Raw genomic sequence first — 576,716 nt, forward strand, 5'->3', positions numbered from 1 at the left:
CAGTTTCATTTTGACCATTGTCAAACTTACTGGCTTATTTCAGCAATGCTGTAACCTTTTCTCCAACTGTTATCACTGGTATCAGAACCATAAAGCTAGAAAGAGATTGATTCAGATAAGACTACTCCTTCACACTATCAATACCTTCCCTGGAGTCAGATGACCATTAATCTCTTGCATCTCTTTATTGCTGGGTTTTATGACTTAGAATGAATTTGATGTTTAATATTGTACAACCCCACCCACGCAGGTGGATCATTGTTGCCTCCTCTATTACAATGATTTGTATGGTGAGATAGGATGGTATGTAATGAATGCACTATTAAGGAAGGATTCACATAAGTAGCCCCACTTCGCCATTGTGTTACTAGTTTCAGAAAAAAACAAAACAACCAAGGGGTCTTCCAGAGTTAGGGAAAAGCTGGAGCAAAATATAAGGGGCAGGGTTTTACAATATCCTTTACAGCACAGGTGCCCAAACTCAGTCCTTGAGGGCTGCAACCCAGGTAGGTTTTCAGGATTTCCACAAAGAATATTCATGAGATCTATCTACATACAATTAATACAGTGCATGCAAACAGGTCTCACGCATATTCATTGCGGAAATCCCAAAAAACTGACGGGCTCACAGGCGGGCCTGCCCTTTTGCTGGCCCCTTCGCTGGCACTCTTTTTCACCTTTTTGGCTTTTTGACATTGTTTTATTGATGCTGAGTTCTTATTCCATCCCCGTGGTAATCAGCAATAGAAGGTACAGTAACTTGGATCAAACATGCCCCAATCCCCTACAACGGCCCAGATGTCTGGCCTATCCTTTATGTCCTATGTCAAGTTCTCAACCACCATCTGAGCCAGGACACCCAGAACCTTGTAATCGTTCCTTGGCCTATATTAATATATCCTCCATGTTTAAGAAGGCTGATATTGTCTTGGGCTACCTTGACACAGGATATTACTTTATACTGAAACCTGGCTATCTCCCAGAATTTGACTTGTCCTACTTGCAATAGATAAGAGATGGGAGATGGGAAGGAGGTGATATTGATGGTTTATAAATCTTGTTTGCAGGTCAGATCTCTCACAGCCATGTCCATTTCTTTTGGCCATGGCTGTGAGAGCATAGTTGCTAAGTTGGAGGACTGGATTTTTGTTTTAATATATTGCCCTCCAGAGGTGATAACAAAATATGTATTACCCATTTCCAATTTTTTAATGAGTCTTTTACCTCTCTCTAACAAAATATTAGTGATTGGAAATTTAAACATCCATATAGATAGTAAACCTACTGGTGTATTTCAAAAATTTTGCAAACTTCAAGATGCAATGCAACTCATAGAGCATGTTATCAGTAACCTTTCTATTATACCAGTCTTATGGTCTGATCATTATCTAATTTCTTTGAAATTCATACAAAGGGCCAATCACTCCAAAGTAACCTCTGCATCAAGAATGAAAAAGACCCGTGGACCCATAGATCTTTGTGCCTTCAGAAATTAATGGTTGCTTGCTAAGAATCAATTGGAGCTGGGAAATACAAATTGCAGGATGCCGTGGTTTAATAATGAGTTGCTTTCAAATAAAAAAGAAATGAGGAAAGCAGAAAGGAAATGGAGAAAATCCTCTTTCCCATCTACTCGTCAACATTACTCCAAGCTACAGGCCAATTATAAAGCCATTTATGTTGACTAGAAAGTGGTTTCCAGTCTTCTCTTAACCACCCCCAAGCGTTGTGTTGGGGCATCAAAACATTAATTGATAACCCAAAGAAGTAGCAGAGTCAGCCTCTTTTTGGTCTACAAGATTTTGTGAACTATATTCTCCAGGAGCTTAATCTGTTACGGCCTACGTCAGCCAATCTTTCTAGCATTGTGCCAAATAAGTCATCCTTGGCAATACCACACCTCCAACAGGACTGTGACTTGGAATACTTTTGAAGAAACTACCCAGTCTAAGGTTGAAGTCCTCATTGGTTAGTTAAAAAATTTGTTTTGTCAATTAGACCCCTGTCAGTTTGCTGTTCTATATTCCCAGAGGGATGTGTTGACCAACATTATTGACAATCTTATAAATTATTCATTACAAGAGGGTGTGGTACCAGCCACATTGAAGAAGGTGGTTGTACAGCCTGTTCTTGAAAGGAACAATTTAGCAACTGATTTACCTTTATACTACCGGCCAATCTCTAACCTAACTACTATTGGGAAACTACCAGAAAATGTTTGCTGATTTTCTCCAGGAAAATGATATATTCCATCCTCACCAATATGGTTTTCAGCACAAAATAGCACCAAGACCTTTTTACTATCGGTGTTTGATTTTCTTTTGAGTCAATTCAACAAAGGAGGAGCTGTTATCGCAATTTTTTTAGACATGTTATCAGCTTTCGACACGGATCCCCATGACATTTTGTTGGCACTTTTAAAAAATCTTGGAATCAGTGGAGTTGTCAATTCCTGGTTCCTTTCATATTTGAATAAGAGACAACAAGTTATTTTTAATGATTCTTGCTCTGAATGGTTTACTACCCTATCTGGGGCTACACAGGGCTCTGTGTTTTCCACGGGTCTTTTTAATATCTACATGCAGTCTCTGTGTACTTTGTTGGTGCAGCATTCTGATTTTTTTTGTACATTTTATACTGACAATATTCAGTTTTATTTTCCAGTGAATGGTGATTTATCCCTAGTGCTAAACATGATTTCTACTATATTTCAGTTGACTCAAAACCATTTAAAATTAAATATTAGTAAAATCAAAGCAATCTGTTTTTCCAGGGATAATGAATTTTTGATCAAACAAAGCATCACCTCTATTTCACTGTTTGGAGCTCTGTTCTCTTTTAGGACACAGACCATAATTGGGCTTTATTTTGATTACTAGACTCTTGTTCAAACCACACATCCATCAGATACTTAGAACAGATTATTTTAAGATGCGTATGCTTTGCCACTTAAAAAGTATCTTACAGCCAAATGATTTTTTGATCTATTGTCCAAGCCTTTATAATTACAGCTATAGATTACTGTGATTCTCTGTACTCTGGGCTCCCCGCTTCCTCTATCAAGTGCTTACATGTCCTACAAAACTCTGCTGCCCAGTTGATTCTCTCTCCATTATTGTATTTATTAACAGTGGAGCCATTTGAACTGACAATTAAGTCTTCTCGATTATTAGAGGTTTGACTTTGGGCTCTTCGGAATTTTGTATTTGCTTGTTTGCAGACGATATATTCTTATTCTTGAGTAACCCTCAGGTGTCTTTGCCCCATGTTTTAGATTTGTTCAATTTATTCAGAAGCCTTGCAGGTTTAACAATTAATTTTGCTAAGTCTGAAACTATGGCTATTAAAGATAGCACTCGGCTTACCTGGCAAGGGGATTTCCCACTGAGCTGGGCACCAACTTAAATTGAATATTTCGGAATTAGGGTTCTTTGGGACAAATATTTTCTCTGTCACATCAATATTAAATTGCTGATTACTGAAATGCAATTACAGGCTTGGATTGATTTACCAATTACATGACTTGGTAGATGCACTTTGTATAAAATGGTGGTATTTCCGAAATTGTTGTATAGAATGCACATGGTACCTTGTTGGATATCTAATGGAGATTTAGCTCATTTGAAGTCTATAGTGATACAATTTCTGTGGCATGGGAAGAGAGCCTGGATGAACTATTCTAAAGTATTGTGCCTCTACTGCTGGGTCAACCTGTGGTCTTTTAACCCTGAAGGTGTTCTCTTTGATAAAGCATCATCTTTTCAGATATGGGGGTGGGATAAGTGTTTATTGATCCGGAAGGCATGTCTGATTGTAAAGACCATTCTCTTACACTGGTGTGAGCAAGACCGTCCAGGTTTCTGGCTAAACTGCATGTGTTAATGCAAATGGAAAATCAGATTACCGCGTGCTTGTTCAAATGGAAATGTACCTTCAGCAGTATTTGGCATCCTTATTTGCAAAGATTGTCTTCTAGGGCAAGAAGTGACCTTATCAGCTACCCCTAAATGTAATGCTTTGGTTTTTACAACAAGAGATTTTATCCTGCATTTTTGTTTTAGCCTTGTTTGTTCAAATTTGGGAGGGGGTGGTTCTCTGGGGAGGGACATATATATAAAAATTGTTTATTTGCTTGCTCATTGCGGCGGTTACTACCCCTAACTAATTAAGCTAGATATTTCACTTAGATGCAGCTCCAACACTGCTGTCTACATTAATGGTGGGGGTGGAAGGGAAATAGAACCAAAAGGTTACTAAGAGCCAAGAGTAACAGATAAGTATGAGAAAAAAAAAAAGTGTGAAACTTGCTGGGCAGACTGGATGGGCCATTTGGTCTTCTTCTGCCATCATTTCTATGTTTCTCTATTGCAGAGAGTGGATAGACACGTCCCTTAGGAGGTTCAGTGTTTGGTTTCAGCCGAATGGCACAGTCGTAAGATCTGTGTAGAGGGATGATGTCAGCAGCTTCTTTGGAAAACACATCACTGAATGATGCGTATTGAGGCGGCAGTCCTGCCATCACTGGAGTTGAAAGCATGCAGAGAACAGGAGAAACTTCTTAGTCTCATTTGACATGCTTCAGAGTCGTGCATATCAAATGTGTGTGTTGTACTGCTGTTCAATAAACGGTTTTACGTAAAAGGCCTACATGTGCCTAAACTAAGATACGCACATGGCCGGGCCGCGTGCATATTCAAAGGCCCGCAGCTACTCTCGTATCTCCCGGTATGTGCAGAAGAAAAACCTGCCGAAAAAGGGGTGGGCTGGAGGCAGGGTCTGGGCAGGGCAGGGACAGCACCATTAAGGAACTGACCCATTGCCACGCGCACCAATAAGGAACTGACCCATTGCCACACGCACTGGGAATACCGGACCCGCTCAACTTGCGGGTCCAGTATTCCCAGTGCAAAAACAAAAAAAAAAGTGAAAAAACAAAAAAATGTAGAGCAGTTAGCAGGGTTTTAAGAGTCGGAGCAGATAGGGGAAAAGGGAGGCAGGTTAGTTAGGGGGTTTAGGAAGTTCCCTCCCAGTCCGCTCCTTTTTTGGATTTTATATCAACTCGCACATGTGTTTTCATTCATGTACACATGCGCAGGGAACCCTGGGTTCACGTACCGGGAACCATGCGTACATGGACACCCGCGTGCGGGTCTTAAAATTTCCCTTTTAGTATCTTGGAGGACTTAATCTCCCAGATACATGATCTTACAATATAGCTTGTCAACTTCATTTTTTATGGGAGTGGATTTCTCTTAAATTTACTTTTTGTACTCCTCATTTGGTGGCTGCTAAGTTGTCTCCTTCCTCGCTTTTGACTTGGCTCCATGAATAGGACCCTGAAACAGTTCATTCGGGCCTATGTGAGTTGCCGTAAGAAAAACTGGGCCGAATTGTTACCATGGGCTGAATTCTCCATTAATTCTCATCCAGCAACATCAACTGGATCAATACCATTTGAAGTGGTTTATGGACGTTTACCATCACCGCCACTTCCACTGAAGCTCTCAGTGATTATCCCCTTGTACAGGTCCTTGGTGAGGCCTCACCTGGAGTACTGTTTTCAGTTCTGGAGACTGTATCTCCAAAGAGACAGAGACAAGATGGAGGCGGTCCAGAGAAGGGCGACCAAAAAGGTGGAAGGTCTTCATCGAATGACTTATGAGGAGAGACTGAAGAATCTAAATATGTACACCCTGGAGGAAAGGAGGAGCAGAGGTGATATGATACAGACTTTCAGATACTTGAAAGGTTTTAATGATCCAAAGATGACGACAAACCTTTTCCGTCGAAAAAAATCAGCAGAACCAGGGGTCACAATTTGAAGCTCCAGGGAGGAAGACTCAGAACCAATGTCAGGAAGTATTTCTTCACGGAGAGGGTGGTGGATGCCTGGAATGCCCTTCCGGAGGAAGTAGTGAAGACCAGAACTGTGAAGGACTTCAAAGGGGCGTGGATCCATAAAGTCTAGAGGACGTGAATGAATGTGGAAAAAAGGATTTGCATTCACAAAAAAGCGGGGAGTAGCTTGCTTGTTACGGCGGTTACTACCCCAAACCAAATAAGCCTGATACTTCACTTTCAATGCATATCCAGCATAGCTCTCTGCTTCAACGGCAGGGGAGAAAGACTGATACTTAGCTCTCTGCTTTAACGGCAGGGGAGAAAGACTGATACTTCACGCATATCCAGCATAGCTCTCTGCTTCAACGGCAGGGGAGAAAGTCTGATACTTCACTTTCAATGCATATCCAGCATAACTCTCTGCTTCAACGGCAGGGGGAATGAAGAAAAGTGGATCTATATACAGACAACAACCAACAAGGACTGAATTACATAGTCTGGGTAAACAAATAAGCATGGGTGTAGCTTGCTCATTGCGGCGGTTACTACCCCTAACTAATTAAGCTAGATATTTCACTTAGATGCAGCTCCAACACAGCTGTCTACATTATTGGTGGAGGTGGAAGGGAAATAGAACCAAAAGGTTACTAAGAGCCAAGAGTAACAGATAAGTATGAGAAAAAAAAAAAGTGTGAAACTTGCTGGGCAGACTGGATGGGCCATTTGGTCTTCTTCTGCCATCATTTCTATGTTTCTCTATTGCAGAGAGTGGATAGACACGTCCCTTAGGAGGTTCAGTGTTTGGTTTCAGCCGAATGGCACAGTCGTAAGATCTGTGTAGAGGGATGATGTCAGCAGCTTCTTTGGAAAACACATCACTGAATGATGCGTATTGAGGCGGCAGTCCTGCCATCACTGGAGTTGAGGCATGCAGAGAACAGGAGAAACTTCCTTGAGGCAACTGCAATGACAACCTGGGCCTCAATGGGAGAGTTCTAAGGAGGACCAGTCGAATTGAGGCTGATGCAACTGCAGCCAGGGTAACCCCAGAATGATAGGGTGCATGGCCTTCTCCAACACAAAGAAGGGGATTGTCTCCGTATGGAGGGCTCCAGTGCGAAGAGTCACTGGTTCGGTGCGATAAGTCACATCACCGGGCAAAGGCTCTCCATGGTTGGAAGATAAGAGTAGTGGAGCTTCTAAAGTAACGAGGGGAATCCTCAAATGTTCCACTAGGCGTCAAAGTATAAAGTTGCCTCCTGCCCCCAAATCCACAAGGGCAAGAGTTTGGATTGTAAATGGTCCACAAGTCAGGGAGACTGGTAGAGAGAGCGGAGGAGAAGGTGTAGTAAGGCCTAAGAACAGTCCTCCTGCAGGACTTAGGCCCATCCGTTTTCCGGACGAATAGGGCATGTTGGGACATCGTGACCAGCTTGTCCACAGTACATACATAAGCCATGTCTCTTCCGAAGTCTTCTCTCTTTTGAAGTCAAATGACTGTGACCCATTTGCATCTGTTCTTCTCCACTGGCAACAGGTACAGTTGAAACCATCTGAGTCTCCTTCTGGCAACAGGTACAGTTGAAACCATCCAAGTCTCCTTCTGAATCAGTCCTGTAGTAGGCTTGAGTTCTTTCACCTTATCACGAAGCCGGTGGTCAATTCTAGTAGCCAAGGTCACTAGTTCATTCAGTGAGTCAGGTGTCTCACGAGCGGCAAGCTCGTCCTTCAAGCGGGTATTCAGACCTCTGAAGAAGAGAGATTTCAGGCATCTAGGTTCCCAGCATAATTCTGTAGCAAGAGTCTTGAACTCTATTGCAAAATCAGCCAGTGGTCGATTGCCTTGCTTCAGGTCCACCAAGTCATAACCAGCAACAGTCACTCGAGCAGGATCGTCAAAAACGGATTTAAATAAGTCAATAAATCCATCAATATCCTGCAGGATTGGATCCTTACGTTCCCACAGCATTGAAGCCCAAGACAAGGCCCTTCCATCAAGATAAGATAGAATATAAGTAGTCTTGGCATAGGCTGTGGGGAAGTGTGCAGGCTGCAAGGCGAAATGCATGCAGCATTGGTTTAGGAATCCTCTGGTTCTTTGAATCTCTCCAGAGAAACGAACTGGAGCAGCCAGAAGTACCATAGTCTTTATAGTTACCTCAGGTAACTGACCTTTTTTACTGGAAGTAGCGCCCTACGTCTGCTGTGCTTGTAACTGATGAAACGCTGAAGTGAGTTTCTCCAAAGTGTCTTGTTGTTTGGCAATGTGCATGGCCAGGACAGGCCAGGGACGGCCTGTAAGGCATTGAGCTGTGCTGGATTCATGGAGTTAGCAATCTGTTATAATTAGTGAGGTTTGGGTGGACCCTTGGACACTGTGGCAGCTGACCATGCCCACGGGGGGCAGTCCCATAAGGGGCCACAGGTCAGGCTCAGCTGTGGACACACAAACACAGAGATTGATCTTTTATTAAACAATGTGGTGTAGTCACCAGAGGTGGCAGTGATGAGAAGTTGGTGTAGCCCGGCTGGGCTAGTATCCCTCAGGCGCTGGAACAGCGACTCCTCCGGTAGCAGTGCTGTAGTGGAAAGAACTGAGAACAATGAGTACAGTGGAATATGCAAAAGCCCCAGTATGGAAAACCCCAGGATAGGAAGAGCAGGCCCTCGAGTAGCAAGTACCTGATTCCTGAGAGCTAAGAGGCTTGAAGGAGATGTACTCACACAGCAGTTCCACGTAGGAGATGGCACCAGGGATGGAACAGAGGCAGGCCCTCGAGCAGCGAGTACCTGGTTCCAGGGAAAGCTCTGAGGTGAAGATGGTAGTACTCATATCTTGACATTCTTATCACGTTACAATCTACGGGATTTAATTTTTCTATCTATCGTAAACCAACAGATAGAAATACTTTATTAAGATATGATAGCTGCCATCCACAGCATCTGCGGTCTAATCTGCCATACGGGCAGTTTTTGAGGTTGAGGAGATTATGTTCTGATGTAAAAGATTACAAGGCAAAGGCACGAAATTATGATTCAGAATTTTCAACAAAGGGGTTATCCCCTGCAGATAATTAGGAAAGCCTATAAACGAGCCCGGTGGGTAAATAGAGATTTTCTCTTTTTACCCAGTAATCAACAACAGGACTTGAATAGAACTGTATGTGTTCTGCCATTCTCCCCCCAGATATATAAAGTGCAGAATATCATCAAGAAATATTGGCATGTGTTAATGCTACAAGATGGATTACGTGAGCTACCGAGATTTGCTTTAAAACGGGGGAAATATTTGAGAGATATCATCATCCACTCTGATTTCGCAGATGAAAGGGTGCAAGTGACATCTGAAAACCTGAATGTTAAGGGACATTATCCCTGTAGAAAATGTACTGTTTGCACTCAGTCATTTTCTGGTGAGGTTTTGCCATTTTTTGCTAACGGGAAATTTAAGCTCCAGTCATTCACAGACTGCGAATCGAAGGGTGTGATATATGGGCTGTGGTGCCCTTGTCCCTGTTTATATATTGGTAAAACCAAACGGAGCTTGAAGACCCGCATGATTGAGCATAGGAGTGCCATTGTGCGTGGCGAAGTTGAAGCACCAGTAGTACAACATTGTTTACAGTACCATCATACCTTTGATGATTTAAGATTTGCTGTGATAGAAAAACCACTACCTTGTAATCGTGGGGGGGACTTTGATGGGTATCTACTGCAAAGAGAACAGAAGTGGATACATTTTTTCGATACGGTTGACCCTAATGGACTCAATAAATATATTGATTGGTCTGTTTTCTAGTTTGTTGGCTCTGTGTCTTTTAATTAAGGATTGTGGGAGTTGTAGTTCCTACACTGAGTGACTAGCCTGGATTTCTTGTGACGTAGTTCGAGTGATACATTTAAACTGGTGGGGTTAATGTTTGAATTTGACATCTAAGATGCTGTGGCGCCATGTTTGAATCCCTTGAGAGACGCTAAATATGTGTCCAGGTGAGTGTTTAGAGGAATAAGAGTTTGGGATGGTCTATTATGAAGTATTTTTGCACCAATAGAAGGGATTTAAAGATTTATAATTGAAGCTGGGTCGTCTAATTTGATTGTTTTTAATTTTTGATTTTTAATTTTTAGGGTTAACAGAATAGATAACAGATTAAAACAATTCCTCTGAAGAAGACTGAGATTCAGTTGAAACATGATTCATGTTGGGAACATTTGAAAACAGCATAGCTGATTGATTTAACAGATTTGCTGGCTAAGTATTCTCTTCAATTTTTGATGTTTGGTGATGGTGTGTAAGAACATCGATTCTAATAGTATAAGATTCTATTTAAAAACTTTTTAAAAAAATTAAGTATTTGAGGTTAGATATTAATGACAAATGACAATAGATGATTAAAATCAACACGCTCTAAAGGCTGAATACAGCCTGCGGCCCATTGCGTGGCGAGAGGCCGCAGATTAAAGTTTAATAAGAGCTTAAGATCTATGATATTGTCATTTGATGGGATTAAAAATTATGAGATTACAGTTTATGGAGTTATAGAGTACATTGTGTCTCCTCTCTCCTTGTATCTGGTAGGTGATTAATTGGAAAGGTAGCTGCTTCTTTTTGTTGGGGGGTTTTTCTATGTCATTTATATATTGTTGATATATTCAGTTACATTTGAAGTTTTTCTATGTCGTGTACCATGATACCAAAAATAAAAATAATAAAAAAAATGTTAGCACACATTCGTATTTCAAGAACAGCCTTCTGGAGGCACCCAGACTAGGGGTTATAGTTAATGAGGAGATCCTCTAAAGAAAGGACCTTGAAAGTGATGGCAGAGGTACTCAAAGGAAAAATACCAAACTCTAATAGGGGACTCCATAGTTGGGGGTATAGAGTTGGGAAATAACCCTGGAGAGACTTTGTTTGCCTTCCAGTTGCTTTAGCCTGTAGGGATGGGCAGAGTCCAGAGATTAGCTAAAGAAATACTTAAGAAAGTTGAACCATATATCATTGCATACCTAGGGACAAATGACCTGGCTAATGGGTTTGTAAAGATTCAAAAGGAGTTAGAGGCGTTAGGGAGAAGATCTTGGACAGATTGCTACATTTATCGCCTTCTCAAAAATGCTACTTGCATAAAAACAGGGGAATAAAAAAAAAAATCATCCTTACAAAGGACTTCAATTTAGAGTTGAAAGACTGGAGCAAGGAAAATGGAGACTGGGTATGGAGCTGGGAAGAAATGGATCTATACTTAGATCTGTACTTAAATTAAGAATGAGGGAATGGGGAGGTGCATATTAATTGCTTTCCCCATAAGCAAAAACAGTTGAGGTAAACAGTGTACGTAGAGAAACTGTGTTTGATTCGCAGGCCAGCCAGAGCTGGGATTGCCACGGAGGCAGCATTCATAGCTGCAGGAGGAGGAAGTCTCAGTCATTGTGCAGTGGTTGGAGTTAGGGACTCACGATTGCCCACACTATGACTGCTGCTGCTGATGCGATGACGGGGCTAGGCAAATTTGGGACGTGGTATAAAACGGGGAAAAATTCCTTACTTATTTGTGAATTAACACTTGTGATGCCAATTCCCAGCCCTGGTTCCAATTTAGCTGGAAGCCCAAAGGAGGAGGTGGAAATTGTGCTCCGTCCTCAGCTCCCCCCACCTAAAAAACAAAAATGTAGAGGAGCACAACAGAAATATCTTGAAAAGCTACGTCTGCAAATGTTGGAAGTCTTATTTACAAAATCCCAGACCTGGAGGTTACCATGGCAGAAGTACACTTGGATGTAGCTACAATCCCTGATATAATATAAATTGGGATTGAGATGTGACCATTCCAGGATACAATGTGTAGCTCCATCCAAGGGTGTTGTCTGTATGACGGATTCTCCCTCTGTAAATAGACTTCCAAGGGCAACTGTCCCTGACATGAATATCTGAATACTGCACCCAACTCTTTTACCTGGGAGCCACCGAACACACCAAAGGAAGTCACTGCTTTTATTAATTCAGGAAGCAGGACTATGGTAAGAGAGCTACACATAAGGGGTTAAAAGGACAGGTGCAAATGTATATACACAGTGTGAACCAGATTGAAGTAATACTCTGCCTTTAGAGCAATAAACTATGAATAATATGTATCCTTACATTTACTGGTACCAAGACCTGCTTTATCTTTAAATTATCAGCAATATAACCTCGAGGGTCTAGCACGTCAATAATCACTGGAGCCAGTAATATACATGCAAGAATATATACAATTGACCCCAATCCCGCTATAGGCAATTGCTGCAATGCATATTGTTCCTTAACCTTCGGGGTTAGAAGCCATATAATGTGCCCTCAGGGCCTCTGAGGGCAACAGAATGAGTTCAACTGAAAAGTGCAAAAACATGCCCCTTTCATCTCAGGGGTAAGTCAATGGGACTAGAGATTTTATATTTATTTATTTATCAGGTTTTATATACCATCATTCGGCTTCATTATAAAGCCATCATAATGGTTTACAAACATGGGAAGGTTACAAACATATTAATATGACTGTTAACAACAGTTAATAACAGATTCAAGGATTAGCTTTGAAAACAACATAGAACTTGGGTTTAACTGTAATCCATGGGCTTATGTATAATGCAGATGAATACCTGTAATTGTAAGGTGGTGATCAGAGCCACTGGAGTAAAATCTGAACTCACTAATTTGTACAAGAGCTCAGTACAAAAACCTTTTCCTCTATATGTGCCTGAAGAGAGAACTCACACTCCCAAGGGCTACTGCATAGTGTTCTGCACTCCACTCCTAAAGGCCTTTATCCTCTGCAAGTTCGCTGCAGCAAACAATGCTCCAGTGGCTGCATCCTGATGTTGCAGGCATGGATCCTAGGACTGAGGTGAGGATGACGCTAGGACTAGTAGATGTGAAGCTGCCTAGGGTCCAGTTAGGGCAGGTGAAGGTTGCAAAGTAAAAGGTAACAATAAGAACTGTAGAAGGCTTGATCAGCTGGGCTGTATGAGGAGTGATGATGCCTCAGAAACAGAAGAGAACAAAGGTAACAATCAGGAGTCTAGCTAGCTGCAGGTTAACTAAAGGCTCCAAGGCTTGCAGAACTCAAATTTTCAAAACGTTCATTCCAGACAGAGATAACAGATGTGCACACTAAAGCCAGTAATGGTTGGAGACATAGACTTGTTTCAGGATGTAACAAACCCAGAACTTAAAGAAGGAAAAAGGATATCTTGTTGCGGTCTCTGCCGCTTCCCCTTCTCTAGCCCTGAACAGTGCCTACCTCCGCTGCTGGAAACACCGCGTTCCGCGTGGCTGGGACTCCGGCAGCTCTGCCAGTTCCACGTGGCGGCCGCCATTGCTTGCCCGTCTCCCCGCTGCCTCGCGTGCGCGTGAGGTCGCCCACTTTGTGCGCACAGCTCCCGGAAGTCTGGCCCCGCCTGTGCTGATGACGTCACACCCTAAGCCTGATATAACCGGCGTCCGGACTCCTTCTCCTGGCCTTGCAACGAGGTTCACTACTGCCTAGTAGTTCTGAGTTGCGCTTCGTCTGTTCCTCGTTCCTGACTTGACCTTTGGACTGCCTTTGACTTCGCTTCAGCCTGTCGCCTGCCTCAGACCTTGGTCCGTTCCCGACTTCGCTACAGCCTGCTTCAGTCCACAGCCAGCTACAGACTCCGTTCCAGTCTACAGCCTGCTTCAGTCCACAGCCTGCTACGGACCTCGTTTCAGCTTACAGCCTGCTTCAGTCCACAGCCTGCTACAGACTCCATTCCAGTCTACAGCCTGCTTCAGTCCACAGCCTGCTACAGACTCCAGTCCAGTCTACAGCCTGCTTCAGTCCACAGCCAGCTACAGACTCCGTTCCAGTCTACAGCCTGCTTCAGTCCACAGCCTGCTACGGACCTCGTTTCAGCTTACAGCCTGCTTCAGTCCACAGCCTGCTACAGACTCCATTCCAATCTACAGCCTGCTTCAGTCCACAGCCTGCTACAGACTCCATTCCAGTCTACAGCCTGCTTCAGTCCACAGCCTGCTACAGACTCCAGTCCAGTCTACAGCCTGCTTCAGTCCACAGCCTGCTACAGACTCCATTCTAGTCTTCAGCCTGCTTCAGTTCCAGCTTTCTACAAACTCTGCTTCAGTCCACAGCTTGCTTCAGCCTCCGGTTAGCTACAGTCTCCGCTGTCGCCCGCTGCCCTGTCATCAGCTGGCCCTCGGCCTGTACAGCCGGTTCCTTGTCTACCGAGTACCCTTGGACTTCCTTACGCTATAGCCCCAGCCTAAGGCCATCCCTGCCTCCGGACTCTCTGCCTGTTTACTACAAACTCTGCTTCAGTCCACAGCTCACTTCAGCCTCTGGTTAGCTACAGTCTCCGCTGTCGCCCGCTGCCCTGTCATCAGCTGGCCCTCGGCCTGTACAGCTGGTTCCCTGTTTACCAAGTACTTTTGGACTTCCTTTCGCTACAGTCCCGGCCTAAGGCCTTCCCTGCCACTGGACATTCAGCCTATTTCCCAAGTCCCAAGGTTCCAGGACCCTACGGGCTCCTCCTGGGGGGTTCCTGGTTCCCAGGTGAACACCGCTAGCCTGTGGTTCCGCCTCCCGGCCTACCCTGTCATCCTAGGTGGGCCGGCCCAAGGGTCCACTACCTCGCCTGCAGTATCCGACTGCAACATATCTATCATAAAGCTTCTCAAACAATCAGATAGATACATGTAATTTTTTTCTCTCCGTGATAGAGAAGTTCAGCATTATAGTTACTTTCATATCCTTCATATCTCAGGTCAGATGCAAGGTTTATTTCTTTGCCTTTTAGGTGAAGAGCTGACAAGTAGGCAGAAAGTTGAAATTAATTCATATTTCTCAAAGGGGACTCAGATTGCAAACACATAGAAAAGTGAAATTGGATTCAGACAGCAACGAGGGCCCTGCCTTTTACGGTTTGGGGAACAAATAAACATGGGGGTAACTTGCTGATGAGGTGCTTACTACCCTCAATCCCTAAGCCTGATACTTTTGATGCAAGGGTTAAGGGCAATTGGATTCAAACAGCATCTGAGGGCCTTGACTTTTACGGTCTGGGAAAATAAGCATGGGTGTAGCCTACACAGTGCAGCAGATACTGGCATAAGCATAAGCTTGCTGGACAGACTGGGTGGATCCTTTGGTCCTTTTCTGCTGACATTTCTGTTTCTATGTTAACAGTACTGTCTACAACTAAAATGAGAGGGGCGACAACCTGCAAATCAGCTTTTGTTGGTAAATTCACAGTATCAGATGGATTTCCATTCGGAGGCCATGAACTTCCGCAGAATGTCCGGCACTTGCTCTTTTCATGTACACATCCTGATTCCACTGTAAGTTCTAGTCATAGACACTTTGGTTCCACAACAGAATATAGTTCTAAAAATAAAACAGAACATGGTTGCAACATCTAATAATAATAAAAAAGGTTGCCCAATGGCAAATGCTCTAAACTGTAAATTAAAAACTCAAAATAGATTCCAGGACTCAGCCCTTGTGCAAAGGAAAGCTAGCTATTACTCTAACAATGAAGCTTGTTGTTCATCAAGGAGCTATCCAATGTACTGTAGCTCTAGTTCGTTCTTCAAGCCAGAAGATGCAATAATATTTAATCTGAACATGAAAACTGAGTATGGGAGAAACTAGAAAAGCTGTCAAGAGGCTATATGCTATAGACTTGTGCAAGGAACCTACTATTCTACCAATGGTCAAGAGGGCAATTTTCAAACTTTTCCTGCAGACAGCAGCTAAGAAAAGGGGGGGGGGGGGGTCGCTTCAGCACTAACACTTGGAGCATTTTTTTTTTTTTTTTGTGGGGCGTTGTTGCACCCCAGCCTCCCAACCTACACCTACGCTTCAGCTCATCTGGATTCAATAGCACGCCCGGACACAGCCCATCAGTTACAGACATGCGTCCATTCTGTTATCAACAGCGCAAGAACCGATCACCGGTTCATCCCTGGACCAGAGGGATTCCCACGCTTACTCCTCTCACAGCATTTTCTAATACTATTTACTTTTTTTGCAGTTAATTTGAATTTTTTTCTTATTCCGACTTTTTTTTTTTTGTGACACTTCCAAACGGAATACATTCAGGTACTGCGGGTATTTCCCTGTACCCGAGGCAAAGGAGGGTAAAGAGCTACTAGGCATGCAGCAGGGCACGCTACGGGCAGACGTTAGGAACAGTCCTTATTCCATGCAGTTTATAATCTTTCCCCTCTCCTCAAATCCCCAGGCCTTCCTTCCCCGAGCGACCTCAGTCTGCTCTTCATCCCTCCCCCAACAGCGTACGCGTAACGCGGTGCACAAGTTCACATCCTGGCGTAGTCCAAGAAATTTATACAAATCTTGCGCGCTCTTTGCCGCCAGGAAAACCTACAACGCATCGCGCCGGCCACCAGAGCAACGGCGTCGAGAGAGGGCAGCGCGCATGCTCAGTATAAATAGTCACTGCGGAGCCGGAAGTGGATTCCCCGGGCAGGAAGCCTGGGATGTCTCCGAGTTCGCATATGAAGGAAAAAGGGGAGGGTGTGCACATGCGCAGCAACACGGCCAGAGCTGAAGGCGGAAGTGAGGAGGAAGAAGAGTCGTGGCTCGCCGTAAAACCGCCTACCTGGCAACAGTTGGGCCGGGCGAGAAGTCGGGCATTGTCATGGCGTTTACTCTCTACTCCCTGATCCAGGCGGCTCTGCTCTGCGTGAACGCCATCGCCGTGTTGCACGAGGAGCGGTTCCTCAGCAAGAGTGAGTAATACCGGACAGAACCAGAGCCCATCGATAGCCTGCCCGTCCCGACTTCGATCTTCGTGTCACATCATCCTCATCCCTAATCATTATTATCATTACCATGTCGGATCTGATCTCATCTACTCCTCCTCCTCCGATCTCTGTTCCAACCTATCGTAATCCCTTCTCAAATTCACCAGTACTCCAGTTGCTTAAACCAGTGTTTCCCAAGCCTCTCCTGGAGGCACAACTGACTAGTCTGGTTTTCAGGATATCATTAATGGCTGTGCAAAAGGTTAATGTGTATACATTGGAGACCTAACCTATGCAAATCTCTCTCGTGCATATTTATTGTGGAAATCCTGAAAACGCAACTGGTTAGGTGTGCCTCCAGGAGAGGCTTGGGAAACACTGTCTTAAACCACTTCATGCAGGGCTGGTGTGTCCTTCTAGGTGGTCGCCTAGGGTGCCAGTCATTAGGGGGTAGCAAAGAGCAGACATGGGCCACGAGCGAAGCCCATCCCGTTCACGGCCAAGAGGAGTAGAGACTCGGTGGGCTACGAGTGGCAGTGGGGGTAGGTGGGCCACAAGGCACAAGATTCTTCTAGGGTGAACCCTTTCATCGGTCCTGATTTCATGCTGAATAGTGTGAAAAGAAGGTGATGATGATCCAATATGGGTTATTAATAGGGATGTGTGGTCACAATATTTTTTTTGTTGGGAGGGGGAAGTTTGGTTTTCTTTGTTTCTTTCAGTTTGGTTTGTTACCAACCCAAAATAAACCTGAAATGCCCCACTCTCACAGTACCCCTTGCTGCTTGTGGACTGCCTAAACTCTCTTACCTCCCACTGCCACTCCCCTGTGCCAAAAAGAAGAGCCATGAAATAAAGATGGTGGGACCTGGACCTACCTGGCTGGACTAAGCTGAGCCCAGCTGGGCCTCTCCAGGACCCTCTGACCCCCGCCCCCCCCCCCCCCCCCCCCCGACTCAGATAAAATGGGCAGTATCATCCCCACTCATGCATTCCTTGGGAATCCTTTGTCTATCTAAAAGAAAGAAACAGGGGCAGTCCCCAAGTGCACCTGCTTCTGCTGCATCTATTTAAAAATGGTACTGAGCCTTGTGAATGGTGCCAAAGTGATGTCACATTGGAATGGATCTCATTTTTGGAGCACTTGAGGATGCTTCTGTCCCTTTCTTACCTAGACAAAGGACCCTTACAGAGGGAGTACGTGGGAACCAGGTTGATGCCTGGCCCCAGATGCTTTATCTGGGGCAGGAAGGATTTTGCGAGGCCCTGGCTGGGCTTGGCTTAGCCCAGCTAGGTAGGTCCAGGCCCTACCATCTTTATTTAGTTGCCTTTCTTTTTAGAGAGCATGGGGTAGATGGTCAGAGGATCCTGGGAGGCCTCAGAGCAGTGGCAATAGTGGGTTTTGTTTTGTTTTTTTTGTTCTTTCCAAATAGTGTGTGCTATTAGCAAATAATGCACAACTATTTGGCCAAGACTGAAAAAAGAAAAATACAAATTTTCATGCTTTTTGATAGGCTTGTGCATTGTTTTGGGTAAAATAAACCAAAACAATTTTGGTTTGAAGAACCCATTCATTTAAAACAAATGCACATCCCAGTTATTAGTGAGACCTCACCTGGAGTACTGTGTCCAGTTCTAATGGCATGTCACTGTAAAGATATAACAGGTTGGAGGTGGTTCAGAGAGAGGCAATCAAAATGGTGCAGGGTCTCCACCAAAAACCATGTGAGATGAGACTTGGAGGTCAGTTTTCAAAAGCCATTTATCTGGGTTGATACTGATTTACCCAGTTAAAAGTGCTGTCTGAAAAATTGCCCACCCTTAATCTAGCTAAAAGTTTATGCAGGGTACCACAGTGTGCATAGCTGCATTAGGTGGAGGCTTCCCAGGGGCGTGTTTAGCTCAAGAGAGTAAAGTAATGCACGTGGATTCCATTTTCAAATTTAGGCATGCTATTCTCCATGAAAAAAAAGTACCTGCAGAAAAGGTAGGTGTGGGTACTTTGTGGCAATTTTCAAAGCAAAAGTACATGTGGACTTTCCTTTGAAAATTTGTACAACGTCTATGCATACAGAGTACCCATAGACCTTTGCAGTTGTGTGATCAGTTTTGAAAATTGCCTCCCTCAGAAAATAATTCTCCACAGCATTTCCTAAGGTTAAAAAAAAAAGGCTATTTGTGGGCTTCAAACAAGGGTCCACCCAGTCAAAAGCTGGTGCCCTGCTTATGAGGCTATAAAGTGGCTTAAACTGAGGCAGCTTCAGAATGTTATTAGCCCGGGGCTTGGCCCCGCCCCTGAGGATTCAGATGGGTCCTCAGGGGTTTCAAAAGCAGTTGCTGGGAAAGGCCGAGTGTTCTGGCAACTTACTAGCTAAGGGCTGCACTGTGTGGCTGCCACAGGAGATGCTGGATCCTGAACAGAATATCAGTGAAGTAACCTGTATGATCAGACCCAGACTGATGCTCACAGTGAGTAATGACTGCTGGATGGGGATAAGCACCACGTATAAAGAAACTTGTATATTGCCTTGATTTCAAGTCTAGAGAACTGTATTGTGTCCTGGGGCCACTCTCTGCTCACTGTGCAGGTAATCTTCTGCACATATGGCCTAGTCGAATGTAAGTTTATCTGACACTGGCAGAGCTGAGGAGGGGTTTGGTTTAGGAACCTTAAAAAGCTTACGTTGTACATTTTTCTGCAGCATAATAGCAAGTATAATGCCTGCCATCAATTTGGGGGACGGTTTTCAAAGTGAATGTAAGCGTGTAAGTCTGCTTTGAAAATTTGCTGCGACTTACATGTGTTTCTGCTGCAAAATTTACGAAGGCTGTTTTGAAAATAACTCCCAAAAATATCTAGATATGTGTACCTTAGAGAAATATGATGAGACATTTTAAAACCTTAAAGATACAAATAATGTGCAGGAGGAGGAAAGTTCTGGCAAGCAGAGGTCAAGATATGAGGCTCCAAGGGAGAGGCCAAAGATCCACAGGTGTCTGTGGCATTGCACCCAGGAGTCTGACCTTATCTACTGTTATATTCTGTTCTGTCTCATCCCCTTTTTGTCTCATCTCAATCTCAACTAAAAGCAGAGGTAGGGAAGCTATCCCTGCCCTGCAGAATCAGCCTCTGCACCTGTCCAGCATGCTGCCAACCTGTCTTCAAGATGAAAATGGTAGACTAGGCCTCATGTCCTAACTCTCACTTCAAATACTCCGATTCTTTGAGGTCTTTGTTTCTGTAAAAAAGCAGGATTTACAGGGCCTAGAGCGCACAGAGATGGGAGCTAGAAAACCCAAGATTGAACTCTCTCTCAGGTTGTCCATTCTCTAACCTTGGAGATTGTGATCTTGATGCTTATGAAAACTATTAAATATTAATAAGGGTGAATGAGGGAAGAAGAGGTCAACTGTCTTCTAGTGAGGCTTCCGAAATAAGATTGTCAGAAAAGTTTGTCGACTGCAGTTAACACAGCATCATTAAGATTTTACTTTTTAATTCTAATGTGAATTCCTAAAGAGCTGCTTGTGTGTGTTTATTGAAAGCAGCCTCCTCCTCCTCAGTCACTCCTACCATTCTGAATCAAATGGATGCATACATATAAATTGTGAATATAGCGTGACCAGCAGGAAGATTTTTAACCAGAACAGCGGTCATGATAGGAAGTGCACTTTTGTTTGTTGTAATTACAGATATTAGAAAGCCCTGGGGGACCCTGGTGGTTACTGGCAGTGCTGTGCACCAACATGTAGAGGACATGGGTTCTGTTCCTGGATCAGGTCAAGCTCTGGCCAGCTGGGGCTGGGGATACTGGGAGGCAGCATTCACAGCCCCTGGGAGGAGGGAGACCCGGTCATTGCTGGATGTTCAGCCCCTAATTGCAGGCTCTGCCTGGGACCCAGCTGAGGACAGACACTGCAGTGAATTGAGAGGGGTTATTAAATAGAGGGGAAAATCCCAGAGAGTTGTAAAGGAAGGCTCCTGGCACCAGGTCCCAGCTCTGTTTCCAACTGAGCTGCATATAGACCAGAGAAGCAAGAGGAAGCTGCTGGATCCCTCCGTGTCCCTCGCTCCTCACCTCCCCAAAACAAACAAATTTTAAAAATCTGGGAAAAAATAAAGGAGCACTGGGAATAAGACCACAAGACAAAGCAACAGAGCCAAGAAGTAAAAGAATTTACCTCGTTTAGCTGCTTTAAAATACCCTACCCTTACTCCCTCCTTCAGGTCAGAAGAGTTTAGAAATCAAGTCAAGAAATGTATTTTGTTAGTTCATTAAAAGGTATCGCATGATTCTGTGTTTTGTCAACGTTTGTCTTTCTTTTTTTTCCTATAAAGAACAGCTGTGCCTGAACAATGGGATAAGCCGCCCCTTGAAGTTGCTCGTTTTCAGAATCTGTAATGCCAGAGTTCATTCACTGCGCAGTCGCAGTGTAAATGTTCACCTGCAGAGAATGCTTTTTGTGGCTTAACACCAAATCAGTCTATCTGATTAGCCATTCTAGGAAGGGAGACTGGCTGCGAAAGTGCCATATGCAGTTGTATGTATCAATATGAATTGAGATTTGATGCTTCGTTTTGCAGAATTATAAAATCCTAATGTGAAAAAAACCTTGGTAAATAGATGTCAGGTTATCAGGCTTCTGACCTTTAGTGTCTGTGTTTTTTAATCAGTCTAAACAAAACTGTTCAAGTTTCAGAAGTCAATGTGAGACAGAAACTGAGGTGATGACTAATGGGTATATATTTCTGTGATTATAGCTTTCTGATCAGCTTTTAAATGAAAGATACAACATTAATTATTTTTTTAAAATTGTGATACCACAGTTAAGACCCAAGTACATAGGAAGATGATTTATGGTAAGTTAAGCTGTTGTGTTTTTGTGCTATTTAGTTGGTTGGGGTGCAGACCATGGCATTGGAGGATTCGGAGAGGAACCAGGAGTTAAATCACAGCTAATGAACCTTATTCGATCTGTACGGACAGTTATGAGAGGTAAAGAATACAAGGCTTGCTGCTCTGCATGGTCTTTGGGTGTCGAGGCTCAGATATTTTGAATGTGCGCTCATCTTCATTGTACAACCTTAGAGAACTCCACCCAAAAACTGCTAGTGACTGCTTTTAAGCCTTTACGCTCATGTGCTGCCGGTAGTCGGATCTCTGCCCCTCCCAGCATGCCTCTGCTCAAAAATGGACAGAGATGCAGAAAACACGAGCTCCAGGCAAAATGTAAAAGAGCCAGGGCAGAAATGATTTGTCGCTTTTTATTTTTGAGGTAGGGGATGTTTTGGTTTTTGCTCTTGTTTTGTTTCTTTTCCTTTTTTTTTTTACTTAGTATTTTTTTTCTATTTTTCAGCTTTCTTTTTAAATTTTTACTTCATTTTGTAAGTCTTTTTTTACTTGATGAAGAAGGATCTAGTGAAGCTTGAGGAATGATCTAGGACCTGGCAGATAAGATTTAATGGTAAAAAAAAAAAAAGAAAGAAATGCAGTCACATCTGGGATAAAAAAAAAATCCAAGTGAGCAGTACAGTAGATTGGGTGAAATTCTAAGCATGAAACACAGAGCAGGGTCAGATCTGATGATCTTAAGGTGGCCAAACAGGCAAATAAGGTGACAGCAAAACCAGAAGGATCCTTGGTGCATAGGGAGGGGAATGGTCAGCAGGGGAAAAGGAGGCGATATTACTCCCCTATAAGTTCCTGTGATACCTAATTTGGAGAACTGGGTGATATTACTCCCCTATAAGTTCCTGTGATACCTAATTTGGAGAACTGGGTGATATTACTCCCCTATAAGTTCCTGTGATACCTAATTTGGAGAACTGGGTGCAGTTCTAGAGACCGCATCTCCAAAAGGATATAAACCAGATAGATTTGGTCCAGGGGGTGGCTTTGATTCAGAGCATGTGGGGACAGATCTTAAAGATCTAAATGTATATAATCTAGAGCAGGGATGGCAAACTCCAGTCCTCAAGTGCCACAAACAGGCCAGGTTTTCAGGATATCCACAATGAATATGCATGAGAGAGATTTATGCAAATCTTTCTCATGCATATTCATTGTGGATATCCTGAAAACCTGGTCTGTTTGCGGCACTCGAGGCTGGAGTTTGCCATCCCTGATCTAGAGGAAAGGGAGATACTTTGGAGGCATTTAAATATCTCTGTATCAATGCACAGGAGCTGGGCCTCTTCCAATGGAAAGGAGGTTCTAGAATGAGGGATCGTCATCTTTGTTGGTTCTTACTGAGTTTTTTTCCAGGAATAAAGTACAGCGTGTGTTAGCACACAGTAGGATGCATAATGTACTTAATAAATAACGATCTAATAAATAGAGCATAAAAGATCAAGTTCAATGCATAATGACCCTAATGATTAGATAAGGATATAAATAAATGAGACATAGCAATTCAGAACCAGCTATAGATAGTTTCCAATGGCTCTAGGGACTGCATGCTAAATATTGAGATCTTCCAGGGATTGGGACAAGAGGAGCAGGTGTCCTCATGCTGAGGACCTTTTGGTATGTCTTTAGGTTGGGGGAAGGTGTAGGAGGAACTGAAGGTTTGTGGTATTGCTCACACTATCCCATTGGAGAGGCTTGTTTTCACTTGGGGTTCCAGAAGAGTGGTTGGAGTTTATAAGAAGAGCGAGAGTTCATGGCCTGGCTTGTGCTATGTGGGTGATTTGAAAGCTGCATTTCCTGAAGGAAAGGAGATTCTGGTCCAGTCTGATGTAAGGTGGTAGGGAGTCCCAGAGTGTTGGGGCAGCTTCTGTAAAAGTCCTCTTCCTGGTGCAGGTGAGGCACGATGCTTTGGGTGCTGCTTTGACTGGTGGTGCATGTCATAGGATGAGTGTGAAAGGTAATCTAAGGAAATCTAATTTATACATTTTTGTTTAAATGCAGATAAATTGCCCAGTACACATCAGGTATTGCTGTAAGTCTAAGAAATGTGAACTATGGTTCATGAGAAGTCCATTTGAAACAAATTATTTTGAGACACAGATCTGTGTCAGCGCAAACATGGACTCCACATTTATTTATTAAAAATCATTTATGTTCCATCCTAGCTGGACAAATAGCATTTTCCACTAAACTTCTGAAGCTCTGGGCCAGCCCCATGACTCAGTAGTGGTGCTGTGAAACGGGAGATGTGGCATCTGCGCCAATAGTCAGTCAGGGTTGGAGATGCAGAAGAGCATCATTCACAGGCCACAGTGGTAGGAAGGAGGATTCTTGGCCATTACACGATGACACATAGCGCTCGGATTCAAGGTACACACACATACCAGGTTTTGTGGCCCCTGGCCAAAGATTGTCCCTGTATCAGATGGCTAGACAAAGGAGAGGGGTTAAGAAGGAGAAAAAAAACAGTTTGTGAATGCAGGCTTTTGGCTCAACAGAGGCCAGTTTTGATAGAGCTGGAAATGCAAAGGAGCAAGAGGAAACTGCCGAGCCAATACAAAAACCAAAACTGGTAATGCTCTAAATTTGTGTTCAAAGAGAGCCCTTTAATACCATAAAATAAAATAGCATGATAATAGTAAATGATCTCTTTTTATTTTTGTTACACATGTTGTGCTATATTTAAACTCTATAATTTTTTTCTTTTTGCAGTGCCACTAATAATAGTGAACTCAGTTACAATTGTGTTGCTGTTACTCTTTGGTTAAAAGATGACTGGGAGAAGATTCACTGGCGGCCCAAACCAGAGGGAGACCAGCCTCAGCCAGCCCTCGAAGTCTTACCCAGACACAAGACGAGCCTTCGCTCACACATCAGCCAACTTCGGCTTACATGTCTTCATTATTTTTTTTTCTATTTTTATTTTTGGCCCAGCCATCACAGCGACTGACCACTGTCAGGAACCACAAACTGGGACCCTAAGTTTGGCCACTTGTGGCTCTGTCGATGGAGGAGACTCCCTCCCCTCGGGGGCTATGAACACTGCCTTCTCCACTGCGTCCCCGGCCGGCCCAGGTCTGTGCAGCATTTGCCACTGAGCCAGAACCCTCTCTTTTCAAAGTCCAGATGTTTAGACAGTAGAGTCAGGGCTCTTGCTTCAGGAAGGCTTCTGTACCTGTGACAACGATTTGGAAATGGAAGGCCCCTTCAACCCATTTTATGAATGACTGTTAATAGCATGAATTGTTATGAGCTGTGATGTGCTATATTGATTATTAAGAGTGGGGAGTGTTCTTTGCCTGCCTTATTACTAAGACCCTATTCGTTAGGGACTTTTCTCCAGCAGTGAGTAATAGGCCACTCGGAGCCTTCTGTGCTCATTAATCTTTAAATAGTAAATCAGGATAGCTCGTTCTGCTTGTGGAAGGCACCCTGTGTGTGCCGGACATATGTTGCTGGATTGAATCTTAAGGGTTTTTGTGGTAGGCAGAGAATAGGAGAAGCTCATATTGAACTAAAAAAAAAAAAAAAGGAATGAAGTACTAACATCCCAATAACTCTTGATTCAGACCTTGAACTCTAGCACATGCCTGCAACGGAGAGGGGATTTACAGGCCGAGCCGACTGACAGGTTTAGCCTCTTCTGACATACAAATCCTTTCTCTGTGTGACACATGCTGGCGTCTAGGGTTTGAATCGGCCCTGAGAGCATTAAAGCTTCAATTAGTTGGTAACGTATGAGCCAGCTCTTAGTTGTTTGTCTGCTAAATCGCCATCTGCCACACTGTAGTCTGGTCAGTAAATTGTACGCTGAAACCTGAAGTTTTAACTTGTTGTGGGCTGTAGTAAAGAATAACACTGCACTCTTTTTCCCAACCATAATTTATTTCAACCTGCAAAGGGAAGAGCATTTCAAAGTACTTAAAAGAAAATGAATTGCTTTATGAAAACCATGGAACTCGGTTATCTGTCCAGGCCATATGTTCTTCTAGAGCATGGGTAAGCTATTCTGGTCCTCGAGTGCCCATGAGCTGCTTGTGTTTTCAGAACCTCCACAATGAAGATACATTCACACTCTCAGTGAGGGCAGTGCATGCAAATGCAGCTCATGCATCTTCATTGTGGAGATCCTGAAAGTCCAACCGACTTGTGGCACTCGGACTGATGCTGCCCATCCCTGTTCTAGACCCATTCTGTCTCAGTTATTTTGCTTGTTTAAAAAATGTACAGTATGCTTTTGCTTTCCCCAGGTTTTAAGATTTTATTTCCATATCTGGGTACTGACTCAATCTAAATGTTTCTACAAACGGTTTAATTTGAAATTTGAGTGTTCAGTCCATTCTTTACAGTGTTTTGTAGTCATGGAATTCTCCTGCGGAAATGTCTCTTGATATTTGACATTTGTAACATAGTAATGAAGAGCAGAAAAGGACCAGATAGCCTACCCAGTCTTCCCAGCAAACTTCGTATGGTAATATCTGCCGTTCCGTGCAGGATACCCCCATGTTTATATAAGAACATAAGATATGCCATACTGGGTCAGACCAAGGGTCCATCAAGCCCAGTATCCTCTTTCCAACAGTGGCCAGCCAAGTCGCAAGTACCTGGAAAGTACTCAAACATTAAATAGATCCCATGCTACTAATCCTTATTGATTAATAGTGGTTTATGGACTTCTGCTCAAGGAACTTATCCAAACCCATTTTTAAACTCTGCTACACTAACTGCCATAACCACATCCTCTGGCAATAAATTCCAGAGCTTAATTATGTGTTGTGTGTGAGAATTTTCTCAAATTTGTTTTAAATGAGCTACTTGCTAACTTCATAGAGTGCTTCCCTAGTCCTTGTATTATCCAAAAGAGTAAATAACCTATTCACATTTACCCGTTCAAGGCCTTTCCTTATAGGGGAGCTATTCCATCCCCTTTATCATTTTGGTCTCCCTTCTCTGTACTTTCTCCAGTCAACTGTATCTTTTTTGAGATGCAGCAACCAGAACTGCACACAGTATTCAAGGTACAGTCTCGCCATGGAGTGATACAGAGGCATTATGACATCCACCATTTTAGTTGCCATTCCCTTCTGTACAGTGCAGTTTACCCCCAAGCCTTATGATAAGGGTAGTAATATTTACAATCAAAACCAAGTAACTGTCAACCCATAAATTACTGCTAGCAACATTTTTACTGGATGAGGAGCCTTCTTGATAATTCAGACAATGCTGCTTGATGTTCTCTGCTTTGGGACTTGGCTGTAGAATTTGTCCTACTTCTCCCCTTATGGCTATGTGTAAGTACACTGACCGTAAAAGTCAAGGCCCATGTTAGTTGTCTGTATCCAGTTCCCCTTTCCTGCCACCATCCCCCCCCCCCCCCCTCCCTGCCCCATCATCAAAGCAAGAAGCAATGTTGCAGTTGCGTCAAAATCATCAAGGCTATTGAGGGTAGTAATCCCCATGCCTCCTAAGTAGTAACTGCCACTCTGTGCAGGTTACCTTTTATGCACCTTCTTCATTTCCATCCTCTAGCCTTTAGGGATCCACAATGTTTATTCCATGCCCCTTTGAATTAAATGTGTTTGCTTCTTCACCACCTCTGGAAGAGCATTACAAGCATCCACCACCTTCTCCTTGAAGAAATATTTCCTGACATTGGTTCTGAGTTATCCCCTCTGGAGTTTCATTTCTGACAGAAAAGGTTTGAAGTTTGTGCATCATTAAAACCTTTCAAGTATCTGAAGGTCTATATCATATCTCCCCTGCACATCCTGTCTTCCAGGGTATAAATATTTATATTCTTCAGTCTCTCCTCAAATCTGTTTGATACAGACCCCACACCATTTTGGTCACCCTTCTCTGGACCGCCTCCATCCTGTCTCTATCCTTTTAAGATACAGTCTATAGAATTGAACACAGTACTCCAGGTGAGGCCTCACCAAGGCCCTGTACAAGGGCATTATCACCTCCTTTTTCCCGATGATTGATTATTCCTCTCTCTATGAAGCTCAACATTCTTCTGGCTTTAGCTATTGCCTTGTCACGTTGCTTTGCCACCTTCAGATCGCCAGATACTATTACCTCACAGTCTCTCTCTTGGTCCGTGCACATAGGTGTTTCACGCCACATCATATTATATAGCTCTTTCAGATTACCAAACCCTAGATGCATGACTCTGCACTTCTTGACATTGAATCCCAGCTGCAAATCTTCAACCAAGCTTTCTTAAATCACTTTTCATCTCTGTACTCCTTCAGCCGAATCCACAGTATTGCAGATCTTAGTATCATCCGCAAATAGACAAACTTTACCTCCTATCCCTTCCATAGTGTCACTTGGAAAGATATTAAACAGAATCGATCCCAAAATCGATTACTGTGGCACTCCGCTTAAGACAGTTCTCTCTTCAGAGTAGATTCTATTAATCATTATACACTGTCTCCTGTCAGTCAACCAATTTGTAATCTATACCACCACCTTGTTGCTTACTCCCATGCTTCTCATTTTATTCTCATTTTATTTGTAAATAGAATAACATTTTGTAAGAGAAGCCTTTCGTGTCTGGAGCATCAATCCAATTTTTCTTTTACAGGTGGTGATAGGATAAACCTAGAATTACATTTCCTGTGCTAGTGCACGGTTTGATTGGAGAGCTTATTGGGTCCGGCATTCTTCACTTACACATTTGAACACACATGCACAACGCTTAAGCCAACAGCCTTTCCTGGTCCTAAGGCGACCATAGCAAATTGCCAATCCAAATGGAATGTTTTCATGGAGAATTTAATTTTTCTGTGCTGCCTGTTAACAAAATGAAAATCAGAGTTTGGATGAGCAAGATCTTGCAACAATCCTTGTTAACAACTGATGTTCTAACAAAGACTTGGTTACACAGCATACCCAGATCAGCAATAGTGCCACGCTGTACTTGCATATCCTCTGAGCAGAGCACAGTAGAAGATACTTAAGCAGTTTGATCTGGTAAAGCTAAGATATATAGTGGCTATACAAAGTCTATGCCGTCTTCCAAAATGTTCAGTTTGTTGCCTTAGAGCCTGGAAGTAAAATGTTTGTTCCATGTATTGATACATCCTACTTTATTACTACCAATTGAAAATATATTCCAGAATTCCTTACTAAAAATAGAAATAGTTTTTAAATAAATAAATACATTTTCTATACCGACATTCATATAAACTTATCACATCGGTTTACATGGAACTGGAATAGAGTAAACTAACATGGAGAAAAGAAGACAACGTTACATTGAACAGGGAGAAAGTAACTTGGAAATGGTAGGGAAAACCGATATCAACATCGAGATTAAAATAGAATAGTGGAAAAAAGGTGGCTAAACTAAGGCATAATTAAGCTAAATGAATTAGGCAAAAGAATGTCAAGCGATAACCTTTGATTTATATAGATTAAGAGGGAATAGGGGAAGAAGAAAGGCAATAGGTGTCAACCAATAAATGTAAGGATTATATTGATTAAGAAGATAAGGTGGAGATGGGCTGAAGAGAGAGTAAGGAAGATGGGAAAGGGGGTGAGGAGTGGAAAAAAGGGAGGAAAGTTACTGTAGGGTACCATAGTTCTTAGTGGGTTCTTACTAGGTTGTAAGGGGGTATTGGGTAAAGTGGGGGTTACATCAGGAGAAACCGGGCAGTGGGAATTTGTTAGTAGCAAGGAAGACACAGATGGGGGGGATGAGATTTTGGAAAGGCTTGTTTGAACAGCCAGGTTTTTTAGTTTTGTTTTTTAAGGTTTGGATGCAGTGTTTCTAGGTGCAAGTCTGGAGGCATAGAGTTCCATAATGAAGGTCCTGCTAAAGAGAGGGCACATTCTCTGGTGGAAATGTGGTGGAACAGTTTGGGGGATGGTATGTGGAGGGACCCTTTGTAAGCAGATCTGACAGGTCTGTTGGATGTGTAGTAGTGTAAGGAATCATTTAGCCAGTGGGTATGTTCGTTGTGAAGTGACTTGTGGATGATGTTAAGGCTCTTATGGGGTATTCTAAACTGGATAGGGAGCCAGTGGAGATCTTTGAGGCTAGGGGTAATGTGCTCTTTTTGCGGGGTATTAGTGAGGATTCTAGCCGTGGTGTTCTGGAGCATTTGGAGGGGGGTTTAATGGTAGTCGTAGGGAGGCCTTGGAGCAGAGAATTGCAGTAGTCAATTTTGGAAAGTAGAGTGGCTTGGAGTACTGTGCGAAAGTCGTTGAAGTGGAGGAGGGGTTTAATCTTTTTAAAACTTGGAGTTTTAAAGTAGCTGGTCTTTTATTGTGGTGGTGTTACATTTTTTTGGTTGTCCAGAATGATACCAAGGTCTCTCACATGTTGGGCAGTTGTTGCGGCAGGGTCAGGGAGGGTGGGGTTGTTTTGGTCAGGAGAGATGAGTAGTCCGTTTTGGCTGTGTTAGGGTGAGATTGAGGCTGGTAAGGAGATGGTTAATCAAGTTAAGGCAGTTGTCCCAGATCTTGAGGGATTTGGGAATGGATTCAGTTATGGGGATGAGGATTTGGACATCGTCCGCATAGATAAAGTAAGACCTAGGTTAGCTAAGAGTTCACAAAGGGGGAGGAGGTAAATGTTGAAAAGGGTCGGGGAGAGGGAAGAACCTTGGGGGGACACCGAGTTAAATTTATGGGACTGGATTCCTTATTACCTATTCTGACATTATAGTGTCTATTGTTAAGGAAGGATTCAAACCAGCGATGGGCGGTTCCTGTAATGACAATTTCGGTGAGACGATTTAGAAGTATGTTATGATTGATAGTGTCAAATGCTGATGAGATGTCTAGTATGCGAATATGTAAGTGGTCCATATCTAATCCCTTGAGGAGGGTGTCAGAGAGGGATATTAGGAGTGTTTTCGTGTTGAAGAATTTACGGAAGCCGAATTGGGATGGTAAAGAACATTTTGTTTTTTCCAGAAACTCAGTCAGTTGGATGTTAACTAACCTTTCCATGAGTTTTGCTATAATGGCAGGTTGAGATTGGATGGATGTTTGCTAGATCTCCAGGGTCCAGGTTAGATTTCTTCAATATGGGTTTGAGGATAGCTTGTTTCAATGAATTAGGGACGTGTCCGAGAGAGAGGGAGCAGTTAATGATATCGGCAAGGGGTTTAGCAATTAAGTTTGGAATAATCAGTATATTTTTTGTGGGGATAGTGTCGAGTGGTGTGTGAGGATGGTTCATTTTCTTTAGCAGGGATTCTATTTCGAGGGAGGATGTGGACTCGGAGTTAAAGGAAGCTCCGGAGTTGTTAGGGTTGGTTGAGGGGGGAGATGTAAATCGTAACAAGAGCTGGAGATTTTGTCTTGGAAGAAGACTGCAAGTTCATCACATTGCTTTTGGCCTCACTTTCAGGGATGGGGATGTTTTTCGTGAGGGCCTTGGGGTCATATTGAAAGTTGTGGATTTTGAGAGCATAGAAATCTCTCTTCGTTTTGAGGATAGTGGATCTGTAGGTGTGCGGGGCGGATTTATAGGTCACCAACATAGTGGCAGAAGGGTCTTTGCGCCATTTCTTTTCTTTAGTTCTTAGTTCATGCTTTAGTTTTTTAGTTCCGGTGTGTACCAGGGTTTTTTTGGTATTAAGAGCTATTTTTAATTTTTTATTCATTAAAGGGCAAATTTTATTAGCAATGTTGTTGGTTATTTTGTTCCAAGAGGAGAAGGCCGATTCTGCATTCGAAAGATCAAGGTTGTTGATGTCATTGGAGAGGTGGGAGATTAGGTCTTCTCTGGCGCAGGATTTTCTTAAATGAATGATATTTTGTGTAGGGGTGTAATAAAGCTCTGGTGTAACCAATCACCTTCAAAAGCACACACAAAGTTAACTGGTCCCACCTGTGTTAGTCCTGGGGTAATTCTGCACAGAATTGCCAAATTCTGTGCAGAAAATGGCAAAGACCCGGCATGTTGCGAACGGAAGTTGAAGGCCCCCAGCATGCCAGTTGTGAACATGAAGGACCCCAATGTGCCACAAATGGAGCACGCGCGCCATTCGCGGCAAACATGAAGGCCCCCCGCGTGCCTTGGGATGCACTCCATTCAAGGCAAAAATGAAGGCCCCAGTGAGCATGAATGTATGAAGAGAGCTGTGTGTGTGTGAGAGAGAGGGGGAGGGAGTGAGAGACAAAGAGTAATGCGTGAGCAGGAGGGGGTGAGAGAGCAGGGGGGGGTGTTTGTGGGTTCCAGCGAGAGGAAGCCTATCTGAGGAGATTGTTGAAGGAGTGTATATGTGTGTGAGAGACTAGGAGGGTGGGTATATAAAAAAGGGATCTTGTGTAGGTGAGGGTGCTAGTCTGTGTGAAGGGATTGAGTATGTGTGAGAGAGAGCCTGTGTGAAGGAATGCGTGAGAGAGAGAGGGAGTTTGTGAGAGTGTGCATGCAAGAGAGAGGGACCCTGTATAAGGGTGTGTGTGTGTGAGAGTGTGAGTGAGAGAGAGCCTGTATGAGGGTGTGTGTATGTGTATAGAGAGAGGGAGGAACAGAGGGAGCCTGTGTGAGTGGCAGTTATTATTTGTTTTTCTATACCGCTATTCGATTCGAGATCACACTGGTTTACATACAACAGGATGTCTCAAGGCAAGCCTTTTGGTGACATGAAACAGTTATAAACAGATTACCGAGAGAAAATACACAGAGAACTTGCTTTACATGATAACTATCTAACCCGAAAACATGTTCTGAATTTAACCTACTATGTACAAAGGCAGGGGGGGGGGACGGGGGACAAGGAGGGAATGCTTTTCTAAAGAGTCAAGTTTTGAGATCCTTTCTGAAGGAAGGCATTGAGGGGTCAGTTCTGAGGGGAGTTGGGAGAGATGAGCGGATGGTTCCTTGTAGGGTTGCAGGGGGTTAGTGGTCCTTGTAACCATCTGGCCTTGTCATTGTGGATGCTTTTGGGATGAGCATGAGGATCTTTATATTGGGATCTGAAAGAGATGGGTAGCCAGTGGAGTTATGTGAGTAGGGGCGTGATGTTGATCTGTTTAGTTGGGGATCTAGCAAGCTGCGTTCTGGAGGGGCTTGAGGGTGGGCGGCGGGCAGACCTATTAGGAGGGTGTTGCAGTAATCTAACTTGGCGCACGGGATCAAACTCTGGGACTAGGTGATAGAGTGGAAGGGGTTGAGCCTAGAGGTGGAAGGGAGAGATACTGGCAGGTGGAGGAGTTGGGGCCTAAGAGGGCAAAGTAGCCAGGGAGTAGGGAGAGAGAGTGGAAGGGACACTCTTACAGTGAATTTCTAGGGAAATTCTGCTCCAAAATATTTAAATTCTGCATCTTTAAGTAATAAACTTTTTTCTGTATTAATTTAAAATGTAATTATTTAACACAATTTACATAACAATCATTATTTTGACCAATATAAAGTTTTGCAGAATTTTTTGTGCACAGAATTTATATTTTTTATGTGCAAACTTCCCCCGGGAGTACTGTGTTGTAGTGATTCACATGATAACAAGATAAGCTCAGTAGTCCTGTTGGTTCTCTGCCGGGCATAGATTGCAAAGCAAAGACCCAACTGTGAACACTAAGGAGCCATCAACGAACTCCAGAGAAAAGTTGTGAAAGCACAGATCTGGAGATGGATATAAAGAACTGCACAGTCCTTGAATATCTCTTGGAGTACAGAAAAGACAATTAAGAAGTGGGAGATATATGACGCATCACCTCGACCCTTAGCTTAATCAGACTGTCCTCCAAACTGGATCACCAAGCAAAAAGGAGACGGAGTAAGAAGGCAACTATGAGGCCAATGGCAACTCTGAAAGAGCTGCAGACTTCCATCTCCTGAGACTGCCAAAGTGTGCATGTAACAACAGTATCCCAAGCACTCCACAGAGCTAGACTATGGTAAGTCAGCAAGAAGGAAGCCCACCTTGAATCCCCTTTAAAGTATACAAAGGACACTCAGGATCCTATAGCCATGTGGCAAAATGTTTTGTGGTCTGATGAAAATAAATTAGAAACATTTGACCTGAATGGAAAGTGTTATGTTTGGCGCAACACCTCACCCAGAGAACACAGTCCCTACTGTGAAGCATGGTGGTAGCTGCATCATCTCTCTGGGGCATTTGTCAGGGACTGAGAATAGAGAAAAATATAGAGAAGTTCTCACGAAATATCTGCTGCCTTCTTCAAGAAAAACTCAGACTGATCCAGAAAACTGGGCTTTTCGGCATAATGACAACCTGCAGAACCCAACGTAAGCTACACTGGGAAGTGGGAAGTGGCCTAGAGTAGCCCAGTCAAAGCCCTGATTTCCATGAGAAATCTGTAGCCTGACTTGAAGATTGCTATCCATCAGTGCTCCCCAAGGGAACTTGACGGCTTTGTAAAGAAAGAGGGTCTGATGCTGACAAATCTAGGAGTGCAAAGTTGATGGAGATCTATCCCAACAGACTCACAGCTATAAGGGCTGCCAAAGGTGTTTCCACCAACTATTAACTCGGGGGGGGGGGACACTTATCCAGTTGTTGGATTTCGGTTGTGTGTTTTGGATACATGCATGCATGCTTTGTCTCCCAGTGAAACGTTTTTGGCCCTGAAAGTTGTGGCATGTGGTGTGTTGAATGGAAAACTCCTCTCTTTCAAGCAGGCAAGTCTGATGCATTGACACAACAAAACGTAAAAAATGTTAGAACATAACGTAAGAACATAAGACTTGCCATCCTGGGTCAGACCAGAGGTTGATCAAGCCAGTATCCTGTTTCCAGGTCACAAGAACTGGGCAGGATCCCAAGGGATAGATTCCAAGCTGCTGATCCCAAGAATAAGCCGTGGATTTCTGCAATTCTACCTTAATAATGGTTATTAGACTTTTCCTCCAGGACCTTGTCCAAACTTTTTTTAAGCACAGCTACACTAGTAGCTTTCACCACATCCTCTGGCAACAAATTCCAGAGCTTAAATTATGTGTTGAGTAAAAAACATTTATCTTAGTTTTAAAATCCTAGTAACTTAATTGTGTCCCCCCCCCCCCCTAGTCTTTGTATTTTTTGAAAGAGTAAACAACCGATTAATGTTTATTTGTTCTATTATATTCATTATTTTATAGATCTCTGTCATCTCTCTTAGCCGTTTCTTCTCTAAGCGCATCATTTTGCACTTGTCCACATTAAATTTCATTTGCATGCCCAGTCTCGCAAGGTCTTCTTGCAACCTTTCACTGACTCACAAAAGCACACCAAGCTCACCCTTGAGAGATACATTGTGTGACCTGGAACACAAACGCCTTAACTGTCAGACCTGAGCCAAAAAAAAATCTTCAACACAAATTTCAGATTTTTATAAATCCACTAGTGGAACCTACACCAGACCCAAGGACTACCCAAGATGATCCATCCTCCCCAGGATGATTGCCCTTGCCTCTGGCGTCTCCAACCCCAACAAAACGGTGACTCAGACTTGAGTCTCCTGTGCTGCAATGCTATGTCCTGCACTACAGGGCTAGCCCCCAGTAGAAATAGCTACATTTGTGTATATAAAAAAGGGCCTCATTTATAGTAGTCTCCCCAACATTGCTGGTCTTCTATACATAAATGTAAAGGACTTGGGGATATTCCACCTGCTAATTTACTAATGAGGATGCATCTGTAATATTCCAGAGAAATTAAATTAGAACCTTCTTACCTAGCCAACTCAGAATTCGGTTTAGGTTCAATATCCTTTAGGGATCTAGAGCTGGACTTCACTGAGAAAGGGACTCCCCAGTAAAAACATCCTGAGTGACAGGTCTTGTGTCTACAAAGCTATGGGCTCTGGCTCTCAAGGCTGCAGCACTCAGGAACCAGGTCTGCATCTCAATGAGTCTTGGCACAGTAAGTCTTGCTGCACACAAATTGAAACAGTAGAATGTGTGTCTATTTATTTAAAAATGTATATTTCCACTTTATTCAGCTACTTGCTGATCTAGGCAGATTATAACCTAACTATAATAAGAAGAAAATTGCCCTGAACTTGCATCACTGGTATGTAAGAGTTCCATCCCCCTCTCTGTACTCTCTAGGTCTGTCCCCTGGAAATTGAACTCCGCCCCCTCTCTCTCTCTGTACTCTCCAGCTCTGCCCTGCTATCTGAATTGTTGAATCCACTCTCTAACACACACAGTATACCCAAACTCAGCCTGCACACTCTACTACTGCACATCTCAATTATGCACTTCCTCCATTTTATAGTATTTCCCCATCCTTGGATGGTGCTTTTACTACTAGGTGAACATTAAACTATAAATATCAGAACACTTAAACAAACAAAAACATATAAGACATAAAATCAGGACAAATCAATAAGCCCAACACCTCCCCCCTTTCTTAGTTATAGACTTCAAGAAATTGCCCTCATAAATATCTCATGTACTAACCTTACATGATACAAATTCATTGATCATACTAAGAAAAAGTCTGCCTAAATAAGCTCTCCAATGTACAAATTACAGGCTGGTCAACTGTCCTGCAGTTAGAGGGAAAATAATAAAATTGTCCCTAAAAAAAAGTTAGGTTGGTAGGAATCATTTCCACAAGTCACATTTTCCTGTTTTCTGTTCGTGAATATTTAAGGACTGATTTAGTTTTCTTCTGTGCTGTATTTTATAATTCTGTTGTGATCAAGACATTAAGAGCCCTGGTGGTTCTCAAGCCTCACATTAAATATCACTACATCTGATATGGAGAGCTTCAGTTAAAAAAAAAAATCTCTAATTTGAGGTTTAGCACCTATCCAAGAACTGTTTCTTTTCTTCTAGCTGGAGCTTAAAACTCTTTTAGCCCATAGGCTCCCAATAGGCTCAATGTGGGGAAAAATTGAGATTCGTCAGGAGACTTCCAGAGAATTTAACTTTATATTAAAAGTTATTTAGTTATAGTCTCCTTCTATTGGTGTGCAATGTTAGATTTTATTGTGGATTGCAAGCAGCTGACTCTTCAGTTGACTGAACTGAAAAGCTGGTTTACTGATTATGTGTTATTGAATTCCAAAATTATTAATGTAATTCACCTTGTGACTCACTTCAGCAAAGGCGGAGTATCAAAATGTTCATTCATAAACAAATCGGACCTGATTTACTATGGATCCCCTCCCCCTTTTGCGGCTGTGAGCATAAAGCTTAGTAAATCTGGATGGAACTCAGGAAAGAGGTAGTTGTCTCCAAAAGTCAGGGTGAAATATATTTAAATCTTTTTATTGAAAATGAACCACTATACAAACAAAAAACTCCTGATGTGCACTGGTACTTATGCGCACCAGGGAACAATAAAAATCACGCACAGAATTTTACAAGTGTCTTCCCAATAGAAACCCCAACTTACCCATAAACCATCATGAAATATTAACGTATAGCACTGTACACACTCAAAAGAGAAAACTCATTTTTACATTCTTTTCTCTCTGACTCCTATTTTAGCAGGTGATAGAAGGCCTCCAGGCCTGTGGAGGCGTCAGGTAGTTCTACATTCCTGCACTATTTCCCCTGATGATAAAAATCTGCCAAAGTTAAATTATTGTCTCCTTTTTCGTGGGTATGATGCTCAAGAGGCCACCACGGTCTAAAAATTCAAGAATTCGTGGGGCAAGCACAGAGGATCCTTAGCAGCTGAAATATGGGAAAATGGGTGGCCAGAGATGACCTCTGCTAGATCCATTTCAACCTGTTGACTTTTTGGTAATCTGTCTCTTTGAAGCTGAGCTTCTCACTGGATACCTTCATAGCTTTTAAAAATAGCCCTCCTCCTCCACTCTCCCAGAATGGGAATGGGGGGCTGGCAACTGCTAGATTTCTCGCAGAGAGCCCTTTTCCCTAACTCTGTGTTTTCATATTGTCCTCCCAGAAATGAAATCTTTTCTCTTCTGACAGCTGGCAAAAAACAGAAACTGGGAATAAATTGGCCCATCTATGGGCACAATGCTTGGGGGCCAGAGGACAATATGGGGAGTTTAGGGTCTTCCGGGGGGGCAGAAGAGAGGCAAAGGCTTGGGGGCACCTGGGGGCAAGATGTAGGGGAGGGAAGCTCAGAGGTATCCAGGACAGAAACGGAGCTGGAGGGCTTTCAGAGGGGCAAGATAAAGATGGGGGGGCTTGGTAGCATCCGGGGGGCAAAAGAGAGATAAGGAGTTTGGGGATGTTCATAGAAGAAGAAAGACACGGGGAAGGGGGAAGAATCGGGGGTATCTTGAGGGAGCAAAAGGGATGGGGGGGGGGGGCGTCAGGGGGTATCTAGGGGGCAGGAGAGATGCAAGGGGTAAGAGCGAGGCGCGCGCCAGCTCTGTTCCCGTCCCGCCCCTTGCCCGGGGAGGACTCTCTCTGATCCGGCAGGGCGGCCGCTGCAGCAGGTCGGGGTAAGGCGGGGCGCAAGGACGCGGCTCGCGGCCTTTTCTCGGCGGCCCCGGCAAGTAACGTCGGGCACACGTTGCACAGCAAGGGCGCCCCGGGCCGGACCGCAGCCCCGGCGTGCGCTGCCAGCGAGCCCCTGCCCTGCTGTGGAAGCTCCCGGACCGGCGCCCTGCGGCCTGGGAGCCTCCGGAGCAGCTCTCGCCCTGCTCATTGGGAGGGGAGAGGAGCTAATCCGTAACTGCAAGCTTCCTAAACCAGCGTTTCTGTCAGGGTTGCCAGGTTTTCATGAAAGAACAAGCACTTTTTTCCAAAAAAAACAAGCCCAAAAAAGCCCAAAACACGTGAAATTGAAACACCAATGTCTGTGAGTCGCATAGATGACAAAGGAGCTTAGCTTTTTGCATGTTTCTCTTGTTTTAGCATGTTGCAGAAGGTCTGCATGATGTGCACGAATGTCACACTTGCAAAATTTGCACGTAGCCTTATTCTCATTGCTGAAAACAGGCTGAATCCATGCTTTTAGTTCACGTTCCTCTTCCCATGCTTTGCAGTACTTTACTGTATTTAGCCCCAGTTCTTTACTGTAGCCATAGTAGATCAAAACCATTTAGTAGTGTAGCAGCAAGGACAGAAACAGTAGGTATAGACTGGCTTTCTTACAGAGATGATCTTCTGCAGGGAGAAGAAACGAAAGAGAAAAAAAAAAGGCAAAATTAGAGGAAAGCAAAAGTGGTGTAGAAAAATAGCATTACAAGTTTCCATGTCACACTTTTTTTACCTGTAGTCAGCAGGTATGGACAAGCTTTCTTTTTGTCAAAATAAGGGTTTTGTTTTTTTTTTTTTTTAATAAAGGTGATCAGCTACAGGGAGAAATGAGAAAAAAAATAGATGAAATCAAGTGGAGTAGAACAAATTGGAGAAATTACTTACCTGATAATTTCGTTTTCCTTAGTGTAGACAGATGGACTCAGGACCAATGGGTATAGTGTACTCCTGATAGCAGCTGGAGACGGATCAGATTTCAATCTGACGTCAGCCCCTAGTACAGTGATGGCTAACCTTTTGCGCTCTGTGTCAAAATTCATAAAAAGACAGAGCATAACTCGGGGTGGTGTGTCACTTCTAGAAAAATCCATAATTTTGTGATATTTGTAGCTCTAATAAAACGGAAAATGTCATAATGCCTCTGTATCACTCCATGGTGAGACCGCACCTTGAATACTGTGTACAATTCTGGTTGCCGCATCTCAAAAAAGATATAATTGCGATGGAGAAGGTACAGAGAAGGGCTACCAAAATGATAAGGGGAATGGAACAACTCCCCTATGAGGAAAGGACTAAAGAGGTTAGGACTTTTCAGCTTGGAGAAGAGACGACTGAGGGGGGATATGATAGAGGTGTTTAAATCATGAGAGGTCTAGAACGGGTAGATGTGAATCGATTATTTACTCTTTCAGATAGTAGAAAGACTAGGGGGCACTCCATGAAGTTAGCATGGGGCACATTTAAAACTAATCGGAGAGAAAGTTCTTTTTTACTCAACGCACAATTAAACTCTGGAATTTGTTGCCAGAGAATGTGGTTAGTGCAGTTAGTATAGCTGTGTTTAAAAAAGGATTGGATAAGTTCTTGGAGGAGAAGTCCATTACCTGCTATTAAGTTCACTTAGAGAATAGCCACTGCCATTAGCAATGGTTACAAGGAATAGACTTAGTTTTTGGGTACTTGCCAGGTTCTTATGGCCTGGATTGGGCCACTGTTGGAAACAGGATGCTGGGCTTGATGGACCCTTGTTCTGACCCAGTATGGCATTTTCTTATGTTCTTATGTTCTAATATTAATAACAACGTTATAATTTTAATATATGTTCTGTATTTATTAATAAAGCAAAAACAAATAATTATTGCCTTACCTGCTTAGTGACTTTTTTCTGCTGAATTTCATTGGCTAAATCTTCAATTAAAACACTCTCTCCCCCTCCACCCAAACTCTCACTCCCTGGATTTTCTCATACACACAGAACCCCATGCAGGCTCCCAGTCACTCTCACACCACTCCCACTCCATCCTCCAGGCAGGCACCAATTCATTCACACACATACACCCCCATGCAGAGTCCCATTCATTCACATGCACACACTAAAGGCAGACCCCCCTCTCTTTTTGCCAGCAACCTCAGAACCTCTCTCATTCCTCTGCTGCCACTGTCACTGCTGCCGCATGGCTATTTGGGAGGTGCCGATTGCTTGCTACTGACACTGATGCCCATTCTGCTGCCTCCTCTGTGCAGGCCCCGTGGGCTTCCATTTTCTCCATGCTGATCTCGTACATTGTGAGATCCGCATAGAGAAAGTGCTATTCTTGCACATTCCCAAAGATTACATGTGCCAATCACTAAAAAGTAATTTATTTTGTTTTTTTACCTTTGCTGTCTGATCTTCATTTTCTAATTGGTGGTCACAGGCTTTTTTTCCCCCACCTTTCCTTTCTTATTTTTTTTTTGCCAATTCCTTTTATATTGTCTTTTTTTTCTTTCTTTTCTCTCCATCTTCTTCCCTCAAACACACAGGTTCTCATTCTCACATGCTCTTCTCTCTCTCACCACACACACACACACAGGGCTCTCACTGGCACATGCTGTCTGACTCACACACACAGGCTCTCTCTCACTCCCACATGCTGTCTCTGCAAACATTCAAGTCCTCACTCTCACACACAATCTCTCAACTCATCTCATACACGCACACACACACACACACCCTCTACAGACCCTCAGCCTCTCTCTCACCTCTGGGACTCCTCTTCGCGGGTAGTCACAGGATGGGCTCTGCGGCAGCCCTGCTACCAGGCCTCTTTCTCTTCTCGGGCCGCTGCGACTTGGGATTCGCGGCTGCCCGTAAACGCAAGTGCTGCTCCTCTTCTGCACACGCCGATGCTTCACCTCCTTCCAGCCCACGTGGCTCCGGCAACGTTTAGTTCCGGGGGCTGCACAGGCAGGAAGGAGGAGGAACATCAGCGCGTTTAAACGTGATCTTTTTCTTCGGGCCGTGGCCCTGCCTATCTGCCTGTCGCTGCGCCCGGGGGCATTGGGGAGGTGGAGGGGACACTAAAAAACTAGTTTTAAAGGCTCGGCGCAGCCAATTAAAAAAAAAATTCCCGATAGTCCACGAAAGGCTGCGTGTGTCAGCAAAAAATCTCGGTGTGTCACCTCTGACACGCGTGTCATAGGTTAGCCATCACTGCCCCTAGTACACATACCCCTGCAGGAAGTGCAGCTCCTCAGTATTCTTCCTTGAAAAGCGTTGTGGATATATATGTGACTGACTGATTAACTTCATATTATGGTTAAACTTAACTAACTTGTTAGAACGTTTAAACTCGATTAAACTTGATTAACTTGAACTGATTGGTTGACTATAGCTGGAGACCGCCAGTGTACTCAACCGGAAAGCGTCGACACCGGGCAGGGTGGACGTCTTAGGTAAATAAAGACATGGCTTACCCCGTAACTCATTGGCACAGTGCCTCAGGGCAGCCCAGGGTGGGATGCTGAGTCCATCTGTCTACACTAAGGAAAACGAAATTATCAGGTAAGTAATTTCTCCATTTCCTAGCATGTAGCAGATGGACTCAGGACCAATGGGATGTATAAAAGCTACTCCCGAATCGGGTGGGAGGCTGCCCGGGGTCCACTTAGAATTGTCCTTGCAAATGCCGTGTCCTCCTGAGCCTGTACGTCCAGACGGTAGAATCTGGAGAAAGTGTGGATAGAGGACCACGTTGCCGCTCTGCAGATGTCCGCAGGTGACAGCATTCTAGTCTCTGCCCAGGACACCGCCTAGGCTCTGGTTGAATGGGCCTTGACTTGTAGAGGTGGTGGTTTTCCTGCTTCTACATAGGCCGCCTTAATGACTTCTTTGATCCAGCGGGCAATGGTTGTCCGCAAGGCCGCTTCCCCTTGCTTCTTTCCGCTGTGAAGGACAAAAAGGTGGTCTGTCTTTCGTACCGGTTCCGACCTTTCCAAATATCTGGCTAGGAGTCTGCCGATGTCGAGATGATGGTAGGCTACGGTCTTTTCCCGAGTTCTTCACGCCGTCCATCGTTGGTAGTGCGATGGTTTTATTGAGGGGTGGAAGTGTGAGACTACTTTAGGGAGGAAGGAGGGAACTGTGCGTAGTTGGATGAACCCCGGGGTGAATCTGAAGAACGGTTCACGGCAGGACAGTGCTTGTAGCTCCGAGATGCGGCGGGCCGAACACACGGCCAGCAAGAACACTGTCTTTAAGGTTAACAGACGGAGAGATAGGCCTCGGAGGGGTCTGAAGGCGGATCCCGCTAGGAACTCCAAGACGAGGTTGAGGTTCCACAGAGGTACCGTCCATCTTAGAGGTGGGCGAATGTGTTTGACTCCTTTCAGGAAGCGTGATACATCCGGGGGTACGAGGGCTATGCTGTTGCCCTCGCTCCTGGAGCAATAGCATGACAATGCTGCTATCTGTACCTTGATGGAATTGAGGGACAGACACTGCTGTAGCCCATTCTGTAAGAATTCCAGGATCACGGGAACTCTGGAGGGGGCGTGGCTTGATGTTTGTGGTCTTCGCACCAGGCCTTGAAGACTCTCCAAATCCTTATTGTACGTTAGAGATGTGGAGAACTTGCTGGTCTCGGAGGAGAGTATCTATTACTGCCTCCGAGTATCCGCTCTTCCTCAGTCGAGCCCTCTCAATGGCCAGACAGTAAGCGAGAATTGAGTCGGGTCCTCGTGAAGGATCGGGCCTTGTTGGAGCAGGTCTCTGTGCGGCGGCAGGAGGTAGTGGGTTCCCTGCCAGCAGTCTTCTCATGTCTGCGTACCAGGTCTTTCTTGGCCAATCCGGGGGCCACCAGGAGAACTAGTCCCCTGTGTCGCTGTATCTTGTGAATGATTGCGCACAGCAAGGGCCACGGCGGGAAGGCGTATAGAAGGGTCCCCGGAGGCCAGGGCATCGATCCCCTGGGACTGCGGGTCCCGTCTGCAGCTGAAGTATCTGGGTACTTGAGCGTTGGATCTGCTTGCCAGAAGGTCCATGTTTGGGATCCCCCACCGATTCACTATCATTTGGAAGGCTGTGGATGACAGTTTCCATTCTCCTGGGTTTAGACTTTCTCTGCTGAGGAAGTCTGCCGCGATGTTGTATTTCCCGGCAATGTGGACGGCCGAGATCTCCTGAAGATTTGCTTCCACCCACGCCATCAGGAGGTCTATTTCTAGGGGACACCTGTTGGCTTCTGGTTCCGCCCTGTCAGTTGATGTAGGCCACCGTCGTGGCGTCGTCCGACATCAGTCAGACCGCTTTGCCTCGAAGTCTGTGGGCAAACCGCAGACAGGCTAATCTGGCTGCCCGCGCTTCTAGGTGGTTGATGTTCCATCCCGCCTCTTCTGCGTTCCACTGCCCTTGGGTGGTCAGCTCTTCGCAGTGTGCTCCCCATCCGTGTAGGCTGGCATCTGTGGTGAGCAGGGTCCAGGTTGGGGAGGATAGGCTTGATCCCCCTGCTCAGGTGGCTGTTCTGCAGCCACCACCGTAGCTGGGTCCAGGACGCTGCCCGGAGTGGAAGGCGTACGGTGTAGTAGTTCTGGGACCGTGGAATCCACCGCGTTAGAAGTGAGCGCTGTAGAGGTCTCATTTGTGCTTCGCGCCCATGGCACTACTTCCACGCGTGGGACGCCATCAGTCGAGGACTTGCAGGTAATCCCATGCTGTGGGACGAGGAACGCTCAGCAAGGTCTGAAGCCGGCCCTGCAGCTTTGACCTCCTCGCGGGGGTCAGGCTGACCTTGTCTTCCTTGATGTCGATTGGAACGCCTAGGTATTCCAGCGACTGTGCGGGCTGTAGGGAGCTTTTGTTTATGTTGACTACCCATCCTAGGCTTTCCAGTAGTGCTATGACTATGCTGGTTGCTTTGGTGGCTTTCCCTCCGGTGACTTCGCCCTGATTTTCAGGCCAATCGTCCAGGTAGGGATGAACGGAGGATTCCCTCCTTCCTGAGTGTTTGCCAGCCACTATTACTATTGACCTTGGTGAGAGCGTCCGGGTGTCGCTGTGGCTAACCCGAAGGGTAGTGCCCGGAACTGATAGTGACGATTCAGGACCTTGAAGTGTAGGAAGCGCTGGTGTTCCTGATGCATTGGGATGTGTAAGTAGGCCTCCGACAGATCCAGGGATGTGAGGAACTCTCCTGGTTGTATTGCCCGTATGACGGATCGTAAGGTTTCCATGCGGAAGCGGGGAACCCTTAGGTGGGGTTGACCGACTTGAGGTCCAGGATGGGCCTGAATATGCCCTCTTTCTTGGGTACGATGAAGTAAATGGAGTAATGTCCAGTATTCATTTCCCGTATAGGCACTGGGGTTATGGCCTCGAGGGTCAGAAGCCTGTTCAGTGTAGCTTCCACTGCCGCCCTCTTGAGGGGGTCGTGGCAGGGAGATTCCACGAATTTGTCGGGGGAAGTTCGAATGAAGTCCAGGTAGTACCCCTCCCGGATGATGGCCAGGACCCATTTGTCCGTAGTTATCTCGACCCATATGCGGTAGAATAAGGCTAGTCTGCCCCTATAGCATCTTCCCTTGGATGGGTCGGCTGATTCTCATTGTGGGGTGCGGCGGCCGGAGGCCTGCACCCGCACTGGTTCCTCTCTTGGTGTGCTTGTTCCGAAAGGACTGGCTCCTGCCTCGTAGGGTGGGGTGCTCGATAGTTGCTTTTGAAAGGGTTGAAGCGCTGTGAGCTTCTTGCCTCTGGCGGATCTGTGGAAGGGACGCTGGTTTCTCTTCGTCTTGTCTTCCGGCAGGCGCCAGCTAGTAGTAATGGGGAGTCACCCCATTTGTTGGCCAGTTTCTCTAGTTCGCTGCCGAAAGAGGAGGGATCCTTTGAAGGGCATCTTTGATAGACTCGTCTTGGAAGAGGCGTCTGCCGACCAATTTCGGAGCCAGAGCTGTCTTCTGGCTGCCACAGTGGACGAGACTCCTCTGGCTGTTGTACGCACTAGATCGGAAGCCGCGTCGGTGAGAAAGGACAGAGTTGATTCCATGTCCTCTCCCGGGGTGCTGTTCCTGGCTTGAGATAGGCAGGCACGCGTCACCACGGTGCAGCAGGCCGCACATCTGAAGGGACAGAGCTGCAACCTCGAATGACTGCTTTAGCAAGGCTTCTAGGCGCCGGTCATGAGCGTCCTTGAGCGCCGCTCCTCCCTCCACTGGGATGGTAGTGCGCTTACGCTGACCGCGCAGACCATGGCGTCCACGCTAGGGCACGCCAGTTCTTTGGTAGCTGGGTCCAGGGGAGACATGGCCGACAATGCTCGACCCCCCTTTGAAGAGGACTCTGGAGCATTCCACTCTAGGTCAATTAGCTGATTTGTGCCGCCTGTAAGAGGAGGGAAAATAGCGAGACGTACTGACGAAGGCCCTCCAGCAGGGGGTTCATTCTAGGTTCCATTGAGGGGCCCTTGGCCCGGGACTAGCGAGTTCCGTTAGACATTGGGAGACTAGGTCCGGGAGCTCATCCTTTGTGAAGAAGCGTCTCATGGGTTCGGTGTGGCTCTGTCCCGGGGGGAGTTCCCCTTCTTCCAGGGGCTCAATTTCCTCTTTCAGAGTGGTCTGTGTCCTCGTAGGCGGAACTTCTGGACGGTGTGGACCTGTGCCTAGGCCTAGAGGGTCCTCCTGGGGCATGAGGGTCCTCTGGAGGGCACCTGTGGCTGGACCTCCCGGGGTTCAGTTTGCATCCTGACAAAGGCGTGAATCCCCTTGAACAGCTCAACCCACGATATCGAAGCTGGGTCTAAGTTTGAGGGGCGCTGGTTCTCTGGGAGTCCCCGAGTGCCGGGGTGGACTCACTGGGGCCTGCTAGGTCCGGGGTCTGCCCCCTGAAGAGCTAGCATTGGGCCCTGGCTGGAATGGCCCTGGCCTGGATCTCCCAGGGCCTCCTCCAATGTACGGACAGGGCGTCGGCCTCCTCGCTCTGTGCGGCTCTGACGTGGCATGCTTGCAGAGGCCTTGCGCTTTATGCCCGACTCTGGAGCTGCCATGACTGTGGCCGCGTGAGCTCTTGTGCGCTCCAGTGCGCCTCAGATATGCGCTGAGATGTGCGCCTAGCCGCAAGATATGCGCTTGTTCCGTGCGCGCAACTTATGCTCGTGAGGTATTATGTGCGCCTAAGTTTATGCGCACAAGGGACTTGTGCGCTCGAGTTGAACGGCGAGGCGGGTCAAGATGGCGACCTCCTCGGAGGGTCTCCACGTGGGTAGACCTCGGGAACAGCCGGGGCTAGCCCCTGCTAGGGTGGATCAATAACCCAGCGGCACTGGCTCCGATCAGCAGCCTGTGCTCCTCTTCGATCCTCGAGACTGTTTACATAGAAGATTCTACCTTACCTTGTCTTCGGCGCTTCCCGGTTTCGTCCTGGGCGGTCTCCGGCTGCGGGGGGAGAGGGCAAATACCTTCATCGCCGCGCTCGAGGAAGCACCCGCTGCCTCTCAACCGTGCCCGAAATCAGGGGCTAAGTCCCTGCGAAGATTTGGCCACCGGACCGAGGCTCAACTCTGAGGGACCACGGAAATCACCTCAGGAATTTCAAACTGGGGGAGGGACCCGAGGGTATCACCGCAGGAGAGCGGGGCTAGTCTTCAGGTAAACTTTTCTTCTTAAATTTGGGTTTTTCCTTGAATTTTGGTTCTAACGCTCAGAGAGCATGCAGATAGTCCCTAACTGCTTTGGAGACGGAAAATACTGAGGAGCTGCACTTCCTGCAGGGGTATATGTACTAGGGGCTGACGTCAGATTGAAATCTGATCTGTCTCCAACTACTAACAGGAGTACACTATACCCATTGGTCCTGAGTCCATCTGCTACACGCTAGGAAATAAAAGATACCAACCCCTCACACTTATTCCCCTCTCCGAGCACATCCCTGGCCCCACACACTCACTCATTCCCCTCTCCGAGCACATCCCTGGCCACACACTCACTCATTCCCATCTCCCACCCCCTCCGAGCACATCCCTGGCCCCACACACTCACTCATTCCCCCCTCCGAGCACATCCCTGGCCCCACACCACACACTCATTCCCCTCTCCGAGCACATCCCTGGCCCCCCACACACTCATTCCCCTCTCCGAGCACATCCCTGGCCCCCCACACATCACTCATTCCCCTCTCCGCACATCCCTGGCCCCCACACACTCACTCATTCCCCTCTCCGAGCACATCCCTGGCCCCCCACACACTCACTCATTCCCCTCTCCGAGCACATCCCTGGCCCCCCACACTCACTCATTCCCCTCGCCCCACCCCCTCACACTCACTCATTCCCTCGCCCCACCCCCCTCCGAGCACATCCCTGGCCCCCCACACATCACTCATTCCCCCGCCCACCCCCCTCCGAGCACATCCCTGGCCCCCACACACACACACTCATTCCCCTCGCCCACCCCCCTCCGAGCACATCCCTGGCCCCCACACTCTCATTCATTCCCCTCTCCCCCCACACACTCACCCTCTCCCCACCCCCCCTCCCAGACATCTCTGGCCCCCACACTCTCACTCATTCCCCTCCCCCCCCCCCTCCCAGCACATCTCTGGCCCCCACACTCTCATTCATTCCCCTCTCCCCACCCCCGTCCAAGCACATCTCTGGCCCCCACACTCTCATTCATTCCCCTCTCCTCACCCCTCCAAGCACATCTCTGGCCCCCACACTCTCATTCCCCCCTCCCAACATACTAATTCCTCCCCTCCTGATACCTGGCTGTAGCTGCACACAGTTGAAGATTCCTTTGCTGTTGCCCTTCAATGCCGTGCTGCTGGCCTTCCCGTTCCAGGTCTGCCAACAAAAAATGTGTTGGCGAGGTATCCATCAACAAGGCTTGCAGCTCACTCTTGAATCCTGCTCTGATTGGCTTTACTGCTGCAAATAGGTATAGGGTGTGCCTGCTATGGAACAGGCTTCATCGCAGCAGGCAGCAGACGCCAATCACTGTACATCAGAGCACAAGTCCCGCCCAACAAGCCCAAAAAACCGCGAACTGGCAGAAAAAAATAGCCCAATTTAAAAGCAACCCGCGAATCGGAAAAAAAAAACGCGAATGACTAGGAAAGAAGCCCAATCTCGCGGTAAATAAGCGATGGTTGGCAACACTGGTTTCTGTCGACATTAATGCGCAGGGAGAAAACGGGGGACGGTTGCAAAGTATTTCCCCCGCAGATTACAAGGTGGGGTTTTTTTTTTTTGTTTTGTTTTTTTTACCAGGCGGTTTATTTTTTTCTTTTGGGCTTCCAGGTCACTCAGAACTGGCCTCTGCTGGTATGTCGTGGAGCGCCTCGGAAATGTTAAGTTAGTAGTTACCGGTACTTTATGACATGCCCCAAGTCTCTTCAGCTGTATGTTTATCTTGATTATAGAATAGGGGACTGTCTCTTATGTGTTGTTTGTACTAGTGGCATAGCTAGAATTGATTTTTTTTTGGGTGGGCACAAGGTTAATTCGGGTGGGCTGTAGGCATGCGGGTCTACTAGTTGTTTTGTTATTGATAAATAATGCCATATACTGCACCCTAGAATGGCTTTCTAACGGGCCGATACAGCCGGCATTTGGACGTGCGTTTTGGATGCGCTAGCTTTTACCCCTTATTCAGTAAGGGGTAATAGCGCGTCCAAAATGCGTGTCCCAACCCCCCCCTCCCCCCGAACCTCATAGAGCCCGCAACATGCAAATACATGTTGATGGCCCTATTAGGTATTCCCACTCAATTCAGGAAAGCAAAATGTGCAGCCATGCCGCACATTTTTACTTTCAGAAATTAGTGCCAACCCAAGGTAGGTGCTAATTTCTTCTGGCACTGGGAAAGTGCACAGAAAAGCAGTAAAAACTGGCGATATTAAGTCGGAGGTCCCGAAAGTTTAAAAAAGTAAAAAATTCAAAATTAAAAAAAATTTAAAATGGGCCCGCGTTGGCGGGTTGAAAACCAGACGCTCAATTTTGCCGGCGTCCAGTTCCGAACCCGTGGCTGTCAGCGGGCTCGAGAACCGACGCCGGCAAGATTGAGCGTCGGCCGTCAAACCTGCTGTCAGCTGCCGCTTCCGTCAAGAGGCGCTAGGGATGCGGTAGTGTCCCCTAGCGCCTCTTTTTACTGCCGGGCCTAATTTAAATAAATTAAAATACTGTATCGCGCACACAGGAGTGGCCTGTCGCGCGCCGGGAGAGCGGGCACTCACCCCGCTCTCCCGCGATTTTACTGTATCGGCCCGTAAGTAATTTGCAACAGCCATTATGCATCATGCGTGAAACTTTAAAATAATTTACCTCAATTATTTAAGTACTTTCCAGCATTAAAAATTCCTTATTAATCAGAATTTATTTTATATTATTGCAGTTTATAAATGCACAAGTATAGAAAACAATCAGATCCAATCATGTAAGAAAACAAAAATTAATGTATTCTTTCATGAACCATCTTTGCAGAAAACCAGAATCATCATAAATACAATAAAATATAATTAATCATCAGAATAGGTGCAGCATAGAGCTAGGGCAATTCACATTACAACTAACATGAAAAATAAATTCAAATTCTGGTTGTCGCCTCAGCAAAAATAACCCTCCACTGTTATTTTGTGAAGTAACACAAACTCTTGCAAAGAAAGAGGCATCTAGAACCTTGCCATACAGTCACAGCACTGACTCTCAGGATTCAAAATAACAGCAACCTTATGAAATAGCAGCAATGCAAATACTACACCAGGCCCTAGAACATTAATACATCACCTACTGGAATAACAGAACAAGCTGACTACTATACAGAGAAACTACACGCTAGCATACAACAAATGGTGTTTGTTGAGCTTTCTAAAGGGCCGATACAGCCATTTGTTTGTGTGCTGCAGGGTTGAGCCAGGAGCGGCCGAGAAAATAAGTTGAATCCCCTGAAGCCGGCGATATTAGCCGTCCGAAACTTGCAATGTTGGGAGGTTGGAGAGTTTTTTTAACGCCAGCAACATGGAAGGCAGTATTGAAAGAAAAAAGAATGAAAATGATGGTTTTCTGTTGGGAGTGCGGGCACACTGAGGTGTACGTAAAAAAGATTGGGGGTGTCGGTGAAACCACGACAAACAATTAAGATAAGTTGAAATATAGCACTTTCAAAAAATTTTTGTTTAAATAAGCATTAGGAAATAGTAAATGAAGGTAAAAACTAAGTGCCACATACACATGAAGTTGGTTGCAGCCCATTGCGGCAAGAGCCCAAACGACTGTATATATGTGAGCACATTAACATCTGATACTAATTTCCTTAATATTTACAAGAAAATCGCTAATAAATCTTTTAAAGGAGTTTGATAATCCTCATTATTGTGTTGATTCAATATTTAAATTGCTAACATCTCAAAATAATTTTTTTTTATCTTTGTTGTCTGATCTTTGTATTTTTCTAATCAGTTGGTCCTGGTCTCTTTTTCCTATTTTTTCTCTTCTCTCATTTCCTAATTCCTTTTCAGTGTATTTCTTCTAATAGTGTCTTCTTCCCTTCCACACACACACATACACGCTTTCTTTCACAGACTCTCTCACACACTCAAGCTCTCACTCACATAAGCTCTCCTCCCCCCCCCCCACACACACAAGCTCACATTCTCTGCAGACACATACAAGCTCTCACTTTCTCACCCTCCCCAGGCTTACTTTCTTATGAACACACAGACACACATCCAGGCACCCATTCTCACCCACTCCCATTCTCACCCACAAACCCATGCTCACCCACACATACACCCATTCTCATCCACATATTCAGGCTTCCATTCTCACCCACAAACAAACCCAGGCTTCTATTCTCACCCACACAGTACACACATTCAAGCTCCCATCTCACCCCCCCAACACATACACACCCAGACTCCCATTTTCACCCACACACAAACCCAGACTCCCATTCTCACCCACACATACACACATATAAGCACCCATTCTTACCCACATATTCAAGCTTCCATTCTCACCCATACACAAACCCAGGCTCCCATTCTCACCCATATATACAACACATCCAAGCTCCCATTCTCACCCATGCATACACACATTCAAGCTCCCATCCTCATTCCCACACACCCATTATCATCCACACATATACACAAGCCCGCGCACAGCTTCCGGTTCTGCTTCCCCCCCCAGCAGGAAGATCAGTTGGCCTCTCCTGCTGCCACCGGCCTCCTACTATCTTCGGGCCGTACGGCCCACCGATCTTCCTGCTTGGGGGATGGGGGGGGGAGGAAGCGTAAGCTGTGCGCGGCACTTCCGCTCCCCTCCCAATCAGGAAGAACAGTGGGCCATACGGCCGCAGGACCAATTCCCCGTGCAAATGCACGGAATGGCGCGTCGGGCCTGGGTCCTCCTCTTTGCCGTTGCGGGGATGGGATTTCCGCAACAGCCTTGCAGTTCCCATGCCAGTTGGGTGGGCCTGGATCCAAATTGGGTGGGCAGCTGCCCACCCGTGGCTACGCCACTAGTTTGTACAGCGCTTGCTATGTCAAGTAGCACTATAGAAATATTAAGTAACAGTAGTAGTAGTAGTTATGGTACCATGAGCCTTTATTTGCAGCTAGGCACAAAACCTGCCACCAACAATGCATTTATGCTAAATGTGGTTTCATCCGGGGTGCTAAGATATAAAGGAGCAGTTGAGTAATCTGATCTGCCCAGTTCTTCCTGGCAATCATTCCAGCCTGTTTCCCTCTGTTTTAGCTCTGGTCAACACTTTTCCTTACAGGAGAGGTGTAAGGGCATCTCCCAACTGCCAGCTATATGGACCTTCACCCACTTGCAGGATGGCGCTATTTTCCAAGTTAGTGGTTGTCAGCCCTCTTCTGTCCTCTGCCATTCTGGACCGATCATGAGCTTGCAAGCTTTCAATTGCCTCAACCAACACTCAGCGCCCCCGCCATTTCTTTTACCTGTCCACGCCTCACCCCTTTTCTTACTATTGTTTCTTTATCTCTCCTATTTATTTATTTATTGATGAGTTTTATATCCGTTATTCGGTTGAGCCATCATAACGGTTTACAAAAGTATACATTTATCTTGTAATTGAGCAGTAATAAGAACATTAACAGAATCTTAACAGTTGGGTAGCAGTACAAACCATTTAAACTATTAAACAATATCAGAGAAATGGATATCAAGTCCAGAATGAATTAGGTTAGAGGGGGAGGGCATCAGGTACAGGGAGAAGGGGTGAATTATGCGGTAAAACAATTGAGAGTTCAGTTGAGAGTTGGGATGATTAGATGACTTAAAGTCAGTGAGGAATGTGTGCTTAAGTTCTGTGCCAGTTCTAGTTTTCACCACCTTCACTGGTAGCTTATTCCAGGCATCAGTCAGCCTCTCTCAGTAAAGAATTTACTCATGTTTTCTCTGATCCTTCCTCCCTCCAACATCATATCATGACATTTTGGTCCTTGAATTTCTTTATCTTTAGATAGTTATAACTTCTTGAATCTTATTGAACTCTGCTAATTATTTCAAGGTATCTATCATGCATGCTTTCCATTTTAAAGCATTCTTGTAAAAAGAACGTCTTGTGGCAGTTGCTACCCTTAACAATTAAGCCTTGATGTCGTTAATGCAACTCCATCATGCCTCTGCTTCAACGACAGTGGGAAAAGGGGAACTGGATTCAGGCAGCAACCCCCGAGGGCCCTGACTTTTACGGTTTTGGGATTACAAATAAACATGGGGGTAACTTGCTGATATAGTGCTTACTACCCTTATATATACCAAAGTCTGTCCAGTCTCTGCATTATTAAATCAATGAAGCTTGCTAATGCGGAATCTCAACCACTAAGAAGACAAAGATACGTTTTTAAACAGACAAAAGATACGTCTTTTGAATATACTTGGATTTGCTCATTTCACAGTTTGGAGGTTTTCAAATAAGCAGTTTCAAAATAGAAAAGTTGAATCTCCTTTCTATATGTTGTTTAAAACCATAAAATTAAAAATTAGCTAAAAAATAAAAAAGAATACAAGTATTTTTGGAGGGTTTTTTTTAAACTAATGATGGTGCCTTAGTCCCCTGATCGTAAGCAATCGTTTTGCCGAGATCAGGCATCTGAAGTTTTTTCCTCCAAATTAAACAAACTGTTTACAGTGCTATTAAGCTTAGGCAACTGATGGCTTTTTTTCTGCTTATTGTATTATTTGCTGCCAATGTTCATCTCCTTGCTTTTGAATCCATTTTCCATTACGCGCTGTCTCCTGTCAATCAACCAGTTTGCAATCCACGCTACTACCTTGGCTCCCACTCCCAAGCTTCTCATTTTGTTCACGAGTCTCGTTATGTGGGACCGTATCAAAAGCTTTACTAAAATCCAAGTAAATCACATCGAGCGCTCTTCCCTGATCCCATTCTCTAGTCACCCAATCAAAAAAAAAATCAATCAGATTGTCTGACAGGACCTTCCTCTGGTGAATCCATGCTGCCTCGGGTCGATCTCCATTACTTTTCCCACCACCGAGGTGAGGCTAACCCAGGTAACTCTTTAGCCAGATAAGAAGAGGCACGGTAGGGGGTGTTTTGGGGACATGGCCTAAATTTAGCCAGGTAATGCTGATATTCAGCACTATCTGGATACGTTTCGGCAGGTGAATCTGGTTGGGGGAAGTCACAGTCCTAAAGTTATCCAGGTAAATCTCTGCTCACAGCACCACTCAGTGGGGAATTCTGTGTGCGAATAAACAGGGTGAAAATATTGACACTCATCTCTGCTCAAAAGTGTGACCTTGACATCGAAGCATCAGTGTACTCCCTGGCAGCGATGTGGATTCCTTTCTGGTAATGGATTTACGTGCACTGGAAGGTGATTGGCTCGGCTTACCTTGTACCTTAGAAGCATTATTGTAGCAAGTGGCTGATCTCACGGGCTGATAAATATGCCCTTATCAGCACTGATAAAAAGAGCAGATACAAGAGAGATTTCAGAGTCAAGACTGCTGAATCACACTATGTGCAATGTTATGAGACCTCATTCAGTTTTTACAGTGCCCCACAGATTCCCCTGATGGGCTGTCTGCCCAAGCGATATCAACTCTTCAAGGACTGCAGGTCCATGTATTCCAGAAGGAAAGCTCAATGGAGCTAGAAAACCAAAATTACATTATTATTTTTTTTCACCTTTTCAAGATTTTGTGGAACAGTTCCATATACAATGCAGCTAACATGGGGAGAGTCATAACAGTGGCTGTCGCCATTCAGTGAAAGAGAAGCTATTCTGTTTTACCAGCAGAGGTAGTGGCAACTGTGAGACCTGTGATGGAATTTAAAAGCACTCAGACAGACAGAGCATGGTGGTAAAGGGCCGGTGATGGGGAACGGATGGAAGAGATGAAAGCCTGGGATATACTTGGGACAGTTTATGGAGGGCAGTAGGAGAGCAGGTTTGAGAGGGCGTGGGGGAGCTGTCGATAGGCTGTATTGATTTGGGCAATGGGAAAATTGTGCGTTCCCGTACCTGAGGTGGGAGAGTACCCGGGTCTAGCAGTTAGGCTGGTTGGCCTTTTTTGTCATTTATTGTGTTGCTGTGACTTTTTTTTTTTTTTTTTTTACAGTTTAAAGAAAGCAGCATGAGCTTCTACCATGCAGGTCAGCAATGACATCGCTAGGAAATAAACGGACTCTCTCTGAGAGGACTGGATTGCACATTAAGGTGTCACGTGAAATCCTGAACTTGGAAATATTTTCCATTTGCTTGCATATTTTTGTTTTTACTGCCTACCTTGACACACCCAATTACATTCTGAGTGGAAGGTGGTCCTCTCTCTTTTTTATCCGACTGGAAATGTCTGATGCCTGCAGATCATAGTATTTGATCAGGATTCAACAGACCTGACCTGCTAAATCTGGTAGCTGTGGATAAGAAGGCAGTCAGTGAACTGGAATCCTTGCTTTCTGCTTTAGCGGCAGCACTGAGAATTCTGGGATGGGATTTTTTTTTTTTTGGACTGTGAAAACAGCAGTTCAACTTAACCAGTTCAGAATTGGGCCAGATCAATCTACGCATCAAGGGATAAAAAATAACTTTAAAAAAATCTTTCTTCCCCAGGGTGGTTTTATCTAAAGTGTACCAGAAGCTCTGCGCTTCTCGGTGAGCCCATGCAGGGATCTGGTTGGCACTCTGTTGTTCTGGTCTCTGACAGCACCCGGCAAAAGTCAGATGTGAGACTGGGGAGGGGGGCAACTGAAGGGCTAGTATGGCAGCAATAACTTTATTTCATAAGGTATTGTCTTTCATAGAGCGTGCAGCGTAATCTACCAGCAGCCAAGCAAGCCTACCTAGCCAAGCTGTGGGTGGCTGTGCAGAGCTGCTGCTGTAATGTAAGTGCCAGTTCTTATTCACCCAAACCCATCCCTCTGCTCCTTGACATAGGGTTCTGCCATTTATTTGATTAAAATGTGCTAACTTTTTTTTGTCTAAGAGTCACTGCCAAACGTGATCTTAGTTATTCTGCGGGTTTCATATTTGTTTCAGGCTTCTTATCCTTCTCTTTGGATTGGGCAAAGACTGTTAGCCAAAATCAGACTGAAATGGGGAGACATTTTGGTCTGATCACACTGGTACAGAATGCCCTTTTGATTCTGTGCTGAAAGGCAGGTTGCTCAGATTACGCACAAGAAACTTTGCCCTTGTAACACTGAGACAGAATCCCTTTTGGATGGGGATGTCTTTGCAAGTTGTGATACCTTCTGTTGCACTAAGGTAAAAATTAGCCAAACACAAGTAGAAACCCATGAAAAACTGCAGAAGTGATTTTTTAAATTTTTTGTAAAATTTCTCCTGCTCTGTCTCTGCGTCTGGGAAGCAGGTAGGGTATCTCCTACCTCCATGCTCCGTGCTTGCTATCTTTCTTCTTCTGTATTCCCGGGAGGGGATTCCTGTGTTGTTGCTGACTCCTGTCTCTTCTCAGACTTGGGGGATAGATCTCCATGCCCATGTCAGCTTCTCTCTCCCCTTGGATATTAAGGGAGGATGTCTTTTGTCCCATACTGACTCTTGCCTCTGCTGAGAAGGGGACCTCAGACCAGCGTCCGCTCTCCCTTTGCACATCGTGTAGAGTGAATTCCTGCACCAGTAGTGATAACTTGAAATCTTTCAAACTGCTTCACATTTTTTTCTTTAAAACATTTTTGGCAAAATTTTACTCTTTCCAAAGACACTTCAACTTTGGGTGTAGGTCAACAGAAAATGACTCAATAGCATTCATACAATAGAGTGAGTTTGATATTAGTATAAAGAGGAGGATGAACATGACATTTAGAAGCCAGATAGACCCTCTTCTTCAGATGGGGGCCATAGAAAAAGGGACCTGTGTGATTTTCAAAAGCTCAGGTTCAACATAATTTCTGGATCATTCATAAATGGGTCCAATGGTTAAAAGGGGAGGAGAAAGAAGCTATTTTAGCCAAAAGATCTTCATTCAAAAATTGGAAGAAGGATCCAATAGAAGAAAATAGGATAATGCATAAGCGTTGGCAAGTTAAATGTAAGACATTGATAAGACAGGCTAAGAGAGAATTTGAAAAGAAGTTGGCTGTAGAGGCAAAAACTCACAGTAAAAACTTTTTAAAATATATCCGAAGCAGAAAGCCTGTGAGGGAGTCAGTTGGACCATTAGATGATCGAGGGGTTAAAGGGGCACTTAGAGAAGATAAGGCCATTGCGGAAAGATTAAATGATTTCTTTGCTTCGGTGTTTACTGAAGAGGATGTTGGGGAGATACCCATACTGGAGAAGGTTTTCATGGGTAATGATTCAGATGGACTGAATCAAATCACGGTGAACCTAGAAGATGTGGTAGGCCTGATTGACAAACTGAAGAGTAGTAAATCACCTGGACCGGATGGTATACACCCCAGAGTTCTGAGGGAACTAAAAAATGAAATTTCAGACCTATTAGTAAAAATTTGTAACCTACCATTAAAATCATCCATTGTACCTGAAGACTGGAGGATAGCAAATGTAACCCCAATATTTAAAAAGGGCTCCAGGGGTGATCCGGGAAATTACAGACTGGTTAGCCTGACTTCAATGCCAGGAAAAATAGTGGAAAGAGTTCTAAAGATTAAAATCACAGTACATATAGAAAGACATGGTTTAATGGAACAAAGTTAGCATGGCTTTATCCAAGGCAAGTCTTGCCTCACAAATCTGCTTCACTTTTTTGAAGGAGTTAATAAACGTGGATAAAGGTGAACCGGTAGATGTAGTGTACTTGGATTTTCAGAAGGTGTTTGACAAAGTTCCTCATGAGAGGCTTCTAGGAAAAGTAAAAAGTCATGGGATAGGTGGCGATGTCCGTTCATGGATTTCAAACTGGCTGAAAGACAGGAAACAGAGAGTAGGATTAAATGGACAATTTTCTCAATGGAAGGGAGTGGAGTGCCTCAGGGATCTGTATTAGGACCTTACTTTTCAATATATTTATAAATGATCTGGAAAGAAATCTGACGCGTGAGGTAATCAAATTTGCAGATGATACAAAATTGTTCGGAGTAAAATCACAAGCAGATTGTGATAAATTGCAGGAAGACCTTGTGAGACTGGAAAACTGGGCATTGAAATGGCAGTTGAAATTGAATGTGGATAAGTGCAAGGTGATGCATATAGGGAAAAATAACCCATGCTATAGTTACACAATGTTAGGTTCCATATTAAGTGCTACCACCCAAGAAAGAGATCTAGGCGTCATAGTGGATAACACATTGAAATCGTCAGTTCAGTGTGTTACGGCAGTCAAAAAAGCAAATAAAATGTTGGGAATTAGAAAGGGAATGGTGAATAAAACGGAAAATGTCATAATGCCTCTGTATCACTCCATGGTGAGACCGCACCTTGAATACTGTGTACAATTCTGGTCGCCGCATCTCAAAAAAGATATAATTGTGATGGAGAAGGTACAGAGAAGGGCGTCCAAAATGATAAGGGGAATGGAACAGCTCCCCTATGAGGAAAGACTAAAGAGGTTAGGACTTTTCAGCTTGGAGAAGAGACGGCTGAGGGGGGATATGATAGAGGTGTTTAAAATCATGAGAGGTCTAGAACAGGTAGATGTGAATCGGTTATTTACTCTTTCAGATAATAGACTAGGGAGCACTCCATGAAGTTAGCATGTGGCACATTTAAAAACTAATCGGAGAAGAAAGTTCTTTTTCACTCAACGCACAATTAAACTCTGGAATTTGTTGCCAGAGGATGTGGTTAGTGCAGTTAGTATAGCTGTGTTTAAAAAAGGATTGGATAAGTTCTTGGAGGAGAAGTCCATTACCTGCTATTAATTAAGTTGACTTAGAAAATAGCCACTGCTATTACCAGCAACAGTAACATGGAATAGACTTAGTTTTGGGGTACTTGCCAGGTTCGTATGGCCTGGATTGGCCACTGTTGGAAACAGGATGCTGGGCTTGATGGACACTTGGTCTGACCCAGCATGGCATGTTCTTATCATAGACAGCACTTCAGGCCCATATGTCCGCTAGGACTCTGCAGTGCTTGGCTAGTGATGTATTCAAAGCATACCTCTAACGTAATGATTTTACTGCAATACTTTTACAGTGTTTCTTTTCAATTTGTGTTGTGTTTTAGACTGGGCAGAAGGATGGCAACACGACGAGTCCTGAAAGCTGTCTTGGTGGATCTCAGTGGCACGTTGCACATTGAAGACTCAGCTGTGCCTGGAGCCCAGGAAGCCCTTAAAAGGCAAGCTAAGCTTCTTATTCAGTGACGTTTCTAGATGTCAAATTGAAAGGAACATGCAATTTGTTACAGTATCACTTTTCTATTAGACAGGGAGTCTGCATCATGCCATATTTCTTCTTTTCATTTTGCTTTTCTTAGTTGTGTTGCTTATCAGGAGGTGCACTCTGCTGCTTCCAAGGGGAAACAGTTCTGATCCCTAAGTATTGAAGCGTCCACTGGGACATCTGCCCTAGTCTTGGTGGTTTCTTCTCACATTCAAAATGTATCCTAGTACTCGTGTTTGCTTTTTATTGAAAAACAGGGATAAAAGAAGCAAAAGTTCAAACAGCAGGCCACATTAAGAGGAATGGAAGTAAACACCTTCTAATCTTATTCTTACACATTGGGGCATCTCGGCCAACAGACCAAACCAATATTTCCTAGCGTGTAGCCAGATAGACTCAGGACCAATGGGTATAGTGTACTCCTGATAGCAGATGGGAGACGGAGTCAGATTTCAAAGCTGATGTCAGCCTACATATACCCGTGCAGGAAGCTTAGCTCTTCAGTATTTCTCCGTCTCCTAAGCAGAGAGGGACACTACACACACTAGAATAGTGTTAGCAATTTTAAACCAAAGAAGAAAGAAAACTTACCTCTAGAAGATGAGCCCCACTCTCCTGCGGTGATACCTAAGGGTCCCTCCCCCAGTCGAGAATTCCTGAGGTGATTTCCGAAATCCCTCAGAGGCAAGCCTCTGTCCGGTTGCCGGTTCCCGGCATGGACTTAGCCCCCAGGGTGGCTGAGAGGCAGCGGGTGTCGCCCCCCCCCCCCCCCCTCCCGCAGCCGGAGACCGCCCGGCACGAGACCGGGAAACACCGAGACCAGGTAAGGTAGAAACTTCTTTAAGTCTCCGGTCTCCGAGGCTCGAATAGCCGCACAGATCCATCCCTTCCGGCGTCTGTTAATCGGTTGAGCAGCCCCATCTGGACTAGACCCAATCCGGTGCCGGGGCCCACACACATGGAGCCCCTCCGTGGGGGGGGGTCGCCATCTTGTTCCCGTGGTCGTCAGCGCCATTTTCCCCCCTTGACAGCCATATTGCCCGCTCAACTGAGCCGTGCGCAGAACCGACTTGTGAGCACAGCGGTGCCATGTGCACAGCGACGCGCATAACTGTGCCAGGCGCATAGCAGCCCGCATAAACGGCCCGAGCGCACAAATATTGCTGCACGCACAAGTAGAAGCCTGCGCGCACTTCTTTATGCATCCCGCACGCACATCTTCGGTGCACCCGGAGCGCACAACTAAGCCTCCCGGCGTGCACACCCACGCACACAGACAAGTTTGAAGCTCCCCAAGAGCACAAATCATGGCACCGCCTGCCAAGAAGGCCAAGGGACAAGCCCTCTGCCCAGCCTGCCACCTGAGAGCTGTGCAACCTGAAGTGGCCTCCTCCCTATGCCAGCAGTGCGAAGAGGCTCAGGGGGAACCAAAGCAAGGTCCCTCACAGCCAGTAGAGGGATCCGGATTCACTAATAATAGTACCCCGGACCTCTGTATTTCCAATTCTGCACCTACACAGGAAGGCACCTCCGGGGCCTCCACTATAGCACCGCCTGGAATCAACATGGATCCAAGGGCTTTTTCCTGGGTGGAATTCTTCAAAGAGCTGCAGACCTTTGTCCAAGCGCACTAAGTACCGGCTGCAACTCTGTCCCAGTCACCACCAGAAGCGCAAGACCTTCCAAGCATCTCTTTTGCCCTTCGAGACATGCCCTTCCTAAGCAAGAGCCTCCCTACCGGGGATACAGATACCTCGGAAGACGAGGCTGACTCCCTGGAGGAAGGAGAAGTCCCCCCAGGGATGGAACCATACCGAACCATGCTGCGATTCTTCTCCAAAGATGAGTTACCATCTCTCGTGACCCAGACCCTGAAGACGCTGGACATTCCAGGCACGGACACCACAGCGGAACCAAAGATAAACCCCATCTTGGTCTCCCTCCTTCAGGCCTCATTCTATTTTCCAATGTTGCAAGCGATACAGCAACTGATTGACCTGGAAAGGAATGCCCCAGAGGCCAGCTTCAAAGGAGGACAGGCCCTAGAAGCCCTATATCTCTTGGAACCCATGGCTAAGGAACTCCTGCGATTCCCAAAGGTGGACGCCATGGTCTGCCTAACCTCCAAGCGCACGACCATTCCCATTGAGGGAGGAGCGGCACTAAAGGATGCCCAGGATAGACAACTGGAATCCATCCTTAAACAGTCCTTTGACGTAGCAGCAATGACTCTTCAGATCGCTTCCTACTGCGCCGTGGTGGCACGTTCTTGTTTGCTCCTCTCCAGAGACGCAACCTCTCCAGAGACGCAACCATGCGACCTCAGACCTAGAGTGCACCTCTACCAGGAACGTCACCTCGGCAGAGGCAGCCAGAAGACATCTATGGCTCCGAAACTGGTCAGCCGATGCGACATCCAAAGCGAACCTCATGAGAATGCCCTTTAAAGGATCCCTATTGTTCGGAAGCAAATTGGAGAAGCTAGCTGACAAATGGGGTGAATCTCCAGTACCTCGTCTACCGGAGGACAGGAACAAAAGAAACCAGCGCTCCTCCCCCCGAAGAACCAAGGGCAGAGGAGCTCAGCGCTTTAGACCATACAAGAACACACACTACCAAGCACCTCATCCCGCAGGCAGGGCTCATTCCTTTCAGAACTGACACAGCAAGGCTCAGGTATAGGTCCCGGCTGCACCCCACAATGAGAATCAACAGACCCATCCACAGGAAGAAGTCATAGGGGGCAGACTTACCCTCTTCTACCAAAGATGGGTCGAGATAACGTTGGACATGTGGGTCCTAACCATCATTCGAGAGGGTTACTATCTGGACTTCCAGAGCATCCCCCCAGACAAATTTGTGAGATCATCGTGTCACTCCCTCCCCAAGAGGATGGCAGTGGAAACCACACTGACAAGACTACTCAGCCTAAAGGCAATAACCCCGGTGCCCACGCACCAACAAAATACTGGGCACTATTCCATCTATTTTATCGTTCCCAAGAAGGAAGGAACATTCCGGCCCATCCTGGACCTCAAGACCGTCAATCGTTACCTGAGGGTACCACACTTCTGCATGGAAAACCCTAAGCTCAGTCATAAGGGCAGTACAGCAGGGAGACTTCCTGACCTCACTGGATCTATCCGAAGCCTATCTCCACATCCCGGTCCATCACGACCATCAGCGCTTCCTACTCTTTGCGATACTGGGCCATCATTACCAGTTTCGAGCGCTACCCTTTGGACTAGCTACCGACCCTCGGACCTTCACCAAAATCATGGTGGTAGTGGCGGCAACACTGAGGAAAGAAGGAATCCTCGTACATCCTTACCTGGACTATTGCCTAATCAGGGCAAAATCTCCAGGGGAAAGTCACCAGGCGACCACCAGAGTCAGAATCTGCTGCAGAACCTATCATAAAACTATGTATTAACTTCCTTTTCTCTTTTGGAAATGCAAATATTTTTAAATGAATATTTGTTATCTACTGTAAACCTGTTTGATCGCATGAAAAATTTGGTATATTAAAATTATTAAATAAATAAAATAAACCTCGGGTGGGTCGTCAACACAGCCAAGAGCTGCTTGCAGCCCTCCCAATCACTAGAGTATCTGGGAGTCTGGTTTGACACCAAGCAAGACAAAGTTGTCCTCCCCCCCTCCAAGGAGAAGGAAATTGATGGGTCAGTTGCGAAAACTGTTGAACTATGCTCGCCCCAAGGTATGGGACTACCTCCAAGTCCTCGGTCTCATGACATCAACCCTGGAAGTCGTTCCATGGGCAAGGGCCCACGCGCCCACTACACTGTTCCCTACTGTCACGATGGAATCCGACGTCCCAGAACTATTCCATTCACCTCCATCTACCAGCAGAGGTTCGGACCCAGCTCCAATGGTGGCTACAGGAAGACCATCTGAGCAAGGGACTAAAACTATCCCCACCAAATTGGATCTTGCTCACCACGATGCCAGCCTGCGAGGGTAGGGAACCCACTGTCAGGAACTGACGGCCCAGGGACAATGGGACAAGGAAGAGGTGGGATGGAACATAAACCGACTGGAAGCCCAAGCAGTCAGACTAGCCTGTCTATGATTCGGCCACAGACTCCGGGGTGAGTCGGTCAGAGTCATGTCGGACAACGCCACAACAGTTGCTTACATCAACCGCCAGAGAGGAACCAGAAGCCAACAGGTGTCCCTGGAGATAGACCCCCCTCATGGCGTGGACGGAAACAAACCTGCAAGGGATCTCAGCCTCCCACATCGCGGGAAAAGACAACGTCTCTGCAGATTACCTTAGCAGAGAGAGCCTAGACCCAGGGAAGAATGAATGCTGTCGACCACAGCCTTCCAGTTGATAGTAAACCACTGGGGAACCCCAGCCAGGATCTACTGGCAACCCGGGCCAACGCCCAAGTTCCCAAGTTTCTTCAGCCACAGACGAGAACTACAATCCCGGGGAATCGATGCCCTCGTCCAGACCTGGCCACAAGGAAGACCTTCTGTATGCTTTTCTATCATGGCCATTACTGGGGCAGGATCATCCGCAAGATAGAACAGCACAGGGGACTAGTACTTCTAGTGGCCCCGGACTGGCCAAGAAGGCCATGGTACGCAGACATGCGAAGACTTCTTGCGGGGAATCCTCTGTGCCTACCTCCACACAGGGACCTTCTCCGGCAAGGACCCTTGAGAGGACTCTCCTGAAGAAAAGCGGATACTCTAAGGCAGTGATTGACACCTTGCTTCGAGCACACAAGTTCTCCACATCTCTACTTACATACGAATATGGAGAGTATTCGAAGCTGGTGTGAGGACCACGAGGTCCTTCCGCAGACAGTCAAAATTCCTATGATCCTAGAATTTCCGCAGGAGGGCTTGAAGAAGGGGTTGTCTTTCAACTCCCTCAAGGTTCAGGTGGCCGCACTGGCCTGCTTCAGAGCCAAAGTGGACGGCATCAGTCTATCAACACATCCAGATGTTTCCTCCGCTTCCTGAGAGGGGTCAAACAAATCCAACCATCATTAAAGTGGCCTGGGACCCTATGGATCTCATCTAGTACTAGACTTCCCTAGCGGGAACTTCCTTCAGACCAACACGCGGTCTGTCACTACCAGCTCCTGACCTTGAAAGTCTGCATTCCTAGTGGTAATATGTTCAGCCCGTCGCATCTCCGAGCTTCAAGCGCTATCCTGTCAGGAACCGTTCCTCAGGTTCATACCGGGGGCCATACAGCTACGCACTGTCCCCTCCTTTCTACCGAAAGTGGTTTCTCAATTTCAATCTAAACCAAACCATCTCGCTGCCATCTCCAGACGAACATAAGGACTTCGGAAAGACTCATGCCTTCTTCACCATCTAAACATCGGCAGACTCCTAGTCCCAATACCTGGAAAGATCGGAATCTGTGCGAAAGACGGACCACCTATTCATCCTTCACAGTGGAAGAAACAGGGGGAAGCAGCCTCGTGGGCAACCATTGCCTGCTGGATCAAAGAAGTAATCAAGGCGCCTACGTAGAGGCAGGGACGCCCCCACCTCTGCAAGTCAAGGCCCATTCAACAAGGGCCCAGGCAGTGTCCTGGGCGGAAACCAAGATGCTGTCACCTGCCGAGATCTGTCGGGCGGCGACGTGATCCTCCATTCACACCTTCTCCAGGTTCCTCCTGGGCCTGGACATCCAGGCCCAGGAGGACACAACCTTTGCAAGGTTAGTACTAAGTAGGCCACGGCAGCCTCCCGCCTGTTTGGGAGTAGCTTTGTACATCCCATTGGTCCTGAGTCCATCTGGCTACACGCTGGGAAATGGAGAAATTACTTACCTGATAATTTCATTTTCCTTAGTGTAGACAGATGGACTCAGCACCCCGCCCACGGCTGCCCCAGAATCCGGGAACCTAAGGTGACAAACCCGAGAACAAAACAAGCACGGGTAAGCCTGGTATTACCCCTAGTTCAAGACACCCATAGTTGCCGGGTGTCGGCATTATCAGATTGAGTGCCCTGGCAGTCTCCAATTGGAAATCAGGTGAACCAGTCTTCATTAATCAAGTTAACCAAGTTAATCAAGTTATTAAAGCACACATATATCCACAATTGCTTTTTGAGGAGAATACTGAAGAGCTGAGCTTCCTGCATGCGTATATGTAGACTGATGTCAGCTTTGAAATCTGACTCCGTTTCCAATCTGCTATCAGGAGTACACTATACCCATTGGTCCTGAGTCCGTCTGTCTACACTAAGGAAAATGAAATTATCAAGTAAGTAATTTCTCCAATCCTCAACACACATTCTGCCAACTCTTCCTGTGGGGAATAAAGTTGGCTTGTGCAGGATAGAAACTGGGTGCTATACAGAAAGAAATATGGTAAAAGCAGAGATCACAACTATTTGATTTTATCACTAGAATTAGCAAAGAATCTGGCCTTGCCCCAGTCGTGTTAGCTTGCATAATCTGCCTAGCTATCAGAGATCAGCTCTGCATTGCTTTAAGGATGAGCTCATACTAGCCTGTTTGCTGTATCATTGCACACTCACACACACACACACATGCTACAATAGTAATCAACTGAGACACTTTTAAAAAAAACCCAAGCAAATAAAAAATATTCCAATATATGTAAGATTTTCTATCATTTTGTTTTCATTAGTCTGTTTGTCAGAAGACAATGTGAAATTAGTTATGTTTATGAGAACTAGATGGGTGTTCAAGAGTAACATGCACTGCATTGAACAAGGTTAGATTTTGCAGTATAAAAGAAACTAAACTAAGATTTGCCATACTAAGTCAGGCCGAGTATCCATCAAGTCCAATATCCTTTTTCAAACAGTGGCCTATCCAAGTCCCAAGTGTCTGGCAAGATCCCAAAGGGTAGAAAGATTCCATGTTGCTTATCCCAGGGATAAGCATGGATTTCCCCATCTCCACCTTAATAATGGTTTATGACTTTTCCTAACAGCTTTCATCCACAATCCTCTGGCAAAATATTCAAAGAGCTTAACTGTGCGTTTTGAGTAAAAAAATATTTTCTGAAATTGGTTTTAAATGTACAACGTAGTAACTTCATTGTGTGTCCCCTGGTTTTTGTACTTTTTGAAAGAGTAAACAACAGATTCATGTTTACTCCTTCCACTCTACTCATTAATTTCTAGATGTCTATCAAATCACCCCCTCAGCTGTCTCTTCTCCAAGCTGAAGAGCTCTAACTTCTTTAGCCTTTCTTCATAGGGGATTTGTCCCATCCCCTTTATCATTTTGGTCTTCCTTCTCTGTACCTTTTCTAATTCTGCTATATCTTTTTTTTTTTGAGATGTGACCAGAATTGCACACGAGTCCTCAATGAATCTTCTTTTTTTTTTTTTTAAATTTTAAAAACCTCCAAAAGGGTAACTAGAAGAAATCAACTTCCCAGCCTATGAGAATATATTCAGATTTGGATGCATAGAACGTTTTTACTTCAATTAATGAATATTTAAACCCTTGAGCCTAGTTCTAGCTGAACTGGAGTTTGGTTATTTGAGGGTGGACAAAGAGAAGTGTCTGAACCATTCCAAATGACATCAAAATATATTGAGGGCTGGGCAGTGAATGTCATGCAACCTAATGATAGTGTAAGCCCTTTCCCACCTCTGAATAGGACAGAAGGGCACATCTGGGAGCTACTGGGTTACCCTACAACCCAAAGGATTCTCTGGCATCTTCTGAAGGGGTGGGGGGGAGACTTGCTTTTTAGGGCCCTTGAGACATGCTGTGGTCATTCGGGAAGAAAGACAGACAGAACCACCCCAATTTGGGTTGTTCCAAAATTAAAGTTTACTGACTTCTGCTGAGTGATGATCCATTATTAAATAACAAACTAAGCTCTGGTGTGTTGCATTCTAAACAAAAGTCCAAATAATCACATATACAGTTCATCACCAAGGAGGAGCTTCCTCTGACTCTAAATCTCTGTCAGGATGCTCCCAAGGAATTCCTATTCTTAAGAGACTCCCCTTTTTGGTGCCTGAATGCACCTGATGATTTCCTCCTCTGAGACACAAGGTAGATCCTCTGAACAGAATGAGCTTTTTCTCACTTCATTGAGACTTTCTCTCACAATTCGCTCTGGTAGATGCGGTCTCTGCTGCCAGTCTTCAGCTGCGAAGAGACACACTTGACTTCCAGAAGAGCAAGAAACCTGGGAAAGGTTTCCCCCTCACTAAGAAGCTTATCAGGATTCCTGCTTAGAGCTCTCTTCCCAGCTGCGCCTACCTCTTACTCCTCTCCTGCAGTTCCAGGGACCCCAATCTTGAGCCCTGAAATGCTTCAAGAGAGCGAGAACCCAGAAGCGTCTGTTTCTTGGTTTTCTTCAGCCTACCAAACCGTGCAGGAACCTCTCGATGGGGAGCGTCTGTACAACGCTACACCTCCTCTGACCTCATTGCCGTGCGGCTCTGTGGAGACACCCATCTCACTAGTAAAGGACTTTTAGACCCCTTACAATACACTCCGTGTCTTGATTAATACCGTCTGGGTAGCCCTTGTTGTAAAAGACATTTCTTGCAGATAAGATGCGCTTTAGGAAAGACTTATGACCCAAACCCAAGGATTGATTTATTTATTTATTTATTTATAAATTTTTCTATACCAAAGTTCAGGTAAGAGTTACTTATCACTCCGGTTTACATTGCAACAGATATAAATATTAAACAATGACAACAAGTGTCTTACAGAGAACAGGGAGAGACAACTTGGATAACATAACTGGGAACAAGAACATTACAAACTATTAATGCGAAACAAGTCCATGGAGAGGGAGATTAGCTATTGGTGTCGACAGTCTGTGGGAATTGAGGAGTACTTAGTAACAGATCGATACTCTAAGGCCGCGGTAGAAACAGTGCAGCAGTGTCAGGCGCACCCTCGTTCCCCGCACGCACAGTTCTCTTCACCTACCGCTCGATACTCTCTTCAAATTGCATGCAAATGCATGCCGCGGCTGCGAAGCCTTAGGCAAGCGTTAGGCCCACGCAACCCATTTTACTGTATAGAGCGCCTATACAGTATCCTGGGTTCGCGGGCCTAACGCTTCACGGCCACACTGGTACCTGTCATTTCAAATGTCATTTGAAATGACAGGTACCAGGAAGTGGACAGTTATATTCCCCGATGCTCAGCAAACGTTCCCCCAGCCCCCGCTCACCTGCCCTGGCCCCGTCCGGTCTCCGGTGCAGCCCCAGTCCTGTCCCCTCCTCCCGAAGCAAAAAAAAAAAAAAACCCGAAAAAGTAGCAAGGCTCGGGCCTGCTACGGTAGTCCCTTCTCCCTTCTCCTCTCCTCCCGATTTCGGCGCTCAAGGCGGCCGGGTGGGCGTGCATTCATCCAGGCAGAGGGAGCTGGCGGCAAAAGCGGCCTCCGGCTCCCTCTGCCTGGATGAATGCACGGCCCCCGCCGGCAGTGAACGAATGCCCGTGCGATTTCGGCGCTCAAGGCGTGAGAGGAGAAGGGACTACCGTAGCAGGCCCGAGCCTTGCTACTTTTTCGTTTTTTGTTTTTTTTTTTGCTTCAGGAGGAGGGGACAGGACTGGGGCTGCACCGGAGACCGGACGGGGCCTTGAGTGCCGAAATCGCCGGGCATTCATTCACTGCCGGCGGGGGCAGTGCATTCATCCAGGCAGAGGGAGCCGGAGGCCGCTTTCGCCGCCGACTCCCTCTGCCTGGATGAATGCACGCCCACCCGGCCGCCTTGAGCGCCGAAATCGGGAGGAGAGGAGAAGGGAGAAGGGACTACCGTAGCAGGCCCGAGCAGGCGTGACGTCACAACATGTGACTGCCTTGAGCACCGAAATCGCATGGGCATTCATTCACTGCCGGCGGGGGCCGTGCATTCATCCAGGCAGAGGGAGTCAGCGGCGAATCCCCCAGGCGTGCGGTCATCGAGGCGGCGGCGGGAGCCGGCGGGCGGATGGGCGCCCGTTCATCCAGGCGGCGGCGGTGGGAGCCAGCGGGCACGTGTTCGATCCAGGCCGCGGCCGGGTGGTCGTGCATTCATCCAGGCAGAGGGAGCCGCCGGCTCCCTCTGCCTGGATGAATGCACGGCCGCCTTGAGCGCCGAAATTGCACGGGCATTCATTCACTGCCGGCGGGGGCCGTGCATTCATCCAGGCAGAGGGAGCCGGAGGCCGCTTTCGCCGCCGGCTCCCTCTGCCTGGATGAATGCACGAGCACCCGGCCGCGGCCTGGATCGAACACGCGCCCGCTGGCTCCCACCGCCGCTGCCTGGATGAACGGGCGCCCATCCGCCCGCCGGCTCCCGCCGCCGCCTCGATGACCGCACGCCTGGGGGATTCGGAAAGTGACAGGTATTTATACATATATATAAACAACTTACGCTGCAATGTTTTTTACACTTTACGGTTTTACCCCCATTTTTTACACTTTATTCCCGTTTTAATTTTCGAACACCACACTAACACCACACTAACACCAAGTAGAGGGTAGGCGGTAAACTAACAGGTTAAGGACGCGGCAAAATAGCGGGTTACAAAGGAGATAATCTGAGCGCGCGTCACAGTATCGGAGGGGAATAGCTAATTCCTTCATTATACAGCTAATTCGTTCATATACATATCATGTTTTAAGAAGCGCTAAGGACGCGTGAAACTGGAGACTGTATCGCTGGATCGCCTTACGCCTCCGAATTGTGCGCTCCCAGCACGTTACAGACGGGAAATCTTCAACCGCACGTTACAGTATCGACCTGTAAGTTATGGGAATACTTGACCGAATAGCCATGTCTTGAGTCTTTTTTTGAATGTGCTGTGGCAGTGTATCAACCTTAGTTCCGGGGGAAGAAAATTCCACTGTTTAGGGCCTGCTGTAGATAGAGCTCTTTTACTTAATGATGTTTTCATGGGAGGCGCGTGTAGAGTTCCTCTTTGTGCTAATCTTATTGGTCGTGAAGATGTGTGAAGTTGGAGAGGGATTCTGAGGTCCAGTGGGGTGTTATTGAAAATGGCTTTGTGGGTGATTGATAGAAGTTTGAAGAGGATTCGAAATTTGACTGGAAGCCAGTGGAGCTTTTTTAGAATTGGTGTTATATGGTCTCTTTTGCTGGATTTAAGTGGCGTGTTCTAGGTTATGCAGTAAGCAATGGCTTTGGGAATCGGACCAGGCTTTTCATGTAAACAGTTCCATCCTCCACACTGCAAGAATGATAGCAAGCATCCTCTCGAAATGGAGGGAAACCCGGCTTGAGAAATGAAGGTAACACTATACATCCATCCCATCCTTCTGTGTCTGGGTAATTTCTTGCAGGGTCTGTTGTCCCTGGAAAAAGAGTAAAAAAAACCTCTTCCTAGTTTTAGAAAGAGACCGGTTTTAGAGATGCTTGCAGGTGTGAATTAGGGTTTTGCCAAGAAAAGCCACTTCTCCCAGCTCAAGGGTAAGTCATGGAGCAGGGACAGTCTCTTCTTGGAGCAGGGATAGTCTCTTCTTCATCCACGTCTAGTCGCCGCATGTTAGAGAGAGGAAAAAAGCTTTTTTTTTTTTTTCAGCATCAACAGTTGAGCATATTGATGACCTTCAAAAAGAATTTGATATTAAACGCGAAATATCGATCAGAGGCTTCCAGCATCAGAGAGCGTGCTGCCAATTTCTGAGAATCTTTCATATGAAGTCACTGTACAAATCGGAGGCTTTCTTTGTGACTTCCAGCTCCGATTTGCTCGGTGTACTGGTTCATGTTCCGTTTTAACACGCATTCTTCCTGCAGTTAAATAGAATGGCAGTCAAAGCTGTGGAGTTATTCAGTGCTGGTCTCCTCGGGCAGCTGGCATTAGACCAGGGCTGTCCTATTTTGACAGCATGAGCTGGAATAAGAATGCATCCTGAGCACCATTTCTCACCCTCTTTCTCCCGCTATGGAATATCTGGGCATCTCTGGCGATCCCTCATGGATCTGTGCACTGCAGGGATGCCCTCAGCACACGTATAGCAGCAGTGGCTCTTTCCTTCCTCCATGGGCCTATGCACACCACCTCCGCAGCATGCCGAGGCCTGACTGAGCATGAGGGACAGGAGATCTGAACCAGCATCTCCCACTGTGACTTGAACCACAGGACTTTTAATCAGTAAATTGTCACACACAGACAGCCTGAGGTCTTAGATTTGCAAAATGATTTGTATTAGAGGGGCAGAAGACTTGGGAGATTTGTGGTGGCCTAACATTCTTAGCAAAATCAATTTTCTGTTTGGCTTTGATCCAGAATTCTTGATAGACATATTTATTATCAAGAAGACATGATAGAGCAGCCCAAAGTCCAGTAATAGCCGCCATGTGGGTTCAATTCCCAGACCTGGCTCCTACTTCTCAAACCGGCAGGAGCAGAGGGTCCTACTTTGAGTAGGGTCCTCATATACTTTGCTAATGTATATGAGGAGAACAGGAGGTGTGTGTGTGTGTAGAGAAGGGTTCATACTTAGCCTCTGGTCGAATAAACTTATATGGCTAACCTTGCAGGGATATTCAGAGGTATGGGTTATCCGGCTAACTTTAGAACTGCTGGTTAACGCTGAAAATTGCTAACTTACCCCTAGAGAGCAGAATGATGGGTCACGAATAAAAAGGGGCGGGAGGGCGATAGTGGGCAGCCGGCTGTATTGCAGTAGTGCGGTTTCGCCTGCCGCGGTGTAACCACACCACACACTATTGCTATTGCCCCCAGAGCGCCACGGGAAAAGGTGTAGTTATTTCCCGTGGTGCTGCCGGCGATTAATGTGAAAAACATCCCCTGCAGCGCTGCCAGATGATAACTCTGCCCAAACCCCACCCACACGTCTCCCCTTCCCCTAATTTAAATAATACCGCCGCGATGCAGCCAGTACCGCACTCAATATCGGCACATCGCACAATAAAGAATGATCCTATTAGCCAGATACCCGGCTCTGCCCCAGTCCTGCCTCCAAGCTAGCCAGATAACCTTTTAACCAGATAAGCAGTTATACCACTGTATCGGGCCAGACAGTGCAGCAAGATTTTCAAATCCCACCATTTGTCTAGCTAAATTCGAACTTAGCCGGACTAATGGCACTGAATATGGACCTCATAGTGTGATTATATATATATGAGGAGAACAGAAGAGTAGTGAATTAACATTTAAATATGTATGTGTTGCTCATTAAGTTTAGCCACTGGTTAATGGATGACTCCATGTTGTCATGGACAACCTGAGCCCATCCAGTTACTGGAAGAAAATAGGACAGCAAGTCCATAAGCACAATGGGACGCAACTCATCCTTGATTACTTCAAGCCAGTGCTAGGATTCAACTCTACTTATTTCTATTAATTTTAATTTGCACAGGTTCCCGATGGCCTCAGGCAGTCTTTTGATATAAAGCTGGCATACACAACTATTTTAGCTTCTGTTATTCCCATTGCTCCTTCACTGCCAGGCCTTTCTGCTTGCTTGCTTCTCATCTCTCTGTCATCCGAAGGCCTGTATCATTTTCTCAGCTGTGTCCTAGATCCCCCCCCCCCCCCCCGGCATTCTTGAACCAGGTGCCACCAACGTTTCCTGAAGCTGAAGTCTCACACGGATCTGCTTTCTATGCTGCCTTATGGCTGACCGCATACTGCCCTCTTAATTAAAGGCTGTTTTGGACTCCATCCTCCTTGCAGGTACTCCGAGCACTCTTTCAACGGCGTCCCCTAACCAAGGAACAGGAAGCAAAAGCCTGAGTGACAGTGCGTTGCACCATCTACCTGGTCATCGCCAGTTTTAAATACGTGAGCAAGGCACTGCCTGAAAAGAACAAACTTCACAACGGGAAAAGACAAAGCATGGCTGCCTGAGTCATCCTGAAGATTATTGGCATGTTAAATTCAGAAAATGGAAAAGGAGTACCGCATTAGCACATGCAGAATAAAATGTAATTACAACCAACTAAGGGGAGGAGTTGGATGGTCTATGAAATAGACCTTCGTAGTCTGAAAAAGCTTGCGTCTCTGATCTTCTGTTAGCTTTACGCAGCTCTGAAGACTATTAAACAAAAACACAGATCCAATCTGATGGGTATATTGAATACCCTGGAGTAGGAGTGGGAACTTTAACTATGGAGACCTAAAGGAGTTACTGTGAACTGAGCACTGAGTGCAAAGAGAGGCTCCTGCGGTGAAGATATAATTTGGAACATGGCCATGCTGGGAGATGAGAATCTGCCTCACTTTTGCTGAAAACGTGTACTCTGGTGGCTCTATTTTGAGTGAAATGTTGTGGTTATTTTATATGCAAAAAGGAAAAATATTTAAAAAAGAGACCTAATTTTATAAATGTGGGTTCCCTGTACGTACCTGGATCAGTCCAGACAGTGGGTTATGTCCCCAATCCAGCAGATGGAGTCAGTCAAAGCTTTGAGGGGGCGTCACCATGAGTGCTACTACCCCCTCTGCAGGAGTTCAGTATCTTCTGACTCCAGCAGATGCGAGTAGGGAATCCGGGTTGCTCCCGATTACCTTAGGCATTTCTTGTACTTCTTTATCTGGTTTTCTTCTCTCTGCCTACTTCTTTTGGATCAAGTTTTGTTTGAAAAAAAAAAAAAAAAAAAAAAGTGTAAAGTGAGTTAGAGGGTTCTAATTGGGAGGCGTGGCTTCCCTCTGTGTTTGTCTGCTCTCTCCTTCTTCTATCGTTGCGAGCGGGGTAAGTGCAGTGTTGTTTTGCTTCTTTCCCTGCAGTTTGCTTCGACGGAGGGTCTCGCGGAGGCCAGTAGGACCGGCCTCTCCGCGTTCTCTCTCTTGCCTGCGGCCATTTTCGCGGCTCCTCGTGGGCTGCGGAGGCAGGCAGGGAGGTCGTCGGTGGCGGGTCGCACGGCCAGGAAGGCCCCCCCGCGGTGCCGTTTCGTTCTCGGCGGGTTGTGCAGGCCGTCCGGGCCCCCCCGCAGCGGCGCTCCCGTTCTCGGCCCCCCCCCGAGGCTCTGCCGGGTGGTTTTTTACCTGCCGGGCCTGTTTTCTTCACAGCTCCGATGCCGCGGCCAGCACGCTGCTCTGCTTGCGGCGAGCCGGGCTCGCGGATTTCGAGGGAGGGCATCTGTGCGAGGTGTCTCCCCGGGGGGGGAAGGCACCTCGCGGCCCCTCATCGATTTCCCTCGTCTAACAGGCTTGCCCGGGCGGCGGGGGCCGGCCCCTCCCCCATTCCTGGCGGGAACGGCGGCCATCTTACATTCTGCACGCCCTGAGGGGGAACAGACAGCGCTTGGGGCCGGGGATGCTGGAGATTCCCCGCCACACTTACTTCCGGAATCGGACCCGGAGACAGGCCCGCAGGGGCAGGGTTCCCCGGGGCCCCCCCCCTCGGAGCCCCCCTCGGGTAGACAGGGGTTTTCCCCAGAGTTTATCCTTTTGCTGCACACTGCATATCTGCAGAGCCTTGAGGCTCCCACGGGACCTCCTTCAAGCAAGATACCGCGGCCCTCGCTGCCTTCCCCGGCCCCCCCCGCTCCGGCGGGTGTGGGGGCCCCCCTACCCCCCGCTCGCACCCGGCTCCCGGGGGGCTCGGGGACTGCGGGCACAGGACCAGGTTCCCCTGGATCGGACCCGGCGGATCCGGGTCAAGGGGACTCCACTTCAGAAGGTGATGATCCGCACACGCTGCGTCTGTTCCAGCGGGAAGAGCTGGATGACCTACTTCCACAAGTTATTAAGGAGTTGGACCTCGATCCACCGCCGGAGCCGCCCGCGCCCGTAGCGCCCGCTGTGGTCACTTCCTCAAAGAAGGGGGATCCGGTCTTGGCAGCCCGGAGGCCAAGGGCTCGGGCTTTCCCCATTCATGAGTCTTTCCTTCAGCTTCTCACCGGGGAGTGGGATGCCCCGGAAGCTTCCTTTAAGGGCAGCCGGACCATGGAGAGACTCTACCCGCTGCCTGAAGATTTTCTCGATCTCATCAAGTTACCTAAAGTGGACTCCGCGGTGACAGCGGTCACGAAGAGGACAACCATCCCAGTGACGGGGGGAGCGGCCTTAAGAGACGCGCAAGATCGCAAGTTGGAAGTCTTCCTCAAGCGGGTCTTCGAGGTCTCCGCGGTAGGGTTGCGGGCGGTGATGTGTAGCTCGCTGGCACAGCGGGCCAGCCTTCTCTGGGTCCAACAACTGCTCACCTCTCAGGTCCTACCGGCCGGGGAGGCCGCCCAGGCGGATAGACTGGAAGCTGCGGTTGCGTATGGGGCTGACGCCTCCTATGACCTGTTTCGGGTCCTCGCCCGCTCCATGGCCTCGGTGGTAGCGGCACGTCGCCTCCTATGGCTCCGCAACTGGGCGGCGGACACGTCCTCCAAGTCGAGTCTGGGCTCCCTGCCATTCAGGGGCAAGTTCCTGTTCGGGGAGGATTTGGATCAAATCATCAAGTCGCTGGGGGAAAACGCGGTTCATCGCCTGCCGGAAGACAGGTATCGCTCCACCAGGGCGTTCTCGTCCTCTCGGACCAGAGCCAGGGCGCAACGGCGCTACCGGAACTACAGACCGGCGGCAGCCAGGCCCTCTGCCCCCAGGTCTCAGCCCTGGTCTCGCTCCTTTCGCGGGCGCCGCCCCGCGCGTCCCGCTCCCGCAGCTGGACAACCCTCTCCCAAGTCCTCGCAATGATGTTCAGCTCGCCCACTCCGCCGTCCCCAGGATCGGGGGGCGACTGGCGTCCTGCTACGAGGAGTGGGCGCGGATCACCTCGGATCAGTGGGTCTTGGACACCATCGGACAAGGTTACGCGTTGGAGTTTGTCCGCGCTCCAAAGGGACGGTTCATATTCTCCCCTTGCGGCTCGGACACCAAGCGACAGGTGGTACAGTTGACCCTGGACAGACTTTGGGAGATTGGCGCCATTGCGCCCGTGCCCTTCGGAGAGGTGGGCTCGGGCCATTATTCCATCTACTTCGTGGTACCAAAGAAGGACGGATCCTACCGACCCATTCTGGACTTGAAGGAAGTCAACAAATCACTCCGGGTGGTTCGGTTCCGCATGGAAACGCTGCGGTCCGTGATCGCGGCGGTGCATCGCGGGGAATTCCTGGCCTCCTTGGACCTGACGGAGGCCTACCTCCACATCCCCATTCGCCGGGAGCATCACTGTCTTCTACGGTTCAAGATCCTGGATCAACATTTCCAGTTTGTGGCTCTCCCGTTTGGGCTGGCAACGGCTCCGCGCACTTTCACCAAGATCATGGTGGTGGTAGCGGCTGCCTTGCGGAAGGAGGGGATTCTAGTTCATCCTTACCTGGACGATTGGCTCATTCGAGCGAAGTCTTTTCGGCATGGACAGGAGGCTGTGGCCAGAGTCATAGAGTTTCTGCAGTCCCTAGGATGGGTGGTGAACTTTTCCAAGAGCTCCCTGGTACCCTCGCAGCGCTTGGATTTCCTGGGGGCGACCTTCGACACCCGTCTGGGCGCGGTTTTTCTACGTCAGGACAAGGCGCAAGCCCTGCGGGAACACATACAACGGTTTTCTGCGTTATCGGTTCCCACCTCCTGGGACTATCTGCAGCTCCTAGGGGTGATGGGTTCCACCATCGACATGGTCCCTTGGGCATTTGCGCACCTCAGGCCTCTACAGAGAGCGCTTCTATCCCGTTGGAAGCCGCTTTCGCAGGACTACCAGGTGCTCCTTCCTCTGCCGCTGTTTGCCAGGAACAGTCTGACCTGGTGGATGAATCCGGAAAATTTGGCCCGCGGCATGTCTCTCGATCTGCCAAATTGGGTCGTGGTAACCACCGACGCCAGGCTCGTAGGATGGGGAGCGGTCTGCGACCGCAGCGCCACGCAAGGGACATGGTCCGCGGAGGAATCGAAGTGGTCCATCAATCTACTGGAGACCAGAGCGGTCAGATTAGCGCTCCAGCACTTCCTGCCACTCCTCCGGAACCGGGAGGTCAGGATCTTATCGGACAATGCGACGACGGTGGCCTATATCAACCAACAGGGCGGCACCCGCAGTCCGCAGGTCGCGCTCGAAGCAGAGATGCTGATGCAGTGGGCGGAGCGGCATCTGGCCCGCCTGGCGGCCTCGCACATTGCGGGCGTGGACAACGTACAGGCGGATTTCCTCAGCCGTCAGCTCTTGGACCCCGGGGAATGGTCCCTCTCCGACGAGGCGATGCAGCTGCTCGTTCGGCGGTGGGGATCCCCCCACCTCGTTCTCATGGCGTCCGCAAGCAACACCAAGGCTCCCCGGTTCTTCAGCCGCCGGAGAGAGCGAGGAGCGGAGGGCGTGGACGCTCTCGTACTCCCGTGGCCGGCCAACCTTCTTCTTTACGTGTTCCCGCCGTGGCCACTGGTGGGAAGACTACTCCGCCGCGTAGAGGTCCACCAGGGACCGGTGATCTTCGTCGCTCCGGAGTGGCCAAGACGACCTTGGTTTGCGGACCTGCTCCAACTGGTGATCGATGGACCCATCCGTCTGGGACATCTCCCCCGCCTCCTTCACCAAGGCCCGGTATTTTTCGACCAGGCAGAACTCTTCTGTCTTGCGGCCTGGCTTTTGAGAGGCACCGCCTCCGGCGCCGGGGCTACCAGGAGGCGGTAGTCTCAACGCTGCTGCGTTCTCGAAAGACTTCGACGTCGGTAGCCTATGTGCGAGTCTGGAAGGTGTTCGAGCTGTGGTGTGCCGGACTGAACACGAGTCCCTCTGAGGCTTCGGTTCCTCAGATCCTTCAGTTTCTGCAAGCAGGGGTGGACAAGGGGCTTGCCTACAACTCACTCCGGGTTCAGGTGGCCGCCCTTGGCTCGCTCCTGCGGGACGGGGGTTCCCTGCTACAACACCCGGATATTCTCCGTTTTCTCAAGGGTGTCAAACACATGCGACCGCCGGTGCGGAATCCTTGTCCCTCCTGGAGTCTCAACCTGGTGCTACGGGCCATGTCGGGACCTCCGTTTGAACCACTGCGGAATGCGACGATCAAGGATCTCACTCTCAAGGCGGTGTTTCTGGTGGCGATCTGCTCCGCTCGACGCATCTCGGAGCTGCAGGCCCTGTCGTGCAGGGAACCCTATCTCCGGTTCTCGGATTCCGGGGTTTCGATTCGCACTGTTCCCTCCTTTCTCCCGAAGGTGGTGTCCGCGTTCCATGTGAATCAGACGGTGGAGCTTCCTTCCTTCTCCCCTTCGGAGCCAAGGTCTCTCCGGCTTCTGGACGTCAAGCGCACCCTGCGCCTCTATCTGGAGGCTACGAATGATTTCCGGACTTCTGACCATCTCTTCGTCCTCTGGTCCGGCCCTCGGAAGGGAGCTCAGGCCTCGAAGACGACCATTGCCAGATGGTTGAAGGCTGGCATTGCCGCTTCCTACATTGGGGTGGGGCGGACTCCCCCGCCCGGTATTGTTGCGCATTCTACACGCTCTCAGGCGGCCTCTTGGGCGGAGACCCGCTCGGTCTCCTCTCAAGAAATCTGTAGAGCGGCAACCTGGAAGTCGTTACACACGTTCTCCAGACACTATCGTCTTCACCTCGCTTCCTCGGTCTTTGGACACTTTGGTGAGCAGGTTCTACGAGCGGGTCTCGCAGGACCCCACCCGGTTTAGGGACGCTTGGGTACATCCCACTGTCTGGACTGATCCAGGTACGTACAGGGAAAAGAAAATTATTCCTTACCTGCTAATTTTCGTTCCTGTAGTACCATGGATCAGTCCAGACGCCCACCGCATTTGGGTCCTACTCCTGCTCGACTGGTTTTTCCTCTACGGGACGGTAGTATTTTCTGTCTCTCACGATTTCTCAGTTTTTCACTGTTTGTCACAGTTCCGTTTTGGGGTTGACACGCTGACCTTTGGTCCTCCCACCCGTTGGTGGGGCGGGCACGGTTTGGTTGCTTAGGTCATACGGCTGATTGTTGCCGTTCCTTAAACTTGATCCAATTTGGGGGTTCTTGGTTTACTCGGGCTTGGATATACTCGATACTGAACTCCTGCAGAGGGGGTAGTAGCACTCATGGTGACGCCCCCTCAAAGCTTTGACTGACTCCATCTGCTGGATTGGGGACATAACCCACTGTCTGGACTGATCCATGGTACTACAGGAACGAAAATTAGCAGGTAAGGAATAATTTTCTTATCAACCATAGGAACAAAATTGGTTAAATCCTGGTTTGAAGACCCCCAAAAAGTGTTTCATAAAAGTTTATCATCCATACACGAAGGCAAGGCAAAAGCAGCAGCTGGTACTTTTGTAAGAGGTTTACAGATACTTTCAATACCCGGTTCCTTTTGTTGGTTTTCCTTTTACGCTACCCTGTGATCATCTCTGATAGCTGTGCCATAATACTGTTTTGGCCACTGATTTTACGATAGCAATGGCTCATGATTTCATCTGGTGTGTCGCACGATTCCCATGGCAGCCGTTAAATTAACGCGTGCTATTGCCTGTAAAATCCAAGCACAAAAACCAAGCTAGTAGAAAGTTGGACATTCTAGATAGTCCTCGGCTCAATCCTCCCTCCCATGCATTTTTTATGGGAGAATTGCCTGCTTTGCCCTCTTCCTGCACCTCCATCCAAATCACTCACCAACTTTGAAAAGTAGAAAAGTCTGATGCCCCATCCAAAAGGCTGCCTTCACACATATTGTAGTTCAGCGAGGTCCAGCCGTTTACAAATTGAAAAGGGGGGGGGGGGGTGGTACCCATCTAAACACACAGATGTACTCGACAGTCTTATAAGTCTCTGTTCCATGAACCGAGGCTAATCAGTAATGGCAATGAAAAATTGATTTAAAATAAGAAGAACCAGTATATCTTTCACTAAAACAAATTTAAAAAAAATCTCAAACCTGGATGTAAAAAGAAATAAGATACCACTGAGGTTGATATTCAGCGCCACTTAGCTGGTTAAGTGTCCCTGGTTAATGGTGAATAGCTGCCACTTAGCCAACTAACTATTGATCCAGCTAAATAGCCAGCTATCAGGCCGATACAGTAAAGTCCGCGGGAGAGCGGGCGTACGCCCGATTCTGTATTTAAATTAGGCCTGGCAGTAAAAACAGGAAAAGGAGGCGCTAGGGACACTAGCGCAACCCTAGCGCCTCCTTTTTGACAGGAGCGGCGGCTGTCAGTGGGTTTGACAGCCGACGCTCAATTTTGCCGGTGTCGGTTCTCGAGCCCGCTGACAGCCACGGGCTCGGAAACCGGATGCCAGCAAAATTGAGCGTCCGGTTTTCGGCCCGACAGCCGCGGGCCGAATTCAAATTTTTATTTTATTTTTTTATTTTTTTAACTTTTTTTATTCTTCGGGACCTCCGACTTAATATCGCCATGATATTAAGTTGGAGGGTGCACAGAAAAGCAGTTTTTACTACTTTTCTGTGCACTTTCCCGGTGCCGGAAGAAAGCGCCTACCTTTGGGTTGGCGCTAATTTCTGAAAGTAAAATGTGCGGCTTGGCTGCACATTTTACTTTCTGAATTGTCCGCAAATACCTAATAGGGCCATCAACATGCATTTTCATGTTGAGGGCACTATTAGGTGCTGTGGGTTGGACACGCGTTTTCCTCCCCTTACTGAATTAAGGGGTAAGGGAAAACGCGCGTCCAAGAGCAGGCTAACCGTGCGCTCCGTTGGAGCGCACTGTACTGTATCGGCCTGTATGTAAGGAGCAAGATGGAGGTATTCCGCAAAAGCACTACTTATCTGGCTCACCTAACTAGATAAATGCTGATTTTTCAATCTTATTGAGCTTAGTTAGCCAGGTAAGTATAGGACCGCTGTTCAGTTGTCTTAAAGTTAGTCAGATAAACATATCCACCTAACTATAAGATAGCTGAGTATATTAATTCGTACAGCTGCACTGCTGAATATCTCAGCCAGGTTAATCAGATATGTTTTTCCGACTAACTTAGGGAGCCAGATAGTGGCTAAATATGGACCTTATTTATGCCAATGTACTAAAGTATGCTGAACCGCATGCTTTTTGCTACTGGAATTATATGTAAATAAGCCCAGAAGCAAATAGCACGCATATCTTTCTTAGAAACATGTTTGCTAAACATTTTAACTACATCTCATTGAGCTGTAGTTAATATTTATTCAAAATCACATTTGCAAACCATTTCTTTTGCATGGTTTAGCCAGTACTGCTGGCTATGTGTTCATAGCTAATGAGCTATTTTGCATATTTTTGCATTAGTCACTCATTAGCATTGAATTTATATTAAACTGTGGAAAAAGAAAAACTATGCAGGAGAAATAACTATTTGCATTAAAATATTAAATTATGCATGAAAAATGGCATGGTTGCGTGCAATATTTGCCATTTTTACACATGTAATCACATTTTGTGAAGCCTAATGCACTTTAGTACATTGGTCTCCTGGTTTCCTTGTTGTTGTCATGGTAAGCTTTCCTGACAGATGATGCGCCTTTTTCCCTTCCCTTTTCTGAACTAGGTTGCGCAGTGCTCCAGTTGCCATTAAGTTTGTGACAAACACAACCAAAGAGTGCAAGGGGACCCTCTTGGAGAGACTGAAGAGGCTGGAATTTGACATCACCGAGGATGAGATCTTCACCTCTTTAACTGCGGCCAGGAATCTTCTAGAACAAAAGCATGTCAGGCCCCTGCTACTAGTGGACGATAGTGCGCTTCCCGACTTTGAAGGTATTGTGCCTGAACAAAGTATTCATATGTTACTTTTTAATTTTCTCGTCTGTCCTTCCCTCCATAGCTGAGAAGCGGTGAAAGAGGAGGGTGCCTGAGAGTTGGCAGCAGTGTCCTTCCCTTGCCCCCCATGGGACTCATTGATGCAGTTCTAGTTTCTGGTGGAGTAAATACTGCTAGGTTGTGTTGCTCGTCGTATCATCTCCCTGTTAGGCTTCTTCTGGATTTCTCGGTAGCATAAAGTAAAGCTTCTGAACTTTCTGCTTTATTCAGAAAATACAAGTCTTTATTCATAGTTTAGTGACTGGCCAAAGCCCAATGCATTTGGTGTCGAAGAAGATACAGGTACAGACAGAGAATCATCTGCAAATGAGCACTGTGGATTTTCCCTCCCTCTTTCCTGTCCGATTTTGGATAGAAGGGAGGAGAAGGCCAGCAGGGAGGGAGGGAAGGGAATTCCCCTGCTGGGAAAACTTTAGTTTTTAATGTCAAGGGGCAGAGGGGCGAAGAGAAGGGTTTGGGCTGGCCCCCGGGGATAAGAGTGGGCAGGAAGGAGGGAAGGCTTCCCTGCATGGCCTATTATTATTTACTTATAGACTGGAAGGGAAAGGGAGCTGGTATTTAAAGGGGACTGAGCTGGTTAGTGTCTGATTTTCAGCACGAACCAGCTCGCTTTAGCCAGGGAGCCACGCTGCACTAAATTTAGCCTGTCAGAATTTGACCAGCTCGGTTTAGATAAATATTCAGCTGGACACCAAGCCGCTTAGCTGACTATTCGTTTAAAGATATCGAGCTAAGAGCCAGTTATCTTACCCGCTCAGCAGATCTTGTGAATTCTATTTTGATACAGTTTGTAAATCACCTTGGGTTGTACTTAGAGAAAGCAATTCAGACAATGACATACGTATACCGATACAGAAACCTATCTCACAATAACTAAATTCCTGTTTACCCAAGCTTCTGCGAGCTCAGTCTTCAGAAAGCCTACAAGCAGGTAATGTTATGGGTTTAGCTGGCTGTTCGGGATTTACTTGAAGTCTGCCACTGAAATTATTTAGATAAAGTGCATAGCTTCACATGAATGACTTCAGGAAAAGATAATTTTCCAACCAGACTTCCGCACATAATTTTAGTTGGACAGCATTCAGATTTTAGCCACACCCACAGCATTGCCTCCTTATGTCCATATACATTTTATGTGTGCAGTTAGTTGTGCGTGCAGAAGTTATCTGCTCACTGGAGAGAAATATTCAAGTTTAGGTTCGGTTAACTCCAAAGGTTAGCCAGACAGTGGCTTTGCGTATCGACTTGTCTGTCTTATTATTTTGGCAGGTCAGGAAATATGGAGGTCTGTGTGCTGCACCCTTCGTCCAGGCAACGTCTGGCGTTAGCCGATTAAAAGCCACAGTTTTGAAATTTTTCCCAGCTGCCCACATACATTTAGTGCAGATAACTCACTGCACGCACAAAATTTATCTGAATAAAAACAAGGAATTTCTAGAGGTGCTACAGAGAGAGGCAGGGCAAAACTTTAGACAGTAAGCGCCTGTATTGAGCGCTCTCTAGCTAATATTACATGAGAGAGTCTGATCAGGAAACGCCTGTTGTAAAGTTACCCCGGTAACTTTAACTGCGTATATTTAGAGGAACTCTTACCTGGGCATGTTCTCCTGAAATCCCGCGTTAACTTTCCCACTCACCAGCCTCTTGGGGAAACAGTTAGCAAATCTAATGGTGTAAAAACGAAATGAATATTTTTTTTCTACATTTGTCTCTTAGAATTTAGAGAAACATCCACGCTTTGTCTTGGGCTGCACGAGAAAGTACCGAACATTGTATTCTGTGCAGTTTATCTTATCTATGCTTTTCTATACGTTCTGTTTAAAATTGCACATGTGTACGTTTCCTTACTCTGCTCTCATCTGTCCAGATCAGGGAACTGCACGGCCGACTGCTTTGAACCTGGACCCCCCTCTTGTCGGCAACTTTATTCTTTGTGTTTTATCTACAGGAATAGTGACCAATGATCCCGATGCAGTGGTAATAGGATTAGCTCCAGAACATTTTAGCTATCAGACTATGAACAAGGCTTTCCGGTAAGTCATATCCAAGCCTCATATCTGTGAGGGAAAGGTTATTTTTACTTTTAAGAAAGGTCATTAGGAAAATTGTGAATTTGAGTAAAATGATTTGAGGGAAAAAAAAAATGCAGCGGACTCTGGTGGTTGTGCATTGTAATTAGTGTTTGAATGTTTATAGTTTGGAAGCTGACATGGTGACTCTTATTCAGATCAAGTGACATCGTATGCATACCAGGTAAGAGGGAAATGTATTTACAGGTCTTCTCCCTCCCTCTTTCTTCTGTCTTTATAACTACCCCACATGATTGCCTAATCGGACATCTCAAGTACTGGCCGAGGCCTTAAGGGGCAGCCTGTGAGACTAGGCCCTCAGCCCTAGTCTTGCAGGGATCGCCCCGGTAGCCTTACTTCCCCTCTCCTGGAGCTTGAGTGCGTCATCTCGGTGATGCTTCCAAGCCCTGCTGGCTCTATCAGGCATCCCTATAGTCGAGCCACAGGGCCAGCGTTCGGGTCTCGCTGCAGTGCAACCGTTGCTGTCACCGCGTCTGTCCTTCTGTATGCATGTACTGGGGGGCTTCTGCCATGGACAAAATTGTCTGAAATTTGGTAGGAGAGTCTTTTACGGAAGTTCTGACCCTCTTGCCAAATCCTTCCGGTAGGTGTGCCAGGAAAGCAGGGCAGTTCCTGAGTTTGCAGGAGTGGGCAGGAGCAGGGCTTAAACACAAGACTATGAAGCATGCCTTTTTTTTTGTTATGCTAGTTAGAAGCATCCACTTTTTCAGCTGGTTTTAATGTGAAATAAGAAAGTAAATGCAGGAAAATGCCTTTGAAATGGTATTTTTGTTTAAATTTGCAATGACAGTGGTTCAGATTCTGTACTTGAGCAGCTAGCCATAATAATCCTTATTGATAAATACCAAGGAGGTAATTTTAAAAGGAGTTACGCATGTACATGTAACATACTATCATAGCAATTTTAAAAAGATCTTGCACATGAATATCCTATGGACAATTCAATGGCCTATATTGTAGCAATTTTCAAAAGCCTAGTTACACAGTTAAAGTGCATTTACACATGTAAAACCCAATTTTAAGCATTTAAATGCTTTTTAAGATCAAGCCGCAGCTGAATATTCTTTTACTCTTATACCATAATATAGTGGTTCAGCTCCCTCAGCACTAAAAACTGCAGAATTTGACATCCGAACTGAACGGCCTGAGCAGGTGTAAAGGGCTAGACTGTTGCTTCGGGGGATCCACATTTTGAACCATGTTCCTAACCTCGTGTCAAACAAATAATGAAATAAGAACATAAGAAATTTGCCATGCTGGGTCAGACCAAGGGTCCATCAAGCCCAGCATCCTGTTTACCAACAGAGGCCAAAACAGGCCACAAGAACCTGGCAATTACCTAAATACTAAGAAGATCCCATGCTACTGATGCAATTAATAGCAGTGGCTATTCCCTAAGTAAACTTGATTAATAGCAGTTAATGGACTTCTCCTCCAAAAACTTATCCAAACCTTTTTTAAACACAGCTACACTAACTGCACTAACCACATCCTCTGGCAACAAATTCCAGAGCTTTATTGTGCTTGCGTGAGAGAGAATTTTCTCCGATTAGTCTTAAATGTGCTACTTGCTAACTTCATGGAATGCCCCCTAGTCCTTCTATTATCCGAAAGTGTAAATAACCGATTCACATCTACTTGTTCAAGACCTCTCATGATCTTAAAGACCTCTATCATATCCCCCCTCAGCCCTAACCTCTTCAGCCTTTCCTCATTAATGTTCACATTAATGAAGTAAAACTGTAACGATACTGTCATTTAATTTCCATTCTGAGCTCCGGGTGTGGGTGGCTCTGTTGCGGGGCCTGGCACGATGCTCTTCCAGCTAATTCCACCTGGATCCCTCGATGGAATTTACAACCCTGCTTCAGCCCAGCCCTTGCTGTACTTTACTCCTGATCTTGTACTGAACGGGCTGCCTCACTACAGCTCTTACTGCCTTTCAGCAGAGCGAAGGGGAAGACCTCCCATGCTCTTAAACCTGTACTAGAGATGGACCCGGCATGTGAGAAATACCTCAGGGTTCTCTTCACGAACGGGAGGCCAGTGACCAAAGTGAATTTTGTAGTCGTACCCATGATTTGTTTCCCATATTTCACAAAAGGCGTTTGGGTGAACGTGTGCCCGTACTTAAAATAAGGTGAGCAGATGGCTGCAGGTCGTTAGGGACAGGCTGAACCAGTAGCGGTTTTACCCCGCTGGGTTCAACAAGATATCGGCCTGACCTCTGTAAGAAAATCTGCGCAGTGATGTCAGTGGAACGATCTGATCACCTTAACTTTGTGAGCGTGTGTCAAGATTGACTGAAGTGTCTCTTTACTTGTAAAAGGCACTTTGTACAAAATGAGGCCTCCAGTTTGCTTTGTGTAGCTCTTCTGTGACTTTGGGTCCTGTCGGGTTTCTGCTTGCAGTCGTTTCTGTTCCCTTCTGAGCTGCTGCTTGGGGAAAGCGGGAAGGCAAAGCTGCAGCTGTGCTCTCCTGGCTGGTGATATAATCGGGACACTGCACTGTTAGCCGTCCAGCCGTGTCCCGAGCAAGGGGATAAGGGCCAGAGCTTGATAATTTGTGCAGTGACTGAGCGATTCTTACCTGAAAACTGAGCAAATGTTGACCCGATAATTAGAAGAGCTGCCGCCCGCAGAGCAGTTGAAAGGAGCATTTCCTTTTAACCCAGCGACTTCTATCCATGCCAAGACCCTGGAAGGGCTCACCCAGATTTGTACCATCTGTGTAGATGTTTTAGGTTTCCCTCGCAAATCTCTTTATCTTATCCTGCCATGTGATGATAAGATGTACCAAATATGTTTGTTTGTTACTGTTTGATTTTCCTGGCGTGGGATGTGGATGTAATAAGGATGTTTTTATCTTGTGCCAGAGGAAGGGGTGGAGTTTGAAAGAAATGCAAATTGAATGAGCTTTTTTAAAATGTTGCCCCCAGTTGAATCAAACACTGCCTTTTTACTCTGACTGTAATATTGTAGCATGGAAGTGGCCTGCTATTGTGGAATCAGGGAAACGGTCTGTCTAGTCTGTGCAGGCTGCCTGTACCCCCCTCACATCTGGCTCAGTCTCCCACCCTTAGCAACAGGATCATGTCCCGTCTGAGTCGGCCCCTTAAAGGTGCAGCAGTTTGGAGGCATTGGAATCACTGCCAGTTCATGATTTCCTGTGCCTTTAAGAGAGCTAACCTGAACAGGGAAACACCTGTAAATGTTGGAGGCCAACAAAGTCTTTCCGTTTGAGTTTTGGCAGTTAATTAGTTATCCTCCCTATTCTTAGCCCCTTAAAAGTTCAGGAATGCCTGGGCTCTGCAGAAGCCTGTTTACATGATTGCTCTTCAGCATGGTGAGAGATTAACCCTTGCATAAAATAGCCCTCTTCACCACAGAAGGAGAGTGAGAAACAGAGATTGTGATGGTTGTCGTGTGGGTTGCCCCAGGAAGGAGTGGCCTGGTGTCTGCAGAGGCGAATCCAGGCCAGAGACAGTAAAAGCAGGAAAACTGGGCGTCTTCCACCTATGCCCCAACCACTTTTCCCTCGGGTTGAGCCCTCAGATGCTGGTGGCCGGCGCAGCATGAGGAATGGGGGTAGCCCCCAGTACCAGCAAGGAGAATAAACCTTTGAAATTGGAAAGAGGAATCCAGGAAGGAGAACAGGCAGAAGGCTGAAGATTAGAATTTGGGGACAAAGAAGTCTTCTGGATAGAGGAACGGAGCCAGAGTATTGTTTGTTTATTTATTTATTTATTTGTTGAGTTTATATACCGTCATTTGGTGAAGCCATCACAACGGTTTACAATATTAGGAATGGAAGGTAGGACCAAGCTCTGGCAACTCACTGATGAGACTATCTCAGTATAAATATAGGAAAAAAAATGGTCACCTGGGGGGGGGGAGTGAGGGGCACAGGGCTGGGATAACTAGGCATAGGTGTAAATAGTTGATGTTTTAAATTTATGCCCTCGTAACTTCCAGTTACTTGTTCTATCCCACTATCCCCTCGCCTCCAAGTTCTCGCCCCCCCATCCTCCCCTCCTCTTATTTCTTTTCCCATCCCCCCTCTACCTTTTTTCATCAGTTCTATGTTCACTGTAAAGCCTGTTGCTGATTTTTGTTTCTTGTTAACCGATGAGATGTTCCCAACGACCACTGGTATATAAAAACTGTTAAGTAAATAAATAAACTATATAGTTAGTCTAAGCAGTCCACAGTGCCTCCTGTGGACTGGAGGTGAATTCGGCAACAGGTCCTTCAGAGACAAAGCACGGAGAGAGTAAAGAGACTGCAGAATCAGTGTTGCCAGAAATGTAAATGGTTTTGTAGCTACTGCCTTGGAGACCCACATTAAATGGGGTAAGGGATATTGGTAGGGTGTGAGGCAGGGGATTGGCCACAATACCCATCCATGTTAACCTTGCCCCCCCCCCCCCCCCACCCAAAAAAAAATACTTCAGTTTTGGTTACGTCCTTGTTGTCCGCACTGCCATCTTCTCCTCTGCTGGGCCTCTGAAAGTCATGTCTTTGTTGATTAGGCCACTGACAGCCTCTTCCCATTGCCGGTACCGCTGGTAGCCTCTCCCCACCACAGACACCACCAACAAAATATTTGAGGTGCAACACTGATGTAGTACATAAGGGTCTGGTCACACCATGGATCCATATAGAGACGACATGATATTCTTCCTTTTGTTCTCCATTCTTCTCTGTCATGGATGTGAGCCCTTAGGCTGAGGCATGGTTGACACAGTCTAGTAGGTGAACCCACTAGGCCCACATCAACAGCTGGCGGATATGCCCTTTCTCGGATAGGAGCTGGAACTTCACTTGTACCCGCGGGCTGAGCCTTTGGATTCTAGGGACCAGCAGGGCTTAGGTGAGTGTCCCTGAGGGTGCAGTCAGAGAAAGTCCAAGTATGAATAATGGTCAGGGCAGGCAGTGAGAAGACAGTGTCCAGGCCAAGGGTCGTGGCAGGCAGCGAGAAGATGATGTCCGGGTCCAGGCTAAGGGTTGAGGCAGGCAGCGAGAAGACAGAGGTCAGGGCAGGCAGCAAACCAGAGATAAGTCATAATTCAAAGCAAGGGTTAGAACTGTGAAATCAGGCCAAGGCAGACAAAGATGAGCCACTGAGAGACAAGACAGGCAGGACTGACAAGGTAAGGCAATGGGAACTGGGCAAGGAGGAAGTAAGGGAGGGAAAGGCAAGGAAAGCAGGACAAGGACATAACCAGGCAAGGCAGGACAGCAGGAACACAGGCAAGAACTGGAATAACCAATGAGGCATAGGAATAGCGAGACAAGGTACAAGAGTAGCAACACACACACTACAAGATAGGAGGCTGTGTTGCTGAGGCATCGGTTTGTTGTAGCACCGGGATTTAAATACCAGCTTGGATGATACCATCAAGGAGTGACGGCAGAGAGGTTTCCTGCCGTGGGGCCTTTAAGCGGTGCTGTGCCGCACGCGCACATGCCTAAGAAGACCCCAGAGCCATGGCGGTTTCAGCTGCATGGAGAGCGGGGGTGAGTGTGGCCAGTTGCAGGCTGTCCCACGGCTGGCCAAAAGTTACATTCTCCAAATAATTCCTAACGTCGTATTTACGGTACTTTTTTTTGACAGCCGCCACAAAATGAGCTGAGGGTTTCAACTTATTTATTAATGGAGGAGAACTACTAGTCTCCCACACAGTTTTTAAGATAAATGGGGCTGTTGTGGGTTTTGCTTTGAACGTGAAGGGCTTTTGGGGGGTCCGCTTAATGTTTTCTTGGAGTTATATATTTCAGCTATGGTTCAAATCTGTTTTTTAAGCTTAGGCATTATCATTTATAATCATGTTTTTCCAACCACAGAGTTCAGTTTGAACAAATGCAAAAGCTTTCCCCTTTTTTGAAAATAGGCATTTAAGACAGTTATTCAGGAGTTGATTATTCCTTGCTTGATTATTGTGATTGCTTCTTGCTGGAACTCCCAGGAAGGTGTGTTCAGCAGCTACAAGTGATCCAGAATAGGGTGGCAAGGATTATTTTTGTTGGTCTTGAAGATCTAATATGGCGCCTTTATTGCCCAAACGTTTTTGGCTGCCTGTGATGACACGGGTCAAGCTGTGATAGGGACATGACTAGCGTATCAGGCCATAGACTACAATCATGTTGGTGCTTTATTGTAAGTGCTGTCAGTTCATGAGTTATGGAAAGTGAAGACCATAATAGAGCATTCTCAGTGGCTAGGTCCTTTGTTGTGGATTTCTACCCCAGTTGATATCAGGACTGGACCTAATTATAAGGTGAAATCACAGCTGTTTCCATATGGGTTAACTAGACGAGGAAGCAGGTGTTAGGCTATGATGGTCCCATTCTAGTGATTATTAGATGTTAGCAGTTTCCTATTGAAATGAGTGGTTTTGATTAAGCAGGGTGGTGTGGTTATGGTTTGGGACTATTGAAGGGGCTATAGCAGTTGATTAGGAGGGGTTGGGCTTTATTTTATATCGGGCGGGCATTGTCTCTTGAAGGCCTTCAATGGGGGAGAGAGTTTTCTGCAGTGCTGTTTATGTGGGTTTTCTTCATTTTGTTTTTAATGATTGCAGTATTGATTTTTAATGATGTGCATTACTTTGGGAAGGTTTTGTATCTGGTATTGTAGCTGTAGTTAATAAATGAAATTGTCCACAACTATTCCAAGGTTGGTGACTCCCGATACCATAGAATGGTAAAGAAGTTAGTGGTCAGAGAGTGGGATACTCCACAAGCTGGACTGAAGGTGGGTAGAGCGATTTCAAAGACATGGGATAGGGAGCAGTGTCCTGTTGTCGAGTGAGAGATAGTTAAAAGATAGAAAACAGAGAGTAAGGCTAAATGGTAAATTTTCCCAGTGGAGAAAGGTGCCTTAGGGATTTGTTCTGGGTCCACCTCTTTTTAGTGGAAATGGGAACAACAAGGGAGGTGATCAAATTTGCAGATGACATTAAATCATTCAAAGTTGTTAAATCACATGAGGATTGTCAGAAATTGCAAAATAGATCTTGCAAAACCAGGAGACTGGGCATACAGATGGAAAATTAAATTTGATGTGGACAAGTACAAAGTGATACACTTGGGAAAGAGTAACCCAAATTATAGCTACACAATGCAAGGTTCCACATTAAGAGTCACCATTCAGGAAAAGAATTTAGGTGTCATCGTTGATAATACGTTGAAATATTCTACTCAGTGTGCAGCAGCAGCCAAGAAAGCAAATAGAATGTTAGGAATTATTAGGAAAGGAATGGAGAATGAAACAGAGAATATCATAAAGCCTCCGTATTGCTCCACGATGTCACCTCATCTTGAATAGTGTATGCAGAATTAAAAAAGGTATAGGGAAGGAAATGATAAAGGGGATAAAACAATTCCCCTATGAGGAAAGGCTAAAGAGATTAGGACTCCAGCTTGGAGAAGATACAGCTGAGGGGAGATGTAAAAGAGGTCTATAAAATAATGAGTGGAATGGAACGAATAAATGTTAATCAGTTGTTTACTCTTTCAAAAAGTACAAAGACTAGGGGACACAATGAAATTACTAGATGATACACTTAAAACTAATAAGAGACCATATTTTTTTACTCAATGCATAACTAAGCTCTGGAATTTGTTGCCAGAAGATGTGGTGAAACCTATTAGTATAGCTGTGTTTAAAAAAGGTTTGGACAAGTTCCTGGAGGAAAATTCCATAAACCATTGTTAAGATGGAGTTGCAAAAATCTACTTCTTACCCCTTGGGATCCTGCCAGTTACTTGTGACCTGGTTTAGCCACTGTTGGAAATAGGATACTGGACTTGATGGACCTGTGGTCTGATTCAGTATGGCAAGACTTATGTTCTTATGTACCCCCTCTCTGAGTCTGCCTTGGAAATCCTGATGCTCCCAAAAGTAGACACTTTGGTCTTGGCGGTGACCAAGAAAACCACCATCCTGATGGCTGGGTCTGCAACATTGAAGGAAACACAGGATCGAAAATTAGAGATCCATCTCAAGAGGATTTTTGAGGTTTCGGCCTTGGGCATCTGGGCTATGGTCTGCAGTAGTTTTATGCAATAAGCCTGTTTACACTGTGTTCAGTATTTGCAAAAGTTCCCTCTTTTTTGCCGAAGGTGATTTCTTCGTTCCATCTGAATCAGTCGGTGGAGCTTCCGGCCTTTTCTCTTTTGGATAGCGATGCTCCGCATTCTAGGGAATTGAAGTGTCTGGATGTACAGAGAGTTCTGCTGCGATATTTGGAGATTACCAATTTTTTCCGTGTTTCCAACCATTTGTTCATCTTGTGGAGTGTGCGAAGAAAGGAAGGCAAGCTTCCAAGGTGACTATAGCTCGTTGGCTGAAAGAGGCCATCTCGTCAGCTTATATTTGTCGGGGTTGGCCAGTTCTGGACAGCTTGAAAGCACATTCTCTATGCGCTCACGCTTCTTCTTAGACGGAGTGCTAATCGGTGTCGCCACAAGAGATTTGCAGGGCGGCAACTTGGAAGATGCTTCACACTTTTGCGCGTCACTGCCGTCTGGATGTCCAAGCTCCAGATGATGGAAATTTTGGCAGAGGTGTTCTTCAAGCGGGACTCTCCACGTCCCACCCTTTTAGGGAAGCTTTGGTACATCCCAGCAGTCTGGACTGATCTGGGTACGTACAGGGAAAGGAAAATTAGTTCTTACCTGATAATTTTCATTCCTGTAGTACCACGGATCAGTCCAGACACCCTCCCTTTTTTCACAGGGTTTATCGTGAGAGTCCGCGCTGAGAGGTTATTCTACTGCCAAAAGAAGGCTACATGTTTATCTGATTTTTTGATTAATCAGTTCTAAAATGTTTTAGTTTGGTTTTTTCACTTGATCTGCAAAGTTCTAATTAGTTAACAGCACTGTTATCCTCCAACTTATTTCTGCTTTGATAATGTTTATACTGAGGAGCTGCATGTGGCACACCAGGTTAAGAGGGGGGTGCCTTACAAGTTTTTCTCTGTCTCCATCTGCTGAATACCTGGAGGCGGGGCAATGTGGCGGACACACTGTATGATTTGTTTCATATGTCTTCTAGGATTATGATGTCCACAGTATTGGCCCAAAGACTCTTGTGGTTGCAGAATTGGTCTGTGAATTTCTGGTCCAAGTCACAACTGGGTAATCTTGCTTTTAAAGACAAGCTGTTATTTGGAGAGGGCCTGGAACAACTGGTGAAACATCTGGGAGAATTGAAGGAGCATAAGTTGCATAAAGGCGAGCCGAAAAGGGGCAAGAGGAGCTTCCTGAATCGATTGCGGTTTAGGTACACAAGAAGATATCATCCCAAAAGGGTCTCTTCCTCGTCTCAGAGGCAAAGCTCTGGCAAGACACAATCCTTTCAGGGCCTGCGGAGACCAGACACGCAGCCTTGTGGTAAAAAGCAAAGCAGCCCTAAATAAAAAAAAAAAAAAAAAAGGGTCCAGAGTTCAAGAAGCACTCCCCGGCATTAAGTGCACAGGCATAACAATATTGAACTCTTTGTACTGGTAGTATAACCGAATCTCTTTTCTCACTTCTCAACAGCATCACTTAGAAGAGAAAATATTTCAATGAAACATAGCAGCACAACTCTTTATAAGCAAACCTTGTCGCTGCTGGCACTCCCAAACGAAAAGACCTTGTTAATCAGTAATGCAGCCATCATTAAGTATCCTCGCAATTCAGTTGCTCTAAGAATGCTCTGGCTTCCTTGCCCTGCATTACAGCTCTTATTTTTCCTTTATGAAACACTTTAAGCTTGCAGGAATCTGAAGAGAGAATTTAATGCCTTTGTTGTGGAGTTGCATACAATAAGGTGTAATTTCTTGTGTGATGCCATCATCTTCGCAGAGAAGTCTGCAAATTCCAGCAATTTATTATTATTATTATTATTATTATTATATTGCAAGTCTTTTGGGTTGCAGTATGCACTGAAGATCTTGGTTTTAAGGTCAAATACTTTATAATAGCTTGCCTTAGTTTATTGTTGGGTAGGGCTTCTCACCCCTTGGCGACGCACCCTTTCCACCAGAATGGGCCTATTGACACTATTTATACCTAGGGCCTTGGAAAGCCACGATACGGCGAATTTAAGGAGAGCTTCACCTTGGACGGATTCTAGCACCCCCAGTGCTCGCAGATTATTTTGCCTGCTCCTTTTCTCGAGCTTGTCAATTTTGTTTTCCAGCACATTGGTTATGGTGTGCAGCTGCATTACGGAATTATCTACTGTGTCCAGCTGATCACCATGTCTGGACATGGTCTGTGCCAGGGACATGTCAATATTGTTGAAATTGTCGACCTTGTCCCAAAGCTCGTCCACAAATGATTGCAGGTTTTGCAGTTGGTCTGTCACAGCGCAGATATGACACGTATCAGCTCCTTAAGGACAGGCTCTGACAGCCCTTCTGTGCTAGGGCTCGCTTCTTGTGCCATCTTGTCTTCCACAGGCAGCGATTTTTCAGTCCCTTGCCTCTTTGCTCTACTCATGTTGTCATGGTTCATTCTGTTTACAAAATTGACAATGAGCGTGTACGAGAGGCCTACCAAGTTTTTCAGAAAAAAACGTGTTTGCAATTCAAAATAAAGAAAAATTCCATTGCCTCCGAGGGAGCAGACCCCTTGGACCTCCGCTCAGGGTGACGCCATCGCCAGAAGTTCCTAGGTCTGTTTTTCAGTCCTAATATATTTTGTTTGTTGTAATTTCACATGGTTTTCATTTACAATATTTACACCATTGCTTATAGTCACATTTCCTGTTAAAACTAGACTCTGAATCTTCTGTTGAGCTGCTCATGAACTACTGATATCAGTGAGAAAAGTTTTCAGAAATATTAAACACCAAAATCTCCTCAGAAATGATAATCAGATCAGAAGGAAAATGATTTTCCTTATTATTTTGTGTATTTTAACTGCCAACTGAATTATGTAATGCTTTTTTTGTTCTGGCAGTTCCCACCTGCTTCTTTCTGGAATCCCTTGGGTTACCCCATCCAATTCGCCTATCCCAATCATTGCAGCACCAGGACTCTTGCCGGAATCCTGAAATTGCGGGCCCCGAATCTGGCCACTAGCTGCTACAACTGGGACTCCCTCTTCCCATGGACTGTTAATGCTGCCTTCACAGCAGCCCCAGCCCTAGCCAACCCTGGAAGTAGAAGACCTGAACTGGGATTGGAACCCACATCCTCCACATGGCAGTTCACAGTTATTACATCAGCTCCAAAAATAATTTTATAAAACCATTTGTGGCTTAGTGTTTATAGCAATGGGCTGAGAACCAGGGAAGCCAAGGTTTAAATCCTGATATTCCACTTGACATCGGGCAAGTCACTTCACCCTCCATTGCCTCAGATACAAACTAAGGGGGGGCATTTTCCAAACTGCGTTCCCTGTATGTACCCAGATCGGTCCAGACTCCTGGGTTTCGCCTCCCCTCCAGCAAATGGAGACGGAGAAAGTTTTACTGACACTGCCACATAACACAAGGTGCCACCTGCAGTTCCTCAGTATTTCTCTGTCTCCAGCAGATGGTGGAGGTAGAAAAGCCTGCAGTCTGAGTTTAAAAAAAAAAAAAAAGACTAGAAGATCTTAGAGTGCTTGTCTCCTAAGGGGTTGTTAGTTCCTGGTGGGGCCATCCCCCCTGGTCTGTGAGGCGGAGAAGCAGGGGGTCAGGGACCCTTTATTGCTCGGTCCTTCATCGTCGGACAGGGCAGAAAACTGGAGGTCCTGGTTCCCTCGCCCTGCAGAACGGACAGAGCCTGCAGCCATTCTTTTTGCAAGGGAAGTCTTTGATTTCTTTGATTTAAAGTTTTCTTTTAAAAAAAAAAAAAGAGAAATAAAAATTAATTAATTTATTTATTTACTTATTTTTGGGTTTTTATATACCGATCTTCTTGCATTGGATGCAAATCAAACCGGTTTACAGTGAAACAATTCAACTTGCCTAAGAGCATTACATGGAACAAAGAACATGGAACAAAAAAGAGTGCTTGTGAGCATTACATAAAAAACGAGGAACAATTAAACATTTAAACATTTAGAAGCCTTTGGTAACAATTCTTATACAGTGTGAGTAAATGTGCCATTAATGTTAAAACGAAATCAGGCGAATGATTGTCTGGATTGAGAAGGAATACTGGGACGGTAGAAAGAGGGCAGAAGAGGTGTAAGCAGGGTTTTCCGGGGGTCGGCAGGTTTTAACCCAACTCTTCCTTTTTAGATGGGCAGCTCAGTTTGTATTTCCCATTTCCTCCGGCAGCTCGGTACGAGTCTTCCTGCCACTTGGATCGAGTTGTGCCGCTTGTGGAGACATGCACGCATGTCTCTTGTGCGATGGCCGATGCTTTTGGTGTGTCTCCGGCGGAGAGGGCACTTTGGGGATGGTGGCAGTGACTCTGGCCAGATGCCGCAATTCTGGGAGGCTGTCACCAGTGCAGCAGCCTGTGGACGACCCTTCCCACTAAGCGCAGGAATGGCGGCCATCTTGTCCACATTCGCGGCTGCCTCGCGAGCCACGGAGGGGGAAGGGGATTTCCCACCTTCTTTATCCCTGGAAGTTAGGACCTCCAGTGGAGGTCAAGATACTGAGGGGTCTCACTCAGGAGGGAAGGAGGATCCCCTGGAGGACGCAGATGCCTCATCTACTTTTTCCTCTGATTTTGTCCTCTTATTGCATAAAGCTTATAAGGCCAGGAAAGCCACGGGCCGGAGTAGAGCTGAGCAGGGGGCTTTGGTGCGCCCAAGGTCAGCCAAGAAGGCCAGGCCCTCTCAAGCTACGAGGGTCTGGCAAGTCCCAGGAGCCTCAGCACAGACGACCGCCGCAGAGACCTTGGAGGCAGAGGATCCGCGGGTGCAGTACCCACCGGGGTCGGATCCGGGTTTCGTGGATCAGGATCTGGATCAGGCACTGGCCAAGAACCCGGCTGTGGAAGGGGATGACCCCAAGGTAGTACATCTGTTCCACAAGGAGGAGCTGGGTCTCCTGATACCCACTGTTCTGGAAGAACTGGGTGTAAAGATCCTGTGAGAGGAATCAGATCAGGTGGAAGTGAACCCGGTCATTGTTGGCCTCCAGTGTCCAACAAGGTCTTTTCCATTTCACAGGTCAGTCAGCATGTTGGTGTTTAAGGAGTGGGATACTCCCGAGACAGGCTTGAAGGTCCTCAGAGCCATGGATAAGTTGTATCCTTTACCAGAGTATATGCTTTAGCTGCTGAAGGTCCCCAAAGTGGATGCTTTGGTCTCAGCTGTTACTAAGAAGATGACCATTCCAGTTACCGGTTCTACAGCTCTGAAAGACCTTCAGGATAGGAAGCTAAAGTGCACCTCAGGAAGATTTTTTAGGTGTCTGCCCTTGGCATTCGAGCGGCTGTGTGTAGCAGGTTTTTATGTTGAGGGCGGGCTTGCACGGAGTACAGCAGTTGCAAACAGACAAGTCCTTGTCTGTCTCAGAGATGCAGCAGGCGGAGCGGCTGGAAGCTGTGGTAGCCTGTGGCGCTGATGCGTTATATGATCTCGTCAGGACCTCCTCCAGGACAATGATGTCGGTGGTTTCAGCCCGGAGACTCCTCTGGTTGAGGAATTGGTCAACTGACATTTCATCCAAGTCTCAGTTGGGAGCTTTGTCTTTTAAGGGGAAGTTGCTCTTTGGTTGGGACTTGGAGGAGATGAGGAAGCTTCTCGGGGAGAATAAGGTTCATAAATTGCCTGAAGATAAGCCAAAAGGGAAAGGATCCTTTCCTCCTCATTCCTGCTTCAGAGGGAATAGGCAGTTTTGGCCTCTCAGAGCTTCGGAGGGGTACCCAGAGACAGTCCTCGGGAAGGCAACCGTCCTGGAACCAGTCCTTTGGAGGGCAAAAGCTAGGTAGAGATGGCTTCTCCCAGGATGGCAGTGGAGCCAAATCCACCCAATGAGGCAAGGCTGGTCCACTCTTCCATTCCAGTGTTAGGGGGCAGGTTGGCTCTATTTTACAAGGAGTGAGCCAAGATCAAGTCAGACCAGTGGGTCTTAAGCATGATAAAACAAGGTTATGCTTTAGAATTTGTTCGGCCACTAAGAGATTTGTTCATGGTTTCCCCATGTACTTACGAGGAAAAGAAATTAGCAGTGTCGGAAACTGTCTGTCGTCTTTGCATGCTGGGAGCCATTGTTCTTGTCCCCCTGAAGGAGCAGGGAACAGGCTGATATTCCATTTATTACATAGTCCCCAAGAAGGAGGGCACATTCCGCCCAATCTTCGATTTAAAAAAGGTGAATGTGGCTCTAAAAATTCCTCTGTTTCAAATGGAAACTCTGCATTTGGTAGGATTGCCTCTGTGCATAAGGGGGAGTACCTGGCGTCTCTGAATTTGACTGAAGCGTACTTGCACATAGGAATGCAGCCCGATCATCAAAGATACCTGAGATTCATGGTTCTGGGAGAACATTTTCAGTTTTGCACTCTGCCCTTCAGTTTGGCGACAACGCCCAGGACCTTCACTAAGGTGATGGTTGTGGAAGCTGCGGCTCTCCAGTGGGAACGGGGTCTTGGTTCACCCCTATCTGGACGACTGGCTGATCTGAGTCAGAAATCCTTTGCTGGCGGGCGGTGGACTTAGTCCTCCAGTGCCTGAGATCATTGGGATGAATAGTCAATCGGTCCAAGAGCCATCTTTTCTCTTCCCAGGTTTTGGAATTCCTGGGGGCATATTTCGATACCAAGGTGGGGAAGGTATTTCTCATCGAAGAGCAGATTTCCAAATTGCAAGTTCAGATTTGTGGATTGTTGAGGAAGCATGTACCCAAGGTCTGGGATTACTTGAAAGTTCTCAGATCTGTGGCTTCCATTTTGGAGTTGGTTCCATGGGCGTTTGCTCATATGAGGCCTCTACAGACGGCTTTACTATCCCGCTGGGGTCCATTGTCTGAGCAGGTTCCATGGGCGTTTGCTCATATGAGGCCTCTATAGACGGCTTTACTATCCCACTGGGGCCCATTGTCTGAGCAGTTTCAGCTGCCTCTTCCGCTTACAGAGTCTGCCAGGTCCAGTCTCTCATGGTGGCTCATTCCGGCCAAGTTGAGACAAGGTGTGGACCTAGAAATCCCGGTCTGGATGATTGTCACCACAGATGCCAGTCTTTCTGGATGGGGAGCAGTGTGTCAGGACCAGTCAGTACAGGGCCAGTGGTCTATGGAAGAAGCCTTATGGTCCATCAGTCGCTTAGTGTTGCGACCGTTGCTGCCCGACGTCTTCACTCCGCCCTCTTTACCTCTGTGGCGACTCCCTCCAGGTCTGAAGGACGGCTGGTTGCCATGGCATCTCCTTGCCGTCTCTCTCCGGCGTCCCCAGGCCGGCTCGACGCTGCAGATCCGCCATGTTGCCTGAAGCCTAGGGCGCGCGCGCGCATGCTCCGAGTGAAGTACCAGAAATGGCGCAAACCTCAGGGACGTTCCCCTGAGATGACGTCATCCGCTTCCGATATTTAAAGGTCTCTGATATCGCTACTAGTTGAGTTAGCAAGGGCTAAGGTTCAGATTGGGTTCCCTGCCTAGCTACTCTGCCTCCTCGGACTTACCAGAGGTACCCGCTCCTCGGTGGCCTCGCTCTCTCTCTTTGCCTTTCAGGTTACAGACAGGATTCGGTACTCGCTCCTCGAGGGCCCTCGTTCCTGACTATCTGCGGATTCTCTTCTGCCTGGAAGTCATCATTAACTACATCATTGTGAGTTACCATCGCTCTCTCAGAGCTTTCCCTCTAACCAGGTACTCACTTCTCGAGGGCCTATCTTTTCCAGCTCCTGAGCTCCCTGAGACTTGAGACCAATTTGTGAGTGTTGTCATCTAGTTCTGTTCATGAACTCTGCATACCCTGCCTACTCACTGTCTACAGTTTCTCAACAGCTCAGCCATCCAGGGATCGCTGTTACAGTATCTGAGGGACTTCAGCCCTTTCCATACTCTAAGCCTAGCCGGTGGTCCCTCTCGGGATCTTTCCCTGGGGGCGTGGTCATCTGCCACCGGCCCAAGGATCCACTTACTACTATCTCCGGCAGTCTATAACAACAGATTGCTAAGTCCGCCTACGGAATACATCAGATTGACACCCCTATCTGATTGCTCCTCCTACCAGCATAGCGGATCATGACACTTAGAGACGAGAGCCATACGTTTTGGCTCTACAGGCATTTCTGCCCTTGGTGAAGGAAAAGCTGGTGAGAGTCTTGTTGAACAATGCAACGACGGTGGCTTACATCAACCAACAGGATGGCACCAAGAGTCGGGCAGTGGGTTAGGAAGCCCAGGATCTAATCAGCTGGGCAGAACAATAGCAGCCTCTCACATAGCGGGCACAGACAAAATGCAAGCGGATTTTCTGAGCTGACAACAGCTGGACCCTGGAGAGTGGGAGCTGTCAGGGGAAGCAATGTGCCTCATCAGTCGCAGATGGGGCACACCATGCATGGATCTAATGGCAACTTTCCGCAATGCCAAGGCCCAGTGGTTCTTCAGTCAAAGAAAGAAAAGTGGAGCAGAGGGGGTAGATGCCTTAAGTTCTACTTTGGCCTACAGACATCCTTCTGTATATGTTTCCACCTTGGCTGCTGGTGGGCAAGGTCTTGTGATGCATAGAGATACATCCAGGTGACATGATCCTCATTGCGCCAGTGTGGCCGAGGCATCCATGTTTTGCAGACTTAATCAACTTAACAGTGGATAGTCCGTGGCAGCCAGCTCATCTGCTGAATCTCCTGTGTCAAGACCCCATATTTTCAGATCAGGCGGTTCGCTTTTGTCTACTGGCTTGGCTTTTGAGAGGGTGCCATTGAGGAATAAGGGTTATTCGGAAGGGGTCATCACTACTGTCTTACAGTCTAGGAAGACTTCCACCTCCTTGGCATATGTGAGGGTATGGAGACTTTTTGAGACCTGGTATGCAGAGCAAGGGGTGGATCCTATGCGAGCCTCGGTGGCACATATTCTGTCCTTTCTGCAGAAAGATTTGGTAAAGGGTTTATCCTTTTATTCCTTCAGGGTTCAGGTGGCAGCTGTGAGCTATCTTTGAAGTAAGGTTCAAGGGGCGTCTTTAGCTATACATCCGGAAGTGGTACATTTTTCTCTGGGGAGCAAAGCATTTGTGTCCTCCAGTTCAGAAGCCTTGTCCCTCCTGGAGCCTTAATGTTGTCCTCAAGATCTTATGTGCGGTTCCGTTTGAACCTCTGAGATGAGCCACTATGGAAGATCTCACTTTGAAGGTGGTTTTCTTGGTGGCGATTTGTTCGGCTCACCGGATCTCGGAACTATAGGCCTTGTCTTGTAGGGAGCCTTTTTTGAGATTTTCGGATTTGGGAGTCCTCAAGGATGGTTCCTTCCTTTCTACTAAAGGCGGTGTTATCATTCCATTTAAAACTGTCAGCAGAACTTCTGTCCTTCCCAAGTTTGGATCCTACAGCACCTCAGGTGAAAGAATTGCGATGTTTGTATGTAAAACGTGCATTGTTGCCGTACCTGAAGATCATGAACAGCTTCCGCCTGTCATATCATCTTTTTTGTGCTATGGAGTGGTGCAAAAAAGAGTCATAAGGCGCGGTGGTTGAAAGAGGCTATTAGCTCCATGTATATCTGTCAGGGTCGCCCTGTCCCGGAGGGGTTAAGAGCCTATTTTATGTGTTCTCAGGCGGCCTCCTAGGGAGTGTCAGCAAGTTTTGCCGCAAGAGATTTGTAGAGTGGCTACTTGGAAATCATTGCACACTTTCGCCAGGCATTACCATTTGGCTGTCCAGGCCTCCGAGGCCATGGGCTTTGGTGAAAATGTACTTTGAGTGGGACTCACAGTCCCACTCCATTTAGGGAAGCTTTGGTACATCCCAGGAGTCTGGACTGATCTGGGTATGTACAGGGAAAGGAAAATTGGTTCTTACCTGCTAATATTTATTTCTGTAGTAACACAGATCAGTCCAGAGTCCCGCCCACTGGCAGAAAGGGAGATTTGGAGAGTCCACTCGATCTGTTTGTGTGATTACTCTGAAGAATGGCACAGGGTTTCATGTGGGCATGGTTATCTGTTCTTGGTTTCCTCTTCCCACTGCTCATTCAGGCGATGTTAGTTATGGTATTTGATTGATTTCGGCTTGGGTACAGATTAATACTGAGGGACTGCAGGTGGCACCTCATGTTATGTGGCAATGTCAGTAAAACTTTCTCTGTCTCTATCTGCTGGAGGGGAGGTAAAACCCAGGAGTCTGGACTGATCTGTGATACTACAGGAACGAAAATTAGCAGGTAAGAACCAATTTTCCTTTAGGTGTTTACCGCAAGGTAAATGGCCAAATGCAGCAAAAATGCACAATATTTTGAAATACCACACATTAATGTGGCTTTGGCATCACAAGTATGGTAATGAGCTGATTAGCATGCACATTTATGCTAATCAGCTTATTGCTAGATAAAAACATGTATATCAAATAATGTGTATTGCATCAAAATTACAAGATACATTTTTTGATTCAAAGTTAGCTATAACTCTTAACCTAGAGCTAACTTTCCCAGGGAGTATTGGGACACTAACACACCTCCCGGTGCTCCTAGGGCCATGCCTTTTAAAGGGCCAATCAGCCTGAAGTAAACTCCCCAAGGACCCTAGGGATCTCTGGAGACCTCCTGTACCACCCAGTTGCCACTCCTTGAGGCAGCCAATGTCAAAAAATAAAATTTTCACCAAGTGGAAGTATCAGCACAGGCTCCACCCCCCAAACTCATTCCTTTTCTCCAAAAATCCCCTTCAGGCCTTACCAAAGTTGTCCTGGTAGTCTAGTGGAGGCCCAGCACGCCCCTCCCAGGCTCTGACATATTGCAGCCATTTTCCAAGATGGCTCTGGCTGGCCAATATCATGCATTTGCCCCTATGATATGCTCTAGAGTACCGAATACTGCAGCTTAGTAAATCCTGCAGTATTTTCCCCTCCAGGGGAAATACTGCAGCTTAGTACATAGGCCCCTTAAATTGTATACCCCTTGGGACAGAGGGATACCTTCTGTACCTGAATTGTAACTCAGCCTGAGCAGAAGGTTGGAAAGGCGAGTAATTCAATCCAAAATCCAAATCCATAATGCTTTAAACCTGTTGCAGAAAAGTTGGACAGAGTTTGGAAGTGTCGAATTATGATTTTAATTCAAGGGAAAAAAATGATAGCATATCATATCTGGGAGATAGAGTAGTTAACAGGCGGCGATAACTTTGATTTTGCTTAGATTACTCTTTCTTTTTTGATATAATAACTTAGAGTAAATCTGTTAAAAGACAACTGGTAGTCTCCTTTATCTTATCTGTGCATCCAGTCCCTGGAAAGTAATAAAGAGTGCACTCAGAGGCTGCCTAATTAGTGCATTACACAGATTGCATTGATTGCAGGGCACCAGAGGGCAAGTCTGCACTCTTGGATTCAGGATTTCTAGTGGCACCACAGCTGAACTTATGGAACTTCCTATCATGTATGCGTTGATCAGCTTTGTAGACTAACTTTCTAACAACTTGTGGTGAAATGATCGCACCCACTGCAACGGGACTGATCTTCAGCATATCACCCTCTGCCATGGGACATTCTCGTTTAGTAGAACACGGAAATCACAAAATTAAGCAGCTGATTCATGAATGATTTGTAATTTTGTGTTACTATCACAGCAGCTCCCGGATTCAGGGGACGCCTACTGTCAGATCATTCTGTTGACCGATTGACACTAATGTTCCGTTGTGTAATGGCAGGTAAATGATCTTGCAGAACGTCTATGGGGCCTGTAGTTCGGAATTGGAGCTTGACTTGCATGCTTCCGGTGAGCTGCATGGGGCAAATCGCTGTTAGGTGACAAACTGACATGAACTCGAGGACTTGCAGTTTGATGATTGTCAGAATACGCTTTTATTTTTAAGAGGAAGTAACAGGATTCACAGTTTGACTTATGAGGTATGATCTTGTAGTTAGAACTTCAGGGCTCTGACATGAACTGAGTGTCCCTGGTCAAGTCAATAAGAGCCCCATTTATTACGCTTTTTTTCTCATAGACACCGGAATGAGAAATAAATCTTAGTAACTATCAGATCTTGATGTTCCTGGACCTCCAGCTTTACAAGCTGTAATTGGGCAATCATAATTCACTTATTAACTTTATTAAGCACTTTGAACTGTTTTGTGACGTGCTTGGATGATGCCATGAGATTCCAAAAGGATTCTTAATCCTTCAATCTACAAGAGAAACAGAGAAATGATGGCACAAAAGGACCAAAATAGTCCATCCAGTCTGCCATGGTAGTATCTGCCACACTGTGCAGGTAACCCCATGTTTTTCCTAAGGGTAGCAATTGCTGCTCTGTGCAGTTATCCCCAAGCATAAAAATCTACTGCTAGCAACATTTTTATTGGGTGATGAGACTTTTTGAAAATTCAGACCGTGCTGCTTCGCATGTTTTGCTTATGGACACTGACTATAAGCACGTCGTAAAAGAGCGGGGCATGAGTGTGAGGGTTTAGAAAGAATGAGCTCAGTCATACTATTTCATTATTACTTCTGGTTTTGACCCAGCCTAGATACATTTTTTTCAACATTTCATGGCTGTTTTTTGTCTAAAGCTTTGTAAATTATACAAGATTTGTGGAGTCATGCTGGGTCATTGTGTACTCTAAATTCAAAGCTATTTATTATTATGATTATTATTGCAATAGTATTTTCTCTTTGTTTCGGTGCATAGTAAAACTTGGGATTCAGCAATGTGTTTTTTTTCAGTTCCACAAATACGGAAGCCTTTCTCGTGGTTTTGGAAATCCAAAACTTGACCACCCTCATTTTGAAAAGCAACCTCTCCCACGCCGTTCTTTTGCGGGCATCAGTATATATTGTGCCTCGGTAACTTCTTAAAGTACCTGCAACCAGGATGCAAAACTGTGGACGGTTCTTTTAGGAGCCGACAACCTGACGATGAAAATATCCTCCCAAGTGCTAGCGCCATTTGATTGTGCAGTAATAGAGAATGTATAAATCTAAGCAGACGGAAGTTGTAAGTCATCGAACAACCTTTCATAAACAAAAGGAAGCCACACACTGTCTAATAGCACTAGAGAAATGGTCAGCGCTAGTAGCAGTTCTTGCAGGTGTCCTATTTGCAAAGTGACTTTTATCTCCAGAGGTTCATTTTATGAGGCCTAAAAGTTTGTTTTCTTTCTGGGGCTTACCTGTGACCCAGGCCGCTGCACTGCCCAGTGTGTAGGAAGATTTTAGTTTGAAGCCCTCATCGATAGGGGGGCTTGTTGTGCCTGGTCGCACCATGGAAATGGTGCGTTCAAGCCTGGGGAAGGCGGGGAAAACAATTGCCACTACTGCGATGGCTCCTGCTGGCCAACAAGCAACACTGAGGGTTTACCTTGAAGGAGGCCCTGGGGCATGCCGTCTGGGGAGGATGGGATCAAAGACAGAGGGGAAAAAAATGTTTTCATTTTGATATAAACTAACATGCTGAAACAGGATTTGCACTCTGATGAAGTTGTTCTGTGGTTGAAATTCCTGTGACTTTGAAATTAGTCTTCTGAAATAAAAAGCTGATATTTGACGGGTTCACAGACACTGATGAGACTACTGTCAGGGTGACAGAAAATCATTACTTGCATAACTTTTTTGCCACTACTGTTTGGACATGTTTATACCACTTTGCACTAAAAGACTTTTCAAAGCAAGACTGGCCTCAGAAACAATTCTTATGCAAAGATTTACAGCTTATCTTGCCTCTGACCTCACTCACCCTCATGACAAAGGTGATAACTTTAAGGAACAAATGAGTCAGTCCTGTGTTTTTAAGTTCAGTTTCCTGCTGGGAATTTGGCTTTATGACAAACAGGATGTGCAAACCAAGGACTGACTGGAGCCATTTGGTCATTATACCGGAAGCAGATCCTCCTTTTTCCACCTTGTGCCTTGTCTGCTCTACCATACCATCGTTCAAGCAGTAATGTGATTTGGGAAAAGCTGTTGATTACATTAAATCCATGTATGCAAATGGAAAACCATAATACCATAGGAGATGATGGTATTTAAAGAGTAGTTGGCTCTTCCATTCTGCCCAGTGGTTCCCACCTACACTGTTCTCTCAAAGGATAAATCCCAGCTGTCAGTCATTTATTTGTTTTATTTAATATATTTTATTCTGCAAGTTTATTTATTTATTTAAAAGTTTTTCTTTACCATCATTAAGTTATTTACCATCATAATGGTTTACAATAGGGCACAAATAGAAAAAAAAATAGTAAGAAAAAACTTTACAATGAAGGTACCATTAATAATCGGTAACAATTGAATCACTAGAACTATTTGAATTCTGACGTAAGATGTCTATTGGTACTTGTCTCGTGGGTGGGTACCTACGGTTTTAATGTTCCAGGAAGCATGTCAAATGCAGATTACAATTTTACAATCATAAAAGGCAGACAACCGAAAACACATAAAAATATTAAAAAATTAGCATCCATCAGAGACAGGAGCTCAGTTAAATGATTATGAATAGACCTGCCTGAAGAACATAGACTTAATTAATTTGTGACTTGCCAGCAAGCCAGGCTCCCTCCTTAATTTCTCATGCAGTGTGTGTTCCACGGCAGGGGGATAGCCACAGAAAGTGCTCCTTTCTTGTGTCCTGCAATCTGACTTCCTTCAGTGGGGGGGACTGCTCGCTGACATTTGTCTGCCGAATGCATCGATCGTGGGTAGCACATATTTCTTAATTAGCTTATTTAGGCAATCGGGATCCTCGTAAAATAGAATCTTGTGAAGAGTTACATACGTCTTAAATAAAACCCGTTGTTGAATCAGTAACCGATGCAATTCAAATAAGTTAGATGTAATGCTTTCCCAGTGGCGAGTACCCGTAACTAATCATGCGGCTGCATTTTGCACAGCAGTATAGACATTGCAGCAATGATTTTGAGCAGTGTTCCCTGTGTGCAACAATCTTTTTTTTTTTTTTAAACCAACAATTTTTGTGCACCAGTATTAGTGTTGCATTTCTGTATATAGCACAAAGAAAATAAGGATGTGAGCAACCATGTAAAACCTGTGAGCCATGCTCTGAGATGTGCGAGCTATCGTTCGTGCGCTCAGCTTAGAGGGAACTATAATTGTGAGCACCCCAAAAATGAGTTAATGTAGTGAGATGTCAGTATATTATTGCCTAAAGTCCTGCAAAGGAATTATGTGCCTTAAATGCCTGGTGCAATTTGTAAAATGCTGTTTTTGCTATTACCTTTACCTGGGACTTCATATGCAGATGTGAATCCAATACAGAACCCAAATTACGGTCTTCAGTGTAACTGTGAAAGATTTTATTTTAATCTCATTTTCAGTTGCTGGAGGATTCGCCCTTCTAACCCAAACCAATACAATCACTTATCTGATGAAAACATTGTGAGCTATGTAGAGGTAACAGCTCTCTTGGGTCACATAGAATATAGCACTGAATGTCCTCTGCATAGATGACACAACCTTCTCCCATAGAGGAAAGGAATGTGTGTAATGACTGAAAATATATATTGAATAATACTGAAGAGATTGCTGAGCCCTGTGGTATGCCAGCAACTAGACCTTTCAACTTCGAGACCCTTCCACCCCGGTTAACTTGTGTTCTATGCATCAAGTATGATGCAGACCACTGTAGTACTGTATCTCCTAATCCTATTAACTGCAGTCTAGTCAATAATAGCATATGTGAGATGGTGTCAAATGCTGCTATGTTGTCCAGTAAAGCCAAAAGAAAAGAGGACCTGGAGCCTGCACTATGACATAGGGAGTCAGAGAGATCAGAAATTCCTCTGCCAGATGGATATTACTCTTCATCCAATTCAGTTTTAATTTAATTTAGTATTTTTATTCCTGCCTTACATGGATGGTCAGCCACTTCAGAGAGGATTTCACAATGTTTGGTTAGATCAAAATTACATTACGAGTTTGCATACACTGTAGCGTGTCAGTGCAATAGGTCCGCTAATTAATAACAAACCAGCTATACATTTATAAAGACTCATATTACTCCTGTCCTGCAGGAATTGCACTGGTTGCCAGTTGAGCGGTGAAACAAATATAAGATTGCCACGTTACTTTACAAAATGTTGAGCGAGAGCTTACTTCCTTAGATGAACTCGATGCTGTGAATATATAATCTTACATGCTCATGAAGATTGTCGCAGAGAGGCTTATTGAATGTTCCTTCTGTTCATCACGCACGTCTGGCTGGGACACTTGAAAGGGCTTTTTCAGTGGCTGGGCTATCTCTGTAGAATTCTTTACCAGAATCACTGCATCTTGTTACCTGGTTAAAAACCTTCAGGAGGATGGCTTAAGACATTTCTGTTCCAGCAGACGTTCACAGAGTTCTGTAAATCGGGGTTAGTACTTGAAGCACTGATGTTAAAAGTCATGTTGCGGGATGTGAGAATTAGGTTGTAACATGTATTATATGTTCGTTATTTTTTATGAATGTTTTAAAGTTCTCTGCTTAGAGTTGTGGAGGTAAGCAGCATAAATCAGTGAATATTTGCATCAGTTAAATCTGAGATTATTTATATCCAATGGGTTTCTTGAAAAGCTAAGAGATGATATGAGAATTAATTTCCACTAACTGAAGGAAGAGTTTGCACATAATATACATGAGATTCTATAATAGCTAAGAGAAAATGTGGACGTACTCAACTCCTTGGTAGACCAAGAGATAAGTTTCTTTGCTTTGCAATCTTTATTTGCTATCATTTCATTCTTACAGTTAATCGGTGTTGCCGAGTTTGCCGGGTGGACTCAGGCTTTAGTTTTTCTTTCTTTTGAGTCTTGTAGGTTTGATATGAATTCTCGAGTGTCATGGTTTTGTATGAGTTGTTTGTGATAAGTTTTAGAGAGTGTCTGTCTGTTGGGTAAATAACCATGTTTTGAGTTGGTGTCAAAAGTCCATGTACACTTTGATTCCTTGTAGGTTAGCGGGAATACTGATCTGTTGGGGGTTTTTTTTCAGTCTGAGAGGTTTAAGGAGTGGAGGTTTTGCATTGAGCAGAGATTTTTTTTGTAATTGATATAATTTTATATTTTTGGTTACATATGTGGGGCCAGTGGTCTTCAGTGCTCAGAATGTGAGGGTTAGGATCTTAAATTTTATGCATAGAGAGATGGGTAGCCAGTGTAAGGTGATTAAGAGGTGGGGAAGCATATTACCATTTTTTGATTCCTGTGATAGTTCTGGCAGCTGCATTTTAGATTATCTGCAGTTCATTGTCTTTTTTAAGTAGTCCTGTGTAGATGGTGTTGCAGTAGTCTAGGTGTGTGAGCAATACTGCTTTCATATCTGTTTTGAGATCACCTGTTTGTAGAAAGGGGCATAGTTGTTTTACCATTCAGGTGTGCCAGAATACTTTCTTTCTTTTTTTTTTTTTATATTTTATTAGCATTTAATCATATGACATAAACAAAAGCCAAGCAATTTTTGTATTATAAAAATACAGCAAGGATCCAAGATGGCCGCTGCTGAGCAGTTTGCATGAGCCACAGCATTTGCTTTTTCTTGTCCTAGAGCTACTTTTTCCTGTTACTAATGCCGCGTTTGGCCCGAAAACACAGGGCAAAAGAAAGGACCTAGCCTGCGGTGCCTCTGGATTCCCCTGTTTTGGGTCCAGTGGACGCTCATATTCAGCATGGGATTCGATTGAGAGTATCGTCCTTGAGGGAGGAGGCTGGAGAGGAGCTGCCGGCCTCTCGGACTTGTCGACCTCTCTTTCCCCAATCGTTAGGGTTCCACTGGCGAACCCGGCTGCTTCCAGAGACCAGGACGCCCTGTCGGGAGGGGCTTGTGCTGGAGATGCTGTTGACTTGCGATCCCGTGCACGCTGGAGAAGAAGCTGGAGATGGCCCCTACAAGGGTAAAGCCGGCTCACTGATAGATGGAGGTTTTTTGATCTTGGCTGAACATGTCCACTCCTGCTACAAGTCCTTTGAGAAATGTTTCTGTTCCTGCCCTGGTAAGACCTCAACTGATCATCCTTGATTCTATTTGGAATAAAAAAAAAATACAACAAAGAATACAATCGACAAAAACTTCTAATTTCCTAGTGTGCAGACAAATGGACTCAGGACCAGTGGGTTATGCTCCCCTGCCAGCAGATGGAGACGGAGCAAGCTGACGTCACAGTATATATACTCCTGCAGTGACCCCAGCCTGCCAGTATTTTCCGTCTCCAACAGATGGTGGATGTGCATCGTCCTATGGGGATTGCTTCAAGCTTTTTGGAAAAAAAGCCCCGCTCTCCTGCGGTGATACCAAACAGTCCCTCCCCCAGTTGAGAATTCCTGAGGTGATTTCCATGGTCCCTCAGAGGTGTGCCTTGGTCCGGTAGCTGGGTTTCCCGGCGTGCACTTAGCTGCTTGTCCAGCTGAAAGGCAGCGGGTGCAGGAAGCCGAGCACAGCGGTGATGGCAGATGCTCTCTTCCCCCACAGCTGGAGACCGTCTCTGTACTCAGCCAGAAAGTGCTGAGCTCAGGTAAGTTTAAAAAAAAAAAGGTGAATGTTTTACTTTCAGATACAGAGACAGAGGGGGTTTTAGGACTTCCACCGGTCTCCGTGCTCGGTGCGCCATCCTGACATTCATTCCCGCTCTCGGGGTTGGGGAACTGGGCAGCCTGGCTGGTTGAGTAGCCCCAGTGGGCTAGGCCCCGCAGTTAAGCTTTGTGCTTGCATGCTGTGTGGAAGGCTATGGTGTTGTTTTCGTGCACCTCTGTACATGTTTTGATGCCCTCTACAGGCCGTCGGTGGGCACAGTGCGTCGGCTCTGCGCACGCGTTGTGCGCACGCCTTTTGTGCGCATAAGATTGGTACTGTTTCAAATGCTTTGCTTGGCACACAAGTTGTGCATGTGCCTTGCTGCGCTTATCTCTCCAGTGCTTAATTTTTGTGCGTGAGCCGTTCAGATGCACGTTTACCACCATGATGGCGCCAGTAAACAAGAAGCCTAAGCACCTTTCTCTTTGTGTTGCCTGTCATATTAGGGCTTCTCAGCCTGCCCTGGCTTCTAACCTGTGACAGCATTGTTGGGATACTCGGGGTGCGTTGTCTTCCTCGGAATTTGCTAAGCCTGGCTCCGCCCATTCTGATGATGGATTGGTTATGGCCTTGGCTGGAGGGACGCCAGACCTTGGTTCTCCCTTGACTGGTTCCTCTGCCAGAGAGGGTAGTTCTGTGGGCCTCGCTCCTGTTCCTTTTGGACTTGGTTTGGACCCGGCTGCCTTTCCTTGGGTGGAATTTTTTCAAGGCTTACAGGCTTTTCTTCAGGTGCAGTCCTCTGCTTTGCCCAATCCTGTCAGGTTGGTGGCTCCTCCCTCTTCCAGTCTTATGCTGAAACGAAAGGGCTCGTCTTGGCTCCCTGCGGGTATTCCTGACAGGGACCCGGATAGCACTGATGATGAGGCAGATCCTGATTCCCTGGAAGATGGTAAAATCCCTCCGGGTCTGGAACCATATCGGTGCGGTTCTTTCAAACAGCCTGCATAGTACAGACGTTCACTTTGAAAATCCTTGTGTAATTAACTGAGTCTGCACACACATAAAGTTATTCTTCTTTTTCGAAGGGCGTAATTCACGTGATTTCATACTTTTTAAAATCAAAAAGCAGGGTCATCCTTGGGGGAGGCAAACTGGAACAATTGCCCCAGGCCCCCATGTTTTAGGGTTCATGCACCACTAGGGCAGCCCTGCTCTGGTGTGACGTTATTAGGCCTGTCTGTGGCTGGGCCAGCTGGGCCAGCTGGGGAGCAAGTCTGGTGCTTCTGTCCCACTCCTCCTTCCAATGGCTCCTGTCCTTCCGGCGCTGGTCAAATCGCTGATCTGACCCACACGGAAAGGAGAGAAGTCCCCATGAGCAGGAGCAGCTGGATGCTCCCGACTGTCAACACTGCTCCCCTGCTGACCAAGTCATTGAGTAGTGGGAAGAGAAGGAGGCTCCCTGGATGCTAGAGGAACAGCTCCCCTATGAGGAAAGGCTGAAGAGGTTAGGGCTGTTCAGTTTGGAGAAGAGACGGCTGAGGGGGGATATGATAGAGGTCTTTTAAGATCATGAGAGGTCTTGAACGGGTAAATGTGACTCGGTTATTTACATTTTTCCAATAATAGAAGGACAAGGGGGCATTCCATGAAGTTAGCAAGTAGCACATTTTAAGACTAATCGGAGAAAATTCTTTATCACTCAACGCACAATAAAGCTCTGAAATTTGTTGCCAGAGGTTGTGGTTAGTGCAGTTAGTGTAGCTGGGTTCAAAAAAGGTTTGGATAAGTTCTTGGAGGAGAAGTCCATTAATGGCTATTAATCAAGTTTACTTAGGGAATAGCCACTGCTATTAATTGCATCAGTAGCATGGGATCTTCTTAGTGTTTGGGTACTTGCCAGGTTCTTGTGGCCTGGTTTGGCCTCTGTTGGAAACAGGATGCTGGGCTTGATGGACCCTTGGTCTGACCCGGCATGGCAATTTCTTATGTTCTTACCTCAGCAGGTCTTGACCTGTGTGTTGCCATCCTCTGCTGGCCTGGCAGGATACCGTGCTCTTCTCCTCCTCCATCGGGGCCTGCTCACTTTCTCTTCTGAGCCAGTGGTAGTGAACTCTCTGGTCCCTTACTAGGCCCAGCAGGACTCATCTCTTTCCTCCGTCCCTGCCAGAGCCCGGTGGGAAGTAGTAATTCTTGTCTTCATGGCTCACAGACTCTATGTTCCCTGGCCAGGACCAGATGCGATGCTCCTTTGCTGTACCCCAACAGGCCAACAAGCTTTTTTTTTTTTTCCTGCCAGGAAATAACACAGGGGATGCTCCAAGAAGGTAGAACAGGGTGGCACATGGGTAACATTGATGCCCCCCCCCCTCCCCAGTTCTGAGGAGGCAGAGCAGTTGGAAGTGGTGGTTCCGTTGCCCCTCCTCCCACTACCGAGCAGGCAGAACAAAAGTGGGTCCATTGACCCCCATACTCCTGAGGAAACGGAATAGGCAGCAGATGGATCCATCACCCTCCCACCTCACACCCCACTTAGGAGGAGGCAAAGGGCAGATGGGTTCCATTCTGCCCCCTCTCTACCCCTGAAAAGGCAAATGGCTGATGGTGGCGATGGTCCAATTGCTTCCACCCACCCCTGAAGGAGGAGGCAGAGATTAGTGAGCCGAATGGGTTCATTCCACCCCCCCAAAAGGCAGAGGAGAGCAGCCTGATTTGTCCCTGAGGAAGAGGACGGTGAGGACAGAGGTTTCAGCGGCGCTGCTGGCCTGGGAGGGAGGGGGAAGGAGGAGAGAGTTGCTGGAGGGGATAAAGTTTAGGTTTCTTGCTTGACCGCTGTTCTGTGATAAATCGCAGCAGTTCTTCCTTCCTTTCTGATCGATCGGAGGTGAGTTATACAGATTACCAATCATTAAAATCCGTGTGAGGGGGAGAGAGTATATGTGTGAGAGTGAATATGTTCAGGGACACTAAGGGTGACCCATCCCCCCCCCCCCAAAAGAGGGAGATTTTTCAAAATGATCCGTAGGCACGTTAGAACAACTTGTACAAAAATTAAGGGTAATCCCAACAGAATTAATTTAACTTTCCCTTATGTCTTTCTTGAAAATAAAGGAAATACTCTGGATTTTTCTTTTAATTTAGCCGTGGATTGTAGAGAGCTGTGTGTCCCACACATGACCATCATGGTCAAGTGACCATCATCTGTCAAGTGTGTCTCAATGGGAAAAAGGTTGAGAACCACTGTCCTAGCTGACAAGTCAGGGACCGGGGAGGGGATAGCAGGGACAGAGGGATGAATTTGTTGGGGCAGTGTAACTTTGGAGAGTGAGGGATGAAATTTTGAAGTAGGGTTGGGTTTGGTTTTTTTTGGGGGGGGGATGGAGGGTGAGATTGGTGCAACTGCCCCCGAAATCACTTCTGATGTGCCAGAGGTGCTATAGACCTCAAATATGGAGAGGGCCCCCATCCCAGTCTTCAACCTCCAGTGGAATGGGGGCCCTGCACCCTCTCCCGCACCCGAGGGTCAGCCTTGTGCGTAAATGCTAACTCTGCCCCTGGAACGCCTTTCCTTGGTGAGAATAATAGCAGTGAGTAACCTGCACACTGAATCTGAATCAGTTTTGGAATATCTTGCCTCTGCTTGATACATGGCTCCCAGATTTGGAAAAATGCGCTTATGAGAAGGTAATTTCACATCCATGCCGGCATGTCGTCAAAGAATGCATGTTTAGCTTCCATTGACAGACTGTTATTAATCCAAAGTAACAAGGAATTCCTTGAAAGGCATCGTAAGGATCCCTATATTATCTGCCTTATCCAGAAAACAGAGCTCCATTGTCTTAACAAAATGCAGATCCAGAAATAGAAGAAAACCTGTTCACCCAGAAATCATTACTATACATGCAGTACATGAACCTTCAGGGTCCCCACACGTTGGACAACTTACCTGAGCAGAGGAGCACAGTAACATGATACATGTCCAGCCAGTTACCTCCATGCAACTACTGCTCTGGTTACCTCGTATCTTTCTTGGAAGCTCAATACAGTCGTTTCAGTACGATTTTAGGTTGAATCACTGCTCCGGGCAGTGCATCTTCTTGATAATAAGGGATCCTCTATGCTTATCCAGCCCTTTTTTTTTTTTTTGTTAAGCCCTCTTTGGATAAATAGAAATTATGTATAAAAATGCAATAAACTAGTGGATTCCACTAATCAACTTATGCATGAAACTCTCTTTAGAAAATCCACTCCCACTTTCAAAGCCATTTAATCAGCAAATCAACAAGCAGAGCAGTAATATGATTATTTTTTAATACCTTTATATAAATAGGAAATTAATCCTCTACCTCAAGGGAAGCTTAGTATTACTTTATCAAATGCATTTAATGCAAAGATTGAGTCATTTCCGTGAAACAATGAATCAATGAAATGTTGCACTTGAAGGGAAGGCATAAAAATTTTTATTGCAAAGATTGAATTCTTCTCTTAATTGTCGACAGGATTTAATAGTTCTCCTTTTGTCTGACAAAAATTGATCTAAAGTTAACCCTTTTTTCCCCATTCTAAAAAGTCTTGCAATGCTATCCAAGGATTAAGAAGTAGAGTTTTCTCTGATAGGCAAATATCCAGGAATAGTAAAATTTAAGAACATAAGGCTTGCCATACACACTGAAGGTCTGTCAAGCCCAATATCCTGTTTCCATTGGTGGTCATTCCATGTCACAAATAACTGGCAGGATCCCATACAGTATATAGATCCCAGTCTGCTAACACACAGTGACAAGTAGTGGCTATTCCCCAAGTCTACTTGTTTATGGACTTCTCCAGGAACTTGTCCAAACCTTTTTTAAACTCAACTATGCTAACTACCTTAACCAAAACTCCTTTTTATATTGGTATTCCTTTGGTCTATTTGAAATCTAGAAAATTTTTAAGGAGGTTTTTTCTATAATATTTTTGGAAAAATGAATAAAGATTTATAACATATTATATGTCACTATATGATATTTTTTTGATTATTTGTGTGATTATATTATTGATTGCCAGTGTATTTTTAACCAAAACTCCAGCAACAAATTCTAGAGCTTAATTGTACGTTGAGTGAAAAAGAATTTTCTCCAATTTGTTTTAATTGTGCTACTTACTAACTTCATGAAATGTCCCCTAGTCTTTGCATTTGAAAGAGTAAATAAATGATTTACATTTATCTGTTCTATTCCACTCATGATCTTAAAGACCTCTATCATATTCCCCCTCAACCATCTCTTCTATCCAAACAGCCCTAACCTCTTTAGCCTTTCCTCTTAAGGGAACCATTCCATCCCCTTTACTATTTTGGTTGCCCTTCTCTGTACCTTTTTCAATGCAATTATATCGTTTTTGAGATGCAGCGACCAGAATTGCACACAGTATTCTAGTGCTGCATCACCATGGAACGATACAAAGTTATTATGACATTCTCCATTCCTTTCCTAATAATTACTAACGTTCTGTTTGCTTTTTGAGCACCATTGTACACTGTACTGAGGATTTCAAATTATTCTCCACAATGATGTCCAAATCCTTTTCCTAATGCTAATTCCTAACATGGAGCCTAACGTGTAACTACAATGTGGGTTACTTTTGCCTATGTGCATCACTTTGCGCTTGTCCACATTAAATTTAATTTGCCATTTGAATACCCCATCAATCTTGCAAGGTCCTCCAGCAATTTTTCACAATCTGCTTGTGATTTAACAACTCAGAATAATTTTGTCTCGTCTACAAATTTGAACACTTAAGTTGTTTCATTTTTTAGATCATTTATAAATATACTAGCCGTTAAGCCCGTAACAACGGGCTACATTTAAAAAAAATTTTTCGGTCCATTTCCTTTCCACTCCCTCCCCCTCATTCTCCCTCCCCCCCCTCTATTCTCCCTCCCTCCCTCCCTCTCACCTTCCCCCCTCCCCTCACGCTCTCCTCCCTCCCCCTCCCCTTCCCTCACTCTCTCCTCCCTCCCCCCTCACCTCACTCTCTCCTCACTCCCCTCAGTCACTCCCCCTCTCTCAATCCCCTCCCCTTTCAGCTCATCCACAACCAGCAGACTGAAGATCTCCGGGGGGGGGGGGTCCCCTCCCTCGCGCATGCCGCCGCTACTGCTTGTCACCGCCACTGCTACTGCTCCTCCCGCTCGTGTTCCTCACCGCCACCGCTCCTGCTCCTCCCAGCGCCATTTTTTTTTTCAGGCACACTCCGCTCTGACTGACGTGCTCGCCCGCGCATGCGCGGTAGAGCTGCTCTCTACTGCACATTTGCGGGCCGTCGGTCAGAGCCCATTTATAAGGTAGATTAAAAAGTACTGGTTCCAGTACAGATCCCTGAGGCACTCCACTGTTTATCCTTCTCCACTGAGAAAACTGACCATTTAATCCTACTCTCTGTTTCCTATCCTTTAACCAGTTTGCAGTTCACAAAAAGACATTGCCTCCTATTCCATGGCTTTCTAATTTTCTCAGGCATCTCTAATGGGGGACTTTGTCAAAATGCCCTTTGAAAATCCAAAGACACTATGTCCACCGGCTCACCATTGGCCACGTGTTTACTAACCCCTTCAAAAAAATGTAGCAGATTGGTGAGGCAAGATGTCCCTTGTGTAAATCCACTTTGAACTGTTTTTTTTTTTTTTTACAGTCTTCCAGGCCTAAAAAACTGGTTGCAACAAAATACTTTTCTAATAAGAATTTTTGGATTTTCAGCCCATCATTCCACATGACGTTCAAGACGGCAGCTTTCTTAGAATTTGGGTACCTTATTTTCTTATGAGGCAGCAGACCAGTTCACTGTTCTTGCAGACAATGCAAACACAAAGGTTTAATAACTGTCCTTCTAATGGACTAATACATTTTTTTGACTAGCTTTTGAGATTTACATTCCCTTCATCAGGTCAAAACAAAAGCAGCTCAAAGCAAAGGATGAGGTTGCCTGAATGTACAAGAGAATCACAGCTGATTATTGCAACGGTGAAGGGGGGAGGGGGTGTGATGTATTCCCAGAGCGATACGACAGTGTCAGAAAAACAGCAAAATTATGTGTGTGGTAGTGAGGAGCCCAAGTCCTTGGTGCTAGTTTGGAAGTATTTACTCATTTCAACTTTGAACATCTTAACGTTCCTGTAGCGCGGCAGGCAAAGCTTTTGTTAGAAGACGTAAGCAAGCAGTAGTCTGCCTCCTTATCCATGAGGGGCAGTGGCTCTGCAAAGTGTAGGGGGTTTGCTTTGAAAGCAGGTGCAGATCTCTACAAAGGAAGCGTGCGCAAGTGCTTTCCCTGTGGACTTTTCACCTGCCGCGTACTTTTGAAACTTGCTTCCTTGGTAACGTACAAATTCACTGATCTAGAAACGCCAGTAAACACTGTAATTCAGTTGGCCGTTTATGCTGAAAGAATCTGGGAGAATTTCCTTTGTTTCCCTGCTTTTAGTTTTCTCCTGGGGCCATTGTTAGGGGTTGAGTTTTCTAGTAAGCTCTTCCCACTTAGTAACGTCCACTGTTATGAGTTTAGGGTGCTGCTGTGCTGATTGTTATCAGAACACCCATGCACAGGTCAGACCGATACACGAAAAGGACAAACACAGCACAGACAGTGGGGCTAAGAGGCCCTATCACGACCTGCTCTGCAGCAGAACAATTAGGGGAATGCATTTAACCAGCCCTCAGTTTAAATTGCATTGCAGATGTCAGCACACTGAGCTGCTATGTTTTAGGGCCTTAGTGCGCCTCCGAGCTTGGTACCATCCAGTGCAGTTCAAGGGCACGCTCGGCGCCTGGGCTGCTCCTGGTTACTTTTCTACCTCTTGTAATAAATTCCTTAAGGCTTCTTTCATGAGGAATGGACAGGTAGGAGGACGCGCCTTTACTGTCCTTACATCACTCTTTATTGCTGGCATCTGAAGCGTTTTATTGCAGGCATGTGAACAAGACCGGGAGGGATTTGTAGCCGCTGTGATTCAGTGCTTGGTAGTACCAGGAGATTCACACATCCCGTCACTTGCTTTTATGCCAAGTTAGCAGTTTCCAAAGCTTTCCCAACATCTGTGCAGACTTAAGGGTTGCTGAAAACGTCGCGGGGTACCCAGCATGCAAAATGATAGCGCTCCAAGTGATTAACAAATTGACGAAGGAGTTTCTCCCATTTTTGTGTCTGTTGGGAAGGTGTTTAGTACGGATGGCCCAAACGCAAATGGAAAGGGCGGGGTCCCCCAGGTCCATGGGTCCTCTCAGGTTCCCCCTTTATAAAATGCAGTCTCCCATGGTTACTCCTTTTGGTTATATTCTCAGTCTTTCCCATGTTAAACTGCCATATTTTGATGGCGCATTAATATAGCAGAATAAATTGCTTTTGATGCTTTAATAAGTACTTAGAATAGTAATCTGACTCTGCTAATTGCAGGTGTTAACCCCTGGCGCTTTATCTTGTGGGGTTTTTTTAATCACCTCTTGTTCCTCCTTTGTCCTTGTTGCTGGCCAGGAACGGTGAATGGAAGTCTCGGACCAGGGACGCTGTTTTAGCTGGCAGGGGCTGGTTCCTGTAGCAGCGCTCTTTCATTTTACCTCGGGATGAAGAATGTCACTTCCGCGGCACACACACACACACACACACACACACACAACCCCTGTCATCCCCGTCAGACCAGAGTCCCAAATCTCCTTTCACTGCCGTGCTGCATGCAGTCAGAACCAAGGTCCTGGCCTGCCTTGTTGTTTTTGGGTTTTTTTTAAGTCCTAGTGTTCCTGGTTGAAAGTCTCCGCTGGGATTTCAGCCGATGAGCTGCTTGCAGTTTCGCTGCCTGCCGTCTTATAGTTGGGCAGTGAATGAATCCCCTTTCAGTGCTGACTGTGCATCCTTATGGGAGCTCCAGGGTTGAACCTCTGTCTGTCTGTCTTTTTCCCTCTTTGTGATCTGTAGGTTATTACTGGATGGCGCTCCCCTTATAGCGATACATAAAGCCAGATATTATAAAAGGAAGGATGGCTTGGCTTTGGGGCCTGGACCTTTCGTGACAGGCTTGGAATATGCCACGGACACAAAAGCCACCGTGGTGGGAAAACCGGAGAGGACCTTTTTCTTAGAAGCTCTGCGAAGTACGGGGTGCACCCCAGAAGAGGCTGTAATGATTGGTGATGTAAGTGTGAAATCAGCAATAAGGGGGTCAACACATGGCAGGTTTAATATTTCTAGTCTGTGACAGACATTAGATGAATTCTATAAACACACAAAGTTATAAAATTTAAATATCGGGGGCAGCTATGGAGACCGGGATTTAGATTGAACGCAGATCCAAAATGCAATGAGCTTGTTGGTGGCCCACCCCAGTGCTATACGATTTGCAGATGGTTAGGACGTGCATATTGGATGCCAGACAGCAGTCAGCAGTGTAAATCCAAGAGAATTCAGAGATTTTACCCAATTACAAAGAGGAATAGCAAGCAGCAATATGGCTTAAGAATACTTTCCAACCTAGAATTGCAGTAGGCAGTCGTGGGGGGCTTACATTATACTCAGTGCATGCTGTTCCTCTTACAACCTGGTCAAAGAAAAGAAAGATCTATGTATCTGTGCATGAGTGTGTTCAGGTGCCCCGGGCAGGCTAATAAATCTATGTATCTGTGCATGGGTGTGTTCAGGTGCCCCGGGCAGGCTAATAAATCTATGTATCTGTGCATGGGTGTGTTCAGGTGCCCCGGGCAGGCTAATAAATCTGTGTATCTGTGCATGGGTGTGTTCAGGTGCCCCGGGCAGGCTAATAAATCTGTGTATCTGTGCATGGGTGTGTTCAGGTGCCCCGGGCAGGCTAATAAATCTGTGTATCTGTGCATGGGTGTGTTCAGGTGCCCCGGGCAGGCTAATAAATCTGTGTATCTGGGTATGAGTGTGTTCAGGTGCCCCAGGCAGGCTAATAAATCTGTGTATCTGTGCATGGGTGTGTTCAGGTGCCCCGGGCAGGCTAATAAATCTGTGTATCTGTGCATGGGTGTGTTCAGGTGCCCCGGGCAGGCTAATAAATCTGTGTATCTGTGCATGGGTGTGTTCAGGTGCCCCGGGCAGGCTAATAAATCTGTGTATCTGTGCATGGGTGTGTTCAGGTGCCCCAGGCAGGCTAATAAATCTATGTATCTGTGCATGAGTGTGTTCAGGTGCCCCAGGCAGGCTAATAAATCTATGTATCTGTGCATGAGTGTGTTCAGGTGCCCCAGGCAGGCTAATAAATCTATGTATCTGTGCATGGGTGTGTTCAGGTGCCCCGGGCAGGTTAATAAATCTGTGTATGGGTCTGTTCAGGTGCCCCGGGCAGGCTAATAAATCTGTGTATCTGTGCATGAGTGTGTTCAGGTGCCCCACGCAGGCTAATAAATCTATGTATCTGTGCATGGGTGTGTTCAGGTACCCCAGGCAGGCTAATAAATCTATGTATCTGTGCATGAGTGTGTTCAGGTGCCCCGGGCAGGCTAATAAATCTGTGTATCTGTGCATGAGTGTGTTCAGGTGCCCCGGGCAGGCTAATAAATCTATGTATCTGTGCATGGGTGTGTTCAGGTGCCCCAGGCAGGCTAATAAATCTATGTATCTGTGTATAAGTGTGTTCAGGTGCCCCAGGCAGGCTAATAAATCTATGTATCTGTGTATGAGTGTGTTCAGGTGCCCCAGGCATGCTAATAAATCTGTGTATCTGTGCATGAGTGTGTTCAGGTGCCCCGGGCAGGCTAATAAATCTGTGTATCTGTGCATGAGTGTGTTCATGTGCCCCAGGCAGGCTAATAAATCTATGTATCTGTGCATGGGTGTGTTCAGGTGCCCCAGGCAGGCTAATAAATCTGTGTATCTGTGCATGGGTGTGTTCAGGTGCCCCGGGCAGGCTAATAAATCTATGTATCTGTGCATGAGTGTGTTCAGGTGCCCCAGGCAGGCTAATAAATCTGTGTATCTGTGCGTGGGTGTGTTCAGGTGCCCCAGGCAGACTAATAAATCTATGTATCTGTGCATGGGTGTGTTCAGGTGCCCCAGGCAGACTAATAAATCTGTGTATCTGTGCATGGGTGTGTTCAGGTGCCCCAGGCAGGCTAATAAATCTATGTATCTGTGCATGGGTGTGTTCAGGTGCCCCAGGCAGGCTAATAAATCTATGTATCTGTGTATGAGTGTGTTCAGGTGCCCCAGGCAGGTTAATAAATCTATGTATCTGTGTATGAGTGTGTTCAGGTGCCCCAGGCAGGCTAATAAATCTATGTATCTGTGCATGGGTGTGTTCAGGTGCCCCAGGCAGGCTAATAAATCTATGTATCTGTGCATGGGTGTGTTCAGGTGCCCCAGGGCAGGCTAATAAATCTATGTATCTGTGCATGGGTGTGTTCAGGTGCCCCGGGCAGGCTAATAAATCTATGTATCTGTGCGTGGGTGTGTTCAGGTGCCCCAGGCAGGCTAAGAAGTTAACATCCCTTCAAAATAACATTTTGGCACCCATCTTGGCTGCTGCCTAGCAGGTCCACCCTTTAATTCAGCCCTGCACACGTTTATGTGTCTGTAGGGGGGAGGGGGGATAATATATAATGGGGAAGGGATGTTGGGGATATGTGATGAGGTGGTTACGCATACTGAGGGTCATGTGGGGTGTTAGAGTTAAGATTGAGTGTGTTGAGGGTTTGTGCCATGGGGCTATATGGTTTGTGTTTCTTGAGTGTGTATTTTATTTATTTACTAGCAACTGTACCCGACCTACGCCCGGGCGGCGAGCCTTTTTATTGGCTCATATGCTCTTGTATGGAAGCGTTAGCTGAAAAGGAAAAACGAAATTGTTTTCACCAAGGGCAGGGGACGTGGATGCAGATTTGCTAAAGCCAGGGCTGGCAAAGTTTATTTACCAAGCTCTCTCTCTCTCGCACTCCCCCACACCCCCTCTCCTCTCTCACACACACATTTTCACTCACCGGCATCCCCCTCCCCTCATATAGGCTCTCACTCTCTGAAACCCACACTCAAGCATCCCCCCCACCCACCCTCTCTTACCTCCCGTGCTTTCTCTCACACCCTCCCCACCCCCCTCTTTATCAACCATGCTCTCTCACCCCCCTTCTCTCACACATTCTCTCTCACCGGCATCCCCCCCCCAATGCTCTCTCTCACACCCTCCCGCTCTCTCTCACCCTCCCCGACACACATTCTCTGTCACCGGCATGGCACAGGTCCACCCACCCTCTCTTACCTCCCATGCTCTCTCTCACACCCTCCCCACCCCCCTCTTACCAACCATGCTTTCTTTCACCCCCTCCTCTCTCACACACACATTCTCTCTCACTGGCTGCCCCCCCCCCCCCAAGCTCTCTCTCACACCCTCCTGCTGTCTCTCACCCTCCCCGACACACATTCTCTCTCACCGGCATGCCGCAGGACCTGCGCTGTTTGCGACGAAGATGAAGGGCGGGCGCGCCGTTCACTAAAAAGGAAAACTTTTTTTTACCCAGGGCAAGGGATGTGGAGGCAGATTTGCTAAAGCCAGGGCTGGCAAAGTTTATTTAGCAACCTGTCTCTCGCACTCCCCCACACACTCTCTTCTCTCTCTCACACACACATGCTCTCTCACCAGCATCCCCCTCCCCTCATATAGGTTCCCTCTCTCTGAAACCCACCCTCAAGCATCCCCCCACCCACCCTCTCTTACCTCCCATGCTCTCTCTCACACCCTCCCCACCCCCCTCTTTATCAACCATGCTCTGTCACCCCCCTCTCTCACACACACATTCTCTCTCACAGGCATCCCCCTCCCCTCATATAGGCTCCCTCTCTCTGAAACCCACACTAAAGCATCCCCCCACCCACCCTCTCTTACCTCCCATGCTCTCTCTCACACCCTCCCCACCCTCTCTTACCTCCCATGCTCTCTCTCACTCTCCCCGACACACATTCTCTCTCACCAGCATGCCACGGGATTCACGGCGAAGATGAAGGCCCGGCGCGCCGTTCGTGGCACATGGGGGCCTTCCATTTTCGCCTTGAGCAGAAAATAGCAGCGGAGAACCCGGCATGCTGCGAATGGAGTGCGTCCCGCGGCACACGCTCCGTTCGCGGCGAAGATGAAGGCCCGGGCGCACCGATCGCGGCACACGGGGAAGCGGGCTGGGGAACATGCGCGAGCAGTGACGGACACACTACCAAGCCCCATATATTATAGCGCCATCTAGCGGCGGGCTGGGGAACATGCGCGAGCACTGACGGACACACTACCAAGCCCCATATATTATAGCGCCATCTAGCGGCGGGCTGGGGAACATGCGCGAGCACTGACGGACATACTGCCTAGCCCGATATATTATGGATTTATAATACTTATATTCCGCCATATTACCAGGCAGACTGCTCATGTTGGAAAACAGTGAATAAAACTAATTTAAAAATTACCATAACCAGTAAAAGCTTCACAGAACAATAAAGCTTTCCTGAAACACTTATAATCTGTAAGCAAACCTGAGGCTACAGGGAGGATATTGCAGAGAGTGGGAGATGACGTGGAGATGACTTTGAGTAGAGGGGTGCGGAGGGTGCCTGTTGAGAGTTGTGTGTGGGGGGAGCGTCTGGATTTGGTGGGGGAGTATGTGAGAGATGGGGATGTTGGAGGAGGGGTTGCATGCCGAGTTGTAACAAACACAATCTCAGTATGGTATTTTGAGGGGGTTATATGTATGTGTGTAGCGGGAGGGAGGATGGTGTGTCTGTGGGGGAAGAGGTGTAGGGAAGACTATGTGTGAAGCTGTGTGTGTGCATGTGGAGTGAGGTGGGAGGTTGGATGAGTGGAGGGGGTAGGAAGATGATGGAAAGTGTGCTGCTGACCTTCCAGAGAGCTGGGTGGGTGGGGAGGGTTTTGAGATGCCGTAGACACCAACATTCCACCGCCTCTAACCATTTCCCATAATACAATTTTTTCCCCTGATATTGCCCCTCCAGCAAAAATAATTGGGCACATAAAGCTAATGTAATAAATTACATTGGCAAACCCTTTGAAATGATTTTTTTCTCTTGTATTTTTATTGACTTTTTCCTGTATTTTAAATTTCATTAGAAGCCACATAAGAGAAAAAATCCAGTGACTCCTCTGGCTCCAATATGCAAAATCTCAAAAAGTGGATTACCTAGTAATTAATTGAGCACTCCTACAATCACGATCAGTAATATGAACCTTTGAGTATTTGTCACTGGTAATTTTCATTGAACAGGCCTGGATTTATTTATTTATTTATTTAGAATTCTTATATGCCGACATTCTTGAAAGAAGATATCAAATCAGATCGGTTTCCATTAAAACTGAACAATCGCAGCTGTGGCGTTACATTGAAACAAGTTGTCATAAACAAATAACATTATGAGTAACATTATAAGTAAAGAGTAAAAAAAGTAAAAATCAACAAATCAAACAGACAAACAGTCTTCAAGACTAAACCCAATATGAGTGTGACAAAGAACAAAGGTACATTTAGATAGAGCAACAGTGCCGTAGTGGTGTTGTAGCTGATAGGCGTAATCTAAAGCGTTTGAGGATGGGGGAGGTCGGTCAGGATGTGGAGTTGCTTTTATTCCTCTCTATTGGTATCTGTATTTTATACTGATTATGTATGTTCTTTGCTTCACTGCCTAGGACTTTGGCATTAGCAGGTTCCAAATAAGTAAATAAAATAAAAATGTATGTGATCACAGCTCCCTTCTATTAACAGTAGCTTCAAAAATGTTTTAGATTTCATTTGCATATTTAGACTGAAAACTGTGCACAACATATTAAATATGTACACTGAGAGATTTACAGAGTCTGAATTACATCCAACGCGCCAGTTAAAACCCTTTCTGTCCTTCCTCCCTCTGGCAGGACTGCAGAGACGATGTTGGCGGCGCTCAGAATGCTGGCATGCTAGGTATTCTGGTAAAGACTGGTAAGTAGTTTTGACAAGGCTCGTTTGTACAGGAGTGTGAAATGCCTGAACCAATGCTGTTGCAGGAAATGGATGGATCATTGCATCCAATGCTCGATTTTCAATTTCGTTTTGTTGGCTTTCGGAAATTCGCCTTCTGTTTTCCACCACTTACGCTTGCAAGTCAGTGAAGGAAATGTCCTCTTAGATCAGCGCCGGGGGATGCTAGGCCGGAAGCAGCGAGTGGTCTTACTGTCCTGCATTTAAAGGTCAAGCAGGCAAAAGGCTGCCAAGTCCACTGACATTGCCGCCTGTTTTCCATAGGCATTTACGAAATACCAACAGTAAGAACACAGAAGACTTCTTTTGCCATTTTCCCTATTGTTTTGACACGTGCACTATTTTAAATTTAAACAGGAAAACTAATAAAATTGTGTATTTAGCAAAGCGGAGGCGTTAAGTTAGCCGCTTAAGTTACCCAGCTAACTCCGATATTCAAAGTTAGCCAGATGACTTAGCTGGCTAAGTCTGGTCGAGTCAAAGCTGTCCTACTTAGTTGGCTATAGTTAACTGTAAGCAAGTTTAGGGGTGCAGGACCTGATTGCTACAGGATACTTTCAGTTGCCCTCCCACCTTACTTCACAATCCTAAGTCAGGAAAAAGACTTTTCTCCTCAGAAACAGACTTTTTTTTGTCAGATTTCACAGGATATAGCATTTAGGAAATAACCATTCCTGTCTCTAACATCCTGGCTAACTAAGCATTCAGTTTTCCCTAAAGAAAGTTCAGTATCATGGGTGAGTTCACACATGCCATAAACCTTAGCCTGCTTAATATATTAACTTATGGCTAACTTACTTACCCCTGCTACAGCTTCAGGCAATCGCCCCTGTTTACCTCTGAAGTAGGCTCGAGCTGGAGAGTGTGGACAGGCAAGGAGACTTGACTCTGGGACAGGTTCTGGCAAAGCTACCGTCTTTCTGGGGGCTTGTTTCAGGCTCTGTACTGGCAGAGCTGTCGGACTGCTCTCGGCTCTCCATCACCTCAGACTGCTCACCACAGTCTTTCTTCAGGGCGTCTCCTCCCTCTGGTCTCCTGGTCACACTTAGTCTTCTCCCACCTCGATAGCCGCGGACGTGGGCTGCTTCAATTCGCTCTCAGGATTCGCTCCCCCTTGGGCATCCTTTGCCTCCTTATTTGCTCTCCCCCCATCTTATACTCTCCAGCTGATAAATATACATAAGCTCCTGCATAATCATGGTGGGTGGAGGGTCTTCGCTGCATTGCAGGTCTTTCCCCCCCTCCCCATTTCTTCGGGGGGAGAATTGTCATGTCTGTATGCCAAGCTGTTATGCCAGAATGTTTTTCTCTGTCTCAGACTCGCCCGCTCCCTCTTCCGACTGTGGGGGTCTTTTTGACCTCTGGACTTGCTTGCCGATCCATGACTCCTGCTTAGGGGCTTAGCTTCTTCATTGTCCTTCTGTCTTCTTCTTTATTTAAACAGGCACTTACAGACAGGCAGATCTAGATAACGTACTTTCAGTACAAAGTTCTCATCAGAACAAGGTCTCTTCTTTTTCCACTGAGAATGTTTTTGGGGCCTGTCAGTCTTGTCTGCATACGTCTTTGGCTGTTGTGATTCATATTTGCTGCTTTCAGTGGTAAAACATGGGATATCTACCTACATAGCCAGATAATTAATTAAGATAGCCAGCTATATTCAATAGTGTAGCTGCAGTGTTGAATATGCCTCCACAGTTAGCCAGATAAGTTTATCCGGCTAACTTTGCTGTCTGGACTGTGTCTGAATATAGACCTCTAATTTTGTAATTCACATATCTAATTGAATTTCATTTCTCAAAAGTGACTTCAAGTCACATCCAAAATATCAGTTCCTTACTCCTGAGATCATTGTGTCCCGACCTACAGGAGCAATTATTGCTGAACTAGATGAAATGAGTCTAACTTCCAGAAGGCATAAAGAATACTTAGTGGAGGAAAAAAGAAAAGGTTTGATTTCAGGGATGCCCACAGGTGTGGTCTTACAAATTTTTGTACCTGATCTATTTCAGCAGGTCCTAATCTTTTTTTCTGCTCTTATAAAATCAGAATCCTTACCACAGAATCCAGCAGATGCAAATTACTGTTGGTAACAATATTTCCTCATTTTACACTGTGACTGTTGTACAATTAAAGCTCTTCGAATAATTCCATAGCCAGGGATTTTATTCTCCAGACAAAGCACAGTCTGTTAACACTGCAGCCTGGTTTTCCTTCATTTTGCATTATTATCTTTGTAACGCAGATTTATCCTGTGACCAAGAAATCTCATGGATTGCAAACCACAGGTTGAGGGCCTCGTATGTACCAGCTGTTAGAGTTTAAGTCTCCAGAGCTTGTCTGGGGATCTATGACTGCTTTTCCAGGTACCAACCCAGCCTGGAATGCTTTGAACTGTGTGCACTGGCGCTGGCTATTCTCAGTCCAACTGAACATAACATAAAGTTATCAGTCTGTTTCATCCAAAATAGCAAAATCTCCTTAGAAAGGACTACTAGGAGATCCGGGTGGAGTTTTTATTCAGCTGCTTGAACCATCAGTCTATACTTGGAAAATTTGTGACAGGAAAACAAGCTAGACTTTATTTTCACCCTGAAAAATCAACAATGGAGCTCCCTAGTGAAAAACTTGATTAAAAATTTATTTTTTATCTGGGTAGAACCAAAGCAGATATGAGATAGCAATGACATGATTAATATCGTCTAACATGTTGAGGAGCTCCTTGCTAAACCCTGGAATCCCCTAATAGCTCAGTGTGATTTCTTGAAGTTTTGTACTAGTTGGTCATTTCACCCACCACTTATTTATGTTGCTGACACCTTTTGTTGAAGATGTTTACCTTTCATTGCAGGGAAGTATCGAGCAGGAGATGAAGGTAAAATTAACCCAGCTCCCTACTTGATCTGCGACAGCTTCGCTGAAGCTGTAAATCACATCTTACAGAATCTGCTCTAAGGAAGATCACTGCAGCCTGAACGATAGAACGATGATGCTTTGTTGAAGGAATACAATAAAGATATATATATATAACATGAATGGGGTGGATCTCGGCAGTCCAATTAGGGCTGCAGGTTTTATTCTGTCTCCTACTGGACCTTTAATCAAAAAAAGTCAGATTGTTTTAAAAACAAACATTTATTTGTGAATAGTCATTTTGTTTGAAAGAAAAATTAGTAGTACTTGTTTCCTTCAGGAAAAGGGGAGCAGTTAGGATGTCCAAAAGGTTAGCAGTGTTCTCACTGTAATACAGTGTTTAAATAAGGCAAGGGGTGCGACAAAGCAGCAGTGAATGCAGAATGTGTGCCTGATTGCATAAAGAGTGCGATCCCTAATACTTGGTCTCTCTCAGTTCTAAATTGGACGGACTCATTTTTGGTTTTCTTCGTCTTCATTCCCCTCGCCTCAGCCAGCTTGCTTAGGTGGCCGGGGGAATCTGCACGAGGCTCCTCCTCTAGAAACATGCCTTCAGTCCTCCCACTGTGGTCAGGGCCACCACCGGTCTCCTGTGCTTCTGCAGCCAGGGGAAACACCACAGAATGAGGTTCTCATCACAGAAGCGCGAGTGGCAGCAGCCTCGGTTGTTACGTTCCCCCCCCAATATGGGCTTAGGACGGCCTTGGGCCCTCTCCCTGTGCTGGAGTATCATGCTTTTAACCTCATGGTGCAAAACTGACCCTGTGCAGCCCAGGAAGAGGAAGCGGTTTAAAGCATTGCTGCTGCTGCTGGGCTCAAGAGAATCAAGCCTCAATCAGCGAGGATGGGGAGAGGGGATCAGTGACGGGGATAGAGGAATGGTGAGAGAATGGTGGCGAAGAGGTGTGCGAGTGAGGGGATCATAGCGGGGTGGGGAACATGCGACTGGGTGAGAGGATCAGAGGGAGCATGGGATGTGATGAAGCAGCTGTGAATGCACAATGCATGCTTGATGGCATAAAGAGAGTTATCACTAGTAGGAACAGGCAATTTAAATAACCTCGATGTGGACATCTGGTGAGACCCCCATCTCAGGTACTATATTCAGTTCTGCAGACTACATCTACAAAAGGATATTGAGATGGTGGAGGCAACTCAAAAGAGGGTCACCAAAATGGTGGATAGTCTTCACCATAAGCCATAGGTAGAAAGGAGGAGAGATGTGACAGAACATTTAACTGTTTAATTGTCTTGAATAAGATATTAGAAGGTGGTAATTTCTATAGAATTAGAAGCTGAAGGAGAGTGGGGATTAACCCTCTGAAATCATTACTTGCTACTACAAGAACAAACTCAATCTGAACCTTTCTAAAGAACTCATCACCTCTTTCCTTCCAATCCACTCCAAATACCTATATCAGAAACCTCTTCTCTAAACTCTTTGTAATATCCCTCCAACACCTTTTGTCATAATTGCTCCCTCACCCCTTCTACCCCCATCCCTTCATATCTCCCCTTCACCTGGCCGCCTCACTCAGTGTATGTGTCTTTCGCCTAAATTTTGTGTCTTATTCCTATAATTGTATGAAATTGGAACGCTTAAAGTGAATGTAATTGGTTCCTATAACACACATGTCATGATGTAAACCATTGTGATCTGCTCTTGGAATGATAGTTTGTAAAATGGCTAAATAAATAAATAAATAAATGAAATGTGTGGCTGGAGCGATGTAGGCTTGGGGAGGGGATGTTTCAGAAGCCATTTATTTGGGCAAGTACCGACTTAGCTGGGCAAATTGGCTATTTGAAAATTGCCCACAGCACACCTTGTTAAAAATGCATGCGGGATCAACAACGTGCATGCTTTGTCCTGGGCAAGAAGGGGGCAGTTTCAGGGGCACTTAGATTGGATCTTCAAATCTGCGCATGTTGATTTGAAGGGAAAAAGAAAGTGCAAATTTCCACAGGTACTTTTCCCGTGACATTTCAAAGGGAAAGGGTGCTTGTACTTCCCCTTTGTTAGGAATCGTGGGTTTCGTGGACCCTTGGCCCGAGGTGGAGGTTGATGCTACCTGAGGGATGGGAGCCCCACAGCTCCTCACCGTCGGGAGGCGCTGTGGGGCTCCCATCCCTCAGGTAGCAGCAGGGACACGACTAGTAGTTCAGTAGAGTGAGGATGTCCTGCATCACTGCCACGTGATCGCAGGTACTTGCACTGAGATATACTGTGAAGCGCCCCCGAGGAGCGAGACAGAGAGGCACAGTTCAAAGGAGGCACAGTACTATAGGCAGGGCTGAAGGTATGATGTACCGGAGAAGGAAGCTCCAAGGCAGAGGTGCGCTGGGCAGGCCCCGAGGAGCGGAAGCACAGAGATAGGATCTCTGAAGGAGTGATGCAGAGACTGTCCCAAGGGGAGGGACAGCACAGCGTCTCTGGGGATGTCGTAGGGGCTGCCCCGAGGAGCGGGGATGTGAGGACCGGGAGTGTAGAGTAAGGTCACTGGAGAAATGATGTGGAGACTGCCCCGAGGAGTGGGGAAGTGTAGAGTCAAAGTATCAGACGAAATGATGTGGAGGCTGCCCGAGGAGCAGGGTAGCATAGTCAAAGTCTCCGGTGTAGCAAGGTGAAGGCTGCTCCGAGGAACGGGAAAGTGTAGAGGTGGAATCTCTAGAGGCAGTGCTGAGGCAACCCCGAGGAGCGGAGAAGTGAGTAGGCAGGATCTCTGGTGAAAAGCGCAAGCAGACCCCCGAGGAGCGGGTACCCGAACAAGAGTCCAGATCAGCAGGTAGAGATCCAAGGCAGGAACCACGGTCTGGAGAGACAGGAACAAGCACCAGTGAGGGAAGAAACTCGTTGCCAAGTCAATTTGCATAGGCCAAGGGAGGTGCTTAAATATTCTAAGGTGATGATGTCATCAGTAGAGGACGGCCCAGAGATTCCCACCAATGGTCCTTTAAATAGAGCAAAGATGGCGCACGCGCCTAGAAAAGCCCGAAGTCGGAGCGTGGGCCGGCGACGTCCCAGCCGCCCTGCGGAGCCGAGAGAACCAGGAACAGTGCAGAGACAGTGGCTGACAAGAGCCGTGAGTTCCCCTGGAATGGAGGGCAAGGCATGGCAAGATGTGAGTTGGGGCGGCCGCCTGTGGCCGACGATCATAACACCCTTTGAGAATAGGTGCAAAGTTTGGTGGGTAAAAGTGTGATAGGTTTTGCATTATTTATTTGATTTGATTTATATTCCACCTTTCAGCCAATTCAAAGCTGATTACATTCAGTGTTGTAGGTGTTTCCCTGTCCCCAGAGGGCTCACAATCTAATTTTGTACCCGACATAGGCGTACTAAAGGGGGGGGGGGGGGGTGCAAGGGGGGTGGTCCGCCCCGGGTGGCAACGGGGAAGTGTGCCTTTGCCACCGGCAGGAAGGTCCTGTAGCAGCACGGGACAGTGATGTGGTGGGGGAAATCCCGCCAGCAAAAGCAATGACTGCAGCAGTGGCAGAGGCCAGCAGCTGAAGAAGAGGCCCTGCAGTGCCACTGGCAGCTGAAGAAGGGAGAGACTGGCTCTGTGAGAGAAAGTGCCGGGGTCTGTGTGTATGAGGGGGGTGTGTATAGAAGAGTGTGTGTATTTGGGCCTGTGTATATATATGAGAGGGTACCCATGTGTGTGTATGAGAGAGTGCTTGGGGGGGGGGGGAGAGAGGAACTGTGTGTGAGAGATATAGAGGGGGTGGGGTGAGAGAAAGCATATGTGTGGGTGAGACAGGAGTTGTGCGTGAGATACAGGCGACGCATGTATGTGTGAGAGCGAGATGGAGGAGACGTGTCTCACACACACATATACTCAAGCTTCCTCTGTCTCACCAAACACGTGTGTATGTAAGAAGGAGCATGTTTTGTTTGTGTGTCTGTGTGTGTGTCCCAATTCACGAGAGTCTCATGGTGACAGTTATGGAGAGTGGGGGATTTTAAAAATCCTTAGTTTTAATTACTGGGTGTTATTTGATATCTGCTGTTTTGAAATATTTTATCAATGTTCAGGAAATTTTTAAAAATGTGTACAGGAGCTTCTAATTATTGAATATTCATCAGCTGTTTTGAAATGTATATTTTTTACTATGGTTTTACTATTCTGATTGATTTATATTTCTTGATTGTATTATTGTGAGGAATAGTGATGTTCTGCTTTTCCATTGTTGCACCGCATACAGAATCTGGCTTGTGGTTTCTGGTTCAATTTTTGTCTGCATGTGTGTTTGTGAGAGAGAGAGGAAGCTTATGTGTGTGTCAGGTACAATCCTAAGATTGTTGTATACTGGGGGTATGTATGCGTGCACACAGACACAATATGCTCCCTCTCATATGCACACATACATGCTTGGTGAGAGACACACACACACACACTTTCTCTGTACCTCTCACATACACCTCTGTGTCTTTCTCACACGCAGACATGCTTTTTCCATATCTCTCTCACACACATGCTTCTGCTGTGTCTCTCTCACATACTAACACAAGCACACACATGCTCCCTCTATCTCTTTCTCTCTCACACACACACAAGCAAACAAAAACTGAACTGGAAACCACAAGCCAGATTCTGTATGCAGTGCAACAATGGAAAAGCAGAAAATCACTATTCCTCAAAACAAAAGAGCTGGAGATTTTTGAAATCCTTACTAGTTTTAATTATCGGGTGGTGTTTGATGTGTCTGCTGTTTGGAAATATTTTATTGATGTTTAGGAAATTTAAAATTTATATATATGTGGGGGGGAGGGTGCCAAAGAAATATCCACCCCAGGTGCCAAATACTCTAGATAAGCCTCTCGTACCCGAGGCAATGCAGGGTGAAGTGATCTGCCCAAGATCACAAGAAGCAGCAGTGAGATTTGAACCCTGGCTGCCCAGGTTCCTAGTTCACTGCTCTAACCATTAGGCTGCATAAAAGGGAAATCTGAAAAAAGCATTTTTTCATATAGAGCATGTGGGACACCTAAAATCAACTTTCTCTGGAGGTGATAAGAGCCAAAACAGTGACAGAATTCAATCAGGCTAGGGACATGCAAAGGCATCTTAATGGCAAGGAAGAAACCCATCAAATCTTTGTGCTATGTCCACAAATCTAGCCGTTTTCTCTCACTCCTTTGTGAGTCTTCATTTGCAATTACCCGGGGATTTTTCTCCTATTCTATAGCTCCCTGCCCCCAACAAACAGTACCTAGTCCAGTCATTGCAAGGCCGGCCCTGGGTTCTGGAACCTTACAATCATGGGCCTCGCATCTTACCAAGAGACTCACCCTTAAGAAATAACCAGGACGCCTTTCCTTAGTTAAGTCTAGTAAATCCACATTTATTGACACAACAAGAATGTATTTTTAAACAAAAGGCTATTGCCATGAAAAGCAGTTTTCAAATATTGTACATTTCACAGCATATAAGACACAAAGGCATTAGTGTAATAAAGGGCCATGCCATGGTATGATTATGATGGTTATTGCTGTCTTTGACGTGGTTTGTCAGTCCAAGGCTTATTGCAGGAGTTCTGAGTCTCCACCTAGAACTGATTCAAAAACTTCCTTGCGTTCATTAAGCTAGAGCTCTTTTTCGAGATCTTTGCGTCCCTCCTGGATTGAGTCATTGTGCTGTGGTAGCTCTGCCATCCACTTGGTCCTTAGTTCTACAGGAGTCTGTCCCACCTACTCCTCGGTTCTTCAGGTCACCTATACAGGGTACCACTGGGGCTAAGGCCAGCACCCGCCCCAACACTAGCTGTTTTTAGAAGAGGGATGGTCAGATACCACTCTCCTTCAGAGTTTGGGCTGGTAGATTTCCTTCCAGGTATCAAAAGGAGTGAGATACTGAGTCTAATCAAGGTACCTTCTGATACCAGTCCTCTTCCATGCACACTTTTCTGGCTCACTGTTATTTGAGGATATAGGTTAGTCTTCCTGGATTTATATGGTAGAGCCTCCAGGATGGTACCATTACTTGCTTGCTCTGATTCCTCTATAGTTTTTTCTCTACCTCCATGGAAGACATCTGAGATGTGTGCTTTATGTTTGATTTTTTTTTTCCTCTTCTCAAGCCTCTTTTTTTTACCTCCTCTCCTGCAGCTGCTCTCCCACTTCTGACAACCTGCTCCATGTGTGAGGCTTAGGTTTATGCAAATTTACAGCAAGGAGGCAGAACGATGAAGAAAAGAGAACTGCATGCTCAATGAATATGTTAACTTGTGTAACATCTACATGCTATTTAGCACTCAGCTGGAGGTAATATACAGATGTGCTCACGTCAGCGTGTGCATAGAAAATGTGACCTGAGTGCTATAACCACACACTAAAATGGTTAGCAAGCCAGGAGATTGGTGGCAAGAAACACAGCTACTTCCAGAGTCTGCTATGCAATATAATTTCTAAAATTAGCATTGCTTTTCCTCTAAATAAGCTTTGATGCCCAACCTATTGCTTTCCCTCACCTTCCCCAGCTGCCAAAGTCACACAATACATAACCATAACAGCAGCCAATGGAAAATGTGTTAAGATTTTTTTGGCGTATCCTTGTCATTGCAGGCTTTACTGTGAAATAAGTGAACACAGAAAATGAATTACATCACCGAACCAATGGGTCAGACTTGTGGTCGATCGAACTCAGCATTCTGTCTGTGACAGTTGTTCCCAGACGTAAGAGGTGGAGAGCCTCAGGTTTACCTGGTTATTTAATAATTGTTAATGGACTTGACCTTCAGAAACTTGTCCAACCCTTTTTTAAACCCAGCTGTCTTTCACCACATCCTCTGGCAAGAAATACCATGGTTTAATTGTGAATTGACTGGAAAAAAATTACTTTCTTAAATTTGTTTTAAGTCTGCTGTCAGTTTTATGGCATGTCTCCTCGTTCAAGTACTATTTGAAAAAGGTAAATAACCATTCTTTCTCCACTTGTTCCACACCACATATGGTTTTATAACTTATTATCAAAGTAGTTACTGAATGACGGAAATCAGAATAGAAAGGGACTATTCCTTTTAGTGACAGAAAGTAAAATAAATACATTTTAATAGTTTTTTCTCCCTTATGTTTAGCATATTTCTGAATTGGATAAGTGACAGTTGATCAAGAAATCTCTGTGCCTCTTTGAATTTTTAATAGATTTTAAATAGCTAATTTTCTTTGATTCTGTGCATTTGTTTATTCTACCATCATGTCTTGGTTAATGCTTCTTTAGGCTGGTCAGGTGCTAATTAAAATTAGGGAAAAAAAGGTGATTACAAAACCTATTTGAATTCCAAGTGATAGCAATATTAATTCTCATTCAGCAAGCCATTAAATACCTAGAACATTACAAAAGGCAGGCACAGCAACCAGGGTTTGAAAATGTGATATAATGTTAGAGCTATCTGCGTTTTACAGATGTTTTAATTAGACACTGTTATTAACAGGAGAAATAAGAAAAGCCCTTAATGTTCTAGAGATGAAGCATTTTGAAAAGTTTTGAGTTCAGTTGGGTCCAATTAAGTGTAAGCTTGCAAGATTTCATTAATTGTTTTCCCTGAACACTCTGCAAGGCTTCCTGAGACTAGGGAGAAATCCAAGCTATTGGGCACGCGGACAGAACAGTTGTTTAACAAACAAGATTTCTAACATGCAAAATTCATTCCACTTAAGCATGTATGCTAACAAATAAAGAAGGTTGCATATTCACACTGTGTGTGTATATATATATATTTGGTCCAGCACAGCTGCAAGCCCTTTCCTGAGCTGCTGTGTGTTGGGCTATTTTCAATGAAAGGGTGACTGATGGAGAAGCCTGCAAGGAATTCATCTCGTGGCTTGGGATATGCAATGTCAAGCAGCTAGCAAGACAAGTAACTATTCAAACCACCAAAATTACAAAGGGCTAGATGTAAACTTTTCCATCAACCGCAGAGAAGTGTATTGTTTCGATTGGTCAGTAGTAAACCATTTTGCAAGGGGGGATCCAGGCTACCTAGAAATGTTTCAATCATCCAGACAGGGATTTGCTATTTTATTTTCCATCCTAAGACGATGTAGTGGAAGGAACATCACTTTCTGTATAACCTGGCACAGCTCTTGAAGATGACAACACTTGAAGATAACAAAACAGTTGTAAAGGTTTCTCTGGCTCTGGCTCTATCCCTCTGTGGCCTGAGAGGAGACAGATGGGGAGGGGGCTTGGACTTTCTTGTATATTTTTGCATTTTTAAAAGTGCATGTAAATTTTTCAGAAAATTTTCTGGGCACACAACAGTAGGTGTAAATGTGTACAGGTAAGTTAGGTGAGGATAATTTTCGAAGTGGACTTATGCACATAAATCCACTTTGAAAATTGGAGTAACTTATGCGTGTATTTGTTGCCAAATTTAGGTGGGATTATTATCAAATCACTTCCTAATGTGCTTTTCCTGCTATCTTCTAGGAGCATTTGTAATAAAAGTTTATCTAAATAAATCATATATAATAAATTATTTTTGGATCACCTCACCTATATCCACTCAAAGTGATTTACAGCATGTAAGGTACAATACTCCACTACATGCAGCACCACCTTCTTTTAAATATCCACAAAGCTTTGCTATGTACTGCACACTTCAGCATGGAATGCAAGAAATCTGGCCCAAAGTGCTGGTGTAATTTTTAAGTGGAAGGTAGTTTTAAACATCTGTGGGGGAGGGTCTACAGGTTTTCTGGAAAGAGATCTTCAACAGCACAAAATAAAAGGAAAAGAAGGGGATTTTGGTTACCCCATTAGCCCTGCTGGTGTAATTTCCAGGGAACAATACCCCAACGTGTTTCAAAATTCAAATAACAGCCTTGGTGCCTCTTTCTAAACAAAGACAACAGGCTAGAGATGCCATCAAAAAGGACCACAATGCAATGATCAATGAATGCGGAAAAACTTTTCTTCTCAAACAGTGCCCTCTTTGACATCATGAATCAACTAACCAACCCTATCTCCCAACTATACATGACCAATGATATTCCAAACACTCTGACAAATTTCTAAATACCATCACCATAACACGGCAAGACTTGCTGTAGCCTGGATTATTATGAACAGTGAGACCTCATACAAATGTGGCCGGGTTACCAAATAAGTGCCCAGAACGCCACTCGGGTTATGCGGTGATAACTTTTCAGAAGGCACCGTCATCAAAGTTCAAATCATCGGTCTCGATTGTTCAGGGATTAAAGTAATGACAACCTGTGTCGGTTTACTAGAAAAAGTAAGGCAGTGAAAAAGCGTTTTACTTATCGTAGCGTTCTGTAGCGGAGTATGCAGTAAGGATATAAATGTTGGCACTGGCCCGACACGGCTCGTGTTTCTTGCACCAGCTTCCTCAGGGGCCGCACAATGCCACTAGATTCCAAACACTGCCGCTCTGCTCTGCTACTAGGCTGCAGCTCTTTTCGGGCAGCCAAGTCCATCATACACCCAAGTCCATCATACACTTTTCAAGGAGAAAAATAGGCAAGGTCAGAACAAGACTCAATGGGGACAATTTTATCCCTCTGAAACCAAAAGATACTCCCAAAACTAATTCACTGCTACCCCACCTGAGCACCTCAAGCCCTAAGTTCACCAAAGATTTCCTCCTTCAACATTGTAACTCAAAGCAGTAAAGGACCTGGTCTACAAAGCTAAACCCAGCTAGTTCTCTACAAAGCTAAACCCAGCAAGTTCTCTCCCCCTGTTGATTGTAACTTTGACTTATTCCTACTTACTGTTATCTTTCGTTTACGTGAATTTGTTACTCTAGTTTTTCCCTTTGTTAAATTGTAAACCGATCCGATATGGTAATTTACTATGAAGGTCGGTATAAAAAACTGTTAAATAAATAAATAAATACTGCACTCTGGACCCTTGCCCTACTCATCAAAGATTGCTTAAACCACCACCTGGACCACCTTAATGCAAAGCCTAAATACTTAGTTGAATATTATAGGCCTATTTCAAATCTGCCCTACCTAGGGAAACTTATCAAGAGAGTGGCTGTCAGCCAACTAAGCTAGCAGAAGAAAAAAGAAACACCTCAACGCATACCAATCAGGTTTCCAGGCTGCTACAGCCCTGATAGATGATCTTAGAAGGGGCCTAGACAAGGGCATTAATTCTCTAATAGTTCTCCTATATCTATCAGCAGCCTTTGACACCATGGACAGTGACATTGCAACTAAACTGGTTCCTATCCTTCCTCAAGGGCAAATCACAAAAAAATACAGGTAGGTACTCACCTCTCCAGCCCTTGGGAACTAAAATTCAGAATACCTAAGGGCTCAATACTCTCACCCACTATCAACCTAATAAACGAAGCTTGACCGACGTGCCGCAAATGCGCAGTAGAGAGCAGCTCTACTGCGCATGTGCGGGAAAGCACGTCGGTCTCAGCGAGCGTCAGCTGAATTTACCAACATGGCGGCGGCGGCAGCAGCATCGAGCGACGGCGACAAGGAGCATCGTCGAGCAGCAGCAGTGGCGGCGGCAACGACGAGGAGCGGCAGCAGCGAGGGAGGAGCGAGTGAGAGGGAGGGAGGAGAGAGAAAGGGAGGGAGGGAGAGGGAGGGACTGAGTGAGGGAGGGATGGGGAGGAGGAGTGAGAGGGAGGGAGGGACTGAGGAGAGGGAGGGACTGAGTGAGAGAGAGGGAGGGAGGGAGGGACTGAGGGAGGGGGAGAGGGAAGAGAGAGAGTGTGAGGGAGGGACTGAGTGAGGGGGAGGGAGAGACTGAGTGAGAGGGAGGGAGGGGGAGAGGGAGAGTGTGGGAGGGAGGAGTGGGTGAGTGTGGGAGGTGGGTGGGGAAGAGTGAGGGGAGAGGGAGAATGAGGGGGAGGTGAGAGACAGAGGGATGTGAGTAAGTGCAAGGGTAAGAAGTTGTGGAGCAGAGAAAAAGGGAGTGGAGGAGGGCTGAGGGAGAGGGGATGGGATTGAGAGAGGGTGGGGAGTGACTGAGGGAAGGGGAGAGAGGTGGGAGTGACTGAGGGAAGGGGAGGGAGGTGAGAGTGAGGGGAAGGAGTAGTGGGAGACAGAGAATGAGTAAGACTGAGTGGAGGGAAGGGGGTGAGTGACCGAGGGGAAGGGGGAGTGAGGGAGAAAAAGTGTAGAAGGGTGCTGTGTTCGAAAATGGACTTAAAAAAAATTTAATGTAGCCCGTTTTAACGGGCTTAACGGCTTGTTATTCAACATATACTGTACATACAGCCCCTCAGCCTCATTATCAGACCGGTCTTGCATGCCACTTCTACATAGATAACATTCAGATCCACTGCAGACTCGGGCAACTTTGTATAGAATCCCTAGATAAACGAAATATTTGACCACACAAAGGGGCAGATTTTAAATGTCCTGCGCGCGTAAATTCGGCCGGATTTACGCGCACAGGGCCCTCGCGCACCGGCGCGCCTATTTTGCATAGGCCGCCGGCGCGCGCAGAGCCCCGAGACGCGCGTAAGTCCCAGGGCTTTGTTAAGGGGGCGTGCCCGGAGCGACGCGGCGTTTTGGGGGCGTGTTGCACGTGACGCGTTTCGAGGGCGGCGACGTGGGCGTGGTTTCGGCCCGGGGGTGTTCCGGGGGCATGGCCGCGGCCTCCGGAACACCCCCGGGACCGGAACACGGAGGCGTAACTTTGCCGACAAAGGTAGGGGGGGTTTAGATAGGGCCGGGGGGGTGGGTTAGGTAGGGGAAGGGAAGGGAAGGTGCGGGGGTGGGGGGGGGGTGGAAGGAAAGTTCCCTCCGAGGCCGCTCCAATTTCGGAGAGGCCTCGGAGGCAGGCTGCGTGGCTCGGCGCGCGCAGGCTGCCGATTTTGGGCAGCCTTGCGCACGCTGACCCCAGATTATATAGGCTACGCGTGTATCTTATAAAATCCAGCGTACTTTTGTTCGCGCCTGGTGCGCGAACAAAAGTACGCGATCGCGCAAATTTTTAAAATCTACCCCATAGTGTTACAAATTTTAACTTATAGGGGGAAGGCACCTTGGGGCTCATTGTTGTTTCATTGTTTTCCATTTCTTGTCTTATTATAGTAACTTGAGCAGGTATTGGGTAATACAACATGGCGCCTGTTCACTAACAACTTTCAGATGTCTTTTTTTCTACATGTGAAACATAGAGTCAGAAGTATCTGAGCCTGCATTGCTTCCCTATATCCAAAGTAGAGAGTTAACACACCAAAGAAATTCTACCATGCAAAAAAAAAGCAGCTGATTTCTTGAACAGAGTGATCATCATAAATGACGCCAATACATTCACCACTCACATCAGTGAAGAATTTTTATAGCATTCATGATATAAACATCAGTCAAAATAAATCCTAAAGTACTTTTTTTTTTTAATTTGCAAGTAAATATATATTTTCATTTCATCTTAAAGCAGTCCCCCATAGGTTAAAAGGAATATCCAAGTTCAAAACTGCCTAATTCAAGATTCCAGCGGTCCGACACTGGTCCAGTGTTTCTAGTTCCACAGACTCTGCGTTAAGGGTGCAAGAAGAGTGCTGCTCAAAACTGGTGTATCTGGTCTGCACACAATGGAAACAAGAAGTAAGATTTAAAGTGAGAAAAGGCACAAAATGAAAGAACCGATCACGGCAGATCAAAAAGCACTTGATTGAAGACTCCTTTTTAAAGCAGTGATGTAAGTACATACCGTATATCAAAGCAAAGGACCTTAAAATGCAGAGATAATTAAAGCAGAGAATGCCAGTCTATGGCTTCATTCAAACCAATAGGGAAAACACTATTCAAGATATATTTATATCCAGTATTGTTCATGTCTATTTAAAAAAAACTTCAATGTCCCCTCCCTTAATCGAGGCCCATAGTTGATCTTTCACTCTCCAATTTGTGCAAATTGATGACTTGGTGTAATATAGTGCTGAACTACTAGAGCTTGCAATTTTTCAGTGTTCACACAGTTTTGATGTTCAGTAAGCTGCAACCAAATTGGACGCTTTGTATATCCAATATAAATCAAGAGACAAGTGCAGTGTAATAAATAGATCACATTTGTAAGTGAAGTGGATTCTTGTGCTGGGGTGAGGTTGGTACAGCCTAAAGGGCAAATCCCCTAGGCCCATGTTGCCAGCAGGCAGATGTGCCCTGGCCTAGGATTGGGCTGGAGCTTCACCTATACCAGCCCCATTGCCCACAATTGAGTCTTTGGGTTTCAGGGGCCAGCAGGGCTTAGGCAACAGTCCCTCAGGGCTAAGATGAATAATGGGTCCGGGGCCAGGTTGAAATCAGGGCAGGCAGCAATCAGAAGTTCACCTGGTACAGGTCAAGGGTCAGGGCAGGCAGAGAGTAGAGTGTAGCCCAGGTCCAGAGCAAGGGTCAGTGGCAGGTGGCAAGCAAGAGAGAGATCAGTGGCCATAGAAAGATCAAAGGCAGGAATCAGAGTGAAGCAAACAAGGAGACAGAACAGATGACCACAAAAAGGCTGGACAGAAAAGGCGGGACTACGGGAGAAGAGCAACAGAGGCAGTGCCATTAGCAAGGCAATGGCTGGGATCAAAGGCAGGGAATTGAGTAGGCAATGAGAAACAAGGCACAGGAAGCAAGACGCATTGCAAGGCAGGGGGAGCTATTGTTGAGGTGAGGAGTGATGGGTTCAGTGGGTAGAAGTAGTCCAGGGACGCCAACGTCATTCGAGTGTGCTGCTTTCAGCTTCCCGCTGCAGGGCCAATATAATATGTGTAAGTGTGCGCACCTAAAGAGAGCAGTAGTGGCGGTGTAGCAATGGCAGCGTGGGAACCCCCATAGCGAGCTGGCATCTTGGGGTGAGTGCAGCCAATCACAGGGTCATCCTGTGGCTGGCAAACGTTACAACATTACGTGAAGGACAGTCTGTATGTTGTCTTCTTTTAAGACTATATCCAGTAATGGGGTGACTCCCTTGTTTACCAATCATCATCTGTTCACATAGCTCATAATCTCCACATGGGGTATGTCCCATTTGAATAGGTAGACTAATTTTCTCAGAAAGTGTTCAAGCTTGACTAACATGTTCCCTAATATTATGACCCCTCATATAAGAAAAAGGTGGGGGGGGGGGGGGGGGGGGAGAGATTCAAATACAAAATGAATAGCTAATACTTTCCAATGTCTGTTTATAATAACTAATATCTTATGACTCAAATTAGAAAAATATAGGGCACAAGTGAGTTGATCTATAGTCTTCTGCGTAGCTCGATACTTCAACAACTGGGTATGCTAAGAGAAACGAGCTCTTTGATAAATCATCTTTATGTTATGTTTAAGTAAGAATGTGAACCCTAGGCTGAGATGAGAGATGTCTCTGCCCACAGGGAGGAGCCCTGTGAGCCTCACCGTCAGCAGGCACAGTCTCAGTGGCGTGGGACACAGCTAGAAGTGGAGACTTTATTATGAAGGAAGGAAAAAGTAATGTCCACAGAATTGGAGATATAGTAGTATAGTCCTGGGCAATGGGAATTGCCCAGCGTGAGACCACAGCTGAGAAGATCCAGTAGTGGCCCGTGGAGCGGGGTATGCCGAGGATGTCTGTACAGTAGATGTTGAAGAACTTGTAGCGATGCCGGAACCCGGAAGTGGCTCCTGTAGATGGTGTATCGGTATTCTGTAGAGCAGGAAAGTTGAATGGCTTCTACTGAATAAAGACTAGTGGCGCGAGGGTCGGGGTACACCGCATGGAAGCCACAATGCAGTCTGTATAGTAGAAGTCAGTCGAGGTACTCACAGTAGATGGTTCCTGGAGAGAAGTAGAGATCTGAGAAGCAGGTCTAGTATCAGACAGACAGGAAGGCCCTCCGAGGAGTGGATAGCCAAGAACGCAAGAAGCCCCCGAGGTGCGGGTACTCAGAGCGTCCGGATGCCAAGGCCAAGTCAGGGACAGGAAGTCCTTGAATGTGGAGAATTCAGCAAGATGGAACTCCTTGATAACTCGAGGAAGGCAAGGGTTGGTCAGATTAAATACACTAGTGGGTTGACGTCATCAGGCAGGGACGCCCCCAAGGTTCCCGCCATGACGTGTTCAAATGAGGCCCTTGCACGCACGCGTGCATCTAGGTAACTCTGGGTTCAAGATGGCGGTTGGCAGCGCCCATGCTGTCCCGGGAACACCGGAGAGGTCGGTGGGGACTGGCAGATGCCACCATTCTTCCCAGACTTGATGGAGCAGGGAAAAAAGAGGTGAACATGAGAGGTCGCAGCTGTCTGAGACCGACAGGCATAACACTTTAATATTTTCCTCAGTTATCCACAAACAAAAAATTTCTCAGCAAGATTACGAGAATGTACTTTAAACTCATCCAAGTCTGAATAAATCCTTCTTAGCCTAAAAAATTCACCTACTGGCAGACCACATTTGAACGGACGAGTCTGGAATCTTTGAATCACAAGAGATTATTATGTTCTACTGATCTGCAAAATAAATAGTAACAACAGAAATACCTTCTTGCCTGATGAGTCTATCTAAAAAAGAAATAGTCTCCTGTTGATAAATAAATTGTAAATGCAGATTAGCATCCTGAGAGTTGAGGTATTGATGAAAAGCAATCAATTGTTCTTCCGTTTCCAGCCATATGATAAAGATATCATCTACGTATCTTTTCCAGTATCTTTTCCAGATACAAACATTAGAATAAAATGGTGAAAAACAGACAACTGTCTCCTCGAAATGTGTTACATATAAATTAGTGTAACCCCATCTCCCCGTGCCAGTGTAAAACCGATGGGGCCATAAAAGAGTTTTTACTTCTTTTGGGGTTGGATGACACAGGTTAGTTTGCACATAAGTTTCTTTCCCCTAGGACCTGAGTTTTTTGTTGGTAGGGGGAAGGCATTCTCCTTCTGGGCCCGGAGTGACCGGGGTATCTTGATAACTCTTTTCCCTGGGAGAGATATACCTTTTACTGCTGTGAGCACTGCTAGTGCCACATAACACACCAGAGGTTATGTTTGAGTGTCCAAAAGAAACTACTTTACTGAGGGTGAATCAGTTGAGTAAACGGCACAGTTCAAAAAGTCCTTAGCGCCGCCACTGGTTTTTCACCATACAGTCTTTCCTCTATCTGTGCAAGGAACTCTTTCATACCAGTGCCAAGGAAAACACTCATCCTCCGGGCATGGAGTAAATGAGGTTCCCAAATAGACAGGGTATCCTTATGTGGGCAGTATAAAAACACTCCAAAACTGGTAAAAATGGTAACTCAGTCTCCGCACAGAGAGTCGCAATCTCTCTCCCCAGTGGTGAAGACTCCAAGTGGGTGTCTTCAATAGGTTTCAAGATTGTATTATTCATGGTTAAAAAATGTTTCTCTCTCTCTCTCTCATCAAATCCCATGATGGAAGGGATCCTCTCAGGAACTCACAGATTTGGATGTTCCCTCACAGGTAGGAAGGAGGCAGTAAAACTCTTCCTCCTGCCTTTCTTAACCAAAAATCCTTTCCCCAAATTTAGTCCAAGAGTACAAGAGGGTCCTTGAATCAGGTCACCTCCATTCCTCTTGTCCCCAAAGAGGTTGCAGAGGGGCAGGTTTTCCTTTTCCAAGGCTCCCCTGGGACAGAGTTCTCCATGCCCTATCCCCAAGCGACACCCGGGGGGGGGGGGGGGGGGGGTGTCTCATAAGGCTTCCTACTACACAAATGTCCGAAACCCGAAAAACAAACCTGGAAGCAAGCTCAACAGCCAGTTAGTGGACTGGGAGGGAAAGCTTCCCCTGACCTTGCTCAGGATCCTGAGGTAGGGTTTGCCTGGCTCCTCCAAGTAGGCCAAAACTCGAAAACTAGAAAAACCCTCCTACACTGTTAGCTAACTCACAACCAAAAGGTACTGCCCTCCAGTCTCTCAGGAGAGAGCTGCTTTTATTACATCTGAGGGTGACAGCTAACTCAGCTTCCCCAAAGGGAGGGGCTGTAACTGGATGGAGCCTCCCCTTCATTACCAAACTATACTGCAAAAGCTAAAGGAGTTTACAAAGGCTTTAATGGTAATCAGAGTCATTACATTAGCAAAGTCTGGTGCAACTGGAGACACCATTGTTACCCCATGTGCCTGTAAATAAAATCTATCCTGAAAGAGAAAATTATTGTAACATAACACCAACATTGCTAACTCACATATTAAAGGAAGATGTAATATGTTGTGGAGCTGATTTTGAGCCTAATACTTTTTGCACTATTTCCAAAGCAGATCATCGTCACTAGAAACGAATCCAAGGGAATATCTAACGATTGCAATTTCCTCAACATATGTGCAGAATCCTGAATAAAGGACACCGAAATGCTGAACAGCAGTTTGCAAAAATATATCTACAAAAAGGCTAACATTTCTAACAATGAACCATTAGCAGCAATGACAGGCTGAAATGGAGGATTAGACATTGATTTATGAATCTTCAGCACCTCATACAGAATGGGTTCTTGAGGTAGCTGTTCAGGTGTCTCAGATGTAGGATGTGCCTCAATCATCTTGATTTCTTGTGAGTTAGGAAATAGTGAGAATAGAAGCTTTACTCTGTTCTATGACGTGTTGCTGGAGAAGAGTTTGTATCTCCATTTGAAACTGAGGTATCTGCACCTGGTCTGTAAGGAGAGTTCTGAGATATGGGATGGAAGAGAGCTGTGAAAAATGCAAATGGTATCCATATTGTACAATTTTGAGGACCCACATGTCCGTCATTATTTGGCACTATGCTCCCAGGAAGGATTGAATTCTGTTCGCCCACTGGGTTAGGGTTCTCTTGGAAAGTCAGGATCAAAAACTGGGCCCAGATTTCTGCTGGGTTGTCTTCAGCTGCCAGTGCTCCCTCTGGCAAGATCTACTACTACTACTACTTAACATTTCTATAGCACTAAATGACATATGCAGCGCAGTACAAACATACAAAAAGACAGTCCCTGATCAATAGAGCTTACAATCTAATAAGACAAACATACAGGGCAAGAGACTTGGTTAAAAGAAAAAGAAAAGAAAAAGTTAGTCAAGACTAAAAGTAGAGAATCAGGTATAAGATTTAAAAGCGGTTTCAAAAAGGTGGGTCTTTAGATGGGATTTAAACAGGTAAGACAGGGAGCATAACACACCAGTTCAGGAAGACTATTCCAAGCACACGGCGCAGCCAGGTGGAAAGCACAGAGTCTGGAATTGGCAGGACTGGAGAAGGGCACAGATAGGTGTGACTTATCTGACGAGCAGAGTGCATGAGAAGGGGTGTAGAGAGAGAGAAGAGAGGAGAGGTAGTGAGGTGCTGCAGAGTGAAGGTATTTGTAGGTGAGAAAGAAGAGCTTGAACTGTATGCGGGAGCAGATTGGGAACCAATGCAGTGTCTTCAGAAGAGGAGTTATGTGAGCATAGCAACTTTGGCGAAAGATAAGTCACGCGGCTGAATTTAGGACAGATTGCAGTGGAGAGAGATGGCTTGCCAGGAGACCTGTGATGAGCAGGTTGCAATAGTCTAAGCAGGAGGAGATGAAATAGTGGATAAGGGTTCTGGAAGTGTGTTCAGAAAGTAAAGGACGGATTTTGGCAATGTTATAAAGAAAGAAATGACATGTTTTAGCAGTGTTTTGGATATGCGTAGAGAAGGAGAGAGAGGAGTCAAAGAGGACTCCAAGGTTACGAGCTGATGGGACAGGGACAACGACAATCCACATGTTGTGTTTTAGACATTGAGTTGTGGACCCCTGGTCACTACAAGAAATGATTCCTCCCACAGGGCTCCGCCCTGTGGGGACTTGTAGTGATAGGCTGGTTCTCAGCAGTAATACACACAGCGAAGTGATAGGCTTTATTATACAGCAATATAGTTGGTGGCCCAGGGAACGGGCTGTGAACCCAGACAGAGGAGAAGAGTCTCTGCCAGTCTGTATGCTGCAGCGCAGATAAAAAGTCTCAACAGGTCTTGAGAGGATGATGGGTCCGGCAGTGGTCTGCAGAGCGGGGTAGGCTGAGAACCCGGGTACAGATGATATGCCAGAGTGGGTAGATCCGGTAGTGGTCTGCAATGCGGGGTAAGCCGAGAATCTACAATAGCAGAGGTGAGACGAGGCAGAGATAGAACAAGAGCTGAGGTATTTCACTCTGAGGCTGGAAGTTGCCTTAGAGAGGAGCCCCCCAAGGGCGGAGGTCCGGGACAGAGCACGGTCCCCGAGGAGTGGGTACCTTAGGCGTCCTTGCAGAAGCTAGTAACCCCGGAGGATAGGAGGGAGCAAGTCAAGACCCCTGAGGAGCGGGTACCTTTAGAGTCCTTTATAGGTAACTAGTATCCCCGAAGGGAAGGTAGGAGCGAGGCATGGCCCCCGAAGAGCGGGTACCTAAGTCGTTCCGAAGCGAAGGTACACAGAGCGAAGGCATCTGGTAGCAGAGATCAGCAGGGAGATTCCTTGCTAACTCATAGCTGGAATGGAGAGCGGAGGCTAAATACCCGGAGGTAGTGAGGTCATGCGGTGGGGAAGCCCCCGAGGTTCTTGCCATGACATATTTAAAAGGAGGGCCAATGCACGCGCGTGCGTGCCCTAGGTGACATCAGAGGGAAAATGGCGAACGCAATCGCCCATGCCGGACCGGGGACACCGGGGAGGTCGCCGAGGAGATGAGGAGGCAGCCATCTTGCCCAATGGAGCAGAAAAAGAGGAAAGAGAGGAAAGAGAGGCGTGGCCATCTGCGACCAATGGATGCAACACCACAGAAACAGAGAAAGCAGGAAGAGGGGAGATGGGCTTGGGGAGAAAGATAAGGAGCTCCTTCTTGACCATATTGAGTTTAAGGTGGCAGCGGGACATCCAGACAGCAATGTCAGTCAGGAAGGCCGAGATCCGGGATTGGAGTTTTGGTGAAATTTCTGGTGTACATAGGTAGATCTGGAAGTCATCAGCATAAAAATGATACTGAAAGCCATCAAAGCACCAAGGGAATTAGTATATAGTGAGAAGAGAAGAGGGCCCAGGACGAAGCCTTGAGGCACACCAATTGATCGTGGAATAGCAGTAGAGGAGGAACCAAGACAGGCAGAGTCTCGAAAATCAAGTGAAGACAGAGTATCAAGGAATAGGTACTGATGCATCTCAATGCTAATGCTTTTTCGGCGCATGGGAAGGTTCTACTGAATGGCACCACTTTGACTTTGATACATAACAGTCATTTTCACTTGACCCCTGCTGCTGCCGTTTGCTCTGATGGGGGAGTCTTGGAAAAGCTACGGCCCAATTCCCTACCCCGCGAAGCAGAGGAATCTGTACTCCTGGATGAAGATTTGCTGCAGCTCCTTGCAGAGCATCTATTTTTGCTGCTGTAGAGCACTGAGACCACAGGAACATCCAACCACATGCCTGGCAATTTGCTTGATTGTGGTTGGGCCCCAAGCAGCGGTAACAAAGTTTGTGTCTGTCTGTTATGGACATAATTTGGTTGCAAATGTAGTTTCTGAATCCACTGACTATAGTCTTCTTTTTTCCTCCCATCATGACTGAGGAGGGGAAAGTGTTCCAGAAATGTTTGTCCCCTAGTCTATGAAACATTTCTTCTTTTTTTTGTAGTACTGAGAAATGCTGTTGGAAGTATTGCTGAGAGGGCGAGGCAACAAGACTGAAGAGAAAAAAAGACTAAATAAATGAATAGAAGAAAAAGTTTGAGGAGAGATTAATTACACATCCATGCTTTAGCTCATATAAAAATAGACTGAGGAGGCTCTTGAAGCAACACCTGCATAAGAACTATTTTGCATAGGCTCGGAGACGCGCACAAGTCCCGGGACGCGCATATGTCCCGGGGCTCGAAAAAAGTGGAGTGGTGTGGGCGGTCCGGAGCAGGGGCGTGGCCAACAGGCGCAACTTAAATATTAAAGGTAGGGGGTGGGGGATTTAGGTAGGGCTGGGGGGTGGGTTATATAGGGGAAGGGAGGGGAAGGTGGTGGGGGGGGGGGGGGGTGAAAGGAAAGTTCCCTCCGAGGCCGCTCCGATTTCGGAGCGGCCTCAGAGGGAACGGGGAAAGCCATCAGGGCTCCCCTAGGGCTCGGCACTCGCAAGGTGCACAAGTGTGCACCCCCTTGCATGCGCTGACCCCGGATTTTATAACATGCGTGCGGCTGCGCACACATGTTATAAAATCGGGCGTAGATTTGTGCGCGCCGGTTGTGCGCACAAATCTACGCCCGTGCGTAGCTTTTAATATCTGCCCCTTAGTGTGCTGTTGCTCTTGCAGAGGCCAGTTCCAATTGACCTGGAAGAAAGAAGGAGGAGGAAACTACTCAGCCAAACCCCCCAAACTTTAGAGTGTGCTTAAAAACAGGAACGTTGTTAATATTCTTCTAGGGGTATTATGTAATAGAATAAAAGAAGAGGGTTTGCCCCAGTTATTTTCCTCTCTTGCCCCCAGTGTAAAAAAATTTAAACATGTAAAAATCACTCCCATAGAGTTGCATGGTTGCAGCAATGCTGTGGCCCAGACTTATCCCTGCCTCAGACATTTAGGTCTGACCACTTCCAGTGATGAATAAAATGTGCAGAAGTATTTGAGTGAATTGGTCTTTGTGGGCCCATCTGTGAAGTGCATTAATGGAGCATCCATGGTAGTGGCTGCTCTTGCATACTCCATCTGTATTGTTTGGGCAGTGATGAAATATCTCTAATATGGGGCACAGCCATAGGTAGGCCTCAGGGTCCTGTACCCCCCCCTCATTTTTGGCTCAGGACCCCACTCCTAGTAGTAGGGTCATGTCCCATCTGAATCACCCTTAAAGGTATAGCAGTTAGAGGATCTATAAGACTGGAATCACTGCCACTCCAAGATCCTTTGCTCCTTTGAAAGGGACAACTTGAAGGGGAAACATCACGGCCCTTGGGTTACAAATATAAAAGTTTGAAGCTATCAAAGCTTTTCTGTTTATTTTGGCAGCAATTATCCCCCCCCCCCCCCCATCAGCCCCTTGAAAGTTCAGGAATGTCTGGGATGGGGGGAAGGCAGAAGCATATTTATATAATTGTTCCTCAGGAGTCTGAGAGATTTACCATTGTAAAAAGAAGCTGCATTAACCACATAGGGTGAATGAGAAACAGCAGAGACAATGCAGGGAAAGAGTGAAGAGACAGGAGATAGCATATTGCCAAAAATTAAACGTTTTCTAGCCAGTTCCGTGAAGACCCACATAAATTGCGGTCAGGGATGGGGCAGGGTGGGCTGGGTTGGGGGACTGGCCAGGGTCCCCCCATGTTAACCTTGGGGCCCTCAAAAATTCAAGTCTGGCTATACCTTCTCTATAATCTAAAGACTATCTTGCAAATGTCAATTTTAACAACTGTTGCTACTCAGGTTCTGGGATGTATTTGTCCTCCAGAGGCCAAAAAATGTTGGTGAATCAAATCCACTGTAGTTACCAACTTAGCATTTCATATTTCATTATAGGCCGGTGAAAAGTGTTCACATTTTATTAAATTATAAGAAGACAGTATACGTTCACAGTTACGGAAGCCATACATTTACAGATAAGACGCATATGTACATAATGATTAAAATAAATTTGGTCCAAGCCCACCAAAGAGCAGATCCTCTTAAACTGATGAAAACATAAGAGTAATTTATACATGGTATCATTCTTAAACAAATGGCTTTGTTTCGCTTTAGTTCTACCAAGAGGGATTATCGATACAAAGGTGTAGCTTGAAATATGGCTCCCTAGTTGATGTTCCTTTTCCCTTTAAATGGTGTGGAGCTCCAGCAGCATTCTGAATGAGGGAATTCAGAAATCTATTTTATAATGCAGTGATCCCAGCTCAATTTCAGATGTCTATTCCTACAGGAGAAATCTAACACTCCTAGCTACTTAATATAAAGGTGCAGCAAAAAATGAAAACTATAATTTAAAAAAAAATCTCTCCCCATTCCCATAAAAAATACACCTGGGCTCCATCTTGTATTTTTTATTTAAAAGAGAGGTCCCCTACTTGGCAGACAAGAATGGTTCACTAAATGGAGCAATCAGTTCTATTATGTTATTTAATATGTTCCTATGACCCCCAAACTGAAACCAGCTCCTTACTAAATGGAGAAGTTTAAATAACATTCTACTAAAGAGCCATCAGCTCGACCTTTTAAAACCATAGCACAAGCGAAACACAGGAAAAGAAGTGAAAACATTTCAGGCTTTATGTTAGCTCAATGAAGGCGGAAAGTGACAATCTTCTCTCAAATTCTAGCACTGTCAAGGTTGATAATACGGAGCTCCCTCTTGGTCCCCATAATTATTTGTACACACTGTTTGCTAGGGGTGTGCATTCGTTCCCTACGAATCGGGAATCCACAACGTATAGGGCCCTATTCGTTGTATTCGTGGGGAAGCAAAATGTATTGCGATTCCCCACAAATACAACGAATCTTCGCCGAATTATTCGGCCGCCTAAATGAGCCAATTTAAACAAACCCCCCACCCTCCTGACCCCCCCCCAAGACTTACCAAAACTTCCTGGTGGTCCAGCGGGGGGTCTGGGAGCCATCCCCTGCACTCACACCCTCGGCTGCCGGTTTCAAAATGGCGCCGATAGCCTTTGACCTACCTAGTCACAGGGACTACCGGTGCCATTGGTCAGCCCGTCACATGGCCATTGGCGCCATCTTGTGCTCCTACCATGTTATAGGGGCTGACCAATGGTACCGGTAGCCCCTGTGACATAGTAAGGGCAAAGGCTTTCGGCGCCATTTTGATTACTGGCAGCTGATGGCCCGAGTGCAGGAGATCGCTCCCGGACCCCCCGCTGGACCACCAGGGACTTTTGGCAAGTCTTGGGGGGCCATCCTGACCCCCACAAGACTTGCCAGAAGTCCAGTGGGTGTCCGGGAGCGACCTCCTGCACTCCGGCCGTCGGAAGCCTGTATTCAAAATGGTGCCAATCGCCTTTGCCCTCACTATGTCACAGGGGCCGACTGTTTTGAATACTGGCATCCGACGGCCGGAGTGCAGGAGGTCGCTCCCGGACCCCCGCTGGACTTTTGGCAAGTCTTGTGGGGGTCAGGATGGTCCCCCAAGACTTGCCAAGTCCCTGGTGGTCCAGCGGGGGTCCGGGAGCGATCTCCTGCATTCGGGCCATCGGCTGCCAGTAATCAAAATGGCGCCGATAACCTTTGCCCTTACTATGTCACAGGGGCTACCGGTGCCATTGGTCAGTCCCTGTCACATGGTAGGAGCACAAGATGGCGCCAATGGCCATGTGACAGGGGCTGACCAATGGCACCGGTAGCCCCTGTGACATAGTAGGTCAAAGGCTATCGGTGCCATTTTGAAACCGGCAGCCGAGGGTGAGTGCAGGGGATGGCTCCCGGACCCCCCGCTGGACCACCAGGGAGTTTTGGTAAGTCTTGGGGGGGGGGTCAGGAGGGTGGGGGGTTGTAATTAATTTAATTTTAGCAGGGAAACGAATAGGAATTAACGGATAAATGTATCGGGGGGCCCCCTTGCCAAATGCAACGTATCTGCCTTTTGACGAATACGAATCCCGAATGCAACGTATGGCGTCCTTCTGCACATCCCTACTGTTTGCCACAGTCAAATTCTCTTTATAAGAAATACAGAATATTGTAAAATGTTAGAATTTGTATCATCTTGGAAAATAATCACAGATTGCTGGCTTAACAAAGTAATAAATTACAGATTCCTTCCACATGAAAAAATAAATTCACTGCAGGTTACTTGTGCATGGCTCTCATGTAGGAAGAAGTGCAGAGGAAGAGCTACACAGCATTAATCTTGCACTTGCCAAGAGGAACATAATAATCAAACTGCTTTTAATTACCCTTGCCATTAAAAATTAAGACCGATATATATACATTTCCAGATGATTTTTTAAAATAATCCTCTTCTGTAATTTGGCATTTTAAATAATCAATAATCTGAAAAGGGCAGCATTAAGCCTTTCACAAGACCAATATGTGGCCACGTGTTAGGTTTTTTATCCACTAGACAAGATAGAAGGATTCCTGTCCTAGCACATAGTCTCTCACCACATAATCAGCTGAATGAAAGACAAACATACTTTCATCTACCCTTTTTCGTGAAAAATGAAAAGCAGCTGCATAAAAACAAGACAGCAGAAATTGGGTTGTTCACAATTACTGTTATACATTTTTAAAGCATCTTAAACCTTAAAAGGTGGAATTCAATCAAATATTTTCTGTAATATGTGCAACAATCTTTAAAAAATAAAATTATATATATATATATATATATATATATAGTATCTCTGCTTTCTTAGTCATATAAAAAAAAAGAATCTTTGCCATAAAAGTCTAAATTTCTCCTCTATTCCTTCTCCAGGAGCAAAAGGTTCATAGCTAACGGTTAAAAGTTCTGGGGGCTGGATCTTCAAGTTCTAGCATCCTTAGGCATAAAGCAATCTCATACGGATTCAAATTCCTTCTGCCAGGCTGTGTATTTGTCAGTTAAGTTCTTTGCGGATGGTTTGGTGTGAGCTATAACCTCCAGGAAGTCAGATGTGGTGACAGTGTCCAACTGGATGACCGGCAGATCCTTGCCATCTTAAAAAAAAACAAAAAAAAAAAACAATGGCAAAAACATGAAAACCAGGTAATAAAACATTAGAAAGAATGATAGCTGAGTTCATGTGGCTTTTGAATTTATTACTGCCATTTTGGTTTCTTCTTTGATGACAAACAGTTCTTTCTTACAAACTGGAGAATTGTACCAAATATAAATGGAAGCCAGTTCAGCTTTCTTTTTGGTTTTGTTTTTGACAATTATGGAATGAAATATGTATCACCAATATATCTTTTCCTTTCTTCTAGAAATAGACTGATATTTCAATCCACTGCTCAAAACTCCTTGTTCCTATGCCCAGCATTGCCCTGCAGTGCTCCATTCCAGTTGAGATGTTTCCGTGTGTCCTACATCCCCTGAATCTATTAGGGTCAACTGGAGCAGCAGGTACAATTTGAATTCAGCAAATAAAATCTTGTGAAACAAGAGCAGACTTGCACCAACGAGCTTACAAATTCACTTTTCTGTTTGTCGATTAGGTAGGACATTCACTGGGCACATAAAATATACCTATTCAACTATAAAAGAGCATGTTCAGGACATAAGAACCAAAATGCAAAACATGTTCATAGCTGTTTATATAGTATTTTTTTTTCTCTAGGGAAAACATCAAGTAGATTTTTAAAAATAATTTTTAGTTCTGAAAATTATACAGAAAATGTATACCTAATCCCTATAAAAAATATAATGCATATGAGATTAAATAATAAATATTGACAAATAAAAAATACGAACCTTAAAAATGGTATAACATCTCTGTCCCATGTTTCTTCTGAGCTCCCATTTTAATGATCCGTATAGATCATCCATTCTCACTGCTTTAGTACAGACTGAGAGAAACTAAAATCCATCAATTTACAATATTTTGTCTCTCAGTGTTTCTTCACAAATGTGAGGAATGGTCACTATAAAGGGAATGTGCTTTTCATGGCTCCTTGTTTTCCTCCACTGAGGAAAGTTTGAGATAATTTCAAGAAAGGAGAAATTACTTACCTAATAATTTCGTTTTCCTCAGTGTAGAAAGATGGACTCAGACCAGTGGGTTTATGCTCCCCTGCCAAGCAGATGGAGTTGGAGCAAGCTGACATCACAGTATATATACTCCTGCAGTGACCCCAGCCTGCCAGTATTCTCTTCAAAAGCAACTGTGGACAGACTTGGCAAAAAACCTGATTTAAAACATGATTATAACCAGGTAACCAGAACTGTTCTCAACCAACCATAAACCCTGAACTCACGTAAGATTCTAGGTACCCCAAGCTAGAAACTGGATGAACACTTACCAATATTCCCTTGGGACCCAGAGCCCCACAGGAGGACTACTGACACACTCATGCGGCAGCCAAGGGCGGGAGCTGAGTCCATCTGTCTACACTAAGGAAAATGAAATTATCAGGTAACTAATTTCTCCATTTTCTAGCGTGTAGATAGATGGACTCAGGACTAGTGGGATGTACCAAAGATACTCCCCAACAGGGTTGGAGGCTGCCCGCGGTCCAGTCAACACCACATGTGCAAAGGCTGCATCCTCCCGGGCCTGTATGTCCAGACGATAAAAACTGGAAAAAGTGTGTAAGGAGGACCACATCGCAGCTCAGCAGATATCGACGGGCAACAACAGACTAACCTCCGCCCATGACACTGCCTAAGCCCCAGTGGAATGAACCCTAACCTGAGTAGACAACGGCTTTCCAGCATCCACATATGCGGCCGTGACCACCTCCTTAATCCAACGGGCTATGGTAGCCTGCAAAGCCAAAGCACCCTGCTTACTCCCGCCATGCAGAACAAACAGGCGATCCATCTTTTGAAAAGACTCAGAGACCTCCAGATATCGCACAAGACGCTTAACATCCAAGGAGCGCAAAAGGCGAAACTCCTCCACATCCCAGACCTTATCCAAGGATGGCAAGGAGATGGACTGATTCAAATGAAAGTCAGAGACTACCTTCAGCAAGAAGGATGGAACAGTATGCAGCTGTAATGCCCCTGGAGTCACCCGAAGGAAAGGCTCTCAGCAAGATAAGGCCTGCAGCTCAGAAATTTGATGCTCTGAACATACAGCCACCAGGAACACAGTCTTCAAGGTCAACAACCATAAGAAAAGGCTACACAGCAGACGGAATGTAGGTCCCGCCAAAAAAATCCAGCACCAAGTTAAGACTCCACAATAGAACCAGTAACCTCAAGGAAGGCCTAAGATGCTTCACTCCCTTCAAAAAACGGGCAAATTGGGATGAGAAGACAAGGAAACACCATTCACCAAGCCTCTGAAACAGGCAAGAGCCACAACCTGCACTTTCAAGGAATTAAGGGCCAATCCTTTATTCAACACGTCCTGCAAAAAATCCAGAATGAGAGGGATCTTAACTGAACGAGGAAGAACACCAGGTCTCAAAAACTCTCCAAACCCGCACATAAGCCAACAAAGTGGAGAACTTGCAAGCGTGGAGTAAGGTGGCAATCACCACAGAAGAATAATCACGCCTTAACAGGCAAGCCCTTTCAAGGGCTAAACCATAAGAGAGAACTAAGTTAGATCCTGTTGAAGAACTGGTCCCTGCTGTAACACATCTATGTGTGGCGAAAGGCGAAGTGAGGCCTTCACAGAAGTCTTCGTAAATCTGCATACCACAGAGGCCTGGGCCAGTCTGGCGCCACCAGGACTACTAGCCGCCTGTGGCCTTCAATCTTGAGAATTATCCTGCCCAGCAAGGGCCATGGAGGAAAGGCATAAAGTAATCTGTCTTCCAGCCAGACCTGTAAGAGAGCATCTATTTCCAGGGACCACTGTTCTCTCCTGCGACTGAAAAATTGAGGAACCTTCGATTTGCGAGAAGTCACCAGCAGGTTTAGGAACGAAAGGTCCCAGCAATCCACAATTAGCTGAAATGCCTCAGCTGACAACACCCACTTTCCTGGGTCCAGACTCTCCCTGCTGAGAAAGTCCACTCTTACATTGTCTTTTCTTGCAATGTGAGAGGCCGAGATCATCAGCAGATGACCTTCCACCCATTCCATAAGCTGATCTATTTCCTGCAACACTTGCTGGTTCTTGGTTCCTCCCTGGCGATTGATATAGGCCACTGTTGTTGCATTTCCGACATCATACAAACGCTTGATCCCGCAGTCTGTGGCTAAACTGCAAGCATGCCAGCCATACCACCAGGGCTTCCAGGTGACTGATGTTCCAGCGGAACTCTTCGGCATTCCAACGCCCTTGGGCCATTAACTCCATACAGTGCGCCCCGCAACTGTGGAGACTTGCATCTGTCATGAGTTCCAACCAGCTTGGACAGGATAAGGGAACTCCCTTTCTCAGATTATCCTCCTGCAACCACCACTGGAGGTGGGAGCAGATTTCCATCGGCAAGTGGAACCAAACCACACAGTCCTGAGACTGCAGATTCCAATGAGATAGCAGAGAGCATATGCACCCTTGCCCACGGCACCACTTCCAGGGTAGCTGCCATCAAGCTGAACACCTGCAGGTAGTACCACACTGTCGGGTGTATGGTGTTCTCTAACTGACGTACTAAAGACATCAATTTCTGGATCCAAACTCCCAGTAGGAAAAATCTGTCCTGTCCCTTGTTGAACCGGACCCCCAGATACTCCAATGACTCGGACGGCTGAAGATTGCTCTTGGTCAGGTTCACCACCCAACCAAGCTCCTGCAATAAGGAGATCACCTTGTATTGTTCCAATCAGATGGGAATATGAAGGTAAGCCTCTGACAGAACCAAGGAGGTCAGAAATTCCCCCAACTGCAGCACCATTATCATAGAGTGTAAGGTTTGATTGCAAAAATTAGTTCCTTTCAAATGATGATTGACTCTCTTGGGATCCAGGATGGGACAAATAGAGCTCTCCTTCTTGGGCATAACAAAATATATGGAATATTGCCCCATACTTTCTTGAGGCGTGGGCACCGGAACCACAGCCCTCAGCATGAGGAGCCTTTGAAGCATGAACTCCACTGCCTGCTTCTTCTGCGGGGAGTGGCAAGGGGACACCATGAACATGTCCTGAGGAATACTGCAAAATTCCAGTGCATATCCATCTCGTATCATCTCCAGGACCCACTGGTCCGACGTGATCTTGACTCACCTCCGATAAAAGAGGAAGAGATGTCCCCTATCTCTTGTTCTGGAAGGTGGGTTGGAAAACCTTCATTGGGAAACTCGGGAAAGTCCGCCACCCGAGCCCGCTCCTCTCTTGGGCTGTCGGGGATGAAAGGCCGAGTCTTCTGAAAGGTTGACCCTCTGTAGGGATGACACTGCCTGGAACCCTGGCGATGACCCCTCATACCAAAAGGGCTTTAACTCTTCTTTTTTTTTTTGTCAGAATAATTTTTATTGGCAAAACACAACCAACCAGCCAAGGAAAAACATAAGGTAGCAACAATCAACCCCTCACAAGGAGGGAAATACAGCAAAAAGGCAAGACAGTCCCTAATAGCAGTAGCCGCCCAGGCCAGTAGATGCGCTCTGCCCTTTTCTTATGTCTAAATATACCACCTCACCCCTCCCCCTTCCACCCACCCATGCACCCCCCAACCAACCCATTCACACTGCAGTCATACCGGGCCACCCCCCCCCCTTCCCAACCCCGTCCCCCCACAGACCATAGTATCAATCCAATCATTAGTATACCCACTCTCCCGCAGGCCGACCTGGACTGAGGCCGGCAACAATGAAACACACTGAGTCCAACAAGCCCCATACAGTTTGTCAGTGTTACGGTGGCCTTTCAAAAAATCCAAACGTTCCATCTGCAAAACCAAGGCCATACGCTGAAACCACTCTGCTGAAGTGGGGGCCGTCACAGGTGTCGCCCATCCAGACAATATGGTGCGGCATGCCAGCATAGCCGCAATGCGTCCAAAGCGGTCCTTTGATCGGCTGACTACAGCAGTGCAGGCTTGAGGACTTGAAAGAAGAAACTTCCCCGTTGTGGGCGGCGGTGCTCCAGTGCACTGGGAAATCACGCCCATCACCGTGGCCCAAAAAGAGTGGAGAGTGGGACAAGAATACAGTCTATGCACCAAAGTGCCCTCCTCTTGGCCACATTTAATACAGAGAGGAGAGTCAGTACTCCCCATCTTAAAGCGTCGCACATCGTCACAGTAGATCCGCTGAAGGATGCGAAACTGCACCTCCCGCATTCCAATGTCTGGTAGCTGGCGATGCACCGCTTCAAAACATTTCGCCAAATATTGCGCAGTAATGGGTTCTCCAAAGGTAGCAGTCCATTTGTCCGCCAACACAGCAAGGCGCGGGTTTGAGCGCCACGATCTGCCAAGCGTAGCCCACCTCGTGATGGTATTGGTAAGGTAGGCCGTGTCAAAGACCTTGTTAGCATAGGAGCACTCCAGGCTCACCCTGTCCGACGTCCAGTGAAAAGAGGTCAAATAGTGCCTGGTTTGCAGATAAGCAAAAAACTGATGAGTCGGTAATCGATAAGTGCGAGCCAAGGTAGCAAAGTCCAACAGTGTATGAGTGTCGGTGTCATAGAAGTGAAAGGCAAACATCGCCCCATTAGACGCCCACTTATGAAACAGAGCCCCACAGTCCCGTCCCGGCAGAAAGCCCACATTGCCAGTCAGGGGCACTAGGAGGGAGACCACCCCATCCAATCCCCGCTGCCCCCGTAACCATCGCCAAGCCGCAATGCACGGAGATAGCAAAACCCTAGGGTATGCAAGCCCACGACGCTCCCCAGCACTAGATTGGATAAGACTCAGGGGTGACCAAGGGGCAGCCATGCCGGAGATCAGCCCCCGCACGCAGAATTTATAGTCCCCCGTGGGCCATTCCCCTATGAAGCGCAGCTGGCATGCAGCGTTGTACAAGCGAAAGTCAGGCAGGCCACAGCCCCCTTGATCCCGAGAGTAAGTCATAGTCTGGTAATTAAGACGGGCTTTCCGTCCCCGCCATATATAGGGCTTTAACTCTTCTTATCCTCCAGCAACCGAAGAACCAGAGGCTCGCACCATTTATTGGCCAGTTTCCCCAACTCACTCCCAAACAAGAGTCAGCCTTTAAAGGGCATTTTGGTAAGATTAGCTTTGGAGGCTATGTCAACTGACCAATTTCATAACCAGAGTTGACGCCTGGCTGCTATCACCGAAGCCACTCCTCTGGCCGACGTACAGACCAAATCACAGTCTGTGTCTGCTAGAAAGGCGGCAGCAGGTTCCATAACCGCTCTGGAATTCCCTCCAGACTAATCAATCTCCTGAGAGAGAAGCAGACAAGATCGCACCACAAGAGCGCAACAGGAAGCAATCTGTAAAGATATTGACACTGCCTCAAAAGCTTGCTTAAGAATAGCCTCAATCCTTCTATTTATTATGTACATCCTTCAAGGCCGCTCCTCCCTCTATGGGGATAGTCGTCCGCTTAGAGACAGCACATACCAGTGCATCCACTTTGGGAAAATGCAAACGCTCTCGCACAGCTGGGTCCAGGGGGTACAGGCCTTCCAACATCCGACCCCCTTTAAAATTTGCCTCTGGGGCATCCTATTCCAGATCAATCAATTCCTGAATGGCATACATCACAGGGAAAAAACAGAGGCTTTACATAAGGAAACTAAAATGGGATTCTTCCTTGGCTCCGACATGGCATCAAAACCAGGGACACCCAGATGTTTCAAGATCTGGGAAATCAGGACCGGCTGTTCATTTCTATGAAAGAACCACAATATGGTTCAATACAGTTACAGTCCGGAGAAATTTCCCCAACTTCCAGGGAATCAGGATCAACTTCATCATCAGTACTATCTGGATTCCTGTTGGGAACACCCGCAGGGAGAAAAATGAAATGCAACCAAAAAATAAGCACCTAGAAGTAAGCACAGCAAGGCGCACACACAACCTGTGCACCAAGTTAAGTGCATAAAAAAGTTTGGGCGAGTAAAAAGCAAGCCCAAAAACCGAGCGCACAATGTGTCGCAGAGCAGACACACTGCGCACATCAACAGCCTATAGAGGCCAACATAACACATACAAGAGCGTGCGAAAATAACCGCTGTGGCCTACCATGCAGGTGCAAGAAAAAGCCTAAGTACAGGGCCTATCCCACCGGGGGCCTCTCAACCCATCAGGCCGCCCAGTTCCCCAACCCCAATTGGAGAGGGAGTGAACGTTGGCAGGGTGTGCCGAGAACGGAGACCGGAGGAAGTCCCGAAACCCCTCTAACTGTCCCTGATTCAGGTAAAACTTTCTTTTTTTTTTTTAAACCTTACCTGAGCTCAGCGCTTACCGGCTGAGTACTGAGATGGTCTCCGGCTGCGGGGGGAGAGAGCAACTGCCATCACAGCCGTGCTCGGCCTCCTGTACCTGCTGCCTTTCAGCTGAACTAGCAGCTAAGTCCATGCCGGGAAACCCAGCTGCCGGACCAAGGCATACCTCTGAGGGAGCTCAGAAATCGCCATAGGAATTCTCAACTGGGGGGGGGCGGACCTTTAGGTATCACCACAGGAGAGTGGGACTTTCTTTTCCTTAATTTAGAATTTCAAATTTCTCCTTCTAAAAAGCTCGAAGCAATCCCCATAGGGCGATGCACATCCACCATCTGCTGGAGACAGAGAATACTGGCAGCGTGGGGTCTATATACTGTGACGTCTGCTTGATCTGCTGGCAGGAGAGCAGAAACCCACTGGTCCTGAGTCTGCCTACACGCTAAGAAAAATTCAATTAATTTATCTATAACAGGGTTAAAATGTTTAGATAGCTTGCATATTGAGGGCGCTATTAGGTTAGGCGGGTTGGACACGCGTTTTCCACCCCATACTAAATAAGGGGTAAGGGAAAACGCGCGTCCAATGGCGCGTCCAATGGCCGTTAGAGAGGCAGGAAGGATACCAATGGATAAATCTAGAAATCTAGAAATAAATTCAGCAGTGACATGCTGAATCACCTTTAATATTGCAGTCAAGCAAGGGTTCAATGGACTCGTAGAGAATTTTAGTTTTGAGATTGATACCATTTCTGTTTGCAACACCTCAGAAAATTTGACCCATCTAATCCCTTCTGAGAAAATATTATCAGTTAACAGCTGTATATAATATCTTGACTAAAGGTTATATGTAGTGACTTAATTTTGTCAGAGAACTACTGTGCAAATATCTTGGCAAGGTTTAATCCAGGGGTGGGTAAAGGAAAATTATGGGGACCAGATAAAGGGGAAATGAGTTGATTCACAGAATAAAACAGCTCCCTTGGATTATTGAATGGTTCTGATAGTTTAGCAGATAGATATGTCTTTCGCACAGTGATAAAGAGATAGATGTTCTTTATTTATTTTAGATTTTTTCTATACCGGCATTCGTGAAAATGTCACATCAAGCCGGTTTACAATAAACAATGGGGTGATAACCGTAACAGAGAACGAGATAATATGTACTAAACATAGTATAGATGCAGTTACAATAAAACAAGGAGTTGTACAACTAGGAGCAAGAAGAAGAAAAGATAGTAACTTTAACATAGTATATTAACCCGTAAAATGGTAGACTTTCCAAAAAGGGAAGTGTGTGATTTACAATGAATTGATCAATTCAAATAAATGTAGTTTTTAACAATAAGGAAGAGATCAGAAATAATGAAAATTCTGGATGTTGATAATGCTTAGGGTAGGTTGCCAGGATGGTTGTAAAAAGAAAATTGTTGCTTGGAGGTTGAATGTTGGAGAGAATTGGGTTTAACCTGAGTCTGGGAAGGCTTGTTTGAAAAGCCATGTTTTGAGTCTTTTTCTGAATGTCAGTAAGCAGGGTTCCTGTCTTAGTTCCGTTGGTATGGAGTTCCAAAGAGTGGGTCCTGCTGTGGAGAAAGCCCTATCTCTGTAAGTTATGTGGAGGGAAGTTTTGGAAGGCGGTACCTGCAGAGACTCTTTGTAGTACTCTCTTATGGGTCTGGAGGATGTATGCTTTATGAAAGGGATTTGTAGGTTGAGAGGAGCGATTTGTTGGATAGTTTTGTAGATTATTGTGATTGACTTATAAAGAATTCTGAAATGGATTGGCAGCCAGTGTAAATCTTTAAGGATTGGGGAGATGTGCTCTCTTCTCCTTGTGTTTGTTAGAATTCTGGCTGCCGTATTTTGAACCATTTGTAGCGGTTTAGTATGTGCTGATGGGATACCTAATAATAAAGAATTGCAATAGTCTAACTTGGAGAAGATTATTGCTTGTAGGATAGTCCTGTAGTCATGGTTGTGGAACAGTGGTCTTATTCTTTTTAGAACATGCAGTTTATGAAAGCAGTCTTTAGTGGTTTGGTTTATGAAAGCTTTTAAGTTAAGCCTATTATCGATGATTGCGCCCAAATCTCTTACTTTTGTTGTTTGTAAATTAGCTGGAGGAATTGTGGGGGTTTGGCGGTTCTCAGGGGATATGAGAAGGAGTTCCGTTTTTGAAGAATTTAGGATTAAGTTCATACTGGAGAGGAGGGAGTTGATTTCTTGCAGACAATATTCCCAAAGATCGAGGGTTTTTTTTATGGATTCTTTGATTGGTATCACTATCTGGACATCGTCGGCATAAAGGTAGTGTTTAAGGTTCAAGTTGGTTAATAGCTGGCAGAGAGGGAGGAGGTAGATATTAAAGAGGGTAGGTGAAAGGGATGAACCTTGGGGTACTCCTTGAGAAGAAGGGTAGCGTTTAGATTCTTTGCTGTGTATTTTTACCTTGAAGCCTCTGTTTTTCAAGAATGAGTGGAACCAGGACAGTGCTGAGCCTGTTATGCCGATGTTCAATAATTGGTTTAGGAGCATGGAGTGGTTAACAGTATCAAAGGCGGCTGAGAGGTCCAAGAGAATCAAAAGGTAGGACTGGCCTTTGTCTAGGCCTAGGATGAGGTAATCTGTTAAGGAAATTAGAAGAGATTCTGTGCTTAACGATTTCCTGAATCCATATTGTGAAGGGTAGAGAATTTTGTGGTCTTCCAGGTAGTCTGATAATTGAAAGTTAACCAGTTTTTCCATGACTTTAGCAATGAATGGGAGGTTGGAGATAGGGCGAAAGTTGGAGGGGTCGTCTGGGTCTAACTTTGGTTTTTTCAAGAGCGGTTTGATTGATGCCATTTTGAGGTCATCAGGGTAGAGTCCTTGAGATAAAGAGCAGTTGATTATGTCTGCCAGAGCTTTGGATATAGTGTTCGGGATAAGGAGGAGTAATTTGGAAGGGATTTGGTCTAATGGGTGTGTCGATGGTTTCATTTTTTTCAGTATTCTAAGGATCTCCGAAATTGTAGTGGGTTCAAATGAGTTGAGTGAGATGTTTTTGTTATGGAGTAGAAAGGAACTGTGAGGGGAAGAGGTATTGGGCAAATTCTTTGATAGAAGGTTGGTTATTTTGTTGTTGAAGAAGAGGGCAAGCTCCTCTGCTTTTTCTTGGGCTTTGTTAAATGGTATGTCCGGTATTTGGATTTGAGTTAAGTTGGAGACGTAGGCGAATAGGGCTTTAGCATCAAAGATCATATGATGGATCTTATGAGCATAGATTTATATAGATTTATATCTGGTCAGATGTTCATCAGATGCCATTTTCTTTCATTCTTCTAACTATTTTGTGCTCCTGAAGACTACTAGTGAAACATGGGGCAATATGTGAACGTCTCTTAATAGAAGTTTTTTCAGAGCTATTTCATCAAAAGATGAAATAAATGCAGAGACCCATCTTTCAAGTAATGCTTCAGGGGAGTCCTGACAAGGTTCATTTAATACAGCATTAACTTAGATTTGAGGTCATCTGGGTCAAAAAGGCCTCTTTTGAAGGATATAGACTTGTTCTGTGAGGTCTCAGACTATGAACAAGCTGGTGATCAACATGGCAAAAACTGAGATTTTATATCTCACTAGATTATCCTCTGACAAAATGCCATAACACCTTTCTTTTGATAGTTTTAACATTAAGATTTCTCAAAAAGTCTGCAAGCTAGGTATAACTCTTGATACTCAGCTGTCTTGTCACCCAAAAATTAAACAGGCGGTATGCTCTTTTTATTTCAAGTTACAGATGCTTCGATGGCCATGTCCGTTCTTAAATGAAGGTGACCTAAAGATAGTTATACACTCCATGGTAATGTCAATTTTTGTAATGCACTATACATTAGGGGTGTGCATTCGTTTGCAATGTATTGGCAATCCGCAATGTATCTGCCATATTCGTTGTATTCGTGGGGGTCATGAAACGTATGGCGAACCCCCACGAATACAACGTATCACTAACGAATAAACCCCCACCCTCCTGACCCCCCCAAAACTTGCCAAAAGTCCATGGTGGTCCAGCGGGGGTCCTGGAGTGATCTCCTGCACTCGGGCTGTCGGCTGCCGGTATTCAAAATGGCGCCGATAGCTCCTGTAACATAGTAAGGGTAAGGGCAAAGGCTATCGGCGTCATTTTGAATACCGGCAGCCGACGGCCTGATTGCAGGAGATCGCTCCGGGGGGGGGACACTCCTGACCTCCCCAAGACTTGCCAAAAGTCCTGGTGGTCCAGCGGGGGTCCTGGAGCGATCTCCTGCACTCGGGCCGTCGGCTGCCAGTATTCAAAATGGCGCCGATAGCCTTTGCCCTTACTATGTCACAGGGGCCAACCAATGGCTCCGGTAGCTCCTGTCAATGATTCGCAGTCTAGCATCACAGACCACTTGTACTTTGATGGAGTGGAAGAGCTTCCTGTTGTGGTATTTCTCCTCCCTGAAACATAGTGGGATGATGACTATGTAAGTGCAGTTCACAGAACATTTGGAAAGTTGGTAATGGCATAAAAGCCTCTCTTCAGTTCCATAAAGTACTGCCTGTCATGAGGGAATGCTATGTAGCGATTAATGTGGTCATGTACAGCTGTTATGATCTGGCTCAGACAGCGGGAAAAAGAGGTTTGGGACATTACCCCGATGACTCCTACTGTCATTTGGAAGGAGCCAGATGCCATGAAATGCAAGATGGACAATAGTTTTGTGAGGCCCGGTACAGTGTGGGACCTTTCCATGACCGGATCCAGATCCTCTCTGATTTCTTCATATAATTCCAGGATAGCTTGAAAGCTGAGGCAATACCTGCTAGCCACATATTTTTCTGACATGCCCAGCAATGTGGTTCTGAGGAAAGATGTGCTCTCTGTATCTGCGCCTTGCCCCCCTGTGTGGCAAGCATTGCTGTGGGCCTCGACGCTCTCCCTGTGAGGCCAGTGGCTGTGGGTCTGGTACCGGGACTTCCCTAGGAGGGGTGGGAACCTCCCTTGCGAGAACGTAGATCATCTCAACGAGGTCTCCTTGACGTTCCATCTGTTCACCATGCCCGCCTCACTGTTTCAAGAGAATCGGCCTTTTCAGTTGCTATACCAGCCCTTTGGAACTCATTACCTATGGAACTTCAGCTGGAAGACTACCTTAAGAAATTTAGACTTCTTTTAAAAAGTTTTTGCTGAGGGAAGTCTTCTCTTAATACTTTTATAAGACTTTCCTTGTTTGTCTTTCTTTTATATGTTTGTCTTATATTTATTGTTTGTTTTATTGTCCTTTATATGTATATCTTAATGTTAATTATATTTTTATGAGTGTTTTACTTGTAAATCACTTAGAGCTATTTGTGTTAAGCGATTAATAAATTTTAATAAATGAAATGAAATTGTTCTTGTTCTTGTTGTTCTCTGCACTCAGCCTCCCGAAGCAGCCAGTATCCCACTGCAAGTAAACTTGTCCTAAACATAGTAACTGTAGGAAGACAGGCCAGGTAAGAAAAGGTGTTTTTATTTGCCCAAGACGGATTGGTAGGTGTGTTTGATAGAAGGCCTCATTTTATCGCGCGAGATAATAGCTGCGATATTTCTGAACCACAATAACGGCACTGTTGAATAATAAAAACTTTTTTTGCCCCTCTAAATCCCAAGTTATTGTGTGTTAAATCAGCGGTTTTCAACCGGTGTGTCGCGAAGCACCGACAGGTGTGTCGCGCACCCGCTGCTCTTCACCCCCTTTCACCTCAGCGAGATGAACACTGCTGCCATTCCTGCCTGGGCTATCAGCACATTCAAGCCTCGAGAGGAACGGCGGCAATGTTTGTGGAAGCCGGCAACAGGAACATGACCTTTTCTTCTTCCTGTCCCTGTGATGTTTACCGGGCACGTGGGAAGAAGAAAAGGCCATGCATGCATGCTGCTGCTGCAGAAATCACATCCTAAGGCTCTCCCCGGCCCCGCTACACTCAGCAGGTTGACAGTGTTGCGATCATCACGGCACAGAGCAGTCAGCTGAGAATGTGGCCGCCGGGATTTCCAGTCGCACGGCTGTTGGGGAAATCCATCCATTAGCTGCCTGGACCCAGAGCTGAAGATCGGTGTTGGCTGGCCAATTTGCCAGGGGCTGCAGGAGTGCGGCGCTGCTGCCCCCCCCCCCCCCCCCCCCCTTGGCCTGGCTCTGACCTCCCCTTCTCTTGCCAGCACAACACCAGCAAGAAAATATAAAAATAATAATAATCAAACTGCAAAAAAAATAAAAGGCTGGGGTGGGGAGAAGAAAAAGCATAGAATTACTTTCTCAGCCGCCTGTTCTGTAACGTGATTGGATGTTATTCTATTTATCAGTTGTTTTGAAACATTTATTATATTTATTAGTCTAGTTTTAGAATTATTATTTTATATTCATAATATTATTTGTTACTGAATATTAATGGCACCACCTATGTAAATTATGATCCACTTTTTTCTTTGATATAGGTGCCCTATTGTAAACCGTTATGATGGTAAATAACTTAATGACGGTATATAAAAACTCTTAAATAAAAAAAAATAAATATATTACTTGAGAAATGAATAAATATAAATTTGGAAACAGAAACTGAACTGGAAACAGCAAGAAGCCAGACGGAGTATATGCAGTGCAACAACGCAAAAACAAAAACACTAGCTTTATGATCACTTTATTTGGTGAGGGTCTGTCTGTGTTTTATGTGTGTGACCTGGGTAAGGGTATTCTGCAAGCTTGTAATTTCTGTGTAGGGATCTATAACACTTGGCTTCTTCTGTTTTCCTAATAGGAGGTGTATTGGTGTTTAGGGCCTGGCTAAATTTTTGTAGTGTTGCCTTTTCATAGGTATGGTTGTTACTGTTTGAAATCTTTGCGCATTCATTTGTGTACATTATTGCAGATCCTGGGAGTATGTTAGGTGCTACATTTCTGTTTTGCACATAATGCAGAGTGGCTTTTTTGGGTTTCCATTCCAGTTTCTGTTTCTATATTTGTAATTTGTAGTCTTTCTGTACTTGGTGAAGGTTGATTCTATGTGTATGATCGAGGTGAAGTATTTTATTAGCATGTAGGCATTTATATCAATATAATTTGTTGTGTTTTCTCAATAGAACATGCATTGGTGGTAAATTACTGTTTTTTCATAAGGAAGGCTATTGCACGTGGTTGGAGAGTGTTTATGTTGCTGTTACTGAGATGACACCAGAAATATCTTGTTTGTATGGTAAATTGAATGGGGCATGTCCTAGTTCTGTTCTGTACCCATTGCTGGGGAGTCGAGGTAGTTCCTGTAGATACAGAGTGTATGTTTACATTTAGCCCCATGATGGTCATGTGTTCAGTGTGTCATGCATGTTAGAACCATCTGTCAGTTGTGTCCTGACAGAAAAAAGGTTGAGAACCACTGCATTAAATCACTGCAAATTGCGCTAGGAGATTTGCATTAACTCCTCCCATCTACATACTAAATTTAAAATTTGTATACTACCTTGCATTGCGACATTTGTCGCAAGTCTAATGCACATTAAACCCTATTTAACGTGCATTAGGCCCTCAATGCAATTTGATAAATGACTCTATTAGGACTCTATTTACTAGACACAAAATAAAGAAAATCTTTAGTAAATAGACCCCTTAAATTCCATGGAGAACAGGAAAATAACTACTGTAATTGAATGCAACTCACCTCGAGCTATCAATAAAAATGAATGAGCTAAATATAAATAAAATGTATTATTAAAGTAGTGCTGCTCTGCCAAGGCAAAGGCAATATCAAACCATTCAAGGGATGCCAAAAGCTGATGAGACACTGTTGAGGCTCAGATGTACAGTGAAAAATATGCCGTTAAACAAAGTCTTGTGGAGTTTAAGCATCAAAAAGACAGTGCTGAACTTAACTTATCTTGAGCACAGAAACATTTATACTATGTCAATATAAAGCACTCTTGACACACCAAATAATAACACTGCCATATTAACAAAATCTTGAGGCACTAGCATGTGCACATGGATACGTGCCCATATTTTTTAAAAATCTACCCCTAAGTGAAAGGAAAATTGGTTCTTACCTGATAACTACCCCAATAATCCTATTCTTACTAGTTTGTTACTTCTGTTTTTTTCCCCTTGCTTATGTTGTATCCAAGTTTATTTCTTCCATGTTTCATTGTAAGACAATTATTTGTTACTGTCTATTTTATGGTTGAAATGTAAACCGTAGTGATAAGTAACTCTGTTATTTGAACTTCGGTATAGAAAAGTTATAAATAAATAAATAAATAAGTAAATAATTTTTGTTCTTGTAGTACCACGGATCAGTCCAGACTCCTGGGGTTTTGCCTCCCCTCCATCAGATGGAGGCAGAGAAGTTTTGACAGGCTCTGCCCTATACCCTGAGGTGCCACCCACAGTCCGTCAGTATTACTCAGTCACAAAGCAGAATGGTTCAAAACCAAACTAACTATATACAGTAACCTAGAACCCGAAATGGAACACTAACCCCAAATGGGAACAGAACCCGTGCTGCACGGTATATAATATTGACCTGCAGAACATAATTAACAACAAAACTGTGAACGAGCTGACTCTTCGTTTCCTGTATGCCATAAACGGGTGGGACTCTGGACTGATCCGTGGTACTACAGGAATGAAAATTATCAGGTAAGAACCAATTTTCCTTTCCCTGTACGTACCCAGATCAGTCCAGACTCCTGGGATGTACCAGAGCTCTTCTTACCTGGGATGGGATCCGGAGAGGCCCGCTCCAGATCCCATCCCAAATCCTCCAACACCAGGGTCCTGGATATCCAGCCTGTAATGCCTCGCAAAAGTATGCAAAGACTTCCACGTAGCCGCCCTGCAAATCTCTTGTGAAACCTGCTGACATTCCGCCTAAGACGCCGCCTGGGAGTGGGTAGAATGAGCTCGAAGACCTACCGGTAAAGGTTTACCATGCAGCAAATATGCTGAAGATATAGATTCTTTCAGCCATTGGGTGATTGTGGTCTTAGACTTCATATTGCCTTGTTTCAGACCACTCCACAGCACAAACAGATGATCCGAGACTCGAAAACTGTTCGTGACTTCCAAATAATACAGTAAGGTTCTGCGAACATCCAGTTTCCTCAAATCCTTAGAAAGAGGATCCGAATGGTCCAGGTCTGAGAAAGATGGAAGTTCCACTGATTCTTCCACCTTTGGAAGAAAAGACGGAACCATTCACAACGATATTCAGGAATCCGAAATCCTCAAGAATGGTTCCCTGCAAGAGAGTGCCTAGAGCTCAGACACCCTACGAGCCAACGCAATAGCCACCAGAAAAACTGCTTTTAAGGTGCGGTCTTTTAACGTCACCTGCTTTAATGGCTCAAAAGGCGCTGAACACAATGTCGTAAGGACCAAATTTAGACTCCACGAAGGACAAGGAAGCTGTACCAGCGGACGCAAGTGCTTGGCCCCCCCTGAAGAAAACGAGCCACATCTGGATGCGCCGCCAATGTCACCCCTTGTATGGTACCATGCAGAGAACCAAGAGCTGCCATCTGCACTCTCAAGGAACTACAAGATAATCCCTTGGTAGCCCATCTTGCAAGAAACACAGAATATCTGAGACCAACGCCTGAGTTGGAACAACCTTACGCTCCATACAACATGACTCGAAGACTTTCCATTCTCGGACATAAGACATAAGTGGACGTCTTGCGAGATCTTAAGAGCGTAGCCTCCACGGCATCCCAATAGCCCTTTCCTCTCAGACACTGCCTCTCAAAAGCCACGCCGCTAGACAAAAGCGATCTGCCTGGTCGAATATTCGGGAGATCCGGAAACCGCAGTGGTCCGTCCACCACCAGGTTGACCAGATCTGCAAACCAGGGGTGCCGTGGCCACTCCAGGCCACGATGATCACATCGGACTGATGCAGCTCCACTCGCCTGAGCACTTTGCCGATCAGAGGCCAAGGTGGAAACACATAAAGTAGGACGTTTGTGGGCCAGGGAAGAACTAGAGCATCTACCCCCTCCGCTCCTGTTTCTCGTCAGCGACTGAAGAAGCGGGGTGCCTTGGCATTCCGGAATGTCGCCATCAAATCCATCCTGGGTGTGCCCCATCTGTGGCAGATGGACTGAAAAGCCCTGTCAGCGAGCTCCCATTCGCCTGGATCGAGACGGTGACGGCTGAGAATATCCGCGTGGACGTTGTCAACTCATGCAATATGGGATGCTGCTATGCTGAATAAATGCTGCTCCATCCAACTGATTAACTGTTGAGCCTCCGCCGCCACAGCCTGACTCTTGGTCCCTCCTTGGCGATTTATGTAAGCCACTGTTGTCGCATTGTCGGACAGGATCCGGACTGACCTCCCACGGAGGAGCGGAAGGAAGGATTGTAACACTAAGCTCACCGTTCTGGTTTCCAGCCGATTGATCGACCACCGAGATTCTTCTGGAGACCATTGTCCCTACACCGATTTCTGGAGACACACTGCCCTCCAACCGGAGAGGCTGGCATCCGTGGTAAGTTATGTCCAACCGGGAACCTCCAGGGGAACTCCATGGCTCAAGTTGTCTCGGCAGAGCCACCAGCCAGACTGGACTTCGCGAGATCGGTTAACGGCAGAGGCAGGTGGAATAGCTCGGATACCGGGTTCCACCGAGAAAGCAAAGCTGACTGTAAAGGGCGCATATGAGCAAAGGCCCACGGGACCAATTCCAGGGTAGATGTCATGGAACCCAGGACCCGCAAATAATTCCAGACTCGTGGGGGTCGTTTGGACAATAAGACTTGAATTTGACCTTGTAGCTTGACAATGCGATCCTCTGTAAGGAACACTCTGCCCCGCTGCATGTCGAACAGAGCCCCCAGGAACTCCAATAACTGGGAGGGAATCAGGCGACTTTTGGCAAAGTTGACTACCCATCCCAGATTCTGCAACAACTGTAGCACACGGTGGATAGCCAACTGGCAATTCTCTTCCAATTTTGCCCGAATCAGCCAGTCAACCAAATACAGATGTACCAGGAATCCTTCCCGCCATAGCTGTGCAGCCACCACCACCATTATCTTGGTGAACGTTCTGGGCGCAGTAGCCAGCCCAAAAGGCAAGGCCTGGAACTGATAATGCTGGCCAAGGATGGAAAACCTCAGGAACTTTTGGTGGTCTGTCCGAATTCTGATGTGCAGATAGGCCTCCGTCAGATCCAGGGACGCTAAAAATTCCCCTGTTCACATGGAAGTGATAACAGACCGCAAAGTTTCCTTGCAGAAGATACTGCAAGGTCTCTTTTACCGCCCAACGCTTTGTTGCATAACCGCATGGGGAGACCAAGAACTGGTGCTGGGGACGGTGTGCAAAATCTAAAGCGTAGCCTTGCTTTATCACAGAGAGGACCCATTGGTCCTATGTGAGAATGGTCCATTCCTCGTAAAACAGAGACAATCTGCCTCCTACCACCGGTACTGAGGAATGGACCAACTGCACATCACTGCGAAGTCTTACCTCCCTGCGCCGAAGAGGTACTGCCCGGAATGCTGAAACGCATCCTATGAAAGGACTGCAACCAAGTCTGCGGTCTATTAACCTTTGGCCTAAAAGAGGTAGCTGCCGAGCGAGGAGCCCAAGACCTCTGACTCTCAAGGAAACGAGAACGCGAAGAGAAGGAATCCTTTGACCTGGGTCTATCTTCTGTAAGCCGATGAACCTTATTCTCCCTAAGAGATTGAATCATATCCTCAAGCTCCTTGCCAAACAGCAACTTGCCCTTAAAGGGCAGAGAACCTAACTGGGCCTTGGAAGAAACGTCCGCTACCCAGTTCCTCAGCCGCAGTCGAGACCGCGTAAACCATTGACCTGGCCGATGTCCTCAACAAATCATAAAGGGCATCAGAACTATAAGCAATAACAGCCTCAAGCCAACCCACCTGACTAGCTTCCTCTTCAGATAGCGCTTCATTGGCCTGCAGTTGTTGCACCCAGCTAAGACCAGCCCTCAAAGCACAATTGCTGCACATCGCTGCTCGGACCTCCAGAGCTGAAACCTCAAAATTCTTCTTGAGCTACAGTTCCAATTTCCGGTCCTGTAAATCCTTCAGGGCCTTGGAACCTGTAACTGGGATAGTGATCTGTTTTGTGACCGCCGAAACTGCGGCATCAACTTTTGGAACCCTGAGGAGCTCTAAAGCCTCCTTTGCTTTAGAGACCTTCAATCCCAGATCTGGGGTGTTCTATTCCCGGAACAGCAGGTCCGTAGCAGAAAAATGGAAAGGGAAGGAAGTAGGAGGACCCCTCAGGCCCAACAACACCAGATCGGTAGCTCCCAACTGGGACTCTTCCTGCAGAGCCTCTATCCCCAATTCCCCCAATATGGCAGGAATGAGCGGCCCACGCTCCTCCCTCCTGAAGAGCTGGACCACCTTCAGATCCTCACCTTCAATGCGATGCGATTCCTGGACAGAACCCTTCTGCGATTCCCCATCCCCCTCCATCCCCCTCGGGGGCTGAGATGGAAGATCTGGATCATCCATGTCCGTGGATTCAGAAGATATGTCCTGCTGCCCTGCGATGCCCCTGACTGCAAGGATCGCTTTGAGTTTGGTCCCCCACGCACCCATCCACCCTAGGGCTCTTTCTGGACTTGGCAGGCACCTCCAAACCGGCAGATTTGCCTCCAGATGTCTTCTTATTAGCCCTCCTGGCCTTAGAGGCCTTGTGCAAGAACAAAATAAAATCAGAGGAAAATGAGGAGGAGTCATCGGTATCCCCCGTGGGGTCCACTCCCGTATCAGCAGGGTCAGAAACCACTCCAGGCTGGTGCCCTAATGGTGTTTGATTAGCCGGAGCCAGGCGCTGTGGAAATAGAGAAGAAAGGGGAATCTCCTCCCCCATTAATAATTGTGCTGCTGAAGTGGGGAGGCAGCAAAACACTGCATGGAGCAGCAGTAGCCACAGAGGCATTCAAACACTGCATTCACACAGAGGCATTCACGGAGCGGGATGCCAGTGGCCAGTAGTTGGTGTTCCACCTTCACGGAGCGGAAGGATGGAGGGCTACTATCTCCAAAAAACAAAAACAAAAAACAAAAAAATAAAAACAGGGGTGGTTAAGAGTATGGGGTAAGGGTGTGGCCTGCTTGTTATAGCGGTTGCTATCCCTAATTGAGCTGGACGTTTACTTGGATGCAGATACGGCGCTGCTCTCTAAATTGGTGGTGGGGTGGAGGGGAATTAGGGCTGGAGGGTACTGGAAGCCAATAGTAACAGGTGGGAGAGAAAAAAAGGGGAAAAAATGGATAAAGTGCGTAGCTTGCTGGGCAGACTGGATGGGCCGTTTGGTCTTCTTCTGCCGTCATTTCTATGTTTCTATGTAAGTGCCAGGAGCCAAGATGGCACCTGTTCCCATGCTCAGCGGGAACGGGAGAGAAAATGGAGGAGGCAGTTCCCTGAACGCATGCGAGGACGAAGTGACCGAACAAACAACCCCCCAGCCACCACCGAATTACCATTGCTTATGGGCAGGCAGCCCGAGCAGAGGCTGTCCCGGGACAGCCGTGCGCGCGCCGAGCCACACACATGGCAGGACGACCGTCTCGGCATGCTGCTGAGCAAACAAAGAAGGCAGGGATTTAAAATATAACAACGGCACAAAATCAACCTGCGGCAGTGAGGGAAGGGAGAGTATCCGGCAAGAAGAACAATAAGCACTAGCCTCTTGAGCGCTGAGTAACTAAATTTACATTTTTTTTAAACCAACTTGCTTCCTCCGAGTCCTGGTCCCTCCTGGGGTGAGTGAGCCGGGCTCCCCGGTATCACCCCAGGTGCTGCTGTATAAAGCTGATAGGGTCCTCAACCCCCAGCCACAGCTGCCTCCAATACCAGGGGGGGATAGTCCTCTCAGGACCTGGCAACCCCCTGGGAGGCTAAGGGATCCTTCACTGCTGAAAAGATTTTCACCTTTTTTTTTTGTCTTGGTAACAAACCTATCTCTGACTAAATCCTTCAAAGCCAACTAAGAAAACCCGTACAGATTGTGAGTTCTGCACCTCCACCATCTGCTGGAGACAGAGAAATACTGACGGACTGTGGGTGGCACCTCAGGTTATAGAGCAGAGTCTGTCAAAACTTCTCTGTCTCCATCTGTTGGAGGGGAGGCAAAACCCCAGGGGTCTGGACTGATCTGGGTATGTACAGGGAACAGTAGATTCCAAGCACTTCTGGGCAAAGGGACTGTCAAGATACAGAATGTTGAAGCAGTCTTAAATGTTACTGCACTGAGGCTATTTCAAAGTATTAAGCACCTGGCCACCGCTCAAACATTCTCAAGCCTCCAAAGCATTTTTGAGGCACTAATGCATTGAGAGATGATCCTGAAATATTAGAACATACTCAGGACAATGGGGTAATTTAAAGATACCAGAGTGGCCCAAATTGTATATGTTATTTCATATGATCTGCACTGAATATAATCTTATACAAGTTTGTGGAATACAAGATTTTAAATAAATATTAAATAAATAAAAAGGCTTGAGGCAGTGAGCTCATGAGATGCAAATGTGCACTCAAAAAGTAGTACTTTGGAGATGGCACAAAAGTAATGAAGCACTCAAAAGCTACTGGGACATTCTAGAGTTCAGAAAAACACTAAAGCACAAAAGCAATACATAGGGGTACCTACTCAAAAGTCATTTAGTTATTTAATCCTTAAAACTGGATTACTGTAACGCACTCCTCCTTGGGCTCCCCTACTCCACCATAAAACCGCTCCAAATGCTACAAAATGCTGTAGCAAGAATAACCACAAACGCACGCAAATCCGACCAAATCCCCCCTATCCTCAAAGACCTTCACTGGCTCCCCATCCCTTCTCGTATCCTATATAAAACCCTTACTATTATCCACAAATCTCTATACTCACATGACTCCAACTGGCTTGAGTCCCCTTTCTGTACAAATCCGAATCGACCCACCAGAACAATCAATAGAGCAACCCTCCACGTACCCTCGTTCAAAAAAGCACACCTATCCTCCACACGTGAGCGAGCCTTCTCCATCGCAGGTCCCTCACGATGGAACTCCCTGCCTACAAATCTCCGCTTTGAACCTTGTTCATTCAAATTTAAAAAGAAACTAAAAACATGGCTATTTAAACAGGCCTACCCTGACTAACCCCCTCTCCCCCTTCCTGAAATCAGCCATGAACACTGTATATTGAATCTCTGCCTTTGTATACTGTATATCTTCCCGAACCGTTGCATATACCACTGAACCTTATATATAGCTCATTGTTAATTTTAATAATATGCCTGTTTGTTCCTCTCTCTCCACCTTGACCTTCTTGTTCCTACTGTTCCCATCCCATGCCCTGTTCTATTATTTTCCAACCATTTGTTGAATGTAAACCGGCATGATGTGCCCTCAAATGACGGTATCAAAAAGTAAGTAAGTAAGTAAGTAAGTAAGTAAATAAATAAATAAATAAATGATGGGAAAGTTATCTTTCTAAATGGCTTAGCTGCATATCTTATCTGACTAAATTCTAGTTAGATAACAAATTATCCAGGTAGAATTTAGCCGGGTAAGTCAGGGGTATTCCTGGGGCAGGAGGCAGGCATTTTGGGAAGGAGCGAAGTTAGCCGGTTAACTTAACCAGCTAACTCTAGACACAGCATAGGGCAGGTCTAAAGTTAGCTAGATAAGGGGTATCTGGCTAAATTAACTAGCTGCTTAGCAGCTGAATACTACCCCATAGTAATCAAAGCATTCATGGGTAGTCCAGACTGGAGGGAATGACTGAAGTATTAATAACTGGACCTCTTCAGGTACCATCTTCAGATGCCCAATGGAAGTCCTCTTGAAGCGCTGAAGCAATATAACAAACCACGAGTGGAGCAGTGGCCTAATGATTAGAGCAGCAGGTTATGAACCACGAAAACCAGGGTTCAAATCCCATTGCTGTTCCTTGTGACCTTGGCCAAGTCACTTCAATCCTCCACTACCTCAGTTATAAACGTAGGGCCAGATTCATTAAGACTTTTCTCCCACTTTGTGTTTATAGGAAAAACCTTTAGTGAATCAGGTCTTTAGATTGTAAGCTTCTGGGACAGAGAAATACCTACAGTACCTGAAAATAATCAGTTGAAAAGTGGAATATTAATTAAATAAACAATAAATAAACAAAATAGCTTCAAAGGACCAAAATGGTGGTGTGCCAATGTGATCTTGAGCTGTAGAAGCACTCTCAATTAATGCAACATGACTTTCACTTTTGAGACACCAATAGTGCATTCCTGGTACAAAGCAGTCTCAAGATGCCAAAATACTATAGAAAAATTGCTCATCAAAACTATCTCAAGACAGCAAAGCAATCATATGATGTAAAACTACACATGAGGTATCAATGCAGATGCATTCACCAGGCATCAAAATGTACCCAAAGTACTAAGCAGCCTTGTCTACCAAAGCACCATAAAAACTGCTGATATGCTGAGGCTCTCTAGATGCACCAAAATTCTTCTGAGAAGGAAAGGCACTCTTGAAGAATTCAAGTACCGAAGTGGTAAATCTTGATGGCTGTTAGGTGCTATGACACTATTGCCTCTGGATACATCTCTCTGATGGGATCTGTTTTGCTTTAATCTCTCTGATCCCAAGATACAGAGGATACAATGATTTCATAGAAAGTATAAATGCTATGAGAACAGAGACATTCAAATTACAGGTCCAGATGAACAGCACCAAGCAAAGAGCCATACACAGGCATTTTTTTCAATGCACTGATAAACAAGAGGCATTTTCCTATGACCTGAACATTTCTTATTTGAGAATATGCTTAACAGAAAATTATGACACAAGGTTGAAGGTCTTGACAACTTCTTTATCAAGGAACCAAGAGTCAAAAATTGAAATCAAAAGTGAAATAAAATACTATGAGCATGAGAATCTCTTTCCTGATTCGCAAAAGTAAAGTAATGGATGGTGGGCAGTTGGTTCGAAGTAACATTCTAAGATCTAGCTTCTAGATCATGCAACCCCAACAGGATGACGCCAACAAAAACACCTTTGGAGAATGCTGCAGGCTTACTGACTACAGGAACACAGAACAGAATATAATTGGACAGTCAATTATTTCTTATTTGGTTGTAATATCTATTGTTTTAAACTGACTTGTCCTCCCACTGTACTACAAGCTCTTTGGTTAAAAGTGCTACTGTGCATAAATTCAAAAGAAAACAGAAAAGCTAGAGAAGCAGAAAATTTAGGAAAAGGTCAGTATTTTTTGTTTTCCATAGAACACCAAAGGGCCAAGTGGAGGAGACTGCACCATGTAGATAACAATCAGAAGTCAATGAGTAGTGCAGCAGTCATCATTTAGAATCCATCAAATGCAAGTGTTGAGGTAATAATTGTATATAATGGCAGAAACTATTTTCAATATCCAAACATGTTTTTTTTTTAAACTTTAGAGCATCAATTGTCAAAGATGAAGTTGAAGTAGGTGAGTCCTCCATACATACATGCTTCATGGACGTGCTGCGTTGGGAGGAACATCACAGATGCAGCACATCTGCAAAAAACGTACGTGTCGAGGGACTCACCTACTTCAACTATATGTCTGACAACTGATGCTCTAAAGTTTAAATAAACCATGTTTGGATATTGAAAATAGTTTCTGCTGATATATATAATTATTACCACAACACTTGCACTTGATGGGTTCTAAAGGATGACTTCTGCACTACTCACTGACTTCTGATTATTTTCATATGAAGCCTATAAGGAAAGAAAGGCAAGCCTGCTGGAGATTTAAATAGCAAAGAATGAGGGGCAAGGCATGGCATAAAAGTAGTTTATGACAGCTACCTGATTGATGGTTTTCGAGGGCATTGAAGATTTTTCTCACTGGTCGCATAGCGGCTTCTTTACATACGAGCTTAATATCAGAACCAGAGTATCCATCTGTCTCCTAGTAAAATATCAAAATAGCGTAACTATTACTTAGACAAGTATTTCATATAATATGACATGAACACAATGATGTACTTTGGGAATAAGGAATCATTTAGAATTGATTATGAAGTTGCCTAATCATCAATTCTGCAGCACATTTACTATGAAAAGATAAAGCACCAGTAAAATGTGAAAGCATTCCTATTTTTATATTGGGTCCCCCATTGCCTTCCAAAACAGGAGTGGGGGCCACAGAGAGTCCAATGGATTGTTTACACTCGGCAGAATGAATGTTGATTCTTCAGGCAGAAATGACTGATTCTGTCTTACAAGCCAGCCCCAGCAAATCTTTCAGTGTGCACAGGGGCACTAAATACAGAAACTTTATTTTCCTATGATCATCAATTTCAGAGCTTTCTCTGCATTATTTTAAAGCAAAAGGATGCCTAATATGCTAATAGTGATGCTTTACCATGAGACTTTAAACGTAAGCATTTTATAGATACTAAAGAGCTCATAGCCTTTTCGTACAGAAAATCCTGGGTGCCATAACATCCTGGAAAAATTTCAGTTTACCATGATCAACTTTTATGCAGATAATTTATAAGTGGAATGTATTTATAGAATATCAATACACAAATAATTAATAGCACACTCGACTCAAGAGATGGAAGCAACTTACATGGCTGTAATAAATTTGACCTCATGCTAATTATATGTCCCATAAGATAACTGACAATAGATAGGACTTACTATACAAGGGAATACGTTTTACCAAACTAAATAAAATATAAAAAATAAAATCTTTATTATATAGTGATATAACATAAAGGCAATCATATACAAACAGTGGGGCAGATTTTTATTCTTACGCGTGTGGGGTATATTTGTGCGCGCTACCCAGCGTGCACAAATGTACACCAGATTTTATAACATGCGCGCGCTGCCGCGTGCATGTTATAAAATTTGGGGTCGGCACGCACAAGGGAGTGCACATTTGTGCACCTTGCAAGAGCCGAGCCCTAGGGGAGGCCCGATGGCTTTCCCCGTTCCCTCCAAGGCCGCTCCGAAATCGGAGCGGCCTCGGAGGGAACGTTTTTTCGGCTCCCCCCACCTTCCCCTATCTAACCCTCCCCCCAGCCCTACCTAAATCCCCCCCCCACCTTTTGTTGTCAAAGTTACGCCTGCCCGAGGCAGGCGTAACTTGCGCGTACCAGCCAGCTGCCGGTGCGCCAACCTCTGGCATGGCCGCTGTGCCGGAGGACTCAGGACCGCCCCCAGACTGTCGCCCCGCCCCGCCCATTTTTGAAAGCCCTGGGATATACGTGTGTCCCGGGGCTTGTGCGTGCCGCCGAGCCTATGCAAAATAGGCTCGGCGTGCGCAGGGATAGGTTTTCGGGGGTTACATGCGTATATTACACGTGTAACCCTTTGAAAATCTACCCCAGTATTTCTATACATTGTATAACTCCTTAATCAAAAAGTTTTATACAAGATTGTCTTGATTCTCTTTCAAACGTTTTCATATAAATGTGATAGTAACCAAGAAAATGTCATTCACAAATAAGCCCATATTTAAGAACCCAATTAAAAAACATACCTCTAGCATACAAACATTCAATACAAAACACAATCATGCCACAACAGTCACTACCTAAGAAATCCTTAAAACAAAACACCAAAACCGATACACATCCACTTTTAAAACTGCATTACATTCAAAATATCAAAGAATAGTTCAAAAACTTTAGTTTTAGTAATAAACATCCAAACATTATTTGTTATAAGATCTCTTCCATTATAAGCGTGTCAACTTTACAAAAACCCTTCCATCTGCATTATAGAACCTTTTCCATTAGTTTGAACCAGCTCTAAAGATGGGGTCTTCTCTTTTCCACATCTCTTTAATCTTATCATTATCACAGCTCTAGACAAGAGACTTCTCTCATCCAAGTCTCAAAGGTCTCGACAATATCCCAGCTCAACAATATCTTAACAAGGGCCCAAGTTTCACCTCCCAAATGAGGCTGCTTCAGGAGTACGTTTCAATTGAAGAAAAGGAAAATACTAATGATGCTAATAATACTACTTAGCTTCATGCACTTTCTACTTAGCTTCAATCAAGTTAGGTAGAGAGCACACTGTACAAATCAATTCCTCTTTTACCTTTCATCGCTCCAAATGACAGAAAATCTTCAGTGATGTCAACTTTTATTTTTGTACCTCTGACTGTGTATGTAAAACTGGCCCCCAAACCCCACCCTAAGTTAAAAGTGCCTCCTCGTACAGTGGTATAAATAGCAAAGTTACATATTGGCTCTACAGAAGTGTGCTCTCTTTCTTTCTCTCACTCTCTCTCTCGCCCGTGTTGGTAATGCTGCTGCGGTGGATTAATCAGCATGCGATGCAAAAATGAGCACTGGTGCGATAAATTTATCTCATCTTGCGGAAATTACCTATGTGATGTGGGAGCAGGGAAATTATCCTAACCATGCCCCCTTTTTTTTTTTTATCAAGGTGCTATTTCTGCTACATTTATTGCATTTTGATGAATCTAGGCCAAAAATATTAAACACGACAGTAAAATGACCTTCTGTCAAGAAGCAACTTTCAGGATCATTCTAGGACAAGATTTGAACCTATGTGTTTTATAGTGGTTATACTTCTACATTTTCCCTTCATACTCTAGGCAATAAAAACTATGTAGCACCGATTATTTTCAAAGTACTATCAACAGGCTTTTTTTGGTAAGATTTAGCAATCTTGTTATTGACTCACCTAGAATGTGTCTTTCTTTTCATGTTTTGAAATTTTGACCTGCTTAAAGGAGTGCTTTTGGAGTCAAAACCAGACAAAACCTTGCAGGTTCATGTATGAAGGAGCCCATGACTATCTAAATCATAAGGGCAATCCTTTATTTCAACCCATATTGTAGTCAAAGCAAGTGTAAAAGCACTCTCCTAAGTCAGTTTATGAATCTCTTGTTTTCCTCTTTCAAGCTATATTTATTTAAAAAATGCATAAACTGCTCTAGATCAAGCTTAAGACAGTTAAAGTAACAAACATAAAAACATACAACAAAACATGACAGACACAGTGACAAGTTTTTGGGTTTTTTTACTATAAGCACTATTCCCAACATGACCACCGGGTATATACCGTAGCTGTAATGTTACTGTGCTTTTGGCTCAGATGCAAGGTGGAAAAAATAAGTTTGTAACAATTTCCTGAATCTCTCAACACATAATGTTAAACACCTTTGTTCTGCTAAACTATTCCATCGTAGCACTATTCCATTGTAGCACTGCACTGTTTCTCCATCCAGAGCAGATAGTTTGGTTTATGTTTTTTGTTTGGCCTCACTTCCTGTTTCCCATGTGAATTATTGCCTTAATTTCTTTGCATTTCCTGTTACAAGGTTTTCTGGATAAAAGTCGTGTTTTTGTGCTGCAGCTGGTTCATTCATGGGTGTGTTTTGCCTCCATCATGGAAGCCTTCTGCAAGAAAAAGGGAGCAGACAGCAGCAGTTGGCAGAGGCACATTCAGGGCCTAGAGATGACAGGGGGCAGACAAAGGGGCTGGCTCTGAGGGAAAATTCAGCTGCTAATAAGAAAGGCTACAAGTGGTAGGTCTCTTTCCTGACCTCGCAGTGGCAGGAGGTTAGGGAGGCAGTGACAGTGAAAGGTGGGGGAAGGGCCACAGACCTGTGGAAGATGCCTCACATTTACAGATTACCAGATATAAAATGTTTGTAGCTACTAGCATCTCTTTACTTAGATTTCTTTGCTTTGTGATTCTACTACCTGGGACTCCTGGGAAACGTGCTGTTGATTAAGAATGTCCATTTCACAATCACTTCACAATAAAATAATCCCTTTCATGAATGAAGGTCTGCTCACCTCACCAAGCAAGCTGTATTCCAGTTCAGTTCTTAGCTCCACCCCTCCAGTGTTGCTCACTGGAGGCAGCCAGTGCCGAATCATAGCCTGTCTCGCTTCGTTACTTGGCAGATCGACTAAAATCCTCTTCTCAAGGCGCCTTAACATAGCATAATCTAACTCCCTAAACAGAAAAAAGTTAGTAAAATATATTACAGAGACCAATTTCTTCAAGAGTTTGCAGAAAAAAAAAGCTCTATAAAGAGACACCATCCCCTAATAATTTCCATTTTTTTCCCTTGCACTTAATTTTGGGGGGATTTCTATAACACCATAAATCAATTCTTTGCTCCCAGTTTCATTCTCTATTCTTTTGTAATCTTTTCTGTTACCACAATAAAGTATGCCTGCCTTCATTTTCCTGTGAACTGTGCCAAATGTCAGCTGCACGTCAGTAAGTTAACATCCCAGCCAGCATGCTCATGTGTCACTAGCGGCAGTCACAGGATGTTGGTGATCAGTGTAGCAACAGCACTTTCTCACCCCATTCCCAAGTTACCACTCACACTGCTCTGTCTTTAATCACACAGCCCAAGCACAGACTGCCGACTGCAGGGAGGCTGCAATGTGGCTGCCATGTTAGTCCACTTGAATGTACAGAAATAAAGGTCAACCAATAAAAACAAAAACCTATATAAAGGTGATACATTTTTATTGGACTAGCAATACATTTCTTGACTTTCAAGAGCAAATACTCCCTTCCTCAGGTTAGAATAGAATGAGCAAACGATGACAGGAAATACAAATGAATCATAAAAGGCATTCGAGTGATAGAGTGAAGGGAAAGGGAAAGGGGGAGAAAAAAAGGGGAAATGTTTTTTAATGGGTGATTAGAAGGTGACAGGCAGTATTTTATGGCTCATAGGTCTTTGCTAAGTCTTTTTTGGTCAGTTCTGAAGTGTCTGACCATTTTAACTTCAAAAGTCTTGCATTCCTAAATTGTTTTACATTTTCCTTTAAAATTATCCTGATCATAAGGTCATCGATGCAGTGCTCCCCCACAGAGGATGGCACCTTCAACTCCACTGTGGTGTCAATTGGCTCTTGCCTTTAATGTCTTGCCTGTTTCACCAATGCAGTGTGCTTCTTCTTATTTTCTGCACTGGATATACACTACATTAGAGGAGAAACATGAGTAGGATATCCTTTTGTTGAACTTTTTTCCATTTGCTACAAAACAAAGAAAGGAAAACCACAAAAAAGTACTGCGTGTAGTTACATAGAATCTAGAGCTAGACAAATTAAGAAAAATCATAAAAGACCTAGAGCCACTACTCCTGCAGGATGAATCACTAAAGAAATATTCCCTGCTCTACAGTATTGGCGTTCAGGCAACCACATAATCTGAAGCAAAAATTAGTTTAGCAAAAAAGCAAGCTTCTAACAGAAAGAACTGAGCACATACCTCTGTAATGCACCACATTGCAAATTATGAAAAATATTCATGTTCCTTCTCTAACATAATATATATTAATCAATGCAGAAAATGTAAAGAAGCATTTTACATTGTTGAAACAGGACAGACATTAAAGGCAAAAGTCAATTCACATAGACACAACATCAAACACCACAAGGAAAACAAAGGTGCCACCTCAGTGGAGGAGCAAGTGATAGCACAGTCAGCTAAAGTGTGCCTTCCAAAGCCAAAAGCAGGCTGGCAGATTACAACTGGAGAAGGAGCAGGAGCATCTTCTGCCTATGATGGCCAACTTCACCTTGGGTTGAGCCCTCAGGTGCTGGTGGTCGGCAGAATTCAAGACAGGAACAACAGGAAACACAAGGTGCACAATGAGGCAAAGTAGAACAAACCTGGAGACAGAAGCAGCTCATAACCACTGAAGGAAAACCTGGAGACATAAAAATGCCCATAGAAATAGTGCAAGACCATTGCAGAGAGACTGGACACAAAGCAAATTAAGACCAAACAGGAATATAGGATACATAAAGCAAATTAGGACCAAACAAGAACACTGGAATTATGAAGCAATCTAAGAGTAAAAAGGAACATGAAACATGGGACCGAGTCTAGGACCACGAAGACCAAACATAGGATTGAATCTTGGACTACAAGTAAGACCATGAAGTAGGAACATGAAGACCAAGCTCTGGGAAAGTACAAACTGTGAGCCTGGAGTATAACTGAGTCCAAATAGGAATAAGATAGCTGCCAGCAGGAAGAGTGGGTCATAGAGCCAGGAGAACTAAATAGATAATCCAAGAAGCTCACCGGAGCCCTCTGCTGATGGGAGGCATGAGCTACCCAACAGGACCTCACTGAGCACTTTTCAGAACCCAATCACTGCATCAATGACTTTATAATCAGGATAATTAAAGAAAAATGTAAAACTATCCAGGAATGCAAGCCTTTTGAAGTTAAAATGATCAGATACTTTGGAACTGACAAAAAAGGACTCAAATACCTTGATCTTTTATCACATTGTGAGCCATAAAATTTTACTACCTGTCACCTTCTGATCACCCATCAAACCTCCACCCCCTCCCTTTTCCCCAACTTTCCCCTTCACCCTATCATTGGAATGGTTTTTATGATTCACTTACATTTTCTGGTAAACAAGAAATGTTCTGTTAGTCCAATAAAAAGGTATCACCTTATACATATATATATATTTTTTTTTTTATTTTATTTGTTAACCTTTATTTCTGTTCATTCAGGGAGATGATCAGAAAGCAAAGCATAGCAAGCAACTTTCCTTCTCCCATCCTTTCATCCATTCAAAAGAACATTTGCCAAATAGTGCAGGATACAAAGATTGCAAAAGTAGAGAAGTAGCTCAGGTCTGTTATTATGCATAGAAAACAGTCTAACATAAATATGTAATTTAAGTTATTTAAAATGTTTTAAAGTAAATATTTTCAAAATAAATAAACTCTAAAAAGTCAATAACATGATGTTTAAATTATTTTTCTGTCTTTAAAAAAAGGGATAAAGTATATCTATAGGGACAATGAGGAGGAGCAGCCATGTACTGTTCTTGATCAGACAAGTCACCAGATTCTTGGTGGGCAAACTGGGTCACTTTTTTTCATGTGCTGCCAGTAGTGAGTGAGTAGTGGATATAGGATTTGGGGGACAAATGTTAGTAGGCTTTGTACAACTAGTTAATGTATCTACTCATATGGAAGGACATACATTGTATTTGTTTTTTGGAATGTGAATTGTACTACATAGAATGTGCCTGGAGATTTTTCAGTTGTCCCAGTATCCTGTTCGGGCCACTATTTTATTGTTTTGACAGCTGAATGACAATTACGGAAGAAATCAGAAACTCCTTAAATTAGGCAATGCATATGTAGCTTAAACCTGAAACATTTATAGCCATATTAGGGGATTTAGCTGCCTTTCTATGGACTATACGGTCAATGATTGGAATCAAGAGAAGCCTGAAGCACTTGATCATATGCCCCACTGAGAAAGTATCAGATTATATAACTGAATAGAGCTCCCTGGTATACTGAGCATTTACAAAAGTTGAAAGGATAAACTCAGCTGCCAACAACATCTTATGTTTTATAATGCTGAGATACTAAGGAGGGTTTTTCACAGGACTTGGAGATAAAAGTATCAAAAGATGGGCAGATAAAGGACTATATAATTTAGGACAATTGTGTGACAAAAGTGGGGTAATGGCTTTTGCAACTTTAATGCTGATGCTGATGGCTCAGTGTCCATTGGTGTGACTCCGAGGTCACTTGATGCTGATGTTGATGGATTGGACTTAGCCAGCTTGAAGAGTCATTCCATCTTGTCGAGTTGGATTTTACGTCCTTTTGGGGTTATCTGGGTGCACTTGCTGTAACTCCAGATGTTATGCAATGCCTCCAGGCAGAGGACACATCTATCTTGGGGGTCCGTGATAGACATGGTCCTCGTGCACTGCTTAAACCCGGACATTGACATGTTGTCTCGAAATAAAAGGGATGCAATGTTGAAATCAATGGTGGTGGCACTCGACTGCTGACGGGCACCAAACGCACTGCTGCTCCGGGGATCGACTGCAAAATAAAACTTCCCCAAAACAGACAAGAAACCTGGCTAGTGACAATAAGAGGAAAACCAGAGAGAGACCCTGTGTTGACTGCACATCCCTGAAAAAAGTACCAACGAGATAAAGGTTAACTTGCAAAGAAATTCAGAGAGACTTAATTTACTGTGACACACTAGGCTCTGCGAAAAAGAATAAACTGAGGAGATCCCACATGGATGCATGGTATAAAGCATACTCGAGCATGCTTAGAGAGGCTCAGTCACAGGTCAAATTTAAAAGTGTTGTTTGCACAAAAACACAGTCACATACGCATCTTTTCAGGCCTTGTGCGAGCAACATGCATTTTAAGAAGCCGCAAAGTACACACGTACATACCCGTGCACGTATCAAGGGAGCGGGCCATGGGCATTCTAGGGCAGGGCCAAGACTTATGCGCATAAATCAGAATTTTGAAAAGCTGATCATGATGCACGCCTGCTTGTTATCCATGTAACTTTACTTCTGGTCCTGATGAGGAGCAAATCTGGAGATCTCGAGTTTTAGGGGATTTAGCACAGTGTGAGGATTTGGGGTCAAGTGGGGAGCTTGCAGGATGAAGAACCTAAGGGGTCTTGAAGACCTTGATATGAACTGGGCGAACTGGTGGACTACTTGGAAAAACTAGTATTTCCCTTGCGTGAGCATGTTTTAAAATCCACCTGCATATGTGTGTAAAAGCCACTAAAGCATGCGCAGGAAGGGTACTTTAAATGATACATGCATACTCGTAAGCGCGATTTAAAATTGCTGCTTCTCTCCGCTCACACGCCGATACACGCGTTTATGGGCGCATGCACATTCCTTTTAAAATTACTCTGTCAAACTTCTAGAAACTTTGATATAACTTTCCCGTGTTGGGTTCCATCGGATGATGTCACCATGTGTGAGGACTGCCATCCTGCTTGTCCTCAGAGAAAGGACAATATAATTTAGGACAACTGAATGACAAAAGTGGGGTAATGGCTTTTGCAACTTTAAGGGAGAAATATTCTTTACCAACCACGAATCTGTTTGCCTTTTTTTCAAATTATGCATTTTCTTGAGCACACTGGGGCGGATTTTAAGAGCCCTGCTCGCGTAAATCCGCCCGGATTTACGCAAGCAGGGCCCTGCGCGCTGGTGCGCCTATGTTCAATAGGCCTACCGGGACTCGCGTAAGTCCCGGGGTTTTCCGAGGGGGGCATGTCGGGGGCGGGGCCGAGCGGCATGCCGTTTTCGGGGCGGGACGCGGCATTTTGGGGGCGGGCCCGGGGGCGTGGTTTCGGCCCGGGGTGGTCCGGGGGCGTGGCCGCACCCTCTGGAACCGCCCCCGGGTCGTGTCTAGGCGCGCCAGCGGGCCGCGGGGATTTACTTCTCCCTCTGGGAGGCGTAAATCCCCCAACAAAGTTAAGGGGGGGGTTTAGACAGGGCCGGGGGGGTGGGTTAGGTAGAGGAAGGGAGGGGAAGGTGAGGGGAGGGCGTTAGCGAATTCCCTCCGAGGTCGCTCCGATTTCGGAGCGGCCTCGGAGGGAACGGAGGCAGGCTGCGTGGCTCGGCACGCGCCGGCTACACGAAATCGGTAGCCTTGCGCGCGCCGATCCAGGATTTTAGCGGATACGCGCGGCTACGCGCGTATCTACTAAAATCCCGCATACTTTTGTTTGCGCCTGGAGCACCAACAAAAGTACGCCAACGCGCCGTTTTTGAAAATCTACCTCACTATGCGGAAAAATGTGCTGAAATTAGCAAAAACATTTCTATGAAAATATATGCACCAAACCCTCTAGGTAAAAGGTCTCATATCAAAGATTTATAGAATCCTGGTTTCTCAACTGCTTGGGAGGCTCAGGCATGAATTGGTTTAGGAAAGAGACCTCAACTGCAGTTTGGAAGAGGAGGATTGGGAGGAATTTCAGGGGAGTGTGGCAAGAACTTTGTTTCAGCACATTTGGCAGAAAATACATATAAAGTGTATGATAGGTACACTTCACTTACTCTTCGTTTGCATAAAATATATGTTTCTGTCACTGATAGATGCTGGAGAGGTTGTGGAGAGGAGGGTACTATGGATCATATATGGTGGGACTGTGCTATTATTGCAGACTTCTGGAGGAAGATTCAAAGTGTGAAAAAAGATATGGACAAGATTACAGTGGACTAAGATCCACATTTTTTTTTGCCTAATGTTCCAGTGAAGGTGGCACCAGAGAAAGTAAACAAATTACCCAAGTCTGTATTGCTGCCAGATGTGCGATTGCAGAACATTGGAAGAATCCATCTGCTCTGGAACTTTCTTTTTATAAAAGACTTTTGAATGTACAGCATATAGAAAAACTCACGTTAACAAAGAGGAGTAGACTTTCTCTGTCTGAGAGTATTTGGAGCCCCTTTGAAAAGTGGAATGCTGGACGTCAACTAGTTGAGTGGAGGGGTAAGGGGGAGCACAAGTAATATTTGAGTTTATTTGTGTGGCTTAAAAAATGGTGTGTGAAGTTTTGTTTATGTTATTGTATGCTTAAAGGTTTGCCAATAAAAAATGTAATGAAAACAATTTAAAAAGTGTTCTTCAAAACTTGCTCTTGCAATCATTAAACTGACCAAGGAGACCGTTTGAGTTGGTTAGAAAGTGGACAACAAAGTCCAAAGTCTCAACCTCTCAATCACTCTCCACCGAGGAGAGTGATAGTTGTGCCCAATGTTTTATGGAAAAAATTATGAGAAGTCGAGAAGAGCTGGAGTTGTATTCTTTTTCCACTCTTGCTTTGATAGAAGCAGGCAAATCCAAAAAATCCCACCTTGGTGTGGTTTAGTGATAGATCAACTTAACAAAATTTGTCAGACCTAATAAACTCCAAGGGAATATAATCCCAGCAACCCTTGGATTTACGCAGTTTAAACAGACTTTTCATTATTTTTTTATATATATTTTTCTTTACAATAAAAACTGTCAGTCACTCAAATGTGCAAAGACTGTGCTTATAATATCACTGACTTAACTGCATGTGATCAGTCCAAAAGTTCATCCCTGTTTTGAATATGCCTGCATCAGGGGGCATTCCCAGGATCTCTGTTTTCTTGAGCATCTCCAAGAGTGAATTTATTATAGCGGAAATAATCCCAGTTTCAGCTAAAATGTGCAAATATCAGACATCTGGAGGGAGCAATCTTGGGCAGACGCAAAATGTAGGGCTTTCATTACCTCAACATTCAGTGTGTGTGGATGAAGGGCTTTGTCCGAGCACACGTATTGTTAAAATGGGTGAGTAAAATCATCAGTTATCTACTTTTGCTGAGCTATCCCAGGGGGAATTAGAACCGGTGATTTCACAACTAAATTCCACTTACTGCAAATTGGATTCATGTCCTTCTTGGCTCATAAAATTGGCAAATAGTAGTTTAAGTATCCTTTTGGGGAAGCTTGTTAATGCATCATTACAATCTGAAAGAAGCAGTAGTGAAACCACTTCTTAAAATGTCATCATTTGACTCATCAGCGTTAGCAAATTTTAGACCAGTTTCCAGCATGCCTTATTTGACAAAAATTTGCAAAAAGGTAGTCCTCACTCACTTGAATCAGTTCTTGGAGGATTTTGATATACTGAATTCAATTCAATTTGGTTCAGTCATACCCATGGTACAGAAACAACATTGGTGGCCCTTCTATTCATCTATATTTTTATCTGGATAAAGGGTGGGATATTGCTGTTCTCTTATTAGATCTTACAGCAGCTTTCAATATAGTGGAGCAATCATCATGGTTTCTAGACTTCAAGCTATTGGGATAACTGGAACTTGCCTAAATTGGTTTCAGTCCTTTCTTGAGAATAGGAAGAATCGAGTTTTGGCGAGGTCCTCTTTATTTAGTTTATTTTATACAATTTTTAACCCACACTCTGCAATTTTAGCCTGAGGCGACTTACATGATTAAAACATTCATAATAAAAGACAATCAAACAAAGATAAATTACAAAACAAAATATTGCAGGGTTCTAGGTGTAAGTAGAGGAAAAAAGGTGTAAAATTCTACCATGTAACAGCCAAGTACTGGCTGTTACATGGTAGAAGTACTTCTGTGCACTGGGGATAGCTAAGGCAGGTCAAAGGCCTTAGACGCTGATTTTTAAATAGGTGCGCGGGGGCACATGTGGGCGCATTCATCAGCCCATGTCCAGGGACATGGCCATTTTATATGCACGCATCTTATAAAACAGACTGTCCGCATGCACATGTGGGCACAATTTTAAGTGGGCATGTGCCTATGCATGCAAATGCCTCTTCTATCGCATAAATGGGGGGATTTTAGTAGACATGCACGCTGATGCCATTTCCAATTTTCCCTGTTCACCCAGGTAAGGGATAGGACTTCTTAACTCACACACACCCCCAGCTTTACAGCCTCTCGTTTCCCCTGCTAGCCCCTATCTTTAAAACTTCGCTGATCTATTTTTATTTTATTACTTACACGTTGCCTGTAACAGCAGTAAAGTTACGTGGCAGGGGACCCCCAGCGCACGCCTGGTGCATAAGTATTTACATGTAAATCTGGATACGAAATGCAGGAATGCTCTTGCCCTGCCCAGACCACACCCTCACCCCACCCCTTTTTCAGAACTTTTCATTTGTACAATTGGCCGGAGATATGTATGTACGCGGCTCCTTTTAAAAACTGCTCGGTGCATGCATGCCCAACACATTCACATCTCTCGGTTTTGGGATGTGCCGGGCTTTTAAAATTGACGTTATAGTGAAGAGAAAAGTCTGCAGTGCCGTTTTAAAAATGTTAGTGCGGGAAATGTCACGCAGGTGCTCTGGGATGGAGTCCCGCAGCTCAGAAAGCTCTCTTCCGTGCAATGTCGAGTCTAGCCATTCTTGGCGCTGGAACTTCAAGAAGGTTTTTTTGTAGAGAATCATAGCTGCCTGGTAGGTTTATAAAGTCAAAGTGATGCCCTCAACCATATTGAGGATTCCTTGTAAACTAGACTTTGAATTAGGGTTAACCTTTGGCATTGAATTTAGAATGAGATTGGAAGTCAAAGAAGGGAAGATAAGACAGATGTTATAGGGACTCTAAGCCATGGACTGGGTCAAGATTCTTGCTGCAGAGTTTTAAATTATTTGCAGAGGGCTCAGGGCCCCTTATCAAAGACTGTATGGGATTCCAAAAGGATCACTTTTAGCTCCAGTCCTTTTCAACATTATTTACTGCCTCTGGCAAAGATCATTAGAGAGCTTGGGTTGGAGGCTTTTATTTATACAAGAACATACAAGTTTTTCTACTGTTGGGTCACGAAAGAGAGGAGGCCGTGGGTAGGTTAAATCAAGGACTAGAGACTATTGTTAATGGTTGCAAAGAAACAAGCTTAAAATCAATACTACACATCAGAACAACTGTGGGTGAGAAGGCTGTCTTTTGTATTTTCAATGCCAATAATTAAGCTATGTGATGCCATCATGCCAGTTTCAAAAGATATTCATTCCCCTGTTGGGCTTTTGTATTGATGCATCACTGAATTTGAAAGCTCATGAGTCCTTTGTGATTCGGAATAGCTATTTTGTCCTACAGGAGCTAAGACATATCCAAAATTATTTAGCAGTAGAGGATTTCAGAACACTCATGCAAGCATTAATAATGTCCAAAATAGAGCTTCCTATGAGAGTGATTCAATGCTTTTAAGTTATATAGAATTGTTCAGCACGTTTAATTATGAGATCAAAACAAAGTGAGCATATTATTCCAATTTTGATGGCCTTGCATTGGCTACGCATTCCAACTTCAATGCATTTTAAACTTTTAGTTCTGTTTTTCAAACCTAGCATAACCTTGTTCAGTCTATATGATTTACAGGCTAATTCCATAAGAATCTTTATTATTGTTTATTGAAAAATATTTATATTCTGCTCATATAATAAAATCATGTTGAGCAGATTACAGGCAATAAAAACATTAAATCATTCAAGCTAAACATAATGGGCCAGATTTTCAAAAGGTTACGCGTGCCGGGCCTATATTTAAAAAGCCCGGCGACGCGTGTAAGTCCAGGAGCTTTTCTAAAGGGGCGGTTGGGGGTGGGGCCAGAGGCCTTTGACAGAGCAGCCATTGCCACTGTGTCAGAGGATCGCGTGCCGGCAGCCTGCCAGCATGCGCAAAAGGTAGGATAAACATTTGGGGGGGGGGGGGTTAGAGTAGGGCTAGGGGAGAAAGGTTAGGGGAAGGGGTGGGAAGGTTAGGTTGGGGGAAGGGAACGGAGGAAGGCAGCGCAGCTCGGCGCGCACAAGGTGACCAATTGTGCACCCCCTTGCGTGCACCGATCCCGGATTTTATAACAAGCGCGAGTCTGCGCGTGCATGTTATAAAATCGGGCGTACATAGATGCCACGCATGCTTCTTTTAAAATCTACCCCAATAATCTTAAAACATAAATCATTAAAACACTAAAAACACTGTAAATACATGATGACATCAAAACTTTACACATTTCCAAAGGCTTCGCTAAAAAAGAACAGTTTAAATTGCTTTGCTAAACAATTTTGTATTCTGAATATGCCTCAACTATGCTGGCAGGACATTCCATAATTTTGCTCTTACAACCGAAGGAGCCCGGCTCCTCATTTCCTTTAACAACTACTTGGTCCTCAAAATCCACTCAGCTGTAAATTCCATCAGTAAAACTGATTAAGCTTCAGAGCACATAAAATAGTGCTTGTTTGACCCCAAACTTTAGAATGATTTGCCAAAAGAGGTACGGGTAATGACCAATTTGCTAACATATCCTAAACCTGTTAAATCACTTTTATTTAAGGGTAAGTTTGGAGTGTAGGAAGTCGGGAGTGGCAGCATAGAAGGCAGGAGGTTTAAAGAAGTAGCTGGACTAAATTAATTATTGGAGAGTTGTGGGGGAGCATGTTTATAGGAGGTGATGTCGCTGATAATGAAGAGAGTAAGGAATCCTAATTTTCTGTGTGTATTCGGGATCTAAAAGTTGAGGGGTACAGTTCAGCTGTGATTTCTTTCTGGTTTTGTATTTTGCATATTTTTGTGTTTTGCTGTATTTTATTATTTGTTGTAAACCACCCCGAGTATCCTGTATGTAAATGTAAATAAATAAATAATCTATTCTCAGGGATGGTCATTTGCAAGCTGGCGCACGGGCGCACATTTGCATGAGTGCGTCGGCCCGCTCCCAGGGATGAGGCTATATTATACCTTTCACAAGTATATGTGCGCATGTTATAAAACAGCCTGGCTGCGTGTACATGTGCTCCTAATTTTAAGTGGGCACGCAAATCTCACTTCTGTCACCTAAGTCAGAGGATTTTAAAAAGGGCGCACATCCACGCCATTCCCAGTTCATACACCAGTTCACCCAGTTAACAGCCAGGTCATCTAACAGCCTGCACTCCCTTTAATTAGCACAGACCCTTTAAATCCCTCAGAAATGGCTCGATCCTTTTATTTTATAACTTATACGTCATCTATAGCAGAAGTAAAGTTACGCAGCAAGGGATCTTGGCGTGCACTGGGGCGCATAAGTATTCACACACGCATCTCTTGGCCAAGCCCCGAAACGCTCCTGCCCACGCCCCTTTTTGGAAACTTTTGAGATGTTGCGTGGCGGCATTTATGCCCATATATGTGCACTTTAAAAAATATGGTCGGCGTGCACAAGCCCGACTTCTTTGCTCTTCCCCTAATTTCAGTGCGCTCCAGACTTTTAAAATTCACCTTAAAATATGTAATCTTTTGATAACAAAACTTAAGAAATACACTTTTAGGTATCAGAAAGTATTGGTGAACCAATGCTAACCAGAAGGGCTGGCGGATAAGTTCTGCAAAGGAGGGAATTAATTATCTATAAGAAAAAGTTGAATCGACCAATCAAATTCAGCTTTTTCTTCAACTAATTCTAAGTGAGAAAAACACACAATCCAAGATACTTTGAACTGGGTCCCAGGATATATATTGGAGTTAATTATTCCCTTTCAGACAATAAAACAGCTTACAGAATTCAGTGTCTCTAGGCTTGCTTTTCTGGCTCAGCATTTTGTATTTTTCTTTTCTGTTGCAGTTCTGTCACTTCTTTCTTCCTCTTTTCTTCAGCTGTATTTTTTTTATTACTTTTTCTTCCCCTTCCCTCTCCTCCCCCTTCTTCTGCCTCTATTCCCTCTTCCCTTATTTCTCCTGAATGCACACGCAGCTTACAGAACAACGTAGCAGAGGACATCAGAAAAAGACCAACATCCATCCAGTCTGCCTAGTTCTTCCAACCATATTCTTTCTATTCTTCTTCTGCCTGTATTCATTCTCCCCCTCCTCCTAAAATCGTACTCTTCTCTTCCCTTCCTTCTTTTCCTTAAGCAATCTCTTTCTCTGTTATTCTCCTGCATCCTCTCACCTCTCCTCCTTCTAGCACCCTCTTCTTTACTCTTTTCCCTCTCCTCTTCCTCTAGTGCTCATGCCCTTTTTCTCTTCTCTGTCCTTTTGTACTTTTTCCTTTTCTCCCTTCCTCTTGTGCTACCTCCCCCAAATATAAATCTGTGTTGTAGAGGGAACCAGCCAAATTAAAATGAATCCTCTCAACATCCCCTGCACTGCTCAGAGGATAGGAAGAAAGATTAGGCAGCCAAGCCTCCTCTTCTCCTCACTCCCAACAGAATTAACTGGCAATAGATCTTTCTGAAGATGAGAAAAATAGAGCTCTGCCCTCTGCACACTGATTTTGCCATGTTGTCTGTGGTAGGGAAGTATGGAAAACCTTGCTGATTGGTGCCACTTCCTTGACTCCTAAGCCAAGACACCAGTCAGATAATGTGGGAGTACTATGCTGAAAGTCATCACTTTGACCATTGACTGAAATATGAACTATTCCTCTTAGAGCGAAGATCTGGGAAAGATGGGCTGTACTATATATCTAAAGCTCTATTTATGAAAGAGAATGAATTACTACCCTCTAAAATGAATGGTTCACATTTCAGTCAATGGTCAATGTGATGACCTCACCACGATACTCCTGTCCCGTGTATTTTTAAAGCACACATAAATTGACACATTTTGGGATAAATTTTCAACAACAAGCAGTTTTATGCTTATCTGGAATTTTAGGCGACTATGTTTTTGCACATGTACAACAGGACAGATATTCAATCAGTATTAGATGTCTACAACTCCTTCTGAATAAACAGACTAGTCACCTAAATACTGTGCCTAGGTAGACATCAAACTTACATAGAAACATAGAAATGACGGCAGAAGAAGACCAAATGGTCCATCCAGTCTGCCCAGTAAGCTTTCACACTTGTTTTTCTCATACTTATCTGTTACTCTTGTCCCTTATAAGTAACTTTTTAATTCTATTTCCCTTCCACCCCCACCATCGATGTATATAGCAGTGCTGGAGCTGCATCTAAGTGAAGTATCTAGCTAATTGGTTTGGGGTAGTAACTGCCATAACAAGCAAGCTACTCCCATGCTTGTTTACCCAGCCTGTGCAATTCAGTCCTTGTTGGTAGTTGTCTGAATATAAATCATATTTTCTTCATTCCCCTGCCGTTGAAGCAGAGAGCTATGCTGGATATGTATTCCAAGTGAAGTATCAGGCTTGATTCAGGGTAGTAACCGCCATAACAAGCAAGCTACCCCCATACCTATTTGTTTACCCAGACTATGTAATTCAGTCCTTGTTGGTAGTTATCTGAATATAAATAATCTTTTCTTCATTCTCCTGCCGTTGAAGCAGAGAGCTATGCTGGATATGCATTGAAAGTGGAGTATCAGGCTTATTTGGTTTGGGGTAGTAACCGCCATAACAAGCAAGCTACTCCCCTGCTTTTTTGTGGATGCAAATCCTTTTTTCCACATTTCCTCTTGCCGTTAAAGCATAGAGCAAAGTTGGAGTCGCATTAACCGTGTGTATGTTTATTGAATAAGGATATTAATCTCCAGATAGTAGCCATCATTCCCGCAAGTCACCCCCATGCTCTTCTCTTCATTCACATATTTTAGACTTTATGGATCCACAGTGTTTATCCCATGCCCTTTTGAAATCCTTCACAGTTTTGGTCTTCACCACTTCCTCCAGAAGGGCGTTCCAGGCATCCACCACCCTCTCTGTGAAGAAATACTTCCTGAAATTGGTTCTGAGTCTTCCTCCCTGGAGTTTTAAATCGTGACCCCTAGTTCTGCTGATTTTTTTGCAACGGAAAATGTTTGTCGTTGTCTTTGGATCATTAAAACCTTTCAAGTATCTGAAAGCCTGTATCATATCACCCCTGCTCCTCCTTTCCTCCAGGGTGTACATATTTAAATTCTTCAATCTCTCCTCATAAGTCATTCGATGAAGACCTTTTTGGTCGCCCTTCTCTGGACCGCCTCCATCCTGTCTCTGTCCCTTCGGAGATACGGTCTCCAGAACTGAACACAGTACTCCAGGTGAGGCCTCACCAAGGACCTGTACAAGGAGATAATCACTTCCCTTTTCTTACTCGATATTCCTCTCTCTGTGTAGCCCAGTATTCTTCTGGCTTTAGCTATCGCCTTGTCACATTGTTTCGCTGACTTCAGATCATTAGACACTATCACCCCAAGGTCTCTCTCCTGTTCCGTGCACATCAGCCCTTCTCCTCCCATCGAACATAGTTCTTTCGGATTTCCACACCCCACATGCATGACTCTGCACTTCTTGGCATTGAATCTCAGCTGCCATATCTTCGACCACTCTTCCAGTTTCCTTAAATCCTGTCTAATTCTCTCCACCCCTTCCGGCGTGTCCACTCTGTTGCAGATCTTAGTGTCATCCGCAAAAAGACAAACCTTACCTTCTATCCCATCCACAATGTCGCTCACAAAGATATTGAACAGGACCGGTCCCAACACTGATCCTTATGGCACTCCGCTCAACACCGCTCTCTCTTTAGAGTAAGTTCCATTTACCATCTCGCATTGTCTTCTATCCGTCAACCAGTTTGCAATCCAGGCCACCACCTCGGCACTCACTCCTAAACTTCTCATTTTATTCACCAGTTTCCTGTTTGGGACCGTATCAAAAGCTTTGCTGAAGTTCAAGTAGATAAGAACATAAGAAAATGCCATACTGGGTCAGACCAAGGGTCCATCAAGCCCAGCATCCTGTTTCCAACAGTGGCCAATCCAGGCCATAAGAACCTGGCAAGTACCCAAAAACTAAGTCTATTCCATGTTACCATTGCTAATGGCAGTGACTATTCTCTAAGTGAACTTAATAGCAGGTAATGGACTTCTCCTCCAAGAACTTATCCAATCCTTTTTTAAACACAGCTATACTAACTGCACTAACCACATCCTCTGGCAACAAATTCCAGACTTTAATTGTGCGCTGAGTAAAAAAGAACTTTCTCCGATTAGTTTTAAATGTGCCCCATGCTTACTTCATGGAGTGCCCCCTAGTATTTCTACTATCCGAAAGAGTAAATAACCAATTCACATCTATCCGTTCTAGACCTCTCATGATTTTAAACATCTCTATCATATCCCCTCTCAGCCGTCTCTTCTCCGAGCTGAAAAGTCCTAACCTCTTTAGTCTTTCCTCATAGGGGAGCTGTTCCATTCCCCTTATCATTTTGGTAGCCCTTCTCCATCACAATTATATCTTTTTTGAGATGCGGCGACCAGAATTGTACACAGCATTCAAGGTGCGGTCTCACCATGGAGCGATACAGAGGCATTATGATATTTTCCGTTTTATTCACTATTCCCTTTCTAATAATTCCCAACATTCTGTTTGCTTTTTTGATTGCCGCAGCACACTGAACCGACAATTTCAATGTGTTATCCACTATGACGCCTAGATCTCCAATTCCTTGGTTACCCAATCACTAAAGTCAATCAGATTTGTCTGACAGGATCTTCCCCTGGTGAAGCCATGCTGCCTCTGGTCCAGCAATTCTCCCAACTGTAGATAGTTCACTATTCTTTCTTTCAACAGCGACTCCATTACTTTTCCCCACCATTGAGGTGAGGCTAACCAGTCTGTAGTTACTAGCCTCTTCTCTGTTCCCACTCTTGTGAAGCAGGACCACCACGCTCTTCTCCAATCACTCGGCACCACTCCCATTTCTAGGGATCTATTGAACAGGTCACACAGCGGACCCGCAAGCACATCTCTGAGCTCCCTCAGTATCCTGGGATGAACCTCATCAGGCCCCATGGCTTTGACCACTTTCAGTTTCCACAGCTCTTCCCGTACATTCTCTACTGTAAACGGAGTTACATCTACTCCATTCCCCTCCAGTTTCTTGTTAACTAGCGACGGTCCTTCTCCAGGGTCCTCTTTAGTGAACACAGAACTGAAGTATTCGTTTAATATTTCTGCCATTTTTTCGTCTCTCTCCACACATTGCTCCTTTTCACCTTTCAATTTCACTATACCACTTTGAACTTTTCTCCTTTCACTGATGTATCTAAAAATGTTTTGTCACCTCTCTTTACCTCTTTGGCAATCCTTTCTTCCGCTTGACTTTTTACCGTCTTGATTACTTTCTTTGTCTCCCTCAGTTCTACCAGATATTCTTCTTTGTGCTACTCCCTTTGGGATCCTTTATATTTCTTGAACGCTGTTCTTTTAGCCTTTATTTTGTCAGCCACCTCCTTTGAGAACCAGATAGGTTTTATTTTTCTTTTGCTTTTCTTTACTTTTCTAACATATAGATTAGTTGCCTTGGTAATAGCTCATTTTAGTTTGGTCCACTGTTGTTCCACATCTCTCTTGTTCTCCCAGCCTACTAGTTCTACCTCCAGGTACTTCCCCATTTCATCAAACTACCTGCTATAGTGACACAGCACATTAAAAGTCCAACAAATTAAACACTATTTATTTATTTAAAAATATATAGCCCACCTAATAACATTCCTAGGCAGTTTACAATTGTATATTCATAAATTAGAAACAAATAAAACATAACTATCAATAATTAAAAAAACCATAAAACATGCACTACAACAGTCATTTACTTAAAACACTAAGAACAACTGGATAATAAATAGATAAAAAGTAATAACATACTATAAAATTAAATCAATGCATATGATTTCAAGGTCATGCCTCTATAGCACCCATTTAATTTTATGTCTCCATTTATGTCTTACTCTATGCAGATGTCACTTAGAGAATAGCCACTGCCATTAGCAATGGTTACATGGAATAGACTTAGTTTTTGGGTACTTGCAAGGTTCTTATGGCCTGGATTGGCCACTGTTGGAAACAGGATGCTGGGCTTGATGGACCCTTGGTCTGACCCAGTATGGCATTTTCTTATGTTCTTATGATGTTTAGCTTGCTTCTTTGAAAATGTCTATGATGCCTAATTTGTCCCTTTGCAAGTGCATATTATAATTTTAAATGTCTGACCATTGTTATACAAACTACTGAAAATGTTGTCTTTTCTAGAAAAAAAACAAAACCTGTTACTCCTGAAGGGGCATAGAGACCTCCAGAGGTTATATACCATTAAGGGTACAGGCTCACAGAAGCAGCATCTAATTCCTTTTTTATTCTTTACTATTCAATTCTTCGTTATATTTAATTCTGGCTCCATACGGGCGGATTTTAAAAGCCCTGTTCGCGTAAATCAGCCCAGATTTATGCGAGCAGGGCCTTGTGCGCCGGCGCGCCTATTTTGCATAGGCCGCCGGCGCGCGCAGAGCCCCGGGACGCGCGTAGGTCCCGGGGTTTTCTGAAGGGGGCGTGTCGGGGGCGGGCCCGAACGACGCGGCGTTTTGGGGGCGGGACGCGGTGTTTCGGGGCGGGCCCGAGGGCGTGGTTTCGGCCCGGGGCGTTCCGGGGTCGTGGCCGCGCCCTCCGGAACCGCCCCCGAATTGGGTCTCGGCGCGCATGGATTTACGTCTCCCTCCGGGAATTCGTAAATCCATGGATAAAGATAGGGGGGTTTAGATAGGGCCGGGGGGGTGGGTTAGGTAGGGGAAGGGAGGGGAAGGTGAGGGGAGGGCGAAAGAAAGTTCCCTCCGAGGCCGCAATGGAGGCAGGCTGCGCGGCTCGGCAGCCTTGCGCGCACCGATCCAGGATTTTATAAGATACGCGCGGCTATGCATGTATCTTATAAAATCCAGCGTACATTTGTTTGCGCCTGGTGCGCCAACAAAAGTACGCGAACGCGCTTTTTTAAAAAATCTACCCCATAGTGCATATGGATGTATATCTTGCACCAGCACTGTTGTTCAACTTCCTGTACTATAAGGAATCTAAAATTAAAGGCCAGACTTAAATAACAAGCAAAATAAAGTGCAAAATGCCTGTAAGTCTGTTTGTCTGCACAATATTGAAGCAGCTCGTCTTCCAACCAAAACTTTAATCTCCTACAACTTCATGAATTTCACAGAAAATATAAAGGGAGCAAAAATGTGTTCGAATAGCGCTATAAGATATTTGCCCAAAAATACAGAATTTAAGAATTAGGCCCAAGTTACACAGTTTTGCTTTCATGATATTTTTTCCCTTTCCTGAAGTTAAAAGACATGCTATTTTAAAATTGTGCTAGTAAACTGGCCCGCGGGCTTTTTTGCACTTTTAACCCTCCAAAATTTAAACCTGGCTCTAAACGTATCTTTAAGGGCAACACAAAATCTACTCACACTATAGCTGGCGACTCACCAAATCATAACTGATAGAAAATATGACCATCATAAAAAGCACAATAATGGCATACATGATATGTGATTCAAATCTTTCAGTGCAAATGTCACTTTTAATCATTGGTCACGATATTTTTTGAAGATTTTATAAATACACATAAAAGTTAACATGAAAAGAACTTATCTCTAAAAAGACCATTTAATGCCATAAGTAAATTCACAAAAATCTGATCTCTTGCAAGCCAACTCAGTGTTTCAAGAAATTTAGGCAGCTCATAACTTGCTCAAGGAGGGGTGAATTTTAAAAGTGTTGCACGAGCTAAAAGGCCAATATACATGAGTATCTAGGTTGTGCGCGAGCAACATGTATTTTAAAAGCTGAAAATTACGTGTGTATATATGCGGGCATGAGTAAAAAAAAAAAAAAGGGGGGGGGGGAGTGGATCTAGGATGTGTGGGAGGCATTCCAGAGCGGGCCCAACAGTTATGTGCATAAATCCAGATCTGGTGTATCATCAGCTATAGTGTGAGTAGATTTTGTAATGCCCCTTTGGTTTTTGTTTCTACTCTAAACTCCTTTATTTTTTGATACTGTCAAGTTTTAGATCTACCGCATGTATGGCCTAGATTTCAAAGACACCGTGGCGGGGTGAATCGCACGGTACAGGGAGGCAGGGGGTGAAGCGGGGGGCGGGCTTTCGCACCCAATAGCAGTGTTATAAATGTACCCTCCAGAGGTGGGAAAGAAAGGAGAAGTGTTTATTGTTGGAGATTTTAATCTGCTGGACGTAGACTGGACAATCCTTTTGTGGAATCTACCAGAAGTAGCGAGATAGTGGATGCCCTGCAAGGGGCTCTCTTCAAACAAATGGTAATGGAACCCACGAGGGAAGATGTGATTCTTGACTTGGTGCTCACTAACGGGGATAATGTCTCTAATGTCAGGGTGGAAGACCACCTTAGCACTAGTGATCATCAAAAGTTTGATTTGATATCGCAAATAGGATGCAGAGAAGTCACACAAAGACCCAGGTTTTGAATTTCAAAAATACAGACTTTGTCAAAATGGGGACGTACCTGGAGGTAGAACTAGAAGACTGGGAGAAAATGGGAGAGGTGGAACAACAGTGGGCCAAACTAAGGCAACAAATCTATAATAGAAGAGCAAACAAAAATAAGTGAAATAAGAAACCGATCTGGTTCTCAAAGGAGGTGGCTGATAAAATAAAAGCAAAAAGAACAGCGTTAAAGAAATATAAAGGATCCTAAAATGAGGAACACAGGGAAGAATATCTGGGGAAACCGAGGGAGACCAAGAAGGAAATCAAGAAAGCTAAAAGTCAGGTGGAAGAAAGGATTGCCAAAGAGGTAAAGAGAGGTGAAAAAACATTTTTCAGATATATCAGAAAAAGGAGAAAGTCCAAAGTGATACAATGAAACTGAAAGGTGACAATAATCAATGTGTGGAGAGAGATGAAGAAATGGCAGAAATATTAAACAAATACTTCAGGTGGAAATGGGGTAGATGAAACTCTGCTTACAGAAGAAAATGTATGGGAAGAGCTAGGAAAACTGAATGTGGACAAGGCCATGGGGGCCAGATGAAGTTCATCAAAGGATACAGAAGGAGCTCAGAGATGTGCTGGCGGGTCCGCTGCATGACCTGTTCAATAGATCCCTGGAAAGAGGAGTGGTGCCGAGTGATTGGAGAAGAGCAGTGGTGGTCCCGCTCTACAAGCGTGGTAGCAGAGAGAAGGCTGGAAACTACAGACCAGTTAGTCTCACCTCAGTGGTGGGAAAATTAATGGAGACTCTACTGAAGGAAAGGATAGTGAACTATCTACAGTCAGGAGGATTGCTGGACCCAAGGAAACATGGATTCACTAGGGTAAGATCCTATCAGTCAAATCTGATTGATTTTTTTGATTGGGTGACTAAAGAATTGGATCGAGGAAGAGCGCTCGATGTGATCTACTTGGATTTCAACAAAGCTTTAGATACGGTCCCACATAGGAGGCTAGTGATTAAAATGAGAAGCATGGAAGAGAGTGCCAAGGTGATGGCAGGGATTACAAACTGGTTAATGGACAGAAGACAGCATGTGATGGTAAATGGATACTACTCTGAAGAGAGAGTGGTGTTAAGTGGAGGGACACAAGGATCGGTGTTGGGACCAGTTCTGTTCAATATCTTTGTGAGCAACATTGCGGAAGAAAGAGAAGGTAAAGTTTGTGTATTTGTGAATGATAATAAGATTTGCAACAGAGTGGACACACTGGAAGGAGTAGAGAGAATGAGACGTGATTTAAGGAGGCTTGAACAGTGGTCGAAGATATGGCAGCTGGGATGCAATACAATGAAGTACAGAGTCATGCATCTGGGGTGCGGTAATCCAAAACAGCTGTATATGAAGGGGGTGAAGGGCTGTTGTGCATGGAGCAAGAGAGAGACCTTGGGGTGATAGTGTCTAGCGATCTGAAGAAGGCGAAGTAATGTGACAAGGCGATAGCTAAAGCCAGAAGAATGCTGGGCTGCATAGAAAGAAGAATAACTAGTAAGAAAAAGGAAGTGATAATCCCCTTGTACGGGTCCTTGGTGAGACCTCACCTGGAGTACTGTGTTCAGTTCTGGAGAATGTATCTCAAAAGGGACAGAGAAGGATGACCAAATTGGTGGGGGGTCTCCATCAAATGACTTAAGAGGAGAGGTTGAAGGACCTAAATATGTATACCCTGGAGGAAAGGAGGTGCAGGGGAGATATGAAACAGCCTTCAGATACATGAAACGTTTTAATGATACACAATCAACAACAAACCTTTTCTTTTGGAAAGAAATCAGTAGGACTAGGGGTCACGAAATGAAACTCCAGGGAGGACGACTCTGAACCAACATCAGGAAATATTTGTTAACGAACAGGGTGGTGGATGGCTGGCGTTCCCTTCCATCACCCGACCTGGGGGCTGGTCCCGAGGCCTCGACCATGCCCCCGGGCCGGCGCCATGCTCCAGGGCCCGCCCCTGAAATGCCACGTCACTCACGGCACGCCCCCGACACGCCCCTCCATGCAAGCCCCAGGACTTATGCGCGTCCCGGGGCTTGCGCGCGCCGCCGAACCTATGCAAAATAGGCTCGGCGCGCACAGGGGGGGTTTGGGGTAGGTTTTTGGGGGGTACGCGCGTACCCCTTTGAAAATCTACCCCTGTATATTCCATGCCCCTTTGAATTCTTTCACTGTTTTTGTCTTCTTTTTGTATGCTTTTAAATTACTAAAATAGGGGAAGGTACCTCAGGTCCTCGAGTGATGCAAACTGATCGGGTTTTCAAGATGTCCTCAATGAAATGCATGGGATGCATCTGCATGCAATGGAGGCAGTGCATGCAAATGCATCTCATGAATACTCAATGTGGATATCTTGAAAATCCAATGAGCTTATGGCACTTGAGGATCAGCGTTGCCTACCCCTGCATTAAAACCTGTAAACACATGAGCATCCTGGCAATATGGAAGTCCAAGTAATTGTTAAAAACGCTGCCTATTGACTGATAGAAGGAATGATGAGAAACTAACACTCACACATACAACCATTCCAATACATACCTTCAGACTCTGTGTATTCCTAAATACATTTCTTTCAGATGGTTTGAAATGTTGGGTCACAGTGACCTCTAGTGGGCTCAACTTTCACTGCTTTATTTCACATGCAAACTAAGGAAAAAGGTGGGAGGTAACTGCCAAATATTCTATTAGACACGGATTGCTCAATTGCAAATTTTCTAGGCTTCAAGCCATGTCCACTCAGAAATGTTCTCATAAGGACAAGGAACCAAGAATTTGGCTCCATAATCAACAAACCCTTTCACGAGGACCAACTTTAATTGCACAATCTGTATGTAAAAACATATCAGTCTAAGTACACTGAAGCAGTATCATTGCACTATTTATAGCTCTTCATGCTGCGCGCTCTGAACTGCAATATCCCATAGACATGCCTAATAGCAACGTTTTACAAACATTTTTACTATTATGCAAGTCTGTGGCAAATTTCATTTCAAAGGAAGCAATATGAGCAATAAGTAAAACTGTGTTATTTCAAAGGTAGACTACAAGGCACCTTGCTGTTGACATCACTAGGAAACAAAATGGCTCCCTCCATGTGAGCGGATTGTATATCAAGATATTTTGCAAAATACTGACAACCAAAATTACTTTTAATTTGATTGCACAGTTATGCTTTTAAAAATCCATGTGATTACAATTTGAATAGAAGATTGTCCTTTTTTAGAGGATAATATTCAAAGGGACTTCTGTGCGTAAAGTAGTACTCTACCTGCAGAAACATCTCTGTAGAGAACTGTGTGACCAATAAGCACACAAAATTATGCACACACTATACACGCGTACTTTTACACGCTTAAGTTAGAGGTATTTTAAGAGATGGAGTCTGGGAGGAACTGAGACTGGAGCCCAGACTTTTTGATATGAGTTTAAATTCTCTCGACAAAACTACTGCACAAAATAACAGGTAAAATTGTGTGTGTGTAGTTTTGCCAGAATAATTTTCAAAGCGGTGTAATGCGCTTACATCCACTTTCATGAATTAGTTATTTATATTTATAGCCTGCTTAATTTATACCATTATACCTTATGTATAGATTTCTTTAACAAATTTATAACTCGCTTCCCCAATTTAATTAAATCGTTAAGATGGCATACAAATCGGCAGCATAATAAAAGACTAAAAATACATAAAACATGACCACACCTGTGCTATCCCTTTAAGAAGGGAAAGGAGGCGCGGCCTTGCCCCTTAGGGGAAGGGGCAGGACCAAGGAGAGCGGCCAAGCTGCCGCGCCGATTATGGTAACACCATCACATCTGATTTCAATCCAGCGTTTCCTCTGCTTAACAACCCAGTAAGAATTTCATATCTGTAAGAATAACCATGTTTAGATTTTCTTGCGGAAAGTCATATAATTTTGTTCCATTCTGACCTCTACTGGTAGAGAGTTCCATAATATTGGGGAAACAGTTGAAAAAGCTCTTGTCCATAACAGAGCATTCCTTAAAGGCTGAATTCTAAACGCCCAGTGCGCGCCTAAACGGGCAGATACATGCGTGGATGGGATGCCCGCCCACCGCCGGGATTTAAAACCCTGCAGCCATGCGCGTATCTGCCCATATGTGCACAAGAAAGGCTTTTCGAAAAAGGGGCAGGCCGGAGGTGGGGTCTGGATGGGGTGTGGGCGGGCCAGGACAGTGCCATTTCAGGCACTGACCGACTGAAGCACATGTCAGAAACAACGGACCCACGCAACTTGCTGCTGCCCTGGACTGCGGGTAAGTAACAAACAAAAAAAAAATCGACACATCCATATGTGCGCGCCAGCAACCACACGCACATGGACGCCCACATGGAGGTTTGAAAGTTACTTTCCCTATTTTTAAAACCAGGTACCACCAACAGTGCCTCCTGACTAGATCACAACAGTCGGGTAGGCACATACCAGTTCAATTTTTTCTATACTCTGGTCTTTTTTATCTCAATATCCAAAATATTAAGATCTTAAATTGGGTATGTTTGTTTATGGGCAGCAAACACAGTTTAAACAAAGGCGGACTAATGCCTGTTGTATGGGATACTCCATCACTAACTGGGTCATGTTGAACTCCTCCCGTGCTGAAGCCACGGGAGGCGCTTACCTTCGTGGCCCGGAGGCCGCAGAAGCTGGGGCCTTTCCTGCAGCATAAGCCACCGACCGGTCTCCCTCCTGCGGCCTAGAAGCTGCCATCGATGCCGTCCTCTTCCGCGGCAGGTAGGCTGCTTTGGAGCTAATCTTCAGCGGCAGGAGCCGCCCTCCTTCTCCTCTTCGCAGCAGGAGTCGCTCTGACGCCTCAGGGCCTGCTTCTCCTGGCGCGGCAGCATGGCCGCTCTCCTTGGTCCTGCCCCTTCCCCTAAGGGGGAAGGCCGCGCCTCCTTTCCCTTCTTAAAGGGATAGCGCAGGTGTGGTCCTCTGGAGACTCCTTCCTGGGCGTTTCTGGTTCAGCCCTACAAAAGGGCTCCAAGCTCAGTCCATCTTCGCCTTGGCAAGGAGCTAGTCCTCCTGGGAGCTTCTCCTCCCTTGGACTTTGCTGCGTCCTGTTCCTGCCTGGCGTCTGCTGTTCCAGTCCTGATGTCTCTGCTGTTCCAGTCCTGATGTCTTCGTCTTGTCCCAGGTCCTGAGTACCCGTGCCTCTGGAGATTCCTTGCTTTTACCTGATCCAAGATTCCGGTTCCAAGTTCCGTGGTTTTAAAGACTGTTCCTGTTCCGACTCCGGAGGTACCAAGGGGTAACTTATCCTGACCTGTGTCCACGTCCAGAGCTTGCCCGCTCCTCTCGTGGTCCGTGACCAGCCATCCGGCTGAGTAGGGTGCGCACAGGACAGCGTGGTCCGTGACCAGCCTGCGGGTTGCGTAGGGCGCCTGAGGGACCTTGCTCGCCTTGTCTCGTCCCCTGTGTTCCAAGCTCCACATTTTGTCTTCAGAGTTCCAAGCTCCACGTCTTGCCTCCAGAGTTCCAAGCTCAAGTCCCAGACTAGGTTTAGTCTTGCCGCAAGGGCACACATCCCTCGTCCCGCTCTGGGGAGCGCCCCCTAGCGCTCCCTTCCATCGCAGTGCAACAGATTTGCCAAGGCCTCTGAGCATCCCGATGCTCAAGACCTTCTCCGCAGCGCAACAGGTCACCGTATTCTGTACACCTGAAGCTTACTAATACGTCTATCCGGAAGGCCCACATACAGACCATTACAATAGTCTATCTGGGATAAATCAGGGCTTGAAACATGAACTTAAACATAGCCTTCTGTAATAAATGGAAAAAGTTTTTTTTTACTATCTTCAACCTATCGTATATGTCACTAAGTAACTGTGATATCTGGGATTCCATTAAGAAATTCAAATTTAACTTCACCCCTAAATCTTGTACCTCTTCCGCTGAAGTCACCTTATCCAAGCCAATCATTTTTTTTCTCTACCTATTCCCAAAAGCTCTGTCTTAACATTTAATTTCAATCAACTTTGCAAAAATCATTTTGTCACATTTCTCAATTTAGATTCTAAATCTGCCACATCCCTTACTCTATGTTTACTTAATGGAACCATAATCTAAAAGTCATCAGCATATATATATGCCTGTAACTGTAGGGAACAAAATACAGGGACTAATACTGTCTCTGTACTATGATCCCTTCTTTTTTTTTTTTTTTTTATTATTTATTTATCTTTTCCAAGAATTATACATTCCATTTTAAGTCAAACAATATAGAGAGGAAAGAAAAATCAAGTAATTAAAGTCATACATTCCTTCAGTAACCAAATAAGAAAAAAAGAATTTTCACATATTCCTCTCCTTTAACCATACAAGAACTTAGGGGGTCCTATACTTGAGCAAATGTTTTAACAATATTATATCATAATTAATATCTAGGGTTTAGCAGAAAATAATAATCTTTCCCAACTTATTGAGTGACATCAGATACTGCCTCAGGATTACGGCGAGCTTCCAAGAACCATTCTAGGTGAGCAGGTTCAAAGTACACATATCTTACTCCTTCAGCATATAGTATACATTTACATGGGAATCTCATTAGTACTTGATAACCAAAAGTTCTGGCCTGACTTATCAATGAGAAAAACTTTTTCCTCCTTATCTGTGTTTCTTTAGAAAGATCAGGGTAGATCCATACCCGCTGTCCCAAGTAAAAAGAGTTTCGTTTGGCCAAGTACAACTTTAAAATTTTTTCCCTTTGCATAACATCAAAAAATTTGACCAATAACGTACCCCTTTTTTCAACTTGGGTGCTGAGGGATGATTCTATTAAATCAGTTACATTTAAGGAGGTGTCATTTCCTCCTTGTTCTGGTACCACATTACTGTTCCAACTAACAAAATATGCATTCATTATTATGGGAAACTGATCCAATGGTAATAGAAGTACTTCTGAAAAATAATTCTTCAATTGTTCTTTCGCAGACATCATTTTACACATTGGGAAGTTAATAATTCTCAAATTATTGTATCTAATCGAGTTTTCTATATTTTCAACTTTTTTTTGTAGAATCATTTCTCCCTGAATTATAGAAAATTGAGTTGTTTTAATTTGTTTAATGTCTTCTTCTACCTTTTTTATTGATTCTGTCTGACCAGTGACTGTTGGAGTCAAATTTATTAAGGACATTTGCATGTCCCTAATATTACCATTTAGACTTTGGATATTCTTCTGCAAAATCACAATGGCTTGCCAAATCGTATCCATAGTCACATTAGTAGCCTGTCCTAGCAATATTTGTGGACTCGAAGATGTTATTTGCTGCCCATTAAGGTCCTGTCTACTGCTGTCCCCTGAGGAAGAGTCTGAGTCACTTCTCATAGTGGAGACTCCTTCTCCATTAGTTCCAACCCTAGGTAGGGGGAGTTCATTTCCTCCCTCCCTTCTTTGCACTGCAGTATTCAATCCTGATACTTCCTCAATCAGGGTTTCCTGTCCTAACGCATTCCGTAAAGGAATGAAACCTAGATCTGGATTGTTTGCAGTGCTACCAGGGGGAATAGGTGTCATTGGCGCCCTGGGACTTAGACTGACTTCTCCCGGGGGGGGGGGGGGGGTAGATTGCTCTCTTTCCCCACCTCCAATGGGACTCTCCAGGGGTTCTTTTTCTGCTAAAAGGAAACCAGTCATTGTTGTTTGAACCAAGGATGGGTATACAGGGGTTGAGGCTTCCTGCCTTACCCTACCTTTGCGTTTGGTATGTGGCATAGCAACTTAGTGCCTAAACAAAACTATGACGGTTTACACTCCCCTGATTAAACCAACATATAAGTATTTAAGAAGAAGAGAGTGAAAGAGAGTCCAACATTAGGGGAATATCCTGAAGAGTCTAGGAGCCTTCTAGCCTTCGCCGGCCGCGCGCCGACGGCGGCTGAGCGCCGATTACCCTCCAAATTTATCTGGAGACGCGCAGCAATGATGTCACTGGGGCACCTCCCCCTGCCGAGCTCCCAACAAGCGAGAAAGGTGTTCCGGGGTCTCTCACCTCCCTCGGCAAGGTCAGTCTCAACAGGCACCCCCCGATTCGGAGTCCTACTCTCAGTCTCTCCTCCCGGACTCCAAATTCCCGCGTCTGCCGTCCAAACTTATCTGGAGACGCGCAGCAATGATGTCACTGGGGCACCTCCCCCCTGCCGAGCTCCCAACAAGCGAGAAAGGTGTTCCGGGGTCTCTCACCTCCCTCGGCAAGGTCAGTCTCAACAGGCACCCCCCGATTCGGAGTCCTACTCTCAGTCTCTCCTCCCGGACTCCAAATTCCCGCGTCTGCCGTCCAAACTTATCTGGAGACGCGCAGCAATGATGTCACTGGGGCACCTCCCCCTGCCGAGCTCCCAACAAGCGAGAAAGGTGTTCCGGGGTCTCTCACCTCCCTCGGCAAGGTCAGTCTCAACAGGCACCCCCCGATTCGGAGTCCTACTCTCAGTCTCTCCTCCCGGACTCCAAATTCCCGCGTCTGCCGTCCAAACTTATCTGGAGACGCGCAGCAATGATGTCACTGGGGCACCTCCCCCTGCCGAGCTCCCAACAAGCGAGAAAGGTGTTCCGGGGTCTCTCACCTCCCTCGGCAAGGTCAGTCTCAACAGGCACCCCCCGATTCGGAGTCCTACTCTCAGTCTCTCCTCCCGGACTCCAAATTCCCGCGTCTGCCGTCCAAACTTATCTGGAGACGCGCAGCAATGATGTCACTGGGGCACCTCCCCCTGCCGAGCTCCCAACAAGCGAGAAAGGTGTTCCGGGGTCTCTCACCTCCCTCGGCAAGGTCAGTCTCAACAGGCACCCCCCGATTCGGAGTCCTACTCTCAGTCTCTCCTCCCGGACTCCAAATTCCCGCGTCTGCCGTCCAAACTTATCTGGAGACGCGCAGCAATGATGTCACTGGGGCACCTCCCCCTGCCGAGCTCCCAACAAGCGAGAAAGGTGTTCCGGGGTCTCTCACCTCCCTCGGCAAGGTCAGTCTCAACAGGCACCCCCCGATTCGGAGTCCTACTCTCAGTCTCTCCTCCCGGACTCCCTGTACTATGATCCCTTCTAAATCCCACCTGATTAAGGTCCAATCTCCCTGTCTCCTCCAGAAATTAGGTTAGCTTTAGAGTGACATCTTTTTCCACCAATTTGGCCAATAATGGTATATTAGATACTGGTCTACAACTGGCACACTCAATGGGGCAGATTTTAAATGTTACGCGCGCATGTTATAAAATCCGGGGTTGGCATACGCAAGGGGGTGCACACTTGTGCACCTTGTGTACGCCGCGCCCAAGGGGAGCCCCGATGGCTTTCCCTGTACCATCCAAGGCTGCTCCAAAATCGGAGTGGCCTTGGAGGGAACTTTTTTTTCGATCCCCCCACCTTTCCCTCCCTTCCCCTATGAAACCCACCCCCCAGCCCTAATTAAATCCCCCCTACCTTTTTTTCAGGAGTTACACCTGAGGCAGGCGCTCCATGCCCCAAGCACAGGCTACTGTGCCTGAGGTTTCAGGACCACCCCCGGACCGCCGTCATGCCCACGGCCCCGTACCCGGACTGCCACTACATCCCTGTCCCCGCCCCCGGACCACCCATTTTGGAAAGCCCCGGGACATACACACGTCCCGGGGCTTTCATGCGCCGCCGAGCCTATGCAAAATAGGCTTGGCGCACGCAGGGGTAGGTTTTGGGGGGTTATGCGTGTAACTCTTTGAAAATCTACCCCAGTATCAACTAAAGAAGCATTTTTCAAGATTGGCTTGATTATTGCAGTCACTAAAATAGGTGGCACTTTATCCTATACTAAGGACCCTTTGATTATCTTCAACAAAAGCACCAGTAAATCATCTGATTAATGTTTTACCAAATGTGACCTACATGGATCTAAATCATAATATGTTGGTTGTACTAAGTTCAACGATTGTTTGAATTCACATAGTGACAATACTGTAAATTGTCATCTTTCTTGAATCCTCAACTTCCATATTATTTTGTATATTACCTACCTCAATTAAGACCTCAACACCCAGTCTCCTTATTTGCATTTGCAAATTTGCCCTCAACAAATCAACTTTAGAAGAGAAGAAATCTTTTTGACTGCCTGGAACCACACTCCGTTTTTTTCCCCACCACTTCACTACCCAATGCTACAATTTGAAACATCACCCTAGGTCTATTTTCCCTTTCACTAATCATCTTAGCAAAATGTTTCATCTTTTCCCTTACAATTTCCTTAAAATAAAAATGAGTCTTTATTCACCATCCTTTTTTAATTCCAGAGTCCCCAAATTTCACCCATTTCCTTTGTTGTGTCCCCCGGCCGTGGCAGGCCACGACCGCGGTCCCCTACCTCAGCCGCGGTGGCGACCCGCCGCAGCAGCCTCCAGGGAAACCCGACCGGGTGCTCGGTGCTCCGGCGTGGGTCCCCGGCCTGACCATCGGAGGAAGAGTTGTCCCTGCTCTGCCCCCGCGCCCTTCTGCAGTCGATACCTCCGTGGAGGAAATCAAAGATGGCCGCTGCCATCTTTAGGAGCGAGGCCGCACCCCCTTCACTAATTTAAAGGGACCTGATCCCTTTAACAACCTCACCTGTCCTGGATCAGCCTGAGCAGAGGAAGTATTTAAGAGAGCTTCCTCTGCTCATTCTCTGACTTGGCAACATCCTCCAGCGTTGTCTTGTCTGCCCACCTCGGTGAGTTCTTGAGCTTGGATCCCTGTTCCTGTTTCGGCTTGGTCTTTCCGGTTCCTGACTTTGGATTGGCTTCGGTACTTCTCTGGTGTGCAACTCGGATTGGCAAGCAGTAATTCTCTGGTGTGACCTCGGACTGGCAAGCGTTGATCCCTCGGTGTGTGACCTCGGCCTGGTAAGCGGCGACTCTTTGGCACCTGATCTTGGACCCCTCCTGGTCGCTGTCTCCAAGGGCCGCCTAAGTCCCAGCGGTCTGGGTCTCTACGGGCTCCTCCTGGGGGGACCGCAGACTTCCAGGGTGAAGCTCCAGTCAGCCCTTGCACCGATACCGCGACTCCTCGGGGCCCACCTAAGTCCCAGCAGTCTGGGTCCCTACGAGCTCCTCCTGAGGGGACCGCAGACTTCCAGGGTGAAGCTCCAGTCAGCCCTTGCACCGATACCGCGACTCCTCGGGGCCCACCTAAGTCCCAGCGGTCTGGGTCCCTAAGGGCTCCTCCTGGGGGGACCACAGACTTCCAGGGGTGAAGATTCAGCTCCTCTTCTAGTCTCTTCATCTGTCTGCAGTCGTCTCCGCCTCCAGAGCCAAGGGTCAACTGCGCTCCTCTTCTGTTCTGCCTCGCCACCCAACGAGAGAACCTACGGAACCTCCGCAAGGTATTCCATCCTCTCATTGGCCCAAGGGTCCACAAGCCTGAGCTTAACATCCTTTCCAGCTGTCTCATTTTCCATTTCTGTTCTCTTAAATCTTCTGTATACCACCCCAAATTCTTTTTCCTAAAACTCTGCTGTTGTTTCATTGTGGCAATGTAATCCAACTGCTAACTGATTCCATGTCATCACTGTTACCTCCCCTAATTCCTCCACAGCTACACATAATTTATCAAATTAAATTTCCTGAAATTTCTTCTCATCAATTTTTTTTCCCCTTTTAATTTATAACTCTCCCCATTCATTTTGTCCTCCAACTTTCCCAACACAATGCGATGATCAGACTATGGTACCACCCTAAATCCCAAAATATTAACCTTACACTTTTCCATTAGTGACCTTGATGCAAAAAACAAATCTAACGTGTCCATGTTTATGAGTTGAAAAATTCACTAATTAGTGTAAATCCATATCTTTCAAACTGTCAAGGAATGTTTTAGCCAAAACACAACTGCAGTCATCACAATGTAAATTAAAATCACCTAAAATTAACAAAAAGGTAAACCTTATTGCAACTTAGGCAATAAAATCTATCAGGGAAAAAATCTTACCCTGGTTAATATCTGAAGGTTGGTAAATTAGTAATATTCCAACTATAAAACCCATATCCCATTGTAAAAATAAATATTCCCCATCCTCCAACACCAACATAATATGGGCTATTGACCAAGTAGTTTAATAAATCAAATAATTACGATAAAGACACCTTCTGTTGTTAACCAGGTTTCAGCAAAAAACATAAAATCAAATTTACACTCTATAATCACATCTTGATTTTCTAATTTCTTCTGCACTGAGCATGAATTTAACAAAGCAAATTTTGGAAAACACCTACTTGATACAGCACCCTTCCCCACCATAACATCTACAAGCCATTTTCCCCTCCCTTTCTGAAACCAAATGAAACCCTGAAAAAGTGTCAGAGCACAGACCTTGAGCCATTATTACAGAAATATAGCTTGTCATTAGTAACTTCCTGCTCAGATTCAGTCAATCAACCACTCTAATCCCAGCCCTCCAAGAGGCCCGTTAGGAGGCGGCGAGCCACCGAACTGTGGCCACCCAGCTCTTAAATAGGCCGGTGATGTCAACAGGTAGCAGGCAGAACTATCTACATCACACAGGGGAAGAGTCTGAGCGAATGGTAGAGATGGAAATCAGCTGGCACGGCTGCCACTGGTTCTGGCAGCCCCACAATTCTCCACAGCTAGCTAACTTATGCACAATGTTACAAGATTTTTAAAATCTTATTTTAAAAATTTAAAAATTTTAAAAAATTTTAGGAATAGGAATAACTCCTAATACCATGTTTGAATTAGACTTTGTCTTTTTGGCTATTTATTTATTTTTTTCTTCTTGATAAAGGCTATTTAAAAGCTCTATTTAAAACACTAAGATATTTAGACATTTAAAACAGTGTTTTTGTCTAATATATTTCGCTAGTTCCTGTTTGTTTAAAAAGTTCTATTTATCTATTTGTTCAAAAAGTTCTTCGTTATATGTAATTGCTTTCAAGCAAGCTTTTCAACAGTTCTCTGTAAACCGATTTGATTTGCATATTATGTAAGAAGACCGGTATATAAAAAAACATAAATAAATAAATAAATAAGATCACCCACCTAATGCAATGAGATGGATTCTTCTTTAAATAACTGAGGTAATTTCTAGAAACTGAACTTTCAGTTAATTAATTGTGGCTATGAAAATATGTAGAAGCCAGTTATCCTTGCTTGCTGTAAATTTATTAACTTAATTGAATCCAAGAAATTAAGAAACATTTATAAGGCAAAATATTTAAATAAAATAATTACTAAGAATTTTTGCTGCAGGCATAAAATAGAAGTATGGCCTTTAATTAACAGTAAATGTGAATATTTTTACCTAAATGTAAATGTTTACGTATACTGATGTGAGGTTTTAATATTGCATACAAGAACTCATATGTGATTGGCTGGTGCAAGTATTCCATTTTCTAAATGGATTTATAAATATAGTTCTTTCAAATTTCTTCTAAATATTGATTTGGCCTGGTCCTCTCTCTTTCTGGCATTATTCCAAGATTCTCTCTCATTATTGGCCTAATATATTTTATTCATGTATACATCAATTTTTTGGGAATAAAACATGTATACCTTTTATTTTGGACTTTATTTTGAAAAGTCTCCTTCGAGTCCAGGCTTCAATTGTTTGGGATATACAGTATTCATGCTTCACGCAGGCCACTGCTATAGATGAGCGCAGCAGCCTCCTGATTTACTTAGGTTCATACTGGTGGAAATGACTTAGTAGCGTGAGCTGTCAAAACCTTTAACTGCTAAGATATCCTTGGGAATAAAATACAATTCAGAAGAAAAAACAGGGCCCTTAATGATTTTATTTCATTTTAATTACTAGCTAAAATATTTATAAAGTCTTTCATGCTAGCATTGCTGCTTTATAATGAAATGTTTGCTAAATGAAGTGTAGATCATAGGAAGGTTTTGCAGTATTATTGTTCTGGGCACAAAGATCAATCACTTTAGAATCGCTCTTCATTACATTTCTTCTCAACTTTGTGTGGAATTTAAGATTTAAAATTAGTAATAATATAATTTATTTTTTTTTTACAGAGGAAAAAAAATCAGGATATAGCCTGCTAGCTCAGTGGCTGACATGTAGTGTTGTCATGTGGGAGAGTCCAGGATTCCTAGGCCAGAGTTTGATATGCTCAGGGCAGCTCTGGATAAGTCAGGGAAAGGCTGCATAACATAGCTGCAACCTCCTGGCTCAGTAAAAGGGATGGAGGAGAGGGGGTAACAAATTCAAAAAAAGGCAGTGGTGGGAGCAGTGTTAAAGAGGGAGCTGGAGATTCAGCCAAATAGGAAATCTCTGCCAGCTTCAGGCAGCGAACAATGGGGGAGGAATAAGATACAAGATGCATAAAGGATAGTGGCGGAAGCAGGTGCAACAGTATTACAAGCAACCCGAACACTACTCCCTCAAGAGTACTTAAGAACATAAGAAATTGCCATGCTGGGTCAGACCAAGGGTCCATCAAGCCCAGCATCCTGTTTCCTACAGAGGCCAAACCAGGCCACAAGAACCTGGCAATTAGCCAAACACCAAGAAGATCCCATGCTACTGATGCAATTAATAGCAGTGGCTATTCCCTAAGTAAACTTGATTAATAGCCGTTAATGGACTTCTCCTCCAAGAACTTATCCAAACCTTTTTTGAACCCAGCTACACTAAGGGGGTCATTTTCCAAGGAGTTACCGCAGGAGATAAGCGGAGCATATGTTAAGTAGGAAAGAGTTATCTTGTACTGCGAAACAGCCACAGTGTTAGCGCAGCTCCTAACGCTAGAGGCCAGTAAAGGTTTATCGTGGTTCACAATGTTTCTGGACAGCCTGTTTCAGTAGAGAGAGAGAGAGAGAGAGAGAGAGAGAGAGAGAGAGAGAGAGAGAGAGAGAGAGAGAGAGAGAGAGAGAGAGAGAGAGAGAGAGAGAGAGACTTGCTATAGTGCCTCTTCCCTAGACAGGTATTTGTATCCCTATGGGAGGCCCACCTAGTAACTCGAGGTGGGGATTAGGTATGAGTGTGGGGGGTTGGGGGCCACTTTCACATTCAACATGAGACGTACGAACAGAACAGTGGTCTCTTGTGAAGATTTGCTGGCCTTTGGAGTGAGGAAACTCACTCCAAGATGAGATTTGGGCAATGTTCTCTCCACCTAGCTTGATGGACACTCTACCTGGGCAACAACAAGCTAGGTGGAGAGAACATTGTCCAAATCTCATCTCTCTCTCTCCCTCCCCTCGAGCATACTGAAACAGGCTGTCCAGAAACATCATGAACTGCGATATATACTGGCAATGTAGCCCAAATTGGGTTAAGAGCGTGTTGCATAGCTGTTATCGCAATTTGCGATACACATGCTTATTAGCATAAGGTAACACCCCTTTTTGGTATCGCATGCGATACTGGAAAATGAGGCCCTAACTGCACTAACCACATCCTCTGGCAACAACTTCCAGAGCTTAATTGTGCATTGAGTGAAAAAGAATTTTCTCTGATTAGTCTTAGTAAAGGGAGAAGTGATAAAGAGAATAAAGGTGCAGGCAAAAGGGGATGGCGTAAATCAGGATTTGTCACAGCTGAGGTGTGCGGCACCTAACTAACAGGAAAAGAGGTTAGAGTTAATTAAACACCAATGGATTAACTAGGCTCCCATTAATAGGAAGTCTGAAGAGAAGGGTGGAGGGGTAATAAGGAGAAATTAGGTCTTACTTGATAATTTCCTTTCCTTAAGTCCAGTCAGTCCAATCCAGATAAATTAGTTATGCACCCTAACCAGCAGATGGAGATAAACAAGCTTGCTGACGTCATTCTAATATGAATCCGTGCTGACCTCAGCCTGCCAGTATTACCTGTAATAAGTTAACTGTGGATAATATAAAACTTTATCTTGAAACAAAAGTTTTTAACTAAAGGCTTTGAAGACCAAGAAACTCCAATCAGAAAACAGACACCAGCAAAAAAAATATGAACAGCTTTATTAAAGGCAAACTTGTTTGTTCAACCTCCTTGAGTACACCATCTCTTCTTGTACTGTACAAAAAAAGGAGTGTCATGGGACAGCAAGCTGGAGTCAGGGAGCACTTCCACAGAGGCAGTGCAGGATGACAGGACTGGACTAGGGCTACTCTTCTTCCTAACCAACCCTCTCACCCACAGACTGAGTCTTTAGGTTCTGGGGCTGGTAAGACTTGTCTCCTGCGGAACATTGTGGTGCAGTCACGAACTGGGAACCTCTGTGCAGACTGGGAGATGGGGTCGGCACTGGCTGGAAGCAAAGGTCAGACACAGGCTGGAAGCTGAGGGCAGGCACAGGCTGGACACAGGTACTGGCTGGGAGCTGGGTACAGATACTGGTTGGGAACTGAATATAGGTACTCGCTGAGGCTGGATATAGGTACTGGCTGGGAGCTGATACAGAACATAAATGGAGGCTGGGCACAGAGTACAGCCTGGGGCTGAATACAGAGCACAGGCTTGGGGCTGGAACCAGGGACTGGATGAGAGCTGGAACCAGGTGCTGAGGGCAGGCAGAGGCTGGATACAGACAGGGCTGAACCAGGGATAAGGGCAAGGACGCAGAAACAATAAGGAACTGGACTGAGTGGCACAAGACATAACAAGAACTGGACAAAGACAGGACTGGACAAGGATAGGGCTTAGACAAGGCCTGGGCTAGACAGAACAGGCAACAATAAACAGGGAAGTCCAACACAGCACAAGGCTGGCTAGGAAAACCTAGCAGGCCTGGAGGCCATAAGGTAAGGCAGAAAGGCAAGGAGGGCCGGGAGGCCACAGAGAAAGGCAAGAGGCCAAGAGAGGCCACAAGAAAATGCAGGAGGCCTGGGTAGGCCACAAGGCAAGACAGAATAACCAAGTAAGGATGACCAGGTCAGAGAGCTGAGGTGACTCAATGAAGAGGCACTCAGGTATTGAGCAGGTTGGGTTAAGCAGGGCCAAGGCTGAGGCATAGTGTGACCAGTGAGGAGCTAACTGGCAGCGCTGTGAGCGAAGCTTGTTGAGGACCCTGGTGGAATGAAGGATGCACAGCAGGTGGAACCTTGGCACGGGGAAACTTCTTAGCAGGCAAAACCGTAACAAAAAGACAGGAGTTTGGCAGAATAGGGAGGGTCCTGAACTGGTCTAACTAGATTCAAGGAAAGGAAATTATCAAGTAAATTCTAATTTTTCCTTCCTCTTCATCCAGTCAGACCAGGACAGACGAATGGGATGTACCCAAGCCACTCCTGAAAACCTGCTCTCAATAATTCATTGGCAAAGGAAGCCTTCTGACTGGCCCATACATCCAAACTAAAATGCTTGGAAAAAGAATACAGAGAGGACTAAGTCACTGCTTTGTAGATTTCCAATGAAGAAACCAAGCATAGCTCCAACCAGAACACTACCTCAGCCATAACAGAATGTGTTTTAACCTGTGGATAAGGTAGCTAAGGGCCTACCACTAATCCACATACACTACTGTAATGGTTTCCTTAATCCTTCATGTTACTGAAGACTTCGATGCTGCCTCACCACATTGAACTCTACCGCACAATACAAAGAGATGATCTGGTTTTCTGAAGGTAATAAAAACCTTGAGATGCTACAAAGCATCCTTTGTACAACCAAATGGTGCAGTAACCTAAAAGTTGCCTCATCTGTATGCTTGTGAAACGAAGGCAATCAAACAGACTGATTCAAATGAAAGGCAGAAACTACCTCTGGGAGAAAGGAAGGCACTGACGAATCTTGACTATATCCTTAGAAAACTGCAAAAAGGGTTCTCTGCAAGATAAAGCCTGAAACTCCAAGATCCTTCTGGCTGAACAAATCGCTACTAGAATTACCATCTTCAAAGACAGCAGCCTTACTGAAATCTCCCTAATAGGCTCAAACTGCAAATAGGCTAAAAAGGACAAAATTAAATTGAGGTTCCTTTTTAATGGAGATCTAACATAATTCCCTCCCCTCAGAAGATGCAACACATCTTGGTGACAGGACAATGTCTTATCCAAAATATCTCTTCCCTGTAACACATGATAGCTGTAACCTGCACCTTCAAGGAATTAAACACCAATCCTTTATCGAGTCCCTCCTGCAAAAATTCCAGAACCACCAGTACCAAAGCTTTCCGGGGATACAACTGTCTGTCGGCGCACGATTGTTCAAATATTCTCCAGGTTCAGACATATGCCAAGAAAGTTGAAATCTTCCTGGCTGTTAAAAGAGTTTTCACAATCTCATGGGAGTAACCTCTCTTAAGTAGATGAGCTCTCTTAAGGGCTAAGCCGTAAGATAAAATCGATCCAATCCTCATGAAGAACCGGACCCTGCGAGAGCAACTCTATTAGTTGAGGAAGGTGTAATAGTTTGCTGTGAACAACTGCACTAGGTCCGCATACCAAAGATGTCTTGACAATCCAGAGCCACTGGAATCACTAGACCCTGATCCCCCAATATCTTTTGAATTACTCTATCAAGGGCCACAGAGGAAACATATACAGAAGTGTCACTTTTGGCCAACACTAAACCAAAGCATCCAAACTGGAAGATCATATCTCTCTTCTTTGGGTGAAATAAAACACTGACCTTTGCATTTCTGAAGGTCACCATCAAATCCATCAGCAGAACATCCCATCTGGAAACTACAGGGTCAATGCCATCTGAGACAAACGTTTCCTGGGTCCACTACATGCTGACTGAGAAAGTCTGATTGAACCTTCTTCACAGTCGCTATATGACAGTCCAAAATCACCTACAGATGCCTTTCTGCCCAGCTGAGCAACATTTCTACCTCTTCCACTACTTGCCGAATTTTGGTGCCACCTGGATGGTTTATATACACCACCACCATGACATTGTCAAACATTATCTTGACTACTTGATCTCTTAAAAGTGGACCAAAGTCCCACAGAGCCAGTCCCACAGAGAATGGTCTCCAAATGATTGATGGATCACCTTGATTCCTTTTCAAACCACCGACTCTGAGTGACTCATACCAGGCAATGAACTCCCAATCACCGTCACCCAGGTAGGGAGCTTGTGATCTACTCCTAACAGCAATTTTTTGGGATTCAGCCACCATTGTGGGCTTATCCTGACATTCTTAGGCACTTTCAACCATACTGAATAATCCTGAGACTGCGGATCCCATCTGGAAAACAATGCAGAAGTCTCATGTTGGCCCTTGCCCATGGAACCAAATTCAACATTCCTGCCATGGAGCCGAGGAGCTATAGATAACACCAAATTCTGGGCAGACAACAGCAAAAGAATCTACTGATGCAGTTTCTGAATTCTATCAGATGCACTCAACCTGCCCTCATGTTGGAAAAGGGCTCCCAAAAATTCCAGTGTCTGAAAAGGTTCTAAACTATTCTTGGAAAATGCAGACTACCCAACTTAGCTCCTGTAAAAACACATCATCCTCTTGGTGGCCACTCAACTCTCCTGTTTTGATTTTGCCTTTATCAACCAGTCATCCAGATAAGAGTGAACCAATATGTCTTCTTTCTTCAGTGCAGCTGCCACCACTACCATTACATTTGAAAAGGAACAGTGACTAACCTAAAGGGCGGAGCCTGTAATTAGAAATGCTTCCCCTGCACTGAAAAATGAAAGCATTGCTGGTGTTCCATACTTACAGGAATATGGAGATACACTTCTGTCAGATCCAAGGAAGTCAGAAACTCCCCCGCCTCACCGCCAAAATGACAAACTTCAAAGCCTTCATTCTGAAAAGAAACAGACACAGATATTTGTTGACCTGTTTCAGATCCAGAATGGGACAGAAGTGTATGGAGACCTCCAATTAGTTTTGCTGTTTTGTGAGCCTGTTGGATGTAGAGAAGGCTCTGGGTGGTGGAAGCCTGGGAGTTGTTAATGTGATTATTTTTAGGGAAATTTTGTAAATGTTGTGCATGCAATAATACTAGAAGACAATTGGATGGCATTTTAGGTGTGTGAACATTTAGTAGCTTATGATAATGTATAACAGGGAAAATATGTGTAAGTTTCCTTAAATTATTAGGTCTTCCTGATTGGGTAGTCCAGCTGATGACCTCCCTATCCTAACAGCATAAGTTAAACAGATATGTGTCAAATCCTGCTGTCACCATCAAGGTCCAGTTCACTATCTGCATGACCATTCTAAGAACCACAAAAATAAAATTTGGAATGAACAACCACTGCATAACAGGGAAGTCCCATTCCATCATTTTATGTACCAGGTTGGGAGGGTTTGGTTTTTTTTTTACAAAAGGTTGCATATTTCTTGGGCACCACAAATTAATTTGAATAACTTCCTAGACTCCATTGGACCTCTGGGAATGGAACTTGGATAGATGCCCACCTATCTCTGGATTCAAAGACTGGGCCCCCAAACTTTCATTGGAAAGCTAAAGAGGGACTTGACCATGAGGTGCCATTTTTACCTCCTCTCTTGGCTGAATGAAAGGACTAATACCTACCAAACAGACGGGACCTCTGAGTACTTGCCGACTACCCTGGTTTAAACCTTCTAGAGTCCTGAAACATATTTTGGACTGGGAGAGATCAGGAAGAACCCTGGAATCTATCCTCTGGGAGCCTGGGCACCTTGGACTCACCCAAGCTCAAGGCTCCTGCACCAGAAGGGGTTGGAAAACCCAGGGCAGATCCAGGGACTGAACTCTGTGCCACAGAAAAAGCTTGCTAGCAACGTCTAAATAATTCACATGAGAAAGATGCCCAAGCTAGAGATGTTGCTTGCTCTACAGCACCCATGGCACTTAACGACAAGCATGGTGATCAAAGGTGTCGATGGCAACGACAGCACTCATAAGGTACAATAGCACACATGGTGCTTGATGATGCCCATGGTGCTCGACAGTATTGATGACCATGGCATTTAATGATGCCCCGGGTGTTTGACAGCGTCGGTATCCACAGTGCTCGACAGAACCTACTGCATCGAATGTGCTCCAGGGTGCCCATAGCACTCAGTGGCACTGACAGTGCCCACCTAGGCAGCCTCGATGGTACTAATTGGCACCCATGGTGCTCGACAGCATCGAAGGAACCAGCCACGCAGAACAGCGCTCGAAGGTGTCCTTGGCACACAATGATGCTCATAGTGCACCCAGGAAACTCATTCCCAGCGCTTGATTGCCCTGTGCTCAACGGAGTCAAGGGCATATTTAGCACTCGAAGGTGTCTGTAATACTCCATGTCGCTAATAGCATCCATGATGCTTGAGGGCATCCATGATGCAAGATGGCCTTCAACAGCACCCACAGCCATCGATAGTGCCCATGGCCCTCGATGGTGCCCATGGCTCTCAATGACACATGATGGCATAAAGGATGGCTGTTGTGTCCATTGGACTCAGACAGCTTCGTCCCACATGCCTCACCTCAATATTCATTTTCTCCACCAGCCTCAGGAAAATGGCGACCGCCGCATCTGCTTGCCGCACTCCCCGGCGTCCCCGGAACGGCTATGGCAAGGCATTCCACCATGATTCACCAGAGGGCCTCCTAGGGTAAGCGCGCTACCCACGTCTTTATTCTGACATTGGCGTGAATCTCGGGAGCTTCCCCTTCAAGTGACGTCACAACATTCGGGTATTTAGGTTGCCAATTTGCTGACTGACTTTGAGTTAGCAAGGATTGGATTCGTCCGGTCTAAGTTGCTCTGACACTTCTTGCTGCTGCTGGAAGCTCTCTCTACCCTCCGGGGTTCTACTAATTTGGGTACCCGCTCCATGGGGGCCCTATGTTTCTTTCCAGGTGCCTATCCAGTATCCAGGTACTCGCTCCTCGACGGCCTGAGGTGTCTATCATGGTGCCTGCTACTATTACTTCTACCTGCTGGGAACTCCACCATTACAGCTACAAGAGTGTGAGTAATCTAAAATCTACCAGTCTGTCTCACCTACAGCTCCTCATTGGAAACCTGCATCGGAGCTCCCTATACCACCATTGTGGGACAGGTCTCCTCAGCCGAGGACCCAAGACTGCTGCAGGAATCTACTCACTACTGCCACCTCTGGTGAACTCAACAAGCTGTACAATAAAGACTATCTCTGTGTTTGTGCATCTGAGTCTAGCCAGGTACTGCAGTTCCCCGCGGGACTCCTCCCCATGGGAGTGGTCATCACTGCAGCACCTAAGAATCCACCAAACACCTCAAAACCATAACAGATTGCTAACTCCATGGATTCGGCTCAGCTCACCGCATTGTGGGCCATTCCAGGCCTGGCCCAGCAAATCTCTGAACAATAGAACACGCTGGATAGCTTGACTGTGGCCTTTAATCTACTGCACTCACAGATGAACACTTCTACTACCCCAGGTAAAGAAGAAACACTGCCAGAAGTGACGGTTAAGATTGTTGTACCCCTCTCCGCTCCTACTCGCTTCTCAGGGGAAGCTTGGAGATGTAGAGGATTCATCAACCAATGCTGCATGCATTTTGCTCTGCAACCTAACCATTTTCCTACAGCGTATACCAAGACTACATATATCCTCTCTTATTTGGATGGAAGAGCACTGACTTGGGCTTCTCCACTATGGGAGCGCGATGACCCCATCCTGAAGGATCCTACCGGGTTTTTGGAACTGTTCAAATCGGTATTTAATGATCTTGCCCGGTACACTACCACAGGATCTACATTGGTTCATCTGAAGGAAGGTAATAAACCTTTACCAGACTTCACCATAGAATTCAAGACTTTGGTTTCAGAGTTAAATTGGGACTCGAGATGCTTGAAGACACTCTTCTTTGAAGGCCTGAACTCCCAGCTAAAAGGCGAACTGGTGGCTCAAGAAATGCCCGAGACCATGGAGGACCTGATGACGTTGGCCAAAAGAATTGATCACCGACTTTGGGATGAGGTTCAAGAGGTCAAGAGTTCCAGGAGACCTAGCGAGGGAGAAATCCGAGTCAAGACCATATCTAAGCCTACTCAGTCTAATCCTGTTGCTGGCGAGGAAAAACTAATGCAACTAGGCCGCAGTCACCTGACTTCTAAAGAGAGAAGAACTCGAAAAAGATTGGGCCACTGCATGTATTGTAGACAAGCTGGCCATGCTGTAACAACATTTATTTATTTATTTATTTATATGTCTTTTATATACCGAAGTATTGGTAGAGGCCTTCACTCTGGTTTACATTTATAACAACGCATACATTGAAAAATCAGGTGAACAGTTTAAACAGAGTTAAAGTTATAATGAATATATATAATATATATATAGGTAAGTTAAAGGTCTAAATATTTCAGAATTGTTAACAAACATAGATAACTTTATCATATTTATAATTACATCAGTAGATAGACAGGGAGAAGTAATAGCTCATGGGAGCAATACTGACGGAGGGTTAGAGATATATTATCAAGAGGAATGAAGGTTAAGATGCTCGGGAAGAGAGATGATTGGATAAGTAAGGGGTGGGGGGAAAGAGTTGAGGGGAAGAGGGAAGGGTGGGTTTGGAGGAGGAGAAAGAGAAAAGAGGAAAAAGAGGGGAAAGTGGGAAATAGGGCAAGTGGAGGAGGGGGATGTATGAGATTTTCTTAGACATTGGTTTAACCTATTCCGTCTTTGTAAACTTGCTTGAAGAGCCAAGTTTTGAGTAGTTTTTTGAACATTTTGGTATTGTTTAGTAGTCTGAAACTGGAAGGAAGAGTGTTCCAGAGGATAGGTCCAGCAATTGAGAAGGATCTTTTTCTGGTGGTGGTTAATTTGGCTGAGGTGAGTGGAGGGATTTCTAGACGTGCTTTATTGGTAGATCTCGTGTTGCGTTGATTGTGTTGAATTTGTATAAGGGAGTTGAGGCAATTGTGGTCAATGTGGTGGATAGAGTTGTGAATCATTGAAAGAGTTTTGTATTCGATTCTTTTTGCTATGGGAAGCCAGTGAAGTTCTTTTAGCACGGGTGAAATATGTTCAGATCTTTTGAGTCCAGTGAGAATTCGCGCAGTGGCGTTTTGAAGAATTTGAAGGGGGTGTAGAGTAGATTTCGGAAGACCAATCATGAGGGCGTTGCAATAGTCAATGCTTGAAAAGATCAGGGATTGGAGGATGGTTCTGAAGTCTGGTTGGTTTAGCAGGGGTTTTAGGTGTTTGAGGATTGATAGTTTGTGAAAGCCTTCTTTAGTTTTCATGGAGATGTGTTTTTTAAGGTTAAGTTGGGGGTCTATCCAGATTCCTAGGTCTTTGACGTGTTCTTTTAGATTGATGGGAGTGTTGTCGATGATAATGGGGTGGTTTAGATGATCGCCAGAGATGCTTTTTTCAATCAGCATACATTCAGTTTTGTCAGTGTTGATGCAGAGTTTTAGTTGGTTTAATAGTAGTTTGATTTTGTTTATGATTGTGGAAGCGGTTTTAAGAGTATTCTCTATGGAGTTTGATACTGGAATGATTAGCTGGATGTCGTCAGCGTAGAAGAAGTAGGTAATGGAGAGGCTTGATAGAAGTTGGCAGAGAGGTAAAAGGTAGATGTTGAAGAGAATGGCCGATAGCGATGAACCTTGAGGCACTCCAGTTTCAAGTGGGATGGCTTGTGATGTGTGGTTGTTTAGATTTACTTTGTATGATCTATTGTGGAGTAACAAGTGTAACATGTCCAATCTGTCCGGAAACTAGCAGACCTAAGTCCTATGGGAGGACTCTTCTTAGGTCTAACTGCATCCTCTCCTCCACTCTCTCTTCAGTCTCCTTGATATGTGGCCTGCTTGAATTTCAGACTCTTGCCTTAGTGGACTCCGGGGCAGGAGGAAACTTTATACTAAAACGTCTAGTGGAACATCTGCGGATCCCCACCACTACCATGATGTTTCCACTACTACTATCCTCTATCCATGGAGAGCCTTTACCGGGTGAAGTAACCCTACTTACTGAACCAGTAAGTTTAAGGACAGGCGCTCTCCATACAGAGACTATTTCCTTCTTTGTGCTAGAGAAGGCTATGCACCCCATAGTACTTGGGTTACTGTGGCTGCAAACGCATGTGCCTCAATTCAACTGGGCTACTCTGGAGCTTTCACATTGGGGTCCAGATTGTCATGGCAAGGGCCTGAAGGAAGTTTCTCCTATACCCTGCATGCCAACAACCCCATTGTTGCCTGGGCTGCCGCCTCAATACGCATCTTTTTAAGATGTATTTTCTAAAGAAGCTGCTGATGTACTATCTCCACACAGATCCTACGACTGTGCTATCAACTTGAACCGAATACTGAACCACCGAAGGGAAGGATCTACCCCCTCTCTGTGGCAGAAAATAAAGTAATGTCTGAATACATCCAACAAAATCTTCAAAAGGATTTCATAAGACCATCCAAGTCTCCTGCTGGGGCAGGCTTCTTCTTTGTGGGGAAGAAGGACGGAACCTTACGTCCATGCATTGGTTATTGTGGTCTAAACGAGATCACAGTCAAAGACCGCTATGCTATCCCTTACCACTCATCTCAGAGCTATTTGACAGACTACAGGGAACCAAGATCCCGCCAGTCCCACCAGTACCTGACAAAGACACAAAACAGATAGATTAAAGAGAGGAAACAGAAAATAAACTGCAGATGCAGCATTATTTATTAGGAAAAGAAACAAGACTCTGCCAGGCTGTACAGTGTACAAGACCCACCATGCGACCAGCAGTAAACTTGATTAGGAGAAAAAAAGGGGCTTTGTTAGAAAATACAGCTGCAACTCCAGAAAAAAATCACCTCAGAAGCTGTGAGGGAGAGAGCAAAGCTGAATGCCATGAGAAAAGAAAGACTGAGGGGCTCTGCCTAGGGGGAGCAGGGAGATGACTACAGCTACATATGCTCAGTACATAAGAACATAAAATATATCATACTGAGACAGGCCAAGGATCCATGAAGCCCAGCATCCTGTTTCCAAAAGTGGCCAATCCAAGTCACAAGTACCTGGCAAGTACCCAAACATTAGATTAATTACTATAATAGCAAGTTTTCCTCTAGGAAAACCTTTTCCTCTATCCAAACCTTTTTAAAACCGAGTTACACTAAGGGCTAAATTTTAAAAGCCCTGCCCGCGTAAATCCTCCTGGATTTATGCGCGCCGGCACACCTATTTTGCATAGGCCGCCAGCGCGCGCAAAGCCCCGGGACGTGCATAAGTCCCGGGGCTTCGTAAAAGGGGCGGGAGGGGAGTGTCCGGGGCGTGTCTGGGGGTCAGGGGGCGGTCCGGGGCGGGTCTGGGGGCATGGTGACGGTTCAGGGGCGTGCCAGGAGGGCGGTCCCGAGTCCCCCGGCACTGCGGCCTGTGCCGGGGGATGCGAGGCGCTGCGCGCAAGTTACGCCTACTTCAAGCAGGCTTAACTTGCCCAACAAAGGTGGGGGGGGATTTAGGTAGGGCCGGGGGGGTGGGTTAGGTAGGGGAAGGGAAGGGAAGGTGGGGGGACGAGGAAGGAAAGTTCCCTCTGAGGCCGCTCCGATTTCGGAGCAGCCTCGGAGGGAACGGAGGCAGGCTACGTGGCTCGGCGCGCGCTTGCTGCCAATTTTGCGCAGCCTTGTGCGCGCCGACCCAGGATTTTATAAGATAGCCGCGCGTATCTTATAAAATCCGGCGTACTTTTGTTCGCGCCGGTTGCGCGAACAAAAGTACGCGCGCGCGTACATTTTAAAGATCTACCTCTATCTGCTGTAACCACATCCTCTGGCAATGAATTCCAGAGCTTAACTATGCGCTGAGTGTTGTTAATGAGCTACTTGCTAACTTCATGGAGTGTCCCTTGGTCCTTCTATTTCCTGAGAGAGCAAATAACCGATTGACATTAACTTGTTCAAGTCCTTTCATGATTTTGTAGACCTCTATCATATCCCTCTCAGTCATCTCTTCTCCAAACTGAACAGCCCTAATTTCTTTAGCCGTTCCTCATAGGGCAGCCGTTCCATGCCCCTTATCATTTTGGTCGCCCTTCTCTGCACTTTCTCCAGTGCAGCTATCTCCTTTTTGAGATGCAGTGTGACCAGAATTGCACACAGTATACAAGGTAGAGTATGCTGAAAGCTCTAGAATCTTTGAGATCAAAGTTCCATGCTGGGCTTCATCCAGTGACGTCACCCATGTATGAGGACTGCCATCCTGCTTGTCCTCGGAGACCATCTGTTAGCTAACCAAAGATTAGCCCTAGAATGAAGTGCAACCTGCTTTCTCATGCACAGAACTGTATTGTGTGTCTTTTACATGAGAAGAGCTGTTTTGTATGATACTCAATGTCTGTCTTGTGAGAATCAGAAGGGAAAGCAGTACAGAGAAAGGTTTTGAGAACAAATAAGTACACATAAAGAAAATTCTAATAGCATTTTTGATTTCTTACACCATATAATCCAAAACTGAATACTATCTTGTTTTCATACAGTACCAAAAATTCAGATGTCTGTTATTTTCAGAATGGTAAAAGCTGGCTGATTGAGGCATATAAACAGTGCAAGAAAAACACCCCAAACTGTTATCAATCAGGCATTAGGGTAAAGAAGATACTGAATGGCTCTCTTTTAACTTCTGACACTAAATACTCACACACATGCACACATATACTGCCAGTCAGACTAAAACATCAATAAATTATATGCTCTGTTTTAAAGTTATCTTTTAAGCACCTTATACTTTTATGCTGAAACCCTTCTTAGCTGAAACATAGTAAATAAATGGTCCTTTATAAATATTAGCATATGGCAGCATTAACAATTGCTGATTTTATTCAAGTTTATACTCATGTGCCAGTCAGAAAGAACTTCAGAATCACAAGGCTTTAAACCAACTATCAAGTTTTTCTCTCCACTGATTATAATAAAATCATTATCTGTGCTTTGAGGTTCTGGAAATGTAATCATAATCTTAACCTCTTACCATGGCAGATTGGAAGCTGCTAAAACAAAGACAAGATCATCAGATTTAGCCAAACCATCCATCTGCACCAATAATTCAGTTTTCATCCGCCGACTTCCTTCATGATCACCTCTGTCAAGATTTCAAAAGAAATTCATCATTTCAAAAGCATGATTACTTGCATTTGTTCTGTCATTATACAGTAGCATTTGATATGTTGATGTTTTATTCACTTAAAATTGTGACACAGAAAAGTTTACAGCTAAAAGATATTTGGCAATTTTGGCTAATAAAAATAATTCCATCTTCTGTTTTAAAAACACATGGCTCAGCAGCCAATGTATCTTGGGAAACCTGAATAAATCTTTCTTCTGTTTTCTAGACCGACCTCTGCTATGAACGATATAATACATTATCAGGTTTATTACAATACGCATGAGCCTCTGTCTCTCTTTTTGGATATGTGAAGTCACTCTTCTGACATTACCAACATCTGGAATTGAGCAGAAGCAGCTCCCACTCTAATGGCAGCCTAAAATAAAGGCAAAAAGCTGAAAATGTTTGCTTATTTATTTATTTATTTAAAAATATTTCTATACCGTCTTTTCAAACTAGTTTGATCAAGACGGTTTACAAGAGACAAATTATAAAGAAAAAATTAACCAGAAATTAAATTTAAATCAATTAAAATAAAAATTATAAAATCAAATAAATTAAAATCGAATTAACAACAGAAGTTAAATAAAAAGTTAATAGAAAAGAATAAAAATACATTATATCTTTATAATCCCTACTCTTATAAATAAATAAACTAATTTTTAACAAAAACAAGTAAAGTTAGAAAAGGAAATAGTAAACCTTGAGGATATAACTCATAAAGAGCATACTCCTAATAGATGTATAATCAGGCAATCAATAGATACATAAGTTTTGTAACTTATGAAACTTAGGTGTTCGGATTATCGAGATGGCCATATGCAATCTTAAATAAATAAGTTTTTACTGCCTTCTTGAATTCACTATGACTGGTAATTTGCCTTAAGAAGTTAGGAAGTGAATTCCACAGCAAAGGTCCTGCCACTGAGAAGGCTCTTTCCCTGGTCATATTTAGTCTTGCCAGTCTAACTGTGGGAACATCAAGCTTACACTTCAGTCACCTCACTGTTTCATTTATATACCCTCAAAACCACTTATGTAACCCTTTAAGATAGGATTCAATTGGGGGGGAAAGGAAATGAGAAAAATAAATGTAAAATCTTGACAATACAAATAGAAAACACTTCTGAATTTAAGGAGCTGTGATAGGGACTGAGACAAGAGGCTCATATGTATGAATTTCTCATCTCCATTACCCTCAATCTCATAACCAGCATATTAATCCAGGACCTCTCTTCACACACCATTTCTATAGTGCTACCAGATATACAACTGCTAGACCTTTGTACAGCTTGGAAACTTCAGCCACCATTCTTAGCATATTATACTGAATGACAGAGAGAAGAAACCATCCATGTGGCAGTAGTTTAGGGATAGTGTAGCCATCTGGCTAGGCCTCCACGGGCAAACCTCAGGCACGCATAACATTCAAGAACTGAGTTATCTTACAGAAGCCCAGCAACCCCTATTGCTGCTCATGCACAAAACAGGCACAATGGAAATACTGGAGAATAATAGCCATGGTATCCAGAAATAATACACACATCCAGGCAGGATACTGGCTAATGCCAGTCATATCTCCTCTCACCCTCTTGGAGAAGCCACTAATCAAGCATTCTGTCAAAGTAAACTTTTCACAATCTCACTGGGCAAGGAAACTGCGACCTGAGATTTGATGTCTCCAACAGTGGCGATAAGAGGAGGATAACTTGAGTTATATGCAAGATCACAAAATACAAAAGCATCTTACATAGAGCAGGTGTTATGACTGTCAGCTGTGGCCGTCCGCAGCCGACCCAACTCACGTCATGTCATGCCTGGCTCTCCACTCCTGGTGAACTCGCGGCTGTGGCCAGCTGCTACCGCCGCGTTCCTCCTGGCTATCCGTGCTCCACATGGCGGCTGGGTCGCCACCGACCTACGCTCTGACTCTGGGCCTCCTTAGGCACACACACGTGCCATCTGTCCTCCCTTTAAAGGCCCAATGGCGGGAATTCCAGGGTCTTCCCCAGCTGATGACATCTCAAGCCTGAGATATTTAAGCACCTCCTTTGGCCTACGCTAACCGACTTGGCAACAAATTCCCTGAGCTCCTCTGGTGCTTGTTCCTGTTCTCCAGACCTGCGGTTCCTTCCTTGGATCTCTGCTCTCTGATTGAGGACTCTGGCTCTGGGTACCTGCTCCTCGAGGGCCTGCTCTGCTCTTCCTTTCCTGGGACTCTGTCTCTGCGCTACCCCGCTCCTCGGGGTAGCCACTGTGCTACTTCACCAGAGATCCTGCCTCTATGCTTCCCCGCTCCTCGGGGTAGCCTCAGCGTTTCCATACCAGAGATCCTGTCTCTACGCTTCCCTGCTCCTTGGGGTAGCCTCAGCATTACTACACCAGCGATCCTGTCTCTATGCTTCCCCGCTCCTCGGGGTAGCCTCAGTGCTACTATGCCAGAGATTCTGTCTCCACACTTCCCCACTCCTTGGGGTAGCCTCAGCGTTTCCATACCAGAGATCCTGTCTCTACGCTTCCCTGCTCCTTGGGGTAGCCTCAGCATTACTACACCAGCGATCCTGTCTCTATGCTTCCCCGCTCCTCGGGGTAGCCTCAGTGCTACTATGCCAGAGATTCTGTCTCCACACTTCCCCACTCCTTGGGGTAGCCTCAGCGTTTCCATACCAGAGATCCTGTCTCTACGCTTCCCTGCTCCTTGGGATAGCCTCAGCATTACCACACCAGAGATCCTGTCTCTACGCTTCCCCGCTCCTCGGGGTAGCCTCAGCATTACTACACCAGCGATCCTGTCTCTACGCTTCCTTGCTCCTCGGGGCCACCTCAGCGTTACCTCATCAGGGGTCCTGTCTCCACACTCCGCATTCCTCGGAACCTGCCCTGTGCGTTTCTTCATTGGAGATTCTTCCTCTGGTATATCCTCTCTCCTGACCTGCCCAGCACTGCAATACCGTTAAAATGACTCTCTCAGACCCTGCTCCTCGGGGCATCCCACAGTACTGCTTCAGTGCAGGTGCCTGCGATCACGTGGCTGTGACACAGACAGCTCTTCTACGCCTCCTCTCTCCTGGGCCACAGCCATGGTCCTGTTGCCTGTGTTTCGAATCTACCTCGCCTCCCGACGGTGGGGACCTGTGGGGCCATTACCCACCTCGGGCCAAGGGTCCATGAAACCTACAAAACCTAACTGCAGGTGTGTTTAAAATGACTACTACCCACTTCAGTATGCCCTTGGTTTTCTAGAAAGTGCCCAGGTATAATTTTATTTCTTCATATTTTCAGTTCTGTAAATTAAAGTTATATTCTTATATTTATTTATTTATTTATTTATTATTTTTATTATACCGAGTTTATGATCGGAATCACATCAACCCGGTTTACAATTAACAATGTGAGTAAAGACAGAGAGTAACAAAGTAAAGAACATTTCCCAATACAACAACAAATATAGTATGAAACTTAACAAATATTATAACAATATTTTGGATGTGAGAAAGTTACAAAAAACATGGAAAAATAACTTGGATATGAAAGGGAAGGAATTGTAGAACGACTATTAGCATTTTAACCATTTCTAGAATGAACTCTTGTGTTGCAATTTGAACATACTGAAACACCTCTGTATGCATTTGTAAAGGTGCTGAGTGTATGGAGTAAGGAAGGGGTGTGTGAATTGTGTTCATGTGGCAGTATGCTAGAGACAGCAAAGTTGCCTACCTGTAACAAGTGTTCTCTGTAAAGCGCAGGTCAGATAAGCTAAATAAGTGGGACTGACATCATCCAATGGCGGTGAGATGGAAAAGCTCTCTGAGAGCTCAAAAACATTCAAAGTTGTTAAAACAACAACAGCCTGTGAGGAACTGCAGATAAACCTTGCGAGATTGGAAAACTGTGTCTCTAAATGGCAGATAAAATTTAATGTGGACAAGTGCAAAGTGATGCACATTGGAATAAATAATCCTACCCAAGGCAGGTCATTTTCGAAATAGTTACACGGGGTTGCGCGCATAAAAACAGTGTGCACGTGCCATTTTAGAAACCTCAAGAGTATGTGTGTACTGGCAGCATCATGCATAAATGCTAAAAGAGAAAAAGAGGCGTTCTGAGGTGCGGTTTGGAAGCTTGCAAGCAAATTGCCATTACCAAACTTCTCTGAACATCTTTCCACCTGCTAACTGACTCCCACAACTGAAAGTGCATTTATCTTTTCTCTCCAGTTTTTGGGTGGGAGATTTGGGTGAACTGGTGGCGATATCAGCGAACTGGTGATTCCAAGTACATGTGCAAGTATTTCAGATGTGGAGTACACACATATTTTATGAAAAAAACCTGTCTCTGTGTTTAATTCTGATTACACACAAATATTTTACAATTACTGTGCACGTATTCTTTAAAAATGGCTAGAAAAAGTATGCATGTTTCTGCGTTACAAATATACACCCATACTGAAACACACGCACGTAATTTTGGAGCAGAAATATGCGGTGTTTTACAAACTGTGAGGTTCCCGCCATACAGTTTATAAAATACTACATAAATCTCCATATTTTTGATTCCTATGTTTTACATGCGCAAAACATATTTTTAATTCTTTTCAGATATATTTGGTTGAACCAGGAAGAAGAGAACAAGCTTGTTGAAACACCGGCCACGTCGAGCATTATTGTAACATTGCGAAGAAAAGTGTCGTTATAACTTTTTGGGCTTTAATTCACACAAAAAATAAAACTGGTATATGATTTGATTTTAAGCGCTCCCTGCTGATTTTGTCTGAAGCCTATAGTGGGCAAGAGACAATAGGTTATATCTTACAACAAGAGTAAAGCAGAGTTGCTTACCTGTAACAGGTGTTCTCCAAGGACAGCAATCTATTGCTATACTCTTACCCAACACACAAGGGATTACTACCCATAAAGATTCTACTGTGCATTTAAGCTCTTGAATAATCTTTATGCTTTTGGACTCTATGTCATCCTGGACATAAAGAGCCACCCCTTCCACCAAGTTGATCCTCCCTATCATTGCGATATAATTTGTACCCTGGTATAACACTGTCCCATTATACAGACACTAGATTTAACTCCCTCTGGCTTGTTTATATCTGAGACACACTCACTCTAAAGACTATACCCCACTATTTCGCTTCTTTCCAAACTTTTTTAAGTCCTAAGATTTCCCAAAGTAATACTTACTGATCCTCTTCAGCCACCAGCAAGTTGATCTTCTCCTCTCAATACTCCCACAAGACTGAGGTCTCACTCACCTAGAAACGTCTGTACACCCATTAAGCTCACAAAGGGTACACCAATATTTGGGGTCTCCCTACATTAGTATTATTTGAAAGGGTAAATAACCATCCTTTATCAGATCAGGAGTGGGGTGGAAAACTTCTACCATGTCTCCTCTTAGCTGTCTTTTCCAATATGAAGAGGAGTCGTATTCTGCATCATAGAGAAGCAGTTCCATTCTCTTTATTATTTGTTTACGCCCCCTCCTGCGTACCTTTTCTAGTTCTAATACATCATTTTTTTAAGATGGGTCAACCAGAACTGCACACAATATTTGAGGTGCAGACGCAATATAGATTGATACAGAGGCAATATGATATTTTCCATTTTAATCTCCATTGCTTTTCAGATCATTTCTAACATTCTTCTTGCTTTTTTGACTGCCACCACACAGTGAGCTGAGGATTTTAATTTATTGTCCACAAGAACTCTAAGGTCCTTTTCTTGGGTGGAGACTCCCAATACAGAATCTAGCATTGTGTACCTGTAGTTGGGATTATTTTTTTCTTATATGTATCACTTTACATTTTTCCACACCATATTTCATCTGCTATTCAGATGCCCAGTTTCCTTCTGCAGTTTCTCACAATATGTTGCTGTTTTAACAACTGAATAATTTTGGGCCTGATTTTAAAAAGCATGTACTCATGTAAAACTGCATTTATTCGAGTAAAAGTGCATTTTACTCCAGTAAATGTCTTTCAAAAATTACTGATAGCATGTTGCATTTATGCACATAACTATTTTGAAAATTACCCCTTTGTGTCTTCTGCAAATTTAATTACATCACTTGTCATTTCCTTTTCCAGATCATTTATGAATATTTTAAACAGCACAGGTCCCAGTACTTTCTTCATTTGGAAAACTGATCATTTAGTTCTACTCTCTGTATCAATCCACAATAGGACGCCATCTCCTATTAAATTACTTTTTCATTTTCTGAGAAGTGTCTCAAGAGGGGCTTTGTTAAATTCCTTCTGAAAATCCAAATACACTATATCGACCAGCTCACCTTTATCTACATGTTTATTTACACCTTCAAAAAAAATCTAAACAATTGGTAACGAAAGGCTTCCCTATGCAAAAACCATTTTGACTCTTCCCCATTAAGCCATGTCTATCTATATGTCCAGTGATTTTGCTTTTAATATCTTCTACCGTATTGTCCAGCACCAACATCAGTCTCACCGATCTATATTTTCCTGTATCATCCCTGGAGATATTTAAAAAATTGACACCAACCTATTTTAAGTGATAGATTTCAGGTATAGGTATGTTCCCAACATCTTTCTGCATAAATATCGAGGCAAAGAATTCTTTCAGTTTTTCTACTATTTTCTTGTCCTCCCTCAACATCTCTTTTACCTCTTGATCATCTGGCAGCCCAACTGACTCCATCACAGGCTTTTTGCTCTGAATGTATTTGAAATATTTTTTATTATTAGTTTTTGCCTTTCTGATAAGCTTTATTTCAGTTTCTCTCTTGGTTACTGTTTTACATTTAACCTGCCAGTGCTTATTCACTTGCCTATTGTTTTCATTTGGATATGCTTTCAATTTTTTGAACTATGCTTTTTTGAGCTTTAACTGCCTCTTTCACTTCATTATTAAACTATGCTGGCAGTCATTTGATCTTCCTTCATACTATTTAATGCGTGGAATACATTTTATCTGGACTTCCATTATGGTATTTTTAAAACAACATCCATATCTCATGCAAACTTTGAACCTTTGTAACTGCTCCTTTTATTTTATTTTTCTAAATTTCCTCATTCTATCATAGTCTCCTTTTTAAAGTTATATGCTACTGCAGTAGTTTTACTTAAATGTCCTCCCGCCAGTGATTTTGTCAGATTTGATTGAATTATGATTGCTATTGTTGCGCTGGTAGTGGACCCTTGGCCTGAGGTGGGGTTGACGCTACCCGCAAGGCAAGCCCTACAGGTCCCCACCATCAGGAGGCAGAGCAGGCTAGGAGACTTTGGTCGACTGGAGCTTCGCCAATACCAGCCCTCATTCCCCGCAGGTTGAGCCCTTGGGTACCTGGGCTGGCTGGTCTTAGGCAGGCCTCCGTATGATGACTCCCAGTAGGTGATAACAAGGGTACGCCAGGGACTAGCAGAGGTAACAGAGGACTGAGGATGGTCTGGGCGAGGCAGGGTTCCGAAGACCTGGTCGCCGACAGGAACAGAGTAGGACAGGAGGCGTCCAGGTAGTAATAGGCTGAAGCCTGAAAGGCCAAGTCCGTGGGAAACTGAAGAGACGATGAAGGCAAGCTGGAGTCAGGGCAGGCGGCAAGCAGGCAAGGTACCAGGAAGCAGAGCGAGGGTCACAGTCAGAAGATCAGTCCAAGCATAGTCCAACAAAGCAGGGGTCAAAGCCAGAGGATCAGTCCAAGCGTAGTCCAACGAAGCAGGGGTCAAAGCCAGAGGATCAGTCCAAGCATAGTCCAACAAAGCAGGGGTCAAAGCCAGAGGATCAGTCCAAGCGTAGTCCAACGAAGCAGGGGTCAAAGCCAGAGGATCAGTCCAAGCGAGGTGGAAGGGGCCAAGGAACAAACAGGGCCAGGAACCGTAGACAGGAGCAGGAACCAGAAATGAACACAGGATCAGGAACCAGGAATGTACACAGGATCAGCAATGAGCACAGAACAAGCATGGAGACCTGTTGCCAAGGCAGGGAACAAGAGGCCTAGTGATGTCATCATCCAGGGCCACAGGCTATTTTCCTGCCACAGCCCCTTTAAACGTGCGAGAGTTGCGCTTGCACGTGCCTAAGTCAGGGCTCGGAGGAGGCAGGATGGCGGCATCTCTCCGCGGTCCATGCGGGGAGGCCCGCCGGGTGCAGCGAGGAGCCACGCAAGAGTCAGAAGCAGCAGAGAATGCTGCAGGCGCTTGGGGACAGAGGCAGCTGCCCACCACTGCGAGCAAAGGTAAACCAGGGCTGCCAGATGGGTTTCTGGGGTGAGTAGGCCCGGGCGTGGGCCTACCGTGGCCGGGACGCATAACAGCTATTGGGTCCCATCCTTGAAACCCCTTGCACCAGGTCATGCTTTCTACTGACAACTAGATCTAAAGTAGCTGCCCCTCTTGTGAGTTCTAGGACCAACCTACTCCATGAAGCAGTCATTTATGCTGTGCTCTTTTACTCATGGAGCACTCTTTTACTCATTTAAGCATCTGGCAGTGATCATAACAGAAAATGGTATGTTAGATTGGGGTAGGCCACCTTTTTGAAGTGGTGCGCAAAGATTTAAATCAGGGTTAGGCAATTCCAGTCCTTGAGTGCAATAAGCCAGTCAGCACCCCAATCCCCCAGGTTCCTTTCACACAGCTCTTGAATATTAATTTTAATTGATATTAATTTTCAGTTAAAATATTCAAGAGTTACTTAAAAATATGACTGAAACTGAAGGAGAAAAGCAAAATGTTTCTCACTCCCTCCCTCTTCTCTCCATTACACTTCCTATTAGGAAAACAGAATAAGCCTAGCTGCTATAGATTCCTGCACAGAAAATACACCCTAGCAGAATACTTCAGCTTGGTTACTGTTGCGATCCCCCCTGTTGCTGCGCTACAGGTGGTCTCTCACCTTCCTCCGGAGGCCGCTCCGAAGCCAGGGCCTCGCCTGTGTTCCATCCGGGACTTGCTCCAGGGCCTGAGAGGCCTAGCTGTGCCTGTGGCTTGCTTGCCAGCGTTTGGACTTCCTGTCTGACGACGCCCTTCTCCTAGGGGCCGGCCCGCAGCTCTCCTCCTTATTTATAGGGCCAGCGGTGGGTGGTCCTGGCAAGCTCCTCCCAGGGAGTTGCCTTCTACCTCCAGTATATAAGGACTTCCTTTTCTTTTGCAACGGGCCTTCGGATCAGGCCCTACAGTCGTCTGTAACCTTGCTGATCCAGGTCTTCCGTGATCACATTTGCTTTGATGGATCCCTGTCCAGTGTCTCTGCCTTGATGTCTGTTCCTGACCTTGCTTTGATGTCTGTTCCTGAAGCTGCTTGATTCCGTTCCTGTTCCAGTTCCGGTTGTTCTGCCCTGTGTCTTCGTCTGGTTCCTGAGCCTTCTGTCCTGTTGGGCCCTGGAGTGGCCAACAGGAGGGATTCGTCCCCCGGGCTCTTGAGCTTCTGTTCCTGCCAGCCGAAGGGGCTTCGGATGTCAGTATCCCAGCATCGGAGTTCCTGTTCGCCTGGATCTTCCCAGCACTCTCCTGTTCCCAGCGTGGTCCGCGACCAGCCTTCCTGGGCTGAGTAGGGCGCGTATGGGACGGGGTGGTCCGTGACCAGTCCAGCTGTGCTGGCTGAGTAGGGCGCCCTAATGGACAGTGCCCGTGTCTTCCTTCCTGCCCTCTTCTACAATGTCTTGCTTCAGCCTGTCTACGATGTCTGCTTCAGCCTGTCTACGATGTCTGCTTCAGCCTTTGCCCTCGTCCTGATGTCTTCAACGTCTTGCTTCAGCCTGTTTTGGATGTCTGCTTTAGCCCCCGTCTGACGTCTCAGTGTGAAGGACTCTGTCTGCCCTCGCCTCTGTCCGGCCTGCTGCCCATTGCCGTTCCCTGCGGCAGGTCCGAAAGGGCCGGGAACAGTCGGAGGACCGTTCATCAGTCAACTTCCCCGTGTTGGCTACCATGGGCGTGCAGGTCCGGCTGAGGGTCGGACTCCCTGCTTCTGTACCCGCCTGGCTCACCATGCCTGCCCAGCTCACCTCCCACGGTGTGGCTGGGGCTCCTCCCTAGCTTTCGCCGTGGCCCAAGGGCTCACCACCAGCTCGAGACGACCGCGCCCGCGCGCGCTCGTAACAGTTACACTTGCAAAAACAAAACAGAACCTCACCAAACATAGAATCAAGTGACCATAAACAAGTATAAATAGAAACATGCAGACCAAAACTAAACTGGAAACTGCAACAAGTCTGACTCCATATGAAGTACAACAATGGAAAACCATTACCATTCCTCATAAAACAAACAATAAAATTAAGAAAAATAAAACATCAATCATAATCGTAAAACCATACCAATATAAAAAATTAATATTTCTAAACGGTAGACAAATAGAATGACATCCAATAAATAAAAAACTGATACACAAGTTTTTTAAATTATTTATAATATTTTATTAATTACAATGCTATAAACATGACAAAAAAAGGCAGAAGAATAAAAATACAAAACAAAAAAGAAAACAAATTACAAGAAAACGTATCATCTCCTAAATAGTCCTGGACCACAATAAAGAGGGGAGGACAATAAAGGCAAGGGAGACACAAGTAACACTTAAAGAAAAAGAAAAAGCAATAACTTGCTATAAATCAGAGAATATACACTTTAACTAAAAGAGCTTTGCTAGCCAAGGAGATTTCTTCTGATCTAAGAAGAAATGAAGCTGATCAGGATGGAAGAAATAATATCTATTTCCAGCATATGAAACAATACATTTACAAGGATATCTGAGAAAAAAAGTGACACCTAAAGAAACTACTTTCTGACGTTTTGCAAGAAAAAGTTCTCTCCTCTCTTGGGTAGTTTTAACTACATCTGGTTAAATCCAGATACGGTTCCCATAGAAATGGGTTTGGGCTTTGTGAAAATACAATTTAAAAATCATGTTCAAGTTCTGCTCAAACACAAAGGATACCAAAAGAGTCTGTCTTTCCACAACCTCTTCTGCTGAACTTTCCAATTTTGCAGACACATCTAATGGTAGTTCTGGTGGGATCTTCTCTTCCGCCCACAAGTAGAAAAAAGATTCTATTAATCGGTGGACAAGAATCAGCTGATAAACCAAGAACTTCAATAAAATATTTTTTCAGAGTGTCTCGAACAGAAGTCCCAAGAAGCTTAGGAAAGCTTTGAAACCACAGGTTAAGACACCTTGAGAAGTTTTCCAACTGTTCTGTCTTCCAATGAATAGAATTCTTATCTTGAATTAAAGCTGAATTTACTTTTTGGATCTCTTGTACACACTTTTCCATATCACCCACTCTAGATTCTATTCCTTGATTCCTCTGCGAATGGACTTCCCTAAGTTCAGAAACCGATTTTACTAACAAGCCAATTTCAGAAGCACAGCTGGTAATTGCAGAATCTACTCTCACCAGGACAGATCATAGAGAGTCTAAGGAAATTTGAGCTGGTCTTACCAAGGGTTGCAGAGAGTGATTCTCAAAAGAGGGAGAAGAGAAATCACCATACTCAGAAGAGCCCAAACTTGGCGTTTCTGAATTCCTTCCAACAGAATGTTCTTCTGAGCCAAGTGAAGCTATTCCAGCTGCAACTTCCCCTACCGGAGAGCGAACTGCATCATTTTCTCGCATCGACTCTGGCGCGACAGGAAAGGAAATGCTTGGCTGTAGTGGAAGGGAACGCTCCAAGGGACCTTTCTTGTCCAGAAGTGCCTACGCTTCCTTGCATGGCTCCTCAATGGATCCGAAACCCTTATGTTCTTCTGATAGTTGGCACAAGATAGAGTCTAGCTCAAAGAGAAAAGGAAAAATGTTTGTTGAAGCTCTGGAGAAACCTCATATAGTGCCACTAGGGGCTAAAAGCTTATATATGCAGCTCTAAAAGGCGCTAGGGCTTTTTAATCATTGGTAACCCAGAGTTAAATGATTCTTTCTTAGAAGCTATGATATGCATAGGTGAAAAAAATCCACTTAGGACAATTTGTGTTTTGTGTTACCAGTCCTGTGGTTCACAATCAGGTCTGGGTTACCAATGATTAAAAAGCCCTAGCGCCTTCTAGAGCTACATATATAAGCTTTTAGCCCCTAGTGGCACTATATGAGGTTTCTCCAGAGCTTCAACAAATATTTTTCCTTTTCTCTTTGAGCTGGATTTTTTGTATTTTGATATTTAGCAGTTCTCAGCCATTTCTTGGATTTTCTATTTTTGTATTTACAAGACAGAGTCTAGCATTTGCTGGCCGGGGATAACCTCAGGTAAAGAGGGATATTGCCTGGGTCTCCCCTTTCTCTTAGGAGCCATCGTAAGGAAAATTGAATGAAGGAAGCAAGGAGTTCCAGAAAATGCTGCTGCCTAGCAAGCTGCCATCTTGACTTCACCCCCCTCCTACACAAATTAAAAAATTTTTCAAAACACCAATAAAATATTTCAAAACAGACACATCAAATAATTAAAACTAATAAAGATTTAAACATTTCTCACCCTCCGTACCTGGGAACCTTTGATTTCCAGTTACCGTGAGATTGTTGTGGAATAGTGGAGTGAGAAGGGGACATGCTCACTGACACACACACATGTTCTCCCTCTCCCACATGCTCACACACACTCATGCTATCACCCAAACACATACACAAATGCTCTTTCCCACATATGTTCATGCTCTCACACACAAACATGCTCTTTTCTTCACTTGCTCTTATATACACACACTCTCTCTCTCTCACATGCTCTCATACACACACACACACACACACACAGACACACAACCATGCTCTCTCTCCACTTTCTCACACACACATACGTGGTCTCTTTCTCACAGGTTCTCACATGCTCACACACATACACATGCTGTCTTTCCCATGCACTGTCTCCCACACATGATCTCTCAGATAGACAGACACAAACACACACGCTCTTTCTCACACACACTCTCTCACATATATTCAAATACATCTCAATCATACTCCTTCCCTCTCTTGGCTGATCTTCCTTAATGAGAGTCCCCAAAACACCAAAGCTGGCTGCAGCTGACCTTATAAGGCAAGGATACCTCAGGCAGCTTCGGCCTACGCAATTCTCCGACCCGCAGCTGACCTTCCTCTATGCAGCATGGACTCCTCAGGCAACTTCAGGCCCATAGCATTCCTACAGAAATCCTTACCCCTTCCCTGTCAGCAGTGATTGAGAAGCCTTCTGTGATTGGCACCTAATGCTAAGACCCCACCTGGCTCCTTCCTAATGGCTCCTCACTAACTGCCTCCTTCATATTGGCCCCATAGGGCTACTACCGTAGTATCTTAGGCCTTTGGCCAAGGCCAGGACCTAGAGACAGTGGATGGGTGTAGGAGAACAGTGGCAGCTGCACCATGTCCGGTGCTGCTTGCTATTTGCCTGAATCGAGACCTATGGCAGCAGTGGTAGGCTTTACCACCTCTGTGCCAGTAAAGGTTTTGAGTGCCAGCCCCGTGTTAGATCATGAAATCAATATAAAATGTGTAAAAGTTGTTCAAGTATTAGGACTATTAACATGCTTATTCCAACATACACATATATCTGAATGAACAAAAGTCCATCTCATCAACGCCATCTTTATACCAACATTATGGGGGTAATTATGTGTTAGCAAATATGTGTATAAGTTATACCAATTTTCAAAGCCAACTTACACTCACATGTTCACTTTAAATATTATCCTACCAAAACTAGCTGCACATAATCACATCTACGAATTTGTATGGAGAAAAACACACACACAGGCATACACACAAGAGGTACCACTTTCTTCTGAAAGTAATAAAAAGCTTTAGAGGGTAATTTTAAAAAGGCACTTAAAAGGCACTGCTTTAGTCACAGAAATGTCCTTTCATAAAACTGCCTGCCTGCTATATGGGTAAAAGTATGCACATAAGATCTGTGTGTGTACTTTTATCTCTATTTGAGAAACGTGTTCTGGGGAGGGGACAGAATCTGGGTGGGTTTTTCATTTATGTGCACAATATTTAATATTTAAAAGCATTTTTACACAGAAAGTTTCAGGAAAATTTGTGCAGACAATTTAGCAGGTGTAACCGTGCAGGTAGATTTGGTGGATAATTTTCAAATCAGCTAAGAAGCATTAAGTCCACTTTGAAAATTGGTGTTACTTATGTGTGATGTTACAAATTATTCCTGATCATCTAAAAAAAAAAAAGTTATTATATTTGAGAGAGTTTTACTGAGCTTCCCTTATTGCTTAATATTCTTGCATTTACTTCTAGAATCAGAAACACTTATGGTAGCTCTTCTAATGCAAAGAAAGTTATTAATTACCCAGAACCAGCGCCTCTCTGACTCATTACAGACTCCAGCTCATCCAAGAAAATGGTAGAAGGAGCATGGTAGCGAGCAAGTTCAAATAATACCTGTTTCAGAAAGCAGATTATAAACAAAAAAAAATGTTTTAGCAAAACTGAAATTTAAACTGTTAAAAAGAGTATATGGATCATTATACTATAACAATGACACCCATAGAAAGTGGCTTTCAGATGAAAACTGCTCTAGAATGGAAAGCAGAATGTGGGAGTATTGTTGCAGAAGCTGATATCAGCAGACAATAGAAAGGCGCTGTCAAATGATATCTGTGCCTGAGACAAACATGTTCTTAATGGATTTTTACAGTGCAGTAACCTGAAGTGATTTTTAGCCAACAAGCAGAGAGCACCTAAATTTCACCCAGCTGAAAATTCAACTAAAATCAGACCTGCTATTCATTTGCCTATATTTAGGACCTGCGTGAGGTGCCTAGTGCTGAAAATCAGTGCTAAAGCTCCTAAACTTTGACCTACCCTAACTCTGCCCATGTAGCTACCCACTTTTTAAGCTCCTAAATTTAGGGACCTAGTGAAATCAGGAGCCTACAATTAGGCACTCAGCCAAAGTAAATTTTCAAAAAGGCCTATTTAAGCGCCTAACTCCCAAAGTTAGGCTCCTAAACCCTTTGAAAATTGAGCTCATAGAACCTATAAGCCATGTAACAGCCTTGCACAAACATCAGAAAAGTTTCTTTAAAAAAAAAAACTGGAGACCTGTTTTAATGGCATTTGGCAATTTAAAAAAAATATATACTAAATATATATATATAATATATATAATATATAAATACACACTCACACATATATACATTTCTTGATTTGCATACACTGTTTTGAAAGCCAATCTATGTATATCCAGTATATAATATTTTAAACATACTACATCCAGAAAGAAAAGGTCTAAGCAATATACATTATTGACAATTGTTACGAAAGTACAATCTAGGCAACACCTGAACTCAAAATACATTTTTGCCTGCTTTTTTCATTGGAATAACACTGACTCATTTACAGGTTTACCAACTACTCTCCACACATTCTGCCCAAATGGAATCACTCTGATTTCTGGACCCAGCTTCTGCTCCAAAAGCGGAGAGTGCCACAGTGCATGGGATGGAGGACGTCCTAGAGATTGACACCTAACAGATTTGGTATAGAGCGCATTTGCATTTATATATGTACAGTACATATACTTCTATGTAGTGACAGTGGGGCCGATGTAAGAAGCCATGCTAAGTCAACAGTGTGTTTTTACTCAATTTTTGCTTGGGTTTGTCTATGCTAACTTTACTCAGGCATGTAATATAGGTTTTAGCACTGAAACTATTACCAGGCAGGGAGCGTTAGCAGGGAGACAGTTCAGTGCCTGTTTTTTAAATGTGGGTTTTGTAATGCCTAGGTCAGAGCAAGAAAAAAAGTTAAAGCTTATGTAAATCCAATGCTGGCATTTATGTGGCTGTGTATAGGTGCTTCTATGTTGTAATTATAGATCATGTACTCTTTTTTTATGCTTTGGTACATTTTGCAGATCTGTGAAAGAATTTTTAGTAGCAGAAGCTTTGCAGAGAGGAAGAGAGAGATGATTTATTGCTGAAGAAGAGAAGAGGGTCCGAGAGGAGCAGGATTTGGCTTAGCTCAGGGGTCTGGAACCTTTTTGGCTGAGAGAGCCATAAACGCCACATATTTTAAAATGTAATTCCATGAGAGCCATACAATATGTTTAAAACTAAATACAAGTAAATGTGTGCATTTTATGTAAGATCACACTTTTAAAGTACAATAAGTCTCTGAAAATATTACACCAGGCCTTAAGACACCAATACATCTCCTATTAGGAAAACGGACCAAGTCAGGCTGCTATAGAGTCCTACACAGAAACTACACGCCAGCAGAAAACCTCACCTGAATCACGTGCTGTCCCTCACCTAACATAGAATAAAGAGACCAAAACGCATAACAAGAAGCATGCAGACAAAAACTGAATTGGAAACTGCAACAAGCCAGAGTCTCTGTATGCAGTGTAACAAAGGAAAAAAGAAACATCACACATCCTTATAAAACAAATCAAGAAATATAAAATCATCAGCAGTAAAACTGTACTAACAAAAAGAACATATTTCGAAACAGCTGATGAGTGGAATATCCAATAATTAAAAACTCATATAAAACATTTCCAGATACCAACAAAATATTTCAAAATAGCAGACACAAAGATCCAGTAATGAAAAATAATAAGGATACAAAAATTTTTTTGCTCTGCATACCTGGGAACGTTTGATATCCAGGTGTCCTGAGATTGTTCTGAATTAGTAGGAGGTGGGGTGGTTTGCTTGGAACTTTCTCCTCTCTCAGTCACATACCAGCGCTCTCTCTCACACTGGCTCTCAATGACACACCTATACACACATGCTCTCAGTCACTCACATATACAAATGTTTTTTCTCTCTCACTTATATAGGCTCTTAATTACACATTTACACACATGCTGTCTATCTTTTCACGCTTACACACACACAGGCTTTCAATCACATAAATACATGCTGTCTTTTTCTCTCACACACAGACTCTCATTCACATGCTTACAAACATGTCCTCTCTTTCTCTCATTTACACACAGGCTCTCAATCACATACTCACATGCTCCCTCACCTAAATCAGCTCTCAATCACACACAGACACACATGGTCTCTCTCTCTCATTTAAACACAGGCTCTCAATCACATACTCACATGCTCCCTCACCTAAATCAGCTCTCAATCACACAGACACACATGGTCTCTCTCTCTCATTTAAACACAGGCTCTCAATCACATACTCACATGCTCCATCACCTAACCCAGCTGTCAATCAGACACAGACACACATGATCTCTCTCTTACTTATACACACAGGCTCTTAATCATACATACACATGATCTCTCTCACACACAAAGGATCTCAATCATACACACATACTCTTTCAAACAAACAGGTTTTCAATTACAAACTTACACATACAGGTTCCCAATGGTAAACTTACATTCATGCTCTCTCTCTCACAGGCAGGATCTCAATCACAGACATACTCTCTTTCACATATACAGGCTCTCAATCATTCACATACATGCAATCTCTCACTCACACACACAGGATCTCAAACACACATGCTTGCTCGCTCATTCACTCTCTCTCTCCCCCTTCCCCCCCCCCCGGGAACTCGCGGCAGCAGCAGCCACCTCCCAACGCTAACCTCCTTCATTTTCAGCCCTCGCGGAGGCGAAGGCGGAGTCCCATCGGCCGCGGTTGAAGATTTTCATTTTCCTCCGAGCCGCGCTGCAGTCTTCTTCCCGTCGGACACTAGCGTGCCTGCGCGGGTCTTCCCGCGCAGGCACCCGATGTTCTCCACTTCCTCTTCCGGGCCGCGGGAAGAAGAGAGCACGCCGGTGCTCTCTTCTTCCCGCGGCCCGGAAGAGGAAGTGGAGAGCATCGGGTGCCTGCGCGGGAAGACCCGCGCAGGCACCCGATGACTCCAGCGCTGGCACCCGGCTGACACCCGATGACTCCCGCGCAGGCACCCGGATGACTCCAGTCGGCGTGCTCTCTTCTCCTCCCCCCCGCGGCCCGGAAGAGGAAGTGGTGAGCATCGGGTGCCTGCGCGGAAGAAGAGACCACGCTAGTGTGGTCTCTTCTTCCCGCGCAGGCACCCGATGCTCTCCACTTCCTCTTCCGGGCGGGGGAGGGGGGGGGAGGAGAAGAGAGCACGCCGGTGCCGCTGACTCCAGCTGTCCTGCCGCGTTCCGCCCGGGCTGACAGCATTTTAAGCCCGGGCGGCAGAGGACCGGGGAGCAGCTGGGTCAGCGGGGAACCGCAAAGTATGGCGACACTTGTCTGCGAGCCAGATGCAGCCCTCAAAAGAGCCATATCTGGCTCGCGAGCCATGGGTTCCCGACCCCTGGCTTAGCTGTTCGCAGAAGGGCATGCAGGCAGCAGATATTCTGCCTGAGGACAAACCTGATGGGGTTGCGGGAGACAGATGAGTGAGCTCCATGGCAATTCTTTCTCTCTACGAAGAAAGCAGAGATGCTTACCTGTAACAGGTGTTCTCCTAGTACAGCAGGATGCTAGTCCTCACACATGGGTAACATCATTGGATGGAGCTTGGCACCGAAAACTTATGTCAAAGTTTCTGGAACTTTGACTGTGCATACTGAGCAAGCCCAGCATGCCCTATACCAAGCATCCACACAGGGTTCCTCTTCAGTCTCGTAACATAGAATTACGATAAAAATTAAAACAAAAATAGGAGAACACCTCTTACAGGTAAGCAAATCTGCTTTCTCCTAGGATAAGCAAGATGGTAGCCCTAGCTACAGGCTGCTCTCCAACACAAAAGGGGACCAACAAGCACCAACCAGGTGCCAACGGGCACAACAACCACAGTGCTGTTGGTAACAGAGGGGAAGACAGCCTAAACCCAACCAATGGGCCCTAGGAGAGAGAGTTGGGTTCTACACCTCAAAGAGATTCCGAAGAACAAACTAGCCGAACCTACTTTCATGTTGGCTATCCCTATCCAGACAGTAGTGAGATGCGAATGTGTGCAGAGAACTTCACGTTGCAGCCAATCTCTGAAAGCCCTTAGCATTTACCTGATCGCCCAGAGCTCCAGGATGTTGATCTGATATCGTGCTTCCTGGGCAGACCATAGGCCCTGGGTGTGGAGCCTCTGTACATGAGCTCCCCAAACCAAGGTGGATGCATCCATGGTTAGGGCATTTTGGATAGGGAGATTTTGGAAAGATATTCCCTGTTCCAAAATTGAGAGAACCCGGTAGCAGGACAAAGAGTCCTGGAGAGACAGAATGACTCAGATGCGAGCTTGGAGGCTCTGCATGGCCTGGCACCACTACAACCTCAGGGTCCATTGGGTTCTGCGCATCTGTAAGCATGCCAAGGGAGTAATATGGACGGTTGTGGCCATGTGGCCCAACAGTCTCAACATGTGCTGAGCTGAAACCTGCTGGCTCTATTGAATCATTGCTGCTATGGATGCCAAGGTGACCGCCCTGGATCGCGGCAGGAAGGCTCTTGCGTGAGCTGTATCTAGAAGGGCTCCTATGAAGTCCCATCGAGTTGACAGGCTGAGAAGATATTTTGGGTAGTTGATGACAAACCCTAGTGACTCCAACACCCGGGTGGTCAAGCATAAAGACCATTCGGCCCCTGTCTGAGAGGTGCTCTTGATTAGCCAATCGTCCAAGTAAGGGAAAACATGCACTCCCAATCTGCAGAGGTGCGCCCCCACTATGGCCAGACATTTTGTAAAGATACATGGGGCCAACGCTAGTCCAAATGGCAACACTCTGTACTGGAAGTGCCATTTTCCCACCACAAATCTGAGATACTTTCTGTGACCTAGGAAGATCTCAATGTGAGTATATGTGTCCTATAAATCGAGAGAGTATAGCCAGTCCCCTTTTTTGCAAGAGGGGAATCAGGGGGCCCAGGGGAACCATCTTGAACTTTCTTTTTTGAGAAACTTGTTCAAGGCTCTCAGGTCTAGGATGGGATGGAGTCCAACTGTTCTCTTTGGAATCAGGAAGTACTGGGAGTAGAATCCCTGCCCTCTTTGCCTTGGTGGGACAAGTTTGACCGTTTTGGCCATTAAGAGGGCAGAGATATCCCATTGCAGAACCTCCTGATGCACTATTGGCCCCCAAATCAGGGATAGAGGGCAATTTAGCGGGACACTCAATAGGTTCAATTGGTACCGTTGATGGACGACGGATAGAACCCACTGGTCCAAGGTTATACTGGGCCACAGATCTGCAAAGAACCGTAGCCTGCCCTCAACCAGGGGGTGGGGGGGGGGGGGCCAGCATTATGGGTACATGTGGCTGGCTCATGCTCCCTAAGATCCAGTCAAAACCCTGTCCCAGGATTTGGCTGGGGAGCCAGTTGGGGCTTGGGAGCTCTCTGTTGCCTGGGACGGCCATGGAAGCTCACCCTCTGTGAACGGGAGCAAGGGGCCAGAGGATAGTACTTCCTCTGGCAGTAGAAAGACTTCCTTTGATCCTGCCTTGCAGACTTCCTGGCTGAGGAGGATGAGTCTGAAGTGCTGGTGGAGAGCTGCTGGAGGGTCTCATGGTGATCCCGTAACTGGGCCACCGTGTCCTTCACCTTCTTTCTGAAGAGATTCTCTCCTGTACATGGCAAGTCAGTGAGTCTTTCCTATACCTCCAGTCGGAGATCCGAGGCCCGCAGCCATGCCATTCTGAAGGTGCCAATTCCTGCTGCAGAGACTCTCAATGCTGTCTCGAAAACATTGTAGGTTGAACGAACCTTGTGTTTTCCACACTCCAGACCGTGATGCACCAGAGATAAGGAGTCTTGCTGCTTTTGAGGCATTCGCTCAGCCGCCTCTTGCACCTGCTTCCAGAGGTTATGTGAGAATTGGCTCATATAGAGCTGATAAGAGGAAATGCGAGCAATGAGCATAACTCCTTGGAATACCTTGTTCCCAAGAGCATCCATCGCTCTGTGATCCTTGCCAGGGGGCGCCGAGGCATGGGTCCGAGAGTGCTTGACCTTCCTGAGAGCAGATTCGACCATTATCAACTGGTGTGACAGCTGATGCTTTTGAATCCGGTAACCTGTTGGACGAGGTAAACCTCATCCAACTTCCTGTTGACAGGAGGTACCATGAAGAGGTGTTCCCAGATCCTCAGCAGAAACTCCTTAAAGATCTCGTGCACCAGGACTGCCATGATCTCTTTAGGAGCCTCCTCGAACTGGAGGATTTCCAGCATCTTGTGTCTGGAATTCTCCTCCGTCATTAAATGAAATGGGATGGCCTCAGCCATCACCCATACAAAACCTACAAAGGTCAAGTCCTACGGAGGAGATCTCCTTCACTCATCTGGAGGATGACGGTTCTGAAGGGAGACCTTCCGAGTCTTCAGAGGAGGATTCTGCAGTGTGTCCCACCAGGAGTCATAAGGGGCCTCATCCTCACTGTAGTCCACAGGGGCTGGGTGCTTGGCCTTTGTCTAGAGGCACGGGCACTGGTGGTACCAGTGCTGGCCACGGCAACGCAGTATGGAGTGCTGACCTCGGTGTCTCTGCCAGCCTCAATGGAGCTTCCTCCTCCTCGGAACCAGCAATGAGCACCATATCAGTCAGGGGAAGCATCAGCGCCCTCCCAGGAGCAGATGCCAACTAGATCGGTAACACACCAATAAGCATGTTGAGCCGTTCCTGCAGGGCGAGTGCCGGCATTGGCACCATTGGTGCCACCGGCTCAATGCCATGCAACACCCGCTCCACCACGAGCTAGACCCAGCTCCTCCTCGAACGTTGCCGAAGCCAAAACCAGCTGGGAGACAGGAGGGTTGACAAAATCTTTCTCGGGTCCCTGAGGTGGATTGGTGACTGGCACCAGTGGAAAAGTTTTCAAAGGCAATTTCTTAAAAAGAAGCCACCAGGTCACTTAACCACTAGGCGAAAGTTCCACGGAAGAAAAGAGACTTAAGAGGGACCCCGCATGGAAGCGTGGCATTGGGCATGCTCAGTATGTACAATCAAAGTTCCAGAAACTTTGACATAAGTTTTCTGTGCTGGGCTCCATCCGATGATGTCACCCATGTGTGAGGACTAGCATCCTGCTTATCCTAGGAGGAATCAAGGATGATATTGATCCTCTAATCGAGGGTGGACTTGCAATCATGTCAGGCTCAGTGTTCTTGGTCCACAGACATCCACACCACAGAGAAAATCTTTGGACCAAGGATGCTAGACCTGTGACACCCATGAAACACCAAGGCCCAGCATCCTTGGTCCAAAGACTTCCACCATGGTTTATTTACCTAGCGCAGGTTTTTAACGTGGGTCTCATTTGTATAATATTATCTTACTACATTGAGAGGGGCCGCTGGCTTTTAGCACGCGTGGTATTAAAAATTGTTGCAAAAAATTGCACTGTTGTGGCGTGGGTTTTATTACATCGGCCCCAGCGTATGTAATACTGTCCAAGGTAAACTGAGAAATAAATACAGGGATGCAACACATGGCTGAGATCAATCAGGAAGATTAGGTAAAGAGGTTCCCCATTTCAAAGAGCTCGCAATCTAAATAAACAGAAAAGGTGACACACCGATCAAAAAGCAACAGTAGGGTATAGTCACAGCAGCAGTAACCACAGTTAGCTCAGCAGGGATCAGGGAAATGACTATAAGTATCAGATGGGTGAACATCATAGAGAATCTTTAAATGGCTCCCCTTAAGAAATGTACCTTCAGGTGGGGCTTGACAGTGATGAGAGAGGGATCCTGATGTACTGCAAGGCGAAGGGGGAGTTTATAAGGAAAGGAAAAGGCTTGGAGGCAAGAAGGAGTACAAAAGGCAAAAAAAGGCAGAAAAGAGTAAAGTCTTTGAAGAGTACAGTGTGATGGTATAGGTGTAGGAAGAGGCAAGGGATGAGATATAGTAGAGATGCAAGCATTCACAGCACTGAAAGAAAGAAGAAATGTGAATTTAATAATATAGTGGGAGCCCCAGTTGGCTTGGTGATTGAAACCAGGGAGCTACAATGCCAGGGTGCATCTGGCGGGGGCAGGGGAAGAGGCTTAACCTCCTGGACCCTTGGTGCGGTCGTGGTCCCATTCACTCCAATTCACACTCACCACAATCTTCCTTGTCATTAGTCAGGGTTTCCTTAGTGAGGAGAAAAACGTCCAACCACTTGAAGTACTAGGTGGGAAAAAACAGGTAGTTCAAAGATGGTGTTCAAAATAAAGTTTACTTAAAGTTTGGAAATAAGAATCCAGGTCAATAAAAAAAAAATTATAAACAGCATCAGAAGAATCAAAAGAAAAACACTCATATTCTCTTGTCTATGGTAAATTCCCAAGATATTCTTCTGCCACCTGAAGCAGTGTCCACTTCTAGAATCGCTTGCCCTTGGAGGGCAGGGTAATCTCTTTGTAATTCGAGCATGAAACAAGGGCTGGAAAAGTGACAAAACTCCTTGTTCAAAAATAGATCTTCCAAGAGAGATAACTCCAAATAGTCTTATCAAAGTCTCAAAATCTCCAACTTCTGCTGTTGACTAGTCACAAAGACAAAAGATCTAGAACCCAGCCCTTTGAGATAAAAGGGGTTTGCCCTTCTCTCAGTAATGGTCCAAAATACAAGATACAAAAATCTTCCAGAATCTCCAAACTCTTCAACTCAACAACTCTCTTCTCTTGGTCAGTTCACTATCAAGCAGCAAAGACCACCTCTTGATCAATCCTTCTGGGGAGAGGCAATAACCATCAATTCCACAAACTCCTATACCTCTCAGACACAGCCCACAAAAAGATAGGGATAAAGTAAGGGGAGGACTCCAGAAATGCAAAATCCCCTCTTTAGATGTAAATGACAGGGAAAAATAGTTTCTACAGGATTCTTGCTGAGCCTGTGGCTCCACTGGCCTTTAATAACTGGGGCCACAGGTTTGATCCTTGTTACCCCTGACAGAGTAAGATATTTGCCACTGCTCTTTTATATGGATTGCAAGGTGAGGAGAGGGAGGTAAAGAGACTACATTGAGCTTCTAAGGACACTAGCGTAGGATGCATGGAGTGACCGCAGTTAAAAGCAGCACTTCATCAAGATGAGGAAGCCACATGTCTGGACAACAGCCTTGCTGGTTTTGATGGCTGTATGAAATTGTTAGAAGCATGGTGTTAACATGGAGGGAAACTTCAGTACTGGATTAAGTATCTGTCTTCTAAGCATCAAAGAGGAAAATAACAAGGCCTGAAATGGCCTACCACTGGAGGTGGTCAAGATCAGAACATTGACATATTTTGGGTATGTTTGAGACTGATATGGAGAGCAGTAGTAGGAAAGGGATTGAAGGATCAAGTAAAAGACAAGGGAGTGGGGAGAACTGATGTTAAACTGTGTATGAGTTTTGTATGCTTATCTAACCAATGTGGAAGAATCTCAACTAGGCATACTGGATGGGCTAATTTGATCTTTTTCTGCCATCATTTATTATGTTATTATGAGGGCAATATTCAGAAAATGCTAAGTGGCTCAATTTAGGGGACTAATTTAGGAGCCTATTTTCAACCAATTTTCATCCTTACTTTAATTTTAAGACCCTAAAATCAAAGTACCTAAATTTAGGCCAGCTATTGTTTTTCTGAAGTTTAGGCATCTAAATTAGGTGCTTAGCGAGGGAGAATTTTAATTTAGGATGATCTAAACACCTAATTCAAAATTAGGCATCTAGATCTTTTGAATATCAGCCTCATTGTTACTGTTAGAAGATTATAGCAGTCAAGGAGAAATAATCAGGATATGGATTAGCCTTTTAGTCATTGAAAGAGGAAAAAGGAGTGAATCTTGGTTATATTTTGGATAGTGAGATTTGCAAAGGCAGGAGGAGTTGAGAGATAAAGAGGAGTTGTAGATTGTAATGCCTAATCAATAGTCCTAGATTATCAGGAGGATAATTCTGCACTTCTTGACAGAAAAGCGGAAGAGAGATTAGGTCATCATTTATTTTCAGGCAGTAGGGGTTTATCTTGGTGAACATGACAGAGTCAGATAGAAGAAGGTCAGGATGACTTGGATATATCAAGGTGCCCCAAGGAGGAGATGCTATTACAGGTGAAAGAATGGACAATGCCTCCTAACGAATGACTGGAAAGAGGAATGAGGACAAGAACTGGCAAAGAGTTTGGAGGAAGTCGGATAGGTAAAGAGACAATAAGGAAGACACAGTGTAGTGTTAACTGGGGAGGTAGAAAGAGAAACAGAAGGGCAGAGATGTCAAGGCTGAGATGGTGAAGAAAGAAAAGGAGAAGATGTCAAAGGCAGTAGATACAAGAAGAGTAAGATGGAAGGTGTGGATTTGAGATCATTAGATACTCTGTTAGGGTCAATGGCATGTGCCATATGAAAGCTAAACTGGATGAGCTGGAGAGGGATGTCAGGCAACAGTAGGCCAACTATACTTATGGGCCAAATGTACTCAAGAGTTTTCCCCATTAGGTGTCTATGAGCAAAGTGCTTAGTATATCTAGTCGTACATGTTAAAGTATAGGGATTCCTTAGATTCTGCCACTAAATAATGTGGCCCCCTTATACAGGACATATTTTAGTTGCAAGGAAATGGTATGATCCATTCATAAGAGCACCCCTTTAGAAGGTTGCATTATGGATTGTGCTGTAAAACGGAATGCAGTAATCTAGAGTGAGTCAGTCTTTCTTCCTCTGCAGTCAGTATGTGCAGGGAGGGACACAGACAGCATGCAGTTGTTGTGTGTAGGGAAGCAGCTGCAAACCTATTTTCATCTCTCCAAATTGTTAAGGAAGGGAAAACAATTCTAAAGCTTTCCATTTCTATTTTCTTTGCAGTCCTAGGGTCGAGGACTGAGAATTGAGAGTGCTCAGTGTAGTGGAAGATAGGAATCTCTCCTTCCCTGAGAAAACAATTCTAGGGGTGAGAGCTACATCTGAGCACGAGAGGTCTATTTCTGGGATGCCAGAAAGGAACCTGGAACTCAGACAGCAGCCTGCTGTGATTTTGCCAAGGAAAAAGGTGCTTCTATACTGACTTCTCTAGTTTGTGTACACAATGGGCTAGATTTTAAAAGCCCTGCGCACATAAATCCTACCGGATTTACGTGCGCAGGGCACTCGCATGCCTGTTTTGCATAGGCCGCCAGCACGCGCAAAGCCCCGGCACGTGCGTAAGTCCTGGGGCTTCGTAAAAGGGGCGGGAGGGGGCGTGTCTGGGGGCGTGTCCGGGGTCAGGGGGCGATCCGGGGTGGGTCCGGGGGCATGGTGATAGTTCGGGGGCGGGCCGGGAGGGCGGTCCGGAGTCCCCTGGCACTGCGGCCTGTGCCGGGGGATGCTGAGGTGGCGCGAGCAAGTTACGCCTGCTTCCAGCAGGCGTAACTTGCACAACAAAAGGTAGGGGGGGGGATTTAGGTAGGGCTGGGGGGTGGGGTAGATAGGGGAAGGGAGGGGAAGGGAGGGGAAGGTGGGGGGACGCGGAGGGAACGGAGGCAGGCTGCGTAGCTCGGCGTACGTAGGCTGCCGATTTTGCGCAGCCTTGCACGTGCCGACCCCGGATTTTATAAGATACGCGCGGCTACACGCGTATCTTATACAATCCGGTGTACTTTTGTTCGCGCGCGCGTATGTTTTTAAGATCTACCTCAATGCCAACAGGCACTACATGCCAGGGGAGAAAAGACTTGATGTCCACTCAATGTATGTAAAAGGAGGAAGAAAGGAACATAAACTTTCCTGCTGAGAAGCAGAGTGCAGCCATGGATAACAGGTACCAAGGGGTATCCTAAGAGATATAAGAATTCCCAAAACCTGCCCACAGGAGAAGCTGCAATAGAGAAGCAAGGAGATCCTGTTGGTGTTGTTGGTGAATGTTAGAAGGAAGATACAGATTCATCACCAAGTAGACATATTGGGCCGGATTTTAAAAGGGTTACGTGCATAAGGTACGCGCATAACCCTTTTAAAAAACCCCTGCGCGAGCCGAGCCTATTTTGCCACGGGACGAGCGTGAGTCCCGGGGCTTGCAAAAAGGGGCGGTCGGGGGCATGGCCAGGGGCTTGGTTTCAGATCGGGGGCGTGTTTGGGGGCGTGTGGGCGGTCCGGGGGCATGGCCGAGATCCCCGACACAGTGGCCTGTGTTGGGGCCTGCTGCGCCGGTGCGCGTAAGTTACTACTGCCCGGAGGCTGTAGTAACTTTTCAGATAAAGGTGGGGGGGGGGGGGGGGGGGGCTCCAGATAGGGCCGGGAGGGTGGGTTAGGTAGGGGAAGGGAGGGGAAGGTGCAGGGGTGTAGAAGGAAAGTTCCCTCCGAGGCCGCTCCGATTTCGAAGTGGCCTCGGAGGGAATGGGCAGTGCGCACAGGGCTTGGCACGCGCAAGTTGCACAAATGTGCACCCCCCCTTGCGCGCGCCAACCCTGGATTTTATAAGATATGCGCGGCTACGCGCGCGCTGTCTTTTAAAATGTACCCCATTGTTTACCACAGTAGTTTTATTGCAGTAAACCTTTCAACAATTACATCATCCTGTATGTGGAGACTGTAATTCAAATCCAAGAGAATAAATCTTCAGGATCCCCCATCTCAGAACAAATCTACACCTGGAGCCCCTTCTTCAGAATGAGGACATGAAAGGGGGTTACACAAGTAAATATACTTAAAAAACAATTATATGCATGTTACAGCATCGCCTTTAGTACTACAAAGTTTGTCTTTACCTAGAAATACGTATAAGTAATTTATTCTACCTGAATGCTAATAATTCACAAACCATGGCACGTTAGAAAAAGAATAAGAAAGAGAACAAGTCTCTGATGAAAATTACATTTTTCATTCATAGCTCTCTATTTGCAAAATGTTGGCTAGAACCCTACGATACACACCTAATATGCTAAAGTTAAAGAATCATACCCGCACCAGCTTTTCTGAGTCTCCTCTCCACTTGCTCACGATGGTAGACGCTGAAATGTTAAAAAATGTTGTGTTGCATTCAGTGGCAACAGCCTTGGCAAGCAATGTCTTTCCAGTACCTACAACAGTGAGATCCAGAGTTTGTTAAAAATATAAATATCTATTGTATATTCAACAGTAAAAGAGAAATTATAATTGTAATTAAGTTTAATTTTACTGTGTAATTCTTTAAACTTCAAACAGTAAACCCCATCCACTTAATCTTCCAAAAATTCATAGCAATCCTGCATGTGTCAGGGAAGACTACTGGTCATTGGGGCAACAGCGTGCATCCTGCTACAGCTCCTCAAAAGGTATTAGTAATCTTCCAGGGCTCTTAGCCCTGCACACCGTAAGTACCTACTTAATAAGCAATATACAACACTTCAGGATATGAATTACACTGGAATTAAGGAACTAAGGGGGTCATTCTCTAACGCTTTCACACGCGAAAAGTCCCTTTTCACGTGCGATAGCTAGCTCGGGGCGGAGTCGGCCCCGAAAGAGGAGGAGTCAGGGCGGCACCAGGGCCGACGCTGCGGACACATCGCTGGCGGTGAAAGGTAAGATTCCTTATCACCGCCAGTTTCGCGCCGAATAACTACACCATAAAAGCCGGCAGCAATCGAACCCCAGAAGTGCAATCACTGCTGGCTATCGCAGGACTGCCCACCCCCGTTACCGCCGGATTCTCTAAGGTCTGTGACCTTAGAGAATCCAGGCCTAAATGTGGTAGAAGACATCCAACTTCACTTCATGCCTCAAAATGCACTTTTAGATGAATTTATTATCAAAACACTATCGTACTCTTTATATCAGCAAAGCTGAGAAACTATCTTACCTGGTGGCCCGTAAAGCAATAATCCTTTCCAAGGGGAAAGTATTCCAGTAAACAGCTGTGGATACTGGGAAAAACAAAAAAGTCACTTAAAAAACAAAGTATAAATTATAAAAATACTATTTCCCATGTCGTTCAGTGTAAACATGGAATCTTATACAGAAAAGCATAGTGCATTCTAATGTATATGATTATTACTGCAGAGAAAAACTAGAAGTCATTTATAAAACAACATTTGATATTTTCTTAAAGGAAAACTCCCTGCTATTCAAGCACCAGGCACGTGCATGTAGAAAATAGGATAATTAACTCTTAATGGAATGGAGTAAGGCTAAATTATCAATTTTCTCAATAGAGAAAGGAGAATAGTGGAGTGCCACAGAGATCTGTCCTGGAACCAGTGCATTTTTACAACACTGTACTCATCCAGAATCTATAAATCTTTCACTTATGAAGAAGCAGTCCCACATTGCTTCGGCTCATTTCTGAATGGCCATACTCAGTCTGTAATGTTGGGTAATTTTCTATCTCAATTCCATTCCCTTAAATGTGGGTTACCTCAAGGGTCAGTGATCTCCCCATTACTTTTCAATCTATATTTATGACCTCACTGAACTTGAATTTCAGCTCTTTTGTTATATGGATAATATCCTGCTGGTCATTCTCTGTATTAAGGCTCCAAGTAATCCTTCTATTAATAAACGCATGAATGAAATCTGGGACTAGCTTTCAAGGAATAATGTTTGTTTAAATCCTAATAAAACAGAAGTTCTGTGGCTTGGCTATTCCCCCAGTGAATTTCTGAAAATCTCTTTTGTCTTTAGAGGGGTAATTATTATCTAGGAATTCTATATGTAGTCTTGGAATTAAATGCGGGTTTAAAACTGGATAAATATATAACCAATATTTCAAAAAGTACTTTTTTCATGCTGAACATAAGAACATAACATATGCCATACTGGGTCAGACCAAGGATCCATCAAGCCCAGTATCCTGTTTCCAACAGTGGCTAATCCAAGTCACAAGTACCTGGCAAGTACCCAAAAATTAAATAAATCCCATGCTACTAATGCCAGCAACAGTGGTTATTCCCTATTGATTAACAACAGTTTATGGACTTCTCCTCCAGGAACTTATCCAAACCTTTTTTAAACCCAGCTACACTAACTTCCTTAACCACATCCTCTGGTAATGAATTCCAGAGCTTAAATGTGCGTTGAGTGAAAAATAATTCAATACATTAAATAAAATCATTTCTATTTAAACACTAATGATTTTTTTTCAGTAATCCAGGCAGTGATTATGAGTTGACTGAATAACTGTAATAACCTATTTGAAGATCTTCCTAATAGATCTATTTGACATCTCCATCTTAATCAATATTTGGGCACCAGAATTCTTTCTGGCACCATTTTAAGAGAACATATCAGTTTTGTATTATCTGCCTTACAATGGCTCCCTGTTTTTTGGTGTATTCAGTATATACAGCTGGCTCACTAAACAATGTCATCACACTGGTCAACACCTGGAACACCAATCCAAGAAAACCATAATTGCAGTCACTCCAATGAAGATCACTGGCACAGAAAACTTTAAACCCACCCCCTGGTGCAAACTAGAACTGAAGGAATAGCAAAATTGCTTACCTTGTAATAGGTGTTATCCCAGGACAGCAGGATGTAGTCCTCACATATGGGTGACGTCACTGACGGAGCCCTATTGCAGGAAAACTTTCTGTCAAAGTTTCTAGAAACTTTTGACTGGCCCTGTGAGGCCACTGAGCATGCCCAGCATGCCATGATATTCTCTGCCACAGGAGTCTCTCTCTAGTCTCATATGTAGCAATAAGCGTTAGCAAAAAGAAAATAATAAAACATAAGAGACCCAAATCCGCAGGGTGGCGGGTGGGTTTCGTGAGGACTACATCCTGCTGTCCTGAGATAACACCTATTACAAGATAAGCAATTTTGCTTTATCCCAGGACAAGCAGGATGCTAGTCCTCACATATGGGTGATTAGCAAGCTAGAGGCTGAGTCATTTTGTAGTGAAGCAACAGTGAAGTATTGTTGGTGAAAATGAGGCAGCCGAAGATCACAGCAGGTTGGATGTAGAAGGAGTTGGGATTAAACTGGAAACAAGTTCTTTAAGACAGATTATCCATATGCTGAATCTTGTCGTCCTTGTTTGTCCAAACAGTAATGAGCTGCAAGGTGTGAAGAGAACTCCATGATGCTGCTTTACATATGTCAAGGATTGGCACTGAACGATAGTGTGCTACTGAGGTTGACATTGCCCTTACTGAATCTGCCTTTACTTGCCCTTGGAGAGGAAGGCCTGTTTTTTCATAGCAAAACTGTATGCAATTTACTAGCCAATTGGATAGAGTATATTTAACCACTGCTTTACCTGGTTTGTTTGGATCATAAGATACAAAGAGCTGAGTGGATTTCTGGTGGACTGCAGTGCAGTCTAAGTAAAATGCCAGTGCGAGTTTACAGTCCAAGGTATGCAAGGCCCGTTCTCCTTGGTGAGAATGAGGTCTTGGAAATAATGTGGGTAAAACTATGGATTGGTTCAAGTGGATTTCCATAACTACCTTGGGGAGAAATTTTGGATGTGTACGGAGAGCCACTCTGTCATGTAGGAATTTTGTGTATGGTGAGTACGAGACAAGTGCTAGTAACTCACTAACTCTTCTAGCTGATGTAATGGCTATGAGAAAGATAGTCTTCCATGTGAGAAATTTAACAACACAGGAATTCATGGGTTCGAAAGGAGAATGCATGAGTCTTGTTAAGACCAGATTCAGGTCCCATTCTGTGACTGGTGGCCGAATTGGTCATTTAAGTTGAGTTAAACCTCTTATAAACCTGCTGACAAGCGGTTGTATGGATAATGGTGCATCTCTCATCTTGTTATGGTAAGCTGAGATTGCACATAAATGTACTCCAACAGACGAAGTCTGGAGACCAGAGTCTGAAAGATGGCATCAGTAGTCTAATAGAGAAGTTGTAGGGCAGAAGAAGGGATAAATACTCTTTTGCCTGTACCACAAAGTAAACCTTTTCCATTTCGAAGAATAGTTCTTTCGTTTTGAAGGTTTACGTGACGCTATAAGCACTTGAGATACATTGGTTGAAAGACTGAGTGGTTGTAAAATCAAGCTTTCAACATTCATGCTGTCAGGGATAGGGATTGAAGGTTGGGATGGCGCAACTGACCCTGATCCTGAGTTATGAGAGTGGGAGCTACACCCAGGCGAATTGTATCTCTGATCGAGAGGTCTAGAAGTGTGGGAAACCATACTTGTCGAGGCCAATATGGGGCTATGAGTATCATGGACCCCCTTGTCCTGTTGCAGCTTCACTAAAGTTTTGGTTATGAGCGGTATCGGAGGATACGCGTATAGAAGGCCTGAGTTCCAAGGGCGAGCAAAGGTGTCCTTGGATGGCTGGTTTTTTTGTTTGTGTAGAAAACAGAATCTGTCCACTTTGTGATTCAGATGTGACGCAAAGATGACTATTGTTGGTTGTCCCCAACGTTGAATATCCTGGTCGCTACTAAGGGATCCAGGGACCATTCGTGTGGTTGGAACTGACAACTGAGTCAATCTGCCACTACGTTGTGAATGCCTGCCAGAAAAGTGGCCCGGAGAAACATTGAGTGTGTTAGGGCCCAGTCCCAAATCTGTGCAGCTTCTTGACAAAGGAGATACGAGCCCTTACCTTCCTGTTTGTTGATGTACCACATGGCTACTGTGTTGTCCGTTTGGATCAGAACAGTCTTGTGTGAAAGGCAGTCCTTGAACGCATGCAGCGCATAACGTATAGCTTGAAGTTCCAGGAAATTGATTTGAAATGCTGCTTCGAGTTTTGTCCAAGTACCTTGGGTTTGGAGATTGTTTATGTTAGCTCCCCAACCCAAGGTGGATGCATCTGTAATTAAAGTTATCTGTGGGACTGGTTGTTGGAAGGGAAGGCCCTTGCGCAAATTGTCCTTGTTCGCCCACCAAAGTAGAGATAAACGTAGTTGGTGGGTTACTTGAATTGGAGAGGACAGTGGTTGAATGGCTTGGATCCCTTGTGATCATAATGTCCATTGGGTTACTCTCATGGCGAGCTTTGCCATAGGAGTGACATGAACTGTGGAGGCCATGTGGCCTAGTAAGGTTAGAAACTGATGAGCTGATGCTTGTTTCTTTGAGTGAATCGAGTTTGCCAGTAGGGAAGGTTTTTCTGCTCGATCCTCGGGTAGAAAGGCCTTTGAGAGGATGGTGTTCAATTCTGCTCCAAAGAATTGAAGCAGGTGAGATGGAGTAAGATGGGACTTTTGATAATTGATGAGAAAGCCCATGGTGTGATGTAGAGTAATTGTTCGACTAAGAGAAGTTAGAGCTCCTTATTGAGATTGACTTCTGATTAGCCAGTCGTCTAAGTATGGAAAGACATGGACACTTTCCTTGTGCAAGTGTGCTGCTATTACTGCCAGACATTTGGTAAATACTCTGGGAGCAGAGTATTTACCAAATGTCTGAATGGTAGTACTCTGTACTGGGAATGTCGATGACCTACCATGAAGCGCAGATACTTGCGATGAGGAAGGAATATTGGAATGTGAGCGTAAGCATCTTGAAGATCAAGAGAACAAAGCCAATCTCCTGTTTGAAGAAGTGGAAGCATAGTGCCTAAAGACACCATCCTGAACTTTTCTTTTTTCAGAAACTTGTTGAGATTTCTGAGGTCTAGGATAGGACGTAGGCCTCCGGTTTTCTTTGGAATGAGGAAATAACGGGAATAGAATCCTCTGCCCTGCTGAGTCCGGGGCACTGGCTCTACAGCCCTGGCTTTCAGAAGGGTGGATAATTCTACTTGCAATTGGATTATGTGATTTTCGCTGAGAGAAAGAGGTTTCGGAGGAGAATCTGTTGGAATTGAGAGGAAATTGAGTTGGTAACCTCGAGATATGATTGCAAGTACCCATTGGTCTGTTGTTATTTGAACCCAATGGGTGTAAAAGGAGGATACTCGACCTCCTACCAGAAGCTCTGGATGAGGATTGGAGAGATAGCTGTGTTCCCTGGAAATGGCCTCAAAAACCAGCAGCCGGCCCAGTCTGTGGTGGAGGTTGCGGTCTGGATGGTCTAGGCTGTCTGGGCTGAGCCCTTTGTTGCAGCCTAGCAGACCTGCTTCTAGATGTAGGGGGGTAATACCGCCTCTGTCTATAGAAAGGTCTTCTAGAATCCTTCCTTTGCGGCCTACGAATTGGCTGCGTAGGTGGATCCTGCAGGATTGAAGAAAGCTGTCTTAAGGTTTCTGTATGATCTTTTAATTGAGCAACTGCATCTTGTACTTTGGACCCGAAGAGGTTATCTCCAAGACATGGGAGATCTACTAACTTGTCCTGGACCTCAGGCCTGAGATCCGAGGCTTTAAGCCATGCCCAACGTCTGGCACTTATACCCGATGCCGCCACTCTGGAAGCTGTCTCGAAACCATCATAGGCCGCACGGACCTCGTGTTTGCCTGCTTCTAGCCCTTTAAGAATGATCATTTGGGCTGCTTCCTGATATTGTGATGGAAGTGATGGAATAAAGTCCTGCATTTGCTTCCACAAATTTCTTTGGTACTGGGTCATGTATAATTGATATGAAGATATCCTGGAATTCAACATGGCCCCTTGATAGACTTTGCGCCCCAGGGAATCTAAAAATCTGTGATCGTTTCCTGGGGGATTTGAGGAATGTGGTCTAATCCTCTTGGACTTCTTCTGCGGAGACTCTACCACTACTGACTGGTGAGGAAGCTGTGATTTTTGGTAGCCAGGAGCAGACTGGACCAAATATGTAGTGTCCATTCTTTTGTTAATAGCTGGTACTGAGCATGGATGCTCCCAAATTCGATGTTGTAATTGCAGAAGCACATCATGGATTGGAATAGCTACCACTTGTTTTGGAGGGTCTACAAATTGAAGAACCTCCAATGTTTCTTACCTTACATCTTGCTCTGTGACCAAGGCGAATGGGATGGTGTCATCCATTTCTTGGATAAAGGTTGTGAATGAGAAATCTTCCGGTGGAGATTTCTTCCTTGAATCCGATGGGGAAGGATCCAACATGAAAGTTTCAAATGAAGTATCTGAGTGAGTATCACTCCAGGTATCATATGGATCCTGTCCAGGTAGAGAGATTGTGAAAGTTCTAGGCGGTCTAGGAATTCCTGAAGGTCCTGGTTGTGGATCTTCCAATGGTGAGTCCTCCAGGTGTTCTTTTCCCGGTTTGGGAGGAAGTGCACCGACCACCTCATCGAATCTCTTCATCAGAAGTTGGTAGAGAACCATTTCCGGACGTCCTGGGTCCCCGGGAGAGATTGGCATCGATGGTGACGGTGGTGGAATTGATGATGGTGTTGGTATCTTTGGTGGTCGTGTGGGCATCACCGTAACTGGAATCATTGTAGGTGATGGAATCGATGGAATCATCGGTATGGGTACCGGCATCGACGGGGTCATCGGCATTGGTATAGTTACCGGCTTCGGTGGAATCACCGGTATCGGCAAAGGTACCGGCATCGGTTCAAGAACCAGCATCGGCGAAGTCGCTGGAGTAGGTGTGTGTTCCTTCAGGGCCTGGAGTACCGCTTGTCTGATAAAATCTGACAATTCCTGTGATACAGCCGGTGTAGTCAGAGCAGCTATACGCAGTGGCGGTGTTGGCGTCGATATCACATCCGCAGAGCCCTGTGGAGGTTCGATCAATGCAGGTATAGGCCCCGGCGCCGAAGGTAGCAGTTTCCTGAGATTTTTGCCGTTTAGCAGTCGGTTCCTCCGGAGAGAGGGGTGTCGCTGGAGTCGATGAGTGTCGATGTCAGTGACGATGTTTTGGTCGGTGCTCAACTACCGACCTTATCTATGCCGTCGACATCGATGGTGATGGACGATCTCCCGATCCCTCCAGACTATGTTTTTTCAGTAAAATCCGCTTTGTAACTCCCACCGGGGACGACTTCATTGATGTTGAAGGAGAAGGAAGGAGCTGAAGGTGAAACAGATGTTCCATCTTCTCCTGTCAAAGTTTTCTTCCTTTAGGAGTCATCTCTGCACATTGAGGGCAGGATGAAACATCGTGTTTATCTCCTAAACAGATAACACACTCTAGGTGTGGATCTGTTATGGACATTGTTCTATTACAAACCGGACATTTTTTAAATCCGGAAGCTATTTTCTGTCAACAGCCATCGATGAAAAAATGGAAAAAGAAACTGAGAGAAAGTTTTTACTAAAAGTAAAAACCAGACTAAGTTTACTCACCAGCCGCTGGAAAATTGAGAGAGATCGCTTATAGGAGAAAATTTTTGAGAATTCATTGACTTTTCAGTCAGGTATATTGTGAGGAAAAACTCACGAGGCTCCTTGATCCGTGATGCTTACAGCAGCGCGGAAAAATGAAGACTACAGAGAGACCCCTATGGCAGAGACTATCATGGCATGCTGGGCATGCTCAGTGGCCTCACAGGGCCAGTCAAAAGTTTCTAGAAACTTTGACAGAAAGTTTCCCCGCAATAGAGCTCCGTCAGTGACGTCACCCATATGTGAGAACTAGCATCCTGCTTGTCCTGGGATAATACAACAAATAAGAGACAGCTAGAATGGCAATGGTGGAAATCCAAATCCCAAACAGACAGAGGCAATAGCAGAAGTCACCAGATGACTTATTTCAAGGCAATATTGGAAACCAAGACACACTACTTCTCCAAAACAATCAACCAAGTAAAAAAAACTCACCATGAGAACTCCTGCACATCTTTACTTTCTTCCCTAGCCATTGATAGCTTTGCATAAACAAGCCAAGTTCTTTACCAATAAGATTAACAGCATCAGAGCAGACCTAGATACCAAGACCTCGGAATATCCAAATAAAATGCAACCAATCTCACCATCCCACTCGCCTTCCGTCTCCTATCAATTGAAGCAATGGACTCCTTCATCACAAACCTCAAATCCACAACATGTTTGGATGACTTCTGCCCTTCATAGCTCATCAAACAGGCCAAATCACCATAAATCAGTCACTTCCAGACCTTCATAAACTCCTCATTATCAGAAGGCCATCTATCTGAGTGCCTAAAAAAAGCTGTGATAAGATGCACACTAAAGAAACCATATCTGGATCCAAACACAATAAGCAATTACTGCCCACTCTCAAACATTCCTTTCCTCAGCAAAATTATGAAAAAGTAGTTCTGCTACAATTAACTGAATTTTTACAACTCACAAACCACCTGGTCCCCTTCAAATCTGCTTTCAGACTCTACCACAGCACAGGAACCATACTAACTTGTCTCACAGATGAACTTTGATTATGGCAAGAGTGTGGTCAACAAACTCTCCTGCTTCTCCTGGACCTCTCAGCAGAGTTTGACACTACTGCCCACGAGCTCATCATCATCCGCCTGATGGACCTAGGTCTCTTAGGCCCAACACTCACTTGGCTCAAATCTTTCCTCCACAATCACACCCATACCATCTCTGTTGGACAGGTGTCCTCTCACCCACACCGCCATCTATGTGGTATGCCACAAGGTTCCATTATATCCCCCAATTTTTTAAATATCTATTTGGCTCCACTTGGCAAACTAATCAAAAAAAGCCATATTCCTTACCATGCTTATGTGGATGATATTCAGCTATTTTGCTCAGTAGGCTCTGATCCTCACCAAGCAATCTAAACCTCAACAATTGTCTTAAAATGATCTCAAACTAATTACACCTTAAACTAAAGCTAAATCTCCAAAAAAACAAAGAGGTATTGTGGGATGGAAAAAAGGACCACACTCCGTTTATGACTTTCAGTATCATGGGATCTTCTTAGTGTTTGGGTAATTGCCAGGTTCTTGTGGCCTGGTTTTGGCCTCTGTTGGAAACAGGATGCTGGGCTTGATGGACCCTTGGTCTGACCCAGCATGGCAATCTCTTATGTTCTTATGTTCTTACTCACATCCTCTTTAGAGTAGCTGACATTCATAGGTATGCTTCCTTCACAGTGACAGCCCTTGGCCAAATGACCTCTCTTCCCATAGTTAAAACAGGCTGGCGGGCTTGGGGGCCTGTGACCGAAGCATGGAACCAGAGCTGTCCTGTTCCATGTACTGTTGCTGGAGTCTTGCACTCTCATTGCCATATCAGGAAGCTTGTATGGGTTGCCTTACTAGCTTCCTTACTAGTTCTGGCATGAACTGAACCTGATGGAAGGTGTCCACCACTTACAATGCTTTCTCCAAGATAAGCCCTGGATGTCGTCAGACCCAATTCCACATGGGCTTGTCCAGCTCGTCCAGGAATTGCTCCAGGAGGATCTGGTTGGCTACTTCGAGGCTTGTTTTTGCCTTTGGCTATAACTATTTCCATCCCGCCTGCTTTAGGCGATGAAAAAGGCCCCATGCACTTTCTCTGAGCTATAGGGTGCCACGCCAGAACTGTTGCCAGTATGTTTCCATAGTGTAACCGTTTCCAGGATAGCAGTTTTAACTTTTGGTTTTCTCATTGGGGTGACGGCCTGAAAAGCCACTTGGCTTCTGCCTGTAAGCATATTTGCCAAGTAGGTGGTCCGGGTGGTTTGCGGCAGTTCCTTGCCTTATTCAAAAGTAAAAAGAAAACTCCTAGCCTGTCTGGCTCTGACTAACTTTTTCTTTTTTTTCCCCTGTCTGTCCACATGGGCTACCCCCTGTAGCTGCTTGTATTTTACTTCACAGCTGCAGCCAGGCCCCAAAAAGGTTTAATATGTTTTGTTACTCTGTGCTGCTGCTTTAGAGCAGAAGCACAAGTTCCTGATCTGTGCAAATCAGCTAGAGCGGATACAGAGGAAAAAAAAGTTTCCTTTCCTTAAGGCTAGTGTGGGTCCCTGCCTGTGCAGGTGCTTAGAACAGGAACAATTCCGCTGAATGATACCATATGTAGCACAGTGTGAGTGGCTTTTAGCTTGCTGGACTCCAGCTATTCTTCAACAGACTATTATTTACAGGCAAAATTAAACAATTAAAACCCTGCTTTCTTCAGCAATGCTGGCAACAGAAATGTAGAAGTTTATAGATATACAGCTTCAGCAGAGATCTGACTTTATTCTACTCTTGTCTGTGTCCATCCTTTTCCTTTGGGTTCTGGCATCTTATCCATCTTCCCAGGGAAAAAGCCTGCAACCAGAATTCCTTGTGGCTGTCTTAAGGTGGGACCAGGCAAAATGCCTGGTCCTGGACTTTTAAGGAGATTAGAGGATCTAAATATGTATATCCTGAAGGAGACGAGCGACAGGGGAGAGTATGAATCAGATTTTCAAAATCCTGAATGGAATATAACAACCTAAGAACTGCCATGCTGGGTGAGACCATAGTCTATCGAGCTCAGCATCCTGTCTCTGACGGTGGCCAATGCAGGTTGCAAGAACCTGCCAGATCCCATAAAATAAATCTAATTCCTATTACTCACTCCCAGGTATAGCAATAGCTTTCTAGGTCTAGTGCTATGGACTTTCCTCCAGGAACTTGTCCAAACTTCTTTTAAACCCTGCTATGCAAGTCACCTTGCTCATGTCCTCTGGCAATAGATTCCACAGATTCATAGTGTACTGAGTAAAAAGTACTTTCTACAATTTGTTTTGAACCTGCTGGTTGTTAGTATCATGGAGTGTCTCCTTGTTTTATCATTATTTGCAAGCATAATTAGCCATCTTTTATTTAACCATTCCACTCCACTCATAATTTTATAAACTTTTATCATGTGCCCTCTCGGCCAGAGCCCTAGCCTGCATAGCCTCTCATCATAGGAAAAATGTCCATCCCCTTTATCATTTGTGTTGCCCTCCTCTGTAAATTAACTCAGATGTATCCTCTTTAGCGGAGGACACCATTTTGCTGTACAGCAAAATGAAAATTTACTCCGGCGCAACCAAAGTGGATGCATCATTTCAGGAAGACGACAGAAGAAAGAAGATCAAAGACTTTGAAGCCTAGGCTCCAGCTCTAGGCCTGAGCCTGGGGCCCAGGCCTAGGCCCAGGCCCAGGCATCAGGACCTGGACTCCAGACTGAGCTCAGGCATCAGGCCTGAATGCAAGCTCTGGCCTAGGTAGAGATCCAGGCATCAGGACCCAGCCTCTGGGCCAGGCCCTGGATTCCTACTGGATTGGGTAAATGGGTATCAGGAAATTTCCCAATACTGGCAAAACATTTTGGTCCGAGCCTAGGCCGAGACCCTGGTCTCACGCTCAGGCCGTGGCCCCTGATTCAGGCCATGCCCTATGCCTAGGCAAGGCCCCAGGCCTTGACTGAGGTGCCATGTGTGGGCATAAACCATGGCCCCTGCTTTGGGCGTCGTCCTATTTCCTAGGTGAGGTCCTGGCTGCAAACTTAGGCCTAAGCCCACGGGTAACTTTCTTTTTTTTGTTTCAAACAAATTAACCGAATAGGATTTAATTCTGGGGCCCCATCAATTTGTTTTGAAGCCCCCCAAAGAAACAAATTGGCCCAATTCATTTAGTTTTCCTAATTTGATTGAAAGTAATGCACATCCCTAGACTCATGAGGTTCTGTATTTCCTCGCGATCCACTACTGTTTTAACAACTTTGAGGAATTTTATATCATCTGCAAATCTGATCACCTCACTCATTTTTTCCTTTTTCAGATCATTTATGAATATGTTAATAAGCACAGGTTCCAGTATCGATCCCTGTGGAACTCCACTAAAGATTTTTCTCCATTTGGAAAACTGGCCATTTAGTCTTACCCTGTGTATCCGACCTTTTAACCATTTACCAATCCACAATAGGGACGGACCCAGAAAACAAAGCGGAAGCCGATCCAGTTGGCTGTATTACAGTGAAAACAATAGGAATCGGATGAAATAAAGGGCTTCTTATCATCATCCGATTCCTATTGTTTTCACTCCAATCCACAATAGAACACTGCCTCCTATCCCATAATTCTTTAATTTCCTGAGTTTCTCATGGGGAACTTTGACAAATTCCTTCTGAAAATCCTATGTCAATCAGATCACCTTTTTCTACATGTTTATTTACACATTCAAAAAATCTAAAAGATTGGTAAGGAATTAATGATACACAAAAATCAAATCTTTTCTGATGAAGAGGAAGTTGTAGGACTAGATGTCATGATATGAAATTTCAAGGGGGTAGGCTCAGGAGCAATGTCAGGAAGTATTTCTTCATGGAAAGGGTAGAGTATGCATGGAATCGATTTTGGAAGAAGTGATGACAAAAAGAATGGTAATGAATAACACTGTAGAAGGACTGTCGAGAAAGGGTTTGTGTTTTGCCAATGATACCAAAATCTGCAACAGGGGTAGACAGCAAGGAAGGAGTGAAAAACACAAGGAGGGATCTAGTGAAGCTTGAGGAATGGTCTAGAATCTTGCAACTAAAATTTAATGCTAAAAAAAGCAGTTGTGCATTTAGGTTGCAAAAAAAACCTAATGGAGAGATACAGTATTGTGGGTGAAATTCTTCTAAGCACAAAAGAAGAGCAGGATCTGGGGATGATTTTATCTGATGATCTTAAGGTGGCCAAACAGGTGGATAAAGCAATCTCAAATGCCAAAAAGATGCTTGGCTGCACAGGGAGGGGAATGGTCAGCAGAAAAAGGGAGGTAATATTGCCCCTGTATAGGTCCCTGGTGAGACCTCATTTGGAATACTGTGTACAATTCTGGAGACTGCACTTTCAAAAGGATATAAACCGGTTGGGTGGCTACTAAAATTGTCAGTGGTCTTTGTTCTAAAGCATATGGGAACATACTTAAAGAACTAAATACACATACCCTAGAGGAAAGGCTAGATAGGGGAGATATGATTTATTTATTTAACGCTTTTATATACCAACATTCGTTTGCACATCACTTTGGTTTACAGTAGAACAATTGAAATATGAAAGGAAATTACATTTTAACAATTTGAGTAACTATGTCTTAACAATTTGAACAACTATGGAGTTTGAAGGGTGAAAGGAGGTAGGAACACAAGAGACCAAAAAAACCCAGAAAGGAATAAGTAACTATAATTATTGTAACTGTAGAGGTCAGCATGTTGTAGGAAGGGATAACAGTTTCAGGAATGTGCTTGCGGAGGGGAAAGAGCTTGTGTGTCTGAGTGCAGGTGTGTGCGAGAGTTATTGATAGGCTTGCTTAAAGAGCCAGGTTTTCAGTTTGTTTTTTTTGAAGTTTTGTGTGTTAGGTTCAAGCTTTAAGTCTAGGACATTGTGTTCCAAATGGTAGGACCGGTAAGGGAAAGTGCATGTTCCCGTGTCGAGGATAGGTGAGTGAGTTTGGGAGAGGTTATTGGTAAAGTGCCATTATTGGCAGATCTTGTGGATCTTCGGGGGGGGGGGGGGTTTGAAGAGGAAGGAAGTGTTGACCCAGTTTATATTTGGGTGTATAGTGGTCTTGTGAACTAGAGTGAGACTCTTGAAGCGTATTCTAAGGTGTATAGGGAGCCAGTGAAGGTTTTTTAATATAGGGGTGATGTGTTCGTTTCTTCTGGTGTTTGTGAGGATTCTGGCGATGGCGTCTTGTAGCATTTGCAGGGGTTTTAGTGAGGTTGCTGGCAGTCCTAAAAGTATGGAATTGCAATAGTCTATTTTGGATAAGATGAGTGCCTGAAGGACTGTTCTGAAATTGTTTTGATGAAGGAGGGGCCTTAGTTTTTTTAGCACGTGGAGTTTGTAAAAGCAGTCTTTCATTGTTGAATTTATGAATTTTTTTAGGTTTAACTCATTGTCTAGTGTGACGCCTAGGTTTCTAACCTCCTTTGCAATTGAGGGTTTTACTTGGTTGGGGGAATTTCAGGAAGGATTAAGTCATTAGATTTGTGGCTTTTTATTAAGAGTTCAGTTTTGTTGGTATTTAGTGCTAGGTTCATTTGATTGAGAAGTTGCTTAATGGAGGTGAGGTGGTTGTCCCAGAGATGAAGGGATTTGGTAAAGGATTCAGGGATGGAGATGAGGATTTGGACGTCATCAGCGTATATGAAGAAGGTGAGTCCTAGGTCGGTTAGGAGTTTACATAAGGGGAGCATATATATATATATATTGAAGAGCATGGATGATAGGGAGGAGCCTTGTGGGACGCCTTGAGTTAGTTTGATGGGCTCAGATTCATTCTTGCCAATTTTGACTTTGTAATGTCTGTTCTCTAGGTATGAGATGAACCATTGTAATGCAATGCCAGATAGTCCAATTTCAATTAGTCGGTCAATGAGGATGTTGTGGCTAATTGTGTCGAAGGCTGCTGAGATATCTAGCATAGCTAGGATGAAGGATTGTCCTTTATCTAGACCTCTGAGGATGGTGTCGGTGAGGGAGATTAATAGTGTTTCCGGCTGAAAAATTTATGGAAGCCAAATTGGGAGGGGTGTAGAACATTGTGTTTTTCTAAGTGTTCTGATAGTTGATTGTTTACTACTTTTTCCAGAATTTTAGCAAGGAATGGGAGGATGGATATGGGTCTGAAGTTGTTTAGATCTGAGGGGTTCAGTTGGGGTTTTTTTTAAGATGGGTTTGACTAGGGCTCCTTTTATGTTGGTTGGTACTTGTCCCTGAGACAGGGATGTGTTGATGATGTCTGCTATGGGTTTAGCTATGATGTTTGGGCTAGATTTTAGATGTTTAACTGGGATTGCGTCCGCTGGATGTGATGCGGGGTTAATTTTTCTGATGAGTGATTCTATTTCTGAGGAGGAGATATTCTCGAATTCATCAAGGATGGCATTTAAATATCTCCAAGGTTTCCATGCACAGGAGGAGAGCCTCTTTCAACAGAAAGGAGGCTGTAAAATGAGGGGTTATGGGATGAAATTGAAGGGAGGAAGATTCAGAAGAAATCTTGAGAAATATTTCTTTACAGAGAAGACAGTGGATGCATGGAACAGCCTCCCAGTGGAGGAGGTGGAATTCGAGAAAACATTGGATAAGCACAGGGGATCTCTGAGTGATAGGAATTGAAAAGCCTATTTTAGTTGGGAGGAAGGGTAAAATAGATAGGCTATATGGTCTTTTTCTGTGGCCACATTTTTATGTTTCTAATGGAATTCAAAAAAGTGTGGTATTAACACAGAGAATTCCTAGTGGCTAAATGAAGAAAAGGAGAAACCTATATTAACTGGGGTAACCTGCACGGAGCGGCAGTTGCTACTCTTGATGGAGGGTATGGGGGTAACCTGTGTGGAGCACCAGTTACTACCCTGAAAAAATAAAATAGAATAAGCTTGCTAGGCAGACTGGAAGGACTGGTTTGATCTTTTTCTGCCATCATTTATTATATTACCATATTTTTGGTTATTTAAACAGGCTTTCAGAGGTTAACCAGGAGTGGTGTGGTGCTTCCATCTCTTTATGATAGGTTGTCTGATTCAGATGGGTTATTTATGTAATATTGCAATTTATTTGGAATTGTTTATAGAGATGATTTATTTGCCCTTTGGCTTTCTTTTTAATACAAATCAATATTCAGTAAGCAGGTGAACGGAGAAATTATCCAGATAAAGCTATCTAGATATCTTTAGCCAAATAATCAGTGGCACTTGTACTTACAGTTACCCAGATAACATTATCTGGGTAAATTTGCCACTCACTGGCTTACTGAATATTTAAAAAAAAAAAAAAAAAAAATGTGGTTGAGCACCAAATCCATTCCTCCTTGCAATTCCAAGATAAAAAAAGAATGTTGCAGCCAAGCACTTGAAGCCCCTGCAACTTTCGTTTGTAATGCATTACACCATCTCTGCCTTTCGAACCAAACTGAATTTTACAACAGCTAAGCTTAAAAATAACTACTGATAAAAATTCATGTCAGTGTGTATAAAATAAAATCAATGTCGCTTCTTACCCAGAATGCTCAACTTGAACATTGTGAATTCGAGCAATATTTTTACACAAAGTATGAATAAATTTTCCACACTATTTCTTCATTGCACAAAGTAAAAATTGTTTGATGTCTTACCCACAATAAAGGTGAACTAAAAGGTGATTTACAATATTATTTATGAAATGTTTTTCTTCCCTAGCTCATGGTATCTGCACCACCACTCTTTTCAGAAATAGTTCATTTTTAAATCTTACCCTAATAGGATATACAACAGCCTCCTTGACTAAGCGCTTGGCTGCATCGAGTCCAATAATATGATCCCATCTCACATTAGGATTATGGAGATAAATATCCTGAAATGTACAAAGTATGGCAAAACTAACATTCAGTGTGAGAGAAAAATACAAATTTAAAAAATAATAAAAGCAGTTATTGATTTATATTAGGAAATTAACCCTAAATCATACAATATTAATCTGTTGTATTTTCCAGTGTATAAGTCATACCTTTGCATAAGTCGCATCTCTCTATAAATAGCCATTTTTATGAAAAAGTTAGTACATACGTCTCACCTTTATATAAGACGCACCTGCGTTTCTCCTTGCAGGGCTCTTATGAGAGAGAGAAGCGATTTATAAAAAAAACAGCACATAAGTCGCACCATGGTATAAAACACACTGAAGGAAATTTGAAAGAAAAAAAAATGACATACACAGGAAAATATGGTATTTTCTTGCACCATAAATCTATAGTCAAGAGAGTTCTGAACACATAATGAACATGGACTTGAAATCCAACCAACGTAACAAAGTAAAATCAGATGTTTAAACTATACTAACTTGATTAAAGCCCAAATAGATCTCAACAACCAGATCTCAGAAAATAATTCTAGTGCTGTTTTGCCATGGTACTTCCTCAAAGGCATAGCTTGACACAACAGGCTCCAACTGAAATATTCCCATCCATCAATAAAATAATATTCCATATGTCGACTAAGAAGATAATTTTATAACAGCCTGCATACAAAGTACATGCAGACTTCAACCCAAATATTAAAAGCATTCTTACAAGTGTAAGTCTGCTTTGAAGTGTTGGGATGGATGCTGCACTGTAGAATTCCCCAGTCTCCCAAGGTATGCCTTTTCGGTGTGCTAGAGAGCGAAGAAGATACATTAAAGAACACACAAAGGCAATTTCTACAAAAAGCCTTTTTATTAATGAAGCAATCAATATTGGCTTATTGGATGATGGATGATACACCGACAGTTAATTACTGGAAAAATAAGCTACAGAAGTTAGCCATCTATGAACATTTGACAGTTTGTAGATCCCAGGGCCACAACTCCGCTAAAATGTATGCTAACTATATGGCACTCTGGAGAGACTACCTTATGTTTTTGCCAACAAAAGCCCGCAATGCCATTCTAGAGTTACGATAAACAACCTGGAACGATTCACCAATGGATAGGTAGAAAAGCTTTTACTACCTAGAATAATGGTTGTTATGGATTCGCAATGAGGGTGAGGAGGGAGGGTTGGGGGGGATGGCACATAGGGGAGCTTTACGGATAATAAGTCTGTTGTATCTGCTATGTTTGTTCTTTGCATTGTGTTAAAACTGAAAAATAAAATAAAAATAAAACAAAACAATGTGCAGTAGAGTCTGCCAGCCAACTGGACAATGTTTCTTTGGCAACCGCTATGCCCAGTCGGTTAGGATCATAAGAGACAAATAAGTGAGAGGTGTGACAATGCAGCTGAGATCTTTTTCTGTTGTAAACCAAGGCCCTTTTGCAGTCTAATGAATGAAGATCTTTTTCACCTTCTTCAGCATGTGGTCTTGTAAAGAAATAACACAATGGGTTGACTAAAATAAAAAGCCATTATTACCTTTGGCTAAAACTTTGGGTATGTGCAGAGCACCACTCTGTTTGATTTGATCTGATTTGATTTAGATTTCACTTTTTCAAGCTATGAACGATTTGCATAAAAGGACCATAATGAACCAAAGCATGAAATTCCCTTCCTCTTCTTGCTGATGTGATAGCAACTAGGAATATATTCCACATGAGAAACTTGAGAGAAGCAGACTCTAAAGGTTCAAACGGAAGCTTCATTAGTTGTGGTAGATTCATATTCAGGTCTCATGGAACAGGAGGTTTGACAACTGAAGCCTTAATATGCCATACAAACAGATGAGTTGAGATTGGTCTACCTTTAGTTTGGAAGTGGCAGGCCACTATAAATAGCATTGAGATGAACTCTTACTGATGAAGTACCGAGACCTGAAGAAGACAGACAGAGAAGGGCAACCAAAATGATAAAGGGGATGGAACAGCTCCCCTATGAGGAAAGGCTGAAGAGGTTAGGGCTGTTCAGCTTGGAGAAGAGACGGCTGAGGGGGGATATGATAGAGGTCTTTAAGATCATGAGAGGTCTTGAATGAGTAGATGTGAATCAGTTATTTACACTTTCGAATAAAAGAAGGACTAGGGGGCATTCCATGAAGTTAGCAAGTAGCACATTTAAGACTAATTGGAGAAAATTCATTTTCAATCAATGCACAATAAAGCTCTGGAATTTGTTGCCAGAGGATGTGGTTTTGGATAAGTTCTTGGAGGAGAAGTCCATTAATGGCTATTAATCAAGTTTAGTTAGGGAATAGCCACTGCTATTAATTGCATCAGTAGCATGGGATCTTCTTAGTGTTTGGGTAATTGGCAGGTTCTTGTGGCCTGGTTTGGCCTCTGTTGGAAACAGGATGCTGGGCTTGATGGACCCTTGGTCTGACCCAGCATGGCAATTTCTTATGTTCTTAGTATTTAAGTGGGAATTCTGATTCACATTGAATGATTCCAAGAATGTCTATAGACACCAAGATGAGCATGTTTTTCATTTGAATCTGTAAGATCTTCCAGTAGATGGCTTCCGGGCAGGCACTATTATATTCTCAACCACTTTGGGCAAGGCAAAGTGTTTAATCAGTGAGCGTTCAAAATCCAGGTTGTCAGGTGGAGGGAAGGAAGGTTTGGATAATATAGACATCCTTCCTCTTGAGTTAGTAAGGATGGATCTGCCCTAAGATGAATTGCAGAGGTGCTAGATAGCTGTACCAGATACGCAAACCAAACTTGACTAGACCATGCTGGAGCAACAAGAATCAATCAGACAAGGTCCTCAAGAACTTTTTGTACTGTCTTGCCAATCAATGGAATCAGTGGAAAAGTGTACATGAGAACTGCATTCCAACTGAGCAGAAAAGCATCCTGAGTGGATCTGAGGTCACTGGGCAGAATTGACCAAAATCTTTCCATTTTTCAGTTTTCCTCTGATACAAAGAGGTTGATTGTTGAAAGACCGCACAGACTGAACAGCCTGTTGGCAGCTGATTGTTGTAGGGACCACTTGTAGATAAAATAATCTACTGAGATGATCTGCTAATATGTTGTAAATTTCTGGAAAGTGGTTTGCTTGCAGGACAGTTTAATTTTGCAAGCCCATTCCTATATCTTTATCACCTCCTGGCAGAGGGCTCATGATCCCATGCTGCCTTGTTTCTTCATGTAGAACATGGCTACCTGATTGTCTGTTTATGAGAATGCTGTTCCCTTGGAGGAGATGTGTGAAAGTTGTCAACGCATATCTGATTGCTTGAAGGTTGATCTTAAAATGTTTTTCTTTTAGCAATCAAGTCCCTTGAATTTGATAGGGGCCTGGATGGGGTCTCCATCCTTTCATGGAAGTATCCATCACCATTGCTACTTGGTGAGGAAGTAGCCGGGACGGTACCTCCTCTTAGAGGATAAAAGGTTGTAGCCAGCAGTGAAGCTCCTTTTTCATGCCTTGCGAGACATTCACTGCATTCATCAAGGGCTGAGTTAATTATCCCCATTGGGAATGGAGTCACATGTGTAAGTGGGTCAGTGAAACTACATTAACTGCTTCTTCCATTTGACACAGAACAATCAGAATGTCTCTGGCTGATGTCTGATCTGCATTCAGCAAGTGTTCTGAGTGTGTTTGCCCAATCTGCAGGATCTTTCTTACAGAGAATCTATATATGCTCCTATGAAGTTTATTTTCTGGATAGAAACTTGAATCAATTTTTCAAAGTTCACCAGGAAGACTAATGACTGTGGGAGTTGAATTGACATCTGCAGGGAAGTGAGAACTGCTTCCCAAGAAGTGGCTAACACTAGCCATTTGTCTAGGTACGGAAAAACCTAGATGCTCTGACAGACGAAAGTGTGCCGCTACTACAGAAAGGCATTTCATGAAGACCCTCGGTGCCAATGATATTCTGAAGGGGAGTACTCAGTACTGGCAATGAGAGTAGTCCACCACAAATGAAGATAAAGCCAGTCAGAAGAATGAATGGGGATAGCAGCATAGGCATCCTTCAAATCCAGGGCATACATTAACTCTCCCTTATGGATGAGGGAGAGAATTGTGTGAAGGGAGTTCATTTTGAATTTCTCCAAGAGTAGATTCTTGTTTAGGCTTCTTAAATCCAGGATGGGTCTCAATTCCCCAGTTTTCTTGGGAGAAGGAAGTAGCTGGGGTAGAACTCTGGTTATGCTGCTGGGATGGAACAGGTTGTTGACTGAGAAGCAACTCCACTTCGAGGTGGAGTTGTGCTGAATGAGATGGATCAGGATTGAAGGCTGAGTAATGAGGAAGTGTGGGTATTTGGGAAAAGCATAAGCAGATTCCAGACTCCACAATTTTGAGTACTCAGCAGTCTTTTGTAATCTTATGCCACTCCTCCAAGTGGGATTAAATACTCCCTCCTACTGGAGGGATGGCTGAAGGATGGTCCAAACTTTGGCCTAGGTTTTGGTTGGGCCTGTTGGGTTGCCTTTGGTTGACAGCATTCCGGCTGCCGACTTCGGGCCAGAATCTGTAGTTGTTTTGGATACAGAGACGAGATTCTGTACCTTTGCCTTTCCTAATAAATCCTAACATTCTATTCGCTCTCTGACTGCTGCAACACACTGAACTGATGATTTCAATGTATTGTCCACTATGACGTTCAGATCTTTTTCCTGGGTGGTAACTCCAAATATGGAACCTAACATCATGTAACTAAAATGTGGGTTACTTTGCACTTATCCACATTACATTTCATCTGCCATTTGGATGCCCAGTCTTCCAGTCTTGCAAGATCCACCTGCAATTTATCACAATCTGCTTGTGATTTAACAACTCAGAATAATTTTGTGTCATCTAAAAATGTGGTCACTTCACTCATTCCTCTTTCCAAATCATTTATAAATATATTGAAAAGCACCGGTCCAAGTACAGATCCCTGAGGCACTATACTGTTTACCTTTCTCCACTGAGAAAAATGACAATTTAATCCTATTCTGTTTCCGATCTTTTAGCCAGTTTGCAATCCACAAAAGGACACCGCCTCCTATCCCATGACTTTTTAATTTTATTACACCAAGGCTGTATCATCTGATGGAAAAAAAAAACTTCAGCTTTTGTAAACAGTCATCTAAGTACTGAACCATACAAAATTAAAAGAGAATTTTAATACCCGTGCGCGGATGACCATGTATACATGGTTTCCGGTGCGTGCATATGGACATGCGCTCCTTTTCCGCTATCTTCCCCAATCCCTAAAACCCCTCTAACTAGTTTTTTTGTTTTTTAATTTCAATACTTACTTGCTCTCCAGTTCAGTAGTAGGTTGCACAGGCTGGCCAGCTGCTGGCACGTGCTTCACCGGGACAGTGCCTAATGATCACGCCCATGCCCTGCCCAGACCCTGCCCCCAGCCCTGCTCCTTTTTTCAAAGCCTGCTCTTCCACGTGTACCAGGAGATACATACATGGCCAGTCTTTGAAAATGCCCACAGCACGCGCACGGCCCAGCCACACGTATATCTCCCATTTTTTTTACGCGCCAGCCTTTGAAAATCAGGCCATTTGTGAGCAAATATTTGTGTATTAAGCATGGACCTCTGGAATTTTCTTATCAACATTTTCCAATTAACCTGGAATCGTTCCCCAGTGGGGTGTTAGAAAAAAAAATCTTGTTTTCTTTGCTCTTTTCAGAGCCAATTCCACTACTACCAATCAATATGGTAGTTGCACCACTCCAAATCCCAGCGATTTTTGCACTCTTGTATTTGAGATCCAATTTTCGTGCTACTGGTGTACAGTAAATTGGGATCTCCCACATTCCTTTTTTGTAACCCTGCAAAATATCATTTTTTGGGATCACTGCTGTTCTGATGGGTTCTTTAGAATTTGAAGAAGACCGAAAACCTTCACTCGAGGACCCTTGTCCTGTTCCCAACTTGTCCAGAAATCTGGAATAAGCAAGGTCTTCTAGTGGAGATGAGTATTCCAGAGGTTCAGGTAATCGATCAGAGGGAATTCCCGACGATCCCTCTTCAGATCTGGGGGGGAGGGAACACTAATCCAGGACCGCAATGATGAATTTGGTGACTGAGTAGGGAACCTTGATTGCCTTGCAGGGGTGTACTCCTCAAACTGGCTGGACTTTGCTGCAAGCGAGTGTCTGGGTCTACACCTGCCTCGTTGGGGATCTGATGAAGTGTCCACTCTGATTGGTGAAGATGGGATGACTCTCATGCAGGTAAATATGATATTTTAGAATATACCCTCTTTACCCTTGGATGCCAGAAAGGTAAACAAAGTTTTCATCAATTCTGCTACTTTGTCCAAGGGCTGACCTCCTCTTTGGCCAGATACTGGAGGTGGAACATTTTTTCTCATACCAGGATGGAGTCCCCTTGCACCTCTTCTAAATTATTGAAAGATCTGCACTGGAGGCCAATTGGAAATTAAATGGACCACGGAACAAATGGGATCCAGCGTTTCTAGGCAAAGGCCCCTTTCCAGTAGCTGGATGGTGATATTGCCATGGTGATTGGTAGGGTTAAGTGCATCACATCACTTCCTGCCCCCATGGATCCACCTCTTCGTATTGGTCAAGAGGGAGACAACAGAGTTTGCAGCATCGTTGCCTGGTGCGTCAATGATGATGCATTCTGTTCTGTCTCTTAGAGTGCCTCAATTGGCATTGAGGCTCTATGCAACGCATACTCCAGGGCTCAGTGCACTGAATGCGTCAAAGATTTATGCATCAAGGTTTTGTGCACAGACAAAGCCCTATGCATCGATGGATTCAGAGATTGATGCAGACAGCACCAATAAATAGTGTATAGATGGTACGGGAGCTGCATGCATTGACAATGCCGTAGAATGATGAATCGGCTACATTGAGGCGCTGATCAATGTTTTTTCGGCACCTGGTAAGCCACCGGCTCCACAGAGCATTTCTTTTTCTTTGTTTTGGTGTGCCCGCCCCTGAGGACCTGGCCTGTTCTGCCAACAGGGGAAATCTCTTAGAGGAGCTCCCGTTCAACTCTACACCCGGGAAGCATGAGGAAGTTCCACTCCAGGAGGAGAATCAACTATGGTTCCTCAGAGTCTTACATAGTTCCTCAATTTTCTAGGCCCTTGATTTTTGTGACCACAGATTCATGTGGCTTGTGATGAATGGCGTGGGTGTGAGCCCTTAGTGCCGTGACATAGTTAACGCAGCCTTGTAGGTGAACCTACGAGGCTTCGGTTGTCAGCTGGCGAACACACCTGAAGCAAGTCAGACTGGATCTTCACCTACACTAGCCACCTCCCTCGTAGGTTGAGCCCTTGGGTACTGGCAACTGCAATGACTTAGGTGGGGCCTTAGGTCAATAGAGTGAATGAGAGTCCAAGAACAAACCAGGGCCAGGACAGGCAGCAGAGAGGATATACTGGGGACAGGCTGCGGGTTGAGGCAGGCAGCAAGCAAGCATAGTCAGGTCCAAGGCAATGGTCAGGTCTAGGCGGAAGGCAAGTGTGGTCAGGTCCAGGTCTGAAGCAAGACATCAGGACCAGGAGATCAAGCCAAAGAATGCACAAGGATAGACGAGGAGCCATTGGACACGGTGGGTTGAGCAAGGCAAGGCTGGATGAGACAGGCTGGGCAAAGCAAAGCTGGAACACAGGAATGCAGGAACAACAGGAGCAACAGGAACAGGAGCAGCAGGAACAACATGAGCAACAGGCAGGAAACCCATTGCTGAGATGATGTTAGGGTGCACGACTGGGGCTTATGTACTCAGCTGCATGACGGCATCCAAGGGTGCTGGCAGACTGGATTCCCATCACAGGGCCTTTAAAAGACGGCGCGCCATGCGTGAGCACGCCTAAGAAAGGCCCTGCGGGAAGAGTGGCATGGCGTCGTCCCTACCACCAGGGAGGAGAGCAGCAGCATCCCGCCATGTTGAGATTTTCCAGTCTTAGGGATAAGTGCTGTCGATTGTAGGTAGAGCCCACAATCAGCAAATGTAACATGGCCACAATAATAGCAGTTTGTCTGGTCATGGTCTGGTCCCAGGCAGCTGTAGCAGATATCGTATCCATCAGTAATGGACAGCAAAGTTGTTTACTATTACTGATTAGTTGCGTACAGGTCTTCTCCGTCTGGACCAGCAGAATAATCAGCCACACAGCATGGGTGATGTCATCCAAGTTGGGCTCCCTTTTTCACAGCTGAGAAAGTTTTAATTTCACTTTCTGAGCATGCATGGAACTTTCCGTGTTTGCATCGCCATGTGTCCTCTTCTCAGTCTGTTCCATAGCTGAATTCAACATCCCATGGAGGAGGAAGGGTCTTTGTGGCTGATTGTTCTGCTGTCCATGCAGCACATCTATTACAGGTAAGCAACTTTCCTTTTTCCATGGATAAGCATCACAATTCAGCCACAAAGTATGGAACTCACTAGCTTAGGTTGCATTCTGCTATTTTGTTTTTATTGCAACCCGTATCAGCTGGCGGGAAGTTGCAACTTTTTACATGAATATGCTTTATAGTACAGATTGGCTGAATACACTATCCGTGCACATTTCTTGGTCCAGACAGTAATATTGTGTGACGGTATGGATTGTTAAACACATTGCTGCTTTACAAATATCCTGGATTGATACTGATTTCAGGTTCACTAACATGGTGGCAACTTTTCATATGTAGTTAGTTTTTATTGGTTGCTCAATATTGCAGCCTATTGATTGGTAACAATGAGAAATGTATTGCGATAACTACCCAGATAAAGCATGTTTTCCCTTGCCCTTTTTATTTATATCATAGGAAATAAAGAGTTATGTTGTACTTCTATTTTGCTTAGTTCTGTCCAGGTAAAATAGGAGGGCTCTTCCGTAGTCGAGCATATGTAATGTTTTTTTGGTATCATAGGATTGTAGGGAGATATCTTATGTTTTACCCTTGAAAGAAGCAAATATGAATCATAAGAGCCAAAGAAATATGTAGACAATACTGACAGGTCCCAAAGCACTGCCACAGAAAGAGAAAGAACTTTTACCCAGATGAACTTTAAAACAGCACTGTCTCAGTGGAACAACAAGAGACCTTGTCCTGATACACTGAAGGATACTTTATCAAGATGTGCCTGTTTGTAGTGCCTGTTTAAATAAAAAAGCAGACAGAGACATAATACTGCAACTTAAGCTCATAAGCCAGGAGTCAGGGACCAGCCAAGGCAAGGTCCAGAGGCTGAAAAGACCCCTACCCTTGGAAGAAAGGGGAAGCAGTCTGAGGTAGAGAAAATCACTGACCCTAGCATAACAGCCTGGCATACAGATGTGGCAGTTCTCCCCTTGAAGAAATGGGGAGGGGGGGAAAAAACTTGCAATGAGGCAGAACCTCCCGAAGAAATGGGGAGGGGGAAAAGACCTGCAATACAGCAAAGACCCACAAGATTATGCATGAGCGTATGCATATTTAACAACTGGAAAGTATAAGAAAGGGGGCAAATAAATAGGAAAAAAGGGAGGGATCCCTCCAAAGGAGCGCATCCTATCGACTCTGAAACCAGAGAAGAGACCCCTGAAAGAAAAGAAAGGAGAGCCTGAAGAAGCAGACCCGCACCCCCTGCTATCAAGGAGGGAGAAGACTAGGTGTGGGGAAGAAATCGGGGCAGGAGACCAGAGAGAGAGGAACACCCTGCTCAGGGGCAGAGAGTGATACGGAGTCAGAGATGGTGAGGGGCGAGAGCAAGTCCCAGACAGCTGGCAAGTACCAGAGCCAGAAGCTAGTCTCCTTCCTGGATCGCAGCCGGTAGCTCTGCCAGAACCCATCCCAGAGTCAAGTCTCCTTGCCTGCCCACACTCTCCCACTCTCCAGACGGAGTCTGCTTCAGAGGTAAACAGGGGAGATCACCTGAAGCTGTAAGTTAGCCATAAGTATTAATATTAAGCAGGCTAAGGTTTATGACATGTTTGTACCACCCATGATACAGAACTTTCTTTAGGGAAAACTGGTGCTTATTGGCCAGGATGTTAGAGACAGAAATTGTTGTTATTTTCTAAATACTATATCCTGCCAAATATGATAAATAAAAGTCTGTTTCCGAGGAGAATACACGCTGTCTTTTCCTGACTTAGGATCATGAAGGGTGGGAGGGCAATTGGAAGTGTCCTGTAGCAGACAGGTTCCTGCACCCCTAAACTTGCTTACAGGATAAGGTTTTGGAAAAAATGTTGATAAAGTTATAGCTTGGTTTAGGTGAAATTGTGATACTATCTTTGGCAAAAACTTTAGATGAGTTCTTAGTATTACTTTATTTCTGAAAATCTGGGTGTATGAAGGGTACATGATGAGAGCTTGTAATTCACTTACTGTATGTGCCGAAGTTGTGGGAATTAAAAATTTTGGTTTTTCATTGAAAAATGTCATGTCCGCTGTTGATATAGACTCAACAAGTTTTTCATTATCTGTTGTAAGACTATATTTAGGTCCCATTGTAGTGGTGAGTTTTAGGTTTAATGGCCTTTCATGAGCTTCGTCATTAAAGGTGTTTGAGATATAGGCTGCCCTTTTTTACGATGGTGATATGCAGCGATGGCACTTAAATGAACTCTTAGGGAATTTGATTTCAATCCAGAGTTGACTAGATACATTAAATTCTGAAGTATAGATGGAACAGAACATGAGAAGAGGTCTGTTTCTTGCTGTTGACACCAGTTTGAAAATCTCTTCCATTTGCAGTTATATGATTTTCTTGTAGCTGGTTTTTGAACTGCTAATACTTGTTACTTCTTGTGGCAGCTGTAGGATTTGTATTATTCAGCTTTCAATATTCACACTAATTTCTTGAGATTTGGATAAAGGACTGTTTATTTGTATTGAGTATGAAATTCTGGAATAATCAGTAATTTGATTGGTGGGGCTTGGGTAGTCCATGTAGCCATAGGAAACAAAGTTGTTGTGGTCAATATGCTACTATTAGAATCATGGTTCCTTTGTCTTTCCTGAGTTTTAAGATTATTCTTGCAATCAGTGGAGTTGGCAGGAAAGCATATGTTAGGCCTCTGTTCCAAGGAATGAGGAATGTATCTCTTGCTTCCGCATTTTGGGATGGTTTTCTTGAGCAGAACTGTGGTAATTTGTGATTGTATAGAGATGCAAAAAGGTCTACTTAAGGTTGTTCCCAAATTCTGAAAATCTTTTTCAGTACTAGGTTGTTTAGTGACTATGCATGAGGCTGTGGTTGGTGACTTAGCCTGTCTGCAAGAAGGTTTTATTTTCCTGGAAGGTAAATAGCTGTGATTTATATGCTTCTTGCTTTGCCCAGTTCCATATGGCAAGACCTTCTTTGCAAAATTGGTAGGAACCTGTTCCTTCTTGTTTATTTATGTAAAATATTGCAACTTGATTGAATTTGTAACAAATTGTTTTTCAGTACTGTTTCGAACACTGTAGGGCACTGAAAATCACCTTCAGTTCCAGCAGATTGGTGTACAGTGCTGATTTTTGACTATTTCAATTGCCGTGTGTCAGTGCTCACAGTCTCCTCCTGGGACCCAAAAAGATCTGACTGTTCTTTCAGTTTTTAAGTCATTATGATACCCCTAATGAATATGCTTAGGATAGATTTGCATGCACGCTGCCTCAATTGTCTCTATCTCAGGCATAGTCAGGGATATCCTGAAAACCCGACCTGTTTGCAGCACCTAAGAACTGAAAGTGAAGACCACTGCTCTGTTGCTTCCCAAATTTACTGAATGTGGTGGGAATGTGTGTATATCACCTTTTTGGTTCACTCCCTTCTCTGCATCAAATGAAATAATATAGAAGCAATAATGCATTTCAAAGAAAAATAATTTAGTACAAAAATCAATTATCCCACCTGTCAAAAAAAAAAGGAATATTTCCCTTCAATACCTCAACCAGAGAGATTAATCAATATGGGATTTGATATGCAAATAGCCCACAAGTCACACCAACTTTGTTGAGAGCTGCTCTAGGAAAATCAAACCCAGTCAGAGTTGATGGAAGTCCAGGTTTCCCTATCTGTTCCATATAGAAAAGGAACCACATCTTCATATACAACCAAAATCTAACATCTAAATTTGCTGTGAGATTTTTCATCACCATTATCTATCATATTTTAGCAAACCACATGGTTTTCATTGTTTCCAAACCTCACAGTGGAAACCATATTCTGGATCAATTTTTAATATTGTGACAAACAGTGCATACATTTAGCAAAAATACTTGAGGGAATACATCTATATTTATCTTTCTATCTATAAATTAGTTATGTTATGGATTGTATTTCTGACAACAATCCAAAATTTCCCAGTTCTTAGATAGCTCTACCACATAAATATAAAAGTACTATTGTATCAATTTTTCTAACATTGCCTAGAAAAGGAACTATTAATATTGTGATGACAATCACAATATTAATAGTTCCCTGCGCTACAGTTTGTATGTAAACTAATAATCACTAGCACAGATGCTTTGGAAAAAGATTTCCAGATCGCTTCCCATCCCTCAGGTATAAAATCAGTATTAAGATCTTTGCTCCAGGCTTTCTAGATTCAGCATCCAGAAAAGTTAAAGACAGGTGTATATAGCTCTACAAAAGGGTGGAGATCAATTTGTGCTTAGAAAGAACTGATTCGGATTCAACCTGTAGTGATTTCAACTAAGTTATGATTTAAAACAGAAGTCTGTTTGCATATTGTAGCTAATAACAACAATAGATAAGACATTCTTTAATCAGGAACAAATGCCTTGCAAATCTAGGTATTCAATCACACTTCTATGAACTCTAGGTGACTAGAAGGGGACAGATGAGATTTCATACAGTTGATGACAAACCCTAGGGAAAGAAGTTTGAACTGTAAGAGTCATAGAGCTTTTGGCTTCTTTGAATAATCTGCTCACTATTATCCAATCGTCTTTTTTTCTCAGGTGAGCTGCCACTACTGCTAGGCATTTTGTAAAGACTCTTAGAACTGCTGAGAGGTACTGGTAATAGTTGCTTTCCACTGTGAACCTGAAATATTTTCTGTAGCCTGGGTGAATAGGAATGTGCATATATGCATCCTTGAGGTCCAGCATATTCAACTAATCATTTTGGTCTAGAAGAGAGAAGACTGTAACTAACAGGTTCATTTTGAACTTTTCTTGTTTGAGAAATGTATTTAATTCTCTTAAATAAAAAATGAGATAAAGGCCACCTGACGTTTTGAGGATCAGGAAGTTTCTTGAATTAAATCTCTCATTTCTTTCTGTTAAAGGAACCAGTTCTACTGCATAAGAAGAGTAATGTTATCTCTTCTTTTATTATGTGTAACTGATCCTGTGGAATGTGATGGAAACTGAAAAATTATTGGATGAAGCTTCTTGGAATTTAACCTGTATCCTTTACAGATGATACTGAGATCCCATGCTTAGTGGTAATAAGGATCCATTGGTATTAAATAATTGTTGTCTTCTTCACACTGGAAGTCAAAAACTCTTGAGTTTGTTTCTGGGAAGATTGTTGGACTGATTTAATCTCAGGTCTGTCTCTTTTGCTTTGCCTGGATGGTAGCTGTTGAGGTTGTTGCAGAGACTGGAAATGCTGCCTCTAAATCAATGAGCAAAATACCTTTGTGAATAGTATTATCTTCTATAGGGTTAATACTTCCTTTGAGTGGCTGCTGGATCAGAAGTAGCCATGGCCAATGCTTGTAAATATTCTTTTATATGAGGTTCACTGTCCTCTTTAGTTCATTTCCAGTTTGTCTCACATACAAGAAGCATCTGTCAATTTTCTTCAACATCTTTTCTAAGGCCAGAGGCCTTGTGCCATACTAGCCTTCTAACAGCTATTGATATAACTGATATCCTAGAAGAAGTGTCAATGTTGTCATATACTGATTTTATAAGATGTTTTGAGCATACATCTGCTTCTAAAACTGAGCTTGGAACTTTTCTTGCATGTTAAGGGACAGTGAGGCAGAGTTCTCCTTGATTTTTTGAGGATGCTGTAGAAATATTGAGTTATTTGAAATTGGTTCTCAAAATTCTGCTCTGAAGCATGACTGTATTCTTTTACCGGAAGAATACTGGAATAGATTTTCGACTTCTTAACCCTTCGCAGTGCCGACTCAACTATTACTGAATCATGAGGAAATTGTACTCTATCATGACTCGAGCAGGCCTTAATTTTATATTTGAGGTCTATTTTTCTGGCCTCTGGTACAACAGACAAAGCGAAATTCCATATTTTCAACTGAAGGTCCTTTAAGGCTTTGTGTATTGGTATGGCCAAAGGTTGTTTTGGTGCCCTAATAAATTTGGGCACTCCAGCAAATTCTTCGGATGGTTCAGGTTCATCCTGTACAGAAAAGGGGATTGAATCTGCCAATTTCTGATTAAATGCTAGATATTTGAGGTCCTCTGGAGTGATGTTGCTTCTCTCTGTTTCCAAGCAACATCCTCTGGTATTCCACGAAATTCTGAAATATATAACAAGTATAGTGTCATAGGAATTTGAATCTGTATCATGGATATGTATTAGAGAACTGGAGTGCGCTTGTGAGGATTGAGGATTCTCATCTTTCTTCTTTGGTTGCTGGAATGAAAAAGTGTAATGACGATTTAAGTTGTTTTGAAAATGTTTCTAGAACTGGGGCGCATTCTTGTGAATGTAAAAGCATTTCCTTCATTTAGTGCCTTAAGAAGTTTTGCCACATTCTTTGAATGAATGCTTGATTATTCTTGTCTGGTGGGAAGGATAATGAAGATGTATCTAATTCTGGTGCTAGAACTGACAATGAATGCTTATGTGTCAAAGATGATGGTACTGCTCTTTTCGGCATGGATACAAATGGCTCTAATTTCCTTGGCACTGATATAGACTGCTCTGACTTTGATCCAAATGACATGTACAGGGCGATGTGGGTCGGTGCTTAACTCTTTGGCAAACACTCTTGCACGAACTGTGAAGACTCTGGCTGCAGTGCATCCTCCTGCCTGCAGGGACCCTCAGTAGGCTACAATCTGTGCTGCACTGGCTTATGCTTGAGTGACTCAATGACTCAGCACTGCCACTCTCATAAGAGCCCTCCTCATTTATTGCTCCCTGCTTCAGCTTGAAGTCCTTCCTTATTATGGCCCACGTTCTTGTCTGTACCTAAGCATTATTGATGCTTTGTACTTGGCCTTCTGTTTGTTGCCTAGGCACCAGTATAATGGCCTTTTCCAGTCTGGGTTTGTATTGTCCAATTGTTTGTTTTAGATTTAATTTCCTGTTTGTTCTTTGGACTAGTCCCAGTATTGTGACCATCTGTTTCTCTGTCCTGCCTTGTGTTTCTGTGTGGGCACCTGTTCCCTGTTTGTTTTGTGCAGCCTTTCTATCTTAGTGGGTGCCCCCACCCTTGTTCCTGAGCGAACCTCCATTCAAGTCCTGCCACCAGAAGATGCAGGCTCAACCCAAGGGGGAGGTGGCTGGCCAGGCAGAAGACTCTAACATTACCAGTTCTTTTCCTGACTCCAGCCTGCTCTGGACCCAGGGGTTACCCTATACACCAGCACCAAGCCCTGAAACAGACTTCTTCCTCAATAGTGATTTCTTCCTGTCCCAGTAAGAGTGGGAGGTAGAAGATGACTTTTTGCTTCTATGCCTGTTATATGCCTTTCCTTTTTGATATGGCTCAGGCCACTTTGAGTTTGAGGCTATTTTCCACTCTGGGGAAGAGGCCTCAGAAAATAATTTCAACTGCCTATACCTGATGGTTCTTGGTGACATCTTGGCACAAGCCTTGCAGTTTGGAATATTGTAGCGATCTGTGGTTGCTTGACCAGCAGTTTCCCCAAAATGACAAACTACCTAAACATTTTTTCAAGAGGCTCAGGAGACACAACATGAAAAAGAAAAGAAGAAGAAAAGATACAAAATCTGAGGGAATAATGTAGTAAAAATATTGCAAAAAAAAAACTTGGGTCAGCTGTGAGAGAACAGATGCATCTTGCTGCTTGTGACACTGCATTTTGTCCTGCTTGTCCACAGAGATGCTTGGTAAACAGGTAAAGAAGTCTAGGGAAGATTTTCGCCATTACTACTGGCAAAAAGCCCACTACTTCACATACACACCTTTCCAAGATTCTAATTCCCTTGAACTAGTATATAATAATAATAATAGCTATCTAGGACAACAACTTCAATGTCACAGATATACAATTTGCAAATTTCAATACACAGTCACCTCCCTCTAACAGATGATTTAACTAGGTCTTGTTTGCGAGCCTCTAAGAAGGATAGAGAACTTTAATAACCACAGTTTGTCATTAAGTTTTCAAAGATCAGATTAGTCCATGCCACAGGAAGCCGCAAATGGCATGGTCAGCAAACTGATTCAGTCATATTTTAAAAGTAGCAAAGATCTTACCCTGCTTATTACTGCTGCAAGTTCTCTCATTTCGCTGTTCATGCCGATAAAAGAACTCAGCGGTTTTAGCAATCGTTCCTGTAAAAAAAACAACAACTCATTAGCAAGCATGCATTACAAATTCTTTTATATTCATCTGGCAAAGTGTTATTACAATGATTAATTCAGTATCTACATTCATTTTCAACTTTTTCAATTATAAAGCCTACAGTAGTGGTAGGTAACTCCAGTGCTCGAATGTCACAAATTGGCACATTTTTCAGATTAAAATGCCTGAAATCTGTATATAATACTGAGGATCTGAATGGAAAATTTCTTAACTTTTACTTCTAGCTCTGCAAATCATCACATATTATTCTTGGTTTCCAAGTTTCTTTCTTTTATCAGCAGAGAAGACAGAGATTCCCATAAGCTATTCTGTGTGACAGAAAAATACTTGTTTATTTATTTTGGACCTGATAATTTATTCATGCATTTTTAGGATTCCAACTCAGTCAGCATCAGGGTTGGGATCCGGTCCCATGACCTACATTTGCAGCTATGCAAGCCAGTGTTCCTTCTAAGGATTGAGTTGCTGTAAGTAAAATTTTTGGTTATGTTACTCTGTGAGCACTACTTTCTTTGATGCAAAATGTGTATCAATTTATATGCAATCAACTGAAATTTCATGCAGAAAGTCATGAGAAATCAGATTTATAACAGAATAAACTTTCTATATCAAAACAGCACTAACTGCCAGCACTCAAACAGCAACAACCCTACCTATAAAAAGGTAACACTGCAACTATTAAACCAGACCCTAAAACATCAATATATCCCCTATTAGGAAAACAGAACAAGCCAGGCTGCTCTAAATTCCTACAAAGAAACTACACACTAGCAGAATTCCTCACCTCAGTCATATATGCCGAACATAGACAGATTCTCACCATATACCGAATAAAGAGACCAAAAAATATAAATAGAAACATGCAGATAAATTCTGTATGCAGTGCAACAATGAAAAAACAGACACATTATCATTCCTCATAAAGCAAAAAATCAAGAAAAATAAAGTAAAGCCATTCCAATAAAAAGAATAATTCAAAACAGCTGACAAACAGAATAATATCCAATAATTAAAAACTCATACAAAATATTTCAAAACACATTAAATAACACCCAATAAATAAAACTAATAAGGATTTTAAAAATAATCAACTGCTCTCCATAACAGGCAGAGAGGAAGGAGGGATGTTGTGCACAAACATTATCCTCTCGCTCTCTTTCTTTCATCCACAAATTAACATGCTCCCTTTCTCTTTCACATGCACATATGTTCTCTCATGCACACTCAGGCTCTCACAATAGCAGTTGCAATCCAGCCTCCCACCTACCGACTATGGCAGCTGCACTGCCCGCAAGTTGGAGAGGGATCTGACTTTGTTACTTCAGCCTCACAGTGTCCAGCGCAAGCATGCAATTCTATTAGTGCCACCAAAGGACTTTCAGCATCTTGGCCTTCTCCCTGCAATGCCCCCTCTCCTGCCCCCCCAGGCCCAAGCCCAGGAGCACTGCACACACTCCTTCTCCCCACCAAACCCTCTCCCCTCCTCCCAGGACCCAAGTTCAGGAGCACTGCACAGTGCACACACTTTTCCCCACTCCAGTACCCCAAGCTAAGGCTGAGGTTCAACAGCTGACAAACAGAATAACATCCAATAATTAAAACATATTGAAATGTTTTAAAATTTACCAAACATAAAAAAATATTTCAAAATAGCACACTTCAAATAATATCTAGTAATTAAAACTAACAGGGATAAAAAAAATCCTCTGCCATTTATACCTGGGTACGTTTGAATTCCAATCACCTTGAGATTACGCGGGTTTAGTAGAGGTGGAGGAGGACAACAAACTTTATCTTCTCTCTCTCTCATATACACACACATATTCATTCTCTGAGGCATACTCATACATGTTCACTCTCATGCACACACTCTCTCTCTTACACACACACACAGGTTCACCTTCTCACTAACGCCCTCACACCAGGCCTCTTCTTCTGCTGCAGACAGGAGGGAATGTGCTAGGCCCCACTGGGCCTTTGTATTTAGCAACTGGTGGGTGAAGTGTGCCAGCCTCACTGGGACTCTTCTTCGGCGGTGGGTGGAAAGGATAGTGCCAGTGGCCTGCTGGACCTTTTCTTCAGAAAGCAGGAGGAGAGGTGCTGACGGCTTGCTAGGCTTTTCCTCTGCAATGGGCCGGAGGGCAGGTGGCACTGGCCCTCTTCTGCTGCCACAGGCGGAAGGGTAGTTGCACGCTACCAGGAAAAGTTTGTGTACTTAAGCATGAACAACTGTGCACAGGTGCTTACGCTCACAGCTTAGCAAAAACTCTGATGCAAGAATTTTTCCCCTTTTTAATATCTTCTTCCAACTCGCCAAGCCCAGTCATCATGATAGTCCTCATCACGGAGCCATGCACCAAGTCTCTTTCCGGAGGCTTGCAATCATCGATCCTAAATCCAGGCATTAGGTGACATCACTGTGTGATAACTGGGACACCTCCTCCCAGCTGCAGTGCATACTGCCTCTGCAGCAGCCCCAGTCCCGGCTGACCAGGGGAATAGAAGACCTGAGCCAGGAACTGAACCCAGGTCTTCCACAAGGCAGTATACAGCTCTACCACTGAGCCACCGGTCTGGCCCAAAAGACATTTCTGAAGTGCTACCATTACTCACATTCTCTCAGATCACCAGAGCTAACTGTTTTATCCAGCAGTTAAAAAATGGATGGGCTTGTCCAGGATAAACTATAAGAATATCAATCAAATCATACCAGATGAAGATCACTGGTGTTTAAATGGGCACCAACCCAGACATTAGAAACAGTTTCCCATTTATAAGAATCAAATCCAATATCAGTCCTTTCCTTGTGGTATCTATTACCATTTGTCTGAGGAGAGCGCTTTGAAGGGAATCCAGGATCTCTCTACTTCTGACCATTTCTCCAGACGGGATACTCCAATTCACATCCGACTGGTTCAAATCTCGTCTCCAACACAATGTCTCCTTTCATTCTCACCTTTGGGATGCCCTCGACCAGATCTCTGTCTAGTTCTTCCACCTGTGTAAGGGATCTGTAGATTACCCTGGTGTAAATGAGAATGCCATCACTCCTGTCTAAAATAACCCACAATGGTTCCTCCTTCCTAAGAACATTTGTGCTATAAGCACAAATGTTCTTAGTTTAGTTTAGGCTTTCCAGCCAAATGTTCTTAGTTTAGGCTTTCCAGCTATTTTATTTATTTGTTTGTTTGTTTGTTTATTTATTTGTTTATTTGTTTGTTTATTTAACAATTTTGAGGCCAATATTCAGTAGCCATGTAGATGGAGACTGAAAAGTTATCGTCTAAATGGCTACCTGGCTCTATTGAGAGTCGTATGCAACTAAATTCTAGCCACAAAAGGAGTTATGTGGCTAGAATTTAGCTGTATAATTCACAGGCTTTCTGATAGCAGGTGGAAGGTGCTTTGGGGCAGACCAGAGTTAGCTGCACAAGTTATGCGGCTAAATCAAACACCCTGCCTTAGATATTTACTAAAGGTGAGAGAGTCTATAGGAAACTTCCTCAGATCATCTTAAAGGACCAGGCATAACTGTCTCGCCTGGCCTTCCTTAAGATCCAGACCCGCAAGGAATCCTGATTGAAGAGAGGAGCCCCTCACCAATGTACAAGAATGCAGGGCATAGAAGGGTTAGAGAGGCCCCAAGGAGGTAGAGAGGAACCCAGTCTATGCAAAGACCTGCTGTTTGATGTCTGTGTACTACCTGAACTATAGGAAACTCCCTCAGATCACCTTAAAGGACCGGGTACAACTGTCTCGCCTGGCCTTCCTTAAGATCCAGACCCGCAAGGAATCCTGACTGAAGGGAGGAGCCCCTCACCAATGTACAAGAATGCAGGGCCTAGAAGGGTTAGAGAGGCCCCAAGGAGGTAGAGAGGAACCCAGTCTATGCAAAGACCTGCTGTTTGATGTCTGTGTACTACCTGAACTATAGGAAACTCCCTCAGATCACCTTAAAAGACCGGGCACAACTGTCTCGCCTGGCCTTCCTTAAGATCCAGACCTGCAAGGAATCCTGATTGAAGGGAGGAGCCCCTCACCAATGTACAAGAATGCAGGGCCTAGAAGGGTTAGAGAGGCCCCAAGGAGGTAGAGAGGAACCCAGTCTATGCAAAGACCTGCTGTTTGACGTCTGTGTACTACCTGAACTTAAGGTGAGCTGCATTTGTTTGTTTGACTTTTCTTTCACTGAAAATAAATTGCACATAAAGGAAACAGCCAGAGTCTGCCTCCTTATTCCTTCTGGCTGTTTCCCAAGCTGCTATCACCAAGTTACCACAGTTGGATTGTTGTCCTCAAATAGTAGAGAGATTTACCATTACCCTGTCATTACTGGTGAACTTTACCCTTCTCTGCTTTTTCTCACTGTCAGTTTTTGCCCTTTCTTTACTTTCCAACTTATCTCTAACTCTCACCCTTACCCCAGTCCTTCCTAGCACACAGACAGCTGCTCAGTCTTTATTGACAGCTGCTTTAGAATGGCTGGGGGGAGGGGTGTCTACTTGCTGAAATTCCATACGATTACCCAGAAAAGGTCTTTTCCTTAATATATGAGTGAAATATGCACATTATTCAATCCATTTTATGATTTGCAGATTGAATTTCTGGCAACCTATTTCTGGATTTTTTTTTTAGATCACAAATATCCAAAACACCTGTACAATCTCATACCTGCTCCCCTTATTCAGCCTGTTAGTTAAAAATAGCCTTGTATGATCCTTCATATTGTGCCTTTCCTCACTAGTTTCATTCGCTCATTAGGGCCGACAGCCAAAATCAATTAGTTTCAATGAAACAATCAACTTATATATATATATATATAAAGTGAATTCTTCCCTACAATCTTTTTCCCTCCCTCAGACAGATGTAAGCCATCTCCACAGTACAGCCCTCTTGTTATTCCAAATATGGCCCCAGCCTTCAATATACCTAAAACCTTACAACAGGTTTTGATAAAAGAACTGAAGTTAGTGATGACAGAGCATTTTTCTGAGGTATTACCTGTTCATGGTAAAGGAGAAGAAAGGCTATGGTCTTTGCCAGGTGCCTAAATCCCTCCCATAAATTCTTGAACCCCTCCAGTACTACACTGATTCTATTTCTTGCCAAGTCATATGAAACTTTAAAGAATCAAAGAGGGGAGAATACAAGCCAATGGACAGGGTGGTGGTAGTGCAGCTGTATCAAGTTTCTAAAAAAACTGGGATAACCTGCACGGGTAATCATAGTTATTTATCACCATGGCCCCTAGACTCCCATTTTTCACGAGCCATAGCAAGGACTGCAAAATTTGACCCTTTGCAAAGAATTGCCCATTACCTGCAGAATCGCTTGATACCAGAAAGAAAAAGATTCAAAAGCAAACTGAAAACTTGGTTATTCAAGAATGCATTTAACCTAACTTAAAAACAATTGCATGCAGAGACTACAATAACTGAGATAAGGATAATGATAAGTAATGAGAGATTACAAGTATCTTAAGATAACTTATGTGAACATTGTTGAAATAGATCCACTGTACCTCCAGCCTAATGCCCTAGACCTTAGCCAACATGTTCCAGAACATCAGTGTAGATTTAGAGATATACCTAAGGTCTTTGTTATAATTAGTGAGGTTTGTGTGGACCCTTGGACACTGTGGCAGCTGACCACGCCCACGGGGGGAAGTCCCATGAGGGGCCACAGGTCAGGCTCAGCTCTGGACACACAAACACAGATAGTTCTTTATTTAGACAGTTTGAGAAGCCACCAGAGGTGGCAGTAGTGAGTAGAAGATGTAGCCTGGCTGGGCTAGTATTCCCCAGGGCGTTGGAACAGCGGTTCCTCTGGTAGCAGTGCTGCAGTGGAGAGAACTGAGAAAATGAATACAATAGAACATTCACAAAGTCCCAAGTATGGAGAAGTCCCGAGATAGGGAGAGCTGGCCCTCGAGGAGCGAGTACCAGATCCCTGGGAGCAGAGAGACTCATTGGCAAAGTACTCACACAGCGGTTCCATGTAGGAGATGGCACTGGTGCTGGAACAGAGGCAAGCCCTCGAGAAGCGAGTACCTGGTTCCAGGGAGACAGCTCTGAGGAGTAGATGATAGTAGTACTCACTCATGGTGTCTGTAGCAAATTCTTCCAAGTAGAAGAGGAGATAGGTGCAGGCAGCGGGTCAGGGAACATGGGCCCTTGAGGAGCGAGTACCAGTTACCTGATAACGACCTGAAAGAAGCAAAAGAGGCCCCCGAGGAGCGGGTACCCCATTAGCAGAAAGAGTCCAATGGAAGTTGGAAAGGCAGAGTAGCTGGGTACGGAGAGCGAATCCCATCCGTAAGAATCACCCTTGCTAACTCAACGGCTAGCAATAACTGTAGGCTTAAATATCCGGGCAGCGTGACGTCATCACAGGGGGACGCCCCTGAGGAACGCGGCAATGAGGAAATAAAAATGAGGGCTGTGTGGCGCACGTGCCCTAAGGAACCTGTAGAACATGGCGGGAGGCAGCACCCAAGCCAGTCCGGGAACGCCGGAGAGGACAGCAGGTGGATGCCATGGCAGCCAGGCGTCCATGAAGAGCAGGAGGAGCCGCAAAAAGGGAAAGGTAGGCGGAGTGAAGCCGTCGGGAAGTGACGGTCACAACAGTCTTGAACTACAGTATGAATGTAACTGTTGTAAAAGCAAGTTTGCTTACCGTAAACGGTGTTTCCTTAGATAGCAGAATGAATTAGCCATGCTCTCGTGGATCAGATATAGGGATCTGCCAATCAGGTCCGGGAGGCAGGGCTTATTAAGCAGAGGTTTGGTTTTTAGTCTCTGCGGCTGCGCGTGTGTTCCCACGCAGGAAAGTAACAGATTCTCCTCAGTCTATTTCTTTCCGCGCGTGGGATCGCACGTGGAGCTAACCTTCTCAGGATGTCAAAATCGGGATTCAAATGGTGTCGCTGCAGCAAGGTAATGTCAGTCACGGATGGCCATGACCGATGTTACCGTTGCCTCGGTGCCAACCACAACGCAGGAGAATGCGAGTTTTGCGCTTGCATGTCCCCTTGGGCCCAGAGACAGAGGGCCTACAAAATGAAGGAACTTCTCAGCCTCTCGGGCCATCGGAGGCTCATTCCTCGCCGGGACCGGTGAAAAGATCCGCTCCCCTTCGCAGGAGAGCGGCATCGTGGGATCCTCGTCCCTCCAGGCCTGGAGGAAAAGAGGTAACAAAACAAGCGAGGCCGTTGGATCAGGGATCTGATCCATCCGATCGAGACTGATCGGCCTCGGTGAAAAAACCGGCGCCGCATGACCATGCAAGATGGACATGAGATACGACGCCATCTTGGGAATGAACCGTGGAGCCGAAAATCCGGCCACGTGACGCGGCGCCGAAAACTCCGGCGCAGCCGACAGCCTCGAAGGGACCGGCGCCGAGAACATCAGAGCACATTACGGCGCCCGAAGATATCGACGCATAGCACGGCGCCGAAGATGTCGACGCATAGCACGGAGCCGCAGACATAGGGCTCTTCAGATGTCTGAAATGAATCGGGCCATCCACCACCAAGTTGATGAAATCCACGAACCAAGGACGCCGCGGCCACTCCGGAATGACCAATATCACTTCTCTGTGATGTTTCTCTATGCGACACAAAACCTTGCCCACTAACAGCCAAGGGGGGAACACTCCTTAAGGCCAAGGCAGAACCAGAGTGTCGACGCCTTCGGGCCTGTGCTGTTGTCATCGACTGAAGAATCGAAACACTTTGGCATTTTGACGAGTCGCCATTAAATCCACATGAGGGGACCCCCAACATCGCCTGATGAGCCGCATCACCGCTTCCAACAATTCCCACTCGCCTGGATCTAACCGAGTCCGACTTAGGAAATCCACTTGAACATTTTTGACCCCGGCTATGTGAAACGCAGCTTTCCCCTCAAGGTAGGACTCTGCCCAACGCATTGAGTCCCGCACCTCTCGGGCTACTGCCTGACTCTTGGTGCCACCCTACCAATTGATATATGCCACTGTTGTCGCGTTGTCGGAAAGAATCCTCACTGAACGTCCTCTCACTACCGGCAAGAAATTCCTCAAGGCTACACGGACCACCCTAGTATCCAAACAGTTGACAGACCATGCAGATTCTCTTGCAGACCAGAGACCCTGAACTGAACAATGTTGACAAACGGCTCCCCAGCCAGATAGACTGGCATCTGTAGTAACTATCACCCAGTCCGGGACCTCAAAATCCATCCCGCGAAGGAGATTGGGAGTGTGAAGCTACCAAGCTAGACTGTCTCCTGCCATGCCCTTGAGAGGCAAAGGCAAGTGAAATTCCTCCGAGATCGGTTTCCACCATGCCAAAAGTGCCCTTTGCAACGGCCACATATGGAAAAACGCTCACAGAACCAATTCCAAGGTTGAAATCATGGAGCCTAGAACTTGTAAATTATCCCACACTTTGGGGACACGCAACTGCAACAACTGGCGAATCCGATTCTGCAGACTGATCACCCTTTCCTCCGTGAGATACACCCTACCAGTCCGAGTGTCGAACCAAGCTCCCAAGTAGCCCAAGGACTGGGTCAGGGTCAAATGACTGAAGAGCCTCGAGTACTCTGCTGACCGACTGAAGCCTCTGATTTTGCCCTGATAAGCCAGTCATCTAAATATGGGTGTACCAGAACCCCTTCCTTCCAAAGTGCCGCCGTTACCACCACATCACCTTGGTGAAGGTGCATGGCGCTGTGGCCAGTCTGAAAGGGAGGGCCCGAAACTGAAAATGCTGCCCCAGGACGCTGAAGTGAAGAAAACATTGTGAGTCCAGATGGATCGGAATATGCAGATAGGCCTCCATGAGATCCAGAGAAGCCAGAAACTCCCCCTTGTGAACTGCTGCTATCACCGAACGCTAGGTCTCCATCCGGAAGTGGGGAACCGTGAGAGCGGCATTCACCCTCTTCAAATAGAGTATGGGATGGAACGTACCCTCTTTCTTCGGGATCACAGAATAGACGGAATAGCGATCCTTGCAAACCTCCGACAAGGTTCCTGCTCCGAAGCTCTGGAGATGTGCTAAGGTCTCCCAGACCGCCAACTGCTTCTTTACAGGCCCACAGGGAGAAATTAGAAAAAGACTGCGAACGGGCCGAGCAAATTCTAACATGTAGCCTTTTTTTACCACACTGAGAACCCACTGGTCCTGTGTAATCTTGGCCCACTCGTCATAAAATTGCCTCCAGCGACCTCCTATAATAGGAACAACGGAGTGGACCAGCCTCGCCTCATTGCGAGAACTTGCCACTGGTAGCAGAGCCTCCTGCAGCTCCTCAAAAAGGCCTACAGGCTCCTCGAAAGGACTGCCCCCAAGACTGTCTGCGAAGAGAGAACTGCCTCTGAGACCCAGGAGCAGACCTTACAGGTCTTGATCTCCTGTCTGATCGAAACTGAGACCTGGCCTGAAAAAATCTTTTGGCTTTAGGTATATCCTCAGGTAGATGGAGTGGCTTTTATCTCCAAGAGATTGAATTAGTTGCTCAAGGTCTTCACCAAACAAAAGGCGACCTTTGAAAGGCAAGGAACCTAACTGCACCTTTGAGGAGACGTCTGCTGACCAGTTTCACAGCCAGAGTAGTCTTCTGGCCACCCAGCCGAAGCCATAGCTCTAGAGGAGATACGCACCAAATCATATAGGGCATCCGCACTGAAAGCAACCGCTGCCTCGATGCACTTGGTACTGTCTGTGTGTTCCCCAGCCTTGGGAAGGTGCTCCTGCAGCTGCTGCACAAAGTAGAGGCACACACACTGCATGAAGCTGGAACAAATCGCCACACGCAACCCTAAAGCTGAGACCTCAAAAATCCACTTTAGATGCACCTCTAACTTGCGATCTTGCATATCCTTCAGGGTCGCGGAACCCGTCACCAGAATAGTGGTCCTCTTAGTAACTGCAGACACTGCCGCATCAACCTTAGGGAGTGCAAAAGATTCCAAGTCCTCCTCTAGAAGGGAATAAAGCTTTCCAATGGTCCAAGCAACCTTAAGACCAGCATCGGGCATCCCCCATTCTGCATCCACTAACTTGCGAACCGATTTATGAAATAGAAAGGAAACCGAGAGACTCCTCACCCCATCCAGGACAGGGTCCTCTCCTTCTAAATCCATGTCACTCTGGGGCATCTTAGCCCCTAATACTTGAAAAGCTAGTGGGAGTAAGACATCTAATTCCTCCCTTTTAAACAAAAAGACCTCCTTCGGGTCCTCTGCCCCGGGAGCAAGGCACCCCAAGTCGTTCCCTAGACTCGTATCACTGGCCGTCGGATCAACCAGACACTTTGGCGAGTCCTGGTCAGGCTCCTCCCCTGATAATCTAGGAGCCGGACCAGAATCATCAAAGCCATCTCTGGAATGAAACAGGGACGACGAGGGCCTACCTAGCCTGGAACCCCCGATGAACCCTCCCCACCCTCCGTACACGCCGCAGAGACCAGCTCGATTGAGCCGTGATCTTGCCAAGCCGCAAGCCCTAAAAGCGGTACCATGGGCCATAATGGGGGAGGGGAAACGGTGCTGACGAGAGGAGACTGACTGAGCTCACACAACAAAAAAACAAAACAAAACAAATTGAAAGCAAGCAGTCCCCCCCCCCCCTCCCCCCGAATTGAGCAGATCTTACCGGCACAGGAGGAGGAGGAAGTCACCCGCTGAGCTGCTACCTGTGTTTAACTTTTTTTTTTTTTTTAACTTTAACAGAGAAACCAAAACAAAAGAACTGAGACCTAAACCTGCAATAAAAAGAGACAGGTGGTCACAGAACCAGGGGGTAAGCAAAAGCAAAAAAAACCCTGAGAGCCTGCAGCTGCCACAGCGGCCTCGTGAGGGAAGGGATCTGGACAACCAGATGTGCACCCCCCCCCCCCCCCGGCGCACAGACAGGCACACAAAGGGGTAACAACCCCCAGCCCATCCGCCTCAATCGGACGGGGTAGGACCTTCCAGGAAAAATGAGGTCACCAAAAAAGAAACCCCCGGGAGGAAAGCTTAAAAGAATACAGTCCTAGAAAAAAGTGTAGAACTGCAGGTTTCTCACCCTCTGCCATCTGCTGGAGACAGAGAAATACTGAGGAACTGCAGGTGACACTGGGGTTTATGAGGCAGTGTCAGTAAAACTTTCTCTGTCTCCATCTGCTGGCAGGGATGAATAACCCAGGAGTCTGGACTGATATGGGTACGTACAGAGAAAGTGAGTTTGTCTCATAGTTTGACAGGTTAAGGTACTGAACTTACAGAAGGATCAGGATTACAGTTGAGGCTGTTTAAAGCTATTTCATTAGATGCTCCTTTGATAGCATCCTGGATCATGCCACGGAAGTCTATTATTTGGCCCTGAAAAGTAATAAAATTAAGTTATACAATTGGGCTCTGCTACAAAAATATTGCTCTTTCAATTGTCAATAAATACACAATTATTAATGTCAGGCAAACAAGGTATGCACTTGCCAAGTGGCAGCCTTGGATTCAATTTCTTAGACCCAGCTTTTGCTCATCAGACTGGTAGTGGCTGTTGATGCTGTGGAGCTATTTATGTATTTACTATTTATTTATTAAAATAGTGGAACTACATTGGAACTACATTGGAACTACATTGGTTACCGATTGAACACAGAATTAAATACAAAACCCTATGTACCATCCATAAACTAATTCATGATGAGAAATCAGACTGGCTAAACACAGCATTACGGGTACACGTCCCTCACAGAAATCTTGGATCAGCAAATAAAGCACTCCTAACCATCCCTTCAGTTAAAACAGCAAGACTAACCCAAGTGAGGGAAAGGGCCTTATCATTAGCAGGACCCACAATTTGGAACACAATGCCTCCAGAGATCAGATTACAAAGTGATCTCAAGGCATTTAGGAAAAGTTTAAAAACATGGCTTTTTAAACAGGCATTTTACAAGGAGACGGGAGAATAGAAATTATTCAAGAATAAGCAGATAAACACCGACACACAGTACTTATGACAATACAGTAGAGTAGTCTATGAACCCCACATCACAACTAGCATATTGATAACACTATGTATAATAAATTTACCCGTAAAAGTACTTTCAGTACACTCGGTCATGACCCACTTCTCTAAAAATTATTTTGTCTAATGATATATTGTAACCGAACCTTTGACGGCACCTGTTAGAATATACTATAGTACACTTTTACTTACATTAAATATGTGCCTACATGTAAACCGTTGCGATGGTATATAACTTAGCGACGGTATAGAAAAGATTTGAAATAAAATAAATAAATACATTTATCATCCACCTATATTATTTATTTATAAAAATATTTATCATTCGCCTATGACTTCACCTGTGCTAGGTGAAGTACAGACATAAAATAAACAATCTAGGAATTAAAAGTAATCTAAAAAACAATACAATAAAAACATAATATTATAAACAAAATTAAAAACAATAAACTGCATTTGTCTAAATAATAAAAGCTTCCTGAAAAAGGAGTGTCTTAAGCTGTTTCCGAAATATCAGCATATCATCAATCTCTCTCATGGCAGCAGGCAAGGTGTTCCAACATACAGGCCCAAAACAGAAAATGTATGATGTCTGGTACTAGCCAAATGTGCAATTTTAGGTGATGGAACTAAAAGGAAATGTTTCTCACTAGATCGAAGGGATTGTCCTGGAAGCATTCAGAGTCTCCAGGAGAAGAGAAAGTGAAATTCCTCATCTGAAACATGTGTTCTCTGAAGACATCCAATCAACCAGTCACACAAGTGGGTCATGTGACTGCCACATGAATTGAGTAGAACATTTTTTTTGGTAAAGACTAGAAAGGGGGAGGGAGTCATAGCCCTCATACAATGGCAACACCTAGTGGTTGGATTTAGAGCCCATGACTGCAGGGGTCTGGACTGAGCCCTGGTATATGGCCCCCACCTGTTGCTGCAATTATTGGACTAAAGAAATTTGGGAGGGAATATAAAACTTACTTGGGTAGTTGCAATTGAAGGTTCACAGTTCTAAATCCCAGCCTTGGTTCTGATTGAAATTTGCTCAAAGCCCTTAAGTCTAGGATGGGTCAGAATCCCTCAGCTGTGGAGCTGGGAAAACATGTCCAATATCGCCAGCAGATGAAATGAAACTAAGGCAGTGGCAGGGCCATGGGCACATGGAAATCCTTGCATGTACCCAATAAAGATGTATTAGTTTTTACATTTATTTACATTTACATTTATTAAAATTTCTGGATCACCCAACACAAAAAGGCCCAGGCAATGAACAGAAAACCATACATAATCATAAAAACATTAACACAATTAAACAAGGCTGAAACAAAATAAAAAGACAATTATATCTACAACAGAAATCTTCATCCTAAAATAATAAACCGTTGCGATGGTATATAACCATCGAACGGCAGGGAAGGAGTGCAGAGGCCTGCGCAGTCGGCGCTAAAGCCCATCGGGGTAAGGCCTTTTAAATTGCACTTACTCCATCCGGGCTCCTTCGCTGCCCACGCGGCTCAACCTTCAGCCTGCCGTCCTTCAGGGCCCTCCCCCATCGCTGTGATCGACAGCCCGAGAGACCAATCCGGTCCCCGGACCAGGACCGACGTCATCGAAAGGGAGACCCCGCTGAAATTTAAAAGGCAGACCCGGGGGCCTGCCCCTTTGTTTCGCCCCTTCGGTTCGCCCCTCGCTTACACCGAGCAGCACCCCATTATACCTCCCAATTCGTATCCTGCAATTTGACTAAAGTCAACAACACCCTGCAAGTCCCCTCTCCCTTTTTGCCTCACCGTAAACGGTGAAATTTTTCTTTCGTCTAATTTGTTTTTCTCTCATTAAAAAATGCCTCCCTTTATATGCGACTACCCTGTCTACTCTTAGCATGGATACCACTCTAGTATTTCCCCTATATCACCACACAAGCCCAGACACATCAGAAGAAGGATCATTCCTATCCCCATCCTCCCCAGCACCCAAGCAATCAGTCTCTCACTCATCTCCTTAATATTGTTCAATGCCCAATCCCTCCAGAAGAAAACACATATCCTACATGACTTCCTAACGGACGCTAAACCAGAAATCTGCGCTATAACTGAAACCTGGTTTAAACAGCATGACACACCCCTTATCAACCAGCTCCCTATCAACAGTTACGACCTCTTCTCAATTCCACGCAAAAAGAAAAGAGGTGGCGGTTTACTATTGGCTGTAAAAAAGGAGCTCAAACTGATATCCCAGAAATGTGACCTCCCCCCCCAGTACGAAATTGGCTTTTTCAAATCTGATTCGTTTCAAATTTGTCTCATCTACACCCCCCCAGGTCTCCTAGAGAAAGACTCCTCCCCCCTTATTGAATTCTTTGCCAATTCCCTATCCCCTGACCTACCCACGATTCTCCTTGGCGACTTTAACCTACATGTAGATGCCTGCCCACAATCCCCCGCCTGTGAAACTTTCATTTCCTCCATGGAAGCCATGGGATACAAGCAAATCATCCACTCCCCTACCCACAAAGCTGGACACACCCTTGATCTCATATTCATCAACTCCACAATCAATATTATCAATTCACCATCATGTTTGGCAGTACCATGGTCTGATCACTCCTTGATCCAAACTACCCTTTCACTACCACAAGCATCCCTTAACATGCCAGCGCAACCCATCACTTTTAAATTTCGCAAATCCTTTACAGTGGATACCCTCTCTCAAGCCTGCTCTGACATAGACAACCAGATTGACCTCTCCTCTACTGACAACGCCTTCTCCTCCTGGGTCGACCTTACCCTCAACATTGCTAACAAGCTTTGCCCTGTAACCACAAAATCTGTCAACCCGTCCAGTCGAAATAGAAAACCCTGGTTCACACCCGAACTCAGAAAGCTAAAGACTCAGATGAGAGCTGCTGAAAGGTGCTGGTGTAAACACCCCTCCCCTGTCTCCAAGAATACATACTACCAGCACATGCACAAGTATAGAAAATCCATACTCCTTACCAAACGTGAATACTATTCAAAAAAAATTCACGGCCTACAATATAATCCCAGGGCCCTTTTCTCAATGGTTGCGGACTTCACTAACTCCACCTACACACAGCCTGCAACAACTACCTCCAAGAACCGTTGCAATGAATTAGCTCATTTCTTTAGAGATAAAATCTCATCTCTCACTGCAAAATTTTCTCACAGCACCAACAACATTTCTTTACCTATCATCAACTCTACAGCTACTCTTTCCTCTTTTGACTCCTCGTCCTCACTGGAAATAGAGAACATCTTAAGAAAGATGAAACCTTCTTCTCATCCCTCGGAAACTATCCCTTCTAAACTCATACTATCAATTCCCAAAGTAATTGCTAAACCGCTATCCAACATCGTCAACTGTTCCTTGGAACAAGGCACAGTCCCTAATTTTCTCAAACATGCAGTAGTTAAACCGCTACTCAAAAAACCTAATCTTGATCCTTCCACCTTGTCAACTTCAGACCTGTTTCCAACCTACCCCTCTTAGCTAAAATCCTGGAAAGACTCGTAAATTCACGCCTATCTCTCCACCTTGAACAAAACAACATTTTGCCCTCAACTCAATACGGTTTCAGGAAGCATCTTAGTACTGAAACACTCCTACTCTCACTTACTGACACCCTCATCAAAGGAACTGATTCGGGCTCTTCATATCTGATTGCTATGCTAGACATCTCAGCAGCGTTTGACACTGTCAATCACTCTATCCTTCTCAACATCCTCAGTAATATTGGAATTGCTGGAAACGCGCTATCTTGGTTACAGTCTTACCTACAAAACCGCCTTTTCACTGTCCTTTGTGATAACACTGAATCCGAACCTATCAATCTCCCTCAAGGTGTCCCCCAGGGCTCCTCCCTATCCTCTACCCTCTTTAACATTTACTTGCTTCCCCTCACCACTCTTCTAACCAATCTGCGTATCAAGCACTTCATATATGCAGATGACGTGCAAATTCTTTTCCCTTTCTCTGATTCCCTCCAAACCGCCCTTCAAAACTGGGAATCCTGCCTTTCCTCCATTAACCAACTCCTCAGACATGCATCTTGCTCTCAACCCCCAAAAAACTGAGCTCCTTATCATTTCCAACAAGCAGCCACCACCAGCAATCAGGGGGATTGCTGGTGGTGGCTGCTTGTTGCATCGACATCATTCTCATCACACACTCGCAACCTTGGTGTCATCATTGATAATCAACTCTCTTTCAAACCATTTATCAACGCTATTATCAGAGACTGCTATTTCAAACTACAAACGATTAAAAAACTCAGACCACTTCTACACTTCTCTGATTTTCGCACAGTTCTGCAGTCTATTATCTTTTCGAAAATAGACTACTGTAACGCCCTCCTCCTTGGACTCCCTTCAACATATACCAAACCTTTACAACTCTTACAAAATGCCGCTGCACGTATCCTCACCAATTCCAAAAAAAGGGACCACATCACACCCACACTGATTGAACTCCACTGGCTCCCTAAACAATCACGTATTTTGTACAAAGCCCTCTCCCTGATACATAAAAGTCTGATTAATGAAAACCTTAACTGGATCACCCCCCCTCTACATCCACGCACATCTATCAGACCCACCCGCCCCGCCCTATAAGGAACCCTCCGTACTCCTACAATCAAAACGATCAAACTTACCTCCACCATGAACAGAGCATTCTCCCTTGCTGGCCCTACCCTATGGAACTCCCTACCACCTGATATACGCACTGAGACCTCAACCCCTAACTTAAAAAAAAACCTAAAAACATGGTTGTTCTTACAGGCCTACTCACATGCTCCCCCACCCCAATGAGGAAGACCCTTCAACACGATATCCTACAACTCGATATCGTTAAGCTAACCCTCATATCTGATTCTCACCCCCTAAGCATTTTCTGCTACCCTCATAACTCCATTGACACCCCGTATAGCTCATGAATCTCCCTCTCTCCTACCTCTATAAGCCCTCCATTCTGCCCTCCCTCACCCTCTTTCTCTCTCTTCCACCCCCCTTATCTCCATTTTTTGTTTTCCCCTACCCTCCATTTGAATCTCTAAATTACTCAGCTCCTCACTGCTGTTTTTACACCTTCTACCTACAATGTGTTATAGTTTTAAAGTTATTGTATTGATAGTATCATGACCCCTCCAGCATAAGTGTTCTCCTTAAGATATCTTCATGAATATAGTTCCCTAAGTAACTCATATACTCCCTACTCGCATATACATATATATATCTCTTGTATTTTATTGTATAGTTCTATTTATTACAATTATATCTCCTGTATATTTGTTTTCCACATTGTTCTACTGTTCTTTGTAAGGGGCTTTGCCCATAAGTTATTAGTTGTATGTAAACCGATACGATGTGCAAACGTCTATCGGTATATAAGAAACCTCAAATAAATAAATAAATAAATAAATAAAATAAAATAAAATAATAAAACAAATAGTATAAAACTAAAGCAATGTTATTAAAAGTAAATCATGCTTTTAAAAATAAACTAAAATAAAAAAAATGTAACTTGTTTCCTAATGTGCTTAACTAATCGCATTGTCTCATGTCAATCGGGAAGGAGTTCCAAAGGATAGGCCCGGCAATAGAAAAGGCACACTCACAGATCGTGTATAATCGTGCCACTTTTGGGGAAAGAATCTCCAGCAAATCACATTGAGAGGAACGCAAAGCTCTTGTTGGTTGGTAAAATTTTAAAATTGCATTAGCCCAATGACATGTCTGATCATTTAACAGTTTGAAAATTAACATTGGGAAGAACGACTGCTTGACACATACAGCAGTCATGTGACCCACTTGTGTGATATTTTTCTATTTGTCTGCAGAGATAATTAGCTATTGCACAAAAGGGATCACTATGAGTGGGATTCAGAGTGCACCCTTTCTGAAGGAAGTTGCAATCTATACATATACACACAAAGCAAATCTATAATCTAGAAATAGATGACCTTTCATGGTGCACCACAATGCAAGCTGTCAAGAGTTCCCAAGGTAGTAGGATTATGTACTATCATTATTGTAGTAACAGGGAAGCAAAAAGGTTTTACTAACTAAAAAAGGCAAAAGCTGAAACATTATTAGTTAACTACACTGCTGATCAATTTTTAAATACATTTATATGGTACAAGCAGGCTGAATTAGCCATGCTATTTGGGAGTCCCAAGCCCAAAGGAAAAAAATGTTTAGTGTGAGGTAGTTTGATTAACCCCAAAGTTCCTTATACATATAGGGGCGGATATTAAGAGCCCTGCTCGCCTAAATCCGCCCAAATCCGGGCGGATTTAGGCGAGCAGGGCCCTGCGCGCCGGTAAGCCTATTTTACATAGGCCTACCGGTGCGCGCAGAGCCCCGGGACTCGCGTAAGTCCCGGGGTTTTCGGAGGGGGCGTGTCGGGGGGTGGGCCCGAACCGCGTGGCGTTTTCGGGGCGTGTCGGGAGCGTTCCGGGGGCGGGCCTGGGGGCGTGGCTACGGCCCGGGGGCGTGGCCGTGCCCTCCGGACCCGCCCCCAGATCGTGTCCCGGCGCGCTAGCGGCCCGCTGGCGTGCGGGGATTTACTTCTCCCTCCGGGAGGCGTAAATCCCCCAACAAAGGTAAGGGGGGGGTTTAGACAGGGCCGGGCGGGTGGGTTAGGTAGGGGAAGGGAGGGGAAGGTGAGGGGAGGGCAAAAGAAAGTTCCCTCCGAGGCCGCTCCGATTTCGGAGCTGCCTCGGAGGGAACGGGGGTAGGCTGCGCGGCTCGGCGCGCGCCAGCTATACGAAATCGATAGCCTTGCGCGCGCCGATCCCGGATTTCAGCGGATACGCGCAGCTACGCGCGTATCTACTGAAATCCAGCGTACTTTTGTTGGCGCCTGGAGCGCCAACAAAAGTACGCCTATTCGCGGTTTTTGAAAATCTACCCCTTAGTGAGTTAGGCTTAAAGGAGATGAATAATTGTGAGGCTTCTTTGTTTATAGTAGGCTAAAGCTCTTTTACAGTCTAAGGTGTGCAGCATAGATTCTCTTCTGTTTCTGTATGGTTTGGGAAAAAAAGATGGGTAATGAAATTGTTGTGCTCCTGCCCGCAAGCCGCGGGCAGTCCCTCACCTACCTGCTGCGAACGTGGCCAGCTAGGCAGCTGCCGACGCCGTCCCTCGCGGTAGGCCGAGCCACGATGCTCCTGGCACCCTCGCAGTCCTCACGCAGCCGCTGGGAGTCTCTTCTTTGCGGCACGGAGCCGCCGCTGCAACCTGCTTCTCATCTTCATGGCACGGAGCCGCTCCAGCTGCCTGCCTCACCTCTTCGCGGCAGGGCTGTAGTCGCTGATGCCGCTGTCCTCCGGGCCTCCCATGCGACAGGGATGCCGCCGATGTGTCTCCACTTCCTGCTTCAGTATAGGCGTGAGTGCGTGCCTCTCTCTGGCTTTTAAAGGGCCAGCGGCGGAAAAAGCCCCGCGGTCCTCGCTGATGATGTCATCCATCCTCGTCTGCTTCAGCCCTATAAAAGGGCTCTTCGTCTGTCCCTCAGGGCCTTCGCAAGGAGCCAGTCTGCTCCTGGATGTCCAGTCCATCGGTCCAGGAGGCTTCTGAGGTCCATCGCTTCTTCAAGGTCCTGTGTTTCTCGTTGGAGCTCCTTTGTCTTCGTCCGTGCCTTTGTTCCTGAAAATCCTGATGTTCCATGACCAGATGTTCCAGATGTTCTGTTGTTCTATGGTTCCGTTCCTGAAAGTCTTGATGTTCCACATCCTGATGTTCCAGATGTTCTGTGTTCCTGATGTCTTGGTCCTGATGCCCTTGTCTTCACCTCTGCAACCAGTTTCCAGGTTCCATGTGCCCACCTTTCCTTGCGCTTATACCGTAAGAATTGCGAAAATGGCAAACTATTTTTTAAGGGTACAGGATGTGTGCTGTTGTAATGAAGCATGGTATTTCGATCTGTTTTTTTAAATACACTTGTAGATACTTCTCCTGAAAATGTTTTCTGTAACTTGACATCCAGAAAAGAAATTTCTGTAAAACTGTATTGCATGACAAATTGAATATTTTCATCACATGTATTGATCCACCTTTCAAAAGACAATAATTCCTTCTCGTTCCCACACCAAATGATGAAAATATCATCAATGAAACGTTTGTAGAAATTTTTTTTTGATGAAAATGGAGTTATCAACCCAAGTGATTTCAAACTGCGCCATGAATAAATTTGCAATGGAGGGGGCCATAGTGGCCCCCATCGCAGTCCCTGAGACTTGCTCATAAAATTGATTTTGAAAAACAAAAAATTTTTTTTTCAAAGCTAATGTTGCCAATTGCAATATAAATTCGGTTGATACTCGATGTGGACGTGTTCTCTTGTCCAAAAATGACTTGATAATCTCCAATGCTTCATTCTGGGGGATTGAGGTGTACAGAGATTTTATATCTAAGGTGACCAACCACTTGTCATGCATGACCTCTAGCAAAGGTTCCAACATTTGTAAGAAATGTGTGATATCACGTATGAAAGAGGGGCACCATGGTATAAATTCTCTATGAAAACAATCTGTAAATATTGATAATGGTTCGAGCAATGATTCATTCGCAGAGATAATTGGTCTGCCAGGTGGTTTGTGTAATGTTTTGTGCACCTTCGGTAGAATATATATGGTAGGAACTCTAGGATGTTTTGGATTTAAGAAATTATACTCTTTATTAGTCAAATAATCCAGTTCTTTAGCGGTATCGTGATCTCGTGTATTTTCTTCTGTAGTTGTTTAGTTGGATTACCTGGCAATTTAATGTATGCAGTTTGATCTTCAATTTGTCTTGTGATCTCTGCAATATAATCTTTTCTGTTCATTAAAACAATGGAACCACCTTTGTCTGCCTCCTTTATGACTAAATCTTGTTTCTTGGATAGTGAAAACAAGATGCTGCGATCTTCTCTGCTTAAATTGTTGCAGAATTTGTCATTTCTATCTTCCAATGACTTAACATCTTTTAAAACTAGTTGACGAAAGGTATCTATACAAGGATGAATTGGTCCTGGCGGTAACCAGGAAGACGGATTGTGAACTAAACTAATGTCATTGTTATATTCAGAAGTTTGAAAATAAGTCTTTAACATTAGTTTGTGAACAAATTTTTGCAGATCCACACGAAATTGGAATGAGTCATGTCCTTCTGTTGGCACATAGGATAAACCTAAATTCAAAATTTTTTCTTCTTCAGAGCTTAATGTAATATCTGAAAGATTTATTATTGCTTTTTCTTGCCTCTCACTGACCCTCGTGAGCGAGTTATTATATTGTGCGTATCTGTGTTCTTGCGATCTTTCCATGTGATCCTGCCTTTTCTTGTTGGAAAATTGCCTCTGTCGAAAAAAGCATTTTCAGTATTACTATCTGATGTTTCCTCTTCTTCTGAAGAACCCTCCGAGGAGTTGTTGAAAGCTGGTGGTCTTTTCTTTTGTTTTGGATGTATCCAAGAGTAAATACTGCCATGTTTATAATCTTGCTCATCTCTGGAAAATTTTGAGATTTTATATTCTCTAAGCTCTTTCTTAAAATTTTCCACATTTTTCTGTAAATCAGCAAAATTGTGCTCGAAGGTGTCATGATCTATTTCGGTCGTGATAGAAATTAATTTTTCATCCAATTCTTTACGCAATTCATTGCATAAATTCTGGGAAGACTCGATAATCAAAACCATTAGGTCAGGCGAGCACTTGTTAAGTATGGAATTCCATCATTCCAAAAAAACTGAATCTTCAGTGAACAATTTAGGCTCTTTGTGGATGCGTAAACCTCTTGGTATTCTTTCTTGTTTGCAATATTCTACAAGGGTTGCCCCATGGAGCTCACTCCTTGTGATCCTTTTAGATAGAGCTAATAATTCTGTCCAAGAGTTTGAGGAAATCTGTAAGGTGGTATTGAAACGGCGAAACTCGGCCAGAGTCGGGCTACCCTTGTGTCTCCACTGCAATAAAGGATTGTTTTAAGACTACAGGCATCTATTTCTTTTCTTTCATCCTGACGGCTATTATAGATCGCCTTCCTTCGTGCTTTGTGAGCCATCCCTATTACTTTGAAACAACGAAAAAAATAAGGGATTTAACTAGTATACATTTAACAAGCCAAAAAATCCACTAGTTAATATTCCTTGTGAAGGCACCACAATGAGTCCTATAATTTCGAAGTTGCAATTTGCAATTAAAATATCTTACTTTATTCTGATATTATTAAAACTTTTTCTAACCATATATTTTATTCGTCAATTTTATTATTTTTCCATTTTATCAATTAATTTTATGAGAGAGAAGATTAGACCTCAGCACCGGCATAAAATTCTGACGATGAGCAGAGGTTTTCAGCCGAGTTGGTACAATCACCGGTCTGTAATCTTCCCATATATTTTTCTAATTTTTCTTTAAAAATTTTGGTTGTATGGGACTGTGCAACCTCAAAAGATGTTAGTTGCACTAAAACTTCAAAGTGGTTGAACTTCAACTGCAACTTCAAAGTATTTAGACTTGAACTTGGAACCGATGAGGTTTCTGGTGGTCGCGATTGAGAGTAAACTGTAACAGTTTTATGTTGTGCCACCCGACTTCAACTTAGAACAGGCAAACCTGTTTCTTATACTGGCAAATAATATCATTACTGTCCTGACAAACAATTACTTATCTTGAAACACCACTTGGTTTATAGCCCAAACATATTCTTGGCTGAAGGAACCGCTTTAATTTCTTTGCAGGAGCCGCCAAATTGCCGACGTTGTCAACGTTTCGGAACCTGCATCATGGCGGGCTCTAAAACATTAAAACATTGAATCGGTAATGTAAAGCATATTTTATGCCAGACTAACATTTAAAAAGATTTTACTACTCACTTTTAATGGACACTACCGTCTCAATGGTCGGGTCAATATAAAGCATTTAAACATGGCGCCTCTTTTTAAATAACAAACTTACTTAAAATGGACCGATCATAGAACTCCTTCTGACGTCACAACGTATTGACGTCACAAATTTGAAAAAACTTTACTTTTTACGCATCTATAACATTGATTTTGATAATCTATTGCACTGATGATAGTTTGTATATATTGAATATGACCAATTGTCTCTCAATATACTGACAGTGATCACAGGTTAATTAAGGTATTTCATTCAATGTTACTGTTCAAACCATTCGGTTCTTCAGTCTTCAATTTAAAAATCCATTGATGCTCTTTTTATATAGGATTTTCTCACAATTACCACCTCTGATATCCATGGCGACATGATCTATAGCAAACCAATGGAGATCTTTCAACTGATGTTGTGCCAATAAACAATGTGCTACTATTGGTGCTGTTTCCTTTTTATTTCTTAAACAACTTTTGTGTTCACTTAAACGTAAACGCAATGAACGTGTAGTTTGTCCGACATAGATTTAGTTACATGGACATTTAAAAATATACACCACGTAAGTGCTTTGGCAAGTGGTGAAGTACCGTAATTTGTATGTATAATTTGTAGTTGGACATGTGAATTATTTTATTTCTAATGTCTGATCACAGATTTTACAGTGGCCACATCTGTAATGTCCCCATGGTTTAACACCGTCTATGGTTGCAAAGGTATCCTGACTCACTGGAGGTAAAGTTGAAGGACTTAAAATTTCCTTAAGGTTTCTGCTCCTAGAGAACGCCATCCTGAAATCCAAATCTTCAAGTCCCGGTACCATTTGGATGAGGTGCCAATGATTACATATACTCCTGATGATTTTACGTGACAAAGGTGAGTATTTAGTAACGCAGGTAACTGTCTGAGTACTATCTTGTCTCACACACGGGTTCAGCAACGCATCTCTATCATAATAGAGTGCCCGTTTAAATGCATTGCTGACACATTTCTTCGGATAACCACGTTGTTTGAAGTCTTCAGCCAATTTGTCAGATTGCAATTTGAAGAACTGACTGTTGGAACAATTGCGTTTATACCGTAAGAATTGCGAAAATGGCAAACTATTTTTTAAGGGTACAGGATGTGCGCTGTTGTAATGAAGCAAGGTTCCGAAACGTTGACAACGTTGGCAATTTGGCGGCTCCCGCAAAGAAATTAAAGCGGTTCCTTCAGCTAAGAATACGTTTGGGCTATAAACCAAGTGGTGTTTCAAGATAAGTAATTGTTTGTCGGGACAGTAATGATATTATTTGCCAGTATAAGAAACAGGTTTGCCTGTTTTAAGTTGAAGTCGGGTGGCAACTTAAAGGTACTGGGAAGTTGGGAGGGAGAGGAGGGAGGCCCAAAGAGATGTCTTTTAACCTAAAAGATGTGGAACCAGGGAATGGATGGGGTAGGGGACAGGTTGGCACCAGACCACATCCTATTTAATTTTTTTTAAACCCTTTAGAGGAGTTTGGTAGTTGGGGATGCTCAGCCTGATAGGGCCCATTGCCATAGCTTGGATCGGAGTGTTTTTTTGTACTGCTGTGCTATTTTATTTATTTATTTATTTATTTGTTGAGTTTTATAAACTGTCATTCGGTGAAGCCATCATAACGGTTTACAAAATTTAAATTGTAACTCTCTTAACAATTGTGCAAAAGTATAACAAGTTGCATATTAAACAGAAGTTAAACATTTCTAGTCCAGAAATTCTCATTATGAGGGAGAAGGAGGGTTTATTTGGTTCTGGTTTGAGATAAGTTATTTTGAGGTTTTTGGATGAAAGTTCGATTGGGAATTAGGATGTTCAGAAGTATGAGTGTCAATGTAGAATTTGCGAAACAGCCATGTTTTTAGGTCTTTTTTTGAAAGTTTTGAGATTAGGTTGGGTTCTCAGATCTTTTGGTAGGGAGTTCCAAATTTTCGGGAGGCAATGGAAAAGGCTCTTTCTCTGGTTGTTGTCAAATGCGCATCTTTGCTGGGAAGTATATTTAAGCGTCCTGAATTGTTTGAACATAGGTTTCTTTAGGGATTCTGGGGGGTTATGTTTAAGCTATTTAGTCCTTGATGTTCATTGTTTAGAATTTTATGTATGATGGACATTGATTTGTGTTCAATACGTGCTTTAATTGGGAGCCAATGAAGTGAAATCAATATGGGTGTTATGTGTTCATTTCTCTTTGTTCCTGTCAGAACTCTGGCTGCTGAATTCTGCAGAATCTGGAGTGGTTTGAGGATTGAATCAGGTATTCCAATTAGTAGGGAGTTGCAGTAGTCGAAGGTAGTGAAAATGAGTAGTTGTAAGACAGTTCTGAAATCATAAGGGTTTAGAAACGGTTTTAAATGTCTTAGGGTTAGAAGTCTGTGATATCCCTCTTCAGTTTTGTTTAATATGGGTTCTTGAATGAAAGCTCTTTATCAATAATAATTCCGAGGTTCCTGGTGTGTGTGGTGGGGAGTATAGAGTTCATTTGTTTGTCAAGTAAAGGCAGGGGTGGCGGAGTTGGATTGGGTTTTTTGTCCATGAGGATTATTTCAGTTTTGTCGATGTTGATTATGAGCTTCAGAGAATTTAGGAGATGTTTAATCGAGATAAGTAGATCAGAGGTTTTCTTGTAGGTGTCTTCGATTGAATTTTGGATGGAAATAAGAAGTTGAATGTCGTCAGTGTAGAGGAAGTGGGTGATTCCATTATCTTTTAATAATTGGCAGATGGAAAGAAGGTATATGTTACACAGAGAGGCCGATAACGCTGATCCTTGGGGAACTCCAGTGTTGAGGTTAATCTTTTTGGATGGGTTGTTATTAATTAATACTTGGTAGGTTCTGTCAGATAGTTAGGAGGAGAACCATTGTAGGGTGGTGTCAGTTAAGCCGATTTGAGTCAATCGTTCTAAAAGTATATTGTGGTTAACTGTGTCGAAAGCAGCTGAGACTTCGAGGAGGATGAGTAGGTATTTTTCACCTTTGTCGAAGCCTCTTAGTATTATATCATTTAGAGAGAGAAGGAGAGATTCTGTATTTAGGTTTTTTCTGAATCCGTATTGAGTTGGAGGTAGGATGTTGTTTGTTTCAAGATAGTTGTCAAGTTGGGAGTGTACGACTTTTTCAAATGTCTTGGCAATGAAAGATAGGTTTGAAATGGGGTGATAGTTTGCAAGGACTTCAGGATCCAAGTTGTTCTTTTTTAGAATTGGTTTGATAACTGCAGATTTGAGGCATTTGGGGTAAATACCTTCAGTCAGGGATAAATTGACGATTTTGGTGATTGTTTTAGTTATGGTGGGCTCAATTGTTTTGAGGGTTGTTATAGGGATGTTGTCTATTGGATGGCTGGAGGGGTTCATTTTATTTATAATAGATTGAATTTCAAGAGTGGAGGCGGTATCAAAGTTTGATCATGATGAAGTTATCTTGGTGTTCAGATTGATGTTTTAGTTGTTGTTGGTTATGTTGGTTTGGATTAGTTGAGATATTTTATTGTTGAAGAAGTCAGCAAAGTCATCGCTTCCATGTTTGGTGCATGTAGAATCTTTTGTGGTATTAGTAAGTTTCTGAACTATTGAGAATAACATTCTGGGGTTATGATGAAATTTGGAGATTTTGTTGGAGAAGAATTCCTTCTTTGTATTGTTGATGATGTTTTTAAATTGTGCCAAGTGGTTCCGATAAATATTTAGTGCAGTTGCATTTTTGTTTTTTTCTCCATTCTCTTTCTTTTTTCCTGAGGATACGTTTGGCAGTTCTGATGTTATCATTATACCACTGGTTGTTGTGTTTGGATTGTTTTTTTGACTTTGTAATAATGGGATTGATGTTGTCTGCTACCTTTTTTGTGACATTTAGCCATGATGTTGTTGCATCTGCAGAGTTTGATAGATTTATGTTGATTAGTTCGGGACGGTAAGATATTTTGTTTGGAATGATTTGAGGTGCTTTAAGGTTGAAGTTGAAAGATAAGTTGGTTTGGATTAGGTGGTGGTCAGATCAAGGTATCTCTGTGGTTTGGATTGTATTTGATTGCCAGACTTTAGTGTTGATAAAAATTAGGTCGATGGTGTGACCTGCTTTATGAGTTGGAGATTGAATTATTTGCTTTAGATGTAGTGTTGATAGGGCATCGATGATAGTTTGGCAGGCTTTTGAGTGGGTGAGTAAGTTGAAGTGTATGTTGAAGTCACCAAGAATGATGATGGGTCTGTTGAGAGATACGTAATTCATGATATATTCAATTAGTGGAGAGCAGTTTTTTTCGAGAGCTCCTGGAGGACAGTAAACGAGGCAGATCTGTAGTTAGGAAGGAGGAAAACTGCAGGGTGCGCTGAATGAGCTGCGCGAAGGAGCGCGCAAAGGGGCCTGCTCCTTTGGATGCGCTCCTTCGGCGCGCTGTGCACGGCGCCTGGGGTGAGTGTAAATTTAAAAGCCACTCACCCGGCCCCTCCTCTGACATCAAGGGGGCTGTCCAAGCTTCAGATCAGGTGGTGCTGATCTTGACAGGCCTTTCCGAGGCCTAGATTAGGGCCCTGTTGCGCCGGATGCAGGCGTGATCGGGGGGGGTCGCCTCGTTGGTCTCGATGGTTGTCGGTGGAGGCAGTTGGCCGGTCGGGTCGCCCTCGGGGTAGGCCCCTGCAGAGTCAGACGTTGGCGATTGAGAGAGAGGCTCCCGGCAGCGTTGCTGAAGTCCCTTTGAGATGGTAAGTGAGGGACTAAGTTTAACGGTTTCCTGGTGATAGAGGGGGGCGTCCGGGGTGAGTGTAAATTTAAAAGCCACTCACCTGGCCCCTCCTCTGACGTCAAGGGGGCTGTATTTTACTAGCTATATTCTTTTGAATATAGCCAATGAAGGCCATACAAGGCCAGATACCTTAAAGCCTAATCAGCAATATTCAAAAGATAGCTGGTTAGGTTTAAATGTTATTTAGAGAAAGGCTGCAAGATAATTTTGAATTGGGGATATTCAGCGGGATATTTATCCTACTGAATATCCAGGATAATTTATCTGGCTAAATTTAATTGGAAAAGTTATTTGTTCGTTTTTTGAGCATAGGCCTCTCAGTGTCTTTTTAAATAGAGGTGCTTCCTCTACATGAACTTGGACAGCAATATAAAAAAAAATGAACAGACATCATATGTATCCATTTTTATGCCAATATCATGCCATAAAAGTTAACATTATGCCCAAAATACTAAAATGATACCTGCTAATCAGTGCCAACATGCCAAAACTCTGATAACAATGTCTTCTACTGCATAAGAACAAAAAATAAATTTTAAACTCCAATGTACCGAGAAGCCCAAAGTTAAAATATATAATGAAATACAGAAAAGGTGCTTGTATCATGTTTACCTCTAATGAAGCGTGAAATTGTCAGCCATTTTTCACCTTGAAGGTGGCCAAAAAATCTGAAAAACTGTAAAAAATGAGCTACTATCATATATTCAATGTTTTTCTGGCTCAACAATTACCAAACCCAGTTCTTCTCAAATGTATCAGACTCTGAAAGGTTTGGGTTTCAACCCTGTCTGCCATATTTCAGAGGGGAAAAGCAGGCTTTTTTCAGTTTTATCTATGTGAAAATTATGATTTAACATTGATGTTCCATTAGAACTATATTTATTAACATACTATAGAGACAAGCATTAGCAAAGCCTACATATATGATGGTTTCATATCTATTTCCTTTTTATTGTTGCTTTAGCACATTGTGAGTATGTATGGATTCTACTGACCCTTCCTGAACGATTGCCTTCTCCTGTTCCATCTCTATTAATTGAGGATATGTTTAAACCCAAATCTGAGATTCCTGAAGGAGTTGTCCTGCCATTTGTCTAAAAAAGAGAAAGACATTGCAGAAGAAATGAATACTTGTCAAACATGTTGTATTTAATCATATGTGAATTTCAAAAGGACTTTGGAAGAGACCATAAAGCCTGTAACAGGTGTTCTTTAAGGACAGCAGGATATCAGTCCTCACACATGGGTGACAGCAACAGATTGAGCCCAGCACAGAAAAATTACATCAAAGATTCTAGAACTTTGACTGAGCCTTAGAAGGCATGCTCACGCATGCAATATGCCATGCATCCACATGGGTTCCCTCAGCCTTATATCATAGAATTAGGAGGGTAATAAATAAAAATAATGAGAAAACCCAAGCAGCAGAAATCCAACTCTGTAGGGTAGTGGGCAGTTTTGTGAAGACTGACATCCTGTTGTCCTCGGAGAACACCTGATACAGGGAAGCAACTCTGCTTTTTCTGAGGACAAGCAGCATGACAGTTCTCACACATCCTTAGTTACAGGTTTGCCCCCAACATAAAAGGGGACCAATAAAACACCAAAATAATTGCTAAAGGACACAACAACAACTAGTTTTGTTGGTAACAAGGGGGAGGCAGCCTGAAAAGAAGAGGCCCTAGACAAGAAGAGAGTTGAGTTCTACACCTCAAACAAGTTCCGAAGGACAGATTGGACAAATCTACTGTCACATCAGCCATCCCAATCCAGACAGTAATGTGATGTGAATGAATGGATGGAACTCCACATCGCAACCCTGCGGATCTCCTCCATAAGGACTGCTCATAAATGGGCCACCAACACTGCCATGGCCTGTACAGAATGAGCCTTGACATAGCTCCCAAGATGATGCCCCACCTGGGCATAATAGGAGGAGATGCAGTCTGCTATTTATTTATTTTTATTTATTTTATTTAAAAACTTTTCTATACCGTCGCTAAGTTATATACCATCGCAACGGTTTACAAATAGGCACATAGACTAAGGTAAGTAAATGTAGGATATCTTACATTCTAACAGGTGCCAATAAAGTTCGGTTACAATTTCATAAATAAAATCATTATTTATTTATTTATTTATTTTTAATTTTTATATACCGACCTTCTTGCATAAAATGCAAATCAGGCCGGTTTACAGTGAACGTTGAACAAGCAGGAAATACTTGAGTAATGTTGGTCAAGTCCAGGTATATTATTGAGTTACTATCGCTTTGAAATATTACTTCTTAAAAGTAGGATTGATTAAATTCATTCTCATCTGCATTACCTTGTACTTTCATTCTCTACCCTCCACACTCTTTAGTGAAGGCTTTTTTAAAGAGCCATGTTTTTAGATTTTTCTTAAAAGTTTTGAGATTATTCTGTAATCTGAGTTCGAGTGGCATCGTGTTCCATAGTATGGGCCCAGCCAATGATAAAGCCCTTTCTCTCACTTGGGTTAATTTTGCTGAATTTACTGAAGGGATTGTTAGTAGTGCATTGTTTGCTGAGCGGAGGTTTCTTTGTGGAACGTGTACTCGTAAGGCTGTGTTTAGCCAGTCTGCTTCTTTATCATATATTAGTTTGTGTATGGTGCATAAGGCTTTGTATTTTATCCTGTATTTGATGGGTAACCAATGTAAGTCTGCTAGAGTTTCGGTTATATGGTCCCTCCTCTTTTTTCCCGTTAGTATTCTGGCTGCAGTATTTTGAAGTATCTGGAGTGGTCTTATCGATGTGCTTGGGAGTCCTAGTAAGAGTGCGTTGCAGTAGTCAGTGCTAGAAAAGATAAGTGTTTGCAATACTGTTCTGAAGTGGGCAGGTGTGAGTAATGGTTTCAATCTTCTGAGGACCATAAGTTTTGCGTAGCCTTCTCTTACTTTTATAGATATGTGTTGCTTCAGGTTGATTTCTGGGTCCATTATTACTCCCAGATTCCTTACTTTTTTGGCTAGCTCAATTTTTTGGTTATTTCTTAGGGTTATCGGTGTTTGAATGATTTTAGTATGCTTTCTCTCAAGGTGAAGGAATTCAGTTTTGTCAATGTTGATAACCAGTTCCATCTGGTTTAGTAGTTGTTTAATTATGTCTAGGTACATGTTAGCTAGATTTAATGTTTTTTCAATTGTGTCGTCTATTGGTAGAATTAATTGAATGTCGTCTGCGTAAATGTAATGTATTATCCCTAGGCCTGCCAGCAGATGACATAAGGGTAGCATATATATGTTAAAGAGGGTAGCAGACAGCGCTGAACCCTGAGGTACTCCTGTTTCAAGTTTAAATTTTTCTGATAATGTGTTTTTTATCTGGACTTGAAAGAACCTGTTGTTTAGGTAGGATCTGAACCAGTTTATTGTTTTGTCACATAATCCAATTTCTTCAAGTCTTTTTAGTAGTATTTTGTGGTTTACTGTATCAAAGGCTGCAGATAAGTCGAGCATTATAAGGATATAATGTTTACTGTTATCAAAACCTCTTAGTATGTTGTCTGTTAGTGAGAGAAGTAATGTCTCAGTGCTGTAGTGTTTTCGGAAGCCGTGTTGTGAAGGGTACAGTATGTTATTATTGTCTAGATGTTCAGCCAATTTGAGAGTGTCCATTTGGCAATGGCAATCCCAAACTTGTTCTAATCAAAAGAAACAAAAACTTGGGTGGACTCTCTATGACTTCTGTCCTCTCCAGACAGAAGGCTAAGGCTCTTTTGCAGTTAAAACTGTATAGGGCTTGTTTGCCTTAGTGCGAATGGGGCCTGGGAAAAATGCTGGCAAGATGGACTGGTTAAAATGGAAGTTCAACACCACCTTAGGCGTATGTAGGCGTATGTAGGACCACCCTGTTGTGAAAAAACTTAGTGTAAGGTGGATAAGTCACTAAGGCCTGGAGCTCACTGACCCTGCGTGCTGATGTGGCCACTACCAAAAATATGACCTTCCAGGTCAGGTACTTTAGGTCAGAGGTCCCCAACCCTGTCCTGGGGGCCCACCAGCCAGTTGGGTTTTCAGGATATCCACAATGAATATGCATGAGAGAAAATTTGCATGCACTGCCTCCATAACATGCAAATTTTCTCTCATGCATATTCATTGTGGGTATCCTGAAAACCCGATTGGCTGGATAGGGTTGGGGTATCCTGAAAACCCGATTGGCAGGACAGGGTTGGGGACCACTACTTTAGGTCACAGGAGCACAGTGGCTCAAAGGGAGCTTTCATCAGCTGAGCCAATACCACGATGAAGTCCAAAGACATAGCAGGAGTTCTTAGGGGAGGCTTCAACTGAAGCAGGCCCTGCATGAAATATACAACTTTAGGTTGTACAGAGATGAGCTTACCATCTACACCAAGTGATATGCACCAATCGCACTCAGATGAACCGTAACGGAGTTAGTCTTCAGACCAGTCTCTGAAAGATGCAGAAAGAAATCAAACAGTTTTTGTGGGGAGCAGGAGAAAAGATCTAGGGCCTTCTGCTCACGCCACATGGAAAACCTTCTCTACTTCAGTCTGTAGGACTTTCTAATGGAAGGCTTTCTGGAAGCCACCGGGACCCAAGACATATCTTCCAAAAGATAAAGAGGTTGCAATATCAACCTCTCAACATCCAGGCTGTGAATGACAGGACCTGGAAGTTGGAATGGTGTAATTTGGCTTGATCGTGGATGATGAGATCTGGGGAAGTCCCTAGCCTTATCAGTTTTCGGATGGGCATCTCCTGGAAGAGCAGAAACCAAACCTGTCTTGGTCAAAGTAGGGCTATAAGGATCATAGTCCCTTTGTCCTCGTAAAACTTCAAGAGTCTTCGCTACAGTGGAGCTGGAGGATACATATACAGAAGAACCTTGCCCAGTGAGAGGCAAAGGTATCTGAGGCTGGTTTTCTGCATGGCCTTTACAAGGAGAAGAACTGAGGAATCTTACTGGTCCAAGGTGATGCAAAGAGATCCACGTCCAGCTTCCCCAGAGGCAGAAGATTTGATTCACAACCCCTTGGTTCAGAAACTATTCATGGGGTCTGAATGCATGACTCAGTCTGTCCGCTATCACATTCTCCATTCTGGCTAGATGCAAGGCCCTGAGCACCATCCTATGAGAGAGGGCCCATGTCAAGATCTGGGCCGCTTCCTGATACAGGAGATACAATCCTGTACCTCCCTACTTGTTGATATACCACATTGCTACTTGGTTGTCAGCCTGTATCAGTACAAATTTGTTGGACAGCAGATCTCTGAAAGCCCACAGTGCATAGTACCTGATTGCCTGGAGCTCCAGGAAATTGATTTGGCAGAGACATTCCTGGGCAGACCATAAACCCTGGGTGCTGCGCCCATCTACATGAGCTCCCCAGCCCAGACTGGATGCATCTGTGGTAAGGACAATTTGGATAGGAGGACTTTGGAAAGAGATGTCCCACCACAAGGACAAAGAGGCCTGGAGGGATGGTGTGACTCGGATGCAGTCCTGGAGGTCCTGAGTGGCTTGTTGCCACTGCAACCTTAAGGTCCATTGGGCTTTTCGCACATGTAAATGTGCAAAGGGAGTGACATGTGCTATAGTGGCCTCAATATGTGCCATGTTGACACCTGTTGGATCTGTTGAATTCACAATGGTCATCAGGATGATGGCCCGTGTCTAGCAGGGCTCCAGTGAAATCCAGTTGTGGTGACAGGATGAGATGGGACTTGTGGTAATTGACTATGTTCCCTAGTAATTCCAGTACCTGGATGGTCGAGTGCATGGACTACTTGGCTCATGCCCGAGAGGTGCCCTTGACCATCCAATCATCTAGATATGGGAAAACATGAACTCACAGTCTGTGAAGGTGTGCTGCCACTATGGCTAGACATTTTGTGAAGACCCATGAGGTTGATATGAGCCCAAATGATAGAACGTGATATTGAAGTGCTGTTTACCCACCATGAATCAGAGATACTTCCGGTGAGCTGGGAAGATTTTGATGTGAATCTAGGCATCTTTTATACTGAGGGAGCATAGCCAGTCTCCTTTTTGCAAGAAGGGTTTCAGGGTGCCCAGGGAAATCATCTTGAACTTTTCTCTTTTGATGAACTTATTCAAGGCCCTTAAGTCTAGGGTGGGACAGAGTCCCCCTGTTTTCCTTGGTATCAGGAAGTACTTGGAGTAAAATCACCACCCTCTTTGCCCTAGTGGGATGAGCTTGACCACCCTGGCCGTTAACAGAGAGGAGAGCTCTGCATGCTAGTACATCCTGATGTGCTACCGGGCCCCAAAATGGGCTCTTGGGGGGGGGGCGCAATTTGGTGGGGCACCAATAGGTTTAATTTTTGCCCCTCATGAATGATGGAAAGAACCCACTGGTCCAAAGTTACACTTGGCCACTGGTCTGAGAAGAACCGTAGCCTTCCCCCTACTGGCAGGCACATCGTTCCAGGTGACCTGGCTATGATCCCTGCTATCTGGTCAAAACCCCATTCCCAAAGTTGACGAGGCGCCAGCTGGGGGTTCGGGGCCTCTGTGCCTGGGACACCTATAAGGGGCCCGGTATTGCTGTCAAAAATGAGGGGGGCAGGAAATAGTACCTCTTTGGGTGGAAGAAGGACTTCCTTGGCCCAAACTTCGATGGCCTCCTGGCTGTGAGGGATGAGTCCTGAATGTCAGTGTAGAGGTGTTGGAATATCACATGGTGATCCAGATCTGGGTCACTGGTCCTTCAACTTATCTCCGAAGAGATTCTCTCCTGTATGTGGCATGTCAGCAAGTTGCTCCTGCATTTCCAGTCGGAGATCAGAGGCCTATAGCCAAGCGAGACTGCGGGCGCCAATTCTCGCTACAGACACCCTCGATCCTGTGTCAAAAACATCGTAAGTTGAACAGACCCCATGTTTTCCGCACTCCAGACTCTTATACCCCAGCACCTATATGGTGTCTTGCTGCTCCTGAGACAGTTGCTTGGCAAACTCTCGGACCTGCTTTAGGATGTTGCGTATATACTGGCTCATGTAGAGCTGCCCACTATGTGGGCAATAAGCATAGCACCCTGAAACACCTTCCTCCTAAAAGCATCCCTCACTCTCTGATCCTTCTCCAGGGATGCCAAAAAATGGGGCCAAGAGCACTTGGCCTTTTGAGAGCGGATTCAATGACCACCGATTGGTGGGGCAGTAGACATTTGTCAAATACGAGAACCTTTTGGACGAGATAAACCATGCCCACCTTCCTGTTAACAGGAGGCACTGTGAAGGGGTGCTCCCACATCCTCATCAATAACACCACAAGGATCTCATGCACTGGGTCTGTCATGACCTCCTTGGGAGGCTCCATGTACTGGAGGCTTTCTAGCATTTTGTGCCTGGTATCCTCTTCAGTCTGCAGCTGAAATGGGATGGCCTCCGCCATCATCCAGACAAATCTTGCAAAGCAGAAGTCCTCCAGTGTAGAGATCCTTCGATCATCTGGAAGAACATAAGATATGCCATACTGGGTCACACCAAGCGTCCATCAAGCCCAGTAACCTGTGTCCAACAGTGGCCAACAAACTCGCAAGTACCTGTCAAATACCCAAACATTAAATGAATAGATCCCAAGCTACTAATCTTTATTGATTAATAGCAGTTTATGAACTTCTGCTCTAGGAACTTATCCAAACCTTTTTTAAACCCAGCTACACTAACTGCCATAACCACATTCTCTGACAATGAATTCCAGAGTTTAATTATACATTGAGTGAAAAAGAATTTTCTCCGATTTGTTTTAAATGAGCTACTTGCTAATCTCATGGAGTGCCCTCTAGTTCTTGTATTATAATAATTATCCAAAAGAGTAAATAACCTATTCACATTTACCCGTTCAAGTCCTTTCATGATTTTGTACTCTATCATATTCCCCTTCAGTCATCTCTTCTCCAGGCTGAACAGCCCTAACCTCTTTAGCCTTTCCTCATAAGGGAGCCGTTCCATCCCTTTATCATTTTGGTTGCCCTTCTCTGTACTTTCTCCAGTGCAAGTATATCTTTTTTGAGATGCGGTGATCAGAACTGCACACAGCATTCAAGATGCGATCTCACCATGGAGATGGTTCTGAGGGGAGATCATTGTGTCTTCAGAAACATTGGAAGAATCAAACCCCCCCACCCCAGGAGTCAAAGGTGTCCTTGTCTCCACTGTCATCGAGTGGTGAAAAGACCTAGGCACTCAGCTAGTGGTGTAGGCACCGGTTCAACTGGCACCGAGGAAGCTTACTCCTCTGAGGAACCAGGGTTGAGCAATGGAGCGGCTGATGGCTCCGCAGGACATGAATGCTGCCCCAGAAATCGACACCGGGAATGGGGCCGGTAACATGCTGAAGAGCGCATATAACGATTCCAGCAGCAGCTTGAGGAATGATGGTGCTGGTGTCAGTGCCATCAGTGCTCTGAAATCAATGCCGTGCATCACCTTCTCCACCGCCATGTGCCTCTCCAGTTCCTTCTTGAAAATTATCAATGCTAGGTCAGGCTGGGACCCAGGAGGTGTAACCAGATCCTCTTTGGAACTGAGGAGGATTGGTGGTGGGCATTGGGACTGGTGGAGACCATGGTGTACCCCTGGCATTGACGGAGGATCAGCTCTTCTTGTCACAGGGTCACTTCGGGGGCATTACAGCAGAAGCTGGTGCATAACTGTGCATCTATCATGGGGTCCGTGATAGACATGGTCCTCGCACACCTGAGGTACCACTTAAAACCCGAAGTGGATATGTCGACTCGAAACAAAAGAGACACTAGATCGAAATTGATGGTGGCTGTCAATGGCCAGCAGGCACCGAGCACACCACCGCCCCAGGGGATCGACAACAAAAATAAACTTACCCCAAAACATCAAAAAATCTATCTAGGATGCTAACGGGAGAACCCCACATCAACTGCATGAGGAAACGTGAAAAATTAATCACGAAAAAAACACTTTGTAAGTTGAAGAAAAACTGAAGTTCACCCGACAGTGAGATGCAAGGCTCCATAGAAAAGAAGAGACTGAGGGGACCCCACATGGAATAGTGGTGTACTGCATGGTGAGCATGCTCACTGAGGCTCAGTCAAAGTTCTAGAATCTTTGACATAAATTTTTCATGCCGGGCTCCATCCAATGATGTCACCCATGTGTGAGGACTCCCATCCTGCTTGTCCTCAGTGAAACTACAAATACCGCTTGCAAATTCAACTGGCCAATGATTTGGCAGTTAGGGTCCTCACATGTCAAGCTAGGGCATTTTGCAGTAGGTAAGCAGAGGTGCTGCTAGCTCTATAAAGTCACTGCCTGGAATGAAGGGTAGCGCAATGACTATTAAATTACTATAAAGATACTGAGAAAATTGCAAATGTTCCAAAAGCAAGAATGCTTAAAAAAGTGGCAGCTGAATAGTTCTTATATCTAAGAGTGTGATATGTAGCAATTCAAGGATGATATAGCCATTGTAGAAGAACTCAAGAAAAGCCTATGAAGACGTACATTACTTTCAATGGGCACTAAAATGTATATAAGCAGTATAAGAGGTCACAGGATGCGATGAGCTCAATCGGATGTGTCTGTATGAGCTCTGGGGGTTGCCTCTGCTAATCCGCACTAATCTGCAAATTCTACCCAATCCCAGCGAACAAGTTTACAACTGTGAGAGAGACTAAATGTCCATAAACCGCTACATGTATAAATCACAGAGTGATTTGCTGGCAAAACTGGTAAAAAAAGACAAAGAAAACGCAAAGCCTGGAGAAGCCAAAATGGCTGTGGATAAGGACACCGATATGCCGGAGGGCCTGCAAAACATCGCAGTAAATTAAATAACAGCTGCAGTAACAGCTATGATTACCAGCAAGCACAATGCAATAGCTGTGTAGATAGTGGATCTTAAAGACTAGCTGCATGAATTTGCACTGCGGATTGATGCCCTTGAAGGCCACGTGGCCCTTGTTGAGGATGAGACAAACATGGCGTCAGGGAAGATTCAGAAGCTTGAGTCTTTCCTTGCAACACAGATTGAAAAAATAGATGATTTAGAGAACATTGCACGGCACAACAACTTAAGATTCATTGGCCTGCCGGAGGATATAGTGGTCAACAATTAAATCACAAAAACCCCAGAAGCATGAATCTCTCACAAATCCAATATATCAAAATCTTGCTACAATAATAATCAAGGGCTTGACTTTATGGAGTGACCATCATATAGTGCTTAGGGCTTTCCAAACCAGATCTAGCCTGACTAGCGCTGGGGCTTTGTAATCATCAGTCACTCTATGCGTGGTTTATATATGCTTTATGATTAAAGCTATATTAGTGTTCATAAAGATGCTTTGTATTACAAGCTATCTCCACACTTATCTGCAGTGAGTCTACTGTGTTGGCGAGCCTCTTAATAGTTGATCGTGGTCCTACATTGCAATGTTTCGGAGTTGTGCTCCTTCTCCAGGGAATAGAATCGCTTGTGTGGACTGTAGTCAACTTATTTGGTCAGTATGATCCTGCATGCTAATTGCTAAGTCAAAGTTTCTTCAGCGGTTAGTAACCAAGGTGCTGTGAGCTACCTGCTGCTTTAAGGTGCTGCAATAGATACTAGGATATAGTGGAACATAAGTTAAGCAAGATTCTTAACAAGTGGATACCACAGGTGATGGAACTTCCTGATTTTACAGGCCAACCTGCCATATAGCGTGCGCACTGATTGGGGCCTCGGAGAAAGGATGAACAGTGGCCTAGAGCTGTAATCGCAAACATTTTGAATTTTTCACATACGATGCTAATTATGCAAGCATATCGGAAAATTCCTGTGTTGAAGATCACAATCATACCATCCGGATCTTTCAGGATTACTCTCAGCTAGTGTCCTCCAAATGGAAAAATGCAATACTGGCCTCCAAGCAAATCCGTTTTGCGCTTCAATACCCGACTAGGTTACACATATGGAATGAGGGCAAAACGAGGGTCTTCAACAGTTTGGCGGAGGAAAACAAATTTGTGGCTTCTTTGAAGTAGTGAGTGTGCAAATTCTTGGAGCAGAACTCATAGTGATCTGAGACACTACTGAGGAATCCTGGGCAGTGCATTTTGTGGTGGGACAAACGCATTTGGCACTGCAGTAGAGAACTGTTTACTGGGTCCACAGAATTGGCTTATTTCATCTAATAGCACTGGAAGATATCTGCAGGATTCAGTTTAATTTGCAGTTATGTCAGTCAACATAGTGACATGCCGGACATGCCATTTGTTAGGAAATGGCTGATCGTGGTTTTCAGAAATGGCTCAGGACCACTAGTTTTTATGTTTAACATGTTTTGATGCAATGATGAGAATTTGTTGCTGAAGTATTGCCTATTTGCTTGTTCATTGGTTAAATGTGAAGGTGAAAGGATGGGGAAGGGGGGAATGACTGTGTAACAGCTGGGCGCATCTAAATGTGACCTTGACTCTCCAAGAAGAGAGAGTTAATATTTTGGTTGGGGGGGGGGGCAGGGAGAGGGGAACACAGAGGGGGAAAATGTGGAATGCTGAATTTTTTCAAGAGGAAAGGGGTGGGGGTGGGGGGAGAGGGAAAACTTGATACAGGAATGGAATAGTAATGTCATAGAGGTCTATTTTGGGATGGGGGATTTCTAGGCTGGGAGACATCCTCTGTGGTTATGGTATGACTGCGTCGCTTTTTTTTTTCATGTGGTCAGTCAATACAACGATTAAGGCGATAAGAGTAACAATCTGGAATGTGTGCAGCATTGGATCTGCTATCAAAAAGTATAAATTATTAAATGTGATTTAAAACAGATATTGCATTTGTTCAGGAGACAAATCTCACAGATGCAAAACATAGCATGCTGCAAAAATACTGGATAGGACAAGTTTTTTTTCTCATCATCAGGCTATACCTATTACATAGGCTTTACCTATTACATTTTAAAGAGGCCACTCTTTAAAATGTAATAGGTAAAGCCTGTTGCTTATTCCTATCTATTTATTATTGTTAACTTATTTTTTGTACTTATTGGTTAACACTTGTATGTAAAGCCTGTTGCTAATATTAATGTTTAATGTAAACCGAGGTGATGTATAACTATACGTACCGCGGTATATAAGAATCTCTAAATAAATAAAAAATAAATATAGGAAAGCAGGAGTAGCAATTCTGCTGCATCGCTCTTTAGTTTTTCAAATGCAGAACGTGGTGAAGGATCCAGAAGGAAGATATATTCTGGTAGAGGGGCTGTTATTTGGGAAACTAGTGGTTCTGTGTGGAGTTTATGCCGCTAATTCTTATACATATAGGGGTAGATTTTCAGACGAGCGCGAACAGCCTACTTTTGTTTGCGCTCCAGGCGCAAACAAAAGTACGCTGGATTTTAGTAGATACGCGCGTAGTCGCGCGTATCGGCTAAAATCCTGGATCGGCGCGCGCAAGGCTATCGATTTCGTATAGCCTGCGCGCGCCGAGCCGCGCAGCCTACCCCCGTTCCCTCCTAGGCCGCTCCGAAATCGGAGCGGCCTAGAAGGGAACTTTCCTTTGCCCTCCCCTCACCTTCCCCTCCCTTCCCCTACCTAACCCACCCGCCCGGCCCTGTCTAAACCCCCATCCTACCTTTGTCGGGGGATTTACGCCTCCCGGAGGGAGGCGTAAATCCCCGCGCGCCAGCGGGCCTCCTGCGCGCCGGGCCGCGACCTGGGGGCGGGTACGGAGGGTGCGGCCACGCCCCCGGGCCGTAGCCACGCCCCCGTACCCGCCCCCAAAACGCTGCCGACACGCCCCCGCAACGCTGCGCGCTCCGGCCCCGCCCCCCGACATGCCTCCCGACACGCCCACTCCGAAAACCCCGGGACTTACGCGAGTCCCGGGGTTCTGCGCGCGCCGGTGAGCCTATGTAAAATAGGCTCACCGGCGCGCAGGGCCCTGCTCGCGTAAATCCGCCCGGTTTTGGGCGGATTTACGCGAGCAGGGCTCTGAAAATCCGCCCCATAACTTCTTTGTACAACTTATAAATCTCCTTGGACAATATTCTTCTACGCCCAGTTTATTGGGAGATGATTTGACTATAGTTCTTGATGCTCAGTTAGAAAAAACATCCCCACATCCCCACAATCCATGATAAATTTAACACAGAATAGGGAAATTCCATATTTATGTAACCAGTTAAATTTGGAGATGTTTGCACCCTATGGAAAGGGATTACACTCATGTATCCAGGGTATATGATTTTCAAGCACATCTGGATTATTTACTGATCTCTGCTTCTCTGTTCTCTCATGTTTCTGGTTCTGAAATTGGCTCAATAGAATTATCAGATCATGCCCTGGTCTGGATGGACTTGGAAGGTTTGTGTCACCAGCACAATTTTGCTGGTGGAGATTCCCTGGATATTTATATGAAGATGCAGGATTTCATAATTATTTGAGAAAGAAATGGGAGGAATATTGTGAAAACAATGATAAACACCACTCAGACCCTTTATTGTTTTGGGAAACAGCGAAAGCTGTGCTAAGGGGGAATATCTTAGCATATACTGTAAGGAGAAAAAAGATGATGTCTGAAGAAATCTTAAGACTGGAGAAACAACTGCAAAAAGATAAGCATTTATTTAGTCAACAACCTTCTATGAATAATAGAACTAAAATATATTGCGACACAGGCTACATTGAATAGGTTAGTCCAGGGGTGGGCAAATCCGGTCCTCGAGGGCTGCAAACCAGTCAGGTTTTCAGGATACCCCTAATGAATATGCATGAAATAGATTTGCATACAACTGAGGCAGTGTGTATGCAGGTCTCTCTCATGCATATTCATTAAGGATATCCTGAAAACCCGACTGGTTTGCAGCCCTCGAGGACCGGAATTGCCCACCCCTGGGTTAGTCCATCAGAGAATTAAAAAAGGATTTCACTACAAATATAAAATTTTTCTATATGGTACAAGCCAGGGCGAATGATGGCAAACCTTGTTAGGCAAAAAATGGGTAAATCATATATTATCCTTATGAGGGATCATGCTGGAAAAGAGGTGCATACTCTCAGGCTATATGAAAATATTTTTTTACATATTATCAAGATTTGTACTCTTTTGAAGGAAGCGATAGGACAGAACAACAATGGTATTTAGAGGAAGCAGAATTTCCCAAGCAACTGGAGATGTTGCATGTGCCTATAAAGGCCCAGAAGGTTTGGGATGCTATACAGCAATCAAAACTACATAAGACCCAGGGTCCAGATGGGTTACCTGGTGAATTCTATAAGATACTGATAGGTGCTATAAACAGGAGATGGCTACAGTACATGAGGTGTTGATGATGCAAACAGAGATGCTATATATGACTGAAAGAGCCACTATAGTGGTGTTACCCAAACTGGGTAGCAGCCCCACTCTTCCAGGATCATACCACTCAATTTCTCTCCTGAACTATGATATAAAATTATTTACAAAAATTGTGACAGATAGACTGGCCTCTTTTTTTTACAACATCTGGTAATGACTGATCAAGTGGGCTTTGTCAAAGCACGCTGTCAGTACTTAAGTACGCAAAGCTTTGGCCACTATTGAACAAGTAACTCGGAAAGATCTGAGATCATCGTTTATAAGTTTGATGCCAAAAAGGCTTTTGACAGGGTGGACTGGTCATTTTTATTTGCATTCTTGCAAATAAGAAGATTTGAGGGGCCTTTTTTGCATTTTCTACTTGTATTATATACTACTCCAGGAGCTCGGGTTTTAGTTAATGGGGATTTCACGGAGGAATTTATAATGCAGAGAGGGAGTAGAAAGGCTGCCCCCTGACACTACTTTTATTTGTGCTGGCTTTGGATCCGTTGATTATTTATTATTTATTTATTTAAAGCTTTTTTATACCGGCATTCATGATAAAATCACATCATGCTGGTTTACAGAAAAACAAGGGGAGTGATAACTTTGAACGATAAACATGTGTTGAGAGGCAGAGAAGTAAGTTACAATAAAACAAGGGAAGTTGGAACTGGGAGAAGAAGAAGAGTAGAAGGAATAATTTAGGCAGTAACAATGAGAGGAATTATTTACATAGTGTTGACAGGAAATTTACAAGTAGTTGTAGTCTGACTGGTGAGAAAGTTAGGAGCGTCAGTTGTGATCAGGAAAGGCTAGCCTAAAAAACCATGTCTTTAGCCTTTTTCTGAATGTTAGTAAGCAAGGTTAGTAAGCAAGATTAGTATAATAGTTGGGAATCCAAACATATCTGGCATCTCTGTGGGACTTGACTCCTCTGAGATATATGCCTTTGCAGATGATCTACTGCTTTATGTGTTACAACCGGAAGCATCCTTAAGACACTTGCTAAATGAATTAGAAAGATACGATAGAACAGAAGGCTGTCGGATTAATCGAGACAAATTAGAGGCACTTCCAATTGGGGAATAGAGTCACCAACCTTGGGAAGGGTTATTTCCCCTGAAGTGGGTAGACAGAGCTATATGGTACTTGGGGGTTTCTTATTCCAAAAAACATGAGTTTACTGCAAAAGCTTAATGTATAGAAATTGCTAGTTACTACTAAAAAGTTGTTGCGGACTTGAATACCCTTGCATATCTCGCTTATGGGGAGAGTTTATCTCTTTAAAATGGTTATATTTCCTAAATGGTTGTATGTTTTAGGGCCAGTGCCACTTTAATTGGAGAGATCAATATTAAACAGAGTATTAAAAGAGTTGAGACTATTCATGTGGCGGGGGAAGAAACCACATATATTAATGGATTGTCTGATGAAGAAATGGGGGAAAGGGAGTTTAGGTGTTCCTGTTCTGAAACAATATAACATGGCTGCTAATTTACGTCATGTGATTGAATGGATTCAGGGATCTAGCTATTATACAGAATATCAATATGAGGCAGGATTGGTGGATCCACTCTCCTTATCATATGTTTTGTATGTTGCTAATAAACAATTACCTTTGCATTTTCAAAACCACAGTTTGATCAAATCCCTGCAAAGATCGTGGCACTGACTCTTAAATAGGTTACAGCTAAAGTGGTGTGCCTCTCCTTTCTTGTCTTTTGTGGGTAATGAGAAATTTGAACCTGGCATGCAAAGGGGCCCCTTTTCTAGGTGGTGCTCCAAGAGACTGAGGGTGTTTGGACAATTGCTTGATGAGAACGGGAAGACATTAGCATTCTCTGAGCTACAATAATCTTTTGAATTAAGAGAAATGGATTCATTTCCATATATGCAGGCATGCCACTACCTGGGCTCATTATCACAGCAGGAATTGGGAAAGAAAAATTGCTATGAATTGCAGGATACATTTGATGTGGAAGATCCTGGGAAATCTACTCTATCACCGCTCTATAAATTCTTGCATAGCTCTGATGGGGGAAATTAATTCACTAACCTAAGGGATAAATGGGCGGGTGACCTGAGGGAAATGATACCTATGGCGACATTTAAGACATGTACTGCAGGGGTAGCTAGGTTAACGAATAATGTCCAACTAAGGGAAACCCGGTTTACATTTTTGTTCAGAGCTTATGTGTCTCAACATCAAGCTTTTAAGGCAAATATTGCAAGCTCTGATGTTTGCATTAAATGTGAGAAGGAAGTGGGTATTTTGGGTCATTTGTTTTGGCTTTGCTCCAAGATACAAGTGTTCTGGAAAAAGGGTTGTCTGTATATTGGAAAAGTGCTTTCGCTTTCTTTGCCTTTTGATGTAATGTCTGAGTTATTTGGGGACATTAGACCACTGATGCAATGAACACCCTCACAGAGAATGTGGATTTGTAAGGTGTTGTTGTTAGCAAAAGTGACAATACTGCATTTTTGGCGACAGCCAGGAACTCCGTTAATTACACTCTGGATGAATAAAGACACAACATTTGTTAATTATAGAACAGATGTCCATCACAACACTGAGACCTATGAGGAGGAAACTGACGTTGGATATATGGTTTCCTTACCTTTTGACACTGCCACACACTACTCATAATCAGATTTTGAATGATTTCAAGTGAAGACCTTCTGTCTCAACTAGGTACATGGTTGTTACAGTTTCAAGGCCTATGGCTGTCTTAAAGACTGGTGAGGATGGAGGTTAAGGGTGGGATTTAGATATGAACATTAAAATGGACAAATTTATTGTATGCTTGGGTTGGGAAAGAGTAAACCCACCCAAAGCTCTTATTGATTGTATTGCTTGGTGAATGTTAATAATTTAAACAAAAGCAATTTAAGAAATGAATTATAACCTTAGATAGTAATAAATTATCACCGTATTGACTTAACATGAGTCATAAAGGTACATTGATACAGTGTTGAGCCAAATCAGGCTTTGAGATGATAATTTTCAAAGGCATTTCCATGGGTAAAACAGTGCTTTACTAGAGGAAACAGCCAAACTGCCCATCTGATATGCAGGTACATTTACATGTGTATAGCTTGCATGCACACAAGTTTCCCTACCGTGAGCAGAAGTGTTCCTGGGGGCAGAACTGGGGATGGATTCGGACTTATGCTCATACCTTTAGATTTTCAAAAGTATATTGCAAATTTTCCCACAAAATTTCCTGCGCACATCCTAACAGGTAAAACTCTGTGCCAGCAAGCTTTTGATGAGATCATTTTCAAAATGAATGTAGACAAGCCAGTTCACTTTGAAAATTGCAATGTAGGCATATTATTTGCCAACTTTCTGATGCAGGCTATTAGAATAATTACTTCATGAATGGATTCTCCACATGACTGACGACAGGACTCTGGAAGAGAGAGGCTGCCTTGTTGGTTTTCTTTATATCAATTGTTTAAATGCTAACCTTTGTTGTTTTGATTCAATAAAGGTGAGGTGAAAAAGGCTATTTTAGCCAAAAGATCTTCATTCAAAAATTGGAAGAAGGACCCAGCAGAAGAAAATAGGATAAAGCATAAGCACTGGCAAGTTAAATGTAAGACATGTAAGAGAGAATTTGAAAAGAAGATGGCCATAGAGGCAAAAACCCACAGTAAAAACGCTTTAAAATATATCCAGCAGAAAGCCTGCGAAGGAGACAGTTGGACCATTAGATGATGATGGGTTAAAGGGGCACTTAGAGAAGATAAGGACATCGCGGAAAGATTAAACGATTTCTTTGATTCGGTGTTTACTGAAGAGGATGTTGGGGAGATACCCGTTCTGGAAAAGGTTTTCATGGGTAATGATTCAGATGAACTGAACCAAATCATGGTGAACCTAGAAGATGTGGTAGGCCTGATTAACAAACTGAAGAGTAGTAAATCACCTGGAATGGATGGTATACATCCCAGGGCTCTGAAGGAACTCAAAAATGAAATTTCAGATCTATTAGTTAAAATTTGTAACCTGTCATTAAAATCATCCATTGTACCTGAAGACTGGAGGGTGGCTAATGTAACCCCAATATTTAAAAAGGGCTCCAGGGGCAATCCGGGAAACTACAGACCAGTTAGCCTGACTTCAGTGCCAAGAAAAATAGTGAAAAGTGTTCTAAAGATCTAAATCACAGAACATATAGAAAGACATGGAAACAAAGTCAGCATGGCTTTACCCAAGGCAAGTCTTGCCTCACAAATCTGCTTCACTTTTTTGAAGGGGTTAATAAACACGAAGATATAAGTGAACCAGTGGATGTAGTGTATTTGGATTTTCAGAAGGCATTTGACAAAGTAAGAACATAAGAACATGCCAACTGCCAAAGACTAAAGAGGTTAGGGCTGTTCAGCTTGGAGAAGAGACGGCTGAGGGGAGATATGATAGAGGTCTTTAAAATCATGAGAGTTCAAGAATGGGTAAATGTGAATAGGTTATTTACTCTTTCGGACAATAGAAGGACTAGCGGGCACGCCATGAAGTTAGCAAGTAGCACATTTAAAACCAATCAGAGAAAATTCTTTTTCACTCAAAGCACAATTAAACTCTGGAATTTGTTGCCAGAGGATGTGGTTAGTGCAGTTAATGTTGCTGGGTTTAAAAAATGTTTGGATAAGTACTTGGAGGAGAAGTCCATTATCTGCTATCAATCAAGTTGACTTGATTATTATTACTAGCATCAGTAGCGTGGGATATACTTAGTTTTTGGGACTTGCCAGGTACTTGTAGCCTGGATTGGCCACTGCTGGAAACAGGATGCTGGGCTTGATGGACCCTTGGTCTGACCTGGCAATTTCTTATGTTCTTATGTTCTTAATAATTGGGTTCACATCTTATAAAACACATCATGCTGCAATCCACTGATTAAATGTAAATAAGAATACCTGTTTTGGGATCTCTTTGTTTGAGGTTTTACCACAGGCTCTGGATAACGGTCGTTGTACTGTCTGATGTTGATTGATGCTAGGAAGAGTCTGAAAGGTGCTACTAGATGCCCTAGAATATAAAAGGTCTGTCATTTTGAATTCATCTTTCAAGAAATGTTTCTTTCTCTTTCTAACAGAAAAAAAAATAATAAAAGTCAAGGGGTCAAATTTCAAAAAATGCTCAGTGCACCTAAGCTTTAGGCAGGAGTGGAGGAGTAGCCTAGTGGTTAGAGCAGTGGGCTGCAAACCACAGAAACCAGCAATGAATCTCACTCTGCTCCTTTTGACCTTTGGCAAGTCACTTCACCCTCCACTGTCTCAGGTACAAATTTAGACCGTAAGCCCTCTGAGGATAGGAAGTACGTAAATGTAATCCATTTTGAAGTGTCACAAAATATGGAATATATAGGAAAATTAGTTCTTACCTGTTAATTTTCGTTTCTGTAGTACCACGGATCAGTCCAGACCATGGGTTGAGCTTCCTGTCCAGCAGATGGAGACAGACCAAAACTGAAAGGGTATCCTATATCAGGACAGAGCCTACCCTGCAGCCCTTCAGTATAACCATTGTCAAAGCAGAAAACATGAAGATAAACAGTAAGGAAACAAGCAAGTAACAAGAGAACTCGAGCAACCAACAAGAGAACTCAAAATTTGAACAAGCGCAAGCAGTGACTGGACTCTATAAATGGAAATTCCTGCATGAATGTCCATGGTCATCATAAAGATGCTTCCAGTGCCTTTTGAGTATCATCACATAAAAAATCATTCGAAAACCTGCAGGAAAAGGAAAGAAACTTCGAGCGGACAGTAGAAAGTATAGGGAAGGGTGTCTGGACTGATCCGTTGTACTACAGGAACGAAAATTAACAGGTAAGAACTAATTTTCCTTTCCCTGTACGTACCCAGATCAGTCCAGACCATGGGATTTACCAAAGCTTCCCTAAACAGGGTGGGACCGAGACAGACCCGCTCGAAGCACCTGCCGACCAAAGGAACCAAAGACAGGCGCCTGTATATCAAAGCGGTAATGCCGAGCAAAAGTATGCAGAGACTTCCATGTAGCTGCCCTGCATATCTCCTGCACAGAGACTGACTGAGTCTCCGCCCAAGAAGTAACTTGGGAACACAAGGAATGAGCCTTCAAGCCCACCTTCCAGACTGACAGATATAGGCTGATGAGATAGCCTCCTTCAACCAGCGAGAAATCGTAGTCTTAGAGGCCTGTTTGCCCCGGTTGTACCCACTCCATAAGACAAAGAGACGGTCCGAAACTCGGAAGTCATTGGTTACCCGCAGATAATGCATGAGAACGCGCTTCACATCCAGACAGCGTAGATCATCCCCAACCGTACTTGCAAGATCTGTGGGAGAAAAAGCGGGGAGCTCCACTGACTGATTGACATGAAAGGCAGAAACAAGAAAGAGGGTACAGTCTTGAGGGAGACCCCCCGAGTCCGAAAAACATAGGAAGGGCTCCCGGCAAGACAACGCTTGGATCTCCGACACCTGCCTGGAGGAGCAAATATAGACTAAAAACACCGCCTTGAGTGTTAAATCCTTGAGAGTAGAGTGGCGGAGAGGCTCGAAGGGAGCAAGGCAGAGAGCCCGGAGGACCAAGTTAAGGCTCCACAAAGGACAAGCGGAACGCATGTATGGCCTCAAATGTTTAACTCCCTTGAGGAAACGGACAACATCTGGATGAGATGCAACCGCATAACCTTCAAGACTTCCCAGGAGAGAGCCGAGGGCAGAGACCTGTACCCAGAGCGAACCGAACGAGAGGCCCTTAGAGAGACCGCGCTGAAGAAAAGAAAGAACCAGCGAAACCGGGGCCAAATGTGCCGAGACACCCGATTCTGTGCAGACAAGCTCGAAAACCTTCCAAACCCAGACATAGGCAAGGGAAGTATAGAAACATAGAAATGACGGCAGAAGAAGACCAAATGGCCCATCCAGTCTGCCCAGCAAGCTTCGCACTCTTTTTTTTTTTTCTTATACTTATCTGTTACTCTTGGCTCTTAGTAACCCTTTGGTTCTATTTCCCTTCCACCCCCACCATTAATGTAAAGAGCAGTGTTGGAGCTGCATCTATGTGTAATATCTAGCTTAATCAGTTAGGGGTAGTAACCGCCGCAATAAGCAAGCTACACCCTTGCCCATTTGTCTACCCAGACAATGCAACTCAGTCCCTGTTGGTTGTTGTCTGTATATCGATCCACTTTTCTTCATTCCCCCTGCCGTTGAAGCAGAGAGCTACGCTGGATTTGCACGAAGTATCAGACTGTCTCCCCTGCCATTGAAGCAGAGAGCTACGCTGGATTTGCACGAAGTATCAGACTGTCTCCCCTGCCGTTGAAACAGAGAGCTATGCTGGATATGCACGTAGTATCAGACTTTCTCCCCTGCCATTGAAGCAGAGAGCTATGCTGGATATGCACGTAGTATCAGACTTTCTCCCCTGCCGTTGAAGCAGAGAGCTATGCTGGTTATGCATTGAAAGTGAAGTATCAGGCTTATTTGGTTTGGGGTAGTAACCGCCGTAACAAGCAAGCTACTCCCTGCTTTTTGTGAATTCAAATCTTTTTCCACATTTCCTCTTGCCGTTGAAGCTTGGAACAATGTTGGAGTTGCATTAATCGTGTGTATGTTTATTGAATAAGGGTATTATCTCCAGGTAGTAGCCGTCATTCCCGCGAGCCACCCGCTCTTCATTCACGTCCTCTAGACTTTATGGATCCACAGTGTTTATCCCACACCCCTTTGAAGTCCTTCACAGTTCTGGTCTTCACCACTTCCTCCGGAAGTGCATTCCAGGCATCCACCAACCTCTTCGTGAAGAAATACTTCCTGACATTAGTTCTGAGTCTTCCTCCCTGGAGCTTCAAATCGTGACCCCTGGTTCTGCTGATTTTTTTCCGACGGAAAAGGTTTGTCGTTGTCTTTGGTTCTTTGAAACCTTTCAAGTATCTGAAAGTCTGTATCATTTATTTATTTTTATTTATTTAAGATTTTTATATACCGGCATTCATGATACAATCGCATCATGCTGGTTTACATTTAAACAGGGGTGTGCAATAAATAACAAAGTAACTTGGTGGTGTAGAAGAAGGCAGTTACAAATAACAAGGAGGATGGAAATGGGAGAGGAGAAATAAAGGAGAGAATAACATTAGGCTGAGATATTTACAAGGGGAGGAGGCTGATCTGCTCCTCCTTTCCTCCAGGGTGTACATATTTAGATTCTTCAATCTCTCCTCATAAGTCATTCGATGAAGACACTCCACCTTTTTGGTCGCCATTCTCTGGACCGCCTCCATCCTGTCTCCTGTCCCTTCGGAGATATGGTCTCCAGAACTGAACACAGTACTCCAGGTGAGGCCTCACCAAGGACCTGTACAAGGGGATAATCACTTCCCTTTTCTTACTCGATATTCCTCTCTCTATGCAGCCCAGCATTCTTCTGGCTTTAGCTATCGCCTTGTCACATTGTTTCACTGACTTCAGATCATTAGACACTATCACCCCAAGGTCTCTCTCTTGCCCCGTGCACATCAGCCCTTCTCCCCCCATCGAATACAGTTCATTCAGATTTCCATACCCCATATGCATGACTCTGCACTTCTTGGCATTGAATCTCAGCTGCCATATCTTTGACCACTCTTCCAGCGTCCTTAGATCCCGTCTCATTCACTCCACTCCTTCCGGCGTGTCCACTCTATTGCAGATCTTAGTGTCATCCGCAAAAAGACAAACCTTACTTTCTATCCCTTCCACAATGTCGCTTACAAAGATATTGAACAGGACTGGTCCCAACACAGACCCCTGCGGCACTCCGCTCAACACCGCTCTCTCTTCAGAGTAAGTTCCATTTACCATCACACATTGTCTTCTGTCCGTCAACCAGTTTGCAATCCAGGCCACCACCTTGGCACTCACTCCTAAGCTTCTTATTTTATTCACCAGTCTCCTGTGCGGGACCGTATCAAAAGCCTTCCTGAAGTCCAAGTAGATGACATCGAGTGATCTTCCTTGATCCATTTCCTTGGTTACCCAGTCAAAAAAGTCAATCAGGTTTGTCTGACAGGATCTTCCCCTTTTGAATCCATGCTGCCTCTGGTCCAGCAATTCTTCCGACTGTAGATAGTTCACTATTCCTTCTTTTAAAAGCGACTCCATTACTTTTCCCACCACCGAGGTGAGGCTAACCGGTGTGTAGTTTTCAGCCTCCTCTCTGTTTCCACTCTTGTGAAGCGGGATCACCACCACTCTTCTCCAGTCACTCGGCACCACTCCCGTTTCTAGGGATCTATTGAACAGGTCACACAGCAGACCCGCCAGCACATCTCTGAGCTCCCTCAATATCCTGGGATGAACCTCATCAGGCCCCATGGCTTTGTCTACTTTCAGTTTCCCCAGCTCTTCCCATACATTCTCTACTGTAAATGGAGTTACATCTACTCCATTCCCCTCTATTTTCTTGTTAACTAGCGACGGTCCTTCTCCAGGGTCTTCTTTAGTGAACACCGAACTGAAGTATTTGTTTAATAATTCTGCCATTTCTTTATCTGTCGCCACCCATTGATCCTTTTCACCTTTCAATTTCAGTATTCCACTTTGGACTTTTCTCCTTTCACTGATGTATCTGAAAAATGCTTTGTCACCTTGCTTTACCTCTTTGGCGATCCTTTCTTCCGCTTGAATTTTCGCTTTCTTGATTGCTTTCTTTGTCTCCCTCTTTTCCACTAGATATTCTTCCTTGGGTTCTTCTCTTTGGGATTCTTTATATTTCTTGAACACTGTTCTTTTAGCTTTTATTTTGTCAGCCACCTCCTTTGAGAACCAGATAGGTCTCATTTTTCTCTTGCTTTTCTTTACTTTTCTAACATATATATTAGTTGCCTTGGTGATTGCTCCTTTTAACTTGGTCCACTGTTGTTCCACATCTCTCTCGTTCTCCCAGCCTTCTAATTCTTCCTCCAGGTACTTCCCCATTTTATCAAAGTCCGTGTTTTTGAACTGCAAAACTCGAGTCTTCGTGCTACTTCACCGTATCCTATTTGTGATATGAAACCATACTGTATGATGATCACTGGTGCTGAGGTGGGCACCCACCTGGACATTAGAGACGTTATCTCCATTAGTGAGAACTAAGTCGAGTATAGCTCCCTCCCTCGTGGGTTCCATTACCATTTGTTTGAACAGAGCCCCTTGTAGGGCATCCACTATCTCTCTACTACCCTTGTCCCCCCTTACACACCCGGTGTCATCCTCTTCCAAGATAACCCCTACTACCTTACTTACGAGTTAACACTCAACCATTATACTTAGTAGCTAATGCTAATGTTTTTATATCCTGGTTTTTCTCTTACATCCTTTAGGGCCCCCGTTTACGCCCTATTTGGAAGGTTCTCAGGTTTCATAGCGATACTCTATTAGCGCCCTGTTTTAATGTAACGCCTGTTATTACTGTTTTGCTGTTCTATTTATTTATTTTATCAGACACCTCGTTTTAATGTAACGTTATGTAATGTTATTACTGTTTTGCTGTTCTATTTATTTAATTTTATCTGACACCTTGTTTTAATGTAACGCCTTAGCCGCGACTGTTCTGTTATAATGGAAACCGATATGATTTGATATTTTTGTTCAAGAATGTCGGTATATAAGAATTCTAAATAAATAAATAAATAAATAAATAAATAAATAAATACTGTTAGATTCTGCAGAAGGGATTCTCCAGTCTACATCCGGCATATTAAAATCTCCAACAATCACCACTTCTCCCTTCTCTCCCATCTTTTGTATGTCTTCAACTAGAGCTTTGTCAAGCTCTTCTATTTGATTTGGAGGCCTGTAAATCACTCCAATAGAAACGGAAGCCCCCATCATCTTTTTTTAGGTCAGCCCATAGAGCTTCTTTGCCCCATCTTCCTTGCAGCTCAGATGCTTGGATATTGTTTCTGACATAAAGAGCCACTCCTCCCCCTTTCCTGTCCTCTCTGTCCTTCCTTAATAAGTTATAGCCTGGTATTGCCGTTTCCCAATCATGAGATTCCGTGAAGTAGAAGTAGAAGTAGAAGTCTTGTGATCACGCAGGATAGTGGAGATGACGTCTTCCCTATATCCCTTCTTCCTCAGTCTCTGCCATTCAAAAGCCAGGCCGCTAGACAGAAGCGATCCGCCTAGTTGAAAAATACGGGGCCCTGCCGGAGCAGGTACCAAAGATGACTGAGACGAAGAGGACCGTCCGTCGACAGGTTTACGAGATCCGTGAACCATGGTCTGCGGAGCCACTTGGGAGCTACGAGAATGACCAGACCCCTGTGGAACTCTATCCTTCTGAGCACCTTGCCCACCAGGGGCCACGGAGGGAACACGTACAGAAGAACGTCGCGTGGCCAGGGAAGGACTAGCGCATCTACCTCTTCCGAACAATGTTCCCTCCAGCGGCTGAAGAACCTGGGAGCTTTGGCGTTGTCCAAGGTTGCCATCAGGTCCAGGTGAGGAGGACCCCACCGGTTGACAATCAGCTCCAATGCCTCGTCGGACAACTCCCACTCGCCGGGGGTCAAGCCGCTAGCAACTCAAAAAAATCTACTTGAACATTCTCCTTGCCCGCAATGTGAGATGCTGCTAAGCACTGCAGATGGCGCTCTGCCCAAGCGAAGAGCTGGCTTGCCTCGAGGGCCACCAGGCAACTCCTGGTGCCCCCTTGGCAATTGATGTACGCCACGTGGTAGAGTTGTCCGAGAGTACCCGAACTGCTCTTCGGTGAAGAGGGGAAGAAAAGCTTGAAGAGCCAGATGGACCGCCCGAACCTCCAGGCGATTGATGTGCCAGCAGGATTGGGCAGGGAACCAGTACCCCTGCGTGGCCTGTGTCTGGCAGACTGCTCCCCAACCGGAGAGGCTGGCGTCTGTCATGACTACAATCCATTGCGGAGTCTGGAGGGATATTCCTTTCAGAAGGTGCTTGAGCGATAGCCATCAATGTATGTCTCTGATGGTAGGGTCGGAGAGAGGAAGCTGCGCTTGAAACAGTTCCGACACTGGTTTCCAGCGGGAGAGAAAAGCTTTCTGTAAAGGACGCATATGCGCAAAAGCCCAGGGGACCAAGTCGATCGTAGAAGCCATGGTCCTCAGAACCTGTAGGTAGTCCCACGCCATGGGGAGAGGCATGGAAAGGAAGTTTCGGACTTGATCCATCAGCTTGAACGCTCGAGAGTCCAGCAGGAATACCTTGCCGACCCGAGTATCGAACCGAGCCCCTAGGAATTCCAGGACCTGGGAAGGTCGAAGATTGCTCTTGGACTATCCACCTGCCTGCTTGCATAAGGTCTCTGACTTGGCTCGCACTAGCCAATCATCTAGATAAGGGTGGACTGGGACTCCGTCCCGCCGGAGGGCGGCCGCAACCACCACGATCACTTTGGTAAACGTGCGTGGTGCCGTGGCCAGACCGAATGGGAGAGCCCGGAACTGGAAATGTTGCCCCAAGATGTGGAACCGAAGATACCTCTGATGTTCGGCATGGATCAGAATGTGCAGGTAGGCCTCCGTCAAGTCGAGAGAGGCCAGAAATTCTCCGGGATGAACAGCTGGTATAACTGCCCTCAGGGTTTCCATCCGAAAATGGGGCACTTTGAGGGCTCGGTTGACCCTCTTGAGATCGAAGATGGGGCGGAAGGAGTCATCCTTTTTTGGAACCACGAAGTAAATAGAATACTGGCCGGCGCCCCATTCCCCCACGGGAACAGTGACTGTAGCCCCCCAGCCCCTGGAGTCTAGCGAGAGTCTGACATACAGCAGCCCGCTTCCGATGGCTGCACGGGGAGACCATGTACAGATCCGGCAGGTCCCGAGCAAATTCTAAAGTGTAGCCTCTCTCGATTATCTTGAGGACCCACTGGTCCGATGTGATTTTGACCCATTCCTCCAAGAACAGGGACAGCCAACCACCTAAGTTTGGAATGGAGGAATGGGCGGCCGAATCTCATTGAGAGGCGGGCTTGGACGCGTGGCACTGTGGATTACCATCACGGAAGGCACGGCGCCCTCGAAAGGACTGAGCCCAGGACTGAGACCTGGAGAAATTTCCTCTAGAGAAGGTGCCCCACGCCCTGGGATTATATCTCCGCTGACCCCTGAAGCTGGTGCGAGTAGGGAAAAAGGTTCTCGCTTGTTTTGGGCGATCCTCAGGTAGTTTGTGTACCTTGTTCTCACCCAAGGATTTAATAAGCTGTTCCAGGTATTTGCCAAACAGCAACTTACCTTTGAAAGGGAGCGTGCCCAGCTGCGCCTTGGAAGACGAATCGGCTGCCCAGTTACGGAGCCAGAGGAGCCGTCTGGACAAGACCACAGAAGCCATCGCTTTTGCCTGGACCCGGAACAAGTCGTAAAGGGCATCCGCCCCATACGCTATAGCGCCTTCCAATCTTTCAGCCTGCTCTGCCTCGTCAGGCGGGAGGTCCTGGGTGCTGAGCAATTGTTGAACCCACCTAAGGCTTGCCTGCTGCATGAGACTGCTGCAGATCGACACCCGGCACCCAAGGCCAAGACTTCGAAGATGCGCTTGAGATGGAATTCTAGCTTGCTGTTTTGGACATCCCTGAGGGCCGTAGCACCCACCACCGGGATGGTGGTGTGCTTAATAACTGTAGTCACGGAGGAATCCACCTTGGGCATTATCAGCATGCCTAAGCATTCCTCCAGGAGAGGATAAAGCTTCTCCATAGCTCTCCCGACGCGGAGCCCTGAATAGGGAGCCTCCCACTCCCTAAGAAGCATTAGCCGATACATCGGATGGAAGGGAAAGGTGCACGTAAGAGCCCTGAGTTCCGCCAAGACCGGGTCCGCGCAAGCCGGCATTGCGGCCGAAAACTTGTCCACTGCAGGGTACTCTATTCCCAGCTCCTGAGAAATAAAAGGGATAAGTGGCTCCAGTTTCTCCCTTCTGAACAGACGTAGAACCCTGGGGTCAACCCCCTCCAGAGGGGGGAGAGTTTCAACAAAATCCTGATCTGGGTCCTGGTCCGGGGCACCCAAGGGAGCGGGGGGGTCTAGGGGAGGGGGACCCCCGGGACTACCCGCACTCGGACAGGCCCCTGCGCATCAGGAACCGCTGGAGCGGACGGTGCAGCAATCTGAGGAATTTTAGGAAGAGGAGGAGCAGGAGGGGGTCCGCCTCTTTTTGCAGGCTGGCTAAATGAGATTTGTGCATTAAAAGCACAAATTCTGAAGAAAAACGAGGCCTGGAATCTCCGGGGGGAGGGAGGAGGGAATGGAGGGGGGAAGGTCAGGACCTGCATCAGGGGACTGCACGGGGCTCAAATCGGGGGGGGGGGGGGGGGATCTAAAAACTCCAGGTCCTGTGAGTCCTGCTGCCCCGAAAAAGCAGCATCCAAAAAACCCAAAATGGCCACCGTTCCCACGGTTTGTCGGCCCGGGAACGGCGCGGCCATGCGCTTGTGCGGCCTTGCTCGGGTTCCAGAGGAGATCGCAGCCGCAGTGGGACCCTCCCCCCCGGCAAACATTTAGAGCAGAGCTCTTCTCTAGAGAGACAGAGCAAAGAATCCCCGCAGGCAAGGCAGAGAGGAGAGCGTGGCATGACCCCAATCAGCTGTGCTTCCGGGGCTGAGGGAGCAGAGGCAGGTGACTGAACTCTGCATGCTCCCAACTCTCACAAAAGGCTGCCAAGTGTTTAGTTTCACTTTGATTCTTAGTCTTTTTCAACTTAGACAGTGCAGAGGAAAACACGTCCCTGCAGGCAGCTCCGGAGGATAAGCGTCCTGGTAGGAGAGAGAGAGAGAGAGGCTGTACAGGGAGAGTGACTGGCACCACCAATTTCACCCCACAGCCGAGGAACACCGGGGATAGGGAGCCTAGGCTATATTACACAAGGGGCAAAGCCCCCCTAGGCTCCCCCAAGAGCGAGGAGACAAAAACTGTCTCCTGTATGAAAATCAACACAGTCCAAAAAACTTTTTTTTTTTTTTTTTTTTTTTTTTAAATGATAGATAATAAATACTTGCTTGATCCAATAAGTTTAGAGAAGAAAGAAAGCCCCAAAACAGGGGCTAAGAAAAAGAAACAGAGAACCGCAGGGTGAGCTGTCGCATCTGCTGGAGATAGACAAATACTGAAGGGCTGCAGGGTAGGCTCTGTCCTGATATAGGATACCCTTTCAGTTTTGGTCTGTCTCCATCTGCTGGACAGGAGGCTCAACCCATGGTCTGAACTGATCCGGGTACGTACAGGGAAACTTTTTTTTTTTTTTTTTTTTTAAATCACCTACATTTTGGAAATTTTCAGGAAAACCTAGGTGCCTATTTGACTGAAAGTTTGTCCTAGATTTAGAAGCTTAAAATTGTGAAGATCCATATTCAGACATAGTCTGGATGGCAAAGTTAGCTGCACTATTGAATATAGCTGGCTAACTTTAAGATAGCTATTTGGCCCGACCAGACTTAGCCATTCAGCTAACGCTGAATATTGGAGTTAGGCAGTTAACGGGGCTAGATTCATCAAACTATCGCATGCGATAGAAAGAGGGGCGTGTTTTATGGTAATAGCTTATTTATTGCAAAGTGTGCTATCTTAGCACTTCGCATAGGTATTACCGCAGAATGTGATAACTTTTCACATTTTGTGGTAAGTGCCACAATTGTAATTCCTACCTACAACCACGGGGGGGGGGGGGGGGAGAGAGAGAGAGACTAGCTATAAGGCTATAAGTTAGGTATTGATACCTCTATATGAGGCCCACCTAGCTACTCAAGGTGAGGTTTAGGTATTAGTGTAGGCATGTAGGGATTAGGGGCCACTTTGACATACAGAGTGAGATGTACGAACTGAAAAGTGCACTCTTGTGAAGATTTAATGTCCTTTGGAGTGAGGAAACTCAACCAAAGATGAGATTTGTACAATGTTCTGTCAACCTAGCTTGATGGACCCAGAGTCCACCCCCTCCCCCCCTAGCTTAAAAGACTAAAAATGCTATGTGTGATAAAGCCGACATGTGCGACATGCACAGCTTAACACAAATGAAAAAGGTGTAGTTGTTTGCTGCATTAAAATTGTGTGATGTGGCTTCGCACTTTGCGAAGCCAGCCCCACTTGGCCAGAAATCCCACGCCAAATTCCACCCCTTTTCTAAATTAGCATTGCACCATGCATTATGGTGCTTTTCACATGCGTTAAGGCATTTTCACATGCGAAAAGCCCATGACGCAGCTTGGAAAATAACCCCCTTAACCGGCTAACTCAACTCCTCCCAGTTATGCCTCCAGAATGCCCCTAACTTATCCACTAAATTCTAGTCCGCTAGCTTATTAGCCAGCTAAAACGCATCCATTTTGTTATTAAGTATACAAGTTTGTTTTTTGATTGAGTAAACCATAAAACTGGTTGTCTATACCATTTAAAATGTGCAACTAAAAACTCTTGAAAAAAAGACTCTTTGCCCCAAGATGAACGAATGAATAGACTGGACAGCCCATGTAATGCAGGGCAGACTGACTGGCTTGCTGACACTTTTAGGTAACTGTGCAAGACTGCTTGTTGGAATTTTTTGTATTTTCTTTGGTTTGTTATCTAGCTATATGCCTTTTGAATATCAGCCTTGACAATTTTTCCATAAAGATATAAAAACAAGTTTGCATACCGTAAACTGTGTTTTCCGTAGATAGCAAGATGAACTAGCCATGCTTTCTGGGAGCTCTGGCGGCTCTCAGCAGGAACTCCTCCTAGCAGCACAAGTTTTGCTACTGCATGCCTGCGTGGTGCCTTCCCACATGGTCAACTGTCTCCCCTCGGTTGGTCTCAAAACACAGAAAAGGAGTATAAAGAGAGTAGGTCGACAAATAGTGAAGTAACATAGACTGTCCAGGCAGAAGGATGGGGACGCATGAAAATTTCTTGAAGAGGAACCTGTCTCAAGTGGGCTATGGAAACAGCTACTGTGTTATTGTTTGTAAGGTTTTGGGTGGACCCTCGGACACTGTGGCTGCTGACCACGCTCACGGGGGGAAGTTCCGTGAGGGGCCACAGGTCAGACTCAGCTTAGGACACACAACACAGATAGATCTTTTATTAACAGTAGTGAGGAGCCACCAGAGGTGGCAGTAGTGAGCAGAGATGAAGCCCGGTTCGGCTTGTAGTCCCTCAGGGCTCTGGAACAGTGATCCCACAATGGCTGTGCTGTAGTGAAGAGAAACCGAGATAGTGAGTACAATGAAGTATATGCAGGGTTCTGGAATAGAGCCTCATTGGTTGAGTACTCACATAGCGGTTTCTCTCTGTAGGATTCACAGGAGCTGAAATAAAGGCAGGCCCTCGAGGAGCGAGTAACTGGTTCCAGGGAACAGCTCTGAGAGAAATAGATGGTAACTCACTGATGGTGTAGGCAGCGGTATCTTTCAGGCAGAAGTGAAGTCCAGGCAGCGAGTCTAGGAACATGAGCCCTCGAGGAGCGAGTACCGGTTCCAGACAGCGACCAGAAAGAGAAGAGAGAGGCCCCCGAGGAGCAGGTACCCCAAATAGAGTAAGACCAATAATGGAGAGGCAGCGTAGCTAGGTACGGAGAGCAAATCCCATCCGTAAGGAGTTCACCAGTTCGAATACCTGAACCCTTGCTAACTCGATTAGCGAGCAGTAGTGTAGGCTTCTGTATCCGGGATGCGTGACATCATCACAGGGGGACGCCCTTAGGTTCGCACCAAAGAAAGTATTTGAAGCAGGACCACGCGGCGCGCGCACCCTAAGGCATCTGGACAGCATGGTGGGAGGCAGCGCCCAAGCCGGACCAGGGACGCCGGAGAGGAGGTATTCGGCCCTGAAGAAAACTCTTGGGAGCCTCAGGCTAACATCCTTGATAAAGAGATGCTCCATCAATTTCATCTCGCGTATCCTTCAAAACCTAAACCTGGTACCCGCAGAGGAGACCACCCTTTGAAGGGGGGTACTGTTACGACTGTTGGTGCCTGACGTCTCCACTCCGCCCTCCTTACCTCTCTGGTGACTCCTCCTGCGGTTGACAGACGTTTGGCTGCCGCGGCATCTGCCTGCCATCCTCTCCGGCGTCCCTGGTCCAGCTTGGGCGCTGCCTCCCACCATGCTGTCCAGCTGCCTTAGGGTGCGCGCAGTTTTGTCTCGTCTTCGGACATCAAGAATCTCTTCAACCTTGAATTCTAGGTCATCTTCCGCGTTGATGGCAGGTAGTTCCTGAGTCTTGGAAGAGAATTCACTGAGAATGAGAGGTTTCAAGAGTGAAACGTGAAAAGCGTTGTGGATGTTTTGTCCGGGTGGTAACTTCAGACTGTAGGTGATGTTGCCAAGATGTCGGAAGATTGGAAATGGTCCAACGTAGCGAGGAGCGAACTGAGTGCAGTGTAACTTCAGTCTGAGATGTTTGGTAGATAACCAGACTTTGTCACCGGGTTTGAAGACAGGCGCTTAAGAATGGTGAGCATCATAGAACTTCTTAGCGAGGTCACTCGCTTTAACTAGCATGTCTTTTGTCTGAGTCCACAGGTTATGGATTTCATCAGCAGTAGATTGAGCTGCTGGGGACGTCACTGAGAGCTTCAGTGGAAGTGGCAGTGTTGGAGAGCGTCCATATACCACTTCAAAAGGTGTTGATCCAGTTGATGTTGCTGGATGAGAGTTGATGGCGAATTCAGCCCAAGGTAACTGTTCGGCCCAGTTATTCTGATGGCAACTCACGTAGGCTCGAATGAACTGCTTTAAGGTTCTATTCATCCGTTCTGTTTGGCCATTTGATTGCGGATGATAGGCTGAAGTGTAGTCTAGAGAGATATCGAATAACTTGCACAAGGCCCTCCAGAATCTTGCCGTGAATTGAGATCCTCGGTCTGAGACAATGTGTCTTGGTAGGCCATGAAGGTGAAAAATGTACGATATGAAGAGCTTCGCAAGCTCCAAGGCTGAAGGAAAGCCAGGCAGCGCCACGAAATGAGCCATCTTGCTAAAGCGATCGACTGTTACCCAGATGGTATTCATTCCTCCAGAAGGGGGTAAATCGACTACAAAATCAGTAGCAATGTGTGACCAGGGCTGTTCCGGAACTGGCAGTGATTGCAGTAATCCCCACGGTTGGCCAGAAGCAGGTTTGTGTTTGGCACAGTTGGTACAGGATGCCACATAGGATAGGGTATCCTTCTTGATGGTAGGCCACCAATAAAACTTCTGGATCTTGAGCAGGGTACGGAGTTGACCAGGATGGCCAGCCAGCTTGGAATCGTGTGCCCAAAAGAGCACTTTCTTCCTGAGGTGTTTAGGCACGATGGTCTTACCAGCGGGCACAGAATGTGTAGTCGCCAAGATAACTTTCTTCGGGTCAATTATGTGCTGAGGTTCTTCAGGCACATCCTCCGAGAGAAAGGAGTGTGATAAGGCATCAACTCTGGTATTTCTGTCTCCGGGGTGATATTTAAGTACAAAGTCAAAATGATTGAAAAATAAGGACCATCTAGCTTGTCTGTGGTTAAGATGTTGTGCATGGCGGAGATACTCTAGATTTTTGTGGTCCGTGAATACACTTACTTGATGTTGAGCGCCTTCGAGCCAAGGCCGCCATTCCTCAAATGCAAGCTTTATTGCCAAGAGCTCTTTATCGCCGATCCCATAGTTCTTCTCTGCCAGGGAGAAACATCGTGAGAAGAAAGAGCAGGGATGTAAGGCTTTAGAGTCTCCAGTCTGGCTCAATACAGCCCCTACACCGACATCTGAAGCGTCAATGTCTACGATAAAGGGCTTGTAGGGGTCAGGATGCCGCAAGCATGGTTCCGTGGAAAAGGCAGTCTAGTTTCTCAAATGCGGAAATGGCCTCCGCAGACCATTTTGAAGCGTTGGCACCCTTGCGGGTCATTGCGGTCAAGGGTACTGTTAAAGAAGAGTAGTTCTTTATAAAGCTTCCATGATAGTTGGTAAACCCCAGAAATCATCTCAGGGCCTTCAGGCTGGTAGGTTGGGACCAATTTTTGATACTCTCGAGTTTTTGAGGGTCCATCTGGAAGCCATCTTTAGACATGATATAGCCAAGGAAAGGCACTGAGTCCTTATGAAATTCGTACTTGGAGAGTTTGGCGTAGAGCCAGTGTTCACGGAGTCGGCATAGTACTTGCTTGACATCCTCTAGATGAGTGGGCAAATCCTGGGAAAATATCAGGATATCATCCAGGTATATCCCGACACTCTTGTACAGCAGGTCCTACAGGATGTCGTTCATCATGTTCTGAAATATAGCGGGTGCGTTGCACAGGCCGAAGGGCATAACTAAGTACTCAAAATGACTGTCTCGAGTGTTGAAGGCTGTTTTCTATTCGTCGCCACTACGAATGCGAACTAAGTTGTAGGCCCCCTTCAGGTCAAGTTTTGAGAATATTTTGGCCCCCTGAAGCCTGTCAAACAGCTCTGAGATTAAAGGCAGGGGGTAGCAGTCTTTAATTGTGATCTCGTTCAGACCTCGGTAATCGATTCAAGGACGTAGGGTACCGTCCTTCTTCCACACAAAGAAGAAACCTGCGCCGGCTGGAGATTTCGATGGTCTAATAAACCCCTTCTGTAAATTCTCCTCGATGTATTCGGACATCGCCTTATTCTCAATCACTGAGTGTGGATAGACACGTCCTTTAGGAGGTTCAGTATTGGGTTTCAGTCTTATGGCACAGTCATAGGACCTATGTGGAGGAAGGATGTCAGCAGCTTCTTTGGAAAACACATCACTAAAAGATGCGTATTGGGGCGGCAGTCCTGGCATCGCTGGAGTAGTAGGCATGCAGATGACAGGAGCAATCTCCTTAAGGCACTTCCCATGACAACCTGGGCCCCAGCGGGAGAGTTCCAAGGATGCCCAGTCAAATTGGGGTTGGTGCGACTGCAACCAGAGTAACCCCAGGACGATAGGGTGCATGGCATTCTCTAACACAAAGAAGGGAATTGAGTCAATATGGAGAGCTCCAGTGTGGAGAGTTACCGGTACAGTTTGGCAAGTCACGTCACCCGGTAAGGGTTCTCCATGGATGGAGGATAGGAGTAGTGGAACCTTCAAGGTGACGAGGGGAATCCTCAGATGTTCCACTAGGCGTTGAAGAATAAAGTTGCCTCCTGCCCCTGAATCCACCAGGGCAAGAGTTTGAACCTTAGACGGTCCGCAGATCAAGGAGACTGGGAGAGAGAGCGGAGGAGAGGGTGTAGTAAGGCCCAAGAACAGTCCTCCTGCAGGACTTAGGCCCATCCGTTTCCCGGATGAATTGGGCATGTTGGGACATTGTGACCAGTCTGTCCACAGTTCATGCATAGACCATGCCTCTTTCGAAGTCTTCTCTCTTTGGAAGTCAAATGTCCGCGACCAAGTTGCATCGGTTCATCTCCACTGGCAGCAGGAATTACTGGAACCATCTCCTTCTGACCAAGTCCTCTATTAGGCCAGAGCTCTTTCACCTTATCACGAAGCCAGTGATCGATCCTAGTAGCCAAAGCCACTAGTTCATCCAGCGAGTCAGGTGTTTCATGAGCGGCCAGCTCGTCTTTCAAGCGAGTATCCAGACCTCTGAAGAAGAGGGTCTTCAGGCATTTGGGGTCCCAGCAGAGTTCTGTAGCAAGAGTCTTAAACTCTATCGCAAAATCAGCCAGTGGTCGGTTGCCTTGCTTCAGGTCCACCAGAGCAGAACTGGCAACGGTCACTCGAGCAGGATCATCGAAAACGGATTTAAATAAGTCCAAAAATCAATCTGTGTCCTGCAAAATAGGATCCTTGCGTTCCCACAGTGTAGAGGCCCAAGACAAGGCCCTTCCATCAAGATAAGATAGAATGTAAGTAGTCTTGGAAAAAGCTGTGGGGAACTGAGAAGGCTGTAATGCAAAATGCATGCAGCACTGGTTTAAAAAGCCCTTGGTCTTCTGAATCTCTCCCGAGAAATGAACTGGAGCAGCCAGCGGTACAGCAGTCTTTAAAGTTACTTCATGTAACTGACCTTCATTGCTGGAATTGGCGCCTTGGGTCTTCTGTGTGTGCAGCTGATGAAACGCTGAAGTGAGTTTCTCCAATGATTCTTGCTGTTCAGAAATGCGCAGGGCCAGGCCCGGAATGGTCTGCAGGGCGTTGAGCTGTGCCGGATCCATGGAGTTAGCAATCTGTTATTGTTTGTAAGATTTTGGATGGACCCTCGGACACTGTGGCTGCTGACCACGCTCACGGGGGGAAGTTCCGTAAGGGGCCACAGGTCAGACTCAGCTTAGGACACACAACACAGATAGATCTTTTATTAACAGTAGTGAGGAGCCACCAGAAGTGGCAGTAGTGAGCAGAGATGAAGCCCGGTTCGGCTTGTAGTCCCTCAGGGCTCTGGAACAGTGATCCCACAATGGCTGTGCTGTAGTGAAGAGAAACTGAGATAGTGAGTACAATGAAATATATGCAGGGTTCTGGAATAGAGCCTCATTGGTTGAGTACTCACACAGAGGTTTCTCTCGGTAGGAATCACAGGAGCTGAAGTAAAGGCAGGCCCTCAAGGAGCGAGTACCTGGTTCCAGGGAACAGCTCTGAGAGAAGTAGATGGTAACTCACTGATGATGTAGGCAGCGGTATCTTCCAGGCAGAAGTGAAGTCCAGGCAGCGAGTCCAGGAACATGGGCCCTCGAGGAGCGAGTACCGGTTCCAGACAATGACCTGAAAGAGAAGAGAGAGGCCCCCGAGGAGTGGGTACTCAAAATAGAGTAAGTCCAATAATGGAGAAGCAGAGTAGCTAGGTACGGAGAGCAAATCCCATCCGTAAGGAGTTCACCAGTACGAATACCTGAACCCTTGCTAACTCGATTAGCTAGCAGTAGTGTAGGCTTTTGTATCCGGGATGCGTGATGTCATCACAGGGGGACGCCCCTGAGGTTTGCACCAAAGAAAGTGTTTGAAGCAGGGCCGCACGGCGCGTGCGCCCTAAGGCGGCTGGACAGCATGGCAGGAGGTAGCGCCCAAGCCAGACCGGGGAAGCCAGAGAGGACGGCAGGCAGACGTCGCGGCAGCCAAACGTCCGTCAACCGCGGGAGGAGTCGCCAGAGAGGTAAGGAGGGTGGAGTGGAGACGTTGGGTAGTGACAGTCGTAACATACTGCCCTTAGTTGGTGGGCCTTTACCTTCAATGACAGAGCTTCTGATCAACTGTGATAGCAGAAGTAGATGCATTGTGCTAACCAGCTGGCCAGCATGCATTTAGATGTTGGAAGTCCCGGGGCATTCGGGTTGTAGGAGAGGAAACGTTGCGAAGGTCTACGAGGGGAATGGGTCCTCTGTTTATATTAGGCCAGGGCCCTCTTGCAATCCAGCATATGTAATAGTGCTTCCCTTTCCGAGGCAGGAGGCTTCGGAAAAAAGGTTGGCAGTGTGATTGGTTGAGGTGGAAGATGGAAACCACCTTGGTACTCCTGGGGGAATTCTGCACAAAAAAATTTAAAATTCTGTGCACAAAAACATAAAATTCTGCAAAATTCTGCAAACTTTATTATTGGTCAATATAACACAATTTACATGACAGTCTTTAAGTAATTACATTTTAAATTAATACAGAAAAAAGTTATAACTTAAAGATGCAGAATTTTAAATATTTTGAGCAGAATTTCCCTAGAAATTCACTGTAAGAATGTCTCTTCCATTTGCTCTCCCTACTCCCCAGGCCACTTTGCCCTCTCAGGCCCCAACTCCTCCACCTGCAGTATCTCTCCCCTCCACCTCTAGGCACCACCCCTTCCACTCTATTGCCAGTCTCAGAGTTTGACCCCGTTCTCAGTATTGCCCTTCACACAGGCTCCCTTTGTCCCTCCCTCTCTCACACACATGCACCCTCTCTCTAATTCACATACCCTCATACAGGATCCCTCATTCTCTCGTACACACACACACATCTCCTCATACAGGGCCCTCTCTCTTGCATACACACCCATACAAGCTACCTTTCTCTCTCTTACACACACATCCTCACACAGGCTACCTATATCTCTCTCACACACCCCTTCACACAGGCTCTGACTCACACATACACAATCCCTTCACACAGGCTAGCACCCTCACATACACATGATCCCTTTTTCATCCACACGAGCTCACAATCTCTCTCACACATACACACTCCTTCACAATCTCCTCATATAGGCTCCCTCTCTCTGAAACCCACACTCAAGCATCCCCCCCGCTCTATTACCTCCCATGCTCTCTCTCACACCCTCCTGCTCCCCTCCCCCACACACCCTCCCCTCATATAGGCTCTCTCTCTGAAACCCACACTCAAGCATCCCCCCTCTTACCTCCCATGCTCTCTCTCACACCCTCCTACTCCCCTCTCCCACACCCCCTCCCCTCATATAGGCCCCCTCTCTCTGAAACCCAAATTCAATCATCCCCCCCATTTACCTCCCATGCTCTCTCTCACACTCTCCTGCTCCCCTACATCCCCTCCCCTCTCTCACACCCATTCTCTCTCACTGGGGCCTTTATCTTCTCACTCCATTTACGGCACATGGGGGCCTTCCATCTTCGCCGCAGCCTTCATCTTCGCTGCGAACAGAGCGTGTCCCGCAGCATACGCGGGCCTTCGTCTTCGCGTGCTCCGTTCTATTTTCTGCAAAGGATGGATGTGTTCGCAGTGTGACTGTCATGATAGAATTGAAGATAGTGGGGGTAATGCACCAGTGCTTGCAGTTCTCCTACCCATCAGGCCGACGTGATGGCAACAGAAATAGCACTTTCCAGATTAGAAACATCAATTCAACTGTCCCCAGAGATTCAAAGGGAGGGAGCATCAGTGTTTCGAGGACAACATTCAAGTCCCAAGGAACAGCGGGGGGCGTCTCAGGGGGCCTGAGTCATAGGGCACCTCTCATGAAGCGGGATATTAAAGGATGTGTAGAGATGGAGTCACCTTCAGTGGAGGAATGGTATGCTGCGATGGCATAAGAACATAAGAAATTGCCATGCTGGGTCAGACCAAGGGTCCATCAAGCCCAGCATCCTGTTTCCAACAGAGGCCAAAACCAGGCCACAAGAACCTGGCAATTACCCAAACACTAAGAAGATCCCATGCTACTGATGCAAATAATAGCAGTGGCTATTCCCTAAGTAAAATTGATTAATAGCCATTATTGGACTTCTTCTCCAAGAACTTATCCAAACCTCTTTTGAACCCAGCTACACTAACTGCACTAACCACATCCTCTGGCAACAAATTCCAGAGCTTTATTGTGTGTTGAGTGAAAAAGAATTTTCTCCGATTAGTCTTAAATGTGCTACTTGATAACTTCATGGAATGCCCCCTAGTCCTTCTATTATTCGAAAGTGTAAATAACCGAGTCACATCTACTCGTTCAAGACCTCTCATGATCTTAAAGACCTCTATCATATCCCCCCTCAGCCGTCTCTTCTCCAAGCTGAACAGCCCTAACCTCTTCAGCCTTTCCTCATAGGGGAGCTGTTCCATCCCCTTTATCATTTTGGTTGCCCTTCTCTGTACCTTCTCCATCGCAACTATATCTTTTTTGAGATGCGGCGACCAGAATTGTACACAGTATTCAAGGTGCGTTCTCACCATGGAGCGATACAGAGGCATTATGACATTTTCCGTTCTATTAACCATTCCCTTCCTAATAATTCTTAACATTCTATTTGCTTTTTTGACTGCTGCAGCACACTAAGCCGATGATTTTAAAGTATTATCCACTATGATGCCTAGATCTTTTTCATGGGTGGTAGCTCCTAATATGGAACCTAACATCGCGTAACTACAGCAAGGGTTATTTTTCCTTATATGCAACACCTTGCACTTGTCCACATTAAATTTCATCTGCCATTTGGATGCCCAATCTTTCAGTCTTGCAAGGTCCTCCTGTAATATATCACAGTCTGCTTGTGATTTAACTACTCTGAATAATTTTGTATCATCCGCAAATTTGATAACCTCACTCGTCTTATTCCTTTCCAGATCATTTATATATATATATTGAAAAGCACCGGTTCAAGTACAGATCCCTGAGGCACTCCACTGTTTACCATTTTCCACTGAGAAAATTGACCATTTAATCCTACTCTCTGTTTCCTGTCTTTTAAGCAGTTTGTAATCCACGAAAGGCCATCGCCTCCTATCCCATGACTTTTTAGTTTTCGTAGAAGCCTCTCATGAGGGATTTTGTCAAACGCCTTCTGAAAATCCAAATACACTACATCTACTGGTTCACCTTTATCCACATGTTTATTAACCCCTTCAAAAAAATGAAGCAGATTTGTTAGGCAAGACTTCCCTTGGGTAAATCTATTTTGACTGTGTCCCATTAAATCATGTCTTTCTATATGCTCTATGATTTTGATCTTGAGAATAGTTTCCACTATTTTTCCTGGCACTGAAGTTTTTTGATCGCTGCGAATCCGATCATGCCGCTTTTTTACACCCTCCCATCCACTGGGCCGTCCGATAGTTTCGGGTATTGGTTCTCTTTTAGAGCCCTTATCGCAATTTGTAGATGTTTTTTTAAAACCTTTTGTACCCAAAATTCAGTCGTACGTAAGGGACTCCTCCCATTTAATTTCAATATTGTCTGATTTAGTGGTTCCGCCGGAGAAGTTTTTCTTTGTCACTTTGGATGTTATCTCATTGTATTCAAACATCCCTCAGGATGATGCCCTCCGAGTTATTGAGAATGTTTTGAACTTGCGTCCCGCTCCCCATCGGGTCTCCACGTCATTTTTGATTCAGCTATCAGAGTTAGCCCTCACTAAGAATTTTTTTCAGTTTAATGAGACGTACTACCAACAGATTAAGGGTATGGCCATGGGGGCCACTATGGCCCCCAGCCTGGCTTGTTTATACATGGACCATTTTGAATCTGAGTTTATTTATTCTTCAGAGTGGTATCGCTTCATACATCTTTGGCTACGCTTCATCGATGATGTGTTTGTCATCTGGGTGGGAACTGATTTACAATTTTATATGTTTATGGATTGGGTGAACACGTTGAGCTGCAATATACAATTTAATTTCTGTATTCACCCCTCTCAGATAGCTTTTTTGGACATTTTAATTTCAGTGGATGGGAATAATTTTATGACCACCCTATTCCGAAAAGAGACGAACCGCAATACATTGCTGGCCTATCAGAGCTGCCATCCTAGGGCTTTACGAGACAATATCCCCACTGGTCAATTTTTAAGACTTCATCGCCTCTGCTCATCCCGAGCTGTTTTTTTTGACCCAATCCCATATTATGACTGCTCGGTTTTTGGAACGTGGCTACCCGTCACGTGTGATTAAGAGGGCATTTAAACGTGCTCTATACACCAACCAGGACTGGCTTTTCCTTCCTCCGACAAGGTCCGATGACATGTGTAATAACTGTATCCTTCCTTTTTCAATTGTGGGTAAAGCGATAGCAGATATGATCCGGCGACACTGGTCCGCGTTATCATTGACAGATCTTTTTCAAGGTCCCCTGCGGTTCACATTCCGGCGGGGTAGAAATTTACGTGATCAGCTGGTCAATACTGCATTTCCGGACACTGTTAGGGTACAAAGTACGGGGGGTACCCATAGACCGTGCGGGCACTGTACTATGTGTGGCCACACAAATACTGTTTCAGTTTTTGAACATCCCATCACTGGCTGCACCTTTCAACTACGCTCAAATTCTGATTGTACCACAAAAGGTGTTGTGTACGTTCTAAAGTGCCCTTGTCCCCTCCTGTACGTGGGTAAGACCTTGAGGATGGTTAAAACGCGGATGATTGAACATTGCTCCAATATTCGGCTACTTAGAATGGACGAGCCCCTTGTTTCCCATTGGTCTCACAGCGGACACTCCATCTCTGATCTCTCCTTCTCAGTATTGGAGGTGGTTGCCCGCCCATCCCGGGGGGGGGGGGGGGTGACTTCTCCGAGGTGCTGGGTCGGAGAGAGCAGAGATGGATATTTATTCTTGACACTGTCTACCCCAAAGGTCTGAACAAAGATATTGAATGGTATCTGTTTGACTGAGTGAGTGATTTTGTTCTCTTTTGTGATTGGTTGTGATGAATCTCGCGATAGGTTCCGTTTTCGTGCCTTTCTTCTCCTTTAAATGGCTGTCACTTTTGAGGGCGTTCGCGCTCCATGGACTAATATAGAAGGTATGTGTGTTTAATGAAAATAGAACATATCAGCCTTGTTTTTCTGTTCCACTATTTATATGTATATTCTATTGCAGATTATATTCATATGCCTGGTCCCTCCCGATGCAGCCACAGCGAAACACGGGACCGTGTCGGGGGACTCTGATAAGTCACAGTTGTCAATTGTGGAGTTGCCAGTTGAATATTTTGAAATAAACAATACACTATTTGGAATTTCTGGTGGAATTGAGATTTGTTCTACACCATGGTTCCTTGGTAATTGAAATCTCCCATTATTATTGCACTGCCAAACTGGTTTGCTTCCCTGATTTCTCTTAGCATTTCATCATCTGTCTGACCATTTTGTCCAGGTGGACGGTAGTATACTCCTATCACTATACTCTTACCCAACACACATGGGATTTCTACCCATACAGATTCTACTGAGTATTTACTCTCTTGTATGATCTTTATCCTGTTGGACTCTATACCCTCCCGGACAATAAGTGCCTCACCCCCACCAAGTTGATCCTCCCTATCATTGCGATATAATTTGTACCCTGATATAGCACTGTCCCATTGGTTATCCTCCTTCCACCAAGTCTCTGTGATGCCAATTATGTCAATCTCATCATTTGCTGCTATACACTCTAACTCTCCCATCTTACTTCGTAGACTTCTGGCATTGGCATACAGACATTTCAAAGTGTGGTTTTTGCTTGTTTTAACAACCTGCTTTTCAGTTGTTTGGGATAATTTGGAAATCATTAGCTTTGGTGATTTTTTACATATAGACACATGAACTATGTTTGCTTTTAATGGAACCTCTCTGTGGGGATGCCCTAACTCTCCTGTTTCATTAGTATCCTTCAAGGATACATTTCTCCGAACCATGCACTGCTGAATGACTGTCGGCTTTCCCCCTTGTTCTAGTTTAAAAGCTGTTCTATCTCCTTTTTGAAAGTTAGTGCCAGCAGCTTGGTTCCACTCTGGTTAAGGTGGAGCCCATCCTTTTGGAAAAGTCTCCCCTTTCCCCAAAGGTTTCCCCAGTTCCTTACAAAGCTGAATCCCTCTTCCCTGCACCATCGTCTCATCCACGCATTGAAACTCTGGAGCTCTGCCTGCCTCTGGGGACCTGCACGTGGAACAGGAAGCATTTCATAGAATGCCACCCTGGAGGTTCTGGATTTCAGCTTTTTACCTAAAATCCTAAATGGCACTGAGGTATACCCTTATGGATGAGATAGCCAGGCCAGATTGAAATAGTAGGTGAAGGTATTTAAGTAGCTGTTCCGGTGAAGAACAGAAACATAGAAACATAGAAACATAGAAATGACGGCAGAAGAAGACCGAATGGCCCATCCAGTCTGCCCAGCAAGCCTCACACATTTTTTCTCTCATTCTTATCTGTTTCTCTTAGCTCCTTGTTCTATTCCCCTTCCACCCCCACCATTAATGTAGAGAGCAGTGATGGAGCTGCATCCAAGTGAAATATCTAGCTTGATTAGTTAGGGGTAGTAGGGGCAGTAACCGCCGCGATAAGCAAGCTACACCCATGCTTATTTCTTTTACCTAGACTATGTTGTACAGCCCTTGTTGGTTTTTTTTTTCTTCTCCCCTGCCGTTGAAGCAGAGAGCCATGCTGGATATGAATTGAAAGTGAAGTATCAGGCACATTTGGTTTGGGGTAGTAACCGCCGTAACAAGCCAGCTACTCCTCGCTTTGTGATTGCGAATCCTTTTTTTCTTCACCCCTGTCGTTGAAGCTATGCAGGATATGCGTGAAGCATCAGTTTTTTGTTTTTGTTTTTTTTTTTTTCCCCTGCCGTTGAAGCAGAGAGCTATGCTGGAAATGCGTGATGTATCAGTCTTTCTCCCATGCCGATGAAGCAGAGAACCATGCTGGATATGCATGGAAAGTGAAGTATCAGGCACATTTGGTTTGGGGTAGTAACCGCCGTAACAAGCCAGCTACTCCCCGCTTTTTGAGTGCGAACCCTTTTTCTTCTCCCTTGCCGTTGTAGCAGAGAGCTCTGCTGGATGTGTGAAGTATCAGTTATTCTTCTCCCCTGTCATTGAAGCAGAGAGCTATGCTGTATATGCATTGAAAGTGAAGTATCAGGCATATTTGGTTTGGGGTCCAGGAACGCCGTTATGCACCAGCGTTATGCACCAGCGGCAGTACCGTGACCATTTGGCTGCATAATTCCTCCTCGTGGAGGGTTTCCACACCGAGATTAGGATATCTTGAATGTCTGAGCAATGGTAAGGTGACTTAATACTTCCCTTTCAATCTCCACGCCGTCAGATGAAGGGAGTCTTCCATAGGAAGTATTAGTGTTCCCTCTTCCTGCAATAGGAGGCTGACCCTGTTCCCGAGGGGGATTGTATGGAGAGATGAACTAGGTAGGCTTACCAAGGTTGCCTGGGCCATGCCAGGGCAATGAGGATGAGATCCAAGTTGTCCATCATGCATTTCTGTAATACCCGTCCTATCAGTGGAATTGGAGGGAATGCCTAGAAAAGACTCTCTGACCATGTTATGAGGAAGGCATCTTGGGCTATCTTTTTGATGCTCGGATAGAGGGAGCAGAACTGCTGCACATTTGTGTTGCATTCTGTGGCAAAGAGATCCACTAGAGGCGTTCCCCACTGGCGAAAGATATAGGACTCCACTTCCCTGTTTAACTTCCACTCGTGGGGATGAAAGAGACGGCTGAGTCTGTCTGCTTCAGAGTTCCTTACACCGGGGAGATAAGTGGCTTGAAGCTGTATCAAGTGTGCTAGTGCACAAAATCCTGGAACCGGACCCTCCCTCTTTGTTTAGGTAGTACATTGATACCTGGTTGTTCGTGTAAATCCTGACTGATTTGTGTGCCAGAAGCTGTGAGAAGGTGCAAACAGCGTAGCGAATGGCTCGGAGTTCTAGAAGGTTGATTTGGAAACTCCACTCCACTGACAACCACAGCTCTTGAGTCTTTAGATGCATTACGTGGGCTCCCCACCCTGTCGTGGATGCATCTATAGTCAGTATAGCTTGGTGAGGTGGAAGTTGAAAGGGGGCAGTGGAGTGCAGAATTTTTGGTCGCAGCCACCAGTCCACATCCCTTGCCATCAAGCAGGTTAGTGTTATCTTGTGTGACATCAGGTGAGAACGCTGGGACCACTGAGACTTTAAGCACCATTGGAGACGACGTATGTGGAGGCGGGCGTGAGGTATTATATATGTGGCTACTGCCATGTGACCCAAAAGCATTAGGATTTGGTATGCAGTAGGTTGTTTTAAACATCTCGGAATACTGGCCAGGGTTTGAAATGTGGAGATCCTGTCTTCTAGGAGGAGGCCTTGCAGAGTTGTGCGTCGATGTGCGCACCAATGAATTGTAGATTCTAGGCAGGGTCAAGGTGGGATTTCTCCTAGTTAACTAGGAATCCCAGGCTCTCCAGACATGTCAGAACTCGAATTTGATGGTTACGAATCAATTCCTGAGTCAGAGCTACTAGTAACCAGTCATCGAGGTAAGGGAAGACTTTTATGCCCTCCTTCCGAAGGTGGGCCACAGACATTTGGTGAAAACCCTGGGCGCTGATGAGAGGCCAAAAGGCAGAACACGATACTGATAGTGTTGATTGTGAATCTGGAAGCACAGGTAGTGCCAGGAAGAAGGGTGCAGATTCCACCACAATTGAGGCGTGTGGTAGTTGCACGGTGGCAAAGTGGGGAGATTTGTGCATTTGAAATTTTAGTTCAGTCTTTCTGGACATGGTGGGTGTGCAGAAAGGAGTCTCCCAGGCTCTGTCCTTGATGGCATCCAAGACCAAATGGGATGATAGAACCATAGGCTCAGTCGGGATGTCGAAGATCATAAGGAGGTCATGTACTTCGGCCCGTGGGTCAGATAGTTTCTTGGTCTCCAGATTTAATACAGAGCCCACTTTCTCCACAAATCTGGAGTAAGAAAGGTCTTCAGGTGGTGATGTTGGTTCCAGTGAGTCACTTGGAGGGTCAAAGGGAATTCCTGTGGAAGAGCTGGGTGATGGTGGAGAGGGGCCATGCGGTTCCCTGCCATATGGAATTCCTTTTGGGCTTGGCTCACTAACCAAGATTTCAGTATCAGAATGCAGAAGAGAGGGAGGTGTGGAATGATCCGAACACTCACCAGAAAGGCTTGATAGTGAACCTGGCTGTTGCGTGAGGACTACTGAATCGAAGAAGTTTTTAAGAAGTCCAGTGATTTGGGACAACATCTGTGCGGTTACTCCTTGTAGTCCCTTGGGGTGCTTAGCCGTCCTCCTATTTTTTGGAGGTGGGGATGCTCCTGAGAGTCGTCCATGAGATGATTGTCTAGAGGTAAAGGACTTCCCATCTGAAGCTCTTTTACGGTCACCATCTCTAGCAAAGGTGGAGGAAAAGGAGCATTGTGAACAATGGGGTAGGTCCCCGACTCCCCAGAATAATCCTGGCCAATAATAGGATCAGGAACATCGGAGAGTCCAAGCACTTGGGACTCCTTGGGGCCAAGTGGTGTCTAGGTTCTGAGGACCTAGACACCATATGGCGGGTTTTGCTCTTTGCTTTCCCATGTTTTGCCATGGGATGCGACATCACTGGATGCAGCTCCATCACTGCTCTCTACATTAAAACTGGGGGTGGAAGGGAAATAGAACCAAGAGCTAAGAGAAACAGATAAGTATGAGAGAAAAAATGTGTGAAGCTTGCTGGGCAGACTGGATGGGCCATTTGGTCTTCTTCTGCCGTCATTTCTATGTTTCTATGTTTCTATGTTTCTATATGCATCAGTGGATCACCCAACGCACTGCGTGGTGTCAGGTGCGTCGGCACATATACCAGCACCAGGAGCATCGGAACATCGGAGTCCTGCGTCAAGTGCATCAAGCAGGATTTTGCGTCGGCCAACGCACAACGCATCACTTCTTGGGCCCGGTGCAGTGTGTCTCCATGCCTCAGTGATGAACCCTGCAGCGCCGATGACACACCCAGGGTCCGGGTTAAGTCGGAAGCCAATTCCTGTTGAGGCCATCTGTGAGATAGCTCTCTGGCCTTACCTCTGCCCTCCAAGTTCTTTGTTTTGAAGGAGGGTTGCAGGGAGGATGGCCTCTTTGTCTCTTTGGGCCGTTTGGGCTCCCTCACCGGGGAAGAGTGGGTAGATCTCTGCGGAGCGTAGGACCTCGATGCAGCATGGTCTCTTTCCTGAAGACAGGCGATTTTCGCTGCCCTTTGTCACTGGCCCTGGGGGACATCCTCCTGTAGTCCCAACAGGCCGCCATATTGTGTTCGGGTCCAAGATAGATGTAGCAATATGTGTGTCCGTCTGTCACGGACATAATTTTGCCACAGTGGCAAAATTTAAATCCAGCGTCTTTTGGAGCCATGGTGAGCATTGAAAAGTGCTTTTGGAGGTTCTCAGAATGAGAGAAATAGAAAAAGATAGGAGATGGTAGGAGAACAAAAATCCGTATACAATCGCTGAGCGGGGAAAGCAAAAACTGAGGGTAGACCCTTGACCACACGCGAAGGCACCGCGTAGGAGTGCAGCAGCAAAACTTCTGCTGCTAGAAGTTCCTGCCAAAAGCCGCCAGGGAGCACTCCCAGAAAGCATGGCTAATTCAGCCTGCTTATCTGTGGAAAATGGGAAAAATCTTTACAATAACTAGTTCCATGAGACACTGCCCAAGGCAATCCGGAAAATATAAATAAAGTGTGAACATTAGATGGGCTTTATCATTCTTACCTGCTGTTATATTCTGTGTTTCTACTGAAGGGGTTAAGTCATACCCAGAATGTACAAAAAAAAGAGGAATATCAACCAATATATTTTACCTCTTCAACTTTCCTCCACTTCTTGGCTGTTTCGTATCTGGAGCAAATTATAAAGCAAAAAAGAAAAATATTTAAGAGAAGGAAACATTTTCACCAGGGAAAAAATAAAAAGAGGGTTTTTTTCAGAAAACAATAACTATTTTACATTAATCAGAATCCATAAGAATATTTCCACCAAGTTAACAGTTTTCTATGCCTTAAAAATTCAAACTACAAAAGGTGTGTAAAGTCAGATGTAATGCAACTTTCCCCTGGAAATTGAGCCTGGAGAAGAACAGATCTAGTGCAATCCAATAACAGTGGAACAAAGAAGTAGCAATAAATGAAATCTTATATGTAATTGGCATGGCAATGCAAATACTAATGAAGGTAAAAATAGTGCATGTCCTCAAAGTCAATGAATTTCAGGATCCTAAGTAATCTGGTTTCACAAGGGGAAGATCTTGGTAAATAACTGAATCCTTTGAGAAGGAGACTGCAGTAGAAGATTCTGGCGGGGGATGTTGGGGGAAGAGACAGAGATGAGGCCTATTTAATTTCACTAAGGCCTTGGACACGTTTCACACAAGACTTGTGAGAAAGCTAGCCAGTCTGGAAGTGGCTGCAAAATGAGAAATTACTACTTAATTGATAATTTCCTTTTCTTTAGGACAGACAGTTGAATCCAGAAGCAGTGGGTTATGCACCTCTACCAGCAGTTGGAGACGGAGCAAACTGATGTCACGGTGTATATATATACTCCAGCAGTGACATCAGCCTGCCAGTATTCTCTTCAAAAGCAATTGTGGACAGACTAGCAAAAACACTTGATTAAAAACAGACAACCAATACAAAGACAAAGAATGTATTAACACTAGTCTAGGTACTGGATAAACACTTACCAGTAATCCCTGGAAACTCTTACCCACGCAGGAGGACCATAGCACAATCATTCGGCAGCCAAGGGCGGAAAGCTGGATTCATCTGTCTGTCCTAAAGAAAAGGAAATTATCAGGTAAATAGTAATTTCTCATTTCTTAGCATCCAGTCAGATGAATCCAGGACCAGTGAGATGTACCCAAGATACTCCCGAACAGGGTGGGAGGCTGCCCGCAGTCCCATCAAAACTGCACATGCAAAGGCTGCGTCCTCACGGGCCTTCACATCCAGACAATAATACCTGGAAAAGGAATGTAAGCATCTCGCAGCTTACAAATGTCGACGGGAGACAACAATCTAACCTCCAAGCCCTAGTGGAATGTCTCATAACCTGAGTGGGAAACAGCTTTTCAACTGACACATACACAACCGTGACCACCTCCTTAATCCAGCGAGCTACTGTAGCCCACGAAGCTGGTTCACCCTGATTTCCACCATGAAGGAAGAATAGGTGATCCATCTTTTGGAAAGGCTTAGAAACCTCCAGATATCTCATGGCATGTCTCTTGAAATCCAAGGGACACAACAGGCGAGGTATTCCTCCGCATTTCTTTCCTTATCCAAGGACAGAAAGGAAATGGACTGATTCAAGTGAAAATCTGAGACCACTTTAGGTATCGCCCCTGGAGTCATCCGAAGGAACGACTCCTGGCAAGACAATGCCTGCAGCTTGGAAATTCGACACACAGAACAAATCGCCACCAGAAACACTGTTTTCCAGGTCAATAACCGCAAGAAAAGGCTATGTAGCAGTCGAAACGCAGGACCTGCCAAGAAATCCAACACCAGCTTCAGACTCCACAAAGGAACTGGTAACTGCAAGGGAGGAAGAAGATGTTTCACTTCCCTCAAGAAACGGGCCACATCAGGATGAGATGATAAGGATTCACCATTCACCTGGCCCCTGAAAAAGGTAAGAGTCGCTACCTAATAAACTAGTTGATTTTAATCAAACTAATGCCTCCTCAGCCTTTGACTCCTGGGAAAAAAATCAATGATATTGCAGACAACCTAAGCCCAATACAGACAAAAACGTTCTAAAATGAAGAGAATAAATCTAAACAAAAGAAACCATGGTTAAACGAAAAACTAAGAAGACCCAAACAGACTCTGAGAAAATCTGAGAAACAATGGTGAAAATACCCATCTACAGAATCCCTAGGAAAATACAGATCTTTCCTAGCAAAATACCACAAAGACATCAATAAAGCAAAAAAAGACTACTATGCAAAACGGATTCATGGGGTAATATTTTATTACAAATTACTCTTCAAAACCGTAAAACACCTAATCAAGGACCCATCTTCATCCATCTCAAGTAATGACAACTTCTCAAAGAATGCCTGCAATGAATATGCCACCTCATTGTTAGATAAAATTAAAAGTTAAAAACACAATTCTCCACTTGCTCGCCAATTAAAGAACCAGAAGAAAAGAATGAGCAGCCTAAATGGAACACTTCAACATAGTCACTATTGTTGCGTTCATGCCTGTTCTCGCCCTCGCTCCACCCTCTCTACCTTAGTGGCGACTCCCTTCGGGTCTGACGGACAGATGTTGCCGCGGCTTCTCTTCGCAGTTCGTCCTGGGATCCCGGGCTGGCCTGACGCTGTGGAACCGCCATGTTCCTGATGATGAAAGGGCGCGCGTGTGCGCTCCAGAGTTTGTACCGGCAAGGGTGCGAACCTCGGGGGCGTCCCCCCATAGTGATGTCATCCGCTTCCAACTTAAAAGGTCTTTGCTTGCAACTATGAATCGAGTTAGCAAGGGGAATTCTTTCTCCGCTGCTCTGCCTCCTCAAACTTACCAAGGGGTACCCGCTCCTCGGGGGCCCCGCTCTCTCTTCTTGATTTCAGATTGCTAAGACGGGATCCGGTACTCGCTCCTTGAGGGCTACGTTCCTGAATGCTCAGAAGACTCCTTACTACCTGGAAGCATCGCAGACATGAACATTGTGCGTTCTATTACAGATAGGAACCAGTACTCGCTGCACGAGGGCCTACGTTCCTAATCTCTGAAGACTCCCTTCTGTCTAAGACAGTGGTTCTCAACCCTGTCCTGGGGACCCCCCCAGCCAGTCGGGTTTTCAGGATATCCACAATGAATATGCATGAGAGAAAATTTGCATGCACTGCCTCCATAACATGCAAATTTTCTCTCATGCATATTCATTGTGGATATCCTGAAAACCCGACTGGCTGGGGGGGTCTCCAGGACAGGGTTGAGAACCACTGGTCTAAGACGTTATCGCAGGTACAGAGATCATGAGTCATTATTGCAGATTGCAGATAGGAACCGGTACTTGCTCCACGAGGGCCCATGTTCCTAAAACCCTTCTCAACCCTCTTCTATCTCAGAAGCTATTGCATACCTATATCTGGTGCACTACTATTTCAGATTGCAGATAGAAACCGGTACTCGCTCCAAGAGGGCCTATGTTCCTAAAACTCTCCAAAGACTCTCTTCTATTCCAGAAGCCATCTCATACACAGATATTGTGAGTTCTCATTCCAGACTGCATATAGGAACCAGCACTCGCCAACGGCTCCTGTTCCTGAATAAACTGAAGACTCTCTGTTGCATAGAAGCCATTACAGATATCTACAATTGTGAGTGTATCATCTACTACTGGTTATGTATCTAGCATACCCTGTCTACTCACTACCTATAGTCTCTCTCTACAGCTCAGCAACCCAGAGATTGCAATTCCAGTATCTGAGGGACTTCAGCCCTGTCGGGCACATCAGCTCACTACTGCCACCTCTGGTGGTTCTACTTCCTTTCTAATAAAAGAACTATCTGTGTTTGTCTCCATACTCCAGCCTAGCCAGTGGTCCCTCTCAGGATATCCTCCTGGGGGCGCTATCATCTGCCATCGGCCCGAGGATTCACCAATTTACATTAAGTGTTCATTCCTTACACTACTAGAGTGGTATTATCCAGACTGCCACTCTGTGGGAAGCCAACCCACTACAGATCATTAACCCCGCCTGCGGAGTATTACAATTGTTAGTTCCTCTCCTTTGGCGGAGTGATCCATAACTGGTTGCCAACTCCCTAGCGGACTTATGCAGATCGCTAACTCCTAGCAGCGAATTGTTAACAGACTGCTAACTCCTCCCTCTCCAGGAGGAGATTTATTACAGATTGCTAACTCCTCCCTCTCCAGGAGGAGATCGCTAACAACTATAATGGAAATAAATCAAATCATTGCCAAAATTAAGCCAGCCACCCACCTACTAGATCCTATTCTGGCGAGTTCCCTGAAAACAGTAAACAATGTAATTACTCCAACTATCACAACCATAATCAACCACTCGCTCTTAGGATTGGTCCCTTATAGGGCAAAACAAGCTGTGATCAAACCAATCCCAAAAAATAAAACTGGCAGAATTGATAACTGGGACAATTACAGACCAATATCCAACTTACCTTTTATTGCAAAAGGTAAATTGGAAAACCACCTAGAAGACAACGATATTCTATACCCAAATCAATTCAGATTCAGAAAAGATCACTCAATAGAAACTCTACTCATATTTTTAATAGATCCTGTACTACAGGGGTTTGACAGTGACAAATCTTATATCCTGGTTCTAATAGAAAGCAGCCTTCAACACTGTGGACACTGCTGTGTCATCAGATGAGAAAAACTGGAATAGAAGGAAGCGTCCTCAAATGGTTCCTTCTATTCCAGTTTTTCTCACACCTCTGACACATTCCCTATCGATACAGGTGTCCCTCAGGGTTCAGCTCTTTCAGCAACACTTTTCAACATTTATATGCCTCCTTTGTGTACACTACTAGCAAAACTAGAATCAACTTATACACAGACAACATACAGTTCTACATTTCTTTTGCCAAAACAATTGAAAATATAGCATCAACAATCTCAACATACACATGAACAGACACAGCTTAAACTAACACTAAACACAAATAAAACTGAAATCGTATGCCTAAAGAGAAATCTCTCCAGAGTTAAACCACCACCTCTAGACCTAGGTAACTTTCAGATTACACCCTCTGAACAAGTATGAGACCTAGGAATACAGATCGATGAGAACATCACAATGAAAAAGCACATAAATAAAATTAATTAAAACAGGATACTCTAAGTTCAGAATATTACATTGGTTGAAACCATTACTAACATTCCAGGACTTCCGCACTGTTTTACAAACACTAATTTTCTCAAATATCGACTACTGCAACTCCCTATTACTAGGCCTTTCAGCAGGACTTCTAAAACCACTAGTTTCTACAAAATACCTCTGCAAGGCTTCTATTGTGGGCTAGGAAATTTGACCACATCAGCCCCTCACTGATAGCTCTGCACTGGCTACCAGTACAAGTCAGAATCCATTATAAAATACTAACACTAATTTTTAACATCATTTACAATGGAAACCCTTACTTAATAGGTGTGAATCTCCAACCATACACACCACAGCGAATACTAAGATCACAAAATAAAGGACTATTATCTGTACCTACAACGGGAAGTACACACCTAACGCAAATAAAAGACAGAATGTTTTCCGTAGCAGGCCCCAAGCTATGGAATTCTCTACCAGAATCGTTGCATCTGCTAACAGAAAGAAAGAGGTTCAAATGTGAGCTGAAAACCTGGCTCTTCATAAATGCATATGATTTAACACAATATATCAATATGCAAAGAACTACAATATTAAAAAACATAGTCAATGTTAGAAGAATGAACAACAAAGAATGAATGATATAAAGTATCTTAAAACAATTCTCTGACTAATGTATGAAGACTATTGAAACAGAATCTATGTAGCACAATTTACTATATAAACCCTCAAGTTAATTTGTTTTAAATGTCTTGTGGACCTATAATATGAATGTCGAGTTTGTAAACCGTTGTGATCTTCTTTTGGAATGACGGTATATAAAATGCTTAAATAAATAAATAAATAAATAAATAAATAAATAGATAAATAAATAAATATTGGTACCTTCAAGGAATTAAGGGCCAACCCTTTATTTAACCCATCCTGCAAAAAATCCAAAATAAGTGGGATCTTAAATGAATGAGGAAGAACACCTCAATCTTCACACCAAGCCTCAAACACTCACTAAACCCCTACATAGAATAAGGAAGTGGAAAATTTATGTGTTCGGAGCAAGGTGGCACTCACTGCAGTAGAATATCCACACTTCAACAAGCGAGCCCTCTCAAGGGCCATACCGTAAGACAAAACCAAGATGGATCTTTATGTAGGACAATCCCCTGCTGCAACAGGTTCTTCTGTGGCGGAAAACAAAGGGGGGGTTCTACCAGGAGTCTTCGCAGATCTGCATAACATGATCTTCTGGGTTAATCCAGTGCCACCAGAAGCATTGTTTTGTTGTGGCCTTCGATCCTTTGAACCATTCTTCCCAACATGGGCCACGGGGAAAATGCATACAGTAGCTTGCCTTCCGGCTACACCTGCATGAAAGCATCAATCCCCATGGACTTCAGATCTCTCCTGCGACTGAAGAATCGAGAAACCTTTGCATTGTATGAAGTCGCCAGCAGGTCTAGAAATGGAAGGCCCCAGCGATCCACTATCAACTGGAAGCCTCATCTGACAATACCCATTCTCCTGGGTCCAGACTCTACTGCTGAGAAAGTCTGCTCTTACATTGTTTTTTCCTGCAATGTGTGAGGTTGAGATCTCCTGAAGATGCATTTCTGCCCATTCCATAAGTTGGTCTATCTCCTGTGATACTTGCTGGTTCTTGGTTCCTCTCTGCTAACTGATGTAAGCCATTATTGTTCTGTTGTCTGACATTATTCATACCGCTCGATCCTACAGCTGAACTGCAAGCACGCTAACCAGACTGCCCAGGCTTCCAGCCGATTGATGTTCCAGAGCAACTCCTCTGTATTCCAGCGCCCTTGCGCCATTAGTTCCTGACAGTGAGCTCCCCAATCTTGGAGGCTCGCCTCTGTCGTGAGTACTAACCAGTCCGATGATGTCAGGGAAACTCCGTTTCTGAAATGATCTGCTTGCAACCACCACTGGAAATGAGAGCAGACTTCCATTGGCAGGTGGAGCCGAATGGAATAGTCCTGAAACTGCAGGTTCTATCGAGACAGCAGGCAACGTATGACTAGAACAACAAGTAAATTACAGCTAGAAATACCATCACTCCATATTTGATGACCCAGGTCGAAAGGCCATCTCTGGGTCTACGCTCCTACATTTGCAACAAGGTTCCAGATCATTAACTGATTATGTCATCGAATTCAGGACTCTCACGTCTGAGTTGCACTGGGACCTGGGCTGCCTACATGCCATATTCCTTGAAGGCCTGAGTCCGCAAATCAAGGACGAGCTAGTTGGAAGAGAACTCCCTGAGGCCTTGGACTCCCTCATAGACCTTGCCGGTCGCAATAACCGCCATCTGCGTGAGCGGTCCCAAGAGGTCAGAGGAGCCATGAGGATGGCTTCTGGTGCCCCATGCACTCACCCTACGTCATCTACCCAGACTGCTACCACTCTAGGCACCGAGGATGAGGAACCAATGCAAATGGGCCGTAGTCATCTATCCTAAAAGGAGAAGCATCGCTGCCAGGGGTCTGGCCTCTGCATTTATTGTGGACAATCAGGTCATGTGGAACCCTCCTGTCCATTCCATCCGGGAAACTCCCAGGCCTAGGATCTGCCGGAGAACTTCTCCTAGGCCTGACTGCACCCTCTCCTCCGTTACCCCTGCCTATCTCCATTAATTCAGACGCTCAGGAATTTCACACCCTGGCATTGGTGGACGCCGGAGCTGGTGGAAATTTTATCCTCCGTCAACTCGTGGACCACCTTCGGATTCCCACCGTCCATATGCCGACGCCATTACTACTCTCCTCTATTCATGGTGAACCGTTACCAGGTGAAGTTGCTTCTCCACGATTCCCATTCAACTTCGCACAGGATCTCTGCACTCGGAGACTATCTCCTTTCTGATACTGGCCAAGGCTATACATCCTGTGGTTCTCGGACTACCATGGCTGAAACTACACACTTCATAATTTGATTGGAGCACTCTGCAATTGTCCCAATGGGGTGACTCTTGCCACACAAAATGTTTGGAGGTCGTGTCACCGACGCCCTGCCTAGCTACCACATCCTCCATTCCAGGACTTCCGGTGCAGTATTCCTCCTTCCAGGATGTGTTCTCAAAGAAAGCCACAGATACTCTACCCCCTCATCACTCTTTTGATTGTGCAATAAATTTACTGTCCAACTCTGAGCCTCCTCGAGGAAGAGTCTACCCACTTTCACTGACTGAAACGAAGGTCATGTCCAAGTATATACAAGAAAATTTGGAAAAAGGCTTCATTCGGCCTTCCAGATCTCCCGCGGGAGCAGGATTCTTTTTTGTAGAGAAAAAGGATGGCTCCCTGCAGCCGTGCATAGATTACAGCGGTTTAAATGAAATTACACAAAAGGATCGCTACCCCTGCCACTAATATCCGAACTTTTTGACAGACTCCAGGGGGCCAAAATATTTACCAGATTGGACCTCAGAGGGGCTTACAATTTGGTCAGGATACGCCAGGCCAATGAATAGAAAACCGCATTTAACACCTGCAACGGCCATTTTGAATAGCTGGTCATGCCGTTTGGCCTCTGCAACACTCCAGCAGTGTTCCAGAATATGATGAACGAAATCTTCAGAGACATGCTCTGCAGTTGTGTCGTGGTCTATTTAGATGGCATCCTGGTTTTCTCGCAGGACCTCCAGAGCCACCAGCAGGACGTCGCCCACGTTCTGCAACACTTAAGGGACAATCAGTTGTATGCCAAGCTGGAGAAATGTTCTTTCCACAAGGAGCCATGAGGATGGCTCCTTGTGGAAAGCCATGAGTCCGTCCCTTTTCTGGGCTATGTGGTCTCTAGCCAGGGGTTCCAGATGGATCCACAAAAGACTAAGAGCATCTGGGAGTGGCCCCAACCCATGGTTCTTAAAGCACTCCGAAGATTTCTGGGCTTTACCAATTATTACAGGTCATTCATCAATCACTATTTGACCTTAACCGCCCCACTCACAGCTATGACATGAAAAGGAGCCAATCCCTCTGTGTGGTCACCCGAGGCCGTCTCTGCCTTCCAGTAGCTTAAAGAGGCGTTTTTGCAAGATCTATGCCTGCGCCATCCTGATCCCCGACAACCTTTCCTCGTCGAAGTAGACGCCTCAGACATCGGTGTCGGTGCAGTCCTCAGCCAGCATTCTTCTAACCACACCTTGCACCCATGCTCGTTCTTCTCCCGACGCTTCTCCCCAGCAAAGCAAAATTATGGAATTGGGGACAAGGAATTGCTGGCGATCAAATTAGCCTTTGAAGAGTGGCATCCCTGGCTCGAGAGAGCGCAGCACCAAATAACAGTATACACTGACCACAAGAACCTTGCGTACCAACACCATGCTCAACTCCTTAACCACAGGCAAGCCTGTGGTCTCTTTTTTTTACTTGGTTCAATTTCTTACTTTGATACCGGCCAGCCAATAAGAACGTCCGAGCTGATACCCTCTCTTGTTCGTTGACCACAGATGATGTTCCAGATGTCCCCCAGCACATCATTGATCCGGCTAAAGTACTCCTCTCCACCACACTCACAGTGCCAGCTGGGAAGACGGTGGTCCCGCAACCCCTTCGTAAAAAAATCCTTCGCTGGGCGCATGATTCCTTACTCTCAGGTCATCCCGGACAAGCTAGAACACTCTCCACACTCCAGAGGTTCTATTGGGGGCCAACCATGAAGAAGGATGCCCAAGCATATGTGGAATCATGTCCCACTTGCGCCTGTCAGAAGCCGCTGACAGGCCATCCTTGGGGCCTCTTACAAATCTTCCTGCAACTAGTGAGCCATGGAGACACATAGCCACGGATTTCATTGTGGACCTACCCTCTTCCAGTGGCCATAACACTATTTGGGTCACCGTGGACCGATTTTCGAAGATGGCTCACTTTGTGACACTACCTGGTCTTCCTTCTGCCCCGAAGCTAGCTAAACTATTTATTTGCTACATCTTCCACTTGCACGGGCTCCCTAAACACATACTTTCGGATCGGGGCGTTCAATTCATGGCCAGGTTTTGGAGATCACTGAGTAAAAAATTTGACATTGCCCTCGACCTCACATTGGCCTATCACCCGCAGGCCAATGGACAAATCGCACCCTGAAATAGTTCCTGCGGGCATATGTGAACTCTCGGCAGAATGAATGGTCTGACTATTTGCCGTGAGCCGAGTTCACCTTGAACTCTCATCAGTCTGCATCCACCAGGTCATCACCCTTCCAAGTAGTGTATGGATGCCAGCCTCTGCCTCCTCTTCCAATTCCTCTGTCTGTACCTTCTCCAGCAGCACAAGCCTCTGCACAAGAACTCGATCAACTTTCGGAGCACACCAAACGGCTTCTCCAGCAAGCTGTCTGGAAATCAAAGAAGTTCTACGATGCCCATTATCGGGCAGCACACCAGTTGAACCCCGGAGACAAGGTGTGGCTCAGCACCCGCTTTATTCGTCTAAAGCTACCTTCAGTCCGCTTCGCTCCCAGATACATCGGGCCATTTCCGGTACTTCGCCAGCTGGGCCCGGTCACTTACAGTCTTTGTCTACCCACATCACTCAAGATTCATAATGCCTTCCACATCTCGCTAATAAAACTGCTCATCCTATCAGAATTCTCCAAGAAACCTCCTGAACCCTAACCTCTGGCTTCAGAAGAGGATATAACGTATTAGGCTGGAGACATCTTGGATGTAAGAAAGCACGGGAAGCGTTGGGAATATCTGATTTCGTGGGAAGGATTTGTCCCCAAAGAAAAAAGCTGGGAGCCTGCAGTCAATATTCTTGACAAGGAGTTGATCAAACAATTCCATACCTCTCATCCAAGAAAGCCAAAACCCCTGGGAAGGGGCCCTAAGAAGGGGGGTGCTGTTACGTCCGTCAGTCGCAGACAGCTGCGACTGCTGTTGCTCACCTCTTTCTTCACATCCCCAACTCCATTGGGAAGACATGTGGCCTCAGCCAGCCATCGGCGGCCTGCCTACCGCTCCCAGGCCTCCCAGGGCGGCACAGACGCCGCCAAACGCCATCTTGCCTTCAGAATCACTTAGGCATGCACGCGCGCGCATGGGCCAGTCTTAAGCACGTCATGGCGGGAATCTTGGGGGCGTACCCTCCGGATGACGTCAATCCTCCTGCACATTTAAGCCGGCTGGCCCTACCTACCTATGACTTGGCAACTAGTTCCCTCTTGTTAATTCCGCTTCGCTCACTGAAGGACCCTTCGTTCCAGCTTCTACTTCCGTGGCTTGAGACGTCCTGGGCTCCCGCTCCTTGGGGGCCTCTCCTTCATCTCTGGCTAACCGTTCCTCGGAGGGCCTAACACCTTGTTCTTCTGCCTGCCGCGTTCCCCGGGGCTTTCCTGGAACCATCACTACTCCAACCGTGAGTACTCCGCTCTGCGGACTATTACCTTCTCTACTGAGGACTCTCCGGTGTATCCCGCTCTGCAGACCATTACTATTTCTACTGAGGACCTCTCTGGTGTACCCCGCTCTGCGGATCATTATCACCTCTACAGAGGACTTCATCAGTGTACCCCACTCTGCGGACCTTTAACTTCTCTACTGAGGACCTCTCCAGCGTATCCTGCTCTGTGGACCATTACCATTTCTACTGAGGACCTCTCCGGTGTACCCCGCTCTGCGGACCATTACCATCTGTTCTGAGGTACCCTCCTTGGGTATCCCCCATTCCACTGACCAGTGGTACCTCAGTGACTGAGAGACTTTCTCTAGCACCTCCCCGCTCCACAGGAAGTGCTGCTCTTTCTCTTTAATAAAGACTCTAGACTTGTACTGTGTCTGACATAAGCTGAGACCTCGCCTCCCGACGGTGAGGCTCATGGGGCTTCTCCCCGTGGGTGGTACCATCTCTCACCTCGGCCCAGGACCCTCACTCCCACTAATCCTAACACTTGGTTCACCACCCAACCAAGCTCCTGTAACAAGGAGATTACCTTGTGAGTCACCAGAAGTCTCTCTTCCAGAGACTTGGCCTGAATCAACCAGTCGTCTAAATATGGATGTACAAGGATCCCATCCTTTCTCGGTTCTGCCGCCACTACCACCATAACCTTGGAAAAGGTTCTGGGAGTGGTAGCTAGACCAAATCACAGCGCCCAAAACTGATAGTGGCACCCCAGCACCGCAAAAAGCAGAAAACGGTGCTTCAATCAGATAGGAATATGGATGTATGCCTCAGACAGATCCAAGGAAGTCAGAAATTCCCCCAACTTAACGGCCACTGAGAACAATGTTTCCATGCGAAAGTGAGTCACCCGCAAATAATGGTTGACCCCTTTGAGATCCAGGATGAGACAAAAGGAGCCCTCCTTCTTGGGTACAATGAAATAAATGGAATATCGACCCATATTTTCTTGATACGTGGGTACTAGAACCACAGCCCTCAGACTGATGAGCCTTGACAGTGTACACTCCACCACATGCTTCTTCTGTGTGGAGTGGCAGGGAGACACCATGAACCCGTCCTGAGGAACGCTGTGAAATTCCAGCGCAAATCCTTCTTGTATCACTTTGAGGACCCACTGATCCAATGTGATCTCGACCCATTTCTGATAAAAGAGAGAGATGTGCCCCCCCCCCCCCCCCCCCCATCTCCTGTTCCCAGGGGTGGGTCGGCAAACCTTCATTGGTAGGCTCGGGAGATTCCACTACCCGAACCCGCACCTAACTTGGACTGCCTGTGATGAAAAGACCAAGTCCTGCCAAAAGGCTGAGTCTTCTGAAAGGTTGTCTGGAACCCCTGAAACAATCCCTCATACCTAAGGGGCGCAGTAGCTGTTTCTTATCCTCCAGCAACAGAGGAACCAGGAATTCACTCACAAACAAGAACAAGCCTTTAAAAGGCAATTTTGTAAGATTAGCTTTGGAGGTTACTTAAGTTTGGCCTCAATCCTTCCATCATGAACATCCTTCAAGTTTGCTCCTCCCTCCACAGGGATAGTAGTCTGTTTAGAGATGGCACAAAAAAGCGCATCACTTTTGGAAAATGAAGTCACTCTGTCACCACTAGATCCAAGGGGTACAGGCCTTCCAAGGTCCAACCCCCTTTAAAATTTGCCTTCAGGGCATCCCATTCAAGATCAATCAATTCTTGAATGGCCTCCATAACAGGGAAAAGAACAAGAGATTTTACACAAAGTAACCAAAATGGGATTTCTCTTTAGCTCAGACATAGAATCTGCCTCAGGGACTCCCAGCATCTTCAATGTCTGGGAAATCAGGGCTGGTAATTCATCTCTATGATCAGGGCTGGTAATTCATCTCTATGAAAGAATCGCAACATAGTTGTATACGGTTCCAGCCCTGGGGGGATTTCCCCATCCTCCAAGGAGTCAGGATTTGCCTCATCATCAATGCCATCCAGATTCCTGTCAGGTACACCTGCAGCTTGAGGTGTACTTCGGTGCTTAAACATGGTACCAGAAGAGGGGGGGGCCACCACCTGAGGATCTGAACTGACAGGATTGGATGGTGCTGAGGACTGCGCCTAAAGGAAGGATTGCAATCCTTGAAAAAATTCTACCCAAGAGAAGGCAGAAGGATCCATGTCAAAAACAGGAGGCACTTCTGTGGTGCCCACTGAGCTACTGTCCCCTGCTGAGGAACCAGTCAAGGGAGTTCCAAGGTCAGGCACCCTCCTGACATATCCTTAACTAGGCCATCATCAGGCTAGGAAGACCCAGGCTTAGTAAAATCAGATGAAGATAATTCCCTCTGAGCCTCTAAGCAGTGATGGCATAAGTTAGAGTGCACTCTAGGTTAAGATGCCCTAATATGACAGGCAGCACAGAGGCATCCCAAGTTTGTGCACCAAAATGCTAAGCGCACTATCACCACTACAACCTTGATGCACAACTGATATGCGTGAGTGTGCGCACAGGCTGCGTGCACAATTTGGATGCAAGCAGGACGCACTTGCACGCACTTATGATCCCATAGAGGGCAGCTGAATGTGTAGAAGATAAAGCACATGAAAACACCACCACGGCCTGCACAAAAAGAAAACTAACAGTAGGGTCTAACCCACCAGGCTGCCCAGTTTCCCTAACTCCCATGGAAGCAGGAACGCACATTGGGACGGTGCGCCGAGCACGGAAACTGGAGGAAGTCCTAAACTAACTCCTCCACTCTCTGTTTCGAGCTTTTTTTTTTCAAAAGTACCTGTTTAAATGTACCACTGTACGGCTGAGTAGGGAGACAGTCTCCAGCTGCGGGGGGAGAGGGCATATAGTGTCACTGTCACGCTCGGCTTCCTGCACCTGCTGCCTTTCAGCTGCTTAATCAGCTAAGTCCACAATAGCCTATAACCAGCTACCGGACGAAGGCACTCATTTGAGGGACCACGGAAATCACCTCAGGAATTCTCAACTGAGGGAGGGAGTATTAGGTGACACTGCAGGAGAGCGGGCAATTCAAATCTCCAATTAATTCTTCTCTAAATTTGAAGCAATCCCCAATAGGAAAATGCATGTCCACGATCTGCTGGAGATGGAGAATACTGGCAGGCTGATGTCACTGCAGGAGTATATATACTGTGATGTCAGTTTGCTCTGTCTCCATCTCCTGATAGAGGTGCATAACCCACTGGTTCTGGATTCATCTGTCTGGACGTTAAGAAAATTATGAATTGGGTAAGAAGTTGGTTAACACAGCACTCAGAGAATGGTAATCAATGGGGTCTACTTTAGTGAAGGAAAAGTAAGCACGAGGTGCTACAGAGGTAAGCTAAGCCCATTCTTCTTTAATGTCTTTATATGTGACACTGGAAAGGCAAGAAGGGAAGGTACAGTGTGCCTGTTTTTGAACAATATTAAAATCTGCAACAGAGTAGATAGCTGAAAGGATAGAGAAAGTGAAAGAGAAATGATAAGAATTGGAAGAGAGCAAAGTTGCTTACCTGTAACAGGTGTTCTCAGAATACAGCAGGATGTCACCTCACGCATGGGTGACATCATCAGATGGAGCCCCGACATGGAAAAATTATGTCAAAAAGTTTCTAGAACTTTGACTTGCCATACTGAACATGTCCAGTGTGCCCTATACCATACGTCCATGCGGGATCCCTCTCCAGTCTCATAACACAGAATTAAGAAGAAAACCAAATAAAGAAGAAACCCAACTCACAGGTCGATCCAGTAAAGTGTGCTCCGTCGGAGCGCACTGTCACCCTGCTCTGGACGCGTGTTTTCCCTTACCCCTTATTCAGTAAGGGGAGGAAAACACGCGGCCCACCCGCGGCACCTAATAGCGCCCTCAACATGCAAATGCATGTTGATGGCCCTATTAGGTATTCCCGAGCGATCCAGTAAGTAAAATGTGCAGCCAAGCCGCACATTTTACTCTAAGAAATTAGCGCCGCCCAAAGGTCGGTGCTAATTTCTTCCGGCGCCAGGGAAGTGCACAGAAAAGCAGTAAAAACTGCTTTTCTGTGCACCCTCCGACTTAATATCATAGCGATATTAAGTCGGAGGTCCCCAAAAGTATAAAAAAGTAAAAAAAAAAATAAAAAATTTTGAATTCGGCCCGCGGCTGTCGGGTCGAAAACCGGACGCTCAATTTTGCCGGCGTCCGGTTTCCGAGCCCGTGGCTGTCAGCGGGCTCGAGAACCGACGCCGGCAAAATTGAGCGTCGGCTGTCAAACCCGCTGACAGCCGCCGCTCCAGGCCAAAAGGAGGCGCTAGGGACGCGCTAGTGTCCCTAGCGCCTCCTTTTCCTCGTTTGCACCGCGTCGCCTAATTTAAATACTGGATCGCGCGCACCGGCGAGGGGCCGGTGCGCGCGCCGGGAGAGCGGGCGTTAGTCCGCTCTCCCACGGACTTTACTGGATCGGGCTGTCAGTGGGGTAGTGGGTGATTTTGTGAGAATTAACAACCTGCTGTCCTTGGAGAAAGAAGTAAAATGGAGGAGAAGCCTGATTCCCCTACTCGCATCTGCTGGAGTCAGAAGATACTGAACTCCTGCAGAGGGGGTAGTAGTATATATGGATACGCCCCCTCAAAGCTTGTGCTGACTCCATCTGCTGGATTGGGGACATAACCCACTGTCTGGACTGATCCAGGTACGTACAGGGAACACCTGTTACAGGTAAGCAACTCTGCTTTCTCTGAAGACAAGCAGGATGGTAGTCCTCACACATGGGTGAATCCCTAGCTACAGGCTCCCCCCCCCATGAAAAAGCAACCAACAGACACCCAAACCAGGTGCCAACGGGAACAACAACAATGCTAACAGAGGAGAAGACAGCGTGAACCCAAACAATGGGCCCTAAGCGGGAGAGTGTTGGGTTCTACACCTTAAACAAGTTCTGAAGGACAGATTGGCCAAACCTACTGTTGCATCGGCTATCCCTATCCAAACAATAGTGAGATATGAATGTGTGCAGAGAACTCCACATTGCAGTCTTGAGATTTCCACCACAAGAACTGTTCACAAGTGGCCACTGACACTGCTAAGACTCGAACAGCATGAGCCTTGACATGGCCCCCAAGATGCAGTTCCACCTGGGCATAACAGAAAGAGATGCAGTCTGCTAGCCAATTTGATAGTGTATGTTTGGCAATAGCAGTACCCAACCTATTTCTATCAAAAGAAACAAAAATTGGGTGGACTATCTATGAGCTTCTGTCCGCTCCAGATAGAAGGCTAAGGCTCTCTTGCAGTCCAAACTGTGCAGAGCTTGTTCACTTTGGTGCGAATGGGGCCTGGGAAAGAATTTTGGCAGGACGATGGACTGGTTAAGATGGAAGTACATCACCACCTTAGGCGAAACTTACGGTGCATACGCAAAACCACCCTGTCATGATAAAACTTAATGTAAGGTGGATAAGTCACTAAGGCCTGGAGCTCCCTGACCCTGCATGCTGAGGTGACCTCCACCAATAATATGACCTACCAGGTAAGGTACTTCAGGTCACAGGAGCGCAGTGGCTCAAAACGAGCTTTCATCAGCTGAGCTAAAACCACACTGAGGTACCAAGACACAGCGAGAGGCCTTAGGGGAGGCTTCAACTGAAGCAGGTCCCCATGAATCGTACAACTTTGGCTGTACAGAGATGGGCATACCATCCACATGTTGCAACCGTCCCTTCCCGACGGCTTCACTCCGCCTACCTTTCTCTCTTTGCACCTCCTCTCGCTATGGATGAACGCCTGGCTGCTGCGGCGTTTGCCTGCCATCCTCTCCAGCATCCCCGGACCGGCTTGGGCGCTGCCTCTCGCCATGCTCCACTGGAACTTAGGGCGCGCGCACCGTGCGGCCCTCACTCTTATTTCCTACTTGGCGCGAACCTCAGGGGCGTCCCCCTGTGATGACGTCACGCTGCCCGGATATTTAAAGCCTACGATGTTTGCTAGCCTTTGAGTTAGCAAGGGAGATTCTTACGGATGGGATTCGCTCTCCATACCCAGCTACTCTGCCTCTCCAATCTTCCATTGGACTCTTAATGCTAACGGGGTACCCGCTCCTCGGGGGCCTCATTTGCTTTTCAAGTCGCTATCAAGAAACCGTACTTGCTCCTCGAGGGCCCATGTTCCCTATCTCGTTGCCTGCTCCTACCTTCTCTTCTGCCTGGAAGGATTCGCTATCTTCAACACCAGTGAGTACTACCATCTTCACCTCAGAGCTGTTCCCTGGAACTAGCTACTCGCTCCTCGAGGGCCTGCCTCCGTTCCAGCCCTAGTGCCATCTCCTACGTGGATCTGCTGTGTGAGTACATTACCTTCAAGCTTCTCAGCTCTCAGGGATCAGGTACTCGCTCCTCGAGGGCCTGCTTTCCCTATCCTGGGGTTCTCCATACTGAAGCTTTGTGCATATTCCACTGTACTCATTATTCTCAGTTCTTTCCACTACAGCACTGCTACTGGAGGAGTCGCTGTTCCAGCGCATGATGGATACTAGCCCAGCTGGGCTACTTCTGCTGCTCACTATTGCCACCTCTGGTGGCTTCACCACATTGTCTAATAAAAGATCAATCTCTGTGTTTGTGTGTTCTAAGCTGAGCCTGACCTGTGGCCCCTCACGGGACTTCCCCCCCGTGGGCGTGGTCAGCTGCCACAGTGTCCAAGGGTCCACCCAAACCTCACTAATTATAACACCACACCATGATGGTATGCTCCAATTGCACTCAGATGAACTCTAATGTAGTTGGTCTTCGATTCAGATTTCGTTAGTGTAGAAGGTAATCAAGCAATTTGTGTGTGGGGCAGAAGAATGGATCTAGGACCTTCTGCTTACACCACAAAGAAAACCTCCTCCACCAGTCCATATTACTTTCTAGTGGAAGGCTTTCTAGAAGCCACCAGGACCTAAGACACATCTTCTGAAAGATCAAGTGGTGGCAAAACTAACCTCTCAACATCTAGGCTGTGAGTGACAGGGCCTAGAAGTTGGGATTGCTCAACCTGCCTTGATCATGCATGATGAGATCTGGGGAAGTCCCCAGACTGATCAGCCTCCGAATGGACAACTCCCGTAGGAGTGGAAACCAGGTCTCAGCCAATAAGAAGTTATGAGAATCATAGTCCCCTTGTCCTCGCAAAGCTTCAATACAGTTTTTGCCAGTCAGAAAACCAGAGGATACACATACAGAAGACCCTTGCCCTAATGCCGGGCAAGGGCATCTGAGGCTGGTTTGTCATCTGTCCTGTACAGAGAGCAGAACCAAGTACCTTCCTGTTGCAAGGGGACATGAAGAAATCCACGTCCAAGCTCCCCCAGAGGCAGAAGATCCAATCTGCAACTCCTTGGTCCAGAGACCACTCGTGGGTCTGAAGGCATGACTCAGTCTGTCCGCTAAGACATTCTTCACTCCGGCCAGGTACGTAGCCCTGAGCACCATCCCGTGGGACAGGGCCCATAACCAGATCTGGACCGCTTCCTGACACAGGAGGTAGGACCCGTACTTCCCTGCTTGTTGATACACCATATCACCACTTGTTTGTCAGTGTCAATCAGGAAATCTTTGTTGGACAGCCGATCTCTGAAAGCCTATAGTGTATATCTGATTGCCAGAGCTCCAAGAAACAGATTTGACAACAGCGTTCCTGGGTAGACCAGACACCCTGGGTACTGAGCTCATCTACATGGGTAGGACAATTTGGATAGGAAGACTTTGGAAGGAGATCCCCCTTTCCAGATTCGAAAGTACCCGCCACCAGGACAAAGAGTCCCAGAGGGGTGAGGTGACTTGGATGCAATCCTGCAGGTTCTACATGGCTTGGCACCACTGTGACCTCGGGGACCACTGGACTTTATGCATGTACAATCGCTCCAAGGGAGTGACAAGGAGGGTTACAGCCATATGGCCCAACAATCAATATGCGTCAGGCTGATACCTGCTGGCTCTGCTGAATTTCTGCCATGATGGTCATGAGGATGTGTTATGTTTTGAAAGGTTTGGGTGGACCCTTGGACACTGTGGCAGCTGACCACTCCCACGGGGGGAAGTCCCGTGAGGGGCCACAGGTCAGGCTCAGCTCTGGACACAAAAACACAAATAATATCTTTATTTAGACAGTTTGTGAAGCCACCAGAGGTGGCTGTAGTGAGTAGAAGATGGAGCCCGGCTGAGCTAGTATTCCTCAGGGCGCTGGAACAACGGTTCCTTCGATAGTAGTGCTGTAGTGAAAAGAACTGAGAGAATGAGTACAATAAGACATTCACAGATTCCCCAGTATCGAAAAGCCCTGAGATAGGGAAAGCTGGCCCTCGAAGAGCGAGTACCAGATCCCTGGGAGCAGAGACTCGTTGGCAAGTACTCACGCAGCAGTTCCACGTAGGAGATGGTACTGACGCTGGAACGGAGGCAGGCCCTCGAGGAGAGAGTACCTGGTTCCAGGGAAACAGCTCTGAGGAGTAGATGGTAGTAGTACTCACAGATGGTGTCTATAGCGAATTCTTCCAAGTAGAAGAGGAGATGGACACAGGCAGCGAGTCAGGGAACATGGGCCCTCGAGGAGCGAGTACTGGTTCCTGATAGCAACCTGAAAGAAGCAGAGAGGCCCCCGAGGAGCGGGTACCCCGTTAGCAGAAAAGAGTCCAATAGAAGTTGGAGGCAGAGAAGCTGGGTACGGAGAGCGAATACCATCCATAGGAAATCCCTTGCTATCTCAATGGCTAGCAATAAACAGTAGGCTTAAATATCTGGGCAGTGAGACGTCATCACAGGGGGACGTCCCTGAGGTTCGCGCCAAAGAGGAAATAAGAATGAGGGCCGTGCGGCGCAAACGCCCTAAGGTACCTGAGGAGCATGGAGGGAGGCAGCGCCCAAGCCGGTCCGGGGACGCCGGAGAGGACGGCGGGCAGATGCCGCGGCAGCCAGACATCCACAAGTTGCAGGAGGAGTCGCAGAAAAAGAAAGGTAGGCGGAGTGAAGCCGTCGGGCAGCAACAGTTGCAACAGGATGATGGCCTTTTGACGAGGCAGGAAGGCCTTGGCCTGAGCCGTGCCTAGCAGGGCTCCAATAAAGCCTATTTGAGGTGACTGTTACGCCCGTCGGTCGCAGATGGCTGCAACCGCTGTTGCTCACCTCTTTCTTTCTCATCCCGACTCCATTGGGAAGACTTGCGGCCTCAGCCAGCCATCGTCGGCCTGTCTACCGCTCCCAGGTCTCCCAGAGCAGCAGAGACACCGCCGACCGCCATCTTGACTTCGGAGTCACTTAGGCGCGTGCACGCGCACATGGGCCAGTCTTAAGCATGTCATAGCGGGAACCTCGGGGGCATCCCCTCCGGATGTCGTCAATCATCCTGCACATTTAAGCCGGCTGGCCCTGTACCTACAACTTGGCAACGAGTTCCCTCTTGCTAATTCCGCTTTGCTCACTGAAGGACCCTTTGTTCCAGCTTCTACTTCTGTGGCGTGAGACATCCTGGGTACCCGCTCCTCGGGGGCCTCTCCTTCGTCAGGACTCTTCCTGGAATCAGGGCTTTCCTGGAACCATCGCTACTCCAGCCGTGAGTACTCTGCTTTGCGGACCACTACCTTCTCTACTGAGGACCTCTCCGGTGTACCCCGCTCTGCGGACCATTACCATCTCTACTGAGGAAATTTCTGGTGTACCCCACTCTGTGGACCATTACCATCTCTACTGAGGACCTCTCTGGTGTACCCCGCTCTGCGGACTATTACCACCTCTACTGAGGACCTCTCTGGTGTACCCCGCTCTGTGGACCATTACCATCTCTACTGAGGACCTCTGGTATACCCCGCTCTGCGGACCATTACCATCTCTATAGAGGACTTCATTGGTGTACCCTGCTCTGCGGACCATTACCATCTATTCTGAGGTACCCTCCTTGGGTATTCCCCATTCCACTGACCAGTGGTACCTCAGTGTTTGAGAGACTTTCTCTGGCACCCCCCGCACCTTGGGTAGTGTTGCTATTTCTCTTTAATAAAGACTCTAGACTTGTACTGTGTCTGACGTAAGCTGAGCCCTCGCCTCCCGACGGTGAGGCTCATGGGGCTCCTCCCCATGGGTGGTACCATCTCTCACCTCGGCCCAGGGCCCACACACCCACTAATCCTAACAATGACAGGCTGAAATGGGACTTCGGGTAGTTGATGATGAACCCTAGCGACTCCAACACCTGGATGGTCAAGCACATGGACCTGATGGCCCCTGCCTTTTCCAGATAATGGAAAATATGTACCCCAGCCTGTGCAGGTATGCTGCCATCACGGCCAGGCATTTTGTAAAGACACCTGGGGCTGATCGAACCCAAACTGCAACTCATGATACTGGAAGTGCTGTTTTCCCATCACAAATACTTCTGGTGACTAGGGAAGATCTCGATATGGATGTACGCATCCTTCAGACTGAGGGAGCACAGCCAGTCCCCTTTTTGCAAAAGGGGAATAAAGGTGCTAGGCCGAAGGGCAGTACCCGGTACTGGAAGTGCTGGGGGCCAACTAGGAAGCGAAGGAATTTGCGGTGAGACAGAGTGATCGAGATGTGTGTGTACGCGTCCTGAAGATCTAGAGAGCAAAGCCAATCTCCTCTTTGCAGAAGAGGAAGTAGAGAGCCCAAGGTTACCATCCTGAACTTTTCCTTTTGTAGATACTTGTTTAAGGCACACAGGCCCAGGATTGGAAGAATGCCTCCTGACTTTTTTGGAATGAAGAAATAGCAGGAATAGAACCCCTGCCCCTGCTGGGAGAGGGGCACTGGTTCTATCGCCTGGGACCTCAGGAGGGTTGAAACCTCCTCCTCCAGAAGAGAGGAGTGGTCGGATGATCCCCACTTCAGCCGAGGTGGAGAGTATGCTGGTACAGACAGGATGCCTGGCCATGATGGCAGCATACCTGCACAGGCTGGGGTACATATTTTCCATTATCTGGAAAAGGCAGGGGCCATCAGGTCCATGTGCTTGACCATCCGGGTGTTGGAGTCGCTAGGGTTCATCATCAACTACCCGAAGTCCCATTTCAGCCTGTTATTGTTAGGATTAGTGGGTGTGTGGGCCCTGGGCCGAGGTGAGAGATGGTACCACCCATGGGGAGGAGCCCCATGAGCCTCACCGTCGAGAGGCGAGGGCTCAGCTGACGTCAGACACAGTACAAGTCTAGAGTCTTTATTAAAGAGGTGGTAACCTTGAGTCAGTACAGCGAGTACCCACTGATCTGAAGCGATCATGTGCCATATGTTGGTGAAGTGGCACAACCGACCGCCGACGGGTATGGATGGGAGAGGAGGTTGGCTTATGCTCTCCAGCGAGGAGTCAAAATCCAGCAGCTGGGCCCGGTGGAGGAGCTGGCTGAGTTTTCTGAGGCCTGGATTGTCTGGCCTGACCTTTCTGGTAAGGTCTGGAGGGGCGACCTCGAGTAGCAGGAAGATAATATCTCCGTGGCTTGAAGGATGGCCGCTTAGAGTCTCTTTGGAATGTCATTTTAGAGGTGGACGGGAAATCAGAAGGCACCAACAAAAGCTGGCGTAGCGTCTCGTGGTGGTCCTTGAGCTGTGCTATGGTCTACTGGATTTTGTCCCCAAAAAGATTATCTCCAGCACAAGGCAGGTCAGCCAACCGGTCCTGTACTTCTGGTCTTAAGTCAGAGGACTTCAACCAGGCCCATCTTCGTGCACTAATCCCCACTGCGAACACCCTAGAAACAGTGTCAAAAATGTCATAGGCAGCGCGGCCCTCATGCTTGCCAGCATCTAGACCCTTCTGAGCCAGGGTATTGAGTTGATCATGAAGCTGGTCAGGTAAAGACTCAGAAAATTCCTGGATCTGGCTGTTATACTGGGTCATGTATAATTGGTAGGAAGCAATGCGAGAAATAAGCATTGAGCCATGGAATACACGACGGCCAAATGCATCCAGGGACCTCTGTTCTTTCCCTGGAGGTATGGAAGAATGAGGCCTAGAACATCGTGCCTTTTTCTGGGCTGACTCTACAACCACAGAATGGTGATCCAGCTGTGGTTTTTGGAAACCAGGGGCTGTCTCTACCAGGTAGGTGGCATCTGTTTTTCGATTCACTGGCGGTACAGAGCCTGGGTGCTCCCAATTCCTCTTCAGCAAGTCCAGGAAGACTTCATGAACAGGTATGGACATGATATCCTTGGGTGCATCTAAGAATTGGAGCACTTCCAGCATCTTGTGTCTGGAGTCCTCTTCCGTCTGAAGTTGGAATGGTATGGCTTCAGACATTTCCTTTATAAAATTAATAATGGACAGGTCCTCCAGGGGAGAATGTCTTCTCTCCTCAGGGGGAGATGGTTCTGAAGGTAGATCATCAGAATCCTGGGAAGAATCATCGGTCCAAGGATCGTAAGGCTGATCACCTGCTCCCATAGGATTTCCAGAGGGAAGTAATGGTGCTATTCCTGAAGGATCAGGCCAAGGCACCGACGGCATCGATGGAGGCACCGATGGCATCGATGGAGGCACCGATTGAGGTATCGGTGACAACGATGGGCGAGTCGGTGGCAAGATCCCAGACGGCCTGGGCATAGGTTCCGGCGTCGATGTTTTCTCATCGTTCGATGACAAATGAATCGGGGTGGACGGCATTGGACATACCGGAATCCTCGGTTCCACCGGTGGAAGGGCACTGATCAACGCATCCAGCCTGCCGAGTAGCGGTGCGAGTGCTGTGGGAATCGGGTCGGCGACTGGGGCTGGCATCGGTGCCGGCGTCGATGGAGGCTGGAAGCTCTGCAGTGCCTTTCCGATGGCCTCTTGGATCATCAGATCCAATTCCTCACGGAAGCCTGGGGCATAGAACCCCAGTTCCGGAGTAGGAGGCAGCACTGGCGTAGCCGAAGGGTCCACCGGTGAAAGTGGAGTTGCGGCTCCCGGCACCAATGAAGGAGGGGAATGCCTCGGTGACCCAGTCGCAGAGGAGGATGGGGCCTTCTCTGGATGGGATTTCTTTGACTGTGGCTCTGTCGACACCGATGCAGAGGGCTTGCCTGGATCAGCGGACTGAGCCTTCCGATGATGGTGTCGATGCTTTTCACGATGTTCTCCTCAGTCCTTCTCCGGAGCCGAAGAGGAAGACGTCGATGTCTGGCGCCGGGTGGACAGCACCGGTGTGGACAGCACCGGTGTCCTGCTGCTGGCGAGAGGTCGATGGCACCAGCTCAGATGATGTCGAAGCGCTCGATGGAGTCGGTGGCTTTGACTGAAAAAGAAACTTCATCTTTTCTGAGTGGGCCTTACGGCCCTTCGGTGTCATTTGGGCACATTTTGTGCAAGTTAAGACATAAGAACACAAGAACATGCCATACTGGGTCAGACCAAGGGTCCATAAAGCCCAGTATCCTGTTTCCAACAGTAGCCAATCCAGGCCATAAGAATCTGGCACCCAAAAACTAAGTCCATTTCATGTTACTGTTGCTAGTAATAGCAGTGGCTATTTTCTAAGTCAACTTAATTAATAGCAGGTAATGGACTTCTCCTCCAAGAACTCATCCAATCCTTTTTTAAATACAGCTACACTAACTGCACTAACCACATCCTCTGGCAACAAATTCCAGAGTTTAATTGTGCGTTGAGTGAAAAAGAACGTTCTCCAATTAGTTTTAAATGTGCCACATGCTAACTTCATGAAGTGCCCCCTAGTCTTTCTATTATCTAAAAGAGTAAATAACCGATTCACATCTACCCGTTCTACCTACCCGTTCTAGACCTCTCATGACTTTCAACACCTCTATCATATCCCTCCTCAGCCGTCTCTTCTCCAAGCTGAAAAGTCCTAACCTCTTTAGTCTTTCCTCATAGAGGAGCTGTTCCATTCCCCTTATCATTTTGGTCGCCCTTCTCTGTACCTTCTCCATCGCAAATTATATCTTTTTTGAGATGCGGCGACCAAACTTGTACACAGTATTCAAGGTGCGGTCTCACCATGGAGCGATATAGAGGCATTATGACATTTTCCGTTTTATTAACCATTCCCTTTGTGTTGTGTTTGATCCGACCCCAAACACAACAAACAGACCCTATGCGGGTCTGTGATGGATATTGTCCGAGGACAATCGGGGCACCGACGAAAACCCGGCGCCATGGCCTCAACAAAAATTAAGCCTCAGTGTAGTCAATGGCCAGTAGGCCCCGAAGGGAAAACTTGACGGGAATCAACTGCAAATGAAGGTAAAGCCTTACCTTACGACCGCGGACTACGGAATCAATAGGGGGACCCCTATGGGGCGGAATTATTTTGAAATTTTGGAAATAAACTCTGTGAGGAAATTCCTGTCAGGAATCTCTAGAGAGCTCCTTAACCCGCGTAGCTACTGCTGCGCGGAAAAAAAGAGACTGAAGGGGGATCCCTGCTGGATGCAGGGTTAGTGCCATGCTGGGCATGCCCAGTAGGTGCCAGTCAAAGTTCTAGAAACTTTGACAAAAGTGTTCTGTGATTGGGCTCCATTCTGATGATGTCACCCCATATGTGAGAACTACCATCCTGCTTGTCCTGTGAGAAAAGTACTATACAAGAAAGGAGGGAAAGGGTAAATATGATAGAAAAAGAAACATTCAAACATCTAGCAGGCTTCACTAAGATACCAAAAGGCAGCATTTTCCATAGAATAATATGCTCAAGGCCAAAGACTTATATGAAGCTGAAAGGAAGGAGGATCAAAAAGAATGTGAAAAAATACTTGATGAACACCTGGAATACACTTTCAGAAGACTGTTAGGAGCCTACAGCGGCAGAATGCAAGCATCTCTGGGATAAACAGAAAAGGGACCTTCGTAGCTGGCAGTGTAAGGGAGAAAACCAAAGATTAAGTAAATCTATGACAGCACAGTAAGCATGGACAAAGAAGCAGGCTGTGTGGTTCTCATTTGCCGATATCATCTGGGTTTCTAGGCAAAAAGTGGGAGTTTCACAAAAGATAATTCTTATGGCATATCAAATTTTAAATTCATCTGGTAAACTTTTGAGCGAGCTTTCCAAATCTATGCTGTATCTCCTAGTTTAGAGCAGAAGAGCGTCCCACAAAGTGCTATCCAGAAGAATTACTTTCTGGCTACCATACCAACACAGGATGTGCATTCTCCATCCTATATCTGCATATGCAGGGGCAAGTCAGGGATAGCAGAGTTCAGATGTTTACTCACAGTTCCCTTGGACTTAGTCAACATGTTCCTGATAAGTCTGGTCAACTGGGTTTCAGGCCATGAGGTTCAGGGCTGCTCCCAGTTAAAAGGGCCCTGCTGAAGAGACTGGGTTATGGGTTCCTTCGGAATCCCCACACTTCCTCTTGGCTCCTATGGCATCCAAGATCTCATCAAACTTCTCAAAACACTGTCTAGAATGATCTATGGATCCCAATAACCCCCTTCCCCATTGCTCTTCATAGTGGTGGACCAGATCAAGCCATTCCCTGTTTTAGGAAAATAGATTAGACCTTGTTTTAAGAAAAAGCAGCCTTATGCTGACATAAGGGTAAGAACTGTTTTGCTGTATAAAAACTGTTGTTTGGGACCTTGTATTAAAGAAGGACCTCCAGAGCTGATGCCAAGAAACTGTTTTTCTATCTCGGTGTGTTGCCTGAATAATTCTGTGGCCCAATGGTTTCAAAGCATCTTACAGGGCCCGCAGCCACAGTTACTTTATGGCGTAACGTCTAATATAAACCCAGCAAAAGCACAGAAGATGTGGTTGTCTGTTCCCATCGAACATTCTGAGCCGAACACTTCACAACATATCAACTTCCAGTAAGTGCTAAAGTGTCTGTCAAACCATGGGACTTATTCTCTGACAAGTGAACAGCAGGAATTCATAAAGGGTACCCAGAGAATTTGTTCTCTATGTACAATGTTCTTTGGCACGAACTCTAAGTTATTCATATTTTTAATTTAAACAGAAAAGTGAACTAGTATGCAATTTTTCTATTCATTTCTGTTCTTATTGAACAATAAAGTAAAATGGTCCTAACAACACAATTCCGCAGACAATGACTACCCCCTGAAGTGCTGCAGATATATTCAAATCTAGTTCTTCAGCTTGTACCTTGGTTAAGAAGCAACAGGAGTGAAAAAGCAGCCTGAGCATGTCAGCATGGTCCACACCTGATTTTCACTGGTGTGAGTGCACCAGACGCTAGCACATCCCTGGCATCAAATTTTGTTAAAAAAAAAACAAAAAACTACATACCTGCATCTCTTGTCTTTTTGGTGACTTTGGGATATTTTTGGAATTTTATATAATAATAACTTTCATATTCCAATAAAATTGTCTCAAGATCTATGTTATCACAAACTTCAAAGCGACGCAGACCTAATTTGGATTCCTGTTCAAGAGTTTTGGCAGCATCAACATACCTAGTGATTTCAAAAGACCACATATAAGTAAAACCAAAGCACTGAAATAAAATAGGTCAGTTCAAGATTCTTTAAATCCCCATGAGTGAAACGGTGAACAGAGATAGTCTAAATAGTTCAAAACAATATATTCTAATTGTAAAGAACTGTCAATATTTTAAGAATTAAAAATAAAGCTCACCAGTCGTGAGAGTGGGCCATGCGACAGCACATGCGGATGAGTAGAACAAACTTTCCATTGCTTTCTGGTAAAGACTAAAAATCTTTACTTTCATTCACTGGACTTCCCATGCTGTCACAGCTCCAGAGCAGCTCTCAGTTACTGTCTGGCCAAGCTGTGTTTCTATGTAACACACTTGTCCATGGGAAGGCAAACAGAAACATTTCGGCAGAGACAGACCATATAGCCCATCCACATAACCCTTAGGCTCTACAATCCCGACCATACTTTTTGGTATTTTCTTCCATAGTAAAATACATCTGTCAAGACTGGTCAGACCACGGACAGATGGAAGCAGGAGACTTACTGCAACAGGACGTTTGAATCTGCGCTGGCTTGGGGCCCTCCACTTCTGGAGCGAGGGCTGTATAGGACAGGGTTTAGAGTTTGGGAGCACTGTATTAGTGCTTTTTATTGAAGATGTAATTTATTTTTTGTTAACTGCTGTGATTATTTTAGAATAGCAATATATCAAGAGTAATACATAATAATAATAAAGAGCCAGAGCTCAGGAGGCAGGTTCCAGCAAGTACTGGCATCAGGGTTCCAAGGTCAGGAATACAAAAGCCAACAGAACAAAGAACAGGGAACTTGTATCTCTGTCGGATTTAAATACAGGCCTCGGTTAGGGCTCTACACTTGATTCAATCAGTCCCCTCTTGCTAGTGGTGTGATATGTGTCTCACTGTAGACAATCATATTCCTGCTGTGGGTTCTGCCATCTACAGTGTCTGCCCTTCCTGGCTCCTACCTATGTCAGAAAATTCATAAACACAGTCAAGCCAGTCAGGGTGACCTTGTCCAGATCAAGAAAGATACAAAAGAACTAGAAGAAGGTGCAGAGAAGGGGAACAAAATTGATAAAGGGAATGGAACAGTTCCCTTATGAAAAAAAGCTAAAAAAGGACTCTTCAGCCATTTGTTTGAATGGTGCTGCTCGATGGCACTTGCTGCATACCCCGATTGGATCGTTGCAGAAGGCTGCAGACTCGATACAAATTCTGGTTCCACAGGTATTTGATGAGCTTGCATACATTTATGTGGCAATTACCTTGCAGATATCAGCCCTGCTCCAATTGATTGCCCCTGAGGCAGCTCTGTGAGAAAGAGCGAAACTCGGCCAGAGAGGGGATATGATAGACATTTATAAAATCATGAGTGGCGTGGAGCAGATAAACAGGGAATGGTTATTTATCCTTTCAAATATTATAAGGACTAGAGGATATGCCATGAAACTAGCAAATAGATTTAAAACAAATTGGAAAATGTATTTGTTTACTCATCGCACAATTAAGCTGTGGACTTCATTGTCAAAGGATGTGGTCAAGGCATCTAGCATAGCTGGATTTAAAAGGAGTTTGGACAATGTTTTTGGAGGAAAAGTCCATAAACAATTATAGGTGAATTTTAAAAGCCTGGCGTGTGCATCAATTAGGGGATGTGCGAAGAATTCGGGCTCACACGCACCGACTGTATTTTAGAAAGCACCCAGATGTGTGCGTAAAGCCCACTGCGAACATATCTGAAAAGTTTCCAAAAAGGGGCAGGGAATGGGTGTGTTCAGGACGGGCATGGGCATTTCAGGCCCCGGCGTGCACCAAGGTCCCTTGCTGTGTAACTTTACTTCTGCTATCAATGATGTGTAAGTTATAAAATAAAAGGCTTGAGCCATTTCTGAAGGGTTTAAAGGTCCTCCGCATGGTGCTGCTGGGCACTGTCACTGAGTCACCAGACCAGGCTCACTTTATTCCATATTTGAGTAAAATAGAGAACAGGGACAACAATGCTGCAAATGAAACAGCATTAATATTATTATTTACCACCAGCAAACATAATATTGTACATTCACACAGCAGATTGTTCACGGATCTTGCCCAAGGTGCTTTCAACTGCTTAAATACACAACGAAAAGGGTTGGTAAACAAGTACAGGTAATACCTTGGGTTGTTCCAACAAAAGTTATATACTGCCACTTAATTGCAAACCTTTATTTCTTTGTAGTGTAAATGACGAAAGATTAAGGAAAACACTGAGCAACTGAGACTTAGCACAGCCACATCAAGTTCCTTGTTTAACAATGTGACAGTACTGGAAATGGGATATATAAAATTGAGAACGCAAGGGTCGGCAGGTTTCCCATATCTCTGTTGATAAGTTTTTTGGTGATCTATTTTCATTATGAAGAAGCTGGCCTTAGTAAATACAAACATATTCTTCCACTGGCACTGCAGTGTGTAATGACTACACAGTCTCTGATCAGATAATAAAAAAAAATGTTTGCTTTTTAATTAGATTATTTTGTCATTTTTCTTTAGTGAACAAGCTCTTTTCCTTTGGTTTATTAATACACAGTATTCTTTTAATGTGTATTTCATCTTCCTGCATAAATAAGATCTGTCATAAAGCAAAACATTTAATTCAACATTGTTTAGAAAAAATGATAACATACCCTTCTTGCAAAAGGTAATGCATAATCAGAATGAGGAGATTTTTACGCCGAGCCTCTGTCCGAACTATATCCTGTGAAAGAATTAGATTTTCATTATTTAAAACTACAAAAATAGGGAAATTTATCAAGCTGTGATAGGGCTACAATGCACATTAAAAAGCATGTATTCCGCGATAAATGCTATATAATCATCCGATATAGACCTATTGCAGCGATATCGCGCATTGTATCTGCATTAAAGCCTCCCCTATTAAAATTAGCTGCTCTGCATGCATTTGTATGCATAAAATTGCATAATACATGCAACGCAGCTAATGTATAGCAAATTCTATGTAAATAAAATAAAACAGCTGACTTAGAAATTTTTCAGCCATATTATTTTATTTATAGTTTTTGGGAAAAAAAGTTATTCTAACATGGGAGCACAGGGACCCTAATGCGAATTCCAATGCTCCCATGCTAGAATTAAAGGGCCACGTGCCCCAGCACATCTCCTCCACCTCCCCAAAGTTGACAAAAGTCCCCAGAGGTCTTACTAGACTCCCCCACTCACCTCAGGACTACCATTTGAGGTGGCCCTGCAAAAAAAAAAAAAAAAGCATAAAAATAGATAAAGCGAGCTGCACAGTGACAACCCAGTCCACCTCCCTCCCATTCAATCTACCCCCCCCCACCCTGGTCCAATAGCTGACCCCCCTCCTTATTGCAAACCCCTGCGTACACCCCCGGCCCCCCTTTCCATTAAATTTAAAGCCAGATAAGGTCCCCCCCTCTCCCCAACCCCCTCCAAAAAACCCTGATGGACTACTATCCTCACCCTGGACCCTCCTTAAATTTAAAAATATTGTTGGTAGAGAGTGGAAGGCTCAGGGTGCCCCCTAGTCCTGGGCCCGATTGGCACCATTTTCCAAAATGGCACTGACCGGCCTTTGCCCCTACCACGCTGTAGGATTTTCAAATGGTAGGGGCAAAGGCTGGTCGGCACCATTCTGGAAAATGATGCCGACCGGACACAGGTTGGACAGGGGGTCCAGTAAGACATCTGGGAGCTGTCATTGCATGTTTTCTATGCCCCAGCCGCATTCTTTTGGCTTGTGGAATTTTTCCACAAAACAAACGAACGCAGTCATATTACCGCAATATTTTGATGGGGAAGGACCCAATAGCGCGGGACAGCCCCCCTCACGCCACGATACTGGGTCCCTCCTGCAATAAAAAAAATCGCAGCTTAGTGAATCTAGGCCTTAATTAGACTGACAGGTTGGGACAAAAACAGGGCAAAAAGTCCACGTTATTTGCTTGCACAGTTTTAATACAGTGTATCTTTGATAAACCGTTTCATTTTCTGCAACTTTTAGAATGAAAACCTTGCACAGGAAAAAAAGGTACAAGCAAAAACTGGTGCAAAAAAAATACACTGTGAAACTTCTATCCTGTTTTTAAAGGGATCAATTCACTCAGTCTGAAGCCAGAAAGAAATCTGTGATGAATAGCTATTTGGCATGTAAAATACTGTTTAAACAGTAAGTAAATTCTTACCATTTAAGCATCTGAACGTTAATATTTGCTGGCACGAGTAGAGGATCTGCTCCTCTCTGCCAGTGCTGACTTCTAGGATCCCCTGTCCCGACAGCTCCCCATGTTGAAGCCAGCTAGGCCACTATTGGCCAACCTGAAAGTGCACAGGCACACTGGGAAAGAGGGGAGTGCAAGCACAAGTAGCCCCCTGCCCCCACAGCTGTAGGTAAGGAAATGGTTAACTTTTTAAACAATATTTACATCCTCTATTAAATTATTCAGGAAGGCCAGCAAATAAAAAAACAAGGATTTAAAGTTTAAGCAGAGACTGCGCAGAAGGCTGAATAGCAGTGGAATGAGCGTATGGTGAAATTTGAGCCCAGCCCTGCTCTACATTGATCAGCCTCATTACAGTATGCATGACCCTTTTCCAAGAAGCCTTGTGTGACATTGACACCCTACAGAAAAAGGTGGGGAAACTGCAATGAACATGCATGAAGCATGATGTCAGCTTAAAGGGCAATAACCCCAATAGTGCTGCCCACATTTATACTGCAAGTCTGCTTCATTTACATACCCTCTGCAATATTCCATAGAAATCAAATGTTGAAAACCCCAGTAAACTGCTTATTACAGTGAAATAAAAATACCATTAATGGCTTAGCAACCTGTAACAAAGATAGAACTGCCAGGTGAGGCCAACATTTGCTTAAATGTTTTTTAAAAAACAAAACACCTGTTACCATCTGCAAATTCTTTATTCCTCATTCTCCCTTCACAGCTGGCCTGCCCATGAAAGGATATATTCACAGGACCTCATACATAATACAATATGCAACGTCTGCACTAGTATCATGACAGCTCCACCTCAATCTTCCTTCCTCATATCTGTACAGGCCAGAAAGGCTGGGGGCAACTGGACGAGAAGCCTCATTTAGCATATATGCAGCTACTAGAACAGAGATGCCAAGAGTGGTCCATCCTAAAGTATGAGTTTACCACCACGAGGGACATCTTTCAGGTTGCGCATTCCTGGTATTAGTCTGGAAAGATTTAAGTATCGTATTGCGTTGTGTTGCAAATAAAAGAAGTAGCACAAAATATTTTGCTTTCTTTGATGCCTCTGAAGATATAGTTAGAGTGCAGGCAATATAAGGAGAATTTTCATAGGAATGTGCCTGGATAAAGCAAGTTAGCTTAACATAAACAGTGTTTTCCACAGATAGCAGGATGAATTAGCCTTAACATGTGGGAGACGTCATCCAGCGGCACTGAAAGGACCTCTCTTTCATAGCTAGTTGACCTTTTTCTCTATTTACTATCTGGCTAATTTTAAAAGGAAGGTGCGTGCACCCATAAATGCGCATGTTGGCATGCAAACGGAGATACACTGCAATTTATATCGTGCGTGCAAGGGCGTGCATATCATTTAAAATTGCCCTACCACGCATAATCTTAAGAGGCAGCTCGAGTAAATGTCCAAGTATTTCCGCTAGGGCTTTAGCGCCTTTAATGCGCGTGTGCAGGATGATTTTTAATCATGTTTGCGTGAGAGAAAAACCAGTTTTTCCAATTAATCCACCAGTCTGTCCAGTTGATATTGAGGTCTTCAAGACCCCTCTGGTTCGTCATTCTGTAAGCACCCCACTTCACCCCGAACCTTCACACTGTGCTGAAAGCCTCAACACTCGCGATCTATAGACTTGCTCCTCATCAGGACCCGCAGCAAAATTACGCGGATAACACACGGACGCGCGCCATGGTCAGCTTTTTTAAAATTTGGAGTTCTGCATGCAAGTCTTAGCCCCACCCTGTATTGCCCAATCCCTGCCCCTTTTCCACCCCCTTATTCTTGATATGTGCATGGGTATGTACGCACATACTTCGTGGATTCTTAAAATTCGTGTTGCTCGCACGCAGCCTGTATATATGCGTATGTGGCCACTTTTGCATGAGCAACACTTTTAAAATCTACCTCTATGTGCAGGAATTCCCATTCAGATGTTGCCTCTTGGCCCCGCCCCCTCAGTCCATGTAAGAGCTAAATCTAGCTAGTTAGCAAACTCTCCAGGAGGCGGGTATTTAGTATGACCAATTCATTCTGCTATCTTCAGGAAACACAGTTTACAGTAAACAAACTTGATTTTTCCATGCATAAGCAGGGCTGAATTAGCCATAACACGTGGGGTTGCAGTGGAACATTTATTTTATTTATTTATTTATTTATTTCGGATTTTTATATACCGGCATTCGAGATCGCAATCACATCATGCTGGTTCACATAAAACAGGGGTGCATAGTAAAACATAACTATAACAATGGTGCGGAGAAAGGCAGATTACATTTAACAGGGTGACTAGAACTTGGCGAAGGAGGAAGAGAAAGGACAGGTTATTAATTCAAAAAGGCTAACTATAGTAGATGGAGTTGAGGGATGACGTTGAGGTGTGATATCAATTGGAGTCCTGGAATGCTTGTAAGAATATCCAGGTCTTTAGTCTTTTTTTGAAGGTTGATATGCATGGTTCCAGTCTGAGATTAGGGGGGATGGAGTTCCATAACGTTGGACTGGCTGTAGAGAACGCCCGATCTCTTAGCGTGCTGTGTCTGGTAGATTTGGATGGCGGTACCTGTAGTGATCCCTTGAATAAACAACCTGAACCCCACCCTGGAGAGTAGATTACTGAGAGCATATGCTATGCAAAACAGTTGTCTGAATTTACTGTTACTCTTTGACAGATTGTCCAGACAATAATGGGATGTAAAGGTGTGTACTAACAAACACAATGCAGCTTTACAGATGTCTTTGACAGGCACAACTTGCAGATGAGCCGCTGATACGTCAGGATTCCAACTTGATGAGCCTTGATAGTGGCTGTAATTTGAAAGCCCACTAGCCTATAGTGTTGTGCAATGCAGTCTGCTAGCCTGTTGGACAATATACATTTAGCCACTGCTATGACTAATCTATTGGAACTGTAAGAGACAAATAGTTAATAAATCTGACAATGAGGCCTTCTCTTGTAGTAAACTAAGGCCTGATTACAGTCTTAAGGTATGAAGGACTTTCTTACTTTCATGTGCGTGAGGTTTCAAGAAGAACTTAGATAGCATGATGACTTGATTGATATGGAAAGCTGACACAATCTTTGGTAGAAACTTTCGGTGGGTGCAAAGCACCATCCTATCATAAAGAAATGTATATAAGGAGTATAAGAACATAAGAAATTGCCATACTGGGTCAGACCAAGGGTCCATCAAGCCCAGCATCCTGGTTCCAACAGTGGCCAATCCAGGTTACAAGTACCTGGCAAGTACCCAAAAACTAAGTATAACCCACTCTACTGATGCTAGTAATAGCAATGGTTATTTTCTAAGTCAACTTGATTAATAGCAGGTAATGGACTTCTCCTCCAAGAACTTATCCAAACCTTTTTTAAACCCAGCTACACTAATTGCACTAACCACATCCCCTGGCAACAAATTCCAGAGTTTAATTATGCATTGAGTGAAAAAGAATTTTCTCCGATTAGTTTTAAATGTGCTACATGCTAACTTCATGGAGTTCCCCTAGTCCTTCTATTGTCCAAAAGAGTAAATAACCGATTCACGTTTATCCGTTCTAGACCTCTATCAAATCCCGCCTCAGCCGTCACTTCTCCAAGCTGAACAGCCCTAACCTCTTTAGTCTTTCCTCATAGGGGAGCAGGTCCATCCCCTTTATTATTTTGATCGCCCTTCTCTGTGCCTTCTCCATCGTAACTATATCTTTCTTGAACTGCGGCGACCAGAATTGTACACAGTACTCAAGGTGTGGTCTTACCCTGGAGCGATACAGAGGCATTATGACATGCTCTGTTTAATTCTCCATTCCCTTCCTAATAATTCCTAACATTCTGTTTGCTTTTTTGACTGTCACAGCATTCAAAAATGAAATTTCTGATCTATTAGTTAAAATTTGTAACCTATCATTAAAATCATCCATTGTACCTGAAGATTGGAGGGTGGCCAATGTAACCCCAATATTTAAAAAGGGCTCCAGGAGTGATCCAGGTAACTAAAGACCAGTGAGCCTGACTTCAGTGCCAGGAAAATGAGTGGAAACTATTCTAAAGATCAAAATTGTAGAGCATGGCAGCTGAGCCTGAGCATGGAGGAGCACCTGGGTGAGCTGCAGGAGTGACTTTCCAACAAATCCTTGCCGGCCCTGACGTCATCTTTGGGACCCGAGGCGCCTACAAAATCGGCGCTTTGCGGCGTTCAGGCTGCAGCTGAGCCTGAGCGTGGAGGAGCACCTGGGTGAGCTGCAGGAGTGACTTTCCAATAAACCCTTGCCGGCCCTGACGTCATCTTTGGGACCCGAGGCGCCTACAAAATCGGCGCTTTGCGGCGTTCAGGCTGCAGCTGAGCCTGAGCGTGGAGGAGCACCTGGGTGAGCTGCAGGAGTGACTTTCCAACAAACCCTTGCCGGCCCCGACGTCATCTTTGGGACCCGAGGCGCCTACAAAATCGGCGCTTTACGGCGCACCGCAGCCGCCGGCGCGCGGCTTTGTCCGGCTTAGTCCGGAATAGACGGAATAGGCGAGGATTGTCCTTCGGTTAGCTCAGCTGCCATAGAGGAGATATATAAGAAGTCACAAAACAGCTGTTGGGAATCGGCTTGCCTGTAGTTCTCAAGAAGAGGCAATATAATGCCTCCAAAGAGGAAAGGTCGTGTGAGGGTGTTTCCCTCAACACCCTCTTTACTACCCGGGCAAAAAACTATCCCCGAACTAACAGCCATTTACCAAGGAGGAGGAGCTAAAAGTCCCGCTGATGAAGCGTTGTTGGGAGCATCGCGTTTATCCTGGGAAACAACATTGAGCCCTCCAGATCTGCGGACACCAATTGCTCCAGGTCAGTCTTTACCACTTGTGAACACTAATTTGAACACAGCACCGGTGAGTTCAGTGAACAAATTGGAGGGAGTGGACACAGTGTGCTATGAACTGGGTACATCAAATGAGCAAGGGAGCTCAGAGCTGCAACATGTTGGTGAAAATTTGGAAGGAGAAGAGCTGGTAGGGGTGCAAGGAGAGGCTGCAGTCTCTGAAACAATTAAGGAAGGCCCGGTTACCTTAGAGTCTCTTTGGGAATTAGTAGCTTCTTATGGCCCGCGTTTTCAAGGGCTGACGAGGCAACTGAACTCAATGTCCGGGAAATTGGATAAATTGTCCCAAGAACAAGATGTTAAAATATGTGACAACTCAAGCAAAATATTGGAATTACAAACAGCAGTAAAAACGTCTCAAAATGTATGCCAAGTGTTAATTCAAGATAAGTTAGCCACCAACAGAAGAGTGGAATTCATTGAAAACAGTCTTCGTAGACTGAATCTTAGACTCTTAAACTTTCCAAAAGTCATAGGGGAATCCCCCCGAATGACATTGAGGAAATATATGTTAGAGGGTCTGAAAATGACTCATGATCAGATTCCATGTATAAATAAGATTTATTTTCTCCCATTCAATAAGAATAGAGAAAGTAATCCACCACAAGTAAATTTAAACAACTTGACAGAAATATTAGAATCCTCAATAGAAATTTACGAAAGGGCGACTTTACTGATTTCCTTACCCTCTGAATTGGATGTTAGCTTGTTTATGAAGTGTTATTTTCAGAATATTAATGAGAGTTTTATGGGCCAAAAAATCCAGATATTCCCGGATTTATCTAAAACTACTCAAGAGAGGAGGAAAGTCTTCCTTTCTATGAGACAAGAAGTGATTACATTGGGGGCAAAGTTTCTTCTGAGATACCCCTGTAAAGGGGTGGTTACGTATAATAGAAATGTATATATTTTTTATGCCCCGGAACAGCTTAGAGTATTCATAGACTCAAGAAAGGGAGCATTTATAACCTCCTCTCCTAATCAGGAACCGGGCTGACCAAACCAGATCATAGTAAAAGAGGTAAATTAATTTATTGTGACTCAATCTTGATAGATATTAATGTTACTTTTTTTTTTGAAAATCCCATATTTCTCTGCTCTCCTCTATATTTTTTAATTTCCTTTTTTTCTTTTACTTGTGGTCTAATTAAATAGATGATGTTTCAAATGTATTATACATATCTAGAAATAATGTTACAGAATTTCTGTGCAAAGTTTTTCTTTGTAATGTTTTAAAAAATTAATAAAGACAATTAAAAAAAAAAAAAAAAATTGTAGAGCATATAGAAAGACATGGTTTAATGGAACACAGTCAACATGGATTTACCCAAGGGAAGTCTTGCTTAACAAATCTGCTTCATTTTTTTGAAGGGGTTAATAAACATGTGGATAAAGGTGAACCGGTAGATGTAGTGTGTTTGGATTTTCAAAAGGCATTTGACAAAGTCCCTCATGAGAGGCTTCTAAGAAACCTAAAAAGTCATGGGATAGGAGGCGATGTCCTTTCGTGGATTACAAACTGGTTAAAAGACAGGAAACAGAGAGTAGGATTAAATAGTCAATTTTCTCAGTGGAAAAGGGTAAACAGTGTGATCTCTCTCCCCCTTCCCCCCTTCTCAACTCTGTCTCTGTTATGGTTTTGAGGTGTTGGAGAGGATTCTTGGGTACTGCTGTGATGGTCACTCCCATGGGGAGGAGCCCCATGAGGAACCACAGTACTAGGCATGACTCTATACACACAGACACAGAGAAGTTGTATTTATTGTACAGCTCGATGGTACTGCCCAGGGAGCGGGCAGCAGTGAAGATAACCCAGCAGAAGTAGTCCAGGGGTCCTCAGCAGAGGAGACCAGTTTCACACTCGAGTAGGTGATAGGCAGCGTGGCGTAGCAGGGACAGGTCCCGGATGTAGACACAGGGCGCTGAAGCCGAAGGTGAGATAGACTGAAAGGGTTAGTACTCACTGAAGCAGAAGCTGTATTGTTGAAGGTCCTGGCAGGCAGAAGTAGTTCAGTGGCAGGCACCAGATTAGGGAGAGTAGGCCCTCGAGGAACAAGTACCCGGTATCCCAAGATAGGTACCTGAAATAGAGCAGAAGGGCCCCCGAGGAGCGGGTACCCAGATTAGTGAAGAAAAACCCCGAAGGGCAGAGAGAACTTCCTGTGGCAGCTGGGAAGCGGCAGAGCAGCTTCGATCGGAAGCAATCCAATCCTTGCTAACTCAGTTTGTTAGCAAACGAAGGGCAGGCTAAATACCAGGATGTGATGACATCACTCGGAGGGGACGCTCCCAAGGTTTCCGCCATGACGTGAATAAAGACGTGGGTGGCGTGCGCGCGCGCACCCTAGGAGGCTCTCAGGAAAATCATGGCTAACACTGTCGCCGCTGCCGATCCGGGGACACCGGAGAGAGCGGCATGAAGATGTGGCAGCAGCCATCTTCCCAAGGCTTGAGGAGAGAGAAGGAAGAAAGGTGAGGCACAGAGGTCGCAGCCATCTGAGACAGACTGACGCAACAGTACTCCCCTTCAAAGGGCCCCCTCCATACCCCCTACCTAGTCTAGGTTTTTGAGGATGCGATCGATGAAACTGATGAAGCATCTCTTTGTCCATGATATTAGCCAATGGTTCCCAAGAGTTTTCTTCTGGTCCGTATCCATCCCATGACAGGAGGTATTCCCAAACTTACTGTTATGGGACCGGGCCGGGCCCCAGTCCCTCCTCCTACCTCGGGGCCGGCCCGGCCCGCACGGAGCTCTTCTCGGCTGCATAGGCCCAATCTTCAGCCTGCCGCGGCTCTCCCTGCTCGAGGGAGACGCCGCCAACCTAACGCGCTGGGCCCCGCCCCCAAGGCATGCGGCGCGCAGGGTCTCGACCCTTAAAGGGGCCAGCGCGGGAAATCCTAGGACGGCCTCCGGATGACGTCACACGCTGCAGGGTATTTAAATCTTGCAGCTCTATCAAGCCTTTGCCTTGCAACGAGGTTCCCTCTGGTTTCAGAGCATCTAGTTGCTGCATAGGATCCTGGATCATCTCTACTGTCTTCTGGCTTGGCTTGGCCTCGTCTCCTGACCTGTCTTTAGCTTTCGCCCCTTGGTTTTTGGTATCAATGACTGACCTTTGGCTTCCAACCCGGCTCCGTCCCATGGCTTCTTCTCCAGCTTCTGTTCCTGGTTTGGTGTTGACTTCTGACCTCTGACTTCTGACCCAGCTTCGTCCACGACTCCGTCTTCTGCTTCATCCCTGGCTTTGGTTTGGACCTCTGACTCCTGGCTTCTGACCTGGCTCCACTCCTGGACTCTGACTCTGGCTTCTTCCTCACCTCAGGTATCCAGTATTTGCTGGCCCAGAGAATTCTCCTAAGTACCAGCAGCTCGGGCTCTCACGGGCTCCTCCAGGGGGAGCCGCGGGCTTCCAAGGGTGAAGACTCTCCAGCTACCTGGGCCCAACTTTCGTCCATCTCTTCAGCCGCTGCCTGGATCCTTGGTCGCATAGGTTCTCACCTAAGTCCAAGAGGTCCGGGTCCCTACGGGCTCCTCCTGGGGGGACCTCGGACTTCCAATGGTGAAGCCTCTTCCGAGTCTCTTCCGTGCCGCCTCCCGGCTGGAACGCTTGCTGTGGATTTCCACAGCATTCCATCCTCTGTCCCAACCGGCCCAAGGGTCCACGACCGTAACAAATTTTTAATAAAGGTCTGGTAGTAATTGGTAAATCCCAAAAATCTTCTTAGAGCTTTTAGGCCCGTGGGCTGTAGCCATTTTTGAATACTCTCAAGCTTCTGAGGGTCCATTTGGAAACCATTGTTTGAGACAATGTAACCTAAGAAGGGCACGGATTCTTTATGAAATTCACATTTAGACAATTTGGCATACAAGCGGTTCTCGTGAAGTCTCTGCAGAACTCTGCAGAACTCTTTTGACATCTTCCAGATGGGATTGCAGGTCCTGAGAAAATATCAAGATGTCGTCTAAGTAGTCAACGACAGATTGGTAGAGTAAATCACGCAGAATATCGTTCATCATGTTTTAGAAGACAGCCGGAGCGTTGCACAAGCCGAAGGGCATCACCAGGTCCATCCCGGGTATTAAAAGCCGTTTTCCATTCATCGCCAAAGCGAATGCGAACTAAATTATACGCTCCTTTGAGGTCAAGCTTGGAGAATATCTTGGCTCCCTGTAATCTATCAAATAGCTCCGAGATGAGTGGTAAAGGGTAGCGGTCCTTTATGTTGATCTCATTCAGACCTCTGTAGTCAATGCATGGACGTAACGTTCCAGCCTTTTTCCCCAGGAAGAAAAATCCTGCGCCAGCAGGAGACTTAAAAGGTCTTATGAAGCCTTTCTGGAGATTCTCCTGGATGTACTCCGACATCGCCTTATTCTCCACTAGGGAGAGAGGGTAGACCCTTCCTTTGGGTGGTTCCGTATTTGGCTTCAAATTAATTACGCAGTCGTATGATCTGTGTGGAGGTAACACATCAGCAGTTTCTTTTGAGAATACATCTTGGTAAGATGCATATTGAGGCGGCAACCCAGGCAACAACGGGGTAGTTGCTGAGTGACTGTCTGTTTTCCCCCCTTGTTCTAGTTTAAAAGCTGCTCTATCTCCTTTTTGAAAGTAATTGCCAGCAGCTTGGTGCCACTCTGGTGAATAACTGTCACTACATTACATAACATTGAAGAGTTTCAATAGTATTCAAAAGGTGCTCCAGATTTGTCCTGCAGTCTCCCAGCTGTCCCTGCCAGCAAAAGGAAGAGGAGAAAATCCAGATGTCCCACAACCTTCCCGCAGTGCCCTCCCCCCTCGCAGATTGGCTTACTCATCTCCTGAGAACAAATGAGACCTAAGAGTCAGGAGGTAAGCAGCCATGTGCTCCAAAGCACTTTTCAAATGTACACAAGGGGAGGAGACTGTTGCGTCAGTCGGTCTCAGACGGCTTCGACCTCTGTGCCTCACCTTTCTTCCTTCTCTCTCCTTGCTAGAAACAGCATGGTTCGGAGAAATGTAACCTTCAAGGATACTAATAGAAACATAGAAATGTCGGCAGAAAAAGACCAATCGACCCATCCAATCTGCCCAGCAAAGCTACCATACTTATTTTCCCATACGTATCTGTTTCACCAACCACCAATTTCAGGGCCCTTGTTGGTAACTGTTTGATTCAAGTTTCCTGCTATCCCCTGCCATTGATGCAGAGAGAATTGTTGGAGTTGCACCAAAGCTGAGCATAAGGCTTAATGGTTAAGGGTAGTAACTGCCACATCAAGCAAGTTACCCCGATGCTTGTTTACCCAGACTGTACAGATCATTGCCTTGTTGGATATTGTCTGAATGTAAATCCTGTTTTCCACATTTCCCCCTGCCATTGAAGCAGAAAGCAACGCTATATATGCATTCAAAGTGATGTATCAGACTTAATTGGTTTAGGGTAGTAACCGCCGTAATAAGCAAGCTACCCCCACGCTTATTTGTTTACCCAAATTGTGAAGTTCAGTCCTTGTTGGTTGTTGTCCGAATGCAAATCCTCTTTTCCACATTTCCCCCTGCCATTGAAGCAGAGAGCAATGCTGGAGTTCCATTAACCTTGCGAAGGCTTATTGAGGAAGAGTAGTAATCACCATATAGTAGCCTCCACTCCAGTAACCCACCTCCATGGCTCTTCACTTCATTCCCGTCCTCTAGCCTTTATGGATCCACACTGTTTATCCCATGCCCCTTTGAAATCCTTCACAGTTTTAGCCTTCCTCCAGAAGGGCATTCCAGGCATCCACAACCCTTTCCGTGAAGAAATACTTCCTGACATTGGTTCTGAGTCTTCCTCCCTGGAGCTTCAAGTCGTGGCCCCTAGCTCTACTGATTTTTTTCCAACGGAAAAGGTTTGTTGTTGACCATGGATCATTAAAACCTTTCAAGTATCTGAAAGTCTGTATCATATCACCCCTGCTCCTCCTCTCCTCCAGGGTATACATGTTTAGGTTCTTCAATCTGTCCTCATAAGTCATTTTATGAAGACCATCCACCTTTTTGGTCGCCCTTCTCTGGACTGCCTCCATCCTGTCCCTGTCCCTTTGGAGATATAGTCTGCAGAACTGAACACAGTTCTCCAGGTGATCATCACTTCCTTTCTCTTATTAGATATTCCTCTCTCTATGCAGCCTAGCATTCTTCTGGCTTTAGCTATCGCCTTGTCACATTGTTTCACCGAATTTAGGTCATTAGACACTATCACCCCAAGGTCACTCTCCTGCTCTGTGCACATCAGCCCTTCACCCCCCATTAAATACAGTTCTTTCGGATTTCCACACCCCATATGCATGACTCTGCACTTCTTGGCATTGAATCTCAGCTGCCATATTTTCGACCATTCTTCCAGGTTCCTTAAATCCCATCTCATTCTCTCCACTCCTTCTGGCATGTCCACTCTGTTGCAGATCTTAGTTTCATCTGCAAAAAGACAAACCTTATCTTCTATCCCGTCCGCAATGTCGCTCACAAAGATATTCAACCGGCCCGGTTCCAACACCTATCCTTGCGGCACTCCGCTTAACACTGCTCTCTCCTCAGAGTAAGTTCCATTTACCATCACACATTATCTTCTGTCCGTCAACCACTTTGCAATCCAGGCCACCACCTCGGCATTCACTCCTAAGCATCTCATTTTATTCACAAGCCTCCTGTGCGGGACCGTATCAAAAGCTTTGCTGAAATCCAAGTAGATGACATCAAGTGCTCTTCCTTGATTGATTCCTTAGTCACCCAATCAAAAAAGTCAAAAAGATTTGTCTGACAGGACCTTCCCCTGGTGAATCCATGCTGCCTCTGGTCCAGCAATTCTTCTGACTGTAGATAGTTCACCATTTTTTCTTTCAGCAGCGACTCCATTACTTTTCCTACCACCAAGGTGAGGCTAACCGGCCTGTAGTTTCCAGCCTCCTGTCTGCTCCCACTCTTATGAAGGGGGACCACCACCGCTCTTCTCCAATCACTTGGCACCACTCCCGTTTCTAGGGATCTATTGAACAGGTCATACAGCGAACCTGCCAGCACATCTCTGAGCTCACTCAGTATCCTGGGATGAACATCATCAGGCCCCATGGCTTTGTCCACTTTCAGTTTTCCTAGCTCTTCCCATACATTCTCTTCTGTAAATGAAGTTACATCTACTCCACTCCCCTCCAGTTTCTTGTTACCTTCTCCAGGGTCCTCTTTAGTGAACACCAAACTGAAGTATTCGTTTAATATTTCTGCCATTTCTTCGTTTCTCTCCACATATTGATCCTTTTCACCTTTCAATTTAACTATACTACTTTCACTTTTCTCCTTTCTCTGAAGTATCTGAAAAATGTTTTGTCACCTCGCTTTTCCTCTTTGGCAATCCTTTCTTCCACTTGACTTTTTGCTGTCTTGATTACTTTCTTTGTCTCCCTCAGTTCCACCAGATATTCTTCCTTGTACTCCTCCCTTTGGGATCCTTTATATTTTTTGAATGCTGTTCTTTTAGCTTTTATTTTGACAGCCACCTCCTTTGAGAAACAGACAGGTTTCAATTTTCTTTTGCTTTTCTTACATATAGATTAGTTGCCTTAGTTATTGCTCCTTTTAGTTTGGCCCACTGTTGTTCCATATCTCTCATGTTCTCCCAGCCTTCTAGTTCTTCTTTATTTCATCAAAGTCTGTGTTTTTGAACTGCAAAACTCAGGTCTTCGTGCTTCTTCTCCGTATCCTGTTTGTGATATGAAACCATACCATTTGATGATCACTGGTGCTGAGGTGGGCACCCACCTGGACATTAAAGACATTATCTCCATTAGTGAGCACTAAATCTAGTATAGCTCCCTCCCTCGTGGGTTCCATTACCAATTGTTTGAACAGCGCCCCTTGCCGGGCATCCACTATCTCTCTACTACTGTTAGATTCTGCAGAAGGGATTCTCCCGTCTACATCCAGCAGATTAAAATCTCCAACAATCACCACTTCTCCCTTCTTTCCCATCTTTTGGATGTCTTCAACTAGATCTCTGTCAAACTCTTCCATTTGATTTGGAGGCCTGTAAACCACTCCAATAAAAATGGATGCCCCATCATCTTTTTTTAGGTCGGCCCATAGTGCTTCTTCTTTGCCCCATCTTCCTTGCAGCTCAGATGCTTGGATATTGTTTCTGACATAAAGAGCCACCCTCCCCCTTTCCTGTCCTCTCTGTCCTTCCTTAACAAGTTATAGCCCAGTATTGCCATATCCCAATCATGAGATTCCGTGAACCATGTCTCCTTGACAGCAACAACATCCAAGTCCGCCTCCATCATTAGGGCTTGCAGATCTGGGATTTTATTGCCCAAACTATTTATTTATTTATTTTTATTTTAACATGTTTTGTATACCGTATATTCGGTTTTGCCATCATAACGGTTTACATTAGGAGAGTGACATTAGAGTTTTAACAAATACAATTTACAGATAAAGTTGGGTAGCAATGGGGGTAAAAGGGGTTAGATTATATAGGGAAAATTTAGATTTCTGTTATAGAGTTCATGGTTTGATTAGCCTGTCACAAGTTGATAGGATGGTGTCTTTGTTTTCTTTGGAGTTGTCTGGTTGGGAGTTTGTTGGTGTTGATAGTTGAGATCTTCTGAAAAAGCTCTGGTTAAAAGCCAGGTTTTTAATTCTTTTTTGAAAGTTTTGGTGTCAACTTGGGTTCTTAGATTTAGGGGTAAGGCGTTCCATAGCGATGGGCTGGCGATGGATCTAGCTCTCGCTCGGGTTGATACTAGGTGCGTGATTTTAGCTTTATTGCCCAAACTATGAGCATTTGTGCTCATAGCTTTCCAGCTTTTCTTGTTCAGGTTACTGCTTTTCTTGAACTCCTTTTGTGACATATTTAGTTGAGTTTTGTTATCCACTTCACCCTTTTCCATTGCATTTGTATTTGGGTGATGACATTCTAATATCTTTCTGCCACCCCGGCATCTAGTTTTAATGCCTTATGACATAGGATTTGAATTTATCTCTTAGGATCCTTTTTCCTGCCACAGACAGATGTAACCAATTTTTGAATGAGTCTAACGCAAATGTGGACCAAGATTGTGTGACAGCATCTGGGGGAACCTCATATGAATGCCTTCAAAAGGCTAATGATGCCTTGCGGGCTAATACAACTTCAACCCCACAGCTGTGGATGTTGAATGTGTTATAATCATTGGTATCCCCAGAGCGTGTGATGCTTTAGTAATTTATCAAGCTATCACTTGTAGCAGGTAATGTTCACTGTTATAACGCCAAGATCAAAATATTTTCATGCTGACTGTATCAATCCCGACACTGCAATGTTTCGAAAATTAATCCTTCATCAGGGAATCACTTACAAGCATGATGTCGGTACACAGATATCGGCACTGTCTTGAAAACCTCGAACAATTGAAAAACACAATCTTTATAGTGATGTAGTAACATCTACTGTTGAACGGCGGTAGGCTGCACGGAACACTTACTTAGTTTTGATGGTCACTACTACGTCTCAATAAGGACTCTATGCACGCTGTAAAAAAAGATGTTAAAGGTATCAAAAAGCATCAATATAGCCACACCAATGTTGAATAAAAAAGATTTTCTCTAGGCTTACGCGTGCGGTCAAAGTCTGCATCATCCGGCTGTTTTAGCATTGACAGTCGGTGGCAGAAAGACGCTGACCTTTTAATGGAAAAAGTCTCGCCAATTTTGGCAGCCATTTTGAATTAGTAGAGTGTCCAAAAAAGGAAACTGATGTCATTCGGGGGCCATCTTGAATGGAGGAATTAACCTAAAATCCAAGAAAGGCTATTGACGTCACATGGAGGCCATCTTGAATTAGGGGAATCTCCTAATCTCCAAAATAGGTTATCGACGTCATGCAGAGGCCATCTTGAATTGAAGAAATCACCAAATATCCAAAAATGTACCGATACATCATTAGAGGCCATTTTACATAATTAGAAAAGAACCACAATCTCCAAAAAAGGAATTTCATGTCATATAGCAAGTACATTAAGCAAAAATAAATTTGTACTTCATCTGATACTGCTTGCATTCTTACAGTGATGTCAAAGAAGTGAGAACCATTCTACCTTTTCATTAAGTCCATGTGGTTCCACACTGCCAAGCCTGTTACAGGCTAGATCCGGGAAACCTTTTTTAGACAGACGCAAGCAAACATCCAGATCCCATCGAGCGCGGGGCAAGAAAACAAATCAATCACGAACAGTAGAAGAGGACACATCATTGCACAAACTAATCACTCGTTTCCAGAAGCAAGACAGTCACCAATAGTCAATTTATCTCATTATACCTTGATTTCAGATGAAGAATCAGTGTTAAGTAAAGGCTTATCATATGTACCTACTAATCGACATGATTCATTTGGATGCAGAATAGCACTATATAAATTTTTTCGGTCTCTCATGATCAAATTATATTTTTCCACACAACCAGATGTTTCTGCAGACATGTCCATCGTCAAACCTAAATCTTGATGGTTACCACCAGGTCCAATTGACCCCCAGATTAAAGCTTTTCAGACACTAGTTCTTGCAGATGTTGCTAATATGGAATCATGCCATACACGAATCTTCTACAATCTTTCACAGGAAGAAAATAAGGCATTACGGGCTTTGTCAAATAATTCAGAGATCATAATTAAGCCTGCAGACAAAGGTGGAGCAGTGGTCGTTATGAACCATGAAGATTACCGGAAGGAAATGTTGCGACAATTGCAAGACACAAATTTTTATCAAAAATTATCTACAGACCCTACTCCAGAAATACGAGCCGGAATAGTTCACCTTTTACAAGAAGCCTTGACTTCCGGTTTCTTGACCATCAAGGAATTCAATTTTTTGAACGTACAATAACCCCGTATGCCAGTTATTTATGGCATCCCAAAAATACATAAAACCTTAATAATCCACCATGCCGACCCATAGTATCTGCCAATGGGTCAATTCTAGAGCCTTTGGCCAAATTTTTAGACACATTTTTACAACCTGCCGTTATACAGTCTTTATCATATGTACAAGACACATCAGATATGTTGCAGAAGCTTTCTCAACTTGGCCTTGTATCCCAAGAAGCACTATTGGTCACCTTAGACGTGGAAGCTCTTTACAGAAATGTTCCACAACAGGAAACATTACATTTAATCAGAGAAGTATTGACAAATAGACAACAACGTATTCCATTAGAATTTTTATTGTGACTTGCACAGTTGGTTCTTTTCAATAATTTTTTTGCATTTGAACAGCAATATTTTTTACAAATATATGGTGTGGCCATGGGCTCCCCCGTTGCTCCGGATGTTGCAAATTTGTTTGTCTCCAAATTTGAAGAAACTACAGTATATCCATCTTCCTTTTTTACACATGTGAGACAATGGTCAAGACATATCGACGATATATTTTTGATTTGGATGAGTACAGAGGACCATCTATTACAATTTCATGCTTGGCTCAATCAAGCACATCCCCGTTTAAGATTTACTTTATCATATCATCAGAACCAATTATCATTTCTTGACATTCTCATCATGAAAACTTCAACTGGTATTCAGAATACTCTATATTGGAAATCAACGGATAGAAACAATTTTCTCAGATTTGAGAGCCACCATCCTCGTCGCTTTAAAAAAGGTTTACCCGTCGGACAGTTCTTCCGGATCAGAAGAATTTGTTCCGACAAACAAGATTTTTTTACACAAGCTGAATGCCTCAAGCAACGCTTTTTGGATAGAGGTTATCCAAATTATAGCATTAAAAAAGCATACAAACGGGCCATATTTTCAGATCGTGACCAATTACTACAATATAGGAACAGACCACAAGAAAGCAATTTAATTTGCGTTTTGCCACATACCAGTTCTACACAACATGTCAAACATGCAATTTTACAAAATTGGCATGTTCTCAGTCCTCATCAAATGTTTCAACTGCCACCGATGTTCTCGTACTCCAGAGGGGTCAATATAAAACAATATGTAGTAAGAGCTGCCCCCTCTTTTCAACCCAGCCCTAATACAAGTGAGCAGGTACAATGTGAGAAGTGTGGGTTCTGTAGGCAAGCTCTCACAGGTACAAATTGGACGGATCCTAAGAGTGGTATCACTATTTACAGAAAACAACAGGTGAACTGCAACACAAATTTTGTGGTATATGGCTTGGTGTGCTCTTGTCATTTGATATACGTAGGACGCACGAAACATCAAATTAAGATCCGATTAACAGAACATAAAAGTCGATTGAAAAATAAGGATATCAGAGCACCTATTGTAGCCCACTGTCTCACTCATAACCATACCTTTGATGACTTAAGATGGTTAATAATTGAGCATATTCCACATTCCTGACGTGAGGGTGACAGACAATCCATCTTGAATTACAAAGAAAATCAATGGATTTACAGGCTTGGCAGTGTGGAACCACATGGACTTAATGAAAAGGTAGAATGGTTCTCACTTCTTTGACATCACTGTGAGAATGCAAGCAGTATCAGATAAAGTACAAATTTATTTTTGCTTAATGTACTTGCTATATGACATGAAATTCCTTTTTTGGAGATTGTGGTTCTTTTCTAATTATGTAAAATGGCCTCTGAATGATGTATCAGTACATTTTTGGATATTAGGTGATTTCTTCAATTCAAGATGGCCTCTGCATGACGTCGATAACCTTATTTATTTATTTATTTATTTATTTACGATTTTTATATACCGATGTTCATTTCAAAAAGAGATATCACATCGGTTTACAATAAGGTACAATAGGTAATTCACTATCCCCTAAAATTTAATTTATTTATTTTAAAAATTTTCTATACCGTCATTAAGTTATATACCATCACAAAGGTTTACAGAAGGGCACGATAAAGAGAAATATGGGTGGTATAGATTACAAATTACTCATGTGCCATCATAGTACGGTAACAATTTAAAATAATAAACTAGGTGTGTAAGTTAAACCTGATTGTTAGGAACAAATTAGGCAGTTTGATTTTAACATTAATGTGCTTATGTAGGTTACTAAAAACTTCTAGCTTGGTGCATCCTTATCGCTCAACTATTTTTTCTCCTTTTCTTTATCTTTTCTTTATCTTTATAAAATGCTTGTTTAAAAAGCTTGTTTAAAAAGCCAGGTTTTCAGATTAGTTTTGAATAATTTCAGATTTGTCTGTAGTCTTATTTCAAGTGGCATGGTATTCCAGAGTACAGGACCAGCCAGTGACAATGCTCTTTCCCTTACTTGCGTGAGATGTGCTGATTTGACAGAGGGGACAGTTAGTAGGAGATTAGGAGATTCCCCCAATTCAAGATGGCCTCCGTGTGACGTCAATATCCTTTCTTGGATTTTAGGTTAATTCCTCCATTCAAGATGGCCCCCAAATGACATCAGTTTCCTTTTTTGGACACTCTACTAATTCAAAATGGCCGCCATATGACGTTGTAGTCCTTTTTTGAACACATACGTCATTTCCCTTGTCCCAAAATTGGCGGGACTTTTTCCATTAAAAGGTCAGCGTCTTTCTGCCACTGACTGTCAATGCTAAAACAGCCGGATGATGCAGACTTTGACCGCACATGTAAGCCTGGAGAAAATCTTTTTTATTCAACATTGGTGTGGCTATATTGATGCTTTTTGATACCTTTAACATCTTTTTTACAGCGTGCATAGAGTCCTTATTGAGACGTAGTAGTGACCATCAAAGCTAAGTGTTCCGTGCAACCTACCGCCATTCAACAGTAGATGTTACTACATCACTATAAATATTGTGTTTTTCAATTGTTCCAGGTTTTCAAGACAGTGCCGAGGTCTGTGTACCAGGACAAGGTCTGTGTACCAGGACAAGGAACAGACAGAATCCGCAGTGGTAAACCTGTCCACGTCAACTTTGACACAAGAACAACTAGCACTATTAGATCATGGGTTATCTTTCATACCTACCACATACCACTCTCCATTTGAATCCCGTATTACCATCCATCGATTCATTCGCAAATTAAACTTGCGTTTATTTTTTTCGGATATGAGTGTAGGTCATAGCCAAGATATATCATTGGTCCGTCCAAAAACCAAGTGGCATCCTCCGGGTCCTATAGACGCTCACATTAAAACTTTTGAACAACTAGTGCTACAAGATCTAAAAGCTTTCGAATCCCAAACCCATCAGTGGAAAAACAATCTAACTTTTCCTCTCCGAGTTGCTTTAAAAGCTTTAGAAACCAATGACCAACTTATTATAAAACCGGCCGACAAGGGTGGGGGAGTGGTTCTACAAGACAGAGATATATATGAGGAGACCATGTTGCAACATTTAAACGATGAAAGATTTCATCAGAGGTTACCATCAGATCCCACTGATAGATTATTATCCACTTTGAGTAACATAATTGAATCTTCTTCAGGACTGACAGACAAAGAAAAAAGGTTTCTAATTGTTGATCACCCGCGCATGCCGGTTATATATTCTTTGCCCAAAATTCACAAACATTTAACTAAGCCTCCCATACGCCCCATTGTGTCTCTTAATGATTCCGTTTTAGAAGCTCCTGCTATACTATTGGACAAAATTTTGCAACCTTATGTTATACAAGCAAAATCCTATGGGGTAGATTTTAAAAGAAGCGCGATCAGCCTACTTTTGCTTGCGCATCAGACTCAAGCAAAAGTACGCTGGATTTTAGTAGATACGCGCGGAGCCGCGCGTATCCACTAAAATCCTGGATCGGCACGCGCAAGGCTATCGATTTTGTATAGCCTGCGCGCGCCGAGCCGCGCTGCCTCCCCCCGTTCCCTCCAAGGCCGCTCCGAAATCGGAGCGGCCTCGGAGGGAACTTTCCTTTGCCCTCCCCTCACCTTACCCTCCCTTCCCCTACCTAACCCACCCCCCCGGCCCTGTCTACACCCCCCCCCTTACCTTTGTCGGGGGATTTACGCCTCCCGGAGGGAGACGTAAATCCCCGCGGGCCTGCTGCGCGCCGGGCCGCGACCTGGGGGCGGGTACGGAGGGTGCGGCCACGCCCCCGGGCCGTAGCCACGCCCCCGTACCCACCCCCAAAACCCTGCCGGGCCCGCCCCCCGACACGCCCCCCTCCGAGAACCCCGGGACTTACGCGAGTCCCGGGGCTCTGCGCGCGCCGGGAGGCCTATGTAAAATAGGCTTCCCGGCGCGCAGGGCCCTGCTCGCGTAAATCCGCCCGGTTTTGGGCGGATTTACGCGAGCAGGGCTCTGAAAATCCGCCCCTATGTGAAGGATACCATACATTGTTGCAAAAACTTCAATCGGTCCAATTAGATACATCTTTAAATTACATGTTGGTGACTTTGGACATTGTTGCGCTCTATACCAACATCCCGCAGACGCAAGCATTTGAAATAATCAATCAATGCCTTTCACATAGAGTTGACCATCAACGCATATCCACTGGCGTGATTTTACAATTGTTGGAGACAGTTTTGTATCATAATTATTTCATGTTTAACACAGAAATCTTTTGGCAAATTCATGGAATCCCTATGGGATCACCTTTGGCTCCTACTACTGCCAATATTTACGTCAAGCAATTTGAAGAGGATGTTGTGTATAAAGCTGAGTGGTGGCAATATATCACCTTATGGGTTCGTTACATCGACGACATCCTTTTGGTATGGAATGGCACTCAACAGCAATTGCTTTGTTTTTTTGATTGGATTAATAGTCAGGATTCTCACCTGAAATTCACCATACAATATTCAAGATCACAGATATCTTTTTTGGATGTTTCTATTAGTTTGGAAGAACATACATTTAGGACTACTATGTATCGCAAACCTACAGATAAAAATAATTTATTAAAATTCCATAGCCATCATCCCCACTCCTTTAAATGCGGGTTGCCTGCTAGCCAGTTTTTTCGCGCAAAGCGTATCTGCTCTACCACAAGCGATTTTGAACTTCAGGCAGCAAATTTGCGCGATCGATTCCTTGAACGAGGATATCCGAAATCAGCAATCAGAAAAGCCTATAAAAGGGCGAAATACTCTGACAGACAAAGTCTACTACAGTATAAACCCTCAAAAGCTTGTCCACAACTTGTTTGTGTCTTAAAACAGTCAGTGGCTACAAATGTAATTTCATCATCGATACGACGCCATTGGCATGTATTAGCACTCCATGAGATCTTTAAAGAGACACCGCTTATCGTCACCACGCGTGGCGCTAACATCAGAGATAAGCTGGTACATGCTCAATTTGCCACAAAAGTTCACGTTCCCGTTAGAGGACATTACAAATGCGGACAATGCTCTCATTGTACAAACTGCATTGAAGGCTTGAGCTGGCAAGAACCGGTGACAGGGTATTTGATACATCGCAAACATAACACAACATGTAATTCAGATTATGTAGTCTATGCAATCATATGCCCATGCCCAGGCTTATATATTGGCAGGACCACCCGCAAAATAAGAGTGAGGCTGAATGAACATAAATCTAAACTAAATACATCGACTTTATCTGCTCCAATTGTTGCACATTGTGAACAGCATGGACACTCATATAGCACTTTGAAATGGACAGTTATAGATCACATACCCACTACGCTGAGAGGAGGAAACCGCAAAGGCTTGTTGAATAAACGTGAAGCGTTTTGGATCTTTACTTTGAACACACAAGCCCCTCTGGGAATGAATGAGGCTCTTGATTGGGGCTCTCTAGTTTGAATGAATACGCGATGACGTCGCGGCGATGTGGGTTGTGATTGGTGCTTCATGTCATCTGTGCCTCTAGCTTAAAAAGCTTGGATCGTTAGAGAGAGGTTTGCAGAGAGCAAGAGCGCTGTATGGCGTCTGGAAAACTTTTGCGTTGACAGAAAGAACGCTGTACAGCGTCTGGAAAACTTTAGCCTTATAGATGATTTTCAGCTAACGTGGTATACCTGACTGCTCTAAAAAGAACATATCCCCTGAAGAAAGGTTCCGGTGCGAACCAGAAACGTAGCTACGTCGGGTGGATTAACATCGTCAGATAAGTCGGGACTTTGAAATCTCTTTGAAAGAAGGCTTGAGTATTTTATAAATAATATTTAAGAAAAATTGGTTTTAAGGGATAAAAAAATTGTGTTGCAGTTTTCACTAGGGTTTGCACAGAATTTAAAAAAAACCTATAGGTGGAGGAGGTTTGGTTGATGATTATACTTGAAAATCCAACAGACCTTATGCTGGGCTGAGAAATTTATATATGAAACCCTTCCTCTACCTTTTCAAAAATTTTTTGTTGTTTAATTACCGGGTAACGTGCAAGGGTCCCACGACACTTTGCGGTTTACCTTTCAAATAGTATGTAAATTTAAGACTTGATTGTCAGCAAAGAATTATTTTTGATATTCGGCAGAAAATTAATATACACTGGGGGTTTATTTATATATTAGATTGTCATTTTGCCAAACACCCCAGAAGATTTGGGTGCTGTTTTTGAGATTTGAGGTCTGTGTACCGACATCATGCTTGTAAGTGATTCCCTGATAAAGGATTAATTTTCGAAACATTGCAGTGTCGGGATTGATACACAGTCAGCATGAAAATATTTTGATCTTGGTGTTATAACAGTGAACATTACCTGCTACAAGTGATAGCTTGATAAATTACTAAAGCATCACATGCTCTGGGGGTACCAATGTTTATAACACATTCAACATCCACAGCTGTGGGGTTGAAGTTGTATTAGCCCGCAAGGCATCATTAGCCTTTTGAAGGCATTCATATGAGGTTCCCCCAGATGCTGTCACACAATCTTGGTCCATATTTGCGTTAGACTCATTCAAAAATTGGTTATTTTTTCAGTGTCTAACATTTTTTGGATTTTTCATTTGTGTATTTATACAGACAGATGTAAGCCATCTTTGACAAAGAGCTTTTTACTGTTCTATACATGGCCCCAGCCCCCAATAAATCCAAAGCTTTGTTCCTTACACCAGGATTTGAGCCATGCATTGAAGTTATTAATATGGCTTAGCCTCTCCTTCCCCTTTCCATGAACAGGTAACACTTCTGAAAAGGCAATGGTGGCTAATCTGCTTCGCTAGAAACTGGAAATCTCTCTGTACCTCTTGGATGCTGTTTCTAGCAAGGTCGTTGGTTCCCAGATGGATGATTATATCAAATTTAGAGTCTTTGCTTTCTTCTTTGATCACTTTGACTATCTGAATAGCATTTCTCCTGGCCGATGATCCCAGGAGGCTTATAACTGTAATGTTTCCCTCTAAAAGAATTCCCAAATTAGTGCCTCTGATGACAGTCATCTAGCACAATGAGCTTTTTCCTTTGGTTATTGATTGTATTTTGGAATTTCTGTATGCATTGGGTTTCCTCTTTCTTTTCAGATACCACTTCAGTCTCTTCCACAAGAGCATCATCATTATGTAGTAGAGAGAAGGCGTTTTGAACTTGTGTCACTTGACAGAGCGTGTGTTTCCGCATCACTTATTGGGTTCCTTAATGCTCTGTGTAAGTGTGTGTGTGTGTGGGGGGGGGGGGGGTGTAGACCTGATTGTCTACTTTTAGCCTCATTAACTAAATTTCTTTTCTTGCTTTCTTTTTAAACTATTGTCTTGCTTTATGAAATATCCCAAGTCTCTTGTCCTGTATGTTTGTCTTATTAGACTATAAGCTCTAATGAGCAAGGACTGTCTTTTTTCTGTGTTTTTACAGCACTGCATATGTCATGTAGCACTATAAAAATGTTAAGTAGAAGAGGTATTTTCCTTTTCTTGTGTGTGCATGTTTCACTACCTGTGTGAGTGCACATAAATACACAGCTTACACTGAAAGCAACAAGAGGTGGTGATGCGGCACTGATGAGATTTATTGTGCCCTCAGGCCCCTTCAAGACTTCCCCAACTTCTTTGGCTTTGATACAGGAGGCATAAAGCCCCCTCTTGAGACCTGCAGTAAGTACCTTATGACCAGATTTTCAAAGCCCTATGCGCGCCGGGCCTATTTTATAAAGGCCCGGCGATGCGCGTAAAGCCCTGGGACGGAGCCAGAAGCCTCCGGCACAGCGGTCATTTGCCGCTGTGTTGGAGGATCGCGTGCCAGCATTATGTTATTTTATTTTGCACTTTATTGTTTTAATCATGCTCAGTATTTTACCTGCTATTGTTCTATTTTGTTTTTATGTTTTTAGTAAGTGTTTATTTATTGTACTTATATTGCAATTCTGTCTTATTACCAATTGGGTATGTAATTTGAACGCCGCTTAGAATTGCAGATAGGCAGGCTATACATTTTAAAATAATTAAATATCCTGGAGTCCTCTATTACTAAATATTCTTCTGCCATATTATTGTCTTATTTACAAAAATGAATACACAGTGGAGAATCAAACAATTCCCTTTAAAGAATATGAGAAGATTACTGGGTTGAGCAAAACATAGGAGATTCACGAGCATTCAATGTAGTGACAGTGCAAGATAAAATAGATATGCATTGTAAAGTTATAGTCCCTTGAAAATCAATCCAGGTTTTTGAAACTGCACTTCCTGGACTTTCCCAGATCAGCCCTTTTTCTACCAGTGGATGTGTTTAAGAAATACTGCTGCTGGAGGTATTGAAGATCCTGGTAAAACCTGTTCCACCTGTAAACAAAGTTTACTATCTACCGAAGGGTAAACATAAGAATGAGCAAGGGAAAGCCCAGGAAATATTCCAGAAATCTATGGACAGTTTAGATGTAACTAGATTATTGGAAGATTATCTCCAAGAAGAGTCAGATTGTATGCTTGGCTGACTGTGGGGGCATCCTATGGATTCCCTCACTCACACTCAAAGCCGACATGGCAGGACGCTGCCGAAGCAGCCCAGATACCGCCATGCTCCTGCTTAGCCAGGTCCCCCCTTGGTGCGCATGCACGAACTTCCGGCTCTTAAAAGCTCCGCAGTGGGAAAAGTCAAGTTGCTTACATGAAACAGGTGTTCTCCTAGGACAGTAGGATGATAATCCTCACACATGGGTGACATCATCGAATGGAGTCCGGCACAGAAAACTTATGTCAAAGTTTCTGGAACCAGTGGTTTTGTCACCGATGGTCATAGTCGAAGCATGCCCTTCATGAATCTGGAGATCAACGGATGATTAGAAATCGGTAGATCATTATGAGAGTGATGAAAAGCTGCAATAGCACTGATGTGTACTCGAACCGATGTAATGGCCAAACTAGCTTCGTATAGTGTATGAAGATACTCTAATAGCTGTGTGGCGGTAACTAAAAAGGGATCTAGGTTCCGTAGCTTGCACCAGGTTTGATAGCGTTGCCACTTTCCCGCATAATTACGTCTGGTTGAAGGTTTTCGAGAAGCAATTAGGATATCTTCTACTTGGGAGGAGAGACCTAGATGGTTTAATATCTGCCGTTCAATCTCCACGCCGTGAGATGTAGGGATTGATGCATTGGATGGAGGAGGGAGCCTCCTTCTTGTGTCAAAAGTTGCGGATGGTTCTGCAGCGGTATTTGTGGCCGTATTGAAAGACGCATGAAATACGCATACCATGGTTGTCTTGGCCATGCTGAGGCGATGAGGATCATGTCCGCTACATCTTGAATGCATTTTTTAATTGTCCATGATATCAGCGGAATGGGAGGGTAGGAGTACATTAAGCCTGATGTCCATGGAATGAGAAAGGCATCCGGGGTGTACCGAAGTTTGCTGGGGTAGATGGAGCAAAAGACCTGAGTCTGATGGTTGATTTCCATGGCAAAGAGGTCTATTTTGGGGAACCCCCACTGTTGGAAGATGGTTAAGCCACTTCTGGATTTAATGTCCATTCGTGTGGGTGAAAACCCTGCTGAGGCAGTCTGCCATTACGTTGTCTAGACCTGGAAGGTAAGTGGCTTGGAGGAATACCTGGGCTGTCTGTGTTGCAATCCTGCCCGCGAGGAGCGCGGGCAGGCTCTTACCTTTTCGCAGCCAGTTGGGCTGCTGACGCTGCTGCTTCTCTTTCCCTGAATCAGCTGGGGCCGTCCCCGCAGCTGTTGCCATGCGGCCGGCTCCTCTGTTGCTGTTTCTGCCTTCCCCCAACGTGCTGCTGCGATCCCGGGACCTTCAGCCAGCAGGGAGACCGTCCCTGCCGGTGCCTGCTTCAACCCGGGTCCTCGCCCGGCAGGGAGCAGTCCCTGTCGATGCCTGCAGCCTCTCACAGCTCCCTGCAGCCAGCACTTCTCTCTTCAGCCTTGCAGCGTGGAGCGGTGCCTGCAGCCTGCTACAGCTCCCTGCTTCCCCTGCAGCCAGCCTTACCTCTCTCTGCTTCTCCTGCTTCAGTCCTTGTGGCTGGGAGCTGCTCCAGCGACCTGCCTTCACCCAGCTCCAGTCCAGGGCTGCTCCGCTGCTTCCTTGGGCCTTCCACGTGGCTGAGGACGCCACCAGCTTCCAGCTCTTCTCTCCAGCTCCCTAGGGCGTGGGTGCGCGCCTCTCTGCTCCTCTTCAAGGGCCAGCCAGGTGTGGCCCCCTGCTGACCCCTCCCTGGGCATTGTCCACCTCAGCTCTACTAAAGGGCTCAGCGTTCAGTCTGTCTTTGCCTTCGCAAGGAGTTGGTCACTCCTGAGATCCTTCGCTCCAGGAAGTCATCCGTGTTCCAGCACTTCTGCAAGGTCCTGTGTTTCTTGTTCCCTGTCGGAGCTCCTCGTTCAGTCCTGATGTCTGCCTTCTGTTTTAGTCCTGACGTCCACCTGCTGTTCCAGTCCCAAGGTCTGTCTCTTGATCCAGTACCCGTGTTCCAGTCCTGATGTTACCTGCTGTTCCAGATGTCCATGTTCCAGTCCTGAGGTGTGTCTCCTGATCCAGTATCCGTGTTCCAGTCCTGATGTTTCCTGCTGTCCCAGATGTCCTTGTTCCAGCCCTGAGGTCTGTCTTAGTCCTTGTACCTGACCCTGATGTTTTAACCTGCCTTGAGCTGCCAGGAGTGCAGCGAATCTGCCTTGAGCTGCCAGGAGTGCAGCAACCTGCTTCTTCCCTGTGCTCTCCCGCTCTCAGCGTGGTCCGCGACCAGCCTTCCTGGGCTGTGTAGGGTGCGCATGGGACAGGGTGGTCCGCGACTCAGTCCCGCGGGTGGTCTGAGTAGGGCGCCCTGAGGGACAGTGCCCATGTCTTCCTTCAGCCCTTGTTCCTGAGTCCACCTCTGTGCATCCAGTACCTCGTCCTGAGTCCACGTCTGCTCCTGAGTCCACCTCTGTGCATCCAGTACCTCGTCCTGAGTCCACGTCTGTGCCTAAGTCCACGTCTATGCATCCTGCACCTCGTTCCTGAGTCCACGTCTATGCCTGAGTCTACGTCATTCCTGAGTCTCGTCTGAATCCATGTTCCAGTCTTCGCTGCCCTGGCCTCCATCCGGCCTGCCGCTTCGTGCCATACCCTGCGGCAGGCCCGAAAGGGCTGGGAACGGTCGGAGGACTGTTCACAAGACCAACATTGCGTTGTTGGGTCTTCCGAAGCGTGCAGGTCCGGAGGAGGGCCTGTCTTCCAGACATCACTCCAGCCTTGCTCCCGTCCAGCCCATGCTCGGGCATGCCATGCCTCCCGCGGCACCTCTTCAGAGTTCCTCTGGGGTCGAGCCATGGCCCAAGGACACACATCTCTCAGGAAGTGGGATCGCTCTCCTAGCGCTCCACAACAGTCTGTGCCCCTTTGAAGTATTCGAATCACTTCTTGACAGTGTCCATGAACCGGACCCTCCTTCTTTGTTTATGTAAAACATGGCGACTTGGTTGTCAGTGTACACCATGAGTCGTGTTTGGCGGATTTGAGTAGAGAAGGTCTGAAGTGCTCGCCAAATTGCATGTAACTAGGAGATTGATTTGGTACATGGATTCTTGTGGAGTACAAAGTCCCTGAGTTTTTAGGTCGCCCAGATGGGCTCCCCAACCTTCCCTGGAGGCATCCATTGTGAGCGTTAGCTGATGAAGGGGCAACCAGAAGGGGGCACCCTAGGATAGGTTGTTGGGGGGAGAGCCACCATTGAATGTCTGCTTTCATTGAACTAGTGAGATGAACTCTATAGTTGAGGGGCTGTAGGAACTGTGACCACTGAGCCTTTAGGCACCATTGTAAGTGTCGCATATGCAGTCTGGTGTGGGGAACCATGTAGATGGCTGCTGCCATGTGACCTAGACGTTGAAGAACTTGGAGTGCTGATGCTTGGTGTCTGCTCAATAGGCTCTGAGCTAGTGCAGTAAGAGTTTGTACTCTGTCCCTGGGAAGGGAGGCTTTCTCGTCCTAGGTTGTAGGTGTGATTTCTCGTAATTGATGAGAAATCCCAGTGTCTGAAGACAGTTGATCGTGCGTAACGTATGAGCTTGTGGCGTAGATAGATCCGATGACACTAGCAACCAGTCATCCAGATAAGGGAATATTTGGATCGATAGTTGTCTGAGATGAGCCACCACCACTGCTAGGCATTTTGTGAACACTCTTGGGGCTGAGGACAGGCCAAATTGCAGAACTTTGTATTGGTAGTGCATGTTCGGAACCCGAAAACAGAGGTAGCGCCAGGAAGATGTGTGCATGGGTTTATGGGAGTATGCATCCTTCAGATCAATGGAGCACAGCCAATCATTGGGTTGTAACAGTGGCAAGATGTTCTTGAGAATGGTCATCTTGAACTTCTCGTTCTGGATATGTTTATTGAGGTGTCGTAAATCCAGAATGGGACGGAGGGCCCCCGCCCCAACTTCTTTGGAATAAGGAAGTATTGGGAATAGAATCCTTGATTTTGTTGTTGAAGAGGGATTATTTGAATAGATTTCTGAGTTTGCAGGTTGGCTACCTCTGTGTTGAAGGATGATGAGTGGGAATATATATTCCGTAGTGGAGTGATGTAAGGAAGAGATGGGACAGTTAAGAAGTTCAGGTGATAACCTTCCTTGATGATATTGAGCGCCCTGTTGCGGTCTGCACCACTTCCTCTCTTCCGTGCCTGACCAGTGCCTACCTTCGCGGCTGGAGCCGCTGCGCTCCGCGACCCCAGGATCCCAGGACGCCGATGGCTCCACGTGGCGTCCGCCATTTCCTGCCTGTTTCACCATGGCCTCGCGCGCGCGCAAGTGCGCTCATTTTGTGCGTCCATCACCCGGAAGTCGAGCCCCGCCTGCGATGATGACGTCACGCACCCAGGACGATTTAACCGGCATCCGGACGCTGTCTCATCGCCTTGCAACGAGGTTCACTACTGCCTTGTAGTTCTCAGTTGCACTTCGTCTCACTGTGTTCCTGTCGCTGACCTTGGATTGCCTTGACTACGCTTTGCCTGCTGCCTGTCTCTGACCCTGGTTTGTTCCTGACTACGTTCTGCCTGCTGCCTGCCTTTGACCCTGGTTTGTTCCTGACTACGCTTTTCTCGCTGCCTGCCTCTGACCCTGGTTTGTTCCCGACTACGTTTGCCTGCCGCCTGCCCTGATCTTGGCCTGTTCCTGTTTGCTCAGCTTGCTGCCTGCCACTGATCTCGGCTCGTCTCTGGTTCTGCTTCAGTCTTCAACTTGCTCCAGTTCCTGCTTGCTACGGAGTCCGTTCCAGGTTACAGCTTGCATCAGCTCCTGCTTGTCACAGACTTTGTTTCAGGCTACGCCTGCTCCTGTTCCCGCTTGCCAAAGAGACTCTGTTACTTTCCTCCGCCTGCCTCAGCATCCGCTCTACCGCGGACCTTTGGACTTCCTTGCTCTCATCCCGGCTTGTTGCCACCCCTGTCACTGGACTCTCTCTATTGCCCAAGTCCCAAGGTGCCAGAACCCTACGGGCTCCTCCTGGGGGGTTCCTGGTTCCCGGGTGAACACCTTGAGCCTCTGGCTCCGCCTCCCGGCCTACCCTGTCACTCGAGGTAGGCCGGCCCAAGGGTCCACTACTTCACCTGCAGTATCAGGCTGCAACACGCCCACTGATCTGATGTGATGGATTCCCAACTGCTGAGGAAGAATTGAAGGCGTCCTCCCATAAACCTTCGTGGTGGTGGCTCTATGGTACTCAAAAAGACGGTGGTTGTTCCTGTTGTGGTGCAGGTGTTTGGTTTTGATACCTCTGTTGCCTAGATCTGCCCCTTGATGGAGTGGATTGGGAGGAATTCCTGGGTGGAGCATATGGTTGAGACCTGTAATGTATATATGGTTTGGAGTATGGTCGTTGATAAGACCTCCTATGATAAGAGGGATAAAACCTTTGATGGCTCTTGTGAGTGTCAGAAAGGGTGGTGAGGGAGAGTACATCCGTGCTCTGCTCCTTTAAGTGAGACACATATTCTCCAAATATGTCTCGAAATAAATTGTCACCCCCGCATGGGATGTTGGCCAGCTTGTCGTGAACATCATCATGAATTGCACTCGCCTTTAGCCAAGCGAGTCGTCTGGCCGCTATGGCTGAAGCAGAGGCTCTTGCCGATGATTTAAAGGCTTCGTATATTGATCAGAATAAGTGTCGGAGACCTTCTTCGATGTCCAGAAAAGGTTGTGGAAGAGTGATATCCTCCGCTAAATAGATTGGGCGTAATTTCTGAAGACTTGTGATATTCTAGAGTATAGTATTTCTTTTACTTCAGTTTTATGGGTTGCAGCATCACCAGACCAGCATAGGGTGAGGATTTTTATTATTTTTATTATATTAAAACCTTTCAAGTATCTAAAAGTCTGTATCATATCACCCCTGCAACTCCTCTCCTCCAGGGTATACATATTTAGGTTCTTCAATCTCTCCACATAAGTCATTTTATATAGACCCTCCACCTTTTTGGTTGCCCTTCTCTGAACCGCCTCCATCCTGTCTCTGTCCCTTTGGAGATACGGTCTCCAGAACTGAACACAGTACTCCAGGTGAGGCCTCACCAAGGCCCTGTACAAGGGGATCATCACTTCCTTTCTCCTACTAGATATTCCTCTCTCTATGCAGCCTAGCATTCTTCTGGCTTTAGCTATCACCTTGTCACATTGTTTCGGATTTCCATACCCCATATGCATGACTCCACTTCTTGGCATTGAATCTCAGCTGCCATATCTTCGACCACTCTTCCAGCTTCCTTAAATCCCATCTCATTCTCTCCACTCCTTCCGGCGTGTCCACTCTGTGGCAGATCTTAGTATCATCCGCAAAAAGACAAACCTTACCTTCTATCTCATCCGAAATGTCGCTCACAAAGATATTGAACAGGACCGGTCCCAACATCGATCCTTGCGGCACTCCGCTTAACACTGCTCTCTCTTCAGAGTAAGTTCCATTTACCATCACACACTGTCTATCTTCTGTCCATCAACCAGTTTGTAATCCAGGCCACCACCTTGGCACTCACTCCTAAGCTTCTCATTTTATGCACAAGCCTCCTGTGCAGGACCGTATCAAAAGCTTTGCTGAAATCCAAGTAGTTGACATTGAGCGCTCTTCCTCAATCCAATTCCTAGTCACCAAATCAAAAAAGTCAATCAGATTTGTCTGACAGGACTTTCCCCTGGTAAATCCATGCTGCCTCTGGTCCAGCAATTCTTCTGACTGTAGATAGTTCACTATTCTTTCTTTCAGCAGCAACTCCATTACTTTTCCCACCACCGAGGTGAGGCTAACTGTTTCCAGCCTCCTCTCTGCTCCCACTCTTGTGAAGCGGGATCACCATCATTTTTCTCCAATCACTTGGCATCACTCCCGTTTCTAGGGATCTATTGAACAGGTCACTCAGCAGACCTGCCAGCACATCTCTGAGCTCCCTCAGTATCCTGGGATGAACCTCATCAGGCCCCATGGCTTTGTCTACTTTCAGTTTTCCTAGCTCTTCCCATGCATTCTCTTCTGTAAACGGAGTTTCATCTACTCCCCTCCCCTCCAGTTTCTTGTTACCTTCTCCAGGGTCCTCTTTAGTGAACACCAAACTGAAGTATTCGTTTAATATTTCTGCCATTTCTTCGTTTCTCGCCACACATTGATCCTTTTCAATTTCACTATACCACTTTGGACTTTTCTCCTTTCTCTAATGTATCTGAAAAATGTTTTGTCACCTCACTTTACCTCTTTGGCAATCCTTTCTTCCACTTGACTTTTTGCTTTCTTGATTACTTTTTTTGTCTCCCTCAGTTCCACCAGATATTCTTCCTTGTGATCCTCCCTTTGGGATCCTTTGTATTTCTTAAATGTTGTTCTTTTAGCTTTTATTTTATCAGTCACCTCCTTTGACAACCAGATAGGTTTCATTTTTCTCTTGCTTTTCTTTACTTTTCTAACATATAGATTAGTTGTCTTGGTAACTGAGCCTTTTAATTTGGCCCACTGTTCCACATCTCTCATTTTCTCCCAGCCTTCTAGTTCTTCCTCCAGGTACTTCCCCATTTCAACAAAGTCCGTGTTTTTGAACTGCAAAACTCAGGTCTTCGTGTGACGTCTCCGTATCCTATTTGTGATATGAAACCATACCGTTTGATCACTGGTGCTAAGGTGGGCACCCACCCGGACATTACAGACATTATCTCCATTAGTGAGCAGTAAATCCAGTATAGCTCCCTCCCTCGTGGGTTCCATTACCATTTGTTTGAATAGAGCCCCTTGCAGGGCATCCACTATCACTCTACTACTGTTAGATTCTGTAGAAGGGATTCTCCAGTCTACATCCGGCAGATTAAAATCTCCAACAATCACCACTTCTCCCTTCTCTCCCATCTTTTGTATGTCTTCAACTAGAGCTTTGTCAAGCTCTTCTATTTGATTTGGAGGCCTGTAAATCACTCCAATAGAAACGGAAGCCCCATCATCTTTTTTTATGTCAGCCCATAGAGCTTCTTTGCCCCATCTTCTGTAGAAGGGATTCTCCAGTCTACATCCGGCAGATTAAAATCTCCAACAATCACCACTTCTTCCTTCTTCCCCATCTTTTGGATGTCTTCAACCAGATCTCTGTCTAGTACTTCTATTTGATTTGGAGGCCTGTAAACCACACCAAAAAAATGGATATCCCCATCATCTTTTTTTAGGACGGCCCACAATGCTTCTTCTTTGCCCCATCTTCCTTGCAGCTCAGATACTTTGATATTGTTTTTGACATAAAGAGCCACTCCTCCCCATCCTTCCTTAACAAGTTATCATGAGATTCCGTGAACCACATCTCAGTGACAGCAACAATGTTCAAGTCCGCCTCCACCATTAGGGCTTCAGATCCGGGATTTTATTGCCCAAACTACGAGCATTTGTGCTCATAGCTTTCCAGCTTTTCTCGTTGAGGTTACTGCTTTTCTTGGACTCCTTTTGTGACTTATTTAGCTGACTTTTGCTATCCACTTTGTTGTGCCCGTCGGTCGCAGATGACTGTGACCTCTCATGCTCACCTCTTTTTTCACTGCTCCATCAATTCTGGGAAGAGTGTCAGTCTCTGCTAGCGAACGCCGACCTCCCTGGCGACCCCGGGATGGCTTGGGCAATTCCGACCGCCATCTTGTTCCTGGAGTTACCTAAGCGCGTGCAAGCATGTGCCATCTTTAATATATGTCATGGCGGGTACCTCAGGGGCATCCCCTATGCATGACGTCACCGCCTCGTTATATTTAAGCTGACTGGCCCTATGCTTAGACAAGTTAGCAAGGACTTCCTTCCTGCTTAATTCTGCACCTTGGAGTTTCCTCGTTGCTGAATCCTGTTCATTGGACTTCCGGTTCCAGTTCCTAGTTTGCTTCATGAACACTCTGAGTACCCGGTCCTCGGGGGCTCTTCCACGTTCCTAGGCCATCCACTCATCGGAGGGCCTTTCTGCCTTGAACTCCTGTTCTATTCCTCAGGACTTCCTCTGGAACCACGACTCGTGAGTACTGGGATTACTTGCTTATAGTTTATTGGTTTTTTTTAATACCGTTACATCAGTCGTTAGACCATCACAACGGTGTACATTAACATAAAATACAGTTGTATACAGTAATATTATAATCAGCTTAATAACAAGTTAATAACAAATTAATATCATAAAATATCAAAAGCTTTAAAATTATACTAAAACAATAAAATCATAAAACTTAAAAAAAAAAAGCGACTTACATCATCCTCTTCGGGTGTAACCCGTGCCTCGAGCCACTACCATGACCTCCTCAGCAGGATTCACTTCATCATACTCTGCACTGTAGTTTCTGCCTCGACTTCATCAGGAACCTCCTGATTTTCCAGACCTCTGATTACCTCAGCATCACCACCTTTGTACAGTCATCCTTGGCATACCCCACTCTGCAGGCCACTACCAGATCTGCACACCTGAGGTAATTGCTCCATATCTGACTAGACTGTCTGGCATACCCCGCGCTGCGGGACACTACCGGATCTGCACACCTGAGGTAATTGCTCCATATCTGACTAGACTGTCTGGCATACCCCGCGCTGCGGGACACTACCGGATCTGCACACCTGAGGTAATTACTTCACTACTGAGAAGGCTGCCTGGCATACTTGCTCCGCAGACCACTACCGGATATCTACCTCCGAGATATCATCTTGGGCATTCCCCTTTATCAAGAACTGTTTCTCAACTACAGTCCCCGCTCCACGGGTTCTGCTCATGAACTATTCTTTGACTGTAGTTCCCAGCTCCAAGGGTTCTACTCTCTCTTCTCTAAAATAAAGTCTCTCTTACAGCAGTGTCCTAAGCCTCTGAGACCGCACCTACCGACGGTGAAGCCCACAGGGCTCCTCCCTGTGGGCGGAGTCATCTCTCACTTCGGGCCAGGGTTCACATCCATACTAAAACATAACAGATTGCTAACTCCATGGACCCGGCTCAGGTCTCAGCCCTCCAGGCCATCCCTGGCCTGGCCCAACGACTCTCTGAACAACAGAGGACACTAGAGACTTTGGCTAACACCTTTAACCAGTTGAGCTCTCGGCTGGACTCTACCTCTACACCTGACAAACTCCCCACTTCACAGGAGTTGCCTATACAGCACTCCGTACCCTTGCCTGCACCTACATGTTTTACAGGTGATCTCCTGTTATGTAGAGGCTTTCTGAATCAATGCTGTATGCATTTTTCCCTGCAACCTACCTACTTTCCAGATGTAGTGTCCAAAAACTATGTATATCCTGTCTCTTTTAGATGGGAAAGCCCAGGCATGGGCATCACCTCTCTGGGAACATAAACATCCAATTCTCAAAGACTTACCAGCTTCCCTGCTCTCTTTCGTTCTGTTTTTGACGATCCCGCTCACAAGACTATCGCTGGTTCTGCACTCCTGCATCTCTAACAAGGTACCAAATCTTTGACTATGTTACTGAGTTTAAAACCTTGTCATCGGAACTACATTGGGATTTGGATTGCCTACGGACGATTTTCCTGGAAGGTCTTAACTTTCGCATTAAAGATGAACTAGCAGCACGTGAGCTTCCTGATCACTTGGACTCTCTCATTGAATTAACTGGACATATTGATCGTCGCCTGCGTGAGCGCTCACAGGAGCTCAAAGTTTCCAAGAAGATGCCATCAGGGGTTCCCCGCTCTCGTCCACCACCAGTTACCCAGACTATGCCAGTACCCATTGTTGAAGAAGAGGAACCCATGCAACTGGGCTGCAGTCATTTATCCGCTAAAGAGAGGTGTCACCAAAAGAGACTAGGCCTCTGCATATTCTGTGGACAACCTGGTCACGTTGTTCCCACCTGTTCTATCTGTCTGGGAAACTCGCAGACCTAGGATCTGCCGGAGGACTCCTCCTAGGTCTAACCTCTCCATCTCCTCCACTGACCCTTCCAGTCTCTATTAATTCTGAAGCCCTTGAGTTTCACACATTAGCCTTAGTGGATTCTGATGCTCAGACAACTCGTGGAGCACCTACGAATTCCCACCGTTTGGACACCTACACCACTACTCTTGTCTTCTATCCATGGCGAGCCATTACCTGGTGAGGTCTCTTTACCACTCAATCTATCCTTCTCTGCACAGGATCTCTTCATACTGAGACCATTTCTTTCTTAGTCCTAGATAAGGCAATAAGGTGGTACTCTGATTACCATAGCTACAGTTACACACACCTCAATTTGACTGGAGCACTCTTCAACTATCCCAATGGGTAAAGTCTTGCCATGGGAGATGTCTCGAGGAAGTGACTCTTATGCCATGTATGACCACTACCACGTCTCTTCCGGGCCTATCCCCACAATACTCCGCCTATCAAGACAGATTCTCTAAAGCAGCGGCAGACATCTTACTACCTCACCGATCTTTTGACTGTGCCATCAATCTAGTACTACCTGATACCAAGCCTCCCAGAGGAAGGGTGAACCCACTTTCTCTCTCGGAAACCCAGGCCATGTCCTCCTATATCCAAGAGAACTTTGCGAAGGGCTTCATTCGATCTTCTAAGTCTCCTACTGGGGCCGGGTTCTTTTTTGTGGGCAAGATGGACGGTTCCTTTCGCCGATGTATAGACTAACGGGGCCTGAATGAGATCACTATGAAGGATCGCTACCCACCGCCATTGATCTCTGAACTTTTTGATAGGCTCCAAGGAGCCAAAATTTTCATGAAATTGGACCTCAGAGGGGCATACAATCTGGTCCAAATACGCCAGGGTGATGAATGAAGACAGCATTTAATACCCGCGACAGCCATTTTGAATATTTAGTCATGCCCTTTGGCCTGTGCAACACCCCGGCCGTGTTTCAAAACATGATGAATGAAATTTTCAGGGACATGCTTTACACCTGCATAGTAGTCTATCTTGACGACATACTGGTCTTTTCCCAGAACCTCCAGGACCACCAAGTGACCATCAAGAAAGTTCTCCAGAGATTGAGAGAAAACCACTTATATGCCAAAATAGAGAAATGCTCTTTCCATCAAGAATCCATTCCCTTTTTAGGCTATGTGGTATCCAGCCAGGGGTTCCACATGGATCTGCAAAAATCCAACAGCATTCGAGACTGGCCACAACCTACGGAACTTAAAGCTCTGAGGAGATTTCTCGGATTCACTAACTACTACAGATCATTCATTCAATACTACTCCACCTTGACCGCGCCTCTTACTGCCATAACACGAAAAGGAGCTAACCCTTCTCAATGGTCTCCAGAAGCTGTGATCGCCTTTAAAAAAAACTCAAGAAGGCGTTCCTTCAAGAGCCTCTTCTATGCCATCCAGAGGATGTGGTTAGTGCAGTTAGTATAGCTGTGTTTAAAAAAGGATTGGATAAGTTCTTGGAGGAGAAGTCCATTACCTGCTATTAAGTTCACTTAGAGAATAGCCACTGCCATTAGCAATGGTAACATGGACTAGACTTAGTTTTTGGGTACTTGCCAGGTTCTTATGGCCTGGATTGGCCACTGTTGGAAACAGGATGCTGGGCTTGATGGACCCTTGGTCTGACCCAGTATGGCATTTTCTTATGTTCTTATGTTGAGATAGACACTTCGGACGTCAGGGTAGGAGCTGTCCTTAGCCAACACGCTAACAACCATACCCTATATCCCTATTCCTTCTTTTCTCGGTGCTTTTCTCCAACTGAACGAAACTATGGGATAGGAGACAAGGAACTCTTAGCGATCAAATTGGCATTTGAGGAATGGCACCCGTGGCTCAAAGGCACTCAACATAAAATCACGGTTTACACCGACCACAAAAACCTTGAATACTTATGTCAGGCACAGCATCTGAATCACAGACGGGCTCGATGGTCATTATTTTTCAACTGCTTCGACTTCCTGCTGAAGTACCACCCAATGGACAAGAACACTCGCGCAGATGCCTTATCCCGTTCCTTTTCTACGGAAGATGTCCTTGACACTCCACGTCATATCATTGACCCTAATAGGGTACTTCTCTCTGCTACTTACACGGTTCCAGTCGGGAAAACGGTGGTTCCACAGACCCTCCAGAAGAAGATACTCCGATGGGCCCAAGATTCTCTACTCGCAGGACATCCCGGACAATCGTGGACTTTAGCTAGTCTACAGAGGTATTATTGGTGGCCCTCTATGAAAAAAGACGTTCGGGCCTACGTGGAGTCATGTCCTACCTGCGCTAGACAGAAACCTCTGCCGAGTTGTCCTTGGGGACTTCTTCAGCCACTACCCGCTCCAACTGAACCGTGGACACATATTGCCACGGACTTCATAGTTGACCTGCCAGTGTCTGATGGCAATAACACCATCTGGGTCACAGTTGACCGTTTTTCTAAAATGGCCCATTTTGTGGTGCTACCCGGGTTACCTTCGGCTCCTGAATTGGTGAAGCTATTCATCCGGCATGTCTTCCGCCTCCATGGCTTGCCAAGACATATCCTCTCCGACAGAGGGGTCCAATTTACAGCTACGTTTTGAAAGGTGCTATGCAGAAAATTTGACATCTCGCTGGATTTCACAAGTGAAATCTATCCCCTCCTGTACAAAGGGTTTTTTTGAATAGTTCGTTATCGCAATTTACCAGACATGTTTTGTTCTCTGTAACCTAATTCTAAGTTCCTTTATGCCTCATTATGTTACCTATTTGTTTCAATGTAAACCGCCCATCGAGGCGTCTGTTTTATTTCCTTGTAAACCGGTGTGAAATGTATTTTATACAGGAACACCGGTATATAAAAACTAAAAATAAATAAATAAATAAATAAATAAAAGTGCTTACCACCCACAGGCAAACAGACAACTGAAAGAACAAATCGCACATTGAAACAATTTATACAAGCCTATGTTAATTCCAGGCAAAGCGATTGGTCCGAGCTGCTCCCATGGGCCGAATTTGCATTAAATTCTCATCCATCAGCATCCACAGGGTCATCACCCTTTCAACTTGTCTATAGACGACAACCTTTACTTCCTCTACCAGTTCCATTGTCTGTACCGTCTCCAGCAGCCCAGGTATCGGCACAAGAACTACATCAAGTCTGGCAGCACAGCAAGGAACTGCTTCAGAAGGCGGAACAGAAGGCCAAAAGGTTCTACGATGCTCACCACTGAGCCACTCCACAGTTCCAACCTGGAGAAAAGGTATGGCTCAGTACCCTCTTCATCCGCCTAAAATTACCTTGTCAAATTTGTGCCTAGGTACATTGGACCTTTCGCAGTGGTTCGCCGCCTGGGTCTCGTCACCTACAGCCTACAGTTACCTGCCTCACTGTGCATCCACAATGCTTCATCTGCTTCATTTTTTTGAAGGGGTTAATAAACATGTGGATAAAGGTGAACCGGTAGATGTAGTGAATTTGGATTTTCAGAAGGCATTTGACAAAGTCCCTCATGAGAGGCTTCTACGAAAACTAAAAAGTCATGGGATAGGAGGCAATGTCCTTTCATGGATTACAAACTGGTTAAAAGACAAGAAACAGAGAGTAGGATTAAATGGTCAATTTTCTCAGTGGAAAAGGGTAAACAGTGGAGTACCTCGGGGATCTGTACTTGGACCGGTGCTTTTCAATATATATATATATATATATATATATATATATATATACATATATATATAAATGATCTGGAAAGGAATACGACGAGTGAGGTTATCAAATTTGCGGATGATACAAAATTATTCAGAGTAGTTAAATCACATGCAGACTGTGATATATTACAGGAGGACCTTGCAAGACTGGAAGATTGGGCATCCAAATGGCAGATGAAATTTAATGTGGACAAGTGCAAGGTGTTGCATATAGGGAAAAATAACCCTTGATGAAGTTACACAATGTTAGGTTCCATATTAGGAGCTACCACCCAGGAAAAAGATCCAGGCATCATAGTGGATAATACTTTAAAATCGTCGGCTCAGTGTGCTGCAGCAGTCAAAAAAGCAAACAGAATGTTAGGAATTATTAGGAAGGGAATGGTTAATAAAACGGAAAATGTCATAATGCCTCTATATCGCTCCATGGTGAGACCACACCTTGAATACTGTGTACAATTCTGGTCGCACATCTCAAAAAAGATATAGTTGCGATGGAGAAGGTACAGAGAAGGGCAACCAAAATGATAAAGGGGATGGAACAGCTCCCATATGAGGAAAGGCTGAAGAGGTTAGGCCTGTTCAGCTTGGAGAAGAGACGGCTGAGGGAGGATATGATAGAGGTCTCTAAGATCATGAGAGGTCTTGAATGAGTAGATTTGACTCGGTTATTTGCACTTTCGAATAATAGAAGGACTAGGGGGCATTCCATGAAGTTAGCAAGTAGCACATTTAAGACTAATCGGAGAAAATTCTTTTTCACTCAATGCACAATAAAGCTCTGGAATTTGTTGCCAGAGGATGTGGTTACTGCAGTTGGTGTAGCTGGGTTCAAAAAGGTTTGGATAAGTTCTGGGAGGAGAAGACCATTAACGGCTATTAATCAAGTTGACTTAGGGAATAGCCACTGCTATTAATTGCATCAGTAGTATGGGATCTTCTTAGTGTTTGGATAATTGCCAGGTTCTTGTGGCCTGGTTTGGCCTCTGTTGGAAACAGGATGCTGGGCTTGATGGACCCTTGGTCTGACCCAGCATGGCAATTTCTTTGTTCTTATGTTCTTCCACATCTCCCTTCTTAAGCCGCTCGTATTATCGGAATTTTCAAAGAAGACACCTGAACCACAACTTCTTACGGCTGAAGAAGACATCACCTACTAGGTTGAGGATATTTTGGATGTGAGAAAGCATGGTAGGCGCTGGGAGTACCTCATATCCTGGGAAGGATTTGGTCCCGAGGAGAATAGTTGGGAACCTGCAAGCAACATCCTCGACAAGGAGTTGATCTGACAATTCCACGTTTCCCATCCTAGGAAACCAAAACCCCCGGGGAGAGGCCCTAAGAAGGGGGGTACTGTTGCGCCCATCGGTCGCAGACGGCTGCGACCTCTCATGCTCACCTCTTTCTTCACTGCTCCATCATTTCTGGGAAAAGTGGCGGCCTCCACCAGTGAACGCCAACCTCCCTGGCATCCCCGGGATGGCGTGGGCAATTCCGACTGCCATCTTGTTCCTGGAGTTACCTAAGCGCGAGCACGCATGGGCCATCTTTAATACATGTCATGGCGGGAACCTCGCGGTGTCCCCTCCGCATGACATCACCGCCTCGTTGTATTTAAGCTGACTGGCCCTATGCTTAGACGAGTTAGCAAGGACTTCCTTCCTGTTCCTCAGGACTTCCTCTGGAACCATGTCTCATGAGTACTTCTACTCTACCAAGCCTTGCTGGGATTACCTGCGGTGTACCCCGTGCCCCGGGCCACTACCGTGGCCTCCTCAGCAGGATTCACTTCATCATACTCTGCGTTGTAGTTTCTGCCTCGACTTCGTCAGGAACCTCCTGAGTTTCCAGACCTCTGACTACCTCAGCAAACTACCGAATCTGCACACCTGAGGTAATTGCTCCATCTCTGACTAGACTGTCTGGCGTACCCCGCGCTGCGGGCCATTACCGGATCTGCACATCTGAGGTAATTACTTCACTACTGAAAAGGCTGCCTGGCGTACTTGCTCTGCAGACCACTACCGGATATCTACCTCAGATATTATCTTGGGCATTCCCCTTTATCAAGAACTGTTTCTCAACTGCAGTCCCCACTCCACGGGTTCTGCTCTCTCTTCTCTACAATAAAGTCTCTCTCTTACGGCAGTGTCCTAAGCCTCTGAGACCGTGCCTACCGATGGTGAGGCCCACAGGGAGGCTCACCTCGGCCCAGGGTTCACATCCATACTAAAACATAACACACTTCACCCTTTTCCTTTGCATTTGTATTTTGGGAGGTCACATTCTAATTTCCTTCTGCCACCCCTGGCATCTAGTTTAAATGCTAGTTTTAATTTATTTTCTAAATGAAGAATAGAGGCATTAAGTTTTTTATTACAACTAGCTACATAAGCAATATCGCCTCTGAGCACCACCTTACCAGTCTCCCAGAAAAGATGTGCTGTTTGTTAAACGAGACAAAGTCCTCCCATTTCTTCTGGAGGAAAGAGTGAAAATCTAGATCATTTTTTAAATAGCTAGGGAACCTCCAGATACGCTCCCTGGGTTCAGAATTAGAAAGCCTGAGGTCGATCCATATAGTCGCATGGTCAGAGGTGGCTTGTGGCCCAATTTCAGCGTGGACAGTAAAAGGGATCCCCTCTCTGGCTATTAGGATGTAGTCTATCCGGACATGGAGGAATGAGCTCGGAAAATATGGGTTAAATCTTTCTCCTCCGGATACAGTACCTGCCAGATGTCTAAAAGGCCATTTTCTCTGCAAAGAAAGGCTATCGCCTTACCTCTATGGGTGTTAGATACCGCATTTGAGGGGCTCTTATCTAAAACAGGGTCATGCATATGGTTAAAGTCACCCGCTAACAGTATAAGCCCCTGTGCATGAAGGAAAAGCTGGAGAGAGACATAGGGGCAGATTTTAAAAGCCTACGCGCGTAAATCCAGGTGGCTTTACGCGCGTAGGGGGGGGAGTTACGCACGCCGGGCCTATTTTCAAAAGGCCCGGCGGCATGTATAAAGCCCCAGGACGCATGTAAGTCCCGGGGCTTGACCAAAGGCCTCTCCACAGCCGCTGGGCCTGGGGATCGCGCGCCGGCAGGCGTAACTTCTGGGATAAAGGTACGGGGGTATTTTTTTTCAGGCTGGGGGGCAGGCCGAAGCTATCGGGGCTCTCCTAGGGCTCGGCGCGCACAAGGTGCACTAGCATGCACCCCTTTGCGTGTGCCAACCCTGGATTTTCTAACATGCGCACGGCTGCACGCGCATGTTATAAAATCGGGCGTACATTTGGGCGCTCTGGGTAGCGAGCACAAATGTAGGCCGTGCGCATAGGTTTTAAAATCTGCCCCATAGAGAAAAAAAGTCGTGAGCATAGACATTAGACATTAGGAGCGTTTATGTTTCCTAAATACATTAACTGACCATTCAAAGACTCTATGACCAGTAAAAAACGGCCTTCCAGATCATGAAACGTTTTGTGCAGCTGAAAGCAGTTTTGTTCATCAGGGTGGCTACTCCCCCCTTCTTACTTTTTGCTGCCGAATAATAACAGGAACTCACCCACTCTCTATTCAATTTTTTTTACTCTATCTCTGTTAAATGGGTTTCCTCGATGCACCCGATTTTCGCCCTAGATCTCCTCAGATGCTGTAGCACTTTTTTTTCTTTTAATGGGGGAGCCCAACCCATTCACATTCCAGGATAAAATTTGAGCTACCTCACCTCTTGAATTATAAAACATGCTCAGAAAAAAGAATATGTTGCCATAATCTGAAATAAGAGAAAGGGTATAGAGCCCCCAGCCAGCCCCATACCAAGAATTCTTGGAGGAAATATGTCATAAAAACCCCTAGGAGAGTCCTCTTTGTCAAACTACAGTTTTTAACCGCATGCCCTGATGAAACCTTATAGTGTAAGTGCCCCCGAAAAAATTCCCTTGTGAAAATATCCTCCCCCTTGATATCAACCACTCTAGCCTCTCTCCAAACAATTCCCATTACCCCACCCACCCCCCTGTAATACAACACATAAACTTCCCCGTCTAAACGGAGATTCGGGGCCATGTTATTAATGTGATCAGGGCCCCGCCCCCATTCTCCTGCCATCTAAATTTAAATGTGATTCGGAGAGAAAATCGTCAAAGTTGTCAAAAGGAAAAAAACACTAGTGTTAACCCGGAAAAGCCCAACCCTTAGTGTCCTGAATAAAGCGGAATCATTAAATCGAAAACAGTTGCTTTTATCAGAAGGGCAGAGTGTTATTTTCCGGGTAGACCCCAAAAAAATGGAATTATCTTGGAATCATGTAGTACTTAATACGAGGTAAGAAGCAAGGAAACAAAGAATGGACCTTCCTGAAAAAGTAAAATATTATTAGTGAAACATGAGTGGTAAAAGGTCCAGATGTAGATATCTTAACCCATCCAGAAAATGTCCTCCTTGTTCGCTGAACTGACGATTTGAAAGGAGGCTTGCTGGCTCACTGATTGTGGCCCAACAGCACGGACCTGTTTTTTACATCCAGGCCAAATCTTATGGCTTGTTTAGGAGTCGACAATTGTGCTATCGTAAAATGAAATAAAGAGAAATGTAGTCCCAATCCAGAGATATTCAATGGTCTCTTGTTTCCACAAACTCTTGGGCTTCTTTCACATTATCAAACACCATTGCTTGTCCATCGAACCAGATCTTCAGTTTGGCCGGGAAGAGGAAGGAAAATTTCATTTGGCGTTTGTTCGGAGAGTCACAGAGTGGAGCAAAGCTCCAACGCAGGGCTGAGACCCGGGACGAGTGATCCTGGAAGATGCGGATTTTCTGTGAATTATATGATAGTTCCGAACATTTATGATACGCCTGCATTATTAACTGCTTGTGAGCAAAATTTAAGATTTTTGCTATGACAATTCTGGGTTGGGGATCAGAGTCCTTTCGAGGGCCTAATCTATGTGCTCCTTCAATGGTAAGGCTAGAACGCATGTCTGGTAAGTTTAAATTCTCAGGTAACCACGATTCCAGAAAGGTCCCCAAGTTCCGATCCTCTATGGTCTCGGGAAAGCCAATAAATCTTAGATTAGAACGATGGGACCTGTTCTCAAGGTCATTCAGCTTGTTTGGTTACCGTGCATTCCAGAGCAGCCATTTTCGCAGCAAAGGCGTTGGAGTCATCCTCCATGACGGAGATATGGCTTTCTATGTGCTCGATTCGAGGACCGATCTCGGTGAGTGCACTCTTCTCTTCAAGCAGCTGTACTGATACTGGAAAGTTTATCTTCTAATGCTGCAACCACTACCGCTTTTATCTTAGCTGATGCTGCTGCGTTCATTGCTATCACTTCCACCGAGTCTTATGCAGTCGCCACCTTGGCCTCAGTCCCACAGATTTTGTCCCTTTCCTTCTTTGCTCCTTTAATGGGCAAACCCAGTGGTGATCACTGCATATAAGGCACAATTGACATATGCCTGGGATAAACTGGATCTGTTCGCACCTGTAGATCTCTCAGAAAAGCCGATTATAAAAGATTGTAGGAGCAAGGACCTGGAGCTCAGCAGGAATCGTCCTTCTCAGTTCATCACATCACGTGACTTCCCCTCCCCCCTAACTACTTTTTTTAGCACACAAATTTTTTTTTACTACCATTTTTGGGTTCAATGGCAGGAATGAAGCACAACACTTTAAATTCTTAAGCATTTTCATAAGAAAATGATCTGGTCGTGTGATTTTAGCAACATCTGAACTTTGCATATTGGAACTGCACATTTGAATTTGAAAGTTCAGCCTGGCTTTTCATGAATCATACTAACTCAATTGTTCCTGTGGAGCATTTTCATTTACAGAAATGTATTTACATGTCAAACCAGTTAGAACCACACGTGTCTGCAATTATTCCAGGGCCTTGATTTCCACCAGCCAGGTTGCTACAGATAGGACTTGATCACCCATAAACCATCTTGCACTATTTTTTATATATTATGATGAACCCTTTTTAAAAGTAAAACTTTCACTCCTGGCAGTGTAAAATGGCATTAAGCGCAGGTAGCTGAGAACAACATGGTCCCCCCGTGTAATAACCTACTAATACGTCTATCATAAATGGTACTCATGATAGTAAATAATATTGATACAGCTAAATTAAGTGTTTTTATTTATAGAATTTTTCATATTACAATGATCCAAGCCATACAAAACATATAATTTAACAACAAATGTGAAATATCATGAAAAATAAGAAAAAAAATGGATGAATTGAAATCCTCTAGCCAAAAACGAAGGAAGCCAAGAAGAAAAAAAGAACAAATAAGCAAAAGGAAAACTGTCCTGATAAAAACCTGAAAACTACTTAATCAATAGATCCAATCCATTAAACACAGATGGCTTACATAAGAAGATCCTCATAAAACTAGGCCTGAATTGAAACTTTTCTCTCTCAGAAAATTCTTTAAGAAATCAGGATCATAAAAAATATATTTATTATCTTTTATGTATAATAAATAATTACAAGGAAATTAAAAAAAAAAAAAGTAGCCCTTAGGCCAACAACTTGGCTCTTCAATGACAATAATTTCCTCCTGGTGGCTAGGGTTTTCTAAAATCTGGACAAATCAGGAAAGATGTTCACTCGCTGATCATAAAACAAGGAATAAAGATGCTTGAAGTAACTCCATAATAAGACCTCTAGCCAATTCAAGGACAAAATTTACTATCAAATTTTCCTCATGCTACCACTTCCTCTTGAAAAGATTCTAACAATGTGGAAACATCCAAACTCGCTGCCAAGACCAAAGACTCAAGTTCACCCTCCTTAACAGCCCCTGTTCTTTTTGCAACTGACAAAAAATAAACCTTATTCAATAGAGGAATTTGCTGAGGAGACATTTTCAATAGTTAAAGAAAATATCTCAATCTAATATGGAGATTATGACTTTATCTTCGTTAAGTTCAAACATCTCAATATCTAGATATATTCTCCAAAATGTAAACTCTACTTCTTAAATATACATTCTCTTTAATTAGTACTGGCTGGAATTCCTGAAAAGAAACAAATGGCAAGGAAAACATAGTTAATTGAGAGGAATACAATCCAGTTTGCCCTCATGTTCTTGAAATTTACTAGCAACCTCCGTTGTAAATGAACACAAAGGAGTCATTTTGCCAACATATCATCAACTCTAGCCAGGGTGCTTCTAGATCTTCCAGTGAAGCTGTCTTAATAACCCATAGGGCTCAGGTATTGTCTATGCTGGGGTGGGGGAGACCACTGGTATTAGTATCATAGATCTGGGAACAGCCCAACTCACTTCCCTCACAAGTGGCTCCTTCCTCTTCCAACACAGCCTGGGGCAGTGGAGACTATTGCCCATGCCTCCTGTGAGAAGCCCAAATCCCCAACTGACCATTCTGCTAGTTTATTTGGGGTTGGATCTCCAACAACTGCAATCCCATCACCAGATCAACTTGGGGTTGCTGAATCCAACTGTCTGTTTAGACTCAAAAATCATTCAGGTTATAACGGTGGATCTGGTGCCACAGGACTAAGAGAAGTGCTCACACTCAAGCAGAATTTCACACCTCTCAACAAAGCTACCCACGGACATGGTGAGCTATGAATTGAAGGGGCCAGCCAGCATGGATGAAGTCAAAGCAGAGCCCACCTGCATCCTGGCCTTTCACGTTCTCCTCATGAGAAGAGATAGCAGAAACTAACAAGGATACCAGGAGCTCATCCAGCAGATAGATATCATCTTGGTTCCTCGCCAAATTGACAGATTCTTCAGGATGGCATTACACACAAGTCTAAGGAAGCTGATGCTTGTGAATAGTGCATTAAGTCGTAGACATTTTCAGATAATATGTCTACGTTCTTATGTCTTATGTTCTTATGATGGATGAGTAACACAGAGGCGTCAATAAGACAATGTTATAGATTCAGTTACAGTTAGGCATTAATATCTGGCACTGATATGGTCAAATGCAGAATAGGCATGCATATAAATTAGTCTTAATTTACAGGACAGACATAGATAAGTAGTAGCTGTTTGTGGATTTTGGGTTTTCAAATGATGTCAGGAACAAGTTGTAGACAAGGGTGTGTGCTGGCTGCAGTTAGTTGCTCTTGCCATGGAATGCTAACTGAAAAGCCAAATTTTCACCTGTTTTCTAAAAAGGAGAGAGTTTTTATTTTGGCAAAGCATTTCCGATGGCGAGTCCCATAGGAAGGAGGCTATTCCTGAGAAGCATCTATGGCAGGTGTTGGAGTGTTTATTTCCTTTGGAAAAGGGTATGGGTTACATATATTACAGTACTACTCCTTACCCTTTTTATAATACTGCTGGTATATCTGCATGGAATTCTGATCCAACTGTCTGTTTAGACTCAAAAATCCTTCAGATAATAATGGTGGATCTGGTGCCACAGGACTAAGAGAAGTGCTCACACTCAAGCAGAATTTCACACCCCTCAACAAAGCTACCCACGGACATGATGAGCTATGAATTGAAGGAGCCAGCCAGCATGGATGAAATCGAAGCAGAGCCCACCTGCATCTTGGCCTTTCACATTCTCCCCATGACAAGAGATAGCAGAAATTAACAAGGATACCTCACAATTTATTTATTTATCAGACCCCCCCCCCTTTTTACCCCCTACCCCCTTATTACGTTTTCTCGTTACATTGAATAATGCTGTGTACTGTTCATATTAGTAGTTAATGAACTTTAATCACCCCCACCCTATTTTCCCCCTATTTAACTATTTACCTGGTTTATTTTATATGTATTGTACAGTTTGCCTCATCTGTTAATACTACCTCTATTTACCCTATGCTTCTCCCTTTTGCATATCATTTCCCTCCCCTTGCTCCCTTTCCCCCTCTGCTGTTTTGTATACCTTTTAGTTATTATCCCCCCTATTAGGTCTTATACCCGGTTATTTTTGTATACTGCAGTTTATTGTCTTATACCCGGTTTTGTATATTGCAGTTTTTCAAGTCTTTCCAATTGGTTAGTATTATGCAGTTTACTGTTTGCCTCAGTTGTTAATCTCTATCTCTTTTATTCCATGCTTCTCCCCTTTGTACTTCCTCTCTCGTATTCTGCTCCCCTTTCCCGCCCCCTGTTTTATGTATTTCAGTTTAGTTTCTTGTAAACCGATATGATGTACCCACGAATACCGGTCTAAAAAAAGCTGTTACATAAATAAATAAATATCAAGACAAAAATCGAGGATTGCAAATATTGTTTAACTTCTGTTAAATGATGTAATCAAACCATCCATATAACTGTAGAAAACATCTGTTGATCTAGCTGTACCAGAGGTTGCCATGCACCATGAAAGATCTTACAGCTACGGATAGAGACTAGGCCATATAATATGCTCTCAACCAGAAAAGCCTACAACTCTGGTGGCAAGAATGAGAAAATTATATCAAACTGCATTGAACTTGCATGCCGACGTTACAACAGTAAGACAGTAGTTTGTAATAAGAGTCTACATTTTTTTTTTTTTAGAGATCCCGTTTTCGTCTGACATCTCTTTCCTGATACTGCAAGGAACGCATGGTGCCGAGTACACACCCCTCAGGAGCAGCAGACAGCGCATGCGCTCTGGCTCGCAGACTCGTCTCCATAGCAACCGGAAACTTTACACCCCAGTGAATGTGCACAGTCTCTACCATAAGGGATTCGCACTTTCGGAAAGGAGACGGCATATCCAAGCCGCTGACATAAAACTGCTGCTGCTCGCCCTTTCAAAGTCCAGTTTCACGCGTTACTTTTATGAACACGGCTCCGCTGGGCGGGGAGGGGGGGGGGGGGGAGACGCGGCTGGCGGCAGCGGGTATCTCCTTGATTACAGCCCCGGTACTGAATTTAGAGTACCTGCGCTACTCCGGTCTCCTCCCTCAGGCCACTTACCGCTTCCCGCGCTTGGTACGCCGTCTTTATAGCTTGGTAGGACAGTTCCATGAAGAAAGGCTTGCCTGACAGAGAGCGTAGCTGAATAGAAATATAAACACTGAGGACCAGGCTCCGGTAGGATGAGGGAGGGTCGTACCTTCCTCGCAGACTGCCGGTAACTACAGCCAATCACTGCTCAGGGATAAAAGCCGGTCGCAGCAGCCTGACCAATCAGAGTTTAGAGGGGCGGACTTAGGACGTGTTAGATGAATTGTACAGCTCTGTACTGCGCCGGGGTTTGAAGCTAAGGGAAAGATTTTTTTTTTTATACCAAGGAAGTCTTTGCACTAGCCTGAAGAAATAAGGTTCAGTTCAAGAGCCCATTCCAAAATAATTACATATAAGATGCAAGATTTGGCTTTCAAATGTTATGGTACTTCCGAGGCCCCATAAATATACCAAAGATATATGGATGAAACAGTAGTATCTTTTGAGCAATTGTGTATGCTACGAAGATCAGATTTCCCAATAAGCACGTGCCTAGGGGCACCTGTGTAGTGAACGGCACCATTATCAGGACCGGTTTAAGAATTTCAGAGGTCACCAGATTTTCAACAAACAGATGTAGAGTCCTCCCCACTCCATTGCACACGCATATTTTGGCAAAGATATTTATAATTCTATCCAGGGCTAGATTTAAGAATACCAGAATTACATACAGTATTCAAGATGAAGCCACACCATGGAGCAATACAAAGGCATTATTATATTCTCTTTTTTATTCTCTATTCCTTTCAAATAATTACTAGCATTCTATTTGCTTTCTTGGGTGCTGCTGCACACTGAACAGAAGATTTCAATATTTGACAGTCCACGGGCTGTCCCCATGAACTGCTACACTCATCTCTCTGGCCAGGCCGTCCCTTGCAGCTCCTGACCCAGCTTAGTGCCTCCGGCTCTCCATGTGGCTGGACACTGCACTCCGATGCAGCAGGATGCCACCACCTCCTCACTCTGCAGGAGGCTGCTGGCTCCTTAGGCATACATCCAGCTCCTTAGGCATACACGCACCCGACTTCACCCTATTTAAAGGGCCTGTGTTGGGAAAGTCCTGATGGCGTCTAATGATGAGATCACATATTCAGGCCTATAAAATGCCCTTGCTGTCTCTCCTTCATTGCCTCAGCAACAGATCTAGCTACGCTTCATATTGTATATTGCTTCCCAGTGTCCTGTCTTCATTCCACTCTTGCCTAGCTTGTCTTCAGTTCTTGTCCAGTTTGTCTTCAGTTCTGCTCCAGTTTGTCTTCTCCCACGTTGTACGCTTTTTCTTGTCCTCACCTACCTGTTCTGCGAATCCATCCCCTTTCCTCAGATGGATATCTGGTTTGATCTCTGCTTGGATTCCGGATACGCCTGACCACTGCCTGCCTCTGGACATTTCCTGGACATTAGATACACATTTCCTGGACATTAGATAGATTTGTCTGCGGCCTGCCCATGACCCTAGCTCTACCACGGACCTTCTCTTCTGTCATTGGCAGAAACCCCACTAAGTTTTGCCGGCACCAGCACCCAAAGGCTCAAGCTGAGGGGAACAAGAGCTGGTATAAGTGAAGGTCCTGATAGGTCTCTGCCTCGCCTGGCTCCACCTGACAACAGCGGGAAACTGCAGGGCTCCTCCCTGCAAGTAGATTTAATTCCATCTTGGTTCAAGGGTCCCCAAATGCAACAGGTTGCTGAAGCAAAGGACTCGGTGGACTTTGACTTCGCTACAGGCAATCCCAGGTATAGCTCGCAGGCTGCAAGACTAACAAGGGGCCCTGTAGGTCCTGGCCACTAGGATGAACTAGCTCTCCACCCACCTCAATATACTCACCAATCCTGTGGCACCACCTCTACCAACACCAGTGCCGCTACCTGCTGTGATGCCCAATTGGCCAGTACCTCAGTTGCCAGCTCCACCCCAGTATGCCAGGGACCCTAAGTGATGGATTAATTATGTTCAATGTAAACCGCTAAATGAAGCGATAGTTACTGTTCCTTGTAAACCGGGGTGATATGTATATTATACTGGAACTTCCGGTATATAAATCCTTTAAATAAATAAATAAATAAATGTCGGGGATTCTTGAGCCAGTGCAGAATGCATTTCCAATTGCAGGCTCCACTATTCCCTGATGACCAAGCTAAAACTACATATATCCTCTCCCTGCTCGACGGAACAGCCCTAGCCTGGGCATCCCCCCCCCTTGAAAACGAGGGGACCCTCTCTTGCTTGATCTGCAAAGGTTCATGGAGCAGTTCCGTACGGTCTTTAAAGAGCCAGGTCATGCAGCTGCTGTGGCCTCTGAGTTGCTTCACCTTTGTCAAGGCTCTTGAACCCTGGCTGAATATGTGGTGGAGTTTCATACATTGGCATCTGAATTAAACTGGCAGGAGGACTTCAATGCCTAGGGCTTTTCAGGGAGATGACCCTAGGCCTCACTATTCTGGCTCCCCAACTACTTCTACCAGTCACACTGGAGTTGGGTTCACTCATTTCTTCACCCTGACCTTTGTAAGTTCTGTCTCTGAAGGAAACTTTATCTTAAAGGAACTTGTCAATAACTCCAAATCCCCATGGTTCAGTTGGCCTCTCAGTTGATCATCTCCTAGGTCTACAGTAACCCACTTCCAGACCAGATTACTATGGCCATGGTCCCTGTGGCCTATGCATCAGCCTCGTGCACCTGGAAAAAAAATCACCCTTCACTTGATCTCCAGAGCTATCCATCTCATTTATCATCCTAGGTTTGCCATGGCTCCAGCAACATCAACCACATTTCAACTGCTCGGCCTTACAACTTGCCTGATAGGGCCATAAGTGCACAGATTTGGTGCCTGTAGAACTTCCTTGCCCAGTAACCGTGACTTCCTTACTTCCAAGACTCCTTCTGCAGTACACAGATTACAAGGATGTCTTCTCAAAAAAGAGCACTGAAGTATTGCCTCCCTATCGCACAAACGACTGTGGCATTGAGCTCATCCTAGCAGCCATGACTCCTCGAAGACAGGTTTACCTCATACTTCTCCTGGAGACCAAGGCTATTTCCGCCTACATTTAGGAGAATTTGAAACATAGATTTATCTGGCCTTCCTTGTCGCCGGCGGGGGCTGGCTTCTTCTTCGTTGTGAAGTAACACGGATCTCTCAGGCCATGCATAGACTACCATGGCCTGAACGCCATCACTAAAAAGGATTGTTATCCATTACCTCTAATAGTGGAGCTCTTCAATCGACTGCAGGGTGCCAATATATTCCAAAGTTGGATCCAAAGGGGTGCTTACAACCTTTTCCACATCAAAGCCAGTGCTGAATGAAAAAAATGCATTTAACACTCACGACAGATATTACAAGTTTTTGGTCATGCTCTTTGGGTTTTGAAACGCCCCAGTGGTTTTTCAGAAAATGGTCAACGAGATCTTCCGCGATATTCTATACACCTGTATGGTTGTGTACTTAGATGATATTTTGATCTTCTTTCAAGCCCTACCTTCCCACTGAAGAGATGTTCATATCGTCCTACAATGCCTGCGAGAAAATAATCTCTATGCCAAACTGGAAAAATGTCTCTTTGTACAAGAGGAGCTCCCTTTCCTTGGGTACAAAGTTTCCCAAGACGGTTTTCTGATGGACCCTGCTAAGATAAAAGCCATCATGAACTGGCCTCACCCGATGGGGATCTGTTTATTACAAAGGTTCTTGAGGTTTGCTAATTATTACTATCAGTTTACCTCAAATTACTCCTCCATGGCAACCCCCCCTTACAGTGCTTACCTGTAAGGGCGCCAACACCAAATATTGGCCACCTGAGGCTATTAAGGCATTCCAGAAGATAAAGGATGCCTTTGCTGACAAGTCTTGACTATGTCACTCGCACTATACATGACTCTTCATCTTATAGGTAGATGCCTCTATCTTGGAGGTAGTGGCTGTTCTCAGCCAACACACTCCGGAAGGGGTACTTCGTCCATGTTCCTTCTTCACTAAAAAGTTCTCCCCATCTGAACACAATTTCAGCATTGGAGATCAAGAGCTCTTGGCCATCAAACTAGCTCTCGAGGAATGGCGCCATTTACTTGAAGGAGCCCAACACCATGTTAAAGTATATAGGGATCACAAAAACCTTGAACATCTACGTAAAGTTCTGCAACTCAATGTAAAATAGGCCCATTCGCCTGCTCTAATTTTTAATTATGGTATCGCCCAACACTCAAGAACCAATGGGCAGAAGCCCTCTCTTACTCTTTCCAGACATAGGATATCCCAGAACCTCCCAGGCACATTATCGATCCCGCTAAGATATTCCTAGCCACTACGGTACCTGTTCCTCCAGGGAAGATGGTTGTCCCTTCCAGATTTCATGAGAAAGTGTGAAATGGGCCCATGATTCCTGTGTCACAGGTCACCTGGGTGAGGAAGAACCCTTGAATTGCTTCAACGACATTACTAGTGGCCTCAAATGAAGCAAGATGCAAAGGCCTACATTGACTCATATCCCACTTTTGCATAGCAAAAAGTGTTGTATGGTCCACCGTGGGGGCTATTACAGCCATTGCCAGCTCCCAGGGAACCCTGGACCCATTTGTCTATGGACCTTTTTATGGACCACCCAATCTCAAATGACGCCACCGTCAGATGACACACAGAATCTCATTACCAGGCCTCTCTTCTGTGTCAGAGTTGGTGCGTCTCTTCACCCTCCACGTCTTTTGCCTACATGGCCTTCTAATGCACATACTATTGAATAGAGGAGTCCAATTCACTGTGAGGTACTGGTGTTCACTTTATAAAAAATTTGGCATAACGCTTGATTACACTACAGCCTACCACCCACAGGATAGCAGACAAGTGGAGCATATCAATTACACCCTTAAAATCTTCCTCTGCTCCTATGTTAATGAGCGCCAGGACACCACCGGCTTTTTGCTCTTTCAGCTGGTCTATGGAAAACAACCTCTACCTCTGCCACTGCCTATGACGATATCCTCTCCAGCAGTTCAAATCGCTGCCCAGGAATTGCATAAACTATGGGGACGGATTAATTGGTTGATTGAAAAAGCCACTGCTCGAGCCAAGAAAACAGCAGATACCTAAAGAAAACCAGCCCTGCAGTTCAAAGTAGGAGAAAGGGTATTTATTTATTTATTTAAAAGTATTTATATACCGTTTTTCAAAACAAGGTTTTTTGTCAAAACGGTTTACATAGTAAAAGTAAAAATAAATTAAAATAAAAATGGAGTTAAGAGTAAAAATTAAAATTAAAATACAAAAACTGGTATATACCCAAAGGTAACAAAAGATCTAATTAATAATGGAGCTGGGCCGTAATACATTTTATAATCATGGGGAAGGGAAGGATAAGGGGGGGGGAATTTGAAATGGAGAAAAAAAAATGAAAAAATAACCTGTGGGAACAGGGGAAGGGATGCTAAGTTGTAGAGTGTTGTTTGTTAGAGGCAGAGTGGTGTGGAGGGGTGTTAAATGCTATTTGAAATAGATATGTTTTTAGTGATTTCTTAAATTGTTGAGAGTTGGATAATAAACGAAGTGGATTGGGTATAGAATTCCAGAGGGTGGGTCCTGCTACCAAAAAGGCCCTTCTTCTGGTGATATCAAGTCTAGCCTGTCGTGGAGAAGGAATGTCTAATAGATTTTGAGTTAGAGATCTTAAATGTCGGGCTGGTTTATAAATGTGAAGTAGTGAACAGAGCCATGTGGAGGATGAGTTATGTATTAAGCCGTGAATGATAGTAAGAACTTTGTATTTTATTCTGAATTTTATTGGTAACCAATGAAAGGATTGAAGAATAGATGTGATATGTTTTCGAGCGGAAGTACCTGATAAAATACGAGCTGCACTGTTTTGAACGATTTGTAAAGGATGAATTGTAGAATTGGGAAGTCCTAAATAAAGAGCGTTACAGTAGTCTAAGCCAGAAAAGATTGGAGAATAGTTCGAAAATCCTGATAAAAGAGAAGGGGACGAAGACGTTTTAAGAGCTGTAGTTTATAGAAGGATTTTTTTGTTAAGGAAGAGATATGTTGTTTCATGGATAAATCTGAGTTTATGATAACTCCTAGGTTTGTAGCGTATTGTGTTATAGGTAGATGTTCCGTTTATAGACCAATGTGAAGATGGACCTATGGAAGTATCTGAAATAGAAGATAAATGGACTATTTTGGTCTTGGATTGATTCAATTTCAGGCGGTTATGAGAAAGCCTTCCCTCCGATACCTACATTCAACTCCTTCGGTAACACAGAAATCCACAGTCCAATTCAGAAAGCTATGCAACCAGGAAACCCTCAGCTCTCACCTATCCTCCGAGTTATTCCACATCGACCCTTCGGATGCTGACACTGCGCTGACCTCTTGGATAAAAATCACTAACAAAGTGGCCGATGCAACCTGCCCGCTTACAACCAAAATCATCAGTGACAACAATGACAAAAAAAAAAAACATGGTTCACGCCACAATTAACAACTTTGAAACGTGAACTTAGAAAAAAGGAGCAGAATTGGCGAAAAAACCCCTCCTCATCTAACTTATCGGCCTTTAAATCACTCATGCACAAATACAGGATCGACATTCTTCAGACAAAAAGAGACTTCTACTCTCAAAAAATCAATCACTTCATCCACGACCCAAAAGCCCTCTTTTCCCTGGTCTCATCACTCACCAAACCACCTTCTTCAACGATCCCAGATGACAAAGCTGCCACTAAAGCTTCCGAACTTGCCACATACTTCAAAAATAAAATAACAAACCTACTCGCCTCCCGTATACAAGCAATAAAGTTCCTACCCAACATCATTCATGCTCTCCTAATCTACTACTCAGCCCAATATATCCTCAACTTTCCTCAGCCTCCTCGCCACAAACGGCCCGCTTAGAGGATTTCGAGCTTACATCTTCTTTAGAGATTGAAAACCTTTTAAAGAAACTCAAGCCATCCTCACACCCTCTTGATGCAATTCCAGCTAACCTTCTCATAACCTGCGCTAAAGACGTCGCTAAGCCTATCACCCAGATCATCAATGCCTCTCTATCACAGGGCCTGGTCCCTGACCCCCTCAAACTTGCCATCTTAAAACCCTTATTAAAAAAACCAAATCTCTCTACAGATAACCCAGCAAATTTCCGCCCGATTGCTAATCTTCCGATCATTGCCAAAATCCTGGAAAGAATAGTCAACAAACAGCTCTCTGAATTTCTTGAAAATAACAACATCCTCTCCCCGGCTCAATTAGGCTTTCGCAAATCCCGCAGTACCGAAACTCTTCTTTTATCTCTGTCAGATAACATTCTCATGAATCTAGAAAACAAACATCCCTGCTTGCTCATCCTCCTTGATCTTTCGGCCGCCTTTGACACGGTCAACCATGATTATCTCATCGAAAGACTATCCAAGATCGGCATCAAAAACAAAGCTCTAAACTGGTTCAAATCTTTCCTCCAGAACAGATACTACAAAGTTAAGATCAATAGCAAAGAGTCACCACCGTTCAGTTCCACATTAGGGGTCCCTCAAGGCTCTTCGCTATCCCCTACGTTATTCAATATCTATCTTCTCCCGCTTTGTCATCTCCTTTCCAATCTAAAGTTAACCCATTACTTATATGCAGATGACGTCCAAATCCTTATTCCTATCACCGAATCACTTCAAAAGACCATACTTTTTTGGAACTCCTGCCTCCTCTCCATTAACAAACTCCTGTCTAACCTTAACCTGATACCAACACTGACAAGACAGAATTCCTTCTGATCACTCAAGATGGCACCCTTCCATTGAATAGCTCTCACCTTCCATTGAATAGCTCTCACCTTACGCCGCTCCCAGTTCTCTCCCCACAGGTCAGAAACCTTGGGGTGGTCATGGATAACCATCTGAGCTTTTCTGATTTCATCAACACTACGGTTAAAGAGTGCTACTACAAACTCCAAGTTCTAAAAAGGCTTCGACCCCTCCTTCATTGTCACGATTTCAGGTCAGTGTTACAATCCATCATCTTCTCGAAAATGGACTACTGTAATTCACTGCTTCACGGTCTCCCAGTCTACACCCTAAAGCCTCTTCAACTGTTACAGAACGCTACAGCAAGGTGTCTCACTAAATCCAACAAAAGAGATCATATAACACCAATTCTAAAGAAGCTCCACTGGCTCCCAGTCAAATCTTGAATCCTGTTTAAACTTCTATCAATCACCCACAAAGCCATATTCAACAACACTCCACTGGACCTCAGAATCCCTCTTCAGCTTCACACCTCTTCCCGACCGCTAAGATTAGCACAAAGAGGAACTCTACATGCACCTCCCATGAAAACATCTTTAAGTAAAAGAGCTCTATCCACAGCAGGCCCCAAACAGTGGAATCTGCTTCCTCCGGAGCTAAGGCTGATACATTGCCCCAACACGTTCAAAAAAAGACTCAAGACATGGCTATTCGGTCAAGCATTCCCTTAACTTACTTAGTCTTCCACAGCTCCCATAGACTGTTTTCATACTGTTGACATCCAGAACCTATGCTCATGTTTTTACTCATCAATAAGAAATTTCTCCCTCCTCCCCCCCTCCACGAACAACCTTCCTTCCCCCTCCCCCCATTAGCAAACCTCCCTCCCCATGCGCTAGTTTCGCTCTAATAGTGCATACTGCTACTGTTCCTAGTTATGTTATGTTATATTATCCAAGTTGTTCACTCCCTTGTTCATTGTAAGACATATGTTGTCATTGTTGTTACCTGAACTTCGGTATAAAAAATGTTATAAATAAATAAATAAATAATAGTAGATAAGTAAAGAGAGACCATAGATAGAGTATTAGACCAGGATGTTTTATAGGGGACTAGGAATTGTATGTCATCTGCATAAATTTTGAATTGTAAATTGAGGGAGGAGAGTATGGGGTGTGGTTAAGGACCTGGCACTTATGTCTACAACTTATCTCCATGCGCCTGGCCCCATGTTTTACTGAAGCATTCCCTGGGCTTCGAAAAGTGAGCCCTATCTCCTACCACCCCCACTTAAACCAGTGGCGCTTTCATAGCCCTCCAGAGTCCTGTCTGAACCTCAGGAAGTTGCAGCTGACAGAGATGACATATACAAAGTCCAAGAGCTCCTAGATTCCCGCCAGAGAGGAAAAAAGGTCAAGTATCTAATCTCATGGAAAAACTATGGGCCAGAAGAAAACACTTGGGAGCCAGCAGCCAATGTACTGGATAACAACCTCTTGAAGGACTTCCATCAACAGTACCCCAGAAAACCCAGCACCTCAAGGAGTATGTTTGGCGGTCCATGGGCTGTCCCCGTAATCAGCCAAACTCACCTCACCGGCCGTGCTGTCCCTTGTAGCCCCCAACATGGCCTAGTGCCTCCAGCTCTCCATGCGACTGGACTCCACGCTCTGACGTGGCAGGACACTGCCAGCACCTCACACGGTAGGACCCCACTGGCCCCATCCAGCTGCGCTGGCCTTAGGCGCACGTGTGCCCAACTTCACCCCATTTAAAGGGCCTGTTGTTGAAACATCCTGATAGCAGCTAATGATGACATCTCATGCTCAGGCCTGTAAAAGGCACTAGCTATCTCTTCTTCACTGCCTCAGCTACACTTTGTAGTGCATGTTGCTTCCCAGCGTCTTGTCTTCATTCCAGCCTTGTCCAGCTTGTCTTCAGTTCTTGTCCGGTTTGTCTTCAGTTCTGCTCCAGTTTGTCTTCTCCCATGTTGCCGCTTGTTCTTGTCCTTGCCTGCCTACCCTGTCCATCCATCCCCATTCTCTTCCCTCAAATGGATACCTGGTATGACCCCAGCTTGGATTCTGGATATGCTTGATTGCTGCCTGCCTCTGACTATTTCTTGCACCATGGATATGCTTGACCGCTGCCTGCCTCTGACCATTGCCTGGACCCAGGATATGCCTGACTGCTGCCTGCTTACAGCCCTAGCTAACTACAGATCTTCTCTTCTGCCATTGGTAAAGACCCCATCTGCCAGCCCCAGCACCCAAAGGCTCAACCCGAGGGGAATGAGGGCTGGTATAGGTGAAGGTCCTGATGGGTTTCTGCCTCACTGGGTCCACCTGCTGATGGCGGGAAACTGCATGGCTCCTCCCTGCAAGTAGAGTCAATCTCATCTCGGTCTAAGGGTCTACAGATGTTACAGATGCCTAGATTATTTTCCTGAATGGTGACTCCTAATGTGGAACCTTGCATTGTATTGCTGTAATTTGGGTTACTCTTCCGTAAGTGCATCACTTTGCTCTTGTGCACATTACATTTCATTTTTATTTTCCATTTACATGCCCAGTCTTCCAGTTTTGCAATGTTCTCTTGCAATTTCTCACAATCCTGTGATTTAGCAACTTTGAATAATTTGGTATCATTGGCAAATTTGATCACCTTAGTCATTGTCCCCTTTTTCAGGTCTTTCATAAATATATTAAAAAATAGTGGTCCCAAAACAGATCAATGGGGTACTCCACTATTACCAATCATTTTTTGCATTACATACAGAAGTTGTAGGGGTGAGCCCTGAATTTTCACTACTGTACATGCAGCCAAAATGGATTCTCTGACATAAGCAATGGACACTTAGCCTGTATTTCTCTGCACTGAATGAAGAAATGATTAGAGATGTGAATCGTGTGCCCAATCGTTTTAACGATCAGGTTCGGATGGTGGGAGAAAAAAATCGGATCGTTAGAGATGTGAATTGGAATCGGTTCCGATTCAAATTCACATTGGGGCGGATTTTAAGAGCCTTGCTCGCGTAAATCCGCCCGGATTTATGCAAGCAGGGCTTGCGCGCCGGTGCGCCTATTTTACATAGGCCTGCCGGCGCGCGCAGAGCCCCGGGACTCGCGTAAGTCCCGGGGTTTTCCGAGGGGGGCATGTCGGGGCGGGGCCGATCGGCGCAGCGTTTTCGGGGCGTTTCGGGGGCGGGAATGGGGCGTGGTTTCGGCCTGGGGCAGTCCGGGGGCATGGCCGCGCCCTCCGGAACCACCCCCGGGTCGCATCTAGGCGCGCCAGCAGCCTGCTGGCGCGCGGGGATTTACTTCTCCCTCTGGGAGGCGTAAATCCCCCAACAAAGGTAGGGGGGGGGTTTAGACAGGGCCGGGGGGGTGGGTTAGGTAGAGGAAGGGAAGGGAAGGTGAGGAGAGGGCGTTAGCGAATTCCCTCCGAGGCCGCTCCGATTTCGGAGCGTCCTCGGAGGGAATGGAGGTAGGCTGCGCGGCTTGGCGCGCGCCGGCTACACGAAATCGGTAGCCTTGCACGCGCCGATCCAGGATTTTAGCAGATATGCGCGGCTCCGCGCATATCTACTAAAATCCAGCGTACTTTTGTTTGCGCCTACAAAAGTATGCGAGGGCGCCCTGTTTGAAAATCTACCCCATTGTTAATTTTTAGTGAGGCCTGAGCAGATAAAAAAAAAAACCCACCCCGACCCTTTACAAATGACCCCTTTGCTCTCCCACCCTCCCGAACCCCCCCCCCAAAATGTTAAATTACCTGGTGGTCCAGTGGGGGGGGGGGGCCCCGGCGCGATCTCCCGCTCTCGGGCCATCGGCGCCATTTTGGCTACCACTGATAAAAATGGCGCCGATGGCCCGATAAAAAAAAACCCACCCCGACCCTTTTCAAATTACCCCTTTGCTTCTCCCACCCTCCTGACCCCCCCAAAAACCTTTTACATGTACCTGGTGGTCTAGCAGGGGGTCCGGGAGCCATCCCTTCAATCATACCCTCGGTGCCGGTGCCGGTGCTGGAGGTTTCAAAATGGCGCCGATCGCCTTTGCCCTCACTATGTCACAGGGAGCGACCGTCGCACCGGCACCGGCACCGAGGGTATGATTGAAGGGATGGCTCCCGGACCCCCCGCTAGACCACCAGGTACATGTAAAAGGTTTTTGGGGGGGTCGGGAGGGTGGGAGAAGCAAAGGGGTAATTTGTAATTTTTATTTAGATCAACAATCGCGATTTCCAACATATTCAACATAGCTATGTTGAATAAGTTGGAAATCCGATCGTTTACGCCTCATCACTTTTTTAAGTTAAAAAAAAAAAAAAAGTTGCGTTTTACATTTAAGTTCAAAACGAATGCACACCCCTAGTACCATCCCCGAGCTCCCGAATCTGCAGATCCTTCCGTGCCAGGAGATACCACCTACCAAGTCCGGGAGGTTCTAGATGTCAGATTTCATCAACGCCGCTGGGAGTACCTCATCGCCTGGGAAGGCTGTGGATCTGAGCTCAACACATGGGAGCCAGCCCACAACATCCTTGATAAGGACTTACTGAAAGCCTTCCATCAAGACCACCCAGGTAAACCCGGGCCGGGGCGTAAGAGGGGAGTTACTGTTGCGGTCCCAGTCGCGGCAGTCGCGACTAGGCCCTTACCTCCTTGGTCCCGGCCCGTCTCCGAGGGTCTGCAGCCTGTTTTGCGGCATCCCCGTGGGGGGGACACCGCCGAGAAGCCCTGCCTGGATGCCTTCTCCCTAGGCGCGCATGCAAGCCGCGCTTCTGAAGGCCGTTTCCCGCCACTGAAAGCTCCGCCCTATCCGCGATGTCAGACGCTGCAGCCTATGTAAGGCCGCCGCGGAGCCCAGGACTTGGCCTTGCAACGGGGTTCCTTGCGGTTCTCTGTTGCGCCGTGCCCCGGAGTGTGCTATTGCGTTAGCAACTCCGTTCCTGCCTGAGACTTGTTTCACTCTGTGCCCAAGTCTTGCTTCTGTCTGGTTTGCTTGCAGTAATCTGTTCTGCTTCAGTTCCAGCTTGGTTCCAGTAGCCAGTCCTGCTGCAGTTCCTGCTTGCTTCAGTCCCAGCCTGCTTCAGTACCTGCCTGACTCCTGATCCTTGCCTGCCTGCTCCAGCTTCCGTGATCTCTTAAGTCCCAGCGGCCTGGCTCCTCCCGGGGGAGTACCGGCTTCCAGGGTGAAGCTCACGTCCAGCTCCTGCCTGGTATCTGCCTCCCGACCTGTCACTCTCTAGAGACTATAGTACACCTCTCCCTAGTCTCTCACAGGTCGGCCCAAGGGTCCACTAAACAGCTCACTCACAACACAATTGGTTCCTGAAAATCATATCTTAAGTTGTAAGTGGAAATCAATTATTCCATAAGAATAAAATTATAAATGGGGAATTTGTTCCAGGACGAGGGCCCTATAACTGAGCCTATTTCCACCAAAATAACCCAGAATTTAGTTATAGTACTGAGAAAACATAGAGACATTTTGAAGTATTATTTTTGTTTGGTCTGAAGAGGAATGGCCAAGCCATGCCTACAGAACATTGCACTGACACTTTTTTGAAAGTCTCTGGTACTCTTCTTACTGATGACACTTTGCCAGGCCTCATGGCCATCAGTACACCAATGTTTGCCTGTAGGGAGTTGCTTGGGTGTCTTAAAGCTGAAACAAGTGATCTAAGTTGAATCATGGGTGACCATTCAGAAATGTTGTAACTCAAAACACTGTAAGTTGAGAACTTCCTGTATATTACTTTTCAGGTTTTTTGAATGCAATATAATTAACAATATGGGCTGTATCAATAAAACACAGAATATAATTAACAAAACTGTTTGAAATTATTAGTTTTCTTTTATAACCTCATAGTTCCTCCTATTTCTTCCAGCTCAGTCAGAACCAGTCCTGAGATGCTGGTGCCATGAGTGATTTTTCAAAACTATTTGGGAATTTTTCTCCCATTTTATAGATCTGCCCTGCCACTGTTCTTAGTCGGGACATTGCAGCAATGGTCCTGAAGCTGGGAGACATAGACCAGCGCTCCTTCCAGAACCCCGTATCATGGGCTTTAAATACAAACATTTATTTGAGGTCTCGGTTGCTTTTTTCCATTGGTCTATTGTTGGATGAGTTTAAATACAACCAACTGGGGTCACATGGTAGTGTGCAGCACTGTCACTGAGCCACCAGGCTGGTCTTGATTATTGGTTATTTTTGTTACTGTAGTCAGTGTCATTCTCTTCACCACCATGGAGGCTTTCTTTATCACGGCGCAGCTCTGAAATCTCTTCTTCTGCATGCATTACGGCCACCAGAGATGGGAGCACTTAATCCCCATCAGACTACTTGGGCATGTACTTTTGGTTTTCAATATTCCATGCATGTTTGTGAGGTTTACCACATACTCATTTTGTGTAACTTGATTCCAAAATCCATAAACAAAACTAGTATGCAGAATTTTCTGCTGGATGACAGACTTACATGGTGGCATGTTACTTCCATTTGTTCTTTTAATCTTTTTCAGGGGAAATCCACCTTCTGGAATTTTTGTAGCCTAGCATCATTAACATTTTGCAATTTTTTTTTTTTTTTTTTAAAGCCATGCACATCATAAACAAATATATCAATAAAATGTGCTGTCACTTCATCCACCAACTCTAAACAGCCATAAAAATGAAAATGCTGCCATTGCCTTGTTCTAGCTTTTCCTTGAAAAGGCTGCCATGTAGTCATATCCAGTGAAATAATGAAAACCGGACAAAGATTTCTGCAGTAAGGATCCCAAGTGATGAATCTCATACTTTCTGACCTAAGACCATTTGGAAACATGCTCACCTTGTAAGTAAATTTCCTAGAATGACCTACAGATCTGTATCATTGGTGTGCATGGCAATGTTACTTGATGAGTTACATGAAGCTGCAAGGTGGTAAATTAGTTAGAAATCTACCTCTTCATGAGTGTATTTCATACTGTCAACAGTAGTCCAGAGATGTTAACAGACAGCGGTGCCTTGAGATCAAGTGACTCAAGGGTGAAAAAGAGGCTGTTCATCAAGGCTCAGGCTCTGTGCCTGGAGTATGTGGAGAAGTACACCTTGAGGAGTGGTGAGACCAAGGGACTTTTGATTGGTCGTGGATCCAGTTCCTTGAGGAAATGGGCTTGCATTTCTTCTATAATTTAGAGGAGGGGGACAAGAAGTGGTTAACTTGTTTACTGTCTGAGGATGGAACTCCCTTTACGGAGCTGGAGAGGATAAAGGACTTTTACTTGTCTCTCTTCGCCCCAAAACCCTACAATCCCAACACAATGCCCTCATCACTTCTAGCGACTGTACATAACCTCCAAACCTCTTGCTTAATCCTTGCACAGAATGTTCGCTCAGTTCCAAATGTACTTACCCTCACTTTTCCTATTGTACATATTGCCATTTAATGAATGTACATTACATCCTTTAGCATTTAATGATTGTACATAATATCCAATTATTAATTCTAACTCTACCCCTACCTTATTTCCTCCCTCCCCTCCTTCCCCCTCTCCCCAGTTTTTATCATCAGTTTCACTGTAAAGCCATTTTGGCTGCTTTATTGTTTTATGGAAACTGATGTGATGTTTCTAACGAACGTCGGTAGATAAAAATCGTTAAATAAAATAAATAAACACCTGCCATATTCATTGGGTGTTCCCAGAAGAGCTGGCCCAGTGACTGGGCATGGGGCACCCATACATTGCCAGTCAGATATTCCAAGGAGATCAGAGGTGTTTTGCCTACTAACCCCTCCATCCTGCTTAAAGGGGTCCTGAGGGCCAGGAATCCCCCTCCTCCAACCTTTTATCTCCCCCCCCCCCCCGCCCAGTCCTTCTAGATCTAAGATTCCCCAAAAGATCCCCATCCCAGCCCCACAGCCTGAGCAGGCTGGAAGAGCTTCTTTCAGAGTGATTCTGCACCACACTAAGAAAGCAGATAAGAACACTCATGCTGCATCTGAATGCCACCCTGCCGTTGCCTCATACTCAGACACACAGTAGTGGGGAAGAGTTGAGAGATGAAGGAGATCCTTTCTGGGACTCCTTTAATTCAGAATAATCCTCAGACTCCAGAGAGCTCTCTTGGAGGGTGGCATATGGAGCTACTGGCATGAGCATACTATTAAGCCACTTTGCAGGACTATCATAAGCCTGCTACTTTTGTGGAGAGGACACCTTGGTACATACTTTATTTTTAAGAACATAAGAAATTGTCATGCTGGGTCAGACTAAGGGTCCATCAAGCCCAGCATCCTGTTTCCAACAGATGCCAAACCAGGCCACAAGAACCTGGGAAGTACCCAAACACCAAGAAGATCCCCTCTGATGCAATTAATAGCAGTGGCTATTCCCTAAGTAAACTTCATTAATAGCAGTTAATGGACTTCTCCTCCAAGAACTTATCCAAACCTTTTTTGAACCCATCTACACTAACTGCACTAACCACATCCTCTGACAACAAATTCCAGAGCTTAATTGTGCAAAAATGGTTAGGATCGAGTAGAGGTTTGATATGCCTAAGAAGGCGAAGTTTGTAGAAGGAAGATTTGAGTAGAGATTTAATGTGTACAGTTAAATCAAACTTTGGATCTAGTACAATGGCAAGATTTCGGACCTGTTTAGTGATAGTGATGTAAAAATCATTATTTAATTTTTTGATAAATTTAAGCTGAGCTTGTTGTGTAATAGAAATTTTTTTTTTACTGTGGACAAGGAAAGTTCAAGAAATTAGAGCATAGTGTTCCAGGTGTGTTTAGTTGGGAAGTAAAATTGAATGTCTTCAGCGTAAATTCTATATGTGACGCCTACAGTGGTGTTCTGATTTGAAAGGTGGACCCTTGGTCCGGCGAGAAGTGCAGTCCTCTCGTCGGAAGGCGAGGCCAGTCACGAAGGTAGCTGGAGGTAATAGATGAAAATCTGGATGCAGGCGCCTCCTGCGGGTCGTTAAATCCAGATAGCTGGCGCCTCCAGCAGGTCGAGAGAACAGAAACTGGCGCCTCCAGCGGGTCGTGGAAACAGAAGCTGGCGCCTCCAGCAGATCGTGAGAAAGAGGAGGAAACGAAGGCCGGTCCGGGAAACAAGAGCCAGCAAACTCCGCAGCCAGTCCAGGGGTCGAAAGCCAGAAGGTACCGCAGCCAGTCCAGGAGTCGAGAGCCAGAATCCTCCGCAGCCAGTCCAGGAGTCGAGAGCCAGAAAGGAACCTCAGCCAGTCCAGGGATCGAGAGCCAGAATAATCCGTAACCAGTCCAGGAGTCAAGAGCCAAGCAGAAACGACAGCCAATCCAGGGATCACAACACGGAGGAGCAAATCAGGAACCGAAAGCAGGAAACCACCAGAGCCACAAAGCCTGGTGGTCTGAAGGCTCAGACCTTGCCTTAAATAGTTGATTGAAGATGGAGTCAGGCAGGAAGGAATCCCCTACTTCCTGTAGGGGTTCCTTTAAGGCCAGGTACTATCCACCCGCGCGGCCCTAGTAGGATTCAGGGGGCATGGCTTAATCGTGCTGAGGAGACGCCGCGGCCATCTTGAGGGCAGCAGCACTGCCGCTGAGGCGGGCTGCCGATGCCGGCCCCAACATCGGAGCCTGGCCCTGCCACGCGGGTGAGTGACTGACCCCCGGTCGCGGTCTGCCGCGGCCGGCGGTCATAACAAGTGGACAGTAGTTGACAGATGTGTGTGAGGTATATATTGAATAAAGCAGCAGATAAGGCAGATCCTTGCGGAGCGCCTGTGTTTAAAGGAAAAGGAACAGAACTTGTTTGATTTATGAAGATTTGCTGATATCTATTTTTTAAGTATGCTTGAAACCAAGTATGTACTGAAGGAGTTCAATTTTATGGACGATCGAAGGATGAGAAAACCTGAAAACCTGTGATTAACACTGCCAGCAGTGACACGCATTGAAACGTGCGGCCATCTTGAATGTACTAACATTTGAAACGCAATGGCATGCATTACGCAATTACGTACTTACGCACTGACATTCGGTGAAACCCACCACCATTTTGTGATGATAATTTGTATTGTATTAATACGATTGCTGCTATAAAATGTCTAACCCGTCAATTAAATGACGAAACAATAAGTCTGATTATAAGCTACACCTACTTGAAAACCACGCTAGAAAATGCTTGTTCAGCAGTTTTGTAGAACGCATGTGCTCGAGATAAGAAATGTAGAATGTATAAGAGCCAGCTCCTAAGGGGGCGTGGCATGCAGTTGTACTAAGCCTTTGCCTTAGCTGCATCTTGCTGGCAATAAAAGTCTATCTTTACAGATCAGTTGTCTGGGCCTCCTTTCTGACTAAAAATCAGACGGTTACATTTGGCGAGCCAGCCAGGAGGTACCGGGGACGCTATTTTAGCCCCCCAGTTGGTCCGGTAGTTCGGCAGCGGAGCGATCCCCCAGACTTACTTGGTGAGTGGCCACCGCTGAGTTCAGCGATCAGGTTTCTGCGGGGACCATTCCGCAGGACATCTCCCGAGACCTCTGGGCTGGTGATTCGGGAAGAAGGCTTTTTGGACGATCGGAAGAACTTTTCAGGCAAGTATTATGGGAAAAAAAGAAATGAGATAAGAAATAAGATAAGAAACAAGAATTAGAGACAAGTACAGCTAAATTACCAGCCGATCCTGAAAGAAGGATCGAGGGAGCCTTGATCAAGCTCCGCGCGGTGGCTAGTAGGAATCCTGCTCTGAAGACCCCGCGATAGTGAAGAAGAAAAATAAAGAGAAAAGAAGTTTTAATTACAGTCAGTGGGAACAGGTTTCTTGTTGTGTGAAAGAGAGTGAATGGCCTCGCAGTTCTAGGCCGGGCGACCGCGTTCTAGTCGAGGCGAGTGTGATCCTTTTGTGTCTGGCGGATACGGACCCCTTACCTATCCGCTATCCCTTCCCTCCTTTGTCTGTACCTCTATCCTACGATGGGTGGGGGAGGTTCAACTCCACTAAAAGCCATGACAGAGCATTTCAGTGAAGTGTTCGATAGACATGCATGCACAAAGCCGGGCATGATTCAGCGGTGTGTGCATAGGTGGCCCAGCTTATGTGTTAACTGGCCACCGAAAGGAACCTTTGATTTCCCCACGGCATCGAGGGTCCGAATCATAGTAACAACAGAAGGCAAGCCAGGATGTCCCGATGATATTCCATATATTAATGCCTGGATTGCAGTCATTCTGGAACCGCCGTCCTGGGCACGAAAATTAGTGGAAGAGGCCGCCCTTGTAATGGTGGCGCACATACAAAAAACGAGTAGCCGGAAGTCCCCAAACCGGAAGAGAAGGGAGAGGCCGGCCATCTTGAATTTGGATGTTGAGACGTCATCGGCGGCGGCCATATTTGTAGTACAGAAGGAAAATGCAAGTCAAGAAAAAAAAGTTAAACCGCTGCCGCTCGCAGCCGAGCCCATATTAACAGACGAACCAGAAATTCCGGCGCCGCCGCCATACGTTCCAATTTACCCACCATTGCCACCATTACAACCATTCCCAGCTTATGAACAAGCCGATCCAGTACCTAGTACATCTCGGGAAACAAAGGAAGAATTAAAAGCGGCTAAAGTCGAATTAGAGGCGGAACCTTCCGTTTCAGACGGCACCCGGAGCAAAACTCAAGCCGCCAGTCTACAGCTACCAATTAGAGAAACTGCAACTGTAGTGCCGGTGACCCCTACGGAAGATAATGAATATCGCACTACGCAAACTATAAAGTTATTTACATATGTGCCTTTCACATCCAGTGATCTTTTCAATTGGAAACAACTGGTCCCCTCTTATGCCGAAAAACCAGAGCAAATGATTGATTTTCTATCCGGAATTATTATCGCTCATAATCCTAATTGGGCAGAAATCCGGCATTTAACTTCTATCCTCTTTACCACCGAACAACGACGCCAAATACAACAAAACATGGAAGAAGCAGCCAGAGAAGGAGCCGGGTCAGACGGTAACCCGGAGGAAGTAGTAAGAACTCTGGCTCCGCTCACAGACCCCCACTGGGATTACCAGACTACGGGAGGACGGGAGTGCATTGCTGCCTACCAAAAAGCCTTTCTAGAAGCTTTAAAGAAAGGGAAAAAGAAAATCGTTAACATGAGTAAGATACAGGATGTGCTACAGAAAAAAGATGAAACCCCCAGAGATTTCCTTGAGCGCTTAATGGATGCGTATCGCAAATACAGCCCGTTTGATCCCGAAGATTCAAAAAATCATTCCATCATAGTCATGAGTTTTGTAGGGCAGTCATACCCTGATATACGTCAGAAACTCCAGAAAACAGAAGCGTTTGAGGGAATGACTATTAGTCAATTGAAAATCATGGCGGATAAAGTTTATGGGAACAGAGAAGTAGAAGAAGAAAAGAAGGATAAAAAAGAAAGTGGTAGAAGGATGAGAGAAAGTGTTAGCCTGTTAGCGGCAGCTATGGAAGAGACCAATTTTGGTAACCAAGCCAGGTATTACCAAGGATATCCTGGACCAAGAGACAGAGGCAGGTCGCCATTTAGAGCACCGCACAGAGGAAGGTCGTTCAGAGGGGGATCATTCAGAGGAGGAAGAGTGCCTCTAGGGGCGAACCAATGCGCATACTGTAAACAAGAAGGACATTGGAAGTCTGATTGTCCGGAGACCGATCCACCGAGAGGAGGAGGATCTGGCCATTCAAAATCACAAGAGACTGAGTGGCAGATGGCATTGGGCGAAATGTCGGAGGATGAGGGTGAGGGTGATGATATAGGACGGGACTCTTGACTAGGCAAAGAAATCCTTCCCCTTGACCCTCTAGTAGAGATAAAGGTTGGAACAAAGACATTTAAAGGACTATTGGATTCTGGAGCGCAGCGATCCGTTATGACAACTGCAATAACTGTTCCTACATCAAAAAGTATTTCCATTGTGGGGGCCTCTGGCAAACCGTTAGCAGCCCCTATCCTTCAAAACAGACAGGTTCAAGTTGGAGGACAAATAGTAACTCACCAGTTCCTTTATGTCCCAGGGTGTCCAGTGCCATTAATTGGTAGAGATCTTCTTTGTAAACTAAGAGCCAATTTGCAATTCGAATCAAATGGTGAAATCAAAGCTTCGTTTGCTGATAATCCAGTTTCTTTAATTTGTCCTCTCCAAGAAGAATGGAGGCTACACCTGCCTGTCATTGAAAACCCTATTGAGCATCGATATGCAGCACCCACCCCTCTTAATGAAAAGCGAAGGATGTTAATGGAAAGTGTACCCCAGGTATGGTCTGAAGACAACCCAGGAGGACTGGCCACCAATGCCACTCCTATATGGATTGAAATGAAAGAGAATGCACAGGTCATAAACCAACCTCAATACATCATTCCTTACATGGCTAGGCAAGAAATACAAGTACATCTGCAGAGACTATTCGACCTGAGTATTCTATGATGCATTCGATCTGCTTGGAACACCCCTCTATTACCAGTCAAGAAGCCAGGAACCAACCATTACCGACCAGTACAGGATCTAAGAAAAGTAAATAATCAAGTGGCAGATCTTGTAGCCCTTGTGCCTAATCCATATTCAATTCTGGCTCAAGTTTCTCCAAAATCCAAATGGTATTCTGTCATTGATCTCAAAGATGCTTTTTTCTCCGTTCCAATAGCAGAAGAATGCCAGAAGATCTTTGCATTCACCTGGGAAAATGCTCATACTGGAATGAAGCAACAGTATACATGGACTTGTTTGCCCCAAGGATTCAAGCATTCACCTACTTTGTTTGGAGAACAGTTGGCCAAAGACTTAAGAAGATACCAAGAGATACATGGGCCAGTTGTACAATATGTAGATGATCTTTTGCTTTTTAGAGAAACTTATCGTGAGTGTGCACAAGCAACCTATTACTTATTAAAGACTTTGTACCTGAAAGGGTACCGTGCAAGTAAAAAGAAGGCGCAAATCTGTGAACTAGAAGTGGAGTATTTGGGCTTTCAAATACGTGAAGGTACTCGTTGTCTTGGAATTTCCCGGACTAGCGCTATAAGAGCTCAGCCTACACCGACCTGTAAGAAAGAACTTCGTGCATTCCTAGGAGCTGCAGGATACTGCCGACTTTGGATTGCCAACTACGCAATTCTGGCTCAACCATTATATGATAAGCTACGAGGAAAAGAGTCGGAATCCCATCCCTTCCAGTGGGAGGGACATGAATTAGCAAGTCTACATAAAATGAAAGAAGCCCTGATCTCACCCCCTGCTCTGGGGCTACCTGATGTAACCAAACCATTTCATCTGTTCATTGATGAGAAAAAAGGCATGGCCATTGGAGTATTGACACAAACTCTAGGATCATGGGAACGCCCGGTGGCATATTTGTCAAAAGAAATGGACAATGTTGCTAAAGGATGGCCTGGCTGCCTTCGAAGCATTGCTGCTGCATGCTTACTGATCCCCGAAACTGTTAAGCTAACATTTGGACAAATTCTGCAAATAACAACGCCACATACTATTCAAGGACTACTTGAAACTCATGGACCAAAATGGATGACAAATTCACGTCTTGTTAAATACCAAGCTCTGTTATGTGAAACACCTGAAATTCAAATACAAGACAGTAAAATTTGAATCCAGCTACTCTAATGCCAGCCCCTGAACTAGTAATCCACAATTGTGAAGAGGTCATGGCTACAGTACATTCCAGTCGACCAGATCTGAGAGAGCAACCTTGGCAAAGTGCTTGGACTTTATTCACTGATGGAAGTAGCCAAGTTATAAATGGAGTACGAGTTGCCGGGTATGCTGTAGTCTCAGAGGATGAGATCATTGAGTTCGAACCTTTGCCTCCAGGCACATCTGCACAGAAAGCTGAGCTCATTGCCCTTACTCGAGCTCTGCAAATAGCCGAAGGACAAGTTGTAAATATTTATACAGACTCTAAATATGCTTTTCTTACCATTCAAGTGCATGGGGCTTTATACAAGGAGCGAGGATTTCTAACTGCAGAAGGGAAACAACTAACAAATGCACCAGAAGTACATGAATTACTAAATGCAGTCTGGTTACCTCACAAAGTGGCTGTGATGCATTGCAAAGCCCATACAAAAGGGGCTGATCCTATAGCGCAAGGAAATCAAAGGGCAGACCGCGCTGCAAAAGCGGCAGCACAGGAATCAATTAAAGCCAAAGTGATGACATGCCCACTCTTACAGTTTCCAGGGGAAGTACCTGTCTATACCACAGAAGAGAATGAATGGGCACAGTGTGAAAATTTCCAGCAGCAGAACGGATGGTGGATCATCCAAGATGGAAGAATATGGATACCTGAAACCATTGCTTGGACAGTTGTTAAAGAAGCACATAATAATACACACCTTGGACGTGATTCATTGGCAAAACTCCTGCAAAAAACGTACTACATAAATAAAATCACACAATTGACTAAGCATGCAATTAATCAGTGTATTACATGTGCAAGGAACAATCCTCGAAATGGACCTGGTCCTGCCCCTGGACATGTCCTCCGAGGAACCATACCATTTCAGGTCTGTCAGATTGATTTCACTCACATGATTCCATCAAAAGGATACAAAGCTATGCTGGTAGCAGTATGTACTTATACTGGATGGATTGAAGCGGTACCTACACGAACAGAAACAGCAAAGGAGGTCGTTTCTCTACTTCTGAATCAGATTTTACCACGATATGGACTGCCAAGACAGATCAATTCAGACAATGGTCCAGCTTTCACCAGCGAAGTAACTCAGCATCTTAGTAAGATTCTTGGCCTCAATTGGCATCTACATTGCACCTGGAGACCACAAAGCAGTGGAGCAGTTGAGCGGGCTAACAGAACTTTGAAAAGTCACTTAGCCAAGCTATGTCAAGAAACAAAAAACAAATGGCCCGAGATCCTACCATTAGCATTACTCCACATCAGATGTACTCCACGACAATCGGGACTCACTCCTTATGAAATGATGTATGCCAGACCGCCGCCGCTGCCATCATTCCCTGAGTCATTGCAAGTCCAAGGGGAAATGGCACTCAGTAAACAAATAAAAGGATTACATGATACTGTTGAAGCAATTCGCAAGTATACCTGCGAGACAGAGCCACTGATCTTAATCAATCCTATTCATCAATTCCAGGTGGAAGACTCTGTGTGGGTCAAGGAGTGGGATGAGTCTGACTTCCTTAAACCTCGATGGAAGGGGCCATTTACTGTGCTGTTAACCACACCCACCGCTGTTAAGGTATCTGGATGCCCCACCTGGATCCACTGGACCCGCGTCAAACCAGCCACCAACACTTGGCAGGTTTCTAGGACTGGTGACAACACCTTGAGATTTACCCGAAATACAGCAAGAATTAACCTAGAATAAGAGATTAATGCAGTCTTCAGAACAATAATAACATGTTTATTTTTCTCCTCCTTCACAGGCATTCTAGCACATGATTTCCATACTCTGGAAGTGGGCCATCGGTGCTCTCTTAGTCACTGCCCTAACTGTCATATGCCCTTCCAACAGTGACTGGAAATGGTTCATCAATATCCTCTACATTATCATCTCTGCTCAACTATGGCTCATCTACTCCGTTATCAGAGATTCCTATGGTTCTTATTGATGCTCCAAATTGCTGAACCAGCATCCTCCCATACTTCACTCAGCCAGAATTGCACCGAATGTATCAAACAAGTGCGCACCACTACTGAAGATGGATACCAGCTGGTTTTTACAATCATACATCAATCTCAACCACCACCTTCCTGTGAAGAAAAACCTGCTTGTGCCTTAAATACCACCCAAGGACAGCAGTCTTTCCATCGATGTGTCCTTAACAACAAACTCATCTGCCATTCACCCAAGACGCCCAAGTATTATAATATAATGCTCACCGTTGGACTGCCAAAGGCCTATACTTCTGATATCATCCCAGAAGGAAAAGGAATATTATATTACATCAACTCAACGAAGGTCCTGATAGGAGGACAACCCAGTGTCTTCCTTACCTTTGATGCATGCACCGCCATTGGCAGACACCCAAGTGCGGTACATTGTGGATCTCAAGCATGGAAGAAAGCATACACTTTCAATCATAAATATCTTTGTCCATATGATCGATCTAGCAATCCTTCTCATTGGCTGCCATGTGCCGGTGATAAAGAGCTCTCCGGTTGGAATTTGGTGTGTGACTACACCGGAGGAGGATACCCAGGCTGCCCAGGAGTGGGCAGACTAAGTAAAGGAGCTGGAAACCTCATCACTATAGAATGGCCAGTCAGAACTGAAGGATCTCCTTGGCAGGACACTTGGGGTTTTGGGATTGATGGAACAGGAGGAGATCCCATGACCTACCTCACCATCACTCAGCGGCGAGAAAAACCATCTCCAATCGTTCACCAAACCAGTGTGGTGGGATACCAATCTTTCTTCGATGAAATTTCCCAGCTCAATGAGGAACTTAAGAAACATGCAATTTCTCATCAAGCTAAAAACATGTTTATAAACCTAGCCGAAAACATAGCATTGTCTCTGGAGGTACAGAACTGCTTTGTCTGTGGTGGCACCAACATTGGAGAACAATGGCCATGGGAAGCTAAAGAGATTTTCCAGGCTGACTTGGACGCTATGAATACCACCACAACATACAACCGTAAACACAATCCTTATGAATGGGCTCTTCAGACCGATGTCATCGGAAGACAATGCTTATCACGGCAATTCTCCAAGTTATATACGGTACCTGTTGGAAATTCGCCATGTACGGGAGTCCTCACTGTTACAAATAACAATCAAACATGGTGGCAAACTGAAAATCAAACCATACCTACCCCATTTTGGACAGAGTCTACTTTAAATGCTACTTGGAAAGCTGCTGGTCAGAAAACGACCTCATTCATAGCTCCCGATGGATACTATTTTGTATGTGGACGATGAGCTTATGAACAATTACCTTCCAAATGGTATGGCACCTGTTTCCTCGCCACAATACGCCCTAGTTTCTTCCTGTTACCAGTCACAGCAGGTGAGACTTTAGGAGTGCCTGTCTATAGCCCCATGAAGCCAAGTAGACGACGGAGGCAGCATAGAGTCTCCATCGGAGATTGGTCTGATCAAGAATGGCCACCAGAACGTATTGTAGAATACTATGGGCCAGGTACGTGGGCAGAGGATGGCTCATTCGGATACCGAACTCCAGTTTATATGAATAACCGCATCATCCGACTACAAGCAGTTCTTGAGTTCCTTACGAATGATTCAGCATTGGCCCTTAATATTCTTGCCAAACAGAATACCAAGCTAATTACTGCGGTATACCAGAACCGATTAGCTCTGGATTATCTACTCGCTCAGGAGGGTGGTGTGTGTGGGAAATTTAACCTCTCCAATTGTTGTTTACAGATTGATGATAAGAGCAAGGTTATTGAAGAAATTACAGATCGCATGGTGCGACTAGCTCATGTCCCTGTGCAGACTTGGTCCGGAGCTCTTGATTGGACAGCCTCACTGCCTTCCTGGCTCTCCTCTGTTCCTGGACTCAAGGAACTTTTATTTCCTTTATTGTTTTTCTTACTTTCTTGTGCTCTACTTCCCTTGTGCTTCCCTTTCTTACTCAGGAGTCTGTCGACCATGATGGAAAAGATTGCTGATCGACAAGCCGCAGCCCAAATCATGATGCTGAACCAGTATGCCTCAATCCCATCATTTCCTTCCTCTGATTCGTCGGACTCAGAAGATGAATCCTCTGTATACTATGACACTAACCTTTAATGCAACTAACATGCCAGGCCACCATGTCTGCTTGAGTCAAGTCCGGCTACAAAGGGGGGGGGGGTGCTCCACTAGGGACCCTTCGTCTCAACCCCGGTGAAGAAACCAACAACTCAGCAACATGTTAGGGCCTGTTCCAAGTGAATGTAATACTAATTATTGTTTGTCTTTTCAGCTACCTCATGGATGAGAGTGATACTTCCACCTTCTACCAAAGTTGAAGTATCAAAGGGGGGAATGAAGGAGTTCAATTTTATGGACGATCGAAGGATGAGAAAACCTGAAAACCTGTGATTAACACTGCCAGCAGTGACACGCATTGAAACGCGCGGCCATCTTGAATGTACTAACATTTGAAACGCAATGGCATGCATTACGCAATTACGTACTTACGCACTGACATTCGGTGAAACCCACCACCATTTTGTGATGATAATTTGTATTGTATTAATACGATTGCTGCTATAAAATGTCTAACCCGTCAATTAAATGACGAAACAATAAGTCTGATTATAAGCTACACCTACTTGAAAACCATGCTAGAAAATGCTTGTTCAGCAGTTTTGTAGAACGCATGTGCTCGAGATAAGAAATGTAGAATGTATAAGAGCCAGCTCCTAAGGGGGCGTGGCATGCAGTTGTACTAAGCCTTTGCCTTAGCTGCATCTTGCTGGCAATAAAAGTCTATCTTTACGGATCAGTTGTCTGGGCCTCCTTTCTGACTAAAAATCAGACGGTTACATGTACCATTCCAGATATTCCTAGATTGGAGAGGCGAGTGAGTAGAATTTCGTGATTTAGAGTCGAAAGCAGCAGAGAGATCTAAGAAGACGGAACTATATGAGGTTCATACTTCAAAGCCACAATGGATAATATCAGTACTGGAGATTAGAAGCATTTCTGTACTGTAGATGGATCTGAAACCAAATGATCCAGAAGCGAACATTCGTCAAGGAAAGCCATAAGTTGTTTTAAGACAACTAATTCAGTTATTTTTGCAAGGAATGGTAATGATGAGATGGGGCAAAAGTCAGAAAAATCAGGATTATTAGTTATTTTTTGGGAATGGAGGTAACAGCATCAATTTTTAAGGAATCCGGTAATGTGTCGGTGACAAGTGAATACTTTACAATGTTGGCGATAGGTAAGGCTATGGTTTTTTTTTATTGCTTTAAGTAGACTAAAAAAGCATGGTGAGAGAGGGTGGGAAGGAGATTTCATTTTGGAGATTATTTGCTAATAATTTTTTAAAGACTTCTTCTTCGAGGATTTTGTCCAGAACCCTTTTATGCTAGATGCCTTTACCTCATCCTCCTGCAACCAATTTCACAGTTTAATTATGCCTTAAGCGAAAAAAACGTTTCTGCAACTTGTCTATCTGCTATCCCTTAATTTCATAGAGTATCCCCCAATCCTTGTACTATGTGAGAAAATAACAGTTCCCTATTTTTTAAATTATATCTTGATTAATTATAACAATAATATACAATGAAATGAAATAAGAATAACCCACATTAAACATTATAATATCAAGGAAATAAATAAAAAAAAAAAAAGAGCCATACGTTTCTTATTCGACCCAGCCCACAACAGTTCCCTATTTAATTGTTCCACCCCACTCATGATTTTATAAATCTCTTATCACATCGTCTTCCGGTATGCTTCACCTTTGACAACAGCAGGCAGATTCACCAGCGCCCCCCTCCCTCTAAACAGAGCGTTACAGGTCGGTGTCCATCACGCGCCTGCGCGGGCGAGACTCCCTCGCGCACACGTCACTGTCACGTGACGGGAGGCCTGGGCGCCGGCGGCCGCGGCGCAGGATGGTGCAGGTGGTAGCTGTGGCGGCAGCAGCAGCGGCCGGTGAAAGATGGCGGATTTCGAGGAGTTGAGGGTGAGCGGGATGCGTCCGACGGCTGCCCTGCAAAGGAGGGTGGAGCTTTGGACGGGCGGGACCTAAAGGAGTTGTGGGGGAGATAGAGGCCACCGACTGTCAGCCAGCCTGCCTGCCTGCTTGCATTAGGCGCCGTTCGGGTCTGCTTTTAGCGCTCGTAGACGTTGGGGCCCGCTTGGCCGCCGTCGTACAGTAGGAGTGCTGGGGGAGCATTGTCTGTTGTCTGACGGTGTTCGCTGGGCCCTTTGCCACTGGCCGCCTCCCCGCGCTTGGGAAGAAAAGAAACGCTTTTCACGCCGTTCACAATTCTATAATAATTTCTTCCAAGGTGATATGAAGAGGAGCGAAAAGAGAAACCTTCGAATGCTGCTGTGCGTCTCAGTTTTTAAACGTGGAGGCGGTTGGGATTTATTGTGGGGTTATTGGGATCTAATATTGACGCGTTTTGTGAATCAATGATTATTGTTTTTAGTTTCACATTTCTTATAGTAGTATGACTTATAAGGTGATTATATCGATTTATTTTCAGGCTTGTACTGGTTGCCTGTGGGACAGTGCAGGGCCGGTACCCAGTCTGGTTCTATCACAGATTGAATGTCTAGCGATTTTTTTTTGTATTTTGCGGGTGGGAGCGCTCTGGTCCTCCCATTCCCTTTTTAGGTCTGTAAAACACAAAAAATAAAGTAACTTCACACAAATTTACTTGTGAGCAGACTGCTTCAACTCTCCCAGGAAAATTAAGATTGAAATGCAAAATTGATAAAAGGTAAACATGAAATAAGGCTCAGTGTTAAACTGGGAGCTTCCGTTCTGCATTTCTTTGGTTTAAATTATAAATGAAATAGATGTTCTTGTAATACAGAAAGGAAGTAGACTTTTTTATTAATTAATAAAAATACAAAACTCAACCGTTGATTCTCATTCAGTACAGAGTATGATGCATAAAAGCAATTTATGAAGGAAGTAGGTTCACAAATTCTAGACGTGATTGCGTCTTTTGGCGATTGTTTTAGTATAGTGGTCATGACTATATTCTTGATAAGATTTGATGTCACTAGCAGTTGCCATTAGAATTGCAGCACCATGTATTATGTTTTCCACTTTCTTATACTGTATAGCCTTGGATTTAGATGCTTTTGTTAAAATGCTCAAATAGTCACAAGTACCTTTATTCTGTGAAATTTGGAGGTGGTCTCCTGTATACACAGGAGCAAATCTCTGGGATAGAACTGATGAGATTATTTTTGAAGACAACCCAAATATATATTTTTCTTAATTGAAACATTTTTATAATGGATTTATTTATGAAAGTTGCTGGACTGAAAGCACTGAAAACCAAAATGAACAGAGCAGGTAGCAATGTGGGCTTCTCCACTCTGCCATACCAGTGTGCCTCAACCCTGTTGTGGGGGGTCGGTCTTTATGAATAAGAGCTTAATTTTGTCTCCATAGCTGTGCAGACTTTGACCTTTACTGAGGCTGTTGACTGCGGTGCTCAGTTGTGGTGATAGTTTTAGTAATGTTGACAATAAATATTAAATATTTATATCCTTGAGGGATGCAATACATTCAAATATCTCCAAGGCATAAATGTGCAGTTTTTTTTAGCTACTGTGTATTATGCATATCATTGGCCAACTACATTAGCAGTAAAGCAAATTTTTAGTGCGGTCATTAAAATGCTAATTTTTTGTGCAGATTTTATGTTCCTTACATCAGTGGCTTGGAAAGCAGCAGCCTCAAATACAGTAGTATGAAAACAATACACCACCACTGCAACACTTAAAACTGTACAACCGTTAAAACATTGACTGCACTATTACAGATGAGTTTTAGCTAAAAAGTTCAATTGTACCTCAGCATTAGCATAAACCATCTTGAAAACTGTTTTAAATTTGTAATTATTGGTTTTATTGTGAAGACAGGTTATAAGACATCGACCACATGTTTTGTCAAATATTTCAGCTTCAATTCTGCTACTGTTTTTGCCTTTACCACCTTTGCCAGAAGACTGATGTATGTATCAGTACACTTTCCATGAAGAAATATTTTCTAATATTACTCCTGATTCTATCCCTATTTGAACCTCTGATCATGATCTCTTGTTTTACAACTTTCCACTAAAAAACATTTACATCTGTGCTAAAAATGTTATTTAAAAGTAATAAAGTATGCTGAAAGAATACTTTTAAAAAGTATCCCAGGTCAGAGAGCCCTGAGCTACTGGGACAGAAAATCTGACCCAGGAGCCCTGTGCCAGAGAGCAACTGATCCAGAGTCTGAGACCCACAGGCCAAAGAATTTCTTACCCAACACCTCCAGGGGCTTGGAAGTGGCTGGCTATCCAAAGGTGAGGCAAATGTGGAAAGATATTCCTGACATGAGATGACACTTCAGGACCTGAACATGTACCTTAGAGCAGGGGTTCTCAACCCAGTCCTCTGGACACACCCAGCCCGTTTGGGTTTTAGGGTATCCACTATGAATAAGCAAGAAGACAGAAACAAAACACTGGGGTAATCTGGATGGAACGTTTTGTTCAACCCCAAATCGCGTTGAAATGATTATATTGTGCTTCCAAGAAAGGCATGGGGTTAAAGTGCTTGGAGTGGCAGTTTCAATTCTATGAACCTTGCTAGGCAGATTGGATAGGCCATTTTGGTCTCTTTCTGAGTCAAGCAGGATGGCAGTCCTCATTCATGGATGATATTGGATGGAGCCTTGGCTTGGGAAACTTAGGTCAAAAGTTATAGCCTCATGTTGTAGTAACTTGAGTCTCTCAACTTTCCCAAACTTCTTAGAGTGTTCAGGATTTTTTTCTCTTTTAGCGTCATCAATGTGGGGTCCTTTCAGTTCTCACATTATCGTTGATAGCCAGGTTTTTTGGTGTTTTGGGTAAGTTTCCATTCATAGTCATTTTCCCCTGGGCGGCATACCTCCGGTACCCGCAAGCCATCATGGGCCTCCGCCATAGTGTTAGATTTTGTCTCTTGTTTCGAGTCAGCATGTCCACCTCCCGATTTTAAGCTGTGCTCAAGACTGTTGATCACGCACCCCCATGATTGATGTTTCCTCTGCTTGGGGGCATTGGACAATGTCTGGGATTGCAGCAAGTGAGTCCAGATGACACCCTAAAGGGTGTAAGATCCGGCTTAATAAGATGGAATACCTCTTCAGGTATGAGAAGTCCAATCCATTGACATCAAGGAACCAAGGAGCTGCACCGATGGATACTGAGCCATCGATATTGGCATGATTGTTTGTTCTGTCAACATCAATTGCTAAGGGTGCCAGACGCAGCATTGTCTACCTGCCCCAGGTCAAAGACATTGGGTTCATCGTCAGCACTGGGGAAGGACTAATCTTAGACTTCCCTCGATGCCTGGAAGCATTGGCATCTGTCCCCATTAATGCATAGTGCCAGGCATGGGGATGCACCAGCATCTGCTGTAATGCCCCTGAATTGTCCACGTAGTGAGGAGAGCCAAGCATCCATCAATACCCAGGGTTTGCAACAGTCTCAGTCAGTTCCGATGCCTGCCACCGATCCTTCTTTCGGTTCCAAAGAGGATGTGGCTACACTTCATGGGTCCCAGTTGATCTTGCCATCAGTGATGTTCGTGGCGGAGCTGTAGAGGCGCATGCAGTGATGACACCAGGACCAGCACTGTCCCTCCTTGAGCCATTGTTGGAATCTCTGCATATTTTCATCTGAGTGCTAGCAACACAACCTGTTTGTTTTTGGCGGGGCATCGGTGGTGCCACTGACTGATCTGGTGCACATCCTCAGTTCCTGGACATACTCAGATCATTCCAGACCAGTGGGGTTTTTACCTCTCTACCAGCAGATGGAGGCAGAGAACAAAACCTTGAGGCACTGCTACATAACCGAGAGTGCCACCTGCAGTCCCTCGGTATTTCTCTATCTCCAGCAGATGGTAGAAGTGCAAACTTTGCAGTCTTGACTGACCGGGACGTTTGTGAACTAGTGCAACTCCCCGAGGTGCTAGGTTCCGATTGGTGGGCCATCCCTTGGGTCGAGCTGGGCGAATGGGGGGTTGGATACCCCTGGCAGTTTCAGCTCGCTGTTTCTGGGGCCCCTGATAGCCAGGGGACTGGCTCACTCTGTGCCTCGAGGCTTCCTGCCTGCTCCTGGACTCTCCAGGGAAGTATCCCGCTGGGGATTTTTGCTTCTTTCTCTTTGGTTAAAGCTTTAAAAAAAAAAAAAAAAAAGCCTGCATTTGCTTCTGCGGAGGCTGTGGAGAGGTTCCAGTTTGGGGTAATTGGCTTGGAGGGTTGTTCAGGGGGCGGCCGGCTTCCGGAGTTGTTGGGGGCGGTAAGGGAGTGGAAGCAGTGTGGGCAGGTGCAGGAGGCTTCTCCCGACGGGGGAATCGCAATTTCAGCCAAGCTTTTTTCTGTAGACCGGCATTTCACATGCTCTGCCTGCCCATCTCTGCCTTTCTCCTGCACTCCCATCGGTTGCTCTGCGGCAGCGGTTCCGGGTGGCCCGGCCAACACGTGAAGTATGTCCAGGATCGCAAGCTGGAAGGGCATTTTAAAGCGCATGTTTGAGGGGTCCGCCTTGGGCCTCTGGGTGGTCATTTTTTTGCCAGCTTGATGCAATGCACCTGCTTATTTTGGAGTCAGAAACCGCAGGAGCCAACATCCTCAGGAGTGCTATCCCCTGATCAAGCGGTACGTCTTGAAGCAGGCGTGGCTTATGTGGCGGATGCATTATATGACCTTGTGCACACGGTGGCCAGGAGTATGGCCTCAGTGGTTGCTACATGACGACTCCTGTGGCTGAGCAACTGGCCGAGGGACATGTCGTCCAAGACTCAGTTATGTAATCTACCTTTTAAGGGAAAGCTTCTTTTTGGAGAAGATCTGGATCAATTGACAAAGTCCCTGGATGAAACCAAAGGCCTTAGACTGCTGGAAGACAAAAAGGGCAGTAAGAAGCCTTATTCATCTCATCCGCGTTTTCGCGAGTTGAGATGTTTTCGGACAGGCAGAGGGTGCCTTTTCAGGTTCCAAGCAGCCGTCGGGTCGCCAACAGTCCTTTTGGATCCACCAGAGGTGGTGCTGGTTAGGGGGCCGGAGCGGGCAACCGTCCCAATGATGCCAGGTCAGCTCACGCCTCTCTGGTGGTAGGGGGCAGGCTGACCCCCCCCTTTTTTTTTTTTTTTTTACGAGAAGTGGGTCAAAATCACCTCTGACCAGTAGGTTCTAGAGGTAGTGAAAGATGGTTATGCCTTAAAATTTTCGGGCCTCCCAAAGTAGCCTTCCTAGAGTCACACTATTCTTCTCGAAACAAACGGCTGACTTCTCAGCCGGGGTGTAACAGAAGCTTGCCAAGGGTCTTTTTTTTTTTTTTTTTGGGCTGAACCCAGGTGCCAAAGTCTCAAAGATGAAGAATGCTGGCTTTATTTAATTGCAAATACGGACCGAGTAGATCTCCAAACAAGAAAGTAATGTGATTTAGCCGGCAGACTTCACAGCCGCTGATAAGGGGAATGGAACAGCTCTCCTATGAGGAAAGACTAAAGAGGTTAGGACTTTTCAGCTTGGAGAAGAGACGGCTAAGGGGGGATATGATAGAGATGTTTAAAATTATGAGAGGTCTAGAACTGGTAGATGTGAATCGGTTATTTACGCTTTCAGATAGTAGAAAGACTAGGGGACACGCCATGAAGTTAGCATGGGGCACATTTAAAACTAATCGGAGAAAGTTCTTTTTTACTCAACGCACAATTAAACTCTGGAATTTGTTGCCAGAGGATGTGGTTAGTGCAGTTAGTGTAGCTGTGTTTTAAAAAAGGATTGGATAAGTTCTTGGAGGAGAAGTCCATTACCTGCTATTAATTAAGCTGACTTAGAAAATAGCCAATGCTATTAATTGCATCAGTAGCATGGGATCTTCTTAGTGTTTGGGTAATTGCCAGGTTCTTATGGCCTGGATTGGCCACTATTGGAAACAGGATGCTAGGCTTGATGGACCCTTGGTCTGACCCAGTATGGCATTTTCTTATGTTCTTAAATGACTGATTTGTATGTGTGTGTGTTTCTGTGTGAGATGGACTGGTCAGGGAAATGACAGGTGTGTGTGAGAGACGGACTGGTCAGAGAAATGACTGTGTGTGTGTGTGACTGTGGGCCCTAAGGAAGAGGACTGTGAAGACAGAGCTTCAGCAGCTAATGCTGTATCTGGTTGTGCTGTTGGCCTGCAAGGGAAAGGAGTAGGAGAGTTGTTTGGAGAGGATACGTAAAGGTGACTTTTTAAGCTTATTTTTCTTGATTGGCTGCCATTTTAATTATTGGGTATTTTGTGATGTCTGCTGTTTTAAGATATTTTATTGGTATTAGGAAAATTTTTAATTTTTTAGTTTTTAATTGTTGGATGTTCTGTTCATAAGCTGTTTTGAAACCTTTATTTCCTAGCGTGTAGCAGATGGACTCAAAACAAGTGGGTATAGTGTGCTCGTGCTAGCAGTTGGAGACGGATCTGATGTCAGCACGGTACATATACCCCCACAGGAAGTGTAGCAATTCAGTAATTTCCGTCTCCAAAGCAGTTTGGAGCTACCTCACGCTCGCTGAGCGTGTTTCCAAATTCTAACGACTAAATTACTAGAAGAAATCTATTGAAGACGAGCCCCGCACTCCTGCGGTGATACCAGTCTGTCCCTCCCCCAGTTGAGTTTCCCGAGCTGACTTCCGTGGTCCCTCGGAGGTAGGAGCCTTGGTCCGGTGGCTGACTCGCGGCAGGGACCTAGCCCCCAAGTGAGAAGGGCGCGGCCTAGAGGCAGCGGGTGTACTTCCTTTAGCGTGGCGGTGAAGGTACTTACCCTCTCCCCCCGCAGCCGGAGACCGCCCGGGTCGCAGCCGGGAAGCGCCGAAGACAAGGTAAGGCGTACATCTTTACTGTGGTCTTCGAGGAAGTGTGGATTTGCGGGGCCTGCCTACATGGCAGCCCGCCAAGGAGGTCGCCATTTTACCTGCCTTCGCCACTTAGACGCACGTTGCGGTACGCTCGCCGAGATAGGCGCCCGTTGCTAAGCGCATGCGGATAGGCGCAGGCTTGCTAAGCGCACGCCGCTAGGTTACGCGCCCGTTCATAGGTGCACATTCATAGGTGCACGTTCATAGGCGCACGTTCATAAGCCGCCGTTGGTAGGCGCACATTTATAAGACGCTGTTGATAGGCGCACATTATAGGCGCACGCTCATAAGACGCCGTTGGGAGGCGCACGTCCATAAGGCGCCCGTTCATAGGCGCATACAGCTAAGGGCAGCTTGATAGGCGCATATTAGTAGGCGATCCATATTGCAAAGCGTATGGAGCATAAGAGAGCCCATACGCCTGCAGAGCCGGCACCTCCAGAATCAGGCATAAGAGCTCTAAGCCTCTGCTCAGCATGCAACCTCAGAGCCACACAGAGCGAGGAAGCAGACTCACTATGTGCCCAATGTGAGGAGGCCATGGGAGTTCCAGGACAGGACCGGTCCCAGCCCAGCGGTTCCTCAAGGAACACTCTGGACTTCGCAGGCCGCGGTGAGCAGCCAGGGAACCCGAGAGACCTGGTGCCCCTACGGCCAGATCCGGCCTCACTCTCCTGGGTGGAATTATTCAAGGGGATCCACGCCTTTCTCCAGATGCAATCTGCTCCTTGAATGGCCTTTTCTGTTCCGGATGATCCGGCCCCTGGACCCTCGAGGCCTAGGCACGGCCACTCGCCACCCGGAAGCCCCACTTATGGGGATTCGGATTGCTCCGAGGAAGATGAGGAGCCCCCCTGAGGAGGGAGAACTTCCCTCGGAGATAGAACCCTATCGGACCATGAGACGCTTCTTTCAGAAAGAGGATCTTCCAGGCCTGGTCTCACAATGCCTATCAGAACTGGCTATTCCGGGCCAGGACACCCCAGGGGACCCTACAATGAACCTCCTGTTTGGTGAGTCCTTTGACGAAGGCCCTCTTTTTCCCCTCCTGCAAGCTGCACAGCAGCTAATCGATCTGGAATGGACTGCGCCGGAGGCTGCATTTAAAGGGGGTCGGGCCTTGTCAGGCATGTACCCTCTGGACCCGGCCGCCAAGGAGCTGCTGGCGTGCCCCAAGGTAGACGCCATAGTTAACGCAGTTGTGAAGCGCACCACCATTCCGGTTGAGGGGGGAGCGGCCCTCAAGGATGCACATGACCGGCGCATGGACACCATTCTGAAACAAGCCTTTGAGGTAGCCATGTCCCTACGAATTGCGACCTGCTGCACCGTGGTAACGTGTTTCTGGCTTGCGATAAACAGGAACAACATCCCGGGAGAAGACATGGAATCAGCTCTCTCATTCCTCACTGACGCAGCCTCCGACCTCGTCCGTACAGCAGCCAAGGGAGTGTCGTCATCAGTGGCAGCCAGGAGAGAGCTCTGGCTACGTAATTGGGCGGCCGACTCTTCCTCCAAGACTCACCTCACAAGAATGCCCTTTAGGGGATCCCTACTGTTTGGCGACGATCTCGAGAAATAGGCTAATAAATGGGGTGCTTCTCCATTACCTCATCTACCAGAAGACAGATTAAGGAGGAGCCAGCGTTCCTTTTCTAGACCACCCAGAGGTAGAAACTCTCAGCGCTTCAACCCTTACAGGGCTCGCTACCAAGCACCTCGTTCTCAGGCCAGGAACCAGCCCTTTCGGGCTAAGCACAGCAAGAGGAGAACCGGCTCAGGTTCTGGTCCCAGCCGCAATTCACAATGACAATCAACCGACCCATCCGGGGGTAGCAGCCATAGGGGGCAGACTAACCCTCTTCTACCGCAGGTGGGTCGAGATCACTTCGGACCAGTGGGTCCTTGCCATCATCCGAGAAGGGTATTACCTGGATTTTCTTCGGCTTCCGCCAGCCAGGTTTGTGGAATCTCCTTGTTCACCTCTCAAGAAGACTGCATTAGAAGTTACCTTGCAGAGGCTCCTGGCCCTAAAAGCCATAATCCCAGTGCCTGCAGGGGAGATAAATCCTGGGCATTATTCCATTTATTTCATAGTACCCAAGAAGGAGGTCACTTTCAGGCCCGTCCTGGACCTCAAGTCAGTCAACCGACACCTACGGGTCCCCAGCTTTTGCATGGAAACTCTGCGGTCTGTCAAGAATGCGGTACAGCCAGAGGAGTTTCTCACCTCCCTAGATCTGTCGGAAGCCTACTTGCATATCCCAATCCATCGGGATCACCAGCGCTATTTACACTTCAAAGTCCTGAATCAACACTTCCAGTTCCGAACTTTACCCTTTGGGTTAGCCACCGCGCCGCGGATCTTTACCAAGGTAATAGTAGTAGAGGCGGCGGCACTCAGGAGGGAAGGAATTCTCGTCCATCCCTACCTGGACAATTGGCTGATCAGGGCGAAGTCACCGGAGGAGAGCCACCAGGCAACCAACAGAGTTATTGCTCTTCTGGAAAGTCTTGGATGGGTAGTAAACTTGAACAGGAGTTCCCTACAGCCTTCTCAGTCGCTGGAATACCTAGGGTTCCGATTCGACACCCAGGAAGACAAGGTCAGCTTGACCTTCAAGAGAAGATCAAAGCTCTGGAACCATCTGCAGGCCCTGCTGAGCGCCACCCGGCCCACAGCTTGGGATTATTTACAGGTCCTTGGCCTTATGGCATCCACTCTGGAGGTGATACCATGGGCGCGAGCTCATATGAGACCATTACAACGCGCCCTCCTATCTCTGTGGAGCCCACAATCACAGAACTACACCACACACCTACCTCTACCAGCCAGAGTGCAGAATCAGATACGGTGGTGGTTGCAGCCCGGCCACATGAGCCAGGGGTCGAGAATGTCCTCCCCAACCTGGACCCTGCTCACTACAGATGCCAGCCTGAATGGATGGGGAGCGCACTGCGAAGAACTCACTGCCCAAGGGCGGTGCAACAGAGAAGAGTCAAGATGGAACATCAACCGACTAGAGGCACGGGCAGTCAGGCTAGCGTGCCTGCGATTTGCCCACAGACTTCGCAACAGAGCGGTCAAGAGTGATGTCAGACAACACCACCACGATGGCATACATCAACCGACAGGGCGGAACCAGAAGCCAACAGGTATCCCTAGAAATAGCCCCCCTGATGACTTGGGCGGAAGCGAATCTCCAGGACATCTCCGCCGTTCACATCGCCGGGAAGGACAACACCACGGCAGACTTCCTCAGCAGAGAGAGCCTAAATCCAGGAGAATGGCAGCTGTCGCCCACAGCTTTCCAGATGATTGTGGATCAGTGGGGGACGCCGGGCATGGACCTATTAGCAGACAGGTCCAACGCTCAAGTACCCAGATATTTCAGCCGCAGGCGGGATCCGCTATCCCAGGGGATCGATGCCCTAGTACAGCCATGGCCTCAGGGGATCCTGCTATATGCCTTTCCTCCATGGCCCCTGCTGGGCGCCATCCTACACAAGATTCGGCAGCACAGAGGCCTAGTTCTTCTAGTGGCCCCGGATTGGCCAAGAAGACCCTGGTATGCCGACATGAGAAGATTACTGGCAGGGAATCCTCCTACCCCTGCCTCCACACAGGGACCCGCTGCGGCAAGGTAACATCCTCCATGAGGATCCAGCTCAATTCTCTCTTACGGTCTGGCCATTGAGAGGGCTAGACTGAAGAAAAGGGGATACTCGAAGCCGGTAATAGATATACTTCTCCGAGCACGCAAGTTCTCCACATCACTCACATATATAAGGGTCTGGAGAGTTTTTGAAGCCTGGTGCGACACTCTCACAGCACCAATCCACATGCCGCTAAAATCCCTATCATCTTGGATTTCCTGCAAGATGGACTTCGGACAGGTCTGTCCCTTAGCTCCATCAAGGTTCAGGTGGCAGAGCTGTCTTGTTACGGTCCCAGGAGTGGCGGCAACACCATTGCCAAACACCCAGACGTCTCACGTTTCCTGAAAGGAGTCAAACACATTCGTCCGCCACTGAAGTGGCCAGTGCCCCTGTGGAACCTCAACCTAGTGTTGGCATTCCTAGCGGGATCTGCTTTCAGACCCCTTCGAGGCCTGTCTCTCCGTGTGCTAACCTTGAAGATGGTGTTCCTGCTGGCTGTGTGTTCAGCACGCCGCATTTCAGAGCTACAAGCACTGTCCTGCCGTGATCCGTTTCTCAGAATCACTCCAGAGGCTATCCATCTTCGCACGGTTCCTTCCTTACCCAAAGTAGTCTCACCCTTTCACCTCAACCAAACCATATCCTTGCCAACCACAGATGGTTTGAAGAAGGTCGAATACTGCGCCATCTAGACATCGGCAGGTTGCTGTCCAGATACCTGGAAATGTCAGAAGCAGTACGAAAGACGGACCACCTGTTCGTCCTACACAGCGGGAAGAAGCAAGGGGAAGCAGCCTCACAGGCAGCCATCGCCCGCGGGATCAAAAAAGTTAAGGCAGCCTACGTAGAAGGGAAACCACCACCTCTACGGGTCAAGGCTCACTCTACCAGAGCGCAAGCAGCCTCTTGGGCAGAAATTAGGATGCTGTCGCCTGCAGAGATGTAAAGCTACGACGTGGTCCTCCCTCCATACCTTCTCCAGATTCTACCGTCTGGACGTCCAGGCCAGGGAGGACACAGCATTCGCGAGGGCAATCCTAAACTGTCCTCGGGCAACCTCCCGCCCAGTCCGGGAGCAGCTTTTGTACATCCCACTTGTTTTGAGTCCATCTGCTACACGCTAGGAAATGTAGAGATTACTTACCTGATAATCTCGTTTTCCTTAGTGTATGCAGATGGACTCAGCATCCCGCCCGGCTGCCGGCATACATGGGGATTCACCGACTCACTGTAAGCCATGTTTTCTTATAGGGCATCCACCCTGCCGGGTGTAGACACCTTCTGGTTGAGAACACTGGCGGTCTCCAGCTGCTATCAATCGGTCAGGGTAATCCTGTTCATTCAATCGATCGGTCAGCTACAGCTTTTGCAAGGAAGATTACTGAATTGCTACACTTCCTGTGGGGGTATATGTACCCGTGCTGACGTCAGATCCGTCTCCAACTGCTAGTACGAGCACACATATGCAGATGTTCTGAGTCCATCTGCATACACTAAGAAAAAGGAGATTATCAGGTAAGTAATCTCTACATTGGATTATATCTGAAAATGCAAAATAAAAAATAAAAAAAATTAGGTATAAATGTGCACAGATTTTTCCTGAGAATTTTCAGTGAAACCATGCAGCACTTTCACTTTGAAAATTGAAGCAAAGTTCATGGGTAAAAATTACCTGCGGACTTTGCAGTGCAGGCTGTTATAAAATTACCCACTAAAGTAGAGCCAGTGCATTGTCTATTTTAACCAAGAAGTCTTAACTAATGAGCATTGTATGAAGAAAGTCACAGCAAACATCCCCACATTGCCCTACATGTGTACTCCAAGCATGCTCTAAAATGACCATCTCTAGGGTGAGAGGTAGTATGGTTTAGTCCTGGGGGAATTCTGCGCTACTGTGGAGTGCAGAACTCCCCCCCCCCCCCCTCACCCCCCACATTCTGCACAGAAAATAGCAGAGGAGACCCCGGCATGCCGTGAACAGAGTGCGCGAAGACAAAGGCCTGCGTGTGCCGCAGGACGCATGCCATTCGCAGCGAAGATGGAAAGCCCCATGTGCCGTGAATGGAGTGTGCGCTGCTCACGGCGAAGATGGAAGGCTCCGGTGAGACAGTGGATGTGGGAGAGGGGAGGGTGTGAGAGAGCATGGGAGGTAAGAGAGTGGGGGGGGGGGGATGCTAGAGTATGGGTTTCAGAGAGAGGGAGCCTATATGAGGAGATTGTGAAGGAGTGTGTATGTGTGTGAGATTGGGAGAAAAAGGGATCGTGTATGTGAAGGTGCTAGCCTGTGTGAAGGGATTTTGTATGTGTGAGAGCCTGTGTGAAGGGGTGCGTGAGAGAGACATGTAGCCTGTGTGAGGATGTATGTGAGAGAGAAAGGGAGCTTCTGTGGGTATGTGTGAGAGAGGGTGGGACAGAGGGAGCCTGTGTGAGGGGCATTACTGAGAACGGGGTCAAACTCTGGGACTGGCAATAGTGGATGGGGTTGAGCCTAGAGGTGGAGGGGAGAGATACTGGCAGGTGGAGGAGTTGGGGCCTGAGGGCAAAGTGGCCAGGGGAGTAGGGAGAGTGAGTGGAAGGGACACTCTTACAGTGAATTTCTAGGGAAATTCTGCTCAAAATATTTAAAATTCTGCATCTTTTAAGTAATTTTTTTTCTGTATTAATTTAAAATGTAGTAACTTTAGACTGTCATGTAAATTGTGTTATTTTGACCAATATAAAGTTTGCAGAGTAACATTTTTTTGTGCAGAATTCCCCTAGGAGTAGTGGTTGCTATGTTAGTACACTTGAATGCATAGAAATAAAGGTAGACAAATATAAGCAATATAAGGTGGTCCCTTTTTATTGGCCAGCAATACATTTCTTGGCTAGCTTTCAGGATTTAACCCTTTCTCAGGTCCAAATAGAGCAAGTCGGAGTAAAAAGTGACATTGCCAGATAATACAAGCAAATCTCAGATTATATTACAATGATAGTGGGAAAGGGAGGGGGTCATTTTTAGAATGGCAGGAAGGTGATAACGAGGGAGTGGGATTGTTTCTGGTAGTGAGTTAAAAAAAAAAAATCCAAGTTTCTGCTAAGTCCTATGTGAGTTTTGAACTGTATGATCATTTTAACTTTGAGGGTACTTTTCAAAGGTACTTCTGCAGGTTAAAGTATTGCTTTACCCATAGAGATGAGCATATTTAATATAGTAACATAGTAATGATGGCAGAAAAAGATCAAATGGTCCATCCAGTATGCCCAGAAAGTTTCTTATGGTAGTAACTGCTGCTCTGTGCCAGTTATCCCCAAGCCTTATGTTACAGGTACTAGTATCAGAACCAACACTGTGAAGCCCATAACAGAATTACTGCTAGCAACATTTTTACAGGTGAGCGTCCTTGATTCAGACAGTGCTCCTTGGACTTTTCCGTAGAAGCAGTCCTGCATTTTTTCCCTAATGTTTGCATATCTGTATCTCAGACCATAAAAATCAGGGCCCAGCATTGACTGTCATCTGAAACTAATTCCCCCCCCCCCCCCCCCCCTTTCCTTCCTACTATCAAAGTGGAGAGCGATGTTGCAGTTGTGTCAAAATCATAAAAGCTAATTGATTAAGGGTAGTAATCCCCATGACTTCTGTTAGGGATAGTAGTTGGCACTCCATACATGTTACCCCATGTATCCTTTTCTTCATTTCCACCTCTAGCCTTTAGGGATCCACAATGTTGACCCCATACCGTTTTTAATTAGTTCACTGTTTTCATTACCACCACTTCATGGAAGGGCATTCCAAGCATCCCCCACCCTCTCCATGAAGAAATATTTCCTGATGTAGGTTCTGAGTCATCCCCACCCGGAGTTTCATTTCATGACTTCTAGTTCTACTGTTTGCTTTCCACCGGAAAAGGATTGAGGCTTGTGCATTGTTAAAAGCTTTCAGATATCTGAAGGGTCTGTATTGTAGCTCCCCTGCACCTCTTCCAGAGTATACATATTTAGATCCTTCATCTTTCCTCATAAGTCTTCCTATATCATTTTGATAGCTATTCTCTGAACTGAGTCTGTCCAATAATTTACTTTTTCAAAATGAATGAAATAAAATCACACACAAATGGAGAAGAGGGCAACAGTCATGGGAAAGTATTGCTGGGCTCAAGTCCAGATGCTGATTCAGTTCTGTATGTCAATGAGGTATAAGTCAAATTGGAGTAAAAAATAAAAAATTGATACTATATTCAACAACTAAAATGGGATCCAACAGCAGTAAGACTTAGCTCTGAAGCAACACAGATGTATACTAACTGAACTACCGTTGGTGATCTCAGCAGTCAGATTAAAGACTGCACAAGCATAGAGACCGAATTATTCTCTAACATCTAAAATCCAGGAACCCAGACAGATCAATCATATCTGGTACTGGAAGGCTCCTCAACTAGTAAAACTGTTGCTAGCAATAATTTTTTATGGGTTTGGCTTTTTATTGTAACTATTTCTACCCTTAAAAGGATTGGGGGTAACTGCACAGACTACCCTTAAGAGAAGCCTGGGGTGACCTACACAGCATGGTAAATATTACTATGAGAAGCTTGCTGGGCAGACTGGATGGATCATCTGGTCCTTTTCTGCAGTCATTGCTATGTTACTATATATGTGTTTTAAAGGAAATATTTGGATATCACAAAGCCTTAATATACAATGCAAATAGCTTCGCAGAAGACCCAACACTTTCTGAGCAGATTAAAGAACATTGAACAGCTACTAGCTGATACTCTCCTGGTCACAATAGCTGCAACATTCTCCATGCAGATAGCATAACTGCATACTGCAGATTTCTAAAGACATCCACTATAGATCACAAAGTTGTTTTAAATGTGCTACTTGCTAACTTCATGGAGTGGCCCCCCCCCCCCCCCAGTCCTTGTATTATCTGAAAAAGTAAATAACTGATTCACATTTACTCATTCTGGTCCTCATGATTTTATAGACTTCTATCATATCACCCCTCAGCAGTCTCTTCTCCAAGCTGAACAGCCCTAACCTCTAGTTTTTTCTCATAGGGGAGCTGTTCCATCCCCTTTATCATTTTGGTCGTCCTTTAAACATTTTCCAGTGCAACTATATATTTTTTGAGTTACGGCAACCAGAATTGCACACAGCACTCAAGGTGTGGTCTAACCATGGAGCGATACAGAGGTACCATGACATTCTCTATTTTATTCACTATTTCTTTCCTAATAATTCCTAACATCCTGTTTGCTTTTTTGACTGCTGCAGCAGACTGAGCCAATTTCAGTGTATCGTCCACTATGATACCCAGATCTTTTTTTTAATGTGTGGTAACTTCTAATATGGAACCTAATATTGTGTAACTACATCGTGGGTTACTTTTTCCTATTTGCATCACTTTAGTCTTGTTTGCATTAAATTACATCTGTCATTTGGTTGCCCAGTCTTCCAGTCTCACAAGGTCCTCCTGTAGTTTATCACAATCTGCTTGTGATTTAACAACTCTTAATTTTGTGTCATCTGCAAATTTGATCCCTGCACTCATCCGTTCCCCTTTCCAGATCATTTATAAATATATTAAATAACACCGGTCCAAGAAAGCTCCCTAAGGCACTCCACAGTTTACCTTTCTTTACTGAGAATACTGACCATTTAATCCTGCTCTCTATTTTCCTATTGTTTAGCCAAAAGGACATTGCCTCCTATCTCATGACTTTTTAAAATTTTCTTAAGTCTTTCATGGGGAACTTTTAAATGGCTTCTTGAAATCCAAATACACTACCTCATCTCCCTTTCCTTTATCTCTAGGGGAAAAATAGCCAATCAAAATGTCTTTTCCTTTCTATCAGACTAGATTTTTCAAATATTAGCTGTATACTCAAGACATTTTTATAAAATGAATAAATAAACTTATACAGACACAAAATAACTTCCTCTTTGTGAAGTGTAAACTCCTCTTTGGAGAAACATTTTTCACAATCAGCCAACTGCATCAGGATACTAAAGATAATAAATCCAACAATGCAATTCCTGGGGGGATAATTTTGTAACATTGCACATATATTAACTAGCAAATATGTGCATAAATAACACCAGTTTTCAAAGCGGATTTACATGCCCTAAGTCTATTGTGAAAGTTATCTTGGCAACACTATGTGCAGTTGTTTGCACGCAGTTTTGCTGGGATAATTTATGCATATACTTTTTAAAATAAAGTATGTGCTTAAGTCTCAGCCCCACCCTGACACTACCCCTGTAATGCCTGTCCCTTATACATGTAAAACTGCACATGTAGTATGTGTGTGTGTAATTTTACATGCATAGCATTTGCACAGTTTTCCTAAGGGCTTTTCTTCTCTAATAGATCTCATACCTTGTTTTATAAAAGTAACATTCTGTTAGGTATGTTGGCTTGCAGCCTTTTGGTTATTTAGATGCATTACTTGATGTAACTTAATGAACATATATTCTCTTAGCATATACATTATTTAATCTTTTAAGGTCATGCCACTTTATTTTTTTCCTTCTCCTTTAGAATATGGTATCAAGTTTTCGGGTTTCAGAACTTCAGGTTTTGTTGGGCTTCGCTGGACGTAATAAAAGTGGACGAAAACATGACCTTGTGATGAGGGCATTGCATTTATTAAAGAGTGGCTGTAGCCCAGCAGTTCAAATTAAAATTAGAGAACTCTACAGACGTCGGTACCCGAGGACAATTGAAGGTTTCTCTAACTTGTCTGCTGTAAAATCATCTGTTTTCACTTTCGATAAGAAATCTCCCATCGACTCTGATCTGGCTGTAGCTGGTATCCACTCGCTGCCTTCAACTTCAGTTACGCCTCATTCCCCTTCTTCACCTGTTGGCTCTGTACTCCTTCAAGAAACAAAGCCTCATTTTGAGATGCAGCAGCCATCTCCCCCGATTCCACCCGTGCATCCAGATGTCCAGCTGAAAAGCCTCCCATTTTATGATGTGCTTGATGTCCTTATCAAACCAACAAGTTTAGGTAAGCCTCAGTTTCATCAGATATACAAAATTATGGCTTAGAACGTGTAGTATTCTCCAAGTACCTAAACAGATTTTCTTTTTTCAGGTAACTTTGTTTCAGGCTGGAATAGTTCATTGTTCGTGAATGAATATTGCACTGGGTGGAATATATAAATCTTTTAAAATAAACCATGAAATATTCTGGCTTGAAACAGACCAATTGATTGTAAAGTTTTCAGCATCCACTAATTTGCCAGTTTTCCCGTTTCCATGAAATTGCAGGAGAGATGCCTACTACCAATATTTAGATACTGAAGTAATCTCAGGTTTTGTATTAAAACCAGTAATATCCAGTATTTCTATACTCTTGTGGTACATAATGCTGTATATTTAAGTGGTTTCTTCTTTTCAGAAATTGCAGCTGAATTTTATTGCGTTAACAAGTTCTGCAAGATTCAGTGATCCTACATATATACTGACGAACAAAAGGTTTTTTGACCCAGTAGTTTTCTTCCTGTTCCTTTTGGGCTTCCATCTCAGAACAGAGCTGGGATCTGGCACCATAAGCCTTCCTTCAAAACTACCCAAGGATTTTTTCCCCCCTATTTTACATCCTTCTCCCCCCCCCCCCCCCCCCCCCCCCCCAAAAAAAAAACTTACTTTAGTTCAGCCCATACAGTAGCAGTCCTTGGTGAGTAACATACACTTTTTGGAACCCTGCAATCATGGACTCGAATTCTGGTTACTAGTCATTGCGCAATAACAATCCCTTCCGCCCACCCAAGGGGTTGTGAACGCTGCTCCTGAATCATCGCCAACTCTGGGAGCAGAAGATCTGGGCTCAGGTTCCTCTTGCATGATGAGGCGCAGAAATCCTACTGAACCAGCCTCAGAAGCAAAGCATTTAAGTATGACAGTTATTATGATAGGATTTGATGGAGAACTATGATTTCTAGTGAGATTTAGGTAGAGGAATACAAAACACTTATTTTTCCCTTGTTTTCTCTTTGCTTCTTCCATGGTACATCTCTACCACCATAGTTAGACCCTAGCTGGGCTGGATAGCCTTTATAGTTATTTAGGAGCATAAACATTTTGTTAATATATACTAATAAACCTATATTTGTTTTTCTAGTGCAGAGCACTATTCAGCGATTTCAAGAAAAATTTTTTATTTTTGCATTAACACCTCAGCAGGTCAGAGAAATATGCATTTCCAGGTAAGACAAGTGATATATTTCCCATTTTAAAGTGCTGATTTTGCACATATGAAGTCCTTTTGTATTCAGATACTTTCTATTTTCAATATAAAAATAAGAAATATCCCAATTAAATTAAAGAAAAAAGATACAGAAAGAAATAGCCTGCCAGTGTAAAAACAGAGCCTGTGGTGCTTAGGATGCCGCAAAAAGACACCCACCACTAACTCAGAGAGCAACCTTTTATGTAGGACGCCCCCATCTCAGCTGATCAGTGTCCTGGTAGAGGTATGCAGGCACTGCTTGCTTGTAGTAGATCTGGTTGCAACCTTTCACTCTGTAGGACAGTGAACTGGTGCCTGCTCACAGTCCACACAGGATCTCCAACCATTCTTTCCATGGGTTTCCTGTTTGAAAAAATGAACTATGAAAGTGATCAAGATGAGTAATGGAGCTGGTACCAGCCAGAGGTATTTCATAGCGGATTAACCAATGTATTATCCACAGTAGTAATAGCTCATCTGCAAGTGATCTCTCTCTATTGACTGTACCTTAATCTAGGGCTCAATAAATCCTAGCTGCCATGGCGCCTGGGAATTTTGGCCCCTAATGCAGCCACAGCCATTGCTGCCACCACTTTTATAGGCTGGTGTGGACTGATTTGAAGAGGAGCAAGAAAGATAGGGTATGCAAGAACCTTAGTGACTCTTTATATTGTTTTCTTGGCTTTTTGGCCAAGTTCTTTGGGAGAATGTAAAATTCTGCAAGGCGAGGGAATTCTGTGCAAATTTTGCATTGCTCCACACTGCAGTATTCCCCAGAAATAGTCCTTGTGAGAGTGAAGGCATTGGTCAGAATAGAGAGCTCACAGTTTTGGCTGTCAATGAATCAGAACAGAGACTAGTTTCCTGAAGACTCTTAATGTGTACGCTGTAACTTTAACATACATTTTTCTTTGTTGCTCTGTGGCATTCTCTTAGGGCAAGCAGGATGGTAGTCTTCACATATGGGTGACATCATCAGATGGAGCCCGGCACGGAAAACTTTTGTCAGAGTTTCTAGAACTTTGACTAGGCACACTGAGTATGCCTCTATCCATGCGGTGTCCCTCTTCAGTCTCTCTTTTCCACGAAGCTTTCGTCTCGAGGATGTGGAGCTCGCGTGGTTTTTTTTTTCTGGAAAACTACTTCCATAGAGTCAAGTTTTTTTTTTTTTTTTTCCTCTGTTCATGGTGCCAGGTCTCTTGATCTCCCGACCCTAGTTAGTGGGCATCAGTGTAATTGTATACATCTTCCGGTGGCCGCCGGCCATCAACCACTCGGTTGTTTTTTCTGATGGTGTCAGGCTTTCGCCAGTGCCCTTGGACTATGTCCATTACAGAACCCCACAGATATGTATTTTGTGCTTGAGGGCTTCACACGGTGTCCAGGTGCTCCTTGACAAAATGGAGAAGCTGTTTGGTCCCAGAATTGGCAGAGACAGATTCGGTTCCTGCTTTTGCAGGATCTTTTCCTACAGGAACCAGTCAGTCTGGGGAGACCTCATCACGCAGGATCAGGGCAGGCTGCGCCATCCCAACCTACAAGCCTTATCCCTAATGGCTTGGATGTTGAGAGGGTGATGTTAAGCTCCTAGATCTATCTGATGATGTGTCTCGGATTCTGGTGGCATCCAGGAAGTCTTATGGCCTGAAGTGGAAAAGGTTCTCCATTTAGTGTGAGCACTATGGCTTGGATCCATTCTCCTGCTCCACCTCAAAGCTTCTTGATTACCTTCTGCACCTCTCTGAGGCTGACCTGAAGACCAACTCCGTCAGAGTCCATCTCTGTGCTATTGGGACCTACCACTGAGGGGTGGATGCTACACCCATCTCGATGTAGCCTATCAAGGTGTACTTCAACATGGTTTTGGCCCAGCTTATGAAGGCTCCGTTTGAGCCTCTGTGCTCCTGTGATCTGAAGTATCTGTCCTGGAAGGTCATCATCTTGGTTGTGGTCACCTCTGCGCGTAGAGTCTGTGAATTTCAAACTTTGGTGTTGTGCCCAACTTATATGAAGTTCTTTCATGATAGGGTAGTTCTGCATACACACTTTTAAGTTCTTGCCGAAGGTGGTCACTCTATTCCATCTAAATCAATCCATCATCCGTCCCACCTATTTTCCCAAGCCACATTCGCACCAGGATAATCGGACTCTACACAGTATGGATTGCAAGAGAGCCTTAGCCTTTGACCTGGAGCGGACAGCAGGCCACACAGTCCATGCAACTCTTCATCTCTTTAACAATACTCTTCTGGGAGTTGCCTTTGGCAAGCAGACTATCCACCTGGCCAGCAAATTGTATTTCTTTCTGCTATGCACAGGCTGGACTATAACTTGGGGCCATGTCAGGGCTCATTCTGTTAGCCATGGCAGCTTCAGTGGCCCACTTGCGAGCAGTCCCTGTGAATGAGATCTGCAAGGATGAGACATGGAGTTCCCTCTACAGTTTTGCCTTGCACTACTGTCTGGACAGGGAAGGCCGGCACGACAGCAAATTTGGCCAGTCTGTCCTCCAGAATCTTTCCACTGTGAAACCCAACTTTCTGCCTCAAGCCCATTGTTCATGTTCAGGCTTCCTCCTTCTGTTACCAACTGCACCAGTGTTGTGCCCATTGGCATCTGGTTTGATGCAGTTGGTCCTGTTTTCGGGAGTAGCCTGTAGCTAGGGATTCACCCATATGTGAAGACTACCATCCTGCTTGTCCTAGGAGAAAGCAAAGTTGCTTACCTGTATTGGGTTCTCTTAAGACAGCAGGATGGTAGTCCTCAGGAAATCCTCCCACCACCCCGCGGAGTTGGATTTTCTGTTCAGTTTTGTTTTGGTTTTTTTTTTGTAATTCTATATTACAAGACTGAAGAAGGAGCCCACATGGATATGTGGATAGTGGCATGCTGGGCATGCTCAGTGTGCCTAGTCTAAGTTCTAGAAACTTTGACAGGTTTTTCGTGCTGGGATCCATCTGATGTCACCCATTTGTGAGGACTAACATCCTGCTGTCCTAGGAGAACACCTGTTACAGGTAAGCAACTCTGCTGTGTGGGATCTCATTATGATCAAATGATTTTTTTTTTTGTAATAGCAGAAATTGATGCAAGGGTTAATACCGCAAAATATGGCTCAAGCCGCTAATATCTATGTTGGTTTTTATATTCAATCCATTAACAATTCAAGAGCTTTTATTATAGGCCACTGAAGATGGTCTCACTATTTTAATTTTCTGTACCTACAGGGATTTTTTGCCTGGAGGCAGAAGAGATTATACAGTCCAAGTACAACTAAGGTGAAGTTTTCCATTAAATAGTTTTTGTCGCTAAATCATTTGAATCCAAATGCTGTCTTTATAAACATGTGAAATATTTTTTAAGAATGAAACTTCTCTTTGGAAATAGGTTGTGTCTAGCAGAGACTAGCTGTCCTCAAGAGGATAACTATCCTAACAGTCTGTGTATAAAAGTAAATGGGAAGCTGTTTCCTTTGCCAGTAAGTCACTGAAATTTTTCTTTTATTTAATTTGGCATTTTTATGGTTTTCTAGAACTGGGTACTATTACCAAATTTCCATACATGCATGTACAGCGAATCTCTGCTTTAGAGAGCTTTAATATAAGTTGGTACCTGAGGTAATGGGAGATAAAGTGACTTAGTCAAAGCGAGTGACAATGGCAAAAGCAGAACTTGAAATCAGGTCTCCTTTCCAGCTCATTACTCGAACCACTATGCCACTCCTTCTCCCCATGCTATTTATGCTCCCCATGCTATTTATGCTCTTCATTTTATATATTCAATATATAAACCGCACCTACACAGTCCTCATTGATAATTTCACATCCCCCCCTGTTAATCTCGACTGTGGCGTCCCCCAAGGATCCTCCCTCTCTTCCACGCTATTCAACATTTACATGCTCCCCCTCACAAACCTCCTTTCTAACCTTGGTATTACACACTTCATCTATGCAGATGATGTGCAAATACTCATTCCTTTCACAGATACTGTACTCACTGCTCTACATAGATGGGACACCATTCTCACTTCCATTAACCAACTTCTCACCGACATGCACTTAGCCCTCAACCCTCAGAAAACTGAACTCCTCCTCATCTCCTCCAAACATGCACCCATACCCTGTCCCTCCACGCTTCAGACTCCTAACTTTATCTCCGACACAAGAAACTTGGGTGTTATACTTGACAACCAACTAACCTTCAAACCATATATCAAATCTATCGTTAGCAGTTGCTATTTCAAACTCCAAACCCTCAAAAAACTCAAACCCCTCCTCTACTTCCATGACTTCCGCACAGTACTCCAATCACTAATTTTTTCAAAAATCGATTACTGTAACGCACTCTTACTTGGACTCCCTGCCACCCACCTCAGACCTCTCCAACTCCTTCAAAACGCTACTGCACGCATCCTCTCTAATGTCAAGAAGAAAGACCACATTACCCCCACCCTCATCAATCTCCATTGGCTGCCCATCCATTCACGCATCCTATACAAGACTCTTACCCTCATCCACAAAAGTATTACTAATCAACACTACAACTGGTTAAGCCCACCCTTCCTCCCTCGTACCTCCACAAGACCTACCCGCTCCTCCCTTCGTGGAACTCTTATCCCCCCATCTATAAAATCCACAAGACTCATCTCCACCACCAATAGGGCCCTTTCCCTTGCAGGCCCTTCCCTGTGGAACTCCATGCCACTTGACCTTCGCACCGAAACCTCCACACCCACCTTTAAAAAGAAACTCAAAACCTGGCTCTTCCTCCAAGCATACCCCCAATCACCTTCACCACCTATAAACACCTTAACCCAACCTCCATCTAGTACTAGTACTAACACCCCCACCACAGGACCTACACCCATCCCCTCAAGACAACCACAAACCCCCCCCACTTATCATGCACACAATAATTTATCTCTTATTAGCACCGTACATATCTTCTTACCCCTTTCACTGTTGCCCTTGCGCATTTTCAAATATTGCACACAACCTATGTACATACCACTTGTTCATTGTTTCCCTGTACATATTTTCTCCTCACGTTTCCGTCTTCACCCCCCCCCTTGCCCCCCCCTTTGTCTCGACCACCCCCTCCCCTCCCTCCCCTATTTATTTAGTTATTGATCTGTTACTATTTTCTAGGTTACACAATGTTCCTTGTAAAGGCTTTGCCTATATATATCCTTGTTTTAAGTTATCTGTAAACCGGCACGATGTGCAAACGGTTGCCGGTATATAAAATTAAATAAATAAATAAATAAAAATAAATAAATAAAAAATATATAGTGTATTTCAGCATTTCAAATGTCTGACAAATTTTAAAAAAGGATATCTAGATAAAACTACTCTGGCAAATAAAGTCAAGATGTAAAATAGTACTTGCAGTGTTGATTAAATAATTCCAAATAGAATCTCAACTTCAGACTTCATTTCTAATGTAGGGATCATCAACATCTAATCAGATTTTACACATAAGTATGCAATGCAATCCATTGATTTTGTGATTTAAAAAAAAAAAAAAGGAATTCATACCTTAGTGGCTTATGTACTACTAGCAGACTTAGTATCCATTTGAAATGTTGCATTTGCAGGTTTAGACTTGTGTGTCAACATGCATCAATTTATCTCATTTTGCTTGATCTACACTGGCATGAGTTCCTTCTTTTTTATCTTTCATTCTCTTAATTCAAGACTTTGAACGTAAGTTTTTGAGTTTTTATTTTGTTGGATAATAGTAGTAAAAGCCTATCTAAGGATGGGGAATTACTGTGACGTATAGGAAGTGCATAAGTGAGGTGTGATATTATAGTGTAGGCTTAGCTCTGGTGTTCTGTATGGTAATAGAGAGGGGATTGGACAATTCAGAGAGGGGGGGGGGGGGACGGACGGACGGACTGACAGGGTTGGAGAGTACAGCCAGAGAGAGGGGCAGAGCTTAATTTCCATTTGTGGTGGTAGACAGTGGATTAGATAATACAGAGGGTGAGTGAGGCAGAGCTGAAGAGTCCAGGGAGAGAGAGTGGCAGAGCTCAATTTGCATACCGGTGAACAAGGTACAGGGCAACTTTCCTCTTCTTTTTTTTTTTTTTTTTTTTTATAGTTTAAATGTCAAACAAGTGAGGAACTTATAAATGTAAAGACAGATTGCCATGCATAGATAAATTCACATAGCAATAATCTGTTTCAAAGTACTGTCTGGGGTCAGATTATTTTCACATCAAGTGCAAGGCATATGAAGTCTTAATGAGTATTTAATGAAGAATCCAACAAGGAAGGACAACAACATTATTAATGTCCTTTATAACTTACAATAAAAACATATTTGAAGTTATAAAGGACATAATTTTGTTGTCCTTCCTTGTTGAATTTTTCATTAATTATTTTTGGTTGGACTGCTTGCCCTTGTTATTGCTTGGCATATGAGTATTTAGCCATGATTAGTACACATGATAATTTGGCAATAGAGCTTCACCAAATGCATCTGATGACATCCTCACTGGATTCGGAATGCTTGTGACTTGGCTACAGGACATGCCTTGACACCTAAGTATTCTCCTAGGACAAGCAGGATGGTAGTCTTCACAGATGAGTGACATCATCAGATGGAGCCCGGCATGGAAAACGTTTCTCAGTGTTTCTAGAACTTTGACTGGCACACTGAGCATGCCACTATCCGTGCATCCACACTGGGGCCCTCTTCAGTTTTTGGGTTTTTTTTCCCATGAAGCAATTGCCTCATGGTAGTGGAACTCTGCTTTTAACTCATCCTTTTCATTTTTTTGTAAATTGCATTTTTATTTTGAGAATCGTTCAAAACAATTACATCCTCAATCACAACTCTCAGTCTTTACATATTTGAGATGTTATGCGAAAGATAAATACCAACAATATTGCCCCTCCCAGCCCATAAGACAATATACTGATTACAACTATTAGGACCTAATATATTTTGCACATTCCTATATATTCTGATAATACTCTAAACAAATACAATATAGGCATGAGCGAAAATCACGAACTATATAACGTTATATACTCTAGGCGTTCCAAATTTTCCATTTAATAAATGGGTCCCAAACCTTGTAAAATTTAAAAAGCTGATGATTCTTAGCCGCTGTTAGACTTGAGAAGACATGTTTTCTATATAAACCAGCAATAACATTTATCATGGTTGGGATATTGTTTGATTTCCAGTACAGGGCAAGTTCACAATGAGCGGATAATATAATTTGATGAACCATAGACCAATCATGTACAGATATATCGAGGGGTAGATTCAATAAAACATGTACGGGGGTCAAAGGCAAGTTCTGTTCTATTACCTTATCTATAAAAGTGATTACTGCCGCCCAAAATTGAGCTATTCTGGGGCACTCTCACCATATATGAAAAAGGTACCCCTTCCCCCACATTGTGTCCAGCATAGATCTCCTTTACTGGGGTATAGCTTATTCATTTGGACTGGCATGAGGTGCCATCTCATTAATATCTTACAGCTATTTTCAGTCAGGGTCGCTGAGACTGAACTCAGTTTAATATTTAGATATATTAAATCCCACTCCTCATTCATCAAATGCTTCCCCAGATCTTTTTCCCAGGCCGCTACATATGAAGCCTGGGATCGTAAAGCATTGCTAAGGAACCCATAGAGGTTAAGAGATCGTACCACCCATGGTTTCAACAAGTTTGCACTAATGTTCAAATTGCGTTTTACCCATTCTTAAATCCTCATCTACCTTTTCTGCAACCACCATGTTACTCTCTGCAGTTATTCACATTGTTAATTGTAAACCGGGTTGATGTGATTCATATCATGAAACTCGGTATAATAAAAAAAAATAATAAATAATAATATAATCTATGGGAGGGGGATGTATTTTATTTCTATTGTAGTTCCAAAAAGGACAGAGGCCTCTGAAGCCCCCAAAGTTTATCAAAACTTTTATTATCCCTTTTACTATCCAAAATTTAAACTTTTGCTGAGAGCCCAGGAAGGAATCTAATGTTATGATTAATTGCCGTATTAAACAAATATTGACTGCCTACGAAGTAGACCTTCCATCAATTCCACAGTAGCAAAGTATGCTTAGTGGTTGGATGCATGCTCACTGCCTGCTTCAAGGTGTTCTGTTGCCAGACCATAGTCCATATGTCCAACTAGTGCTTGCTCCACTTGAACCCAACTTTTATGTTTTCTTTTCCTATGCCAGTCCATGATTGCTCGCAGCTGAGCAACTACAAAATACCATCTGAGGTTAGGTATCTCCAGCCCACCCTGGAGTTTGTTGGTACATCACTGACCTCGCTATCCTAGGAGGTTTGCGCTTACAAATGAAGGCAAATATGCGTCGTTGCCAACACTTAAAAATAGAAGAAGAAATAGGATTGGGGAGTGATTGAAAAAAATAGTTCAATCTAGGGAGACTATTCATTTTATTTAACATTTTAACATTTTTATATACCGATAGCAGTTTACACATCATACTGGTTTTGACCAAAGTTATTCGCCCAAACTATGACAAATTGTAAAGAGACCAAGTATCAAGGTCCCTTTTAATTGCCTGCCACAGAGGTTTATAATTTAAATCAAATAAATCCATTATAATGATTGCTGATCCATATCTCCAAATATTTAATACTACTCTTGGCCCATTTGAAGGGAAATGTTCTTTTCAATACAGTAGCTGTTCCTCTCAAACTGTAAGATTAAGCACTTCAGATTTATCGAGGTTTAACTTTAATCCAGATACCTGACTAAAGGCCTCTAGTGCCCCAATCGCTTTGTCCATAGATGTCTCAGGATTTGTCAAAGTGAATAAGATATCGTCTGCGAAAAGAAATTTTATACTTCTCTTCCCCCACTCAAACCCCCGCTGTCCCGGCTGACTACCTAATTTGCATTGCCAGTGGCTCCAAAAACAGAACATACAATAGGGGGGATAGTGGGCATACCTGTCGTTGAATTTGTATGGGATCTGAATATATACCATTTACCTTTTCCCATGCCATTGGGTTAAGCTAAAGCTGCTGGAGCCATTTTGTCTCCATTTGACTTGGCAAAATTATCAATGCCACTTACACAGTGTTATGTAGTCAAAAATAATCAAAAGGGAACCAGACGGTTCACTCACTGTGAAACTTCATGTCGCTGTTATGCCAAATTATTGTAACTTATAAGGTATTTTTTATTGTTTGATACTGTTCAATAAACCTACACGCCAAGTGGAAATCCCTTTACTCGATATTGAAGAAATGTTTTGTGTGAGGGGTTGGAAAAGTCTCATATAACCGTCTGACTTGGGACAGTATGAGAATCTGCCATATACAATTTTGCATAAAAGTCCATAAACCTCTGTCTTATTTCCTTAGGAGATATCAGCATATGACCGTCCTCAGCTTTGATCTTTAGTTATTTGCTGTTCTATATGCTTTTTTAAACACCTAGCTAATAACCTACTAGCTTTGTTTCCCCATTTGAAGTATTCTTGTTTCACCTGATTCAGGTGGAAGGCCAATCTATCGATATCTCCTGTAATTCATTCCTGGCTCATTGTAATTGCTTGTAACTAGATTTATCTACTGTTCTCTTATGAATCATTTCCAATTTCAGTATCTCAGCTTTCAACTGCCTCTGTTTTTTGGTTTGTTCCCTCTTCAGGAAAGCTGCCTGCAAAATCAACCACTCTCTCTAATAACCGCTTTTAAATCTTCCCACAAGAGGGAGGGTGTATATTCCCCACATCATTAGAACATAAGAAATTGCCATGCTGGGTCAGACCAAGGATCCATCAAGCCCAGCATCTTGTTTCCAACAGAGGCCAAACCAGGCCACAAGAACCTGGCAAGTACCCAAACACCAAGAAGATCCCATGATACTGATGCCAGTAATATTTGAGGCCATTCTCGAAGTCAACTTGATTAATAATAGTTAATGGACTTCTCCAAGAACTTATCCAAACCTTTTTTAAACCCAGCTACACTAACTACACTAACCTCATCCTCCGGCAACAAATTCCAGAGCTTAATTGTGCATTGAGTGAGAGAATTTTCTCCAATTAGTCTTAAATTAGCTACTTGCTAATATCATGGAGTAACCCCTAGTACTTCTGTTATCCGAAAGTGTAAATAACCGATTCGCATCTAGTCGTTCAAAACCTCTCAACGACAAACCTTTTCTGTTTTTGGGGGGGGGGGGGAGTCAGCAGAGCCAGGGGTCACGATTTAAAACTCCAGGGAGGAAGACTCAGAACCAATATCAGGAAGTATTTCTTCATGGAGAGGGTGGTGGATGCCTGGAATGTGGTGAAGACCAAAACTATGAAGGATTTCAAAGGGGTGTGGGAGAAACACTGTGGATCCATAAAGCCTGGAGGATGGGAATGAAGAGAAGAGGTATGGGGGTGGCTTGCAGGAATGACAGCTACTACCTGGTGATTAATACCCTTATTCAATAAACATTCACACAGTTAATGAGACTCCAACATTGCTCTATGCTTCAACGGCAAGAGGAAATGTGGAAAAGAGGATTTCATTCAGGCAGCAACCAACAAGGAAGCACAGTCTGGGTAAACAAATAAGCGTTGGGAGTAGCTTGCTTGTTGCGGCAGTTACTACCCCAAACCAAATAAGCCTGATACTTCACTTTCAATGCATATCCAGCATAAATCTCTGCTTCAACAGCAGGGGGGAATGAAGAAATAGGATTTACATCCAGCCAAAATCTAACAAGGCATTGATCCGAGCAGTATGAGTATACAAACATCAGGGTAACTCGCTCGATACGACGGTTACTATCCTCAAACATTAAGCCTTATACTTCACTTTGATACAGCTCCAACACTGCTCTCTGCATCAATGGCGGGAGTGGAAGGAAATTAGAATCAAAAAGCTACCAATAAGGGCCCTGAACTCAGTGGTCTGAGTAAAGATAAGTGTGAAAGCTTGCTGGGCAGACTGGATTGGCCTATTGGTCTTCTGCTGTCATTTCTATATGTTATGTTTCTATAATTTTAAAGACCTCTATCATATCCCACCTCAGCCGTCTCTTCTCCAAGCTGAACAGCTCTAACCTCTTCAGCCTTTCCTCGTAAGGGAGCTGTTTCATCCCCTTTATCATTTTGGTTGCCCTTCTCTGTACCTTCTCCATCGCAACTATATCTTTTCTGAGATGCAGTGACCAGAATTGTAAACAGTATTCAAGGTGCGGTCTCTCCATGGAGCGATACAGAGGCATTATGACATTTTCCGTTTTATTAGTCATTCCCTTCCTAATAATTTTGACTGCTGCAGCACACTGAGCCGACGATTTCAAAGTATTATCCACTATGATGCCTAGATCTTTTTCCTGGGTGGTAGCTCCTAATATGGAACGTAACATCGTGTAACTTTAGCAAGCCATTTGGATGCCCAATTTTCCAGTCTTGCAAGGTCCTCCTGTAATGTCTCACAATCCACTTGTGATTAAATTACTCTGAATAATTTTGTATCATCTGCAGATTTGAATCCCTCACTCGACTTCCTTTCCAGATCATTTATAAATATATTGAAAAGCACCGGTCCAAGTACAGATCCCTGAGGCACTCCACTGTTTACCCTTTTCCACTGAGAAAATTGACCATTTAATCCTATTCTGTTTCCTGTCTTTTAACCAGTTTGTAATCCACGAAAGGACATTGCTTCCTATCCCATGACTTTTTTTAGTTTTCTTAGAAGCCTTTCATGACGGACTTTGTCAAACACCTTCTGAAAATCCATCTTTATCCACATGTTTATTAACCCTTTCAAAAAAAATGAAGCAGATTTGTTAGGCAAGACTTCCTTTGGGTAAATCCATGTTTGACTGTGTTCCATTAAACCATGTCTTTCTATATGCTCTATGATTTTTGATCTTCAGAATAGTTTCCACTATTTTTCCCGGCACTGAAATCATGCTCATTTATCTATAGTTTCCCAGATCGCCTCTGGAGTCCTTTTTAAATATTGAGGTTACATTGGCCAGTCTTCAGGTACAATGGCTGACTTTAATGATAGGATACAAATTTTAACTAATAGATCAGAAATTTCATTTGAGTTCCTTCAGTACACTAGGATGCATACCATCCAGACCAGGTGATTTGCTACTCTTTAGTTTGTCAATCTGTCCTACTCCATCTTCCAGGTTCACAGTGATTTGGTTCAGTTCATCCGACTCATCACCCTTGAAAACCATCTCCGGAACTGGTATCTCCCCAACATCCTCATTAGTAAACACGAAACAAAGAATTGATTTAGTCTTTCTGCAATGGCCTTATCTTCCCTAAGAGCCGTTCCCTTGACCTCCAGATCAGCTTTGCCTATTTGTGGACCTCTGGCCCAGCATTAAGTTGGATCAGTGGGTTCTCGCCTTTATTTACGAGGGTACCGGCTGAACCTCAGGGATGTTCCTGTGGACTCTCCCCCGTGTCCATTGTGGGGTCTGTTCTCTCATCAGGAAGTGATTATGACCGAGCTGTCTGCCCTACTAATGGTGGGGTGGTCAAAACCATTCTTCTAGGACAAGCAGGATGGTAGTCCTCATGAGTGACAGCAGATGGAGCCCGGCATGGAAAACGTTTGTCAAAGTTTCTAGAAGCTTTGACTGGCACACTGAGCATGCCACTATCCGCGCATCCAGCGAGGTCCCCCTTCAGTATTTTTTTGCTGTGCAGTTGCCTCTCATTTTTTTGGAGCTCTGCTTCATCTTCTCTTGTTTTAAAATAGCATTTTTTTCTCCCGTTCCAAGGTAGTCTCCCTTCTCCAGTTGGTGTATCTCCTTGGCACAGTAGGTAAAACTTTTTCTACCACCTTCGTAGTCTATTCACAGCATCCCACTTTTCGTTGGCCGCCAGTCATTGAGCACGTGTACCGGCTATTTTTCATGGCGTCCGGCTTTTGTCAGGTCCTCCAGTGCCCATGGACCATGTCCATCATGGATCTGCATAAGGTTTGCGTCCTCTGCATGATGTCCAAGGGTGTCGGCTGTGTGATCAGATGATACGCTACCCCTCTGTACACCCTGGTGGCATCATCCAGGGTCCAAGGAGACAGTGACCAGCCACTTTCTAGAATGTTGGGATCCTCAGCCTCCTCAGTGCCAGGGAAAGACTGGGCTAAGCACCGTGGGAGATCCTGGAAGCATCTGCACACGGCTCCAATTCCAATGCAGTACTGGCAACTGCCTTACTGCCACCGAAGCGACCCCCATGGTATGGAGGTCCCATCATCCTATAGACCCAAGAGTCCTAGGCGTTCCCCCACCAATATCTGTGCCGGGCACCATGCCCCCTCGGGGGGTCCCAAGGATGCATTGGTGATACCTTGTCCCCCTCCCTCAGTCCTGTCCTTACCAGACTTTCAGGAGGCGTTGGACCTCAGAGTGCTGTGCTTAGAGTCCTCTGGAGCGTTGAGCCGCCCCGCCACCAGCCCCCATACCAGTGCTGGTGCGTATGCCATCAATCTTGGCGCCCCTGCTCAAGCATCTGGAAGTTCTACTTGGCACCCTCCTGATCCCCAATCATTGGGTCCTCAGAAAAGGAAGATGCGTCCGGCACCATACTTCCAAGGCCTCAGATCCCCAAGCCTTTGCCAGGACTCTCCAGCCTCCCGCAGCCTCCGGTACCCCAGTTGCTGCTGGGACAGTCAATTCCTTTGGTTCCCTCGAGACCATCGGAGCCCAGGGCCAGGGATTTATATAGGCCTCACCTGCATAGGTTCTGTGACGGCCTCAGCGAGGAAGAAGGTCCTTACAATCCGTTAGGGGATGATTCTTCAGAGTCTTCCTCTGAGATCTGACAACCCCCTGTCGGAGCTTTCACCACTGGAGGAAAGGCGACTATCTCCTCCGGAGGACCTCTTTTGTGGGTTTTGTCAGGACCAGGGCAGACTCTATCCCCTTCCAGCTTCTCGCAGAGGAGGATGCAGGACAAAACGTTGGAGGTCCTCCTATTTCTCGATGCTCCTAAGGAGTTAGTGACTGTTCCCATTCATGACATCTTTAAGGATCGTCTCCTTTGGATGTGGGAACACCCAATATCCATTGCTCTAGTGAATAGGAAGGCAGATGCTACCTACCTGGTACAGCAGGCCTTGGGTTATGACAGACGTCATCTCCCTCGCCAGTCTGTGGTAGCAAAGTCCACTCTCAAAAAAGCCAGGCCTCTGCCCCTCTGAGGCGGGAACATAGGGAGCTAGATGCTTTGGGTAGGAAGGGTTTTCAGGATGCTGTGCTCATCACCTATATTGCTTCCTACCAGTTATACATGACCCAGTACAACTGAAACCTGTGGAAACAGGTTCAAGATTTAGCAGAACGACTGCCACAAGAGCAGCAAGAAACATTCTCCAGCATTGTACAGCAGAGTCTCGAAGCTGGGAAACACAAGGTGAGGTCCACCTACAATGTTTTTTGAAACAGTGGCTAGGACAGTCGCTATGGGCATCTGCGCCCATAGGATGGCCTGGCTCCATGCTTCCAACCTCCCATGTACAGGTGAAAATATTTTTGGGGATAAGGTCAAAGATGTGGTAGCTCAGTTGAAGGATCATCATGAAACCTTTCAACAACTCTCCGCTAGTTCTTCAGATCCTCCATCCTCTGTCAGGAAATCTTCCAGAGCAAGTTCCAGAAAGTCCTTTTATCAGCAGTGGATATATTATCCCCTCACCTCTCGGACCTGCATGCCCTGTGCTAGCTTCAGGGGCCGATTCCGTCAAAAGTGAGTACCTGGACCCCAGCTGGCCCCCCCAACAGGCCCCCGGTTACAGGCTTTTGACTGGAGGCAAGGGAGTATGAGTCAGCAAGTAGTACCCCTGATGCTAGATCCTCCAGTGGAAGGAATTCGTCTTTACTTTGCCCACCACTGGTTGACCATCACTTTGGACCACTGGGTCCTTACCATAGTTCACCAGGGGTATCGACTAAATTTCAGAAGAATCTCGGGACTCTCTCCCATGTCCATCATGGGTTTGTCTGCCCAGCAGGCCATACTTCAGATAGAACTATCCGTCCTACTCACAGCAGGCGCGGTAGAGCTTATTCTTCATCAGCAGGGCTGAGGATTCTATTTGTTACTTCCTCATACCAAAGAGGACTGGGGGCTTGTGCCTCATTCTCGATCTCAGGGTATTTGAACAAATTCCTCAGAAGAGAAAAGTTCAAGATGGTTTCTCTGGGCACTCCGATTCCCCTCCTCAAGAGGCTCTGCTTCCTTGATCTCAAGGACACCTGAGGCCCCATTGCCATCTTCCCCAAACGTAGAAAGTCTCTTTGCTTTGTGGTGATGAAGGCTCACTACCAGTACAGGGTGTTGCCTTTTGGTTTGACTTCAGCCCCTCATGTCTTCATTAAGTGCCTGGCAGTAGTTGTTGTGCATCTCAGGTGCCATGCGGTGCACATCTTTCCATACCTGGACAACTGGTTGGTTAAAAGACTCCCATGCAGAGGCGGACACTTTGGCCCTGACGATGCAGGTGCTGCAATCTCTGGGTTTTGTCATGAACTACCGGAAATCTCACCTAGGCCCGTCTCCTCAGTTGGATTTCATAGGAGCCAGGCTGGACACAGCTCAGGTAAAAGCATTCTTGCCTTGCAATCGGGCCCTTGCCCTATCTTCGTTGGCAGCCTTCATGCATAGTAGTCGGAATGTAAGTGCCCGCTTTCTGCTTCGCTTGTTGGGCCACATGGCAGCCTCAGTCCATGTTACCCCATTAGCCCGCCTTTGCATGTGCAGAGTACAGTGGACGTTGTGGTCGCAGTGGCAGCGGGCATCCCAGGACGTTGAGGCCCATGTCTCCATCACACTACCTCTGAAGATCTCTCTGTCCTGGTGGGAGAATCTCTACAATCTAGAGCAGGGGATTCCCTTTCAGGCTACCCCACCTTAAATAGTATTTATTACCACTGCCTCTCCTCAGGGCTGGGGAGCCCATGTGGACATCTTCCACGCGCAGAGCTACTGGGCCATTCAGGAAGCCCTCTGCCAGATAAACTTCTTTGAGCTTTGGGTGACTCATTACACGCTCTGTGCATTCCAATACCAGTTGTCCCCCAAGGCAGTCCTAATTCGGACAGACAATCAAGTCGCAATGTGGTGTATCAAGCAAGGAGGCACAGGATCGTTCCTCCTCTGTCAGGAGGTGGTACAGATCTGGTCCTGGGCCCTGTCGCAGGGGATGTCTCTGCGAGCGGTGTACCTACTAGTGACTCTGAACGTGCTGGCAGACCGCCTCAGCCGCATGAGTGGTCCCTGAATCCGGATGTGGAGCCGAGGAAAAAGGCCTGCGTCGGCGGAACCGGGAGATTCAGCAAGGTCAGCCAAATACTTTGTGCCGAATAAAGGGGTAGAGATTCTTCCTCCTAAATCCCCTCAAACAGCTACTGGGAATCAGGGCTCTGTTCCCGCTGCCTCCCTTGTGTCACAGAAACATTCGACGCAATCTGCATTCAAGCGCCGGAGCCGTGAAGATAAGACACTCGGAGCACGGCGCATCGAAGCGTCATGATGCGTTGAAAAACCATGGCACATCACACGACGGCCATTCTATCGACGCAGGAAAACGCAGTATGGCGCATGGGCGCATTGCCTAAGCATTACGATGCATCGAAGCATCATAGCATCGCAAAACATCAAGGCACATCTGCACGCCATGAACGCATCAAGAAACAGGGTACAACAACTACCCTCCACCCTCGGAAAAGTACACAAAAAACAAAACATGTACTAAAAAGCCATTTTATTTATTTATTTAGAGGTATTTATATACCGTTTTATAAAAATACATTTTTGTCAAAACGGTTTACAGGGATAAAAATAAAAACAAGCAAGAATAAAATTAAATTTAAAATATACATAAAAATGACAAATAGCTAGAAGAAATACTAGCATAAACAGAAATATTTACTAAACAAAATAAAGTAGGCCATGGGCCTTGTAGTTCCAACAGAGGGGAGGGTAAAGGGAAAAATGGGAGAGGGGGGAAAGAAGTGGGGGGAGAAATTAGAGAATAAATGAAAGAGCTGGGATGGGATAGGAAAGGATATGGAAAGGTAGGAGAAGTCATCTGATGGGTGTAGAGATTGATGTATAATATGAGAGTCTGTGACTTCTATATGAGTGTAATTGATGAAGAGGGAGGTTAAGTATTGGAGGTAGACTGATTAGATGGAATATTGAAAGCAAGTTGGAAGAGGTAGGTTTTTAGCGATTTTTTTTTTTTTCTTTTTTTTTTTAAGTGAAGAGGGTTTGATATTAGTCGTAGAGGATTTGGTAAAGAGTTCCAGAGTATTGGTCCAGCTACCGTGAATGCTCTCTTTCTGGTAATATCTAATCTGGCCTGTTTGGGTGATGGAATATCTAGAAGGTTTTGGGTAAGTGATCTTAAGTGTCAAGTTGGTTTCTAAATACCGTAGTAGAGAACAGAGCCAAGTGGATGAGGAATTGTAAATTAGACCATGAATAATGGAGAGTATTTTATATTTTATCCTGAACTTTGAGTAACCAGTGTAAAGATTGCAAGGTGGGGGTGATATGATTACGTGGAGAGATTCCGGATAATATCCGGGCTGCACTGTTTTGAACCAGTTGGAGGGGATAGAGTGAGGAATCTGGTAATCCTAAATAGAGGGTATTATAATAGTCTAAACCAGAAAAGATTAGAGATTAAAGAATAGTTCTGTAGTCACGATGAAAGAGTAAAGGACTGAGGTGTTTTAAGAGTCGTAGTTTGTAGAATGATTTTTTTGTTAGTGAGGAAATATGCTGTTTCATAGATAAATCTGAGTTTATGGTTATTCCGAGATTTATGGCATGGTGTGGTGTTGGAATGGATATGCCGTTGATTATCAAATGTGATGGTGGACCTATTGAAGAATCTGAAATAGATGTTAAGTGTATGATTTCAGTTTTTGATGGGTTCAATTTTAAACGATTGTGAGAAAGCCAGGAGTTGATGGTGGATAGATAAAGTGAAACCATGGATAGAGTAACGGACCAAGATGTTTTATAAGGAACAAGAAATTGAATGTCATCTGCATAGATTTTGAATTGTAGTTTAAGAGAAGATAAAATATGACAGAGGAAGAAGAGATATATTAAATAATATAGGAGATGGTGATGAACCTTGAGGGACACTGGAATTGATGATATATGGAGTGGAAAATTGATGATTAAAATTAACTTGAGGGCGGTCTGTAAGAAAAGATGAAAACCAGTTCAAAACTGTACCTGTAATACCTATGGCTTTAAGACCTGAAATGAGTATTTGATGATCAACTGTATCAAATGCTGCTGAGATATCAAAAAATACTATAATGTAATCTGTATAGGAGTCGAATGCGCGGAATAATGTATCAAATGAGGATAAGTGTTTCTGTAGAGTATCCCTTTCTGAATCCATGTTGTATTTAGACAGAAAGTTGACACAATACCACTGATTCTATTAGTTTGGCCAGAGAGGTGAGGGTAGCAATTGGTCTGTAATTGTTGAGATCAGATGTATCTTTTGTTTTTGATTTTAAGATTGGTAAGACAGAGGTTTTTTTCAGATTATATGGAAATTGTCCTGTTTCTAACGATTGATTGGCTAAGAGGCAGAGAAAAGAGCAAGCTTGTTGTCTAAGAGCTTTAAAGAAGACTCCAGAACAAGGGTTGTAAGGTGAATTAGAAGGCTTATGCTTGCTTATGATGGTTAGGATGGAACTTTCTAATACAGGAGTGAATTCCTTCCATAGGTAGCTGGGTTCTTTTTTTCATATGTGGGGTAGGGCAAATTCGAGAATTCCATGGAGATATTGGTTACTTTTTGTTTTAAAGTAGTTGGCAATTTTATTGCAAAAATTAGTGTCAAGATCTATGAAATTTTCGTTATGAGGGGTGATTAAGTTTTTACTATATTGAACAATGTATTGGGATTACCGTTAGCTTTAGAGATTATGCTTGCGTAGTAAAGTTATTTTTGGCTTGACTTATTTCTTTATTGTAGCGATGTAATGTACAACGATATATATATTTTTTTGTACCAAGGCCAGATTCGGAGGTGGATGTAGAAATCTTTCGACTCTGATTCGTCTAGGGCTCCATTGTGCAGTGGTATTTCACTTTCCAGCAGGACATCTACAATACATTCCACTTCAAAAACCACCCGGGAGCATGTGGTACCTTTCACGGTGCCACCTCCTACCAGTTGTTCCACAAACTCCACTTCCTTTCAGGCCACAGACACATCTTGCCTCTACGGCAATGCTACAGATATCTCAAGCTTTAAATACCTTTTTTGAAGATTTACAATCTACATATCCAAGACTGGTAACCCCATCTTCACCACCACCTGCTTCTCCTGGACAGTCACAACCCATTCCACTGGGGTTGTCTCCAACTCCGAGACCAGATAGCCCACTGTCTCACGCTTCCATGTCTTCTCCCAGTTCATCCACGGGCATGCCTTCAGACCCACCAGAAGGCCTTCTAGAACCCCATTCCCCCCCCCCCCCCCCAGAAGACTTAACGTACGCGAAGTTCATTGAGGAGGTGGGGAATCTCTTGAAAATAAACAGCAACAATTCCAGATCCTAGGTCAGAGGTTCTTGGAATTTTAAAAATCTTCAATACTCCACCAAAACCACCAGCTTTTTACCCCCACATGACGTGTTAAACTCTGCTCTATACAAAATGTGGAAAAAAACATACTCAACAGGACCTGCGTCCAGGAAGGTTGATTTAAAATATAGAATGTGAAATTCCACTATATATGACTCGGTACAATTACCTCATAACTCTATTGTAGTAGAGTCTGCTCTATCTAATTCTAAGCGCTCTAAATTACATGCTAACTCCCCTCCAGGAAAGGAGCATAAATCCATGGATGATTTTGGTCGCAAGGTCTACCATTCCTCCATGCTTTCTACAAGGATTCAGCACTATCAGTTCTATATGATCCAGTATTTGTTTGAAACTCTCTGCAAAACTTACACCCCCTGTGCATAGCTCCTGACGACTCTTTACCTCAGCCATTTACTGATATGGAAGAAGGGTTACGGCATTTACTGCGATCAGTATATGAATCTTTCGAATGTTCCTCTGCAACAGCCATCGCAGCCCACAAAATGGACTGGTTAAGAGCTAACTCAATAAGGGAAGACGTGCACGACAGATTAGCTGACATTCCCTGTATGGGGGACAACTTATTTGGTGAGAGGTTCACAAACAGTTGCGCACCTTAAAGAACAGAAAACTGCGGTGCTAGCACTCACAACACCCACAGATTCTCAATCATCCTACAGAAAATGTTTCCCTACCTTCCGAAGAAGTTCGTTCCCAAGACCTGCCTTCTGGCCCTACCAGTCCTATCGCCCACAAGGTTACTCGCAACAGCGATATCAGGCTCCAACTCAACAACCACGTGGATGTCCTCACCAACAATCAACTCCGGCACCTCAAAAGCAGGCACTGGCTTTTTGAGCAAACCCGAGCCACCCCCCACTGCCTTTCATCGGAGGTCGCCTGTTGAACTTCTATACCAATTGACAACCATCACCATGGATCGTTGGGGATTAGATATCATAAAAGAAGGATATCGCCTAAATTTCATTATTCCTCCAAAGATTCCATACCTTCCTCCTCCTTGGGGAACATCATCCCAATCCACCTATCTTCACATGGAGTTACACACTCTCTGCATCCAAAACTCCATTCACAAACTTCTCCCAACGCAAAAGAACCAAGGGTTCTATTCCCACTATTTTCTCATTCCAAAAAAAATCGGAGGACTTTGTCCAATCCTAGATCTTCGAAATCTCAATAAATACCGTCAAAAAGAAAAATTCAAAATGACCCCTCTAAAAAACATTCTACCTCTCCTACAACCCAACGACTGGCTATGTTCAATAGACCTCAAGGATGCATACTCCCATATACCTATGCACCCTTCATCCTGGCGTTACCTTTGTTTCAAGGCTCTGAAGGAACATTACCAATACAGAGTCCTGCCCTTTTGGCCTCTCTTCAGCCCCGAGGGTCTTCACCAAATGTTATGGGGTAGTGGTGGCTCACCTCTGAAAACAGTCGATCCAAATTTTTCCCTATTTGGACGATTGGCTACTGGTAGCTTCGGATCACGATACCCTTAGATCTCCAACCAGTCAGACGATAAATTGCCTACAGTCATTGGGATTCCTGATAAATTACAAAAAATAGTCTGCAACACTTCAGAGGTGAGGGCCTACCTTTTGGTGGACAGGATGTTCACTCACCTCCCTAGCTCAGAAGTTGTACAAGCAACAGCAAACATCTGCGCGTCGAGTCCTTCAGCTCTTAGGACATATGGTGGCAGCTATCCATGTGATTCCTTACACAAGACTCTATATGAGACATCTTCAACGAGGTCTAAAAAGTCAATGATCACAGTTCAAACACCCTATTTCCTCCCATGTACGAATCACCAATCAGATGAAAGTGGATGACTCCAATCAACTTGTCAGGAGGAGCACCCTTCCGCCTACCTCCTCATCAACTCACCCTTACGACGGATGCGTCCCGGAAAGGTTGGGGAGCCCACCTTCTACACTTAAAAGCTCTGGGCTGCTGGTCGGCTTGGAAAAGCATACTCCAAATCAACCTCCTGGAACTTCGAGCAATTTGGAGAGCTCTACAAACCTTCTCGTCACACCTCACGGGAAAATGTCTGATCTACACAGACAACCAGGTCGCGATGTTCTATATAAACAAAGGAGGGTCAGGTTCATGGATACTTTGTCAGGAAGCCCTTCGCATCCTACATTGGGCAACGGCAAAAGGAATTACGCTTCAAGGTACTTACCTGCCGGGCCTAGACAATGTCACAGCAGATCGCTTAAGCAGGGAATTCCATCCACACGAATGGACTCTAAATCGGGAAGTAGCCCTCACAATCTTCCAACAATGGGGTTTCCCAACGATCGACCTCTTTGCCACACAAACGAATCGTCAAACGGAAAGCTTTTGCTCAATTTACCCCAGTAGTCTCCGATACGCTCCAGATGCCTTCCGCATTCGATGGATGGGGAGCCTTCTGTACGCCTACCCTCCCATTCCACTCATCTCCAGGACAACCCAAAAATGCATTCACGACGTAGCGGACTTAATCCTCATAGTCCTGGCATGGTCAAGACAACCTTGGTATGCTTATCTAATGCGTCTCTCCATATGCCCTCCGATTCCACTAGGAAATCACCCATGCCTATTGACTCAGGAAGGAGGCACACTCCTCCACCCGATGCACCACTCCCTCCATCTCACAGCATGGAGACTGAAAGGACTGTATTAAATCACTTGGGGCCTCCCTTTGTATCTAGAAGATATATTAATTGCCTCTAGAAAACAATCTACTAGACGTAATTATACAGGAAAATGGCGCCACTATACAGACTGGTGTGCACCTCGTCTACTAGATCCTTTCACATCAACAGCAGCCCAGCTGCTAGAATACCTCCATATGCTTTACCTCTCTGGTTTAGCATATGCTTCGAGTACATATCAGCGCCATTGCAGCTTTTCATCAATATAACTGTCTCCCGATTTCTAATCATCCCCTCATCTCCAGATTTATGAAGGGCATACTACATTTAAAGCCACCAGCGACACAACCTCAGATACCATGGGATCTCAATGTGATGCTAGAGCAACTTATAGCTCCACCCTTTGAGCCTTTGGATTCCTGTCACATCAAGAACCTCACCTGGAAGACAGTTTTTCTGGTCGCCATTACATCTGCACGATGTGTTAGCGAACTACAAGCTCTGGTTCATTATTCTCCTTATTTAGAACTTTACCATAAGATCACTGTGACCCCACCCATCATTCCTACCTACGTAGTTACTCCATTTCATCTCAATCAATCACCTTACCCATTTTTAAACCAAAGCCTTATCTAAATGAACAGGACAAGCTCCTACATTCATTGGACTGCAAGAGAGCTTTGGCTTATTACAAGCGAAGAATTCACTCTCCACTGAGACCATCTCTGTTGTTCCTCTTTCATTCCAAACAACCCAGGTCAGCCAGTTTCTAAATGAACCATAGCGAACTAGTTATGCTATTGCATCGAATTTTGTTACAACAAGCATTTCACCGAACTCATAAACAAACCGAAAGCTCATCAAATTTGTGCGATAGCAACCTCAATTCCTCATCTTAAACGAGTACCATTCTTGGACATTTGCAAAGCAGCAACTTGGTCCTCTCTTCATACTTTCACGTCACACTATTGTATTGATAAACAGGCTGCTACAGTCACTGCTCTAGGAACTGCAGCCTTGTCAACCATTACCAAGCCTTAGTACTATCTACTTTTACAAGGGTTGTGATCCTAATTTTTTAACTACAACCTAGACTGACACAACGCAGGAGCTTGGGACTCCTAGACAGCATGGCTAATTCAGCCCTATTATTGACGGGAAAAAGCAAGTTTTCCTAGCGTGTAGCCAGATGGACTCAGAACAAGTGGGTATAGTGTGCTCGTGCTAGCAGTTGGAGACGGATCTGACGTCAGCACGGGTACATATACCCCCACAGGAAGTGAAGCACTTCAGTAATTTCCGTCTCCAAAGCAGTTTGGAGAGCCTGCACGCTCGCTGAGCGTGTTTCCAATCTACTTTCTACTTTCTACTTGCTAGAACTTCTACAGAACATCGAGCCCCGCACTCCTGCGGTGATACCCTCGGGTCCCTCCCCCAGTTGAGTTTCCCGGGGTGATTTCTGTGATCCCTCTGAGGTCTAGGCCTCGGTCCGGTGGCCGAATCGCGGCAGGGACCCAGCCCCCGAGCGAGAAGGGCTTGGGCGGGCTAAGAGGCGCCTCTGTTCTGGCGTGGACCTAGAGGCAGCGGGTGCATTTCCTCAAGCTCGGCGGTGAAGGTATTTCCCCTCTCCCCCCGCAGCCGGAGACCGCCCGGGTTCCAGCCGGGAAGCGCCGAGGATCAGGTAAGGCGTACATCTCTTACTTTTGGTCTCCGAGGTACGAGGATCGGTGGTGTTGCCTGTATGCGGCACGCCGCGGAGGTCGCCATTTTGTCGGCCTTGTTAAGGTATTAAGCGCCCATGATAGGCGCCTGTATCGTATTGAGCGCATATTTGCTGACCGCTTCTTATTGAGCGTCTATTGTATATCATTTAGCATATATTACTGACCGCATATTATTCAGCACATATTGTATTAAGCGTATATTGCTGACTGCATATTGTTGAGCGCATATTGTAATGGGCGTATATTGCTGCCACTTATTATTGAGCACATATTGTATTAAGCGTATATTGCTGCCACTTATTATTGGGCGCATATTGTATTAAGCTTATATTGCTGCCGCATATTATTGGGCGCATATTATTTTACGCGATGGAGCATTCGAACGCCTCGGCGTCTCTGGCGGCGGCGCCTTCTGATTCCAGCGTGAAAGCTCTCGGCCTCTGCTCAGCATGCCAGCTTAGAGCCATGCACAGCGAGGAGCCAGACTCCCTTTGTGCCCAATGTGAGGAGGCAGTGGGAGCCTCGGGCCAGGACCAGTCTCAACCGAGGTTTGCTGACAGTTCCCCAGGGGCCACCCCGGATCTAGCAGGCAGTCTCGACCAACCTGGGATCCCAGGGGACTTGGTACCCCGGCTAGAGACCGCTTCCATTTCCTGGGTGGATCTCTTTAAGGGGATCCATGCCTTTGTACAGATGCAATCAGCTTCCCGTCCAGGCCCTGCTGCTGCTCCAGCTGATACTGCCCCTGGACCTTCGCGCCCTTATCGTGGGCAAGCATACCTGCCTCTGGGCAGTCCGGTTCAGGCGGACCCTGATGTTTCAGAGAACGAGTCCGAACCCTCCGAGGAGGGGGAACTTCCCTCGGGGATTGAGCCATATCGAACCATGAGGCGGTTCTTTCCCAAGGAAGATCTCTCCGACCTGGTATCTCAGTGCCTGGCGGAGTTGGCTATTACAGGCCCCAGCACCACGGTGCCATCTACACAGAACCCTCTGCTGGAAGGTCTTCGTCCTACAGCCCGCCATTTTCCCTTCTTGCAAGCCGCACAGCAACTGATAGATCTGGAATGGGCTGCACCAGCGGCCTCATTCAAAGGGGATCGGGCCCTGATGGGCATGTACCCCCTGGATCCGGCAATCAAGGAGATGCTGGCGTGCCCTCAGGTGGACGCCTTGGTTAGCGCGTTGGTCAAGCGCACTACCATTCCAGTTGAGGGGGGTGCGGCCCTCAAGGAACCTCATGACCGGCGACTGGACGCCATCCTGAAACAGACATTTGAGGTGGCAGCTCTGTCTTTGCGAATCGCAACCTGCTGCACAGTGGTGACGCGTTCCTGTTTGTCACAAGTCAGGAACAATGCTCCAGCAGCAGACATGGAGTCCGCTCTCTCGTTCCTCACAGATGCTGCATCCGACCTAGTCCGTACAACAGCCAAGGGGATCTCTTCTGTAGCTGCCAGGAGGCAGCTCTGGATACGGAACTGGTCAGCTGATGCTCCTTCAAAGACACGCCTCACCAGAATGCCCTTTAGGGGTTCACTCCTGTTCGGCAGCGACCTTGATAAACTGGCCAGCACATGGGGTGCCTCTCCAATACCTCGCCTGCCGGAAGATAGGTTCAAGAGGAACCAGCGTGCCTTTCCGAGGCCCTCCAGAGGCAGAAGCTCTCAGCGCTTCACTCCCTTTAGGAGTCGCTACCAGGCACCCCGTCCTCAGGCCAGGAACCAGTCCTTTCGGACCAAGCAGCATAAGAGGGGAGCCGCTCGGGTTCAGGGCCCGGCCGCGCCTCCCAATGAGAATCAGCCGATCCATCCGGGGGATGGAGCCATAGGGGGCAGGTTAACCCTCTTCTACCCCAGATGGGTCGAGATTACGTCTGATCAGTGGGTCCTCGCCATCATCCGAGAGGGGTATTATCTGGACTTCCATCACCTCCCTCCGGACAGGTTTGTGGAATCTCCGTGTCCAATCCACAAGATGGCAGCATTGGAAGCTACCCTGGCGAGGCTCCTATTTTTGAAAGCCATAATCCTAGTACCTGCATGGGAAATGGATTCTGGACATTGTTCCATTTATTTCATGGTACCCAAGAAAGAGGGCATTTTCCGGCCCGTACTGGACTTCAAGTCCGTCAACCGATACTTAAGGGTCCCGAGGTTTCGCATGGAAACTCTGCGCTCAGTCAAGACCGCAGTACAGCCAGGGGAGTTCCTCACGGCCTTAGACTTGTCGGAAGCCTACCTGCATATCCCGATCCATCCAGATCATCAGCGCTACCTCCGCTTCAAGATTCTGGGATGCCACTTTCAATTCCGGGCTTTGCCCTTCGGGCTAGCCACGGTGCCGCGGACCTTCACCAAGGTGATTGTAGTGGTAGCAGTGGCGCTTAGACGGGAAGGAATCCTTGTCCATCCCTACCTAGACGATTGGCTGATCAGGGCGAAATCCCAAGAGGAGAGCCATCGGGCAACCAACAGAGTGATCGCCCTTCTGGAAAGCCTGGGATGGGTAGTCAACCTGAGCAAGAGTTGCCTACAGCCTTCCCAATCACTGGAATACCTGGGAGTCCAGTTCGACACCCAGGCAGACAAAGTCAGTCTCACCACCAAGAGAAGGTTAAAACTTCAGACGCGTCTACGGTCCTTGATGGGAGCCAGCCGGCCCATAGCGTGGGATTATCTGCAGGTTCTCTGCCTCATGGCATCCACCCTGGAAGTGGTACCCTAGGCAAGGGCCCATATGAGACCTCTACAAAGCTCCCTGCTCTCTCGCTGGAGTCCCCGATTCAGGAACTACTCCGTGCATCTACCACTACCAGCCAGAGTGCGGACCCAGTTACGGTGGTGGTTGCAGTCCAACCACACGAGCAGGGGGTCAAAGATGTCCTCCCCCACGTGGATTCTGCTCACCACAGATGCCAGCCTGAGCGGATGGGGAGCACACTGCGAAGAACTCACCGCACAAGGGTGGTGGAACAGAGAAGAAGCGGGGTGGAACATCAACCGCCTAGAGGCACGGGCAGTCCGGTTAGCCTGCCTGCAATTTGCTCACAGACTGCAGAACCGGGCAGTCAGAATGATGTCCAACCCCACCACGGTGGCATACATCAACCATCGGGGTGGAACCAGAAGCCGACAGGTGTTCCTAGAGATAGCCCCGCTGATGGCTAGGGCGGAGGCGAATCTTCAGGACATCTCAGCCGTCCACATTGCCGGAAGGGACAACACCACGGCAGACTTTCTCAGCAGAGAAAGCCTAAATCCGGGGGAATGGCAGCTGTCGCCCACAGCCTTCCAGATGATTGTGGATCACTGGGGGATTCCGGACATGGACTTATTAGCAGACAGGTCCAATGCTCAAGTACTCAGATACTTCAGCCGCAAGCGAGATCCGTTCTCTCACAGGATTGACGTCCTGGTTCAGCCATGGCCTCCAGGGGCCCTGCTATACGCCTTTCCTCCATGGCCCCTGCTGGGCTCCCCTATACAAAAGATTCAGAAACACCGGGGCCTAGTTCTTCTAGTGGCACCAGATTGGCCAAGAAGACCCTGGTACGCGGACATGAGAAGACTACTGGCAGGGGAGCCCCTTCCCCTGCCTCTGCTCAGGGACCTGCTACGTCAAGGTCCCATCCTCCACGAGGATCCGGCTCAATTCTCTCTCACGGTCTGGCCATTGAGAGGGCTAGACTGAAGAAAAGAGGTTACTCGGAGCCGGTGATAGATACACTCCTCCGAGCTCACAAGTTTTTCCCACATCCCTCACCTACGTCAGGATTTGGAGAGTGTTTGAAGCCTGGTGCGACACTCATGGCCTCAATCCACATGCGACTACTATCCCTATTGTTCTGGATTTCCTGCAGGATGGGCTTCAGAAGGGTCTCTCCCTAAGCTCCATCAAGGTTCAGGTGGCTGCGCTGTCTTGCTATGGTCCCAGGAGGGATGGCAAGACCATTGCCACGCACCCAGATGTCTCTCGCTTCCTGAAAGGAGTCAAGCACATTCGTCCGCCACTGAAGTGGCCAGTGCCTTTGTGGAACCTCAACATAGTTTTGGATTTCCTCGCGGGATCTACCTTCAGACCCCTTCGGGGCCTGTCTCTCCGTTCTCTAACTTTGAAGATGGTGTTTTTGCTGGCCATATGTTCAGCACGCCGTGTCTTGTAGCTACAGGCGCTGTCCTGCCGGGATCCCTTCCTTAGGATCACTCCGGAGGCTATCCATCTTCGCACGGTTCCATCCTTCTTGCCGAAGGTAGTCTCACAATTTCACCTCAATCAAACCATATCCTTGCCAACCACGGTGGATCTGAAGAAGGGCGTTTGCTACGCCATCTCGACATCGGCAGATTGCTGCCCAGATATCTGGAAATGAAAGAAACAGTACGAAAGACGGACCATCTGTTCGTCCTGCACAGCGGGAAGAAACAAGGAGAAGCGGCCTCTCGGCCCACCATCGCCCGCTGGATTAAAGAAGTCATCAGAGTGGCCTACGTAGAGGCCGGGAAGTCACCGCCTCTACAAGTTAAGGCTCACTCTACCAGAGCCCAAGCAGCATCTTGGGCAGAATCTAGGATGCTGTCGCCTGCAGAAATATGTCAAGCGGCGACATGGTCCTCCCTCCATACCTTCTCCAGGTTTTACCGTCTGGATGTCCAGGCCGGGGAGGACACAGCATTTGCGAGGGCAGTCTTAACACTGTCCTCAGGCAGCCTCCCGCCCAGTCTGGGAGTAAAGCTTTTGTACATCCCACTTGTTCTGAGTCCATCTGGCTACACGCTAGGAAATGTGGAGATTACTTACCTGATAATCTCGTTTTCCTTAGTGTAGACAGATGGGCTCAGCATCCCACCCAGCTGCCAGTATACATGGGTTTCACCGATTCACGGTAAGCCTTATCACTTATTACATGAGTGCGTCCACTCTACCAGGGGTCGACGCCTTCCGGTTGGGAATGCTGGCGGTCTCCAGCTCCTATCAATCGGTCAGGGGAATCCTGTTTTCACTATTTCATTGATCGTCAGTACACATATATCCATAACAGCTTTTGCAAGGAAGATTACTGAAGTGCTTCACGTCCTGTGGGGGTATATGTACCCGTGCTGACGTCAGATCCGTCTCCAACTGCTAGCACGAGCACACTATACCCACTTGTTCTGAGCCCATCTGTCTACACTAGGGAAAACGAGATTATCAGGTAAGTAATCGCCACATTGCTTACCGTAAACGGGGTTTCCGTAGATAGGATGAATTAGCCATGCGATCCCTCCCACCTCCCTAGACAGTCCCCTTTTTTCCTACTATACACCATGTGGCCATACACCTCGCTTGGCTACAAAGAGGCTGAGGAGAGAAACGGATTCGCGCGGGAAGACGACCGCGCAGATGCACAGAGTTAAACTCTGACACTGAGGGAAGCTCTGCCTACTCCGGTCGCGTTGACGCTCCCAGACAGCATGGCTAATTCATCCTGCTATCTATGGAAACACAGTGTACGGTAAGCAAACTTGCTTGTCTGTTTGCCCACCACAACTCCCAAACTGGCTAGCGGACTGCATCGCCATCTAGTACACACAAGCGGGCTTTCAGCTTGGAGGTAGACTCAGAGCTCACTCTGTGAGGACCATGGCGACGTCATTAGCCCACTTATCAGCGATTCCCGTCACCGAAATTTGCTGGGCAGCGACATGGATGGATGCTTGGACAAGGATGGTTGACAAGATGGTGCTTTCGGCCAATCTGTCCTACGCAATCTCTTCCAGGCTTAAAACAGACTCTTTCTTCTTTAGGCCCCTTGTGTTGAGCCAGGCTCTCTCTCTACTGACAACAGTGCCACAGTTGGTTGTGCCCGTTGGCATCTTGTTCGGTTGCTGTTGTTCTTGGTGGTTTCCAGGAGCAGCCTGGAGTTTGGTATTCGCCCATCTAAGAGGACTACATTCTACTTGTCCTAGGTGTTCTCCTAGGACAGCAGGATGGTAGTCCTCAGGAAACCTGTTTGCCGCCCCGCGGAGTTGGGTTGTCCTGTGTGTTATGTTTTTTCGCTCGTATTTTTTCTCTGTTACAAGACTGAAGGGGGACCTATGTGGATGTGCGGATAATGGCATGCTGGGCATGCTCAGTGTGCCAGTCAAAGCTTCTAGAAACTTTGACAAAAGTTTTTCATCCCGGGCTCCATCTGATGATGTCACTCATTTGTGAGGACTAACATCCTGCTGTCCTAGGAGAACACCTGCTACAGGTAAGCAACTCTGCTATATTCTGAAGGGTAGATTTAATTAAGAGTAGTAATTTTGGTAAGCTACTATGGGCAACTTTGCAAAATTATTGTGCAAAAAATGATGGCCTGTATCATATGTATGGAGCTAATGAGATTGTGTACAATTTTTACTGCATTACCATCCTTTATAATAGCTACAAGCCGTTAAGCCCGTAACAACGGGCTACATTAAAACATTTTTTTTCAGTTTGGTTTTCGGAAACGGCACTCTTCCTCATTTCTTCTCCCTCACGCCCCCTTCCCCTCTCTCATTCACCTTGGTCACTCACCCCCCCCTTCCTCCACTCACCTCCCTTCCCTCCCCTGCCCCCACTCAAACTCCTTTCCCTCAGTCTTATTCACCCCCTTTCCTTCACTCTCACCTCCCCTTCCCTCATTCTCACTCCTTCCCCTCCTCAGTCACTCCCCACCCTCACTCTCATACCCTCCTGTCCCCTCTCAGTCACTACGCTATGTGACTCACTCCTTCCCTTGTGGCACAGCAGTCTGTTACTCTTGGCCCTTATTGGAAACCTTTTGTTTCTAATTTTCTTCCCCTCTGCCACTGATGCAGAGAGCAGTGCTGGAGCTCTATCAAAGTAAAGGCTTGCTTTGCTCTCTTTCTGGGAGACCTGTGCCTTTAAGAAATCTGCTCAGGGACTTGAGAGGGAGGAGGGAGCAGGGCTCTGGCTTTCACTTTTGTTGCTCTGCTTTGTGGGGGTGGAGGAATGCCCAAGTAAACTCTTCCCCTGGTGGCTGAGACCCCCCCACGGGTTGATAGCACTGCTCCCCCCCTCTCTCCTGCTGCAGTTGCTGAATGTTTACTTGGCTTCTCCTTATCTGCGCGGGCTGACTCAAATTTTCTCCGTTCCATTGTCTTCGCTGTGTGTTCAGCTGGAGGTAAGGAGCAGGTCTCTACTGCATTTGCTGGCGACTCTTCTTTCCTCCTCCTGTCCCTGTTTGTGAGGTGACGGTCCGGCCATCCCTCCCTACTCCTCCTCCCCCCCCCCCGGAGGTGGAGGAGGGACGGACTCAGGCTCTTAACATATCGCAGCGGCAGCTCCCTGCCGTTTCCTCCTCCCCTCTGTCGCTCAGAGTTCTCTGTGCCGCACATGCGCAGTAGAGCTGCTCTCTACTGCGCATTTGCGGCACGTCTGTCAAGCTTCATTTATCTAGTTAGATGATGTGATAACTGTTGTGTACAATAAATAAGCCGTGCAGTATTTTGACCACGTAAATCCTGCAAATTTACAGGAAACACTTTCCTCTTTAGAAAAGTACAAAAGCCAGCCTTTCACAACCAGTGCTGTGAGGAGGATATGGCGAGCTAATGAATCCAAGCATGGAGAATAGGTTTATGCTTAGAGAGGGAAAGGAGATTAGTTTTTATTGTTCTATTTGTGGTTGATCTAATTGTTTACTGTTTCCCAGACTTTAACTTGCCTCTTTTGCTTGAATTTTTGTGTGTGGAAGTCTTTTGGTCTTTTTTGTCTTTAGGGAATTTTAGCAGTGTGTGTGTATTGGTGGGGGCAGATTAGGAGGGAAAATAAGATATTGAACCCTTTGCAGAATTTTGGAATAGGAGGAATTGTCTTAGACTGATTTCAGTCATTTCTGCAGAATTAAATGCAGCATGTCTAGAGAGGTGACCAGTGCTCCACATGGCATACCCTTAATTGGAGACTACCACAAGGTTCAGCACTTGTCCCCTTTCTTATTTAACCTGTACCTATGCCCTTTAGGGGCGCTTCTTCAGACAATGAATATCTGTTACTTTATGTATGCTGATAACATTCAGCTTTTTCTCCCTTGTGATGTGAATGGGGAGGTTTACAGGGAAGAATTTACAGCTTGCATTCTCATTGATAAAAGCCTGGATGACAGAAAATATATTTTTGAATATTAAGAAAAGAAAGATTCTCTGGGTGGGCAAATGCCCACCAGAAAAATGACAGTGACAACAGTTATGCCTGGATGGAATCCCAATTCCTATTCTTTAGGAAATTCAAAGTCTAGGGGTCATCGTAGACTCATAGTTGATAATGCAACAGCAAATTTGCCAGGTAGCTAATGTTGCTTTTTATAAACTTTAAGCTTGTTAGATCACTGAAAATTTTTACTCCCGGATTTGTACCTTACAGTGTTACTCTGGTGTTGAATCACATAGACTAGACTATTGTAGCTCACTATATTTTGGTTTAACTGAAATATACAAAAGTTTCTTAACTTGTTCAGCATGCTATGGCTCAAGTGTTACATGGGCTGCCATGAAAGGGCACATGACCCCCATACTAAGAGACCTCCATTGGCTACTGCTAAAATGGAGGTTAAAGTTTAGGTTGTTAGTAATTATATTTAAACTTCTTAATAGTGAGCAAAATACAATTATCTGGTATATTCGTTCTAGAACATTCCGCTCAGAAGGAACTCGTTTACTATAGTTCTCCTAGGACAAGCCGGATGATAGTCCTCATGGATGACGACATTGGATGGAGCCCGGCATGGAACTTTGATCTCAAAGATTCTAGAGCTTGAGCATGTGCAGCTGTAGTCATGAATCTGCCCCCCTAGGCAGAGTCCCTCAGTCTCCTCTTCTGTAGAGCTGTCGTCTCGCGGTTGTGGAGCTTGTGCTCTGTTTTTTTAGAAAATGTTTTTCACAGTATTCAGCTTTGCTCTCTTCTTACAGTTTTGTAAGGTGATTTTTTTCTAGAGCTGCAGCTTTTCTTTCTTGTAGTTTATTCTTTTTCCAACTGTCTGCCGGCCGCATGGTGGGTTCTTCCCTGTGCAGCCTGACAGTCTGTTACAAAAACCTGCAGGAGCAGTTTTTTTTTTTATTTGTGTCCTCTGTTTACTCTGTTTTTCTTTTTTTTTCCCAGAGTGCTGACAGGTCTGGGTTATGTAATCCAGTGATCCGTGTAGGCTGCTGAGCCTGGGGACTCATCTGAGTTCTATCTGAGCTGGAGTTCCATGGCGGTTCACAGATTTCTCGGCATCAGTGGATTCAGATGGTGGAAGGATCAAGGACCATGCTGTTTCTGTGGTGAGGAGAGCTCATCCTCCCCACATCTCAAGGAACTAGTCTCCAAGGGCAGGAGCCCTGGATGACATTGCCTCCCCTTCTGCTTGCCAACCTTGGCAATGCAATGTCCTTGGGAGAGATGGCACTTCGGTGCCATGCCCATGAATGGTTGCTCGTGCACAGCTATAACCAGTGCACCATTCGTCCAACACATCTATGTCGGGACCGCGCCAGGGATGGGGCCTATCTTCAGGTACTGTGGTCCCCTTGACACCATCGAGGTCCAGGATCACTCTTGTTGCATCGAGGTGCATGACCACTCACGATGCCATGGAGGCCTTTGGTGCCATCGGCATCGGTGAAACTGGAATCTTGCTGCATCGGTTTGGGCATAGAGACCTCGATGCCCTCAGTGCCATGGTGTCCTCGGTGCTGTGATACGGCGCACTCGATGACACGGTGCCCTCGATGCACTTGATACCATGGCATGATACCTTTTCCATGGTGCCCTTGACACACTCGATGCCTCTGTGCCCTTGATGCACTTGATCCCTCTGCACGGTGCCCTTGGTGCACTTGCCACGGTGCCCTCTTTGCATTCAATGCCTCAATGTACTTGATGCCACAGTGCCTTCGGGGCACTGGCCACAGTCTGCCCTCATTGCCTTGAAATGTTCACTGCACTCAGTACTGTGGTGACCATGGTACCATCAATGCTGCTGTGCTCTCGGTGCCCACGGGGCCCTTGATGCCATTGACCCCACTAGGTCATCAAGGATCACGACCTCTGTGCCAGCATGATCTCAATTCATTGCGATGCGGTGCTGCCAAAATATCATTGACACCCTCGAGGCCATCAAGGTGTGGGGCCATCAGAGAGGCCTTCAAACCACTGATGCCTCACTACCGCCTTGACTATGAGCCCCACCAACCAGGCACTGGATTCACTATTGAGCATCCTTGTCACCTCTGTGTCCATCGACCGCCGGGACTCTCTGAAGCCCCCGCATGGCCCTGCAGCCCTTGGGGGGGGGGGGGGGGCAGGGGTTCTTGGCCTCTTACGGATCGAGTGCAGGGTTCACCATCTACTCGAGGCACCCTGGTGTGCTGGTGAATCTGTACGTAGTGGCCCGGTGCCCTCAGCTGCTGGTTTGTGTCCACTACAGAGCACTGGGAAGCACAGGTCTGCCCCTTCAACCGATGACCCCAGTGTTGGGGGCCCTGCCAAGATGTGCACACCATCAAGATTGAGTGCCAACAAGGCTCTCGTCAGCCATAATGCATGTGAGGCCATAGAGTTCACAGCATTGACACTACCAGACAAATCGGTGAGCTGAGGGAAATTGCTGTCAGCACTAGCAGCCATCTGTTCCCTTTGATATCGATTGCCTGTCAGGGGGGCTGCAGGACCTCTCCTTGCAGATGCCGATAGCTTTATTGGTCCATATCTTTGGGCATCAGGGCCCCTAGGTAGTTGACGAATGTGGATACCTGTGGCACCAGGAATGGTGCTATTTATCGGCAAACTTCTTATAGATTGCAGGGCTTGTCCACAATCCTCCAAAAACACCCGTGCTTGCCAGGGACTTCGCTGCAGTTGTTCCCTATGGGACTTGCAGGTGAGCAGATTCCACCATAGTTTTGATGGCCCGCTTCCTGGAATATTCTCGGGTACTGAAGGAGGCGACGCCATAGACTGCCACCTTCCACTATGCCTTACCCAGAGCGCCAGTTGTGCTGGGGACACCATTGTCACACTGTCTTCTCCACTCCGCTGGAGTTATTGTGGCTTTGACACATACTTGCACGATTGGGACAGATTAGGCATCTGTTCCAACTGCCTCGGTCGCTGCCAGGCAGCATTCTCCTGGGCTATGCAATCCTCAGCCACACTAGAGTTCTGCCATCTTTCAGCATGGTCTCAGCCTCTGCATCAGTCCGTACCGCATAGTGCTGAGGAGCACTGGCGAGGGAAGTGTCACTACACACTCTGTGCTTAGTTGTGGAGCAGCCTGTAGCTACCAATTCGGTCATATGGCTCTCTGTCCTTGCTGGGACATGGGATTTCTCCCACAAGCTCGGCGCTCAAGATCATGGATATGCCATCATCTGCGGATGGGTTACCACAGCATGAATCCGCCCAGAGTGCCCTCTGTCACCTGGGTGTTTGTGTGTGTGGGTTGTTCCCTCCGAGCGGTCACAACAAGTTGTTCCGCAGCTGCAGGGCTGGCCTAGGACTGCAATCCTGGTCAGATTCTAAGGTGAATGAACATCGCGATAGTGGCTCCATTGTCCTCTCCTTTCTCAGCAGAGGCGTATGTCTTTCGCCCTCTACCATATTCTTGTGGAACAGTCCCTGGAGCTATGTCCCTGATAAATATTTTTTCTCTGATTTGGAGCCTCTGAATCGGCATGTCTCCTTGGAGGATAGGGCCAGGGAGCAGCACTGGCGGTCGTTGAACCATCTTCAGCTGGGGCCCTTCCCTATTCGAGGCTGCCTGCCTGCCTGCCTGTGATGGCTCGGTCGTGTTGGTGCCTCAGCGATCGGTGATTGTGCCTTAACTCTCCTTTGGAGGATTGCTAGGCCCCGATCCCGCTGCTTCCTTCTCTCTGGAAGGGGAGAATCGATTGGTTTCCAGGGCAGCCCTTTCGGGTTCCCCTCTTGACGCCTGACTATGTACCCCTTCGAGGAATGTCCCTTGTTTTCCGTTCCTGAACAAGGGATGACACTGCTCTGACTGGCATTAGCCCCAAGAATAGTCGAATACCACTCTCCCTTGGGCATTCTAAAATGCAGTAGGTCTTTCCATGAGGGAGCCTGTCCAGTGTTGTTCCTCGGTGACCTTCCAGGTTTCCCCCTGTTCGGGAGTCACTTTGGAATCTACTGTACTCAAACGTCTTCCTTAAGAATTGCTATTATCAGTCATTCTTGCCTGTGGAACCCTCTGAGGTGAATTTCAGTCCATAAGCTGGGCGATTGTGCTTTTCACATTTTTTTTGCTGTGTCTATGGCTGAGGGAGTTGGAGTTGGAGGCTGAGTACCCTGCAGCAGAGGCCCTGTCCTTTGCAAGCTATTTTTCCCCTTTTTCTGGATTATTCCGTCCTGGGTCATGCAGAGTTGTCCATTGCTGGGCCACATGCTTCCTTAGGAAGGGATGTTTCTCCCCTGGGGGTCACTGCTTTCAGTTTCTGCTGTTTTGAAGACTGGATGCTCCATCTCAGTGGGTTACTCCCTGCTGGTTTCGACAGTGAGTTCGCTTGGGGTTTATGGGCAACTGGCTGACTTGTGCTTGCCCTGGAGGTCTTCTGGTCTGCCTCTTTGTGTTCTTCACTCCTTCTGACTTCTGTTAGCTTTACCTCCCCTCGATAATCCAAAGGCACCTGTGGTATACCTCTGTATACCTGCAGGGAAGGATACACCACATTTTTCCACTTATTTTCACCATTTTCTGGCCAATACTGCCTTAGTTTTTTCTCATTCTCTAGGTTGCCCAAAAGGCCTTCCTGCTCCCCTCGCAATCCTGTGACAGGATAGATGAACCTGTTCTGACAGGTGCTCTTAAGTGAGCTTCAGGCCTATCTCATTCTCCCTACTTGGAGTTTTTGGGCTACAGGTCTGTTTCGGGGATTGTCTTTCATGTCCTGCACAGTCAGCTACATCTGACCATGTAGGGTCTGACCTAGGCTCTGCCGTAGTTTGCTGCTTATTCTTCAAGTGTGAATTGGGTTTCTTCTGCCAATTTGGCCTACCAGCCATACCTTGGCATTTTTCTCCAGATCTTTGGCTGTCAGTGGTCGACAGTCTCTTCTGGAAGGCTCTCTGACCCCAGTTTGTTTTTTTTCACACTGAAGGAAACTGTGGTTTTGTCCTAGAGTCTCTCTTGTTTACATCTCTGGGTCCTTCCTGTTTCTAGGAGGATCTAGATCCACTGTTTTTATCAGAAGCCCTGCTTGTATTGTCTTCCGTGATGCACAATTGCTTCTGTTTGCATTTGCATCACTCCCCTGCTTCAGGCATCCCTGCTACGCATGGGGATTTGTGTCTGTCTTTCTTGGCTTTCTTTATAAAACCTAACTTCTCCAGCCTAGTGGGTCAGCTGTCTTGCAGGCAAAGAACGGAAGTAGTGCTGCGGCACTGTGCGGTTTACTGCTTTGTCCTGCTCGGACAGCCTGTAGCTTGGTATTCACCCATGTGTGAGGACCACCATCCTGCTTGTTCTAGGAGAAAACAGTTGCTTACCTGTAGCAGGTGTTCCCTGTACGTACCAGGATCAGTCCAGACAGTGGGTTATGTCCCCTGTCCAGCAGATGGAGTCAGAACAAAAGCTCCAGGGGGCGGTCCTATATGACCTCATCCCCTGTGACTCTATCCTCAGTATTTTCTGACTCCAGCAGATGTGAGCAGGGGACTAGCTAGTCCCCAGCACAGGATTTAGGTTTTAGGCCTTTCCTGTTTACTTGAGGGATCAAGAATTAAAAAAAAAAAATATATATATAGAAAATATATATATTCAATTTAAATTTCAGGAGTTCAGGTTTCATATTTTTGTCTGAAACCGGGGAGTTAGAGGGACTTGCTGACTGACTGTATCCTGAGTCTTTCTTTCTCTCCTTATTCTCTTCTATGGTGGGTAAGTTTTTATTTACTTACAGGTCATTTTTATTCTTCACCCTCTTGCCGTTTTCGGCACTGGAGGGCTATGCTGCCGTTTTAGAAATTTTTGTCAGGGTTCCTGACTAGTTCTTCTCACCCCCTCCCTCCGAGTCTATCGAGCCTGTACCGACCTGCGGCCCCGCGAAGCGCATTCCCCGGGGCCGCAGACCGTTGGGAGCTTTTCCACCAGCGTGTTTCTTGGGTCGGTGGGAGGGGAGGGTAGGCGATTCGAGCGTCGAGGACGCGAATCGCCGGGGTTTTTCCTCCGTCTGCCGCGCCGTTGGTTTCCTGCCTCTCCAAGAGCGGGTAAATTTTTTCTTCATGTCGCGAGCGCACAGCTGTGCAGTCTGCGGCCGTCAGGGAAGCCGCCTTAATGAGGGCAGGTGCCCGAACTGTCTCCCCGCTGGAGAAGTCAGCCCGTCGAAGGGAGAAGGCACAGGAGACCAGGCAGACAACTCTAGTTTTAGTCAGCGGCAGGCCCCGTTCCCGCAGAACGCGGGAACGGTGGCCATTTTGTTGTCAGAGGAAGACGCTGACATTTCAGACGGGGAGGACACAGGAATTCTAATTCCGAGGCAAACAGTGGTTTTACCGTCCCTGGCCCATAAGGATGGCAAGTCTTCGGCTGGAGAGGTCCCAGGAGGCCCCCCTGGGATTACCCGTGTTTTCACCTGAGTTTGTGGTTTTAATGCACCGGGCTTTTCTCCAAAGCTCCAACCAGGCTTTGGGGTCGGGCATGGGTCCCCCTCCCGCCAAACTACCCCATTTAGATATATCTTTGGGGGGCTCTCCAGCACGGGGGGGGGCGGACAGCCCATTAGTTTAGCCCAGTCTACGACTAGGGCTCTCATGGCACCACCGCGGAACCCCCCCGGTGCTCCCGCAGGGCGACACGTCTCAGGATCCTTCCGGGGGCGATCCCGCTCTCTCGACCCAAATGGAAGGTGATGATCCCAGGGTCCTCCGCATCTTCCAGGTTGAAGAATTGGAGGGTCTCATCCCGCATATTCTTCAGGAGATGGACATTGACCCTCCTCCAGACCCAACGCCCTCGGATCCCAAGATAAGAAAGGGAGACCCTCTCTTAGCGGGACTTAGACCCCAAGCCAAGGCTTTTCCAACACATCCCAGTTTCTTACAATTGATCTCAGGTGAATGGGACAGGCCGGAAGCTTCTCTCAGAGTTAGCAGAGCTATGGAGAAGCTTTATCCTCTCCCGGTGGACTTCCTGGAACTCCTCAAGGTCCCGGCAGTGGATTCAGCGGTTTCGGCAGTTACTAAGAGAACTACCATTCCGGTAACAGGCGGCACAGCCCTTAAGGACCTGCAGGATCGGAAGTTGGAAGTCTACCTTAAGCGTATCTTTGAGGTCTCGGCGCTTGGGGTACGAGCGGCCATCTATAGCGCTCTGGCACAGAGAGCGGGTCTCCGGTGGGTTCAACAATTACTCACCTCGCAAGATCTCCTGGACTCTGAGGCTCAACAGGCAGACAGGTTGGAGTCTGTGATGGCTTATGGGGCGGACGCCCTGTATGATCTCCTCCGGGTCCTATCTCGTTCCATGGTGGCGGCTGTCTCGGCGCGTCGCCTTTTGTGGTTACGTAACTGGTCGGCGGACTCTTCATCCAAAACGCGTCTAGGTTCGTTACCTTTCAAGGGTAAGTTCCTTTTCGGGGAGGACTTGGATCAAATTATTAAGTCACTGAATGAGAATGCGGTACATAAGCTTCCAGAAGACAGACCCCGTGCTTCTAGATCGTTCAGTTTTTCCAGAAACCGTTCTCGAAATCAGCGTCGTGCACGGACGAATAGGCAGCAGCAAGCTCCACGGACTCCCTCTTATCGTTCTCAGGGCTGGAACCGGTTCTTTCGTGGACTTCGTCCCGGAAAGGAGGCTACAGGATCTCGTTCTGCCTCGAAACCAGCTCAATGATGCCAGGATGACCCACGAACCGACCCCTCGGGTGGGAGGCCGGCTCGCTCTTTTTTACAGGGAATGGGCCTGCATTACGTCGGATCAGTGGGTCCTGGATATCCTAAGACATGGTTACGTGTTGGATTTTGTCCAAGTCCCCAGAGACAGGTTCCTTTTCTCTCCTTGCGGCTCCGCTCAAAAGCAGTCGGCTGTTCGTCAAACCCTGCAGCGACTGATACTGTTGGGAGCTATAAGACGGGTATCCGCCAACGAGTTGGGTCGAGGTCATTACTCCATCTATTTCGTGGTTCCCAAGAAAGAGGGTACGTTCCGACCCATACTGGATCTCAAGTCGATCAACAAGGCGCTGCGGGTCCCTCGTTTCCGTATGGAAACCCTCCGATCTGTGTTAGCGGCGGTTCATCAAGGAGAGTTCCTCGCCTCTCTGGATCTAACGGAGGCATATCTCCACATCCCGATTCATCCAGATTACCAAAGATATCTCCGCTTCAAGATTCTGGGACAACATTTTCAGTTCCGGGCTCTACCTTTTGGTCTAGCGACAGCACCGCGGGTCTTTACAAAGGTAATGGTTGTGGCGGCGGCTCTACGCCGGGAAGGGATCATGGTTCACCCGTACCTAGACGATTGGCTCATACGGGCGAAGTCTCGAAGTCAGGGGCTTCAAGCTGTGAGCAGGGTGGTGTCCCTTCTACAGTCTCTAGGTTGGATCATCAACTACGACAAGTCACCTCACGCCATCTCAGTCGTTGGGCTATCTGGGCGCCCACTTCGATACGAGGGAAGGAAAAGTGTTCCTACGTCTGGAGAGAGCACAAGCATTGAGAACGCAAGTGCGGCGTTTCATGTCTCTCTCGGATCCAACTGCCTGGGACTACCTGCAGGTTCTGGGGACAATGGCATCCACGATCTACCTAGTTCCGTGGGCCTTTGCTCATCTCCGACCCTTGCAGAAGGCATTGCTGTCCCGTTGGAAGCCAGTGTCACAGGATTATCATGCGGTTCTTCCGATCCCTCCGGCGACCCGGCTCAGTCTCAGTTGGTGGTTAGATCCCCAGTCTCTAGCCAAGGGAGTTTCCCTAGAGACACCAGACTGGATAGTGGTTACCACGGATGCCAGCCTCTCCGGTTGGGGAGCGGTCTGTCAAGCGTTCTCCATCCAGGGCACGTGGACGAGGGACCAGAGACAGTGGCCCATCAATCGCCTGGAGACCAGAGCGGTTCGGCTTGCCCTGCAGGGTTTCCTGCCGTTAGTTCGGCGAAAAGCTGTCAGAATACTGTCGGACAATGCAACTACAGTATCGTACGTCAACCGGCAGGGAGGAACGAGGAGTCGACTGGTCGCCTGGGAAGCAGAACAGCTGATGATGTGGGCGGAACGCCACTTGCTTCGACTAGCGGCCTCTCACATAGCAGGCGTAGACAACGTGCAAGCAGACTTCCTAAGTCGACAGCGTCTAGATCCAGGAGAATGGGAACTATCCTCGGACGCGATGAAGCTGATAGAGCGCCGGTGGGGGAAACCTCACATGGATCTAATGGCCACAGCGGTGAGCGCAAAAGCTCCTCGCTTCTTCAGTCGCAGACGAGAGCACGGCGCGGAAGGAGTCGATGCTCTGGTTCTTTCATGGCCAAGGGAGGTCCTGCTGTATGTCTTCCCGCCATGGCCCCTAGTGGGGAAGGTGCTCCGACGTATAGAGACTCATCCAGGGCCGGTGATTCTGGTAGCTCCAGAGTGGCTGCGGCGCCCCTGGTTTGCGGATCTTCTCTTTTTAGCACACGAGGGACCATTACGTCTCGGTCACCTACCTCGACTCCTCAGGCAGGGTCCCATATTTTTCGACGAGGCAGATCGCTTTTGTCTTGCGGCATGGCTTTTGAGAGGCGCAAACTAAGGCGTCTGGGATATCCGGAATCGGTGATTTCCACCTTATTACGTGCCAGAAAAACGTCTACCTCCGTGACCTATGTGAGGGTCTGGAAGGTTTTTGAGGATTGGTGTATTGCCCACTCCATTGTTCCGGGGAAAGTCTCTCTGGTCCAGATCTTGGATTTCCTACAGACTGGACTGGAGATGGGCCTAGCCTACAACTCCATTAGGCTTCAGGTCTCGGCGTTGGGTGCTTTACTATACAACGGTAAGGACTCCCTCCTCTCTTCGCACCCGGATATTATCCGTTTTCTCAAGGGTGTAAAACAGCTGAAGCCTCCCTCTAGACCGTCTTGCCCATCGTGGAGTCTTAATTTGGTTCTCCGGGCTCTGGGCGAGGCACCTTTCGAGCCTTTGCGGTCGGCCACCCTGAAGGATCTCACACTTAAGTCAATTTTCCTGGTGGCAATTAGCTCAGCCCGTCGTATCTCGGAACTTCAAGCGCTTTCCTGCCGAGAACCTTTTCTACGCTTCTCTGAAGGCGGAGTTTCTTTGCGAACAGTACCTTCGTTTCTTCCAAAGGTCGTATCTTCTTTTCATCTAGATCAATCGGTAGAACTTCCCTCGTTCGCCACAACGGAGCCCAGACATCTCCGGGTTCTGGACGTCAAGAGATGTCTGATGCAATACTTGACAGTCACCAATGAATTTCGCCTCTCGGATCATCTTTTTGTTCTCTGGTCGGGTCCTAGGAAGGGTCGCATGGCGTCCAAGGCCACCATTGCAAGATGGCTGAAGACTGCAATTTCTTCAGCATACATTGGGGTTGGACGTCAACCACCGATGGGGGTTAAGGCTCACTCCCTTCGGGCGCAGGCCGCTTCTTGGGCGGAAAACTCGGCTGTTTCAACACAAGAGATTTGCCGAGCGGCCACCTGGAAGTCTCTTCATACGTTCTCTAGACACTATCGGTTGGATGTTCGGGCCCCTGTTTTTGGGTCCTTTGGAGATAGTGTTCTACGAGCAGGGCTGTCATCGGCCCACCCACTGTAGGGAAGCTTTGGTACATCCCACTGTTTGGACTGATCCTGGTACGTACAGGGAAAAGAAAATTATTCCTCACCTGCTAATTTTCGTTCCTGTAGTACCAAGGATCAGTCCAGACGCCCTCCCTGTTTTTTGAGGGTTTTTTGTGATTGGGATAGGCCTCTGCTCGTTATCTCTACTTGTCTGTCTTTTTCAAGCTACCCTGGGGCTCCAGGGTTCTTCGCTTGAACAGTTTTCGTTTGCAAGTTCCATTTTGTGGTTACCTTAAACTTAATCAAAGTTCTGTTTTTGCAGTTTTTAGTTGATAGTTCTCAGTTCTTGATCCCTCCTTCTCTTCTCTTCCTGGCTTTGTAAGTCTAGTTACTGAGGATAGAGTCACAGGGGATGAGGTCATATAGGACCGCCCCCTGGAGCTTTTGTTCTGACTCCATCTGCTGGACAGGGGACATAACCCACTGTCTGGACTGATCCTTGGTACTACAGGAACGAAAATTAGCAGGTGAGGAATAATTTTCTTTTCTCCTATGACAACAGGATGTTAGTCCTCACGAATCCCTCCCACCTCCCCTGGGAGTTGGTTTCTCCATATATTAGCTATATCATGGACTGAGGGTCTCTGTCTAGGGGGCAGGGTGGTGACTACAGCTGCATATGCTCAATAGGGCATGTGAAAGCCCTAGAATCTTTGATCAAAGTTCCGTGCTGGGCTCCATCCGATGTCACCCATGTTTGAGAACTAACATCCTGCTATCCTAGGAGAACCCCTGTTACAGGTAAGCAGCTCTGCTATACCAACAGTTCATAATTTTTGACTGGAGTAACCTTGGACCAGAGCATTTCTTATGCAGCTGTAACAGCATGGAATAAATTGCTGGTTAAGATAAGGGAGGAGCGAGAAGTGAAGCACTTCAGAAAACAGGTAAAGGCATTATTTTTTCAAGAGATGTATAAGTGAGGAAATGTTTTATGATGTAACGGTTGTATTAATGTTTTAATATCAGAAGTAATGTTTTTATTGTATTTGATTTGTTTTATATTATGTTTACGTAATTTTATGAGTGATTTTGTAAACCGCACTTCATTTTTCCCCTCTTTCCTTTTAGTCCTTTTCAGCTTCTATCTTATCCACAGGCTGAGTGAGATGGGGACAGTATTCACTGAGCACTGGATATGACTCAGTGTTGGGCAGCAATGGAGGAGCTCTGGCAGTGTAACTAATTAAGCCAGCTTCCCTCACCACACTGACATCTCCCTTCTTCTGCAAACATACACATATATAGAGGGAGCTGGTTCATCATGATCAGTTCATGTATGTCTCTGCCTGCCTCTTGCCCTTTGTTTTAAAATTTGGAAGAAAGTGATGGGGCTTTAGAGTTTCTGTACTTTTGGCCATGAGAGCTCTTCATAATACCCTCAGGCAGCGTGAGAGAAACTGGCGTAAAGCCCCCTCACCCCAACTCGCCTCAAGTTTCAAAACTACCCTTCACCAATATAGAATGACCACCCTCAAAACAAAAAGAGACTACTTTTCAGCTAAGATCCACCAATACATGTACAACCCGAAAGCCCTTTTCAATTATGTTGCCAACCTCACCAAATCCTCTCAGCCCACTATCCCTGAGAATGATGCCTCCACTAAGAGCAAAGAAATCGCCCAGTATTTCCTCACAAAAATCACCAACATCCTCCGCAGATTTCAACACCCTTCTCCATCCACCTCCCCTTCCCCCTCCCTCCAACCTTCCCCCACTTCACCCACCCTCCAAACCCTTGACCTGACTTCCGCTAAAGAAGTGGAATCTATTCTCAGAAAACTTAAACCAGCTTCCCACCCTTCAGACACCATTCCCACAAAATCCCTCCTCTCCATCCCGAACACTATATCCAAACCCATCGCAGACATCATAAACTCCTCCCTCTCTTCAGGCTCTGTCCCAGATGCTCTTAAACAAGCTATTGTCAAGCCCCTCCTAAAAAAACCAACACTAGACCCTAAAGACCCCGCTAACTTCCGCCCTATCTCTAACCTGCCCTTCCTATCCAAAATTATGGAAAAGATTGTAAACATCCAACTTACAGAATATCTAGAAAGCAACAACATTCTGCATCCAGCCCAATACGGCTTCCGTAAATACCTCAATACAGAAACCCTCCTGCTCTCCCTCACGGACCACTTACTCATAGGCATGGACCGAGGCAACTGTTACCTCCTCGCCCTACTCGACATCTCAGCTGCCTTTGATACCATCAACCATAACCTCCTCATCAACCGGCTATCCGAAATAGGCATCTCAGGCCTAGCCCTACTATGGTTTAAATCCTACTTATCTAACAAAGTTCTCCGTCAAGATAGGAAACGCCAACTCCACACTCTATCCCTTGTCTCAAGGTGTCCCACAAGGCTCCTCCCTCTCCTCCACCCTTTTCAACATTTATCTCACACCTCTATGTCAGCTCCTCACAGACCTCGGCCTCAAATTCTACCTCTATGCAGATGACGTTCAAATCGTCATTCCCATTCACAACTCTCTCTCAGATGCCCTTGCCTTCTGGAACACATGTCTTGCCAACATCAATGACTTCCTCACCAACATCCACCTCGCTCTAAACTCCTCCAAAACAGAGCTGCTCCTTATCTCTCCTCACCTCCCTCCCAAACCACCGATCTCCAACGATCCAGCTTTCAACGTCATAACACCCCAACCCACAGTAAGAGACCTTGGGGTTATCATAGATCAACAACTCAATCTCAAAAAACAGATCAACTCCATCCTCAAAGAAGGTTTCTTCAAGCTTCACATCCTGAAGAAACTCAGACCCCTCCTCCACTATCATGACTTCCGCACCGTCGTCCAAGCCACCCTTTCCTCAAAGCTGGACTACTGTAATGCCCTCTTCCTTGGCCTACCCTCCTCCACCACCAAGCCCTTACAAATGCTCCAGAATGCCATCGCCAGGGTCATCACCAACTCAAGGAAAGCTGATCACATTACCCCAATACTCAAAGAACTCCACTGGCTCCCCATCGCATCCCGAATTCTCTTCAAAATTCTAACCATAGTGCACAAGTCCATCCACTCGCACAATTCCAATTGGCTGGATGAACCCTTTCGTCCTATACGCACTGAACGACCCACTCGCACTGTCAACAAAGGCACCCTCTCCATTCCCCCTTTGAAAAAAGCCCACCTCTCCTCTACTAGGGACCGTGCACTATCCATTGCAGGCCCTAAACAATGGAACACCCTCCCTACCACTCTCAGGCTAGAGCCATGTTACGCCAAGTTCAGAAAAAAACTTAAAACATGGCTCTTCCGACAAGCCTACCCTGATTAAGTACACCGACTTCCGCAAGTATCTTGCCTACGCCTTGTATATTCTTGTAAATAGTCCGTTGCAGTTTTTATTTATTGCTTTAATTCCTCCACCTCCTGCTCTTTGTATACTCCTCCTTGTTCGCCCTCCCTGTTCATTGTAATTTCTACCTTTAAAGTTACATTGTAAACCGGTATGATGTATGCATACTAATACCGGTATATAAAAGTTTTTAAATAAAATAAATAAATAACTACACTGCCTGTTTCCATGGAGACTACTATGCCAAATTATTTTGTTAATGTAGGTATACCTTGGGTTTGAAAAGGTAGGGAACATCAATTTCAAGATTCATTGAAACATTTCATCACAGGTGCCTAAACCTTTGCTCACAACTGTATAAAATGACATTAGTGAGGCTTTCTTGCACATCATCTCAGTAGCAAATCATGAGAGCTTCCAGGCATTAATGGCCATGGCAGATTTTCAGTGCCACTTCAAACACACCATAGGTCATGTAGGCCATACATTTATCAGATTCCATAAGGTGAGAGAAACCTGCCTATTGCTCTTGAAGGAGAAATTGGGTGAATTCATGGGTCCCTTCCAGGACTGTATAAGTACTGAATCATATAGACTGTTGATTTTCCTCATAATGTCAGGGAAGCAGACCAGTTGATTTTCAAGTGTTATCCCAAATGCCAACAGAACATGCCCATCTCTCACCATCATGAGGCTTAATTTGAGTGTTTGGAATAAGGCCATGACATCAACTGTGGCATCTGTGTAAGGCTGTGATTCAAAGCAAACTGGGCCCAGAAAGACAGATTCTTTGCCTACCTTGCCACAGATCAAAAGTTCAGTTCCTTGAAGATAGCACAGAAGGCTAAACAAGAGGACTATGTAATCATGCTAACCATGCTGATGGCCAGGCCGAAGAGATGCTCCCTTCTTGACATCTCCTTCCTTTCCCTTCTCCCCTCTTTTCTCCTAGTTTCATCTCTCTCCTACTCATCTTCAACCTCTCCTTACTCTTTTGCTTTCTCTTCCTCACCTCCACTTCCCCACTCATACTCTATCCTCATCTTATTTAAGATTTATATACCGCTCAAGACGAGCGGCCCAATTGCACGCACAGGGGCCGCTTTCCCCCGTGCAGGCATCCATCTTCGCTTCCGGGAGGCAGGGGAGCCACGATCTGTCTCCACCGATGTCAGTCTCCGGAGGAGGGCTGCGAAAAAAGTAAGTCGTTGCTTTACACTGCCAGTCCTCTCTCCCCTCCTCCCAAAGCAAGGCAGCTTTACGCGCCTTCGGGAGGAGGGGAGAGAGGACTGGCAATCCCGAGCGTAGGAGAACCGTCCACTTCGTTGCTACTTTTTTTTTTTGGCTTTTTCGATTTTTTTTTCGATTTTTTTTTTCCGCTTTCGTTGCTGAGGGGGGGAGAGGACTGGGGCTGCCCCGGAGACCAGCACCCATTGACGCGGCCAGGGCAGGTGAGCAGGGCTTGGGGGTAAGTTTGCTGCCTACCCTTACCCCTGCCTCTAACGCAGGGGTAAGGGTAGGCGGTAAGTTAGCAGGTTAAACGCGTGGCAAAACGGCAGGGTAAAAAAGCGATAGTCGGGGCGCGCGTTACTGTAAGGGAGGGATTAGCTAATTCGATCGTTTACATCTAATATACATGCCGTGGGCGGAAGGGGTTACCTGGTGATTTAAAGAGGCGGTAAGAATCGGTTAAAGGGGATTGTGTATCGCAGGAAGGGCTAACGTGACCGGAAAGTGAGTAGAAAGCAGGTTAGGAGCGGGGTAACTGCAGCCGCACTTTACTGTATTGACCTGTTAGAGAATAGCCACTGCCATTAGCAATGGTAACATGGAATAGACTTAGTTTTTGGGTACTTGCCAGGTTCTTATGGCCTGGATTGGCCACTGTTGGAAACAGGATGCTGGGCTTGATGGACCCTTGGTCTGACCCAGTACGGCATTTTCTTATGTTCTAAAATTGAACTTGCCTTAGAAATATTGTCCCCTTTTCTGGCTCAAATCAGAGGCTGGCTCTCCAATGATAAATTGGCATTAAATGTTTAAAAATACATTTTATTCCAAATTGAATCTGCTGATGCTCCAAGTTTTCTGTTTGGGTACACCATTCCTGTTAGTGCACAAGCTCACAGTTTGGAAGTGCTGGTGGATTTGTCACTATCGTTGCGCCCGCATGTTAACTCACTGGTGCAAACCCCTTCAATTTCCGTCTTTTTTTTGTATTCCCTGAAATCTTTTTTTTTTTTTTGTTAGATTTTCACCCTGTGAGGCAAGCCTTGATTCTATCCTCTCAACTATTGCAGTGCATTGTTCTTACAACTACTGCATTCATCCCTGAGAGCCTTGCAATTGATTCAAAACTCTGCTGCTTGCCTAGTGTCTGGATCTTCATTTCGTGAGCATATTTCATCTGTATTAGCCGATTTAAATTGGCTGACTGTCGTTTAGTGAGTGAAATTTAAGATTCTAACACTAATTTTTAAGGCTCTTCAAGGTTTCACCCTCCTTTAATTATCTCTGCGATGTGTGGATGTTCTGTGTAGTCTCTTCGCTCATCTTCTAATCATCACTTAAGCAGATTTGCTTAGTAGAGCCTCGAGTGCAAATTTTTTTTTTTTTTGTGTGTACTAGTTCCATAACAATGGACCTATAACTTACTGAAGGATATTAAGGCTGAAAATTATTTGCTCCGGTTCAGGAAACTTCTTAAGATTCATCTTTTTTTTTTTTTTTCTCTTTTACTGCTTGACGCTTGATTGGAATACTTGGTATGGGTTCCTATGGGCTTTTTTGACAGTAAGCAGTTAATCGTGTTATCCTATGCCTACTTCTGTTGGTTGGTGGTTTTGTTGAATTTTTGTTTTTCTGTTGATGTTTTAAGTCTAACCACCTATACTCCAACTTTCTGGGCTGTATTTTATTACCATCTATTGTTTTATATCAAGAGTTTGTTTTAGTTGTGTTAATATTTTGTCTGTCTGAATTATGAGTACCTTGTTCTATTTATGTATGTACATTATTATCTAATGAGATTTGTGGATCAGCGGAATATAAATTTTTAAAATAATAAAATGTGAGGCTCTGCTTCCTCTTCAAATGTGTAAGCAAACAGCCCCTAAGTATCTCTTAACTTCTTCTCCCCTGCACGTCCACAAGAGAACACCAGGTCTCCCAAATGGCTTTTGTATCCTCCCCTTCTCTTACTTCTGCTAGATTATCCTGTACTAGAGTAGATTTCATGCCTTTAATTGTTATGCAATGAAAATTTGGAACATTATACTAATAACTCAGCTCAAGGCATAGGGGTATCTCACCTTCAGGAGAGAGGCTCTTTAGCTAGGCTTTCCTTTAGATTTCTCAGCTGGTCTCATGTGAAGATGTGTGAAATATATGTAACATGGATTGTTTCTGCCATGTGACCTAACATCTTCATGAAAAGGACACAGACATGTCCTTGGTCTCTGATCCATTGGATTGGATTTGATGATTGATCTGCACTCTGAGGCAGAAATGCTTTTCCTTGTTCTGTGTCCAGATGGGCCCTTATGAGGTTGATTAAATGAAATGGTTTCATGTCTAATTTTTAAAAATTGATTAGAAATTCTAGGAAATGGAAGTGCGCTCATTGCCAGGAATATGGATGAATGAATTTCCTAAAGAGATTGATTGGATATGAGCCAATTGCCCAGGTATGAGAAGATGAAAACATAGTTTTCCCTAAGAAAGCAGCAACAACTGAGAGACATGTGAAAACTCTGGTTGCTGCAGTGAGGCCTAATGGGAGCTCATGGTACTGGTAATGTTCCTTTGCTATGGGGAAAAATAGAAATGTATTGTGAATCTTGTGAATTAAGATGCGAGCGTAAGCATCTTTTAGGTCTAGGGAGCAAAGCCAGTTGTTCCGTAACAGGGGGGAACCCAAAAAGTTCACAATACATTTTTCTTTCTTTAGGTTTTTTCTTGATTTCTTAGGTCTAAGGTTAAATACCATCTGTCTTTTTCAGAATCAAACTAATCGAACTGCATGACATTTTTCACAATTATTAGATCCCTCCAAACCGCCCCCCCCCCCACCCCCACCCCTGGTACCATCTTTCTATATCACCAAATTAGAAATCCTCAAATACGGAGGACCTCAGTGGGTCTTGTAATTCATACCATCCCTGCAATTCCCGATGTCTCTTTGCTGTTTCAAGTCTTTAGCCATCCAGAATTGGAAAGGATTCCAGGAGCAAGTTGGAAATGTTTGCTATTTGAATAAAGCATTAATTACAAAAAAAAGAAGAAACTAATCTGAAGAATATGGTTTCGTTTTTGCAATTGAATAGATCTATCACGTTGGGTAGTAAGAGAGACTAAAGCTCTTGTTGAGGAAACATGAGTTTTTCTGGTGCCTAAATACTGACTCACTAGAAGATTGTTTGGGGTAGCAGATTTGAGATTCAGTTGGTATCCTTAATGTTTAGTTTTTATGACCCACCAGCCTGTAATTAAAAACTATGCTTATTTGAAATGCTGAAGCCTTTCTCCTACCAGATGCTTATGAAGGATAGCAGTGAATATTTTTCAAAGCTGTTGTCAAAAATTAGGACTGGCTTTGGTCTGCATCTGTTGTAGAGTCTTAGGTTTCTTTCTCTCTAGTACGTGGCCTGTTTTGATGCTGTTGGAATTGTGTGGATATGTGTATTGTTGGTATCTTCTTGTTGGGTGGTAATTTCCTTCTATCCTTCATGGGTTTAGACAAAGGACAATCATTTTTACTAATTCTCCTTGATCTGTTGGCGGCTTTCGACACCGTAAACCATTCCATCCTCCTCAACCGTCTATCGGACATTGGAATAACAGGCACTGCCTTCACATGGTTCAAAACATTCCTTTGTAACAGAGGTTACAAAGTCAGAATCAATAATAAAGAATCCCCTCGCATACATTCCTCACTAGGAGTTCCTCAAGGTTCGTCCCTGTCCCCAACTCTCTTCAACATATACCTTCTTCCTCTATGCCAGCTGTTAACTAACCTTCAACTAAAACACTTCCTATACGCCGACGATGTGCAAATCCTGATCCCCATCAAAGAATCTATCACTAAAACTCTCAAACACTGGGAAAACTGCCTCCGAGTGATCAACCTACTCCTCGCAAACTTAAACCTGATACTAAACTCGGCTAAGACTGAACTCCTTCTCATCTCCCCGGAAAACAGTAATACCCCACAAAGTGCACCAGCTAACACCTTTGTTACCCAAGCAAGAGACCTAGGAGTAGTAATAGACAACCGCCTGAATTTAAAAACTTTCATTAACAACACAACCAAGAACTGCTTCTATAAGCTGCAGGTACTAAAAAGAATTAACACTCCTTCACTTTCAAGATTTCAGATCAGTCCTCCAAGCTGTAATATTCTCCAAGATAGATTATTGCAACTCTATCTTGCTAGGTCTCCCTTCCTCATCCATCAAACCTCTTCAGATGCTCCAGAATGCAGCAGCCAGAATCCTGACAAACTCCAGAAGAAGAGACCACATCTCGCCTATTCTCAAAAATTTACACTGGCTACCAATTCACTTCAGAATTCTACACAAGTCCATCACCATCATCCATAAAACCATCTATTCCCAAGCCCCTCTTAACCTCCAAATCCCCCTCAGACTACACACTTCATCCAGACCCATCAGAGAAGCCTACAGAGGTTCCCTGCTTGTTCCCCCAACCAAATCAACGCACCATCTAGCACTCAGAGATCGGGCCTTCTCTACAGTGGGACCTTCTCTATGGAATATGTTACCTCCTGATCTCAGACAGGAACAATGTCTACTAACATTCAGAAAAAGGCTCAAGACTTGGTTATTCAAACAAGCCTTTCCCGAGTCTAACTGATGCACCACAACAACTATTAAGAGACCTATCAGCACAATGTAAATAACTACTACTGTAAAGTTACTTTTACTCTTGTCTCCTTCCTCCCCTAGTTCCAACAACCCTGTTTTATTGTAACTTTTTTTGTTTCCTCTCCACTGGTTAAATGTTCAAGGTTATTGCACCCCTGTTACCTGTAAACCGGCATGATATGATTGTATCATGAATGCCAGTATAGAAAAGCTCTAAATAAATAAATATACACTTATCTGATCCTTTTGAGGTAAAGGGTTGTTCCACTGTAGCTGTTGAATGGGTAAAGAGGATAGCACAGTGATCTGTTCTTGGGGCATCTGTAATTTTCTCATATACATCCTTATGGAGACCAGATGCATCTAAGCAAGCCTTCTGGTTCCATTGGCTATTACCAGAGTTCTAGAAGGGTGTCCTAGACCAGTCTTATTCGGTGTTGTCGGTCTTCTGCCTCCTGAATAATAGGAATAAAGTGGTTTACTTGTTGAAAGGTTTTCTGTTAGAGACTGTAATCTTTGCAAACAAGGGATCATCTTGGTGTTTGGGTGCTTGCCAGGTTCTTGTGGCCTGGTTTGGCCTCCTGGAAACAGGATGCTGGGCTTTATGGACCTTTGGTCTGACCTAGCATGGCAACTTCTTATGTTCTTATGTATTGAATATCATGCTATTGATTTGCTGCTATTCTGGAGCTTAGCATGGCTCCTTGAAAGACTACCTATGTCATATTGTCCAATATCCTGGTGTCTTTGCCAGGATGGGTATTTAAATGTGTCTTGAGGTGTTTAATTTTTCTTAAGGATGGGAAAGTTTGAATTTTAACATAACCTGAGATGGTTGAACTCTGTATTTTAGATCTAATTTCCTTGATGTAGGAAGAATAGATGCAGGTGTTTGCCACATTCTTGATTGAAGCTCCTGAAGCAGCATGAGTATTGAAACTGCCACTATCTGCCTAGGTGCATGAATGTACTAAAAGTCAAAGATGTCTTCTCTAGGTTCTGATTCTTTCTCTCTGCTGGTATCCTTCGGTGCTTTCTCTTTATGGAGGGAGAATGGCGCTTCTGCCAAGACTGCCAATTCATGACTGAGCATAAGAGACCTGTATCCTTTTTTCTTTTTGGGCAAAGATCAGTCTACAGATGCAGATACCCCTCCCCCCCCCCTTGTTTTCCAGAAGAAGAGGAGTTAAGGTCATTCCAAAAACTTAGTGTGTGGCTCCTGGATCTTCTGGCCCTGAGGAACATGTGAATGCAATAGGTGCAGTTTGACATATTGTGAGAAGGGCCTAGATATGTTGATGCAGAAATCATGGGAGTTGGACCACATTTTCTTAGAACATTTAGGTCACTTTAAGCCAAGTTTTGATTCAGACATCTTAAAAAGCAATGAGGCAATGTTGAGCGTTTTTTTTTTGTTTCTTTTACAAAAACTGAGGCTAAATGTAAAAAAAAGAATGTTAATATGATCTATGTAACTTTTAGGAGACTCCACTAAAATATGTAAAAGAAAAGCTTGTAAGAATAAAAATCGAGTGGCTAGAAAAGTCTGAGAGCAAATTCAAATTCTTTTGCAAGAGAGGAAAGAGACTGAGGTGGTGAGGCAATTGCACAGGAACGTCTGCTCATGCTCAGAAAGCTTTCAGAATTTTCCGAGATCTGAGAGAGCTTTCTGTCTCAGTGCTTGTTGGATGTCATCGCCACACTTATGTGGCTGATATTATCCTGCTTGTTGACAGGGAGCATGGCGCATTCAGCCTAAAGTTTGTTTATATTGTTCATATAGCCAAATATCTTGGTGGTGATTGTTTAGAAATGGGATATGCTACCATATATACAAACAGTAAACATCATAAGCTTTATCACTATTACTTCGCTTTAAAAGTGATGGTCATGCCTTAATGGTCCCTTTCATGCAAAGAAGAGTAAGAATCTCACCTATGCAGCATTATTTTTATACATGAGAAATTTCAATGGAAAAATAGTTTTCTGTTTTGATTGCAGGGCTATGCTCCACCTCCAAAAAATGGAATTGAACAGAAAAGGCCTGGGCGTCCCCTGAATATTACCTCTTTAGTGAGGTTGTCATCAGCAGTGCCAAACCAGATCTCAATTTCTTGGGCATCTGAAATTGGGAAGGTAAATTTTGATTTAAATCAGATTTTGTAACAGTTTCTGTGTGTAACTTACGCTAAAATTAGAGCCCTCATAAGCAACATTGTGACTAGTCATACCATAGTTATCTTGGATAACCATCTTGTGTGCTACCGCACAGTGTGGGAGAATAGCAAATAAGAGAAATGAAGTACACAGTTATTTTGTCTTAACTGGAATAGTTCATTTTAATGTCTGGTTCTGTTAAGATATTCCTTGATATCTGCTGATATCCTTCTCCGGGTGGATAATGTGACAGAGGGCAGTTGTCATTGTTAAACTCTTTAACTGAAGAGATTGCAACATTTCTAACCATGGGAGGATTACTGCTTATGCAAAATAGTTTATGCTGTCCCTGAAGACTCTTAACAGTTAGAGATGAATACATATAGTTTGTATAAAATCTGCTTATGAAGATTACTGTATTATGTCTTCATAAGAAACAAATGGATGAAATCATGGTGTTTTATTGGTGGAGCTGGGCCATAGTTGCAGGGTTTCTGCAGAGTTTGAGAGTAATTTTATGCCAAATATGAGGAAGGCAGTGATATTAACTTCTTATTATATATGATGCTTTCTTACGTAAGAAAAAAGTTATAGTGCTGTAATTGGAAGTTTAATTGAGCCTTGTGATGCATGTTTTTAAGTGGGGAAAGGTCCCCTTCTTCCTTTTTCAGTATATACACCTCCACTCACCCTGTAGCATGGGATCATTTACTCCCTTTATTAATTGCCCAGGTGTATCAACTCCCCAGCAGTCTCAAAGTGCTGGATGTTCTTAGCATTAGTGTCTACAACCAAAACTACACAAGATTGAAATTTGTCCATAAGAGCATGCTATGCTAAGGGTAACTCTTCATTAATGATTTAATTGCTGGGCCTGTCGATGTATTTTTCTGTTTGTCGCATTTGTATAATAATAAAATAGTCCTGAATTTCATGATTAAGGTTTTGTCTTCCCTGATGGTAGACTGAGTAGAAAGGCTAGGGATTGAATAGATCATATGAAACTGACAAGAAATCTGTGTTGCTGCTACAAGCTACTTCAACATACAGTGGAATATTAGTTGCAAGACTTAATACTCAACCATGACGTCTTACGTTGAAATGAGAATGTTCACCAGTGGGGTAGTATGACAAGTCGGAGATGAATCATAATTTTGAACTTTCTCTTCTCCCTATAATAAATCTCAGTGAAAGAACTAAAAGCTAAAAAGTCTACAAGTATCTCCATATATTCAAAAAATAAATTCTGCTAACAAAAAAAAAAAACCCCAACTCATTTTAGCTGTAAGCTAATTGCTCTTTCTTCACAACCTGACCATTCCATTTTTTCACAAGCAGTATAACTGGTTTATGAAATCTAGTTTGACATGACTGCGGTTTTAAAGTATCATGCACTTGGCATCACAAAAGGAACCACTTCAGCAGAATTATGAATTTACTAAATATCACGCTGATATGTCACCAAAGTATTAAACTAGACTTATTTCAACATGATTGCGAAATATTTGATGTCATCAAGGAAAAATATAAAATGTATTTTACCATCAGCTTTCCAGAATTCTGTTCAATCTATCAGATTAAAAATTTCCAAAATAGTTGTGAAAAATCTCACAAGCTAAGATTTTCTGTTATATGGAAGACTTCAACATAAGGTGACTTTTTTTTTTTTTCAGTACAATGTTTTTCCCAGATATATCACTTAGTGTTTGAAATTTTTCACAGGATCATCTTTGAAGATAAAAGCTTCCAGAATTGTTCATAAAATATACGAGGATTTCAGTTACAAATTTTAATTTCCATTCAGATCTGATTATTTTGCTTTGTAGAATTACTCCATGTCTGTTTATCTTGTACGGCAACTCACCTCTGCCATGTTGTTACAGAAGTTAAAATTGAAAGGCATTAGAAACCCAGATCATTCCAGAGCGCTGAGTAAGTAAACTTTGTTTTCAGACTGAGTGCTTGTTATATGACTGAACTGTCTTATGAAATTGGCTACGTTTCACAATAAATAGATCGCCTGTTACTTGTATTTCTCCAAGGACAAGCAGGATGGTAGTCCTCATGCATGGGTGACATAATCGGATGGAGCCCAGCATGCTGCCAGTCATGTATCCATGCGGGGTCCCTCTTCAGTCTCTTCCTTTCAGCAAAACTGCTGTCTTGCGGTTTGTGAGCTCATGCTTTTTTCACAATTTTTTCAGACCTTTTGCTCCCCGCATCGCATAGGGTCCCTTGGATTTTTCGTCTCTTCCTTTCTCCATGACCTAGTAAGTTTTTCGTTTCTTTGCGGTCTATCGCCAATGGTTCCATCTCCCAGTGTCCGCCAACCATCAATCGCACACCGGATACTTTTTCCAATGGCATTGATCAGTTTCCACCCTCGGACTGTGTCCATCACAGACCCCCACAAGGTCTGTTTCCTCTGCCTAGGGACATCCCATGACATCCACAGTTGCAACATTTGTGCCCAGATAACCCCAAAGGGCCGTTGGGCATGTGTCGATAAGATGGAAAAATTATTCGGCTCCAAAGGACCAGATCTGTTGTCTGCATTGGGAAACTCCACCCCTCTTGATAAGGAGTTTCAAATTTCAACTCCATCGGGGTTGCCACTGCACCTGTTCCCCGGTACTGATCGCAGACTGTAGTCCCGTTCCCAGTCTGGTTCCTTTCAATCTCCCTTGGTCCCGGGAAAAGACCATGGTGACCACCGAGAGCAATCGAAAAAACATAGTCACCGTTCATCATCTTCAGGCCATGGACCGGCATCAACATCTGTTCCTCCTCTGAAGTGGTCCCAGGCAGAGGAAGCGGTTCCCTCCAACCCTCTGAAGCCTCTTGGCAGCCTCCACCAACACGGAGGAATTGGTGTCCCCCCCCAGCTCTCTCCAGGGGATATCCTGATTCCGCCGCTGCTCAAGCAGTCTTGTCATCAGCTACCTTCGAGGAGGAGTTAGGCATGTGCGGTTGGCGGTCGACAGGGCCCTGCAGGGCTTCGAGGCTCCAGGTCTACCGGGACCGCCACTGCCACAGGAGCATACTCCACTAGTGCTTGCGCCCTTACTGGAGTGGCTTGATATGCTGCTTGGTGTCTTACCAGCGCAGCCAGCTCCAGTGCCCCAAGCCCTTTCGCTGCCGAAGGGGGCACCGCTGCCACCGCCACCAGCCCTCATACCAGTGAATGATTCCTCCGAGGAGGAAGGGCCATTGGATTCGATGGCAACATGGAGACGCACAGTGACTTTGCCACCTTCCAGCTCTCTCATGACCATCAGGATCGGTTCCACCAGTGCCTTCAGTGTCGCCAATCCTGCAGACATCAGCGGATCCGTCGGCACTCCTGTGAACTCGAGGCCCATCGGTGCCTCAGATGCCTTTCTCAGTGCCCTTGAGGCCCGCTCCCCGGATGCAGCTGGGTGTGTCTAGCCCCCGCATCCCCGGGGGATCGCAGTGAAGGAGAGGTCCCTTATGACCACTGGGAAGGGGAGTCTTCCATATCCTTTACTAAATCGGAGGATCTTCCCTCCGAGCCTTCTCCTCTGGAGGAACGACGGAAATCTCCCACAGAGGATTTCTCCTTTGCAGCTCCCCCACCAGTCGGTGGTGGTAGAATCTGCCCATAAGAAGGCAAAGAGGATCCTCACCCAGGCCCCCCCCCCCCCCCCCCCCCGGCGAGAGCATAGGACCCTTGATGGCCGCATTTTTCAGGGCATAATGTTGATGGCCCACATTGCTTGTTACCAGTTATATATGGATCAGAAACCTGTGGAAACAGGCCTAGGAGTTCAGTGAGCGCCTGAGACTACAATTCCTGGAGGAATTCCAAAAGGTCATTCAACAGGGCCTTGAGTGCGATAAGCACGAAGACCGCTCTGCCTATGATGTCTGAGACAGCTATGAGAACTGTTGCGTTGGGCATCGGGGCTTGGCAGATCACGTGGCTGCGCGCCTCTGATCTTCGCCCTGAAGTCCAGAACCACCTGACTGATTTTCCATGTTTGGGGGACAATCTGTTTGGAGACAGAATTAAGGAGACCCTTCAGCAACTGTCAGCCAGTACCTCTGCCACCCAAGAAGCCCCCTCGACAATACCCAAAGCGGCCTTTTTATTGGCCCCACAAATACTATCCACCAGCACCAGAGGTCCAGGGCCCAATGACATCCTGCCAGAGTGAGGCTGAGACAGCCTCAAACTCCACAAACTACAGTCCTGCCGCAGAACCCCGCCACGGGCTTTTGACTGGCAGTCAGGATGAGCCAACATCCTCCACAGCATGCTGTCCCCCCAGATAGGGATCGGCTCCAGCTGTTCGCAGATCGATGGCCCTTGATTATGTCGGACCTTTAGGTCCTGTCCATCATGTATCAGGGTTATCAGTTGTATTTCCAGCAACTTCCACCCCGCTCACTTCCATGTCCCCGGTGGAGAGCAGTAGGGGATTTGCAGATAATTTGGATAGAGCTCTCTGCCCTCGCATTGGCTTAAGCGGTCGACCCATTCTGCCCAGCCAGCAGGGAGAGAGCTTCTATTCCAGGTATTTTCTAATTTCCCAAGGAAATGGGTGACCTCCAACCCATTTTGGACGAGAGCCTTAAATCGTTTTTTGGTGAAAGAAAAGTTCAAAATGGTTTCACTGGGCACCCTGATCCCCCTTTTCAAAGTGGGGGACTGGCTCTGCTCCCTCGATCTAAGAGACGTGTTTGCCCATATACCCATCTTTCAAAGGGATTGGCAGTACCTATGATTTCTAGTCAATGGGAGCCACTATCAGTATCGAGTTCTGTCCTTTGGCCTGGCATCCGCTCCCCATGTCTTTACCAAATGTCTGGCGGTTGTCGGAGCCAATCTTCGAAGGTGGGGGATTCAAGTTTTCCCATACCTTGACAATTGGCTCATCAAGAGCAATTCCTGATGGGGAGGGGCACGGAACGCCATGTGCATCACGATCTAAATTTTGAGGCCTTGGGATTTCTAATCAACTACCTAAAATCCCACCTCCAACCCTCATTACAACTGGACTTCATTGGAGCTTGACTGGACACCATCCAGGTGAAAGCTTTTCTGCCTTGAGACAGGATGGAGACCCTCGTGGCTCTCACTCGACAGATCTCACTGCTCACATGTCTCAGCACACCACAATGCATGTCATCCCCCTGGCTCAACTACACATGCGCAGAGCACAGTGGACTTTGCTTTCCCAGTAGTGTCAGGCCACTCAGGACCTGCATGCTCGTGTTCTGGCCACACAACTGTTACAGCAGTCTCTCCAGTGGTGGGCAACCCCCTCAAATCTGGAGCAGGGATGCCCCTTTTGGAGCCTTCAACCCTAGGCTACCCTCACCACAGATGCATCCCAGACGGGGTGGGGAGCACATGTTGCGGGCCTCCACATCCAGGGGCCTTTGGTCTGCACAGGAATCTCAGTTCCAGATCAACCTTTTGGAGCTGCGAGTGATTTGGTATGCCCCACAGGTGTTCAGAGTGCAGCTGCTGAGCAAGGTGGTACTTGTGCAAACTGACAATCAGGTAGCCATGTGGTATCTGAACAAACAGGGGGGAATGGGGTCCTTCAGCCTCTGTCAGGAGGCGGCCCACATTTGGTCATGGGCCATCAACAATGGCATCACCCTCAGGACAGTGTACCTCCCAGAAGTGGACAAGCAGATGCCTTGAGCCGAGCATTCCGGCCTCACGAATAGTCACTCAATCAAGAGGTAGCAAACCAGATTTTTTGCTCCTGGGGGACCTCCTTCACCTCCTTGGAGAACAGGAAAGTACACCGCTTCTGCTCCCTAGGTTGAAGGAGCAGTGGATTGATGGTGGATGCCTTCTCAATTCACTGGGGTGACAGGCTGCTATACGCTTACCCTCCCCTTCCTCTCATATCAAAAACATTCCAGAAGTTGTAACAGGATCAGGGCTCCATGATCCTGATTGCCCCTTTCTGGCCCCGTCTGGTCTGGTTTCCAACCTTTCAGAACGTGGCCTTGCGCCCTTTGATCCAATTGGGAATGGCTCTGGATCTAATCACCCAGGTCCAGAGCAGATTCTGCCACTCCAGCCTACAAGCCTTGGCTCTCATGGCTTGGATGTTGACCAGGTGTCTGTGCAGGCCCTCGGCCTTTCGGAAGGGTATCACGGGTTATTCTGGAGTCCAGAAAACCATCCACTAGAAAATCTTATATTCTAAAGTGGAAAATGTTTTCATCTTGGAGTGAGGGACGTGGTCTGGACCCTCTTTCTTGCTCCTCTTCCTCACTCTTGGACTACCTGTTGTCCCTCTCCGAATCTGGTCTGCAGACCACTTCAGTGAGAGTTCACCTCAGTGCCATTGGGACATACCATTGGGGTGTGGATGGTACTGTGATTTCTTCCCATCTGCTTGTTGGTCGATTCATGAGGGGCTTATTACAGCTAAAGCCTCCTACTTGCCATCCAGTGGTTTCCTGGGATCTCAACATGGTCCTCTTGCAACTTATGAAACCTTCATTTGAGCCATTGCGATCTTGCGACCTGAAATACCTTTCCTGGAAAGTTGTCGTCTTGGTCACGGTTAAATTAGCTCGCAGGGTCAGTGATCTGAAAGCTCTAGTGTCATACCCACCTCATACAAAGTTTTTTGTTTCGCACCCGAAGTTCCTTCCCAAGGTGGTTTCAGAGTTCCATCTCAACCAGTCTATTGTGTTGCCTTCTTTTTCCCCAAGGCCTCACACTCACCAGCGTAAGCATGCTCTACACACACGGGATTGCAAGAGGGCTCTTGCCTTTTACTTGGAACAGACAGCACCTCACCACATCTCCACTCAACTTTTTGTCTCCTTCAACAAAAACAGGTTAGGAGTTGCGGTCTCCAAGCAGATCCTATCCCATTGGCTAGCAAAATGTATTGCCTTCTGTTACGCTCAGGCAGGCTTGCAACTTGATGGTCATGTCAAAGCCCACTCTGTATGGGCCATGTCAGTCTCAGTGGCTCACTTGCGTGCAGTTCCCATTCACGAGATTTGCAGAGCGGCGACCTGGAGGTGGCTCTACACATTCGCCTCTTATTGCCTGGACAAGGATGGCAGGTAGGACTGTCAATTCGGATAGTCCGTCCTCAGTAATCTTTCAACCATAAAACCCAACTCTCTCTCCATGAGCCCTGTCCTTGGGTGCAGGCCTACTCCTGTGATTGCTGCCGCTCCAGTTGTTGTGCATGTTGGCACCAGTTCTCTGTGGCACATGCTCGGAGCGGCCTGAAGCTACTTAATCACCCATGTGTGAGGACTACCATTTTGCATGTCCTTGGAGAAAGCAAAGTTGCTTACCTGTAACAGGTGTTCTCCAAGGACAGCAGGATGTTGGTCCTCATGAAACCCACCTACCACACCACAGAGTTGGATTTTTGCCTCGGATTTTTTGATTTCCTTTTTCGCGAACTCTGTTATAAGACTGAAGAGGGACTCCACGAGGATGTATGGTTAGCGGCATGCTCAGTGTGTCAGTTTCTAGAAACTTTGACAAAAGTTTTCCATGCCAGACTCCATCCGATGATGACACCCATGGTGAGGACTAACATTCTGCTGCCCTTGGAGAACACCTTTTACGGTAAGCAACTCTGCTTTCCATGTATTATATAGCCTGCAGAAAAGTATATTTCTCAATGGGAAATGTACTTCATGGCTTCTTGAGTTGCAAATGCTCTCCTAAGAGTTGGTCATGGTAGATGTGTACAGCCTACTCTTCTTTTGGAACTTGGAAGCAGAAGCATTCCTGAAATGGCATTCTATCTAGAAACTGGATGTTCCATTTAGAGAAGTATATGCAGAAGCATTTGGGGTGCCAGTGGACTGCTTTCATATGCTCTCTTTAGGATTACTTATTCAGATTCTACCATGCACTGCTTTTCTAATATCCCAGATAGTTACGAACCTCATGAGCATTCTTAGCACACATACATTACGCAGGTTTTCATTGTTTCTCCTTGAAAATTATCAAGTGCAAAGTATAAGTAAAATAAGTACTAAGAGTCCATGTACTTTGCCCCTGCAGTTTGTGTAGGGGAGAGGTGTGGTACAATATAGCATGTGTACATTTAAAAATTGAATGTACATACGGTTTCCTCTCCTGACCAACACGCACCTGAAATGCAGCTAACGCAAATATTAGTGAAAACTGCCCTCCTGAAATGCAGCTAAGATCTTTTGATAATTGCCCTCTTAAATAGTTAGTCTTATACACAGTTACATTGATGTCAGCACTGATTATGGAGTTGCCAGATTACCTCTTCATTTTGCCAAGATTTCTGTTACTGATGTGTTAAATCCTTTAAATTATTTTATTGTTTTCTTGTATCTAGATTACATATTCAATGATTGTAGATCTTTTTCTGTTTTCTTTATAATAAAATAGAATGCTTAGTAATCTAAAATTGCATATACATTTTTTTTTTTTTTTTTACTTTAGTTTTAATGTATGGGCAGTTTTCAAAGGCATTTCCACAGGTGAATAATGTACCTGTGGAATAAAACCCCTTTGAAAATTGCCTCCCCCCCCCCCCCCATTCCACTGTGGGGTATTGGGGTGACTGAGGGGGCCAAGACCATTCTGGTAATACTTGTGGGTTGTCCCTTTTTTACTTCCGGTGTGTACTTCCTGGCAAGGAGTTTTTTTACCTGCAAATTCTGCAGGTATTTTGGTACCCACAGTCCTTGCTGGGGAAGAGATTTTCAGAGGGAAAAACACCATGGAGAATTTCCCTTTGAAAATCAGCTTACAGGTCCGTAGATATAAAGCCATGTGGGGGTGCTGAAAATGGCCCTCATAAAATAGTTTGTATTTTTATAAATTATATACCTTCCAGAAAATACACCAGAATTTTTTGTTTTTAATATATCTGTTCCCAGTTAAAGAAAAGCTCACTGCAGATCCTGATAGTGAGGTTGCTACAACCAGTTTGCGAGTGTCTCTTATGTGCCCTGTAAGTAAACTTCACTATATCTGACTATAAAGTATGCTGTTCTGGATTTTGTGAGCCTAATTCACTAGGCATTTTCCCTTTAGAGACAGAATGAGAAAAAGCAAATTGCAAAGTGTAATCTACATGGATTGAAAATAATTAACAGCAATTAGTAATTTGAAATTGAGAAAACTAAAATGTTGGTAAGCTTGTAGCCAAGTTGCTTGCCTTCTGGTAAGTGCATTACTTGTTGATTTAAGAGGTAATTCAACTTGAAATATTCTTGATAATTTGTGCAGCAGCAAAGATGTATAGATTGATGTGCAGGATTAGCCCATTCTGAATCAGATGTTAGTGAGCTGCTGCTAATTCTCTGGTGCTGTGCCACTTTTTTTTTTTGTAAATTTCAGCCATTCCTCTATCACCAACCCTGACAATGTCCCTACAATTTTAGGTTTAGGTAATCACATTATTTATGATAAACTGATTTCTGTTAGAAATTGCTATATGAAAAATTGTACATAAATATTACTGACAAAGATATGATAGTGAGAAGAGATTAATTTTAAAAAATAGTTTTTCTTTTGTATAGTAATTCTGTGTGAATCTTGTGCTCTACAGCTAGGGAAAATGAGACTGACCATCCCATGCCGTGCTGTGACCTGCACACATTTACAGTGTTTCGATGCTGCACTTTATCTACAAATGAATGAAAAAAAATCCACATGGATCTGTCCTGTTTGTGATAAAAAGGCTGCATATGAAACTCTAATACTGGATGGGTAAGAAACAATTGCAGCTTGTTTTTCTCTAAAGATTTCTATCTTCTTGTTAGTCAGCTCGTGTTTTCCCTATACAAAATGTAACAAGCATCGAAATCTAGTGCAACTAGGGACCTTCGTTTTCAGTGTTTAGTTTTTGTCCCAGGAATTTGTTATAACAATCAAAAAATGAGAAAATATCAGTGAGAAGTCAATTTCCATTAATTTTTTCCCCCATTTTTGTCTTGTAACAAACACTGATAAATTTCTGGAAACAATATAAAATAGGATCCATTATTTTAAGCTAAGTGTAAATGAGTTTCCCAGGGAATACTCTGTTTTGACAGGAGACTGATTACTTTTTAATTGATACTCTGATATATCCAGTTGAGGGAGGGTATCAGTGAGATGAAATAACTTCATTAGATCTGAAGGTTATTAGCACTTTGTTTTCTTTAATAGTAACTTATTAAATTAAATAGTAACTTAGTAAATTAAATAGTAACTTAGTAAATTTATTTAACTTCTTCCTATCTGCATTTTTAAACAGGATTGAAAACTAATTCAGTCAGTTAATTTTAGTGCTTTTGGAGCATATCACCGGTATTCATGAGGAATTCCTATCTCTCTATCCTAGTTGCCAGATTTATGGAAGGCCTAAACCATCTTAAACCTAAGGTTAAAGATCCTCCTCCTCCTTGGGATCTAAATATAGTTTTTGATCACGTCATAAAATCACCATTTGGGCCTTTAACCACAGCAGAACTAAAGTTCCTTTCTTGGAAGGTTTTCTTTTTCATAGAGGTAACTTTGCCTGCGTATATCCACATTTTCAACAGAGTAGTTTTGAAAAATCACCCTAAATTTGTGCCAAGGTGGTCTCTCAATTTCACTTGAATCAGTCCATTGTGTTGCCAGTATTTTTTCCAAGACCAATGCCAATAAAGGTGAGCAGGCTATTCAAATCCTGAATGGAGAAGAGCTTTATTCTACTTGGAGAGAACGGTTTTATAGAAACTCTTCACAATTATTCATCTATTTCAACCCAAATAAGGGTTTCAGTTATAAAACACACTCTTTACTTGTGCATTTTTGATTGCATTTTGTATTGTTACAATCAGGACAACAATTTCAAAGTAAAGTGAAAGCTCATTAGGTCATGTGCTGATATAAACAAATACTTACATGCAACCTTGCTTGAAAGCCCCCATGTGTGTGGCTGATTAATGAGTGGGCCCGTGCCCAGAGCCCACAAGTAACCGTGCATGACTGCTCGGTCAAGCCCAACCCGTGGTGCGGCTTCCCTTACTTCCGGCATGATGGTGGTGTGGGTGGGGGGAGGGGTATGACGCAAGGTAGCGGGAGGATGACGTGATGGCTCTCTAAAGGGCTGCAACCGAGGGGCTTTCAGGGTCTTCCTTTCCCGGCCAGCATATGGAAGAGGGCCACAAAAGGGAGAGGAGCAGAGTGATCGCATAGCGCCCGCGAGGCACAGCTCACCTTGGACACAGCACGGTGGGATCGGGCAAAAGCGGGCAGCTCAATTGGCGGGGGGTTTTTGGTGTTTTTGTTTTTTTTTTTTTAAGCAGGTTAGGTAGGAAGAGGGGCACGGACCGGTAGTAAGGGGGATAACACATGGCTCATGGATAGCCAAGGTTCAGAGGATGGCCCCAGTATTAAAAAAACAAAAACAAAAAAAAACCTGAAACGGCCGCGTAGCACCAGTGAAATGTGGCTTAATTCGACACAGTGCTGCAGCTTGCTACTGCCACCGACTGAGGGGGAGCCAGGGGTTGGGCGGATCCAACAGGCCTTCTTAATCTGAGCTCTGGGGGTGCTTGCGCTCCAGCTCAACGGGAGCCACGCACGACCTACCATGGTGGGAGATGTGCAGGCAGGTTGACAGGACAGCGTGTTCAGCTCCCGTTTGGGGCAGAGCTGAAAGGGAGGTGGACAGTGTGCCATGTGGGTAGCATTCAGGCCACTGGCTCTATTCATCAGGGCAGTGCACGCGACCTTGCACACGTTTTTGGTCTCCCCCCCCTCAGCCCCACAAAATATAAGGCAGTTCTCGGTGCATGTGACTGCTTTCTGCGGACACAGGAGGTTGGGGAGGTGGTGATTCCGCTAGGGAAAAGGGGATGATTGTTGGAGTGTGCTTGGCCTCTATGTTGCCACCGGCAGTGGTTCCAGGGGCTCTGTATGCACTGTGGTATATAGAAAGGGCTGGAGAGTCAGGAAGTATGGGTCCTTTAGAGTCCTAGGCTAGGACATTTCTTGTGCGCTGGTTTTGTGCTGCATGCGGGTCCATCATGAGTTTGTTTGCAATTATGCGAATGCTGGCTCCAGTTGGGCTGAAATATTTATGTAGAATTGATATATATTAATATTAATATTATATTTATATGTTAAGTTTGAGTGAAGGTTACATTTCATGCAGATACCTATGGCTGGAATTAGGACATCGCTATCTGCCCCAAGGGAGGCACGATCTGATGCCCATGTTTTTGTCTTTTCCTGGTACTTGTTGGCCCAGCCTTGCTGGGGGTCCCAATGCTCATCTGCATATTCCCCTTGCACAGTTGGCTTCGAACTGGCCTAGGAGCTTGCTGTTGTGCTGCTACCAGCGGAGGAAGGCCGGGGACTTGAGCAAAGCGACCGAGCCCTCCTTTGATCTCTGGGTGAGCTTGCGCTGATTGCTCTCGGGTGCAGCTAGTGGCGGGATGTTACTACTGCCATGCGAGGCATCAGAGGCCGTATAAGAGCTGACCTTAAGCTTGGCCACCGACTGGAGGAGTGGTTGGTCGATTGGTTCTGTGTGCGGCCAGGGTCTGGATGTGGATGACAGGCACTCCCAGAGTCGCAGCTTCAGTGGTCGAGGAACTTCTTGTCATGCTCTCGGCTGGACGGCCTGGGGGAGGGGGTGGCTCTTCAGCTCCAGGTGAACTGAATCCGGTTTGCCAAACCAGATCGGAGGCCAGGTATCATCCAGTGGATGATGTGAATACAGGGTGGGAGAGTCCTGCGGCAGGTCGCCTTCCTTGTGATTCAGGTTGGCGGAGCCGGGCAGGGGCCAGGAGGGAGGCTAGAGCAACAGGGTTCGAGCGGTGCTGGACACTCATTCCATCCTTTGCAGAGTGGGGCAGTAGCCTGATGGTCAGAGCAATGGGCCCTGAACCAGGGAAGCCAGGGTTCAATTCCCACTCAGGATTGGAAAGGCAGATTACCCCCCCTCACGGGCAAACTGAGGACGCTTGTTCCTCCTTGGGGGGGGGGGGGTGGAGGGAGGAGCAGAATAATTGCATTCTTGCTGTTCAGGGTGACTTCCAAGGTTGCCTGGCCAGCTGGGTGGTCCGGGAAGGGGTGGCTGGCTTGGTTCTTCAGGCTGCGAGAGGCCGAGGTGTATCGAGGCTCCATGGTGCTTGACCGAAGGGGGGGAGGGCACATGGGAGAATGCCGGCTGATGTTCCTTCAGCAGCTAGGGTTGCGACTGATTATTATTCACCGAAACCAGCGGTGTCCTAGCTGCTATCGGAGCATGGGTACATTGTCCTGCCACATTTGGTTCGGCAGGGGGCCTTCGGTGTCACTCAGGTCACTTTTCCGACAGTTTCCCAGTTTTCCATTGGATTTGGAGTTGGTCCCTAGTTTGCAAGGACAGTGAAGTAGACTCATTCAAACTAGAAGAAGTTAGGGCCAACTACTCATACATGGCTTCGATAACAGGACCTGTTGGTGACCCTACGTGTGCCCTTGGCATTTATCTGAGCTTTCACGTTGAAATCAACCTCTCTTGCCGCCTTGCTGGTCTTTTTGGAGCTTTATGCACAATCGAGTTGATCTCATTCAAAAAGAATGATCTGGGTACCTGTGGCATACTTTTGCAGGACATGGCATATACACAGCTAGCGCTCTTTATTGAGATACGTATGCGTTTGGATCATTTGTTACCCCTTCTTTGGCGCTCGAGGAATTTGATGGTTGCTCCAGATGCAATCATTATGCATGTGGAGGGGACTACGACCTTGGTGAATTGTTAAACGAGCAGCGAATTATGAGGATCAAGAACAACTTGCCTTGACTTCTTTTTGATCGATTCCCAACTGGTGGACAGAATTGGGGATGCCGATGTACAGACCATTACGTGGTCCGATCATGCCTCTATAACTTTAAAGCTACGGGGTAGCCATGTAAATTCAGGCAATAAAACTTGGAAGTTCAATGACACCTTATTGAGGGATGATGAATTTCGCCAACAGCTGATAGCAGACATTCAGGAATATGTGGAGTTTAATAAGGGGACGCCCACCTTGATCTGGGACTGCCTTAAAGCAGTCTTGAGAGGCAAATGTATATCCCAGGGAGCATATGTGAAGCGTACTAAATTAGCACACCAAAAGCTGCTTCTTCAGAAGATTGAGACCCTGGCCAGGGATCACAAAAAAACACTCTCGGGTGCTACATATACTTCCTTACAGAAGGCCCGAATGGAATTACAAACGCTGGCCTCGGCTGAGCTGACAGACAAACTAAGAATGATGAATTTAGAAAGATACGCCTGGGAAAATAGATCTGGGAAACTATTGGCCAGATATTTACGGCGTAGACAAACTCAGAATCAGATTTTGGGAATTCAAGCGGTAGGGGGTGCTTTGTTAACCTCCCCCCCGGATATTCGCAGACGCTTCCAGGAATTCTATGGCACTCTGTATTCAGCTGAAACGCATATTACTGCAGACCAGATCCAGGAGTATTTGGATAAGGTCACTCTCCCTGTTTTAACGTCCGAAGAACGGCACATGCTAGACCAGGAGATCTCTGCCCTAGAAATACAATGGGCCATTAAAGATCTCAAGGCCAATAAGGCTCCGGGCCTTGATGGCTACACGCCCCATTTTTACAAAACCTTAACCGACTCCTTAACCCCTTTGCTTGGGGAGTTATTCAACTATTTGAGAGGGGGGGATCCCTTGCGGTCAGGTTCTAATGAGGCCGGAATCACCATCCTTGGGAAACCGGGGAGAGACCCCACTCAGTGTGGTTCGTATAGGCCCATCTCCCTTCTCAATATTGACCTTAAACTTTTAGCTAAAATTTTGGCAAATAGGATGAATAGGGTCATGGGGAAGTTAGTGCATACGGATCAGGCAGGGTTCATTCCTGGCAGAATGGCAGCGGACAACATCCATAAAATCGTGGATTTAATTGGGTGGGCTAGGAGAGAGGGGGTGCCGATGGTCTTGCTCTCTGTAGATGCAGAGAAGGCCTTCGACATGGTGCACTGGCAATTTTTATTCCAGACTTTGCGTGCCATGAACTTCGGGGATAAATTTTTAACGTGGTTAAGGTTATTATATACCGACCCCTCGGCTCGAGTAAAGGTTAATGGAACTTACTCTGAAGCCTTTGCCATTCAGCGGGGAACTCGGCAAGGCTGTCCCCTGTCACCTCTATTGTTCGCCTTGTTTTTGGAACCGCTGGCCACAACGGTGCGTGCTTCCCCGGGGATTTGTGGGGTAGAGATAGGAGCTGGGTCCTATAAAATGTCCATGTTTGCGGATGACATTTTGTTTACCCTGACCAAGCCGGCCTTGTCATTAAAGGGGGCTTTAGATGCTTTACGTACCTTTGGGGCGGTCTCTGGCTTTAAGCTTAATGTAGACAAATCCGAGATTCTTAATATTACCCTGCCCTCCTTGGAGCTGTTAGCCCTCAAACAACAGTTTCAGTTCCGCTGGGCATCTTCCAAAATAAAATATTTGGGTGTCTACATTAGTAAAGATCCAGCGGAGCTCTATCAGCTGAACTACCCGCCCCTAATCCGTAAAATCTTTGATCTGGATCGTTGGTCCGAACTATATCTCTCATGGACGGGGAGGATAGCGTCGGTCAAAATGAATGTGCTTCCCCGGCTGGGCTATTTATTTCAGGCGCTCCCGATTTCTATCCCTGATACGATAGTTAATAGTTGGCAGAAGCGTATCTTCTCCTATATATGGAAACGTCGCCCTCCCAGGGTTTCTAGAGCGGTCTTGTACCGACCTCGCCTGAGGGGGGGGGTTGGGAGTCCCCAATCTGAGGTGGTACCTAGTAGCATCCCAATTAAGAGCTTTGTTTGATTTGCACAGACTAAAAGAGCAGAAGCAATGGGCGGTAATTGCCCAAGAGCGGGTGGGCGTGACTCCTCTTCGTTCCCTCATATGGCAGCCTAAAAATACACGTCTTCCCTTGGACCGGGCTACAGCCTCAACTACTCATGTCATTTTGCTTTGGGATAAGTGGAAGATACCGCTGACGGGAGATAGACGGTACTACTATAGTTCTAGCTTTCAAACGAATTCTAAATTTCCTGCGGGTCAGATATCCAGCACTTTTGGTAATTGGAATGCGAAAGGGATTAAAAGCTTTGGCCAATTATGGGGTATGGAGGGTCTTATCCCGTTTACAACCTTGCAGGAAAGGTATGGCTTATCACAGGGAGATGTATTCCTCTACCTCCAAATTAGACATTTCCTCCAGGCAGAGAGGGTGGGGAGTGATTTAGCCCTGGGGAAAACCCAGTTTGAGTCCTGGTGTGACCAAGCGGATACTTTGAGGAAGGCAATATCACAGGTCTATAATTATCTCAATAAGGATCCTATGGTCAAACCTCCATATATGCAGGCTTGGGAAAGAGATTTGGCACGGTCCTTGTCGGACGAGACATGGGATCAGATCTTTGCTGGCACTAAAAAAGGACTCCCCTACTCACAGTTGATGGAAAATAGGTACAAGATATTACTCCGCTGGTATTATACGCCTGCTAGGCTACACAAGTTTAAACCTACCTATGATATACGATGCTGGAAGGGATGTGGGGAAGACGGCACGTTCTACCATATGTGGTGGACCTGCCCCTATGTAATGCAATTTTGGGCTGCCTTGACCTCCCTTCTACGAGAGGTATTGGGGAGTAAGATAGTTCTCACACCGGAACAGGTGTTACTGAATATGCCATGGGACTTGCCAGCGCTTAAGGGAAAATTGGTTACTTATATTGTCTCAGCTGCTAAATGCCAGGTCGCCTTGGAGTGGAAATTGCCTGGTCCTATTGCATTTGAGAAAATTCATGGTCGTCTGCAGACTCTCAGTCTGTTGCATGACAGCGTTGGTTCTTTTCAAGCCAGAGAGGTGGCCTTGTCAAAGAGGGTGTGGCAACCTTACAGGGATTGGCAAACACAAAAGGATCTTTGAGTTTTGTTTTTTTTACTCTCCTATTATTCTGTTTTACCATCAGCTATGATTATACATCCTTTACACACGGTTTCCTCCCTGTTCTTCTCAGTAACTGGTAGGGGGGGGGGGGGGATGGGTGGGGACATTGTAGATAAGAGAGTTGTTGCATATTAACTTATAACTTGTTACTGGAACGATATCTATTGTTTGATACCATGCTTTTCTTGTTCATGGCTTATTCGTTCATGATATGCTTGTCTGTATTTTGCACACTTTCAATAAAAAACTTTAATTACAAAAAAAAAAGAACAACTTGCCTGAGTTGTCCGTTTGGTTACTGCATACTTATTTCTTGTAGTCTGTTATTCCTTGTTCAAAGTTGATCGATTCAGGACTGTGGAGAAGGGGACACAATAAGGTTAACCGGCACATCGGTGTATGAACCTGCAAGCTGGGTCATCACCGGATAAGGCACGAATGGGCGATTGTCCAATGTCAAGGTTTGTTTAGGTTGGGCCGAGTCCATCTTTTGGATATCGGCTATGATGTATTCAGCAATGCCCTGCAGGTGGCCCTTGAGGGATGGTTGTTGGGGATTGAAGTTGGCTGCAGTCATGTTGGTGGGGGCATGAGACAAGGGTATGCCCTATCTCATGCCTGTAGAAGTTACCCAGGCCAGTAGGGGCATTTCGGACATGGTGTAGGCGGGCATCACGATCCAGGACAGCAGTGGACTGGCACCTTGGTCGGCGCAGGGTGGGGCGTTCCAGAGGTCAGGGGCCCTCTTGCTTGGGGCAGGGAGCCCTGGTTCGATGTTGCCTTGCTTGTTATTGTGGCAGAGGCAATTGTCGCCTGGTCTTGGAGACTGCCCTACTAATCCGGGTATTTTATATATATATATATATATATATATATATATATATATATATATATATATATATATGTGTGTGTTTTTTGTATTGTTAACAAAGCTGCGACCCCTTTTTATCCAAGATCTGTGTGGTGTTCCATTGTATTAAACAATGTATGCATGTATGACTATGGGTCAGAGGTGATGAGGCGATAGAATGAGGAGTGGGAGGGACATAGACAGGGACGACACTACAGTCGCGGCTACAGGAGTTATTTCCTGTCTTGTACACAGAGAAAGCAAAGTTGCTTACCTGTACCTAGTGTTCTCCATACACAAAAGAACAAAACTACACAATCTCATCCTCCTCCCTTATAGAACTGCCTTGCTATAAATATAGAGGAGATTTGCGTGGCTGCACAGGAACAACACGTATGCTGAGAAAAACCTTACTAGTTTTTCTGAGCAGCTCTTCTGTCTCATTGCCGTTGGATGACATCACCTACTTGTGTGGCTGATTTGACTTGATGTCTATTGAGAATATCTTACAGGTAAGCAACTCTGCTTTCTTTCATTTTTTAAATAAAATTAATCCCTATATATCTCTGGGAAATATGGTTGACACAGGAAATATTCTGATCCCCCAGATATATACAGTAAAATAGATTAGAGCAATAAAGAAAGAAATATGAGGAGAAGCTCTGACCTTTGGAGAAATAAAGCAAGAAATGTTGGATATTCTCCAAGGACAAGCAGGATGGTAGTCCTTACACATGGGTGACATCAAATGGAGCCTGGCACGGAAAGCTTTTGTCAGTTTATAGAAGCTTTGACAAACACATTGAGCATGCCTAGCATGCTGCTAACCACACACGGCGTCCCTCTTCAGTCTCTCTCTCTTTTTCCGCGGAGCTGATGCCTCGTGGTTGTGGAGCTTGTGCTTTTTCTGCGATAATTCATTTCCAGTGAGGGACCCTCTGCGTTTTGGGGTTTTTCTTCATCGCTTTCGGTAAACTTTTTTTCTAGAGCGCTCTGGACGATTGCCGGCGGTATCGCACTTTGGTGGTCGTTTGCCATTGACCACGCGCCGTGTACTTCTTGTGCCCCCAGACCATGTCCATCATAGACCCCCCCCCCCCCCCACCGAGGTCTGTGTTCTTTGCTTGGGGGCATCGCATGACGTCTGTGGTTATGAGTTTTTGTCCAGATGACCTCTAAGGGCCATTGGGCACCAATTAGACAATGGAAAAATCGGATCCGTCGTCAGCATCCAGGACTTCTACCCTACAAGGGAAAGAAGTTTTGGCTTTGACCATCTCGGTCTCCCCTTCGCTACAGCTCCTAGATCCTGAGGTGGGGGTAGAGGACCAAGCAAGATCCATATTATCTCTGTCCAGGTCGGGCTCCTCGATGTCACCGTCTGTCCTGGGAAAGGAGCGAGTTGAGCACTGCGAGAAGTCCGGGAAACACACCGCTCGTCCTCGTCAAAGTCTGACCAAGGAAGGGCACCGACCGCATTGGTGCCTCCCTCAAAGCGGCCTCCTCCTCCAGAGGGGATTCCCTCTGGTACTCCCGAAGACTCTAGGCGGTCCCCACCGATGCCAGTGGAAGGTTCGGTTCCAATCCTGACACAAGGGTCGATCTGATTCCGTTGCCTCCTCATCCTCTTCATGCTATTCTATCCTCTGCAGCTTTTGAGGAGGAGTTAGAAAGGCATGTGTGATTGGCAGTTGGCCGGGCCCTTCAGGGCATCGAGAATCCGATTCCACCGGGACCGCCACCGCCATAAGAGCCGACTCCATTGGTGCTTGCGCCTCTGGTGCGGTTGGACCTACTGCTCAGTATCTTACCGACACAACCCGCTCGCTCAGATACCCCAAGCCCCTTTGCGGCCAAGGGGAGCATCGCTGCTGTTGCCACTCATTCCCATTCCGGTGAGATACTCCTCGGCGATGAGGATCCTCGGCGATGAGCACCTCCATTGCGCACGGCACCCTAACTACCTTTGGCTCTTCCAGGGCCTCCAGGATTGGTGCCATCGGCGCTCTCGAAGCCGGGTGACCTATCGGCACCAATACAGCCACAGATCCCATCGGTGCCCTCTGTTTCACCTTCGATTCTACGAATGCCTCGCGGCCCTCTGGTTCAAAGCTTAAGGGCCAGATGGGTGCTCCACCTCCAGCGTCTCCAGATGTTCACAGCAAAGGGGAAGCCCCTTATGATCCCTGGGAGTGTGAGGCATCTTTTTTCCTCCATGGAGGAATCGAACTTGCCGTCTGAACCCTCTCTACCGGAGGAGAGGCAAAAATTCCCTCCTGAAGATCTTTCTTTTGCTGGATTTGTTAAGGCCATGGCAGTCAGTTCCTTTCCAGCTTTTGACAGAACAGGATTCTCGTCACAAGATGCTGGAAATCCTTCAATTTCCGGATGCTCCTAAGGAATTGGTGGCAGTTCAAGTCCATGGTATCTTTAAGTAACTAGTAACCCGACTCTGGAAACACCCCATCTCCATTCCTCCTGTGAACTGGAAGACAGATGCAGTCTAACTGGTCCAACCCACCATGGGGTTTGATCACCGTCGGCTTCCTCAGCCATGAGAGTTGCCACTGCAGGCATTGAGGCTCGCCATATGGCTTGGCTGCATGCCACTGATTGCACCCCAAGGTCCAGGACTGTATGGGTGAGAACCTTTTTGGGTACAGGATTAAGGAGGTAGTGGCCCAACTGAAGGACTATCTCAAAACCCTTCAACAGTTGTTAGCCAGCACTTCGGGTACCCAGCCTTCATCAAAAAGCCTCCCAGGCAATATCCACGATGGCCTTTTTTCCAACTACCCGCCAGCCTCTAGGTCGAGACCTTAGCAGGCTCTAGCAAGACCGAGGGTGCAGCAACCTCATACCCCCGCCAGGCTCCTGCCATACCGCAAAACCCTGTTGACTGATGGCCAGAGGGTTTGAGCCAGCCAACCCTATCTGATTGCTGACACCTCCCCCCCTCCCATAGGGGGCCGCCTGCAGCTGTTCGCAGATCAGTGAACGTCAGTCACCGTGCACCACTGGGTCCTGTCCATGAGGCAGGAGTACAAACTGCATTTTCAATGGACTCCACCCCGTTCACCATGTCCCTGGTGGAGAAGCGTAGAGAACCAGCTGATACTCTGAGTAGAGCTCTCCGCCCTCTTAATAGCTCGAGCGGTCAAACAAGGGGACAGGTTCTACTCCACGTATTTCCTGATTCCCAAGAAAACTGGTAACCTTTGCCCCATTCTGGATCTGAGGGTGTTGAGCTGGTTTCTGGACAGAGAAAAGTTCAAAATGGTCTTGTTGGGCCCTTTGATTCCCAGGGGACTGGCTCTGCTCATGTGATCTGACGCATATACCCATATCGCCATTTCTTCAGCGGATTGGAGGTACCTACGATTCCTGGTAGAAGAGGAACACTACCAGTACCACATACTGCTCTTTGGCCTAGTGTCAGTGCCCCGTGTTTTCATCAAATGCTTGGCAGTGGTGGTGGGCCTATCTTCTGAGGCAAGGGGGTTCCTGTCTTCCCTTACCTTGACGATTGGCTTGTCCAGAGCAACTCCAGGCAGGGGGCGCTGTGTTCCCTGCAAGTCACAATACCTGTCTTGGAAAATCTGGCATTTCTTATCAACTATCTGAAATCTCATCTCCAGCCATCGTTAAACTGGACATCATCGGGGCCAGGCTGGATTCCATCCAGGAGAAGGCCTTTCTACCTCGAGACAGGACAGACTCTTGCTACCCTTGCTCAGGTAGTCTCTAGTTGCTCCCATGTCTCAGCACACCAGTTCCTATGACTTCTGGGTCACATGGTGGCGACTGTGCATGTTATGCCGTTTGCTCGGCTTCACATGCGCAGTGCTCAGTGGACATTACGCTCCTAGTGGTGAAAAGCCACCCAGGATCTTCAGGCTTGTCCTGATCACCACTCCCCTTTGGCAGTCCCTCGTGTGGTGGGCAACCCCATCCAATCTGGAGCAGGGGATGCCCTTCTGGAGCCCACAGCCCCACATTGTCCTCACCACAGATGTGCCTCACACGGGTTGGGGAGCCCATGTTGCAGAATTCCACACTCAAGGTCTTTGGTCCTTGCAGGAGATGTAGTCCCAGATAAACTTCCTGGAATTATGGGCGATCCAGTATGTATTTATTTTATTTATTTTTAATTTTTATATACAGAGGTTCCTGTATGAAATACAAATCACTCCGGTTTACATAAAACTGTAACTTAGCCAAAGGCTGTGCATAAAACTGTACATTAGCCAGAGGCTGTACATAGAACAGTAGAATATGTTAAATATGCCCTGAAGGCATTCAGAGAGCACCTGCACAACAAAATGGTTCTGGTTCAGACTGACAATTGTGTGGCGATGCTATATCTGAACAAGCAGGGAGGAACAGGGTCATACATCCTCTGTCAGGAAGCAGTCCAGATCTTGTCGTGGGCCCTCAAATGGCATTCTCCGGGCGGTGTATCTCCCCGGGACGGACAACGTCCTAGCATGGACTCCTTGAGTCAGGCTTTCTGATCTCACGAGTGGTCCCTCAAATCAAGACGTAGCAAACCGCATCTTTCGCTTGAGGGGGACCCCAGACATGGACCTGCTTGCTTCCTGAGAAAACAAGGAAGTGGATTGATGCTCGTCCGGCCCAGGGAACAGAAGAGGATCGGTGTTGGATGCCTTTTCACGTCACTGGGACATCCTCCCCTTCCACTGATCTCAAAAATGCTTCAACAAGACAGAGGTACCGTGATCCCTGTAGCACCTTTTTGGCCTTGCCAGGTCTGGTTCCCGCTTCTAGGTGAGCTGGCCTCGTGTCCTCTGATCCAGTTGGGGACTGCTCTGGACCTGATTTCTCAGGACCAGGGCAGGCTCCGCCACCCCAAACTTCAAGCCCTGTCTCTCACGACTTGAATATTGACCTGGTGACTGTACAGGCTCTGGGCCTTTTGGAAGGTGTATCTAGAGTCTTCTTGGAGTCCAGAAAGCCCTCCACGAGAGAACTTTACAATCTCAAGTGGAAGCAGTTTCGGCTTGGTGTGTTGGACATGGTCTGGATCCCTTCTCTTGTTCCCCACTGGAGCTTTTGGACTACCTATTGTACCTCTCCAAGTCTGGTCTGCAAACCACTTTCGTGAGGGTTCACCTTGGTGCCATCGGAGCATACCATCAGAGGAGAAACTTGGGCCTCCAGCAGTCTCCTGGGACCTCAGTGTCGTCCTGACCCAGCTCATGAAGGCTCCATTTGAGCCATTTCAACCTAAAGTACCTATCCTGGAAGGGCATCTTCTTAGTAGCTTGGTTACCTCAGTACACAGGGTCAGTGAACTGCAAGTTCTGGTGTTGTACTCCCCCCCCCCCCCCCCCCCCTAATACTAAACTTTGTCATAAGTTGGTCCTACGTACGCATCCAAAGTTCCTCCCTTAGGTGGTTGTGGAGTTCCACCTCAATCAGTCCATTGTCCTGCCTTCCTTTTTTCCAAGGCTGCATGCTCACCAAGGTGAGAGGGCACTGCAAACCTTGGACTGTAAAAGGGCTCTGGCGTTTTATCTGGAATGGGACGACTTCTCATCACCTGTCCACTCAACTTTTCGTCTCCTTCGACAAAAACTGGTTGGGGGTCTGTCTAAGCAGACCATATCCCATTGGCTAACGGACTGTATGTCCTTCTGCTAGGCTCAAGCGGGCTTGCAGCTTGAAGGTCACATCAAAGCTCATTCCGTTCGGGCCATATCAGGTTCAGTGGCTTAACTTGCATGCCGTCCCCATTCACGAGATTTGCAGGGCGGCAATCTGGCATTCCTGTTACACATTCACCTCTCATTATTGTAGGATAAGGATGGCTGACACGGCATTCGTTTTGGACAGTCAGACCTCTGTAATCAGTTTGTCATGAAACCTGATCTCTTCCTATTGTGCACCCTGTCCTTGGGTGCAGGCCTGCTCCCCTAGTTGTCGTATCTCTAGTTGTGCACGTTGGCACCTGTTCTATGCTGCACGTGTTTGGAGCAGCCTGGAGCTACATAATCTCCCATGTGTGAGGACTGTCATCCTGCTTGTCCTTGGAGAAAGAGTTGCTTACCTGTAACAGGTGTTCTCCAAGGACAGCTGGGTGTAAGTCTTCACAAAACCAGCCCACCACCTTGCAGAGTTGGGTTCTTTCAGTTTATTTTATTTTTCACGAGCTCTGTTATAAGACTGAAGAGGGACCACGCATGGTTAGCGACATGCTAGGCATACCCAGTGTGTCTGTCAAAGTTTCTAGTGCTGGGCTCCATTTGATGTCACCCATGTGTGAGGACTAACATCCTGCTGTCCTTGGAGAACACCTGTTACAGGTAAGCAACTCTGCTTTACTGCTGCTTTATGGCTTAGCAAAACAAATGTTAGGTCCTTGAAAACAACTGGTATTCTGTGTGAGTTTGAGTTCAGCTAGCAAAAGGCAGGGGTCTGCAAAATAGCCTGTGCAATCTTAAGAATGCTGTCAGATTCTAAAGTGAAAAATAACTGTACTATCATGACTAATTTAACTGCAACACTCTACCTATTCATTAGAGATACAATGAAAGCAACTGACTGTAAATATTTTTTCCAGACTTTTTATGGAAATCCTTAACGAGTGCTCGGATGTGGATGAGATCAAATTCCAGGAGGATGGGTCATGGTGTCCTATGAGGCCAAAGAAGGAAGCTCTGAATGTGTCTGGTTCACAGTGCGCTAAAATAGAAAGTATGTTTACTTGGAAGACTGAAAGTGAAACTAAAACAGTTTCTAACATCTATTGTTAATGGAAGTTTTTTAAATTTTGTACTTTCCCAGCACTCCATTTTTATATTGTATGTCTTTTGTCACACTTGCATAAGGCCTAGTTTTCAAAAGCATTTACACACTTAAAGGGTTTTATGTAAATACTTTACCTGTGTAAGTGGGCTTTTGAAAATTGCTACAATATATGCTATTGAATTGTCCATAGGATTTACCTGCGCAAGTACACTTTACGCAGGTAAATCGCTTTTGAAAATTTACAATAGTGGTTACATTTACATGTGTCAAACCTTTTGAAAATGATCCCCATAGTGTTTATTTGTATAAATGATAAATCACGTGTATTATTGTATTCAGAAGTTAATCTTGACCTGATGATTTCTGTGATTTGTATTCTCATTTTTAGTGGAATCTTTATCATTGGAACAGACCCTTTGATGTCTTAGCATGAAATGCAGGCCAGGAATTTTGAAAGTGCTTTGTAGGCTGCCATTTTAAACTCCTCTTCTCCCCCACCCTTCATTTGTTTGATTTTTGATCTTTCTACTTACAGCCTGCTGTTCTTACTACTTGGAAGTACTTAGAAAGTGACCAGAGGTATTCTGCTTCTGTGAAATATTTGTTCTCTGGCTCAGGGATCTGGGGACCTGAGATGTCTCATGAATTTAAGTCCCTCATGATTGATTTTACATTGCATCCTGAGCTCTCAAAGTGAGCCTACTGTCATTTTTCTTTGTCCAGTAGGAGTGTACATTAGTGCACAGCGTATTTTAGCTTTCATACTGTAATGTCTGTGTCCCTGGCATGGCAACTTGTAATACAGAAATTAGTTTTAAATTTTCACTCTATGCAGGCTGAGGACATGTTTGATTTAAGATATAGCAAATTTATTATTTTTTTCTCAGGCTTATGTATGAAATACATCTGTGATTATGATTAGGGCTTCTGTTTTTAGGTGTTTATAACTTATAAATTAAAGTGTTGATAAATTATTTTATGTAGATACATGAAATTAGTGTTTTTCAGGGTTATCTGGAGCCATCGGGAAGAGGAGTAACTAGAGACCTGTTGGCCAATAAGAACTTGTACAGCTGAGGAGCTATCAGTGTAGAAAAGCAGCAAAAAGAGCAGTGGGTCTAAGGCAGGCAAGGGATGGGATTGAAAAAGTATTGGTAGGAGAGCATCTTCCAGTGTTTATCCAATAATCACAGGTAAACTCAATAGATCCTTTTCTGAGTGTTATTTAAAAAAAACAACCAAAAAACGTGTGTACTGCAGTCCTCTCGGGGGCCAAAGAGTGTAAAATATCCGAGTACAGATTTGTTTGAATATGGAAAACCTATTTGATATAAATTATAAATCTTTAATATCGGGTGTTTAGTGATCTGGAGAGGTGGGAGAGGTTACAATTATGATTGGGAAGAATACATACTATTAAAATAAATGTCATCTCCAGATTCTATTTTTTTCAGACCCTTCCCAGTTAGGTTCCAGATGCAGCATCTGGGAGAAGAAAATATTTGGATTTATTTGGAGGAAAAGAAAGGTGTCTAACGTCTCAAATTTTGGCAAAGTGTTATGGAGAAAACAGAAACCATGGATAGTGATAGAGTGGGATGTAGCTGGGCTTCCTTCTCTTGATAGGCTAGTTTGGAAGCCAGGGAGTTTGAAGGAACATATGGGAGGGTTGTCTCCTTGCACTAAATTGACACTTCCAACGTGGGTTAAATATAGGAAGGTATTGGTGGGAGATAAACCATATTGGCAGAGAACTTAATTTCTATTTCATAGAGATTTTCATCCAGGTAACCAAAAGGGGGTGCAACTAGATGGATTAAAATGAGCCTGGAGAGGATGGGACAAATTTGGGACGGGAAAGGGGTTGTGTTTGAAAACTTGGGTCAGAGCTTTGCCCTACGGGAAAGAGGTTTACGTATGTATAAGTGGCATCATTTATCTGTTTAAGGGCAGTAACTAGGGATTTGCAACAGAATAAAACATTATTTGACGTA

The 576,716-nt window shown here is 45.3% G+C and overlaps 4 protein-coding genes across 14 annotated transcripts in view; 3 read left to right on the forward strand and 1 right to left on the reverse strand.

The window, feature by feature from the left end:
* The first annotated feature begins 16,377 nt into the window (after positions 1-16,377).
* On the forward strand, positions 16,378-25,397 carry IER3IP1 (immediate early response 3 interacting protein 1). The gene is made up of 3 exons (XM_029580488.1): positions 16,378-16,609; positions 21,520-21,621; positions 24,247-25,397. Exons 1-3 carry the CDS (start codon positions 16,519-16,521, stop codon positions 24,300-24,302), a joined length of 249 nt encoding a protein of 82 aa, XP_029436348.1. The 5' UTR covers positions 16,378-16,518; the 3' UTR covers positions 24,303-25,397.
* Positions 25,398-47,965: 22,568 nt separating this feature from the next.
* On the forward strand, positions 47,966-128,090 carry HDHD2 (haloacid dehalogenase like hydrolase domain containing 2). Of its 3 annotated transcripts, XM_029580466.1 has the most exons (8): positions 48,015-48,113; positions 54,502-54,535; positions 58,533-58,646; positions 81,077-81,285; positions 83,297-83,381; positions 118,915-119,131; positions 124,856-124,919; positions 127,810-128,090. In XM_029580466.1, exons 3-8 carry the CDS (start codon positions 58,546-58,548, stop codon positions 127,911-127,913), a joined length of 780 nt encoding a protein of 259 aa, XP_029436326.1. In that variant the 5' UTR covers positions 48,015-48,113; positions 54,502-54,535; positions 58,533-58,545; the 3' UTR covers positions 127,914-128,090. The 3 variants fall into 3 exon arrangements, with proteins under 3 accessions (XP_029436318.1, XP_029436326.1, XP_029436336.1); XM_029580458.1 differs by lacking the exon at positions 54,502-54,535 and having other exon boundaries at positions 47,966-48,113; XM_029580476.1 differs by lacking the exon at positions 54,502-54,535 and having other exon boundaries at positions 48,068-48,204.
* A 24,172-nt stretch (positions 128,091-152,262) lies between these two features.
* KATNAL2 (katanin catalytic subunit A1 like 2) lies at positions 152,263-448,841 on the reverse strand. 2 transcript variants are annotated; one of them, XM_029580510.1, is made up of 16 exons: positions 448,709-448,841; positions 397,962-398,032; positions 395,126-395,292; positions 367,492-367,528; positions 338,467-338,578; positions 320,221-320,319; positions 302,826-302,924; positions 291,461-291,538; positions 274,949-275,047; positions 258,837-258,900; positions 257,963-258,075; positions 244,455-244,546; positions 230,045-230,155; positions 182,494-182,656; positions 178,508-178,610; positions 152,263-153,379 (listed from the first exon to the last, which is right to left on the reverse strand). In XM_029580510.1, exons 1-16 carry the CDS (start codon positions 448,757-448,759, stop codon positions 153,240-153,242), a joined length of 1,599 nt encoding a protein of 532 aa, XP_029436370.1. In that variant the 5' UTR covers positions 448,760-448,841; the 3' UTR covers positions 152,263-153,239. The 2 variants fall into 2 exon arrangements, with proteins under 2 accessions (XP_029436370.1, XP_029436362.1); XM_029580502.1 differs by having other exon boundaries at positions 257,957-258,075.
* A 28,044-nt stretch (positions 448,842-476,885) lies between these two features.
* The window catches only part of PIAS2 (protein inhibitor of activated STAT 2), a 150,705-nt gene continuing 50,874 nt past the window's right edge, over positions 476,886-576,716 (forward strand). For 3 of the 8 annotated variants that reach the window (XM_029580524.1, XM_029580588.1, XM_029580580.1), the window contains exons 1-10: positions 476,968-477,128; positions 494,257-494,728; positions 495,845-495,929; positions 499,180-499,230; positions 499,340-499,430; positions 549,989-550,123; positions 551,971-552,076; positions 559,034-559,107; positions 559,708-559,868; positions 574,535-574,668. In XM_029580524.1, coding sequence (XP_029436384.1) covers positions 477,105-477,128; positions 494,257-494,728; positions 495,845-495,929; positions 499,180-499,230; positions 499,340-499,430; positions 549,989-550,123; positions 551,971-552,076; positions 559,034-559,107; positions 559,708-559,868; positions 574,535-574,668 — 1,333 coding nt within the window. In that variant the 5' untranslated portion in view covers positions 476,968-477,104. The other 5 variants (XM_029580534.1, XM_029580572.1, XM_029580543.1 and 2 more) reach the window with 4 other exon arrangements.

This window comes from Rhinatrema bivittatum, chromosome 1 (genome assembly GCF_901001135.1).
Source record: "Rhinatrema bivittatum chromosome 1, aRhiBiv1.1, whole genome shotgun sequence".
Lineage (NCBI taxonomy): Eukaryota > Metazoa > Chordata > Amphibia > Gymnophiona > Rhinatrematidae > Rhinatrema > Rhinatrema bivittatum.

Excerpts from the sequence above, each read along its gene's own strand:
- HDHD2 (XM_029580458.1), top strand. The coding sequence starts at position 48,058 with ATGCGCAGGGAGAAAACGGGGGACGGTTGCAAAGTATTTCCCCCGCAG. Across the intron at positions 48,114-58,532 it reads TTTCCCCCGCAGATTACAAG|ACTGGGCAGAAGGATGGCAA; the intron begins GTGGGGTTTTTT and ends GTTGTGTTTTAG. Across the intron at positions 124,920-127,809 it reads AGGTATTCTGGTAAAGACTG|GGAAGTATCGAGCAGGAGAT; the intron begins GTAAGTAGTTTT and ends CTTTCATTGCAG.
- KATNAL2 (XM_029580502.1), bottom strand. The coding sequence starts at position 448,759 with ATGGAACTGTCCTACCAAGCTATAAAGACGGCGTACCAAGCGCGGGAA. Across the intron at positions 244,547-257,956 it reads ACTCAGAAAAGCTGGTGCGG|GTATTATTTGAACTTGCTCG; the intron begins GTATGATTCTTT and ends TTTCTGAAACAG. Across the intron at positions 230,156-244,454 it reads CAGAGAGGCGCTGGTTCTGG|AGGTGATCATGAAGGAAGTC; the intron begins GTAATTAATAAC and ends AAATCTTGACAG.
- IER3IP1 (XM_029580488.1), top strand. The coding sequence starts at position 16,519 with ATGGCGTTTACTCTCTACTCCCTGATCCAGGCGGCTCTGCTCTGCGTG. Across the intron at positions 16,610-21,519 it reads GGAGCGGTTCCTCAGCAAGA|TTGGTTGGGGTGCAGACCAT; the intron begins GTGAGTAATACC and ends TGTGCTATTTAG. Across the intron at positions 21,622-24,246 it reads TGTACGGACAGTTATGAGAG|TGCCACTAATAATAGTGAAC; the intron begins GTAAAGAATACA and ends TTCTTTTTGCAG.